This window comes from Oncorhynchus clarkii, chromosome 28, assembly GCF_045791955.1.
Source record: "Oncorhynchus clarkii lewisi isolate Uvic-CL-2024 chromosome 28, UVic_Ocla_1.0, whole genome shotgun sequence".
Lineage (NCBI taxonomy): Eukaryota > Metazoa > Chordata > Actinopteri > Salmoniformes > Salmonidae > Oncorhynchus > Oncorhynchus clarkii.
Window position 1 is genome coordinate 12,539,452 of NC_092174.1, and position 576,716 is coordinate 13,116,167.

Below are 576,716 nucleotides of genomic sequence, written 5' to 3' on the forward strand. Positions count from 1 at the left end.
ATTATCAGCCTAAATTATGACTGTCCAATCTACTTACCACATTATAAATAGCCTACTATCTTACATAAGTCTGAAAATGCGATGACAGATGCATTGAATGCTTTATTATGAAGGTGAATTTTAAGGTAAAAAAAAAATGAGCTTCCCCAAACATGAAATTCACGTGCAGCCAGCCTGTGGGAGAGGGAAGAGTGAGAGACCCGACTACTGAAATGAAACTGTCTATCATACAGCAGTGCACGTGTCCAACCCCCACAACTGAATAGATAAGAGCTATCATGAGTGCACGGCTTACAAAACAGAGCTGGGAGCTCTCCATGCAGAATGGGGCCCATATATAAATATCCCAAGTTTTTTTCTCTCCCCAATCCCATTATAATTTATATCAATAATGCAACAGAGTTACTGGCCCAACGCTCTTAACTGCTAGGCTACCTGCCGCCCATCACAATGCGCCTTTTCATTGTCTACACCTGTCGACAAATGTGGGAACAATCTAAATGTGGACAAGAGCAGGACAACGGAAGCATGTTAGAACCAGGTATAAACGGGGCTAGTGACTTTTAAAAAAAACGCTGTCATGAGCCTCATTTATACTTGGTGCTAACATGCGCCCTTTGTACGGATCTTATCCACATTCAGATTGTGCCCGCATTGTAGCCATTGCATCTAGACATGATAGTAAAATGCACCTTTATCTGTACACACATTGTGCTACCTGTCAATGATTTTAGAGACGGGTATAATTATGATTTAAAGGGTTTGACCATCCAGATCTGTTTACACTGGATTGATATCCAGATACCATGGGTCTCTGACTACCTCCGGGGGTGGTCAGGATAGATCTGATCACAATGCGTCTTTCAATCGTCTACACCTGTCTAAAAATGTGGGCACAATCAGAATGACAAAAGACTCATGTTAGAATGAGGTATAAACGGGGCTATGGAGGCGTCATATTGGTGATGGAGAACGTTGACCTTCGCTAGGAAATTTTGATGGACTCATGCAGGAAGAAGTAGACCTAATATCCACTCTCAAAGCATTCTATTGTTGATGAATGAATCCTATCCTCATAAAATGTGTTTTGCCAGCGCTGCCAATTATTTTAGGTGGCCATCAAGTGCAGTCATGGACCCACATACTAAACAATTGTTACCTTGCTTTTAGGCCTATTGTACTTTTTATTTTATTTGTATTCAGTCACTCACTCTGAATTTACTCACACCTAGAGTAAAATGTAGCCTATCAAATTCCCTATACAGTTCTAGGGTTATGAGGCAGTCAGACAGGACATCACACATTCTTGTCCTCACACACATAAAGAGAAGAGACACTTGCCGTAGATTCTAAAACAAGTCTTTATTGGTCAATGTACAGAAAGTGCTGCCATTACCACCAAAGAGAAAGAAACCCCAAACATTTACAAAACAAAACAAAAGTAATCATATATAAAATAACTGTCTTGAACTGTTTTTAAAGGGTTTATATGCTAAACAGTTTATTTGTACTCCTCTATGACACACATGGTGAGAATTTCAATTGCCTACTTCTCACGTTCTCGCTAGCCGCCTCCTCAAAACCCATTGGAGGAGAATGTCAGAGGGGCAGGACCTCTGGCTTTCTCATCCAATGGGCTTTAAGAAGGAGGCGAGGACAGAGGATGTGAGGAGTGTGCAATTGAGATTCTCCCATGGTATAAGGATGGGGTGAAACAAGGCAATGGTAGACACGTCTCACAATGATAACATTACAACCACAGGCGTTATAAGGCCGACGGGGGGAAGAGTTCTAACCACTGCTACAGACATAAACATGTAACGGATGCAGTGTTTAGAGTGGCATTCTGGGAAATACAAGGGGTCAGAAACAAGGAGTTGGCTAGATTCAACTACGGCAGACATGTTATAGGCGACCAGAGAAGGAGCGAGAGGATCAATAGTTTATTTTTTTACAGTGGGACTTCTGACAGAGGTGGCTTGTCATAGAAACACATAAGGGGTGTATCTCAATACTCAGTCTCTTTGACTCTTTTCCTTAATCTGTCTCGACATGAAATGGGCAGGTGGAAGCAGAATTCTGGTAAGCAAAGGCACCCACCAGTTTGCTTTCACCTTACCTGTGTTTTTGATGGCAGGTGAAGGAAAGAAAACAAGGAGAGGAAGCCCCTTTAGCCCATTGAGATGTACCCAAAGAGAATGGGTGTGTTTGAGTGGTACGGCTAAAGCAACCGACTGTAGACGAAAGTCGAGGACTGAAGTCGTGGGAGGAGAAACTGCGACAGCCAAAAGTCGGACACTAATGTGGTTTTCAAACAGCAAAGCTCAGATTAACATGGCAGGGTTGCCATTGTTAACTTTTTCTTTATAATGTCAAAATAAACATCTCCAACCCCCATATCACTCAAACTGAAATCAAATGTGTGTACATTGTAGGCTACAATCAATTAGTGAGAGAGAGCCTAAAATATCGCACTCATTTGTATACATCTTGTTTGAGTCACTTTCTCGTGGGTTAAACAAAAACACCCTCATGATTGGTTGACAATAGAGCCTCCCACAATGCAGGAGATTGCTGCAGGAAGAAGTTAATGAAGAGCGACTGCAGAAACTTGCAGTCGTCTGCAGTCTAAACTTCATTACCTTTTGATCACGTGATTTTGGTAAAGTTAATGCAGGCGACATGTAGGCGCAAGTCAGACAATTTTTATTCTCATAATGCAACACACTTTGAAAGGCGGTGACCAATGCACCGACTTGACAAAAGTGATCCGCTCGAACGCGCCCAATGTGACAAGTTGTTTCTGCGCCCAGGCTGAAAATGCTAACCTGTCAAGCCAATAATAGTGGCTTGACAGGTTATGACTAAAGGGAGTTTACCTCAACGTTTGTTTGTCAGACGCTTACATGTGCATATTGCGTGATTTAAACAACATATGGCGTGGACTTGAGATAATTTTTCATGTATGAAAGTTTGATTATTGGGTGAACTATCCCTTTAAGTGTCTACTCTCATACCCTCATCTCAGCCTCGGAAGTAGGTGGACACACGCAGGGACAGTCTATAGCAAACACAGAGATAGGAATGACCATGAGCGCTAAAGTCACCCTCAAGCACTAATCTAGGGTCAGTTGTCCATTTTTCCCTCCAAATGTTTAAAGTTAGGATTGAGGGAAGGTCATTTGATTCTAAATATGTGGTCAGGGGCAACTTGACTACTCAAAATGCCCCTGATGCAAGCAAATTTGGACATACAGTTTGAGAAAAGATAGGTGAGAGACGAGGTGAATTATAGTTCAGCTATGCTACCTGCTATATACACGTCACGAGGGATTTATAAAAACATACAGGAACTTTTCTCGCTTTTTCATATGTTCAAGAAAAAGAACCAGGCAGACAGAAAAAAAGGAGAATCTATCAAAATGTTCAAAATTTGTTTGTAAATACATCCTCCCTTATACCTCTGTTAATGACAATTTGTTAGTCTGTCTTTCAGAAGACGTAAAATAAACCTTTCCAAGATTTAAAACGAATAAAATATAATCTCATAATCTAATGCAAACAAAAAATACTTTAAAAGTACAGTATTTAAAATTGCAAAAGAATTCCACAATTTGTATTAATGCTAAAGAGCGGACGTACAATTTACAATGAACAATTTCCCAAGATCTTTTCATATTAGTAACTCAAAAGCAATTGAGATAGATAACAGGGGAAAATCTGTTGTCCAATCTTTTGTGTCCAAACCCAGAAATAATTCAACACAGATGAACAAGCCATTGGATATAAGGTGGAAATGTGCTTGTGCAAATTTTCAATTGGCCCTATTGTGTTGTCAATGGCAGTCTTAAATAGGATCGAGCAGTTACACACAAATGGGAGAAATCAGCTCCACTGGCAAGAGAAGTGGACAATTGCTTATGGCTAGTCAACCTTTTTGGTTGTAATGCCTTAGTTTGACCAGAAGAGAGCAACATTTCATTTAAAAAATTTGCCGTTTTCACAAATGATTGTGACTGCAGATTCTGTAGGTGTGTGTACATGCGTGACAGATCAATACGTTATCGAGGAGCTATCCCATTCCAGCTTGCTCTTCTGCTTTCCCTCCTTCTTCACTTCCCTCTCATCCTCCTCTTCCTCCTCTGTTTCATCACTGTCGCCTGACTCTGCACTCATGTCGCCTGCCTGCTCATCGTCCTCTTCTTCTTCATCATCCTCTTCCTCTTCGTCTCTTACCACCTCCTCCACCGCCTGAGGCCCTCCGATGTGCAGGACGGGATAAAGTGAAACACTGAATTACTACTATTGTAGAAGACACGTCAAAGCTATTGATCAGAAAACATCCCTGTAGGTGATGTCTGGCCTTGCTACAAAACCTAAATCTAATACCAAAACAGAGTCAACGTGATACATGTCATAAAACCCCAACCACAAATCAACTCCTAGACATTCAACTAGACCTAGACCTATTCAATTATTTCAAGTGCCATCGAGTTGATGTAGTTAGCAGTGCCTCCTTTGGGACATTCTTTGTATAATGTTCTCTCACCTCCATAGGGTTGACTGTGATGGTGAGGGTGGAGTCGTCCCAGTCCATCTTTGGGTCCTTGGCCCCGTCCTCCTCCCTCTTGGAGCCGTCCTGGTGGGTACTGTGGAGCCTGTAGATGCCCAGCACCACTATGACCACCAGGGCGGCGATACAGATCACTATCACCACCGTGGCAGCTGGAGGGGTGCCTGTGGGGGAGAAGTGTTTAAAGGGTAAATTCACCTGAATTACAAGAAATGTGCTCTGTCCTCCCTACCTTTTGGAGATCACTCAGTCCTCTGTGTGTGTGTGTGTGTGTGTGACACAGAGAGAGGGAGAGAGACAGCGTGTGTCTGTCTGTGTGTGTATGATCTGAAGGTGTAGCCCGGGGTTTCCCAACTGGCGGGCCGCAGGCCAAATTAGGCCCACCGGGGATTTTATTTGCCCCCCTCCCAAGTTTTCAGAGCAAGAAAAGTGATTTTAATTTTAGAAATCTGTTCCAAAGTATTCCCATGCATCTGTTTGGGCTTCTTGCGGGACAATTTGCAGCCTACAAATTATTTATAATTATGTTCCGGCCCCCTGACCATTCGCTCAAGAAAGGATCCCTGGCTTAGCCTAATCTGGATCCCTTTCCAGTTCAACAAAACACACTCTCAAGCCTCTGATAGTAGCAGGGACATGTGCTCACCGTGTGTGTGTGTGGGTGCGTGTGTAAAATTGTGTGTCTGTGTGGGTGAACACTTCTGGATGCCTTACCTGAGATGTGGGAATTGAGAGTGTGCACCATCAGTGGATGATGCACAGGCCGCATGTACTGGGATTGGACAGCCATGTGATTGACATGCTCTACGGGTGCTGAGTTGTGGAGGACACTAATCTGAGGGCGGGACAAAGTACATATCAGTCAGTATGGAGATGGCAATGATGTAGAGAAAGATAGATCGATGAGATAAAGGGTAAATGGGTCTGGTTGATGAGTGACGGTGCAGAAATGGGAAGAGAGACTGAGTGGTGAAGGGTGAGAGAAACGGAGAGAGGGGTGTAGAAAGAGGCAGGAAGACGGAGTGGCAGTGGTGGAGATGGGAGAATAGAGAGTGTGAGTGGGAAAGGGGTGAAACAGAAAAGGAAAGATGGATAAAGCTTCTTCCCTGACCTCCAGATTGAACTCGTTGCTGGTGTAGCGGCCGTTGAGCTCGGAGCAGGTGAGCCTGAACCTCCTGTTAGTCAGGGTCGCCGGGCGCCAGTTCCTATAGCGCACCTGCCTGAGGGCCTCCTCATAGTGGGCCATGGAGTCCACACCTGGGGAAAATGCATTTTTACCAAAGGTGTCCCTGGTATTCCCAGCCATATAATGATGGTGTCCCTCAGGGCTCAACGCTGGGCCCAGCTCTAATAACTTCAAGAGCTTCTCGTACCATTACGAAGCAGGTGACACACAATAAGGAATTTATGTTCAGGTATGAAAAGTGTGATATGAATAATGATTCATAAATTGAAGTGTATACCATATATGGAGATGCCTGAGGTGGAGTTTGTGGCATCCAGGTGTTTCCCTATTAGGGAGCTGTGATGAATCTCCAGACTCTCATGCTCTGGATTGAGCTCCTCTCCGATCACCAGGACATCACAGTAATCCAGGTTGTGCATAACCTCCAGAACACCAGGCCTGTGGACTGTACACACACACACACACACACACACACACACACACACACACACACACACACACACACACACACACACACACACACACACACACACACACACACACACACACAGACATGAATGCTCACACACACACGTTTTAAACGCCGTGCTATATCAACACGTATCCATGGTAACCACCCCACCCACCTGCGCTGAACGGCACACCGTCGCTCTTGGTTACAGTGCTGGTGATGCGCAGCTCCTTGAAGGGTGCCACGCCCATGGCTCCACGCAGGTCAGCGGAAGGCTTGACGAGTCGATCTGAACCAGCGATGGTGATCCGTGGCTCGCTGGGTGGCAGGACTATTACTACTGCCTTAATGTCTGGGATGGAGATGCATATGTCCTCCCCGAAACACCTGAGCACCCAAAAACAACAGGGGAGAGGGAGGGTGAAGAAGGGATGAGGAGAGCATGGAGATAGACATTAGACAATACAGATAATGCAGAAAGAGCACTTTATTTTTTTCAGGTCATAATTGTTCTGGCCAGGGCAGTTTTTGTAGATAATTGGCCTACATATAAGGAGTAACTGGGTAAGAAAGACTATGGGAACATCACTGCCATCTGATACTAATCATATTGGAATCGAAAATGGCATAAATTGCATTGTGTGTCACTATTAATTTGTGCCTTCACCCAAGAGTATACTGACTACATACTCTTTCTGGTCCTAGCAATGAATGACTGGGAACTTTTTATTTTCATTTCAGAGATGAGAGACACATAATGTAGGGACAGATTGTGACGGAGGCAACTGTGAAAGTGGACTTCCAATGTTTGTCCAATTGTGATTGCAAGTTGTCTCTGTTGGCATAGAAGCTGCAGCTTTTCAGATTTTTTTTGGGGGAGTGATGCTGTTTTCAGACAGATGGCCCCAAGTTGGCCATTTCCAATAACACACACGCACACGCACACAGACGTAAGCACGCTTGGACATGCACCCGCCCACGGAAACACAGTCTCTCTCTGTTTATCCTATAAATGGCCTAATATAATGTAAACACACACTAATTATCACTTTTTCTCATCAACACAATTTAACACCTAAGCCCACGGTTAACATGAAGCGTAACCCCAAACAAAGAAACATTTAAGGAGTTATTACTTTTTTAATTCAGTGAATGTAGTAAAAACAACTTTCAATCAAATAGTTATATTCAGACCCTTTGCCATGAGACTCAAAATTGAGCTCAGGTGCATCCATCCTGTTTCCATTGATCATCCTTAAGATGTTTCTACAACTTGATTGGAGTCCACCTGTGGTAAATTCAATTGATTGGACATGATTTTGGAAAGGCACACACCTGTCTATATAAGGTCCCACAGTTGACAGTGATGTCAGAGCTAAAAACCAAGCCATGAGGTCGAAATAATTTTCTGTAGAGCTCTGCGACAGGATTGTGTCGAGGCACAGATCTGGGGAAGGGTACCAAAAAATGACTGCAGCATTTGAAGGTCCCCAAGAACACAGTGGCATCCAGCATTCTTAAATGGGAGATGTTTGGAACCACCAAGACTCTTCCTAGAGCTGGCCACCTGGCCAAACTGAGCAATTGGGGAAGAAGAGCCTTGGTCAAGGAGGTGACCAAGAACCCGATGGTTCAGAGCTCCAGAGTTCCTCTGTGAGGATGGGAGAACCAGACTCTCAGACCATGAGAAACAAGATTCTCTGGTGTGATGAAACCAAGATTTTACTCTTTGGCCTGAATGCCAAGCGTCAGGTCTGGAGGAAATCTGGCAGCATCCATACAGTGAAGCATGGTGGTGGCAGCATCATGCTGTGGGGATGTTTTTCAGCAGCAGGGACTGGGAGACCAGTCAGTATCGAGGGAAAGATGAACCGAGGGAAAGATGAACGGAGCAAATTACAGAGAGATCCTTGATGAAAACCTACCCCAGAGCACTCAGACTGGGGTGAAGGTTCACCTTCCAACAGGACAACGACCTTAAACACACAGCCAAGACAACGCAGGAGTGGCTTCGGGACATGTCTCTGAATGTCCTTGAGCAGCCCAGCCAGAGACCGGACTTGAACCCATTCGAACAACACTGGAGAGACCAGAAAATAGCTGTGCAGCGATGCTCCCCTTCCAACCTGACAGAGCTTGAGAGGATCTGCAGAGAAGAATGGGAGAAAATCCACAAGTACAATTGTGCCACGCTTGTAGCCAAGAAAACCCAAGAAAACTCGAGTCTATAATCGCTGCCAAAGATGCTTCAACAAAGTACAGCGTAAAGAGGTTGAATACTTATGTAAATGTGATATTTTTTAATTTATTTTTTCTAAGTTTGCAAAAATTTTAATAATCCTGTTTTACTTTGTCATTATGGGCTTTTGTGTGTAGATTTAAGAAGAAAAAAAAACAATCAATTTTAGAATTAGGCTGTAATTGAACAATATGTGGAAAAAGTCCAGGGGTCTGAATACTTTCCAAATGCACTGAACAAAAAATATAAATGCAACATGTAAAGTCTTGGTCCCATGTTTCATGAGCTGAAATTAAAGATCCCAGACATTTTATATAGGCACAAAAACCTAATTTCTATCAATTTATTATTATTTGTTTTTACAAATTAAATCCCTGTTAGTGAGCATTTCTCCTTTTTCACGGTAATCCATCCACCTGATAGGTTTGGCATATCAAGAAGCTGATTAAACAGCATGATCGTTACACAGGTGCACCTTGTGCTGGGGATAATAAAAGATCACACAATGTCACAGATGTCTTAAATTGTGCAATTAGCATACCGACTGCAGGAATGTCCATCAGAGCTGTTGCCAGAGAATTGAAGCAGCCTCATACTTCGTTTTAGAGAATTTGGCAGTACGTCCAACTGGCCTAACAACCACAGAACACGTGTAACCACACCAGCCCAGGACCTCCACATCCAGTTTCGTCACCTGCGGGACCATCTGAGACCAGTCAACCGGACGGCTGAGGAGTATTTCTGTCTGTAATTAAAGGCCTTTTTGTGCGGAAAAAATAATTCTGATAGGCTGGGCCTAGCTCCCCAGTGGGTGGGTCTGGCATGCAAGTGCGTGGGGCTGCACCCATGTCCAGTCATGTGAAATTCATAGATTAGGACCAAATGTATTTATTTAAATCGACTGATTTCCTTAGATGAACTCTAACTCAGTAACATCTTTGAAATCCTTGCATGTTGCATTCGTATTTTTGTTCAGTAGATCCTGAGGGCACATTCTAACCAGAGCGAGGAGCTGTCCTGCCACCCAGGCAAGCTGGCCATCATCCAGGTTCATTCCACTTTGAGAGGAGCAGAGTGAAGTCTCTCAGGATTAATGCCAACGCCGGCACCTAACGCCTTGAGTAATTACGCTTTTCAATGGTCGGTGAAAAGTGCTCTTCACTCACTCACTTATTAATTCATTTACTTTCCCGCGGTAATTAAGAACGCTCTTTTGTTTATATGATGACTGTCTGCTGCTTCTGGTTTACTAGCGAAAATACATTTGTCACCTTCGTGGTCTGTTTGAGCTGCTTTCCCATGGCAATTCCTTGCATCAAGACTAGGCCTACATTAAGCACGCATTAAGACATGTTGTTCTCCTTAACTACCTACCAGACTGGCTTGTAATGGGATGTCTGTATTTGTATGGCTAGGAAGTGTGTGTGTGTCGTGTGTGATTAGCTGATCTACGTAACTACCAAACAAACTCTGATTGGAAGTGTGTGTGCATGCGTGCGTGCAGTGTGCACCTGCAATCGTGTGCGTGTTTCTTTTGATTAACACAATTGGCTGTAACTCCACAAACAATTACCCCGGAACAACATCAGTATAACTGCTAAACAAAGTTTGTGAGGAGTAGCATGCCCCATACTAAACTAAGGCCCTCGCTAAATAAATGCCATCTGACCAGCAAGGGGTTGTGTCCCAAATTACACCACATTCCCTACATAGTGCACTACTTTTCACGAGAGACTAGAGAATAGGGTGCCATTTGGGATGCAGTCGGGGGCCTCTTGTCGTATGGAGCATTAAAGTGCCTGCTGAATAGGACAGGCCATCTCTCTTTATACCAGGCGGCTAGTTAGACTAAACCTATTACAGCTCCTGTGGCAGGAGTCCACTATCCACCACACAAGTCCAATTTGATTTGGCCGTCCCCCCCCCTTACTGCTTAACTGTGAACAGAATACACACACACACACACACACACACACACACACACACACACACACACACACACACACACACCTTTTCCACCTTTTCTCTCCATCCTTTCTCATTCTCTCTCTTATTTGGGCCTACCTTAGTTTAGCAGTTGATTTCATTCCCGTATAGCTTCCAATTGGCTCCTTCACACCCCCCCCCTCCTCTCCCCTGTAGCTATTCCCCAGGTCGTTGCCGTAAATGAGAATGTGTTCTCAGTCAACTTACCTGGTAAAATAAGGGTAACACAAATTATATCCCACGATCAACCTTGTTTTTTCTCTTCCACTCTCACTTCCTCTCTTGTATTGGGCCTGTATTTCTTTACCAATACATTTCATGAACTCCTATAAGACTGCACAATCTCAGCATACCATCTGTTCCTTTACCTTTTCTCATTAGGCAATGGGGCAAACACCTGAGCTGTTAAAAACACTGTATGATGCTAAGTTTTCCTTTCTAAACTATGTGCCCTCACACCAAAAGGAAGTATTGCAATACAATTCTTTGTTCTTGAAATAGGTGACTAGTGGAGAGGGAGAGAAACACAGAGAGCGGATAACGGGAGAGAGAAGGAAATTGAGCGAGAGGTAGACAGAAAACGAGCCAGCCAGTCACCCACCCAGACAGTCTTAACAGCACTATATTCCTCTCATGATCAACCTTCCTTCTCGTAGTGCTCTCTGGCGTGAGGAACCCTGACACAGCAGATTGCCTTTCATGGCCGTCATTCATATCCTCGTCATCAGCAATTGCCACGTCGGCCCAGGCTACCACAGCTCCAAGGTAACCGGGGCGCCACAGCAAACCGGCTGTCCTCTCAGCCATTAACGAGGGGAGAGATAAAGAGAGGGAAGCGACGCTGATTAGCATATCAGACACGGAGAGAGCACAGGCTTAGACGGGCACACACACACACACACACACACACACACAGCCTGGAACACACTAGACACTGATCTCAACGCTACGCCAGACGTACACACACACTGACCCTGAGGACACATACAGAGAAAAAGCAGAGCCTCAGATGCGCAAACACCATGGGCTGTATTGCTTACACATATATACACACACACACTGACCACTGAGGACATTCAGTTCAAAGAGTTCCTTTAACTCAGTAGATTCTCTCTTTTCTCTCACTGTCCCGCCATCAAAACACGTTCCCCTTTAATCGCCTCTCTCTTTCACCTCCTTCCCCAGATAACAGCATTTGTTTACCTCTGTAAACAAAATGCACATCTATGCACTATTCTGTGACCAGGCGAAAAAATCTTTCCAAGCCAAACCTTCATACCATAACCGCTAACTGCTACACACAGCCTACATCGTTCCACCATAATAGCTAACGTCATAGTCAACATAGCTACTGAAACTAATGCATTAGTAAACACACTACAATCATGCAGTACCGTGTACAGCAAGCAGTTTAGCAGTTACACCGGCAGGCCCCCGGTTTTCCAGTGTTGGATAGCCATAGCCAGCTAGCTAACATGGCATCCCTCTCTGTTTGAGCCGGGTGTTTGAGTAGGATAAACTAGATGAAATATTTACATTTTGGGCGACCTGACCAAGTTCACATAGAAATGTGTGTTATAGATCTGTCATTATCATTGAAAGCAAGTTTAGGTAGTGTTAGATCTGATCTATGTGCGCTATTTCTATGCTTCCTGTTCTTACATTTCGTTTTTGCGTCTTTTACGTTCTGTTTTGTAACCCAGCTCCAAACAGTTGAAAATACAATATTTTTGGTTATGGAAAATATATTTCACAGCTGTTTAGATGGTACAATGATTCTTCACACTATACTTGCTTGTTTTGTCACAAACTGAAATGTTTTATATAGTGCACCTTCCAAGTGAAAGTGAAGAAAAAAGAAAAAAAACGAAATATAGCTAGCTCTCTCTCTCTCCCTCTCTTGCTTCTCCTTAATTTTTGAAGAAATTAAATTGTTCAAATCTATTCACCTACTGTATTGTCAAATACTCACCACATTTTGTGCACTGCAGTGCTAGCTAGCTGTAGCTTATGCTTCCAGTACTAGATTCATTCTCTGGTTCTTTGATTGGGTGGAAAACATGTCAGTTCATGCTGCAAGAGCTCTGACAGCCCACTTTCTGATTTTCTCAAATTTTGTATATGTTTGATACGGAATGTTATCCGAACTTTAGCCAAAACCTAATATTAGATAAAGGGAGTTTACAAAGAACACAATTTTTTTAATACGTATTTCATTTATTTAATTAACAAAATTAACAATTCCCCTGTGTGAAAAAGTAACTGCCCCCTTATACTCAATTACTGGTTGTGCCGCCTTAAAAATGATAACTTTTTGAATGTTCGACAATTTAGATTTTTTATGAAATTCACTGAGGAGGATGGTCCTCCCCTTCCTCCTCTGAGGAGCCTTTACACAAATGATACTTGCATGTGTCTCTGTGACCTTGTGGTCCTATAGTTCAAAGGGGTTTAAATGTATGGTTGGGTGCAATAAATGTTTCTGTAGCCTATGTGAAAGGGAGAGAGAGACCGAGAGAGACAGAGAGAGAGATGTTGAGGAGTGTGTGTGTGTGTGTGTGTGTGTGTGTGTGTGTGTGAGACAGACTAAGTGTGTGCGCGTGCGTGCGCCCGCATACACATTGTTGGATTCCATACTCACTGTACGGTGGTGGTGATGTGTAGCCGTCTGAGGCCTGCTGTGGGAAACTGGCGTGAGTTGATGTAGGAGACCTTGGCCATGGCTGTGTTGACACTCTCCAGGTCCTCTCCCTCCATCACCAGCACCGACTGGGCCGGGTTAAAGTGAAACTGCACACACAGAGGAACACATGAATGAACTGATACAAGAGGATAAGTGTCTGAGTGTTTCATGCACACAATACATGACCAAAAGTATGTGGACACCTGCTTGTCGAACATCTCAGTCAAAAATTATGGGCATTAATATGGAGTTGGTCCCCCATTTGCTGCTATAACAGCCTGCACTCTTCTGGGAAGGCTTTCCACTAGATGTTGGAATATTGATGCAGGGACTTGCTTCCATTCAGCCACAAGAGCATTAGTCATGCGGGGCACTGATGTTGGGCGATTCGGCCTGGCTCACAGTCGGCGTTCCACTTCATCCCAAAGGTGTAGATGGGGTTGAGGTCATGGTTCTGTGCAGGCCAGTCAAGTTCTTCAATACCGATCTTGACAAACCATTTCTGTATGGACCTCGCTTTGTGCACAGGGGTATTGTCATGCTGAAACCGGAAAGGGCCTTCCCCAAACTGTTGCCACAAAGTTGAAAGCACAGAATCGTCTAGAATGTCACTGTATGCTGTAGCGTTCACCATTTGCTTCACTGGAACTAAGGGGCCTAAACCGAATTATGAATAACAGCTCCAGACCATTATTCCTCCTCCACCAAACTGTACAGTTCGCAATATACATTCGGACAGGTAGCGTTCTCCTAGCATCTGCCAAACCCAGTTTGTCCATCGGACTGCCAGATGGTGAAGCGTGATTCATCACTCCAGAGAATGCGTTTCCACTGCTCCAATGGCGCCGAGCTTTACCCCCCTCCAGCCCACGCTTGGTATTGCGCATGGTGATTTTAGGCTTGTGTGCAGCTGCTCGGCCATGGAAACCCATTTCATGAAGCTCCCGACGAACAGTTATTGTCCTGAAGTTGCTTCCAGAGGCAGTTTGGAAGTCTTTAGTGAATGTTGCAAAGTGCTAAGCACTTCAGCACTTGGCGGTCCCGTTCTGTGAGCTCATGTGACCACTTAGTCACGGTAATTAGGCTTCTCCAAGCTCTGATGCTGCTGATGGTCATTAGTAGCCTACCGAACGTGCAAACTGCCTGGTACTCAGCACTCTTGTCCCTCTAATCACTCTGACGTCAATGCCAATGTGATCGAAAATCTTATCAAACACTTCACGAGGGCCCATTGTCGTGGAAATTCAGTACTGAGAGAGACTTGGTCAATTTCTTCAATCAATCATCTTTATTTAATATTGATTAATTATCGCAATAATGAAACCGTCAGCCCAACTGTCTTGTTCTGACTGTTAGGCTGAGAGCCTACCCTTTACAGACAATGCACAGTTTATATAGTTGATACCAAGATTGCTTAGTCAGTCATTTCTAACCTTCCCATAAGCCACCTTGGTTATCTACACAGGATGGTGTTTTACTTAGTTTCCCAGATACCAGGAAGATGAGACAATGAGGCATTGTTCTACTCCTATCCCAGTTACAACCACCCCACATCCTGTCACTGGAATGCCAGCTGTAGGTTTTATCACCAGGAAGCTAGAGTGGACGCCATAAAACTCAGCATTAGCAGGACAGAAGTATCTTACTGTTTAAGTAAATAATTGTTTCATATCCAACAAATAAGGTGAATTCATAATTTTTCTGTCACACCATGAGCTCATGTTGTGCAACATTTCTATAGGCTGTCACGTTGGCATGAAGGATCGGGAGACAGATGCAGGAATGCGTAATAGTTTTTTAAATTTAGTGTAAAGGCACGGGGACGAAGACCAAACAAACACGTAACAAAAACACAGGTTTAAAACCGAAACAAAAGAGCGAGGAGTACCTTGAATATATAACACACGCGCACAATGATGAAACACACGGGACGAGACCTGTACTCATCTGTGCAATCCACAAGGGCACGAAAGCCAAAACACACAGCACAGGTACTCACGCACCAACTAACAATAATCGACAGCACCATGGGGAACAAAGGGCACATATATACAAATACAACCAGTGGGAATAGGGGCCAGGTGTTCGCAATGAAAGTTCCAGAGGGATCTGTGACATTGGCTATGCAAATGCAGAGAAAACAGTTTTGATGGCCTCTAATAAAATCAGGAGGATCCCATCAACTTTCTATAGGCTAGGCCTACTATATTTACTCATCAATTTTCCAAACATGAACATTTTGCTACACTTTCAACAGGAGTGTAGCCTACCTGGCTGGCATGAAAATTAACCATGGGGAAAAGCATCCTCCATTTGCTATTTAAGTGCATAGATTACATGTTGTTTTTGTCTTCCCATGCCCATGTTCCGAGACAGGTGCATGATAATGGTCAATTTCTAAATCAAAACTAATACCACACATATATTATTGAGTATATGCAAAGACAATATTAAATCAAGAATAGTCTGATGGGTGACAATGTTAGCCTATCACTTGTGAATGATATATTATCACCTGTGAATGTCGCCCAGTTTTGAGCATTAAGGTAAGACACAACGCGTACCAATTTTTCAAATCATAGTTGCACACGCCATGTATCCTTCCCAGCCCATAGGCCTATATGTTTCGATAAGCTTTGCATCACATCTAAAGTGGCCAAACAACTTCTTTAAAATGAAGCACATGAATCTGCTTTATAACCGCTGTAGAGCCTAACTGGCATACATAAGCAGCGCGTGAAGTTTGACGTTTGGGGAAGATCATTTTCACCATAAAAATGAACCTTTATAAGAAAGCCAAGAGTGTGCAAAGCTGTCATCAAGGCAAAAACGTTGGCTACTTTGAAGAATCTCAAATCTAAAATATATTTGTTTAACCCTTTTTTGGTTACTACATGATTCCATATGTGTTATTTCATAGTTTTAATATCTTCCCTATTATTCTACAATGTAGAAAATAGTAAAATAAAGAAAAACCCTTGAATGTGTAGGTGTGTCCAAACTTTTGACTGGTACTGTATAGTGTATCTGCGTGTGTTTGCCCCAGTGACTCACCTTGATATCCTTGCCCAGGCTCTCCAGTGAGTTGATGTCCAGTCCTTCCTTACAGGCCTGTAGACAGGAGATGACCTTCTGGGTCTCTATCTTGCCTGGCCGGATGGTCAGACCTGACAGACTTCCCCGGAAGTACTGGGTGAACCGCGGGTTGGACACCTCACCACCTGGGGAGGACAAGAGGATTTTTTTTTTTTGTTCAGCTCAAAGGTGCAATATTATACAGTCAAGTGGTGGACAATGATTGTCTTCTCCTTAATCTGTTCTGAAAGCACAGTGCAATGAAAGCATTATGGAGCATGCCTCTATTATAATAGTAGGAACATGCTTTGGTCATTCTTCATTTGACAGTATTTTACTTGATTTACTTAGTTGAAGCTAGAAATAACACTAGTAAAAGAGCTGAACCTATACAACTTACCTTTCAACAAGGCTAAGCTATTTAAACAATGGCTAACAGTTACCTTTGTTTTTGCATCACTTCCTAGTAGGCCGAAACATAAAGTAAATACCAACTGAAACAGGACTGTGAAATAAAGACAGTAGCATGACTATGGAAATGATAGCCCGTTTTGTTTATCAGCTTCCATCTGCTCTCCCCACTCTTTTTAAAAAACGACTTTCAAAACAACAAAATAAAATGTCCAATCTGAGGTAGATTTGGGCTCAGAGCAGAGGGACACTAGGCCTTCAATAAAAAGAACTAGCGGTCGTCTTTTTTTAGGCAAGTGTGTGTTTTTCTTCTTTGATTCACTGGCAGATGGTGCTAGCAGTTTGCTAGTCGTTAACGGTCCCCGAGCCGTGTCTCTTGCTGACATACTCAAGTGTTCTCGCCGCCGCCTGCACCAGCCTGATTTTTTAAATTATTTTATATTTTCCCAGACAGATGTTATCAATTAAGTGTTGTGGCACCGAAGCACAGAGCGAGAGAGTGTGTTTTCGGGCATATTTCGGTCTCGTCCCCCCCCCAAAGAGGAGAATTTGAACAAGAAGACATTCAGCATTTAGGCTTCAGTGCTAACATATGCTATTTTTACACACCTGGCTGCATAATATTTACACCTGCAGTAAGAAAGATAGCAATTAAGTTGAAATGGATTGTTTGAACAAGTTGTATTAGGAAATTAGAGAAGGTTCAGGATTTTGTTTATGGTTAAGAAGAGGCTCCTATCGCAGTAGGCCTGAGGCCAGCCAGAGTCGGTCTGCCCTAAACTTCCCCAGTAGTGTCATTGCACAGAAAAACTGTTTGTCTACTCTCCATAAGAAGAGCACCATTCAGAGCAATCTCAATAAACGGTTTCCTCATGAAAATGGACAAAACAAACCATATTCTGCTGTTCTCGTCACAAGTCACACGTCTTGTTTTGCTTAGGGCGTGCTAAGGTCAGGGCTAGTGCCTTTCATTCCTTGTGTCTCTTCATTACGTTGTTGATTGCGTGCAGGGTGGTTGGGTGGGGGGGGGGGGGTGAGAGAAAGGCAATCCTGTTCACTAATGGTCTGCAAAGTTATCAGTTGCAGCTTAGTGAAGCTTAGAGCAGCTTCATTGGGATGTAATAGCCAGAGAACTTGTACTCCATTCAGGCTGGCTTAATCTCTTCTTCAGGGCTTTCTCACACAGTCACAGATTCATGGAAAGAGAGAGGGAAAAGAGGGGGAAAAAAGAGAACTGCAACCAGGAGCCAGATGAAAATAAATTCAGACGACACCGAAATGCCGCTGACGCTGGGACCTCGAGCGTGGCTCATGGGATTCAGCTGTATCCATCTGTCCCCCAGCTGACACATTTATATAATTATTATTTTGATCATAAAAGCGATGTTAAGTAGTGCTTCTTCATTCAAATGGATTCATTAGTCCCCTCTTTTCAAGCGGCTGGAATTGACAGCGTGTGTTTCCTGTTTGATGTCTCCAAGCTTGAGCCTCTCTCTCTCTCTCTCTCTCTCTCTCTCTGTGTGCCTCTGTGTGTCTCTGTGTTTGTCTGTGTCTGTCTGTGCTCCTGCTGCAAGCTCTCTTAGTCTTAAGTTGGGGAGTGTTTAATCACTGTCTTGGACTGGATAAGGGAAACTGACTCATCCCTATGGTAACAGGCAAGGCATTCTGAAACATAAAACACTACGTGACTACCTAAAGTCCTGGTCAATTGAAACCAATAAACAGTTGTTCCTGGGATACGGAAAAGGACATTATTCTTGGTCTGTGAGGAAACATGTCCAAATCAAAGGAAAATTATGTGACTCCTCCCTCCCTGCTCCTCCCCTCCCCTTATTTTACAGTAAAAAATACAGAAATTCTATAGGTACGCTGTGCATATTAGGACAGCCTCAGAGTCGGTATGGACACCGGACCCTATACAGGAGTCTATAATGACCTTGCCAGCAGGCACCCACTGTCAGCTGGGTGTCAATTGATGAGGGATGGATGGGCCAATCGTCGGTCACCAGGTAGGGTTCGTAGGTTACGCCATCTACGAAGAGAATCACGGCAGGGAACTCCACATTGATCACGTAGTAGTGCCACTCCTTGTCACAGATCTGTAAGACATAGGGACATGCTGTTAGCATTGAGTTAAACCAATGAGCTGTGTAGCTCTGGGTTTGTTGAGAAGTTAATTAAGCACAGTATTTGTATTTATTATGGATCCCCATTAGCTGCAGGCAAGGCAACAGCTACTCTTCCTGGGGTCCAGCAAAGTTAAGGCAGTTATACAATTTAAAAAAAACATTACAATACATTCACAACAGATTTCACAACACATTAAGTGTGTGCCCTCAGGCCACTACTCTACTACCACATATCTACAACACAAAATCCATGTGTATGTGTGTATATAGTGCATATAGTATTGTGTGTGCGTCTCTTCACAGTCCCCGCAGTTCCATAAGGTGTATTTTTATCTTAAAAAAAAAAAATCTAATGTATGGCTTTCATGAGCCGCCGTGCTGCCCTGTTCTGAGCCAATTGCAATTTTCCTAACTCCGACTGAACAGTAGTCCAGGTGTGTGTCAAACCTAGGGCCTGACGGGCCTGCCTTGTTGATAGAGCTGTTATTGAAGGCAGAGCAGCCCTGTATTCTGTACAGCTAATGTTGTATCAATATGTTTTGACGATGACAGTTTTACAATCCAGGGTTACATCAAGCAGTTTAGTCACCTCAACTTGCTCACGTTCCACATGATTCATTACAAGATTTAGTTGAGGTTTAGGGTTTAGGTGAATGATTTGAAATATTTAGGACTATCTTATTCCTTGCCACCCATTCTGAAACTGACTGCAGCTCTTTGATAAGTGTTGCAGTGATTTTAGTCGCTGTAGTATAAAGTGTATAGTGTCGAGTCATCCGCATACATAGACACACTGGCTCTACCCTTACTATTATTAGGTAGCGAAATGACTTTTCCTTCCCTCCAGGCCTGAGGGCACACACTTTCTACTAGGCTTAAATTGAAGATACGGCAATTATTAGTGGCAATATCGTCTGCTATTATCCTCAGTAATTTTCCATCCAAGTTGTCAGACCCTGGTGGCTTGTCGTTGTTGATGGACAAAACTTTAAAAAAAAAAAAAAGTTTTTAACTCGTCCGCACTCACTTTACGGAATTCAAAATTACAATGCTTGTCATTTGCCAAAATGTCTAAAAACCTGTTTTTGCTTTGTCATAATGGGGTATTATGTGTAGATTGATGAGGGGATAAAACCGATTTGATCAATTTTAGAATAAGGCTGTAACCGTAACAAAATGTGGAAAAGTCAAGGGGTCTGAATACTTTCTGAATGCACTGTATACTTGGATGTCTAGTGTCAGCGTTTGTAATCTTGCCACAATGAATGACGGAGCTGACTTTTCTAAAGTGCTCCAAAGCTTTTTACTATCTTCTTTATGCCATTTATGTTTATTTCATAGTGTAGTTTCTTCTTATATTTATTCAGTTTAGTCACATTCTAAATTTGAGGTATGTTTGCCAATCGGTTATGCAGCCAGACTTATTTGCCATTCCTTTTGCCTCATCCCTCTCAACCATACAAATGTTAAATTCCTCATCAATCCACAGGGATTTAACAGTTTTACAGTCATTTTCTTAATGGGTGCATGCTTATTAGTGAGTGAGATAAGCAATTTCATAAATGTGTCAAGTGCAGCGTCTGGTTGCTCTTCGTTACACACCACGGACCAACAAATATTCTTTACATCAACAGCAGAAATCACTACAAAACGTATTGTAAGACCTCTTATACACCATTTTAGTCCCAGCCTCTGGAACTTTGGTTTTCCTAGAAATGGCTACTGTATTGTGATCGCTACATTTCTGCAACATTAGGAAAACTGTGATCAATACATGTTGATGATTTCATTCCTGTGCTGATTGTAACTACCTTGGTAGGTTGACTGATAACCTGAACCAGGTTGCAGGCACTAGTTACAGTTGTAAGCTTTCTCTTGAGTGGGCAGACTGATGAAAACCACTCAATATTTAAATCACCCAGAAAATATACCTCTCTGTTGATATCACATATATTATCAAGCATTTCACACGTTATCCAGAAACCGACTGTTGGCACTTGGTGGTCTATAGCAGCTTCCCACCAGAATAGGCTTGTAGGTGAGGCAGATGTATTTAACATGAGAGCCTCTCTAAGCTTAACAGAAATGTAGATCTGAATATAAACGGCAACACCTCCACCTTTGTCATTTCTGTCTTTTCTGTAGATGTTATAACCATTTATTGCTACCACTGTATTATCAAAGGTATCATCTAAGTGAGTGTATCTAAGTGAATGTCATCTGTTACTAGCAAATTATTGACTTCATGAACCTTGTTTCTTAAGATACATAAGTTAACGTGGGCTGTTTTTAGCACTTTTCTGGGATGCTTGATTGTTTTCATTGCTTACCGGGAAGCTTAGTGGAGGTAGACATGCTCATGTTATTTATGTTAGTGCAGGGTGAGCTGCACACAGTGGACTTCCTACTAGGGCACACCGCCTCAGTGCTAACAGTATAACTCTGGTCCATAGGCACATGATTACTGCATACAATAGCTGTGGGATCAGCAGAGGCATTCTAGGCAGTAAGAGGGACATACATTAGGTTACTAACATTGTGTCTTCTAACGCCCCTGGTGTAATGTACTTTTGCTGAAGCATTATGACAACTCAGTGACACAATGGTAGAGATTAACTGAGCTGGGCTTGGGTCATTGATAAGTCATTGTCTCAACGCAGCCTTATAATGATGTGAAAGGATCCAGGAACACAATTGATTTGGGTGGATGTTTTACTAGAAGTAGCTGTAACAGGGTGAAAATTACCCAGAGACTGGGAAGCCATTTTAAAGGGGAACATCACCCACTGATTTGGCCCGATTTTTGGGGGGGCTTGTGTGAATGTGATTATCATTGGATTCAATAAGATATAATACTGTAACAAACCAGCCCACAGACATGGTGCAAGCACTTCAAAGTTGGTCACTTCTATGGGGACTGTGGTTAGTGCACTTGCCTTGGGAACTGATGTTTGTGAGTCCTTAGCCCCACAAATTCATCGCAATATCATAATAATGCACCTGGGTTTCACACTTTACTGTCTTTCATATCGCTGTGGACAATATTTCATGAATTAACTACTTATTTGCGGTAATCATGAAGCCCAAATCCAATAATGCTTGTTTGGCAGTCTCCCTCCCACCCTCGGTAATGAAAAACACATTAAACTTCATTCAGATTCATCCCGCTCCCCTCTTGATCATTTGTTGTCTGTTTCGGGGTAATTAATTAAGTTTAACTTTAATGAGTTGCTCATTAAGGGAACATCGATTTACGAGCGTTGAGTCAGGGGACCGTCACAAAACTTTTTCATCAAGCCTAAAACACTTGCTCACTTTTGGTGGTTCAGTCTCCCCAGAAGCAGAATCAAAGCCTGTCAAATCCAGCCCAGCAGTCAGTCAAGGGCCAGCCAATCGAAAGGAAATTGACCCAGCTCAGCTCTTATAATAGTGTTCTGTTCCCCCCTGGTGAGTATCTAGTCCTGAGACAGTTCCAGGGAGAAGTTGGCCTATATCGCTGATCTTGGATCAGCATTCAACTCCCCAACTGGGAGTCATAACTGTCAGGGGGTACATCGCAAAACTGACCTTGGATTAGAGGTTAAAGAGAGATTGAGTCTTACATGGCTGACCTCTATTGTGGAGGGAGATAACTGTCAAATAGCAGTAGTACAGTACTATATGATTGGAAATGTCTAGTAGTTCAGACCGCTCTGGATAGAAACCCCCAAGCACAAAGCTAGGATCAACCCATTATCATTAGGAAGTACAACACAGACATTGCCTTAGATCAGAAGTTGAGGGGTAACTTCATTCTATTTATTGAACTATATATATATGGAGGGAGATTGCTGTCAAACAGTCTAACAGTGTGCTTATAGATGTCTCCCTAGTGCTCTGAGGGGTTTATCATTCAAGTAATGCACTCTCATGCTGCTACTGATTACCAGTGAGCCATGAACAACCTCTCCCCTCAGTGCACAACGCAGGCAGGAAGGGCTAACTCCTTCCCCGATGCCTCGCTCACTCAGCCTTTCATGCTCACAAACTTGAGGCATCATTTTAAATGTTTTTTGTTGTTGTATTTTTTAACCAGGTTGAGTAATACCGTACGAGGTTCCTCGCTGTCGTTAAACAATGATACACTATCCACGTGGCCACAGGTGGGCTCGTATGCCTACATACAGATGTCGGACCTTAACTTGATCACTCTTTAATCGCAGAGAATTTTTCTGCTACATCAGGAAATTCTAATGAGCTTCGTGATTTAGATACATTCCCTGAAAATGAGCAGTTATTTCTTCTCTCCATGTGGGGGCAGTCGAGTCATTGGGATCAGGACTTGCTATCAAAATCATTTTCTCTCTCGCTCGCTCAAACGCTAGGACTAGGTCCCATTACAGCAACATTCAAATGTACAAAGATCTATCTGGAATGCAGCCATACACATCAACACCTAAACTGTGGCCTATGAACATTAATTGCCTATAATAATCAGATGTAAAGACAAGATGAAAAGGACAATAGCGGGGTAGAAAACCACGCAAAAAAACGCTGCCCATGATTTGATCTACAGTATAAACTATGTTATCGAAAAAGACGACATCTTAAGATTTCTTGTAAACCTAAGGTTACAAATCAACTGTCAAAATTGAGTGCAATCGTGACCTGGGGTGGTCCAGCAGTTAGTGCTGCTGCCTTCAGCATGCACATATAGGCCATATTGTGTCAGCGTGGGTTCGATTCCGGCCCATGCCCATCTGGCACAAATAACTCAATCCCCCCGATTGACTTGATTTAGTTACATATTTCAAATATGGACAGTCCAGGGATATTTTACTCCCGGTGTTGATAAATGGCCATACCAGACACATCATTTAAAAAAAAGACAGTTATGTTTAATGGATAATGTACAGTGCCTTCAAAAAGTATTTATTCCCCTTGACTAATTCCACATTTTGTTGCGTTACAACCTGAATACATTATTTTTTTTATTTTCCATCTAAATCTCTACCCCACAAAGACAAAGTGAAAAACATATTTTGTGTTTGCACATTTATTGAAACATACAGAAATATCTAATTTACATAAGTATACACACTCCTGAGGCAATACATGTCAGAATCACCTTTGGCAGCGATTATAGCTGTGAGTCTTTCTGGGTAAGTCTCTAAGAGCTTTGCACACCTGGATCGTACAACATTTGCATAGTATTCTTGAAAAAATTCTTCAAGCTTTGTCAAGTTGGTTGTTGATCATTGCTAGACAGCCAGTCAAAACTGTCACTAGGCCACTCAGGAACATTCAATGTCATCTTGGTAAGCAACTACAGTGTACACTAAGTGGGAAAAACATTAAGAAAACCTGCTCTTTCCATGAAATAGACTGACCAGGTGAATCCAGCTGAAAGCTATGGTCCCTTAATGATGTCCCTTGTTAAATCCACTTCAATCAGAGTAGATGAAGGGGAGGAGACAGGTTCAATAAGGATTTTTAAGTCTTGAGACAATTGAGACGTGTGTCATTCAGAGGGTGAATGGGCAAGACAAAATATTTAACTGCCTTTGAACGGGGCATGGTAGAAGGTGCCAGGTGCACCAGTTTGAGTGTGTCAAGAACTGTAACGCTGCTGGGTTATTCATGCTCAACAGTTTCCTCTGTGTATCAAGAATGGTCCATCACCCAAAGGCCATCCAGCCAACTTGACACAAATGTGGGAAGCATTGGAGTCAACATGGGCTAGCATCTCTGTGGAACGCTTTTGACACCTTGTAGAGTCCATGACTAATTGAGGCTGTTCTGAGCAACTCAATATTAGGAAGGTGTTCTTAATGTAATGTACACTCAGTGTATATTTGGAAAATTACATAATTAGTCATGCTATCCTGTGCTTTACTGCTTAACAAATAGTCTCGTTATATGCTAGTGTTTTTTCTAACTTGATACCAACTTGTCTTTGTGTGACTTAGTCATAAGACTGGGCGTATAGCTAAGATCCGTTAGGTGCGACCGCAGCATGTGAGACATCCCCTGAGTTTACTATCTGCAGAAGGTCAGCTGTGTGGAACCTTGCAGGAAGGAGCACATTATAGTGTGAACTGTGACAAAACGCAAGTATACGTTTGAGCCCTCATGCAATCAACCTCAGGCTATTTTAATCTGCACAGACAAACCAATTGCCTTTTACACTATGTTCAGCCTTTGTTATCCGCTACACTGCCACATAGACAAAAGAGGTTGTACTTTTTCTATAAAAGCAGAGACTCGACTATGTTTGTTAAGCTTTCAACTCTTAGTGAACCTTACCGGTGACAAGCAGACCCATAACATGATGCAGTCACCATCATCCTTGAAAATATGAAGAGTTGTACTCAGTGATGTGTTGTGTTAGATTTGCTCCAAACATAACACCTTGTATTCAGGACATAAAGTTAATTTCTTTGCCAATCTTTTTGCAGTTTTACTTTAGTGCCTTATTGCAAACAGAGTGCATGTTTTGGAATATTTTTGGGTCATTCCAGAATTGGAGGACAATTTAGGCATTAAAGTAAAACACTTTTATATTTGATCATTTTCTGTTATGCATTTAAGAAAAACAGGCAACAAACCATCAAATAATTTTGGTCAGGCTCAGGCATCAAAAGTACTTTTTATGTGATCTTTCATTTGTTGTGTGCTATGCTTGTTGTGTGCTATGTGCTAACCCTGTTACGAATACTCAGGAACCTGAAAAAAAGTACATTTTAAAATATTGTTTAATAAATCCTTTACCATTAAGTAAAGAAAGTCACATTCACATTGAATACTCATTTAATTTCAGAAACTGTTGAAATATATCTTGCCCAACTTTTCAATAGCCACACGTTTTATTTTTTAAAACTAATTTCAGTATTTATTTTCAAATATTTCCTCATACGTTATGCATATAATCATTCAAACTATTAGAAAGGACAATAGGTTAAACCCTCGTGAGCTGAGAAAATCATTTAAGATTATTTTTATAAAATTATACGGTAACAAGGTTGAAATTAGAGTAACAGGATAGCGCAAAGGAACAGGGTTGAACAGATTACCTTACATTTGATTGTAGATCATGACATAAATGTGACAAATAAATACCCAGGACCACAGGAATGTTGTGTAATAATATTTTATATATCTTTTTGAAAAAGGATCAACAGGATGAGTAGGAATGATAAAAAAAATACCAAACTGGATCTGATCAAATATTCAATGGACAAACATAAAAACAATTGTCATATCACAACCTGGCATTAAAATGAATGAGCATATCAAAAAGAGTCATGAACTGATGCAATATTTTAGAAAGCTGATGTTATAATGTTCAGATTTAATTTTAGTGGCTGACCAGAGTATCCGATGCTCATGTGGCGTGAGGTAACGTTCTCATTTCCCCACAATCTCTGGACTGTGTCACTGCACTTCTTCTGGAGTGCTGTGTATGGGGTCGTCTGTGTGGTCGTCTGTGGGATTAAAGCTGAAGCCCTTTGTTTTTTGGCAATCACACTCCAGATTCCCTGTTGCAGAACACAGGCAGCGGATGTCGCGGTAGAGACTTTTCCCAGGTGAAAGAGTGACCACCTGGTGGAGCCTCATTGTGGACGGTACGGCTGGAAGGTCAGCTGGCTTTTCTTTCACTGCATCCTCCACAGCTTGTAAAACAATTTCACCTTCGATTGTCCCTCACTCAGAGCTTGGTACAGGGACAATGCAGTTGGGATATCAACTCCTTGGCTGACAAGCCTGTCGGCCCTCCTCTTCAATGTGCCACCCACACCACCTGGGGCACCTTTGCCATGACTGGCTTCAAAGTAGTTCCAGGTTCCTCTTGTAAACCCCTTCTTGAAAATGTCAGTACAAAAGAGGTCAAAATGACCACGCTGCTTGTACTGTGTGCAAGTGTAACAGCTGTGAAATAGCTAGCTAGTTAGCGGTGGCGCGCGCTAAATAGCGTTTTAACCGGTGACGTCACTTGCTCTGAGACCTTAAAGCGGCATTTGTGGAGCGATGGGTAACGATGCTTCGTGGGTGACTGTTGTTGATGTGTGCAGAGGGTCCCTGGTTCGCTCCAGGTGTTGCCATATGGCAGGTGGTCCCTTCAATCTGGATGCCGACACAGTGCAGAAGGAGGTAGGGGCAGATGTCTTCCCCCCCCCCCCCCCCCCCCACATAATAAACCCCAGTGTGCAAAGTGGCCTGATGGTGTGATGCACCAAAATGGACAGCTTGTACTTGAGCGCTGTACTTGCAGCCGTAGCTCTCAGCGAAGTCAATATGGACTGCACATTCATTTGCAGGGAGGTTCAGCTTCAGGGCCCGTGAGAAAGCATATTGCCGTCTGATGTTATGGAGATGGCGCCTGGACTTCTGGAGCAAAAATGTTAAAAAGTTCCCACCAGCTCTTCTGGGCATTCAAATCATTTTTAAAAAAGTGATCTTTGAGGCTGCTCCAGGATCATTTTTGTGCTCTTTGTCCACAGTGGCCCACTGAAGGTAGGAGACGCAATCTGTGGCTCTGTGGCGGCTTTTGAGTGTTTAGATATTAATTGCTGCATTGCTCACATTCCCCATTCGTACATTGCTTGCTTGTGGTGTCAAACGTGACGGCATGTGTCAGGCTCTGTGTAGATGATGTGCATCTGGTGTAGCTTTTTTTGGCAATAAAGCCTAGATCTTCATGTTGTTTGCACATGCATGTGTCACGATCTGCCAATGTTCGATGCACAACCCAGTAGGGGCAAAGTGTGAAGTACAGTGAGTATGATAGACGGAGATTGGTATGCTCATCCAGGAACTTCAAAATGGGGGTTCTTCATTGAATCCACCACTAATCTTTTCAGCATTTTCATTCTGTCACAGTTTGCTTTTCCCTCCCCCAGTTGTGATCCTGCTGACATCGTCACGTAAAAATAATCACCGTTGATCTTAGCGTGGCAGCAATCCCCCCCGTGCTTCTTCCTCTGGTACCTGTAGACGTTTTCATTTGCCAGTTTTGTCCACCTCCTCCTTGAAAATCCAAAAACCTCCTCTTCCAACCTCTGCAACCTGTACTTCATCAGGATTTTGCTGGTGACTATTCCTGCAATGACTTGTCTGTCACTCTCTCTCTTTTTGAATGCGTGTACTTGTTGCGTAATTTCTCAGCTACTGCTGTATGAAACAACAGGGTTCTCCTTAGGGATGTGCCCGAGATTTGCCGAACCAACTTGTCGGATCTTGGAGGTGGGTGGTCCTTTTTCGATCGTTGGAGCCGCTTTCTGAATTTTTTTCTGCTCGCTGTTCAACTCTCCTCAACTGATCTTGTAGTTTCTGCAGCTCCCCGTTTCATTTTGCTTTGAAAGGCCTCCTTTTTCTTCTCCCAAGATCACGTTGCCTAAAATAAACATATAAATATATTGTCACTTAACCATTTCACCTGCAGCAAAATAGACATTGCCAGCCATTAACTCTAACCACATGGATACTTTTATTACTGATTTCACAGGAGCAACTTATTTGAGGGTAGTTACCCAGTAATTCATAGATATAAATGACTTACTAATGACGGCTATTATAAAGTGTTGCCCTTGTTATTATTACATATTATACCTATCAAGTAAAAGTGATGTCTATTTCACTGTTCATTGTACAGATACAGTTCCTTTACTTAAAAATATCCTCGTGACCTGTGCTTACACTAACTTGCATTCCTCAATAACCTTCACTTCTGTTCTGACCTTCAAGTCCCAGGTTGAGGGCTGACTGGATATTCTGGTCTGACTGGAGGATCAGGCCTGACTGGATATTCTGGTCTGACTGGATATTCTGGTCTGACTGGATATTCTGGTCTGACTGGATATTCTGGGCTGACTGGATATTCTGGGCTGACTGGAGGATCAGGTCTGACTGGATATTCTGGGCTGACTGGATATTCTGGGCTGACTGGATATTCTGGGCTGACTGGATATTCTGGGCTGACTGGAGGATCAGGGCTGACTGGATATTCTGGTCTGACTGGATATTCTGGTCTGACTGGATATTCTGGTCTGACTGGATATTCTGGGTTGACTGGATATTCTGGGCTGACTGGATATTCTGGGCTGACTGGAGGATCAGGGCTGACTGGAGGATCAGGGCTGACTGGAGGATCAGGGCTGACTGGAGGGGTGTTTAATCCTTCAAGTACATTTTTTCCTGGCATTACTCCTCTTATGAGCCTCCACTATTTTCAATGGCCACGAGTACTCTAACACCGCAGTCTTTTTGCATTTTCTTCTTCCCTGTTTCTACGTCTTTCTTCCACTTCTCTTACTTCTTTTCTAAGTACTGCTGTCTCCTCTGTTCATCAGCATGTTACTTGAATTATAGTAACAGGGTTTCAAGTGACAGGGTTGTAAATCAGTGCTAATGTTAGCTTTTTCTCAGGAATAGATGCTAGCTGTGGAATGTAGTGTTACTGTCAAGGACAAACTTAATTATATAAATAAAAACAGAACACTTTGAAATTAACTTGTCTTATTCTGATAATGAGTAACAGGGTTGTGTTGGTTAGAGTGACACTCAATCAAGGCGGAAAAGATTGGAAAAATAGAAGAGAGGACTTACCTTCGGTCTACCCATGGTGTTAGCAAATGGCTTGATGATGTCATTTCCTCTGTGTCATGTGACTCACTGTTTTTTCCTTTCCTCTGCCAGGCTAAATAGGTTTCGGTAACAGGACTGAGTGCATGTTGTGGGACACAACATCAGTGCATAATTCATATCATTTAAAATACATTGATGATTAAACAAATTGTTTTAACACTTACAAGAGACATATATCAACAAAATCATACCAAAACAAGTAGATTTAAAACTTATTTGAACTGTTATATTTGATGTGCAAGTTGGTCATCAAGAAGGTGGGACAAGAAAGAAAAAGCCATTTTAAGGGGTGCTCGAGAGCCATTTGGTATTTTAAATCATTTTGGAACTACTTTTGTTCTACAACTGTATTTACATTTTGTCTCAGGACAAGTATAATTTACACAAGTGCATATTTTAGTATTTTGGGCATGGATTATTTGAAATTTCATGGGTGGGACAGAAAATGTCCTCCAATTCTGGAATGACCCTTATATTCTGTACAGGCAAATTATGTGTGCATAATTTCAAAAGCAGCTGATTTTATCTTTCATTTCGGGGGCTGAGTAAGTAGCCTCTACAGCAGGGCTCTCCAACCCTGTTCCTGGAGAGCTACCCTCCTGTAGGTTTTCACTCTAACCCCAGTTGTGACTAATTTGATTCAGCTTATCAACTAGCTAATTATTAGATTCAGGTGTGCTAGATTAGGGTTGTAGCGAAAACCTACAGGACGGTAGCTCTCCAGGAACAGGGTTGGAGAGCCCTGCTATACAGGGTTCATACAATCAAATTCAAGTACTTTCAAGGACTTTTTCCAGCAATTAATTGTAATTTGCAAGGACCTATATTTTATATTTAATTGTTGTAATAGCTTATAGACAAAAAGTAAGCATTACCACTTGTATTTTTTAATAGGCCTACCCATTGGCATTATGCATTAACATTCACATAATTTTTACATTCTAAAATATGTCTGAATAATATGGGCATTGCCTGACTAAATAGGCAGCATGCTTCCCAACACAAACACACTAATGGAGTCTGTCCATGTGGTAGCTAGTCAGTCTCGCCATTTGAGATGTTGAAGAATGAGCGAGGGGTTATTGTATCATGTTTTAAAATGAGAAAGCGACCAAAAACGGTGTTCCCTTTTTAATGGAACACTTTGTATAGATGCGGTAAAGAGGCCAATGGAACTTAACGAAAACAATGGAAAAGCCATGGAAAATATCCTGGATCTCCTCTTTGCACCCCAGCAAAATTAGCATACATTTAGGCTATTGTTTTATATGTGTATTTCACACTAGGTTGAGGTAAAAATCTCAGTATAATACTTGTATGGATGTCGACCCCAATACTGTACATGTTCAAGTCATCGTCGCCAATCAACTGCATTACAGTTCAAAACGACTACCACCACTGATTTCTCTTTGCTAGCTATGCTACCAGCTTATATGAACAGGACTTAGCATTTAGCGGTCACTTTTTCTAAACCTAAAAGGGACTACTTCTAAATGTTATGCAGTGAAAAAAGCCAATTCGGACATTAGTAACCCCATTGTGGGCCCGTTACAATACATCAATCATGGCGGATTTGACAAATATCCGCATGGTTAGATCAGATTGGTTGAGAATGTGCACCAATCTGTCTTCCATTGACCTATGGAAAACCAAATTAAAGCCAAAATTCGATGTCTAGCTCATAATAAACGTGACAGACTATCGCAACACCCATCAGCTGAAACGATGGGAAACAAACGAAAGCAGCTACATCTCTCATAAAAACTGATCAGAGATGAAATAACAGAATAATTATACTGGAGTGGTAGAACTTCTAAAATCGGCGCCCATAACTTCAATTACTTTTCAAGGATCAAATACCCTGATTTTCAATTAAGATCCGACATCTGTAGAGATGCCTTCATGTTCACGGACGCACGCACGCACACACACAAACAAGTGTCGCTGTCACGCTGTGTAACTGACTGGTGTCTCCTGGGAACCACCATCCTCAGTAGCTCCTCTCCGTGACTACTCTCTCCAGGGAGATACCACGCCACTCCTCACTGCACACACCCTCTTCTGAGCCCCCCTGTCTCAGAATATTACCGTCTCTCTACCAGCCTTTGCATGTCTCTCTATAGGACAGGTTCACCAAGCAATTGGCACTAGGTGCAGTTTGTCAGGCGTAAAAACACCAAACAGAAAGCTAAAGGACGGAACACTATTCATTTACATTCCCTCTTATCTTGGCCCTTATTTCGACGGATGTGTCTGGAGAAAAACAAATCTGGCCCTATGTGTCACAGTCATCTGACTTGCCGGATGAAATAAAGGTCAAACAAAAAACAAATCTCAGAGACTCGGTTACATGTACTGATGGTGGTCCTTGTTGGAATGACTTGTTGAAGTACAGATCCTTCCCTTGATAACTCTATAAACGAAAGCACCTCCTATGCGCGGACTGAGAACTCAAAAGCTAGGATATTATCCATAGGACAACAACAAAGACAGAATATGCAATCGCCTCATCGCTTCATGTCTGTGATCCATGCTCGACTTAACTAAACCGACAGAATAAGATGCCACTTTCGTTTAGCTGGCGTTACGTGAGTGAGGTGTACAAGCGCCACGCACGCGCGCACGCACACACACACGCTGTAATGAATCCTCAGGGAGAAAAAGGTGTAGATTCACACGCAGAGCGCGGCAGGTGTTTATTTTGCCTTCACAGAAGGCAGGAATCGTGGACACAGGCAAACAGGCAGGTGAATCAAAACTAGGACTGAAGGCTATAACTGGTTCTCACAAACGAGCTAGGAAAAGGCTTAGTAGAGTCCAAACGAACAATACCTCACAAACAAAAATAACTGAAGTAAATAAGGAGCTGATGAGACCAGGTGAGTAACTAACACAGGTGAAATCAATGAACAAAAATGAAAGACGGGGCTACGTTCAAGAACACAACGAAACAGAACACAAGGTTGACTAAGAAAACAAATACAGAACCTTACACAGGCACGTAGGGTAGACACTGTATAAGTATCAATAGAGACATTTGACATCTGTTTTCTCTCCAGCTCTGGTTTCACTGTTAAATCTGTCTGGTGTCCCCATATTGCATCTTGACCTTCGGCGCTAACAAAGGACAAGTGTGAAAATAAAGAGCAGGTTGCAGTGGAAGTCATTGTCTGCCTCAACACCATTAAGTTTTATCGGAGAGCTGTTTTCACTCATCAGGCATATATTGGGTTGTGTCCCATTGAAAACAATAGAACATTGTGCTGTGCCACCATAGAGTATGGACTGTTAAAAAAATCATGACCAATCAGAATGTCCGTTCTACCCATTCAGCCCATTTTATTTCCGACGCACTGGTGGAAAGGGATTGCCGACTTAAACGACACACCCACTTCCTGTGAAAGCTGCATTTCTGGATGAATACGACACTGGACTCTGACACAATAGAGGAGGGGAGAAGAGGATGAAATTAGGTGACAGCTCTCCCTCTTTCCTTTCCCTGATAAGGAGTCTATGCTACATGGGCTCCATACACAGCGACACAAGTCTACTGAAGCATGAGACTGTCGGAAGTGGCTGATGGTGTCGAGTAGAATTCAGGGGCCAGGGCAGCCTCCACTGTCACACTCTCTACCGGGCCACTGTGTGTATGTGATAATAAAAACAAACATCATCATCTCATAAATGATCAGGTCTTCGAGGGTAGCGGAAAATGGCGTAACAGTCTCTTAAGTCATTTCCTCTCCCTCCGGTATGGCGAATGATAGCGCATGGAGTGTAAAATACAAGATGGTGGACTCTAGTATAAAACACAACATGGTAGACTGTCGTGTAAAATAATGGCATTCTAGAGTCCAATTGTCATTCCCAGGTTGTTACATTTCTGAAGTGGCGTGCGGCAGTGAATGTGATATATAAAATAAAAAAAACGTTTTGGGGCAAAGGTACATTTGACTGGAATCGGATATCAGGTGAGAGTGTACATTTTATTCTGGTGGCATGGGGCTTCCATACAGCTCAACAGGACTATAAAACATCACCTGACACATTCCATTATTACAGCTGTAATTGTGAGCCACTGACTTGAGGGATCAGGAGCCAAAACAGGACTGAACGCTTGATCATACATGTATTGTACATCAAACGTGCATTAAACATGGAATAATATTCACTAAAGTAGCTCGCCTCACAATGTGTAAAGTACAATATCCTGTCAAAAGGGATATATCCTGTCAACACAAACATATTCATTCTTGTTGCATTGAGTGTCCATGTGATGCTTGCGATATATCCTTTCCCAAAGATACACAAAACACGTTACTCATACGGTATTAGACCCGAGCCAGGATATGTCCAGAGGCATCTCTCCCGATCTTTCTCCACTGGGCCAGTTAATATGGTAGTTCACATCCTCAGCACACACTATTGAACTACATCAGTGTGGGAAGCAGTAGCATTAACATTTCACTGCAGAGCCATTAGTATGTCAATAATCGCAGCCGTCAGTCTGAGGCTCCGCGGCATTCCTTAGGGGTGTGTGCATACGTGTGTGTGCACCTGCGAGTGCGTGTACATGCATATGTCTGTGTGTGTGTGTGTGCGTGCGATCGTGTGTCCCCCTGGCAACACAATGGTGGAACCAGCTTCCCCCTGAAGCTAGGACAGCAGAGTCTCTGTACATTTACCAAAAACATCTAACCCCCCCCCCCCCCCCCCATAAAATGTACATATGTGTGCTCCTACGTGTGTAAGAAATACAGAGATTGTGTACTTGTGTTTGTGAGTAATAACATACTGTACAGTGGACAGTATTCAGACCCCTTGACTTTTTCCACATTTTGTTACGTTACAGCCTGACTCTAAAATGGATTAAATACATTTTATTTCATCATCATTATACACACAATTATTCCCAATAACGTTAAAACAGAAAACAGGTTTTTAGAATTGTTTGCAAATGTAATACAAATATAAAACAGAAACATTTCTGCAGCATTGAAGGTCCCCAAGAACACAGTGGCCTCCATCATTCTTAAATGGAAGAAGTTTGGAACCACCAACACTCTTCCTATAGCTGGCCGCCCAGCCAAACTGAGCAAACTAAGGAGCTCTGTCACTCTGACAGAGCTCCAGAGTTCCTCTGTGGAGATTTGAGAACATTCCAGAATGACAACCATCTTTGCAGCACTCTACCAATCAGGACTTTATGGTAGAGTGGCCAGACGGTAGCCATTCCTCAGTAAAAAGCACATGACAGCCCGCTCGTAGTTTGCCAAAAGGCACCTACAGGCCTCTCAGACCATGAGAAACAAGATTCTCTGGTCTGATGAAACCAAGATTGAACTCTTTGGCCTGAATGCCAAGAGTCACGTCTGGAGGAAACCAGGCATCAACTGGCAAATACCATCCCTACGGCGAAGCATTTGTGGCAGCATTATGCTGTGGGGATATTTTTCAGCGGCAGGGAGACTAGTCAGGGTCGAGGGAAAGGTGCTCAGAGCAAAGTACAGAGAGATCCTTCATAAAAACCTGCTCCAGAGCGCTCAGGACCTCAGACCGGGGCGAAGGTTCATGACCCTAAGCACACAGCCAAGACACCACAGGAGTGGATTCGGGACAAGTCTCTGAATATCCTTGAGTGGCCCAGCCAGAGCCCGGACTTGAACCCGTTTGAACATCTCCGGAGAGACCTGAAAATAGTTGTGCACCGACGCTCCCCATCCAACCTGACATAGCTTAAAAGGATCTGCAGAGAAAGAATGGGAGAAACTCCCCAAATACAGGTGTGCCCAAATTGTTTGTAGCGTCCGAGAGAATACATATCAGTTTGCAAACAGTGCAATAAATAAATAACTAAATTGTATTTTTTGCTTTCTTGAGTAAGGCAGCTAGAAAGTGCAGGTGTTTCAGGCTAGCTCAGTGCTTTCTGTGATGGTGGGACAGCCAGCGGAAAATAGTAAGATCATCTTCTCTACTTGCGCCATGATTGCCTCAGTGTTCTGTCACTCATGGGGACACTAAGTCGCCGCAAAATATACAGGGAGAGCTAGGAAGTTCAAGCCCCTCGGGTGCTGCCATACATCATACAAGGCTCAAGGTCATTGGCCAAAGATAAAATGACATCAAAACACGTTATATCCACCGTAGCCTTGATTAGACTGACCATGTCAGCATCATACTTTCAAAATCTTTGCTAGCAAGCTAGACAAGCGGTCCTCGTCATGAATCAAGTCGACAATCTACTGGCAGATCCTTTTCAAACCTTGTTATATGAATATAACTTGTAGATAAAACGTATCGGTGCTCATCAGCCATTGACATAAACATTACACAAGTTCAACAAATTCAACAATGAGTATTTTGGAAGGAATCAGTGGAGAGGGTGTGTGGTCCAAGTCTGGGTTTAAGGATCTCTTTTTCCAAGCTTAAAAGGATAAACATTCACATGCAACACCTTGGGCTAGAAAAGGTTGAATACATTGGCCATGCTGTCAATCCAGCATGACTTCTGCCAAGTTCAAAACAACTGGCAAATCTCAGACTTCAGTGAGTTCAAGGCAACTGGGAACTGGGGGAAAAAAATGAGCTCTGACTGGGAAAATACGTTTTGAACAGTCATCCAACTCGGAATTACAATTAGGGAACTCGGGCCTCTTTCGAGAGCGCCAACCTGAATATCACCGACATCATGATTTGACCTTGTTTTTTTCTCCAGGGTTCCCAGTTGTCTCGAAAGCACCATAAATCCAGAGAATGCCAGACTTTGATGACAAAGTTTGGCCACAAAAAAGGACCGCCGCACCACCTTCCTGTTCAAGTGAGCACAGCACAACAAGGTGAGTCCAAAAATGTCTTGAATGCTGCTGCATAAATGTTGTAATGTTGACTACGTCCGTCTTAGCTCGCTCATTAATGTCTTAATCGAGATGACGGATTGCCTCTTATTCGCTCATCGTTCCCTTATGCCATAGTTTGTGCATCTCAATTGTCAGAAATACTACTGACCTGTGTTTTGTCTATATTGTGTTCTCTAATCACTAACTGAAAGACAGACGGATAATATAATACATAATAATATAATAATAATATAATATGTCATTCAGCATACGCCTTTTCCCGAAAACGACTTACAGTCTTATCTGCATACGAATGTTCTCAGGAATCGAATCCACTATCCCCGCACTGCAAGCTCTATGCTCTACCAACATAGCTCCAGAGGACCAGATGAACATCAGTAGACCAACTGACATACACACTTTTCACACAATCCTGTGCTGTGCTCCTGGTCCCTGTCTAACTGTGTAAGAGGCTGTGTGTGGGAGAGAGACTGTACTATAGGGGTGTTCCTTCCCTCCCCTCCCCGGGCGCGACCCACTGTTGTACCCCTACATTATTAATGCCAGCTCATTACAAAGCAGAGCAATGGCACAAAGGTGATTCAATTCTAGGCTGTGCAGACGTACAGAATGATGTTTCTCAATACTCTACGGAGCCATGGTAGCACGAAACACTGTAGGTGGAGGAAGGAACTGAAAAGATGCATGTCTCGGTTAATAAAAGAGCTGACTAGAAAATATGACATGTACTGTACGTTTGATATACAGGTAGGAGTTTATTTTCAGAGAAAGTCCCAGGTAAAGAATATACTTAGCTCATAGTTGGTGGACTTGTAAACTTGTGGACCAGACACTTTTTGCCCAAATGAGGTCCATTTTGGGGATTATTTTTGGCCCACGAGCACCTATTATTCCAGAAGTAAGATTTTGGTTGGTGAGAGCTAAGATATCCACTCAAAGAAATAATCGCCCCACTCCAAACACTACTACTTGCTGACAAACTGATCATCTGATTGATTTTAGAGGCTCTTTGATACAATTGTTTTTGGTGGAACCTTTGAAATGAAAGCTCTCTTATTTTCTCTCTCACACACACACACTCTCCTTTTCTCTGTCTCCCACTCTCTTCCCCTCTAACTCTATCTGCCTCCTCCTTCCTTCCCTCGGTCTCTATCTCTCCCTCTCTCTCCCCTTCTCTTTCCATCTCCCCCTCTCTCTCTCCTCTCCCTCTCATTGGCAGATGAATGGAATTTGTCCTGTTAATGTGGAGATAGAGCTATAGTCGATCTGAATAATTTAGTATTCATGACTATTTCACAGCTTTAAGCAGCCCTTTCGGTGCAACAGGAATGGGCCTTTATCACTGAGAAGAGAGGGAGGAAGAGGAGGGAGAGAGTCAATACGTCTGCCAGCTGAAGACAGAGAGCTGAGAGGTTTTTCATTTGTTGGACTCTCATTTGTTGGATGTACTTGTCAGCGAGGTGACATCAAATACACCTTATTCCATGGCTTTGAAGAAACTGAAACTTCAAAAAGCACACAATATGGCTGGCCCTATTGAGTGGGACCTAAACTCTGTTGTAAGTTTTGTTATGTGTACTGTACACTCTTAGAAAAAAAGGTGCTCTCTAGAACCTTAAAGGAAAACTCCACCCAAAAACTATAATTTGGCATTTGTTTCATTAGTCCATTGTTGACATAGTCCCAACATGTTTTGCGTGTCAGCAATCACATTTTCAAGATATGTAACTTTCAAAATGGGGCTCCTGAGTGGCGCAGCGGTCTAAGGCACTGCATCTCAGTGCTAGAGGTGTCACTACAGACAGCCTGGTTCAAATCCAGGCTGTATCACAACTGGCCGTAATTGGGAGTCCCATAGGGCGGCGCACAATTGGCCCGGGTTTGGCCGTCATTGTAAATAAGAATTTGTTCTTAACTGACTTGCCTAGTTAAATAAAGGTTAAATAAAGGTTAAATATATATATTTGTATAAATAAATACAGAAATCATCTGTATTTGCTTGAAAGGGTCTGAAAAAATACATAGATAAAAGTAATACAGTTTTTTAAACGTTTATTTAACTAGGCAAGTCAGATAAAGAACAAATTCTTATTTTCGATGACGGCCTAGGAACCGTTGCATGTTACTCATGAATTGCTCTCTTGTGAGTCAGAAAAACTAGAGTAGAAATGTAACAAATAGGCAGTATTGACACTGGACATATAAAGCATTGCTCAATTGCAATGTTCACACCATTTTGTGTGAGTGTTTTTTTTTGAGCTTTCCAACTCTTCCCCCTGGCTCGCCGCGATAGAGCGCCACACTTTTAAGTGTCCCGTGGCTTACAAATGGCTCAGTGTGCAACCAGGAATCAATTCAATTAGGCAGCCTTGTCCAGATAGGCTCTAAATCACACATTGAGTGGAACCGATTCCCTTCGATCCATTCTCTATCTACGCCAAACACACAGAGCACCGAGCCCAATCAATCTCATCCAAAACAATGCAGCCTCTAAACAGGGTGGGTGTGCGGAGGAAACCGCGACACCCAGCCTGGTAATTGTAAGCAGATAAGCACACAATGAATGTTGTATCGACAAGCGCTGACAGTCATTTTCTGCTACTGACGCCCTGGCCTGCGATCAACAATAAATGGCACCGAGAGAGCCTCTCAGCATTGCCCGATGTGATTGGTCGGATCAGGAGACACAGGAACAATCGTGACCCCCCCCTTTCTCTGATGTGTCCTAAGATGATCGGGTATAGTCAAATGTATGTACCATTCCTTCGGGACGCCAACTGATGTGTTGTCCTTCCAACGCAAACAAATATTTGGCCATCGACCTTGTGCGCCATCTCAAGACTCTATGAGATTAATATCGGCACACAGCTCCTAGTTTTTTATAGATTTCCTCCCTCTGTCTATGGGGCGACTGCTGAGAATACATAATAACTTATTTGTATGGGTTTAAATCAATGTCACCCCGCCAAGGCTCTTATTCTTGATCTTACTGGGCAGTGTTGATACAGTGTTAGGGCCTCATAACCATTCAAATAGGGCTGGGATAAAAGATGTCCCCACATGAAAAGAGGATTTAAGGGGTTTGTTTTTGGCTGGGGCTTTGTGGCAGTTTGTGGTGTGGCTTTGTGGGGCAGTGTGTTAGTTTCTGTTCAGTAAGGACTAAAGGACAGGGTGCCGCTGGCCCTGTGGAGTGGAGTGTGTATTGAATAATAGACGCTTAGATGGCAGTGATCAATCGCTAAGTCCATTAATGGGAGGGAGGGAGGGAGGGAGGGAGGGAGGGAGGGAGGGAGGGAGGGAGGGAGAGAGAGAGAGAGAGAAGGAGATAAGTTTGTGTGTGTGTGTGTACTACCACTCGTGTGTTTGCGTGTATGCCTGTCAGGTCTTGAACGCCCTCACTCTATCCCATCGACGCAGGAATAGAAGCACTCTTTCTTCCTTTAGCTCTCTCCCTCTCCCGCTCTGAGAAACTAATGGGGGAAGATTGCAAAATCAATAGTGCTAAATGGAGTTGCAGCAGAAGCCATCTAGTGTCCTTTCAGGGTGCTGATGGAACATGGAGGGCAGGATTCAGCTGTCTGTCTTTCTTTCGTTCTTTCTTTCTTTCGTTCTTTCTTTCTTTCTTTGTCTCCCTCTCTCTCTTTCTATATATATCCTTATTATCCACCTAAAAAGTCATCACAACAGCTTTACTACTCTTCCATGCCTCCGTCTGTCCCTCCCTCTCTCTCTCCTTATTATGCGTTCTCCCCCCCGAGGATCTGTCTTTTTCAGGCATTTATTTCCTGTGTCTGAGGGGTGCAAAATCCACTTGTCACTTGAATCTCACTGGATTAATTGCTTTCATTTTACTCCGGTGATTCTTTCCCACTCTTGCTTGTGCCCCGTTAACGTAACGACAGGCAGAAATGTTTGTAATGACCAGTCTGGTAATGGCTGTAAATGGCCTCAATGGAATACATTGGTTTTCCATTGCATCTACAAGAACGCTTCGTCAGGGATCTAACACACTCGACAGGGACATCACAAGAAAGGGAAGGAAGGTGTTAATCTTTTGTGGAATTTCAAAAATATATATATGATTTAATACAGTTTAAATGTTTACAAATTAGATGCGCTGAAATGAAAGCAACTTCCGTAAAGGAACACTCGGATTATAATGAATGATATTATGTCTGCTCTCTGTAAAATATGTACAGATTGGTGTAATCTAGAGCCAAGCATGTTGATTTTAAATCGCACGGGTATCCTTCTCTTGACACACTTGTTGAATTATGCAAGAAAACGTGACAACAAACAACATTGAATCATTAATGAGGCTGTCTAGACAGCGCAGGTGAGCACAGGTAGGCCTAGAAACAGAGTTGTTGGTGGTTGCAGCCCTGGTACTCCCCTTTATATGAATTTAGCGCAAAATCACCAAGTGTATATATGCAAATGAGGGCACATTTCTTTATTTTATTTCAAATATACCTGATATAATAACACAATGTACAGTATATATATGAGTGCATTATAAGAAAAGAAGTGAAATGTTGAATGCCAGAATTCCAACCAAAATGCCTGAATTCTATTATTTGTGCTATAATTCCGTCAATATCTGATTTAAAAAATGCTAAAGGTTTGGAGTGTCTTCACTCACTGTCCAACTGTTGCATTTATTAGAATATTTTTTTTTTAAATACAAAAATAAACTTTTAACAATATAGAGTGCTGCTGCTACCTTATTATCTACCTAAAGAGGCATTCTTTTCTCTCCTCTTCTTTAATGTCTAATCAACAGTAAAAGGGTGTTACACACACACACACACACACACACACACACACACACACACACACACACACACACACACACACACACACACACACACACACACACACACACACACACACACACACACACACACACACACACACAAGCTGAACTCTCATTTTACTGGATCAATGCCTTTGACCTAATGGGAGCTGACTGGGCTGATTGGCTCACAACCACACACGCACACGCACACACAGACTGTCATTGTGGCATCTAACACACTGCAGCAGCTACCCTTCAACCAGTAAGTACAGCCTGTCACTTTGTGGAACACTGGCCTGCTGTCAGTCTGTCACACACATGGCCTTGACACTTATATAATGGTCTGCACTGATTCAGTAGTCTGCTCTGCCCTTATACAATAGTCTGCGTCACAGTCACATTCAAAGTTATGGCTCTGTGTGAATTGTGAACATGACAAATACACATTAGACTGCAACACAGCACTGCATTACAATTGTACTGTATAATCAAATCAAATTGTATTAGTCACATGCGCAGAATACAACAGGTAGACCTTACCTTGAAATGATTACTTACGAGCCCCTAACCAACAATGCAGTTAAAAAAAATACAGTTAAGAATAAGAGATAAAAGTAACAAGTAATTAAAGAGCAGCAGTAAAATAACAATAGCGAGACAATATACAGGGGGGTACCGATACAGAGTCAATGTGCGGGGGCACCGGTTAGTTGAGGTAGTATGTACATTACCTACCTATTACCTATGCATAGATGACAACAGAGAGTAGCAGTGGTGTAAGGGGGGGGGGGAGGCACTGCAAATAGTCTGGGTAGACATTTGACTAGATGTTCAGGAGTCTTATGGCTTGGGGGGGTAGAAGCTGTTTAGAAGCCTCTTGGACCTAGACTTGGTGCTCCGGTACCGCCTGCCGTGAGTTAGCAGAGACCCTAGTCTATGACTAGGGTGACTGGAGTCTTTGACAATTTTTAGGGTCTTCCTCTGACACCGCCTGGTATAGAGGTCCTGGATGGCAGTACCGATCTGTAGTGCCTTGCGGTCGGAGGCCAAGCGGAGGCCGGGGGCCAAGCAGTTGCCATACCAGGCAGTGATGCAACCAACCGGTGCTCTTGATGGTGCAGCTGTAGAACTTGTTGAAGATCTGAGGACCCATGCCAAATCTTTTCAGTCTCCTGAGGGGGAAAAGGTTTTGTCGTGCCCTCTTCATGGCTGTCTTTGTGTGCTTGGATCATGTTAGTTCATTGGTGATGTGGACACCAAGGAACTTGAATCTCTCAACCTGCTCCACTGCAGCCCCATTGATGAGAACGGGGTTGTGCTCGGTCCTCCTTTTCCTGTAGTCCACAATCATTTCCTTTGTCTAGATCACATTGAGGGAGAGGTTGTTGTCCTGGCACCACACGGCCAGGTCTCTAACCTCCTCCCTATAGGCTGTCTCGTCATTGTCGGTGATCAGGCCTACCACTCTTGTGTCATTGGCAAATGTAATGATGGTTTTGGAGTCGTGCCTGGCAGTGCAGTCATGAGTGAACAGGGAGTACAGGAGGGGACTGAGCATGCACCCCTGAGGGCCCCTGTGTTGAGGATCAGCGTGGCGGATGTGTTGTTACCTACCCTTACCACCTGGGTGCGGCCCGTCACGATGTCCAGGATCCAGTTGCAGAGGGAGGTGTTTAGTCCCAGGGTCCTTAGCTTATTGATGAGCTTGGAGGGCACTATGGTGTTGAACGCTGAGCTGTAGTAAATGAATAGCATTCTCACATAGGTGTTTCTTTAGTCCAGGTGGGAAAGGGCAGTGTGGAGTGCAATAGAGATTGCATCATCTGTGGATCTATTGGGGCGGTATGCAAATTGGAGTGGATCTAGGGTTTCTGGGATGATGGTGTTGATGTGAGCCATGACCAGCCTTTCAAAGCACTTCATGGCTAAAGATGTGAGTGCTACAGGTCGGTAGTCGTTTAGGCAGTTTACCTTAGTGTTCTTGGGCACAGGGACTATGGTCGTCTGTTTAAAACATGTTGGTATTACAGACTCAGACAGGGAGAGGTTGAAAATGTCAGTAAAGACACTTGCCAGTTGGTCAGCGCATGCTCACAGTACACATCCTGTAATCTGTATGGCCCTGTGGCCTTGTTAATATTGACTTGTTTAGTCTTACTCACATCGGCTTCGGAGAGCGTGATCACACAGTCTCCGGAACAGCTGGTGCTCTCATGCATGTTTCAGTGTTATTTGCTTCAAGGCGAGCATAGAAGTAGTTTAGCTCGTCTGGTAGGCTCGAGTCACTGGGAAGCTCTCTGTTGTGCTTCCCCTTGTAGTCTGTGATGGTTTGCAAGCCCTGCCACATCTGACAAGCGTCAGAGCCAGTGTAGTACGATTCGATCTTAGTCCTGTATTGACGCTTTGCCTGTTTGATGGTTTGTCGGAGGGCATAGCGGGATTTCTTATAAGCTTCTGGGTTAGAGTCCCGCTCCTTGACAGCGGCAGCTCTAGCCTTTAGCTCAGTGCGGATGCTGCCTGTAATCCATGGCTTCTGGTTGGGGTGTGTACGTACAGTCACTTTGGGGACGAAGTCATCGATGCACTTATTGATGAAGCCAAAGACTGATGTGGTGTACGCCTCAATGCCATTGGAGGAATCCCGGAACATATTCCAGTCAGTCTGTGCTAGCAAAACAGTCCTGTAGCTTAGCATCTGCTTCTTCTGACCACTTTTTTATTGATCTAGTCACTGGTGCTTCCTGCTTTAATTTTAGCTTGTAAGCAGGAATCAGGAGGATAGAATTATGGTCAGATTTGCCAAATGGAGTGCGAGGAAGAGCTTTGCATGCGTCTCTGTGTGTGGAGTATAGGTGGTCCAGAGTTATTTTTCCTCTGGTTGCACATTTAACATGCTGATAGAAATTTGGTAAAACGGATTTAAGTTTTCCTGCATTAAAGTCCCCGGCTACTAGGAGTGCTGCCTCTGGGTGAGTGTTTTCTTCTTTGCTTTTTGCGGAACACAGCTCATTCAATGCTGTCTTAGTGCCAGCCTCTGACTGCGGTGGTATGTAGACAGCTACAAAGAATACAGATGAAAACTCTCTCGGTAGGTAGGGTGGTCTACAGCTTATCATGAGATACTCTACTTCAGGCGAGCAATAGCTCGAGACTTCCTTAGATATCGTGCACCAGCTGTTGTTAACAAAAATACATAGACCGCCGCCCCTTGTCTTACCAGACATCGCTGTTCTATCCTGCCGGTTCATCATATAACCAGCCAGCTGTATGTTGATGTTGTCGTCGTTCAGCCTTCTCCGTGAAGCATAAGATGTCACAGTTTTTAATGTCACGTTGGTAGTTTAATCTTCCGCGTAACTTGTCGATTTTATTGTCCAAAGATTGCACGTTTGCTAGCAGAATGGAGAGAAGTGGGTCAATTCAATCACCTACGAATTCTCAGAAGAGGGGGATCGGGGCTTGTTCCCGAGGAAGCAGTGTATCCTTCGCGTCGGGCTCGTCATAGTGGTGAAATAAAAAAAAAAGGATTCTGTTAGTCCGTGGTGAGTAATCGCAGTCCTGATGTCTAGAAATTATTTTCGATCATAAGAGACGGTAGCGGCAACATTATGTACAAAATAAGTACAAGCATAAGTTACAAACAACGCAAATAAACAAACTAAAAAACACAATCGGCCGAGGGCACGTAAAAAGTCTGCCATCTTCTCCGGTGTAAAACGTCTGCCATCTTCTCTTACAATTACTAGGCAAAACAAACTCATTTTCACTAATATCATCAAACTCAACAAATCTTAGCACGTAGTTGGGCTCATTCAGTAGTTTTTACGCCTTAAAGTAGAATCCTGTTGAATAATTGTTAAGTACCATTTATATTATATTACCAAAACATACATTGAAAATGATGCCTTTGCTGCTTCCTGTTGTCATGGCTCAAAACACCGGTTTTAAATGTCCATGTTTATAATCAATGCTGAACTAAGTTGTGATATGTTGAAGACATACAAATGTATCCCTACACACGTGTCACACTTGTTCAAATGTCTTGTATTTTTCTAAATGAGTACCTTCTAAACTGCACATGAGCATCAGTATTTACCAAGTGGCCACTCTAGACTGAAACTGAATAGCTTGTTCTACTGTAATCAATTGCGCACGCAAATTAATCACTCACATCAATATTGTATTGAAGTCATATACCAGTCGATAGATGAGATGAGAACCTGAAGTAGCCATTTATCCAGTACAATCTCTGGGGGGGGCCTCCCGAGTAGCGCAGTGGTCTAAGACACTGCATCTCAATGCTAGCTGTGCCACTAGAGTTTCTGGGTTCGAGTCCAGGCTCTGTCGCAGTCGGCCGCGACCGGGGACGGCGCACAACTGGCCCTGCATCGTCAGGGTTAGGGGAGGGTCTGGCCGGGATGAATGCCCTTGTCCCATCGTGCACTAGTAACTCCTGTGGCTGGCAAGGCACAGTGCACTCTGACATGGTCACCAGGTGCACAGTGTTTCCTTTGACACATTGGTGCAGGTTAAGTGAGCATTGTGTCAAAAAGCAGTGCGGCTTGGGTGGGTTGTGTTTCGGAGGACGCCTGGCTTACAAACAACGCAAATAAACAAACTAAAAAACACAATCGGCCGAGGGCACGTAAAAAGTCTGCCATCTTCTCCGGTGTAAAACGTCTGCCATCTTCTCTTACAATTACTAGGCAAAACAAACTCATTTTCACTAATATCATCAAACTCAACAAATCTTAGCACGTAGTTGGGCTCATTCAGTAGTTTTTACGCCTTAAAGTAGAATCCTGTTGAATAATTGTTAAGTACCATTTATATTATATTACCAAAACATACATTGAAAATGATGCCTTTGCTGCTTCCTGTTGTCATGGCTCAAAACACCGGTTTTAAATGTCCATGTTTATAATCAATGCTGAACTAAGTTGTGATATGTTGAAGACATACAAATGTATCCCTACACACGTGTCACACTTGTTCAAATGTCTTGTATTTTTCTAAATGAGTACCTTCTAAACTGCACATGAGCATCAGTATTTACCAAGTGGCCACTCTAGACTGAAACTGAATAGCTTGTTCTACTGTAATCAATTGCGCACGCAAATTAATCACTCACATCAATATTGTATTGAAGTCATATACCAGTCGATAGATGAGATGAGAACCTGAAGTAGCCATTTATCCAGTACAATCTCTGGGGGGGGCCTCCCGAGTAGCGCAGTGGTCTAAGACACTGCATCTCAATGCTAGCTGTGCCACTAGAGTTTCTGGGTTCGAGTCCAGGCTCTGTCGCAGTCGGCCGCGACCGGGGACGGCGCACAACTGGCCCTGCATCGTCAGGGTTAGGGGAGGGTCTGGCCGGGATGAATGCCCTTGTCCCATCGTGCACTAGTGACTCCTGTGGCTGGCAAGGCACAGTGCACTCTGACATGGTCACCAGGTGCACAGTGTTTCCTTTGACACATTGGTGCAGGTTAAGTGAGCATTGTGTCAAAAAGCAGTGCGGCTTGGGTGGGTTGTGTTTCGGAGGACGCCTGGCTCTCGATCTTCACCTCTTCCGAGTCCATATGGGAGTTGCAGCGATGAGACAAGACTGTAACTACCAATTGGATACCACGAAATTGGGGAGAAAAAGGGGTAAAAGTTTTACTAAAATAAAAATAAATAAAAATCTCTGTGGGGAAATGTCTATGGTAAATTGTGACTGAATAATCATTTTCATACTTTATAATATGTCCATATATAGTTATAATTTGTTTTAGGAACATCTACTGAAAATATTTCACCTTCTTTATTACTTTACCAAACATATCAAGACATTAGTGATGTTAAATTTGTGAATGTCTTTAAACAGCTTGTCCAGCGATTGCTATGCCACGTCTGTGAAGTGAATCAATCGAGCATGATAAAGTTTTTCTAATGACTGCCCTTTGACGTTCAAAAAATGTTGAACTAAGAACAGATATAGCCCCTGGTTCACTCCAGACCTGACTGCCCTTGACCAGCACAAAAACATCCTGTGGCGTACTGCCTTAGCATCGAATAGCCCCCCGTGATATGCAACTTTTCAGGAAGTTAGCAACCAATATACACAGGCAGTTAGGAAAGTAAAGGCTAGCTTTTTCAAACAGAAATTTGCATCCTGTAGCACAAACACCAAAACGTTCTGGGACACTGTAAAGAACATGGAGAATAAGAGCACCTCATCCCAGCTGCCCACTGCACTGAGGCTAGGAAACACTGTCACCACCGATAAATCCACGATAATCAAGAATTTCAATAAGCATTTTTCTATGGCTGGCCATGCTTTCCACCTCGCTACCCCTACCCCGGTCAACAGCTCTGCACCCCCCACAGCAACTTGCCCAAGCCTCCCCCATTTTTCCTTCACCCAAATCCAGATAGCTGATGTTCTGAAAGAGCTGCCAACATCTGGACCCTACAAATCAGCTGGGCTAGACAATCTGGACCCTCTCTTTCTATAATTATCCACCGCAATTGTTACAACCCCTATTACTAGCCTGTTCTTCCTCTCTTTCGTATCGTCTGAGATCCCCAAAGATTGGAAAGCTGCGGGGGGGAGAACCTCTAGACCCAAACTGTTACAGACCTATATATATCCTACCCTGCCTGTCTAAGGTCTTTGAAAGCCAAGTTAACAAACAGATCACCAACCATTTCGAATCCCACCATACCTTCTCCGCTATGCAATCTGGTTTCCAAGTTGGTCATGGGTAAACCTCAGCCACGCTCAAGGTCCTAATCGATATCAAAACCGCCATCGGTTAAAGACAATACTGTGCAGCCGTTTTCATGGACCTGGCCAAGGCTTTCGACTCTGTCAATCACCACATTCTTATCGGCAGACTCAACAGCCTTGGTTTCTCAAATGACTGCCTCGCCTGGTTCACCAACTACTTCTGGCAGTCTCTATTGGGGTGCCACAGGGTTCAATTCTCAGGCTGACTCTTTTCTCTGTACACATCAATGATGTTGCTCTTGCTGCTGGTGATTCACCTCTACGCAGATGACACTATTCTGTATACTTCTGGCCCTTCTTTGGACACTGTGTTAACTAACCTCCAGACGAGCTTCAATGCCATACAACTCTCCTTCTGTTGCCTCCAACTGCTCTTAAATGCAAGTGAAACTAAATGCATGCTCTTCAACCGATCGCTGCCCGCACGACTAGCCTCACTACTCTGGACGGTTCTGACTTAGAATATGTGGACAACTACAAATACCTTGGTGTCTGGTTAGACTGCAAACTCTCCTTCCAGACTCACATTAAGCATCTCCAATCCAAAATTAAATCTAGAATCGGCTTCCTATTTCGCAAACAAAGCATCCTTCACTCGTGCTGTCAAACACACCCTCGTAAAACTGACTATCCTACCGATCCTTGACTTCAGCGATGTAATTTACAAAATAGTCTCCAACACTCTACTCAGCAAATTGGATGCAGTCTATCACAGTGCCATCCGTTTTGTCACCAAAGCCCCATATACTACAGACCACTGCGACCTGTATGCTCTCGTTGGCTGGCCCTCGCTTCATATTTGTTTCCAAACCAACTGGCTCCAGGTCATCTATAAGTCTTTGCTAGGTAAAGCCCCGTCTTATCTAAGCTCACTGGTCACCATAGCAGCACCCACCATTAGCACGCGCTCCAGCAGGTATATTTCACTGGTCACCCCCAAAGCTAATTCCTCCTTTGGCCACCTTTCCTTCCAGTTCTCTGCTGCCAATGACTGGAACGAATTGCAAAAATCACTGAAGTTGGAGTCTCATATCTCCCTCACTAACTTTAAGCATCAGCTGTCAGAGCAGCTTACAGAACATTGCACCTGTACATAGCCCATCTGTGATTTACCCACCCAACTACCTCATCCCCATATTATTATTATTATTTTTTGCTCCTTTGCACCCCAGTATCTCTACGTGCACATTCATCTTTTGCACATCTATCACTCCAGTGTTTAATGCTAAATTGTAATTATTTTTCCACTATGGCTTATTTATTGCCTTACCTCCCTAATCTTACTTAATTTGCACACACTGTATATAGATTTTTCTATTGTGTTATTGACTGTACGTTTGTTTATTTCTGTGTTGTTTGTGTCGCACTGCTTTGCTTTATCTTGGCCATGTCGCAGTTGTAAATGAGAACTTGTTCTCAACTGGCCTATCTGGTTAAATAAAGGTAAATAAAAATACAAACGTAACGTTGCAGTGAAGTGACATAAATCGATGTAATGATGCAGCCAACCACCAGAGGATGGCAAATACAAGTTTGTTCGACAGAGGGTGTTTAAATGGTCCTAGAAAGGTCTGGATTGCTGTCTTCTGACTTACTAAATCAATAAAATAAGTAATGTAAACATTACTAAAGTAAAGTAATTCTAGTGTCCAGTTTCTGGGACTGTCAGCTTAAGGGGTTAAAATAATGAAATATTTCTGTTTAGGATGATAGTAAATTAAGATGTACTTCAATTACATATATTTCTTACTACTTTAACTACTTTAAAAATGCTCTTTAACACAATTTAACCAGGTGCTCTAGACTAGAGCTTCCATAGGGACTTTGCAGCAGGCTGAATGTTTGATGTCCCTAGTATTACACTCCAAGCAACTCAACTATGGGACTAAAACATGTTAAAAATAACTCCCATGGAAGATATATATCCTGTCGGCCATTTTGGAGAGAAGAAAGGGAATGGAGACTTCCCATGGTGACACAGCACTATACAGTACCACATGATCAAGGGCCCCATATTCTGTTTACTGTCGGCAACAAGAAAGACAGAGATATCATAGGAAAACATGCACACTTACATGACAGGCCCCTTAGAGAATAAAAAGTGTTGGATCGCTTAGCTAAAACGCACAAGCCTGGAAAGTAGTTTTTTATCCTCTTATGTTTGTTGTGTAGTAAATCTTTCCATTTTTATTTTCATTGTTTTATTCGTTTTTTCCTGTGAAACACATGGTGTTGCATTCCATGTCTGAAATAAAGCTCGATTTGATATGAAGTGTTGAAAGTTGTGGCTTTAAGTTCTGAACATCTAAAACCAGGAGCTAATATCATCCAAATCCCTCTTTTAGCTAAAGATAAAGTTAGCATAGTGATGTAGCATGTAGCCTTCTCCCCATGCTCCCTCAGTTTGTCTCCTGTCCCCCGTTTGCCTGGCAAATGTTTTGTGGAGTCTTTGTGTTGACTTGAGAGGTTGTTTACCAAAGCAGCTGAGTCTTCCACCTGGATGCCCTTGTCTTAGTTATAGCAGCCTCACAGGAGAAAAGAGCATTGGGTTGGAGAAAAATTGCCCTCCTTTAACCTATAGCAAACAATTCAATGGCGCCTAGCTATCATAGACACAGTGCTGCATAGAGTACTGAAAGTGGTATGCTCAGTTTCTTGTACAACCTCGGAAAACTACACACAGACTCACAGGCAGACACAGGTGCGCAAATGGACATGCACACACACACACACACACACACACACACACATGCACACACACACGCGCACACGCGCACGCACACACACCTTCCACAATCATAATCTACCTGGCGTGCAGTAACTCCAGAGACCTCGACTTAATTACAGTGTTTTTCTTAATCGTTTCTGTATGCACATACATTATTGTACAGCAGGTCCCACAGCTATACGATTAGGAAAAGATACATATCTACACGATTAGGCAGTCGGAGAGTGGAGGTGGAGCGATGCCGATACAAGATTTTCCATTGGCTTATCTTGAATCATCCTAACAGTAGCTTATGTTAGGTGAATACTTGATCTGTTAATACTACACAGTGGGCATTCTACAGAACTTGAGTTTACACCAGCCTGATATTCTAGCAAGCTATTTGTTTGCTTCAGATGGTTTTATACCTGTGCAGTAACACTGTAATTAAGGACATAAGGACAATACTGTATGACCATGTTGTGAAATGAGTCATTTCATTGTTCTGTAATTGTATAGTCATGGAGTAAACAGTTTACATTCGTACACATTTTAAATACACTAGTATATGGTCTATATAAAGTAGTTGAAGGTTATGGTTGCGTCACAATATCTGCACTTGTTCACTTACCTTCATGGATTTGAAAGGAAATGAATGGTATATGGAAACTCCCTCTAGACCATGTCTAAACAATTCCAATATTTTGATATGTTGGGGGAGTAGTGAACGAATGAACACTTCAGGAGGAATGAGAGAATATTGGGATGCAACCTATGTATTGAGAGAGTACACTGAGAGAAAATGTACACCACCAAATTGCCCCTCTGCGCTTCAGAGACAAAAAAGCACACAATGAATAAATGAACAAAAAACTACCACTACAATAATTTTGCCTGACACATTTTTATCATGGTTGACTAAAGTACACAAGTAAATTATCCTACCTTAGGTTCCTCAGCAACAAAGCACGGCCAAATAATTGTTCTTTATTCATTTACAGTATATTCATCTTTGAAGAAAATTACACCTAGTTTTCTATATCAAAGACTGTTAGTTATCTGTCATATTGACATTTTCACACAGATAGGCTGTGTTGTACTGAAATAATGGCTTTCACAGTAATTTAGTTCAATCACTTTCTGAAACATAAACGCAGAAGAAAGACGAGGTGAGCCATTACTCTGGATAGATTATCCAGTGTGTGTGTGTGTGTGTGTGTGTTTGTCCATGTGTGTGGTATCTCCTATCCTCTTATCTCATGCTGTGGGGAGAGGAGTGGAGGTAGTGGGACGCAGGTAATCAGGATGACGAGATATGAAGAGCCACTGCAATGACCTCTTACTGCAGCAGTAATCATAGTCCATCACCTGGAGAAAAACACTCCGAACCAAGCCCCATCGGACACACACACACACACACACACACACACACACACACAGAGCGAGCGAGCTAACAACTGCAGGAGATAAGAGGCGGTATTAGAACACAGTACATACAAACAATGAGAGATGGCTCTCAAAGAAAAGCTAATGCTCTACTGCTGTTTGTCTGAGGAAAAACTCAGTGAGACAGACATGACTGGAATAGTTATTTAGCAACACAATACTGCCCAAGCAGCAAAATAATAGCTGCTCACTTTCAAACCTTAAGTTAAATTAGCAAGAAAGCAGCATTGTCTAATGGGTAACATATTGACTGTTTAACAAAAATACACATTTCTTCCCCTAGCCCTGTACCATAATAAAAGGCATATATTCTAAGAAGAGCCAACGTTATCGGTGGGCCTTAGAGGGCCTGGCCCGCCCTACTGTACCTCCTTGCCTGTCCAAATCAAATCTAAAAATATTGACAATTATAATAAATATAACTATTTCAATAAATACAAATGTTTGGGGTAATTTTACAAAATTTTTCTCACAAATTTGAAGTTGCGATCTTGTCTCATCGCTGCAACTCCGCAACGGGCTCGCGAGGGATCGAGACATGCGTCCACTGAAACACGACCCACCAGGCCGCGCTGCTTCATGACATAATGCTGGCTTAACTCAGAAGCCAGCCACACCACTAATGACCGAAGGCAGCTTGCAGGCGTCCAGACCGCCACAAGGAGTCTCTAGAACATGATGACCTGGCCAAACCCTCCCCTAAGCCAGAGAACGCTGGGTCATTTACGCATCGCCCTAATGGGACTCCTGGTTATGGGTTCGAACCCCAGGCTGTAGTGGTGCCTCAGCACGGCGATGCAGTGCTTTAGACCTTTGTGTCTCTCGGGGGCCTATTCCTAATTTATTTAACCGAGACGCGCGCCGACAGAAATTGTCATTGTCAGATAAAGCATCCGAGCAAGCGAAACATCACTGTCTCAGTATGTGTAGCCAATGTAGCTCATTGCTGTCTGGACTAAAAGAGTATGACATTCTCTTTTCTTGCCAGACCGCATCAGATACGTGGGGCTACATATTGTAAGACAAAAGGGCACTGTTTCGGTCGACCGGATGCTATTTTCGACTAACGTGCGAAGATAACCTACTTTTTTGAAGTGATTTGTTTTGCAATCAGATGGAAACATCATAACTGGTTGTGTTCATGTCACATTAAAAGGTTGTCTAATACATGCTCACAGTTAAAGCAGTCATTTGGACAGCTCATGAATGATTTTTTTTTTATTACTCTGCCATTTTTAAAGTCAAGCCCCCCTCCGTCCTTGACTTTTCCTAAATAAGTCTATAATACACACTGGCGTTGTTAGAACCTTAATATCACATACAGAACTGGTTCTCAAATAAAATAAAATTGTATTGGTCACATACACGTATTTAGCAGATGTTATTGCGGGTGTAGAGAAATGCTTGTGTTTCTAGCTCTGAGAGTGCAGTAATATCTAACAAATAATATCTATCAATTTCACAACATATACCCAATACACACAAGTCTAAGTAAAATAATGGAATTAAGAATATATAAATATATGGACGAGCAATGTCAGAGCGGCATAAACTAAGATACAATCTCATGGCCTTGAGATAAAAGCTGTTTTTCAGTCTCTCGGTCCCAGCTTTGATGCACCTTTACTGACCTCATCTTCTGGATGATAGCGGGGTGAACAGGCAGTGGCGCCGAAGAACATGTCTGACGTTTTACATTCTCCCAACCAATTGTGCTATTTTGTTAGTTTTTTTTGCTTTTTGTGTAACTTATTTTTATACTTATTTTGTACATAATGTTGCTGCTACCGTCTCTATGACCGAAAATAACTTCTGGACATCAGAACAGCGATTACTCACCGCGGACTGGAAGAAACTACTGCTTTCACTGGAACAGGCACAGATCCCTGTAATTTGAAAAGACGCAGGAAATGGGGTCCCAGATCGGTCTGCCTTCTGAGAATCCGTAGGCGAGCAAGTAAACTCCCACTGCCATCTGTTCTTCTTGCTAACGTGCAATCATTGGAAAATAAAATTGATGACCTACGATTAAGATTATCCTACCAACGGGACATTAAAAACTGTAATATCTTATGTTTCACCGAGACGTGGCTGAACGACGATACGGATAATATAGAGCTGGCGGGATTTTCCATGTACCGGCAGGACAGAGCAGCTACCTCTGGTAAGAAGATAGGTGGGGCTGTGTCTATTTCTCAATGAGTTGGTGCGCAATGTCTAATATTAAATAATTCTCAAGGTATTGTTTGACTGAGGTAGAGTACCTTAAGATAAGCTGTAGACCACACTATCTACCGAGAGAGTTCTCTCTATATTACTCGTAGCCATCTATTTACCACCACAGAATGAAGCTGGCACTAAGACCGCTCTCAACCAACTCTATAAGGCCATAAGCAAAGAAGAAAATGCTCAACAAGAAAAGGCGCTCCTAGTGGCCGGGGACTTTAATGTAGGCAAACTTTAATCAGTTTTACCAAATTTTTACCAGCATGTCACATGTGCAACCAGAGGAAAATAAATCCCAGACCACCTTTACTCCACACACAGAGATGCATACAAAGCTCTCCTCCGCCCTACATTTGGCAAATCTGGCCATAATTCTATCCTCCTGATTCCTGCTTACAAGCAAAAACGAAGGCAGGAAGTATCAGTGACTCGCTCAATATGCAAGTGGTCAGATGACGTGGATGTTACACTCCATGACTGTTTTGCTAGCACAGACTGGAATATGTCCCGGGATTCATCCAATGGCATTGAGGAGTACACCATGACATCGCCCCACAGCGACCGTACGTACATATCCCAACCAGAAACCATGGATTACAGGCAACATCCACATCGAGCTAAAGGCCTGAGCTGCCGCTTTCAAGGAGCGGGAGACTAATCCGGACCCTAATAAGAAATCCCGCTATGCCCTCAGACTAACCATCAAACAAGCAAAGCGGCAATACAGGATTAAGATTGAATCCTACTACACCGGCTCTGATGCTCGTCAGATGTGGCAGGGCTTAAAAAACTATTAAGGACTACAAAGGGAAACCCAGACGAGAGCTGACCAGTGACGCGAGCCTACCAGATGAGCTAAAAGCCTTTTATCCTTTTATGCTCGCTTCGAGGCAAGCAACACTGAAGCATACACGAGAGCACCAGCTGTTCTGGATGACTGTGTGATAATGCTCTCGGTAGACCAAAACCAAAACCTTTTAAACTGGTCAACATTCACTAAGCCGCAGAGCCAGACGGATTACCAGGACGTGTACTCAAAGCATGCACGGACAAACTGTCAAGTGACTTCACTTGACAGTTTGACACCTTTTGACACCTCGCCATGACCGAGTCTGTAATACCTACATGTTTCAAGCAGACCACCATAGTCCCTGTGCCCAAGGAAACGAAGGTAACCTGCCTAAAGGATTACCGCCCCGTAGCATTCACATCGGTAGCCATGAAGTGCTTTGGTCATGGCTCACATCAACAGCATCCTCCCAGACACCCTAGACCCACTCCAATTGGCATACCGCCCCAACAGATCCACAGATGACGCAATCTCAATCGCACTACACACTGCCCTTTCACACCTGGACTAAAGGAGCACCTATGTGAGAATGCTGTTCATTGACTACAGCTCAGCGTTCAACACCATAGTACCCACAAAGCTCATCACTAAGCTAAGGATCCTGGGACTAAACACCTCACTCTGGAACTGGATCCGGGACTTCCTGACGGATCGCCCCCAGGTGGTAAGAGTAGGCAACAACGCGACTGCCACGCTGATCCTTAACACGGGGGCCCCTCAGGGGTGTGTACTTAGTCCCCTCCTGTACTCCCTGTTCACCCATGACTGCGTGGCCAAACACGACTCCAACACCATCATTAAGTTTGCTGACCACACAACAGTGGTAGGTCTGATCACCAACAACAATGGTAGGCCTATAGGGAGGAGGTCAGACAACTGGCAGTGTGGTGCCAGGACAACAACCTCTCCCTCAATGTGAGCAAGACAACGGAGATGATCATGGACTACTGGAAAAAGCGGGCTGAACAGACCCCCATTAACATCGACGGGGCTGTAGTGGAGCGGGTCGAGAGTTACAAGTTCCTAATTGTACACATCACCAACAAACGATCATAATTCTAACATACCAAGACAGTCGTGAAGAGGGAAATACAAAACCTTTTCCCCCTTAGCAGACTGAAAAGATTTGGCATTGGTCCACAGATCCTCAAAAGGTTCTACAGCTGCACCATCGAGACCATCCTGACCGGTTGCATCACCACCTGGTATGGCAACTGCTCGGCATCTGACCGTAAGGCGCTACAGAGGGTAGTGCATATGGCCCAGTACATTACTGGAGCCAAACTTCCTGCCATCCAGGACCTATATAATAGGCGGTGTCAGAGGAAAGCCCATAGAATTGAGGAAAACCCATCTCAATTGTGCATCGGTAAAAGTTTGTGAGGCTTTTAGGTGCCAAGCCAAATTTCTTCAGCCTGAGGTTGAAGAGGCATTATTGTGCCTTCTTCATCACACTGTCTGTGTGAGTGAACCATTTCAGTTTGTCACTGATGTGTTTCCTACCTTCACCACCTGGGGGCGGCCCATCAGGAAGTCCAGGACCCAGATGCACAGGATGGAGTTCAGACCCAGGGCCTCAAGCTTAATGATGAGCTTGGAGGGTACTATGGTGTTGAATGCTGAGCTATAGTCAATCAACAGCATTCTTACATAGGTATTCCTCTTGTCCAGATGGGATAGGGCAGTATGCAGTGCGATGGGGATTGCATCGTCTGTCGATCTATTGGGCCGGTAAGCAAATTGAAGTGGGTCTAAGGTGACAGGTAAGGTGTAGGTGATATGATCCTTGACTAGTCTCTCAAAGCACTTCATGATGACAGAAGTGAGTGCTACGGGGTCATTTAGTTCAGTTACCTTTGCTTTCTTGGGTATAGGAACAATGGTGGCCATCTTGATGCATGTGGGACAGCAGACTGGGATAGGGAGAGATTGAACATGTCCGTGAACATACCAGCCAGCTAGGGATGCCATCTGGGCCGGCAGCCCTGCGAAGGTTAACATGCTTAAATGTCTTACTCACTTCGGGTCACGGAGAAGGAGAGCCCACAGTCCTTGGTAGCGGGCCGTGTCAGTTGCACTGTGTTATCCTCAAAGCGGGCGAAGAAGGTGTTTAGCTTGTTTAGCTTATACGAGGGAAGGTCATTTTTTTAATGGTTTTCCCCGTTGCCCCTCCTTCTCTCGACAGCAGGGCCTGCACCCCTCCTCCCAATAGTTGACGACAGATGCCGTGCCCACCCTGATAATTGCCTCGAAAGTGAACCTAAACTATACCGAAACTAATTTCACACATACAATAACAGATTAAATAAATAAAGTATGATGAGGGAGAATGGATGAGTTGATGAGCAAGGGGAAACAAATGATGCATAATTATGTAATCACCAATTGCGAATCAAGAACAGTGCGGGCCATTCTATTGCATTGATTGACTCTAATTCTAATGTCAAAATGTTATGTACTCTGTTATCAGTCTACTCTGGCCTACTTGTAGTACACGGTGAGAGCGTGAGTAATTTACAATGGCAAGAAGACCAAGACCAATGGATGCTGCGTTAGTGTTGCTACAAAATCTGAATGAAAACGGCTCAGATGGTGGGGAAGAAATGAATCAGGATGACATCGCCGATGAGTATTCATCTGATTCTGAGCCTCAACCTGAACCTATACCTCCGAGGCCTAAGTGCAAAAAAAGACAGAACTGTGAGCAGTGAGCAGGTGCCCACGCCACCACCAAATGGAACGGTGAGACCGGAGAGAGGACGTCACCGTTTGGAATAGAACAAGCTGGTGAGAATTCCACGGGCTATTATCTGCACAAAATGTCCTCACTGAGAGAGTAGGTCCTACATCTCAAGCAAGAAACAAAAAATAGGCAAACGCAACTCAACTGCTTTCGTTGTTTACGCTATGTGACATGGGCATGCCCCAACTGACAATGGACTTTTTGACTGCTGTCATATTAACATTTCTATTCACTATGCCATTTATTTCTTTTGTGATGATTTTCACTATTATCAGGCACACATGTTGTCACCATTTGACCATGCATCTTGCTGACCGTGCGTCTTGATGGTTCCAACACCAATGCTTTCTGTTTCATAGTTGTAACAATATATATAAACAAATTAAAGTGTCCAATATATCCACATAGGAGGTCCAGTGGGGAAAAAACGTGCCCCCTATGAAAATCAAATGCCCCTCCATCCCGTTCGTTCTGGCTCCGGCTCTAATTCTAAGTAGTATGCTAGTATAGACAATGGAACAGTGGAGGTTCTCCTGGGTCAAAAGTCAGAGGTCATAGGTCAGCTCACCTGCTCCAGTTTCCAGTGGAACTCTGCAGGGCGGAAGGTGTCAACCTGGGTGAAGTCTCTCCTGAGCAGGAAAACCAGACGGCAGTTGTGGACGTACAGGGAGTAGTGGTGCCGGTTCATCTCTGTAGAAGGATATGGGTATGTTACAGAAAACTGGCAATTACAGGCTTATAACATTCATAAACGTTTGAGTTATGTTAACTTCCTTATCTAGCCAGAACAGAATAGAGATATCCTCTATTCTCATTCACAGAAAAACATAGACATTCTAGACGGTACACTGCATAAAATAAAATGAATATTTCAAGATATTCAACCAAAAAAGCTATTTTCCACAGTTAAGAGTGAAAATAAATGATGTTATACAAATGCTCTGCTAAAGTGGTATCTGAAATTATATCTGTCATTATGGACAAAGGAGCTTATTGGTGCAAAATGTCCTGTAAATGCTATTGACGTGTGCCACTTTGAATTAAACCCTGCCACTTCACGAGGCAGCTCAATAAATGTCACAAGCTCCCTGTGCCATTGTGACATTGTGAAAGGCCCTGCGGGACGCTAATGAGGTGTGTGACTTCACAGCTTTTCTCTCATGGTGGCACTTTTCATCATAAACCCCCCCCCCCTGTGCTTTTCCTTGGAGCCGCTGGGGTTACACACAGGGCTGTTTTGGCCGTGCATATTGATGGACTCTCCTTTTCGCTCAGTGTGAGAGGAGAGCTCGATGGAATCAATAAGAGCCTGTCAGGCCGCCTGTCTCCAGTCACACCTTCACAGCTCCACTTAGTCTGACTCTGAAACTAGAAGTGGTCGACAGATGACAAAACAACCACTGGATTTACGCGACTACGCCACCTCCACTCCAGATTGGGCACAAAAATGTTCCTTATGTTCCACGTTGGGCGCCAACTGTCTTCACATTGGAAGCTCCTTTCTTACACATTACATTGAACAATAAATAGTAGCTGGAATAGTGGCTATTGCTTTGATTCTCTCTTAAAATCTTGTGACAGAAGATAAATAGCCTCAATTTGGGCAATAGCTCCACCACCGCACCACCATAAAATCATGCTTTGATTAACAATGAACTAGGATGGATCAAATCCCACAAATGAACCCCTTCCTGGTCTCACCGGTCTTGTCAGAGTTGCAGAGCAAGGTCTCCTTCTCAGCCCTCAGACCGGGGCTGGGCCCATGCTTCATCCACGTGGCGATGGTGAACTGGTCAGTCAGGTTCTGTGGAACCACCCGCTCCGGCACGTTGGACGCCTGCCGCCCGTCGAAGCGGAAGATGAGGTCGCTATCCCGCCCACTGTCTGTCAGCAGCGAGGCCGTCCAATTGGTGGAAGCGCTGGGGGCGGGGAGGAGGTCCGTGCTGCCAGACGCCGCACCTGGAGGACCAATTAAAAATGAGAACAGTCCGTGGGTGACATTTTGACACACGAAAAGTGACACAAAGGTTGAAAGGAGACTGATACTTGTAACGTTTGAGTTGGAAGATACCTAAAAACCTCTAATCCCACAATGTCCATGCAGGGTGTCGTACGGGAGATAAGATGCTGAACTGTTGCAGAACAGTCTTCAATGGGAAAGGTATTTGACATCTGTCTATTTCTCACCACAGCATCACCCTCTCCATGTCACACAAGAGTTGACAGTATGAATCTAACGAGCGATGAATGGCCCTGTATGTTAAGACACTTGTTTCTGTCCCCGAAATCCACACCCCGACCCACCCCTTTGAAGAAACAGGCCAGCTCTTTTAAAACTATGCCACATTCAAGCCTGTCAATCGATAGGGACGCATAAATCCACACCCAGGCCTCTTTAAAACTGTGTCAGGACTTTTACTGTGATCAGGAGGAGAGAGAAGTTGATGAGATTCAGTCTCATACTCTCACTCTGCACAGTTTTCAGAAGGCCTTGTCAAATCCGTGACCCCTGCCTTCTTTTCATATTATTTTTGTATTGACCAGCCCACGTCTGACCATGAAAGCTATGAATTATTCAAAATTCCAACCATTCTCTGCTTAGGAAATAAAACATTTTTTTTTACAAATTTTTCAAATTGAACGGTAGGATGTTGTTGACCAAATTCAATTATCTTTAAAGTGGATACTAGAAAATAACATGGTGGCCCTCTTGAGCAATCTCTGTGCGTTCTCTATTTATGTGTACCGGTATTTGTACTCTCACAGAAATCAATGTTGCTATTACAATTTGTTTTGTTGCATATTAGATAGCGATTATGGAGCTTTGGAAAAGCTCCTGGCTTGCAAACGTTGCATACTAAAGGAGTAGGGAAAGACTTCTGCATCCAAATGAACATATCAAGTATGCATGTGTAGCCATTACTCAAACACAAGACTTAGGCTCGAGTCGAACAATAAACTGTTATTGCTGCATATACATTTTTTTAAACCAACCATATCACGCTTCAGTTTTTCACAACAGGAAATAAAATCCAAGGAAGAAATATATAGAAAATATGGGACCGTTCACATTTTCAACTCTTCACAATGAAAATGTTCACTTGAGATTTCCTCACAGAATTATTAATAACAATGATTCATAAGGTTGATCAAATATAGCCATTTCATTTAGCATATGCTCTTATAGAGCAGGATTTTCACTGTGATCGTGAGGAGAGAGAAGTTAGGGTTAAGTGCCTTGCTCAAGGGCACAGACAGATTTTTCACTTAGTCAGCACAGGGATTCAAACCAGCGACCTTTCAGTTACTGACTCAACGCTCTTAACCGCGGCTACCTGCCGCCTACCTGTAGATTTACAAATTACAATGAAATGACTCAACGTGACAAAACATTAGAATTTAGAGTAGTTACAACCATTAATGAGTTGAGTGAAATAGAAACAACACACCCAATTGTCTCTATGACATCACAAGTCATAAGTGTAATTAACGCATTACACAATGTGCAACTGAACAAATGTTATTAGAACATTTTATTATTTTATTTTCTCTCTTTCCCTTGTGGCTTACCACAGAGTTTCTGTAGGGACTTCTCAGAGTAGGTCTCTCGGTCGCAGCCCTTCCCAATGTGGCTGGTCTGCAGCTCCACCATGGCTCTCACCGCCGACAGCGGGCCGTCACAAGTCTCAAGGTGCATCTTGGGAAACAGTTGCTTGCTTCCTGTTCCGGGCTCATAGTCCATTCGTTTGTTCCAGCCTGGGAGAACAGGAGAAATATATAGTTTATTATTCCCAATAGAACATGTATTTTTCCTAATGCTTAGTAATTCAGATGCCAAAAATGGCTTGATCACTATTGCGCTACTGTAGATACAAACATTTCTAAATAGAACATTTCATTACTTCTGAAACAGTACTAAGAAATACAAATAATCACCTAGAAACGATAAATGCTTTCAGCCACTGGCCAGGCTCTCCCACTGTTGTATTATTCACCATTTGCATGTTTGGTATTTCACTTTGGGTGAAGGTCAGACCCTTAGCCTGTTTTCAGCTCAGCATATTTTATCCTACAGCATCTTTCACTACTATAGCCAGGCTAGCTCCAGCACAGAGCCAATGCTACAGAGGAAAAGGGTTCCACTGAATACCAGAGCCAGCCTCTGAATTTGAAGGCGTCACGGAGCACTCCTCACTAAAGCTAAACAGGTGACAGATGACTTTACACACCAAGAAGCTTAAGGGGAAGTGAGGTTCTGACACAGGAGGCTACACTATGCTAACTGCTAACCCACTGTGCTTGCTAATCCATGTCACACAATTGAGTGTTGGCAACACGTATGAACAGGGTCTGCTATCATGGTCTTCCATATCAAACCAATAACCCTTATCTGACACAAAAAGAAAGAAAGGCTGACCATTCTGAGTTTAAATGAAATCAGGTGTTAGGCTACTCAGTGGAATGTTTCTCCTGTAGCTAATGCTATAATGCTACAATGATCAACTTTTCTCTCAATGCTAATGAACATGCTAACACATCACCACAACGGGATTAATTTGACATGAATCACTGCCCAATAATGTCACAAACAAGATTGTGTTTACAGGTATTTCTATAACGATACAATTGAGTGGCAGACCAAGATCAGCTAACGACAGGTAAAATATATTAAATCAGAGAGTGTCTGTATCAAAAGGATGCATAGACCAGGTAGGGAGCCCCCAGACCTTTTCACACAGCAATATGAGAGTATAAGAACTGGGGGGAATAGAATACGAAAATAAGTGAAACAGTAGAATAAGAAGAGTGGGGAAGTAAAATTAAAAAAATAAGCCGCTTTAAGTGCTGAGGCAATCGTCAGAAGAAGTCTAGAGGGATGTTGATGGTTCTATACCAGACCAAAGTGATATGCCAGATTGCCAGGAAATGGCATGAAAATGCAAAAATGGGATGGGTGGCTAGAAGGATCTGCCACGATAGGTGGCATAATGACCAGAGAGATGGAGAGAACGGAACAGAGAGGGCGAGAGAAAGGTAGATGTAGTAAGAGAGAGGATGAGAGATGGAGAGAACGGAACAGAGAGGGCGAGAGAAAGGTAGATGTAGTAAGAGAGAAAGGATGAGAGAGATGGAGAGAATGGAACAGAGAGGGCGAGAGAAAGGTAGATGTAGTAAGAGAGAAAGGATGAGAGAGATGGAGAGAACGGAACAGAGAGGGCGAGAGAAAGGTAGATGTAGTAAGAGAGAAAGGATGAGAGAGATGGAGAGAACGGAACAGAGAGGGCGAGAGAAAGGTAGATGTAGTAAGAGAGAAAGGATGAGAGAGATGGGGAGAACGGAACAGAGAGGGCGAGAGAAAGGTAGATGTAGTAAGAGAGAAAGGATGAGAGAGATGGAGAGAACGGAACAGAGAGGGCAAGAGAAAGGTAGATGTAGTAAGAGAGAAAGGATGAGAGAGATGGCGGAAAACGGAACAGAGAGGGCGAGAGAAAGGTAGATGTAGTAAGAGAGAAAGGATGAGAGAGATGGAGAGAACGGAACAGAGAGGGCGAGAGAAAGGTAGATGTAGTAAGAGAGAAAGGATGAGAGAGATGGCGGAAAACGTAGAGTGCAAGAGGCGAATTAGAAGCTCAAGGAACCTGACAGCTCCAGTGCAGGAAGGCCTCACCTCCCCTCGGCTTCGTCTGTCATCTTTGTCGCTCGTTTTACATTTCGATTAACCTCCATATGTATCTGTGGTCCGCACCAGGCCTTCTTTATAGTCTAAGGGGCAGTTATAGCCATTTTATTGCTGTGTTTAGAGAGGAGAGTTGACAGCTGTCGAGTCTTCCGTCATATAGTCTAGGCCAAACACTCAGAGAGAGAAATGACATGCCCAGGGAGAGGCAGACAGAGAAATGACATGCCCAGGGAGAGGCAGACAGAGAAATGACATGCCCAGGGAGAGCCAGACAGAGAAAGGATGTTGTTAGAAGGCTAGCACAGAAAAGGTACAGGATTTCACCTGTAATTTTAATTAAGAGTTATACTCATGTTGTATACTGAACAAAACTATAAACGCCACATGCAACAATTTCAAAGATTCGACCGAATTACAGTTCATAGAAGGAAATCAGTCGATTGAAACAAATAAATGAGGCTTTAATTTATGGATTTCACTGGGCAATGGGCACAGCCATTTGGGAACCAGGCCCACGCACGGGGGAGCCAGGCCCAATCAATTAAAATTTGTTTTTCTTCCCACAAAAGGGCTTAATAACTGACAGGAATATCCCCCCCCCCCCCCCCCCCCCCCCCCCCCCCCCCCCCCCCCACACACACACACATCCCTCAGATGATCCCGCAGGTGAAGAAACCGGATGTGGAGGTCCTGGGCTGACGTGGACTGCAGTTGTGAGGTCGGTTGGACAAACTGCCCAAATTTCTAAAATGGCGATGTATGGTAGAGAAATAAACATTAAATTCTCTGGCAACAGCTGTGTTGGACATTCCTGCAGTCAGCATGAGAATTGCACGCTCCCTCAAAACTTGAGACATTGTGTTGTGTGACAAAACTGCACATTTTAGAGGGGCCTTTTATTGTCCCCAGCACAAGGTGCACCTGTGTAATGATCATGCTGTTTAATCAGCTTCTTGACATGCCACACCTGTCAGGTGGATGAATTATCTTGGCAAAGGAGAAATGCTCACTAAAAGGGATGTAAACAAATTTGTACACATTTTGGGGAGAAATAAGCTTTTTGTGCATAGGGAAAATGTATTTCAGCACATGAAACACGGGACCAACACTTTACATGTTGTGTTTATATTTTTGTTCAGTATAGTTTTCTCTTTTGGAGGACAATACAATTATCTATATGTCTGTCCGTCCGTCCGTCTGTCTATCTATCTAACCTGGTAATGAACATATACTGTGTTGGTGTTGTCTTGAAGACCATAGAAATCTTGCATGCACGATTTCAAATAGAGCTATAATTTCAATAGACTTTCTATTCAATTACACAAGGCTTTTCTATTCAATTACACAAGGCTTTTCTATTCAATTACACAAGGCTTTTCTGTTCAATGACACAAATCATACTCCAATACATTTCATTATCCGGTTACAAGGTCAAATAAATGACTTGATGGAATATATAGTCATGTAAGTCATGGGCATAATATGTTAACGCCTTATTACATCTTGTATTTATGATTATATATGCCAAGATGAATGGCTACTAGCCTATGTGGGATTATGGCTGGAATTATTACACATTACGGCCCATTATGCAACATTTATGAGCTTCTTGTGAGTATAACATGTTCATGCTTCTTATTGGTCTGAAGGGTACGACCAATGTCTCTCTTAAAACAAAAAGATTGTGGGATTGCCACACTTTTCTGTACAGTACTTTGCAGCTGTATGTACCGTCTGTTGCCATGACTTTGAGGACTATTAGATATAGCTCTATTTGAGGGTGACATTTACAGTGAGTGTCTCATGGAGAGCTGCCCTTTAGTATCAAGCTACCCCCCCCCCACTACTGTGTGAGCCTTCATTCAGGTAATGGAAAAACTCTGGCCCCATTTCAAGCTACATTTCCAGCAAGAGGAATCACACACTGTCTTTAAATCTAAAATCCTTAATTGGTGTAACTGCCACGTCCGTTTGGGATATTACAACAACAAACTGCAAACAACTAACAGTCCCCCCCCCCCCCCCCCCCCCCGGACATCACAATGCACGTGTGACAGAACAACAGAATATGTACCGTTTTAAAAAATTCATTAATTAACCACACTGCCTGACGCTCCTCAACCTTCGTTTCATCAACAATACCAAAACAATAACAAAGGCGCTGGGGAGAACTTTGCCAATGCGGACTCAACCTTTAAGGAAAGGAGAGATTTATTGTAATTAGATGAAGGCGTCTTCCCAGCCTTTCTTCTCGTGAAGTGGCTTAATGACGTCTTTGACAGGGAAGCAGTGGGGGACCCTGTCCGCTTGTGAAGGCTTTAACTGTGTGACTGCTACAGTGGTACGAGACAAGATCCAGTCAAGTTCCACCGGCTTTCCTTAAACAATGTTTTCTTCCCTCTTGGGGCTTTATTCTAAAACGGGATATGCTGTATACCCCTCTTCCCTTCTCCACAGGGGCCCCTGACCTGGATTGCTCGGGTAAACAGAATCGAGGAGGACTGTACGATCCAGAGCAAGGAGTGTGATAGGGATGATGAGAGCTCCTCTTTCTCAGAGGGAGAAAAGAACAGTGCAAGGAGAAACGCAGAGACACTGATAGTGCTGCAAGCAAGTACCCTGAGTCATGCTGGCGGCCATTTTGTGAGGAGTAAATTGATTTCTGCTACAGTGTGGTAGCCTCTAACTTTGGGGAAGCCAAACTACTTATTGAATGCTTAGCAACCTGTTAGTAACTTTTGCGATCTGCAACTTAGATCTTTGCAGTGTGAACAGAGTCTTCCTCTGTGATGCCACTGACCTTGCCAGCCAGGTTTGCAGACGGGCTTGACATCGATGTGCACCGCCACACTCTCCGTCGCCCTCTTTTGGCCGCAGTCGAAGGCGGTCACCATGATCTTGTAGCGCAGCTGCTTGTCGTAGCTCAGTCGCTCCGTGTTTCTGATGTTGCCTAATGAGGGAGAGGAGAAATTAAGGTTAAAAAAACAAACATCACAAGCGTGAGGGATGCACTCAAGACAATTCAACTCACTGCTATCGTCTGTAAATCAATTCAGTTAATGTAATGTTCATCGATTTCAGTGAGTTGCTCTCCTATCCAAATTAATATCCTCATCACACTCTAACATCTAAGTGTGTTAGCCTTTGTTTTCCCACCTTCCCTAAACGGAGGCTATTTTGCTCGACTAGCTGGCAACCTCTACAGCCAGTTTGGTTGTCTGAGACTATGTCAGTGTCTGGATCATAGAGATAGTTCCTCTCTAGTGCTCTATGGTTCGAGGTCCTATGACATCAGCCTCTCTATAGTTGTATCTCTATGGTCCTGATGCTGATGCTGATGCTGGTTGGCATTTATTCATGAATCTTGCCCTGGAGGCAGCTCTGCAGCTGTCAAGGAGAGGAGAGGAGGTCAGGAGCGGTGTGAGCCCTCAAACCTGGACAGCTCCACTCCCAGATGGACCCTATGAAGATGATGTACCCTCAAAAAGGAGGACATCTCAGTCTCTCACTTACTACTGTGAATCTGGGTCGGAGAGTTAGTGGAGTGGTACATTGTTAGTGCTGATTGTGGAGATTAATGCCATGCAGTGAATCAAAAGGAAGCCTTTATTCAGATGTAGTCCCATACAAGCAATCAGAGTGCTAAGGGTTTCAATGAAGACTGCAATAGCTGTGGTGGTTGCACTGGTCTCTACGGGCTGAACCCCAACTTAAGATGAGCAGGCATAACTCATTATTTTGCGGGAAATCTCCCATTGACAACAATGCACGATTAAGGCAAAAGAATTGAGTCGTGTGGATTCTACCCTAAATGACACCTTAGGGAGAGCTCAATCAATCAAATGTATTTATAAAGCCCTTTTTACATCAGCAATCACAAAGTGCTCCTACAGAAACCCATCCTAAAATGCCAAATAGCAAACAACGCAGATGTAGAAGCACGGTGGCTAGGAAAAACTCCCTCTGAAAACCTAGAGAGGAAACAGGCTCTGAGGGGTGGCATTGTTTGTCTTTGATTAAATGCGATACATTTACTGTAGCTGTGATACATCTCACACCATGATAGAACATAACCCAGCTAGGGTAAGTTACAAATGAGACATCACCAGTGACAGCTAGCAGGCCTCAGTCCCTGAGTCCCCACTTAAATGATGGAGCTCCAGTCCCAGCCTCATCTCCCATTGCAACACAATCTCACACTCAATTCGTGCAAATACAGTGCCTTGCAAAAGTATTCACCCCCTTTGGCGTTTTTTCTATTTTGTTGCATTACAACCTGTAAATTAAATTGATTTTTATTTGGATTTCATGTAATGGACATTCATAAAATAGTCCAAATTACTTGTTTAAAAAATAAATTAAAAAATAAAGGAAAAGTGGTACGTGCTTATGTATTCACTCCCTTTGTTATGAAGCCCCTAAATAAGACCTGGTGCAACCAATTACCTTCAGAAGTAACATAATTAGTTAAATAAAGTCCACCTGTGTGCAATCTAAGTGTCACATGATCTGTCACATGATCTCAGTATATTTACACCTGTTTTGAAAGGCCCCAGAGTCTGCAACACCACTAAGCAAGGGTCACCACCAAGCAAAAGGCACTATGAAGACCAAGGAGCTCTCCAAACAGGTCAGGGACAAAGTTGTGGAGAAATACAGATCAGGGTTGGGTTATAAAAAAATATAATTCACTTTGAATATCCCACGGAGCACCATTAAATCCATTATTAAAAAAATTGAATGAATATGGCATCACAACAAACCTGCCAAGAGAGGGCCCAACACCTACATCACCCCGAGAACACCATCCCCATAGTGGTATAGTGGTGGCAGCGTGGTGGCAGCGTCATGCTGTGGGATGTTTTTCATCAGCAGGGACTGGGAAACTGGTCAGAATTGAAGGAATGATAGATGGCGCTAAATACAGGGATATTCTTAAGGAAAACCTGTTTCAGTCTTCCAGAGATTTGAGACTGGGACAGAGGTTCACCTTCCAGCAGGACAATGGCCCTAAGCATACTGCTAAAGCAACACTCGAGTCGTTTAAGGGGAAACATTTAAATGTCTTGGAATGGCCTAGTCAAAGCCCAGACTTCACCACAGATTCTTAATTGGATTATGATTTAAAGATTGCTGTACACCAACTTGAAGGAGCTGGAGCAGTTTTGCCTTGAAGAATGGTCAAAAATCCCAGTGGCTAGATGTGCCAAGCTTACAGAGACATACCCCAAGAGGCTTGCAGCTGTAATTGCTGCAAAAGGTGGTTGTACAAAGTATTGACCTTCGGGTGGGGGGTGAATAGTTATGCACGCTCAAGTTCTCTGTTTTTCTTGTCTTATTTCTTGTTTGTTTCACAATAAAAAATATTTTGCATCTTAAAAGTGGTAGGTATGTTGTGTAAATCTAATGATACAAACCCCTCCAAAATCAACTTTAATTCCAGTTTGTAAGGCAACAAAATAGGAAGAATGCCAAGGGGGTGAATACTTTCGCATGCCACTGTATGTACAAAAAGTATCTCAGCAGATGTGGTGTGTTTTTGTGTGGCTTAATTAATGTGAAACGACATACATTTTTGTGCAACTCCATTCATAGGAAAATACATTTTTTGGGGACAAACTTCGGAACAATCTTTTGAAAGTTATTAGAGCAATGCATGATGGGTAATGGTGTTCAACACTGCCTTTTTTCTTTAAAAAATAAAAAAATGTGTTAACAACCCAATATTGTTAATTAACCAGGTTGTCACCGAAATAATTCTAATATAATAGTACTTATGTTTAAAAAAAATGTTTTATTAATTCCAAAACTGCTTGTTTTCAATTATTAATTTGGGATACTGGTGCACTTGCAGTCAGAAAGGCCATCTTGTTGTGTAGGCAACAGTAGGCCTACACAATTTTCACAACGCATTTCATATTTTGTGGAGCTTACATTACACAATTTTCTTCATAATGCATTTAATACAAGGCTTCACTTTTTCCAGAATACACACACACACACACACACGCTCACAAACACTTACACACTCTCACTTTGTTTGTACTCATGTTATAGTCAACTCTTGGCATTTTGTATGAATTCTTTTTTTATCAAATATTTGTATCTAGTTGACATGTATTCATGATCTTTAACTGGCTAAGTGTTTGTATGTCTCAGTAATGATTAACATGGTTAAATAGTCATACATCTCTGTTTGATTTAGCTTTTGGTACATTTGGCATTTTTATACATATTCTGTATTTCCACTGAAGAAAGCAATAATTAATCAACACACTACTGTAAATAAATGGACACTACCTGTTAAAAACAGAAATTGCTCTCTGTGAATAAATGGTGAGAAGCCATTTGGCTATGGGTTTCACAGCCCAATAATAATGATAGAAGTTATGAGAAGTTATCAGCTGACAAATGGTTTATTTACAACCTATGGTGTATACGGGGTTGGGAACAGTGGCATGGGAAAGTCTGACATTAATTAAATAACCTAACCCTAAGCTATGTTCAATGTCAGCAGCAATTTCCAGTGAGAAATGCTCAGGGTTTCACAGCCCTATAACAATGATCCAAGTTACAGTACAAGTCAAACGTTTGGACACACCTACTCATTCAAGGGTTTTTCTTTATTTGTACTATTTTATACATTGTAGAATAATAGTGAAGACATCAAAACTAGGAAATAACACATACAGTGGGGCAAAAAAAGTATTTAGTCAGCCACCAATTGTGAAAGTTCTCCCACTTAAAAAGATGAGAGAGGCCTGTAATTTTCATCATAGGTACACTTCAACTATGACAGACAAAATGAGGGGAAAAAATACAGAAAATCACATTGTAGGATTTTTTATGAATTTATTTGCAAATTATGGTGGAAAATAAGTATTTGGTCAATAACAAAAGTTTATCTCAATACTTTGTTATATACCCTTTGTTGGCAATGGGAGGAAAATGTCAAGAACTTTGAAAGCTTCATCAAGTGCAATCGCAAAAAGCATTAATCACTATGATGAAGCTGGCTCTCTCGAGGACCGCCACAGGAAGGGAAGATCCAGAGTTACCAGCCTTCAGAAACCAGCAATTAACTGCACCTCAGATTTCACCCCAAATAAATGCTTCACAGATTTCAAGTAACAGACACATCTCAACATCAACTGTTCAGAGGAGATTGCGTGAATCAGGCCTTCATGGTCGAATTTCTGCAAAGAAACCACTATTACAGGACACCAATAAGAAGAGACTTGCTTGGGCCAAGAAACACGAGAAATGGACATTAGACCAGTTGAAATCTGTCCTTTGGTTTAATGAGTCCAAATTTGAGATTTTTGGTTCCAACCGCCATGCCTTTGTGAGCCGCAGATTAGATGAACGGATGATCTCCGCATGTGTGGTTCTCACCATGAAGCATGGAGGAGGAGGAGTGATGGTGTGGGGGTGCTTTGCTGGTGACCACTGTCAGTGATTTACTTAGAATTCAAGGCACACTTCCCCAGCATGGCTAACACAGCATTCTGCAGCGATACGTCATCCCATCAGGTTTGCACTTTGTGGGACTATCATTTGTTTTTCAACAGGACAATGACCCAAACACAGGGAGTGTAAGGGCTATTTGACCATGAAGGAGAGTGATGGAGTGCTGCATCAGATGACCTGGTCTCCGCAATCACCTGACCTCAACCCAATGGAGATGGTCAGCTTTGTGAACAAGTCCTGCGTTTTTGGTAACGGATGCTAATCTAGTTCCAGACACAGATTGATAGTTACCTTGTTACATGATGTGGAAGATGGCAGACGGAAGGGAGGGTGGTGCGACAGGTGCCGCTTCTCCTACAGATGCTGTTATTTTATCTAAAACATCAAGTGTAAGCCAACCCCAGCTAATTAACTCATGCAAAGATTTAAAGGGCAATTATGCATTTAGTCTCCAGTGCATTGCCACGATTGTCAGTTATGTAGCTGCTCTACTGATAGTCTCAGTGGGTCCTTGCTGGGATGACACAATCAATCTACTGCCGGAGAATACCAACACCAAACACATTGGTTCACCGTTCCACGGGAGCGGATAGTGCACAGCATACCATAATGTTCTGAATAATGGCCTACGTCTACCTAAGTCTACCTCACTCCCTATTCCACTGAACCGCTTCAGTAGTAAGGAGTAACAAACACAAGTCCAACATTTATCGGAAACGGTTAAACTACCTGTTCACTACCTTCCTGCTATCCGGGGATGTGCAACTCAACCCTGGGCCTAACATCACTGAGCCAGCGATACTCACAGGAGTGGAAAGCAGTGGATGGCCTCGTCCACTGATCGTCGCCACTGCGGAAGTGGTCGTGATCTAATTTGCCGAAGGGAGGGCAGGGGATGGCCTTGTAGGCATCCAGGAAGAGGGAATAGCAGTGATCAAGTGTTTTCCCAGCGCTAGTACTACAGTGAATGTGTTGGCAGAACTTTGGTAGCGTTTTCCTCAAATTTGCTTTGTTAAAATCCCCAGCTGCAATAAATGTGGCCTCAGGATATGTGGTTTCCTGAGTAGTGTAGTTCCTTGAGGGTCGTTGTGGTATCGGCTTGAGGGGGAATATACACGGCTGTGACTATAACCGAAGAGAATTCTCTTGGGAGGTAATACGGTCAGCATTTGATTATGAGGTATTCTAGGTCGGGTGAACAAAAGGACTTGAGTTTCTGTACGTTATCACAATCACACCATGAGTGGTTAATCATGAAACATACCACGCCCTTCTTCCCGGAGAGGTCTTTATTCCTGTCTGCGCGAATTACTGAGAACCCAGCTGGCTGTATGGACAGGGACAGTATATCCAGAGAGAGCCATGATTCCGTGAAACAGAGTATGTTACAATCCTTGATGGCTCTATGGAAGGAGATCCTCACCCTGATCTCGTCTACTTTATTGAACATTAGCGAGTAATATATTCGGAAGCGTAGGATGATAAAGTCTATGAATACCTCTTTTCCGCTGGCAGTGAAAAATTCTCAGTCTAAGCCATTCGATTATGGGTTTCACATCCCTATAATAATGATGATACAAGTTATAGCACCTTACAAAGGGTTTATAGACAACGTCTGGGGTATAACATGTTGGGCAAAGTGGAGAGTAGGAGAGTCTGACATATAACCCCTAACTTGGGTTCAGTCTTCTTTGTTTTGTTAGTCAAGCCTACCAGCGTTTTTCCCCATGCTCCTGTCTTTTCAAGTTCCTGTTTTCTAGTTTTCCCGGTTTTGACCATTCTGTCTGCCCTGACCCTGCCTGCCGTTCTGTACCTTGTCACGCCACCCTGGTTTATTGACCTCTGCCTGCCGTTCTGTACCTTATGGACTCTGATCTGGATTACTGACCTCTGCCTGCCCTTGACCTGTCATTTTGCCTGCCCCCTGTTCTAGTAATACACTTTTGTTACTTCGACACTGTCTGCATCTGGGTCTTCTCCTGAAACGTGATACAGGACGGATCAACAGTGATTCATATCACTGGTTTGCAACCTAAAAAAAGGATAGTTGTGTTTTGCTACATAACACACATGATTGGTCTACACATATGATGTGGATCATTGTCAGGTTATTAGATGTATAAGCTTTAGTAACAAAAGAACATCATGGTTATTATAACTCTTTAAACAGGTAGTTTGTAAATGTGTAGAATGTGTTTGTTTTGGGTCCACACTGGTAAGTTAAATTTTATAAATTAGACAATAGCAGAGGATTTTCTTCTGAATAACTGGTCAGGGCATAACACTTTTTCATTCAGCTTCAGGCAACTTTGATGCACTGTAAGGCTTGATCACACCTGTAGTGACTGCTTCTGTCACACCCATTGTTGCTTATCCATTGTACACTAGTTATATCAATGTAATTACACCCAACACAATGTTGAAGAACAGAATGCTTCCCACCACTAGATCACATAACTAGACGTGATGTCACGCCCTGACCATAGTTTGCTTTGTATGTTTATATGTTTTGTTTGGTCAGGGTGTGATCTCCCGCCTGTCTCCCGCCAGTCTCCCGCCTGTCCAGAGCTGCTAGAGTCTCCCGTCTGTCCAGAGCTGCTAGAGTCTCCCGTCTGTCCAGAGCTGCTAGAGTCTCCCGTCTGTCCTGAGCCGCCAGTCTGCAAGGAGCCGCCAGAGCCGGCAGTCAGCCAGGAACCACCAGAGTCGCCAGTCAGCCAGGAACCGCCAGAGTCGCCAGTCAGCCAGGATCCGCCAGTCAGCCAGGATCCGCCAGAGCCGCCAGTCAGCCAGGATCCGCCAGAGCCGCCAGTCAGCCAGGAACCACCAGAGTCGCCAGTCAGCCAGGAACCGCCAGAGTCGCCAGTCAGCCAGGATCCGCCAGAGCCGCCAGTCAGCCAGGATCCGCCAGAGCCGCCAGTCAGACAGGATCCGCCAGAGCCGCCAGTCAGCCAGGATCCGCCAGAGCCGCCAGTCAGCCAGGATCCGCCAGAGCCGCCAGTCAGCCAGGATCCGCCAGAGCCGCCAGTCAGCCAGGATCCGCCAGAGCCGCCAGTCAGCCAGGATCCGCCAGTCAGCCAGGATCCGCCAGTCAGCCAGGATCCGCCAGTCAGCCAGGATCCGCCAGTCAGCCAGGATCCGCCAGAGCCGCCATTCAGCCAGGATCCGCCAGAGCCGCCATTCAGCCAGGATCTGCCAGAGCCGTCAGTCAGCCAGAAGCTGCCAGAGCCGTCAACCAGCCTGAGCAATCTCTCAGTCCCGAGCTACCTCTCAGTCCCGAGCTACCTCTCAGTCCCGAGCTACCCCTCAGTCCAGAGCTACCCCTCAGTCCAGAGCTACCCCTCAGTCCAGAGCTACCCCTCAGTCCAGAGCTACCCCTCAGTCCAGAGCTACCCCTCAGTCCAGAGCTACCCCTCAGTCCAGAGCTACCCCTCAGTTTTTTTGCAGGTCTTCTGTTTCCCCACATTTATTGATGAATTAATTTCGCATCATGAAAATGTATCCCTATTCCTCAAGCAAATACCTTAATAGATACCGCAAAAAAAAAAATCTGACAAACGCAGCGTTTTACTCCAATCTGGCAACCCTCATACAATCTGACATAGCACCAGCATCCCAAAGTATGAAGCGGGAAAAAAAGCATAGAAAACATCATTAGCATTAATAAAAACAAAAAGCGTAAGGCTACTATTATAAGGTGACAACTTGGTTGATTAACAATATCGGGTTATTTTTTTATATAAATAAATGTGGGACACAAAAAAAGGCAGTGTTGAACACCATTACCCACAATGCACTGCTCCAATAACTTTCAAAAGATTGTTACAAAGTTTTCCCCCCCAAAGTCGTACAAAAATTGTTGTCTTTTCATACGTATTAAGTCACACAAAAATGTGTGTATTTTCACAAGAATTAAGCCACACAAAAACACAAAAACGCAAATACTTGTACATATTTGCGCAAATTGAATGTGAGATTGTGTTGCACCCGTTACTGTCCCCATGTGTAATATCTGAGTGAAATAGGGAACCTGTCAATATGTGTGTCTTTTGACTGCTGGGGAATTTACAGTATGACTACAGTATACATCCGCAACCATGAAAACTAGCATACACTACAGCTCTCTAGGACCCGATTCTCAAGTTCACCATCATTTGTATGTCTAAAGTAGATAAGATTGACTTTCTCTCCAGTACAGAATATAATGGGTTGTTCAGGATCGATGAGGGAGAGAAGAAAAATTCAGACAAAATTCTGAAAGAGCTGGAACTACAGTACCGCTATCTTTCTTTCTCTACTGTTTGGCTGTTTCTCGTTCTTACTCATTCTACTTCCCTGTCTCTCTTATTTTCTCTGTTGATTCTTTCTTCTGGCCTCTCACCTTCTCTCTCTCACCTTCTCTCTCACACATCCTCTCTCGCTTCCTCTCTCCCTCGCTCTATTTCTTTCTGTCTCTCTCCTTTCCTCACTCCCTCCATCTTACTCCCTTTCTCCCTGAGTTGCAGAGGGCTGGCGGGCCTGTTTTATTTAATAACTCACTCAGGCCTCTGATCCACGGTTAATGATGGAGCCAGAAGCCCCCTCGGTACAAAACACACTCTGGCGGCCCCCATGCATCACTCCGCTCAGTTCTAATTGAGCACCACGAGCGCCAGTCGCACTGCAGACAGTGGGAGGGCTATAGGAGGTGAGGCGACTGGCAGCCGCAAAGCTGGAATGGCGGACAGGAACCCATAAAAGTCACAGAGGGGCCTGAGCCGTGCCAGAGGACATCAGAGTTACCAGACAGGGAAGAAGAAAATGAGAGAGAGAGAGAGAAGACAAAAAACAGAGGGGGGAAAGGAAGGGAAGCAGGGAAGGAGAGAGAAAGTGAGGAAGAGAGATAGAAATACAAAAAGAGTGAGAGCGAGACAAAGGGAGAGAGGGAAGAGGGAGGAGAGAGGCTAGCAGAGATGGCAGGCTGTGGAGCGTCTGATGTCATTTTGCCCGTCTGATCCGCGGGCTCCACTCGTCCTTGTGTTCCCGCTGATCACATAAAGCTGGATCCAGTTTCACATCACTCTGTATAACACTGCACTGTGATCAGAAGATGAATGGGGAAGCACTTGGAGAGTCCATGAATACAGCACACTGACAAATGGTGTGAGAGATGTGCTATGAATATAATTAACCAAGTTCAGTTGGTTGGAGAAGATTCTGGCAACAGCAAATCAAATTTGCGTGTTCAATTCCCGCATGGGCCACGTGTACTGACTGTGAATGAACTGTAAGTCGATGTAGATACGAACTTCTGGTAATGACTGTATTCAAATTATGCCGAGTCAATTTGATGGCCTGAGGAACAGTTTGTGTCATTACTGTCATGGAAAGTAAAGTGTAACCAAGTTGAAGGAATTTACAGGGCCGTTTTCTGAGCTCGGAGATAAAAAATGTGTAGAGAGAGGCAAAGTGCAAAAGTTTGACCTAATGCAAGGTCAGTCAGAGTAGCCTATGCTTGTGTCATTTGACCTGCAGGTTCTGAGGTCAGGGGATGAGGTTAGAGTTCACTGACCATTGCGGTCAATGGCGAAGGGCGTGTCGGAGGTGACGATGTCGTAGTTGCAGATCTGGCTGTACTGCGGGGAACAGTCCTGGTCCCAGGCCTCCACCTGCAGGATGCTGTCGTAGATCTTCCCCTCTGTTACCGCAGCATGGTATACGGCCTCCCGGAACACAGGAGAGAACTCATTCACGTCATCCACCTGGATGTGAACCACCGCCCTGGATAGAGGGAGAGAGGAGTGAGTGAGTGAGCGAGAGAGAGAGAGCGAAAGGTGTGAGGGAAGGTAATGAGAGAGACCTTTGATGCTCTTTCTTCCAACAATAGGTAATAATGATAACAAAATACTCAAATGACAAACATAAACAACAACACACAAACTCATTACCAGCTCAGGGAACATGATAAAGAGAAACACCATAGGAAAGGGGGCATACAATACGTAAAATTAAAATCCTTCACTGATTTTTACTGATAGTTGTGCTGTAAAAAATGAAGGTAGTGATGCAATGTTTTCGCACCGAAGCCATTGAGAGATATCCTCACCAAATCTAGGTTGGTTCGGGGCCTCTTCCTTTGTACTTTGTTTAAACAACCACAGGGCTGAACATAGAGTAAGTCATATTTGAAATATCTCAGTATTATTATTATTATTTTTTAAATCCAGTTTCTCAAACTCTACCTATAATTCTGCTGACAATGACCTTGTGACAAGAAGTGATGCTGCAACATGCCTTCCAAATGAAAGGCATTAACTTAATGACACCTACTTAGAATGTCCTGCAGTGATGCTGCTTAGCTGAGGCACACAGGCGCACGCACACGCACACACACACACAGCTTTCACACTCTCCACATACGTTACTGCTACTCTTGTTTATTATCTATCCTGATTGCCTAGTCACTTTTACCCTTACCTCCATGTATGACCTCAACTGCCTCGTACCCCTGCACATTGGCTTGTTAAAGGGTACTCCTTGTATGTAGCCTCGTTAGTGTTATTTATTGTGGTACTATTTCTTACTTTTTAACTGCATTGTTGGGAAAGGGCTCGTAAAGTAAGCATTTCACGGTGAAGTCTACACCTGTTGTATTCGGCGCACGTGACAAATACACTTTGATCTGGATGAAAATCTCGCACTCACTGGTTTTCTCTCTCTCTCTCTTCTCTCTCTGACCTCCTCTCTCTCTCTCTCTCTCTCTCTCTCTCTCTCTCTCTCTCTCTCTCTCTCTCTCTCTCTCTCTCTCTCTCTCTCTCTCTCTCTCTCTCTCTCTCTCTCTCTCTCTCTCTCTCTCTCTCTCAGCCTTAGTCAGTGCACTAGTGCACAGCCTTCAGTAGCACTTCATCAGAGCAGGGCTATATAAGGCTTTATGTGAGACTGTCTGACTCATAAGAAGCCTTCGGGCCCTCATTAATGAAAATCATACCCAGAGCTAAACATTGAGCAGGTCTCAGCTGTTACGAGGACTACAGAAGGCTGCTATTGCACGGTGGATGTGCTCAGTCACTGTCTGTGATTACAGTACTGAGGATAACTAAAGACTCACATACTGGACGCTTGGTATGTAGAGTTGCACCCCCACCCCACCCTTTTGCCCTCAGAACAGCCTCAATTTGTCGGGGCATGGACTCTACAAGTTGTCGAAAGCGTTCCACCGGGACTCTGGCCGATGTTGTCTCCAATGCTTCCCACAGTTGTGTCAAGTTGTCTGGATGTCCTTCGGGTGGTGGACCATTCTTGATACACACGGGAAACTGTTGAGTGTGAAAAACCTAGCTGCGTTGCAGTTCTTGACACAAACCAGTTTGCTTGATTTGTACAAAAATCGATCTCACACAAAAAAAAGATACAGCCAGACACACACACACACACACCCCCATTCCCTCCGACACACACACCAACCCCCCATCACACAGACCAACCCCCCTCCCTGACACACACTCTTTCCTTACTTATGTGACTTCTTCCAGCTGACCCCGTTGGCCCCGGCCCCACAGTCATAGGCCTGGATGACGAAGGTGTACTCCTTTTGGGTCTCACAGTCCACCAGGCCCTTGGCCCTCAGGACCCCCTCCCCTGACGTCTTGTTGAGGACCACCGCCTCGAACGGGGCCTCCTGCCCGTGGATCATAAACGCACAGATCTCCCCTGCAAGGAAAATGAGGAGGAGGAGAAGGTGGGGAGGAAGTGAGTGGGAGAGAGAGAATTAATAGAGAGATAATGGACATGGTTTGTCACCTCATTTTTCAGAGCTGGAAATGTGTCTCGGCGTGCCGCCACTCTGAACACTGTTATCGAGGACATGTATGTGTTTTTAGAGATGGTGGCAGAATACAGTTGAGCTGCTAAGAGACTGAAAGAGCTTTCTGCGGGTTGTAATCAACCTCAGTGGCATCATGTTGTGCCAGGCCAGACAGGGAGGAAGAAATGCAATTTGTGTTTGCTTGATTTTGCAATATTCCTCTCTCCAGGCCACCTTTCAGAAAAATTACGTTTTTAAGTCTAATGGTCCAATAGGAGAGAGACGCTGGTTTGCTATCTCGGTTTTTAATAGCACAAGTGGTATGACAATCAAATTAAATTGAAGTATGTTTAATTGTCTGCTGGAAATGATGACACAATTAGCTTTTTTTCTCTTTACCTTGTTGAATGAGTCAGATTGAAATTGTAATGCTCAGTCCTCCCGAATGTAAGCACGGCCTTCCTAATGACACAGTGTAGTGTCTTTGCCTTGTAAGGGTCTCTGGTTCAAGCCAGAGGCCCTTAGTGCTAGTGACTATCGCCCACCTTCACTACACTGGTGTCAGAAGTGGGATGGATAACTGGTTTCCTGCCATTGCAAGAATTGTGTGAGTCTTTTTATAGAGTAATGCTGGGAAACACTTTCTTGGTGAATGGGGTAGGGTAGCCTAGTGGACTAGTAACCGGAAGGTTGCAAGTTCAAACCCCCGAGCTGACATGGTACAAATCTGTCGTTCTGCCCCTGAACAGGCAGTTTAACCCACTGTTCCTAGGCCGTCATTGAAAATAAGAATTTGTTCTTAGCTGACTTGCCTAGTTAAATAAAGGTAAAATAAAAAAAAGTCAACCACATCCATTGAAATTACACTTGGGGATCTTGTAAGACATCCAAACATCTTGGTAGGTTCACAAATCCCCCTCCAATATCCTCAACTTTTTTAGAAGTAATGCAACACAGAGTCACAGTTCTGAACACAATGATCTTTGTCAGCATCTCTCGCTGACATAAATTAAATACGGGCCTGGGTGTATATTCAAGAAGAAAATAACTACATATATCCCGCTGACTACACCAACTCAATAACATACATCCTTTTTTCACTTTGGCTTTTTTATTGACGTTTCCGATTCTGGAACCAACTGTATTTCTGTTATTTTCAGGGATTTGGGCAAATAGCCTTAGGGAACACACTCGCACCCCCGACCCTGTGACAGCCGATATTACTTCAACCTTAGCAGGGCGTCAGGAACAAAACCTGCCAAGGCTATCCCTCGTATGCACAAGCGCCACTGCCAAACTCGGATAAACCAAACTTTCTCTCTGTCTCTCCGCCTCAACTCCCCTGCATTTTTCATCCCTCGCTCTTTGTCTCCGTTTAAATATATATATATATTTGTAGAACCCATTCCACCCGCTCAAATCACCACAACTCCATTCGGAATGGTGAAATAACAATTTACCCTTCGCGGTCCATCCGTCCTCGCTGCTGCCTGGGCTTGTAGTTTACATTTCCCCTCTATATTAGGCCCCACAATGCCTTATCGAAATTAAACGACCACCACAATGGGCGCGGAGCGGCAAGGTGCGCGGAGGGAGAAAATAATAATCCAAACACAGCGGGTGGCGTGCGAGGGCAATGATAAGCACAGCGTGGCTCTGAGCATCCAGCGCCTTCCAAATATTCTGTTAGATGGCGAGGGAGGAAAAGGGAGGCGAAGCCAATATGAAATATGAAAATAACAAACACAATCATACACCACATATAAAATACACAAACATACAGAATACTGGGAATAAAATACAAACATTTCCATTTAGTAGTAAAGTATATTAACACGAGAACCGCATGGCCTTTCAGCCTATAAATACCAGCTAGAGAACGTTGCTGGTTGTCCCCTTTAGTATACGCATCAGATATCAACCTACAAGGTGCAGCAAACACCAACGCTTGATAAAGCACCAACGCTTGATAAATAGTGCATAAACTGTTATAAAAGATTCGTTGCATGAAGAAATATTTGTGAAAATATATCAATAAATGAACAAAGTTATTTGTTCAGATAGAGTCAAGGATATGTTTTGTATAATTCTACATAGTCTTATCAAAACGTAGGACAAATAGCCTATTTTCGTTTCCCTTACAATAAAAACATTACGGTGTAATCCAATTGATCAACTTTATTTGTAGATTCGATTAGTGATAGAGTTATAGTAATTCATAAAGTCCAGTTACAGCTTCTTTTGACAAAGTAGAAACCAAAAATATAATAATAATATAACCAGCCAGGTCACAGGTGAAATGATTTTCTGTATTCCTAAACAAAAGCCTCAGTGCATGAACAGCTGTAAAGGATGAATTGCATAAATAAATGACATGTTGTTATTTTTAGTTTATTAATCTTACTACTTTTTTCTTGGTAGCCAGAGCAATGCTGCTGTCCAAGTGGTCATGTGCTGAACGCATGGGCAGCACAGAAATGTGGAAATAGAGCTGCACCTCTTGAATTTTATGAGTTATTTGACAAAGGTAAGTGTCATAGACCCTGCACAATATGATCATTCTGATACTATATAGAACTCTAAATGTTTTACCTGCATGTGACTCTGAAGGAGGATTTTATAAAGTGACGCTCCTTTCCTTGGGATCTGTCATTTACAAGATGTACACCGAAGAGATGGGTACAACATGACAACTGATAGGCCTAATATTGTCACACATCAGATTCATTGTCAATTTAATCTTGTCTATAGCCTAACTCTTATTATGTGTGAAATTAGTTTAGGTATAGTTTAGGTGTAGTTTAGATGTGCAGGCTGTCTGGCATCGTTTGTTTCCTGCTCATCAAGTTGGATAGAGTCAAGGATATGTTTAGCGTTATTCTAAGGGCCTGCTGCAACACATAGCATGTTGTCACTTCCCTTACAATGCATTTGATTAGTGCTAGAGTTACAGTCAATAAAACAGTCCTGTAAATGCAATCTGTTTACAAAGTAAAAACGTAAAAGAGAACGGTATCAACCCCCCCAAGACGCATCAAATGATTTTGCTGCCGGTCAAAAGTCAGCAACACAAATTCACCATTTCACTGTTGCCTTTCTAAATGTATTCAGCCTCTTCACCTTCCTTATCATTCAAGTTAGTCCTAATTGAAATTCAGTTGTAAAGTAAGGCGCATAATTATCGCCCATTCTTCCATTTGTCACTCAGTCAGTGAGGAGAGAGAGAGGTATTAGTGCCTGGCTGGGTACCAACGTCCTCCAGCACACTGTTTGGCGGGTTAAGTCAGGAATTGGTGTGGGGGAAAAAACAGGAAAAATGGCTCTAAATACTTTTCTGTTTGTGATTTAAAAATTCGGACAAATGAGCAGCGTAAAATACAAACATTCAGGAAAAGTCAAGAGAAGTAGCATGACATGGCTTTTTTTTTTTTTTTTTTTTTTTTTTTACAAAATCAAACGTCAGTGGCCACTATTCCACTGTTAATAGGGCATTGGGCCACCATGAGCCACCAGAACAGCTTCCATGCACCTTGGCATAGATTCTACAAGTGTCTGGATGCGACACCATTCTTCCACAAGAAATTCCATAATTTGGTGTTTTGTTGATGGAAAACGCTGTCTCAGGCGCCACTCTAGAATCTCCCATAAGTGTTCAGTTGGGTTGGAATCTGGTGACTGAGATGCAGGTTGGCATTTATTGCTGTGAGTCTTGCCCTGAAGGCATCTCCGCAGAGTGGTCACTAGCTGGCACAGCCACAAAGTCATAAAAAAGGATTTTAAAACCAACCCTAACCACACTGCTAATGCTAATGCCTACCCCTAACCTTAAATTAAGACCAAAAAGCAAATTTTTGTTATCATGAATTTATACGATATAACCAATTTTGACTTTGCAGCTGGCCTATCTAGCGGAAACTGCTCAGTTCTGCCTCCAGGGAAAGACTCATGAAAATAAATGTCAACCTGTGACTGAGACAGACAGACAGTCACACACCCTTTATATCCCCTATGCTCCTTTGAGGCCCCTCTTTCATTGTCACTGAGATCTCTTCTTGTAGCCATGGTAGCCAAAATAATGGGCATTTTTATACATGACCGCATGATGGGATGTTAATTGCTTAATTAACTCAGGAACTACACCTGTGTGGAAGCACCTGCTTTCACTATTCTTTGTATCCCTCATTAACTCAAGCCTTTCCTTATTTTAGCAGTTACCTGTATGTGTAAATGATAATGACAGACAGACGAAGAGATTTCAGGGAAGAAGATTCCTATTGTGTCAGCAGAAGTGCACTTTGCATCTCTCTTTAACGCCACTTAGATTGCCTCTCAAAAGCACTGCCAAAAGATGTGCTCTAGTAGTCTACTATTGACTCTGAATCGTACCGTTTTGGGCCTGAACTCGTCGGTATATGTAGTATCTTATGGGAAGTGGCTGTTTTCACGGTAAATGTGAAAATATAAAGATTTGTCAGGGGATTTGATAGAGTGCCAAGGTTTTTGAGAAGTGCTGTAGGGACGAGTGGGAGTCAGCAGAAATGATTCAGAGAAAAGTCAATCAAATTGAGCTTGTTTAATATTGAACATTCTGAGTTAGAAAAGAGCATTTGCTTTTAGAATGCCAGGTGGCATCCAAGCTCACCTCTAATTGAGCCTCTGAAATATTAAAACCAAGTCGTACTCCACAGAAATGTGTTTAGCAAAGATCAGGTTATGGTGCATTGGATTGTTCTTTAAAAAAAATCTCTCCCCCTATGTCACCATCTACGGAAGACGAGAACTCAACATTTGCAGCAGGCTGTGCAAAGTTTGCATCTGTCATTCTGATATAGGACTTTGACACACAAAACTCTGAAGCTGTCTTGATTTACGTTTTGAATTCAAGTCTTGTTCTTCCTCTTTGGACTTTATTGGAAGTTTTCTGTTTAATACTTCAAAGTAATTGGTGCAGTCTTGGTGAAATAATTGGTGCAAATACTGAGCTTGCCCATCTGGTCCGGCCTAGGGTGTCTATCTAGAACAGTGACCTCGCAAAATCATCCCTATGTCCAATTCCCTCCTACTGAGAAACAGACTACTTCATCCACCATGTTAATTCTCCTACTTTTAATCAAATATCATATTAGATTCGCTCTCGTGGTGTGTGTTTTGTCTCATCGCGAAGATGGCTTTGTGTGTGTAGTGTAGTGTGTGTGTGTGTGTGTGTGTGGAGTGGGTGGGTGTGGCTGGGAGGCTGATTAAAATGCGGGTCTCTCTTGGCAGACCCCATAGGCTTAAAGTCTTGATTTCGCTCATTCTCTCGCCTCTCAGCTAGTCATCTAACACTCTCAGACGAACCCACGTCCCCTTCTTTAATTACTTGCTGGATTACGCTTCTAGTCGCTAATGACCTGCTGCTAGCGCTCACACACTCCCAAACCTGGGATCTAACACGGAGGCAAGAGGAAGAGGAAGATGATGAGGTTCAGGAGTTTGCGCCTCGCCACATTTTCGTCTAATTTAGTTGATTCTGTTGATTTGTTCTGTATTTTTTCCACTCTGTGTCTGGATAATGAGTGGCCTAATGAAGTACGGACTGCTGCTAGCAAACAGGTCAAACCTATATATGTACATTACATTGCTATGTGAGGTAAGACACCCGACTTTGGAGGAGAATGGTTTAGAAGATAGGCTACCCCCCAACAGCCTATTAAAGGGATAGCACACACACACACACACACACACACACACACACACACACACACACACACACACACACACACACACACACACACACACACACAGCCTGAAGGCAACGCCATGACTCAAACAGTCTATGACCTTATAAAATGTCTCATCTAACAAAAACAATTCTACAGCGGCTCCTCGTCGTTTCCTTTCTCACAATAACAACCCACCCTTCCTGCAGATCCCCTTCAGTCCTCCATACTATCATAAGGTATTGGCTTCACCAGAAGACCATGGGCAGTGTCTGTTGCCAGTCACGGTAGACAATGTATTAGAATCCCATTAGGCTCTTTCATTAAGATAGGGGGGACCTCCTAATTGCATTTGGGAGATAGCAAAGGCAACCGTGTGACCCGTGCCACTTATAAACAGCTCAGCAATACACATGCACACCCTAACACACACACACACACACACACACTCAAACACACACTGAGACACACGTCAATAGATGTTGGGTGTTAATTGAATCACATCAAATTGAAAGCCTTGGGATGATAGCAACTGTAGGACAAGTATGATTTTAACGGAGGAATCAGGTATAGTAGTATGATACTTCAACACAAAGAACTGACATGTTTGTTTACCAAACAATTCAGGTGTGAAGACTGTGTAAAATAATGGGAATAAAAAAGAGAGGTCATTATGTGTGTTTATTGTTTATTGGAATCTGTTTTAGCCTATTGGATCACTTGAATGACAAAGACACCGAGCAAAACAAAATTATTGGAAATTACAAACTGTTTTGATGATTAAGACTTGTCCGAGTTTCGCCGGGGCCTGAGCCAGTTCCAATCTCTGTGAGTGTCCCAATGGACCACAGAGAAGGAGTTAGTGGGTGTGAATCAGGTACTGAAAGAGAGAGAGAGAGAGAGGGTGAAAGAGAGAGAGAGAGAGAGAAAGAAAGAGAGCGAGATAGAGAGGGGGGGGATAGAGAAAAAAAGAAAGAGAGCGGGATAGAGAGGGGGGGGTAGAGAAAGAAAGAAAGATAGAAAGAAAGAAAGAAAGAAAGAGGGATAGAGAGGGGGGTAGAGAGAGAGAGAGAGCCTGAGCCCTGGGTACCTAGCTTGTTGATTTACAGCATGAAGAGAGGGAAAATCAGAGAGCGTGAGAGAGACAGGGAAAGAAAGTTGGAGGGATTAAGAGAGAAATTAATAAATATATAATATCTATACATATATATGGACATATACACTGCTCAAAAAAATAAAGGGAACACTAAAATAACACATCCTAGATCTGAATGAATGAAATATTCTTATTAAATACTTTTTTCTTTACATAGTTGAATGTGCTGACAACAAAATCACACAAAAATGATCAATGGAAATCAAATTTATCAACCCATGGAGGTCTGGATTTGGAGTCACACTCAAAATTAAAGTGGAAAACCACACTACAGGCTGATCCAACTTTGATGTAATGTCCTTAAAACAAGTCAAAATGAGGCTCAGTAGTGTGTGTGGCCTCCACGTGCCTGTATGACCTCCCTACAACGGCTGGGCATGCTCCTGATGAGGTGGAAGATGGTCTCCTGAGGGATCTCCTCCCAGACCTGGACTAAAGCATCCGACAACTCCTGGACAGTCTGTGGATGGAGCGAGACATGATGTCCCAGATGTGCTCAATTGGATTCAGGTCTGGGGAACGGGCGGGCCAGTCCATAGCAACAATGCCTTCCTCTTGTAGGAACTGCTGACACACTCCAGCCAATTGAGTTCGAGCAATGTCTTGCATTAGGAGGAACCCAGGGCCAACCGCACCAGCATATGGTCTCACAAGGGGTCTGAGGATCTCATCTCAGTACCTAATGGCAGTCAGGCTACCTCTGGCGAGCACATGGAGGGCTGTGCGGCCCCCCCCCAAAGAAATGCCACCCCACACCATGACTGACCCACCGCCAAACCGGTGATGCTGGAGGATGTTGCAGGCAGCAGAACGTTCTCCACGGCGTCTCCAGACTCTCTCACGTCTGTCACGTGCTCAGTGTGAACCCGCTTTCATCTGTGAAGAGCACAGGGCGCCAGTGGCGAATTTGCCAATCTGGGTGTTCTCTGGCAAATGCCAAACGCCTTGCACGGTGGGCTGTAAGCACAACCCCCACCTGTGGACATCGGCCCCTCATACCACCCTCATGGAGTCTGTTTCTGACCGTTTGAGCAGACTCATGCACATTTGTGGCCTTCTGGAGGTCATTTTGCAGGGCTCTGGCAGTGCTCCTCCTGCTCCTCCTTGCACAAAGGCGGAGGTAGCGGTCCTGCTGCTGGGTTGTTGCCCTCCTACGTCCTCCTCCACGTCTCCTGATGTACTGGCCTGTCTCCTGGTAGCGCCTCCATGCTCTGGTCACTACGCTGACAGACACAGCAAACCTTCTTGCCACAGCTCGCATTGATGTGCCATCCTGGATGAGCTGCACTACCTGGGCCACTTGTGTGGGTTGTAGACTCCGTCTCATGCTACCACTAGAGTGAAAGCACCGCCAGCATTCAAAAGTGACCAAAACATCAGCCAGGAAGCATAGGAACTGAGAAGTGGTCTGGTCACCACTTGCAGAACTACTCCTTTATTGGGGGTGTCTTGCTACATGCCTATAATTTCCACCTGTTGTCTATAGCATAGAAGTAGTTTAGCTCGTCTGGAAGGGTTGTGTCACTGGGCAGCTCTCGGCTGTGTTTCCATTTGTAGTCTTTAACGGTTTGCAAGCCCTGCCACGTCCGACGAGCGTCAAGAGCCGGTGTAGTACGACTCGATCTTAATCCTGTATTGACGCTTTGCCTGTTTGATGGTTCGTAGGAGGGCATAGGGGGATTTCTTATAAACTTCCGGGTTAGAGTCCTGTTGGAAAATCATTCCTCATGAAGCTGGTTGAGAGAATGCCAAGAGTGTGCAAAGCTGTCATCAAGGCAAAGGGTGGCTACTTTGAAGAATCTAAAATCTATAAACTATTTTTTGGTTACTACATATTTTATTTCATAGTTTTGATGTCTTCACTGTTATTCTACAGTGTAGAAAATAGTACAAATATAGAAAACTCGTGAATGAGTAGGTGTGTCCAAACTTTTGACTGGTACTGTATATGGCGAGAGAGAGAGAGCGAGAGGGAAGGAGAGCTAATGCAGCTATAAATAGCTCTACCGGGCATGCCTCCCCTGAGTCTGTCCCCCTGTTTGCCTCTCCTCCTCCCTCTCTGGATGACCTCTGGTCAGGGGGCATCAATTATTTAGCTGTCAAAGTTGGCATCCAGGTGCTCCGCTCATCTCATCTCATCCCTTCCCGTCCCCCCTCCCTCTCTACCCTCTGCGTTCTACATTCCTCTCCTCTCTCTGCATCCTCCTCTCTAATCATCTACTTACTTTCTTTTCTATTTTCTTCTCTACATCCTCCTCTGCTCTTTCTTTCTCTCTACCTCCTTCCCTTCCCATCTCCTCTCTACCTCCTTCATTCCACATCTCCTCTCTACCTCCTTCATTCCACATCTCCTCTCCACTTCCTTCCACTTCCTTCCGTCCTCATCTCCTCTCTACCTCTTCCCCATCTCCTCTACCTCCTTCCCTCCCCATCCCCTCTCTACCTCCTTCCATCCCCATCTCTTCTCTACCTAATCTCCCTCTCTTTTTGCCTGTTCTCTCATCTCCCTCCTCTCTCCATCTCCGCCCCAACTGAACCTGCTGCCCCCCACAGCCGCTTGGTTTCCTCTTGGCGGCTACACATTGACAGCTCCCACATCTCCGGGGGTCACAGTGTCACCGAGACAGGGTTTCCTGAACGCCAGGAGCCCCTCGCTCAGGGATGCGCATTAGCCGGGACTTGGTACCTCTGCTGAGCAGAGGTACAAAGCCAACAGCGATTAGATTAGAACAGAGGCAGAGACAGAATGTGAGCACTGAGGTTTTGAGTCTCTCATGACAGCAGTGCCATGTACAGTGTACGCCTGTGTAGGTTTAGGTTTGTGTAATTTACTGTGACTTGGGTTGATACAATTGTGGAATGTCTGTCCCTTATGGGTATCCATGGTTGCCTTTGACAAAACAGATTTCAGCAATAATGCTGAGAGATGACCACTGGTACACTGAATGCAATAACCTATACTGTTGAGGTATAGACTACGTACCTATTGTTGTCACCTTGCACATCAATGACCACGTTTACGTGCGCACAGTATTCTGGAGAGTAGATCATATCTCGCTTAAGGTCTTATTCGGGATAAGCTGTTTACATGCAACTTTGATATCCCCCTCAGGAGTATCCCTGTATCCACAAATAAAAAGGTATATTCCTCCTTTACATTCTATGGGTTAAATGGAATAGTAAGTGAAATACGGACACTGACTGTAGGCCTGTAACCTCTCACATCTAGCGTGATACAGCACTTTACTTTTTACACATTGTGTTATGTACTTTTTACACATTGTGTTATGTACTTTTTACACACTGTGTTATGTACTTTTTACACATTGTGTTATGTACTTTTTACACATTGTGTTATGTACTTTTTACACATTGTGTTATGTACTTTTTACACATTGTGTTATATACTTTTTACACATGGACAGTATTGTCCTTTTATGTCAACGATCCACACATAATACACTGTAATGTCAAAGTGGAAGAGAAACTATATGAATAAAAAAATACATATGAAAAAGAACACACTAATATATCGTGATTACATAAGTATTTCAACCCGAGTCAATACATGCTAGAAACACCTTTGGCAACGATTACAGCTGTGAGTGTTTTGGGGTAAATACCAAAGAGCTTTGCATCACTATTTGCCCAATATTATTTTTTTCAGTCAAGTTGGTTGTTGATCATTGCTAGACAGCCATTTTCAAATATTGCCATAGATTCTCAAGCCAATTTAAGTCAAATCTGTAACTAGGTCACTCAAGAACATTCAATGTCGTCTTGGTAAGCAACTCTAGTGTATATTTTAGCTTGTGTTTTAGGTTATTGTCCTGCTGAAAGGTGAATTTGTCTCCCAGTGTTGAAAAGCAGACTGAACCAGGTTTTCCTCTAGGATTTTGCCTGTGCTTAGCTCTATTCCATTCATTTTTGTCCTAAATAACTCCCTAGTCCTTGATGATGATAAGCATAGCCATAACATGATGCTGCCACCAACATGCTTGAAAATATTAAGAGTGGTACTCAGTGATGCATTATGTTGGATTTGCCCCAAACATAACACTTTGTATTTAGGTAAAAAAAAGTGCATTTCGTTGCAGTATTACTAGTATTTGTTGCCTTTTTGCAAAGAAGATGCATGTTATAGAACATTTTATTCTGTACAGGCTTCTTTCTTTTCACTATCATTTGATGGGTCCTCAGTTTTCTCATATCACATCCATTAACTATTAAAATCACCTTTGGCCTCTTGGTGAAATCCCTGAATGGTTTCCTTCCTCTCCGGCAACTGAGTTAGGAAGGACGCCAATATCTTTGTCGTGACTAGGTGTATTGATACACCCTCCAAAGCGCAACTGATAACTTCACCATGCTCAACGGAGTATTCAGTGTATGCTTTTTTTATTTGTACTAATCCACCAATATGTCAAATCAAATCAAATTGTATTAGTCACATGCACCGAATACAACAGGTGTAGACCTTACAGTGAAATGCTTACTTACGAGCCCCTAACCATCAGTATAGTTTAAAAAAAATACATATAAGAATAAGAGATAAAAGTAACAAAGTAATTAAAGAGCAACAGTAAAAAAATAACAATATATTCGGGGGGGTGCCGGTACAGAGTCAATGTGTGGTGGCACCGGTTAGTTGAGGTAGTATGTACATGTAGGTAGAGTTATTAAAGTGACTATGCATATATGACAACAGAGTGTGGCAGTGGTGTGGAGGGAGGAGGGTGGACAACGTAAATAGTCTGGGTAGCCATTTTGACTAGATGTTCAGGAGTCTTATGGCTTTCAGGGTAGAAGCTGTATAAAAGCCGATTGTACCTAGACTTGTAGCTCTGGTACCGCTTTCCGTGCGGTAGCAGAGAGAACAGTCTATGACTAGGGTGGCTGGAGTCTTTCACAATTTTTAGGGCCAATGTCAAATCTTTTCAGTCTCCTGACTTTTTCTTTTTTTCTCCTGAGGTTTTGTCGTGCCCGACTGTCTTGGTGTGTCTTGGTCTTCACGACTGTCTTGGACCATGTTAGTTTGTTGGTGATGTGGACACCAAGGAACATGAAGCTTTCAACCTGCTCCACTGCAGCTCCGTCGATGAGAATGGGGGCGTGCTCGGTTCTCCTTTTTCCACAATCATCTCCTTTGTCTTGATCACGTTGAGGGAGAGGTTGTCCTGGCACCACACGGCCAGGTCTCTGGCCTACCACTGTTGTGTCAGCAAATGTAATGATGGTGTAGGAGTTGTGCCTTGCCGTGTAGTCATGAGTGAACAGGGAGTACAGGAGGTGGCTGAGCACGCACCCCTGAGGGACCCCTGTGTTGAGGATCAGCGTACATTCTCACATCACACAAAGGTGTTCCTTTTGTCCAGGTGGGAAAGGGCAGTGTGGAGTACAATAGAGATTACATCATCTGTGTATCTGTTGAGGCAGTATGCAAATTGGAGTGGGTGTAGGGTCTCTGGGATGATGGTGTTGATGTGAGCCATGACCAGCCTTTCAAAGCACTTTAAGTCTATGGGTCGGTAGTCATTTAGGCAGGTTACCTATCTATGGTGGTCTGCTTAAAACATGTTGGTATTACTGACTCGGACAGGGAGAGGTTGAAAATGTCACTTGCTAGTTGGTCAGCGCATGCTCGCAGTACACGTCCTGGTAATCTATCTGGCCCTGCGGCCTTGTGAATGTTGACCTGTCTAAAGGTCTTACTCACATCGACAGCGGAGAGCATGATCACACAGTCTTCCGGTACAGCTGGTACTCTCGTGCATGTTTCAGTGTTGTTTGCCTCGAAGCGAGCATAGAAGTAGTTTAGCTCGTCTGGAAGGGTCGTGTCACTGGGCAGCTCTCGGCTGTGTTTCCATTTGTAGTCTTTAACGGTTTGCAAGCCCTGCCACGTCCGACGAGCGTCAGAGCCGGTGTAGTACGACTCGATCTTAGTCCTGTATTGACGCTTTGCCTGTTTGATGGTTCGTAGGAGGGCATAGGGGGATTTCTTATAAACTTCCGGGTTAGAGTCCTGCTCCTTGAAATTGGCAGCTCTAGCCTTTAGCTCAGTGCGGATGCTGCCTGTAATCCATGGCTTCTGGTTGGGGTATGTACGTACGGTCACTGTGGAGGCGACTTATTGATGAAGCCAATGACAGATGTGGTGTACTCCTCAAAGCCATTGGAGGAATCCTGGAACATATTCCAGTCTGTGCTAGCAAAACAGTCCTGTAGCTTAGCATCTGCTTCATCTGACCACTTTTTTATTGATCTATTCACTGGTGCTTCCTGCTTTAATTTTTGCTTGTAAGCAGGAATCAGGAGGATGGAATTATGGTCAGATTTGCCAAATGGAGGGCGAGGGAGAGCTTTGTATGTGTCTCTGTGTGTGGAGTATAGGTGCTCCAGAGTTCTTTTCCCCAAGGTTGCACATTTAACATGCTGATAGAAAAGTTTCCCTGCATTAAAGTCCCTGACTACTAGGAGCGCCGCCTCTGAGTGAGCATTTTCTTGTTTGCTTATGGCAGAATACAGCTCATTCAATGCCTTCTTAGTGCCAACCTCTGGCTGATGTGGTATGTAAACAGCTACGAAGAATGCAGATGAGAACTCTCTTGGTAGGTATATATACTCTTTTTTTTTTTTTACCCCTTTTTTACCCCTTTTTCTCCCCAATTTCGTAGTATCCAATTGTTGTAGTAGCTACTATCTTGTCTCATCGCTACAACTCCCGTACGGGCTCGGGAGAGACGAAGGTTGAAAGTCATGCGTCCTCCGATACACAACCAACCAAGCCGCTGCTTCTTTAACACAGCGCACATCCAACCCGGAAGCCAGCCGCACCAATGCGCCGGAGGAAACACTGTGCACCTGGCCACCTTGGTTAGCGTACACTGCGCCCAGCCCGCCACAGGAGTCGCTGGTGCGCAATGAGACAAGGACACCCCTACCGACCAAGCCCTCCCTAACCCGGGCGACGCTAGGCCAATTGTGCGTCGCCCCATGGACCTCCCGGTCGCGGCCGGTTACGACAGAGCCTGGGCGCGAACCCAGGACTCTGATGGCACAGCTGGCGCTGCAGTACAGCGCCCTTAACCACTGCGCCACCCGGGAGGCCATCATGATATACTCAACCTCAGGCGAGCAATAGCTCGAGACTTCCTTAGATATAGTGCACCAGCTGTTATTTACAAAAATATATAGTCCGCCGCCCCTTGACTTACCAGACGCTGCTGTTCTATCCTGCCGGTACATTGTATAACCAGCCAGCTGTATGTTGATATTGTCGTCATTCAGCCACGACTCCGTGAAGCATGTGATGTTACAGTTTTTAATGTCCCATGGTAGCTTAATCTTCCCCATAACCTGTCAACTTTATTGTCCAAAGATTGCATGTTTGCTAGCAGAATTGAGGGAAGTGGGGGTTTATTTGACCGTCTTCGAATTCTCAGAAGGAAGCCCGCTCTCCAGCCTCTCTTTCTCCGCCTCCTCTTCACCCAGATCACGGGGGTCGGGGCCGGTTCCCGAGGGAGCCGTATATCCTCCGCCTTGGGCTCATCAGAGTCGTGAAAGAAGAAAAAGGATTATGCTAGTCCGTGGTAGCGGCAACATTATGTACAAAATTAGTAAAAAAAAAAAGTTACAATCAACGCAGATAAACAAACAAAAAAACGCAATCGGTTGCGAGCACGTAAAACGTCCGCCTCCTTCTCCGGCCCTTCTTTGTGAGGCATTGGGAAACATCCCCGGTCTTTGTGGTTGTATCAGTGCATGAAATTCACTTCTCGACTGAGGGAACTTACAGATCATTTGATGTGTGTTGTGCATTGATGGGGTAGTCATTCAAAAAGCATGTTAAACTCTATTATTGCACACCGAGTAAGTCCACTCAAGGTATTATGTGACTTGTTAAGCAAATGTTTTACTCATACATTTTATAGGCTTGCCATAACTAAGGGGTTGAATACTTATTGACTGAACACATATCAACTTAAAAAAATATATATCCACTTTGACATTATGGGGTATTGTGTCTAGATCAGTGACACAAAATCTCAATTGAATCCATTTGAAATTCAGACTGTAACACAACAAAATGTGTAAAAAGTCAAGGGGTGTGACTACGTATTTTCTGCAGAAACTGTATATAATGAACTATTGCAGAATTATGCATTTCTTGCACTAAAATTATAATTTTGTCACAGGAACAGCAGTGGAGAAATATGATTTCTTTCTTTCAGCATCTCTTGAGAAAATGTGAATGCACATGGGTTATGGGTTATCTTGGACACTGTTATGCAAGCGGACAGTATTTCTACCACATAAAATATGCTCCCAAGACCAACTGAAAGTCTTATCAGAAAGGTGTTTAATTGTTTTCTCAGCTTTTCATTTCCTTTCAACCGGTCAAACTGTTGACATTTGGACATGTTGCCCCTTACTAATCTTTCCACTGTTTTGGAGTTATTGCGTTTTCTCCCTGGTCCCTAAATGAAACAGACAACTTTACCAGTGTTAACTAGATTACTAATGCATTTATTCTATCGATTTAAGACATTTTTCTGGTAAGCACTACTTCATTTAGTCTTCTGGGGAAACAAGTTATGACAGAATAGAAGCTGCTATAGTTGAAAAACAAATAGCCTACCAAATGTCGGATTTTATAATATGACCTACCAAATTATAAGCAGAGTGTCACGTCCTGACCTTAGTTCCTTTTTTATGTCTCTATTTTAGTTTGGTCAGGGCGTGAGTTGGGGTGGGCATTCTATGTTATAGTTCTATGTGTTTGGCCTGGTATGGTTCCCAATCAGAGGCAGCTGTCAATCGTTGTCTCTGATTGAGAACCATACTTAGTCAGCCTGTTTTCCCACTATGGTTTGTGGGCAGTTGTTTTCTGTGTCTGTGTTTCACCATACAGAACTGTTTCAATTTTCATTGTTTCACTTTGGTTATTTTGTAGTCAGTGTTCAGTTATATTTCATTAAAATGGACACTTACCACGCTGCGTTTTGGTCCGACCTTTCCTACTCCTCATCAGATGAAGAAGATCGTTACACAGAGTCTTGTCTAAATTATGGGTGAAAGTAGTCAGTAAGCTCTACGGTCCAGCACGGCGTATCAGCAAAATGTATTATTATGGAAATATTATGGTGGGTCGAACTGCACAGGTAAACTATTTTTTTAAAGTGATTTGTTTGACAATCAGATGAAAACATCATCACACAACACCCATGGCATGCGAAACTGAGCCTGTGCATACCGCAAAAGCAACAGTAAACGGGACCAAATGTTTACATGCCACAGTATCCTATCTAAGATCATTATATCCCAAGCATCTTTTCCAGGTTCCTCATAACTGGAATTCAAGCTTTTTCGGGTTATTGTAAATGGGATATGATGTCAACTCAAAAACAGAATACTTGAGTAATCCTGAATAATAATGGGAATATGGTGTGGATGTAAACGTGGTCAGAGAACCCTGAAACAAATGCATCGCTCACACCCCGAATCCTTTATTCATTCAATCATCTTGTTGTCCCCAACAAGGAAATTAGGGAAGGGACTGTGGATCCGTTAGTATGTTCGTATGTTAGTCACACAGGATTTCTCAGAAAGCACTGGCTCAATTTTTACGAAAGTTGGGTGAATGATGCGTCTTGCAATTTAAGATCCGGCATTTACTAAATGACACTGATTGGCCCAAGGTGAGTCATTGTAATTAAAAACTTCTTTCGGATCAGTGGGACGCTACAACATCCGGTGAAATTGCAGAGCACCAAATTCAAATAAAATTACTTTAAATATTAAACTTTCATAAAATCACAAGTGCAATACACCAAAATAAATCTAAACTTGTTTTTAATCCAGCCGCCGTGTCAGATTTCAAAAAGGCTTTACGGCGAAAGCAAACCATGTGATTATCTGAGGACAGCGCCCCGCATACCAAAACATGAAAAACATATTTCAACCAGGCAGGTGTGACACAAAAGTCAGAAATAACGATATAATTCATGCCTTACCTTTGAATATTTTCTTCTGTTGACACTCCAAAATGTCCCAGAAACATCACAAATGGTCCTTTTGTTCGATAAATTCCTTCTTTATATCCCCAAAATGTCAATTTATTTGGCGCGTTTGATTCAGAAATACACCGTTTCCAACTTTCCCAACATGACTACAAAGTATCTAATAAGTTACCTGTAAATTTAGTCCAAACATTTCAAACAACTTTCCTAATCCAACCTTAGATATCCTAAAACATAAATAAATCGATCAAATTTAAGACGGAATATACTGTGTTCAATAGCGGATAAAAACAACGTGGAGTGAGCTCCAGTTCACAATGAACAGCCCTACTTCTTCATTTCTCAAAAGAAAAACATCAACCAATTTCTAAAGACTGTTGACATCTAGTGGAAGCCATAGGAACTGCAACCAGGTTCCTCATAAATATAGTTTCCTGTAGAAACCTAATTGAAAACACAGTGTCCTCAACATTTATTTTCCCTGGATGGTTTGTCCTCGGGGTTTCGCCTGCCAAATAAGTTCTGTTATACTCACAGACATAATTTTAACAGTTTTAGAAACTTTAGAGTGTTTTCTATTTACATCTACCAATTATATGCATATCCTAGCTTCTGGGCCAGAGAAACAGGCAGTTTACTTTGGGAACGCTTTTCATCCGGATGTGAAAATACTGCCCCCTATCCCAATGAAGTTAACCTCTATGGAATACCGGGACGGTTGTTGCTAATGTGTGCTAATGTGACTAGAATGACGTTGCAAGTAACATCCAACTTTCCAGGACATAGACATGTCTTCTATGTGCAGAAAGTGTAAATTCTTGTTTATCTAACTGCACTGTCCAATTTACAGTAGCACAACACCACATTTTTTTATCATGACACTTGGTTTGATACATCCACATCTGAAGGTAAATAATGTACTTACATTCAGTGATCTTGCTCTGACTTGTCGTCCTGAGGGTCGCAGAGATAAAATGTATCATAGTTTTGTTTGATAAAATCCATTTTAATATTCAAATGTAGGAACTGGGTTCAAAAGTTTGAACCCCTGCTGTTTCTGGATTGTGCATTTGTAAAAAGTGCATCTGTAAAAGTTTGTGAGGGTTTTAGGTGACAAGCCAAATATCTTCAGAGGTTGAAGAGGTGCTTTTGCGCCTTCTTCACCACACTGTCTGTGTGGGTGGACCATTTCAGTTGGTTCGTGATGTGTTGCATGAAATGCAACTTCTGGAGAAGTGTGAATGCGATCTGTAAAATGGTTCCAGTAGGTTTAATAATCATTATATCTCTGAGCAGTAGAACAGTGAATGGACATTCCCCATTTCTCTTTATATTGGATCTTTATCCAGCTCCTGTGAAAAGTTTGTATATGCATAAAACCCTCCATATGTTGCCATGTCTGTATTACACTCCCACAGGGAGCAATTAGGGTGCCTGTAACTGCATTTAGACAGAGCCTATATAAAACAAGTTGTTGTTTAGTTTTTAGTAGAATTTTATTCGAAATATACGCTGTCTTTTTAGATAATTTAATCTTATTGACTACAATTTACGGTAGGCCTAGCCCGTATATCAGCGTGACTGGTATGGCCTATGTTTAACAATGTTTTCTATCTTGAAGCAATGCATTTAAAACAATGTGGACTGCAAACATGTTCAACATATTTTGCAAATATTGTGCAGGCTATTTAACAAGCTAGATGATAATGGACTAACAATCAAATTGGAGTTGATGACAACGCAATGCATGAAAGACTGACCGTAAATACACAACTTGAAGCAACTACATATTTAGCAATTGGAGCACGTTCTGATTGGCCAGTGAGGGGCATTGAAACACCCACAACTTGTTTATTCATAAAACCAAGCCCTTTCGCGCCACCGCCTGAAACTGCGCCCATAATTATGGTTTTGAAAATAGCAACAATATTAATGACACACACGGAACCTAAAGTGCTTCTGCCAGCGGATAGGTTTACCATTGCGTTACGTTTTTTAAAATAGGGCCCTAGGACAGTGAACAACAGGACAGCAGGACAGTAATCAACAGAAACTACGGCTCTCAGGACTTTGCACAAAAAGGGAACAGTAATTCACATCAATTCCCTCTCTCCTCTTTTCCTCTGTTGCTATTAGACCACTATCCTCCCAGGATAGGAAACGCACTGCAAACCTTTGCCAGCCCTTTCAGCCTCATACATCTCTTTTTCCATCTCCTGCAGTCTCTCACTAATGAGAGCACTCTTCTTATCTCACTTTCTCTCTTTTTTTCTCTCTTCTCTCAATTTTTACTCTCCCTCTGACTTTATAACCCACTTTTCTCCCTTCAGCTCGTTCTCCCCCATACGTCTCTTTCCCTATCTCATGAACTCGACGTTTCTCTTTATTCTTCTCCGTCTCTCTCTCGCTCTCTTTATCGTTCCTATCGCGAGGGGCTTTATGGGGTGATCCAGACAGATGGTTCCTCATCAGCAGTCGCCCCGGCAGAGGTCGAGGGGATAAGATTTAGCACTTTTAGTTCTAATTAGACTGCAGTGAAGGGGCCACATAGGGGCTCAGGAACTGGACAGGGATAGAACACGGAGCCAGGCTCCAGGCTCCACTTGAGAGATATGAATCGATGACGCGACGGCACAGATGTGCAAAGTCATAACGAGCCTGAGCATTGACGTGTCGTCTCTTAATTTGCATGTGTTGACACAGAAAAATAATATTAGCTAGGCTAACGTGTGAGTTAGTGCAAAACAGGGATATTCAACTACAGATGAAGTCGAAAGTTTACATAGACTTTGGTTGGAGTCATTAAAACTAGTTTTTCAAAGACTCCCCAAATTTCTTGTTAACAAACTATAGTTTTGGCAAGTTGGTTAGGACATCTACTTTGGGCATGACAAGTCATTTTTCCAAAAATTGTTTACAGACAGATTATTTCACTTATAATTTACTGTGTTACAAATTCCACTGGGTCAGAAGTTTACATACACTAAGTTGACTGTGCCTTTCAATAGCTTGGAAAATTACAGAAAATGATGTCATGGCTTTAGAAGCTTCTGATAGGCTAATTGACATCATTTGAGTCAATTGGAGGTGTAGCTGTGGATCTATTTTAAGGCCTACTTTCAAACTCAGTGCCTCTTTGCTTGACATCATGGGAAAACCAAAAGACATCAGCAATTTCCAAATGCCACGTTCATCAACGTACCACGTTCATCTGTACAAACATTAGTACGCAAGTATAAACACCATGGGACCACGCAGCCGTCCTATCGCTCAGGAAGACGACGCATTCTGTCTCCTAGAGATTAACGTGCTTTGGTGCGAAAAGTGCAAATCAATCCCAGAACAACAGCAAAGGACCTTGTGAAGATGCTGGAGGAAAAAGGTACAAAAGTATCTATATCCACAGTAAAACGAGTCCAATATTGACATAACCTGAAAGGCCGCTCAGCAAGGAAGAAGCCACAGCTCCAAAACCGCCATAAAAATGCCAGACTACATTTTGCAACTGCACATGGGGACAAAGAACGTACTTTTTGGAGAAATGTTCTCTGGTCTGATGAAACAAAAATAGAGCTGTTTGGCCATAATGACCATCGTTATGCTTGGAGGAAAAAGGGGGAGGCTTGCAGGCCGAAGAACATCATCCCAACCATGAATCACGGGGGTGGCAGCATCATGTTGTGGGGGTGCTTTGCTGCAGGAGGGACTGGTGCACTTCACAAAACAAATGGCATATGAGGGAGGACAATTATGTGGATATATGGAAGCAACATCTCAAGACATTGTTCAGGAAGTTAAAGCTTGGTCACAAATGGGTCTTCCAAATGGACAATGACCACAAGCATACTTCCAAAGTTGTGGAAAATGGCTTAAGGACAACAAAGTCAAGGTATTGGAGTGGCCTTCTCAAAGCCCTGACCTCAATCCCAAATACATTTTATGGGAAGAACTGAAAAAGCGTGTGTGAGCAAGGTGGCCTACAAACCTGACTCAGTTACACCAGCTCTGTCAGGAGGAATGGGCCAAAAGTGAAAGTGGTGAAGTGGTGATCCTAACTGACCTAAGACAGGGAATTTGTACTGGGATTAAATGTCAGGAATTGTGAAAAACTGAGTTTAAATGTATTTGGCTAAGGTGGATGTACATTTCCTACTTCAACTGTATATTCTTATGGGGGTCCAAGTTAATACCAGGGGCCAGACATTTTCGACATTGCGATTATTCTCCAGAAGATCTTTATCAAAATCAAGGCACACCTTATAAAGCACTTAAATGTTGCTAAAAGTAATTAGGCTTAAGTTATTTTAAAGTTCTATGAACACAAAGCATTTTCTTATTACTGCCCTAACACACAGATAGTTATAACATGGACCAGCAAGCTATTTGTTTCTCTATTTTAGGACACACGTGTACAAATCATTTAAGGAAACGTTTGAATCTGGCCTTATTGCCATTATCTCAATTACAGCTATAAAAGATATGACAATCACATAGCCTTCCAAATTACCCAAAATAAAACAAATGTCAGTATGCTTTGAATTCATTTCCCCCAGTTATTAGATGTTTTTTCTTACACTGCCTTTCACATGTCTTGCGAGCGTCATTAAGAGAAACAGAAGGAACGTACGTGTTCCTGAGGAATCTTAGCGTTCAGGGATTTAGTCATCACAGCTCATATAGGCCAAACTGTTCAAATGCTAGAGCCAAATTTATAGGAAGAAAAAAAAATCAACATGACACATTAGCGCAAAAAAAAAAAAACTAAAACTGCTAGCAGCGCAGTATATGGGACCTTAAGAGGACTGGTGAGGGGTGCTATTTTGGGGCGCTAATGCCTACTGTCTCACACATCCCGTGGCTCCATCTCCAGCTGACCCTGCATTTTAAGAGCATTGGCGCTCTACAAGTACCACTGCATTATTGATGGACAAGCAGAGGTAGGCTTTATAAAGACAGAGGGAGGGAGAGAGAAAGAGGGAGTAACAGGTAGAGACAGAGCCAGACGAAACACAGCCACAGCAAGAGAGGAGAGAGGGGGTTGGAGAAGGGATGAGGAGAGAGAAGGGTAGAAGTAAAGAGAGTACGAGAGAGAGAACGCATGAGATGGGTAAAAAATATGTGTGAGGGGAAAATACTGTAGCTTGCACAGCTTTGCAGTGGGATTCCTCTCATGGGATTGTGTGCCAAGTGACAGACACAATGTTTAGGTGAATGCACATCTGTACACACTCCCACACACAGGAATATATTTTCAGTGTTCATGCATTGTTAGCTAAGAAACACAGTACTCTTGCTTTGTCAGTCCTGCCCAGCCCTCGAGCAAACTATCAACCTTGACACATGCACATACCGTAATGATCTTGTAAATGGAAAAGTTTGAAAAACCCACACGATTTCCCATGTGGAAAATCACATGATTTCACATGTGACATTTCCACATGTTTTGCATGTGAAATCCATGTGATGGAACACTTCTCATGTGATGATGTTTGTTTTTTTTGAACACTTCGCATGTGATTACATTTCACATGGAGTTTGTGATTGCGTAACTTTTCACATGAGATTTTACAGGTGATGTCCTGCAAACAAAACATTGTCTTTATGATACACTCACAGCCCTTTTAACATAGTGTTTTCAACTTGTATATTTGACCACATTGAGTGTTTATTTATACAGTAATTATTTTTCAACATGTCCTTCCCTGGGATTTGAACTCACACCCTCTTGGTTCACTGCATTCCAATCTTCCTGCTACTCCACCATATCTGTGTCGGTAATTGATTTTGCCTGTATTCCTTAACTTTGGACTTCAAAGGAAATCTCAGCTTTGTTAAAAAAACACACTCAAGAAAAATAATTATATTTATCACAGTAATTCAGGAGTAACATTAAAACAGAATATTATGCCACACCAACATTAGACAACTATACAGGAAACACTCAAATTGCTGAAATAAGTAAATTAAATCAATCTTTGAATAGTCAGAATAACTGATAGCACTAAAATAGCAGTGTAGATGGCACTCTTTTTCTAAGTGGTAATGAATGTGTGGTAACACTACAGACTTTGTGGCTCAGCAGAAAGGTCAAGGTAACGTTAATCCGGAGGTTGAGAGTTCAAATCCCAGGTTCCGTTAACTGAACAGCAATTGCACATGTGTAAACGTGGTTGTGATCCCATGTCATGCTTTAGCTGAACAGCAAAAACACATGTGTTCCAAAAAAAAAAGTGTTCCAAAAAACACATGCACTATATATACAAAAGTATGTGGACACCCATTCAAATTAGTGGATTCAGCTGTTTCAGCCAAACATGTCGCTGACAGGTGTATACAATCAAGCACACGTCCATGCAATCTCCATAGACAAACACTGGCAGTAGAATGGCCTTACTGAAGAGCTCAGTGACTTTCAACGTGGCACCGTCATAGGATGCCACCTTTCCAACAAGTCAGTCAGTCAAATTTCTGCCCTGCTAGAGCTGCCCCGCTCAACTGTAAGTCCTGTTATTGTGAAGTGGAAACGTCTAGAAGCAACAAAGGCTCAGCCCGCGAAGTGGTAGGCCACACAAGTTCACAGAACGGGGCCGCTGAAGCGTGTAAAAAAATCCTCTGTCCTCGGTCACAACACTCACTACTGAGTTCCATACTGCCTCTGGAAGCAACGTCAGCGCAAGTACTGTTCGTTGGGAGATACCTGAATCCTCACACAAGCTTAAGATTACCATGCACAATGTCCAACCCCCATACCCTTTCACAACCACTGTGGAGTGAGTGTCAGTACTATGTATCTATGCTATGTGTAGTCAACTAGTATAATTAGTGTTTGAGAAGTAAATATGGTGAATATTATTAAGGCTCTGGTCTTCTAAGATACAAACGGGTATACAACAAAAAAGATAACTACACAATTCATTAAGTATAGAGTAGATAATCATTGTACCAGCTAAACTGCTGCAAAATATATTTACCATAACCAAAAATATAGTATTTTCAGCTGTTTGAAGCTGGTATACAAAACCGAATGTAAAAGACACAAAAACTAAACTTAAGAACGGGAGCTTAGAAATAGTGCTCATAGAACAGATCTACCACTTCTTAGACTTGCTTTCAATGACTATAACACACATTTCTATGGGAATTTGGTCAGGTCGACCAAAAAGTTACATATTGCAGCTTTAAGATGGTTACTAGTTGTAGATGTACCGTATTTTCACCACAACTAGACAAAAACCTCCAGGGGACCATGACACAACATTCTGAGGACGTCCTAAAAACAGGAACTTGACTAAACCTGGGGGGGACCATGACTGATTAAATTGAATTAATGTCAATTGTGCCTTTAAAAAAAATATATATATTCTAAATGACATTTGACATCTCGGCTTTCAAATATTGTCACGTGTAGTTTCGTGTTCTCACATGTTGACATTTGGCATCCCCGTGTTGTCACATTTATTTCACATGAGATCTCTCACATGTGATTACAATGCTACATTTCTGTGGTTTTTCCGTAAGGGCACACAACAACAGCCTGCTACCAAGAGGTATGTGTCAAAGACAAACTTTTCAATCTGTTTTGATATCACACACTTGCAAGTGAAGCACAGTACATTTGAAAAGGGCATTGTGTGGGAACAGTTGGTGGAAATGTATCAAATCCAGCCATATATCTCATATTATAATAAATGGTGAAACTGTTTGGTGTGGAGTTTGTCTATGATTGAGAGTTTGTCTGCTTCTCCAATATCTATGACACAATTACTGTACAGAGAGGGTCTCCAAATACCAGGCACCTGAAATAGTTTGCTCTGAAAACCATCTTCAAACTATATCCATGTTTATCAAGTACCAGAAAACGGTTTGGTCCATGTTAAATCTTTCGGAAATTCAGCCAGATAAACCACAACAACGGTGTGGCTTAGAACAGGGCCCCAGATTGTGATATTAATTGAAGGTGGCTTCTGTTTCTGTCAGAGACATAAATAAACAAAGGAAGACAGACGATCCCCCATATTGGCACTGACATTAATATTCGTTTCCCAACTCAATAAACTCTGTAGCTATATCTCTCTGACTGTAGTTGGTGTGGGTGTGTTGGGAACTAGACACGTGGCCACATATTGTGTTTTTATATATATATATATATTTTTCTTTTTTTATTATGGATCCCCATCACAGCTACTATTCATGGGGTCCAATCACAGATTGCACAGTTACGTGTACATACAATAAAACAGTACAGGACACAACACATTATTACACACTATTCTACCATAGCATAATCTACAATACGAAAATCAATAATACGGCCAAATAACAATATCAAATGTATGTGTGTGTCAGCATGTGTGTGTCAGCATGTGTGTGCGAATTTGTGTGTGTCTGTCTCTGTGTCTCTTCATCGTCCACGCTGTTCCATAAGGTGTAGTTCTATCTGTTTTTTAAGATCGGATTTTACTGCTTGACTGAGTTCCCTGATGTGGAATAGAGTTCCATGTAGTCATGGCTCTATGTGGTACTGTGCGTTTGCCGTAGTATGTTCTGGACTTGGGGACTGTGAAGAGACCTGTGGTGGCATGTCTTGTGGGGTATGTATGGGCGTCTGTGATTTCAACATGTCAACCAATACCTCTCACAAAGACGAGAGGTCTAATTGTAGTTGTAACGTCTCTCTTTGTGGCACTTTACCATAAGACTGGACAGTAGTCCAGGTGTGACAAAACTAGGGCCTGTAGGACTTGTTTTGTTGATAGCGATGTCAAGAAAGCAGACCTCTCTCCATCTTAGCTACCATTGCATCAATATGTTTTGACCATGACAGTTTACAATCCAGGGTTACATCAAGCAGTTGCTCAATTTCCACATCACTCATTGCAAGATTTAGTTGAGTTTTAGGGTTTAGTGAATGATTTGTCCCAAATACAATGCTTTTAGTTCTTTTTTAAATACTTAGGACTAGCCTATTTCTTGCACTGGAAATCCAAAGAGCAAATAGATAATAGGTTCAAAATACTGATGTCTATGATTGACAGACTGACTTGAAAGTACCTTAGTATTGTAGCACAGTTGTAGCACAGTAGAGCTAATTTCCTCTCATTATGAATGTTACTATTATTCTGTAATTGGTATTGTAGTGTTTTTCACAAGCACATAGTGTATCCAGTCAAATAGAAAAATAGCCAGCAACGTGCCCCAGGGCCGAAATACACAACACAATTATTGAGTACTTTATTGAGTTTACCTCCCAGATAAGAAACATTTGTTGCAGAAAGACATGATTTTACAATTAAAATCACTGAAAATGTATGAATTCAGTTTATTGTCAGTTGTTTCGGATATCGTCTCGGTCCCGCCCTATATGATCAGGTCTATTTTCTAAGTAAGAGAACATTAAACCTTTTTTCACCTTTCTCTTGAGATGAATGTCTTATTTACAGTTTTACTACAAGATATGAATTGTCACAATGATGTTTGTTCTTCAAATGTAGATAGTCCACAGTATCATGATAAAATGTATTAAAAGGTTAAATTGAAAAAACAAAAGGTCGGAAGTATTCTATCTTTCTGATTTGACATTAAATTCATTAGAAATTAACATCAAGTAGGGCTCTATAAATTCTGAGAAAAAAAAAATGCCTGATTTTGTTTTGTTCTTTCCTAAATTCCATTTTCTTTGGTTTGTTTTTCCAGTTGTACATTTTTTTCCCTTTTTTAATAGAAAAGCATCAGGCCTCCTGAGTGGTGCAGTGGTCTATGGCAGTGCATCACAATGATAGCTGTGCCACTAGAGATCCTGGTTCGAGTCCAGGCTCTGTCACAGCCAGCCAAGACCGGGAGCACCATGGGGCAGCGCACAATTGGCCCGGTCCGGGTTAGGGGAGGTTTTGACCGAAAGGGTCGCGCACTAGTGACTCCTGTGGTGGGCCAGACGCAGTGCATGGTGTTTCCTCCGAAACAATGGTGTGGCTGGCTTCCAAGTTAAATGGGCATTGTGTTTTGGAGGACGCACGGCTCTCGACCTTCGCTTCTCCCGAGTTGTAGAAAAAGGGGTATAAAAAAAAAATCCAAGTCCACAACAATGCTTAACAGGAGACCACTTTTGAGGTCTAGGAAAAATCGGAGAAATGTACAATTGATGTTTGGGTGTAGTTACCCTGTAATTCAAGTGAGCACCTAGCAAGATTCTGTTGTTTAGCTGTGTTTTTGTAGCGCACATGTGATGCGAGAGTTTGCAAAACAAATACCCACTGGATTGATGAAAATAATCATGATATCATTCTGTCAGGTACAGTAAGCATACAGTGGGCTACTTTGTTAATTGAGAAGGTTTTAGAGAAAAGCCTTTCCATCTACCAGAAGACTTTTCATTATCATCATCGCTATCGGCGATGTGGTAGTGGAAGACGCTAAGTGGTAGACGCGCAAACACACAGACAGAGGCATTCTTGTTGCTTCTTCAAAAACTTGAAGGAAATACAAATCTCTGATGCCTTCTGTTCATGTCTTATGATAGACCTGGGCAAATGAATACATTTTCAATACATTTAGTCGATTTCCTACAAAGTCAATACATTTTTGAAAATTGTGGAATTACATTTTAATGCCTGGATTCCGTGAGGGCCCTAATTATCATATTTGGACCAGAATGCCTCTCTCCACAACCTATTGATGCTGCCACCACCATGCTTCACTTGGCATTCAGGCCAAAGGGTTCAATTTTGGTTTCAGTAGACCAGAGAATCTTGTTTCTCATGGTCTGAGAGTTTTTCGGTGCATTTTGGCAAACTCTATGCAAGATGACGCCGACAGAGACGGTCGCCTCGCTTCAGGTCCTTAGGAAACTATGCAGTAATTAGTTTTCTTCCTGTATTATTTCTTACATTGTTAGCCCAGAAAATCTCAAGTGTTATTACATGCAGCCAGGAAGAACTATTGGATATAAAAGCAACGTCAACTCACCAACATTACGACCAGGAATACGACTTTCCTGAAGCGGATCCTTTGCGGATCCAGGTCAGACTTAGAAGGCGAGCACACCATCAACCACTACCGAGTAAATTACTTGCCAATATCCCATTCCTAGACAACAAGGTGGATGAAATTAGGGCACGAGTTGCCTTCCAGAGAGACATCAGAGATTGTAACATTCTATGTTTCATGAAACATGGCTCACTCTGGATATGTTGTCAGAGTCGGTACAGCCACCCGGTTTCTTCATGCATCGCACCAACAGAGACAAACATCTCTCTGGTAAGAAGAAGGGCAGGGGTGTATGCCTTATGATTACCGACTCATGGTGTAATTAAAACAACATACAGGAACTCAAGTCCTTTTGTTCACCTGACCTAGAATTCCTTACAATCAAATACAATCGATTATAGTCACAGCAGTGTATATCCCCCCAAGCAGATACCTCGTCGGCCCTGAAAGAACTTCACTGGACTCTATGTAAACTGGAAACCATATATCCTGAGGCTGCATTTATTGTAGCTGGGGAAATCTGACCATGACTCCATTTTGTTGCTCCCATCCTATAGGCAGAAAGAAAAAACAGGAAAAGCCTATGCTCAGGTCTAACCAACGCTGATCTGACCAATCACATTCCACGCTTCAAGATTGCTTCGATCATGTGGACTGGATATGTTCTGGGTAGCCTCAGACAATAAAATGTAAGTATATGCTGACTCTGATGAGTAAGTTTATAAGCAAGTGCATCGGAGATGTTGTACCCCCCATGACTATTAAAACCTCTCTAACCAGAAACCGTGGATTCATGGCAGCATTCGTGCAAAACTGAAAGTGTGAACCACCGCTTTTAATCATGGCAAGGTGACTGGATCATGGCAAGGCGACATGACCGAATACAAATGTTGTAGTTACTCCCTCCGCAAGGCAATCAAACAAGCAAAGCGTCAGTATAGAGACAAAGTGGAGTCGCAAGTCAACGGCTCAAACACGAGGTGTACAGTTGAAGTCGGAAGCTAACATACACCTTAGCCAAATACATTTAAACTCAGTTTTTCACAATTCCTGACATTTAATCCTAGCAAAAAAATCCCTGTCTTAGGTCAGTTAGGATCACCACTTTATTTTAAGAATGTGAAATGTCAGAATAATAGTAGAGAGAATGATTTATTGCAGCTTTTATTTATTTTATTTCTATGTCGATATAGGACTTGTTTTACTGTGGATATAGATACTTTTGTGCCTGTTTCCTCCAGCATCTTCCAGCTGTTGTTCTGGGATTGATTTGCACTTTTCGCACCAAAGCACGTTCATCTCTAGGAGACAGAACGCGTCTCATTCCTGAGCGGTATGACGGCTGCGTGGTCCAATGGTGTTTATACTTACGTACTATTGTTTGTAGAGATGAACGTGGTACCTTCAGTAATTTGGAAATTGCTCCCATGGATGAACCAGACTTTGGAGGTCTATTTTTATTTTTCTGAGGTCTTGGTTGATTTCTTGGTTCTTGGTTTTTTTCTTGGTTTTTCATGGTGTCATAATGGTAGGCCTTGAAATACATCCACAGGTACACCTCCAATTGACTCAAATGATGTAATTTAGCCTACCAGAAGCTTCTAAAGTCATGACATCATTTTCTGGAATTTTCCAAGCTGTTTAAAGGCACAGTCAACTTAGTGGATGTAAACTTCTGACCCAATGGAATTGTGATACAGTGAATTATAAGTGAAACAATTGTTGGAAAAATGACTTGTGTAATGCACAAAGTAGATGTCCTAACCGACTTGCCAAAACTATAGTTTGTTAACAATACATTTGTGGAGTGGTTGAAAAACGAGTTTTAATGACTCCAACCTAAGTGTATGTAAACTTCCGACTTCAACTATATGTGGCAGGGTCTACAGTCAATCACGGATTACAAAAAGAAAATCATACCTGTCGTGGACATCGACGTCTTGCTCCCAGACAAATGAAACAACTTCTTTGCCCTCTTTGAGGACAATGCAGTGCTACTGATACGGCCCGCTACCAAAGCCTGTGGGCTCTCCTTCTCCGTGGCCAACGTAAGTAAACCATTTAAACGTGTTAACCCTCGCAAGGCTGCAGGCCCAGACGGCATCCCTTGCCGCGTCCTCAGAGTATACGCAGACCAGCTGGCTGGTGTGTTTACGGACATATTCAGTCAATCCCTAGCACAGTCTGTTGCCCCAACATGCTTCAAGATGGCCACCATTTTTCTTGTTCTCAAGAAAGCTATGGTACCTGAACTAAATGACTATCGCCCCGTAGCACTCACTTCTGTCATCATGAAGTGCTTTGAGAGACGAGTCAAGGATCATATCACCTCCACCCTACCTGATACCCTAGACTCACTCCAATTTGCTTCCCGCCCAATAGGTCCACAGACAACGCAATCGCCATCACATTGCACACTGCCCTATCCCATCTGGACAAGAGAAATACCTATGTAAGAATGCTGTTCATTGACTACAGCTCAGCATTCAACACCATAGTACCCTCCAAACTCATCATTAAGCTCGAGACCCTAGGTCTCAACCCCGCACTGTGCAACTGGGTCCTGGACTTGCACGCCTCCAACAATCATTAGTTTTACAGTGACACTACAGTGGTAGGCTTGAGTACCAACAACGACGAGACGGCCTACAGGGAGGAGGTGAGGGCCCTCGGAGTGTGGTGTCACAAAATAACCTCTCACTCAACGTTAACAAAACAAAGGAGATGATCGTGGACTTCAGGAAACAGCAGAGGGAGCACCCCCCCATCCACATCAACGGGATAGTAGTGGAGAAGGTGGAAAGTTTTAAGTTCCTCGGCGTACACATCACGGACAAACTAAAATTGCCCACCCACACAGACAGTGTGGTGAACAAGGAGCAACATCTCCTCTTCAACCTCAGTAGGCTGAAGAAATGTGGCTTGTCACCTAAAAACTCACACACTTTTATAGATGCAGAATCGAGAGCATCCTGTCGGGCTGTATCACCATCTGGTACGGCAACTGTACCGCCCTCAACTGCAAGGCTCTCCAGAGGGTAGTGCGGTCTGCACAATGCATCACCGGGGTCAAAATGTCCTGCCCTCCAGGACACCTACAGCACCCGATGTCACAGGAAGGCCAAAAAGATCATCAAGGACAACAACCACCCGAGCCACTGCCTGTTCACCTCACTATCATCCAGAAGGCGAGGTCAGTACAGGTGCATCAAAGCTGGGACCGAGAGATTGAAAAACAGCTTCTATCTCAAGGCTATCAGACTGTTAAACAGCCATCACTAACATAGAGAGGCTGCTGCCAACATACAGACTCAAATCTCTGGCCACTTTAATAAATGGATTTGATAAAGGTATCACTAGTCACTTTAAATAACGCCACTTTAATAATGTTTACATATCCTACATTACTCATCTCATATGTATATACTGTATTCTATACCATCTACCGCATCTTGCCTATGCCGCACGGCCATCGCTCATCCATATATTTATATGTACATATTATTATTCATCCCTTTACATTTGTGTGTGTAAGGTAGTCGTTATGAATCTGTTAGATTACTTGTTAGATATTACTGCATTGTCGGAATTAGAAGCGTAAGCATTTCGCTAAACTCGCATTAACATCTGCTAACCACGTGCATGTGAGTAATACAATTTGATTTGATGAGTGGCTTCCATCAGGCCACTCAATCATAAAGGCCTGATTAGTGGAGTGCTGCAGAGATGGTTGTCCTTCTGGAAGGTTATCCCATCTCGACAGAGGAACTCTAGAGCTCTGTCAGACTGACCATTGGGTTCTTTGTCACCTCCCTGACCAGCGCCCTTCTCCCCCGATTGCTGAGTTTGGCAGGGCAGCCAGCTCTAGGTAGTCTTGGTGGTTTCAAACTTCTTCCATTTAAGAATGCTGCAGAAATGTTTTGGTACCCTTCCCCGGATCTGTGCCTCGACACAATCTTGTCTCGGAGCTCTACAGACCTCATGTCTTGGTTTTTGCTGTGACATGCACTGTCAACTGTGGGACCATTTTATAGACAGTTGTGTGCCTTTCCAAATCATGTCCAATGTATTGCATTTACCACAGGTGGACTCCAATCAAGTTGTAGAAACATCTCAAGGATGATCGATAGAAACAGGATGCACCTGAGCAAAATTTCAAGTCTCATACCAAAAGGTCTGAATACTTATGTAAATAAGGTATTTCTGTGTTTTATTTTTGATGCATTTGCTACAATTTCTAAAAACCTGTTTTCACTTTGTCATTATTGTGTGTAGATTGCTGAAGTTTTTATTTTATTTAACCCATTTTAGAATAACAACATTTGGAAAAAGTCAAGGGGTCTGAATACTTTCCAGAGGCACTGTAAATAGGCTGGATTTCGGGTCATCCTTACCACATTACATGGGACGTGCAAATTCCAAGTAGAAATTTGACTGCAACCAACCACAGCGCACACACATTTCCCTGTCTTAGCTCGCCTATCCTATCAATATATCGCTTACAGATGCATATGGTTCATTTTAGCAGGAGAGGACTAGCAAATGGAAACTTTTAAATGAAAAGCAACCTAGTTAATATGAAGTGGAAAAAGTAGCAGGCTGAAAAATATTCTTTAACCGTCTGATTAGCCGACGGTCGGCTCTAATGGAAACCACTGGGATTGGCTGTGGTGTAATTCTCCCATGATACCCTATTAGCCCCCGCTGAGTGAGACTCATGAAGACAATCAAATGAGTTCACCGGCTGACCTTCAACCATTTTTGGCTGACCTTTTGTCTGTCCTTTACCTATGTGACAAGGGGGACCCCGCAATGAAGTTGTTGTAATTGTCCAAATTGGTTGTATATTGCTGCAAAGGGACTGCAGATAGATTGCTTGATAGTTAACACTGGTTCTACATAGAGGAGTTGCATGGCCGGTGAACTACAACCAAATATTTAAATATATGTATTAAAGGACATGTGATGTAGGGAATGGTAAAGCTGATGCCCATAATGTGAGGCTCTGGTAAGGAGCAGACAGAGGCAGTTACGGTGCCTTCAGAAAGTATTCACACCCCTTTCATTTTTCCACATTTTGTTGTATTACAGACTGAATTTAAGATGGATAACATTTTTTCAGTTTGTGTCACTGGCCTACACACAATACCCATAATGCCAAAGTGGAATTATGTTTTTGGAAATGTTTACAAATGAATATAAAATGTAATGTTGAAATGTCTTGAGTCACTAAGTATTCAGCCCCTTTGTTATGGAAAGCCTAAATTCGTTCAGGAGTAAAAATGTGCTTAACAAGTTACATAATACGTTTCATGGACTCACTCTGTGTGAAATAATAGTGTTTAATATGATTTTTGAATGACTACATCATCTCTGTACCTCACAATTATCTGTAAGGTCCCTAACTCGAGCAGTGAATTTCAAAGCCAGATTCAACCACAAAGACCATGGAGGTTTTCCAATGCCTCGCAAAGAAGGGAACCTATTGATAATAAAAAAAATACATTGAATATACCTTTGAGCATAGTGAAGTTATTAATTGCAGTACACTTTGGATGGTGTATCAATACACCCAGTCACTACAAAGATACAGGTATCCTTCCTAACTCAGTTGCCGGAGAGGAAGGAAACCGCTCAGCGATTTCACCATGAGGCTGGCTAATGGTAACTTTAAAACAGTTAGAGTTTAATGGCTGTGATAGGAGAAAACTGAGGATGGATCAACAACATTGTAGTTACTCCACAATACTAACCTAAATGACAGAGTGAAAAGAAAGAAGCCTGTATAGAATAAAAAATATTCCAAAACATGCATCCTGTTTGCAATAAGGCACTAAAGCAAAATTGCAAAAAAAAATAACTTTATATCCTTAATGCAAAGCATTATGTTTGGGGCAAATCCAACACAACACATCACTGAGTACCACTCTTCATATTTTCAAGCAGAGTGGTGGCTGCATCATGTTATGTGTATGCTTGTCATCGGCAATGACTAAGGACTCTTTTGCAGAAAAAGACACGGAATAGAGCTAAGCACAGGCAAAATCCTAGAAGAAAACCCGATTTAGTCTGCTAAACAGACACTGGGAGACAAATTCAACTTTCAGAGGACAATAACCTAAAACTCAAGGCCAAATGTACACTGGAGTTTCTTACCAAGACGACATTGAATGTTCCTGAGTGGCCTAGTTACAGTTTTGACTTAAATTGTCTTGAAAATCTATGGCAAGTCTTGAAAATGGCTGTCTGGCAATGATCAACAATACATTTGACAGAGCTTGAAGAATTTTCAAAATGTGCTAAATAAATATAGAAACACAATAAAATAACTATAATAGGGGGTACCGGTACCGAGTCAATGTGCATGGGTAGTCAAGGTAATTGAGTTTATATGTACATGTAGGTAGGGGTAAAGTGACTATGCATAGATAATAAACAGAGTAGCAGCAGTGTATGTAAAGAGTGTGAAGGAATGTGAATGTATGTGTGTGGCTGTGTGTGTGTGTATGTGTGTGGACGTGTTTAACTTTACTTGTGGGGACCAGAAGTCCCCACAAGCATAGTAAACAAACAAACAAACAAACAAACAAACAAACATGTGACCAGCTGGGGACATGTTGTTGTTCACAACACAAGGTCAAATGCTATTTCTAGGGGTTTAGGGTTAAGGTTAGAATTAGTGTTAGAATTAGGTTTAGGGTTAGGAGCTAGGGTTAGGTTTGGGGTTAGTGTTAGTGTTAAGGTTAGGGTTAGGGGTTAGGGAAGATAGTCAGAGTGACCATTGGGTTCTTGGTCACCTCCCTGATCAAGGCCCTTCTCCCCTGATTGCTCAGTTTGGCTGGGCGGCCAGCTCTAGGAAGAGTCTTGGTGGTTCCAAACTTCTTCCATTTAAGCATGTTGGATGATGGAGGCCACTGTGTTCTTGGGGAACTTCAATGCTGCAGAAATTTTTTGGTACAATTCCCCAGATCTATGCCTCGACACAATCTTGTCTCGGAGGTCTACGGACAATTCCTTTGACTTCATGGCTTGGTTTTTGTTCTGACATGCACTGTCAACTATGGGACCATATATGGACAGGTGTGTGCCTTTCCAAATCATGTCCAATCAATTGAATTTACCACAGGTGGACTCCAATTAAGTTGTAGAAACATCTCAAGGATGATCAATGGAAACAGGATGCACCTGAGCTCAATTTCGAGTCTCATAGCAAAGTGTCTGAATACTTATGTAAATAAGGTATTTCTGTTTATTTTATTTTATAAGCTGTCAGAGCAGCTCACAGATCTCTGCACCTCTACATAGCCTATCTGTAAATAGCCCATCCCCATACTGTTATCTATTTTATAAATTTTTGCTCATTTGCACCCCAGTATGTCTACTTGTACACTCATCTATCACTCCAGTGTTTAATTGCTATATTGTATTTATTTCGCCACTATGGCCTATTTATTGCCTTACCCCCGTTATCCTGCCTCATTTGCACACACTGTATATAGACTTTTTCTACTGTATTATTGACTGTGTGTTTGTTTATTCCAAGTGTAACTCTGTGTTAGCATTAGCGAAATGACTAACCCACATGTTCTCAAATTGTTTCAAGAACGTTAAGAAACAACTTCCTTCTGTGGGAATTTCAGTACTTCAGCATAACGTTTTCTACTGGTTTCCACATGTTTCTATTTACAGTCATGTTCTCAAATTGTTCCAAGAATGTTAAGAAACACTGTTATTCTGTGGGAATTTCAGTACTTCAGCATAACGTTTTCTACTGGTTTCCTCGTGGTTCAATTTAAAGTCATGTTCTCAAATAGTTCTGAGAATGTTAAGAAAACTTTCCATAAAAACCATAAGAAAACTTTAATAATGTTCAGAGAATGTTCTAACAATGTTATTTAAAAACATATACATTGTTATTAGCATCAACAAGACTCTCACTATCCTCTATTTTGTTCAAGTTTGTTCGCCACGCCTACTAAATGGCCACATCATGCCACCAAGGGTCTTTTCACAGTCCCCAAATCAAGAACAAATTCAAGAAAGCGTACAGTATTATATAGAGCCATTATTGCATGGAACTCCATTCCATCTCATATTGCTCATATGAACAGCAAACCTGGTTTCAAAAAACAGATAAAGCAACACCTTACGGCACAACGCCTCTCCCTTATTTGACCTAGATAGTTTGTGTGTATGTATTGATATGTAGGCTACGTGTGCCTTTTCTAAATGTATGTAGTTCTGTCCTGGAGCTGTTCTTGTCTATTAATGTTCTGTATTATGTCATGATTCATGTTTTGTGTGGACCCCAGGAAGAGTAGCTGCTGCTTTTGCAACAGCTAATGGGGATCTTAATAAAATACCAAACACCAAATCGGATCTCAATGAGTGCTTGTTTCCTTTGAAATGGGGTCTGTTTGAATAGTCTAAAAGGAACAGCTTTGTATGCGTAAAAAATATATGGAATGCTAGCTCCTTCCTGGTGGCGCAGTGGACTAATCCCATGGATAGGGAACATAGGATTGCATCTCACTGATGCCGTGTCACAATAAAGAAAATGAAATGTGTTTGCATGATTAATGCCTAAGGGAATTTCTATCTGTCCTTGGAATTCTAAAATCTTTTCCCCAAATAAGCTAGCACTGCTATTACAAGTCTGATTGAAACCTTCAGTGAAAGTTTTAAGGAAGTTATTCAAAAACTTCAAAATAACCTAGAATTTCCATTCTCAGAGTTAATAAAACTGCCCAGGAAAACTTTAGAGGAACCGGAGAAAAACCTCAGAAATCTCAGAACCTCCCTGCAACCTAAAAAAATAAACGTTCCCAGAACAGGACAAATGTTCACTTCTGTTCTCAGAACGTTTAAAAAACGTTTAGTTTTACCGGTCAGGAAACCTTTGGCTTTGTTCCCACAACCAATGTGAAACCAAAAGCATGCGTTCCCACAACTTCCAAGGAACCAAATGTGCTAGCTGGGTATCTACTTGTACCATAAGAAGGTATCATGGCTAACAGCTCCAAGCTATAATTTTAACTGCGAAATCGCTGATGAGAAAGGCCTTCATGGCTATTGTTTGGAGTTAATTGCTACAGGAATTGTTTTATTAACTTTAGATCAGGCTGCTGTGAAAGTTACGGCTTCATCAGATGTGATTTCCACTTCAGTGGGAGAAATTAACTCTTGGCAGATCTCCAGGAATGGAGTCAGATAGTAGAAAGCAATGGGGTGTGCGTGTGCGCATGTGTGTGTGTGCGTGCATGTGCACGCGTTTGTGTATTGTGGAGATTAGAAGTCTATGTGCGACTGCACGTGTATGCTTGGTGTGTGTGTGCTTGGTGTGTGTGCTTGGTGTGTGTGTGTGTGTGCTTGGTGTGTGATGGCCCATCCACTGACTCGTATGTGTCTTTTGTCATTTAACGATTGTCACTTCCTCTCACAACTTTCCCTGTTGTGGTCGAGTGAGCTAGACCTCTAGTCGTGGTCGCTGGGCTGGTGTGTGTGTGTGTGTGTGCATATGCGTGGGTATTTGTGTGTGTGTGTGTGTGTGTCCTCGTGCATCTCCCTACTGAACCCAGTGGCCCATATCCTCTTCTCTCTCACTCTGTACTGCGGGAGCTGACAGAGGTCAGGGCCCTCAGCCACTCAGACATTTAGACTAAGAGGCTTGAGAAGGACTCCCTCTTGGAATGGCCAGGCTGTGATACTATGGAAGGGGACTTAGAAACATGGCAGGGACATGGAGATAGGGAGGCTTTAATTTCACCCTGGAGTGCAAGGCTTAGAACTCATGATCAGAATTGGAATTTCTTCCTCATGCTGAACTGCTCTAAGGGACAGTTTCCTAGATATAGATTAAGGCTTGTCCTCAATGGCAAATCCCCATTAAAGGTGTTTTTTAGTCCAGGATTTGACTTAATCTATGCCTGGGTGTCTGGCCCTGAACGTCTAATTACTGTATAATCAAACACAAGCTTATTCTAACCCACAATATGCCAAGGTTTCCCTTTAGTCCTCTTCAAATATAGCCTGGCTAAACCAGACTGAATGTAGTGTTCGGTCTGGTTAAACCAGGCTATTCCAAATCTCCCCTTGAGGTCAAAGGTAGAGGGCGTGTACTGTACTGTATATTACACTTAAACTGAAATCATGATGAGATCATGAAATCATGATGAGATTCATATAAAACACAGCAACAGTAAACATGTCGTCCCCCACGAAGGATGCAACGCCCCCCCCCCCCCCCCTTGTGCCAGTTGAGATATGGTGGGTGACTAACATTTCAGTAAATGTGCATCCAAGTATTCTGTGCAATTATTGAAGAAGCACATTAATGACAGTATGTGCCTATAGATTTTGGTGTTATGAATCAAGTTAAACTGACTCTTTCGGTTAAATGATTTTTGATTAGAATGTTTCTTGACGGCGTAACATAGTGAGAAACGAAATGTTATTGTCACGTTCTGACCTTAGTTCTTTTGTTATGTCTTTGATATAGTATGGTCAGGGCATGAGTTGGGTGGGTTGTCTATGTTCATTTTTCTATGTTGTGTTTTGTGTTTGGCCTGGTATGGTTCTCAATCAGAGGCAGGTGTTGTTAGTTGTCTCTGATTGAGAATCCTACTTAGGTAGCCTTTTCCCACCGTTGTGGGGTGGGTGATGGTTTCCTGTTTTGTTGTTTGTTTCGGTTTTCGTTTCCATTCACTTTGTTATTTTTGTATTGAGTCGTGTTCAGTTATTATTAAAGTATCATGGACACTTACCACGCTGGGTACTGGTCCAATCCTTGCTACTCCTCCTCAGAAGAGGAAGAGGAAAGCCGCTACAGTTATGTGGTTATAGTGCATTTCCGAGATCTCTAAAAAAAAAACTGTACAACTAGGGCTGTAATGATTATGATATTTTTGGTAACGATTAATCGTCATGTTTTTTTTGCGCATGTAATGTATCATAATGATTTTTTTTTAAATGATACAAAATATTTAATGAATACAACACAGCTTTGGTGACACCCGCGACAGTTTTGACCTCTTGGAACTTTTGTAAAGAGATGATTCTCCTCCTGAAAATCATCAAATCAAATCAAATGTATTTATATAGCCCTTCGTACATCAGCTGATATCTCAAAGTGCTGTACAGAAACCCAGCCTAAAACCCCAAACAGCAAGCAATGCAGGTGTAGAAGCACGGTGGCTAGGAAAAACTCCCTAGAAAGGCCAAAACCTAGGAAGAAACCTAGAGAGGAACCAGTCTATGTGGGGTGGCCAGTCCTCTTCTGGCTGTGCCGGGTGGAGATTATAACAGAACATGGACAAGATGTTCAAATGTTCATAAATGACCAGCATGGTCAAATAATAATAAGGCAGAACAGTTGAAACTGGAGCAGCAGCACGGTCAGGTGGACTGGGGACATGCAGTTCTACTCGTGAAATTATGACCAACTTTACCCTCCTCATGTTAAAATGAAAATCTGATATTGGGTGAACTAGCCTATATCTACACCCCCCCCCCCCCTCTCCCCCCTCCCCCCTAAAATGGATGTTTTATGATTTTTTTTGTTCGTGGTTATTGTCCACATATTTGTCGGCCATACGATTATACGATTATTGTGCCAGCCCTAATATTATTGTGCCAGCCCTAATATTATTGTGCCAGCCCTAATATTATTGTGCCAGCCCTTTGTACAATAGATATTGAACTTGAACACTTGAATAATTCTGTCTAATTTCACTGATATGTGCTTATTATTTTGAGATATAATGAATATAATGACAAATAACACTGCCGTTAAGACCAGGAATGAAAAGTTGTGATTTATGTCACGCGATTTTTGAACAAATCTTCATAGTAAGAACCATCACCTGACAGAGTTACTAAATTGTTATTCAAATGTATTCAAATTTTACATTCACATTTTGTCCTTTCAGCCTTAATATCAGTTTCCCCACTGAGCCAACAGCTGTTTCCCAGCCAATGTGTTAGCACACGCAGTGGTGAGAGAGCGCCCACGTGAGCTATGGCGCGGGGGTGAGAGAGCGCCCGCGTGAGCTCTGGCGCGGGGGTGAGAGAGCGCCCACGTGAGCTCTGGCGCGGGGGTGAGAGAGCGCCCACGTGAGCTCTGGCGCGGGGGTGAGAGAGCGCCCACGTGAGCTCTCGCGCGGGGGTGAGAGAGCGCCCGCGTGAGCTCTGGCGGGGGGGTGAGAGAGCACCCACGTGAGCTCTGGCGCGGGGGTGAGAGAGCGCCCACGTGAGCTCTGGCGCGGAGGTGAGAGAGCGCCCACGTGAGCTCTGGCGCGGGGGTGAGAGAGCGCCCACGTGAGCTCTGGCGCGGGGGTGAGAGTGCACTGCAGTGGACGTCGGTCTCAAACATGTCAGTGGTTTTTTTTGACGTTCAAAAGAAAACCCACTAACACCAACACTTAGTCTTGACTCAAAAGGGTCGAGCACTGCACACCGTGGAACTTATCAAAGGAGGTAATGAAAAGTCAAATAAAAAAGTAAGTTCATGTCATCAAGTTTGGAGAAAATATCTTCACTTCTTCGTCTGGCAAGCTGTTGCCCTCCCAATGAAAACTATTTTCTTGTAAAAATGTTCAGTTTGAAAAGGGAATTGACCCAATCCAACGATCGACGTCAGAGAGTGGCTGTAAGTATATGTTTGCCAGGTCTCTGACTTCATTTAGCTGAGCCCTGATTGATAGCTCCTGACGTCCTCATCCATTGCTCTGTCAGTCCGTTTAATATTGCCTTTCAAACGCACTTTGGCAAATTTAGTATTTTCTGTTCGCCCTCCCCCTGAAAATAAGGGATGGTTGGTGAGGTGTGGCAAAGGGCTTTTAAAACATGCTTCAGAAATGGGCATAGATTTTCGTTGAAAGGATGTAGAATGTGAGTTTGTGGATTTTTAGCTTTTGTCCACAGAGTCATATAGTGTCATTAGTATTGCGTATAATACGTTGACTGTAGGCAAGGGGTTGAATACAGTTAACTTGCCAAGTCAGCATACTAAACAAGTCAATCTCTATACATAACAGTTGTTCTGAGTCACTGGATATACAGTATTAATATTTACTGATTGGTCCTGATAGCCTACTTACCTTTTCAGACTCAAAGCACTTTGGGTAACCTAGTATTTAAACCCCAGTCCTAGACCACTCAGCCCTTGAAACCTTGTGGCAAGGGCACTACCATGAAGGTACTTATTCTACTCCTGCATTAACACAGTGATGTGACAGCACCTTCCTGGGCCAGAATTAATGAGAGAGACCTCTGTCTGCATCGCCGCGTCATTCATCACTATGATCCAATGATCATTGGCTCATCAAATTACTGAACGTTAAGCAGGACATAAAGAAGGGTAATGGGCCGGAAATTTGTCAATTAGAAGCATTACAGCGCCATAATTGACCCCAGGTCGTCTCTGTCCACAAGGGCTCCTCCCTCCTTAAGGGTGTAGACTACTGTTACTGTACAGACCAATAGAGAAGAGATAGTCCCTGAATGGTGTCCTGTGTGTGTGTGTGTGTGTGTGTGAATTCTTTTTTTTTGCTAATGTTTTTTAATTGGCTATGGGTTTGCCCACAAGGAGGGAATCTAATCGTTTGACCATTTCTCAGTTTCCGCTTGGCGTAAATGGTCTCTAGAGAGAGAGAGAGCGAAAGAGTGTCGTCGTACGCCATGTCTGCTTGCTGTATGACAACAGAACCTTAGTCCGAGTGTGCGCTGGACACTGCTTTACAGTTGTCACTAAGCGACACGGTTCAAAACGCTACAGAATATATATTTATAGGTTAAATAGGGTCAGGAAAAACACAAAGCCCTTCCAATGAATCTTAGTTGAGCCGTGGTTGCGTCACATGTGGCTGCTTCCACCCCGGTGTCTCTGTTGACACGTGTTCATCTCAAAGTCTTCCAGGTTGAAGGAACGCCGAGTGAAAACGCGTTTGGCCTTTTCCATCTCGACGGGAGCAGCAACAGGAGGTTAAACATCCATTAAGCCAATCGGATCTCTCTCTTCCAGCCGTTAAAGCACCAGAGAGAGGTTGGATCAAAACCCCTAATAAATCGAGTAAGCCACCAAAAGAACGTTTCCTCAAGCACCCAGAACGTGCAAACGGACGTCATACAAGCGTTAGTCAAACGTCAGAGAAACTGCATGTCGCGTCTCAATATGCCAACCAAGTGGATCAAGGCCCACAGCTCAGGACCAGATGTCAGGTCCAACTGCTGTGACTCTGCCTCCACTGGTGTTGTCCATATTCCATCATTACCCGTCCCATTCAGGACTTCAATCTCCTTCCTCTCTGTACCCTGACACCACCAGCAGCACCAGTTATTACCCAGAAATGTTATTACCATTCACTTCCACATGTCACACCCCAAAGACCTTCCCGGAAAAGCAATATGCTCTACGATAATACTAGAGCGAAATAAAATAAAAATGACATTTTCCCTCCAATTTGGGTCCAGTGTGGATTTGGTGGAGATGTGAGGTGACTTGGATGCACGGATGATGAAGGGCTGAGGGAGGAGAGGAGGAGGAGGAGAGGAGGAGGAGGTGGTGGGATATCGGAGGATAAAGTTGTGCTGAACATAGGTCCTACAGCGTTATTAGCCCATTTTACACTCCCGTGAACAAGGAAAATGGGCCAAGGGAGATATGCAAATATGCATCTAATAGGCCTGTCAGAGGTGGAACAGGGGGAAGAGCACAGTCAAAACCATGACAGCGAGGGGGGGGGGGGGGGGGGGGGGGGTGAGAGAGAGAGAGAGAGAGAGAGAGAGAGAGAGAGAGAGAGTTAGCACAGATTGGATTGGATTCGGCTGCCACCCTTGCACAGTTCATTAAGTCATTCGCCACGCATTATGCCTATGGGTCACTGCACTATCCTTGAGCAGGTCTTTTCAACCTTCAATAGAAATGAAGTCTTCTGTACTTCCTTCTCCCAGTATCGTGTTACTGTCTCAATTCTGTTGTGTGACACTGATATAGAAAATAGCCCTCTTCCCCAGCCTTCCTTTACACATTTTCTGTAGAGTAGTACTGTGTTGCAGCCTTAGGCCTTCATCCATGTATGCATGCATGCACACACACACGCACGCACGCACGCAAGCACGCACACACAGTGTCTTGATGTTAAAGCTGATTTCTGACGATGTCGCTATGATAGACAACACTATATCTCACTGCGTTGAAGCAAATAACTTCCCCAAAATCTAGCCGGTGGTTCAAAAATACGATGCATGGTGCCTGCCCTGTCTGTGCTACTGCATAGAATTAATATGCAGTATATGTAGACCACAATTTTTAAACGGCTAATGTGATTGGCTAGGGGAGAAAAGGTGCTGAAAATGGGAGCCGACCTCATCCTGGTGTTTCAGAGATGTCCATGAAGAACCTGCTAGATGAGCAGACAACCTCATAAGAGACCAATCACCAATCCCACACTCAAGCACACACTCGCATACACACACACACACACAAACATTGTTATGCACGCTCATGCACACACACACACACACACACACACACACACACACACACCACTTATAGCTGGCCCCAACTTAAAACAGTGGTGGACAGGAAAATCGATGAAGAGCGAAAAATGATAACCTCTCTCAAATTGAAAATCATCAAAGGCAAAAACCTGCAGAGACAAGGGTGGATGGAGAAAGAGATGAAGCGGAGTCCCACCATAAAATCATTAGGGAACTCACAAGGTCTGTGACACTGTAAGCGACATGATGCGGTTGTGATGACAGAACTGCAGCAAGCACTACTAGGATGGTAATTACCTTGGCCCTTCTTAAAGACCTGAGTTTCTCACTATCAATGGCACAGGCTAATGTTGATCAAATGTCATGGCAGTCATAAATGCAACTTTAGCCGTATTCACTGCTTATTGGATGGTATGGTGGTGTTACCGGGCTCACTTCTTGTCTAGCTAACTAACTAACTAACTAACTAACTAACTAACTAACTAACTAACTAACCAGAGATGGTACTGTAGGTCAAGTTGAACCAGAGAAACCTGGTTCTCTGGTTTGATACCCTCACAGTACTAAGGCTTAGGGGGGCTGCTCAAAACAACAAAACTGCGCTAACGCACTAAAGCTAACTAAAGAAAACTCCTACCCAATGATTTCCCCATGGTATCCTACATGTTAGTCCTAGAGGATTGCTACAGTCAGGGCTCTAAAGTGCGTTCAGTTTGCTCGCATATGCTATGAAATATTTTGCTGTGTGACCAGGAGTTATATTTTGGGAGCACTGTGCGACTTTGAAAAAAAATCTCCCAGATAATGATTGTTGTCATGATAATACTGTACCGTTGTTTCAGAGTGCCCTAGAGAGATAAGCGATTGCAGATTTTGTTAGCATCATGGTGTAATGAACACGAGGGAGACAGAGAGCTGGTTTCAAGCGCGGAGCGCAGCAGGTATTTAATGAATGTGACCATAGGAGGAGGCCGTTTGCTGGGTCCAGGGGCAGGCAGAAGGTCATACATGGTAGGTTCAAAATGGCAACAGTACAGGCAGGGAAAAGGCAAACCCCGTTGTGGGTGAGGCAGGCAAATACTATCATACATGGGTGGAGAGAAGGATGGGGAAAAACAGAGCTCCGAAAAAGTGTCTCTCTTAAACAAACAATACCTCACAGTGATGGGGTGCAAGGAACTGAACTAAATAGTGTGGGATGATGACATGCAGGTGTGTGAACAGGTGATTAGAATTCCAGTGATTGGGATCTGGAGAGTGAGCTGGAAAGTGGGCTGCGTTCCGGGGATCTAAGTGTTTGGGAGTGTGAGACGTTTGGGAGTGGGGGCCTCCCCCGGGGGCGTGGAGCTGGGCGGTCAGGACGGTTACGGTGGAAAGCCAGGATCATGGCTGGGTCGAGGATGTCCTGGGCGGGGACGCAGACATTGGACGCAGACGTCACACATGGTTACACCATTACTACAGGGAAAACGTCTTTCTTCTAGCTCAACAGGGTCAAAAAGATCTGACCCATATTACCGGCTCAATGTTTTCATCTTCCGGATCGACGGGACCGTAATTTACATTCACAAACCATGTCTTGGGCTGTTCTAAAACTTCTCGTGTGTTGACGTCATTAGCCATTTGTTTACACTTTCTTCAGTCATGTTACCTCATCGCTAACTAACAACCTGGTAACTTTACCAGTATGTCCAAACATTTGGGGGCATAGAAAGAAAGAAAAAAGGGATAGCTTTGTGAGGAGATCAACGATAATTCTAACACAGAGTTCGCACTGTCTTTGGTAGAAATGAATTCAGTTAATAATTTTTTTTAAAGTTGAGAGCACCACTTCAAACGCTAATCTAAAAAAGACCTTCTAAAAAATGCTTTCTATTACCTCATAGAGGATGATGTCATCCTCCTGAGGAGGAAGAGCTGGCCAATCAGCGGTCTACTCATATAAATATTTTTAACAGGCCAACAGCCACTGACGTTTGATTTTGTAGATCAAATAAATTGCTCCCCCAAAAAAGCAACATCCCACAACATGTCTCTCTCTCCTAACTGAATGATAAGGTGCAGAGGTTGATTTTAATTTAGAACAACAATTGTGTAATAATGAGTTTGTGTTTTTCCTATTTATCAACGTTGGTGCTCATGTTATTAATTGGACCGCATGCCTTGCGGGATGATGCCATTCACTTTTACATGTTACTTTGTAAAAATAAGCTGTTACGGGACTGTTTTATTTACTATAACTCCATTACTAATCATATTTATATACAGCGAAACGACAGCATAATATGTGTTGCAGTAGGCCTTTAGAATAATGCAAAACATGTATTTGACTCAATCCAAGTTGATGAGCGAGTCGAACCAAACGATGCTAGTCAGCCTGCACAGCCGGCCCATCTAAACTACACCTAAATTATGCCGAAACTAATTTCACACATAATAAGACTTAACCTATAGACAAGATTATCATTGACAATAGCCTGATGAGTGACAATATTATCAGTTGTCAAATTGTACATTGTATAAAGAGATGGAAGCATAATTGACAGATGTAGGGAAAGGAGCATCCCTTTACCAAATCCTCCTTCAGAGTCACATGCAGATAAAACATTTTTATTTCTACATACTGTAGTATCAGAGAGATCATATTGTACAGTTTCTATGACACTTACCTTTGTCAAATAACTCTCAAAATTCAAGAAGTGCAACTCTATTTCCAAATTTCTATACCTGCGCTGTCAATGCATTCAGCACATGATCACTTGCACGGCTACTAAGCAAAGACAACATAATAAGCTTAAAAAAATGCTATTCTGTTTTCTTTTAAATACATTTTCTTATTTCTACAATGTTTCTTAAAAGGTTCTGCGTGGTCAATCCAATATCTGCGGTGGCCGAACAGCATTTACAGTGATATGGCCTGCAGAAGGCAGGGCATTCATACTTCGTGCGCTTTGCGTAGCAGAGCAGCGCTGTCGAGCAGAGCTGCTATGAATTAAGTTGTCAAGGAAGTGAGTTTGTGTTTATACAGGACCTCCTGCACCAAACCTACAGTCAACCAATGTGGAGCCGTACGAAGTTATACGGAGCCCTTCGCATTATTACAACATTTGGGAGGCGATGTGGTATGGAGCTCAATTTAGCCTCTGCATGCCTACGGAGGCGCCTCAATTGCATCACACTCACCATACGGAGCCTCCGATTTTTAGACCTGCCAAAACCAAATTATAATGGACTTCTTCGTGATGGACTTGAACTAGTGTTTTTTTTTTCATTTTTACTTGTAGCCTAGAGTAACATAAACAAATTAAAATGCTATTATGTTCTTTGAAATAACTGTTTTTGAGTATTCTAATATTACCTAAGACCTTTATAAACACAACCAGATGATTATTCTTCAGATAGCATATATGAAATGTATTTATTAGACTGTTGGTGGGTCGTGGGTTGGAAGTATCGAAAATTGGCTTTAGACAGCCTAAGTTTTTCACTAGGACTTTGTAGAATTATAGAAAACATATTCTTGACTCTAAACAAATAACTATCTAAAGTCAATCCGGCGACATCACAACAATGAAAAGGTTTTCCTACTAATTATTTGCCTCCCTTTGAAATGGCATCGTGTTTCCAAGCCACTACAATGCACTTTAGATGAAATCTTCATCAGTGCCCAATGAGAATGCGTTGAGTAGAACCTTCAGTTGGGCATCAGTCCTTAAGAGAAAGTTCCAAACAGTGTTGCGACAAAACGTGCGACCCATGAATAGTGTGATCATGTGCTTTGAATGGGGAGCATCCAAAGCAAAATGGCTGCTATGATTTTTTTTTGGTTTACATGCTACGAGTAGAAGTTACCTGCCTAGTGCCTCTAGGCACAGACCTAGGGTCAGCTTACCCTCCCGCAATCCTAACCTTAGCCATTGGTAAGAAAACACAGAACGGACCTTAGATCCCCATTAGATAACAGATGATATCAGGAGTAACCTACTTTGGTGATACATCAGTGATGGATGAAGCGAGATTCCCCCACACAATGATAAGAACATTAAGACCTGATGAAAAACGGTACATGGGCCAAATGCAATCCATTGTAGTCAGTGCGGACCTGAGCAAGCCATTGTCCTTATGACAAATCATCACCACTTACACTGAAAACACATACTCAGATAAAGGGACACACACACACTGCAAAGTGCACACATGCCCACACGCACGTGTGTGCTGCACATACACACTCACGCACCTTTACAACAACAAAAACTGCAGTGTGCACAGAATCATGCACCTTGAAACATTGCGTAAAGGCTACTGCATGAACACAGTCCTTCTGTTCAACTTCCAATTCTAACTCTACAAAGTGAATGAGCTCTTTCAACACTGACAAGAGTAATTTAGTGATTTGACCATGGAAGATGGAAAAGACCCACACGGGGGTGGGCAAACATTCTGTCTCGAAGGCCATTTTTGATTTTGAAATTCAACGGGTTGCATAGATTTTTTGGGGGACCAATTTGTTTGTCAAAATCTATTTGTGTCCATAAAAAGGCAAGTTATTTGAAAATATATAGGTCCATTAGAATTATTTACATATTTATATATAGTTTTAGACATTCAACTGTGGCCTGGAGTGTTTTTTTAACCCCCCCAAAATGATTTATCTCCTCCCCAAAAAACTCAAACCTCCGGATTGTGGGCTCACGGACCGTATTCTGCCCACAGGCCTTAGTTTGCCCCCCTAAAGACGAGACAGATATACTTATTTTTGGTCTCTTTGTCAAACAAATAAAGGCTATACTCTCTGTCTGGGTGAATTGAGACAGAATCTAGGGGATACAATTATGCAAGCCTTGCTCAGGATGACATCACCGTCTAAAAACAGACTACAGTACCTCCAGGTAGCCAACTGGTCTTTAATCCAGCTTGACTTTGAACCCTGAGACTCTCTAAGAAACACAGAAGTCTCATTAGAGCTAATCCTCTAACCTTTGATCTAATTTATTACAACCAGCTCTGATTAAATTCCTTTCAAAGGATCAGATATTTAAGACATTATTTAATACATAATCTGACATAGCATTTCAATCTGGGGAATGTGATTTTATGATTTAATCAACTCTTGTCTCGACTTGCTAGGCGAGATACAGTCACCTCCAAAAAAGACTGTAACAAATAAATTATACAGATACTGAGCTATATTGTAGGGCGGCAGGTAGCCTAGGGGTTAAGATTGTTGGGCCAGTAACTGAAAGGTGCCGGCTCGAATCCCTGAGCTGAGTAGGTCACAAATCTGTTGATGTGCCCTTCAGCAAGGCACTTAACCTTAAGTCCTGCAAGTCGCTCTGGATAAGAGCATCTGTTAAATTACCAATAAAAAGGGGAAGTTGTATGTGCAAAAAAAATTGGATAATTATTTTATACTAATACAAGTCACACTTTTTTTTAAATGTTGAGCTTAAGGACGTGTATTGTGGCCTTCAATGTCCTTCTGTTTCACTGGGTCCCATGTTGCTCAGTTGGTAAAACATGGTGCCTACAGAAACAGGCTTGTGGGTTCAATACCCACAGGGGGCCAGAATGAAAATGGATGCACTCGCTACTGCAAGTTGCTCTGGATAAGAGTGTCTGTTAAATAAATCAAATATGAACGTAATAAAAATGAGGTAAAATCAGTTTATCACCGTGGGGAAAGGCAAACCACACAGGTGAAAAGAGACAAATGGTTGTTGACCTCCATAAAAGCAAGGCAATGTGTTGAAAACAATAGCTAAAAAATGAAATGTTTCACTATTAGGGCAATAATTAAGAAGTTTAAAACCACTGTAACAGTGGTGAACTTGCCCTGGTTGTGAAGATGATGGTTTTGGAGGCAAAGAGAAGTCCGAAAGCCACAGTTGGTAAAATCACAGAATTCGGTCGCATCTTGGGTTTACCAAGTCTACAATCAGACGCGGAGGTGTGCGGGGAAAAAAAAGCCTTTATTGAGAGCGACCAACAAACATAAACACCTGGAGCGTGCTAAATGCTATTGGCACTTGAATTGAAAGCAAAAATAGAGGTATTTGGCAATGCACACCGGTGGTGAGTTTGGCCTCGAAAGGAAGACGCAGAAAATAACATCATACATAGTATTGTATATGGTGGTGGATGTCATGGCACTGTTTTCCTTCCACAGGTCCTGGGCCCTTGTTAAGGTCAACCACATCATGAACTCTACCAAGTACCAGCCCAGCTAACACATACTGGAACCATATGTTTCTTAGAGCTAGGTAAGAGCATGGTTGTCCTATGGTTATTTTTTGCATACAACCTTCCCACAGCTTTCTGGTAACGCTGCAGGATAGTTGTTTGGCTTTGGAACATTCTCAGCAGATAGTAGCAGATTACTTTAACAGGATGTTTCCTAAAAGATCAAACATGGTTACATTTCATTTAAATTGTAGTATTGTCCTAGGAACGTTCTCCAACTGGTTTGACATTGGGAATGTTCTCAGATAGTTTATAGAATGTTCATAGAATGTTAAGTTCTGTGGGAATTTCGGTACTTAAGCTAACATTTTCAAACAGGTTTCCTCCCGGTTCTATTTAAAGTCGTGTTTTCACATTGTTTACGAGAACATTAAGGAACAACTTTCTTCTGTGGGAATTTCAGTACTTCAGTACTTCAGCATAATCCATGAGTACAGACTGAAGGATATCAAGATTCTGTACTGAGGAATGGTATAAGATCCATCCCATTGTGTTTTCCAATCTCATAAAACAAAAAAAAAGTCTCAGTGCCATTTTCCATGCAAGGGAATGGTGCACAAAGTATTGAAAACAGGGGTGCCGATAAAAAAAATGTACAAACAAATTCTCCTTCTCTGAGCAATTGTATTAGTATATAATAATACAATGTTTAATGTTTTTGTAGCATACAATATACCTCAGTATTTGCATAATTTATTTTATACAGTCTTTTTTGCTCATCTCTATCAAAGGTGCCAATAATTTGAGGTGACTGTATATAAGGGAATGGGAAAGATGGATACCTAGTAAGTTGTACAACTGAATGCATTCAACTGAAATGTGTCTTCCGCATTTAACCCAACCCCTCTGAATCAGAGAGGTGCGGGGGGCTGCCTTAATCAACATCCACAACCGTGGTTGGTATTATTAATATGGACAAGGGGAAAATCACTCTGATAGCTTTGCTACGCTGCCTGAAAGAACCACAACTTATACCATTATCAACATAGTATTCAGAGTGCTGTTTATATGCATTAGTACAGTATGACTAAATGTCACCGATTTTCTACCAGCGGGTGGGTAATTGATGCTATTGCCGCAACTTGTGGAAGTACCTTTGAGAAGGAGGAACAACTGCAAACACATGAACCACACATTAACAATCAGTTGCTACACGACTACAGAACCACGACAGCTATGACCGTAGAAGATTCACAACACATGATTTGAGTTAAGGTCAAAGGCAGGGTCAGGCTCCAACCTTATTGACCCTTTACACTCATACCCGTATACAAGTTGCAAGGGAGGCTGCTGAGGAGAGGACGGCTGGTAATGAGTGACGGGTTGAACATTTTCCTCCAGTGACGGGTTGAACATTTTCGATTTGGGCACTGATAAATTCCTAAATTGGAATGCAGCGGCTGTACAGTAACATGCTACACATGAAGTAAGAGCTCAGGCTCTGCGCTTCCCAGCGCTGTATGGGTTTTGACTGACAGCCGTTCTGAACCTGAGCACCTCGCGCGACAAGAAGTTGCTCCCATCCCGCCTGCACATTTTTTTGATGTCTGAATGAGGGAAATGCTGTAAATTAAGAGGACTCTATGTATTTTGAAAGATGAGACGTTGTCCAAATGTGCATTTCACATTTCCATATCATAAAACTCACGTCATATACAGTGTCTTATCACTATGTTTGATGTAGCCTACAGTTACAAGATGACATGGTGTCATACCCTTGGTTGTTCTGAACAGAATTAGTCGATGTTTGTCTATTGTGAAGAAAATTTGCCTCAGCACACACACCTGAATGCACTCAGGACTCCTTTCAATGGGCACCAACATTATGTTTGGTTTCCCTGAATTGCATTGTGTAAACCGAACACTTATCGTATTTTATAACTTAGCTAGTCATGTTGGCAATAGAACAGGTTTTCAAATAATGCCCACCTGACGCAGAATGCAATTTAAAATGGACCGGTTTTGGATCGCGTTAACAACATTAATTAGTGCCTTCGGAAAGTATTCAGACTACTTGACTTTTTCCACATTTTGTTACCTCCACCGTCAACCTACACAAAAAAAACATCATGACAAAGAAAAAACTTCTATAAGTGTATGAAAAAAAATGAAATATCACATTGACATAACTATTCAAACCCTTTACTCAGTACTTTGTTGAAGCGCCTTTGGCAGCGATTACAGCCTTGAGTCTTCTTGGGTATGACGCTACAAGCTTGGCACATCCTGTATTTGGGGAGTTTCTCCTATTCTTCTATGTAGATCCTCTCAAGCTCTGTCAGGTTGGATGGGGAGCGTTGCTGCACAGCTATTCAAAGATGTCTTCAGAGATATTCAAACAGGTTCAAGTCCGGGCTCTGGCTGGAACACTCAAGAACATTCAGAGACTTGTCCCGAAGCCACCCTGCGTTGTCTTGGCTGTGTGCTTAGGGTCGTTGTCCCCTTCGCCCCAGCCTGAGGTCCTGAGCGCTCTGGAGCAGGTTTTCATCAAGAATCTCTCTGTACTTTGCTCCGTTCATCTTTGCCTTGATCCTGAGTAGTCTCCCAGTACCTGAAAAACATCCCCACAGCATGATGCTGCCTCCACCACGCTTCACCGTAGGGATGGTGCCAGGTTTCCTCCAGAAGTGACACTTGGCATTCAGGCCAAAGAGTTCAATCTTGGTTTCATCAGACCATGAATTTTGTTTCTCATGCTCTGAGATTCTATAGGTGCCTTTTGGCAAAATCCAAGGGGGCTGTCATGTTGCTTTTACTGAAGAGTGGGTTTTGTCTGGCCACTGTACCATAAAGTCCTGATTGGTGGAGTGCTGCAGAGATGGTTGTCCTTCTGGAAGCTTCACCCATCTCCACAAAGGAACTCTAGAGCTCTATCAGAGTGACCATCGGGTTCTTGGTCAACTACCTGACCAAGTCCCTTCTCCCCTGATTGCTCAGTTTGGCCTGGCAGCCAGCTCTAGGAAGAGTCTTGGTGGTTCCAAACTTCTTCCATTTAAGAAAGATGGAGGCCACTGCGTTCTTGGTGGACCTTCAATGCTGCAGACATTTTTTTTAGAGGCCAAACTTTCCCAGATCTGTGCCTCGACACAATCCTGTCTCGGCGCTCTACAGACAATTCCTTCGACCTCATGGTTTGGTTTTTGCACTGACATGCGTTGTGAACTGTGGGACCTTATATACAGGTAATGGGTGTGTGCCTTTCCAAATCATGTCCAATCAATTTAATTTACCACAGGTGGACTACTGTATATATACAGTTGAAGTGGAAGTTTGTATAGACTTGGGTTGGAGTCATTTTCAAACTTATTTTTTCAACCACTACACAAAATTTCTTGTTAACAAACTATAGTTTTGGCAAGTCGGTTAGGACATCTACTTTGTGCATGACACAAGTCATTGTCCCAACAATTGTTCATAGACAGATTATTTCACTTATAATTCACTGTTCCAGTGGGTCAGAAGTTTACATACACTAAGTTGACTGTGCCTTTAAACAGCTTGGAAAATTCTAAAATTATGCAATGGCTTTAGAAGCTTCTGATAGGCTAATTGACATAATTTGAGTCAATTGTAGGTGTACCTGTGGATGTATTTCAAGGTCTACGTTCAAACTCAGCGCCTCTTTGCTTGACATCATGGAAAAATCAAATAAATAAGCCAAGAAAAAATATACCCCTAGCAATTTCCAAACGCCTATAGGTACCACGTTGATCTGTACAAACAATAGTACGCAAGTATATACACCATGGGACCACACAGCCGTCATACCGCTCAGGAAGAAGACGCGTTCTGTCTCCTAGAGATGAACGTACTTTAGTGCGAAAAGTGCAAATCAATCTCAGAACAACAGCAAAGGACCTTGTGAAGATGCTGGAGGAAACAGGTAAAAAAAAGTATCTATATCCACATTAAAACGAGTCCTATATAAACACAACCTGAAAGGCCGCTCAGCAAGGAAGAAGCCACTGCTCCAAAACCGCCATAGAAAAGCCAGACTACGGTTTGCAACTGTACATGGGGACAAAGCCCATACTTTTAGGGGAAATGTCCTCTGGTCTGATGAAACAAAATGACCATCGTTATGTTTGGAGAAAAATGGGAGAGGCTTGCAAGCCGAAGAACACCATCAAAACAGTGAAGCACGGGGGTGGCAGCATCATGTTGTGGGGATGCTTTGCTGCAGGAAGGACTGGTGCACTTCACAAAATAGATGGCATCATGAGGGAGGACAATTATGTGGATATATTGAAGCAACATCTCAAGACATCAGTCAGGAGGTAAAGCTTGGTCGCAAATGGGTCTTCCAAATGGGCAATGACCCCAAGCATACTTGCAAAGTTGTGGCAAAATGGCTTGAGTACAACAAAGTCAAGGTATTGGAGTGGCCATCACAAAGCCCTGACCGCAATCCTATAGAACATTTGTGGGCAGAACTGAAAAGGCCTGTGCTAGCAAGGATACCTACAAACCTGACTCTGTTACACCAGCTCTGTCAGGAGGAATGGGCCAAAATTCACCAAATTTATTGTGGGAAGCTTGCGGCGCTGACAGAGATGGCTGCCTCGCTTCGCGTTCCTAGGAAACTATGCAGTAATCCGTTTTTTTACGTGTAGTTTCTTACATTGGTACCCCAGGTAATCTTAGGTTTTATTACATACAGTCGGGTGGCACTACGGGATATAAGAGCAATGTCAAATCACCATCATTACGACCAGGAATACGACTTTCCCAAGGCGGAAAGGTCTTCTGGTCAGGCTCCGGAGACGGGCACATCGCACACCACTCCCAAGCATACTACTCGCTAATGTCCAGTCTCTTGACAACAAGGTTGATGAAATCCGAGCAAGGGTAGCATTCCAGAGAGACATAAGAGACTAACGTTCTTTGCTTCACGGAAACATGGCTCACTTGAGACACGCTATCGGAGTCGTACAGCCAGTTGGTTTCTTCACGCATCGCGCCGACAGAAACAAGCATCTTTCTGGTAAAAAGAGGGGCAGGGGGGTATGCCTTATGATTAACGAGACGTGGTGTGATCATAACAACATACAGGAACTCAAGTCCTTCTGTTCACCTGACTTCTGTTCACCTGACCTGAATTCCTCACAATCAAATATCGACCGCCTTATCTACCAAGAGAATTCTCTTCGTTTATAATCACAGTCGCATATATTCCCCCCCAAGCAGACACATCAACGGCCCTGAACAAACTTTATTTGACTCTATGTACACTGGGAACCACATATCCTGAGGCTGTATCTGTATTCACTGTATCTGGGGATTTTAGCAAGGCTAATCTGAAAACAAGACTCCCTAAATTCTATCAGCATATCGATTGTGCTACCAGGGCTGGTAAAAGCCTGGATCATTGATATTCTAACTTCCGCAACGCATATAAGGCCCTCGCCCGCTCCCCTTTTGGAAAAGCTGACCACGACTCCATTTTGTTGCTCCCAGCCTATGGACAGAGACTAAAACAGGAAGCTCCCGCGCTCAGGTCTGTTCAACGCTGGTCCGACCAATCTGATTCCACGCTTCAAGATTGCTTCGATCACGTGGATTGGGATATGTTCCGCATTGCGTCAAACAACAACATTGACGAATACGCTTATTCGGTGAGCGAGTTTATTAGCAAGTGCATTGGCGATGTCGTACCCACAGCAACTATTAAAACATTCCCAAACCAGAAACCGTGGATTGATGGCAGCATTCGCGTGAGACTGAAAGCTCGAACCACTGCTTTTAACCAGGGCAAGGTGACTGGAAACATGACCGAATACAAACAGTGTAGCTATTCCCTCCGCTAGGCAATCAAACAAGCTAAGCGTCAGTATAGAGACAAAGTAGAGTTGCAATTTAACAGCTCAGGCACAAGAGGTATGTGGCAGGGTCTACAGTCAATCACAGATCACAAAAAGAAAACCAGCCCCGTCGCGGACCAGGATGTCTTGCTCCCAGACAGACTAAACAACTTCTTTGCTCACTTTGAGGACAATATTGTGCCACTGACATGAACCGCTACCAAAACATGTGGACTCTCCTTCACTGCAGACGACGTGAGTAAAACATTTAAACGTGTTAAACCTCGCAAGGCTGCAGGCCCAGACGGCATCCCCAGCCGTGTCCTCAGAGCATGCGCAGACCAGCTGGCTGGTGTGTTTACAGACATATTCAATCAATCCTTATCCCAGTCTGCTGTTCCCACATGCTTCAAGAGGGCCACCATTGTTCCTGTTCCTAAGAAAGCTAAGGTAACTGAGCTAAATGACTACCGCCCCGTAGCACTCATTTCCGTCATGAAGTGCTTTGAGAGACTAGTCAAGGACCATATCACCTCCATCCTACCTGACACCATAGACCCACTCCAATTTGCTTACCGTTCTAATAGGTCCACAGACGACACAATCGCAACCACACTGCCCTAACCCATCTGGACAAGAGGAATACATATGTAAGAATGCTGTTCATCGACTACAGCTCAGAATTTAACACCATAGTACCCTCCAAACTCGTCATCAAGCTCGAGACCCTGGGTCTCGACCCCGCCCTGTGCAACTGGGTACTGGACTTCCGGACGGGCTGCCCTGGTGAGGGTAGATAACAACATCTCCACCCCGCTGATCCTCAACACTGGGGCCCCACAAGGGTGCGTTCTGAGCCCTCTCCTGTACTCCCTGTTCACCTACAACTGCGTGGTCATGCACGCCTCCAACTCAATCATCAAGCTTGCAGACAACACTACAGTGGTAGGCTTGATTAACAACAACGACGAGACTGCCTACAGGGAGGAGGTGATGGCCCTCGGAGTGTGGTGTCAGGAAAATAACCTGACACGTCAACAAAACAAAGGATATGATCGTGGACTTCAGGAAACAGCAGAGGGAGCACCCCCCTATCCACGTCGACGGGACAGTAGTGGAGAGGGTAGTAAGTTTTAAGTTCCTCGGCGTACACATCACGGACAAACTGAATTGATCCACCCACACAGATAGCGTGGTGAAGAAGGCACATCTGTAAAAGCACTCACAAACTTTTACAGATGCACAATCGATAGCATCCTGTTGGGCTGTATCACCTCCTGGTACGGCAACTGCTCCGCCCACAACCGTAAGGCTCTCCGGAGGGTAGTGAGGTATGCACAATGCATCACCGGGGGCAAACTACCTGCCCTCCAGGACAACTACACCACCCGATGTCACAGGAAGGCCAAAAAGATCATCAAGGACAACAACTACCCGAGCCACTGCCTGTTCACCCCGCTATCATCCAAAAGGCGAGGTCAGTACAGGTGCATCAAAGCAGGGACCAAGAGACTGAAAAACAGCTTCAATCTGAAGGCCATCAGACTGTTAAACCGCCACCACTAACATTGAGTGGCTGCTGCCAACATACTGACTCAACTCCAGCCACTTTAATAATGGAAAAATTGATGTAAAAATGTATCACTAGCCACTTTAAACAATGCCACTTAATATAATGTTTATATACCCTACATTACTCATCTCATATGTATATGCTGTACACGAAACCATCTACTGCATCTTGCCTATGCCGTTCTGTACCATCACTCATTCATCTATTTTTATGTACATATTCTTCATCCCTTTACACTTGTGTGTATAAGGTAGTTGTTGTGAAACTGTTGTTGTTGTGGAACTAGAAGCACAAGCATTTCGCTACCCTCGCATTAACATCTGCTAACCATGTGTATTTGACAAATAAAATGTGATTTTATTTGTGGAAGGCTACCCGAAATGTTTGACCCAAGTTAAACAATTTAAAGGCAATGTAACCAAATACTAATTGAGTGTATGTAAACTTCTGACCCACTTGGAATGTGATGAAAGAAATAAAAGCTGAAATAAATAATTATCTCAACTATTGTTCTGACATTTCACATTCTTAAAATAAAGAGGTGATCCTAACTGACCTAAGACAGGGAATTTTTACTAGGATTAAATGTCAGGAATTGTGAAAATCTGAGTTTAAATGTAGTTGGCTAAGGTATATGTGAACTTCCGACTTCAACTGTATATAACGTGAGACAAATACCCTGGTTTATTCCTTTTATTTCTGCTACAATGCCTCACATGAACTCATCTCTTAAAAAATGCTTGTAAAAACCTGAAAAATGTGGAGAAAAACTCGCATAAATAAGGTCTGCAAATAATTTAAGGCCGAATAACCCTGTAGTAGGAGCTGTGAATCACATATCCGTAGACGGTGTGGATATATTAACACCGTCTCCTTTCACTTCATAAGGAATAAGAAGCCAATAGAAGTTCTGTGGCTACTGACCCCTGGAAATATGATGATACAGATCAATGTAAAAGGCCCAGCTTGCCCTATGAAAACAATAGTCATGTATTGTTTTTGATGACCTAGCCCAAGGGTTCCCAACCCCACCCCCCTTTCTATCAATGTTTATTATAGGCTGTATTAAATACACAACCAGCTTGGTTTTGGTTAATTTGAGGGACCTACGACCCCAATAATATTTTACCTGCATTTCTACGTAGTTTATCAACACTCATGACATCTTTAGATAGGCTAGTTAATGATAATGATTATAAAATAAAATAAATAGGTATAATAATAATAGATAGTGAAAATAAAGTCTATACCCGATTTCCCCAAATGTTTATTCGGCTACCAATTATGTTTAATGATTTTTCTGAACGCTCATTTGAATTATTTTTTACAGAAAGTAAAAATATCAACTGATAGCGACAGAGTCACACATTGTAAAATGTTACATCCCAAGGAAAGTCCAATGAATTGTGCTCCTCAACTTTAGAAGGTCGTAGCTCAGCTTCTGATGTTCATAGTGGCAAACCAAAAATATTCCCCTGTGTATCAGAGTCGTGTCTTCCTACAGCATTGTACTGCTTGTTTCTAAAGCATGACACATCTGTTCATCCATTTAGATCAGTATAAATAATTGCGAATTGTTAAAAAAATGAATAAAGAATAATAAAAGAAACGTTGGCATTACACCCGTATGGGGGCTGCTCCCACTAGGTTGGGAACCCCTGACCTACTGTGCATTCGGAAAGTATTCAGACCCCTTCCTTTTTTCCACATTTTGTTACAGCCTTATTCTAAAATGGATTAAAACTACAAACAATACATCATAATGACAAAGTGAAAACAGGTTTTCAGAAATGTTAGCAAATGTGTATAAAAAAAACAGTAATACCTTGAAAATTGACTCGAAATTGAGCTCAGATGCATCCTGTTTCCATTGATCATCCTTGAGATGTTTTTACGACTTGATTGGAGTCCACTTGTGGTAAATTCAATTGATTGGACATGATTTGGAAAGGCACACACCTGTCTATATAAAAAGTAAAAGTAAAGATACCTTCATAGAAAATGACAAGTAAAAGTCACCCAGAAAAATACTACTTTAGTAAAAGTCTAAAAGTATTTGGTTTTAAATATACTTAAGTATCAAAAGCAAATGTAAAATTTATGTATGTATTTGTATAATGTATAATGTATAATTTAAAAATAGTTTATAATAAGAAAATCAGACGGCACAATTCTGTTGTTGTTTTTATTTATGGATAGCAAGGGGCACACTACAACATGCAAACATCACTTACAAACTAAGCATTTGTGTTTAGTGAGTCCTCCAGATCAGAGACTGTAGGGATGACCAAGGATGTTATCTTGATAAGTGAGTGAATTGAATCCACTTTCCTGTCCTGATAAGCATTGAAAATGTAACAAGTAAAAAAGTACATAATTTTGTGGGGGAATGTAGTGAAGTAAAAGTAAAAGTCGTCACAAATATAAATAGTAAAGTAAAGTACAGATAAAGTCGGAAGTTTACATACACTTAGGTTGGAGTCATTAAAACTCGTTTTTTAATTAACCACCAAATTTCATGTTAACAAACTATAGTTTTGGCAAGTCGGCTTCTGACCCACTTGGAATGTGATGAAAGAAATAAAAGCTGAAATAAATAATTATCTCAACTATTGTTCTGACATTTCACATTCTTAAAATAAAGAGGTGATCCTAACTGACCTAAGACAGGGAATTCTTACTATGATTAAATGTCAGGAATGGTGAAAAACTGAGTTTAAATGTATTTGGCTGGTGTAAACTTCAGACTTCAACTGTACCTTATAAAAACAACTTAAGTAGTACTTTAAAGTATTTTCATATTGCTTTTTGTACTTTAAATCTCTACAGAAAACTGAAATCCAGCAAATGTCCTCTTATTAATGCTCATAGCGAGTCTTGAAATCAGTATCCTGGAATTGCAGGCTGAATCACTTGAAACTAACTTGAAACAGAGCTGAATTCAGTCTGGATTTCCAGACTGTTAAATCAGGTGGATGAAAACCAAAATAACAGTCAAAAGGTCTCTGTTACTGTGTTCCTCTCCGTTTGAATGGCTTACGTGGGCTGAGAGTTGAGTTGGTGTCAGAATCAGACGCAGGCCCCTGAAGACACGGCCGTCCTTTTGAAGTACATCACCTGTGTTTCATGTCCGGGGCCTGCCTCACTTCACAGGCAGCGAGTGGGGAGATTAAATAACAAAGCACAGAAAGGAAAGAGAGCGGGAAGGATGGATAAATGGCGGAACAGAGAGATCTTTTCCTCCTCTGACAGGCTCAGGCAGAGGGAGGGAGGGAGGGAGAGAAAGAGAGAGAGCCAGGTAGAGAGCCAGGGGTTTGATCACTACCCCTTCAACATTCTCTCACATGAGAAACAAAACTTGTGATCCCTCCATTCACAGCGGGAGATACAGGAGTGGTCCGTCTCTCCTCTACTTTGTGTGCAGTGTTTCCCCTATATTAATTTATTTATTTTTTAAATCAAGCTTTATTTTTATAGCACATTTTGCAATAAATGCAAATGCAACGCAAAACATGAATAAAAAACAATGAAAATAAAAACAGAAATATTTATTACACAAACATAAGAGTGTAAAAAACAAAATAACAATAAAACTCAATGACAAAAAAAACACCCTAAGGAAAAGCAAACCTAAAAAGGTGTTTTAAGATCTCTTTTAAATATTGACTCAGTTTTGTCCCCCCTCAGTTTCTCTTGAAGTCCATTCCAGAGGCTGTGGGCATAGTAACTAAAAGCTGCCTCTTCATGTCTCTTGGTCCTAGGCTTTGGGATAGTTAAAAGGCCGGTGCCAGAGGACCTGAAGGACTTACTGGGTACATAACTCATGTCTGACATGTACTGTACAAGGGTGCACAATTGTGGATTGATTTAAAAACCAAATCATCTTAAAATGAATTCTGAAACTCACAGGCAGCCAATGCAGACTTTAAAACCAGTGCAATGTGTGCTCTCCATCTGGTCTTGGTCAGTACCCGTGCGGCAGCATTTTGTATGCTTTGCAGTTGACCAATCAATGGCTTTTTTGTGTAGACCAGACAGGAGAGCATTACTTTAGCCAAGCCTGCTTGTAATAAAAGCATGGACGAGTCTCTCTGTATCAGCCTGAGATAGAAACGGCCACACCTTCGCAATGTTCCTCAGGTGGTGTGTGATTTGAAGTTGAGTTCAGAATCTAAAATGACACCTAGGTTTTCTACCTGGTGTTTTATCTTTATTGCCCATAAATTAAAATGTGCGGCCAGATTCTGTCTCTGTCCTTTGGCTCCAATAATAGTTACCTCAGTCTTGTCTTGATTTAGCTGGAGGAAGTTGTGAGCCATTCAATTATTTCAATCACTAATACAGTCTAATAATTTATCTGTGGAGCTCAAATCTTGTGGTGACACAGAAATGTAAAGTTGTATATCGTCTGCGTAGCAGTGGAAATACTGTGATTTCTTATAACGCTGCCAAGGGGTAACATACAGAGCATTCGGACCCCTTCACTTTTTCCACATTTTGTTTCAGCCTTATTCTAAAACGGATTACATTTGAACAAATTCTCATCAATCTAAACCCAATGCAGCATAATGACGAAGCAAAAACAGGATTTTATAATTTTGTACAATATTAGAAATAAAAAACAGAAATATATTATTTACATAAGTATTCAGACCCTTTGCTATGACACTCGAAATCGAGCTCAGGTGCATCCGGTTTCCATTGATCATCCTTGAGATGTTTCTACAACTTGATTGGAGTCCGGCATGTGGTAAATTCAATTGATTGGACATGATTTGGAAAGGCACGCAGAATATTTTGATGTTTGGATGAAAAACGTACCCAAATTAAACTGCCTATTTCTCAGGCCCAGAAGCTACAATATGCATATAATTGTCAGATTAGGATAGAAAACACTCTAAAGTTTCCAAAACTGTCAAAATATTGTCTGTGAGTATAACAGAACTGATATTGCAGGCGAAAACCTGAGGAAAATCCAACTAGGAAGTGCCTCTTATTTTGAAAGCTCTCTGTTCCATTGCATGCCTTCTCTCCATTTAAAGGGATATCAACCAGATTCCTTTTCCTATGGCTTCTACATGATCTGAACAGTCATTAGACATAGTTTCAGGCTTTTATTCTGAAAAATGGGCGAGAAAGATCACATCGCATCAGTGGATGGCTGAGTGCCAGCAGCGTTTTGCATGCGCCAACAGAGTGGAGCAGACATTTTCTCTCTCACTCCTTCTGAAAAAGCTAAGGTCCGGTTGAAATATTATCGATTATATATTGTAAAAACAAACTGAGGATTGATTATAAAAAACTTTGACATGTTTCTACGAATACTATTTGGAATTTTCGTCTGCCCCGTCGTGACCGCTTGAGCCTGTGGATTTCTGAACATAACGCGCCAACCAAATGGAGGAATTTTGGATATAAAAATTATCTTTATGGAACAAAAGGAACATTTATTGTGTAACTGGGAGTCTCGTGAGTGCAAACATCCGAAGATCAAAGATAAGCGATTCATTTTATTGCTTTTCTGACTTTCGTGACCAATCTACTTTGCTGCTAGCTGTTTGTAATGTTTTGTCTGCTGAGAGAGATGTCCTTACATAAACGCTTGGTATGCTTTCGCCGAAAAGCTTCTTTAAAAAAAAAAAATCTGATACACCAGGTGGATTAACAACAAGCTAAGCTGTGTTTTGCTATATTGCACTTGTGATTTCATGAAAATGAAATATTTTCAGTAATTTAATTTGAATTTGGCGCTCTGCATTTCAGCGGATGTTGACGAAAATGATCCCGCTGACGGGATGGTGCATCAAGAAGATAAGGTCCCACAGTTGGGGGGCATGTCAGAGCAAAAATCAAATCATGAGGTCGAAGGAATTGTCCGTAGTTCCGAGACAGGATTGTGTCGATGCACAGATCTGGAGAAAGGTACCAAAAAATGCCTGCAGCATTGAAAGTCCCCAAGAACACAGTGGTCTCCATCATTCTTAAATGGAAGAAGTATATAACCACCAAGACTCTTCCTAGAGCTGTCCGCCCGGCCAAACTGAGCAATCGGGGGAGAAGGGCTTTGGTCAGGGAGGTGACCAAGAACCCAATGGTCACTGACAGAGCTCCAGAGTGGGAGAAATTACCCAGATACAGGTGTGCCAAGCTTGTAGCGTCATACCCAAGAAGACTCGAGGCTGTAATCGCTGCCAAAGGTGCTTCAACAAGGTACTGAGTAAAGGGTCTGAAAACTTATGTGACTTTGATATTTCAGTTGTTTATTTTGAATACATTTGCCAAAATGTATAAAGATTGGTTTTTGCTTTGTCATTGTTAATTATTGTGTGTAGATTGATGATGGGAAAAAACAATGTAATACATTTTATAATAAGGCAGTAAAGTAACAATGTAGAAAAAGTAAAGGGGTCTGAATTCTTTCTGAATGCACTGTATATAAACTGAACAGTACTGGACCCAAACCTTGTGGAACGCCACACGTGGTATCTGTTTTTGAGTTATGTTCAGCAAGGGTGACAAAAACCGGTTGACCGGTTAAATAGGTCCTCAACCAATTTAGAACCGGAAAAGCCAACCCACCTCTCTAGTCTGTCTAGAAGGACATCATGGTCAACAGTGTCGAATGCAGCACTTAAATCCAAAAGTACAAGGACAGAGAGTTTATGGCATCTGTGTTAGCGCTAAGATCGTTTACCACTTCAATTAAGGCTGTCTCTGTGCTGTGGTGGGCACGTAAACCAGATTGGAACTTTTTTTTAAACAGTTGGCACGTAAAATAATAATTTAGCTGTTTGAATAACCATTTCTCCAGAATTTGAGTCACCTCCTAAGTATATTTTTTTCCAATTTCCGCCTAGAATGACATACCCAAATCTAACTGCCTGTAGCTCAGGCCCTGAAGCAAGGATATGCATATTCTTGGTACCATTTGAAAGAAAACACTATGACGTTTGTGGAAATGTAGGAGAATATAACACAATAGATCTGGTAACAGATAATACAAAGAAAAAACAAACCGTTCTTTTGTATTTTTTTTGTACCATCATCTTTGAAATGCAAGAGAAAGGCTATAATGTATTATTCCAGCCTAGGTGTAATTTAGATTTTGGCCACTCGATGGCAGCAGTGTATGTGCAATGTTTTAGACTGATCCAATGAACCATTGCATTTCTGTTCAAAATGTTGTATCAAGACAGCCCAAATGTGCCTAATTTGTTAACTTCTTTGGGACCAGTGTCCCTTCCAAGGGATGGTTGAGCTAACGTAGGCTAATGCGATAAGCATGAGGTTTTAAGTAACAAGAACATTTCCCAGGACATAGACATATCTGATATTGTCAGAAAACTTAAAATTCTTGTTAATCTAACTTCACTGTCCAATTTACAGTAGCTATAACAGTGAAATAATACTATGCTATTGTTTGAGGAGAGTGCACAATTTTGAACATGAAAAGTTATCATTAAGAACAGAAGGTTGGAGATTGGCCGAAAATTGCTAAGAGCTGAAGAATCTAGATTAGTTTTCTTCAGAAGGGGTTTCACCATAGCAGTGGGGAATGTGCCTGTGAACACTTCAGATATGCAATTAAAAACTGTTTTGAAGAAGGTAGTGGGGATAAGATCGAGAAGACAGGTACAGTAAAAGGCTTAAGTTGTGTTTTCTCTTTCCTGAACATGCATTATGCAACCAGGAAAAATAACTCCATAATGCCTTGGCGTGGTAGACTAGGGCACATATCATCAAACTTCTCATCAGGTCTTGCTTGACTGATACCCAGCCTAATATTTGTTATCTTATCTCTGAAATAGGCCGCAAACTCATCACATTTAGATGTAAAGGAAAGTTCAAAGGTTTGCGGGGGAAGGATTTATCAGGCCATCAATGGTTGAGAAGAGCACTCTCAAATTATTCAGAATATTAGTGATCATGTTCGAAAAATGAGCCCGTCTGGCATTTTTAATTGCCTTGTTATACCGTACCAGTCAAAAGTTTGACACATCTACTCATTCAAGGGTTTTTGTTTATTTTTACCATTTTATACATTGTCGAAAATTAGTGAAGACATCTAAACTATGAAATACCACATATGGAATCATGTAGTAACCAAAGAAGAGTTAAACAAATCCAAATATATTTTAGATTCTTCAAAGTAGCCACCGTTTGCCTTGACAGCTTTGCCTTCTTTCAACCAGCTCCACCTGGAATGCTTTTCCAACATTCTTGAAGGAGTACCCACATACGCTGAGCACTTGTTGGCTGCTTTTCCTTCACTCTGTGGTCCAACTCATCCCAAACCATCTAATTTTGGTTGAGGTTGGGTGATTGTGGAGGCCAGGTCATCTGATGCAGCACTCCATCATTCCCCTTCTTGGTCAAATAACCCTTACACAGCCTGGAGGTGTGTTGGGTCATTGTCCTGTTGAAAAACAAATGATATTCCCACTAAGCCCAAACCAGATGGGATGGCATATCACTGCAGAATGCTGTGGTAGCCATGCTGGTTAACCTTTCTGGCGCAGGGGTTCCGCTAGCGACCCACCTCGACAACATCCGGTGAAATTGCAGAGCGCCAAATTCAAAATACAGAAATAGTCATAATAAACATTCATAATAAATACAAGTGTTATACATCGGCTTAAAGATTGACTTCTTGTTAATCCAGCCGCTTTGTCAGATTTCAAAAAGGCTTTACGGCGAAAGCATACCATGCGATTATCTGAGGACAGCGCCCCGCTTACAAAAGCATACAAACATTTTACAACCAAATGACAAAAGTCAGAAATTGCGATAAAATTAATCCCTTACCTTTGAAGATCTTCATATGGTTGCAGTCACAAGAGTCTCAGCTACACAATTGTTGGAGGAAATTATAGTTTAAATGATTAATTATGTATACATTTAGCTTAGAACCATTTATTTTAATACTATTATGTTATGGTATGAAATGTATGGGTTCTTGGTTAAGCTGTTACTGAAAATGTAAGTAAAACAAATTAATTGTCTGTACCTTGCGGGTTTAAGGGAGAGGGATGGCATATCTCTTTAGACAGATTTGAATGTTTGTTTTATGAGGGGAGTAGAAGACAGTCTCCAGACCTGAAGACACTGCGCTATTGTGTGGATCGGAGAGAGTGTGAGAAACTGATGACGTCATTTTCAGTTTATAACCTGTGGAAAAATGTGTATGTAACCAGTACTCTCTTGAATTAAACGCTATTACCTGACTTTTAAGACTGGTCTCGATCTATTTCATGCATAAATGATAAACTTACAACTTATTATGAAATAGAGAAAGAGAGTGAATTTGGTTTTGGCTACAAAACATATAGGAATTTAGAATTCCTCTAACAACAATACATGTTTGTTTTGTTCGATAAAGTCTCTCTTTATATCCCAGAAACTTGTTGGCGCATTTTGTTCAGTAATACACTGGCTCAAAGGCGGTCAAAACATGCAGACGAATACATCCTAATAGTACCGGTAAAGTTTGTCGAAACATGTCAAATGACGTTTATAATTAATCCTCAGGTTGTCAATTGTCTAAATAATTGATCATATTTCAACCGGACAATAGCATATTGAATAGAAAGGAAAAACAACGCACACCATTCAGCTCTGCATTCTTCCCCAGTCCACTGACAAAAAGGGTCTCATTCTTCTTCATTTTTCAGAAAACAAGCATGAAACTATGTGTAAAGACTGTTGACATCTAGTGGAAGCCATAGGAACTGCAATCTGGGTCCTAACCCATTAGATACTCTACAGGCATTCAATTCAATAAAAAGATCCCACTTCCTGGATGGATTTTCCTCAGGTTTTCGCCTCCATATCAGTTACAGTATGTTATACTTACAGACAATATTTTGAGTGTTTTCTATCCAAATCTACCAATTATATGCATATCCTAGCTTCTGGGCCTGAGTAACAGGCAGTTTACTTTGGGCACACTTCTGATCCAGACGTCGAAATACTGTCACCAAGCCATAAGAAGTTAAGCGTGCCTTGAATTCTAAATAAATCGCAGACAGTGTCACCAGCAAAGCACCCCCACATCATCACATCTCCTTTTATTTTTATTTCACCTTTATTTAACCAGGTAGGCCAGTTGAGAACAAGTTCTCATTTACAACTGCGACATGGCCAAAATAAAGCATGCTTCACGGTGGGAACCACACACGCGTAGATCATCCGTTCACCTACTCTGCGTCTCATGAAGACACGGAGGTTGGAACCAAAAATCTCACATTTGGACTCATCAGACCAAAGGACAGATTTCCACCCGGTCTAATGTCCATTGCTCGTGTTTCTTGGCCCAAGAAAGTCTATTTTTGTTATTGGTGTCCTTTAATAGTGGTTTCTTTGCAGCAATTCGACCATGAAGGCCTGATTCATGCAGTCTACTCTGAACTTGAACTCTATGAAGCATTTATTTGGGCTGCAATCTGAGGTGCTGCTAACTATAATGAACTTATCCTCTCAGGGCCTTCCTTTCCTGTGGCGGTCCTCATGAGAGCCAGTTTCATCATAGCGCTTGATGGTTTTTGCGACTGCACTTGAAGAAACCTTCAAAGTTCTTGACTGACCTTTATGTCTTAAAGTAATGATGGACTGTTGTTTCTCTTTGCTTATTTGACCTGTTCTTGCCATAATATGGACTTGGGTCTTTTACCAAATAGGGCTATCTTCTGTATACAAATCCACAAATTAACTTTTAACAAGGCACAACTGTTAATTGAAATGCATTCCAGGTGATTACCTCATGAAGCTAGTTGAGAGAATGCCAAGAGTGTTCAAAGCTGTTATCAAGGCAAAGGGTGGCTACTTTGAAGAATCTAAAATATATTTTGTTTTGTGATATATTTTCTTGGTTACTACATGATTCCATATGTGTTAATTCATAGTTTAGATGTCTTCACTATTATTCTACAATGTAGAAAATAGTAAGAATAAACAAAAACCCTGGAATGAGGTGTGTGACTGGTACTATATATGCCAAGTTGCTTTCTCAGAAAATCATAATGGATCTGCAACTTTCTCCACAATTGCCTTTCTGTAATTTCTCTTAAGTTGATTTGTTTTCAACATCATTGGAGCTATGGCCATTAATAGCTATGGCTATTAATTTGCTATGAAAGTTATCAACTAAATCATCACAAGAGGAAGACAGAATAGGTGATGGTGTATTGTTTATACACAAAATAAAATATGTAGCAACTTCAGAGGTACGATAGCCCAGTAAAGTCCATACAGTTCAAAAGATTAATAAATTAAATCGCCTTGGAGTCAGTTTCTTCAACATGAATATTCAACATGAATATTAAAATCGCCCAACACAATGATTTTATAATAGTTCTCAAGGACAATAGACAATAGTTCAGAAAAATCTGTAAAGAAAGTGGGGCATTGCTTTGGTGGCCTATACAGAGCCAGGACTGGTGGCTGACATTTAAACAGTATAGCATGATGTTCTAAAGATCCAAAGTCGCCAAATGAAATGTCCTTACAGGTGAGAGCATTCGTAAAAATAGAGATGGTCCTCCCACCCATTTCCTCTTTTCCGATAGAGTATGAAAAGCTGTAGTCTGGGGGATGCTTCAAAAAGAATGGCACTACAGTCTGAAGACAGCCATGTTTCTGCGAGAAACATGCAATCAACTTTGCACCCAGTAATTTAGCAGTATATGGAAACAGCTAGCATGCCAGTCATTCCTTCAAACTGCACGCAGACATACAAATTGTATACATGAGATTATCGGACTCTGGGTAAGTAGGAAATCTTGCACTATCCTTTACGTTCAGTGTGACAAGTTACAACATACAGTTTAAGTCGGAAGTTTACATACACTTAGGTTGGAGTCATTAAAACTTGTTTTTCAAATTTCTTGTTAACAAACTATAGTTTTGGCAAGTCGGTTAGGACATCTACTTGTGCATGACTACTTTGTGCTGTCATCTACTTTGTGCTATCTCCTAGAGATTAACATACTTTGGTGCAGTGCAAATCCATCCTAGAACAACAGCAAAGGACCTTGTGAAGATGCTGGTGGAAACAGGGACAAATGTCCACAGTAAAACAAGTCCTATATCGACATAACCTGAAAGGCCGCTCAGCAAGGAAGAAGCCACTGCTCCAAAACCGGTATAAAAAAGCCAGACTACGGTTTGCAACTTCACATGAGGACAAAGATCATACTTTTTGGAGAAATGTCGTCTGGTCTGATGAAACAACAATAGAACTGTTTGGCCATAATGACCATCGTTATGTTTGGAGGAAAAAGGGGGAGGCTTGCAAGCCGTAGAACACCATCCCAACCGTGAAGCACGGTGGTGGCAGCATCATGCTGTGGTTGTGCTTTGCTGCAGGAGGGACTGGTGCACTTCACAAAATAGATGGCATCATGAGGGAGGACAATTATGTGGATATATTGAAGCAACATCTCAAGACATTAAGTTAAAGCTTGGTCACAAATGGTTCTTCCAAATGGACAATGACCACAAGCATTCTTCCAAAGTTGTAGCAAAATGGCTTAAGGACAACAAAGTCAAGGTATTGGAGTGGCCATCAGAAAACATTGACCTCAAACCTATAAAAAATGTGTGGGCAGAACTGAAAAAGCATGTGCGAGCAAGGAGGCCTAAAAAGCTGACTCAGGTACACCAGCTCTGTCAGGAGGAATGGGCCAAAATTCACCCAACTTATTGTGGGAAGCTTGTGGAAGGCTACCCAAAATGTTTGACCCAAGTTAAACAATTTAAGGCAATGCTACCAAATACTAATGGAGTGTATGTAAACTTCTGACCCACTGGGAATGTGATGAAAGAAATAAAAGCTGAAATAAATCATTCTCTCTTCCGACTTCAACTTTGTATTTGTGGCAAACAGAGCGAGCCCTGCCACTGCATGCTCCTCATCAGCTCCCTACAGTGCTGCAGTGGCTCGCATCAGTTATATTTCCCCTGGACCTCCCCAGCAAAGAGCACCAGACACCATCCCGCTTCCTTTGCCACCTCTGTTCAAAAAATCCTATGTGAAACACTAATATGTGTCTCTTCCTCTCTCTCTCTCTTTGTGTCTCTTTCATTGTTTTTCACAGGCCATGTCCGAAACCTGTCTTGCCTACTACGTACTTTAACTGCAAACTGTGTACTAATCGAGCTATGTACTATTTAGAATGTACTGTTTAGTGAAAACAAATGCAGCAAGCAACCAATAACAGCATATTAGGTTAATCTTACTGCGAATGAGTCATTTAACTGCTGATGATCAGCTATAGTCACACGTGGGTCTCGAAATACCATTATTTTCCTCAATAGTGTGCAGGGAATTCTATTAGATGAAAAGCCGAAATGAGTATGACATCCTGGCAATTAAAGCATAATACATTTAAAAAATGTCACAATATAAAACAAAAACATTTCACATACCCCAAATTCCTACTATTTCTTTTCAAATTCTGACAGGATATAGAATGAATGATTCAGGAAAAGAGTCAGTTAGAGTGCTTTTGGAAAGTATTCAGACCCCTTGACTTTTTCCACATTTTGTTACGCTACAGCCTTATTCTAAAATGGATTCAATTGTTTTCCTCATGAATCTACACACGATATTCCAGAATGACAAAGCAAAAACTGTTTTTTGTATTAAAAATAAAGTACATATATATATAAAAAAAAAATGAAATATCACATTTTCATAAGTATTCAGACCCTTTACTCAGTACTTTGTTGGAGCACCTTTGGCAGCGATTACAGCCTTGATTCTTTTTTGGTATGACGCTACAAGCTTGACACACCCTGTATTTGGGGAATTTCTCTCATTCTTCTCTGCAGATCCGCTCAATCTCTGTCAGGATGAATGGGTAGCATTGATGGACAGCTATTTTCAGGTCTATCCAGAGATGTTCGATTGGGTTCAAGTCCGTGCTCTGGCTGGGCCACTCAAGGACATTCAGAGACTTCTCCTGAGTTGTCTTGGCTGTGTGCTTAGGGTTGTTGTCCTGTTGGACGGTGAACCTTTGCACCAATCTGAAAAATGTTTGTTTGATATTATGTTACATTTTGGAAATGTATTATGCAGTAATTTTCAGGTTTTATACTAATTTTGTCTTTTCATCTTGTAGAATTTGCTGCACACTATTGAGGAAGATAATCGTATTTTGAGACCCATGTGTGTGTGACTGTAGCTGATAATCAGCTGAGGGGACACACTCTGAGCGCTCTGGAGCAGGTTTTTATCAAGGATCTCTCTGCACTTTGCTCCGTTCATCTTTCCCTCAATCCTCACTAGTCTCTCAAACCCTGCCACTGAATAACATCCCCACTGCATGATGCGGCCACAACCATGCTTCACCGTAGGGATGGTGCCAGGTTTCATCCAGATGTGACGCTTAGCATTCAGGCCAAAGAGTTCAATCTTGGTTTCATCAAACCAGAGAATATTGTTTCTCATGGCCTGTGAGTCCTTTAGGTGCCTTTTTGAAAACTCCAAGCTGGCTGTCTTGTGCCTTTTACTGAGGAGTGGCTTCTGGAACTCTGGAGCTCTGTCAAGGTGACCATCGGGTTCCTGGTCACCTCCCTGACCATGGCCCCTCTCTGCCGATTGCGGTTTGGCCGGGTGGCCAGCTCTAGGAAGAGTCTTGGTGGTGCCAAACGTCTTCCATTTAAGAATGACGGCGGCCAATATGTTCTTGGGGACCTTCAATGCTGCATACATTTATTGGTACCCTTCCCCATATCTGTGCCTCGACATAATCCTGTGTTCGGAGCTCTAGGGACAATTCCTTTGACCTCACGGCTTGATTTTTGCTCTGACATGCACTGTCAACTGTGGGAACTTAAATAAACAGGTGTGTGCCTTTCCAAATCATGTCCAATCAATTTAATTTATCTCATCTCTTGGATGACCAATGGAAACAGAATGCACCTGCACTCAACTTCAAGTCTCATAGCAAAGGGTCTGAACACTTATGTAAATAAGGTATTTCTGTTTTCAAAAATAAATTGAAATTTGCTAAATGTTCTAAAAAACTGTTTTTGCCTCATTATGGGGTATTAAGTGTAAAAAAAACAATATTTAATCAATTTTAGAATAACGCTGTAACATAACAAAATGTGGAAAAAAGTGAAACGGTCTGAATCCTTCCTGAATACACTGTAACCCATGGGAAATCGAAAGAGGCATTTGAAGTGTCCAGAATTTCAATCACACCAGTCTACTTAAGAAATTGGAGTAATTAGCCAACCAGGCTGCCTCAGGGGCAAATCATTGATTATTCAGTGCTAAACAATATCCAATTGGAAGTTCAGACGTCCAATCGAGACATCCAATGTTGAATAAACTACTTTATTATTATTATTGAAAGGGAATAATTCTGTCAGCAGACATTAAATCTCCTCAGAAAAATATACAATAAAATGTCAGTTGACAGAATTATTATATTTTACAAGAGAGATACTTCAACTGTTGTTATGACATCCTATAGTGTAGTTTGTGTATTTTACTGCTGTTACTGCCCACGTAATCCACATGATCCCGATCATTACTCAGGATCATTATATGATCGTTCAAAAATCCTTTGAACATCTTGTCAACAATAACAAGTATCAGTCTAAGCATCTGTTTGATATATGTGTACATGTGTAAAGTCTGGAAATCTATAGATTCCCCACTGCACATTTATCGTAGCTGTTACAGTGTGTGTGTGCGTGTGTCTGTGTGTATGTGTTTGCAAGCACATACATTTGCACCCACAAGTGTGTGTGCGTGCGCACGTACTCATGCATGTGAAACGTGCTAATGTGATTCGCAGACATTAACATCCTCCACCTTAAATGATTCAAATTATATGCCTCATGGGACCATGTGCCACAGGCATTAAAACATTAAAAACATCATAGCTGTGTCTGAAATGGCTATATTGACGACGTAGTGCACCCATAGGGCTCAGGACAAAAGTAGTGCACTAAATAAGGAATATGGTGCCACTTTGGATGGAGCCCATAAGACTCATCAACAGTCTATTAACCGACAAACATGCAGATAAGGATTTTATTGAAAGGTGGTGTTTAATCATGCTGTCTTCATAATCAAACCACGTGGGAATATGATACTTTAACTGTTGCGTGACAAACACTTGGCACAAATAGCCTGAGCTGCCAAGCTGAAAATTTGAAGTGGCATGGTGTGGTTTGAAAACAGTGACACTTATGAGCAGTGTAAAAATGTAGCCCCCAAAAATGTCAAACAAATTAATTTCCACCCCGTTCATTTTGCCTCATGGTTTATAAATAAGTCGTTTTTTGAGGGAGGGTAGAAAGTATCAATTATGGTTGTTGTTGTTGAAATTGAATTTCTCTAGTCTGAAACTGTGTGCATTTGACAAATTTCATTTGAGTGTGCATTCTCCTTACAAATGCACAACTTGTCATCCATAGCCACTGTCAAGGTTCTTTCATGATAACAAGACAAGTTTCTCTCCTCACTCTATTCCTCATGTTCACTTTCACTCACTAATTACCATTTCTCTCGCTCATTTCCCTCTCACTCTCTCTCACACACACACACACACACACACACACACACACACACACACACACACACACACACACACACACACACACACACACACACACACACACACACACACACACACACACACACACACACACACACACACACACGAAACCATCCTCTTTCTCTAAACCGCTCCCGATACTCTTTTTGTTCTCTAACCTTGCATGTGTGCGTGTGTGGAGGGGGAACTAACTTTACAGGGGGAACAATACGGAATGAGCATCATCCTGTAGGAGAGATGAATGGACGAGAGGACTGGCGTAACTGCCTCTTTTCCTGCGGTCCCCCCCCCCCCCCCCCCCCCCCCCCAGTCCCCAGTCACATCCCTCGCACTGATTTGATTGAGAACGCTCTGTGCATACACAAGACCCACGCTCCTCCTCTCCGCAGGGGCATGGTCACGGCTCGCCCAAATAACCATTCATCTCCTCTCGTTCCTGTCTCACCATATATCATCGACTTTAGGCTCATCATTCTTTTACATCAAAGTGGAGCTGCTGTGAGAGGAGGATAGGGGGAGGAGGAAGGAGGAGGGAGGGATGGAGGAATGGCAAAGCACTTAACAATCCCCGTCCATGTTCCCACAGAGCAATTAATGTGGTGCCAGAACGACGGCCCACTCCTTTCTCCACAGAAACAAAACCAGAATGGATGAGGGAGAGCAAAGCTGCATAAGTCACTGCCTGCTGCGGCTGCATGGGCTGGCTGGGCATTGAGGGAAAGAGAAAGAAAGGAGAGAGAGAATGGCTGGGATGAAGAGAGAGAAAATCAGGGGGAATGCGAGAAAGAGAGAAGGAAAGAGGGAGGGAGGGAATGGGGGAATGAGAGGAAAGGAGAAAGACAATGGTAGAGTGAAGAAGAACGGCAATAAGCGAGAGAGAGATAGTGAAGGAGTGAGTGAGAGAGAGAGAGAGAGAGAGAGAGAGAGAGAGAGACATGGGTGGAGAAATAGAGAGGAATGAGAAAAATGCAAAGGAGAACCCTAGACAAACAGAGTTGGAAAGGGCAAGAGTGAGACATGGAGAATTGAGGAGATTGAGAGAACAAAACCCGAGAAAGACAGACTAGGACAGAGTGTCTTTTCTGCCAGCGTTTTTTTCGAAAATCTCCTTGGTAGCCATTTTATGGGTTTCATTCATTAGCTAGGCGCCACGGAAAAGATAGGGAGAAATATCACAAGTCACCAAAAAAATAACACATCACCACTTTCCCTCTCCGTTGATATTTTACCAGTGGTGACCTTCTGGAGTCACAGAGCAGATTGTTAATCACAGAGATAAATATTCACAAACCATTGGGTTTTTTGTTGACGCTTTTGTTGCTTAACCATTAGAATTTCACTGGCTTGGTCTCGGAGTTGGTTGCTGAGAGTTTGAAATGTGTCCCTAAACCAGCTCTGCCCTATATGCGGAAGATACTGTTAGTGAGAAAATGAATTGATTTAATTTTAGAATAAGGCTGTAACGTAACAAAAATGTAGGGGAAAAATCAAGGGGTCTGAATACCTTTCGAATTCAGTGTACATACAAGCGTTCTTAAAAAAAGTTATGAATGTATAGTCTTGCATGTACTCTGATTCAAACCATTACAATGTTTTGAAAAGAAATTGTAATAGAAAAATAATGGCACCTAACATCAGTTCTCCACAGCTGTCAAGAGTGAAAATTAATTAGAGCTATTTTAATTTAAGGATGTGTAAAGCAGTACCTATCACAAAGCCTCCTCGTTTTCCCGGGAGCAAAAAAAACCCACACTGTCTAATTATAAGTCACATGTCACTGTCACCTACCTGTGTGACACTGTGATTTAACTTCAGTCACAAGCCAGAGCCATGCACTCAACTGCAGGCCTATCATCATTTGATAGTGTATGTATTTAGGGAGAGGGTAGATGTTTCCCATACAGTGCATTTGGAAAGTCTTCAGACCCCTTGACTTTTTCCACATTTTGTTACCTTGCATCGTTATTCTAAAATTGATTAAAACAAATTTTCCCTCATCAATATACCCCAAATACCACATAAAGCAAAAAAACGTTTTTTTAGAAATATTTGCAAATGTATTAAAAATAAAAAAAACAGAAATACCCAGACCCTTTGCTATGAAAGTCCAAATTGAGCTCAGGTGCATCCTGTTTCCATTGATCATCCTTGAGATGTTTCTACAACTTGATTGTGACCCACCTGTCGTATATTCAATTGGTTGGACATGATTTGGAAAGGCCCACACCTGTCTATATAAGGTCCCACAGCTGACAGTGCATGTCAGAGCAAAAACCAAGCCATGAGGTCGAAGGAATTGCCTATAGAGCTCTGAGACAGGACTGTGTCGAGGCACAGATCTAGGGAAGGGTACCAAAAAATGTCTGCAGCATTGAAAGTCCCCAAGAAAACTGGCCTCCATTGTTCTTAAATTAAAGAAGATTGCTGCCCGGCCGAACTGAGCAATCGGGGGAGAAGGGCTTTGATCAGGGAGGTGACCAAGAACCCAATGGTCACTCTGACAAAGTTCCAGATTTACTCTGTGGAGATGGGAGAACCTTCCAGAAGGACAACAATCTCTGCAGAACTCCATAAATCAAGCCTTTATGGTAAAGTGGCCAGATGGAAGCCACTCCTCAGTAAAAGGTACATGACAGCCCACTTGGAGTTTGCCAAAAGGCCCCTAAAGGATTCTCAGACCATGAGAAATAAGATTCTCTGGCACGATGAAACCAAAAATGGGGGGTAACCAACTCTTTGGCCTGAATGCCTAGTGTAACATCTGGAGGAAACCTGGCATAATCCCTACGGTGAAGCATGGTGGTGGCAGCGTCATGCTGTGGGGATGTTTTTCAGTGGCAGGGACTGGGACACTAGTGAGGATCGAGTGAAAGATGAACGGAGCAAAGTACAGAGAGATCTTTGATGAAAACCTGCTCCAGACCGCTCAGGACCTCAGACTGGGGCGAAGGTTCACCTTACAACAGAACAACGACCCTAAGTACACAGCCAAGATAACGCAGGAGTGGCTTCGGGACAAGTCTCTGAATGTCCTAGAGTGACCCCGCCAGAAGTTTTTTATTTTTTATACATTTGCAGAAATGTCATTATGGGGTATTGTGTGTAGATTGATGAGGAAAAAATTTTAAATACATTTTTAGAATAAGACTAATGTAACAACATTTTGAAAAAGTCAAGAGGTCTTTCCCAATGCACTGTATAACCACATATCTAAGATGACATGACCTGGAAATGCCATGTAAAGACTGTACACTGTATTCCTTGAAATATACTTAAAGTAAATTTGCCCTTTACCACAAATGTAGGATGCCCTTGTTCTGCTGATACTTTGCATCCCCCTAAAGGTTAAGGTTAGGATACGAGATAGGGTAAGCTGATCCCAGATCAGTGGATAAGGGCAACTTCTGCCTCAAGCATATCATGGATATTCAAGGAGCATGGAAGATGTCCAGGGTATTTCCATGTCATGTCAAAGGGGACTAATATAGTTGCTCAAGGGGTATCAGTATTTAAAGGTATCTCAATAAGTTTCTCCCCTCTCCAGCAGCTCAGGTTATAACTCTTTTTTTCCCTCCTTTTTTTGGACAGTCAGACCAAGGAAGTGTGAATGTTTGTAGATAACAGTGCCTTGTGAAGGAATGTATTCATAAATACACACTACCTTTCAGGCACAGACCGGGCTGTTGAGATGTACCTCTCAAAGTGAGGAAAGAGTATGAGTGCATTCTGGGTAGGAAGACACTCACGGAAGTCAGCCCAGTTATGCCAATCAACCGCAGCCTCACATGAACAGCTATTACTGTGCAGCATGTCAGTGAAGCACCCTGAGCCCACAGCATCAGGTTCCTTGAAGGACGTTTAGGATGGGAAAACAGGGAAGTTGTGTCTCTACCTGCGTAGGGGACAGGGGCGTCCTTGTCCAAGGCCACCAAGGGAGGGTCCAGCAGGACGGTGTCCATGTTCTCCGTGATCACCCCATGGTACGACGTCTCGATCCACGGCTTGTGTTTGTTCACTGTGGAGAAGAAAGAGGAGAATGGGGAGATAGAGAGAAAGACGATGTCAGATGATTTTTTTAGGTTTGCCCGGCCATGAAAAGAATAGCTAAACAGTACTATCAATAACCATGAAGCTAATATGCATAGACAGCTCTATTTCTCTCTCTAACATACCGAGGGATATGATATCGCTCTCCCAACCAGTATTCATGAGAAACACACTAAACTATCTGATTTTGGGTCCTGGCGATGTTGCTTTTGTTTGCCTCACAGGTACAAAAGCTGTTACAAGCCCTTGATCAATGCCCACAGCTAAACAGACTAAACTGCAACTTAAATTGCCCACAGGCAATGCTCAATTGGGGTGACTCTTTCGATTTAGTTTGCAAATACAGTCAGGTTATCCTTAATAAAGACGAGAAAAAATAATAATAAATTATACAAATACTGAGCTGTATTGTATGCTCAAACAATTTGAACATATTATTTTATACTAATACAATTGCTTAGAGATAGAGATTTAATTCAACAAGTAATACAACAACCTCAAAAAGATAGGGATGAAAAGGATTGGTACCCCTGTTTTCAGTACTCCAGCACCCTCCCCTTGTGGCGATAACAACAGGCTTTTTCTAAAATGTTTTATGAGACTGGAGAACACATTGGGAGTTCCATACTTCAAGTTAATGATGCCTTTGACCTTAACAAGGGCCCCAGGACCAGTGAAAGCAAAACACCCCCATAACATCAAAGATCCACCTCCATATTTACAGTAGGTACGAGGTAACTTTCTGCATATGCTTCCGTTTTGCAACGTCAAACCCACTACTGGCATGCGTGGCCAAAGAGCTCTATTTTCATGTCAGAATTTATAACTGTATTCTCCCAGACACAGTTTCTGGAGAACGGTTGACATCTCTATCTGAAGCCACAGACAGTTGTGGCCACTCACTCACTCAGTACCCTGCTGTGTATAAAGTACAGTTCATCTCTGTAGAGCTCCCTCGACTCAAAGGAAACCACTGACCGAGTCCCAATGACACACTGAACTCCTACGCAAGTGCAGACAGAGAGCGAGAGAGATGGAGAGATAGAGCAAGCTAATAGGCCATTCAATACACCAGGAGATTACTTTTAGATGGGTGCTGACAATCCACTGCAATTTAATGACTTCCTCGAAACCCACCACGCAAATACGCTGACCGAATAAACTAAAAGCTTTTCAAACTTTAAGTTCAGAGACACACACGCACACGCGTTGTGTATTCACACACATACAGTACGCTCACACATGCGATCATGTACATGCACACTAGTGCACACACACACACACACACACACACACACACACACACACACACACACACACAAAATCTCTTCTGAAAAAGTTCTGGAAGCTTTGCGCCCGTTTGACCTTTCAATCCGAGGAAAAGGAACAGTTTGCTTCATTCTAATGAGCAGATGACATGTCTAGCTGGCACTTTTCACCCCACTCCTAAACATCCTGGTCTCAATTTCGATGTGGCCTTATCCTCTATGGGATCGGTGTCCCTCCACCGGGATGGTTGAGCTAATGTGCACTAATGTGATTAGCATGAGGTTGTAAGTAACAAGAACATTTCCCAGGGCATAGACATATCTTATATGGGCAGAAAGCTTAAAATCTTGTTTATCTAACTGTCCCGGAGTGAAGGGCGGCTCCGGTAGCTCCTGACTGACGTGTGGCTCCGGCAGCTCCTGACTGACGGGCGGCTCCGGCAGCTCCTGACTGACGGGCGGCTCCGACAGCTCCTGGACAGGAGGGAGGCTCTGGCAGCTCCGGACAGGAGGGAGGCTCTGGAAGCACTGGAAAGGCGGGAGCACCTGGAGGGAGGAGACGGAGAGACAGCCTGGTGCGTGGGGCTGCCACAGGAGGCCTGGTAGATGGAGGAGGCACCGGATGGACCGGACTGTGGAGGCGCACTGGAGGTCTCGAGCACCGAGCCTGCACAACCTGTCCTGGCTGGATACCCCCTGTAGCCCGGCAAGTGCGGCAGGGTGGAACAGACCGCACTGGGCTGTGCTGGCGAACCGGGGACACTGTGCATTCTGTCTCCTAGAGATGAATGTACTTTGGTGCAAAAAGTGCAAATCAATCCCAGAACAACAGCAAAGGACCTTGTGAAAACGAGTCCTATATCGACATAACCTGAAAGGCTGCTCAGCGGTGGTGAAAGTGGTGATCCTAACTGACCTAAGACCGGGAATTTTTACTAGGATTAAATGTCAGGAATTGTGAGAAACTGAATTGAAATGCATTTGGCTAAGGTGTATGTAAACTTCCGACAAATATTTTCATTTGGAATTTGGTATAAATGTTGTCAGTAGTTTATAGAATAAAACAAAAATCTTCATTTTACCCAAACACATACCAATAAATAGTAAAAACCAGAGAAACTGGTAATTTTGCAGTGGTCTATTCATTTTTTCCAGAGCCGTATATATATTCTGAACAGGAACAAAGGATTGATCACATCACACCGATGTAGACCAGAACACACACACACACACACACACACACACACACACACACACACACACACACACACACACACACACACACACACACAGAGTCCTAATGAGAGGTGTGTGACTGGTTGAAGTTTTCAACAAGCAGGTCTATTCTGGGCTCAGGTTTTGACAGTTCAACACTGAGGTCATGCTCAGCATGGAGTCTGTTTCTGTACTTGTTTTTAAAGCACGCCAGAGTTGAGAACCCTGACTTGCATAGGTATGTGGTGCCAAACTGGATCAGAACATCTACTGCTTTCTCAGTCAGGCAGGAGACCACTTCCTGCAGTAGATGAGCAACACAGAACTGTGTGAGTGTGTTTGCCTCAGAAAGCATCTTGCTTCAATCGGTTTATTCCAGTTCAGTATAAAAATGATTACTTGTATTTTAACCGCAACAGTTCCAACCTAGACTTGTTTTCAACAATTTCAAAGTAAGATGTACAGTAGGCCTGATCATTTTTAATATTCATCTCTACTGTTCTTAGGGTTGCACTATCAGTAGCTAGCTAGCTTGCTTTGGCTAACGTTAGCTAGCATATTAGCTGTGGACAAGGGGATTGTTTGAAAGAGAAACTCACATCGACAACTATAAGAGATAGTACTCCCTTATTCCTGCTTATCATCCATCACCTGTTAGCTGTCGTTCTGCCCCTCAGCAAGGCAGTTAACCTACTGTTCCTGGGTTAAATGCGGAAGACACATTTCAGCCCCCTTGATTCGGGGGCTGTATTCGGCCCACTTGAACTTTGCGACCTTTTGCCACATTTCAGGCTTCAAACATAAAGATATAAAACTGTATTTTTTTGTGAAGAATCAACAACAAGTGGGACACAATCATGAAGTAGAACGACATTTATTGGATATTTCAAACTTTTTTAACAAATCAAAAACTGAAAAATTGGGCGTGCAAAATTATTCAGCCCCTTTACTTTCAGTGCAGCAAACTCTCTCCAGAAGTTCAGTGAGGATCTCTGAATGATCCAATGTTGACCTAAATGACTAATGATGATAAATACAATCCACCTGTGTGTAATCAAGTCTCCGTATAAATGCACCTGCACTGTGATAGTCTCAGAGGTCCGTTAAAAGCGCAAAGAGCATCATGAAGAACAAGGAACACACCAGGCAGGTCCGAGATACTGTTGTGAAGAAGTTTAAAGCCGGATTTGGATACAAAAAGATTTCCCAAGCTTTAAACATCCCAAGGAGCACTGTGCAAGCGATAATATTGAAATGGAAGGAGTATCAGACCACTGCAAATCTACCAAGACCTGGCCGTCCCTCTAAACTTTCAGCTCATACAAGGAGAAGACTGATCAGAGATGCAGCCAAGAGGCCCATGATCACTCTGGATGAACTGCAGAGATCTACAGCTGAGGTGGGAGACTCTGTCCATAGGACAACAATCAGTCGTATATTGCACAAATCTGGCCTTTATGGAAGAGTGGCAAGAAGAAAGCCATTTCTTAAAGATATCCATAAAAAGTGTTGTTTAAAGTTTGCCACAAGCCACCTGGGAGACACACCAAACATGTGGAAGAAGGTGCTCTGGTCAGATGAAACCAAAATTGAACTTTTTGGCAACAATGCAAAACGTTATGTTTGGCGTAAAAGCAACACAGCTGAACACACCATCCCCACTGTCAAACATGGTGGTGGCAGCATCATGGTTTGGGCCTGCTTTTCTTCAGCAGGGACAGGGAAGATGGTTAAAGTTGATGGGAAGATGGATGGAGCCAAATACAGGACCATTCTGGAAGAAAACCTGATGGAGTCTGCAAAAGACCTGAGACTGGGACGGAGATTTGTCTTCCAACAAGACAATGATCCAAAACATAAAGCAAAATCTACAATGGAATGGTTCAAAAATAAACATATCCAGGTGTTAGAATGGCCAAGTCAAAGTCCAGACCTGAATCCAATCGAGAATCTGTGGAAAGAACTGAAAACTGCTGTTCACAAATGCTCTCCATCCAACCTCACTGAGCTCGAGCTGTTTTGCAAGGAGGAATGGGAAAAAATGTCAGTCTCTTGATGTGCAAAACTGATAGAGACATACCCCAAGCGACTTACAGCTGTAATCGCAGCAAAAGGTGGCGCTACAAGTATTAACTTAAGGGGGCTGAATAATTTTGCACGCCCAATTTTTCAGTTTTTGATTTGTTAAAAAAGTTTGAAATATCCAATAAATGTCGTTCCACTTCATGATTGTGTCCCACTTGTTGTTGATTCTTCACAAAAAAATACAGTTTTATATCTTTATGTTTGAAGCCTGAAATGTGGCAAAAGGTCGCAAAGTTCAAGGGGGCCGAATACTTTCGCAAGGCACTGTAGTTGTACAACTAACTAGGTATCCCCCTTCCCCTTTTCCTTAAAATGACAATAATGCCTTGCTAGCTGACTTCCACTTCCACCGTCGAAGCACCGTTTCCTGAGGCATTCCGCCCTGTTCTGAATAACTTCCTGGGTTTACTGTCATGCTGTGGATATTTGGTCAGGATGTGTAGTTATAATTTGATCCCTTTGAGAGACTCATAACTAAATCACTTCCCCACACAAAACACATTGTGGGCGCTCTTCAATATTTCTCAACGTTTGCATTAAGCCAAGGTGAGAGAAACTCGTCGCTGTATTTGCGTTTCATTTGAATTGAAATCAGTCAGAACTTGTGGCTAGCTTGAGTCCAATGACAGCAGGGATTAAGGCCGAGTGGGAATGACAAGTCAGTGGCTGACAGCACATCACATGCTGCTGAACAACAGCACTGCAGTGTGTGGGTCGTGGATGAGTTCTTTAAGAAAAACCGCAGAAATAGATCTGGTAAACCGCGAAGCACACGGGCTTCTCCCACCCACTCGCGCAGCTGTCAAACTGATCGGAGACACTAAGCAAACAGCGCATCGAACAGAGAGTGCAGTTGCACTTGGACAAATCAATTCCAGATATTAATGAAATAATAATACATTTACTCTGATACGTCGCGACACATACTTGTAGAAAGGCTGCTGTAGACAAAGGCAATACAGAAGCTTCAAAATGAGGGAAAAAAAGGAATTGTGCAGTATTACTAACAAAAAGATGAAATGTCAAAATGTGTATCAAATCTTACAGTAGTGCATACATACTATCATCAAAATAACTGGTTATAAAGTGGCAGAATTATCTGTTAATATTGAATGTTTTGAGAACACCTTCTGGGTAGTTTGTGTTTGACGTTAAGGGAATGTTCTCTTGGAAACAATCCTTGCACGTCACTGGAACATTCCCATGGAAACTTAGGTAATGACCTCATGGGACCCTTATTAAGGGAACATTCTCTAAAGTTGTGGGAACATTTGCTGTTAGCTGGGATCACTCTGTTACCGTGAAATGGTCCCGTACAGACAGACACAGAATAGTCAGAGTGTGCTGCGACGGAGCGGATGGCTCGTCTCAGACTGGGACGGCAGTGGAACGTTTGGGGTCATTTAGTTCCACAAAAGGGTGAAGTTTCCCAAATATACAGTAAAAGGTTGGTGTCTGGTTTTGATGGGAGTATTCTTGCAGCATGACTCAAGGGTATGAGGTGAAAAGTAGCAAGCTTAAATATTTCAGTCAAGAGCATGCCCAACAGACGCCGTGGTTCAGACAGTAACATCCTATTCTGGCAGACCATGTCCACACTGACACAGTGCATCTTCAGCCAGTCCTAAAGTAAGTTCTATGGGTGGCGATTTCAATTTCTGGCGTAACCTCTTACGTTCATTTTAGCGCACTAACTCTCCAAACACACACACACACAGAGACAGAGAGACAGAGAGACAGAGAGACAGAGAGAGAGAGACAGAGAGAGAGAGACAGAGAGACAGAAAGACAGAGGGAGAGAGAGAGAGAGAGAGAGAGACAGAGAGACAGAGAGACAGAGAGACAGAGAGAGAGAGAAAGAGAGAGAGAGACAGAGAGACAGAGAGACAGAGGGAGAGAGAGAGAGAGAGAGAGAGACAGAGAGACAGAGAGACAGAGAGACAGAGAGACAGAGGGAGAGAGAGAGAGAGAGAGAGAGACAGAGAGACAGAGAGACAGAGAGAGAGAGAAAGAGAGAGAGAGACAGAGAGACAGAGAGACAGAGGGAGAGAGAGAGAGAGAGAGAGAGAGAGAGACAGAGAGACAGAGAGACAGAGGGAGAGAGAGAGAAAGAGAAAGAGAGACAGAGAGACAGAGAGACAGAGGGAGAGAGAGAGAGAGAGAGAGAGAGACAGAGAGACAGAGAGACAGAGAGAGAGAGAGATAGAGAGAGAGAGAGAGAGAGAGAAAGAGAGAGAGACTTTTGATGCTCTTTCTTCCAACAATAAGTACTAATGGCTACAAAATACTCAAAATACTCCCCACCCACCCCCCCACTAAACCGCATAAAAACATAAACACACAAAAACATCAAAATTCCCTCACAATCTCATTACCAGTAAGAGAGAAAGAGAGAGAGAGAGAGAGAAAGAAAGAGAGAGAGAGTGAGAAGAATATGACTGAGCAATACAGACACGCAGAATTCTGCTGGGAACAGTATCTTGTTTTTGTAGACTTCATTATTTATCCAGCAACCCCCCAAAAAATTACATTATATCCACGTTTTAAGCGTGTCTAATAAAACCCCGTCAAGCATTGGGGAAGGGAACAGAGCGTGTGCAAATCTGCGCTGCGACCTCCCTGTGCCCTCATATAATGAAAGCTCCAGTCAGCATTCCAACTGGTAATTAAAACTAGAGACACACAACGCGAGATCGCCGGGATGGATGGAGAATTTTACAGTGTTTCCCCAGAATGATGCAACACTCTTATTAATCTGTGACCAGATGACACCCTGCTGTAATGTTGGGCTTTGTAACCTGGCAACATGGGATCAGGACATGTACATACTGTATCAGCAGTATAAGAGAGAAGGGGGAGAGAGGGGAAGAGACAGGGGGGGAAAGGATGGAGGGAAAGACAGCGAGGACAGAGAAGAGGGATGGAGAAAGAGGGGAAGTGGATTGAGTAGCGAGAGAGATGGAGAGAAACAGAAAGAGGGAGAGAGGATTTGTTTTGGGATAATTGCATTGTCTAATTACATTTCCCTTACACCTCTGCGTGCTATTTAAACTTTGTGCATCATGCTGATCAACAAACGCAACCTTTCCAGGGTATAACCATGACTCTCTAATTAAGACTTAATACAAAGAAATCAATGGTTTATTGCAGTCTGCTATGATGGGAACAGTGTTTATTATTGCCTATGGGCAATGCCATTTAAATCGTTGGTCTCTAGCAGCTACAGGTACGTTTAAAGGAATAGTTCCTGATTTTGGCAATTAAGCATATTATCTACTTCCCCAGAGTCAGATGAACTTGTTGATACTATTTTTATGTATCTGTGTCTAGTATGAAGGACGTTAGAAGTCGTGTTGCGAGACAATGCTAACTAGAGTTAGCACAATGAATGGAAGTCTACGGGAACAGCTAGCATGCTAGCTGTTCCCATAGATTTCCAAGCATTGTGTTAACACTAGTTAGCAATTGCACTAACGCTACTTACCATCTTCCTTCAAACTGCAGTCAGACACATAAAAATGGTATCCATGAGTTCATCTCACTCTGGGGATGCATGATTCTGAGCTGTAGCGAAATGACTCCCACACTTGATCTCACCTCCAACCACTGGGAATGGAGATGTTCTCTTGAATGCAACACATTGCACAGTGATATGCATAAGGGAACACGGATTATGGTACTTGGCTCATCGTGCTCTAGCAACTCCTTGTGGCGGGCCGGGCGCCTGCAGGCTGACTCCGGTTGTCAGTTGAACGGTGTTCCCTCCGACACATTGGTGCGGCTGGCTTCCAGGTTATGAGGGCGGGTGTTAAGAAGCGCAGTTTGGCGGGTCATGTTTCGGGAAAACACATGACTCTACTTTTGTCTCCCGAGCCCGTTGAGGAGTTGCAGCGATGAGACGAGATCGAAATTGGGGAGGAAAAAGGGGGTAAAATACCCCCAAAAAATACTCCTTATGTACTCCTAATTACCAGCTTCCATTCAGTCAGTGCATAAAATCTCTTCGCCAGGCCAAATAGATACCTTAGTCTTGATAAGGCTATTTGTGATGTGCCATCCAGTCATGTGATGTTTGCATGAACTTCTCTAAAGGCTTTCCCCCAAAAACGCTCTGATTAAATGTTGACTGCAAAGTAGGCTGACCTGACAATGATTTCTATCAATGGGGAGGGCATTTTTTTTGCTCAATTGAAAAAGGGGCAACTACACCCTTAAATATACACTAACATTCAAAAGTTTGTGGTCGCTTAGAATGTCCCTGTTTTTGAAACACTTGTCAATTAAAATAACATTGAATTGATCAGAAATAAAGTGACATTGTTAATGTTGTACATGACGATTGTAGCTGGAAATGGCTCACTTAAAATGGAATATCTATAGAGGCCCATTATCAGCAACAATCACTCCTGTGTTCCAATGGCATGTTGTGTTAACTAGTCCAAGTTTATCACTGTAAAAGGCTAAAGCCTTAAACCCTTTTGCAATTATGTTAGCACAGTTGAAAACTGCTGATTAAAGAAGCAATAAAACTGGCCTTCTTTACACTAGCTGAGGATCTGGAGCATCAAAATTTGTGGGTTAGATTACAGGCTCAAAATGGTCAAACTGAACTTTCTTCTGAAACTCGTCAGTCTATTCTTGTTCTGAGAAATGAAGGCTATACCATGCGAGAAATTGCCAAGAAACTGACGATCTCATACAACGCTGTGTATTACTCGCTTCAAAGAAAGCGCAAACTGGCTCTAAACAGAATAAAAAGAGAAGTGTGAGACCCCAGTGGACTTCTGAGCAAGAGGACAAGTACATTAGTGTCTAGTTTTCATTAAATAGTACCCGCAAAACACCAGTCTCAAAGTCAACAGTGAAAAGGTGACTCTGGGATGCTGGCCTTCTAGATATTTAGTGTACTACACAAAGTGTAAATGATGAAAGTACCAGCCCAAACTATACGCAAGTATACCAACTCTAGTGCAGGATTGACCAGTAAATCACAGAACGTAAGGATAAGCAAATCCCCATGTCCAAATCGACTATCCTATAGTCCAATGGCTCCTTATAGCTGCTGTAACAGTATAACTTTAGTCCGTCCCTCTCCTCGACCCAACCTGGGCTCAAACCAGGGACCCTCTGCACACATCAACAGTCACCCTCGAAGCATCGTTACCCATCGCTCCACAAAAGCCGCTGTCCTTGCAGAGCAAGGGGAACCACTATTTCAAGGTCTCAAAGCGAGTGACGTCACCGATTGAAATGCTATTAGCGCGCCCCACCGCTAACTAGCTAGCCATTTCACATCCGTTACACTTCCATGAAGCTAAAACTAAACCAATCAGACTGGTGTCTGACCTTATTCCCAATGGGACCATTAGGGATCCAATTCATTACTCAGTTCTTTAACAGAGGGAATGTCGACTCAGATACAGTCAAGCAAAAAATAAACCTAAAGACTAATAGAAAAAGAGTAATTATGCATATTGACTCCAGACGCAGCAATACTTTCACATTAAGCAGAACTGAGTGAGTTGGCAGAAGCCCGGAGTAAAGATGCTTCCCACTCTGCACTTCAGTGCTCTGTGTCTGCACATCTACAGGCACATTACAATTTGTATTTTTTAAGGATCCCCATTATCTGCTGCCAAGGCAGCAGCTACTCTTCCTGGGGTCCAGCAACATTAAGGCAGTTATATACACCATTTAAAATATTACATTTCATAACATTTCACCCAATACATTTAGTGTTCCCTCGGGCCACTACTCCACTATCACATACTTAGTGAGTGTAGTGGGTGTCTTATCATTGTATGTGTGTCTTCACAGTCCCCGCCGTTTCATAAGGCGTGTTGTGTGTTTTAAATCTGATTCTACTGTTAGCATAAGTTACCTGATGTGGAATGGAGTCCCATTTAGCCATGACTCTATGTAGTACCATGCGCTTCCCATAGTCTGTTCTGGACTTGTGGATTTTGAAGAGACCTTTGGATGACATGTCTTGTAGGGTATACATGGGTGTCCGAGCTGTGTACTAGTAGCTTAAAACAGACAGTTCGGTGCGTTCAGCATGTCAACATTTCTTACAAAAACAAGTAGTGATGAAGTCGATCTCTCCTCCACTTCGAGCCATGAGAGATGCACATGCATACTATTAATGTTAGCTCTCCGTGTACATTTAAGGGCCAGCCGTGCTTCCCTGTTCTGAGCCAATTGTAATTTTCAGAGGTCGCTCTTTGTGACATGCCTTGTTGATAGTGCTGTTAATAAAAGCAGAGCAGCGCATTATTTTGGACAGACTTCTCCCCATCTTAGATACAGTTGTATCAACATGTTTTGACCATGACAGTTTACAATGCAGTTTAGTCACCTCAACTTGTTCAATTTACACATTATTTATTACAAGATTTGTTGAGGTTTAGGGAATAGTGAATGATTTGTCCCAAATACAATAGTTTTTTCATTTTTGAAATATTTAGGACTAACTTATTCCTTGCCACCCGTTCTGAAACTAACTACAGGTCTTTGTTAAATGTTGCAGTGATTTCACTCACTGTAGTAGCTGAAGTGTATAGTGTTGAGTCCTCCGCCTACATACACACTGGCTTTACTCAAGGCCAGTTGTATGTCATCAGTAAAGATTAAACAAAGGGGCCTAGGCAGTTGCCCTGGGGACTTCCTGATTCTACCTGGATTATTTTGGAGAGGCTTCCATTAAAGAATACCCTCTGTGTTCTGTTAGACAGGTAACTCTTTATCTGCAACATAGCAGCTGGTGTAAAGCCATAACACATACTTTTTTTAATCAGCAGACTATGATCGATAATGTCAAATGCCGCACTGAAGTTTAACCAAACAGCTCACACAATCGTTTTATCATCAATTTCTCTCAGCCAATCACCAGTCATCTGGATAAGTGCCATGTTTGTTGAATGTCCTTCCCTATAAGCATGCTGAAAGCCTGTCAATTTGTTAACAGTAAAATCGCATTGCATCTGGTCAAACACAATTTTTTCCAAAAGATTACTAAGGGTTGGTAACAGGCTGATTGGTTGGCTATTTGAGCCAGTAAATGGAGGTTTACTAATTCTGGGGTAGCGAAATTTCTTTTGATTCCCTCCAGGCCTGAGGGCACACACTTTATAGTAGGCTTAGATTGAATATATGGCAAATAAGAGTGGCAATATCGTCCGCTATTATTCTCAGTAATTTTCCATCCAAGTTGTCAGACCCCCTTGGCTTGTCATTGTTGATAGACAACCATAATTTGTTAATTTCTTCCACACTCACTTTATAGAATTCCAAATGACAATGCTTCTATTTCAGAATTTGAGCAGTTATACTTGGAAGTATAGTGTCAGCGTTTTGTTGCTGGCATGTCATGCCTAAGTTTGCTAACCTTGCTAATGAAAAAATCATTAAAGTAATTGGCAATATCAGCGGGTTTTGTGATGAATGATCACTCTCTGATTCAATGAATGATGGAGCTGAGTTTGTCTTTTTGCCCAAAATGTAATTGAAGGTGCTCCAAAGCGTTTGACTATCATTCTTTATATAATTTCTTTGTTTCATTGTGTAGCTTCTTCCCTTGTATTCAGTTCAGTCAAATGATTTCTCAATTTGCATTATGTTTGCAAATCCATTGTGCAGCAGACTTATTTGCAATTCCCTTTGCCTCATCCCTCTCAACCATACTATTTTTCAATTCCTCATCAATCCCCAGGGATTTTAGTTTTTACAGTCATTTCCTTAATGGGTGCATGCTTACTAATGACTGGGATAAGCAATTTCATAAATGTATAAAGTGTAGCGTCTAGTTGCTCCTCATTATGCACTATGCATTATGCACCATTTACATCCACCTAGGAATCCCTGCAAAACTTATTGTATGACCTCTTATACACTATTAGTCGCATCCTCTGGTTTTCCTATATATGGATTTGGATACTGCTTTAAAGCACATTTCTGCAGCATAAGTAAAGATGTGATCAATACATGTTGATTTCATTCATGTGATATTTGTAACTACCCTGGTAAGTTGACTGATAACCTAAACCAGGTTGCAGGAACTAGTTACAGTTTGATGTTTTTTCTTGAGTATGCAGCTTGATGAAAGCCCGTCCATATTTATGTAATACCCTTGTTAGAACCAAGTATTGAGTGTATTCTTGTTAGAACTAAGTATTGAGATTATTTGTTATAATTAATTGGTATTAGATTTAAAAAAGGTGATTGAATTGCTTGAATTGCTCCCAAGTTGTAAGCTGTGGCCAATGGGAGAGTTGACCTGGTTAACGGGAGGCCTGGTTTGGGGGAAAAAGAGATGTTGAGAAAAGGATGGACGTTACATTAATTTGAACAAAACCCATACCTACTGAGTTTTGAAGGGAAATACAGATTTTATAAGAGTTGTTATAATTTTACGAAAGACTTAAAGTAAAGACCGAAGCTACCGTCTCATCGTGGAGGAAATGGACAGCCTTGAGGTTAGCCTAGCATCGTGTGACACTGAGAAAATTGCTTGGGAAAGACTAACGAGTTCATGTTCCCATGGGATATCGGTTACTGCTAAAGAGTACTGCCTGCATTGATAGCTGTGCTTGCTGTGGATCTTGAGAGGAAACCTGCACGGAACTGCCATACTTCGCTGAGGGAATATCTACAAGTAGTGATCTGTATGGCTTGTTTTGGTCTCTGAGCGCTGTACTCAGATTATAGCATGGTGGGCTTTTTTGAAATCTGACACAGCGGTTGCATTAAGGAGAAGTTTATCTAAAGTTCCATGCATAACACTTGTATCTTTTATCTGTATTTCTGTAAATTGATGTGGCTCTTTTGGAAGCAAAACATTACTGAACATAACGCGCCAATGTAAACTCAGATTTTTGGATATACAGTGCCTTGCGAAAGTATTCGGCCCCCTTGAACTTTGCGACCCTTTGCCACATTTCAGGCTTCAAACATAAAGATATAAAACTGTATTTTTTTGTGAAGATTCAACAACAAGTGGGACACAATCATGAAGTGGAACGACATTTATTGGATATTTCAAACTTTTTTAACAAATCAAAAACTGAAAAATTGGGCGTGCAAAATTATTCTTCCCTCTGTCCATAGGACATCAATACAGTTTTATATCTTTATGTTTGAAGCCTGAAATGTGGCATAAGGTCGCAAAGTTCAAGTGGGCCAAATACTTTCGCAAGGCACTGTAAATGCATTCAACTGAAATGTGTCTTCCGCATTTAACCCAGGAACAGTAGGTTAACTGCCTTGCTGAGGGGCAGAACGACAGCTAACAGGTGATGGATGATAAGCAGGAATAAGGGAGTACTATCTCTTATAGTTGTCGATGTGAGTTTCTCTTTCAAACAATCCCCTTGTCCACAGCTAATATGCTAGCTAACGTTAGCCAAAGCAAGCTAGCTAGCTACTGATAGTGCAACCCTAAGAACAGTAGAGATGAATATTAAAAATGATCAGGCCTACTGTACATCTTACTTTGAAATTGTTGAAAACAAGTCTAGGTTGGAACTGTTGCGGTTAAAATACAAGTAATCATTTTTATACTGAACTGGAATAAACCGATTGAAGCAAGACGCTTTCTGAGGCAAACACACTCACACAGTTCTGTGTTGCTCATCTACTGCAGGAAGTGGTCTCCTGCCTGACTGAGAAAGCAGTAGATGTTCTGATCCAGTTTGGCACCACATACCTATGCAAGTCAGGGTTCTCAACTCTGGCGTGCTTAAAAAACAAGTACAGAAACAGACTCCATGCTGAGCATGACCTCAGTGTTGAACTGTCAAAACCTGAGCCCAGAATAGACCTGCTTGTTGAAAACTTCAACCAGTCACACACCTCTCACACCCAATATTTCAGTTTTTGATTTGTTAAAAAAGTTTGAAATATCCAATAAATGTCGTTCCACTTCATGATTGTGTCCCACTTGTTGTTGATTCTTCACAAAAAAATACAGTTTTATATCTTTATGTTTGAAGCCTGAAATGTGGCAAAAGGTCGCAAAGTTCAAGGGGGCCGAATACTTTCGCAAGGCACTGTAAATATGAACTTTATCGAACAAAACATGCATGTATTGTGTAACATGAAGTCCTATGAGTGTCATCTGAAGATCATCAAAGGTTGGTGATTAATTGTATCTGCTTTTTGTGACTCCTCTCTTTGGCTGGAAAAATGGCTGTGTTTTTCTGTGACTAGGTAACAATCAGATGGTGTGCTTTTGTCGTAAAGCCTTTTTGAAATCGGACACTGTGGTGGGATGAACAACAAGTTTATCTTTAAAATGGTGTAAAATACTTGTATGTTTGAGGAATTTTAATTGAGATTTCTGTTTAAATTTGGCGCCCTGCACTTTCTCTGGTTGTCATATCGATCCCGTTAATGGGATCTCGGCCTAAAGAAATTAATAACGTGTTAACATGGACTTTTTTTAGCACTTTTCTGGGATGCTTGATTGTTTTCATGCTTTACTGGGAAAATCATCAGAAGTAGACATGTTATTTATGCTAGTGCAGGGTGAGCTGCACACAGTGGACTTCCGACTAGGGCACACTGTCTCCATGATAAGTTTAACTCTGGCTCATAGATACAAATAGGCACAAATTAACATAATACCAACATGTTTCAAGCAGACCACCATAGTCCCTGTGCCCAGGAACACTAAGGTGACCTTCATAAATGACTACCAACCCTTAGCACTCACATCTGTAGACATTAAGTGATTTGAAAGGCTGGTCATGGCTCACGTCAACACCATTATCCCAGAAACCCTAGACCCACTCCAATTTGCAACAGATCTACAGATGATGCAATCTCTATTGCACTCCACACTGCCCGTTCCCACCTGGACAAAAGGAACACCTATTGAATGCTATTCATTAACTACAGCTCAGTGTTCAACACCATAGTGCCCTCAAAGCTCATCACCAAGCAAGGGACCCTGGGAATAAACACCTCCCTCTGGATCCTGAACTTAGGTAACAACACATCCGCCACGCTGATCCTCAACACAGGGGCCCCTCAGGGGGGCGTGCTCAGTCCCCTCCTGTACTCCCTGGTCATGACTGCATGGCCAGGCACAATTCCAACACCATTAAGTTTGCCGATGACACAACGGTGGTAGGCCTGATCACCGCCAACGATGAGACAGCCTATAGGGAGGAGGTCAGAGACGTGGCAGTCTGGTGCCATGACAACAACCTCTCCCTCAATGTGATCAAGACAAAGGAGATGATTGTGGACTACAGGAAAAGGAGGACCAAGCACGCCCCTCATCAACGGGGCTGTAGTGGAGTAGGTTGAGCTTCTTGTCCTTGGTGTCCACATCACCAACAAACTATCATGGTCCAAACACACCAAGACAGTCGTGAAGAGGGCACGACAAAGCCTATTTTGCTCTCAGGAGACTGAAGAGACTTTGCATGGGTCCTCAGATCTTTAAAGTTCTACAGCTGCACCATCGAGAGCATCTTGACTGGTTGCATCACTGCCTGGTATCCTATTACTTCCATGCTGTCCCTAGGAGGGGTGCGTCACTTGAGAGGGTTGAGTCACTGAAGTGGTCTTCCTGTCTGGGTTGGCGCCCCCCTTGGGTTGTGCCGTGGCGGAGTTCTTTGTGGGCTATACTCGGTCTTGTCTCAGGATGGTAAGTTGGTGGTTGAAGATATCCCTCAAGTGGTGTGGAGGCTGTGCTTTTGGCAAAGTGGATGGGGTTATATCCTGCCTGTTTGGCCCTGTCCGGGGGTATCATTGGATGGGGCCACAGTGTCTCCTGACCCCTCCTGTCTCAGGCTCAAGTATTTATGCTGCAGTAGTTTGTGTCGCGGGGCTAGGGTCAGTCTGTTATATCTGGAGTATTTATCCTGTCTTATCCGGTGTCCTGTGTGAATTTAAGTATGCTCACTCTAATTCACTCTTTCTTTCTCTCTCTCGGAGGACCTGAGCCCTAGGTCCATGCCTCAGGACTACCTGGCATGATGGCTCATTGCTGTCCCTAGTCCACCTGGCCGTGCTGCTGCTCCAATTTCAACTGTTCTGCCTGCGGCTATGGAACCCTAAGCTGTTCACCGGATGTGCTACCTGTCCCAGACCTGCTGTTTTCAACTCTCTAGAGACAGCAGGAGCGGTAGAGATACTCTCAATGATCGGCTATGAAAAGCCAACTGACATTTACTCCTGAGGTGCTGACTTGTTGCACCCTCGACAACTACTGTGATTATTATTATTTGACCATGCTGGTCATTTATGAACATTTGAACGACTTGGCCATGTTCTGTTATCTCCACCTGGCACAGCCAGAAGAGGACTGGCAACCCCTCATAGCCTGGTTCCTCTCTAGGTTTCTTCCTATGTTTTAGCCTTTTCTATGGAGTTTTTCCTAGCCACGGTGCTTCTACACCTGCATTGCTTGCTGTTTGGGGTTTTAGGCTGGGTTTCTGTATAGCACTTTGAGATATCAGCTGATGTACGAAGGGCTATATAAATACATCTGATTTGGTATGGCAACTGCTCAGGATCTGACCGCAAGGCATTGCAGAAGGTAGTGCGTACGGCCCAGTACATCACTGGGGCCAAGCTTCCTGCCATCCAGGACCTCTATACCAGGCGGTGACAGATGAAGGCACTAACAATTGTCAGACTCCAGCCACCCTAGTCATAGACTGTTCTCTCTGTTACCACATGACAAGCGGCCCCCCCCCCCCCCATTACACCTCTTCTACTTTCTGTTATTATCAATGCATAGTCACTTTAATAACTCTACCTACATGTACATATTACCTAACCGGTGCCCCCGTACATTGACTCTGTTCCGGTACCTCCCTGTATATAGTCTCGCTATTGTTATTTTACTGCTGCTCTGTAAATACTTGATACTTTTATTTCTTATTCTTATCCATATTTTTCTTATCCATTTCACTGTCGATTCAGTGCATGTGACTAACACAATTTGATCATGTGCATTTGCTGAAACATTATGACAACTCAGCGACACAATGGTAGGAATGAACGGAGCTGGGCTTGGGTCATTGATAAATCATCGTCTCAACATACCTTTATAATGCTGTGAAAGGATCCAGGAACCCAAATGATTCGGGTGGATCCCATTCTCCTTATAAAACCAGCTTTGTTTCCGGAAGGTATCGACATTGTCAATGAATGCTACCCCCACAGAGCTGCAATAGTCTCGTAGCCAGTTATGGAGGGATAAAAGCCTGCTGACACGTTCAATGCCACAATTTAGGGTGGGCAGAGGGCCAGATATTATGGGGCATTTGTTGGTGTCAAGCAGGCACCCAATCAGTTCTTTAAAATCCATCTTCAGCTGTTTTGCGCTGCCCTTCATAATGTCATTGAATCCCACATCTGATGCAGTTTTAAAATATTCACCAGTAAGTATTTATACATGCACACTAATTCAATAATAAACTGATTATGGCAGTAGGCCAAGTGTGGAAATAGACATGTAAACACCTCACTCTGCTTATCTTAAATCAGCATAGGGTCAACGTCTAAGTAAGCATAGCGACTAAAACACCTGGTTTTCTGAGCAATGTTTGGATTAATTAGGAAATTAAACCGCTTAAAAATCGGTGTCCCGGCGGTGTACTTGATCTGCACTAGCACCAGCCAAGCGAGCCTTATTACGAGTGAAGTGAGTTTTGCAAAACTGAAAGTGTCTTAACGAGATGACTTTATATGTCCGTACCCAGAATGAAAATAACATGGTGACTGTGATGGAACGTTTATTTTGATTTGCATTTATCAAAAGTCCCACCAGTCGCGTGATTTCAGACGTGTCGATGTAAACAGGATTATTCGGGAAATCGTTCTTCTTGCCACTCATGTCAACTTTTTAAACAAACTATATTAATCTGACTATCCACAATCATATTATTGTGTGCATGTACTGTAACTGCTCAGTGTTGTTCTTCTTAAACACTCATTAAAGAGGCCATAAACTCTGGTCTTTATCATACGAGTCATAAAAACCCGCAGCGAAGACAATTATCTCTAGGAGATTCTGAATTAATTGACTTGCCTGAGCCATCACATTGTTATAAGCTGATTATCTACCAAGTATATATTGTACTGGAGACACAGGCTAGGACACTGTGGTATACGAGAACCAGTGTTGGAGAGTAATGAACTACATGTAGTTCAACTAGTAATTTAACTACATTTTGCCATAGCTTGGTTGTGGTTGAACTCAATTCAAATCTTGGTAGGGTTTTCAGTATAAAATACTTTAATGCCATGCAGATGTGCAGCTACAGTTGAAGAAGTCGGAAGTTTACATACACCGTAGCCAAATATTTAAACTCAGTTTTTAAAATTCCTGACATTTAATCCTAGTAAAAAATGCCCTGTCTTAGGTCAGTTAGGATCACACCTTTTTATTTTAAGAATGTGAAATGTCAGAATAACAGTAGAGAGAATGATTTATTTCAGCTTTAATTTCTTTCATCACATAGATTTCACATAGATGTAGACATGGATACTTTTGTACCCGTTTCCTCCAGCATCTTCACAAGGTCCTTTGCTGTTGTTCTGGGATTGATTTGCACTTTTCACACCAAAATCACCAAAATCTCTAGGAGACAGAACGCGTCTCTTTCCGGAGCAGTATGACGGCTGCGTGGTCCCATGGTGTTTATACTTGTGTATTATTGTTTGTACAGATGAATGTGTTACCTTCAGGCATTTGGAAATTGCTCCCAAGGATGAACCAGACTTGTGGAGGTCTACTATTTGTTTTTCTGAGGTCTTGGCTGATTTCTTTAGATTTTTACATGATGCCAAGCAAAGAGTCACTGAGTTTGAAGGTAGGTCTTGAAATACATCCACAGGTACACCTCCAATTGACTCAAATTATGTCAATTAGCCTATCAGAAGCTTCTAAAGCTATGATGACATTTTCTGGAATTTTCCCAGCTGTTTAAAGGCACGGTCAATTTAGTGTATGTAAACTTCTGACCCACTGGAATTGTGATACAGTGTGAAATAATCTGTCTCTAAACAATTGTTGGAAAAATGACTTGTATCATGCACAAAGTAGATGTCCTAACAGACTTGCCAAAACTATAGTTTGTTAACAAGAAATTTGTGGAGTGGTTGAAAAACTAGTTTTAATGACTCCAACCTAAGTGTATGTAAACCTCCGACTTCAACTGTAACTACTAGAACTACACACTACTTTTTTGGCAAAAAGAAAATATGGGTGAAGTAGGCAAGTTTGTGTGCCTAATTCTCACTTGAAACAAGACTTGGTACCAGTACCCCCTGTATATACTGTCGTCTCATTGTTATGTACTTTTCTTGTGTTACCCTGTGATTGATTAGATTTTAAACTTGAGTTTATTTAGTAAATATTTTAACTATTTCTTGAACTGCATTGTTGATTAAGGGCTTGTAAGTAAGCATTTCACGGCCAGGTTGTATTCGACCATTGTGAGAAATAACTTGATTTGATTTGAAACATTGTGTTTAATAACCTAAATTACACATTCTGACCTGTTCTTGCAATTTGTAGTCTATTACATTTCCGATATAGATATGACAATGCAGATTTGACCACAGGAGGTTGGTGGCATCTTAATTGGGGAGGACGGGCTTCGTGGTCAAGACTTTAGTGGAATGGTGTCAAATACATCCAACATGGTTTCCAGGTGTTTGATGTCATTCCATTTTCTCCATTCCGGTCATTATTATGAGTTGTTCTCTCCTCAGCAGCCTCCACTGGATGGGATGCATTGAACTACTTTTTCCAACTAACTTTAGTTAAGTAAACTATATTTTTCTTTAGGGTAGCTTTAGTGTAGTTTTAACTTCTTCCCATGTGAAGTAATTGGTAGCTTGGTAAACCATATTTTCAGAGTAGCTTCCACAATACTGATGACGACCGTGTGCCGGGAATAGTGCATGAGAGTGAGTGACACCATCGAGGGCCAGGCTGGACTTTAAACCATCACTAACAGAAACCCCTAGGGAGAGTGGAGAAGGAGAGTGAGGCTACAACTCTCATACTGATTTACCACCCATCTCTTCGTGTATATTGCCTCAGCTCCTCTCTAACCACCAGATAGAGAGTGCATCAAGACCTGGGTGTTAACAGCTAGCTGAGCTCCATGCTGAGGAGGATTGTTTGAGCTGGGATGTGTCAACCGTTTGGAATATCGTTGGGTGTGGTGGCAGAAGTGTCGCAAACAGAGGTTGCAGTTCCAATAATATATTTTTTGGGGAAAAAAAACGTGCTGTCCATGTTAGGAACTCCCTCAGTGAGCAGATAGCTGGTCAGTTGTCTCTGTAACCATTCTCCTTTTTATAACGTTGTTAAAAGGGGAACTGTTAGTTAAAGGAGAATGGACAGCGCTAGATCATCAAATGACTCATACTGTCACACATTCTGATTTGATTTATATCGTTAACATGATCAATGCCTGAATGAGTGCCATAAGAGGTTTATAAGTTATGTACGTTGAGTGTTCACAGAAACCATATTATAAATGAATGATGACTTCTCTTTGGAGAAAGCCATTATAGAAAGATATAATATCTCCCAGAGTTCTCTCTGTTGTGCCCATTGGCAGCCCAATCAGCTTCTAGAAGATTAATTAGTTTGATTTGACTTCAAACAAACATTAAACTCCATATTTCCTGTTTTTAGAGTATTTACTCAATTGTGGCATTTAACTGGTGCCAGTGTGGCATTGACACCCAAGAGGGATTTGAAATATCAATTACCTGTCATAAAGGTTGGAGAGAGGGTGATATTGAATCCCCCAAAAAATTGTCTCTCCATGTTGCATAAGTTTGATCAATAACAACCGCATTGTTCTCGGTTCTGATTTGTAGCATGGCTTGATTTATAATTAAAAGTCCTCAGGCCTGAATTATGACTTTGTTGTTTTTCCAACAGGACAACAACCCTAAGAACACACTTAAGACAACGCATGAGTGGCTTTTGGACAAGTGGGAGAATGGAGAGATTTGAAGGGGTAGAGTGAAAGTAGAGAGGTGACAACTAGGGGGAACGTGGAGGGGAAGAAGGGAGGAAGGAGAATGTGATCTCTATATTTCTAACTGAAAGTTGGAGAATATCACCTTTTTTTTTAACAACCTGAAACAGATTTCTCCTGCAATCTTGAGCCATAATCATTATGCTTAAATTCTATGTCAAAAATATGTTTATTTCTGAATATCTAAGCCTTGAGCTGAGTGTATTCTACTGACTGGTGGTTCTTTTTTTTAAAGAAACTAAATATGCTGCTCTGCTCAAATACTGGTAAAAGATTGAAAAGAATGTGAGTTCAGTACATTTAGTAATTGCTTGCTGTTATGAAGTCTACAAACCTTGCCAGCAAAGATAGATAACCAACTCATTCCAGCTGTGCCAGAAACATTTAAGAGGCAATAAGATAAATGTGTTTGCCCTCATAACTTGATACATTTGTGGCCTTTTATTGTCCCCAGCACAAGGTGCACCTGTGTAATGATCATGCTGTTTAATAAGCTCTTTTTAGGTGGATGGATTATCTTGGCAAAGGAGAAATGCTCACTAACAGGGGTGTAAAACATATTTGTTCACCAAATTTGAGAGGAATAAGCTTCTATGGAAAATGTATTGGATCTTTTATTTCAGCTTATGGAAAATGGGACCAACATGCATGTTGTGTTTATATTTTTGTTAGCTAGTTTTGAGGTTGGGAAATTGGTAACCTATCTGGTCTAGCTAAAGCCCATTTCATAAAATTGCTACAGGGGGTGGCAAGTAGTATTACTGAGAAACAACAACAAAAAATGTAACAAAATAAATAAATACAGTGCATTCGGGAAAGTATTCAGACCCCTTGACTTTTCTAAATGTTGTTACGTTACAGCTTCATTCTAAAATTGATTAAATCGTTTTTTCCCATCAATCTACAAACAATACCCCATAATGACAAAGCAAAAACAGGTTTTAGACATTTTTGCAAATGTATAAAAAATATATATTTAATAAGTACCTTATTTACATAACCATCCAGACCCTTTGCTATGAGACTCGGAATTGAGCTCAGGTGCATCCTGTTTCCATCGACCATCCTGGAGATGTTTCTACAACTTTATTGGAGTCCACATGTGGTAAATTCAATTGATTGGACTTGATTTGGAAAGGCACACATCAGTCTATATAAGGTAGAAGTGCATGTCAGAGCAAAAACCAAGACATGAGGTTGAAGGAATTGTCCATTGAGTTCTGAGATAGGATTGTGTTGAGGCACAGATCTGGGGAGGTATACCAAAACATTTCTGCAGCATTGAAGGTCCCCAAGAACATAGTGGCCTCCATCATTCTTAAATGGAAGTAGCTTGGAACCAACAAGACTCTTCCTAGAGCTGGCCGCCTGGCCAAACTGAGCAATCGGGAGAGAAGGGCCTTGGTCAGGAAGGTGACCAAGAACCCGATGGTCACTCTGACAGAGCTCCAGAGCAAAGTACAGAGATCCTTGATGAAAACCTGCTCCAGAGCGCACAGGACCACAGACCGGGGCGAAGGTTCACCTTCCAACAGGACAACAACCCTAAGAATACACCTAAGACAACGCATGAGTGGCTTTGGGACAAGTCTCTGAATGTCCTAGAGTGACCCAGCCAGAGCCCGGACTTAAACCCATTCGAACGACACTGGAGAGATCTGAAAATATCTGTGCAGTGACGCTCCCCATCCAACTTGACAGAGCTTGAGCGGATCTGCAGAGAAGAATGGGAGAAACTACCCAAATACAGGTGTGCCAAGCTTGGAGCGTCATTCCAAGAAGAGGCTGTAATCGCTGCCAAAGGTGCTTCAACAAAGTACTTAGTAAAGGGTCTGAATACTTATGTAAATTTGATATTCCATTTTATTTTTATACATTTGAAAAAATGTCTAACCTATTTTTGCTTTGTCATTGTGGAGTATTGTGTGTAGATTGATGAGCGATTTTTTTAAATCAATTTTAAAATAAGGCTGTAACGTAACAAAATGTGGAAAAAGTGAAGGAGTCTGAATACTTTCCGAAGGCCCCTGCGCCCGTATTGGCATGACGCTTCTGAGTGGCAGCGAGGACCTGCTGTGTGTCGCCTGCTGAATTGAATTAAAAGGCAATTCGCCACAGAGTATCCTCTGGCCTCTGTATCTGTGAGCCACTGGGCTGGTCTGCTAACTCACAGGATCTCTGGGCATTTCAAATAAAAATTGCTGCTTGGTCCTCCTCCCATTATCCCTTAGCAGTGGAGAGACCGTAATGTCCCTTTCCGATAGTTTCTGTCTCAATCCATTATCCACTCCTCCAACCAATCTAGGTAGAGGGAAAGGCAATGTCTCCAGCCATGGGATGTCAACACTTATTGAGAGTGAATGGACAGTGTCCGTGCAGACAAGACCAACTGTTTTCAATGAATCAACCAATCACCTTTTATTTGCGCAACAATTTTTACAAATACATTTGTCAAACAGTTCTTAAAGGGCAAAGAGCAGGCATAGAAGACAGTGTCAAGGGGAAAGAACAGACTCAAGAAAGGGGGAGCCCATTTGTTAACAGTACATACGACTCTTCTCCTGTGAGTTGTCCATAAAGTCATGTAGCTGAGCAGCCAATTGAGCAGCTACCAATTTATTGGCTTTAAACTCTTTCTTTTACAGGGAAAGAGTTACAGTATCCACTATCCTTACCTGACCATGGCTGTCACCTTTTCAGTAGTGTCGTTTTTAACGGTCGTTGAGGTCAAACCCATTTAACTGGCAGCTTTGAATGGGACTTGCTTTATTCAATAATCAGTTCCTTTCACCTCGTAAAAGAACCGGCAAGATTTTTTTTATGGTTCAGATGGAGTGAGGCTTTTATGGCCCTCGCGAGGGAGTGTGAACACCACCTCGCCATGCACTCAATCTCTACGGACCAGATGACATTTTCAAAAAGAACACGCTTTACGCATTTGTGATCTCCGGTTCTTTTTTGTCAAAATCGCTCCGAAATCCAGGTGGCTGCTGAGTTGTCATTCAGCTTTGACACTCTGTGAAACACTTGAGCTCCAGTGGGACACTATGCCTGCAGTCATGCGTTTAGCAATAACCCCGCCCCCTTCCGTCTCCCCATTCACACTTCGGATCTGAGCCTGTTCCGTCTGTCTGTCGGTCTTAGGGCTCAGGTGGAGTGGGGTCTGTGGAAGGGGGCTTAGTTTGCACATCTCCACTGTGCCTTTCACAGTTCCCAGAAAAGCCGCCCAGAAGGTGAGAATGAAGTGAGTCTACTTGTCAAAGAAAGTGTTCCTTGGGTAAGACTTATTTGTGGATTTCTGTCTTTGTTGTTGCACACCACTCCTCCTTTGATTACTGAACCATGAAGGTCTACCTGAACACAGTTTGTGGGTGTTTCATTTCATTTTACAAAACCGCTGAAAACCCACATACTCCGCCCGTAGCTGAACTATATTTTTGTTTGAATATACAGTATATTTCCCCATAGGCACAGGCTAAATAGGACAACTTATAGCTAGGCTTACATGCCAATACTGTATGTAGCACAGAGAGGAAGAGTTGAGAGATTACCCCTCGGGAGCTTAACTTGCATGCAAAGGTGTTTTCGAGAGGTAGCCTTGGTCATGGTTGAGGGGTCCAAAAGCCCCGGGATAAGTGTGGAAGTAAAGAGTAGATCCTGCCCATGGCGATCCTTTTGACCTGCTTGATCTACTGTGACATTCCTGCTTGACACACAAACACTCGCGCACGCACTTACACACATTCTGAGTGCACCACAGAGAGTTTGACGTCTGGGAGGCAAATCATACACCAAATTGTCATGGGATCATAACGCCTTTCCTTCTTAAACTACAGTCAGATGGAATCGAAAAGGAAAAGACTTTCCTCAAGGCTCTACAAATTCTAAACAACAGCTGAGCTAGAAAGAAGAAAAAACAACGTCCATCTCTCCCAAAATATATCTGACTGCGTGTTCGCTCTCTAGTACCGCTCTGGCCTAGAGGACGTTTCAATAACCGCCACAGGAAAGCCTGGGAGAGCTGAAGGGGCTTTAGATGTCAGAGCTGACGTTAATTCTGGGAGATATGTAGCCATGTAGCAGATCAGTGTCAGTCCAACGCCTGTTTTAATCCCCTAAACAGCTGTTCTGGTTTATCTCTCCCTTTCTCTCCACATTGGCCCACAGACACACACACACACACTGCATGGAGTGACGGGATTAGGGGAGATGTGACTGGTGAAAATTGGACCAAACCAAGGATGCAGACAGTGTGTATGTGTGTGTGTACGTGTGTGCGTGCTTGGGTGAGAGCCTGGGCGCATGCATGTACGCGTGCCTGCATTCGTCCGGGCGTCCAACATACTTCGCTTTAAAACTGAAAGTGGGATAATTCCCTTTCTGAGCAGGGAGGATCTTTGCCCCGTAAATCACGGTAGTGAGCACCATTTCCTCAGTCACTTAGGCTTTCTGAGTCATAAAGAGAGCACTTAAACACAGCTTTTCGGCAGCTCGTGTATGTCAATCGCCAGTGTATTAACAGACACCCCATCACTCATTCAGAGGCCCATCACTCTTGCAGAAAGCCAATAAGGAAGACCAGAAGTATATTGACATCCATTCCTCTCCATCCTTTCCTCTTCCCCTCCATTCCTCCAATCCTCCTCTAGTCCATCAGAGGGGGGAAATATTATGAAAGTCCATCTCTTTTTCACCGTCCTCCCTCCACTTTAAGGTGAATTAAAAACAGACAGCATTCATCAGATCATATCAGTTCTAAAATCATAAAACTGAACTATAAACCTCTGTTTTTAGCACCTTTACCATCCCATCCCTGTATAACAACCACCTTGACCTTTCTAGATTGGAGCTCAACCCCGGTGTTTCTCTTTGGCAGAGCACAGCATTATTGCCACATCCAGATGGACTCCCTACCTCTAAACCGCTCCCCTACTACTAACACATTTTGACATTTGAGAAGCCGTACAATTGTCCCGACCACAAGTCTGTAGCAATAATGTTTCACATGGAATTCATTTGCATCAATCAGTCACACTCACACTCCCAGGCTATACTCAGACCACTACAGAGTGCAGTAGTAAAACACAGTTTAGAATGACAGTACCAAAACCCAGCCCAGATAGCGCAGGAGGTAGGTAGCTAGTCATTTCAAAGGCAGCAGTAGCCTTGGACATACTACAGTATCTAAATAGGGAGGGAATGTTGGCTGTTTGCTGAGGGAATCTCAATAAGCTTCTGTGACTGACTGGGATCCAACCTGACAGGTGAAGATAAAACAGTAGCCAAGGAGACATGGGACTAAACACAGCCAGCACTGTGTCTGTCTGTGAAGTGTGTGTCTGTGTGGATCACCATGCAGTATCAGGAGAGGTTTTCAATGTATCCCTCATTTTCTGCTACGTCACCATCAGAACCTCTCCCCTAACCACACACACACACCCACACAATCACACACACACAAACACTCAACTCCACTCTTCCCTGGTCCCCCATCGCCATTCCTGCTTCCCATCTTGCCCAACCTAGATAAGCACAGACCTCTATTAGAGCCTTACCCCTGTGCTGGGTGATGGCACACACACACGTAATAACTCACTCACACACAAGTAATAACTCACTCACACACACACACGTAATAACTCACTCACACGTACACACACAATCAAACACACAATCAAACACACACACACACACACACACACACACACACACACACACACACGAGCAGCAGTGTTGGACAGGAGATAGAGGACGATCCTGATGCACTATAAATTGTACTCTGGTGGGCACAGTGAGGGGTGTGACAGAGGGAGGGGAGAGGAAAACGGCTTTGGCTTCGGTTTGGCCAGCTAAGATGCATGGGCTGTCACCGTTACTATCAGGGTCCCCGAGCACGGCATTAATCACCAGATCAGCACCGGGACCATGGAAGGGCCTGTTGGGCGGGCATTGCTACCCAACGGCAACCGCATGGCGACCACAGTAAAACTCCATGGTCCTGTAACCACTCTGCAAGCATGTAGTAACCATTGAGTCACTTTGCAGTGGAGGCTGGTGGGAGGAGCGATAGGAGGACGGGCTCATTGGAATGGCTGGAATGGAATAAATGGAACGGAGTCAAACCGTTTAGTCAAATTAGGCTTCTCCAAGATCTGATGCTGCTGATGGTCATTAGTAACCTACCAAATGTGTTAACTGCCTGGTACTCAGCACTCTTGTCCTTCTAATCACTCTGACATCAATGCGAATGTAATCTAAAATCTAACACTTCATGAGAGCCCATGAGTTCATGTTGCGCAACATTTCCATAGGTTATGCAGTTGCGTGAGAAAACAACCGAGTGATGACTTCTTTTAAAAAGAGGAGGATCCCATCAACTTTCAATAGGCTAGACCTACTATATTTATATCTACACTTTCCTAATATTAAGCACATTGCGTGTTTTTACAACAGGAGTATAGCCTACCTGGCTGGCATGAAAATGAACCACTGGAAAATCGCCCTCCATTTGCTATTTGAGTGGATAGATTTTATATTTTTATTCATCTGCCCCTGTGTCGAGACTGGACCATTATCATGCACCTTTCTACATAAAATAAAAGTTACCACATATTATTTAGTATATGTAAAGACATGGTGGGGGACGATATTAGCCTATCACTTCTGAATTGTATATTATCACTTCAAATCATAGTCCCACACCTCATGTAGCCCAGCCCATAGGCGTATATCTTTTGATAAGGTTTGTATTACAACTAAAGGGGACAAATAACTTCTTAAAATTAAGCACATTAATCCGCTTTACAATGGGTGTAGACAATAACTGGCATAAATATACAGAACGTGAGTTTCAAATTAGGGGGCATTACAGCCACACAAAGGGGATACTGTTGATAATTTGAGGAATTATCAAGTGCTTGTCAAATTATAAATGAGCGACCGATGAAGTGTGTACAGCCTGCACAAAAAAAACAAAGCAGAGCTCATGCCTTTCATGTGACTTTTTTCAAATCATCATTAGAGTCGCATCACGCAGCCTTAGAATGTATTAAACATCTAAACATATAGCCCAACGTTTGTGTCACAATGAAAGTTACAGAAAACTCTAAGGATATTGGAGTACCTGTTTCTTTGTTTAACCACTCAACACAGAATAGCCACTTGGGCACACTCCCTCAAATACTGTTTCTATTTTATTCAGCTTTGTTCCATTGTATTCCTCATACTATAAAATAATGCCCCGGAATTCTAAGCAAGTCTTGTCTGCTAAATGAGTGTAGCTGTCACGCCCTGGTCTTAGTATTTTGTGTTTTCTTTATTATTTTGGTCAGGCCAGGGTGTGACATGGGTTATTTTTGTGGTGTGTTTTGTCTAGGGTTTTTTTGTAGGTTATGGGATAATGGTTAGTGGGGTTGTCTAGAAAAGTCTATGGTTGCCTGGAGTGGTTCTCAATCAGAGGCAGGTGTTTATAGTTGTCTCTGATTGGGAACCATATTTAGGCAGCCATATTCTTTGAGTGTTTCGTGGGTGATTGTTCCTGTCTCAGTGTTTGTTTGCACCAGAAAAGGCTGTTTAGGTTTTCACGTTACGTTTATTGTTTTGTATTGTTCGTGTTTATCTTTTATTAAACATGTATCGAAATAACCACGCTGCATTTTGGTCCGCCTCTCCTTCACCGGAAGAAAACCTTAACAGAATCACCCACCACAAAAGGACCAAGCGGCGTGGTGACAGGCAGTGGCAGCAGGAGCAACGAAGTCTGGATTATACGACTTGGGAGGAAATAGACAGGTGGGCGGTCGACCTAGGGAGAGTGCCGGAGCCCGCCTGGGATTCGCTGGAGCAGTGCGAAGAGGGTTATAGGAGAATGGAGTTGGAGAGAAGAACACGGCGGCGCGGATGGAAGCCCGAGAGTCAGCCCCAAAATTTTCTTGGGGGGGGGGGGGGGGGGAGGCACAGGGAGAGTGTGGCAGAGTCAGGAGTCAGACCTGAGCCAACTCCCCCTGTTTATCGTAAGGAGCCAAGGAGGAAACCAGAACCAGAGCCGGTGTTGGAGGTGAGCGAAGCAGAGACTGTGAAGGAGTTAATGGGGAAATTGGAGGAGAGAGTTATGAAGGAGTTGCTGTGTTGGTGCATGAGGCACGGTATTCGCCCGACGGAGCGTGTCAGGATTTCATGGCACCTGGGTCAGCTCTCCATACTCGTCCTGAGGTGCGTGCTAGTCGGCTGGTGAAGATTGTGCCAGCCTCACGCACCAGGCCTCCTGTGCACCTCCCTAGCCTTGCACGTCCTGTGCCAGCTCAGCGCTACAGTGCGCTTAGCAGTGCTAACCGTGGCGGGCGTGGTACTGGTCAGGCACCGTGTTATGCGATGGAACGCATGGTGTCCCCAGTACGCGTGCTTAGCCCGGTACGCTACATCTCAGCTCCGCACATCTGTCAGGGCGGTTGGTGCCAGCCCTGCTCAAGATCTCCAGTACATCTTCACGGTCCGGTCCATCCAGTGCCACCTCCACACACCAGCCCTCTGGTGGCAGCTCCCCGCACCAGGCTTCCTGTGCGTGTCCTTGGCCCAGTACCACCAGTGCCAGCACCACGCATCAGGCCTACAGTGCGCCTCGCCTGTTCAGCGCTGCCAGAGCTGCCAGTCTGCATGGAGCCGCCAGAGCTGCCAGTCTGCATGGAGCCGCCAGAGCTGCCAGTCTGCATGGAGCCGCCAGAGCTGCCAGTCTGCATGGAGCCGCCAGAGCCGCCAGTCTGCCAGGATCCGCCAGAGCCGCCAGTCTGCCAGGATCCGCCAGAGCCGCCAGCCAGTCTGCATGGAGCCGCCAGAGCTGCCAGTCTGCATGGAGCCGCCAGAGCTGCCAGTCTGCATGGAGCCGCCAGAGCTGCCAGTCTGCATGGAGCCGCCAGAGCTGCCAGTCTGCATGGAGCCGCCAGAGCTGCCAGTCAGCATGGAGCCGCCAGAGCTGCCAGTCAGCATGGAGCCGTCAGATTTGCCAGTCTGCATGGAGCAGCCAGAGCCGCCAGTCTGCATGGAGCAGCCAGAGCAGCCAGTCTGCATGGAGCAGCCAGAGCCGCCAGTCTGCATGGAGCAGCCAGAGCCGCCAGTCTGCATGGAGCAGCCAGAGCCGCCAGTCTGCATGGAGCAGCCAGAGCCGCCAGTCTGCATGGAGCAGCCAGAGCCGCCAGTCAGCATGGAGCAGCCAGAGCCGCCAGTCAGCATGGAGCAGCCAGAGCCGCCAGTCAGCATGGAGCAGCCAGAGCCGCCAGTCAGCATGGAGCAGCCAGTGCCGCCAGTCAGCATGGAGCAGCCAGAGCCGCCAGTCAGCATGGAGCAGCCAGAGCCGCCAGTCATGGAGCAGCCAGTGCCGATCATGAAGCAGCCAGAGCCGCCAGTCTCAGGATGTCTGCCAGGATCCGCCAGAGCCGCCAGTCTGCCAGGATCCGCCAGAGCCGCCAGTCTGCCAGGATCCGCCAGAGCCGCCAGTCTGCCAGGATCCGCCAGAGCCGCCAGTCTGCCAGGATCCGCCAGAGCCGCCAGTCTGCCAGGATCCGCCAGAGCCGCCAGTCTGCCAGGATCCGCCAGAGCCGCCAGTCTGCCAGGATCCGCCAGAGCCGCCAGTCTGCCAGGATCCGCCAGAGCCGCCAGTCTGCCAGGATCCGCCAGAGCCGCCAGTCTGCCAGGAGCAGCCAGAGCCGCCAGTCAGCATGGAGCAGCCAGAGCCGCCAGTCAGCATGGAGCAGCCAGAGCCGCCAGTCAGCATGGAGCAGCCAGTGCCGCCAGTCAGCATGAAGCAGCCAGAGCCGCCAGTCTGCCAGGAGCCGCCAGTCTGCCAGGATCCGCCAGAGCCGCCAGTCTGCCAGGATCCGCCAGAGCCGCCAGTCAGGCCAGGATCCGCCAGAGCCACCAGTCTGCATGGAGCAGCCAGTCAGTCACGAGCTTCCCCTCAGTCCCGAGCTACCCCTCAGTCCAGTGGGGCCCTTGGTTAGGGTTACTAGGCCAAGGTCGGCGGCGAGGGTCGCCAATCCTAGGACGCGATGTAAGTGGACTATGTTGGAGTGGGGTCCACGTCCCGCGCCGGCGCCGCCACCGTGGACAGACGCCCAACCGGACCCTCCCCTATGGGTTTAGGTGTGTGGCCGGGAGTCCGCACCTTGGGGTCTTAGTATTTTGTGTTTTCTTTATTATTTTGGTCAGGCCAGGGTGTGACATGGGTTATTTTTGTGGTGTGTTTTGTCTAGTGTTTTTTTGTAGGTTATGGGATAATGGTTAGTGGGGTTGTCTAGAAAAGTCTATGGTTGACTGGAGTGGTTCTCAATCAGAGGCAGGTGTTTATCGTTGTCTCTGATTGGGAACCATATTTAGGCAGCCATATTCTTTGAGTGTTTCGTGGGTGATTGTTCCTGTCTCAGTGTTTTTTGCACCAGATAAGGCTGTTTAGGTTTTCACGTTACGTTTATTGTTTTGTACTGTTCGTGTTTATCTTTTATTAAACATGTATCAAAATAACCACGCTGCATTTTGGTCCGCCTCTCCTTCACCGGAAGAAAACCTTAACAGTAGCCCACAGCCATATGGCATAGCCAGATCAGGACCTAACATAAGGACAATTTAGAGTATGCTACTCTGTTCTTCTGAAATAAATTACATTTTCTTCATATCATGTTTCTTTAGACATGTTTAAAATAAATAATGGATTTATTGTGATGGTGTCGGCTATATTACATGGACTTTTTAAAAATGTAGATGTTCCAAAGTCTGCATCAGTGGCTTGTAGGCTATGCATGGAAGCCAGGATAATGTATTTATGTTAATTAACAGTCAATTACCGTGAGACCGGCAGTTATTTGCTTGACAATCACCGACTTATGACATTTTGTGACCGCCACAGCCCTAGTGAACACCTGCTCGTCGCACATGTCATTCCAAAATCATGGCCATTAATATGGAGTTGGTCCTATAACAGCCTGTTCTCTTCTGAGTAGGTTTTCCACGAGATGTTGGAACATTGCTGTGGGGATTTGCTTCCATACAGCCACAAGAGCATTAGTGAGGTCAGGTACTGATGTTGGGTGATTAGGCCTGGCTCGCAGTCAGCGTTCCAATTCATCCCAAATGTGTTTGATGGGGTTGAGGTCAGGGCTCTGTGCAGGCCAGTCAAGTTCTTCCACACCAATCTCAACAAACCATTTCTGTATGGACATTGCTTTGTGCACGGGGGCATTGTCATGCTGAAACAGTTCTCTGTTGCCACAAAGTTGGAAGCACAGAATCCTGTATAATGTAATTGTATGCTGTAGCATTAAGATTTCCCATCACTGGAACTAAGGGGCCTAGCCCTCACCATGAAAAACCACCCCAGACCATTATACCTCCTCACCAAACTTTACAGTTGGCACTATGCATTGGGGATGGTAGCGTTCTCATAGCATCCGCCAAACCCAGATTAGTGAAGCGTGATTCATCACTCCAGAGAACGCGTTTCCACTGCTCCAGAGTCCAATGGCGGCGAGCTTTACACCACTCCAGCTGATGCTTTGCATTGCACATTGTGATCTTATGCTTGTTTGCAGAAACCCATTTCATGAAGCTACCGATAAACAGTTATTGTCCTGACGTTGCTTAAAGAGGCAGTTTGAACTCGGTAGTGAGTATTGCACCTGAGGACAGGCGATTTTTACGCGCTACGTGCTTCAGTGGTCCCGTTCTGTGAGCTTGTGTGGCCTACCACTTCGTGGCTGAGCCGTTGTGGCTCCTAGACGTTTTCACGTCACAATAACAGCACTTGCAGTTGTCCGGGTCAGCTCTAGCAGGGCAGAAATTTGATGAACTAACTTGTTGGAATGGTGGCATCCTATGACAGTTTCACGTTGAAAGTCAATGGCCTCTTCAGTAAGGCCATTCTACTGCCAATGTTTGTCTATGGAGATTGCATGGCCGTGTGCTCAATTTTATACACCCGTCAGCAACAGTTGTGGCTGAAATAGCAGAATCCACTCATTTTAAAGGGGTATCCACATATTTTTGTGTATATATAGTGTTTCCGTGACCAACAGATGCATATCTGTATTCCCTGTCATTTGAAATCCATGGATTAGGGCCTAATGAATTATATGAACTGTCATTTAGTAAAAATATTTTAATTTGTTGCATGTTGCGTTTTATATTTTTGTTTGGTACACATACCAAAATACTATTAATGTACTACAACATACAGTGCCTTCGCAAAGTATCCGCACCCCACATTTTTGTGTTACAGCCTGAATTCAATCCAAAATATGTATGCCACCCATCTACACACAATTCCCCATAATGTCAAAGTCAAATTTATGTGTTTATAAATGTTTACAAATGAATTATAAATGAAAAGCTGAAATGTATCGAGTCAATACGTTTTCAACCCTTTATGGACAAAATAAGTTCAGGCGTACATTTTTGCTTTATTAACAAGTTCCATAATAAGTTGCTTGGACTCACTCTGTGTGCAATAATAGTGGTTAACGTGATTTTTTTTTAATGACTACCTTATCTCTGTACCCCACACATACAATTATCTGTAAGGTCCCTTGGTCGAGCAGTGAATTGCCAACACAGAATCATACACAAACACCAGGGAGGGTTTTCCAATGCCTCGCAACGAAGGGCCCATATTGGTAGACACTGAATATCCCTTTGAACATGGGGAAGTTATTAATTAAACTTTGGATGGTGTACAAAGATACAAGTGTTCTTCCTAACTCCGTTGCCGGAGAGAAAGGAAACCACTCAGGGATTTCATCATGAAGCCAATGGTGACTTTAAAATAGTTACAGAGTTTTTAATGGTTGTGATAGGAGAAATCTGAGGATGGATCTACATCATTGAAGTTACTCCACAATGCTAGCCTAAAGGACAGAGTGAAAATGTGCATCCTGTTTGCAATAAGGCACTAAAATAAAACGCAAAAATATGGCACAAAGACATTAACCTCATGTCCTGAATGCAAAGTGTTATGTTTGTGGCAAATCCAACACAACCTATCACTGAGTACCACTTTCAAGTATTGTGATGGCTGCATCATGTTATGGGTATGCTTGTCATCGGCAAGGACTAGGGAGTTTTTGGGAGGATAAAAATAAACAGAAAACCGCTATAAGCACAGGCAAAATCCTAGGGGAAAAGCGGGTTCAGTCTGCTTTCCAACAGACACTGGGAGACAAACTTCACCTTTCAGCAGGACAATAACTTAAAACACAAGGCCAAATCTACACTTGAGTTGCTTACCAAGATGACATTGAATGTTCCTGAGTGGCCTTCTTACAGTTTAGACTTAAATCAACTTGAAAATCTATGGCAAGAAAGGAAAATGGCTATCTAGCAATGATCAACAATAAAATTGACAGAGATTGAAGAATATTTAAAAGAATAATGGGCAAATATTGTACAATCCAGGTGTGCAATGCTCTTAGTGACTTACCCCAAAAATACAGCTGTAATCTCTGCCAAAGATGCTTTGCTTCTACAAAGTATTGTCCCGGGGGTATGAATATTTAAGTACTTAACAAAACATGTTTTCTCTTTGTCATTATGGGGTATTGTGTGTAGATGGGTAAGATTTTTGGGGGATTTATTTTGAATTCAGGCTGTAACAACGAAATGTGGAATAAGTCAAGGGGTATGAATACTTTCTGAAGGCTCTGTAGGTGACATTGTAATGTCTGAACTCCTGTCTGCAAGAATATGAACAATCATCTATTCAAGCCAACCTTCCCTTTGTCATTGCCGTTTCCACGACTTCATCACTCGAAAGTTTACATCTACATTTTAGAAAAGGTGCATTCCATTTGAAGGAATACGTCATAGGACTAAAAAGGCATAGGCGGGGAAAAGGGGGAGAAAAGTAATCAGGGGAGCTGAAAAGCGTGAAAGTACCATTACTCATAATGCCAGACACGTGGTGGAAAGATAAATGACTGCATTCCAATAGGAGTTCTCTCTTATTGGACTCAGTTGCGCGGAACGAGAGAGAGAAAAAAAACCTTCCCCATGCTCATGGTTAGGCTACTATTGTTTAAAAAATGGTTGGCATGATTAACAAACTGACTGTATGTGTGGTCTGGCATCTTAAAGGTGCTACACATAGGATTTGTATAAAAATGTTGCATTGTCATTTCTGAAAAAAAGTCTGTGATATATCTGGTGCTAATGGCGAAATGATAGCCTTTCACAGTAGTACTTAACCGCCAGTGTTGTGATTTCCTGTGATATTCGCCTAATGATTTCTCCCGCCAGAGTGGCATCTGTTGTCAAGCTGGGAAAGCTGTTCTGCCTTTGTTGGTAAAATCCTACACCGTTTGCTCAATTTCAGTTTATGTGAGAGAACCTGCACTGTTTAGGGAGTCCTTGTACCATCTACATCGCTGTGAAATATGTTGTAGAAACAAAAATGTTGTTATTGAGAAGATAGATCTGCACGACACACAAACATATATTGCAACTGACGCACACACAAACACTCATACAAACACACACACAAACACTCATACAAACACACAAACACACACACAAACACTCATACAAACACTCATACAAACACTCATACAAACACTCATACAAGCACACAAACAAATGCTGTCACACCCTGATCTGTTCCACCTGTGCTTGTTATTGTCTCCATCCCCCTCTAGGTGTTGCCCATCTTCCCCTGTGTATTTATACCTGTGTTGTCTGTCTGTGCCAGTTTGTCTTGTTTGCCAAGTCAACCAGCAGTTTTCTTAGCGCCTGGTCCCCCCCCCCCCCCCCCCCCGTCTGTTTTCTCATCCTCCTGGCTCTGACCCTTGCCTTTCCTGACTCTGAGCCCACCTGCCTGACCATTCTGCCTGTCCCTGACCTCGAGCCTGCCGCCCTGTACCGTTTTGGACACTGACCTGGATATTAACTCTTGCCTGTCCCTGACCTGCCTTTTGCCTATCCCTTGGACTATAATGAATATCAGAGCTCAAACCATCTGCCTCCCGTGTCTGCATTTGGGTCTCGCTGTGTGTCGTTATTAAATGCATGCATTGGAATATGTGTGTTCGTCAGAAATAAGATTAACACACACACACACACACACACACACACAAAATCTCCCTGTCACACACAAGCAAACAAACCGACAAAAACAGGATGCTTGATCTGCTGTTGGTACAGGGGATAAACACCATCTAATTATGCGTCTGGATTCACACACACAATGCTTAAAACACACCTGGCAACTGGGCTTGTTAGCTCAGCTCATCTACAACAAAACAGACAGATGGACACACCCACACATATTGAGACGCCTCAAACACACACACACCGAACTACAGTATTACACAAACCAGACTATGCCAAAAACAGGCCTGCAGGGAGTAAGGTGCCAGTCAACACACACACACACACACACACACACACACACACACACACACACACACACACACACACACACACACACACACACACACACACACACACAGTAACCAGGAGGGAGCAGCAGTCTGACCTCACTCTGCCACATACAACCCTTAGGGAGGCTGCTAAGTGGCAGTCCTGGGGATACACCTGCCCCTCACATGCAGAAGAAACTCTGTACCACTTTACTCTTGCTGCCCCTTTTGGTTTTTTAAATGATAAGGTGTAGAAACGGGTACCAAATGGTAACATTTAAGTAGAAGTCCTATTTCAGTGGTATTTGTTGAAATGATATGATATTAATCCATTTATTTCTGAGAATCAGAGTCATTTACTTAAGCATTACGTTCATTTACCTTTGCTACTGAAAGTAGATAAAAGGTCAAGTGGACCGTAAAGTAAAGTATGCATCTACATGGTTGGACTTCTATCAACCACCCTCCTGTTGCCCAGTCCATCTGAGGAGCATGATGACCCATTCTCAGTGCTACTGTGAGTGTGTTATCACACTAGAGAGATAAGTGATGCGATTTGCTTGCTCTATTTCCCATTTCCCCAGATGCCCTGTATTTAGGGGGTCTTTTCTCCCTGCTAAATCTCCACAAGCCGATGGTGGCGGATATAAAACTTGTTATTTTCTACTCCACTTAATCAGACTCACTCACAAACACACGCGCACAAACACACACACTCCCACGCTAATCCATGCAGGGCTTCAGAGAGACACCCATTCCCGGAGCAACAATCTGTGTTTGTGTATGCATCTGTGGACGCGCTTGTGTGTGTGTGTGTGTGTGTGTGTGTGTGTGTGTGTGTGTGTGTGTGTTCGTATTTCTAACTCAAAATACTAAGCCCACTGAGAAATCATTCCATGAACAGCAATCTGTGTACAAATACAGCTAAAGTGAAGACCCTGGAAATGTATTTCCAAAAGCTTTAGAGAGAAAACACTTTCCTAGAACAACCAGACTGTTTTTCTATAACTCAGGCAAAAACAACCCTTCCTAGATATGCTGGTCTTGTTAACTTGTAAACTGAGCTTGTTAGTGGGAGTTAGTTGGTGAGGTTCAAATGATGTTAGTTAGTGAGAGTTGGTTAGTGACATTTAGTAGGAGTTAGTGAGTTAGCAGGAGTTAGTTAGTGACACTACCGGTCAAAAGTTTTAGAACACCTACTCATTCAAGGGTTTTTCTTTTTTTTGATGGCCTTGAGAAAGAAGCTTTCATGCGCCTGTACTGACCTCACCTTCTGGATGGTAGTGGGGTGAACAGGCTGTGGCTCAGGTGGCTGAGGTCCCTGATGATCTTCTTGGTCTTCCTGTAACACAGGGTGATGTAGATGTCCTGGAGGGCAGGCAGGGTGCCCCCGGTGATGTGTTGGGCAGACCGCCACACCCTCTGGAGAGTCCTGGTGCATCCGTAAATGTTTGTGAAGGTCTTAAAGGCCAAGCCAAATTTCTTCAGCCTCCTGAGGTTGAAGAGGCACTGTTGCACTTTCTACACCACGCTGTCTGTGTGGGTGGACCGTTTCAGATTGTCAGTGATGTGTCGGCCGAGGAACTTGATGGTTTTTTTTCTACCTTCTCCACTGCGGTACCATCAATGTGGATGGGGGTTTTGCTCTCTCTGCTGTCTCCTGAAGTCCACAGTCAGCAGTCATGGGTGAACAGAGAGTACAGGAGGGGGCTGAGCATGCACATTTGTGGGGCTCCTGTGTTGAGGATCAGTGTAGTGGAGGTGTTATTGGCCACCCTTCACCACCTGGGGGGCGGCCCGTCAGGAAGTCCAGGACCCAGTTGCACAAGACGGGGTTCAGACCCAGGGCCTCGAGCTTAATGATGAGCTTGGAGGGTAGAATGGTGTTGAAGGCCGAGCTGTAGTCAATGAACAGCATTCTTACATAGGTATTCCTCTTGTCCAGATGGGATAGGGCAGTGTGCAGTGCGATGGCGATTGCGTCATCCTGGATCTATTTGGGCGGTATGCAAATTGCAGTGGGTCTAGGGTATCAGGTAAGGTGGAGGTGATATGATCCTTAACTAGCCTCTCAAAGCACTTCATGATGACAGAAGTGGGTGCTACAGGGCAATAGTCATTTAGTTCAGTTACCTTTGCTTTCTTGGGTACAGGAACAATGGTGGACATCTTGAAGCAAATGGGGAGAGCAGACTGCGATAGGGAGATATTGAACGTGTCCATAAACACTCCAGCCAGCCTGTCTGCGCATGCTCTGCGGACGCGTATAGGTATACCGTCTGGGCCATTAGCCTAGCGAGGGTTGACATGCTTAAATGTCTTATTCCTGTCGGCTATGGAGAACGAGAGCTCACAGTCCACGGGAGCGATGGTGGCCCACATCGGAGGCACTGGGTTATCCTCAAAGCGGGCGAAGGTGTTCAGCTTGTCCGGGAGCAAGACGTCGGCGTCCACGACGTGGCTGGTTTCCCCTTTTGAATCCGGGATTGTCTGGAGTCCCCACCACATGCGTCACTTCTCTGAGCCATTGAATTGCGACTCCACTTTGTCCTTGTACTGTCGTTTTGCCTGTTTGATTGCCTTACCAAGGGCCTAACTGGACTGTATGTGCTCAACCATATTCCCAGTCACCTTGCCGTGGTTCAATGGTTCACTCTTTGAGTTGTGTGCGAATATCTGTGTGCATCCATGTGTGTGTGGGTGTGCGTCTACATACAAATTTGCTGGTGGGGAACAAGGGTGCCATTATACCCGTGGGTGGTATGAAAAAGGTAGGACTGTAAAATGCATCATTAAAGGGCCACAGTGACACAGTCAACAGGGCAACATGAATTACAGCAGACAATGACTCAATAAACACAGGGACAGATTTGAGACATTGACAAGCGAGCTTGTCACAGAGAGGTGGGGTTGTACCGTATATTTATGGAGCACAAGAATAACTGTGACTCGATCACCATTCCTGCGGTGATGGGCTCATCTAGGCAACCACGAGTGTAACCTACTCTCTCAATCACTAAGAAGCTTGATCAAGAAGCTAGTATGTCGAACGAGGTAGTGTAATACCATCTACTGCTACTTCTATTGCGCTGAAAATGTGGGTGGGTTTCATAGATACATCATCATCATCATCATTTCCAATGCCAGGGCTGTATTCAAGAATGCATGTGTATCTCGTTCTTTCACTCTCTCTCTCTGTCTCTCACTTTACACACATTTGTGTTCTGTCTCTGTCTCTCTGTCTCTCTCTCTCTCACTTTACACACGTTTGTGTTCTCTCTCTCACACACTATACACACACACAGAGCGAGACAGACACATGTGCGCGCAGACACACACACAGACACAAGGTACAAGCATTTCGCCACACTTGCATTAACATCTGCTAACCATGTGTACAGTGCCTTGCGAAAGTATTCGGCCCCCTTGAACTTTGCGACCTTTTGCCACATTTCATGCTTCAAACATAAAGATATAAAACAGTATTTTTTTGTGAGGAATCAACAACAAGTGGGACACAATCATGAAGTGGAACAACATTTATTGGATATTTCAAACTTTTTTAACAAATCAAAAACTGAAAAATTGGGCGTGCAAAATTATTCAGCCCCCTTAAGTTAATACTTTGTAGCGCCACCTTTTGCTGCGATTACAGCTGTAAGTCGCTTGGGGTATGTCTCTATCAGTTTTGCACATCGAGAGACTGAAATTTTTTCCAATTCCTCCTTGCAAAACAGCTCGAGTTCAGTGAGGTTGGATGGAGAGCATTTGTGAACAGCAGTTTTCAGTTCTTTCCACAGATTCTCGATTGGATTCAGGTCTGGACTTTGACTTGGCCATTCTAACACCTGGATATGTTTATTATTGAACCATTCCATTGTAGATTTTGCGTTATGTTTTGGATCATTGTCTTGTTGGAAGACAAATCTCCGTCCCAGTCTCAGGTCTTTTGCAGACTCCATCAGGTTTTCTTCCAGAATGGTCCTGTATTTGGCTCCATACATCTTCCCATCAATTTTAACCATCTTCCCTGTCCCTGCTGAAGAAAAGCAGGCCCAAACCATGATGCTGCCACCACCATGTTTGACAATGGGGATGGTGTGTTCAGCTGTGTTGCTTTTACGCCAAACATAACGTTTTGCATTGTTGCCAAAAAGTTCAATTTTGGTTTCATCTGACCAGAGCACCTTCTTCCACATGTTTGGTGTGTCTCCCAGGTGGCTTGTGGCAAACTTTAAACAACACTTTTTATGGATATCTTTAAGAAATGGCTTTCTTCTTGCCACTCTTCCATAAAGGCCAGATTTGTGCAATATACGACTGATTGTTGTCCTATGGACAGAGTCTCCCACCTCAGCTGTAGATCTCTGCAGTTCATCCAGAGTGATCATGGGCCTCTTGGCTGCATCTCTGATCAGTCTTCTCCTTGTATGAGCTGAAAGTTTAGAGGGACGGCCAGGTCTTGGTAGATTTGCAGTGGTCTGATACTCCTTCCATTTCAATATTATCGCTTGCACAGTGCTTCTTGGGATGTTTAAAGCTTGGGAAATCTTTTTGTATCCAAATCCGGCTTTAAACTTCTTCACAACAGTATCTCGGACCTGCCTGATGTGTTCCTTGTTCTTCATGATGCTCTCTGCGCTTTTAACGGACCTCTGAGACTATCACAGTGCAGGTGCATTTATACGGAGACTTGATTACACACAGGTGGATCGTATTTATCATCATTAGTCATTTAGGTCAACATTGGATCATTCAGAGATCCTCACTGAACTTCTGGAGAGAGTTTGCTGCACTGAAAGTAAAGGGGCTGAATAATTTTGCACGCCCAATTTTTCAGTTTTTGATTTGTTAAAAAAGTTGGAAATATCCAATAAATGTCGTTCCACTTCATGATTGTGTCCAACTTGTTGTTGATTCTTCACAAAAAAATACAGTTTTATATCTTTATGTTTGAAGCCTGAAATGTGACAAAAGGTCGCAAAGTTCAAGGGGGCCGAATACTTTCGCAAGGCACTGTATGTGACAAATAAATTTGATTTGATGTGGTAGATGCATCGATGCATCCATGTCAAGGACAACTAAAGTAGTTTGTCCTTTACAAGTTGCAGCGTACTGCAGCACAGCTTGAACGGTGCCGCAGAATTCAATGGCACGTTACTTCAGTGTCAGCCATTGTAACCATTAAAGCTAGTTAACGCTAGTTGGACCACCAGAGGGCATCTTTGAGAATCATATGATAGCCTTCAATAGTGGCTGTACTAGAGAATTTAAAACCTTTTTTTTTGTAAGAACATAGTATATGGGACTGATTTTAAGAAATGTTACTTTGATTAACATTATGGTGTTTCTATTCCAAGAAAATCATAACACCCTCGGGTTTTCCATTAGGATGGAACGGAAACGTGACGGTAGTGAGGGAGTAGGCTACAGCGCAAAAGAGCATAACATTTCCACAATTCCCGTAATTGTATAATTGTAGTCTAACCAATACCCAAACGGAGATTCAGTGAAAATAAAAATCTCATTGATTTATCAAGTCCCCATGCTTGTTTCAGAGCAGCGCGAAACAATGCTGAAGTAGTGACCACAGCGGGTAGGCTATCGCTGCAAATCCTATTGCTTCTAATTTCAATATGCTCTTTTAAATAAATAAAGACCTACACCACATTACTCAACACTAGTGAGACTCATGTCACCTGGTCTCCTGGTGGCAGCCGGCATGGATATCGAACCTGTATCTGTAGCAACGCATTTTGCACTGCAGTGTCTTAGACCGCTGTGCCAATCGGGAAGCTATTATAATACTGTACATGGTGTCCAGGTCAGGATAACCAAAACATTTATTTGTTAAAGTCTATCAGAAAGAATGTTGGTACTTATTTATTTTGATCCAAAGCCATGAATGAGTGAGTCACTCAACTTTATGTAGGTGCCGAGGCTATATGACTGTGCCATCAACTTGATAATATATAACAATATTTTGGAAGTTATTTTGTTTAAAAAATAAATTTAAAAAGTGAGCAATTGTAATCTGAATAAAGGCCAGAACACTTATTTCTGTTTTTAGAGGGAGAGAAACCCTGGGCCAATTGTGTACCGCCCTATGGGAGTCCCAATCACAGTCAGATGTGATACATAATAATAATAATTTTTGTTTTGTCTTTTCTGGTGGATTAAACGGAAATTACAACCAATCCCGGCTAGTTGTGATACAGCCAACCTAACTAAGAAATACATTTGATGACAGAATTCTCCCACTACCCTCCTTCTAGGCAAGTCTATTGTCCTGCTACCTGCTAATAGCCATAATGGCGCTGTACAACATGACTGTGTGTTTGAAAGTGTATTTTCCAGCAAGAAACAATTTGTTTATCTTCATTCAACTTTGTTCCAAAATATCTGGAATTCAGTGATATTTATTCCCATAGTAATTAGTTATGGATCCATTACTAAAACATCTGAATTTTGAAAGAGTATTTTTATCATTATTTTATTAACGAAAGCATAACGATGCTGATGAAGAAATACAGTACTGTACAGTATATGCATTTACATTTGGATAATAAAGCATTTAAAGCATTTTGAAGATATAAGCCACCTGCATTTGTTCATTAGGCTACTGTGCAGTCTGACAAGTAAACATAACCTACAGTACATACTGTAGTAAACATGGAAAGTGCCTAATTCCTTACATAAGGTAGAGCAGGCCAAGTCCAGACATTCTCAGTGACTTCAAGTACTCATTAACCCTGTCTTAAATGCTTTTTCGGGTTGCATCAGTCATGGACAGAAACTTCTGAGACACAGTATTAATGATGGTAAGCCACATTTGCCTTGGTCAAGTTCTGTTGTCAGAAGAGGAATGAAAATGCCAGGGTGAACCGACGACCTGACGTACCCGCCAGGTATGTTGACTCTGCCTGTCAGAGGTGGAGTTCCAGAGCTCACAGGTGTGCCTGGCGTGGATTGTGACTCCGTCTCATTCCTCATTCTCCGCCTGACTCTCAGCCAATGCCGCCTGGCTCTGGACCAATGCATCAGCTGTCGCCCGTATCTCTGGCCTCAGATAATTTTTCTCTTTCTGCTGGTCTGCCTTCAATGTCTCAATCTCAGACTTCAAAGTTTGAATCTGATCCATGTGCACCTTCCTCAGATGAGCAGAATGGTACCGCCCAGAGCCCCCAACGATTGCAGTGGCCCATGATAGAAACGGTAGATCAATTAAGAATTAAAAGTGACTCCAACACAAATGCTGCGTACACATTTTAAGAATCTAGCAGAACTAGCCGATTTCTTGGCAACCATGTGGACGGGTGCGACCCGTTATCCAGCCCTTTGTCCACTGATCTCCACGGATGGTTGTATGCTGTACAAGAACACATTCACGTTTTTAGTACACAATTTTTTTTTTAACTTTATTTAATTATCGATTCTATTACACAGTATGTCTACACATTGATAGGCTACATAAACATTTTTTAAAGAAAATGCATTGAAATCAAAATACCTTTAGTTTTGGTGACCCTCTCAGCTCCGGCTCATTTTCAAGTCCTCTCGTGGTTACAGTCCTAACCCTGGAACGGGTAGCACTATAGAAAGAAGCTGGCTTGATGAAAACGATGCCCATTTCGTCTGTTCTCTTTGGTCGCAATGTCATTTTGTTTTTAGATAAACAGCTCCTTCTTGATTGGTAACTGTGTTAAGGGTGGAGATTGGGGTGGGGTGAGGAGTACTGGAAAGGTGTGACTTTCAGGTTACAAAAGGCCATAAGTATACAGCAGATCACCGATTGTCCTCACTTTGATTACAGTATGCTGCTAAAAATCGGGCTACACGTGGTTGAAAACCTGTTTTCAAAATGCCACCAGGTGTCCATCACTATTGCAAATAAAATGTCATATTTAATAATATCTGCCCTCCGAATTCATATCTAAGGGGCATTTCCACGCCATTATTAGTTACATTCTTTTAGTTTGAATGTGCAGACTGGCACTAAGAACAGCAGGAACGTTTCCCTAGTCAGCGCCATTATTAGTGCCCACCGCAATTTCAGTGGCTACAGCTGGAGAACTGCAAGGTAATCCCATTGTGTGCCACTCGGGGGCCATGACCAATATGACCAATACATATTGTCCTGCAAATAACAGGGTCAATAATATATCTGTGACAATATCCAAGGAGCTTTTATATCATTCTAAATTAATAATAACAATAATAATCCCTTTGTTTAAAAAAAATAATATTTTGGAGATGTTTGTTTTCAAATAACGTAAAATGAGCGAGAAAAAGGCCATTCTTGAACCTGGGGTGAGACATTGTTACTAATAATCCTAACATTTCCACACTATGATTGTAGTCTAAGTTTCTCTTACAATAAAAACCTTAGTGTAACAACAGTTTTAGTAAGTAATACTGAAGTCGTGCACAATTTTCAGTTTCTTCTTAGGTTTATGTCGCCTGTTCATTGTCAGTTAGAGACACAGTAGCGTCTTGGGACCCAAAAGCATAATCAGTGCTCTAACTCCCCATTGCGCTGGCCTGGAGAAATGAAGTAGTGAGGCAGGGTACCGTACTAAACCACAAATCACCTCTAACTCCCGCAGCATAATCACAAAAACGTATAGTGGAGCAAACCACTGTAAGCTACTGTGCGGTACTAGCTAACCAACATAGCCATGGCTCCAGGGTGTGGCAAGCATCTTTTGTACCTGTGAGGTTGTGTCCACCTTAACACCACACACACACACACACACACACACACACACACACACACACACACACACACACACACACACACACACACACACACACACACACACACACACACACACACACACACACACACACACACACACACACACACACACACTGCCTCATTACCTCATGTGAAGTAGTTGAGCCAGCGACCCTGCTGGCCTGAGGATGCAGATAAGTCCGCAACAGAACAGGGAGACGATTCTGAACGCGCCTCATTAAAGATGACTCTCACTGGTGCTACACCAGATCAGGGTCTGTCGCCTAATGACGGGAGAACTGATTACTCCATTAAATAACAGTCATCACAGTCCCAAATATCGCTAACGGTCATCACCTCCACGACCATCCACAGCTCTAACGGTCATCACCTCCACGACCATCCACAGCTCTTACAGTCATTACCATCACATATATTCACAGCTCTAACGGTCATTACCATCACAAAGCATTGCAGACCCTAAGGAGAGAGGAAACAAAATGTCTCCGCGCCAATTTGGTTTACTTACTACTACTTACTGGTGCTGAAGTTTATGCAGCTTTTTTGGTTACACCCTCGTGCTGAATTCCTAACCAAGTGACTCGTTCAAAAAATATATATATTATGGAATATTTAAAACATACAATCTACTTGCAGTGAAGCCGCTCAACATCAACATCACATTAGTCATTTAACAGACTCCCATCCAGAGCGACCCACAACGCCCTGCTAAATGGCAGGTCGACAGACCCGAACCAGCGATCCGCCAGCCATCGGCCCTCCGAGATCCCTCCCACAGTACCATCCAAGACCCCCCCCCCCCCCCCCCCTAACAACCCAATTTCAATCTATCTAATCAAATAGAATCCACGGATTGCGAGTTGAAGATAAATACTTTTTCTAAGAGTACTAATATATTAGTAATTGACTGACCAGATCTCTCCAGATCTCCTAACAGTACTATTTCTAGGGTCAATTTTAGATCAATGTTCTGCATTTTCAGTCATTCCTGAACCGAGCGACTCTTTGCTGTAAGTCATTGGCCACGTCGTGGTTGTCCCTGTGTTCAGTGTTCCTCTATGCAGGTCCTGAGGCAACAATATGATACATTATTATGATGAATGGTTGATTATGCATTGAGCTATGTGATTGCAGAATCACGTTTTCCTGTGTGTGGAGCAATAAACACAAATTCTGTGGCGTCATCCAAGCGAGAATGGAGGAAAACCATTGTTGAATTACTCAAGACTCCAGTCTGGTCTCAAGACCTAGTGGTGTAAAGTCCTTAAGTAAAAATACTTGAATGTACTACTTAAATAGTTTTATGGGGTATCTGTACTATTTATGTTTTTGACTACTTTTACTCTACTACCTTCCTAAAGAAAATAATGTACATTTTACTCCATACATTTTCACTGACACACATAAATACTCATTACATCTTGAATGCTTAGCAGGACAGGAAAATGGTCAAATTCACACACTTACGAAGAGAACATCCCTGCTCATCGCTACTGCCTCTGATTTGGCGGACTCACTAAACACAAATGCCTTCTGGCTTGCCTAATATAAGGAATTTGAAATAATTTATACTTAAGTATATTTTTTAAATTACATTTACTTTTGATACTTTTAGACTTTTACTCAAGTAGTATTTTACTGGGTGAATTTCACTTTTACTTGAGTCATTTTCTATTAAGGTATCTTTACCTTTCCTCAAGTATGACATTTGGGTACTTTTCCCACATGTTGAGTGCTTTGGTCGCGTCTCTTTTTGTTGGATACATTTTCACTCTGTCTTGACTCGGTCTCAGACAACTAGGACTCGTAATTTCTTCCCGAGACCAGCGGAGTAAAAAAATCAGAATAAATGAACTTACATTCAGTCATAAAACCACTCCTTGCATGGCACATTCATATCTTATTGAAACCTGCGCTTCCTACTTCACTCATAACATTACTGTCCTTTACTTTTGTTGAAAAATATCCTCAAACTTTGCTGAGCTCGTCAGAAGTGCATTGAATTGCTGGTCTATTTATAATAGACCTGTTTAGGTTATTGATCATTTGTAGAGCAGCTCTCGATTGCCCTCAGCGGGCATTTTTCTCACCATTCTAAAGGTCTAAAGAATCCATATTTTCTTCTGAAATGAACACAGAAACACTGCCCTCTACGTTCGTTTAGTTTGAAGACTCCTACAGGGAGGAGGTCCGAGACCTGGCCGTGTGTTGCCAGGACAACAACTTCTCCCTCAACGTGAACAAGACAAAGGAGATGATTGTGGACTACAGGAAAAAGGAGGACCGAGCACGCCCCCATTCTCGCCGACGGGACTGTAGTGGAGCAGGTTGAGAGCTTCAAGTTCCTTGGTGTCCACATCACCAACAAACTATCATGGTCCAAGCACACCAAGACTGAAAAGATTAGTCATGGGTCCTCAGATCCTCAAAAAGTTCTACAGCGGCCTCCCGGGTGGCGCAGTGGTTAAGGGCGCTGTACTGCAGCGCCAGCTGTGCCATCAGAGTCCCTGGGTTCGCGCCCAGGCTCTGTCGTAACCGGCCGCGACCGGGAGGTCCGTGGGGCGACGCACAATTGGCCTAGCGTCGTCCGGGTTAGGGAGGGATTGGTCGGTAGGGATCTCCTTGTCTCATCGCGCACCAGCGACTCCTGTGGCGGGCCGGGCGCAATGCGCGCTAGCCAAGGTTGCCAGGTGCACGGTGTAGCCTCCGACACATTGGTGCGGCTGGCTTCCGGGTTGGATGAGCGCTGTGTTAAGAAGCAGTATGGCTGCTTGGGTTGTGTATCGGAGGACGCATGACATTCAACCTTCGTCTCTCCCGAGCCCGTACGGGAGTTGTAGCAATGAGACAAGATAGTAGCTACTACAACAATTGGATACCACGAAATTGGGGAGAAAAAGGGGTAAAATTTTAAAAAAATATTTAAAAAAAGCTCTACAGCTGCACCATCGAGAGCATCCCGACTGGTTGTATCACTCCCTGGTAAGGCAACTGCTCTGCATCTGACCACAAGGCACTACAGAGCAAAGTGCGAACGGCCCAGTACATCACTGGGAACAAGCTTCCTGCCATCCAGGACCTCTATACCAGGGGGTGTCAGAGGAAGGCCCTAAAAATAGTCAAAGACTCCAGCCACCCTAGTCATAAACTTTTCTCTCTGCTACCGCACGGCAAGCGGTATCAGTGCGCCAAGTCTAGGACCAAAAGGCTTCTCAACAGCTTCTACCCCCAAGCCATAAGACTCCTGAACAGCTAATCAAATGGCTACTCAGACTATTTGCATTGCCCCCCCCCCCCTTATTTAGCTGCTGCTCTTTAATTATTTGTTACTTTTATTTCTTATTTTTTTACTTAACACGTATTTATCTTCAAACTGCATTATTGGTTAAGGGCTTGTAAGCATTTCACTGTAAGGTCTACACCTATTGTACTCGGCGCATGTGACAAATATAATTTGATTTGACTGTGGATAATGGGGAAGATGGGCAACACCTGAAGGGGGGTGGAGGCAATCCCAAAGACAGGTGAAACAGATCAGGGTGTAATCTGTAAGAGCTGCAGTTATTGTTAGAAATCAATTGACTGTCTAACTTGGGCCAGATTTCCTTTCTTCAGTAAGTAAGGCTTTCAAAGGCGGAGATACATACAGCATATACTGTACCAGTGAAGTACTTTTCCCTAAGTTTCACTTCACTCACACCGCATCGCACCTCAAGCCAGATATGGTGCAAAATACAAGGTTCTCATTGAAATAAAAACACCAGACCATTGAGGGTTTTAGTGTCCGGTTATACTGTGATGAAACCATCTGACATGTCTGATGAGGCTGACAACAGGGAAGTGGAGAACAAGCGAAAGTCCTAAACAGCTAGAGAGGGAGAGAGATTTCATTTTTCCTGATGAAATACCATCCCACTCTCACATTACCCATTTTTTCCCCCCTCGCTCTGGCTCTTGATTTGAATTTAGACAGGGAGGTACAGAGAGGGGAACAGCGAGTGTTTTCCAGCGGGCGATTTGTCCTAGCTACCCTTGGAGCCAGCGAGGGGGAAAGAATTCATGCTTCTGGCCTGGCTAAGCCCTGCAGTCATAATAATGATATGAAACAGGAGCCTACAAGGCCAGGCTGTGCAAACAGTTCAATGTGTGTGTGTGTGTGTGTGTGTGTGCGTACGTGTTTGTGTGGCTTCTCACTGAACTAGACACGGTGGATATGTAACACCCGACCGGTATAGGGTGGGGGTCTAATGGAGAAAAATAATCCTATGTATAATAATATGACCAAGCCAAGATTTGAACATTCATCTCCCCAGCCTCAGCAGATGCCTTGGAATTTACAGTTTGTAGATCATATTAAAAGTAGATACAGCTCAATACAGCTCACTCATAACAGCACAGCTAAATGAGATGTATCGCATAGTAACGACGTTAAGGAACAACCCAGGACAAAAGAATTCTCAAGGATGTCAGCGGGAAGAATACGGAACAGCGAGGACAATTATTAGTCTCCAATCGTCGCTGTATTTACTCTCGTACTCAACAACCTTCTTTCGCTCTCCTCTCCTCCAACTGCTTTTCTCTTACAGGAGAAAGAGAACGTCCGCATCCAAAATGGCACCCTATTCCTTATATAGTACGCTACTTTTGACCAGCGCCAGTGGTGCACTATAGGGTGCCATTTTGGACACAGACAATGAGTCAGGATGCATAAAAGTAGAGGGAAGGCTAAGTGAAGCTGTCTGCATTGATCGTTGACCTCACAGAGGAAGTAACTGTCAAAAGCTGATGATTTTTCCACAACGTTGAGCTCAACAACAAAAAAAGACATACATTTTTTTCACCTTCTTCGCTGTTTCCCTTTAACGCCAGCACTTTACAAGCATTGCTTTAATCTGTTCATAATAAGGAAAAAAATATGTCAAAATATGTCAAATATCCTGATAGATTACCATTGTTCTATTGCACCCACAGAATGATTCCTCAATCATAGTTGACCATAGATCTTTCTGCAAAAAACGATTCCTCTCATACTGTAAGAGGAGGAAAACAAATCGAAATCTAATTTCACTCACAAACACTCCAATGTGTACATCAGATTACCATCAAATTGGTTTTCCTACACTCCACGGTCTCTGAACGCTTTTCCACGGTCACTTACAGGCTCCCAGTCACGCCGCCTCCCTCGCCACGTTCAGCACAATATTACGAGACATCAGTGAAATCTGTCTGTATTCTGTAAGTTCACGATGAACACCATAAACAAATTACACTTTCTGCTCCCTCCTGACATATGCAATTTCTGTGTGGTTCATCAGAACGCTTGCATAGGTACAGTTGGAGAAAATACCAACAAAATAATCTCTATAATAATTTCCCCAGACGGAAAACAAACACAGGTGCCCCCTGAGGTGACACTATAATTGCTCCCTTCTTCCTGTTATCTAACTTCTTCCCCCCCCCCCACATTTGTTCCCCCCAGAGCTCTGACACATGGCATTGCCGTGGCAACTGTAATTTGGTGCAGGTCACACCTGCCGCTGTCGGAAAGCCAGGTGGGTGGCCATGCTGAAATGTATAGGCTGGGTTTGGGATTAGATGACATTTTGTACGAAAATCACTGTGTGCCAGTCGTTAACATTATATTCAAACCATGCCGTTATACTTGTTTATTAACTAGAGAAGTGCGAGTCCGGCTGAACCAAATGAATGCTAGTTTGAGTAGATTCACCATGGCAACACCTGACCTGCATTTAAAGAGGTCAGGTGTTGATCTTCCATAATCTGGTCGTGGCTTGCAGGACACTGGCCCTATAACAAAGTACTGCACTGTAACACCTTGGAAGGATTCCTAACCAGACATTTTTCTATGCTTTTCATCTAAAAGTCAAACACACAGGCAAAGGGGTTGCTAGTCATGACATTCATCAAGTTTCAACAAATCAGGCTGCAGGAACACCCCAACCTGTTTTCTATGCTCGTGAGGCAATAATGGCATGGTAAGGTCTCAACCCTTCTGGAAGAAATCCCTCTCTCCTAGTATTACTCACACTGCTCGTGTGGAGACAACCTAGCATGGTAGCACATTGATAGGATGCTTTGTTGAAATAGCATGACGTCGGCCATGTACACGGACTCAAGGCCAGTTTCATGTTATCCCCCTTAACTGGCTAATGTTACAATTGAGGAAGGTAACCTAGATCAAATCAAATCAAATTTTATTTGTCACATACACATGGTTAGCAGATGTTAATGCGAATGTAGCGAAATGCTTGTGCTTCTAGTTCCGACAATGCAGTAATAACCAACAAGTAGTCTAGCTAACAATTCCAAAACTACTACCTTATAGACACAAGTGTAAGGGGATAAAGAATATGTACATAAAGATATATGAATGAGTGATGGTACAGAGCGGCATAGGCAAGATACAGTAGATGGTATTGAGTGCAGTATATACATATGAGATGAGTATGTAAACAAAGTGGCATAGTTAAAGTGGCTAGTGATACATGTATTACATAAAGATGCAGTAGATGATATAGAGTACAGTATATACGTATACATATGAGATGAATAATGTAGGGTATGTAAACATTATATTAGGTAGCATTGTTTAAAGTGGCTAGTGATATATTTTACATAATTTCCCATCAATTCCCATTATTAAAGTGGCTGGAGTTGAGTCAGTGTGTTGGCAGCAGCCACTCAATGTTAGTGATGGCTGTTTAACAGTCTGATGGCCTTGAGATAGAAGCTGTTTTTCAGTCTCTCGGTCCCAGCTTTGATGCACTTGTACTGACCTCGCCTTCTGGATGATAGCGGGGTGAACAGGCAGTGGCTCGGGTGGTTGTTGTCCTTGATGATCTTTATGGCCTTCCTGTGACATCGGGTGGTGTAGGTGTCCTGGAGGGCAGGTAGTTTGCCCCCGGTGATGCGTTGTGCAGACCTCACTACCCTCTGGAGAGCCTTACGGTTGTGGGCGGAGCAGTTGCCGTACCAGGCGGTGATACAGCCCGCCAGGATGCTCTCGATTGTGCATCTGTAGAAGTTTGTGAGTGCTTTTGGTGACAAGCCGAATTTCTTCAGCCTCCTGAGGTTGAAGAGGCGCTGCTGCGCCTTCTTCACGATGCTGTCTGTGTGGGTGGACCAATTCAGTTTGTCTGTGATGTGTACGCCGAGGAACTTAAAACTTACTACCCTCTCCACTACTGTTCCATCGATGTGGATAGGGGGGTGTTCCCTCTGCTGTTTCCTGAAGTCCACAATCATCTCCTTAGTTTTGTTGACGTTGAGTGTGAGGTTATTTTCCTGACACCACACTCCGAGGGCCCTCACCTCCTCCCTGTAGGCCGTCTCGTCGTTGTTGGTAATCAAGCCTACCACTGTTGTGTCGTCCGCAAACTTGATGATTGAGTTGGAGGCGTGCGTGGCCACGCAGTCGTGGGTGAACAGGGAGTACAGGAGAGGGCTCAGAACGCACCCTTGTGGGGCCCCAGTGTTGAGGATCAGCGGGGTGGAGATGTTGTTGCCTACCCTCACCACCTGGGGGCGGCCCGTCAGGAAGTCCAGTACCCAGTTGCACAGGGCGGGGTCGAGACCCAGGGTCTCAAGCTTGATGACGAGTTTGGAGGGCACTATGGTGTTAAATGCAGAGCTGTAGTCGATGAACAGCATTCTCACATTGGTATTCTTCTTGTCCAGATGGGTTAGGGCAGTGTGCAGTGTGGTTGAGATTGCATCGTCTGTGGACCTATTTGGGCGGTAAGCAAATTGGAGTGTGTCTAGGGTGTCAGGTAGGGTGGAGGTGATATGGTCCTTGACTAGTCTCTCAAAGCACTTCATGATGACGGAAGTGAGTGCTATGGGGCGGTAGTCGTTTAGCTCAGTTACCTTAGCTTTCTTGGGAACAGGAACAATGGTGGCCCTCTTGAAGCATGTGGGAACAACAGACTGAGATAGGGATTGATTGAATATGTCCGTAAACACACCAGCCAGCTGGTCTGCGCATGCTCTGAGGGCGCGGCTGGGGATGCCGTCTGGGCCTGCAGCCTTGCGAGGGTTGACACGTTTAAATGTTTTCCTCACGTCGGCTGCAGTGAAGGAGAGTCCGCATGTTTTAGTTGCGGGCCGTGTCAGTGGCACTGTATTGTCCTCAAAGCAGGCAAAAAAGTTATTTAGTCTGCCTGGGAGCAAGACATCCTGGTCCGTGACGGGGCTGGTTTTCTTTTTGTAATCCGTGATTGACTGTAGACCCTGCCACATACCTCTTGTGTCTGAGCCGTTGAATTGAGATTCTACTTTGTCGCTATACTGACGCTTAGCTTGTTTGATTGCCTTGCGGAGGGAATAGTTACAGTTTGTATTCGGTCATGTTTCCGGTCACCTTGCCCTGATTAAAAGCAGTGGTTCACACTTTCAGTTTCACGCGAATGCTGCCATCAATCCACGGTTTCTGGTTTGGGAATGTTTTAATCGTTGCTATGGGAACGACATCTTCAACGCACGTTCTAATGAACTCGCTCACCGAATCAGCGTATTCGTCAATGTTGTTGTCTGACGCAATACGAAACATATCCCAGTCCACGTGATGGAAGCAGTCTTGGAGTGTGGAATCAGATTGGTCGGACCAGCGTTGAACAGACCTCAGCGCGGGAGCTTCTTGTTTAAGTTTCTGTCTGTAGGCAGGGATCAACAAAATGGAGTCGTGGTCAGCTTTTCCGAAAGGAGAGCGGGGCAGGGCCTTATATGCGTCGCGGAAGTTAGAATAGCAATGATCCAAGGTTTTTCCAGCCCTGGTTGCGCAATCGATATGCTGATAGAATTTAGGGAGTCTTGTTTTCAAGACCGGGTACAATGAATGCAGCCTCCGGATATATGGATTCCAGTTTGCAAAGAGTCAAATAAAGTTCGTTCAGCCATCGATGTGTCTGCTTGGGGGGGAATATATACGGCTGTGATTATAATCGAAGAGAATTCCCTTGGTAGATAATGCGGTCGATAATGCGGTCGACATTTGATTGTGAGGAATTCTAAATCAGGTGAACAGAAGGACTTGAGTTCCTGTATGTTGTTATGAGCACACCACGTCTCGTTAACAATGAAGCATACGCCCCGCCCCTCTTCTTACCAGAAAGATGTTTGTTTCTGTCGGCGCGATGCGTGGAGAAACCAGCTGGCTGCACCGACTCCGATAGCGTCTCTCCAGTGAGCCATGTTTCCGTGAAGCAAAGAACGTTACAGTCTCTGATGTCCCTCTGGAATGCTACCCTTGCTCGGATTTCATCAACCTTGTTGTCAAGAGACTGGACATTGGCGAGAAGAATGCTAGGGAGTGGTGCACGATGTGCCCGTCTAGGGAGTCTGACGAGAAGACCGATTCGTTTCCCCCTTTTACGAAGTCATTTTTTGGGGTCACCGGCTGGGATCCATTCCGTTGTCCTGGGTGAAAGGCAGAACACAGGATCCGCTTCGCGAAAGTCATATTCTTGGTCGTACTGATGGTGAGTTGACGCTGCTCTTATGTTCAGTAGTTCTTCTCGACTGTATGTAATGAAACCTAAGATGACCTGGGGTACCAATGTAAGAAATAACACGTAAAAAAACAAAAAACTGCATAGTTTCTTAGGAACGCGAAGCGAGGCGGCCATCTCTGTTGGTGCTTATGGTAGATTTCTATCCACAGCATTAGAGCTGCCCTTTGACATGGTGGCTTCACCATCTACTCGCTACTCATCTGTTTCCCGAATGTGCTCTCTATGTGAGGGGTGTTCAACTGCAAAGGCCCAGACTACTAAATCACACATCTAGGGCCTGTGCAGTCACTCATATAATCACGTATAAATGGGCCGGTCCTCCACCCAGGATCCTTAAGAGGCACTGATCGGGGAAGTGATGACATCATGGCTCTGTGAGGTGGGAGCGCAAGAGGAAAATGTCACAGGGGTTATGGCAAGAGAGATAGGTTTGTGCACAAACTGGGTTCGTCAAAGTGACCACCTAGGTAACAGAACGAGAATGAACTTATCTGGGGAAAACGATATTGGAATCAACGTCCATTGGTTTAAATTTTATATAACATTTATTACTAATTAATTAAAGTCATCACCTTAACTAGGCATAAGTTGAGTATAAGAACATCTCCAAATGGAGTATGAGCAACACAACACCAAGAATTGTCCCTTTTATTCTCCTCTCTCTCTCTTCTTCTTTTCTTCTTCCCATTCACCTTTCTAACCTACAATGACTCATTCCACCCCTGGTCTTACAGGAACCCTCCTGCATGTCTTTGGCTGTACAGAATTCCACCAGGTGTGTGCTCTGTCGATCGCCACTGTGATGGTGGTACAATAGGGCAGAACGCACAGACACAGGCCTTTGCAGCCTCGCTCACTCTGGCCGGCACTGTAGATCTTACAGATAGTCAACTGTCACACCCTGATCTGTTTCACCTGTCTTTGGGATTGTCTCCACCCCCCTCCAGGTGTCGTCCGTCTTCCCCATTATCCCCAAACAAATCAAACATTATTTGTCACATGGGGCGATTACAACGTTGTAGACCTTACCGTGAAATGCTTACTTGACAAGCCATTAATCAAGAAGAGTTAAGTCTATTTGGTAAATATTTTCTTAAGTAAAAAAATAAATAATAAGTAACACAATAATAATAATAATAATAATAATAATAATAAGGCTATAAACAGGGGTACCGGTACCGAGCTTGCTGTGAGGGAGATGGAAAGGTGGTTCAGAGATGCATTCTCTCTATTAAACTATGCATGCTAGTCTCACAGTGTAGTCCTATGACATACTACACAGAAAACTGGCCAGTGTTGATTTTTCAGTGTTACATTTCTAGTGTTGATTCAGGTGTTAAATTCACTCTGCAAGGGTTAAAAAAAAAAATCACCCCATATTAGTGAGTGCATTTTATATTTCACTCCAGATCAGAGTGAAATAGTAATTAGTTCACTCCAGAGTATAGTGAAATGCCTATTAGTTTACATCAGTGTATTGTGAATTTCACACAGCCAATGTTAATTTTATACTCTGTATATGGTTACAGAAGCACTAACTAAATGTTAACACGTTTGAAAACATGAAATTCATTCTGTTGAGAGTGAATGCATATACACACCGCAAAAGTGTTTAAATTAAAACTACAGCAATTGAGTTTAACACTTCCAATTTTACTGTTGTTCAGAATAAACTTGAGGCCTGGCTATGAGACATCCCATACCCTGTGTCAGGTCTGGCTCAAAACAGAGACTAGCTGACAAGATCAAGGCTAACTGGATAATTTAGCATAACAACCTCAAATACCCCTCTCCTCCATCACTCTCATCCTTATCAGAGCTGGGTTAGGTCATTAGGAGAACAGGGAACAACAGGGGAATAGGTAGAGGACATTTTTGTCTTCTCTCCCCCCCCCCCCCCCCCTCTTCTCATTTTCCATGCAGCTAAAAACAGCAGCAGGCAGGCGGCTAGCGGGCGAGCTGTTAGCCCAGCAAGGTCACGAGATCACAATCTGGATCTGTTATCAGGAACACGGTGGTGTGCCTATGTTAATATCCGGAGTGTGTGTGTGTGTGTGTGTGTGTGTGTGTGTGTGTGTGTGTCAATTACCTGTTTGAGGGCTGGTGGAGGGAGGGTACACAGACAGGTGTAGGGCATTGGAAAACAACATAAACCAAGATGTTAGTCTCTACACGACTAAGCACATATTATATAATATTTTTACATCTACTACATCAATAGGAGTTGCATCTACAAGCAACATCCCGAAAATAGCATTTTACCCACAAAACACTGTGCTCGAGCTGAACTAAAGCAGTTCAGAGCTACTACAGCTCAGAACTGTCATATAAATGTACATGAGGAGCTTCTATCTTAAATACAGTAAACACACTGTGCCATTTTAAGACACAACCTTACAAAACGATCCCCCTGTGACAGTTTTGTTTCCTGTGCCACTATCTAAAAGCTCATCCGTTTGGGAGATGGCTTAATATCATGAGAAACACATGTTCTCTGCTGGTTTCAATAACACTACTAGCACCATATGCTGTTTAATTCATAAGGAGGAAGCTTTCAGAGTAGATGACTCAGGCACCTCTTTGGTACACGAGTCCAGGAAGTCTGATAATCAACCATCACAATCACATCCAGTTAGCGTTATCGCTAACACTACAAAGTGGCCTCTGTGACTGGGCGCCAAGTAGCACCCACCGTCTTGGCCGTGTTCCCTGAGATTCCTTCCAGTTCCCCTGCAGTTCTCAACCCCCTAATACCACCAAAGGTCTCTTCACAGTCCCCAAGTCAGGAGCAGACTATAGGAGGTGCACAGTACTACATAGAGTCATGGCTACATGGAACTCCATTCTACATCAGGTAACTGATGTAAGCAGTAGAATCAGATTTTAAAAAGCAAATAAAAATGCACCTTATGGAACAGCGGAGACTGTGAAGCGACACAGACACACATATACACTCTACACACACATGGATTTGGTACTGTAGATACAGTGGGGAGAACAAGTATTTGATAACCTGCAAAATCGGCAGTGTTTCCTACTTACAAAGCATGTAGAGGTCTGTTATTTTTTATCATAGGTACACTTCAACTGTGAGAGACGGAATCTAAAACAAAAATCCAGAAAATCACATTGTATGATTTTTAAGTAATTAATTAGCATTTTATTGCATGACATAAGTATTTGATCACCTACCAACCAGTAAGAATTCCGGCTCTCACAGACCTGTTAGTTTTTCTTTAAGAAGCCCTCCTGTTCTCCACTCATTACCTGTATTAACTGCACCTGTTTGAACTTGTTACCTGTATAAAAGACACCGGTCCACACACTCAATCAAACAGACTCCAACCTCTCCACAATGGCCAAGACCAGAGAGCTGTGTAAGGACATCGGGGCTAAATTGTAGACCTTCACAAGGCTGGGATGGGCTACAGGACAATAGGCAAGCAGCTTGGTGAGAAGGCAACAACTGTTGGCGCAATTATAAAAAAAAGGGAAGAAGTTCAAGATGACGTTCAATCACCCTCAGTCTGGGGCTCCATGCAAGATCTCGCCTCGTGGGGCATCAATGATCATGAGGAAGGTGAGGGATCAGCCCAGAACTACACGGCAGGACCTGGTCAATGACCTGAAGAGAGCTGGGACCACAGTCTCAAAGTAAACCATTAGTAACACACTACGCCGTCATGGATTAAAATCCTGCAGCGCACGCAAGATCCCCCTGCTCAAGCCAGCGCATGTCCAGGCCCGTCTGAAGTTTGCCAATAACCATCTGGATGACCCAGATGAGGAATGGGAGAAGGTCATGAGGTCTGATGAGACAAAAATAGAGCTTTTTGGTCTAAACTCCACTCGCCGTGTTTGGAGGAAGAAGAAGGATGAGTACAACCCCAAGAACACCATCCCAACCGTGAAACATGGAGGTGGAAACATCATTCTTTGGGGATGCTTTTCTGCAAAGGGGACAGGACGACTGCACCGTATTGAGGGGAGGATGGATGGGGCCATGTATCGCGAGATCTTGGCCAACAACCTCCTTCCCTCAGTAAGAGCATTGAAGATGGGTCGTGGCTGGGTCTTCCAGCATGACAACGGCCCGAAACACACAGCCAGGGCAACTAAGGAGTGGCTCCATAAGAAGCATCTCAAGGTCCTGGAGTGGCTTAGCCAGTCTTCAGACCTGAACCCAATAGAAAATATTTGGAGGGAGCTGAAAGTCCGTATTGTCCAGCAACAGCCCCGAAACCTGAAGGATCTGGAGAAGGTCTGTATGGAGGAGTGGGCCAAAATCCCTGCTGCAGTGTGTGCAAACCTGGTCAAGAACTACAGGAAGCGTATGAACTCGGTAATTGCAAACAAAGGTTTCTGTACCAAATATTCAATTCAAATCAAATGTATTTATATAGCCCTTCGTACATCAGCTGATATCTCAAAGTGCTGTACAGAAACCCAGCCTAAAACCCCAAACAGCAAGCAATGCAGGTGTAGAATTACGTTCTTCGTTTCTGATGTATCAAATACTTATGCCATGCAATAAAATGCTAATTAATTACTTAAAAATCATACAATGTGATTTTCTGGATTTTTGTTTTAAATTCCGTCTCACAGTTGAAGTGTGCCTATGATAAAAATGACAGACCTCTACATGCTTTGTAAGTAGGAAAAGCTGCAAAATCGGGCAGTGTATCAAATGCTTGTTCTCCCCACTGTATGTGGCATTCGAGTAGTGGCCTGAGGGAAAACATGGAATGTGTTGTGAAAAGTGTTATGAAATGTAAAGTCAAGTAATATTTTCAATTGTATCTAACTGCCTTAATGTTTCTGGACCCCAGGAAGAGTAGCTGCTGTTACTAACGGTGACCCTTTAATAAATACTTAATAAATACAAACACAAATAATACAACCCCCAGCTCCTACCAGTGCCCCCCACCCCCTCCTATCCACCCCCTCCTTGCTCCGCATTAATTATCTGGTTAATTAAGGATCGGAAATGCCTCTGAAAACTGAGCAGAGCCGTCCTCCGGGGGAGCGCTGACTCTAACGAACTGAATAAAGATGAGGCCAGCCGATCAGGGGGATCAGGAGGGGAACTGTCGGAGAGAGAAAAAGAGAAACTCTGAGAAGGAGAAGTGGGGTTTGAGACAGTCAAAGCAGTAGGAAGAGGATGAAGTCCATAGACTTTGGCCAGGTTCTGCTCTGACGCAACAATTTGTTGTTATTTTACAAATAAAACTGACTCGTGTTTTTTGGGGGGTAAAACAATTGTGTTCAAATGTAGTTTTGCAGTGTTCAACGACACTCCAATAACAGTTGCACATTTCCAAAGAACAAAAAAAAAAAAACGCTTTTAGAATAACAGACACTTGGAGTGCAATAGAGTTGGAGCTAGCGCAAACGAAGGAGGGAGAGTTGCCGTGCTCTTTCTCAGGCTGGTGATGCTAACAGCTAGCGCCGCTGTTAGCATCCTCCACCGTGTGTTTCAGCCATCTGCAGACCTGCCAGGGCATTTCTGGGGAAACTCTGTTGGTTCGGAGTGGAGTAAAGATCGTTCACAGTTAGATAGAAGAGGTACGTAGACAGAAGGCGATGTGAGGAGGCCTGGGACATCAACGGAGAGAATGTCCTTCTCAATAACTACTGTGACAAAACTGCCTGGGGAGAAAAAAGTCCAAAACTCATCAAGACGTTTTTTTGTTATGAACAGTTCACCTTGTTAGTGTAATGAGTGTATGCTACAGCACACACACTTTTTTTTGCTCCTGTTCCATTTTTCCATGCATACATTTGGCTACTCTTTCCCCTCTATTGTATTCACTGTCTCCATCACAAGCGATATATTCCATATCGACGCATCTCTCTGTTTTGCATAGCTCTACGTGCAGTTCTACAGTACAGTATCCACAACCAGATCCCTTTGTCAGCATGCGATCTCGTGCTGCTGAGAGAAGAGCGAGGTGGAGAAGGAACACAAGAGCACCGACTGTAGCTGAAGAAATGTGTCCTGAATAGAATTTCTGTCCTTTGTTCTCATCTCATCTCCGACAGGCAGGACTTAGGATATCCACTCCATGCGTTTTCCCCATAGAGATGGGTAAGGTCGTTTCTTTTCCTTTGTTTGTCTTGCTCTATGTTACAACGCAGGTCAACACATCTCATTTACACTGGAAGAAGCTGAGAGCGTCTCTCCCAGCATATATCTACGAGGTCGATTCTTGAGACCGAGCGGGGGAGGAACTTCAAAAATACGCTATACAGTATTTTTGTCCTCTAGTATATTTACTTGCCATTTTAACATGGTAATTGTGAAATAACTAATGACAACTATTTGTAGGTCCAGGTAGTTACATTTGTAAGCACCAGAAAATACATTGGTATGATCAGATGGTGAATATTGGGTAAATATTCTAAATAGGACAGTAAAATAAAGCCTGAATTAGGTTTTAAGATAGTAGCACTGTACCCAGCTCCACTTCCCACTTCATAACAGCAACACTGTCAGATTACCCAACCAACCCTCAAGGGCCCACAGTTGTCAACAGATGCTGCTGCTGAAACCTCCTTCCCATTACCATCCAAATAAGAGCCACAGCCAAGATTATCCTCCACCTCTCTTTCTCACTTCTCTCTCTCTCTCTGCTCCCTTCTATCACGTTGTCTCGTTTTCTCCCTGTGTCACTCACTTATTCTCTTTCTTCCCCTTCCCACTTTCTTGCTTCAGCCGTTGAACCAGATTTGCCTGTCGTGACACATTTGTAATTTTCTCTTAAAAGCCGAGCGATAAACTCAAAGACAGTGATTTCAAAGTCTGCACTGTTTCTCTGTACTGCTTCTGTCACCCTGGACCCAGGGACATTAGATTCCATTCTAGCTGTTGGCTCAGAGGTCAAAAAGAGTTCAGATACAACAAATAGATACAAGGATATTGAAAAGGGCTCTCATGGGACGCGTTTGAGGCATTGGCAAAACATGGAAAAGCTAAGATATCTGGCGAGTTCTATTTTTGCCTCAGCTCCGAGACAGGTGAGCAGGTGGAACGATGGACGGTGGGTTCGAGGCCCACACAGAGTGCCTCTCCCTCCAATGACGGCATAATTGCCTTACATTGAAACCGTCTCAAAATGCCGTGTCAACCCAGGGATGTCTCGGGAGGGATTGCGAGGGGGCAGCAATGAAATAAAGAGGAATGCCATTGCAATGACAAAGGATGGAGGGCTGGCTCAAAATGCAGATATTTCTTGTGTGCGCTGAAGTCTTCTTTGGTGTGATGAATTAGCTCAACAAACTCACAAATCTTGGCTCAAAAAAAGGGGGGAAATTTAAAAAGGGCTGAACTAACCAGCTAAACGGAGGAAAATAACAGAACTTCACTAAAGTTCGGCAATGAATAAGCAATGGATTTCATCTCAAACAAAGACCACTTGTGAAATGCAAGCTGATATACTATACTATATGATATACTGTACTACTTGAAGGCAAGCTAGGCATGGAACGCTCCATGAATGGAATAGAATGACATGGTAAGGATTTGGATTTACCTGGAGGGCAAGTACCAGGTCTGTGTCGACTTTTGACTCTCTGGTAGGCAATTCCACGAAAGAACACGATCTTTCAGTTTCTATGCATTTACATATAAATGATATTCCTTTTATGTAAGCCAAGGAGAAGCTATTCTAAAACCCTCCACTTGAGATAACGTCGAACACACAGGTGCTATGCTAATTGGAACTAGCCTTTTGAACTGAAGGAATACTCGGCCACCCGAATCACACGGTACAAAAAACTCCATCCCTTTCACTCTCCAACAGCTGCCAAAAGAGAGAGCGATGCATTTTCAACCTCAACTATGACACAACGCACACACAGGGAAAAAAAAGGGGAAGGTGCCAAGAAGAACAGGTGGAGATTTGTTCTTCTTCAAACACTCCTCTTCCGATAAGAACGTGTAGTCATTCAAGGTTTGGCATTTTTCCGTTCAATGGGGTCAGAGGGAGGGCGTAGTTCCTGTTCTGGGCACCAATCGAGTTGATGACGGTGCTTATAAAATGATGGTGCTTATTAACCGAGTCACAGGTGCCACTGTCATCGTGGAATGGAAGGAGGACAGAAGTAGCTATTGCACAAACATTTCATTGAGTCACTATCATTATCTAACGGCAGTACAGAGACCTTGGGAGGAACAGATCGGGGCCCACAGTGGCTTATTATGTGTAATAAATCGTGGGAACTGTATTTGCTTAGCATGGGTTGAAAGCGAACACAACATTGTTATTCATAAAGCCTACACCCTTTTCTATCATTATCTTACTCAAGTACAATGTAACAAAGAGCATTGAAGCACGTTCTTAAGCCTAAGGTTTATTTTGTACAACGATTTATACGCAATTTCTTCAACCCTACACCAAACATCAACACCTGGCCTTCTCTGATTTCATATCTTCTATTGAATCGATTGAATGTGTGTCTTGCTCGCGTGATGCGCATACTGTCAAATTCAAATTCATCTCCACTTTCATTTTTCGATCCATTAAATGCCCATTCACAAAAGCATTTGTTTAATCACATCAATTGATTGATCAGTTGATCAAAGTCCAACATGATGATGAGATCAACAAATATGCTACAGTAACTCATTCCCTGCTGACCACACTGGTGTACTGTTGTCAGTGCATGGCCTCGTCACTGGTGTACTGTTGTCAGTGCATGGCCTCGTCACTGGTGTACTGTTGTCAGTGCATGGCCTCGTCACTGGTGTACTGTTGTCAGTGCATGGCCTCGTCACTGGTGTACTGTTGTCAGTGCATGGCCTCGTCACTGGTGTACTGTTGTCAGTGCATGGCCTCGTCACTGGTGTACTGTTGTCAGTGCATGGCCTCATCACTGGTGTACTGTTGTCAGTGCATGGCCTCATCACTGGTGTACTGTTGTCAGTGCATGGCCTCATCACTGGTGTACTTTTGTCAGTCTCATCACTGGTGTACTGTTGTCAGTGCATGGCCTCATCACTGGTGTACTGTTGTCAGTGCATGGCCTCATCACTGGTGTACTGTTGTCAGTGCATGGCCTCATCACTGGTGTACTGTTGTCAGTGCATGTTCTCATCACTGCTCTCTCCCATGGAGAAGTTAAAACAAACCCTGGGGTTGTTAGACAGACACACCGTTTAATGCCAGCTGGTCTGCCTATGGAAAGACAGTGATGTGATTGCTGAGGATGAGTCTCTCACTTCATTTATCTTTCTCGGTCTCTGGCTTTCTTCTTCTCAACTCCTCCCTGTTCTTTCCCTCTCGTCGTCCCTCCCTTTTTCCCCATCCCTTTCTATCGTGCTCTCTCCCTATTTAACCATTGTCTTGATCTCTTTCCCTTGCCTCGCCCTCTCTCTTTCTCTCCCTCTCTCTTCCTCTCCCCCGCCATCCCTCTCTCCAGTCATCTTATTCTCTCTTTCTCTCTCCCTCTCCCGTCATCTTATTCTCTCTTTCCCTCCCCTCTCCCTCTCCAGTCATCTTATTCTCTTTCCCTCTCCTTCTCCCTCTCCAGTCATCTTATTCTCTCTTTCCCTCTCCCTCTCCAGTCATCTTATTCTCTCTTTCCCTCTCCCTCTCCAGTCATCTTATTCTCTCTTTCCCTTCCCTCTCCCTCTCCAGTCATCTTATTCTCTCTTTCCCTTCCCTCTCCCTCTCCAGTCATCTTATTCTCTCTTTCCCTCCCCTCTCCCTCTCCAGTCATCTTATTCTCTCTTTCTTTTCCCTCTCCCTCTCCAGTCATCTTATTCTCTCTTTCCCTCCCCTCTCCCTCTCCAGTCATCTTATTCTCTCTTTCCTTCCCCTCTCCCTCTCCCTCTCCAGTCATCTTATTATCTCTTTCCCTCCCCTCTCCCTCTCCAGTCATCTTATTCTCTCTTTCCTTTCCCTCTCCAGTCATCTTATTCTCTCTTTCCCTCTCCAGTCATCTTATTATCCCTTTCCCCCAGATACAGTGTCTGGTCCAGTAGCAGCAGGGATGTCTGACTCTGTGGTCTAATAAAGGGTAACGTTGTGAGACGCCATCTTAAAGATGCCATTTCTACTTCTCGTATATCACTGCCCCAGGGCTGTACTGGCCTCCGCTTCTTCTTCTCGACTGTTTTCTTTCATCCATCTGTTGTTTCCATGACGAGCAGGGCTTAATATTAAAGCAGACATGCCTTGCCCGGCGTAATATTAAAGTAGATATGCTCCGTGGAGGTAAGAATAAGTTGATTGAGACATAACCGCATGAGAATGTACCCGGGGGCGGCGTAGAAAATCCCAAACCGCATTTTTAAAAAAACGGTTGACACTGTACATCGAGACGCATCGTTTCACCCGGAAACGCTATTCGCAGATCTGAAAACATGTATTCATATTTAATGTACCAAACAACAGGGTCACAGCGTATGAAAGGAGACAGCCACACATGAGGTGTTGTCTACACACTAAAACAACACACAACAACAGGTCTTTGGACAAAAACCTGCAGCCTTCGCAAGCTTTCCCTCAACGATGCACGAGCATGGTGTTCGACACACACCGCCCTGTCTCTACACCCGCTATTTCCCTCTTTCTCGATCTCTCCGCTCTCATGCCATCCACGTGCAGCATGTAAAAGCACACAAAGCGATATAAAGACCCCTTGACAGGTCTGATCTCTCCGAGCCTGGCTGTTCGGAGTCCCACATTTCCCCCTTATCGCCACCGGCACCCCCACCAATACACAGCCGGGCCTGTCAAGCAGCTCCGCCAGCTAACGTCAGGACAATATTGAACAAACGATGAGGGTACAGATAGAGATAGCACAAGGGGACACAACGGCGCTTCAGCGTATGCGTTGTTTATATGCGGTTGGGGATACGGATAGGTTGCTCATCTTCGCCCCATAAACATTCAACAGCCTGATCTGACAGTACGGTACGTGGAAGTCCATGGCAGTAAACAGTTGAATAAAGGATGTCTAAATATGGCCAGGCTGCAATGTTTCCCAATGAGCAATGCAGATAGATAAACTACAGTCCATCTCGACCTTTAAGAATCTCCTTAAAGCTACTAATTGTTTGACGATAAACACTAGGTGCTGTAGACGTACTTGGTTATCAGAGGTTTTGGTATGAGACACATCAGTATGCCAATACCATCGAACTACAACTCGTAGACAGAACATTCAAACCCATGGTCTAAGGGGGTAAGTCCATTCTATTATTTAGGCCTCTATTTCTATGTGCAATACCAGGACTCCAGACTGCGGCCGTTGACTCACGTGTGCAAGGTCCATTTCTAAGTGGTCACATCGGTTTGAGCTGCACCTTCTACCTGGTCACCTCAATCAAACCTTCCTCTTTTTTAAGGTGGGTAAAAAACACGATTTTGTCAAACAGTAAAGTGCATGACGCTCATGATATCCTGTAATGAGAGTATCTACCCTGCCGCTGTGCCTGTTTCGCTGGGGCGAAACGCTCCAATGAGCGAGCCTTTCCCAATATCTCTCTCTCCTCATGCGGCCCCGGAAAATGCATTCCTTTTTGCATAACATTTTAAAATGCAAATTGTGGGGAAAACTCAAAATGGCATTGACACCTTGTATGACAGATTCTGTGGTGTGCTATGTAGTGAATTGGATGACTGTGTCAAGGGTAAGTCTGAAAAATGCTTCCAGAAAAAAAATGAAAGGCCCAAAAGTGGGTAGACCCTTCCGGAATAAGGAACTAGATGCCGTATGGTCACAGATGAGGTTGCCTGAAAAAAAGGTTCCTAAAGTGTCAAGGAAATAAAAAGCCGAAGGAAGAGCTAAGAAATGAATTTAACGCGTGTCAAAAGATTAAGGTCTGTAAAGCGTAGGTTTAGTCGTGGGCAGGCATTACAACTGGAGCAGCTGCAGACCAACAACAATTTTGGAGTGAGACAAACAAGTTGAGCCCCAAAAAGGTTAAGAAATCTCACATGAAAATTGGCATTGGAAAATTGAGAACTTCACTATCAAACTGATATTGTTTTGGGGAAATGGAAAATAGATTTTGTACTTTTATTTTCAGGCGTTAACAGCCCTTCTATGTAGGTAGGACTCCCTCTGAATGCATTACTCCATCTGTATGGTACAAATCCATTATCAAACCTATTTTCAAATTCTCAAAAAATGTCTCTAAATCACACTGAACTTTAGAGGGACGAGTCTCATTAGCACTGTATGTGAATTGTGTTTCTGCATTTTAAATAACAGGCTCTCCCACTATCTACAAGTGTCTGGTCTGCTTGCTGATGAACAGAACAGAAGAAAAAAAATATATATATATATACACACACACATACACATATATATACACATATACATAGAATTCAAGAAAGAGACCCAACTTTTACCAGATTTTTATGTTCAGAAGGCTTTCGTTTGGGTAAATAGAGATCTCCTTGCTTTTTAGACTTAATTCAAATGGGGATTGATAGAAGATTCCATGACGCATCAAAGCTCTTTATTGGGCTCCAGTTGTCTGTGTTCAGGTCAATGAGGACTCAGGACTGGCTGGTTTCCAACCCCTTACGGTGTAAACCAGGGAGACGTACTCTTGCCCACTTCATTTGCACTCGATGTTAATGATTTAGCCCTGCAAATCAAAACATTCTAAACTCGGTGACGAAGTTGCGGCTATATTCCTAGGCATCTTGTTGTATATGCTGATGACGTAGTTCTCCTTGCTGAGACTGAATATTGTTCATTTGTGGTGTACCAAAATGGAGACTGGCGATAAACCAAGAGAAGTCCCAGATTGTTCCTTTCAGAAAGAAGGGCGTGCAGAGAAGTGCACACAACTTGTGTTTTGGTACAACCCCGTTATTCTACACTGGTCTCTATAAATACCTTGGTTGACCTCTGGATGAACACATGACCTTTTGAAGATGGCATTAGATCACTGGCAGAGTTGGCAGGTAGAGCCTCGGGGTAAGTGTTAAAACAAAATGAAAATATGTAAGGACCTTGGTTACTGGTGCTTATTCTCAGCTGAATAAATCTTGTGTGTGTCTAGTGACGGACTATGCTGTCTGGGTGTGGTGATCCAAAGTGCGTACTGATTTGAACAATGTTCAAAACAGAGCAATCCGCCGCTTTCTTGGTGCGCACAAACATTGGTTGGGAACCGTGTGCGTTTCGGCAAAAAAAGGTGACATGATACGTCTACGGAACGGACTAATAAATACGTCAGAACACAGAATTATGAAAACTAGCCGTGGGCTAGAGAATTGTTTGTTTTTGTGAAACGGATTTGCAGTATATACACTCAGAACCAAAATACCATGTCAAGGACATGTCAAGGACAAGCTTTTTCTGATCTTCAAGGAAAACTGGGCAGCTGATATTTGGTTTAAACCTAAACACACCCTCCCTCTGGCTATAGAGACGAGTAGATTTTAACAGAGTGCCTGACGAGGAAAGAATTTGCATACCGTGTGATATTGTGGAAATTCAAACATTTAAATCCATTTAGTGTTTTATTGCCCTCTGAGACATGTTGGTGATAACCCTGAAGGACTCTGGGTTACGGGACGAGCAGAGGCTTGAATTTTTGTTTCAGACGAGGAGTGTTTGAAATTTCTCTGTTTGTTCACAATGCCTGGAGGAGAAGGAGAAATGTCGTGTCTCTGAGGTGTCTTGTATGTCCATGTGGCTGGCCACCGGTAGATGTATGACACTTAAATAAATCAGATCAATCAATCTGTTGTCCATGCTAAATAGAGGGGAGTCTCAGATTTCTGTGGTGAATTAGCACCAATTGAATTAGACCTATGTTATATTAGTGCACGTAAAGATGAAAGCAAATTCATTTCTATTGGACAAAAAAAAAAAACGGAACATTTGAACAGTTAAATATAACAATGAGCCAACCCAAAAAGTCATGACAATCGCTGGGTTAGGTTGCATTATCAAAATATCTTGAATGATTTCATTCCTGTTTGGACATGGTAGAATATAATAACGGATTCATTGAATACCATTTCAGTAGCCTGTTGCACTTGTTTATAAATCGTTGGGAATGACTTTATAATGACTTTATAAGATAATTACCCATTAAAATGTTTGTGGGGGTAATGACCAAATTATGGGCTGGTGCCACTAACTAAAAAAGTTAGTGTCACCAGTGCCACCAGCAGAAAACATTAGTCTGGAGTCCTGAATACTGTTAAGTAGGCATAATCCCATACTACAGCAAGTAGTTTGAGCACCTGGTCCCAGATCTGTTTCTTGCCAACTCATTGCAATCATCACAGGAGTTGGCTTTACAGCACAAACAGATCTGGGACCAGGCTAGTAAGTGACCTGGGGCCAGACCAGCACCTGGTCTTCTCTGTCCTCTGATTCTAGACCAGGACACCATTTATTCGTCCTGCTGCAGAATGAATACAAACATATAAACTAAGAATAAATCAAGTGATGACTTGGAGACTGGAGGTTGATGCAGCCTTTGGGGACCCGAGAGTAAAGAAACAGAGGGGAGAGGTACTGTAGCAGGGAGAGTAGATAGAGGCTAGCTATTCCTGGCCAGGGAGCCAGACGGACTGGGTTACCCGTGTCTAGCCGGGAGCCGATTTTCTGCTAGCACTGCAGTTTTTGGTGTGTGTGTGTGCGGCCATGCATGAGTGTGCGTGAGGGTGCGCAAGTACGTGTCTGTGTGTGCGCAAGTACGTGTCTGTGTGTGCGCAAGTACGTGTCTGTGTGTGTGTGTGTGTGTGTGTGTGTGTGTGTGTGTGTGTGTGTGTGTGATGGTGTGATGGTGTTTCTTGGTTGTGCGTACTAAGCTTGTACTGTTCTGTCTCTACAGTACAGAAGACAACAATGGTCTAGATAGCTGAGGTGTTCACAATGAGTTCAGCTCAATGAAAAGTGGATGATAACATTGGATTTGGGGAGAAGCCATTGATGTTGGCAAAAATGTGTAGATAATGAGACAGACACTCAAAATAAGTATCACACTAAAGACAGCTTGTCAGTGCTGCAACTGTGTAAAGAATTTCTTCATATCTCCTTCCAAGTTACCAAACCGGAATATCACGTCTTGCGAGAGATAATAATACAAAAAAAAATGTTTATGTATCCCGGGAGACTAAAATTATTCCAATGAACTAACCTCTTGGACCAAATAATCCCAATGTACCATACATTATGCAAACGGTTGCCCTGTTTGCAATTAACATAAATGTCAGCTCTGCTTTTTTTCCCAATCGTGCCCAACCCACGCAAGTCTGTGACCCATGAAATTGGCAAGCATTTTGGCATCAGTAGGTCTAGATAATAAACCTCTACAAGGGAACGTATGTTCACCACGTCAGCGTTACAAGCCGGCTGCCATGTTATGAGGCAATCTGCGCCTGGGACCCCAACCAAGGTCTAATATACTTGAGGCTGCAGGACATCAAGCCGAACGATGAAGAAATCATCTATTTTTTTTCCCCGATCCCTATTTGCACCGAACAATATCATCACTAGAGCAGTGGGAGGTCTGTGCTTTCATTTCTTCTTCTTTGAAATGTTTTTGTTCTTCTCCCCTTCCCTCTCTCTTCCATTCAGTCATTTGGAGTGGAGCCATTATCGTTGCTAAGAGATCATGCGCCATTTCGTATTTTCTAAGAGATTACATTCAGTTTTATTTTTATTTTTTTTATTTTACATGTGCACCATGGGTCGTGGCATCCACTCTAGACTAAATGAACTCCTCTTGATTTTAGAATGTCCTCGGTTATCAAGTGGACTTAAACGACGCGATTGCTTCCTGGTCATCCTCGACTCACCTCTGTTGTGCATGAACTGATGTTTTGTCACTGCCACTGGCTAACAGAAATCGGCCAATGTGTCCGGATGTGGATATGGCAACAACAAGGCATATAAGAATAAGATCACAGACCTTTACTTCTTTGAGATGAAAGGAATAAAGAAAGCAAAGACAGCCACGACTCCGGTTGGATGTCGACGTCGTCGACTCCGCGAAGTCAGATTTGTTTTCCTCGAGGACGGCCACAGCCATTCCGGTTTCTAAGTATGTAAGGGCCGCTTTAAGTCAAGCGAGGACTCTTCTGTATTCACGGGGATGTGATAGGCCACTTGATAGGATCTAGCATCTGGGTACTGCATGTTCTCGTCACATTGAGCAGAGTATACTTTTGACATGCTGTTTGGATGATCTATGTCCTTCAGAGGCAAAAGGGCATAGAATGAGGATGAGGTGTTAGTTTTAGATGAGGCTATAATAGGCTACATAGAGTAAATATCACACCTCGGTTGGTGCCTTGGCAAATGAAATGGAAGAAGTTGGGAGGTCAGCACTCCGGGCATCATGGGGGATTGAGAAATACAGTCCTATTAAGAGAGCCAGGGTAACCTTGGAACTTTAATTGGCATGCCTCTGCAGCAGAATTATCAAATGTTTGTGCTGAAAGAGACTTTTCTGCTCAACGGAGAAAGAAAGTGAGTGAAAGAAAAGAGAGAGGGGGGAGAGAAAGAATCTGTGGGCGATTCAAGTCGGGGAGAAGCCCTAACCATATCTCAAGACAAGTAATTCGATTATCTCTGTTAATGTTGCATTTTTCATTTGCCAGCGAGGAATAATTTATTCATGCACTGGGCCACTTGATTTCATGGAAACTCTCAGAAATGATCCATGGCCTCTCTCCTCTCTCCTCTCTCCTCTCCTCTCCTCTCTCCTCCTCCCCGTAATCTTGTTAATGTTTCTTTCTTTTCATTGTTTCTTTTCTTCCCCCTGCAACTTTGAGAAAGTATCTCAATTAAACAAGCCTGGGATTTTAAACATTCATTATCGGAGGCTCAGTGGGGATATGTTTACTGTCCCGGAGAAAGGATGAGCAAGTTCTCTCTCACATTCTGTGTCTCCATGATAAAACCGGAGCGGAACGAGGAAGTGTCTCGTTGGGTCCAATCAGTAGCAAGTAGCGTGAAGATCCATTTCACCAGACAATCTCAAAGTCTCTCCACAGAGAAGTACATTCTATTTATTTGTGTTTACTTTATTTTTCATGAGTCTGGGTGTCAGCCTGACATTTTCATTTCACTCCGTTTACTCTCTGTTGAGTTGGGATATCCCTGGTAAAGATATGACCCCGGAGCCAATCCTCTTCCTCAAAAAATCATAATGGCCGGGGTTAACAATTCTGTTTTCCAATGTCAAACTGGCTATTCAACAGAAGGACAATATTTACAGTATACTCAAATAATAAGTGTTTTGGCTGAGCTAGACAGCATATCTAATGTGAATAATAGAACCATATTCAGCACGGTATAGCCTTTTGTCAGCGGGGAAAATGTTCTTGCCCTTCTAAGAAAAGGGTGATCCAATCATTGAATCCCATTGCATCATCTTTCACGCATATCGCCCCTCATTAATGGCACAATGACAAACTAATTCCGAAAGCTAATTTCTCATCTAATCTGTGACAATTTAATTCACAACAACTTCAACCTGTGCAGTACCCAGTATATCCCAGGTATAGAGATCAAAGAAGAGATTTGAAAGTGACCATGAAATATGAATTATGCAACTGTAATGCTTTTTGAAAAGTCAATAGATGAGATACCAGGGAAGGAGAGATTACGGTTAAATGCTTGGTGTTTTGATTGATTGGTCGACTGATTTATTCATTCATTCAAATACATATTGACAAAGCAATTGGCTGACTGTCAGGTAGGGTAACTGATGGAGCATTGAGGGGAGAGGTAGATTGAAGGCATGGTTAAACAGATCAGTCGCTGAATGCATTGGTCCACTGGCCATTAGATGGAATAACATATCATCGCATACACACCTCTCTCTCTCGCTCTCTCACACACACAGACACACACACTTCCTGTGCCTTTGAGTCCGACATCCCTCAACTCTGATGCGTCCCACTGATGCCCATGTGATGCGTTCTGTGACAGCAGAAGTCTCCCTCGTCGTCACGGTAACCTCACAGGAGATTGACAGCCCACAATTTCACTGTCACAAGTCGACAACAACAAGTGCAGTCAGCCTGGAAGCTCCATACAGGCTGGTGGTGGTGAGACACAGACCCACAAAACACACAAACACGCACACACCTCATCCCTCACACAAACCTCACACACACACACCAAACGAGGCATCATCAGACAGAGCTCTTTCTCTGTAATGGGATAAAATCAGTGGTTATCTTCTCCTAACAGGATAATGGGGAAACTATTTCCTGAGTGGGAAAAAACACAAACATGTCACCACGTATTAAAACCTAGGAAGCAAACGGGAAGATGTCGGAGCGTTAATCTGGCAGCTTCCTCCTCGGAGCGCGGGAACGTCGTATTTATTCTCTAACCGGCTGTCTTGTTTCGCTAACTCAATCCACAATAAGAAAATCGAATCTGAAATCACTCAGCCGACCAAAGATGGATTTCACTTTTGGGTTTGTGAGAGAGGGTGCGAGAGAGAGAGAGAGGGTGCGAGAGAGAGAGCGCAATAACATCATAATGTATACATTGATGGATGACAGTAGGAGGGCAAAGCGGTTCAGATTGCCTGTTGTCCCTGAGACGGGCTAAAACAGCCATAGTAGAAAGCATGGATTTGTGAAGGCCTCCAATTTATATGGAGGGATTACTAGAGAGATGGAGTTACTGGGCTGTGAGCTGTCATTTCACACACACACACACACACTAGAGCCGGGATGATAAACCTAAAATGATCTACACCGACCACACCGATCACTTATCCCAGGCATTTTGCTGTTCTTATTAATTTCGATAAGCAGCCTACACTAGAGAAATGTGAAGTTTGAAATTAAGTAAGTTTGCCAATATGGGTGATTTGTTAATGGGACAATTCATGGCTATAATCATCAACATAGCAGTAGTAGTGTAGCCCTTCCCACTCACAGCCCCCTATACGGGTTGAAAACGGCAGATTTTGTCATTGATAAGCGCCTAAATTGGAACGCAGTGGCTGTACAGTAACATGTCATACATGACGTCAGATCTCAGGTTCTCCGCTTCAGAGCGCTGTATGGGTTTTGACTGACAGCTGTTATAAACAACAATTGTTGTTGTCCAAGTGAGGGAAATGCTGTGAATCGAAATGAGTCTGAAAGATGAGACATTGAAGAATATAATAAACACCACTGATGTCGCACACGCAAAAACCACACATTCATGAGTCCAAATGTGCACTTCACATTTACATATTTGAAAACTCGTGTAAATTTACAGTATCAACGTTTATGATCGCTACGTTTGAGTTACAAAGATGAAATGCGTTATATACCCTGGCTTGTTCTGAACGAGCCTATTTTTGTCGTATTGTGAAGAACATTTGCCGCAGAACACGCACTTGAACGCACTCATGACTCCATTATTTGCGCACCAAAATAAAAAAAATCGGTTAGTCTGAAGTGCCTTTTGAAAGCCTAACACTGTAACGTCATATTTCATAACATAGCTAGCCATGTTGGAAATATAATACGCTTTCAAATGATGCCCACCTGAACCAGATTGCAATTTATAATGGAACGTTTTTGAGTTGCGCGAACAAGAACAGTACATGTCTGATGGAGGGCTGTTTCAACGGATATTCGTATTATGTTGCTGAATGTCTGCAGCATATTTTCTGATGGTTTCTGATGGTTTCTTTATGGTTCTTCTATTAGAAACATTTCAAGTTGGCCCGATCCAAATTTCCACAAATCTAAGGGGTTAAAGGATCATAAAAAAAACATGGGAGCTGATTAATGTTCTGATTAATGTTCTGATTAATGTTCTCAACGTAACATATTTATTGTTGTCACATAAATTCAGGCAATTTATTGGGATATGGATTTTTGTCCAAGCGCGCCCGCACACACACAGATTGCAAGAGAGTTTCGCTATAAAAGCAACTATACCCTCCATTCTCTCTCCCGCCCCCTTTCAAATTGCCATCCTCGAATCACGAAAGAGCTCTCAAACATCCATGCATTATAGAGTGACTGAGACAGAGGCCCAAGGCATTGGAAGAGAAGGACACGTTCATAGAGATGTTATATCAATCATAGATTCCTATTTTCTATATGTTATATAGTCTTAATGGCACCCAAAACCCCCATCTTGTCTCCCCATAAAATCCAGCTGAAAAAGGATATATCAGAGTGTCAATGTCTTACCTCTTTTTACCACACCTGAGCTCATATTTCATCTGATAAAAACTGGGATTTTGGGCAGTCCACCAGGAAATATGAAAATTAGAACAAAACAACAAATAAGAGGAAGAAAAGACAGGCTTTTCTAACACTGGGGACTAACTAAACGGCAAACAGAATAGAAACTTGACACAAATGAAGTTAACACTTGCATTCAAATTCAATACACCGCCAAGTGAATGAATCCCTGAAATACACTGAGTGTACAAAACATGACAAAACACTGCTCTTTCTACACAGGCTGACCAGGTGGATCCAGGTGAAAGCTATGATCCTTTACTGATGTCTCTTGTTAAATCCACTTTAAAATCAGTGTAGATAAAGGGGAGGAGACAGGTTCAAGAAGGACTTTTAAGCGTTGAGACATCTGATACATGGATTGTGTATGTGTGCCATTCAGAGGGTGAATGGACAAGACAAAAGGGCCTTTGAACGAGGTAGCAGATGCCAGGCGCACCGGTTTGAGTGTGTCAAGAACTGCAACGCTGCTGGATCTTTCACGCTCAATCGTTTCCCGTTTGTATCAAGAATGGTCCACCACCCAAAGGACATCCAGCCAACTTCACACAACTGTGGGATGCATTGGAGTCAACATGGGCCAGCATCCCTGTGGAACGTTTTTTGATACCTTGTAGAGTCAATGCCCCGAAGAATTGTGGCTGTTCTGAGGGCAAAAGGGGAAGCAACTCGATATTAGGAAGGTGTTCCTAATGTTTTGTACACTCAGTGTATATCCAAACATAAGACTAAGTCAATACACCGCGAATAGCAAGCTTCAGTTGAACAGTATAGAATGGCAATCAAAGCTTTTCACAAAAGTCTTCAACCATCCCACCAGAAACAACCCTTTTTAACCTGGGTCTCCTCTGAGTCGGGGGAACCTCCAGGGCCATCCTCTGGCCACAGGCTGGAGTTCTGGAGAAGTGGAAGTGACAGGCTGTGGAAGAGGTGCCTCTGTCAGGGCCACAGGCATTAGGGGGACCACGGACACCAAATGCCAAAGAGCCTGTCAGTCACCTGGTCAGTCTGCCCAAAGGCTGGCAGAGTAGACAGAAGGTAAGAGAGCCCAGTCTCGCACCTGTACCCTCTCTGTCTCCCCTAATTTGGATTTCCACACTGGCAGGGGATGGTTGAGGGATAAAGGGAGAGAAGGGGGGGGGTGTGGAGGGAGGGATGGGGGAGCCCATAGGCAAATGGCTATTCATACACATTCTCTCCTTCTTTCTCTCTCTCTCTCTCTCTCACACACACACACACACGGGGTGTGAACGTTTAAACAAAATTGGGATCATTAACATTTACAAAAACTCCCTAACACAAAAAACAATGGGGTTTTTATTCTTGTTTTTTCTTCACAAAATTCAAAGCACTCTGCAGTTATCACAAAACTACCACTAACATGTCCCGATCATCGTCACGAAGAGAAACATGTAAATTAAACTAACACTTAACGCAACAACGCGGTAACGTTAGTAGGAGATGTGCATCTTTCAAATGATTTTCCACGGATGTAAAAAACGCTCCGCACGGCGTCATCGTCAACAGTTGAAAATAAAATGGCAGAAAGTGAGACGGGGAAGTGACAGCGACAAAGTCCTGCACGGCAACGCTTTTTGAGAAGCCGAGGGAGAAGGCGGTGAAATGCAAACTTGGCGACGTGGAATTGGGCTACAGTGGCACGGACGAAGTGCGGTGAGGGACAGAGTGAGACAATCACAGCGCTGATTACAGAAATGATTATACATTGATATGCAGCCCTTGTCAACGGTAGAGGATGTCGGCTTCAATACCCGCATGGCATATCTGGAACCAGACTACAAGATGCCATGTCGAAAGACTGTGACGCCCCTGACGGAGAAATTGTACAATGATTGCTCTGCGAGTACAAAATGGGAGCTCTCAAACACCCCAAAAATGGCATTAACAACAGATTGTTGGACGTCTAATGAACACGCTGTCATATATCACTGCAATGAGTCTTCACATTGACGAAAAGTGGGAGAGGAAGTTGCATGTACGGACCACTGAGAACATGTAGGAGAGGCACACAGCAGAGAACCTAAAAACGGCATTAACTACCATAATTGCTGAGTGGATGGGGGAAAGCAGTAAGGTGAGCGCTGTCTGATGGTCATGACTGAGGTCAATGGAACTGCATTGCCCCCTAGAGGTCATAAGCAGGACCATATCTGCATTGTGAATTCAGATGTCATTTTAAGATTTTTTTTCCCCCTTATCTTTTAAACGTTTAAACTTCTTAAAAAAAATTGAAGCTTAAACGTTAAGAAAATGTTTACATATGTCACATCCCTAACAAACTCACTCACACCTACCCTGTCTCCTTGTCAGACACAGTAACACTCCAATCAACTGTCGTCTGCCCGATCGTCGGACGGCAGTCATCATGACTGACAGAGGGTGAGGACTCAGGAGGTTATAAGGCAATGTGTGTGTGTCTGTGCGTGCACGTGCACATGTGTGTGTGTGAATGTGTGTGTGAGTGTGAGTGTGAGTGTGAGTGTGAGTGTGAGTGTGAGTGTGAGTGTGAGTGTGTGTGTGTGTGTGTGTGTGTGTGTGTGTGTGTGTGTGTGTGTGTCCTCCCTAGCCCTAGTCATTGTGAAGGAGCATCTCTGAGTACCACCTCAGACAGCGCCAGATGTCCGTGTTCCAGACAGTCACAGACAGAACACAGAAGGCCAACTTTACTAAGGGTTCCTGCAGCACAGCCAAATGTACACCTGTCATTTCTCGGATGGAATGAAACTTCAGTGGAGGAAGGAGACATACAAAAGTTACAAGTTACAAAATCATATTAATCCTATTTAATTTGATCAGACACCGCAGCGTCTATTAGTCTTTCATAATACTTCTTTGACCCCTATTCTTTCATTATTGTGAGACAATAATACAGTAAATGGTTTTATGTAGGTTTTATGACATAAATGTTGGGTGAAGTGTTAGCAATTAAACTCTGTGACCTATCCATTATGAATCATAATGGATAATAATTCAGGCCTATTAGCAAGGACACCAAATGGAAGACGAGTAGCTCACTGCCAGCGGACAAAGAGACGAAGACTGAACTTAAAAATCCTCCAAAATGGATTTTGACAAACGCTACTGATAAGTTAAGATGGATTGCAGTGGCTCCTAATACAATGATGCTGTGAGCTATGTCAATCCCAGCTGTTATTATGCTACTTTAATCAAATCAGCTCTTTCCTGTGGATCCTCTGACCTGATTGTAAAGTTTGTCCTCAGATGAAAGCAGACACCGGTTTCCAGGCAACACTAGTGATGTCATCCGCAAACCCTTGTATTCTTTGGGTTAACCACATAGGCACCAGATATAGATAAAATAATACCACATCAAAACCTAATCATGCTTCAACTCGGCGACGTCAATTACATTCTTGTCCTCAACTGGCAGCTTCATTAAATAGTACCAGCAAAACAGCAGTCTCAACGTCAACAGCGAAGAGGCGACTGCAGGATGCTGGCCGTCTAGGCCGAGTTCCTCTTTCCAGTGTCTGTGTTCTTTTGCCCATCTGAATCTTTCCTTTTTATTGGCCAGTCTGAGATATGGCTTTTTCTTTGCAACTCTGCCTAGAAGGTCAGCATCCCGGAGTCGCCTCTTCACTGTTGACGTTGAGACTGGTGTTTTGCGGGCACTATTTAATGAAGCTGCCACTTGAGGACTTGTGAGGCATCTGTTTCTCAAACTAGACCCTAATGTACTTGTCCTCTTGCTCAGTTGTGCACTGGGGCCTCCCACTCCTCTTTCTATTCTGTTTAGAGCCAGTTTGTGCTGTTCTGTGAAGGGAGTAATACACAGCGCTGTACGAGATCTTCAGTTTCTTGGCAATTTCTCGCATGGAATAGCCTTCATTTCTCAGAACAAGAATTGACAGACGAGTTTCAGAAGAAAGCTCGTTGTTTCTATCATTTTGAGCCTGTAATCGAACCCGCAGATGCTGATGCTCCAGATACTCAACTAGTCTAAACAAGACCAGTTTTATTGCTTCTTTAATCAGAACAACCGTTTTCAGCTGTGCTAACATAATTGCAAAAGGGTTTTCTAATGATCAATTAGCCTTTTAAAATGATAAACTTGGATTAGCTAACACAACGTACCATTGGAACACAGGAGTGATGGTTGATGATAATGGGCCTCTGTAAGCCTATGTAGATATTCCATTAAAAATCTGCCGTTTCCAGCTACATTAGTCATTTACAACATTAACGATGTCTACACTGTATTTCTGATCAATTTGATGTTATTTTAATGGACAAAAAAAGTAGCTTTTCTTTCAAAAACAAGGACATTTCTAATTGACCCCAAACATTTGAACGGTAGTGTAATTCAAATAAATACCACATCAAAACATAATCACGCTTCAACTCGGCGAAGTCAATTACATTCTAGTAACAAAAAAACAACTTTCAAAAATAATTATGTACTTTTGAATTGACAATGGAACAAAGACCTAGGAAGTAAAAGCATTATAAAATGCGGAGTATGAGTCATCATTCGACCGTGATTTTTTTTTTTGGAGGGGGACAATTTATGGTATTTGGGGGGATGGGGGGTGGGGAGACTACTAGCTTTCCTACTGGACATAATCTAACACCTGGTGGTTCACCTGTGGTTCTTTCTGCTCCCAGAGTAATTAAGAGATAAAGGAAGAAAAATACAAATCAATTTGGGGAGAGGAGCAGTGCTGGCGGGGGCTGCGGGGCCTTCCTGTCTTTGTTTGTGGTGTTAATATGAGCCCAGCTATCCCAGGGGTCTTTGGGCCCTGTCCATCTAGCGAAAAGGGACACGGACGCCAGAACGAGAGGGCTGGGGCACGGTGGCCTTGAAGTTGCCTTTACCGCCTCAGGGGAAACAAGCAAATAGAAAAATTGAATTAAACTACAACATCCTCCCTCCTCCGCCCCTGTATCTAGGGGAGTGTGCTGGCTTTTCTCATCCTTCTATTTCTCTTTCTGTATGTTCTGGCTCAAAAGGATCCAGGATATGTGAATTGATGTGTAGGCAAAACATTTATCTTTCTTTCTCCCGCTCGCCCTTTCTCTCCCTTTCTCGATGGCATAAAATACAGGAACTCACATTGCCGACATCTACGAAAGTACTCTCTCTCGATCACTCTGTCTCACCCGCACTTACACACAGTATTTTTCTTGTCCTCTCCCCCTTTGCCTCACCATATCACCTTGTCTTTCCATCATCTCCACATGACAAGACTCACAGTGAAGGGTCACACGTTCAAAGGCAGCGGTAATTGATGCTCCAGGTCTCATCTCTTTAGATCCTCTTGCCTTATCTGAACACATTAACAGGCCCACAAGCCCCACCGGGGGACGAAGAGGAGGGAGGCCTGAACATTAGCAAATGGCTTCCGCGTTCAAATGAACGGGGCGCTAAGTGGCCATCTACCTACACACGATATCTTGTCAAGGAAGTGTAGCCGACAAAAAGTTGCTGCTGACAGAGTGAGGTAGAGAGAGAGAGAGAGAGGTAGAGGTAGAGAGGTAGAGAGAGAGAGAGAGAGAGAGAGAGAGAGAGAGAGAGACAAAGAGAAGAAGAAGAAGAGAGAGAGGAGACAGAGAGCGAAAGGAGAGATAACAAGCTATTTATCTGAAAGCTGTCAGCCTGCCTTCACCTGAGCATTAGAGTAAACAGGTTTCCATTAATGGCACTCGTCACACAGAGGCATTGTGGGAAAGTAGCAGCGCACTGCTGGGGAAATGATGGTTATCAGCGTAATCACAGCTGATTCCTCCCTGCTTTTTAGTGCTCCAACACTCCCACAACAAATTGGCTATCACCATATTTCAATGAAATGATCTGGCTGCGGATGCCTACGAAAGAGCAGTACAGGCTGACAGTGTAGTGCTGTATTTTAAAAGTAATGGTGGGGTTTAATGTGTTTTTTGGGGGGGAAAGAGCATCTGCTCAAATTATAGTTAGAAAAATAGCTAAATTTCATCCCCTGACTCAACTGTCGTCTCGTTCCAAACAAAGAGGAATGGCAGAGAGTTATCGGAATGCAGAGTAGTGGGTAAAGGCATAAAAAGGAAGACCGTGAAAAAGTTTCAGGACACTTTTCTGACAGATGCACTTTAGCAAATACACTTCCTGAACTGAACACGAGTCAGCACTGAAAGGGCCTGAAATAAGAAGAAAAAACTGGAATAAGCACAAGTTTGTTGGGTAAGTTGTCTGCGAATAGTCTACCGTAAATGGACTTCGTTCAGCAATCAATCTATCAAAAACAGTAAGGCTACTTCAGTTCAAGGACATAGGGCTAAATAAAGTCTCATCTCGGGTCACACGAAAACGTGTTTGAGTTAATATAAAGGGGAGTTTTCTATTGATTCATGCAATCAACATGTTTTATGCAGTTAAAAGGAAGACCACTTTTATTCTCACAGTTGAAAGATAAAAGTTCCTGCCTCTTCCGCTTGACTAGGCTCCTTTATCTGTTCTCTATTCAACTGTGTATATTCTCTTGATATGACTGATTTGATTTGCCCTATGTTTGACTCTGACCTAACTGGGATTATATTACTCATACGATCTGTAGCCACGGATGTAGCCTACACTGTTTACTCAACATCCAGCTGATTGTGGTTCCATTGCTCACTGCTATTGGCCTACTGCTTCTCGTCTCTTCGTGGCTGTATATCTCCACAGTTCTGTTCTGTTGTGTCGGCTGAGCTCTGAAGGTGTATAGCCACAGTGCTAAATACACTGTGGGGGCCACACAATTAACTACAGGGTCAACCCAAGGTCAACCCAACGAGTGTGTGACGTTGGGACAAACCGCTTTCAGAGAAGAAGGGGATGAGAGCGGATCAAGTCACACACACACACACACACACACACACACACACACACACACACAATCAGATACACAGATCAGACACACACCCATTAGCCTCACTCACAGTGGTAAGCAGCCAGGTGCTAGAGCAGACTGTAGTGAGGAGAAAAATACCTTAATGATGGTTTGCTCTGTTTGCCTCCTGCTTTGGCTGACAATGTAACACTACAGGCAGGGACACTTTATTTTAGGTGACAACACCAGACCTGGGTTCAAAACAATGATGTATACACACCCTGGATTGCTGATGCTATGAATTGGCCGATTAGAGGCTTTGAAGCTACTGGTCGGCCATATTTGTACTCTTCAGAAGGAGCAGTCCTCCATAGGAATGTATGGAACTCTACAGTATTTAAATTAAATATTTCAAGGATAAAATGACATGTATTTGAGTATTCCTTTGTTGAAGTGGGGACAGAAATATTAGTACTCAAGAAAAAAAGTATACTTTAAGGAATAGGTGTATATATTTTATATATACAGTACCAGTCAAAAGTTTGAACACACCTACTCATTCAAGGGTTTTTCTTCATTTTTACATTGTATAATAATAGTGAAAACATCAAAACTATGAAAAATACATATGGAATCATGTAGTAACCAAAAAAGCGTTAAGCAAATAAAAATCTATTTTAGATTCTTCAAAGTAGCCACAAAGTAGCCACTTTACTCAGTACTTTGTTGAAGGACCTTTGGCAGCGATTACAGCCTCAAGTCTTCTTGGGTATGACGCTACAAGCTTGGCACACCTGTATCTGGGGAGTTTCTTCCATTCTTCTCTGCAGATCCTCTCAAGCTCTGTCAGGTTGGATGGGGAGCGTTGCTGCACTGCTCTTTTCAGGTCTCTCCAGAGAAGTTTGATCGGGTTCAAGTCCAGGCTCTGGCTGGGCCTCTCAAGGACATTCAGAGACTTGTCCGGAAGCCACTCCTGCGTTGTCTTGGCTGTGTGTTTAAGGTTGTTGTCCTGTTGGAAGGTGAACCTTTGCCCCAGTCTGAGGTCCTGAGCGCTCTGGAGCAGGTTTTCATCAAGGATCTCTCTGGACTTTGCTCTGTTCATCTTTCTCTCGATCCTGACTAGTCTCCCAGTCTCCCAGTCTCTGCCGCTGAAAAATATCCCCACAGCATGATGCTGCCAGCACCATTTTGGCAAACTCCAAGCGGGCTGTCATGTACAGTGCCTTGCGAAAGTATTCGGCCCCCTTGAACTTTGCAACCTTTTGCCACATTTCAGGCTTCAAACATAAAGATATAAAACTGTATTTTTTTGTGAAGAATCAACAACAAGTGGGACACAATCATGAAGTGGAACATTTATTGGATATTTCAAACTTTTTTAACAAATCAAAAACTGAAAAATTGGGCGTGCAAAATTATTCAGCCCCCTTAAGTTAATACTTTGTAGCGCCACCTTTTGCTGCGATTACAGCTGTAAGTCGCTTGGGGTATGTCTATATCAGTTTTGCACATCGAGAGACTGAATTTTTCCCATTCCTCCTTGCAAAACAGCTCGAGCTCAGTGAGGTTGGATGGAGAGCATTTGTGAACAGCAGTTTTCAGTTCTTTCCACAGATTCTCGATTGGATTCAGGTCTGGACTTTGACTTTGCCATTCTAACACCTGGATATGTTTATTTTTGAACCATTCCGTTGTAGTTTTTGCTTTATGTTTTGGATCATTGTCTTGTTGGAAGACAAATCTCCGTCCCAGTCTCAGGTCTTTTGCAGACTCCATCAGGTTTTCTTCCAGAATGGTCCTGTATTTGGCTCCATCCATCTTCCCATCAATTTTAACCATCTTCCCTGTCCCTGCTGAAGAAAAGCAGGCCCAAACCATGATGCTGCCACCACCATGTTTGACAGTGGGGATGGTGTGTTCAGGGTGATGAGCTGTGTTGCTTTTACGCCAAACATAACGTTTTGCATTGTTGCCAAAAAGTTCAATTTTGGTTTCATCTGACCAGAGCACCTTCTTCCACATGTTTGGTGTGTCTCCCAGGTGGCTTGTGGCAAACTTTAAACAACACTTTTTATGGATATCTTTAAGAAATGGCTTTCTTCTTGCCACTCTTCCATAAAGGCCAGATTTGTGCAATATACGACTGATTGTTGTCCTATGGACAGAGTCTCCCACCTCAGCTGTAGATCTCTGCAGTTCATCCAGAGTGATCATGGGCCTCTTGGCTGCATCTCTGATCAGTCTTCTCCTTGTATGAGCTAAAAGTTTAGAGGGATGGCCAGGTCTTGGTAGATTTGCAGTGGTCTGATACTCCTTCCATTTCAATATTATCGCTTGCACAGTGCTCATTGGGATGTTTAAAGCTTGGGAAATCTTTTTGTACCCAAATCCGGCTTTAAACTTCTTCACAACCGTATCTCAGACCTGCCTGGTGTGTTCCTTGTTCTTCATGATGCTCTCTGCGCTTTTAACGGACCTCTGAGACTATCACAGTGCAGGTGCATTTATACGGAGACTTGATTACACACAGGTGGATTGTATTTATCATCATTAGTCATTTAGGTCAACATTGGATCATTCAGAGATCCTCACTGAACCTCTGGAGAGAGTTTGCTGCACTGAAAGTAAAGGGGCTGAATAATTTTGCACGCCCAATTTTTCAGTTTTTGATTTGTTAAAAAAGTTTGAAATATCCAATAAATGTCGTACCACTTCATGATTGTGTCCCACTTGTTGTTGATTCTTCACAAAAAATACAGTTTTATATCTTTATGTTTGAAGCCTGAAATGTGGCAACAGGTCGCAAAGTTCAAGGAGGCCGAATACTTTCGCAAGGCACTGTATGTTTTACTGAGGAGTGGCTTCTGTCTGGCCACTCTAACATAAAGGCCTGATTGGTGGAGTGCTGCAGAGACGGTTGTCCTTCTGGAAGGTTCTCCTATCTCCACAGATGAACTCTGGAACTCCGTCAGAGTGACCATCGGGTTCTTGGTCACCTACGTGACCAAGACCCTTCTCCCCCGATTGCTCAGTTTGGCCAGGTGGTCAGCTCTAGGAAGAGTATTGGTGGTTCCAAACTTCTTTAATTTAAGATTTGTTTTATCTTTATTTAACTAGGCATATCAGTTAAGATCAAATTATTATTTACAATGACGGCATACCCCAGCAAAACCCTCCCCTAACCCGGACGACGCTGGGGCAATTGTGCACCGCCCTATGGGACTCCCGATCACGGCCGGTTGTGATACAGCCCGGGATCGAAACTGGGTCTGTAGTGATGCCTCTAGCACTGTGATGCAGTGCTTAAGACCGCTGCGCCACTCAGGATCCCCGAATGATGGAGGCCACTGTGTTCTTGGGGATCTTCAATACTACAGACATTTCTAGGTACCCTTCCCCAGATTCGTGCTTTGACACAATCCTGTCTCGGAGCTCTACGGACAATATCTTAAACATCATGGCTTGGTTTTTGCTCTGAAATGCACTGTCAACTGTGGGACATTATATACACAGGTGTGTGCCTGTCCAAATCATGTCCAATCAATTGAATTTACCACAAGTGGACTCCAATCAAGATGTAGAAACATCTCAAGGATGATCAATGGAAACAGGATGCACCTGAGCTCAATTTCGAGTCTCAAAGCAAAGGGTCTGAATACTTATGTAAATAAGGTATTTCTGTTTTTAATTTTTTACTTTCCCTCTACCCAAATACAATGCACATAGGTCATCCCATCTAACTCATAACGTGATAACTACTACTTTTAGGCTAATTATACAATTATAAACAGACTAAAATGGGCTCAAGTCAAATAGTCTCCAACAAAGCCTTGCGACAATTGAGTCATGGATTGTGTATGTGTGCCACTCATAAGACGAATGGGTATGACAAAATATGTAAGTGCCTTTTAAACGGGGTATGGTAGTAGGTGCCAGGCGCACCGGTTTGAGTGGGTCAACAGCTGCAACGCTGCTGGGTTTTTCACGCTCAACAGTTTCCTGTGTGTATAAAGAATGGTCCACCACCACCCAAAAGACCTCCAGCCAATTTGACACAACTGTGGGAAGCATTGGAGTCAACATGGGCCAGCATCCCTGTGGAACGCTTTCGACACCTTGATTGAGCTTGATGGTTGCGATGTGACCCATAGATAAGTCCCAAAACTGCAAACCCCAACCACCTGGCATTTGAACCCAGGTCTTGTCATCATATGGGGCATACTGTACGTCAGCTGAGTGCCATAATCTGCTTGTAACATGGTAGTACTGTAGCTCTTCTTTTCATCGATTCTCATGAGCTTATTAGGATGTTAATATTATGTTTTGGGGGGTGATTAGGTAACTATTCTATGTCAAAGGTAACCTGTTTAACAATGCCGAAAAATCAACTTCTAATTTCGTTGCGTTATATGCCGTTTACAAGCCCTTACTTAGTGTCTTCTATGTGGAATAAAACTTGGAATATATTTTCATAAATACGCTTTTATTTTCAAATGCTGTCAAGGGGCCATTTTTTTTTGCGTTCTAAGGAAATATGTACGACTGAAAGAGAGTGACAAGGAAGGAACATCACTGATTAATTGATTCATGAATTGCACTTTCAAGTCAGGATGAAATAGATGGACTCATGACTACCTATGGATAGATGGACTGAGAGCTGTTTTTAAGTCAAGGCCACATGCAATATTAAGAGAGTGACAGTGGCTGGAGAGAGCGACACTGGTTTTAGCAACAGCATCAGAAGGGATGGGCACCGAGCCCCTTATAAAACATTCATCCATGCTCTACCACCCTCTGCCATTAGTGACTATGTGTGTGCTAGATTTCACACACACACACACACACACACACACACACACACACACACACACACACACACACACACACACACACACACACACACACACACACTCTAACACACTAACACAGCACAGGGCCTTATGGAAATTGTTCAATGTACCCTAAAAGTCACATATACGGAATACCAATAAAGAAGAATGATGTCTAACCAAATCCACTGACCCTTGCACAATGCAAGTCTCCCTCTGTCTCTCTGGCGTGTCAACATCCTGTTTCAGTGTCGCCCCATCGCCTAATTTTTCCCTGCTTGGCTTGGTACATTAGCTAGCTAGCTTGTTAGCTCAGTTAGCTAGCGAGCTTTAATTATTATTATTATTATTTTTTTACATTATTAGGCTAACTAGGTATTCGCCCAGAGGAGGAAAGCAGGCCACTCCTGCTCGGTGGACTTGTTTCAAATGCTTGTCAGTTCTCCTTCAGGGAGATGAATCTGGCAAAATGTTTATAAAATACCTGAAAACATCTCCCCTGAACAAATAAAGCTGTGTCTGTCTGTCACAAACTCACTGGTGTGGGAAAATGTGGGCCAGACTCAGTTGATAAAATGTTGCAAAGTTTGCTAGCAAGAGTGTGAGTTCAAGACAGACAGCAAAGCAGAGAGGATTGAAAGACAATGCTGCTTTAAATTTGTTAAAAAAAAATGTTTACGTTTGGTTGCCAACAGTTGTTGGTTCAGAATAATACAATTACTGTGCCAGCCCTATGTGTGCTGCAAGAAGTGGAACCATTCCAGAACACACATACACACAGTGTGTACTGCCACTCAGGCAGTGGTGTGAGATGCATTTTTACACCGGTGAGTGTAATTCTGCCATCATATCCCCACCCTACACTCCCTGCCCTAACCTCCACCTTCCGCTCCCCATTCATTTCCACTCTCCACTCCCATCTCCCCGGTAGGCCATATAGGCCTTCCCGTTTAGGGGTGCTCTGTATGATTCCGAACTCCCTCTCACCCTGCACCACCTCCACCACCACTTCCTCTTCCCCTGAATCTGGGGTGCACTGGAGTGTCTCTACACCCAGAGAGCGATGGCTCCTGCCAGAGCCCTGGGCAAAGGCAGAGGCAGAAAAGGCAGCCGAGGCGTCACACACACAGGGGCCATAAATAGCCTGGGCCCTGCCTGTGACATTACCTGCCTACGACAAGATAATCATGATGAATCGCTGCCGAGCTAACCACCAGCACCAGGGAACAAAGAGAGAGGCTCCGACGCAGTGAGAAAGCACCTCTTCTCCCTCTCATCTCTCTTTGCTTTCTCTCACGCCTCCCTCTTTCTTCTCGCTCCTTTCTTTCTCTCAGTCATGCCTCCCTCTCTCGTTGCTCTCTTTTGTTTCTTTCATGCCTCCCTCTCTCTTCTCTTTCATGCCTCCCTCTCTCTCTCTCCCTCTCCCCCTCTCTCTCTGTCATGCCTCTCTCTCTGTCTTCTATCTTTCATGCCTCCCTCTCTCTCTCTCTCTCTCTCTCTCTTCCCTGTCATACCTCCCTCTCTCTCTTTTCTACCTTTCATCCCCTCTCTCTCTCTCTCTTTCCTACCTTTCATAAATCCCTCTTCTATTTCCTTTCTCTCATGCCTCCCCATGTCTCTATCTTTTTATTTTCTATATACTTTCTACAAAGAAGATGGAGCGCTAGAGTGTAATCAAAAAAATAGTAAAATAGTGGTTGAATGCTAACACTGGCGTTGTGATGGAGCAGGGGTGTTGTACCTCGGTATAAATTGCTGCCTGGATGTGGTGCAACGATGGTAGGGGGTGTGGAAAATGCAGTGCCGACGTTGAGAGGTGAAACAATGGATAACAATGAACCTCTACAAAGCTATGCAAAAGTACAATGGCGGTTATGTGGCTTTATCAAAAGTACTACTAAAGTAATAGGACCAGGAATATAGCCACCTACACACCACAGGAGGTTGGTGGCACCTTAATTGGGGAGGACGGGCTGGTGGTAATGACTGGAGCGGAGTCAGTGGAATGGTGTCAAATACATCCAACATGGTTTCCTGGTGTTTGATGTCATTCCATTTGCGCCGTTCCGGCCATTATTATGAGCCTTCCTCCTCTCAGCAGCCTCCACTGCTCCACACTGATGGAAACTCACGGGTCATTTGTTAGCATTATCGTCTGTTGCTTAACCTTTTACTGCAGTGGACTAAATCCGAGTCACATAGCGTGTTTATTGGTGGCCTTGCGATAGGATGGGCTAGGATCAACTTTAATGTTCCACGGGGAAAATTGTCTTAGAGACACAGTACTGCTGTATACAAAATAGACACTGTACATTACATGCTCAACATAATCCATAAATTACACGTTACCCTTATCATCATACACTTCTTCTTATATAGCCACATACATAATACTTTACATATTCACTTATTCTGTCAGTGGCGTACTAACATCTGCCCGGCTTTACTGATTGCTGTTTAGGTATTTGATGGTCATGGGAATGAAGGAGCACTTATACCTGTTCAACTTACATGTGGGGACCCTATAGCGTCTGTCTGGGGGGAGGAGCGACCCTATAGCGTCTGTCTGGGGGGAGGAGCGACCCTATAGCATCTGTCTGGGGGGAGGAGGGACCCTTATAGCGTCTGTCTGGGGGGAGGAGGGACCCTATAGCATCTGTCTGTGGGGAGGAGGGACCCTTATAGCGTCTGTCTGGGGGGAGGAGGGACCCTTATAGCGTCTGTCTGGGGGGAGGAGGGACCCTATAGCGTCTGTCTGGGGGGAGGAGGGACCCTATAGCGTCTGTCTGGGGGGAGGAGCGACCCTATAGCGTCTGTCTGGGGGGAGGAGCGACCCTATAGCGTCTGTCTGGGGGGAGGAGCGACCCTATAGCATCTGTCTGGGGGGAGGAGGGACCCTTATAGCGTCTGTCTGGGGGGAGGAGGGACCCTATAGCATCTGTCTGGGGGGAGGAGGGACCCTTATAGCGTCTGTCTGGGGGGAGGAGGGACCCTTATAGCGTCTGTCTGGGGGGAGGAGGGACCCTATAGCGTCTGTCTGGGGGGAGGAGCGACCCTATAGCGTCTGTCTGGGGGGAGGAGGGACCCTATAGCATCTGTCTGGGGGGAGGAGGGACCCTTATAGCGTCTGTCTGGGGGGAGGAGGGACCCTATAGCATCTGTCTGGGGGGAGGAGGGACCCTTATAGCGTCTGTCTGGGGGGAGGAGGGACCCTTATAGCGTCTGTCTGGGGGGAGGAGGGACCCTATAGCGTCTGTCTGGGGGGAGGAGGGACCCTATAGCATCTGTCTGGGGGGAGGAGGGACCCTTATAGCGTCTGTCTGGGGGGAGGAGGGACCCTTATAGCGTCTGTCTGGGGGGAGGAGGGACCCTATAGCGTCTGTCTGGGGGGAGGAGGGACCCTATAGCGTCTGTCTGGGGGGAGGAGGGACCCTATAGCGTCTGTCTGGGGGGAGGAGGGACCCTTATAGCGTCTGTCTGGGGGGAGGAGGGACCCTATAGCATCTGTCTGGGGGGAGGAGGGACCCTTATAGCGTCTGTCTGGGGGGAGGAGGGACCCTTATAGCGTCTGTCTGGGGGGAGGAGGGACCCTATAGCGTCTGTCTGGGGGGAGGAGGGACCCTATAGCATCTGTCTGGGGGGAGGAGGGACCCTTATAGCGTCTGTCTGGGGGGAGGAGGGACCCTATAGCATCTGTCTGGGGGGAGGAGGGACCCTTATAGCGTCTGTCTGGGGGGAGGAGGGACCTTTATAGCGTCTGTCTGGGGGGAGGAGGGACCCTTATAGCGTCTGTCTGGGGGGAGGAGGGACCCTATAGCGTCTGTCTGGGGGGAGGAGGGACCCTATAGCGTCTGTCTGGGGGGAGGAGGGACCCAATAGCATCTATCTGAGGAGGGGAGGAGGGACCCTATAGCGTCTGTCTGGGGGGAGGAGGGACCCTTATAGCGTCTGTCTGGGGGGAGGAGGGACCCTTATAGTGTCTGTCTGGGGGGAGGAGGGACCCTATAGCGTCTGTCTGGGGGGAGGAGGGACCCAATAGCATCTATCTGAGGAGGGGAGGAGGGACCCTATAGCGTCTGTCTGGGGGGAGGAGGGACCCTATAGCGTCTGTCTGGGGGGAGGAGGGACCCTATAGCGTCTGTCTGGGGGGAGGAGGGACCCTATAGCGTCTGTCTGGGGGAGGAGGGACCCTATAGCGTCTGTCTGGGGGGAGGAGGGACCCTATAGTGTCTGTCTGGGGGGAGGAGGGACCCTATAGCGTCTGTCTGAGGAGGAGAGGAGGGACCCTATAGCGTCTGTCTGAGGAGGAGAGGAGGGACCCTATAGCGTCTGTCTGAGGAGGAGAGGAGGGACCCTATAGCGTCTGTCTGAGGAGGAGAGGAGGGACCCTATACCGTCTGTCTGAGGAGGAGAGGAGGGACCCTATAGCGTCTGTCTGTGGGGAGGAGGGACCCTATAGCGTCTGTCTGAGGGGAGGAGGGACCCTATAGTGTCTGTCTGGGGGGAGGAGGGACTCTATGTCTTTAACTTAGCAGAGAGGCATGGGCTGTTATTCAGGATACATCCTGACTGGGACATCTTTCAGTGTGACTTCCAGACAGACAGGACAGGACAGGGTTGGGAGGTCAGAGAAATGACTAAACTGGATGTCTGTGGAAGCCCTTTCCTGCAGTCAAATTACATATTGGCCTCATAGGTGGAATGTTATTAATATTTTTCAGAATTTCATAACTCTTCAACATTCTTTTTTTTAAATGCGAAAATCAGGTGTTTCTATGTGAAACCGTTTTGTTACATTTCAGTCTTCTGTGACGTGTATATAAAGTGTAATATTGTGAAAAACTCAAAATTGAATACATTTGAATTCTATATCTGACATGTGTGGAGGATTTCTACAACACCACGTGTGTGAGACGTATACTTTTGTTTCAAAGTAGATTTGTTTAAGACTACCAAGAAACACTCTGTGTGACCCTGACTTAGCCCACTGCAGTAAAAGGTTAAACAGCCTTCTCTCTTCGTCTCGTGCTCTCGACTCTTCATGTTTGCTCTGTCTGTTGTGGAGCTGCTTCCATCTCAGACCAGGCCGCTTTGTTATTGCTTATTCAGGGCATTGCATTGTATTCGGGGGATGTGTGTGTGTGTGTGTATGTGTGTGTATTGTCTGTACACGTGTGCATGTGTGACTCCGTGTGTGTGTGTGTGTGTGACTCCGCGTGTGTGTGTGTGTGTGTGTGTGTGTGTGTGTGTGTGTGTGTGTGTGTGTGTGTGTGCATTGTCTGTACACATGTGCATGTGTAACTCCGCGTGTGTGACTCCGTGTGTGTGTGTGTGTGTGTGTAAACAGATGGGAGATTCTGGAGCCATCCCTCCTCATTTCCTACTTTCCCGTCTTGGCTCCTCTTCAACTACTACACAGAAGAGGAAAATCACAATCATGTCGTTTCCAAAGGCATCCGGTGCCTCCCAGGTAACTGCCATCAGAGTCACTAACAAGGGCAGTACATCCATGAACACATCCTAGGCACGACAGACTGAGAGACATTTTCTGGCCAATTACTTTAAGCGGTCCAATGTGGCGCAGACTGTGGGGCGGAGGCGAGCCGCCATTACAATGCAAACACATCCAGAACAGATAATTGGTGTAATAAGTGGATCTCTAGCTACTAGCGTAAACGCATCTGGCCGATAGTAGTCACCCGCTTCTCTCACTGTGGGACAATGGAGGCTGCTGAGGGGAGGAAGGCTCATACTAATGCCTGGAATGGATGTAAGGGAATGGTATCAAACACATTTGATACCAATCAAACACATTTGATACCAATCCATTCACTCCATTCCAGCCATTATTATGAGCCGTCCTCCCCTCAGCAGCCTCCACTGCTGTGGGATCATGGGGCCTGGTTCCATTTTTGGCCCTCGGGAAAAGTAGGCAATGTTGTCGCTACCTCGCAGTCAGTCTTCAACCACGGTGCAATAATTGGAGAAGCAAACTGGGATAGCAAGAGAAATTCAGGCTCAGCCGCACTTGAGATACCCAAACACAAACAGCTTGCATGTAAAGGACATGTATAGGAGGCGTCTGTGGAAAAGTCTGATTTATGCAACAATACGCTTACACGACATATGAATCAAAGTAATACATTCTAACATGCCAGACTCCAGTCTGTATTTGGATCTACAATTTTAGGTAACACTTTGACACCAAACGCCATAACCCGTTATGACACGGTCATAACTACGTAATAATATCTCATAACAGCTGATATAACCTGTCATAATATGGTCATAACACTGTCATGACCCACACCTGTTGTGATATATATATCGCCTTATTTTATGGCTGGTTACGACACCTACATAAGAGTGTCAAACGTCACATTTATTCAAATGTGTTTTTTCCCTGGCCAAGAAGTTTCCTTTCGTTTCAAAAAGTTAGTTTTTTCATTTCTTTGTTGTTTGTTGTAATGAAATATTTAGTAATGTTTCTTCCCCCCCCCCCCCCTCCCCAATCACATTGTAAATAACTTGCAGAAAATACACTTTATGACACTGTCATGAAGCATTATGACCATCCTGTGTCACTTTACTTGGACTAAGAAAATACACTTTATGACACTGTCATGAAGCATTATGACCATCCTGTGTCACTTTACTTGGACTAAGAAAATGCACTTTATGACACTGTCATGAAGCATTATGACCATCCTGTGTCACTTTACTTGGACTAAGAAAATTCACTTTATGACACTGTCAAGAAGCATTATGACCATCATAATCATATAAGCCAGATAGGCCTATCACATACATGCCCTTATGTCAGTAATCAGTCAAAAAGAGGGTGTCTTGTCCTGCTCCTGAAATCTGCTCCTGCAGTCATCCCAGTCATCAGAAACAGAGCATTAGGGTAGGTGCATGTCTGACATCAATTTGTGCGCAATTACAATTGAATATATTACATTTTCATAAAATGTCATACAACATTAACATACTGTTGACAAGTAGGCTATGGTGTAATATAATGTGTTGCCTTGTTTGGTGGGGTTTGACCCTCTTATGTAGGTGTCATAACCAGCCATAAAATAATGCATTATAAGCCACAACAGGTCTAAATATATGTGTCACGACAGTGGGATGATCATGACAGGTTATGTCAGCTATTATGACATATTATCAAATCAAATCAAATGTATTTATATAGCCCTTCGTACATCAGCTGATATCTCAAAGTGCTGTACAGAAACCCAGCCTAAAACCCCAAACAGCAAGCAATGCAGGTGTCGAAGCACGGTGGCTAGGAAAAACTCCCTAGAAAGGCCAAAACCTAGGAAGAAACCTAGAGAGGAACCAGGCTATGTGGGGTGGCCAGTCCTCTTCTGGCTGTGCCGGGTGGAGATTATAACAGAACATGGTCAAGATGTTCAAATGTTCATAAATGACCAGCATGGTCGAATAATAATAAGGCAGAACAGTTGAAACTGGAGCAGCAGCACAGTCAGGTGGACTGGGGACAGCAAGGAGTCATCATGTCAGGTATTCCTGGGGCATGGTCCTAGGGCTCAGGTCCTCCGAGAGAGAGAAAGAAAGAGAGAATTAGAGAGAGCATATGTGGGATGGCCAGTCCTCTTCTGGCTGTGCCGGGTGGAGATTATAACAGAACATGGCCAAGATGTTCAAATGTTCATAAATGACCAGCATGGTCGAATAATAATAAGGCAGAACAGTTGAAAGAAACTGGAGCAGCAGCACTATTATGACATGGTTATGACCGTGTCATAGCGCGTTACGGCGCTGGGTGTCAAGTAAAGTGTTACCCAATTGCACAACAATGCGAGGAGAAAGATATTTGATGGATTAAATAAAAGCGAGGGTCACCTTGAGAAAATTGTTTCAGAAAACAAAACCAAAAAAAAAGTTCTGTAAATAAACGATAAAACTAATGCTACTATATGAGTTCAGACATGTAATATTTTTAACTGGCAGGTTGATGAAATGTCAAGGGGATTACTTTTGCCATGCTATGATTGTAAGTATTACACTGTTCCTAGTTGTCATCGTGTTCTCGTCTGTCTGAAGACATGGCAGAAAGACTTTTTACAGTTTGGTATTATATGTAATAACTTTATTGTTCTGCTTTGAATCACTTTTGACAGAGAGAGAAAAGGAACTGATGTCAAATATAGTGTAGAGTTGTATGGGGAAGCGAGCAGCCCATCGGAAACGGAGATGACATTTCAATGGAATTTAATCATAATCTTCCAGGCTGTTAATAAAGTCAATTATGAAGGAGAGGGCCTAACATTTTGGCAACTTTTGTCTCATCTGGGGGGGGGTTCTGGGGGGGGGGGTTACAGATTACTCCCTGTTATTTGACTATCAGACATGAGTACAACGTTCTGGAGCAAAGAATCAGATGTGCCGGTTTTGCACAAAGTACTCTTTGTTAAATTCCATACAGTAGATCTCTATTCATCTCCAATCCCTGCATGACAGAATGCCAGACAAGAAGAGGCGTTTGACAGAGAGGGAAATAAGGAGAGTTAAGAGAGAATTAGAAAGCCGGGATGGAGAGAAAGAGAGGGAGAGAAATAGAAAAGCGAAAAAAGGGCCTGACACCGTGCATGAACGTATCGTGGCTGTCAGACCATGTGGCTGATCGTGTGATCCTATTCTGTGACATGACAGACAGCGATTCCCAGCTGACAGAGATCTCTCTATCTGCCTGTCGGTCTGTCCTCCCTATCTCTATTCATATACAGACCAGGAAGTTGCACTGGCATTTGGTCAAGGTCGCTGGGCAAGGTTGACAGTGACAGTGACACTGAGAAAGAGGAAAAAAGCATGAAAGAGAGAGAGAGAAAGAGAGTGCCCAGGGACATGTACTAGTCTGTGGCGACCTAAATGCCAGACCTGGACAAGAACCTGACACCCTCAGCACACAGGGGGAACAAACACATACCTGGAAGTGACAGCATTCCCTCCCCCATGTGCCCCCCCCTAAACACAACTACGACAACATAACCAATAAAACCGGGTCACAACTCCTGCAGCTCTGTCGGACGCTGGGTATGTACATTACATAGTCAATGGTAGGCTTCAAGGGGACTCCTATGATAGATACACCTACAGTATAGCTAATCTTTTGGCAGTAGTACTGAAGACTACTTTATCGTTGACCTCAACCCAGAGTTTCTTAGAGATTCCACAGTCCACTGACTGTCACGATCGTCATGGGAAGTAGACCAAAGCGCAGCGTGGTGAGCGTACATATTCCTTTTTATTAGGATGACGCCGACAAATACAATAAACAATACAAAATCAACCGTGAAGTTTAAGGGCTAAGTGCCACAAACAAAGTTAACTTCCCACAAATAACAAAGGGAAAAAGGCTACCTAAGTATGATTCCCATTCAGAGACAACGAATGACAGCTGTCCCTGATTGAGAACCATACCCGGCCAAAACAAAGAAATACAAAAACATAGAAAATAGAACATAGAATGCCCACTCAAATCACACCCTGACCAAACCAAAATAGAGACATAAAAAGCTCTCTAAAGGTCAGGGTGTGACCTTCTGGGAAAATTGGAAAACTCTAAAACAACAGCACGAAGAGTTATCAAATTTGACCCCAATAACTAGCGTGGGATATGAGTCAACAACAACCTTGGGAAAATCTTCTACATTATCATTAATAGCAAACTCGTACATTTCCTCGGCGAAAACAATGTACTGAGCAAATGTCAAATTGATTTTTACCAAATTACTGTACGACAGAACACGTATTCCCCCTGCACACCCTAACTGACAAACAAACCAAAACAAAGGCAAAGTCTTCTCATGCATTGTTGATTTCAAAAAAGCTTTTGACTCATACTATACAAATTGATGGAAAGTGGTGTTAGGGGAAAAATATACAACATTATAAAATCCATGTACACAAACAACAAGTGTGCGGTTAAAATTGGCAAAAAACACGCATTTCTTTCCACAGGGCTGGGGGGTGAGACAGGAATGCAGCTTAAGCCCCAACCTCTTCAACATTTGAATCCTACAGACGAAGAACCATATATGTGACATTTACAAAAAAAATGAGATATACATGAACAATCATTATTGGACACCCTTTTTCTATAGTGAACCGGTTTCACAAGCTTTCCACGCACTAATTAACAATAATTTTAAATGTAAAGATAGGCTCTCGTGGAATAACCGTTTATGTGCACCACTCAGAATGGACGGACAAGCGCACAACCTTTCTGTTGCTGATGAAAATCGCAGAAATGTGGGAAAGAAACGTAAAACAAAACAAAAAGAATGGAAAGACAGGCAAATGAAGATCTTACGGGATGCGGGAAAACCCTATACAAATCGTAAGGGTCAAGAAAAAACTGGGAAAAGCTGTCCAAAAGAGGTATGTGGAAGAACCGTATATCAAACAATCAAGCTAGCTAGCTATAGAGTACAGTAACTAACCTGTATGTTGTGGGTTGTCTAATTTGTAACTATAGAGAAAACATATTAGCTAAAGTTCGTTGGCTACTAACTCATACATTATCGTTACAACTGTTATTGCTAGATTATAGAAGAATCATAGCTAGCTACTTTTTCTCCATCCACCGGATGATTCGACATGGCTACAGTAGCTAGCTAGTTACACTGTATCCTGCAGGGAAGAGCGTGTTCCACGACGTGCAGAAAGGAGTGTGGAAAGTTGACTGATGAACGCAAGCTGCATCTGTTCAACAGTTCCTATACTGTCCCATACGAGAACAGGTTAAAAATAAGACAAAACGCCTATTATTATAATAGCTATATTGAACACGTGCATAGTTTAACTTTGACAGTAATGATACGTACATTGACGTTAACTCTAAAAGTGCTGTGTTACACAATGGTGCAATACAAACTCATTCTGTGTATAGATTGGGAGTGTTTTGTAGTTCTATGGTATGTTCACATTGAGGGCTTCATTTTAAATGAGACTAAGATTTCATGACTCAACTTTTAAGAAAAGTCATCATTGCTAAAGTTGATAGACCACCTTTAAATGAACCTCCATACAAATGAATTAACTACATATTGCATTTAAGTTATTTACATGAAGGGCATCTGTACTTGAAAGTACTTAAAACATCATATCAGGTGTTAAAAAAGGACATCTTACAAGAGTCATGCAAAATGTCACATATACTGTTCTTCCACAAACTGAAATCATCACTGGAGATATACTGTTCTTTCACATTCTTAAAATGAAAATGGCAATAAAAAAAGTATTTTTTGAAATAACAAAAAAATATAAATTGTTGTTGGAAGATATGGGTATGGTGAATTATTTGTCAACCATAAAACACCTAATGTGGTACGCACAATTAATAATATAAAAATAACTGATTATCTTAAAATGGAAAAATTGTCACATAAATGAATCCTATAGACGAAGAACCATGTATATCAATGAATTGGTGAGGGCACTAGAACAGTCTGCAGCACCCAGCCTCACCATACTAGAATCTGAAGTCAAATGCCTACTATTTGCTGATGATCTGGTTCTTCTCTCCCCAACCAAGGAGGGCCTACAGCTGCACCTAGAACATCTGCACAGATTCTGTCAGACCTGGGCCCTGACAGTAAATCTTAGTAAGACAAAAAATAATGGTGTTTCAGAAAAGGTCCAGTTGCCAGGACCACAAATACAAATTCCACCTAGACACTGTTGCCCTAGAGCACACCAAAAAATATACATTCCTCGGCCTAAACATCAGCACCACAGGTAACTTCCACAAAGCTGTGAACGATCTGAGAGACAAGGCAAGAAGGGCCTTCTATGCCATCAAAAGGAACATAAAATTGGGATACCAATTAGGATCTGGCTAAAAATACTTGAATCAGTTATAGAACCCACTGACCTTTTGGTTGTGTCCGCTCACCAACCAAGAATTCACAAAATGGGACAAACACCAAATTGAGACTGCATGCACAATTCTGCAAAAAATATCCTCAGTGTACAACGTAAAACACCAACTAATGCATGAAGAGCAGAACTAGGCCGATACCCGCTAATTATCAAAATGCAGAGAAGAGCCGATAAATTCTACAACCACCTAAAAGGAAGCGATTCCCAAACCTTCCGTAACAAAGCCATCACCTACAGAGAAATGAACCTGGAGAAGAGGCCACTAAGCAAGCTGGTCCTGGGGCTCTGTTCACAAACACAGACCCCACAGAACCCCTGAACAGCAACACAATTAGACCCAGCCAAATCATGAGAAAACAAAAAGAGAATTACTTGACACATTGGAAGGAACAGAGAGTACACAGTACCTGACCACCGTGACTGACCCAAAATGATAGAGATCTTTGACTATGTACAGACTCAGTGAGCATAGCCTCGCTATTGAGAAGGCCACCGAAGGCAGACCTGGCTCTCAAGAAAAGACAGGCTATGTGCACACTGCCCACAAAATTAGGTGGAAACTGAGCTGCACTTCCTAACCTCCTGCCAAATGTATGACCATATTAGAGACACATATTTCTCTCAGATTACACAGACCCACAAAGAATTTGAATACAAATCCAATTTTGATCAACTCCCATATCGATTGGGTGAAATACCACAGTGTGCAATCACAGCAGCAAGATGTGTGACCTGTTGCCACAAGAAAAGGGCAACCAGTGAAGTACAAACACCATTGTAAATACAACCTATATTTATGTTTATTTCTTTTCCCTTTTGTACTTGAACTATTTGCACATCATTACAACACTGTATATAGACACAATATGACATTTGACATGTCTTTATTATTTTGTAAGTGTAATGTTTACTGTAAACGTTTTATTGTTTATTTCACTTTTGTTAATGATCTATTTCACTTGCTTTAGACTAGCATTTGGTTTTCAACAGCAGAGATTTGTATAAGCCCCCCAACCTTTTCAATACTGTTTAATTATTGAATTGCATCTCCACTGTCCCATATGAAGTGAATGTGCCCGAAGTACACTGATAGCAGATTGAGATGGTTGTCATAGCAACTGTTGACTGGCTAAATCGATACATTGTTGCGAAAACTAAAATGCATATAAGTGGAACATTTATTTTGATCTTTTCGGCGGCATCACTATGGATGAATGGGAAAAATAGATGGCAATAATACACAGGCATGCAGATTTGGAGGATACTGCATTGAATGACCTAGAGAATAGCGGCAACGAGAAAAACACAGTTAAGAATACAACCTGGGCTGCGAGTTGCTTTGAGGGCTGGCTAGCTGAGAAGAAAAACGTTGAGAGACTTGCACTTACTCGATTTTCAGACTGGGAGATAAATATGGGTGGTCAATATTTATTTCTAGGCAATGTAGTAAACTATAGCCTAATCATATTTACGAACTACATTTCCTTTGAACAGATAAACTGTCCAGTGCTTATCCGTCCACGCATAGGCTATAGCCTACTCTATTTGAGACCACACACGCACCTGATCCTGCACATATACAGTGGGGCAAAAAAGTATTTAGTCAGCCACCAATTGTGCAAGTTCTCCCACTTAAAAAGATGAGAGGCCTGTAATTTTCATCATAGGTACACTTCAACTATGACAGACAAAATGAAAAAATAAACTCTGGAAAATCACATTGTAGGATTTTTAATGAATTTATTTGCAAATTATGGTGTAAAATAAGTATTTGGTCACCTACAAACAAGCAAGATTTCTGGCTCTCACAGACCTGTAACTTCTTTAAGAGGCCCCTCTGTCCTCAACTCGTTACCTGTATTAATGGCACCTGTTTGAACTTGTTATACTTGGTGTTCTTTGGCTTGCAAGCCTCCCCTTTTTCCTCCAAACGTAACGGTGGTCATTATAGCCAAACAGTTATATTTTGGTTTCATCAGACCAGAGGACATTTCTCCAAAAAGTATGATCTTTGTCCCCATGTGCAGTTGCAAACTGTAGTCTGGCTTCTTGATGGCGGTTTTGGAGCAGTGGCTTCTTCCTTGCTAAGCGGCCTTTCAGGTTATGTCGATATTGGACTAGTTTTACTGTGGATATAGATACTTTCGTACCTGTTTTCTCCAGCATCTTCACAGGGTCCTTTGCTGTTGTTCTGGTATTGATTTGCACTTTTAAAAAAATGTCTGAGGTCTTGGCTGATGTCTTTACATTTTCCCATGATGTCAAGCATATAGGCACTGAGTTTGAAGGTAGGTCTTGAAATACATCCACAGGTACACCTCCAATTGACTCAAATGATATCAATTAGCATAACAGAAGCTTCTAAAGCCATGACAACATTTTCTGGAATTTTAAAGCTGTTTAAAGGCACAGTCAACATAGTGTATGTAAACTTCTGACCCACTGGAATTGTGATAAATTATTTATCTTATAATTCACTGTATCTGTAAACAATTGTTGGAAAAATTACTTGTGTCATGCACAAGGTCGACTTGCCAAAACTATAGTTTGTTAACAAGACATTTGTGGAGTGGTTGAAAAACGAGTTGTAACGACTCCAACCTAAGTGCATGTAAACTTCTGACTTCAACTGTATTCTCCAAAATTGAAATATTCTATGTATTTGTATGTACACTCTAGACGTACTTTAACAAAAGCCTTTTCAAAATCAGCTATGAAAACCTGGCCTGTTTTCCCCGATATTCCATAGTATTCTATTGTTTCCAGTACTTGTCTTATATTATCTCCAATGTATCGTCCATGTAAAAAACCTGTCTGATTAGGATGAATAATATCTGACAACACCTTTTTAAATCTATGCACCAAGCATTTTGCTAGAATTTTTGCATCACAACACTGAAGTGAAAGTGTCACACCCTGATCTGTTTCACCTGTCTTGTGATTGTCTCCACCCCCTCCAGATGTCGCTTGTTTCCCTGGTGTATATATCCCTGTGTCTCCTGTCTCTCTGTGCCAGTTCGTCTTGTATGCCGTTGAAGTCAACTAGCGTTTTTCCTGTCCTCCTGCTTCTATTCTCTTTTGCTAGTCCTCCTGGTTTTGACCCTTGCCTGTTTTCTGGACTCCGTACCCGCCTGCCTGACCATTCTGCCTACCCTGACCTCGAGCCTGCCTGACTATTCTGCCTGCCCTGACCTCGAGCCTGCCTGACTATTCTGCCTGCCTGCCACTCTGTACCTCCTGGACTCAACTGGTTTTGACCTTTTGCCTGTCCACGACCACTCTTGCTTACCCTTTTGGATTGTTTAATAAAAACCAAGACTCAAACCATCTGCCTCCCGTGTCTGCATCTGGGTCTCGCCTTGTGCCCTTAAAGTAAGAGGCCTCCATTTTTTTTAAATGAACTAGATCTTTATATATACACCACTTGGATCCTGTTTCAGCAATAATGAAATCAGACCTTCTTGTTGAGTGTCTGATAATCTACAGTTTATATAGGAGTGGTTAAAACATGATATTAATGGTCCTCTGAGCATATCAAAAAAGTTTTGTGTACTTCCACTGGTATACCATCCAACCCTGGAGTTTCCCCAGCCTTAAAGATTTTAATTGCATCAAGAAGTTCCTCCTCTGTAATTTGTAAATGAGTCTTTCTGTACAGATGTTCATTTTACATTATTAATGCCTCTCTGACATGTTGAAGAAGGAACAACTTAGTCTCCAGTCATGGAACTTCCATCGGTAACATTGGAGAAAATGTTTCAACTGAACATGACCCTGGGGATATTACCAGTAGCCTACAGTATATGGTGGCGCAGAAAGAAAGGAAGGATAACAAACATTTGACTAAATTCCTCCTGCAACTACCTGACTAGTTAAATCACTTTTTTGGGGGGGGGGGGGGGGGGGGGTGTTAATGTGGACCTAGTGACTCGGACTTCAGCCATAGAGACTTGGGATTTTACCATTGATGACTTGGACCTCGAGGTTTGACATACTACTTTGCGGCACCATCTGGTCTCTCTCTCTCTCGGGATCTCTCTCTCTCTCTCTCTCTCTCTCGGGATCTCTCTCGGGATCTCTCTCTCTCTCTCGGGATCTCTCTCTCTCTCTCGGGATCTCTCTCTCTCGGCATCTCTCTCTCTCGGGATCTCTCTCTCTCGGCATCTCTCTCTCTCGGCATCTCTCTCTCTCGGCATCTCTCTCTCTCGGGATCTCTCTCTCGGCATCTCTCTCTCTCGGCATCTCTCTCTCTCGGCATCTCTCTCTCTCGGCATCTCTCTCTCTCGGGATCTCTCTCTCTCGGGATCTCTCTCTCTCGGGATCTCTCTCTCTCGGGATCTCTCTCTCTCGGGATCTCTCTCTCTCGGGATCTCTCTCTCTCTCTCTCTCGGGATCTCTCTCTCTCTCTCTCTCGGGATCTCTCTCTCTCTCTCTCGGGATCTCTCTCTCTCTCTCGGGATCTCTCTCTCTCTCTCTCGGGATCTCTCTCTCTCTCTCTCGGGATCTCTCTCTCTCTCTCTCGGGATCTCTCTCTCTCTCTCTCGGGATCTCTCTCTCTCTCTCTCGGGATCTCTCTCTCTCTCTCTCGGGATCTCTCTCTCTCGGGATCTCTCTCTCTCTCTCTCGGGATCTCTCTCTCGGGATCTCTCTCTCTCTCTCTCTGGATCTCTCTCTCTCTCTCTCTCTCTCTCGGGATCTCTCTCTCTCTCTCTCGGGATCTCTCTCTCTCTCTCTCTCGGGATCTCTCTCTCTCTCTCTCTCGGGATCTTTCTCTCTCTCTCTCTCGGGATCTCTCTCTCTCTCTCTCGGGATCTCTCTCTCGGGATCTCTCTCTCGGGATCTCTCTCTCGGGATCTCTCTCTCGGGATCTCTCTCTCGGGATCTCTGTCTCGGGATCTCTGTCTCGGGATCTCTGTCTCGGGATCTCTCTCTCTCTCTCTCTCTCTCTTGGGATCTCTGCAATAACGAATTTACATAGCCACATAAATCTTGTATAATGTATTATTATATACTGTATGTTTGTCATGTTGTCCCTGTGTCTCCTGTCTCTCTGTGCCAGTTCGTCTTGTATGCCGTTGAAGTCAACTAGCGTTTTTCCTGTCCTCCTGCTTCTATTCTCTTTTGCTAGTCCTCCTGGTTTTGACCCTTGCCTGTTTTCTGGACTCCGTACCCGCCTGCCTGACCATTCTGCCTACCCTGACCTCGAGCCTGCCTGACTATTCTGCCTGCCCTGACCTCGAGCCTGCCTGACTATTCTGCCTGCCTGCCACTCTGTACCTCCTGGACTCAACTGGTTTTGACCTTTTGCCTGTCCACGACCACTCTTGCTTACCCTTTTGGATTGTTTAATAAAAACCAAGACTCAAACCATCTGCCTCCCGTGTCTGCATCTGGGTCTCGCCTTGTGCCCTTAAAGTAAGAGGCCTCCATTTTTTTTAAATGAACTAGATCTTTATATATACACCACTTGGATCCTGTTTCAGCAATAATGAAATCAGACCTTCTTGTTGAGTGTCTGATAATCTACAGTTTATATAGGAGTGGTTAAAACATGATAATAATTGTCCTCTGAGCATATCAAAAAAGTTTTGTGTACTTCCACTGGTATACCATCCAACCCTGGAGTTTCCCCAGCCTTAAAGATTTTAATTGCATCAAGAAGTTCCTCCTCTGTAATTTGTAAATGAGTCTTTCTGTACAGATGTTCATTTTACATTATTAATAGGAAAAATCATCCGTACAATTAGCTTCGGTTAGTGGAGATGGAGGAGACAAACGAAAACATTCTTAAAGTACTTTACTTCCTCTTTCATAATATCATTTGGTGAGTCATGCGTGACTTTATCATTTGTAACAGGTTTCAATAAAAAAAAAATGGTAGCATTTCTATGTTGAAGATTGAAAAATTATTTGGTGCATTTCTCCCTGTATTCTATCCAGTTCACTTTATTTGTATAATATATTACACTGGATCTTTCTAGAATAAGTTCCTCCATTGTTTTTGTTTTTCCTCTAACTTATTCTGTGCCTCTATGGTAGAGTTTCTATTACCATCTAACTGTACTGTTTGTCCTTCAATTTCCTTTGTTAATATGGACTCTTTTGATCTAAATTGCTTTTGTTTTATAGATGAATACTGAATTGCATGGCCTCTAAAGGAACACGTAAAAGTGTCCCATACAATAAGGGGATCTGCTGTACCTATGTTATGTCAGAAAAATTCAGTAATAAATTATTCTGTCCTAGTTCTAAACAATGTATCATCCAGTAGGCTTTGATTAAATGTACAATATCCTCGCCCTCGTGGAAATTCTGTAAAAGTAATATATATGCCAATTATGTGATGATCCGACCACATTCTGTCCCCTATCAACACTTTTTTTTTTACCTGCACCTGTGAGAATGACATAAGAAAGTAGTCAAGGCGACTAGCTTGATTAAGCCTCCGCCATGTATATCTCACTAGGTCAGGGTATTTAAGTCTACATATATCCACTAATTCCAATATATCCATGGCATTCATGATTTCCTTAAGTACCTGAGGGTGATAGTTTGTAGTGTGATTTCCTTTACGGCCCATAGAGGTATTTAAAACCGGAATATCAACACTTAGTATTTTCTTAAATTAACAAAAATGAACTACAGTAACTGTTGGCATTTCATTTTCCCGCTGTACCGAAACTGAACTATGACCCCAGAACCGGAATACTTACCCAACCTGGGTTTTTGGTGGCAATCAGCTTTGAAATCAGCATATTTTGTTTTATGGTTAGTATATTATCCCAAACAAAGTACTCGGGTGGTGAATTGATGTTAGCTTTAGCTATCAAGGAAAGTGAACCTACAAAGCTGGAAGCTACCAGAATCTTCTTGCAATGTACTTACTATAACTGATATGTGGTTGTCCCAACTAGCTACATTATCTTAAGACGAATGCACTAACTGTAAGTCGCTCTGGATAAGAGCATCTGCTAAATGACTCAAATGTCAAATGTAATGAGACGATAACTGACTAAATACACCCAGAAAAAAACTATAACTAAACAACAATTATGTTTCATTTCAGTTGACGTAAAAACGATGAGACAAAAATGACCTGTGACTAAAATCGGACTACTAAATGGATTGGACAAGAGTTTTTGGAGAGATTGAAAGCTTTTTTTTGTGGTAAGCACAGTTCATATTAGCAGCACAGATGTGCAGTATAGTTCTGTTCAGTAGTAGGAAGGACACATCACACCTGGCAAACACAGATTGCATCAGCTGGTGAGCTGCGGGGGAGCAAGCGATAAGTATGGGCAGACAGGCTTCGGCTCTGCCTCCGATTATACACATCGCACAGGCGACTCTCTTGCTTCACCTTAGCTAACCAGGCTCCACCAGCCTTCTAGTTAGCTACTCTTTGCTTGGTTAAGAAACACAAACTGCTTTAATAAGAAAATCAAATAGCAGCATTGAGTTTAAAAGTAAATTAGCAGTCTAGCTATGTTTTTCTCTCCCTAGAGTAGGCTATAGAACCTGACCTGATCGTGAACCTTTTTTTTTCAGCTACACCTTGTTTAGTCACTTCATTAGCTAGTTATAGCTAACAGCCTGGGGCACATTCAGCAGGACACAACGTTTTGGTATGTTCAGATAGAAATGTCATGTAGAACCAACATGCCTCTCTGACATGTTGAAGAAGGAACAACTTAGTCTCCAGTCATGGAACTTCCATCGGTAACATTGGAGAAAATGTTTCAACTGAACATGACCCTGGGGATATTACCAGTAGCCTACAGTATATGGTGGTGCAGAAAGAAAGGAAGGATAACAAACATTTGACTAAATTCCTCCTGCAACTACCTGACTAGTTAAATCACTTTTTTTGGGGGGGGGGGGGGGGGTGTTAATGTGGACCTAGTGACTCGGACTTCAGCCATAGAGACTTGGGATTTTACCATTGATGACTTGGACCTCGAGGTTTGACATACTACTTTGCGGCACCATCTGGTCTCTCTCTCTCTCGGGATCTCTCTTTCTCTCTCTCTCTCGGGATCTCTCTCGGGATCTCTCTCTCTCTCTCGGGATCTCTCTCGGGATCTCTCTCTCTCTCTCGGGATCTCTCTCTCTCTCTCGGGATCTCTCTCTCTCTCTCTCGGGATCTCTCTCTCTCTCTCTCGGGATCTCTCTCTCTCGGGATCTCTCTCTCTCTCTCTCGGGATCTCTCTCTCTCTCTCTCGGGATCTCTCTCTCTCTCGGGATCTCTCTCTCTCTCGGGATCTCTCTCTCTCGGGATCTCTCTCTCTCGGGATCTCTCTCTCTCGGGATCTCTCTCTCTCTCTCTCGGGATCTCTCTCTCTCTCTCGGGATCTCTCTCTCTCTCTCTCTCTCGGGATCTCTCTCTCTCTCTCTCTCTCGGGATCTCTCTCTCTCGGGATCTCTCTCTCTCTCTCTCGGGATCTCTCTCTCTCTCTCTCTCTCGGGATCTCTCTCTCTCTCTCTCTCTCGGGATCTCTCTCTCTCTCTCTCTCTCGGGATCTCTCTCTCTCTCTCTCGGGATCTCTCTCTCGGGATCTCTCTCTCTCTCTCGGGATCTCTCTCTCTCTCTCTCGGGATCTCTCTCTCGGGATCTCTCTCTCTCTCTCTCTCTCTCGGGATCTCTCTCTCTCTCTCTCAGGATCTCTCTCGGGATCTCTCTCTCGGGATCTCTCTCACGGGATCTCTCTCTCGGGATCTCTCTCTCGGGATCTCTCTCTCGGGATCTCTCTCTCGGGATCTCTCTCTCGGGATCTCTCTCTCGGGATCTCTCTCTCGGGATCTCTCTCTCGGGATCTCTCTCTCGGGATCTCTCTCTCTCTTTCTCTTGGGATCTCTGCAATAACGAATTTACATAGCCACATAAATCTTGTATAATGTATTATTATATACTGTATGTTTGTCATGTTTCTGTTGTTGGAGGAAAAAACTGCAAAAAAAATTGTTGGTAGGACAAGGCTATGTATGTTTGACTATAGATTAATGAGGTCATACAAATGTCATGTGACTAAAATGTGACAAAAACGAAAGGGCATCTAGTTGACTAAAATGGCCCCCCATTTTTGTCAACTAAATCATTATTCAAATGACAAAAAAATGGAACTAAGGCTTAATTATATTATAGTCAAACTGACCAAGACTAGATTAAATTGAAAGAAGAGTGCCAAAATGAACACCGTGTCACATTATTCAAGTGTGTCAACTTCTGTGCAGTATTAGTGAGGCGGTAACATGGTGCAGCCCAGACTCACAGTGTGGCTAGCATTGACTAAGTGGAGCAGGAACGTTGTGGCTATAATAAGGGGTCGGCTGCATTGATAGACAGGCTTATGATCCATTAACTAATGATCCATTAAACAGAAATACAGAAAGTTAAAAAATAAATAGAGTACCAAACCGTTTCTCATGTTCTAGTATAAAAAAAACACTAGACTAATCTACTGAACTATACTCTACTGTACTGAACTTTAGTATACTCTGCTCTGCTGTTCTGCGCTGTGATGTCCAAACTTGTGAAACATGAGGAGAATGACATTTACAGTATGCCCATAATTATGCATTTCTGTATAGTACAGATCAAGGACCCATGATGTCATTCCGTTACCGTAATTCCGTTACTGTGTATAAATCTACTAAAATAGATTTTTTTCCAACTCAAGGTGCCATGTCATAGCTGACAACCCAATTTTCTGCAGACATCTTTTAGTCTTAGATGTTTTTGGAAAACGTGGTCGCAATAAAAACCTGAGGGAGGTTTGACCGTAATTCCGTTACCAAGGTTTGCATCTGCACAGTTCTTCCACTACATTTGTCTTTGTAAACTTTTCAAGGCGAATTGTTGAAAGTAGTCCTTGTGCATAGACTTGTATGGTTTGTTAAACTTTGAAATCAATGTTAGTTTTTTCACTTTATAATGTATGCCAAACATTGAGTCATAGCGTAAGTCTGTTAATGTTTAATTGCCCTGGGGTAAAATGCTATGCATGGACCTGTCATTGTAAATGACTGGGTTGTCATTGTAAAGCACACTGGGCCATGCGTCTGGCTTATGAACAGACAGCCCCTACTAAGGTCAATGCTCGGGCCCATCACTCATCACATCCTTTCAGCTCAGAGGAATGTTGCCATGTTGTCATTTCAGACCCTGCCCTCCCCCGCTGTCTCCTCTCAACAGCGTCACGCTGAGAGAATCACCTTCGGCAACTAAGGCAAAGAGGAAGAGAGGAAAAATGTCATGTCATAAGACAAGCGTGTTGTTTGAATTGCAGTGGCTAAGAATGGGTCAAGTAAAACTCGTGTTAAAGTGAGATGTAGTGGGGATGATTTGGGAAGAGCTGTTTAAGTGAGGTTGTTAGTAGTGACGTAGTTGTAACAACAAAAAATGTGGCTAAACTATAAACCCCAGTGGCCGATTGAGATAAGACTAACAACTACCGATATAAACGGAAACGTGACTATTTTTAGAAATGTATTGTTTGCGGTTTTTTTTGCATTTTAATCTAGGCCTATAGGGAAGACAGGCCATGTCTGCCTCCTCCTTCATGTATTGCAGCCTGCCTCAGCCTTACCACTGTCTGCCACACCACTGTCTGCCACACCACTGTCTGCCACACCACTGTCTGGCTCACTAGTACCCTCTGTAAAGCAACATTATGATGAGAACTTCGTAGTTTAGGAGCTCCCTCCTACTGGAGTCAGGCTCCATTAACATTAGCTTGTTACTTACATCCTTCTGGCTCACACTAGCCAGAGCCCTTTAACGTTACGGCAATAAAAGTATCTGCCGGCAGCTAGCGGGGGGGGGGGGGGGGGGGTTATGTAGACACAGCAGAGTGGCAGACCTTTAAGAAATTGCCTTATCTGTCCGACAACTTGCAAACCCACTCCCAGCAGCATCTCCAGTTAGGCTACTTACCGTTGAGCTGCTAAAGCCCGACTCCGAGCTGGGGTCGTTTGTTTCACATCTCACTGGCCCTCGACCTGTGCCGCGACAGGGTGGAGTTAAGGCTCTTCCAGACATGCCGTGGTAAGCGGCGAAGTTCTCATAGACTTCAATGGGGCTAGGGCTATGGGCGGCAAAACGCAAGTTCGGTACTCAAGGTGCCAAAATATGAAATTAGCTGAAGTCTTGACTAATAAACATTGTTCATCTTGTCAAACAATCAAACAATGTTTAAATGACAACATTTGAGCTGACAACAACTGGGACCACTGGACTCTACACACGGTAGGCAGATTTGTACGCGGTTCAATTGTCGTTTACCACGGCCCGTGTGTAAGCGCCTTTAACCGTTTGAGAGAGTGGGGACTGTGCTGCTAACAAGGTATATCTGTGGGGCGCTAGAAAACATAACAAACAAACAACTGTTCATGATTCCACTCGTTCACAATGAGGTGGGCGTGATTAGAACTCAGATCACGAATACAAGGATTCTGCCTCCCGAGTGGCACAGGAGTCTAACGCACTGCACTACAGACCCGGGTTCAATCCCAGGCTGTGTCGCAGCCGTCAGCGCACAATTGGCCCATCCGGGTTAGGGGAGGGTTTGGCCTGCCGGGATGTTCTTGTACCATCGCGCTCTAGCTACTCCTTGTGGCGGGCCGGGCACATGCACGCTGACTTCGGTCACCAGTTGTACGGTGTTTCCTCCGACACATTGGTGCGGCTGGCTTCCGGGTTAAGCGAGCAGTGTGTCAAGAAGTAGTGCGGCTTCGTAGGGTTGTGTTTCAGAGGGTGAATAGCTCGATGGGACAAGACTGTAACTACCAATTGGATGTAAAAAAATATATATAATTTAAGTGTTTATATATATACAGTATATATAAGGATTCTGAGCTTTGATCAACACTGGGAATGTGATAATAAGTGATTAAATGCTAAATAACAAAATAAACGGTGAGTAAATGCTATTTCACAAAAAAAAGGTGAGTAAATGGTGTTTACCCTCCACTACATCCCTGGTTGTCAGGCAAGCGTTAGTTTTGTTTTGCTTTGTGTTCGACCTCAGCTTGTCAGTGAATATTATATTTTCAGGCAAGTGACCTGATGGAAAATTGCTATTGATTAAAAAGGAGGACAAACTCACTGCTTTGGTATCTCAATGCTGAAAGCCACCCGCAAAACACACACACACACACACACACACACACACACACTTTCCTCTCCTACTCCTCAGCAATGGCTGTCACTGCTCTGAGCTGGTTCAAGCCCCTGTTACTTGGGCTTCTGCTGTTCTGCGGTTAAAGTGTTGGGCCAGTAACCGCAAGGTCGATAGTTGGAATCCCAAGCCGACAAGGGGGAAAAAAAATGTTTCGATGTGTCCATGAGCAAAACACTTAACCCTAATTGCTCCAGAGTTGCTGTTGAAAATGGCAGATCCTGGCCGTGACCCCACTCCGAGGATGTCTCGGGGAGAGTTGGGATATGGAAAAAACACATTTCCAATTCATACAGGTGTATTAAAGATGCATTATAAAGGTTTTACATCATTTCAACCAATCATTTTGAAAATAGTGCTCACGAGCCCAAACCAGTCCGCGAAAAATGTGCACATCCATTTCGTATGATGTGGTTATGTCCTGCAACAACAACAAAAAATATGCAATTCCATTTCATACAATATGTTACGAATTTGTAAGTGGTTAAGATCCCATTCAATCGCTTTAACACACATTTGTGAAATAAGACAAATTAGCACCCACCAAATTATAATTCTTACTAAACCTTGAGTGGAGGCTTGTGCTCGGCTGTTTAAGCCAAAACCAAAGAGGAGAAACACAAAAAAAAAACTTTCTGCTAACGAAAGGCAAAAGAAAAAGGAAATGGAAAACAGGAAAACTGTTGAATTTGAGCTTAAATCTTTTATATGAGATGACAGTACAGGATGTGACCTTTTATTTGAAGGTATTTTCATGCATTCGGAAAGTATTCAAACCCCTTGACTTTTTTCTAATTATGTTACGTTACAGCCTTATTCTAAAATTGATTAAATCGGGGGGATTTTCTCATCAATTTATACACAATACCCCACAATAAAGCAAAAACAGGATTTTAGAATTTTTTTAATAATTCATAAAAAATGAATTAAAGGTCACATTTACATATGTATTCAGACCCTTTACTCAGTACTTTGTTGAAGCACCTTTGCCAGTGATTACAGCCTTGAGTCTTCTTGGGTATGAAGCTACAAGCTTGGCACACCTGTATTTGGGGAGTTTCTCCCATTCTTCTCTGCAGATCCTCTCAAGCTCTGTCAGGTTTGATGGGGAGCATCACCGCACATCTATTTTCAGGTCTCCAGATATGTTCAATTGGGTTCAAGTCCGGACTCCAGCTGGGCCACTCAAGGACATTCTGAGACTTGTACGTTGTCTTGGCTATGTGCTTAGGGTCATTGTCCTGTTGGAAGGTGAACCATCACCCCAGTCTGTTCTGAGCACTCGGGAGCAGGTTTTCATCAAGAATCTCTCTGTGCTTTGCTCCGTTCATCTTTTCCTCGATCCTGACGAGTCTCCCAGTCCCTGCAGCTGAAAAACATCCCCACGGCATGATGCTGCCACCACCATGCTTCACCGTAGGTATGGAATCAGGTGTGTGCCAGACGTGACAATTGGCATTCAGGACAAAGAGTTCAATCTTGGTTTCATCAGACCAGAGAATCTTGTTTCTCATTGTCTGAGAGTGTTTTAGGTGCCTTTTGGCAAACTCCAAGTGGGCTGTCATGTGCCTTTTACTGAGGAGTGTCTTTCATCTGGCTACTTTACCATAAAGGCCTGATTGGTGGAGTGCTGCAAAGATGGTTGTCCTTCTGGAAGGTTCTCCCATCTCCCCAGAGGAACTCTGGAGCTCTGTCAAGATGACCATCGGGTTCTTGGTCACGTCGCTGACAAAGGCGCTTCTCCCCCGATTGCTCAGTTTGGCCAGGGGGCTAGCTCTAGGAAGAGTCTTGGTTCCAACCTTCTTCCATTCAAGAATTGTTTTAATATTTTTATTTCACCTTTATTTAACCAGGTAGGCTAGTTGAGAACAAGTTCTCATTTACAATTGCGACCTGGCCAAGATAAAGCAAAGCAGTTCGACACATACAACGACACAGAGTTACACATGGAGTAAAACAAACATACAGTCAATAATACAGTATAAACAAGTCTAAATACGATGTGAGCAAATGAGGTGAGATAAGGGAGGTAAAGGCAAAAAAGGCCATGGTGGCAAAGTAAATACAATATAGCAAGTAAAACACTGGAATGGTAGATTTGCAATGGAAGAATGTGCAAAGTGCAAAGTAGAAATAAAAATAATGGGGTGCAAAGGAGCAAAATAAATAAATAAATTAAATACAGTAGGGAAAGAGGTAGTTGTTTGGGCTAAATTATAGGTGGGCTATGTACAGGTGCAGTAATCTGTGAGCTGCTCTGACAGTTGGTGCTTAAAGCTAGTGAGGGAGATAAGTGTTTCCAGTTTCAGAGATTTTTGTAGTTCGTTCCAGTCATTGGCAGCAGAGAACTGGAAGGAGAGGCGGCCAAAGAAATAATTGGTTTTGGGGGTGACTAGAGAGATATACCTGCTGGAGCGTGTGCTACAGGTGGGAGATGCTATGGTGACCAGCGAGCTGAGATAAGGGGGGACTTTACCTAGCAGGGTCTTGTAGATGACATGGAGCCAGTGGGTTTGGCGACGAGTATGAAGCGAGGGCCAGCCAACGAGAGCGTACAGGTCGCAATGGTGGGTAGTATATGGGGCTTTGGTGACAAAACGGATTGCACTGTGATAGACTGCATCCAATTTGTTGAGTAGGGTATTGGAGGCTATTTTGTAAATGACATCGCCGAAGTCGAGGATCGGTAGGATGGTCAGTTTTACAAGGGTATGTTTGGCAGCATGAGTGAAGGATGCTTTGTTGCGAAATAGGAAGCCAATTCTAGATTTAACTTTGGATTGGAGATGTTTGATATGGGTCTGGAAGTAGAGTTTACAGTCTAACCAGACACCTAAGTATTTGTAGTTGTCCACATATTCTAAGTCAGAGCCGTCCAGAGTAGTGATGTTGGACAGGCGGGTAGGTGCAGGTAGCGATCGGTTGAAGAGCATGCATTTAGTTTTACTTGTATTTAAGAGCAATTGGAGGCCACGGAAGGAGAGTTGTATGGCATTGAAGCTTGCCTGGAGGGTTGTTAACACAGTGTCCAAAGAAGGGCCAGAAGTATACAGAATGGTGTCGTCTGCGTAGAGGTGGATCAGAGACTCACCAGCAGCAAGAGCGACCTCATTGATGTATACAGAGAAGAGAGTCGGTCCAAGAATTGAACCCTGTGGCACCCCCATAGAGACTGCCAGAGGTCCGGACAGCAGACCCTCCGATTTGACACACTGAACTCTATCAGAGAAGTAGTTGGTGAACCAGGCGAGGCAATAATTTGAGAAACCAAGAATGATGGCCACTGTGTTATTGGGAACCTTCAATGCTGTATAAATGTTTTGGCACCCTTCCCCACATCTGTGCCTCATGAATGAATCATGAATAATGATGCGTCCTGACTCTCTGTGGTCACTAAAGGTCCCATGGCACTTATCATAAGAGTAGGGGTGTTAACCCCGGTGTCCTGGCTAAATTCCCAATCTGGCCCTCAAACCATCACGGTCATCCCCAGCTTCCAATTGGCTCATTCATCCCCCCTCCTCTCCCGTTGCTGGTCCCCAGGTCATTGCTATAAATGAGATCGTGTTCTCAGTCAACTTACCTGGTAAAATAAGGGATAAATAAAAACAAAAAAATGAGTGAGAAAAATATCATATGCCCCAAAAATGCCAACCTCCCGGTATTGGTAATGGTGAAGGGGGTAGCGTGTTTTAGGGGCATGAAAAGTAGCAGCAAGGTATATGGTGGGTGTAAGTGTACGTGTGTGTGTGTGTGTGTGTGTGTGTGTGGCGTCTGTACCTGTGTGTGTGTATGTGTGTTTGTGAGCGAGTTATGGGTGTGTGTGTGTGGCGTCTGTACCTGTGTGTGTGTGTGTGTGTGTGTGTGTGTGTGTGTGTGTGTGTGTGTGTGAGTTATGAGTGTGTGTGTGTGTGTGTGTGTGAGTTATGGGTGTGTGTGCGTATCAGAGGAGGCTGGTGGGAAGAGCTATAGGAGGACGGGCTCGTTGTAAAAGGCTTGAATGGAATTAATGAAACGGTATCAAACACATCAAACATATGGAAACCACGTTTGACTCCATTTGAATTCTTCCATTCCAGGCATTACAATGAGGCCGTCCTCCTATAGCTTTTCCCACCAGCCTCCTCTGGTGTGTATGTGTATATGTGTGCGTGTGTGTGGATAGAGATCTGTGAGTGTGCATATAGCCAGTACAGGTAGAATCAATAGAGATAGTCCGGATAGCCATTGATTAGCTATTCAACAGTCTAATTGCTTGAAAATCGAAGCCTGTTGTTCCAAGACATGATGCTTCGGTACCACTTGATGGAAGGTAGCACAGAGAACAGTCCGTGGCTTGGGTGGCTGAAGTCTTTGGCAATTTTCTGTGTTTTCCTTAGACACCAACTGCTATATAGATCCTGGATGGCAGAGAGCTCGGCCCCAGTGATGTACTGGCGGTGATGCAGAGGGCGTCCGCACCACCCTCTGTAGAACCTTACGGTCGAGGGCGGTGCAGTTGCTGTACCAGGTGGTGATCCAGCCCATCAAGATGCTCTCAATGGTGTAGCTGTAGAACTTCTTGAGGATCTGAGGGCCCATGGCAAATCTCTTCAGCCTCCTGAGGAAGATGTGGCGGCGCTGTTGTGCTCTCTTCACAACTGTGCGGGTGTGTGTGGACCGGCCCTACTCTACTACCGACACTACTCTACTACCGACACTACTCTACTACCGGCCCTACTCTACTACCGACCCTACTCTACTACTGGCCCTACTCTACTACTGGCCCTACTCTACTACTGGCCCTACTCTACTACTGGCCCTATTCATACTGTGACTAACACGCTACTCTCTCCCTTTCCCCATCTCAAACAAACACAGACACACACACACATTGCGCATGCACATTCACTCTCATAACAAATTACTCTCTCCAACAAAATACACAGGGGGATGGACAATGCTGGAAATAAGTCAGCCCAGTTCCTGGTGCTCGGAATGTGTCACATCATGGAAGACAGGCCGCAGGACACAAGGTAGCTGCAGCCAGTAGGACTACAGTATACCCATTGAAAAACAACAGCCCTGTCCCCACTGAAAACAGACAGTACTGTAGGAAGATTGGAGGCCATTGGGGATAAGGGTAGAGGGGTGGTGGTGCCATACACATCCACACACAGATGTTTGGTCTCGGTCGAGAAATCGCAGGTACTGTTGTTGTTGTGAGGAATTCTGCACACACACACACACACACACACACACACACACACACACACACACACACAGTGTTGAGACAAGGAAGGGACTGGAGTAGTAATGAGTACTCAGGGGGATACTATCTGCTAGCTGTACTGCCTATCTGTCATCAGCTCAGATAAGCTCAGTCCTGCATGTAGACACACCCGAACACACACACACACACACACACACACACACACACAAAACATGTCAAATGAACAGTCTCATAAGTACTAGCAAGTTTCCCACCGGGCACACCGTCATTTAAATGTGGATAATTCAGGTAATTTGGTGGAGACATTGATCATTGAGATGACAACCTATCACCCACTCAAAAAGACAGCCAAAATGTAGTTGAATTTCCAATATGTTACCACCATGCTTCGAACCATCTAAAAGCACAACCAAATTCCAATGGAAAAACTGTCTGATTGGTGTTTCCCCTATATGAAATCATGGCCGCCACTGCAACATAATAATACATATAATAATAACAACAAAACAATAAAATAACAAAACTAAATTCTGATATAAAGTATGTAGAAAAGATCATGGAGCAATACATTTGAGAACTAACAATCACCAAAATAAAAAGTAGACAGGGAGAATCATGTCATTGCATAGGGCCCCCATTCATTTTGTTATCTTTGAGTCCTTCAGATAACATAAGAACAAGACATGGCAAAATGTGTAGAATTGCAGGAAATTACAGCGGCTGACCAAAAATCATAGTGGAAACACTGTCAGATTTTTGGTTTAGCTGTCACCCAAATGTCTATCACTGCGCTTTCAACCATTTAAAAGCGCAGCGAAGTTCAAAATGGGAACACAATGTCAGATATTTTGTGTTTTTATACAACAGTTCTTGGTCTAATAGAAGAACCAAATAACCTGGATTGCAATTGAAATTACATTAAAAAGTACATGGTGCAAGTGACAAATGCCATTCGAGATTCTACGCAGATTATTACAGCAATTGTGAAGTTCTCCAAAGACCTGCGACGACCTATGCATGCTATCTTGAACATGCACGCTTTATATGATTACATAAGAAATGTATAGTAACAGAAACCTCAAAATGTGGCCATTGTTGTGTTAGTCTTTTTTTCTTTACCCCTTTTTCATGATATACAAGTTGGTAGTTAGTCTTGTCCCATCGCTGCAACCCCTGTATGGACTCGGGGGAGGGTTGAGAGCCATGCGCCCTCCGAAAACGCTACCGTGCCAAGCCACACTGCTTGCTTAACCCGGAAGCCAGCCGCACCAATGTGTCGGAGGAAACCCCATACAACTGGTGACCGTGTCAGCGTGCATGCGACCGGGCCTCCACAGGAGTCACTAGAGCACAATGACATCCTGGCCGGCCAAACCCTCCCTAACCCGGACAACGCTGGGCCAGTTGTGCACCACCTCACGGATCTCTCTCGGGTCGGCTGAGACACAGCCTGGGATCAAACCCGGGTCTGTAGGGACGCCTTAGACTACTGCGCCACTCGGGAGGCCTGTGTTACTCATGGTAATGTTGAATGTTACCATTATCTTGTATTTCGAAAGTAATATTGAATTGTGTTTGGTTGACAACGCAACCAAACATCAACATTTGAAGGAGATTTATCTTCAAACAAACACAATTCATTCAATATCACTAAATATCATTACATTTGAAATCAACCAGAGCTTGAAACCCTAAGCCCATTGTATTGTCTATTTTTTTGTTGAATTTCTGGGTTGAAATTAAACAATAGTTTTTAAGTGGAGCACTCGCAATAATCACTTTCACGATAGCACATTGATAATAGTCAGTAACAAATATCATAGCTCTTCTTGGTTAAAAACCTGGATAGGAGCCATAAGGATAGCTGTAGATAGATCAATTCTCCAGTAGCAGGTGCTGCCCAGCTTGTTTTTTTCCCCGAGAGTGGACATTACGTTGAAGACCTGACATTGTTTCAAAAGTAAAAATTCAACCTATTTTATAACAAGGTTGGTCAATGTTGAAATGTGGTTACCGTGACGACACAATCCCGGTGGTTGAAATTTCACCCTCAAAACAAAACACGATGTTGATAACTCTTTTCAAATCCAAATGTATTGTCCATGCAGATTCCACGTTACAATAAGTCAACAAATGACTTTGGAACAATGTTGGCTCAACCCGTTTCTGCCCAGTGGGTTGTCACTGTACACGTTTATGGATTGGTATGTTGTTTCTCTGGCTAACTACAAGTTATCTCCAACCCCTCTCCCCCAATGTGGAGAGACCATTTTCCACCCCATAGATTGTATGATGGGGTGGATACTAAGTGCTTTATTTTACATAAATGTAAATCACCTCATACACAGACTGCCTAGCAGTTACCTGTCCCACATATACAGGTCCAAAGGTGTATGTGTAACAAACTACAAACATGCCTGACAGCAAACTCCCATTGACGTAACCATTTCACACAGGACTCTTAGTCACGCATGTACACTTCAAGTTAGCATTGAACCCACAGGTACGGTAGGGAGACCTGCAGTAGCATTGCAATCTACACCGAACAGAAATAGAAAACGCAACACGCAGCAATTTCAACATTTTTTGGGGTGATTTACAGTTCATAAGGACATCGGGTCAATTAAAATAAATGAATTAGGCCCTCATCTATGGACGTCACATGATTGGGCAGGGGCGCAGCCATGGGTGGGCCTGGCTCCCTAGTGGTGGCTCCCTAGTGGGTGGGCCAGTCAGAATGAGTTTTTCCCCTCAAAAGGGCTTAATTACAGACAGAAATACTCCTCAGTTTCATCAGTTGTCTGGGTGGCTGGACTAAGACGATCGGGCAGGTGAAGAAGCCGGATGTGGAGGTCCTGGGCTGGCATGGTTACACGTGGTCTGCGGTTCTGAGGCCGGTTGGACGTACTGCCAAATTCTCTAAAATGGCTTATGGTGAAGACATGAAGATTCTCTGCCAACAGCTCTGGTGGACATTCCTGCAGTCAGCATGCCAATTGCACACTCCCTCAAAACTTAAGACATCTGTGGCATTGTGTTGTGTGACAAAACTACACATTTTAGAGTGGCCTTTTATTGTCCCCAGTACAAGTGTAATGATCATGCCGTTTAATCAGCTTCTTGATATGCCACATCTGTCAGGTGGATGGATTATCTTGGCAAAGGAGAAATGCTCACTAACAGGGATGTAAAAACAGATTTGTGCACAAACTTGAGAGAAATAAGATTTTGGTGAGTATGGAACATTTCTGGGATCTTTTCTTTCAGCTCATGAAACATGGGACCAACACTTTACATGTTGCATTCATATTTTTGTTTAGTTTAAATGGACTCACACATTTCACGACAGCTTGCTCAGAAATCCAATTAAAAAGGTCTGCTAACGATGTACTCTAAACGAAGAGAGGCTAATGAGTCACAAAGCTGTGATCAGGCTCATGACAGATGGATGGTTTATTAAAAGGCATTAGTTAGCACCGAGCCTGTCAAGACTACGCAGGTGTAACAGAGGTATTTGGGAGTACCACACTTGTGTGTGTTGGTCTTTCTCTCATGCTCACACACACATATATGTGCATACTCTCTCACACACACACACTCTCACGGCCCCTTTAGTTAGACTGCAGGTGTTCAATTCGGACTACTTTATCAAGCCCCTGGAGTGTCGATCTTCCTCCACTCCATAACATCCACGAATAAAGATTTATTACATTAGGACACAGGTCAAGGACCATAGAAAAATAATTTGGGTCAGGACTAAAGAGGAGATCTAAGAGAGGGGTAACACGTATGAGGAAGCCAAGCTCCAGAAACTGACAGCAACATCTGTTAAGAGACCACCACACCTTGTGGCCAATGTGCAGACTGAGACCGAGGGAAGGGCGGAGAGAGAGAGAGATGGACAGAGAGTGAGAGAGAGATGGAGAGAGAGAGAGATGGACAGAGAGGGTGAAACAAAATGATACAGACTGACGGTGAGAAAGAGAACGGGAGAAAGGACAGAGAGGGAGAGAGAGCGAAAAAAGAAAGAGACGAGGGAGAATAAAAAAAAGGGGGCAAAGAGAGAGAGAGGAGAACTGCTTTGTGGTCCGGCAGACTTCATTCTTATTAAAGCTGACGGCTCCATTCAGATGAGAAACATCTAAAATATTGAAATTGTCTGACAGAGAAGCAGCCACATTTGTCCCGATACATTTAAACCAAATCAAATGTGTCGCTGCAGGGTAGAGAGAGAGAAAAGGAGAGAGGGAGATAATGCCTTCGACTGTGAGACGCATCATGAAAATTAATACCTCCTGTCATGGGGACACACTTTCATTTTTCCACCCTGCTGCGGTCCCTGTGAACAAAGCTTCAGGTGTGTGAGCTCTCTCTCTCTCATTGTGTTTCCCAGTGGCCATAGTTGTCAATGGTCCATGAGGATTTCACTTTCTGTCAGCACTGTTACACAATGAAGCTGCCTGTTATTGGAAGGTTAAAAAAAAACAACACTAAAACACACACACACTCACAAACACACATGCCATTGACCTCTCAACCCCTGCCCTACACCCCCCATCCCCACATACACTCACAAATGCCCTCACTCGCACACACTCAAAACACACTCGCTCTCGTTCTCTATCCCACTCTTTCTCTCAGTCTCAATTACAGCACTCCAGCTGTCCGTAGGGGAGTGGAACGGCTTGCTGGGATATGTAAGTCCTCCAGAGCCCCCACTGTAATTGGGTGGACTTGTCTACTGACAACTTGCCATTGGTGAAGGATGGAGAGATTGGGAAAGTAGTGTGTGTGTGTGTGTGTCGGGGCTGCATTGTTGTGTGTGTGTGTGTGTGTGTGTGTGCGCGCGTTGATGTAAGAAATAGAGGGAGATGCGGAGTGTGCCTCTGATCAAAGTGTGTGTGAGTGTTTGTGCGAGAGTGAATGTGTATGTGTCAGAGCTCAATGCTGCATGAAAAGTTTTTCCAGCACAGATTGAGCAGTGCTGACCAAGGGGACCCACTGGGGCCATTTGACCAGCTGGACGGAGCACACATACGCACACCAGCCCAGTTTACTGACTACTCCTCTCCACCCCACGCCTCATCACGCTCAATCTAATGAGGCATGCTGGGTAATTAACGCCTAAATTAAGTGGCTCATTTGCATAGCTGTCCGGCTTAACAAAGGCCTGACGTCCCCTTTACAAAACCAGTACACCATGAAACGAAGATGTTACTCAAAGACAGGGGGTGGGGGCCGGGGGTAGAGAAAGGGTAAAGGAGAGTTAGGGATCAGTTAAGGGTGGGAAGAGATGAAGAGAGGGGGGAGAAAATGGGACAGAGAGCGAGACGGAGAGAAACAGAGGAGAAAAGAAAACATCTTACATTCACATCGGACCAGTAATCCTTTGAAATGCAAAAACATCTCAACAGAAGACACTTGAGAGAGAGAGAGAGAGAGAGAGAGAAAGAAAGAGAGAAAGAGAGAAAGAAAGAGAGAGAGAGAGGGAAAGAGAGAAAAAGAGAAAAATAGAGAGAAAGAGAGAGAAAGAGAGAGAAAGAGAGAGAGAGAGAGTTGAAAGAGCACATTTGTCCTTTCTCCATCTCGTGGCATTTTTTTCATCACATCTCTCTGCCTGCCCAAAGACGTCAGCTGAGCGAAGGAGAGAGAAAGGCAGAAGAGGAGAGAAAGAGAGAGAGAGAGAGAAGGCAGACGGAACAGTTCCCAGGCACTGCCGTGTTCTTAAGTCACCGTGTGAAAAGCCTGAGTTATGCTCCCTCGTTCCACTTCAACAATTTATGTACCACTCAGATAATGCTGCTTCTCCGGAAAAGGCACCCATAAATCTGACCCTGTCTTTCAGCGCTCTTGTCTCTCTCTCACACTCTCTCTCCCCCCTGTTTTGGTGTATGTCTGTTTTTTGTTTGTTGGAAATGCAACAAAAGATAAGGCTTTGTCAGATAATGCTGAATGATCTTTGTCTTCGGGTTGTCACACAACCCAAATGTGATCACACTCTCAGAGATATCTCACCTTCGCGCGCGCGCACACACACACACACACACACACACACTTCAGGAGTCTTTCTTTCCTTGCACCTACATTTTGATAATGTCACATTCAATGCAAGTGGGAGTGAATACCATCACTAACATAATACCAATCATCCACCTTATCACATTGACATTACTGTTGTGGCGGAGTCAAGGCACACGCGAGGATACGGCCTCTGCCAAAAAGGTCTGGACCTTTTTGACACGGGCGGTAGTTTGCTTATCTAAAAGCTGCACGGTTGCAGGTTCAAGCATCACTTTAAGTAGTTACCCAGGAAACCACTGAATTACAAATAGAGGATGAATCACTGTTTATTACAGTTTTTCCTCCTTTCTCAGCGGACCAATTGCAAGAGGAATATGCAATCTGAATCAAGAGAAGAAAAATAACAATGTTTACTTACAGATACATTTTCCAGCCCAACCCCATTGTCTCACCCTTGAGACTCAATTAAGACTCGCTGTGCACCGCGGATGCCCTTTTTAAACATGACTCTGCAGTAATTTGTTTACTTTGAAGGCGAGAATAGGACGAAGCATTATTACAGATAGCATATCTACCATACCCCTTTCATGTCTAATACTATAGCCTAGTCTACAAACGCCCCAGAGCTGGACAGTGGTGTGTGAACGGTCAATGAGGTCCCTATTCTATCCATGGCATCGCTGCCTTATTTGAAGCACGCACTAGCCAATTATTGACTATAAATTGATAGTTTAGCTTATATGCTGTTTGCCAAGCTTCTGAGGTCAATAGGGTGCAACTTCCAAGGGTTCTCGACAATATTCATTTTTTTTGCAGTCTGCGGGAACGCTTTTGTTGAATGATTCATTTCATACATGACTCTTATTTTCTAAAAATACATTGCACCGCGTGAGTTCAAACAGGAAAGAAACATCTGAAAATCGTTGTGAAGTCTACGCTTGCGTCCGCCAATGCCTCGGCATGCAGAATCACAATCTGTAAGCAACTCCCTTACCTTTTCCAGCGAGAATGCAGGACAGCCCGAAAACCACCCAAACCAGGGCAAATGGCACTCCAAGCATCTTCATGACGGGAGAACCAAGACAAGACGACCTGTCTCTCTCTCCTTCACTTGATATCCCTTACTTTCTTGCGATATCTGTTCGACAACACCTTCTCAATGCGAGGTTAGCGGGGAACTGACGCTGACTGCGAGAGAGACAGAGAGGAGTGGCAGTCCTACTAGGTGGAGCGGTGCTTTGACGTGGCTGGCTGATGTTTTGATATTGGGAGGGACCGGCACAGATTTCAGTGCGCCCCGGGACTAGAATTCCACGTCATGCAGGAAAAAATCTAACATCTAACAGCTTTTAGGCTATCATAATTTCCTCTACTTACGATGTGATGTGCTCGATTTGATTAACCTATCCATTGAACTGTGCCTATGTAATCATCACCACCGCCAGAATTTACTCACAAATATATTATTAATGGAATCGATTGCATTCTGGTGCAGCCTATAGAGAGAGTATAGGAGTCTTTGAGTTCATGTGGAGATTGGGCAAGGTGACGTGACTAAACGGCTTGGAGTGACCCTGGATTGTAAACTGTCATGGTCAACACATGTTGATACAACACGATGTGGGGAAGTCTGTCCATAATAAAGCGCTGCTCTGCCTTTTTAACAACTATCAACAAGGCAGGACCTACATGCTCCTTTGTCGCACCTGGACTACTGCTCAGTCGTGTGGTCTGGTGCCACAAAGAGGGACCTCGGGAAAATGACAATTGGCCTAGAACAGGGCAGCACAGCTGGTCCTTAAATGTACACATAGTGTGTTTTGAAAAGTGTTATGAAATGTAATGTCGTAATATTTTAAAAAGAGCTGCCTTACTGTTACTGGACCCCAGGAAGCGTAGCTGCTGCTTATGGGGATCCTTAATAAATACAAATACAGACGTTGCTTACTATATAGTTAGTAGCCTATTATAAACCAAAATGACCACAACGCGTTAATGAAATTCATATTGTTCTCTCAATCATATGAATATGACTTTTGTTGTTATGAAACCACGTAATTTGACCAGTTTCTCACAGCACGAGAATAATCCTGCAGCAACAGGAAATGTTCATTATTTACTTTTTTTGTAAATGTTGATACATTTTTTTGCTATGGCAAATCAATTCTGAAATGTTAAAGTGGAAGTTCAACTTAAGAAGTATTTTTTAAACCTCTAAATACAGTACAAGTTTGCATTTCCTGCAGCGCAGGAAAGCACAACAACTTGGTGCTCATATTGTGATTCTAAATCTGGATGTTCTCTAAAATGTCTTCGATGTTCGCTGGAAAGGCACAGCTTTGTGGAGTCCATTGTTCAATTCCAGCAAGAGACTGACAAAGGCTTAAAGCCTATTGTATGGAACATCTGCTCCCCCCTCACAGATTTAACTCCTCCAAGTAACCAGTGGCAATATGTCTGGTTTCCTCTCCCGTTATTATTTTCACAACACTCCCTGCCTCTGTTGCGTGTGGTGAGGATTATTGTGCGTGTTAAACCCCTGTGGTGTTGCCTCATGCTGTCAGGGGCCAGGGGCAGAAGGGAGAAAGTCCCTAGTGGGTCACTCAAAAAGCACAAGAAAGAGTATTTAGACACCCACCATCTCAGATTGTTCTGAAATCGTTTCTGCAGTTAGTAACAGATACATTCCTGAAACATTATTGTGTTGAAATATAATTTGATCTCAGAAATTTCATCCAAAATGGCCATTTTAATTCATAGGAATCATATACAATTCAATAACTATAGTACATAACATCATATTTGGAACAAACTTGTTTCTAACAATGAGTTAGACATGAGGAATCCAAAGGAATGTTCAAAAGCCAACCACGGATCCCCCCACACCCCACGCCAATCCCACCCTAACCACGAGTATATAGTATCAGTTCTCTGTGTCTGGCAATTAGTATGGAGCTGCAGCACTGAGTATTGTTTCTTTATCCTGTGTAATGTATTCTCAATGAATTAGGTGATGTTTTTAATCGCCCTGTTAAGAGAAATTATTCATTGAATTTGTTCAGTTTATGTCCCATCCTACATCCTGATATTACCAGGTTCTGACCACTAGATGGTGCTGGTCCTGCTATTAGGTGTTTTATTGTTTAGATTCCCCCTCCCCCCTCCTAAATGGTAAAGGCAAAGTTCACCCAAATTGTAAACATAATTAGTTTCCTTACCCTGTAAGCAGTATATTGACATGGTATGACAGCAACCCATGCTTTGGTTAAGTTGGCCACTGTTTTACATGCGTTGCACAAATCCAATGCAAGTCAATCATCCTAAAGTGTCTAAAAATGGATTGTGTAACTCAATTATCGTACTTGATGATTGAATGTGAATTGTGAAAATGCTAATATAAGTACCATTGACATTAATTGGATTTGTGCCACTCAGGCTAAAAAGTTAGCATTTGAAACAGTGGGCAGGTAAACAAAACCAAAGCATGGGTTGCTGTCATACCTTGCCCATAGACTGCATACAGGGTAAAGAAACCAATATATCATATTGTGGGAATGGGGGGGTAAAAACATCACCACATTCCCTGAGAATACATTAGAAGAAGCAATACTCAGAGCCAAAGTGCCTTACTATACTGAACAAAAATATAAACACAACATGTAAAGAGTTGGCCCCATGTTTCATGAGCTGAAATAAAAGATTCCAGAATTTTTCCAAATGCACAAAAAACATATTTCTCACAAAATTTATTACATCCTAGGTAGTAAACATTTTTCCTTTGCCAAGATAATCCATCCACCTGACAGGTGTGGTGGCATATCAAGAAGCTGATTAAACAGCATGATCATTACACAGGTGCACCTTGTGCTGGGGACAATAAAAGGCCACTCTGTGTGGCTTTTGACCACTTCTTTGGATTCCTCATGTACCGCCTGCCTGCCATGCGGTAGCGGAGAAAACAGCCCATGACTTGGGTGACTGGAGTCTCTGACAATTTTATGGGCTTTCCTCTGACCAGATCATATTGTATTTCCATAAAATGTTTCAGGAATGCTAATCTTCTGTTTTTAACTACAGAAATGATTTCAGAATATCTGAGATAGTGGGTGCCATGGCTTGCTGAACTGACATGAAACAACCCTAGTGTCGGAGACAGAAGAAAAGACCTGGGCTTCATTTCCCAGGGCCCATACTCTTCCCATACTCTTAGGAAAAAGGGTGTTTCTTCAGCTGTCCCCATAGGAGAACACTTCAAACAACTATTTTGGTTCCAGGTAGAACCTTTTTGGTTCTGTGTGTAACCCTTTTGGGGTCCTTGTAAGATTTCTTCATGGAACCAAAAAGGGTTATCCTATGGGGACAACCGAAGAACCCTTTTGGAACCCTTTTTTCTACGAGTGTACATGTGCCTAAAGTGCCTTCAGGAAGTATTCACACCACTTGACTTTTTCTAAATTATGTTGTGTTACAAAGTGGGATTAAAATGGATTTAATTGTCAGTTTTTGTCAACGATCTACACAAAATACTCTGTGAAAGTGGAAGAAAAATTCTAACATTTGTAAAAAAAAAAAAAAAGAAAACTAAAACGTTTCAATCAACTTTAACAACAATTACAGCTGTGAGTCTTTCTGGGTAAGTCTATAAGAGCTTTGCACACCTGGATTGTACAATATTTGCACATTATTCTTTTTAAAAGTCTTTAAGCTCTGTCAAGTTGGTTGTTGATCATTGCTAGACAGCCATTTTCAATTCTTGCCATAGATTTTCAAGCCGATTTAAATCAAAACGGTAACTAGGCCACTCAGGATCATTCAATGTCATCTTGGTAAGCAACACCAGTGTATATTTGGCCTTGTGTTTTAGATTATTGTCCTTGGGAAAGCAGACTGAACCAGGTTTTCCTCTAGGATTTTGCCTGTGCTTAGCTCTATTCCATTTTTTTATTATTAAAAAAACTCCCTAGTTCTTGCCAATGACAAGCATACCCATGTCATGATGCAGCCACCACTGTGCTTGAAAATATGAAGAGTGGTACTTAGTGATGTGTTGGATTTGCCCGAAAACATAATGCTTTGTACTCAGGAGATAAAGTTAATTTATTTGCCACATGTTTTGCAGTTTTACTGTAGTTCCGGAAGGCAAACCGGATTCATGTCTTGGAATATTTTTTATTCTGTACAGGTTTCCTTCTTTTACCCATCTACCAACAGCTGCCATTCTTCGTGAGGCATTGGAAATCTTCCCTGGTCTTTCAGATTAGATCTGTGTTTGACATTCACTGCTCGACTGAGGGACCTTACAGATAATTGTACGTGTGGGGTACAGAGATGAGGTAGTCATTCAAAAGTCATGTTAAACACTATTATATGCAACTCATTTTGTGACTTGTTAAGTACATTTTTACTCCTGAACTTATTTAGGCTTGCCATAACAAAGGGGTTGACTACTTATTGACTCAAGACATTTCAGCTTTTCATTTTTTATTCATTTGTAAACATTTCGAAAAGCATAATTCCCCTTTGACAATGTGGGGTATTGTGTGTAGACCAGTGACAAACATCTAAATTGGATGTAACACAACAAAATGTGTAAAAAGTCTGAAGGCACTATTTCAATCATATTGAAATAAATGTCATATTCAATCAATTGACTTCTATTTCGCGGCTAGGCTACTGTCTGTAATTTTCCCCTCAATGTGTTGCATGATGTGTGACAACATGTGCACAATTACGCGCCCAATCTGTGATTTAGTGCATTATTATTGATTAAGCATAATAAGCCAACTCGCCCTCAATAGCCTATTTGCAGCCAAGGTGGTAATATCTCTCTAAGAGCTGATCCGTCATTGATATTGTGGAGTAATTATAATGTTAAGGTACAATTTGAATGGAGGAAGCTGATCCAAGAGCAGTGCTGCTTTTCTTTCGATTCTAGTGATCCTATCAGTATCGACACATGGTCTTACGACTTAGCGAACATGATCTCTATGTCCTTGTTTGGGAAACACAATAATTTGACTCGTAAATGCATCTGTTACAATCATTGTAATGCTTAAGTTACATCGTAACTGGGAAACGAGGCCCTGGTTGCATTAGAGGCCAAACCAGAACCCAAAACTAGTGGTCAACCCCTTTACTCTTTCAGTAGACACTTGTCCCTCATATCTAGAGCACTATTCACTGTGTGAGTGTGTTCTTCAAACCAATGGATCTTATTGGACAATAAATAAATAAATAAATAACAGGGATTTAGAATGAATGTGAACAGCGAATACTAAAATATGAAAATAATACATGTCATGTCTCAAAATCGATGTCCATCTTCTCTCTATATTGTTTTATATCCTGCAGATTTGAGAAGAAAGATGACGAGTTCAACGGGAAAGTGAGACGGTCAGGCAGCCAGTAGACTTAATTCTTGCACAATACCCAGCCTAGCTGACACGAGGCAATTTTCCTGATTGGTTTACCACTTTTTCTTTCTCTGGCTTCCATTGATTTAGTCACCCTTCTGGCCATCCTACAAGGGTAAAAACGCCAATTACTTTTGAACAGATTATGATAGAGACATGAGGAATGGGACATTGGTTTCCTTAGAGGATTAGCTAGACAATTGGATTATTATTTTACACATTGGTCAACATGTGTGTTTTTGATTGGACACCTTTCATGCTGTATAGCAGAGTTAAATGACATCATTCATTTCACGTACAAAACAAATGACTCAAATTGGTTTGGCTATTTAGATCAGGACTATGATAACCTGTATCATTAAGGTATATTATTAAGGTATATTATTATACTACCGTGATATTCAAAGAACAAAAAAGGTTGTGGCTAGTCATTGTGTAAGTCCTAAAGATAGCGGTTTTTAAAGGCCAGGAGTATTAAGTGCTTGAGCAAGTGTGCATCTGTCTCTTTCAGAAGGGAAATTTAAGAGGCTAGCCTCAAACTGATTTACACTTGATTTAATTCCCTCTGTTTACTTTTATTTTACCTGTTTTGAGCTAACAGATACAACCTTGCACTGATGCAAATGCCCAATCTGGTGCGCCATTGACAGCTGCATGTTGGATTCAAATCCCAATGCTGTACCTTTGACCCATTACTATTGGTAGAAATGTATACCTCTTTAAAATGATTATGTACTGTATAACCTGAACATTTAGTACATAATACTAGCTGTTTAGTACATAATACATATAATACATTTAGTACATAATAATAGCTGTTTTTGCCTGCATTTTCAATTGTATTTTTCACTACAATCAAATGCAAAGGCCTTGTATTTTATCCCCAATTTCCCATAGTCCCATGTGGTTGCCTCATTGCGTATGTTTAGGCAGTTCTAGTTTGCGGTAAACATATTCCATCGAATTATTGCTAATCTCCTTTCCTGTGTTTTTTCCCCTTCTGTTTCTTCCTCTATCGTTTGGATATTCAGCACCATGGACAGCGGTCGGAGTTTGCTTGCAATTTATATTGTCCACACGGGGTCAGACTTGAGTCATTTAAAAACAAAACAAAATTGACACGTTCTTGTGTGCATCTTGAGCTGGTTGTGGCAAGCTGTACAAGTCCAATCATTCACCAAAAGCTCAATGGCGAATACCGTGGGTTAAACATATTTGGGGTGAGAATCTGTCTATGCATCTAGTTAGTTCAGTGACCTTCCAGCTTGTAGTTCAGCAAAAATAATTGCAAACAAATTGTAAAGGTAAGTACAAAGACGTCGTTATAACAGCTCACATTGTATTTAAATGATATAGCTAGTGTGTGTGTGTGTGTGTAGGGTAATTAGAAACCTTCCCTTCTTTCTGCAGGTTGTGTGTGTGTGTGTAGGGTAATTAGAAACCTTCCCTTCTTTCTGCAGGTTGTGTGTGTGTGTGTGTGTAGGGTAATTAGAAACCTTCCCTTCTTTCTGCAGGTTGTGTGTGTGTGTGTGTGTGTAGGGTAATTAGAAACCTTCCCTTCTTTCTGCAGGTTGTGTGGAAGTGTGTGTGTGGTAGAGACTTGTGCTATTTGTACAGTGCCTTCAGAAAGTATTCAGAACCCTTGACATTTTACACACACACAAAAAGCAAAAACTGAAATATCACATTTACATAAGTATTCAGACCCTTTACTTAGTACTTTGTTGAAGAACCTTTGGCAGCGATTACAGCCTTGAGTCTTCCTGGGTATGGCACACCTGTATTTGAAGAATTTCTCCCATTCATCTCTGCAGCTCCTCTCAAGCTGGATTGGGAGCGTTTCTGCACAGCTATTTTCAGGTCTCTCCAGAGATGTTCGATTGGGTTCAAGTCTGGGCTCTGGCTTGGCCACTCAAAGACATTCAGAGACTTGTCACGAAGCCACTCCTGCGTTGTCTTGGCTGTGTGCTTAGGGTTATTGTCCTGTTGGGAGGTGAATCTTCGCCCCAGTCTGAGGTTCTGAGTGCTCTGGAGCAGGTTTTCATGAAGGATCGCTTTGTAGATTGCTCTCTTCATCTTTCCCTCAATCCTGACTAGTCTTCCAGTCCCAGCCACAGAAAAACATCCCCACAGCATGATGCTGCCACCAACATGTTTCACTGTAGGGATGGTGACAGGGTTCCTCCAGATGTGACCCTTAGCATCAGGCCAAAGAGTTCAATCTTGGTTTCATCAGACCAGAGAATCTTGTTTCTCATTGTCTGAGAGTCCTGTAGGTGCCTTTTGGCAAACTCCAAGCAGGCTGTCATGTGCCTTTTACTGAGGAATGGCTTCTGTCTGGCCACAAACAAAAAGGTCTGATTGGTGGAGTGCTGGAGAGATGGTGGTTCTTCTGGAAGGTTCTCCCATCTCCAAAGAGGAACTCTGTCAGAGTGACCATCAGGTTCTTGTTTACCTCCCCCCTGACCAAGGTCCTTCTCCCCCGATTACTCAGTTTGGCTGGGCAGTCAGCTTTAGGAAGAGTCTTGGTGGTTCCAAACTTATTCCATGTAAGAATGATGGGAGGCCACTGTGTTCTTGGGGACCATCAACACTGCAGACATTTTTTGGTACCCTTCCCCCGATCTGTGCCTCGACACAATCCTGTCTCGGAACTCTACAGAGAATTCCTCCGACCCCATGGCTTGGTTTTTGCTCTAACATGCACTGTCAACTGTGGGACCTTATATAGACAGGTGTGTGCCTTCCCAAATCATGTCCAATCAGTTGAATTTACTACAGGTGGACACCAATCAAGTTGTAGAAATATCTCAAGGATGATAAATGGAAACAGGATGCACCTGAGCTCAATTTCGAGTCGAATAGCAAAGGGTCTGAATACTTATGTAAATAAGGCATTTCTGTTTTTAATTGTTAATACATTTGCAAAAACTTGATTTTGCATTGTCATTCTGGGATATTGTGTGTAGATGAGGGGAAAATATTATGTAATACATTTCAGAATAAGGCTGTGGAATGTGGAAAAGGGAAAAGGGGAAAGGGTCTGAATACTTTCTCGAATGCACTGTACTAACATGTGTCGTCCTTTGATGTGTGTAAATATGTCAGTTTCATGTGAAGAACGCAGATCTCAAACAGCTTGTGTTCTTTTTGTATATAAAAAAGAACATAACGTATGTTCTGTATATTTGCCACTAGTTGTCTCTATCGTGCCATAATACTACAGCACCTTTATGCAACGTTGCTCCAAACTGGGGAAGGCAAAACAAGTGTAAGTGTGTGTACACTACATGACTTTCAAAATCCTAACATTGCTGAGCCTCTCACTGTCTTTTTTTTTGTCTTGCCAATTTAGTGGTGAGCACACAAAACGATGTGGCACAGACTGGGTGTCACAAACGACAAGATTCTTCACTTGATCGTGAGGATTGTCGATACCACGCTGTGTCGCGAAAACAATGATGTGATTAGATTATCTTCAACGAGCTGTGGCTCAAAGCAGCCTCATAAACGTTTTCATTCAGACATTCACGCTTGCCATACAGAGTTGAAATGTATAGCCAACATTTTGGTTTGAATAACAAGAGTATAAATATTCTGGCCACCGGATTATTTACATTGACATCCTCCATTTGTTTTTATTTACACTGCTGCTGCTCGCTGTTTATTATCTATGCATTGTCACTTCACCTCTACCTACATGTAGAAATTACCTCGACTAACCTGTACCCCCGCACATTGACTCGGTAACGGTGAAATCTGCCTTGAATGACACAAATAAAAAATGCTTTCTGCTACTAAAATCAGATAAATGTAGGCTAAACTGACAACGGCGTGAGGAGCAGAAATCTCATCTAGCAAGCAAGTCGCAGCAATGAAGAATTGAGTACATGCGCGTTCACGCGAAGGGAGGGGGGGGGGTCCTGTCAGGGGGAGATTTTCGGCACAACACCCGTACACCATGTATGTAGCCTCGTTATTATTTTATTGTGTTATTTTATAATTATTTTTTACATTCGGTTATTTGCTAAATATTTTTTATACTCTTTCTTTAACTGCACTGTTGGTTAAGGGCTTGTAGTAAGCATTCATGTTGTATTCGGCGCATGTGTCAAATAAAGTTTGATTTGATGCGAAAAACGTCATCATTTCACTGGCTTCTGCTCTGGCGAGCTCTCATTGGCTATTGAAACTTGTTAAACATCTGAGATTTCACATTACAATAGCACTGCCGATTGGAAAAGGTAATGATATTTTTGATAGTAGCTTGCTATCATTGTCATTTCTGGTTGACAGTTAAAACTAGCAATGCATTTTAATGAATGTGTCATGATAGGTTTTTCCTAAAATAGCAGACAGCATAAGAGAGAGGTTTCCAAACTAGGGGTCGCGGGAGAACCTCCAAATTCCTGTCTCAGTTGACATGCCGTAAGTGAAATCGAACAGCTGATCGAGCTGTCATGACAGAAATGCTGCAGACAACACATTCACAGGTCGCTACGGAGGAGTTGTGGTTTCTGACGCAAAGGAAATACCCTGCGGTCTCCGTCTGAGTATTACTGCAGCGTTCAAAACAACTCAGAACTGGGAACTCGGAAATCTCTGACTTCCGACTTCAGTGCGTTCAAGACAACTGGGAACTTGGCAAAAAACGAGCTCCGAGTGGGATTTTTTTTTTTGAACGGGCGTCCAACTTGGAAGTCCAATTCGGGAACTCTTGCCTCTTTCCTGTTGATCACGTCATTATTTGACCTCGCATTTTTCAGAGTTCCCAGTTGTCTTGAAAGCACCATAATACTCATGGTATCCTTCGCCAGGTCATATCTATGTGAAGCTTGGTTCAGTGCCTTCGTCTGCTTCAACACCAAATATTGATCCAGGTTAGATGTGACAGCAGAGATGAGGTGCGCACTGTCGACCAGGCTCGCTGCCTTTGAGAATCTCCAGCGTGACATGCATCAAGCATGGTGGTGAGATCAGACTAATTTCCAGTTGACTGTCCCACATTAAAATAATGTGATGGTGAGTTGAGAAGACAATCAGAAATACTGTTAGAATGTTTTTCAATTGACTGCCATATCCCCAAATAAAAAAAGTCAACATTGGCAGTTAATTACATATTTTTTTCACATGTTTGGGTTTGAGAGAATTAATTTTCAGATATCAAAATGGGGTTGAGGGCCAAAAAGTTTAGGAACCCCTGGTATGAGACATTCGATGTGTGTATTATAGTTAGCCTGCTATCAATGTCAATCACCTGTAGCCACCTGATAAACCCTGGTAACTAACCATGTCTGCCAACTATGACGGACTAGGTAGCTATGTAGAAAAAAAGACTAGCTAGATGTGGAAAATAGTTTTATTTTGGCAGTTAAATGTATGCTGTACCTATGTTGCACCCAAAAGTCACTGGTTGTACCGTCCGTCCTTGTGTTATTATGAAGCTATGTCCCATTCCGATTCCGTACACTTTCTCAATAAACCTCAAAATCACAACCTAACTCCCATCATAGTTACCATGATTAATACCTCAACACCTGAGCACAGTGGTAAACCTTCTCTTAATAAATTTAAGCCCTTCAGTACCTATGGTAGATAATCAAGTATTCAATTTATGCAGGCATTATGTCTGAATTGCTGGTATTATTGAATGCATTTCCCCAATCGTCACTAATTCTGCGTTTTAGTGTTCTATGGAGTTGACCATGGTTTGAGGGAATGAGCGTGTACATACAGTCTACTTATATCAACCAGAGAAACAGTATTGCACTTCAGTTGGAATAAATCATTCTCTTAGTTTCCAATGGACCCCGGACATAAGATATCAGCTGCCCTATGAGAATGTAAACATGTACATCATGGCTGTATAGTATAAACTATATGGCATGGTTACAAGAGCTTTATTTTCCCATATTGTAGAAAACACTTTTTTATTTTTAGATACAGTACAGTAGATATAGAATTGCCCTTAATGCCATAGCCGTGTGACTGGTCTTAGCCCTTTCTGGGGCAACAAGGAAGAGAATATCACACTGTCAGGGAGTGGGGAGGATCAAGACTCTCATCAACCAATCATTTCCTTCCTTTCAGGTCAGTTTCAGGTGGTGGGTGGGATTGTGTCTACGGTGAGAGACGGTTATGGCAAGCAGGGCCTGGTATTGGCCAAGCACCACATCGGCATGGCAAGGCTGGCACTGCAGAGCTCATACTGGGTAAGGAGCCCTACCGGACAGTGACGGTGTTCACAATGAGGTGTAGAGCCACACATTTTCTCAGTTTCAACCTTTAAACTAATTGATTAAAGTAACTAGTACACATCCCTAAAATGGCTTCTCTCTGAAAAAACGTTTTGAGAAGTTTTTATTATGAACATGAGGCGAAAGTGACGAACTACACTTGCTGTCTCTGCCTCTCCATTGGGATTATCTGCCTCTGACCCTGGTTCCGCTCTGGGTTTCTTCTTAGGTTCCTGCCTTTCTAGGGAGTTCTTCCCAGCCACCGTACCTTGACATCTGCATTGCTGGCTCTTTGTGGTTTTAGGCAGGGTTTCTGTATAAGCACTTTGTGACACCTGCTGATGTAAAAAGGGCTTTAGAAATACATTTGATTGATTGAGTTTTTACAGTTTGGATGAGCAGTGTACTACAGTACACTCAGAAATGTATATGATTTGAGATTTTTAAAGGATCCGCATTGCCTTGCGTTGTAACTGGGCATATGAACCACACATTCATCATTATGCAAATTAGCCACTAACTGTAATCCCTTCATAACTTTGTCTGGAAGTCTTTCTGTTCAAAATAACGCAAATGTCACGTCTACTCCCGCTCCCGGTCTCCGGTGCTCAACGTCGCCGGTTTACTAATCACTGTCTCTGACAACCACCATTACGCGCACCTGCGCCTCATTATGAGACTCACCTGGACTCCATTACTTCACTGATTACCTCCCCTATATCTGTCACTCCCTTAGGTTCATTCCCCAGGTAGTATTGACTATGTGGTTCATGGTCAGACACAACGCTTCGTTTGTATCGTGCCTTGTTCATTGTATTATTAAACTCACTACCTGTTTCTCGACTCCAAGCGTCTCCGTTACAGAAAATCGGATTCAGAGCTTTTACGTAAGGTCTGATAGGTCAGGGTTCCACCTCAAACCTTAGTGGCGGCAGGTAATCCTAGAGGTTTAAGAGCGTTGGGCCAGTAACTGAAAGGTCGCTATTTCAAATCCCCGAGTTAACTAGGTGAGAATCTGTCAATGTGCCCTTGAGTAAGGCATGATAGCGTCTACTAAATAACTGAAATGTAAAGTTGTTGAAAAGTGTCGTTACCACAACCAAACTATGCTGGTCAGGTTTGAATTCAGAGTGCTCTGGACTATTGTTCAAGGGGTTTACTTAAGAAATCCTTCAATACAGCTCTGCTATGTACATGAAATATTATGTTGTAAACATTTCAAATTCCCTTTGGCGTAGACAAAGAACATCTCAGCATGCTGAGGCTTGATTTATTCTGCCAGTCATAGCATCATCCTCCTTTTCAGTCAGACAAGACCCCCGTCTACACCGGACATTTAAAATCACTTTTAGAATCCTATCACAAATGGTTAAAACAATCTCCTTAAGGACTTAGTTTTCATCCACACCCTGTATTAAAATGTGTCCCACCATGATGTCACATCATGCCTCTACTGTCCATGTTGTGAGTGATGATTTCCCACTGCAATCATTTTGACCGTTTCATCTACTACACAAGGCATTCATCTACCTGTCCACCGGCTGAGGGGGACAATACGTTTTAGGTGCGTCTGTCTATTCTGCTCCTGTCCATTAACATAACATTTTACTGAATGTGGACAACGTCTAATCACATTTGAATACCAGGTGTACACTGGTCCGAAGCCTTGGTTTCTCTCCATGTTGTGCTCTACAGCCCCCCTATCCTTCAGCTCTCCATTAGCTGTTTAGCGCTCTGTATAATCTCTTCTTCCCGCTCTGCAATAGAAAAACAATAGAGCTCCCTGGGTAGAAATCCCCTCTGCTGCTGCTCCTTGACAACTGTCCATAGTGCTAGAAACCAGTCCAGATTTAAGTCTGAGATGCCAGAGGTTCTAGGGATATTGCGCCAACATGGGGCCACGCCAGCTCTGGGTCTTTACTGGGGTCAGCTCTGGGTCCCTCGCTGCTGGCTGTGTTTTTTTTTTGCTATTGTGACTTGACACTGTGATTAAGTAGATGTGGGACACTTGCGTTTGGTGCGGCTGATCAACGAGTTGACGCTATGCATACAGAAAGTTACCTCCACTTTACATGCGTGGGACGTTAAAATCTCCCACAATGGCAGTCACTGGGGATTTGATCGAGAAGTCAAACAAATGGACCAGCACTTAATTACACATGAACATGACATGCATTTAGTTAAATGTAAACACCCGCACATCACTCTGTATTTATTTGGACAGTGATAAAAATGTGTACATTTTGGTCTCTACTGCAGCATTTTGGATTTGAGATCAACTATTTCATATGAGGCGACAGTACAGAATGGCACCTTTTATTTAAGGGTATTGTCGTTTCTGTTTTACCTTTGAGAAATGAAAACACTATGTGTATCGTAGTGTGAATAAGTAGTCAAAAGTTTAGTATTTGGTCCCATATTCCTAGCACGTAATGGCTACATCAAGCTTGTGGCTACAAAGTTGTTGGATGCATTTGCAGTTGTGTTTTTGTTGTGTTTGGGTTGTGTTTCTTCAGCCCAATAGGAACTGAATGGTGAATAATCTATTGTGCCATTTTGGAGTCACTTTAATTGAAAGTACGAATATAATATGTTTCTGAACACTTCAACATTATTGTGTATTTCACCATTATTACGGATAATCCTGAATTATTCCTGAATAATAATGAGTGAGAAAGTTAGAGAAACAAAGATCATACCCTTAAAACCAGCTAACCTCTCACCATTACCAATAACAGGGGTGTCACGCCCTGGTCTAAGTATTTTGTGTTTTTCTTCATGTATTGGGTCAGACCAGGGTGTGGCATGGGTTTTTGTATGTGGTGTGTATGTATGTGGTGTGTATGTATGGGGATTGTAGCTAGTGGGGTGTTCTAGCTAAGTCTATGGCTGTCTGAAGTGGTTCTCAATCAGAGGCAGGTGTTTATCGTTGTCTCTGATTGGGAACCATATTTAGGCAGCCATATTCTTTGAGTTTGTCGTTGGGTGATTGTCCTTAGTGTCTTGATGCCCTTATTCTGTGTTAGTGTACACTAGTATAGGCTGTTTCGGTTTTTCGTTACGTTTATTGTTTTGTAGTGTTTGTATTTAGATTCGTGTTTTGTTTATTGAATAAACATGGATCGCAATCTACACGCTGCATTTTGGTCCGACTCTCCTTCTCACCAAGAAAACCGTTACAGAATCACCCACCACCAACGGACCAAGCAGCGTGTCAACAGGCAGCAACAGCAGCGTAAAGAGGAATGGACATGGGAGGACGTTTTGGATGGCAAGGGCTGTTACACTTGGGAGGAGATACTGGCTGGAAGAGATCGCCTCCCATGGGAACAGGTGGAGGCACTTAGGAGAGCAGAGGCAGCCGGACAGAGGAGCCGGCGATATGAGGGAACACGGCTGGCAAGGAAGCCCGAGAGGCAGCCCCAAAAATGTATTGGGGGGGGCTAACAGGGAGTATGGCTACGCCAGGTAGGAGACCTGCGCAAACTCCCTGTGCTTACCGGGGGGCTGGAGAGACCGGGCAGGCACCGTGTTATGCTGTGGTGCGCATAGCCCGGTGCGGTACATTCCAGCTCTGGGTATCGGCCGGGCTAGAGTGAGCATCGAGCCAAGTGCCATGAAGCCGGCTCTACGCATCTGGTCCCCAGTGCGTCTCCTTGGGCCGGCTTACATGGCACCAGCCTTGCGCTCGGTGTCTCCGGTTCGTCTGCATAGCCCAGTGCGGGCTATTCCACCTCACTGCACTGGCAGGGCGACCGTGAGCATTCAACCAGGTAAGGTTGGGCAGGCTCGGTGCTCAAGAGCTCCAGTGCGCCTGCACGGTCCGGTCTTTCCAGTACCACCTCCACACCCCAGCCCTCCGGTAGCAGCTCCCCGCACCAGGCTTCCTGTGCGTGTCCTCGGCCCAGTACCACCAGTGCCAGCACCACGCATCAGACCTACAGTGCGCCTGTCCAGCGCTGCCGGAGCCTTCCTCCTCTCCAGCGCTGTCGGAGTCTCCCGCCTGTTTACCGCTGTCAGAGCTTTCCGCCTCTACAGCGCTGCCGGAGTCTCCCGCCTGTTCAGAACTGCCAGTCTGCAAGGAGCTGCCAGTCTGCAAGGAGCTGCCAGTCTGCATGGAGCTGCCAGTCTGCAAGGAGCTGCCAGTCTGCATGGAGCTGCCAGTCTGCATGGAGCTGCCAGTCTGCATGGAGCTGCCAGTCTGCATGGAGCTGCCAGTCTGCATGGAGCTGCCAGTCTGCATGGAGCTGCCAGTCTGCATGGAGCCGCCAGAGCTGCCAGTCTGCATGGAGCCGCCAGAGCTGCCAGTCTGCATGGAGCCGCCAGAGCCGCCAGTCTGCATGGAGCCGCCAGAGCCGCCAGTCTGCATGGAGCCGCCAGAGCCGCCAGTCTGCATGGAGCCGCCAGGGCCGCCAGTCTGCATGGAGCCGCCAGGGCCGCCAGTCTGCATGGAGCCGCCAGGGCCGCCAGTCTGCATGGAGCCGCCAGGGCCGCCAGTCTGCATGGAGCCGCCAGGGCCGCCAGTCTGCATGGAGCCGCCAGGGCCGCCAGTCTGCATGGAGCAGCCAGGGCCGCCAGTCAGCATGGAGCAGCCAGGGCCGCCAGTCAGCATGGAGCAGCCAGGGCCGCCAGTCAGCATGGAGCAGCCAGGGCCGCCAGTCAGCATGGAGCAGCCAGGGCCGCCAGTCAGCATGGATCAGCCAGGGCCGCCAGTCAGCATGGATCAGCCAGGGCCGCCAGTCAGCCGGGAGCAGCCAGGGCCGCCAGTCAGCATGGAGCAGCCAGGGCCGCCAGTCAGCATGGAGCAGCCAGGGCCGCCAGTCAGCATGGAGCAGCCAGGGCCGCCAGTCAGCATGGAGCAGCCAGGGCCGCCAGTCAGCATGGAGCAGCCAGGGCCGCCAGTCAGCACGGAGCAGCCAGGGCCGCCAGTCAGCACGGAGCAGCCAGGGCCGCCAGTCAGCACGGAGCAGCCAGGGCCGCCAGTCAGCACGGAGCAGCCAGGGCCGCCAGTCAGCACGGAGCAGCCAGGGCCGCCAGTCAGCACGGAGCAGCCAGGGCCGCCAGTCAGCACGGAGCAGCCAGGGCCGCCAGTCAGCACGGAGCAGCCAGGGCCGCCAGTCAGCACGGAGCAGCCAGGGCCGCCAGTCTGCACGGAGCAGCCAGGGCCGCCAGTCTGCACGGAGCAGCCAGAGCAGCCAGTCAGCCGGACTCTTCCAGATCCGCCAGTCAGCCGGACTCTTCCAGATCCGCCAGTCAGCCGGACTCTTCCAGATCCGCCAGTCAGCCGGACTCTTCCAGATCCGCCAGTCAGCCGGACTCTTCCAGATCCGCCAGTCAACCGGACTCTTCCAGATCCGCCAGTCAACCGGACTCTTCCAGATCCGCCAGTCAACCGGACTCTTCCAGATCCGCCAGTCAGCCGGGATCTGCCAGAACCGCCAGTCAGCCGGGATCTGCCAGTCAGCCAGGATCTGGTAGATTCATCAACCTGCCTGAGCTTCCTCTCACTCCCGAGCTTCCTCTCACTCCCGAGCTTCCCCTCAGTCCCGAGCTGCCTCAGTCCCGATCTGCTCCTCAGTCCAGTGGGGTTCTGGGTGAGGACTACTAGGCCATGGTCGGCGGCGAGGGTGGACTATCCAGGGACGCGAGGAGAGGGGACTAAGACATTGACTGAGTGGGGTCCACGTCCCGCGCCGGAGCCGCCACCATGGACAGACGCCCACCCGGACCCTCCCTATTGTTTTGAGGTGCGTTCGGGAGTCCGCACATTAGGGGGGGGGGGGGGGGTTCTGTCACGCCCTGGTCTAAGTATTTTGTGTTTTTCTTCATGTATTGGGTCAGACCAGGGTGTGGCATGGGTTTTTGTATGTGGTGTGTATGTATGGGGATTGTAGCTAGTGGGGTGATCTAGCTAAGTCTATGGCTGTCTGAAGTGGTTCTCAGAGGCAGGTGTTTATCGTTGTCTCTGATTGGGAACCATATTTAGGCGGCCATATTCTTTGAGTTTGTCGTTGGGTGATTGTCCTTAGTGTCTTGATGTCCTTATTCTGTGTTAGTTTACACTAGTATAGGCTGTTTTGGTTTTCGTTACGTTTATTATTTTGTAGTGTTTGTATTTAGATTCGTGTTTCGTTTATTGAATAAACATGGATCGCAATCTACACGCTGCATTTTGGTCCGACTCTCCTTCTCACCAAGAAAACCGTTACAAGGGGAGGTTAGCATCTTTAGGGGGTATGATATTTATGCCTGTGTAACTTTGTCACTCAGCATTATTCATGATTCATTCATTATTATCCATAATCATGGTAGCATCCACATTAATGTAGAAGTGTTCAGAAACATATTATATTCATATTTACAATGAAAGTGACTCCAAAATGATGCAATACATGATTTACCATTAATTTATGTTGGGCACAACATATAATCCTAAACACAACCAAAATAACTGCAAATGCAAGTTTGTAGAGTCTAAAAAAATCGGAAACATTGCAAGCAAAACATCTTTGTGGCCCCCTTCTTTACAGTGGAGATAATTGTTTTACGTTTTAGAGTTCATTTTGTGCAAATCTAGACATTTTGCCATGGGGTGTAGAGCAAATGTTGCCGTTTTAAAGCAAGTTTGCTGCAATTCTACACATTTTGTCATGGGGTGGAGAAAATATTTTACAATTTTCTAACCGATTTATTGCAATTCTCCTCATTTTGCCATGGGGCGGAAAGGAAAATTAGCTGTTTTTACAGCTCCTTTTCTGTAATTCTACACATTTTGCCATACGGTGGGGAGAAATGTTGGCAGTTTTTATATGATATCTGACTGAGACTGACTAACAAAATGACTGGGGTGCCCTCAGCCGGTAGTTCAACCATGATAACAAGTTTAGATTGCTGGCCGCTACACTAACTTACCAATGTAAATAATGTTAGGTGACATGGGCTAATTGACTGACTATCAGTGACGGACATAAGAGAAACTGATGCACAACCACATTTTAAAATTGCACCGGGTGTATTCTGCTATTCTACCTAGCAACAATAAGAAAGGCCGCTAGTTGCCCATCCCCGATGTAGTCATTGCATGCTAGGAATGTGTAACAAAATACTAAACTTTTGACTGCTTTAATACTTAAGACACCTTCAAATGGGGGAACTAGATACAGTGCTTTAATTTCTAAACGGTAAAAGAGATGCGTATGAAAATACCCTAAAATAAAGGGTGACATTCTGTACTGGTACCTAATATTTAAACATTTGCTGGAGTATATGCCAAGAGCTAAATTAAAAAGTTTTAGCTTCACTGTCCAAATAATTACGTAAGGGAGCGTATGTGCACCCATGCGAATGTAAACACACAAATGCACACACAGCCAAAGTGCTGATTCCACTTGTGATGCATTATACAACTCCCCCTGCTCTGACAAATCTTGTTGTGCAAGTTATCGGCGCTCTAAGCAGTGTTTGCACAACAAGGGAGCAGATTAAACCAATGATGTGGCCACATTGTAGCAGGGCTGTGGGAACCTGTGATATTACGTAAACCAACGCCCAACAGATCTTCTGAGACATCTGTAAGAGGCTTTGCTCTCAACAGTAGATTCCTTCATTGGTTTTCTTTGCGTTTGTCATACGTGTGTTTGTGTTAGTTTCTCCCTTTAATTTGGTCTGCTATTATGATTATCTGTGTTATTACTTTTCTGTATTTCCTCACTCTGCATTGTTGGGAAAGACCCATAAGTACGCATTTCACTGTTAATCTACACTGGTCGTTTACGAAGCATGTGACAAATACAATTTGATTTGGATTTGAGGTACCATTATGGTCGGATACTTAAGCAGTACCAAGAGAGCACAAGGATGGACAGTGGTCCCACCACTAACTCCCAACCCCCCCACAATTAAGACCCTCCTTTACCTTGCACTCTCTAGCTCTGTCCCATTCCAGCCCTTAGCCCCTTCTCCTTTATATGTTCAAAGATCTAAAAGGATTGGATAGGTCAGTGGTCTGCAACGTGTGGCTCTGCATCCGCATGAGGCTCTTTACTTGCCCCTTTGTGGTTCCAATGGCAATTCTATAATTAGTATTTTTAAGTAATCAACTACACAAATCAAATTAGCTATACTCACACTTAAACAACTGCATGAGAAGTATTTTACAACCATTTAAATTGGCCTTCCTTTCAACACAATTTTGTTTTCTGAGACTTTTTATGCGAAATGGACTAAAATGGAACTGGGCCTCTCTCCCTCTCTTGGCACCAACTGAGCTGCAACCATCCTCCATTAGTTATAAGCCTCCAAATTGGTACCGGCCTCCTTTCCTCACTGTTTAATTGCCTAGTTTGAATCTTATTTAGGTTGAAATATGTATAGGGTCTGTTTGTTTCCTATTCTGAAGCCAACTAAGTCGTCTTTTATGCCCTCTTACGCATGCTTCTCTATGGAAGCAGCTTTATGGGAGCAGCTTGCTCATTACAGCTAATTATTTTTTTGGGGGGGTGGGTGGGGGGGGTTGGTTGCATTGAAGTTTCAGTATTGGCCAGGGAAGATACATTGTAAATTGAGCCAAACACACTAATAGACACACAGCATATTCCAAGTCCAAGTCTGGTGGATATCTGTCAGAAATAACTCTTATCAGAAATCCCTTTGGGGAGACATTATCTACACTGAACAAAAATAACATAAAAGCAACAATTTCAAAGATTTTACATAACACAGAGTTACAGTTCATATAAGGAAATCAATCAATTGAAAAAATAAATTATCAAATTGTACTGGTCACATACTCATGGTTAGCAGATGTTATTGCGAGTGTAGCCAAAATGCTTGTGCTTCTAGTTCCGACAGTGCAGCAATATCTAACATGTAATCTAACAATTCCACAAAACTACCTAATACACACAAATTTAAGTCAAATTAGCCCCTAATCTATGGATTTCACATGACTGGGAATACAGATATGCAACTGGTGGTTACAGATACCTGTGGGGTAGGGATGTGGATCAGAAAACCAGTCTGTATCTGGTGTGATCACCATTTGCCTCATGCAGCGCAACATCTCCTTCACATAAAGTTGATCAACCTGTGGAATGTTGTCCCACTCCTCTTCAGTGGCTGTGCGAAGTTGCTGGATATTGGCAGGAACTGGAACACGCTGTCGTAAACGTCGATCCAGAGCATCACAAACATGCTCAATGGGTGACATATCTGGTGAGTTTACAGACATTTTCAGCATCCAGGAATTGTGTACAGATTATTGCGACACAGGGCCATGCATTATCATGCTGAAAAATGAGGTGATGGCAGCAGATGAATGGCACGACAATGGCCCTCAGGATCTCATCACGGTTTCTCTGTGCATTCAAATTGCCATCGATAAAATGCAATTCTGTTCGTTGTTTGTAGCTTATGCCTGCACATACCATAACCCCACCGCCACCATGGGGCACTCTGTTCACAAGGTTGGCATCAGCAAACCGCTCGCCAACAGGACGCCATACACGCTGTCTGCTATCTGCCCCGTACAGTTGAAACCGGGATTCCTCCTTGAAGAGCACACTTCTCCAGCGTGCCAGTGGTCATTGAAGGTGAGTATTTTCCCACTGAAGTCGGTTCTAATGCCGAACTGCAATCAGGTCAAGACCCTGTTGAAGATGACGAGCACACAAATGAGCTTCCCTGAGCCGTTTTCTGAAAGTTTGTGTCTGGGTGGCTGGTCACAGACAATCTAGCAGGTGAAGAATCCGGATGTGGAGGTCCTGGGCTGGCGTAGTTACACATGGTCGGTCTGCAGTTGAGGCCGGTTGGACGTTTACCTAAATGACTTAGAGTATGTGGACAACTACAAATACCTAGGTGTCTGGTTAGACTGTAAACTCTCCTTCCAGACTCCCATCAAACATCTCCAATCCAAAGTTAAATCTAGAATTGGCTTCCTATTTCGCAACAAAGCATCCTTCACTCATGCTGCCAAATATACCCTCTTAAACTGACCATCCTACCGATCCTCAACTTTGGCGATGTCATTTACAAAATAGCCTCCAATACCCTACTTAATAAATTGGATGCAGTCTATCACAGCTCTATCCGTTTTGCCACCAAAGCCCCATATACTACCCACCACTGCGACCTATATACTCTCGTTGGCTGGCCCTCGCTTCATACTCATCGCCAAACCCACTGGCTCCAGGTCATCTACAAGACCCTGCTAGGTAAAGTCCCCCCTTATCCCAGCTCGCTGGTCACCATAGCAGCACCCACCTGTAGCACGCGCTCCAGCAGGTATATCTCTCTGGTCACACCCAAAACCAATTCTTCCTTTGGCCGCCTCTCCTTCCAGTTCTCTGATGCCAATGACTGGAACGAACTACAAAAATTAGCACCAGCTGTCAGAGCAACTCACAGATTACTGCACCTGTACATAGTCCATCTTTAATTTAGCCCAAACAACTACCTCTTCCCCTACTGTATTTATTTATTTATTTTGCTCCTTTGCACCCCATTATTTCTATCTCTACTTTGCACATTCTTCCACTGCAAATCTACCATTCCAGTGTTTTACTTGCTATATTGTATTTACTTCGCCACCATGGCCTTCTTTTGCCTTTACCTCCCTTATCTCACCTCATTTGCTCACATTGTATATAGACTTATTTTCTACTGTATTATTGACTGTATGTTTGTTTTCCTCTATGTGTAACTCTGTGTTGTTGTATGTGTCGAACTGCTTTGCTTTAACTTGGCCAGGTCGCAATAGTAAATGAGAACTTGTTCTCAACTTGCCTACCTGGTTAAATAAAGGTGAAATAAATAAAAATGGCCTAAAATGACATCGGAGGCAACTTATGGTAGAGAAATTAACATGGCAACAGCTCTGGTGGACATTCCTGCAGTCAGCATGCCAATTACACGCTCCCTCAATACTTAAGACATCCGTGGCATTGTGTTGTATGACAAAAGTGCACATTTTAGTGGCCTTTTATTGTCCACAGCACAAGGTACACCTGTGTACCTATGATCATGCTGTTTAATCAGCTTCTTGATATGCCACACCTGTCAGGTGGGTGGGTGGATTATCTTTGCAAGGGAGAATTTATTTTATTTTATTTCACCTTTATTTAACCAGGTAGGCCAGTTGAGAACAAGTTCTCATTTACACCTGCGACCTGGCCAATATAAATCAAATCAAATCAAATCAAATTTTATTTGTCACATACACATGGTTAGCAGATGTTAATGCGAGTGTAGCGAAATGCTTGTGCTTCTAGTTTCGACAATGCAGTAATAACCAACAAGTAATCTAACTAACAATTCCAAAACTACTGTCTTATACACAGTGTAAGGGGATAAAGAATATGTACATAAGGATATATGAATGAGTGATGGTACAGAGCAGCATAGGCAAGATACAGTAGATGGTATCGAGTACAGTATATACATGAGGTGAGTATGTAAACAAAGTGGCATAGTTAAAGTGGCTAGTGATTCATGTATTACATAAGGATGCAGTCGATGATATAGAGTACAGTATATACGTATGCATATGAGATGAATAATGTAGGGTAGGTAACATTATATAAGGTAGCATTGTTTAAAGTGGCTAGTGATATATTTACATCATTTCCCATCAATTCCCATTATTAAAGTGGCTGGAGTTGAGTCAGTGACAGTGTCAGTGTGTTGGCAGCAGCCACTCAATGTTAGTGGTGGCTGTTTAACAGTCTGATGGCCTTGAGATAGAAGCTGTTTTTCAGTCTCTCGGTCCCAGCTTTGATGCACCTGTACTGACCTCGCCTTCTGGATGATAGCGGTGGAAAGCAATGGAAGTGCGACAAAAACAACAACACAACACACATAAACAAATGTACAGTCAATAACACAATAGAAAAGAAACATAGAAAAATCTATGTACAGTGTGTGCAAATGTAGAATAGTATGAAGGTAGGCAATAAATAGGCCATAGAGGCAAAATAATTCAAATTTGGCATTATTACTGGAGTGATAGATGTGCAGATGATGATGTACAAGTATAGATACTGGGGTGCAAAAGAGCAAGAGGGTAAGTAATAATATGGGGATGAGGTAGTTGGGTGTGCTATTTACAGATTGGCTGTGTACAAGTACAGTGATATGTTAGCTGCTCTGACAGCTGATGCTTAAAGTTAGAGAGGGAGATATAAGACTCCAGCTTCAGAGATGTTTGCAATTCGTTCCAGGCATTGGCAGCAGAGAACTGGAAGGAAAGGCAGCCAAAGGAAGTGTTGGCTTTGGGGATGACCAGTGCAATATACTTGCTGGAGCGCGTGCTACGGGTGGGTGTTGCTATGGTGACCAGTGAGCTGAGATAAGGCGGGGCTTTACCTAGCAAAGACTTATAGATGACCTGGAGCCAGTGGGTTTGGTGACGGATATGTAGTGAGGGACAGCTAACGAGAGCATACAAGTCGCAGTGGTGGGTAGTATACGGGGCTTTGGTGACAAAACGGATGGCACTGTGATAGACTACATCCAGTTTGCTGAGTAGAGTGTTGGGGGCTATTTTGTAGATGACATCGCCAAAGTCAAGGATCGGTAGGATAGTCAGTTTTACGAGGGTATGTTTGGTGGCATGAGTGAAGGAGCCTTTGTTGCGAAATAGGAAGCCGATTCTAGATTTAATTTTGGATTGGAGATGCTTAATGTGAGTTTGGAAGGAGAGTTTACAGTCTAACCAGACACCTAGGTATTTGAAGGGCCAGATGTATACAGAATGGTGTCGTCTGCTTAGAGGTGGATCAGAGAATTACCAGCAGCAAGAGCGGCATCATTGATAAATACAGAGAAAAGAGTCAGGCCGAGAATTGAACCCTGTGGCACCCCCATAGAGACTGCCAGAGGTCTCTGCCAAATGCTCTGCCAACTGCCAAATGCTAACTAACAGGGATGTAAACAAATGTGTGCACAACATTTGAGAGAAATATGCTTTTTATGCGTATGACGAATTGGTAAACCAATGCCTATTCTTCCCCTCTCAAAAAAAAAGCAAACATTGAAGAGGACAAACTCTTCTTAAACTTGGTAGTTACAGTGCATTCAGAAAATATTCAAACCCTTTGACTTATTCCACATTTTGTTGTGTTATAGCCTGAATTCAACATTTATTAAATATAGTTTTTTTCTCACCCATCTACACACAATACCCCATAATGACAAAGTGAAAACGTGTTTTTAGAAATGTTAGCAAATGTATTGAAAATTAAATAAGAAACGATAGGGTATTGTGTGTAGATGGGTGAGAAAAAAATATTTTTTAAATTGTTGACTTCAGGCTGTAACGCAACAAAATGTGGAATGAGTCAAGGGGTATGAATACCTTCTGAAGGGGATGTAGAACCATGCCAAAATGGAGTCTGAGCTCTAGAAGTTTAGGTAGTCGGTCTTAGTTGGAACTACATATACCACACATGGAATTGAATTGAATACATTTTTTTATCCTCTTTTTAATCATGAGATTGATCTACTCATTAACTGTCTTTCCAGGGTTTGGTGAGCACTCTTTCCATGAATACAGGTTACCATGGTTTATCTGCACAAATGACTCCATATCCCCAGTCCTGTCACATTTAAAACAAGCTGTTAAACAAAAAAGCGTAATGGATTTTCAGTCCCATATACAGTAGTGTGCCTGTGCTTATGGTACCTTATATAGACAGGTGTGTTTCTTTCTAAATCATGCCCAAACAATTGAATTGGCCACAGGTGGACTCCAATCAAGTTGTTGTGACATCACAAGGATGCACCTGAGCACAGTTTGGAGTGTCACCCAGCGTCATAACACATTATGACATGGTCATAACCATGTCATAAAATGTCATAACAGCTGACATAACGTGTCATAACCTGTTATAATATAGCCATAACACTGTCATAACATATATTCAGACCTGTTGTGACAATTGCATTATTTTATGACTGCGATGTCAATGACAGCCTATGGCTAAATGCTCAAGACAGGCTTGATGCAAACTATTGCCTGCTAAACTTTTGTTTCTTTCATTCATTTCATGTGTTTCATTTGATTACAGTACACCCATGTGGTAATTATAACTGAACAAGACATGTACTCCTTGCATTAAAAGATTTTGTAAAATGTCTTCAGGGATCACACCTTTGATCACACATGGGATATAAATGATGGAAATGGGATTTTCAGTCAATTTTGATGGATAGTGCAAGTGTATTGCCTAATGTCAAAGCAGTGTAATGTACTACAATGTACAGAACTGTAGCATATTCCATTCAAAGGGCCATTTAGAAAAATGTATCTTGCTTTTTTTTTACTATTGGATGAACTGGTTGTTAAAACAACTCAATTGAGAAGATATCATTATGTAGTGTTTTTGTGATTAAATCAATGTTCTCATGATATTTCACAGTAAATGTATTTTTTGGATCAATGATTGTGTGGTGACATATGACTCCAAAATGAATGTACAACAAAAGGTTTTGAATATAAGACTGGCTGTGTTACTAGTGTTACTATATAGTTTGGAGTTATGTACTAAGAGTTTTGAAAATTCACCACATACTTGTGAAAGTAGCACCAAAGCCATGGGGGGTGGGGGGGCTTGTGGCATACCACATTGAGCTCTTCATTGGGTAGGCCCAGCCATTCTGTACCCCTCTATCGGATGTCACACTGGGTGACTCAGAGCTTTTCTCTCAGGATTTTAGTAATCCTGACAGTCCCCTGCAACAACGAGAGGTATTTTCTCAATTAAAAGAATGCCAAGCGTTTCGCTCGTCTGTGTTACCAACCCACTTGGCATGTGTTACTAAAATAATGGCTGCCATGGTCAGCTCAAAAGACGACTATAATCGAATTAGCTTAATTACTTCATTACAAATGATGTGCCAGACCAGTCGTATATGGTCGCCTTCAAGAACGTTGTGCTAAACAGAGCGTTGGAAGTTATGCGCATTGCGCTGCATTTAAAAAAAAAAACGTGTTTTCAATAGTTATGTGGTTTGAATAAGATAGGCTACTATCTGTACAAAATCGAGTCGCATTTGTCGTACCGTGAAAACGTGTATCATAAAATGACACTGAAAATTTTGTTTTTCATCCAAACTAGGCCGAATTGATAAGAGAAATATTCTTAATTAACCTACTCCTAACTGATCTTATTAAGCACTTTTAAATATATAGCACATGCCTTAATGCAGGGGAAAGTGGGGTAAATGTAGCCATTTTTTTAACATTCAGCATAACTCCGTCAAGGGAATATGTGGTGTTTCTTATAATGCTAACTACTGTGCTGCGAACTACGCAAATTGGAGCACGGGAGGGTCAGAGTATGAGCCCAAATCAAATTATGCGAAACGGAGCACGGAGGGCACTTCTCGAATGTGTACTCCGTTTGCCTGTTAAACTATCTGGTTAGCTACATTATTACGCTTCACATATAGCTAGCTGAAGGTTGTGAAGTAAAACGGTTGTTTTGTGTATATCTTGATTCATCTCTTTCCATTGTTGTCCTGGCTGGAAGACGGTTCAGGGAATGGGTAAATCCATAGTACGTCAATAGGGCTATCACGAATAATTGGTACTATAGCTACCAGCGAAAAATGTACATCTATCTTGTATAACATTAGTTTAAGGTCATTTTGCCTGTTTTACTAGCTGGCTGGCTAGATAATTATGTTAGATTATTACAATTCACATATCTAGCTGATAATTATGAAGTAAAAAGTTTTCTTTGTGCATATCTTGTTTTGTCTATTGTTGCCATTGTCCTGGGAGAAAGTTCAGTGGAAGCGTGAGGTAATACAGTACGTGGAGTCCGAGTGCTTCTCAAATGTATTGCTTTATACATTCTCCACACTCTCGTCCTCACAACGTACTCAAGAGAACGTGGTCGGAGAATGCACTCGGAGCATGAAAGTGTGGAGCATGGCAGTATGCGCATTGAGAAACACCCATGGTGTTATTTCTAACAAAGATATCAACAACATATATTTCAGGATGTTGAGGCCCTGTAAATAACCATGTCAACCTTACGGTTTTGAAAACATAGTTTGTCCAAAAAAAGTTTATCTTGGTATAACGTAACTTAAATTGAGCATGGGGACAGGGTAAATTAAGCCACCTACACATTTCTGTACTGAATGAAATATTACCACATAAATAAAAAATAAAAAAAACACGTCTATCTTTATATACCGAGTAAAAAAACATGAGCTGGCACACACCCAGAGGAAAGTATTTTATGCAGAGGTGCTGACTAACAGCGAATAAACTACAAGCTATAAAAATAAGGCACAGTAATGTCGAAACGTTGGTGATTTACCCAATAAATTACTAGGAGTTTATATATAGAGTGCGTGACTCTCTTTATTTTTTATTTTGATAGCTTATATCTTTATTTCCAAAACACAATTCAACACAATCACAATCGCTTTATTTTCTTTCAATCATTTTAAGCATATTTTAACACAGGCTTAACATCTAACAAACAATTTGTACTTTTTTAAACACTTTTAACATTTGCCCTGTTCTTACCTCATATCCCAGCGATAATGCTTGGCATCATTCCTGGGAAAGGCTTAACATCTAACAAACAAGTTGTACTTTTTTAAACACTTTTAACATTTGCCAGGTCCAGTTCTTACCTCATATCCCAGCGATAATGCCTTGCATCATTCCTGGGAAGAAAACACTTACATTTGTTCAACTTGCCATTGTCTTAATTTACCCCATGGCCATTGGCTCAATTTACTCCAAGGCAAACATGTTTACTATACTAGCCCACACAGCTACATGGCTGCACTTTCATGCTAGGTTTAGGACCTCATATTTAATTTTATAGAGACCCCAACTGATGCACAGAACCATCTTTAAATGATCTACTTTGGTTTAGATGCAAGCATCATGAAACCTCTAACACAATAAATTAATTGGATTTGGTGATAATCGGTTTTTTGGACCTAATTTGTTTACCACTTTTTCCATGTAGTTTCTTCCTTCACATACTCCATGAAATGATAACCTATTCATAAATATTTGGTCAAATTATACATTTTGTGTATGGTTTCAAAGGTGGTTCAATTTACCCCTATGGCTCAATTTACCCAACTCTCCCATATGTATAATCTCGTCCCCAGCCTGTTCTCTTGAGTCTAGGCTGGGGTTAATTGATGTATGGCTCGTTTCAAATGCGCAGTTTGCGCAGATCAGCTGTGGTGGGAGGGAGTTTCCAATTCTTGTAAAAAAAATAAGAAGAAAGCTATTAAGTAATCGGATTAAAGGGATTCTGGTTCAAATAGGAGGCCTGGACAGCAGTCATGCATTCCGTCGCAAGTGAACAGCGATATCGGATCTCCTTTGCCCATTTCACCAGGAAGTAAGGAAACTAGAAACACAGCCAATATGCCAGTTGATCTGAATGGGTATTGGAAAATGATCTCAAATGACAACTTCGAGGAGTACTTAAAGGCCCTCGGTGAGTTGTTACAGCTTTTTTGGGGGATGATTCGTTTAAGGGGGACTCCAAACTTCAGTCAAATGGATGATGCGCAAGGATATTGCTGCTCCATACGTCGAGTTCCGTTGCATCAGGACCACTGCGCCCTGCGGTCAATATTGAGCTCTAGGCATTAATATACCTAGCTAACGTTATGGAATTTAGTATAGTTCAAACGTGTGTTTATTTGAACACGGGTGTAGATACTGACATATTGCTTGCGTCATCTAAAATAATGGTTTTGAAAGTGCTGCATATTTACAAAGTATCCCAAAAATAGCGACATTGCTGGTATTAGATCCGGTTATGGCCTCTACAGAAACAGGGGTCATGAAAGTGATGTTAGGCTATAGATGACTGTAGCCTTCCTGCTCCTCAGTGTTAATCTCTCTCTCTCTCTCTCTCTCTCTCTCTCTCTCTCTCTCTCTCTCTCTCTCTCTCTCTCTCTCTCTCTCTACTCTCTCTCTCTCTCCCCTTTTTGGGGAACCATCACACAGATGTAAATGTTGCCATTAGGAAAATTGCCACCTTGTTGAAGCCTGATAAAGACATCAATCACGATGGTGACCACATAGTCATCAAGACCCTCAGTACCTTTAAGAACTACAACATGGATTTCCATGTTGGCAAGGAGTTTGAAGAGGATCTGTCAGGGGTGGATGACAGAAAATGCATGGTGAGTTGACAAAAACATTTCCATCACACATTCAGTTGTTGTTTTTTAAAAGACTATCAAAAACGTAGTTCTGGAGACTAGAGATACGGAACAAGGATTCATTTTGATGTTTCAGTAGTGGTTTGTCATATTCCCTCTTAGTGTGAGATCCCAAATGGCAGTCCTTATGTGTGCTCATCAATATTTGATTGAGGTACCACTGCGAACACAAGGGGCCTTGAGTTGAGGCTAAGGGGGAAGCAGTAGTTTGCTGCATTAGAGAAGACACTGGGGTCCTTGAAAACATATAAGGGCTTTTCACACTACTGAGCCGAACAGAGCAGAGCCAAACCTAGCTGCACTGAGCTGGCCTAGTTGGGCATCCACCGTAGTTGCTGGAACTGCTGAAAAGGACAATGTGAAAACTAATAGATGTTTAGTCAGGAGATCTGAGAAAAACTTGTATGATACTATTTTTCTTCTGATAAGATTTTATTTTCCTGGGACCTGATTAGGATCTGCATATTTTTCTCCCCCCAAAAAAGAACAGCCCTTGTAAGCCTGTAGGCTGATTTCTTTCCAAGCCCATAAACCATTACCTTGTGAGCGGGCTGCAAATACCATCAGGGAATGAAAGTCCGTTATTGGCCACTGGGCCAACTATATTCTGTATTGTTGTAACTTACCATTTGTGAGACTTTGCTATACCTATAACTTTATGACACCTTTATGACTATTTATACAGTTGAATCCTAACTTGTTTATGTAATGAAAGAGCTGGTGTGTATAATATATGGGAATTATTGAATATATACTGTATTATTATTACTTAAAGGAAAACTGGACCCAAAAACTATATTTTGGTATTTGTTTCATTAGTCCATTGTTGACATAGTCCCAAAAAGTTTTCAAGATATATAACTCAAAATACAGCGGGTGAATTCAAGTCAAACCACCTAGCCTCCATCTCCCATCGAATCGTGGTATGTAAAGGGTTTCATTCCTATGCTGTGAGCTCTGAGCTACAGAGCTGTCTGTCCTCAGAAGACCCCTTCCAGAGCAAAGGGTGAGGGAACAGACTCCTAAGCCAAAAAGGACACTGAAATCGGGAGGACGCTCAGAGAAGTGCGCCGGAGTAGTGCGTTATCGAACAGCTGAAGGCCTAGTTTTCCCATGGTGCCTCAGGTTAATGAGTTAATAATTGCTTGATTCAGTTAATCACGCAATTAGAAACTTTAGTCATTCGATGAACAACAGTCATCACATTAACTAATGCAACGTCACGACACATGCGTATGTTTGTAAGTCTGTAAGTTGTTATATATTCCTGCACACTACTGTGTGTGTGTGTGTGTGTGTGTGTGTGTGTGTGTGTGTGTGTGTGTGTGTGTGTGTGTGTGTGTAGGTCATGCTCCTAATTGCTAATTGACAGTAGAATGCATAATGTTGTCTGTCCTCTCTCTGTAGACCATTATCTCATGGGAGGGGACAATCTGGTGTGTGTGTGTGTGTGTGTGTGTGTGTGTGTGTGTGTGTGTGTGTGTGTAGACCACTATCTCATGGGAGGGAGACAATCTGGTGTGTGTGCAGAAGGGAGAGAAAGAAGGAAGAGGCTGGACCCATTGGGTGGAGGGGGATGAGCTTCATCTGGTAAGAGAACACATTCATTCATGGCATTTGAATGCAAGTCTTCTTCCTCAGTTCCTGATTTCACTTTTTGTCACAACAGATCTCAGATCAGATGAACATGTAAGACAATAAATAGCACAGACGAAAAACATTTATTCAAAGCTTTTGTGAAAATACAGCTGGTTTCTGGCTTTGGTAACCTCACAAACAAGATTTTAACTAAGTGTGGACCACCAGGGCAAATACTCCATGACAAAATTCCTACACTTTGTGGATAGAATTGGAGTTTAGGGACCCTCAATAAAATAGTATCTTTGTAGTGCACCTCTAGTGTACCCATACATAAACATTAGTAAATCTACTGACCTCGACAATGACCACCGTATGACCACTTTCATTACCTTGTCATTACGGATTTTCATTGCTATGATTATTGTCATCATAGCTGAGTAAAAGGCATCTGACTGCCAAATTATTTAGTCAAAGTGATTCTAACAGATGTTCGCAATTAGTAGCCATGAAATTATTCATTAGCAGAGTGGCTCCCTGGAGTCACTAAGCCCAGGAACACTGAACAGCAGCTGCCTCTGCTGGTTAAAAATATAACTGCAAGTACATGTGCTTTGCCTTTGGTTTTCTCCATAGAGGAGATTGATTACTGTGAACATTTTTGACATCTTCACAGCTGTTTACCTCAATTAATGATGATAGGGTGGTATACAAAAACAAATAAATAATGGGATTTATTAAAAATCCTGTTTAATCTCTCGATGGAACATAATTTGACCTTCTGTTCACTCTGCAGGAGCTGAGAGCTTGTGGAGCTGTGTGCAAGCAGGTCTTCAAGAAAACCTAAACCAGCACTGGAATTACAGAATGGCGCCCCCTACCTGAGCGCTCAAGAGAGACACAGACACAAACCAACCCTGTGACAAAGAACACTCTAATACACTCATCCATCCATCCATCCATCCACCCATCCATCCATCCATCCACCCACCTACCCATCCAACCATCCATCCTTCCATCCTTCATTCCATCAATCCTTTCACATTTCTTTCCATCATTCAAACTATCCACGACAGGGGTGATGTATCTGTCGGTCACTTGTACTGTAACTCTGTCTCAGGGTGAGAGCTCCTTTGATTGACAAGTTATAGGTGTGTGGATACATTAACACTGAAGTACGTGTAGTAGGCTTTGTGATTAGTGCCTCAATTTCTAATGGTGTCCTGAGTTTACAACTGGGGGTGAACTTGACCAGTAGGAAGGAGGGTTTTAGTAGAGTGAAAAAGAAAATGAGGGTGAGAGAGGTAAAGAATGAAAATGAAATGGAGAGGCAGCAGAAGATGTGACAAATAGCTACCAGGCCTGTGCAGCTGAGACATCATCGCCGTCTTAGTAGACAACTTTACAAGTACTAACGTGTTCAGGAAATAACAGCAGACTTTGTCTGTGTTTTTCCTCAATTCATTTGGGAGTGTCCCCTTGATAGGAAAAAATCACTCAATAAATGAATCTCAACAAAGTGGTCTATCTGTGAGAGTTTTTGTCTTTAAAAGTGAGAAAGCAAACAGAAATGCTTGTCTCGCATGTGTTTCTTTCAACAATGTAAAGTCAACTAATATTTGGGCCATGAGAGAAGCAGCAAAATTCATTCAAACACAATAATTTTTTTAATATAAAAAAATCTGTAAGTAAAGAATACAAATAAATACAAAAAGATGCTGTGATCATGTAACCAGGAAAACAATAAAATACAATAAATAATTGATTTACAATATGTGACGACCCTCCCACTCTGTCTGCCGAATTCTTTCTCGTTGCTCTTGTTTTCCTTAATAGGATGTCGGTGGGCGGAGCCGGGAGGGTCATCATTGAAATGGGCCACACCTGGGCTCGGGTGTCCCGGGATAAATGCACCACTTCCCCATTCATTGAGGAGACTCTCTCCATGCAGACACTGATAGATTTTTTTTTTTTGTGTGTGGCCGTTTTGTTTGTTTACTTTGGCACTGTTCAGCACCCCTCATTATCACATTTATGCATGAGGACACCCGCTTACATTACTGCCTACACACACCATTGTTAATTGTATTTAGTTTACTTAAGCTAATAAATATATTCCTTATCGCCATGTTTTCTCACTTTGTTATGAACTTCGAGCCGGGTTTGTGACAAGTGGGGGCTCGTCTGTGATCATGAGGTTGGTTCCTAGACATTTTAGTGCATAGCACTTTGTTGCATTATGGAGGACTAATACTAGTGCTGTTGGGCTTACTAGTATGTGTTGTGTTTGGGGGGGGGGGAGTTAATGTTTGAGAACTCTGTAGGTGCTTCATAACTTTTGTTGCAGCTTTTGAGTTGTATTGTTTGGTAGGCCCAGTGTTTGTTGCCTTTGTTTGGTATACTTGCTACTGTGGTGGATAGTTTGTGTGCTGTGTTGGAGAGAGTACATTGGTTTGTTTCCAGGCCCCTGCCCAGGCTGGAAACTCTTGCTCTACTCACTTTTGGGACATTGGTCTGAGATGAGTACAATTGGATGTGTACCTCAGTGGGCATTTTGGATAGGGTAGTGACACTTGCTACCTGGAGCTATAGCCTTTCTTTTTTCCCTATTAGGCTTAGTGACGTGTTTCACTTTGGAATATGTTGGGCATGGTTATTTCTGTGGCATCTATGGACTGCGCAGTTGTCTTGGGGGCACATCTGTGGCTTGGGTATCTGCCAGCATATTTTTTTTTTCTTCCCCTTGCCAGCTGGGAACAGTGTAATTACCCACTGCAAATCCACACGATGACTGGGGTTGAGTTATTGTAGGTTTTGGGGAAGCTCCACATAGCTCATCTCTCTTCTGTGGTGCCCAGTGTGATTTGTCATTTCTCTGGTCTGGTGTGCTCAGCAGAGGAGAAGAGCAAGAATTTGTGTATTTACTTGTGACTATGGTGTCAAAGTTAATTTGCTTTTCATCAGAGGAACTGTTAGAATTATGTACTAAACAGCTGTTGAAGATCGCTGAACACTACAAGGTTGAAATTAGTGATAAACGTCAAATTCTGTTTGGTTGATATTGAAAGCCAATCTGATGGAGTGGTGTTCTTGAAATTAGCAGTGGGGCAGCCTCTGCCGAGGACTCGCGGTCTCCCTGTCTCGTTACAATGGCTGCTCCATGTTAGCCTTAGTCTTTTTGAACAGCAGAAATGACTCTGTTACAGCTAGAGCATGATTGTGTAAAGTATGACAAAGAACTGGCATTTAAACAGGACTTGGAGCATGCTGAAATCAAGAGCAGCTAGAGTTGGTTAGGGAAGGAAAGCTCTCAGGGGAGAGTTTGCTCTGGAAAGGTGACCCAGATTTACCTAGGGGTCGCTCTTTCGGTCATACCCCGGACACATTTGTTATTGTTGGGAACTTACGGTTGTTGCCAAAATTTAATGAGGACCCTGAGACATTATTTTCCTTGGTGCTGGTTGCTAACACGCTCTCTCGTGCACCCTGTTCCTAAATGTCCACGTGACTGACCTGTCTTGTTTGGTATTGTCCTGTTCTATCGCTCCTGTTCGTTCCCTTCTGGTCTTGTTTTTGTCTTTTCAATTAAAGTTTGCTTCCTGTGTGCAAAGGTTGCTGAGGTCTGGGGAGAACGAAGTTGGCTGGGGCAAGTGGAAGTGTGAACATGTACTCCCAGTATCAATTTGGGATGCTGGGTCAAATTTGTTTGACTGGTATGGTGTTTCTTGTTGAGCCCTAGTTTTATGGGGGGGGGGACCCTCCCACTCTGCCGATTCTTTGTTCTTGTTTTCCTTATTAGGATGTCGGTTGGCGGCACCAGGAAGGTCGTCATTGAAATGGGACACACCTGGACTCGGGTGTGTGCCAGGATAAATACCTCTTCCCCATTCATTGAGGAGACTCTCCATGCAGACACTGACAGATTTTGGTTGTGGCATTATTGTGGCTGTTTACATTTTTGGCACCTTTCAACACCTTATTATCACATCTATGCACACAACCACTCACTTATGCTACTGACTACATGCACACCATTGTAAATTGTGTTTAGTTTACATGAGTTAATAAATATACTCTGTTATTCCGTATCTCCACGTTGTGACAAATAAGTGACTAACTATTTACCATTTATTTCTATTGGGCAAAACATCTGAAACACAACCAAAACAAACAGCAAATGCATCCAAGTTTGGGACAGCCACAAGATTGATGTATTCATTGCTACTAGTGTAAAGAACGTCACGCTCAGTGACGTCAATTTAGCTATTATGTTGCTAGATTTAGCAACCATTCAGACTACCCTGCACCCTTTTTTTTCAAACAGCACCTACCAACAAATGTAGCTACTTTTAAAATGTATTTGGAACTTTTAGCAACTTTTGAAGTGACTCAAATGCTAAAATGCACGCATTGTCCCTCAATGAAACAATGCAAAAGTGCATTGAGTGACGTCAGCAGCAGAGTGCACAGGCAGCAATTTCAGTAAATTGCACATTGTTGGCTGCAGCAGTAGTACGGGTTCGACGAGCCAACCCCAATGAATACAGTTAGTTACGAATGCTTGATCTTGAACAGAACTTCAATCAAAATGGTACAGCCAGGAGTCGGTACCTGAACAAATGTCAAATATTTTTTGCTGAGATGGCCGTCAATTTGAGTAACGTTATTGTGTATTCAACGTAATGACAGTTTTACAACGTCATCTGGCACTGGTCATGCTGCTTACCACTTCCTTCCTCACGTGATCGCCCTACCTCGAGCGTTTTAGCCGATTGCACCACCTCAAAAGCTAGCTAATGAGAAGATGCAAGTGGCATTTCAGGATTAGGAGTAAATTTCACACATTCCCTACATTCCCCCCTCAAATGTACTCAGTCAAGAGCGTGCAGAGCTGTCATCAAGGCGAAGGGTGGCTACATTGAAGAATCTCACATATAAAATATATTTTGATTTAATACTTTTTTGGTTACATGATTTCATGTCTTCAGTTTTGATGTCCTCACTATTATTCTGTAATGTAGAAAATATTAAAAACAAAGAAACCCATGGATGAGTAGGTGTGTCCAAACTTTTGACATAAAAATAATCCCCATCAAAATCCGCCAGTTTATGTTATTTAGATTGACACTCAGTAACGTTAATAGACTCGTAAGGGTTTGTCCAATAGCAGTCATGTAGGCTATTGTTATCCTCATCACAAACTGCTAAAGTGGTGGACTCGTTATCAATAGTGGTTTTTAACCGTGGTTCCGAGCACACCTCTTATCGTGCTTTTATGTTGACGATTCAAAACGCATGTTTATTATAACGCATAAACTCTAAAACATTATAGGCCTGCATGTAAGTGTAACCTACATAAGAATACACTAATGACAGCCAAGTGTCTTCCTCATTGTATTTTCCATCTGCAATACTGCCATCTGCAGGATGATAACGTGAATGCAAACTATTTCTACTGTTCACTTTGGATCATCCTCCTTGGGTGAAATAACACAGTATGTGACGAATGATTATAAAAATCTATATAAAACGTCGGCCTACATTTAGGTTTTACACATCCATGTAATATAGCCTATGCAATGTGATTATTAGGCAATAGAAGTGTGTGTGTGCAAGGCTGAAATTCAATTCCTTTCTCATTTCAAGCTGTTGGCAGTAGACTACGTCCCTTTTCAACAAACTAACACAATACGCTACATGTAAATCAACATTTCAAAGGGGGGGGGGGGGACCCTTGCCACAATCTGTGACAATTACATGAACTAGGCACTTTACACAGAGAGCAATTTGACCGGTCAGTCAAATACACGTGATAACATAGTTCAAGGTTTCCCAACTGGTGGTCCGCGTCCGAAGTTTCCTGAGCACAAAAAAAAATACGTTATTTTTAAAAAATGTTATGGTTGGACATAAAAAAAAGACTGTAAAAGCACCAGCATATCAGCTCCAAGTGATTTTTAAAATCTGTTCCAAAGTATTCCCACGCATAATAAAGAGATATGTGATTATATCTAAATGTAAGTAAGGTTTGAAATGATGTTTTAGTCATACATATCTGTTTGGGCTTCTTGCTGTTCATTTTTCAGTCTACAATTCTTTTGTAATTATGTTCTGGCCCCCTCACTATCCTCTCAGGAAAAAATCGACCTGTGGCTGAATCTAGTTGATGATCCCTGGCCTAGTTGCTTTGATGATCAGAAAGTGCAGTGTGACAGGTATGTTAATTAGGACTACATCTACAATTTTAATTGGCTGAAAAAGCTGTGCCAATATGTAATCACTTCATCTGATGGGATCAGCTACAATTTACAGTATGTGCAAGTAAATCAAACATTTTAATTGGCTGATACGCATTTTGTGCGTGAGAACCTGTTTAACTATAAATGCTTGCTTATGTTCACAAGTATGTCCCCCTTCTGTTTTCTATTAGCAGATACTGGATTTGCACATGTTGAACTTACTCAACCTGCATGCTCAAAGTTAAATAGTGTTTTGAGCAGAATATATGCAAGACACCAAAAATAATAATCTAACTTTAAACTGTGCAGTCTCAGTCGATGAGTCTCATTCTGCCTGTGTGTGTGTGTGTGTGTGTGTGTGTGTGTGTGTGTGTGAATTGGCACTACTTACTGTATCTCCCAATAGGCCTCTTCTATGACCGCTCTTCCCATCCCATCACCCCTCCTGTCCCCCCTACAGCCATAGCACTCAACTACTTTATCAATAGTACTCTGCCCCCTGCCTTGGCTGTTATATAAAGAGGCTGGGACACCGTGTACCTTCCCATTCTGATTCAGCCCAAAGTTCACCAGCCCACAGAACCAACATGCCTGTAGATTTCAATGGCAAATGGGAGTTGGAGAGCAGTGAGAACTTTGAGGATTACATGAAAGCACTGAGTAAGATCTTTCTTCATTATCTCTATGGATTACCACGATGGAATATATCATGTTTTTCCATCCATCTGTAGAGAAGGATGAGAAGAAAAGGGGATGTACAAGTGCCTGTGCAGTGTGCACTACCACTGCCAATATATTGTAACTGTATAATGTGCAGGCCTATTGTACATTAGATTTAGACAGTACTTTTCAGCAGTGTTAACTGAGAGATTCACATGGGGACCACCGTATTCTGAGGTGCAATATGTAACATGTATAGTGGTGCAACATTGCATGCCGATATTCTGCTTTGATTGTATATTTTGCATAGAGCTAAAAGGTTCAACTCAAGTATTGCTATTGTCCTTTTAGACAGCTTTGATGTTATAAACATGGGTATTATTTCCAGTTACATCTCTATTACTCAAATGTTACGTGTGATTTGATCCTTACAACTTTTTTCAAGCTTTTACATATTTGACTCTTTTTTTTTACCACAGACATTGACTTTGCCACACGCAAAATCGCAGTGCAGCTGGCCCAGACCAAAGTGATCACCCAGGATGGAGACAAGTTTGAAGTCAAGACGCTGAGCACCTTCAGGAACTATGAGCTGATGTTCACTGTGGGGGTGGAGTTTGTGGAGCACACCAAAGGACTGGACAACAGGGTGGTCAAGGTTGGACACGTGGGCTGTGTTCGAATACTGTTACAACGCATCCTTCTTGCTCTCTTTTTGGGATGTACGTGTAATCACTGCTGATCGCACGTGATTAGCTAGGTGTAAGCAATGATTTATTACAATAAAAAGTCCAGTCACATGAACGATTACTTCAAATAAGGAAGAAAAGAAGGATGTAGCTTTAAACTATTTGAACAGATCGGTCCATCTCTTCCTCATCTTCCTCCTCCGTTTGATATTTTTCTACTTTACCGTTTGCTTCTTTTTTTTCTGTCCTTAGATCTTGGATAATAGCATTTTCACTTTTGTGTCACAAATGTGGTTTCCTTTATAGCCATACATTGACAATTCATATCAATTTTGACTGTACCTTAACAGGCTCTTGTGGTGAGGGAGGGGGACAAACTAGTGTGTACCCAGAAGGGGGAAAAGGACAAACGTGGGTGGAAGCACTGGATCGAAGGAGACAAACTGTACCTGGTGGGTTAACATTATTTACTTAATTGATCATGTTGGTGATACTTTATAGTGTCGTAATAAAGAAATAGCAGTGTAGTATCTCCATCCTTAACATTGCAGGTAGAAATATGAATGTGGGCCTGAAATGAGTCCTTACTTTGCAAGACAGAGAACATGTTAGTGCTGCACATCAGACAGTCCTATACTTCTACTGTATCTCAATGTTCTTTAAACGTTGCACCTTCCTCATGAGCTGATGAACAGCATAGAGATATCGCCACCTGCAGATTATAAATGTGAAACTTATTTTACAGACAGGAGAATGCCATTCCTAGGTAGCATCAAAGACGGCGGATTATAAAAATGACCCAAAAAGGCCTTTTAACAAGAAACTCTTTTTGTTTTTTTTGTTTACAGTTCCAGTCTACTTAAGGGGTGGCTCCTCCATATGCACCAATGCGATAGCAGGTCTACTTAGTTCATTCTCCATGCTACCAACCAGAAAAAAAGGAGCCTATGAAATGTCTCACTTTCTCTATCATCTCTGGTAGCATATCAATGGTCCTTTCCTTAATTTGCACTGATCGACCAGGACTAACCTGTTTCTTCAAAGGGAATGAGATAAGGCGAGGAAATATGGCACCCCAAGCTCCTAATCCCAAACTTGATATCTGACCTCAGACTGAGATCTGACTTCAGATTTGTTCTCTCTGAATTCACAGGAACTGACGTGTGAGGACAAAGTCTGCAGGCAGGTGTTCAAGAGAAAAGAATAGAAAGACAATATCTGGATATCAGTTGCTGGATTCATCCACTTTTTCATACCTTGTGTCAATATAGTAAACTCCTGCTGTTACCATTTAAACTTGTCATACGGTTTCAAACTCACAAGCAAACCTGAATAAAGCATTGTATATTGTTCACTCTTCTAAGCCTATTGGTACTATATTTTATTTTTTGTTGGGCAAATCTTCCTTAACTAATACGTTGTTTGTCTTTTCATACAAATAAAATAGTCATATGTTAGCCTATGACTTCTCAACGTTGACCATGGGAACCCATGTTATTGCTCAATTTCCCTCTGGCTGATCATTGTTTAGCCACTCAGTTGTATAGCCCAGTGTTTCTCAACCCTGGTTCATTGACCGGTGCCAGTCCGTGCGATGTGGCTTTCCTGTCGCTGAGATAGTTAACTTACACTAATGGAGTCAGTTTTACAGTGCTATTTTAATGTGAGTGTCCTCCATGGAGGAAAACCATAACTTGCTGGTCCCTGACACAAGAGGGACCATAGTTTGCTGGTCCCAGCTGGCATAAAATAACTTTGAGAAACGACTACCTCATCAATGACAATCCGCCTATGGCCATTAGGTGATGATACACAGAGACGCCTACCAAACCATATAGGAACATAAACCGGTAGGTAGTAGGCCCTGGACTGCACCAGCTTTACAAAGATGAATTAACAATTTGGGCCACCATAGTGATTCATTTTGCCCTGAAAATAACACTGTCTGAACATGCTTGTAAACTGCAGTTCTTAATATGCACAATTTGTACAGTATATGCTATGTTTGAAATAATACTTTTAAAAAAAGTTATAGCTAAACTGCAGACAGCAGTGCAGCTCAGATCACCATGGAAAAATGGGAGAAAAGTGCCACGCTCCAAAATGACCCAAAATGAACCTCCAAAATGGCACGTCATCATTTCCCATCGCACGCCGTTTCAGGAAGTTCCACGTCACTCGACAGTCCGTCCACAGAAAACGCAACACCGACTGGAACTATTCATAATTCATTCACATAAAAAGAGACAACCCACTGATAAAACATGGTGAGACAAGTGTACATTCGTTGTTGAAAGATGTGTAGTCTGAATTGCATGTAACCAGTTTATTTCAGTAGAGCCGGTGTCGATTGTGATAGGCCAGCCATGTTAGCTAACTAGAAAACAAGCTAGTCCTCTGTAGCTAGCTAACATTAGGTATCTTACCATTTACCGACCTAGCTAGTCCGATTCATTATTATTTATTGGGATGATAAAAGCTAAGCACTCGTCAGCTAGCTAGATCATTCAGCAAGGATAATACTAACTAGCTAACGTTAGTTGTGTTAACTACGTCTATCCGTGGCAAGGATGCTCGTCTTCTTTGCTAACTAGCTCCATGTCACATCTTTACTAAGCGTGAGCAGTTAGCTAACTAGTTATTTCTACGTTTTGCATGTAAAATCGTTTTATTTAGATGGTACGGTACCTTGATAGATATTGTGCTGTCAGTGTTGACGGTTTTTGGATGTGGTCATGAAGAATTATGAATTGGTCGTGTTTTATAAGCTAACGTTATCACTTTTAGCAAACGTTAGCTGGCAAGCTAGCTAGCTCTCTGCAATCAGATGAGTACGTTGTGCACTGCCCTGTCTGTTTATTTGGATTGACTTGACATCTGTCTCAAAGCCTCTCAGGCTGGACATCAAGCGGAAGCTGACAGCCCGGTCAGACCGGGTGAAGAGTGTGGACCTCCACCCGACCGAGCCGTGGATGCTGGCCAGCCTGTACAATGGTAGTGTCTGCGTCTGGAACCACGAAACACAGGTACACACACAAACAGTTTGATGTTGAATATTTGCACAATGGAGATAAACAGCTCTAAGCTAAACTTGTGTGCAATGAATGAGAATGTACAATTTGTAAATATATCCTTTTCAGACCTTGGTGAAGACCTTTGAAGTGTGTGACCTTCCAGTGAGAGCATCAAAGTTTGTAGCCAGGAAGAACTGGGTCATAACAGGAGCCGTGAGTGATGCTTTAAATTCAGGACAAGCATCTAGCTAATGAGAACTTTTTGATGGTTTATCTTCCCATGGAGACTACACGCTTACTGTATTTGCAGGGTCATAATGTCTTTCCTCCCTTCTCTCTGTAGGATGACATGCAGATCCGTGTGTTCAACTACAACACCCTGGAGAGGGTTCACATGTTTGAGGCCCACTCTGACTACATCCGTTGTATTGCCGTGCATCCCACCCAGCCCTACATCCTCACAAGCAGTGGTACACAATCAGTAACTTGTCTTTTATGACTTGTATCATTTTATACATATGGGTCAAATACATAAACTGATTATCTATCTCACAAGTATTATATTAACTAATTGTTTCATCGCGTGTGTGTGTGTGTGTCCAGACGACATGCTGATTAAGCTGTGGGACTGGGAGAAGAAGTGGTCTTGCAGCCAGGTGTTCGAGGGCCACACCCACTACGTCATGCAGATCGTCATCAACCCTAAAGACAACAACCAATTTGCCAGCGCTTCTCTGGACAGAACCATCAAGGTAAAACCAGACACTATGCGTGTGTGTGTTGACTTTACCACACAAGTCATGTGTGTGCTTACAATAACTTAGTGTAGATGTTTGTGAATAGTGTGAGTGTATTTATTTGACTAACTCATCCTCTGCCCTATCCCAGGTTTGGCAGCTAGGCTCCTCTGCTCCTAACTTCACCCTTGAGGGCCATGAGAAAGGTGTCAACTGCATTGACTACTACAGTGGAGGGGACAAGCCCTACCTTATATCAGGAGCTGATGACCGCCTGGTCAAGATCTGGGACTACCAGGTAAGACGGCTGAGGAATGAAACAAACACTTTTAGCCTGAGAAAGCTGGTAACCTGTTCAGCAGATGGGTTTTCTGGTCTTTGATGATACTGTATTGGTCCAGGCAAATGTCTCACACTCCTGTCCTGTGTCTCATCAGAACAAGACGTGTGTGCAGACCCTGGAGGGACACGCCCAGAATGTGTCGTGTGTCAGCTTTCACCCAGAGCTGCCCATCATCATCACAGGCTCAGAGGACGGTGAGTAAATACCTTATACACGCTTATTAGATTCTGATCCTTTGTAGATACTTGTTCTGTTTGTGGTGAGCAGACGAACGGCTATGTATTAACTAGAGGTCGACCGATTATGATTTTTCAATGCCGATACCGATTATTGGAGGACCAAAAAAGCAGATACCAATCAATCGGCCGTTTTAAAGTTCTTTATTTGTAATAATGACAATTACAACAATACTGAATGAACACTTATTTTAACTTAATATAATACATTAAATATAAATCAATTTAGCCTCAAATAAATAATGAAACATGTTAAATGTGGTTTAAATAATGCAAAAACAAAGTGTTGGAGAAGAAAGTAAAAGTGCAATATGTGCCATGTAAGAAAGCTAACGTTTAAGTTCCTTGCTCAGAAAATGAGAACATATGAAAGCTGGTGGTTCCTTTTAACATGAGTCTTCAATATTCCCGGGTAAGATGTTTTAGGTTGTAGTTATTATAGGAATAGGACTATTTCTCTCGATACCATTTGTAATTCATTAACCTTTGACTATTGGATGATCTTATAGGCACTTTAGTGTTGCCAGTGTAACAGTATAGCTTCCGTCCCTCTCCTCGCTCATACCTGGGCTCGAACCAGGAACACAACAACAACAGCCACCCTTGAAGCAGCGTTACCCATGCAGAGCAAGGGGAACAACCACTCCAAGTCTCAGAGCAAGTGACGTTTGAAACGCTATTAGCGCACACCCCGCTAACTAGCTAGCCATTTCACATCGGTTACACCAGCCTAATATCGGGAGTTGATAGGCTTGAAGTCATAAACAGCTGCTGGCAAACGCACGAAAGTGCTGTTTGAATAAATGCTTACGAGCCTGCTGCTGCCTACCACCACTCAGTCAGACTGCTTTATCAAATCATAGACTTAGTTATAACATGATAACACACAGAAATACGAGCCTTAGGTCATTAATATGGCCGAATCCTGAAACTATCTTCTCGAAAACAAGACGTTTATTCTTTCAGTGAAATACGGAACCGTTCCATATTTTATCTAATGGGTGGCATCCATCAGTCTAAATATTCTTGTTGCATTGCACAACCTTCAATGTTATGTCATAATTATGTAAAATTCTGGCAAATTAGGCTGCCCAAACTGTTGCATATACACAGACTCTGCGTGCAATGAACGCAAGAGAAGTGACACAATTTCACCTGGTTAATATTGCCTGCTAACCTGGATTTCTTTTAGCTAAATATGCAGGTTTAAAAATATATACTTCTGTGTATTGATTTTAAGAAAGGCATTGATGTTTATGGTTAGGTACACATTGGAGCAACGATACGCACCGCAGTTAACCCACCGTTCCTAGGCCGTCATTGAAAATAAGAATGTGTTCTTAACTGACATGCCTAGTTAAATAAAGATTAAATAAAGGTGTTAAAAAATATTTAAAAATCGGCCAAATCGGTGTCCAAAAATACTGATTTCCCGATTGTTATGAAAACTTGAAATCTGCCCTAATTAATCGGCCATTCCGATGAATCGGTCGACCACTAGTATTAACTCTACTCTATACAATGTACGCATGTTTTTACATATAAAGCACACAATCACAGTTCTAAAAGAAACAAATCGTTTCTCTGGTTCCATAGGCACTGTGCGCATCTGGCACTCGAGTACGTACCGTCTGGAGAGCACGCTGAACTACGGCATGGAGCGCGTGTGGTGTGTGTGTGGCCTGCGAGGCTCCAACAACGTGGCCCTGGGTTACGACGAAGGCAGCATCATCATCAAGGTGTGGAATATGGCCATATACACTACATGACCAAAAGTATGTGGACCTGCTAGTCGAACATCTCATTCCAAAATCATGGGCATTAATATGGAGTTGGTCACTCCCCCCTTTGCTGCTATAACAGCTTCCACTAGCAGTTGGCGTTCCAATTCATCCCAAAGGTGTTCGATGGGGTTGAGATCAGGGCTCTGTGCAGACCAGTCAAGTTCCTCCATACCGATCTCAACAAACCATTTCAGTATGGAACTCGTTTTGTGCATGGTGACATGCCATGTCATGCTGAATCGGGAAAGGGCCTTCCCCAAACTGTTGCCACAAAGTTGGAAGCACAGAATTGTCTAGAATGTAATTGTATGCTGTAGCGTTAAGATTTCGCTTCACTGGAACTAAGGGGCCTAGCTCGAACCATGAAAATCAGCCCCAGACCATTATCCCTCCTCCACCAAACTTTACAGTTTGCACTATGCATTCGGGCATGTCGTGTTCTCTTGGCATCCGTCAAACCCAGCTTCGTCCTTCGGACTGCCAGATGGTGAAGCGTGATTCATCGTTTCCACTGAGTCCAATGGCTGCAAGCATTACACCACTCCAGCCGGCGCTTGGCATTCCGCATGGTGGTCTTAGGCTGCTCGACCATGGAAACCCATTTCATGAAGCTCCCGACAAATTGGTCTTGTGCTGACGTTGTTTCCAGAGGCAGTTTGGAAGTAGGTAGTGAGTGTTGCAACCCAGGACAGACGATTTGTACGCACTACACGCTTCAGCACTCGGTGGTTCCGTTCTGTGAGCTTGTGTGGCCTATCACTTCGCGGCTGAGTCACTGTTGCTCCTAGACATTTCCAATTCACAATAACAGCACGTCCAGTTGACCGGGGCAGCTCTAGCAGGGCAGAAAGGTGAAAAACTGACTTGTTGGCATCCTATGACAGTGCCACATTGAAAGTCACTGAGCTCCTCAGTACGGGCCATTCTACTGCCAATGTTTTCTCTATGGAGATTGCATGGCTGTGTGCTTAATTTTATACACCTGTCAGCAACGGGTGTGGCTGACATAGCCGAATCCACTAATTTGAAGGGGCATCCACATACTTTTGTGTATATATAGTGCATTTGTGCATAAAATTCAAAACTGAATAACCCACAGCTATTTCACAATACAGAGTTTGATAGAATGTCAGTTTGTACACATTGCGCACATGCCCTTTTTCAAAGTACCCTTCTATGTTGAAACAACTACTTGGTGACATCTCTGAAAGCCACGGTACTTTACTCAGTCCATCCTCTCCTCCACCTCTCCTGTGTGCTGTAGCTGGGGCGTGAGGAGCCAGCCATGTCCATGGACACCAATGGGAAGATCATCTGGGCCAAGCACTCAGAGGTGCAGCAGGCCAACCTGAAGGCCATGGGTGACACGGAGATCAAGGATGGAGAGAGGCTGGCGCTGGCCGTCAAAGACATGGGCAGCTGTGAGATCTACCCCCAGACCATTCAGCACAACCCCAACGGAAGGTCAGTCTGACGTCAGCTATTCGGTGAACCTAATTAAACGCCTTGCACAACAACTCCATGTTAGTGTTTGTGTGCCACACATTTTAAAGGCAAGTAAAGTTGTTTTCAAATGTTTGGAGAAACATGATATTCATATTTATCCAAACACTTCATCTGTTGAAAATCTGGATTATTTTGTGGAGCCTCTCTTTAATCCAAATGTGTTTTTGTTTGTGTTGTCAGGTTTGTTGTGGTGTGTGGAGACGGAGAGTACATCATCTACACTGCCATGGCACTGAGGAACAAGAGCTTCGGCTCAGCCCAGGAGTTTGTCTGGGCACATGACTCCTCTGAGTGAGTTCAACACACACATACACACACACACAAACACATACACATTCTTTGTTATGGATGGTTACTGTCTGTCAGTGGTTAACGTGCGTGGTCTGCCTTGTCGCAGGTATGCCATCAGAGAAAGCAACAGTGTGGTCAAAATCTTCAAGAACTTCAAAGAGAAGAAGTCTTTCAAGCCAGACTTTGGGGCTGAAGGTAAGTGGAAGAGATCAGTTGTGGTGATCAGTTTGTAGTGTGAAAAAAGATACTGCATAAAAAAATGATGGCAGTTTTGATGGAACCTGGCAGGCAACAGAAAATGCTTTAAAATGTTTTGCAACAGAAAACAAAAATGTTATTCGACATGTCCAGATACCTTAACTGAGGGACTAACTGTGTGTGTGTGTGTGTGTGTGTGTAGGTATCTATGGAGGCTTCTTGCTGGGCGTCAGGTCAGTGAACGGTCTAGCCTTCTATGACTGGGAGAACACAGAGCTGGTCCGCCGCATTGAGATCCAGCCCAAACATGTGAGTACTGCTGTCGAGGAAAGGGCATCTTGATCAGAATATAGATGGGTGCGAGAGTGCCCTACCATGTACAAATGTTTGTTTTGGTCAATGTTTGTTTTTCCACCCAGTACCGTATTGGTAGAAATGGTCATATGACACAATTTGCATTATCATCATGTAAGTGAAGCATGAGCTAACACTTCTCTCTCTCTCTCTCTCTCTCTCTCTCTCTCTCTTTGGTTTGTAGATATTCTGGTCAGACTCAGGGGAGTTGGTGTGTATAGCCACAGAGGAGTCCTTCTTCATCCTGCGCTACCTGTCCGAAAAAGTAGCCGCCTCCCAAGAGAACAACGAGGGAGTGACGGAGGACGGCATCGAAGACGCCTTTGAGGTGTGTGTGTGTGACAGGCTAATACTCGATATTACCTTGTACCTGTACTGACCTAGCAGGTAGACTCTGCAACTCTACAAGAGAGGCTTATGGTTTCGACTGAAGACGAAGCACAATGCCTATAGCCATCCAGTAGAGGGCCCTAGACAACAGGGCACCAGTGAACACTCACCATCTGCCCTCTGTCCCCAATCTGCCATTTTGTGTCTTGATCCTCCAGGTCCAGGGGGAGATCCAGGAAGTGGTGAAGACAGGTCTGTGGGTGGGAGACTGCTTCATCTACACCAGCTCTGTCAACAGACTCAACTACTTTGTGGGGGGAGAGATTGTCACCATCGCTCACCTGGACAGGTACTGCGTACCAGGGTTGTATATTTATTAGTGCACAGCGTAGCAATATTTTGCAACTGAAAATGAAAACAAGCGTTTATTGGATTACATTTGGGTAGGTCCTACCCGTTTTGGCCCATTTGTTTCATTTGGTTGCTAGTGAATACTACCCAGGATTAATAGGCTGGAGTAAGTGAAGCTCAATACTACTGTTGCTTTGGGTCCGACCCTGTTTTTTTGGGGGGTGTAAAGCACCAATGTTGGGGGTGTAAGACCAGAAACAATCATCTTTGAAAATTCAAACGTTGCTTTTTGGAGAAGGATTAGACTAGCTGTTTGTTAAGCCAGCCAATATTATCTTAATGTTAAGCCAAAAATCCCCACTAGAGTGTCCTCTATAGGGCAACATTTGAGTCCGTCAAGACATTTTGTGTTTTGAAAGCCCACCCGTTATATAAAAATTCAAGTTCAGAGGGCCTTCAAAGAGGGTGCCACCAGTTGCCCATCTCTGTATTAGGTGGCTTAGAGTTTAAAGATCACATGTTCAGAGAGCTTTCACACCTTTTCGTGCCCCCTGTAGGAGAATGGCACTGCTATTGTCAGAGGGCTTCTCGAAGCCTCTATATATGTACTTCATAAGCAGGTCCACCCCGCTTCCTTAGGCTACATTGACATCGCATTTATCCTACAACAAGACTATTCAACAAATTAAAGAGGGGGTGGGGGGGTAACCCCCCCTACATACAGCCTAATTTACTTCAAAAAAATACATTGAGGTAGTTTTCCAGACAAAGATTAAGCCTAGTACCATACTAAAAAGATCTTCCCATGAAAATCTTGCTACTAAAAAGATCTTCCTCCATTCAGAATGTTTTTTTAGTTTAGAACTAGGCTTCATCTGTGTCTGGGAAACCATCCCTAAAACTCCATCTCAAAGTGTGTTTTCCTTTTTAATTCCTATAACACGTTATCGATCTACTCCATCTGTAGAACCATGTACCTGCTGGGCTACATCCCCAAGGACGACCGCCTGTACCTGGGCGACAAAGAGCTGAACATCGTCAGCTACTCCCTGCTGGTGTCTGTGCTGGAGTACCAGACAGCTGTGATGCGCAGGGACTTTGGCATGGCCGACAAAGTGTTGCCCACCATCCCCAAGGAACAGAGGACCCGTGTGGCCCACTTCCTGGAGAAACAGGTCAGAACCAGGAACTTCCTGTTAATGAAGGAAATGAGGTGTGTAGAATGGGGTACTTTAACTCTATGGGGGCGCTGGGGGGAGTGAGTAGATTCTAGCTAGACTATGGAATGTTATAGGGTGTCCAATTCAAAATGCATCTTTTGACCAAAGGGTAAAATAATGTTAATTGTGTATATAACCCTCTTAAGAAAACCTATGGTCCAAACCTCATGTCTCAAAAGTAGAGCTTTTATCCTGGTAGGATGGCCAGAATTAGGGTGACTAAATTGATGGAGGCTAGAGGGGGGGTAATGAAATCAGGAAAATTACATTGCGTCAGCTAGACTGGATTCTGTGCAAGGCTCACTTTCCCGTTGAACTCGTCATCTTTCTTTTCAAATCTGCAGGACATAAAACAATATAGAGGTAAGATGGATATCAATTTTGAGACATGACATGTAGTATTTAAAAAATATATATATTTTAGTATATGTTTCTCATATTAATCTGAAATTCCTGGTCTTTTTAGAAGGTTCCTTACATAAACAAGCGTATCCCTGAAGCACTGACTGTATACCAGGCTTTTTATTCTCAAAGCCTCTTCCATTTGGTTTAGCTTGTTATGCTAATTAGAGCTTTTTTTGCGATCCACTGAAACAACTTTGAAGACGACTACCACACAATGTAAAATCCTCACATGTTGTTACGATAAACCTGCACTGCTATGTCAAGAGCTCGGTGCTTATTATGGGATGTATTGGGTTACGAAATTTGACTTTTTGGATGTAATGTAAATGATTAGTAATTGGGAGAAACATTTATACCGTTATATATTGGGATATTATTTTTGACATCTTCAACATGGGTCAAGCTGCGTTTTGTGTGGCTGCTGTTTTAATGTTGTGAGAACTGACTGTGTTTGTGTGAAATGTTATGTTTACTGACATGTTATTTTTGGTCGTCCAGGGCTTCAAGCAGCAGGCTCTGGCCGTGTCGTCAGACTCGGAGCACAGGTTTGAGCTGGCCCTGCAGCTTGGGGAGTTGAAGATCGCCTATCAGCTGGCTGTGGAGGCAGAGGTGAGATCTTCAGTACACTACACTTTGGAGAGACCACTTCACACACACTACAAGAGAGTTCAAAGACTGTAAATCAAATGTATTTGTCACATGCAACTAATACAACTGCTATAGAAATGCTGGTATTTTGCTTCCCAATGATGCAGAGTAAAAAGTACAAATAAAATAATAACACAAGGAATAAAATAACCAAGAATGGAGCTATATACAGGGAGTACCAGGTCAATGTGGAGCTATATACAGGGAGCACCAGGTCAATGTGGAGCTATATACAGGGAGCACCAGGTCAATGTGGAGCTATATACAGGGAGCACCAGGTCAATGTGGAGCTATATACAGGGAGTACCAGGTCAATGTGGAGCTATATACAGGGAGTACCAGGTCAATGTGGGGCTATATACAGGGAGCACCAGGTCAATGTGGAGCTATACACAGGGAGCACCAGGTCAATGTGGAGCTATACACAGGGAGCACCAGGTCAATGTGGAGCTATATACAGGGAGTACCAGGTCAATGTGGAGCTATATACAGGGAGCACCAGGTCAATGTGGGGCTATATACAGGGAGCACCAGGTCAATGTGGGGCTATATACAGGGAGCACCAGGTCAATGTGGGGCTATATACAGGGAGCACCAGGTCAATGTGGAGCTATATACAGGGAGCACCAGGTCAATGTGGAGCTATATACAGGGAGTACCAGGTCAATGTGGAGCTATATACAGGGAGTACCAGGTCAATGTGGAGCTATATACAGGGAGCACCAGGTCAATACAGGGAGCACCAGGTGTGGAGCTATATACAGGGATACCAGGTCAATGTGGAGCTATATACAGGGAGCACCAGGTCAATGTGTGGAGCTATATACAGGGAGCACCAGGTCAATGTGGAGCTATGTGGCACCAGGCAATGTGGAGCTATGTACAGGGAGCACCAGGTATGTGGAGCTATGTACAGGGAGCACCAGGTCAATGTGGAGCTATGTACAGGGAGCACCAGGTCAATGTGGAGCTATGTACAGGGAGCACCAGGTCAGGGAGCACCAGGTCAATGTGGAGCTATATACAGGGAGCACCAGGTCAATGTGGAGCTATATACAGGGAGCACCAGGTCAATGTGGAGCTATATACAGGGAGCACCAGGTCAATGTGGAGCTATATACAGGGAGCACCAGGTCAATGTGGAGCTATATACAGGGAGCACCAGGTCAATGTGGAGCTATATACAGGGAGCACCGGGTCAATGTGGAGCTATATACAGGGAGCACCAGCACCAAGTGGTGTGCAGAGGGAATAGGTATTTGAGGTAGATATGTACATGAAGTCAGGGTAAAGTGACTAGTCATCAGGATAGAGTAAAATAAAGAACAGAGTAGCAGCAGCAAATGATGAGTGGTTGTGTGTGTATATGGTTTGTATACACTTCATGTACAAAATCCCCCCCCCACCCTTTTTGTCCTCCAGAACAGCCTCAATTTGTCAGGGCATGGACTCTACAAGGTGTTGAAAGTGTTCCACAGGGATGCTGGCCCTTGTTGACTCCAATGCTTCAGTTGTGTCAACTTGGCTGGATGTCATTTGGGTGGTGGACCATTCTTGATACACACGGGAAGCTGTTAAGCGTGAAAAACCCAGCAGCGTTGCAGTTCTTGACACAAACTGGTGCGCCCGGCACCTACTACCATGCCCCGTTCAAAAGCACTTCAATCTTTTGTCTTGCCCATTCACCCTCTGAATGGCACACACTCAATAACCTGTCTCCTTCATCTACACCAGTGGAGGGATGTAGACACCCGTGATGATTATGGATGAGAACTCTCTTGATCGATAAAGGTCGGCAGCTTACCACGAGGTAATCTATATATAGGGCTGTTGAGGAGACTGTATTATCAGCGGTCACGATTCACAAAGGCAGTCAAATTCCACGTGACCGTTTAGTCACGGTAATTAGGCTTTTCCAAGCTCTGATGCTGCTGCTGGTCATTAGTAGAATACCAAACTTGCTAACTGCCTGCTACTTTAGCACTCTATTGTCCCTCTAATCACTCTGACGTCAGTGCCAATGTGATGGAAAATCTAATCAAACACTTCACGAGAGCTCATGTTCTATAGGTTATGCAATGGTGAGAAAATGGAGTGATGGCCTCTTAAAATTGTCCGCTTTCTATAGGCTAGGCCTACTCTATTTATTTCTCAACATTCCTAATATTAAGCACATTGCTTCTCTTTACAGCAGGAGTATAGCCTACCTGGCTGGCATGAAAATGAACCACGGGAAAAGCGTCCTCCATTCGCTTTAAGTGCATAGATGCCATGTAATTTTCCCCCTGCCCGTTTTGAGACAGGTGCATGATAATGGTCCATTCTAAATCCAAACAAACTTCACACACATGATTTAGTATATATGTAAAGACAAGATTTAAATCAAGAATAGTCTGTGTGACAATATTATCCTATCACTTGTGAATGATGCCCAGAATAATAAACAATGCCTTTGAAAAAAAAAAAAGACAACTTATTTTAATCATAGTCGCACAACTCATGTAACCTAGCCCATAGGCCTATATGTTTTGATAAGGTTTGTATCACAACTAAAGTGGCCAAATAACGTCTTAAAATGAAGCACATTAATCCGCTGTACAAGGTGTAGAGCCTAACTGGCATACATAAGCAGTGTGTGAGTATCAAGTTTGGGGAAGATCATTTTCACTATAAAAATGCACCTTTTTATAATAAAAGCATTACATGCTTTTGGGTTGTTTATAATTATTATATTTAGCCCAAGGGCACAACAGCCACTGGCTGCAGAAGACGAGTGCATTATGGCCACACAAAGGGGATTTCCCGGGAATGTTGAGGCATTGTGCCTTTTCAAGTGACTTTTTTTCCTAATAATTATTAGAGTTACATCATGCAACCTTACAATGCATTAAAAATCAGAACAGAGCCCAACGTTTGTGGAACAACTAAAGTTCCATTAATAACTCTAAATGAAGCATATAGGAGGACCTATTTAACCGCTCAACACAGAATGTGTGCACTCGATCGTCTGGAGAAAATATCCCTTTCTATTTTATTCAGGTTTGCTCAATTGTATTCATGCTATAAAATAATACCACGGAATTCTAAGGGAAATGTTGTCTGCTAAGTGAACTAGTGTAGCCCACCACCATACGGCATAACCAGATCAGGACCTAACATAAGGACATCTGAGTGTGATTCTGTTCTTCTGAAATAGACTACATTTTTTTCCTACCATGCTTCTTTAGACCTGTCTAAAATAAGATTTATTGTGAAGGTGTAGGCTACGTTACATGGATTTAGACTTTCTAAAAATGTAGATGTTTCAAAGGTCTGCATCAGTGGCTTGTAGGAAGCCAAGAGATGCTAAATGTGTTCATTAACGGGTCAATTACCGTGAGACCGGCAGTTATTTGCTTGACAATCAGCGGCTGACGGCGGTATCTGCTCGGTTTTAAATCTATTCAGTCAACATCTGATTTAGAGTCGATTGTGTACTCAATCATATCGTTAAATGTATTAACCGTCCTTCTGCACTAAACAGTGCTGAACTGTATGATTGTTTTAGCTTGGACCCAACTCCATACAATATTAGTCTAACCGACAACATATATAAAACATTAGAACCGTTTCCTTTTTCTCTGGTGGCAGTCGGAGCAGAAGTGGAAGCAGCTGGCAGAGCTGGCCATCAGTAAGTGCCAGTTTAGCCTGGCCCAGGAGTGCCTCCATCATGCCCAGGACTACGGCGGTCTGCTGCTGCTCGCCACGGCCTCGGGCAACGCTGCCATGGTGGGCAAGCTGGCCGAGGGCGCTGAGCGGGACGGCAAGAACAACGTGGCCTTCATGACTTATTTCCTGCAGGGGAAGTGAGTACAAGGGAGGGTAGAGGGGGTACACGACGATGTCATATCCAGCACCACTACATATCCAGCTTTCCTAAATTCAGTAGCGTTACAATGAGGTATTGGAATCCTACACGACACTACTCCTGTATGTTTGATCTTTGATGGAGCATGTGATCAGTAGCAGTGATTTGGACCTCTCTCTGATACTGGTCTCAAGTCTCCTGTCTGTTTTCCCCCAGACTGGACCACTGTCTGGAGCTGCTGATCCGGACCAACCGGCTGCCCGAGGCAGCCTTCCTGGCCCGCACCTACCTGCCCAGCCAGGTGTCCAGGGTGGTCAAGCTGTGGAGGGAGAGCCTGGCCAAGGTCAACCAGAAGGCGGCCGAGTCGCTGGCCGACCCCACCGAGTATGAGAACCTGTTCCCCGGTCTGAAGGAGTCGTTTGTGGCCGAGCAGTTCCTCCGGGAGACCTGCCTGGGCAACTCCCGGCCAGCCACCGACTACCCTCTGGTCACAGTGAGTGGTGGGGGTTCGATGTGGGACTGTAGAAATGAAATGGAAATATCTGGCTTGCAAATCTCTAAACTGAAAGCTAGCTATGGATGTGTATTTGCTGCACAGGAGGAGTCCAACTTGAATACGTAGTAATTCCTATCGCTCCCATTGCGGTCTTTCTACTTATTTACTCACATTATCCATATCTTGCCTCTTTTCTCCAGCCCAATGAAGAACGTAATATACTAGAGGATGCCACGGGCTACGAGCCCAAAGGAGTTCCCCTCTCACTTGCCACACTGGTACCAGTAAGTCTGCTTCTGAGACCTTCACTATACAGTTAAAGTGATAGCCAACTTGATCAAAGGACTTTTATTTAGATCTACACAGACTAGTTGTTTTTTTCCATCATAGGCCTGGAAGAGTCGAGTTTCAAATCTAGAAATGGCCTGGAAACAGAGTCCTGCTCATGCCTGTGTGTCTGTCAACAGGGTGAAGACTGCAGGGAGGAGATCACGTTGGCTGCTGGAGTGCTGGCATCCGTGTTGACGCCCCCCGCGATCCCCTCGGAGCCGGAGCCTGCACCTGAAGAGGAAGAGGGGGCGAGCCCCGGTTCATCTGAGGCACGGAAGAACAAGGTAGGTAACTGTCTCCCTAGAAAGACAGTAGGGCAGGCTCTGGACAAGTAATGCACTGTACCCAGCGAGAAGAATGGGAGATGTATGAATGTAACCCGTTGCAGTATTCAGTACCGTTAGCTGTGTTATGGGCCAGGTGTGTTATTTCACGCTGTGTTATTTCCCCCAGGCCCTGGACGAACTTGAAGATGACCTGGACAACTTGGAGCTGGATGACATCGACACCACGGACATTAACCTGGACACCACAGACATTAACCTGGAAGATGACTTCTTAGATGACTGAGAACCCCCCCGCTATGAATTTATTTAAGAGACCAAACCCCCTTTTGTATTTGTACTTAACATGTGTTTTGTTAGTCCTACGGTGTTTGGAAGACTGAGTAGATGAGAAATCCATGCGAGGGGAAAGAGGCAAGTTATACTTCTTGATTCTTAAGCAGATTTTACACTTCATCCAGGGCCTTACCTTCACTAACTATCCATGCATTGAGCTGTATATTTACTCTCTGTATGTGTACAATGATAAATCACTGTTCATTTACGCCTAATAAATTGCTATTGCTGTACATTTGAACACTGGTGTTGTCGTTTTGACATTTTTGGGCCCATACGGGATTTAATCATTAGACGCTGGCTTTTAAACTAAAACTCTAGATTCTTTACATTTGGTGTCGGTGCTGTGTTTGTGCTCTGTTATCAGCAAAAATTCTTGCCTTCACAGTTGACTTGATTATGTTAGTAGTTTCCAACTAGTAATTACGAGTTGGCGTGGCGTTCAAGTGGATTTTTCAGTCGTATGTGGCAAATACCACTTTCAACTTGTTTATGAATGCAGCATAATAAAGGGGAAACAAATCTTGTCATGTTCAGCAGGCCAAAATTCAGAAAATGTTTATGTAGAACGCCCACTCTGTTATTTGAATCCGGCACAGATTCAACAATCCAAAATGTCAGAGTATTACTACACTCCCCAAAGTCAAAAATACTATCAGTACTAGCTCTGAGTGTGGTTGTCTGTGCAACCTAACTGCAATGTAGTCGATCTCTAAAGTTCACCCTCAAGGGTTTTGTCTAGATACAGTATGCAGTTTGTCAAAAGTGACTTTGTGGCAGTTAAGAAAATTAGGTTAGGGTTAGCAAAAATTAAACATTTTCTTTTGACATCAATTTGACATAAGATGCAGTAGTATTCCATCTACTCAAGATTGTTGGAAAAGCATTCCTCGTGAAGCTGGTTGAGAGAATGCCAAAAGCTGTCATGAAGGCAAAGGGTGGCTACTTTGAAGAATCACAAATATAAAATATATTTTGATTACATGATTGCATGTGTGTAATTTCACAGAAAACATTGACAAAACAAAGTTGAATGAGTAGGTGTGTCCAAATGTTTGACTGGTACTGTACATGTTATTAGGGGTAAAGTAACTATGGCTAGATAAACAGCGAGCAGCAGCATGGGGGGAAAAAAAGGGGTGGGTCAATGCAAATAGTCCAGGTATCCATTTGATTAATTGTTCAGCGGTTTTATGGCTTGGGGGTAGAAGCTGTTAAGGAGCCTTTTGGTCCTAGACTTGGTGCTCTGGTACCGCTTGCTGTGCAGTAGCAGAGAGTAGTCTGACTTTGGTAGCTGGAGTCTTTGACCATTTTTGGGGCCTTCCTCTGACTCCGCCTTGTATAGAGGTCCTGGATGGTAGGAAGCTTAGCCCCAGTAATGTACTAAGCATGCACCACTGAGGGGCTCCCGTGTTGAGGATCAGCGTGGCAGATGTGTTGTTACCTATCCTTACCAACTGGAGGCGGCCTGTCAGGAAGTCCAGGATCCAGTTGCAGAGGGAGAGGTTTAGTCCTCTGTGAGCACTATGGTGTTGAACGCTGAGCTGTAGTCAATGATTAGCATTCTCACATTGGTGTTCCTTTTGTCCAGGTGGGAAAGGGCAGTGTGGAGTGCAATTGAGATTGCGTCATCTGTGGATCAGTTGGGGCGGTATGCGAATTGGAGTGGGTCTAGGGTTTCCAGGATGATGGTGTTAATGTGAGCCATGACTAGCCTTTCAATGATGGAAAAATAAACACGTTAGTTTGGCTTTACATAAACCGGCCAGTATATGGTGATAGTATTGATTTTAGCGTGGGACTATTTTGTGATTGCTATAGATATATTTTTTTAACCGTCCAGAAGATGGCGATAGTATTTGTTTTAGTACAGCGTTTCTAAACAGAGGTGCAACATCGCGAGACTTCCGGGAAGTTGGAAACAGACCATGCGGGGTTTCAGAAGTGAAAAATGTATTTTATTTTCTCAAAATCAAAAAGGCACAACCTAGATTTGAGCCATTTGCGACAGATTGATGCAATGAGTCTAAAGTCAGCATAAAAACAAGCGCATTCTCCCACCAGAGATGTTTCCATCAAATTGACTTGTTTCAGATAAAAGGCTGTATGTGATGACTCCTTTGGGTTAAATTCCCATGTACCAAATTAAAATACAACTTAAATGGGTTTCCTGCACATTTAACTCAACTGATGGTTTCGTCAGAAAGTGTTATATAGCGATTGTGCCCATTCTGGTCTTGGCATATGCACTATAGCCAACAGCTCATAGTGTGGGTATAGCCTACTAAATGAGTCTATTATGGACAAAAGAGAACCATTATTTGGATTTGTTGGCAGCCATCATGTCACCAGAAGACCCTCAATTTATTGGAAAGGAGCATAAAAGCTCATCACTATGCACTTTCACAACCCTGTGTAGTTCATCTAATTTATTTAATTTGTAGCCTAATAAAAACAGAATTAGTGGGAGGACCACACACCAGATCACGTGACTCCAAGTTGGTTACTATAGCAATAGTTTAAGTGTTTCCACTGCCATTTCTCACATTAATTGTACCAACACAAAAAGAGCCCACCTTGTCTATTGTTTTGTCGACATTTGGAAAGTTAACCAAATTAACAGTTTCCGTCAGGCCTTGACCATTTTTATACCCGAAATATGCTATTATGGAGCAATTTCAGTGCCAAAATTGTATTTGAATTCCAGACTTTTCAATGTGTTAGGATATTGAATTTGATTGTGCATTACAAATTCAAAAATATCACTAATATAATCATTGAATTCATTAATTGAACTTGTATTTCATGATTTGAAATTGAATATTGCATTCAGTTTTGAAATGTCAATTTAATATTCAGTTTCGATATGGTAGTTATTGTAAGTTTAAACCATAATTTCAAGTTAATCAAAGTTTCATATTAAACTTGTCAGATGCATTCAGAATCAGTTAAATTCAGTTCTCTAAAGTCAGATTCAAAACCAGAGACATCCTGGCACTTTGCCAGTCAGGAAAGGTAGAGGAGCAGATAGAATCTGTCACGTATAAATAATTGGAGACAGGCGCAGGAATACGTAATAGGGGGTTAATACTTCACCCCAAAATACGACAGACCATGAAAAGGCACGGGGACAAAGCCCAAAAACAAGTATACAAAAACACAGGGATGAAACCCAAACAAAAGAGCGAGGTAAAACCTTGAATAAATACACGGGACCCATCATAACAAGTGCACAACAATACACAGAATGAGACCCGTAATAACGAGTACACAAAACACGCAAGCTGAAATAAAGCACTGGTACTCACAAGACCAGCGGACATGGAAACAATACCAGGCAAGACATTGGTGAACACAGAGCACATTTATACAATTACTAATCAGGGGGAATGGGAACCAGGTGTGCTTAATGAAACAGTTCAGTGACGCCTAGAGGCTGGTGACGTAGACCTCTGGAACTGGTGCACGGAATGAACAGCAGTACCGGGGCAATCCGTGACAGAAGGAAACGCTCACTCTGGTAAACATAAACGTCTGGCGGTTTCTAAAGCCAATGTGACTTGTTGAATTTATTTCCTTCCTATGAATGTATATCTAGCATTTGAACCACTTTGGCTATGAGCTATTGTGACCGCAATCCTGAAAGCTAAGACTCTCTGGACCATGGACGACGTGCCTTCTGTTCCCCTCTATGATGATCACAAGCCACGTTATAGTTGAAATGGCTTGTCATAGCCCTTCTTAAGGATAGACTTTCCACTCCCTATTTAATCTTGCTTTTGTGACTGACTGGGTTCGAATCAGGTCTCCTACATGTCACAAGAATGTGTTAGCCCACTTTTGGGAGTCAGGGGAAATGTAGTAGAGTAAAAAGTAAGTTGTCAAAAATATAAATAGCAAAGCAAAGTACAGATACGCCCCAAAAAGTACTTAAATAGTACTTGAAGTATTTTTACTTAAGTACTTTACATCACTCACCTTTGGTAGCTAGCTAGATGACTACACCCTGAGTTGTGCAGCCTACGTCAAATACAGATTTATACAGGGATTATTTAAAGCACTCATTGAAGAGGTAGGGTTTCAGATGTTTTCGGAAGATGGGTAGGGACTGTCCTAGCTTCAGGGGGAAGCTGGTTTCACCATTGGGGTGCCAGGACAGAGAAGAGCTTTGACTGGGCTGAGCGTAGGGGTCGGAGGGCCAAGAGACCAGAGATGGCGGAACAGAGTAGTAGGGTTAGGGTGTAGGGTGACATCCTAGGTCCAGCAGTAACTTAGAGGGAAGTAGCTAGATAGTGTAGCTAATATCAGGGTGACTGCTAAAGCAAATGTATTGCCTTTGTATTCCGATAAAAACTGAAAAGTTCTGAACACTCACAAGTCCCAACTTCAGCAGACAAGTATCAAATTCTTGCTGAAGTTTCTAGCCGGAAGCATAAACTAGCTAGTTGGGGAAGGCTCATTAAACTAAATCCATTCATCCCCACTCAACTCTTGCTGCACTACATACTGTGTGTTATCCATTTTTGGCATCATGGCTGCATTCAGTAAGTTTTTACGTTCTGGAACGTTCAATTGAACAGAAACGGTGCTGTACTGAACGACCAGTTGAAAAACGGGAGGGGGTGAGTTGGGGAATGCTGTCAGCATGGTCACTGCCCTTTCCATTTTTTTGTGTTTTATGAGCATGGCCTTATTTCTATTACAGCATATTGGATGAATGTCATTCATATTCCATTCACCCAGCTCAACGTACCATCAATAGGTTTAGGCTACGGCATGATACTCATATTTTCCCTACACCCATCATGAGGTTGCTACAACCTAGCCAAGAATGAAAGTTTACAACAAAGGTGCAAAGGCCGAGAGAAATTAGAGTAATCAAGGTGACAGACAGTGACATTATCAATACTGTCTTGCACACTCTTGCCTGCATCTAGCTGATCTAGGTTGTAATCTGATCCCGTTGCAAACAAGGGTTTCTATTGGACAAATTCAGGTATATTTATCCCTGTTGCGTTCTGTTTGCTTCCATTCAAGAAATGTTTTTCAACAGAATCGGCGGAATAAATACACCCCTGATCACACGAAACACAACTATCCGCCACATAAAAACCGCATGATCACTTTGCTTGTGTCACGCCCCAACCTTAGAGAACCTTTTATTTCTCTATTTTGGTTAGGTCAGGGTGTGACTATGGTGGGTAGACTAGTTTTTTATTTTCTATGTTGGCCTGGTATGGTTCCCAATCAGAGGCAGCTGATTGTCTATCGTTGTCTCTGATTGGGGATCATATTTAGGCAGCCCTTTCCCACCTGTTGTTTGTGGGATCTTGATTTTGTATTGTTGCTTTTTAGCCCTACAAAGCTGTACGTTTCGTTTGTTACGCTTTCTTGTTTTGTGCCGGTTATCATAAATAAAAAATGATTAACTTACCCCACGCTGCATCTTGGTCCAACCATCCTGAGCGTTACAGCTTGTTGCATATATAATTCCTTCTTGCGTCTACTCCCTCTTTTCCTCTCACCTTTTCCCTTCGCTTGTGGACTTCAGTGTAGAATACAACTGCTGTCTGTGACCAGGCAACAAAAACATTCCAAGCAAACTTTCGTACCATAACCACTAACCGCTATACACAGCCTACATCGTTTTCACCAAATTAACGTCATAGTCAACATAGCTACTAGAACTAACGCGTTAGTAAACCCACTACAATCATGCAGTACAGTGTACAGCAAGCAGTTTAGCAGTTACATTGGCGGGCCTCGGTGGCAATAAATTAATAAAACCAAACGCTTACCTTGACTTGACTTGGAAGAGTTCCAGTGTTGGATAACTATAGCCATAACATAGCATCATTATCTGTTTGAACCGGGTGTTTGAGTAGGTTAAACTAGTTAGCTGCATTCGCTAGCTAAGTAAGTGAAAGTCTAATATATATACACACATAGTACAAAATATAGTTAGCTCTCTCTGTCTCTCTTGCTTCTCCTTCATTTTGGAAGAAATTCATTTGTTCAAAACTGTTCAACTATTGTCTTTCTCTTTGAGTGAACTACTCACCACATTTTATGCACTGCAGTGCTAGCTAGCGTTAGCATATGCTGTCAATACTAGACTCATTATCTGATCCTTTGATTGGGTGGACAAATGTCAGTTCATGCTGCAAGAGCTCTGATAGGTTGGAGGATGTCCTCTGGTAGTTTCTAATAATTACTGTGGAAGTCTGTGGAAGGGAGTGAGAACCATGAGCCTCCTAGGTTTTGTATCGAAGTCAATGTACACAGAGGAGGACAGAAGCTATATATCCTCCGGCTACACCATGCCCTTACAGAAATGTACCATGGTACTACTACGGTATTTTCATTCATACCATGGTACTACTATGGTAGTTTCAATTATACCGTTGTATAGTCTGAATCATGTAAATGTACCATGGTTTTAGCTTTGAAGTATGATGGTAATACCATGGTACTGCCATTGTACCTAAATATTACCATGGTATGGCATCATTTATACCATGGTATAGATCTGAATCATGGAAATGTACCATGGTTTTAGCTTTGAAGTATGATGGTAGTGCAATGCACTTAAATAATACCATGCTATTGTCTCACTTTTACCATGGTATAGATGTGGATAATGGAAATACCACAGTTTTAACCTGCATTATACATTCTACCATGGTAACGCACAATTATGATAAATGGTACCAAAAAGTAATTTATTAATTGTGAGTAACCATAGTACAATGACAGTACAAATAATTAAATAAACAAACCTCAAAAGAGGTTGATTGGTATTATATTGATGAAATGATATACCAGTATGGGCACGTTTCTGACAAAGTCAGAGGCAGGCTACAATTGTTGCTCCTAGTTTGTCTGTAACATCAAAGAAAAATTGAAATAGTTGCTATGAAAAATGGTTAATACTTTCTGTATTACAGTATTGTTTTTTTCTCATATTTGGGTTCCCTGTGTTGCCAACTTGAAATGTGGGAGAATGTGAGATATACACTTCATGACCAAAAGAATGTAGACACTTGCTCGTCAAACATCTCATCCAAAATCATGGGCATTAATGTAGAATTGGTTCCCCCTTTGCTGCTGTAACAACTTCCACTCTTCTGGGAAGGCTTTCCACTAGATGTAGGAACATTGCTTCAAGGACTTGATTCCATTCAGCCACAAGAGCATTAGTGAGGTCGGGCACCGATGTTAGGCGATTAGGTATGGCTCGCAGTCGGCGTTCCAATTCATCCCAAAGGAGTTAGATGGAGTTGAGATCAGGGCTCTGTGCAGGCCAGTCAAGTTCTTCCACACCGATCTTGACAAAGCATTTCTGTATGGACCTCGCATTATGCACAGAAGAATGATAGGGCCTTCCCCAAACTGTTTATACAAAGTTGGAAGCACAGAATCATCTAGAATGTCATTGTATGCTGTAGCATTAAGATTTCCCTTCATTGAAACTAAGGGGCCTAGCCCAAACCATTATTCCTCCTCCACCAAACTTTACAGTTGGCGCTATGCATTCGGGCAGGAAGTGTTCTCCTGGCATCCACCAAACCCAGATTTGTCCGTCAGACTGCCAGATGGTCCAATGGCGGCAAGTTTATACCACTCCAGCCGACGCTTGGCATTGCGCATAGTGATCTTAGGCTTGTGTGCTTGGCCATGGAAACCCACTTCATGAAGCTCCCAACTAACAGTTCTTGTGCTGATGTTGCTTCCAGAGGGAGTTTGGAACTGAGGACAGCCGATATTTACACGCTACGAGCTTCAGCGGTCCCATTCTGTGAGCTTGTGTGGCCTAGACATTTCCACTTCACAATAACAGCACTTACAGTTGCCCGGGGCAGCTCTTGCAGGGCAGAAATTTGAAAAACTGACTTGTTGGAAAGGTGGCATGCTATGACGGTGCAGCCTTGAAAGTCACTGAGCTCTTCAGTAAGGCCATTCTACTGCCAATGTCTGTCTATGGAGATTGCATGGCTGTGTGCTCAATTGTATACACCTGTCAGCAATGGGTGTGGCTGAAATAGCTAAATAGCTAAATGTCCACATACTTGTGTATATATAATGTATTGTAGCCTAATCTTTGGCATTTTGTAATCATTTACAATATTTATAGTTAAAGGGTGTTATGGTTATTTCGGCCCGCAGACGGAGCCTCTAGTGGTTGCTTCACGCACTCTACAGTGTCTCTCGCGCTAGCCTGCCTTTTCGGCAGTGTTGCCAACTTAGCGACATTGTCGCTATATTTAGCGAGTATTCAGACCCTTCTAGCGACACATTTTCAAAAAAGCGACTAGTGACAAATCTAGCAACTTTTTCTGGTGTTATTGGAGACTTTTGGAGACTGACGTGAAAGCAAGTATTGTTCTTACTCTTCTCAACGAGCAGCGTGTGCTGCTGTGGGCCCCACCCTGTCCCAAAGCACTCACAGGCGGCCCAGTCCTAGCGCAGCAGTCCCTCCCAGCTGCAGTCAGAGCAGGAGATGTTCACCCCTCTGCATCCAGACTGCAAATTAATCGTGCATGGCTGGCTGATCCCGCCCTGGCTTACATTTTATTTTTTAACTATTAACCTGAATTAGGGCCAGACTAGTTACCATAATTTTCTCACATTGCTATTGACAGTTTTTTCTATTGTCTCTTTTTGGTCCATTTAGATTATTAAATGTAGATTGTATACAAAAAAATGTAAAACATTTTATGGTTAAAAATGTTCATGTTTTACTGTGACTTGTTGTAGGCTCCTAAGTGGACCATAAGGTTAAAAACCAAACCAAATTAAGAAAACTAAACTAAAAAATAATAATAATAATAAAATATTATTATTGTTTTTTAAATAAGTAACTCCGCCAGAGTGTCTCTTTTGGGTCACTTTTGCCGGTCCCAACCCCGGATAAAGGGGGAGGGTTGGAATTCTGACATAAAAAAAACAAGAATCGACAGAAGAAAGTTCATTTGTAGTTCTAAACATATTTAGGGTGTTTTTTTTACTCACTTTTTGTCTCTCCCACAACGTTATTCCTCTCACCTTCAGCGTCCATCACAATTACATGCACCTGACCAATTATGCAAATTAGGGGATGACGTCATTTAGGGACTTTTAGGACAGTCAATAGCTACTTTCCTTACTGAGGAGTTGGCAACACTGCTCAGGTGAGTCACTTGAATGAGAGAGCCAAGCCAACTGGAAACTAAAGAGAGAAGCACCAGATAAACTAAATATTTTAAACGTTTTCATCACGGTGGGCGAGTTATAAAGCATAGAATATGAAACACCAAGTTAAGTGGAGTGTAATGATATAATTGTTGTCATTTTTTGATAAGGTTTTGATAGTTTAATTATTAAAAGTCTGTTAGCATAGAAGACTAAAGATACAGTGCCTTGCGAAAGTATTCGGCCCCCTTGAACTTTGCGACCTTTTGCCTCATTTCCGGCTTCAAACATAAAGATATAAAACTGTATTTTTTTGTGAAGAATCAACAACAAGTGGGACACAATCATGAAGTGGAACGACATTTATTGGATATTTCAAACTTTTTTAACAAATCAAAAACTGAAAAATTGGGTGTACAAAATTATTCAGCCCTCTTAAGTTAATACTTTGTAGTGCCACCTTTTGCTGCGATTACAGCTGTAAGTCGCTTGGGGTATGTCTCTATCAGTTTTGCACATCGAGAGACTGACATTTTTTCCCATTCCTCCTTGCAAAACAGCTCGAGCTCAGTGAGGTTGGATGGAGAGCATTTGTGAACAGCAGTTTTCAGTTCTTTCCACCTTTCTCGATTGGATTCAGGTCTGGACTTTGACTTGGCCATTCTAACACCTGGATATGTTTATTTTTGAACCATTCCATTGTAGATTTTGCTTTATGTTTTGGATCATTGTCTTGTTGGAAGACAAATCTCCGTCCCAGTCTCAGGTCTTTTGCAGACTCCATCAGGAGTCAGAATGGTCCTGTGTTTGGCTCCATCCATCTTCCCATCAATTTTAACCATCTTCCCTGTCCCTGCTGAAGAAAAGCAGGCCCAAACCATGATTCTGCCACCACCATGTTTGACAGTGGGGATGGTGTGTTCAGGGTGATGAGCTGTGTTGCTTTTACGCCAAACATAACGTTTTGCATTGTTGCCAAAAAGTTCAATTTTGGTTTCATCTGACCAGAGCACCTTCTTCCACATGTTTGGTGTGTCTCCCAGGTGGCTTGTGGCAAACTTTAAACGACACTTTTTATGGATATCTTTAAGAAATGGCTTTCTTCTTGCCACTCTTCCATAAAGGCCAGATTTGTGCAATATACGACTGATTGTTGTCCTATGGACAGAGTCTCCCACCTCAGCTGTAGATCTCTGCAGTTCATCCAGAGTGATCATGGGCCTCTTGGCTGCATCTCTGATCAGTCTTCTCCTTGTATGATCTGAAAGTTTAGAGGGACGGCCAGGTCTTGGTAGATTTGCAGTGGTCTGATACTCCTTCCATTTCAATATTATCGCTTGCACAGTGCTCCTTGGGATGTTTAAAGCTTGGGAAATCTTTTTGTATCCAAATCCGGCTTTAAACTTCTTCACAACAGTATCTCGGACCTGCCTGGTGTGTTCCTTGTTCTTCATGATGCTCTCTGCGCTTTTAACGGACCTCTGAGACTATCACAGTGCAGGTGCATTTATACGGAGACTTGATTACACACAGGTGGATTGTATTTATCATCATTAGTCATTTAGGTCAACATTGGATCATTCAGAGATCCTCACTGAACTTCTGGAGAGAGTTTGCTGCACTAAAAGTAAAAGGGCCGAATAATTTTGCACGCCCAATTTTTCAGTTTTTGATTTGTTAAAAAAGTTTGAAATATCCAATAAATGTCGTTCCACTTCATGATTGTGTCCCACTTGTTGTTGATTCTTCACAAAAAAATACAGTTTTATATCTTTATGTTTGAAGCTTGAAATGTGGCAAAAGGTCGCAAAGTTCAAGGGGGCCGAATACTTTCGCAAGGCACTGTAGCTCCAGTCAAGCTAGCCTGTCCTAGTCATGGTGACAGGACCAATGAACGTTCACACATTCTTAAAAAAAGGGAAACATTGTAACTTGCTGTTTTTAGGGATATGTTGAGAATTACATGATGAAAATGTATCTATGAGATAAGATGCTAATTAATACAATTTTATAAATGGTTTGTTTAGTGTGTTGGCTATTTAGAATTGTACTATAAGAGTAGCCAAGTCTGTTGAATGTGAGAGAGCCAACTGAAAACTGTTTTGAAGAGAGATGCACCAGATAAACTATCTAGCTATTTTAAATCTTCCAAGGTTTCAGACTCCCTTCATTCTTCTTACCATATGCTATCCAGGTCCCAAGGTTTAAGAGGGTGCACTACACTACTAGACCATGTGTGTTGTGGTTTTTCACTATAAACTAAAGGGGTATAAGAGGGTACTAGGCCTATGCTTTGCCATTGCAGAGCGAGAAGTTAATGTTGCATTATGTGAGTATCATACATTTCTATGTTTTTGGTCACTACCCCAAAAAGCATGGTAAACAACTACCATGCATTCATGTTTCACTACATGCTGCTAGTACAAAACCATGGTATTGTTTTTATTGTACTACCATTTTTGGAAAAACATTTTTTTACATTTAACCTTTATTTACTCTTGGCAAATCCATGGTTCCAGTGGTATAAAGTACTTAAGTAAAAATACTTGAAAGTACTACTTTAGTAGTGTTTTTTGGGTATCTGTACTTTACTATTAATATTTTTTAACTTTAACTTTTACTTCACAACATTCCTAAAGAAAATCATGTACTTTTTACTCCATACATTTTCCCTTACACTTAAAAGTACTCATGAATTTTGAGTGCTTAGCAGGACAGGAAACTTGCCTAATTCACACATTTATCAAGAGTACATCCCTGGTTATCTCTATCTGGCAGACTCACTAAACAGATACTTTGTTCGTAAATGATGTCTGATTGTTGGAGCATGCCCCTGGTTATCCGTAAAAATAAAAAAAATACAAGAAAATGATGCCATCTAGTTTGCTTTATATAAGGAATTTTAAATTATTTATACTTTTACATTTGATACTTAAGTATATTTTAGCAATTACATTTACTTTTGATACTTAAGTATATTTAAAACCAAATACTTTTAGACTTTTACTCAAGTAGTATTTTACTGGGTGACTTTCACTTTTACTTTCACTTTTTAGTCATTTTCTATTAAGGTATCTTTACTTTTACTCAAGTATGACAATTGGGTACTTTTTCCACCACTTTATATTTGATTTGTGTACCATGGTAGCTAGTACAATGAAACAAATGTTTTTTTTTGGTCACTACAATGGCAGGAAAATACCATGGTATTTGCACCATTGTAGTGACCAAAAAAAACAGTACCATGGTAGTTTTTTCATTGTACTAACATTCCATTTTCCTGCCATGGTAGCTGCCATGGTAGTTGACCCAAAAAAACATGTTTAAAAAAAAAATAATAATTCTACCATGGTACATTTTTGTAAGGGTGACGCTACCCTACAGAGTGCTGCTGAGGCTACTGTAGACGTTCATAACAGTGTGTTTTAATCAATTATTTGGTGACTTGAATTATTATTATTTGGTGACTTGAATATATTTAGCATAGTCCTCCCCTTTCTCATCTGAGAAGCCTCCACTGGAATGTCAACATAATGTGAAAATTGTGCATTTCTACATTTTGTAGAAAAATATAACTAAGATTAACAATGGGGAGCAAGAAAATACATTCCTTTGGGCTAGAAACTCCTTGCATATTTTGAAAATCCCTGTTTTTTAAAAACTTTTTTACTTTTAATCCTACCCTGTGATGTCACAGATAAGCACTTTAGGACCTTATATTTTTAACCACAGATCATAAAAACGCGCTGTTTTCGCAATGTAGACTGGTTTAGTGCTGGAGATTATGAATAGAAGGTTCAAACGTGGCGCAATTTCCCTTTAATTAAACCAAGTCGATTATTTTTCTCCCCTCCTCTCCGATAGAGGGAGAACTTTTGGGTTTGGGTTGGTGTTTGTTTTTGTAGACTGCATTCTGAACTCGGGAGGAAGGATTCTTCGTGTGTATTCAACAAAATAACTGCAAGCTAGCTCGAAAAACGACTGCGTAAATTCACATTTAGCCAAGATTTGAAAGTAGTTACACGAATTTGGCTCCTTTTCAAATTGGTAAAAAATAATATCAGGGTACATAGCTAATCAGTCGTCGCCTGGCTGGACCTTTGTGGAGCAAGGTGCTTCTGAATAGCTAGCTAGCTAACAGGATTCAAAAGAACAACTGGAAGCTAGCTTGCTGGCTAGCCAGAAAGCCGGGGGAATCAGCACCACGGGGAGCCGGGGCCCGAGAGGGAGCCATCCAGGCCCGCGGCTTGATGTACCCTGCCTGCCTCGCCCCAGCAGCCCACAATGGGGGAGACCAAAGTCATATATCACCTCGACGACCAGGAAACACCCTACCTGGTCAAATTGGCAGTGCCCGCTGACAGGGTCACACTTGCGGACTTCAAAAATGTTCTGAAGAAACCCAACTACAAGTTCTTCTTCAAATCTATGGATGACGATTTTGGGTGAGCATTATTAGCAAGCAGCGTATTATGGTAGTTAACTACTGTATGTAACTAGCTATACTTTCAGTCTAAACCACAGATGAAATAATCATAATCTTTTTCAAAACTGTTACTATAGCCAACTAACCAACGTCTCAATGTTTCTCATCATGAATGATCATGGCTTGAGTTTTATTCCTTTGTTTAGCATTATTCGTCTCTCTGTTCTATTTATTTTTTGCTTGTGACTAACGTAAGTTAGCTGACGTTACAACAGCCAAAGTTAGGTCTGGCAGAATTAACGTTAATACATAATCGTGTAACCGACAATTATGGGTAATAGCCATGACAAAAATAATGTAAACGTTTTAATACATTTATTTTAGTACGGGGTGGATTTAACGTAATTTTCAAGTAAATATAATTTACCCAATAGCAGTTACTTATTTTACTGTACATCATTTTAGGAGTAGAACTGCAGGCAAGGAGAAACTAACGTTAAAGTAATTTCCAAAAGTTCCCAGCGGTCAAAAACATTACTTTTCGAGCTGTCGTTAAAGCTGTGTTGTATTTTTAAAAGATGCATTACAACAAGCTCAAAATATTTTGGAATAAAAATTATACATTTGACAATAACCGTGGCTATTTGCATGACAATTAATGTTACCCAAAATTCCATAATCGTTACAGCCATACACAGTCAAAATTCCCAATAATCTTGAAACCAGTATGGGACAAAGGAGATGATGAATATGATGATATCCTCTCTGCCCAGAAAACTACAATTCAAGCTACCATTCACCAGCTCTGCAAGCATTATGTCAAAATACATTCTTTACTCAACAAATACACCAGCAACTATCATAATTTACTGCCTTTAAGGCCTGTATGTACTTAAAAAAAAGTATAAATAAGCACTTACAAGCAACCAAAACATTGCATCGTTTTTTTGCAAGAAAAGGTGCATATTTTCAATTTACTGATGTGAGCAACTTAAACACCTGCACATAGTTCTTACATAGTTAGTTAATAAATAAAACATCACAATGAGTATGTTTACATGCACAGTAATAATCCAATATTAAACTGATTATGGCAGTAGGCAGATTATGCAATAGTCATGTAAACATCTTACTCTGCTTATTTTTAAACCCATTGCAGTCTAAGGGAAGGGTGGTTCTACTAAGGTATATGGAATTGTTTTAAGGTCATACCAAGTATCATTTAGCTATTTGATTTCGAATTTTAAGACCCCTTGAAGTATAATAAAAAAATATATAAAAATGTATTTGATAACCTTTATTTGACCTTACTGCAATTAGCACAAACAAAAGCATTGAATAACAGATTTGCTACATGGAACAGATACCCCCCCCCCCCCCCCCCCCCCCCCTAGAAATCGAAAGGAAGTTTGTTCTGAAGTGTCTGTCCTATATCTATCTGAGAGATAAAATAAAAATCAGGAAACATTATGAATTAAAACATTTTTTTTAACATGTATTTAACCCCTTACTTTTTGCACTAAACAGTCTCCATATATACTTCCGTTCATTTTTTTCAACTAATACCAGGGGACCTTCAGATGAGTCTTGTGAGGCCCATGGGTTTCCTAGAACAAAACTCCACAGAGGGTGTGTTCCATTAGTGTGTAGCCCAAACTTTTCGGACTCTACAGACAGCAGTTGGCAGATTGGCTGTACCGGCTTCAAACGAGTCCCAAGATGCGTGTGGGGGTCGTAGAGCAAAACGGAAAACACCATGGTGTTCGTGAGAGTCACATTTTTCCATAGAGGGGTAGGCCAAACCATTTTGGACGCTACAGATTTTGTTGGAAGACTGATTTTCGGGATGTCTCATGGTCTGACAAACACAGCTCTAACTCTGACCTTTCACCACAGATGCGGAAGTGTGACATCGGCGGATGTGGTGAATTGAGACCCTTTCAAAGCAAAAAAAACGATCTCTAGCTTAAATGGACAGATTTTATTATTATGCTAATTATATTTGCACGGGGGCCCGGACATCAACTCTAAAGGGCTAATCGGCGTAAGTTCAAAATCTAAGTAAGCATACGTTGATTAAAATACCTGGTTTTCTGAGCAATCTTTCAAATTATGAAGAAGTGTAAACGCCTTAATCGGAGTTCCAGCTGTGTATTTGATCTGTGCATGTGCTAGCACCCACCGAGTGAGCCTCCCTCTTTAGCGCGAGTGAAGTAAGTTCGAAACAACTTAATCTGTGTGTTTTAGAAGTAGTTTTCACATGCAAGCTATATGTCTGAACTCTGAATCAAATATGCTTCCCAAAAACAACATGGTTGCTGTGGTAAAACATTTATTATGATTGGTGATTTTTCTTCATTTATCAGAGTGCCATCCCGTCTGATTTCAGATCTGTCCGTGTAAACAGGATTATTATGGAAATTGTTCTTCTTGCAAAGCATGTACATGTTTTAATCTAACTATCCACAATATTAATGTAACCGTACTCTACGGTGCAGAGGGTTACATTTTAAATGTGAATGATTCTCAATGCGATACAGTTCTAGAAAAATACATCTAAATTCTTTCGCAAATGCAAAATACACTGTCTTAACCCTATAAAGGTGTGTATCAATTTCATGTTTTTTGATAATAATTTCTCACTGATATGAAAGATAAGGTCCATATCGCAAGCGATGTGTGTTAATGTTCAGACTGAGTGTCGGGGCTCTTAACAGAACTCCCAGTAATAAAGACTCCATCGTCCTATGACTCTTATGTGTAATGGAACTGAGTCATGATCAAGGGGTAGTTAGAACTAGCTACACAACTTTTCAGATTAGCAAGTAACTGCATGTTTTTCATGATCATCAAACATAAATTGATCATGTAATTTCATATAATTGAGTGTAACATTAGCTCATCCATTTGAAATGTAGCCAGTTAGCTAAGCAAACAATGTGTCATTTAGCTTGCTTCATCAGAGTGGTGCGTGGATATGTATTCACCCCCTTTGCTATGAAGCCCCTAAATAAGATCTGGTGCAACCAATTACTTTCAGAAGTCACATAAGTAGATTGCACACAGGTGGACTTCATTTAAGTTTCACTTGATCTCAGTGTATACCTGTTCTGAAAGGCCCCAGAGTCTGCAACATCACCAAGCAAGGGGCACCATGAAGACCAAGGAGCTCTCCAAACAGGTCAGGCACAAATTTGTGGAGAAGTACAGATCAGGGTTGGGTTATAAAATATCAGAAACTTTGAACATCCTATGGAGCACCATTAAATACGTTATTAAAAAATTCAAAGAACATGGCACCACAACAAACCTTCCAAGAGAGGGCCGCCCACCAAAATTCACAGACCAGGCAAGGAGGGCATTAATCAGAGAGGCAACAAAGAGACCAAAGATAACCCTGAAGGAGCTGCAAAGCTCCACAGCTGAGATTGGAGTATCTGTCCATAGGATCACTTTAAGCCATACACTCCACACTGGTCTTTACAGAAGAGTGGCCAGAAAAAAGCCATTACTTTAAAAAAAAAAATAAGCAAACACATTTGGTGTTCACCAAAGGGCATGTGAGAGACTAAAATTAAGCTTTTTGGCCATCAAGGAAAACGTTATGTCTGGCGCAAAACCAACACCTCATCACCCCGAGAACACCATCCCATGAAGAATAGTGGTGGCAGCATCATGCTGTGGGGATGTTTTTCATTGACAGGGACTGGGAAACTGGTCAGAATTGAAGGAATGATGGATGGCGCTAAATACAGGGAAATTCTTGAGACACCTGTTTCAGTCTTCAAGAGATTTGAGACTGGGACAGAGATTCGCCTTCCAGCAGGACAATGACCCTAAGCATACTACTAAAGCAACACTCGAGTGGTTTAAGGGGAAACATTTAAATGTCTTGGAATGGCCTAGTCAAAGCCCAGACCTCAATCCAATTGAGAATCTGTGGTTTGACTTAGATTGCTGTACACCAGCGGAACCCATCCAACTTGAAGGAGCTTTTGCTTTGAAGAATGGGCAAAAATCCCAGTGGCTAGATGTGCCAAGCTTATAGAGAGACCCCAAGAGACTTGCAGCTGTAATTGCTGCAAAATGTGGCTCTACAAAGTATTGACTTTGGGAGGGTGAATAGTTATTCATGCTCAAGCTTTCTGGGTTTTTTTTTGTCTTATTTCTTGTTTCACAGTAAAAAATATTTTACATCTTCAAAGTGGTAGGCATGTTGTGTAAATCAAATTATACAAACCCCCCAAAAATCCATTTTAATTCCAGGTTGTAAGGCAACAAAATAGGAAAAAAGCCAAGCCACTGTAAATACTGAGTGTACAAAATATTAGGAACACTGCTAATAGACCTGGGTGGTATACTGTATATACCCTATACCGGGGTATAGCCACTGGATGTTTTTTTCCCCAACATCGTTAACAATTTCTTTGAAGTTTTTTAATAAATTAATACTTGTTGATACTTTTGAAGTAAATTCCTGCAGTCAACTTGTGTAATACGTTAGGAGATAAAAGCAGATTGCGTTGTTCATTTCACCTGTCACATTAATTACATAATAAAGATGACCTTAGTTCTCCAGAACAGTTGAGCCAGTCAAGTGTTTGTTTGTAAATAGCACAACGTGAGAAAGCGGGAGCTGTCTATTGACAAGGGTCGCGTTTTATATTGAAAGTCATGCTTTTTTTTGTTGCTTCAATACAAATCAGCATTTTTAAGCCTTTTAATTGAGACGTTGATTGTGCATGTGTGTCATTCAGAGTGAGGGTGAATGGGCAAGACAAAAGATTTAAGTGCCTTTTGAATGGGGTATGGTAGTAGATGCCAGCACCGGTTTGTCTAAAGAACTGCAACGCTGCTGGGTTTTTCATGCTCAACGGTTTCCTGTGTGTATCAAGAATGGTCTGTCACACAAAGGATAACCAGCCAACTTGACACAGCTGTGGGAAGCATTGGAGTCAGCATGTGCCAGCATCCCTGTGGAACTCTTACGACACTTTGTAGAGTCCATGCCCTGACGAATTGAGGCTGTTCTGAGGGCAGAAGGGGGGGTGGGGACAATGGCTCTGTTTCCAACTGACATTTTAGAGGCTGACCTCTTGGTCCTCTTTGCAGTGGCAAAATGTTGCTGATTTACTCCCTAGAGGCGATTGACTCACCGGTGCGTCAATCTAAGTAACATAATATAAAATGCCTATCAAAAATCCAGCGATTTAAGCTAGAGGTACCGTATCTGTTTTTTGATATATTGCATATTTTTGATACTGAATGTTATCAGATCTTCAACCAAAACCTAATATTTATATAAAGGGAACATGAGTTTACTAATAACAAAAAAAAGTACATATTTTATTTATTTAATTAACAAATTTATGCAACACCCAATTCTCCTTTGCGGAAAATAAATTGCCCCCTTACACTCAATAACTGGGTTTGCCACCTTTTAGCTGTAATGACTGCAACCAAATGCTGTTGTTGATCAGTCTCTCACATCTCTGTGGGGTGGTTCTGGCCCACTCTTGCATGCAGAACTGCTTTAACTCAGCGACATTTGCGGGTTTTCAAGCATGAACTGCTCATTTCAAGTCCTGCCACATCTCAATTGGGATTAGATCTGGACTTTGACAAGGCCATTCCAAAATGTCAAGTTCATTGCTTTTTAACCATTTTCATGTAGACTTGATTGTGTGTTTTGGATCATTGTCTTGCTGCATGACCCGGCTGCGTTTCAGCTCACGGATGGATGGCATGACATTCTCATGTATAATTCTCTGATGGAGAGCAGAATTATTGGTTCCTTCTCTTAAGGCAAGTCATCAGCAAAGCATCCCCAAACCATCACACTACCACCACCATGCTTGACCGTTGGTATGAGGTTTTTATTGTGGAATGCAGTGGTTTGACGGGTGGTTAAGGTGATTGGTTGTTCGAAGGGGTTGAGGCCATGGCTCTGTGCAGGCCAGTCGAGTTCTTCCACACCGATCTCGACAAGCCAGTTCTGTATGGACCTCGCTTTGTGCACAGGGGCATTGTCATGCTGAAACAGGAAAGGGCTTTCCCCAAACTGTTGCCACAAAGTTGGAAGCACAGAATCGTCTGGGAAGTCATTGTATGCTGTAGCGTGGAGATTTCCCTTCACTTGAACTAATGGGCCTAACCCAAACCATGAAAAAACAGCCCCAGACCAATATTCCTCCTCCACCAAACTTCACAGTTGGCACTATGCATTCGGGCAGGTAACGTTCTCCTGGCATCTGCATAATCCAGATTCATCCGTTGTACTGCCAGATGGTGAAGCGTGATTCATCACTCCAGAGAACAAGTTTCCACTGCTCCCGAGTCCAATGGCGGCGAGCTTTACGCCACTCCAGCCGAAGCTTGGCATTGTGCATGGTGATCTTAGGTTTGTATACAGCTGCTTGGTCTTGGAAACCCATTTCATGAGGATCCCGACGAACAGTTATTGTGCTGACGTTGCTTCCAGGCAGTTTGACATACTTTTATATCAGTTTTTTTTAATCAGTTTTTTTTGAGTGGTTGCAACGATTTCGAAGCAGCGTGAATATAGGGGAAACACTTTAGAAATATTTGTGAAAGTTAGAAAAGTATATTTTCAACCACAACTCCTGCAGCCTTGTTAGCATGCTCAAGCGTACCTGCCCGAGTTAACTCACAGGACAGTGTATTATATTAGATTATGCTGTGGCCTTAAAAAATAAAAATAAATGTATTTTTTTAAATAAATGTGTAGCCCGGCAAGCTGTCGAAAGTGAGACATGCATTATGCAGCTGGTGGGAGTTGTAGTTCTAATGAAACAGTTGTAACTTTTCAGCTTCTTGCTTCTTCATAGCTGTCCAATACGTTGAAAACCGGCATATGGTATCGACACTTTGTCCAAGTTTAAACTTGTTTGACACATGCATTAAGGGAGAAAGGACCAAAATAATCGTCTCCTCTTTCTTTCTGTTGTTGTCAAAATGGAATGCAGACTGGTTGGACCCAATGGTTGGTCACTTACTCTGGAATGCCATGTTTTTCACTGGCTGGTTTACAAGCCAGCCCTTACGCCTGAAACATGTCTGAAATGGGAAAGGAACCTCTAGTCTCAAAATGAGTCCATCTCCCATCCTATCACAGGAAATGTCTTCACTTAGATTTTTGAGTGAACTATCACTTTAACATCAGGAATGTGCTTTGGATAAAGTTGGGGGTTTTAAAATATGGAAGACTATGTATCAGAGCCATGTCAGAAATAGTTTCTCAGTGTTGACCATTTTAGTGAAGTGAAACACTTGAATGGTGTGTTTTGGAGAATGGCTTAAGGCTTCCGCATGCTTCCTAGCTGAAACATTTAGAGATATTTTGTTTGTTTTTGGTGTTCGGCAAGGTTTTTTTGTTTTGTGCGCACATTTTTTTATCGTGGCAAGCCCAATGTCGGTCGAAGTCGTAGCTCCGGTGATTGGTCAACAGTAGGGATTATTCAATTAAGGGTTTGTTGTCATTCAACGAGAGACAAATCGCATATGCACATATTTTTTTGACTTGAGAAATACTGCGCCACACCTTCGTTAGATGTAAAATTGCGCGACTAAGATTTCTTCAGTCATCTTCAATTTTATTCTGACTCTTGGGGAAGTGTTTCAAAATTGGCAAACGATACTATTGCCATTTTTTTGTTTTTCAGGCGAAACTCTTTTTAAGGGAATATGCGAGCACACTCATTTGTTTTGCCTGTCTGAGTATGGTTAGGCGCAAGCCTAACTGCAGCTTGCTGACGCCTTTATGCCTAGCTGTCTAGCAAGACAGTGGAGAAATACAAAGTATTTTGCCAGATTGAGCTCCTGGTAGAATTCCAACTCCTCTGAGGGTCAGGATTGAGAGGTTCATATACAGTACCGGTGACAAGTTTGGATACACCTACTCATTTCAGGGTTTTACTTTTATTTGTACTATTTTCTACATTTTTGTGAAGACATCAAAACTATGAAATGACACATGGAATCATGTAGTAACAAAAAGTGTTAAACAAATCTAAATATATTTTTGATTCTTCAAAGTAGCCACCCTTTCCCTTGATGACAGCTTTGCACACTCTTGGCATTCTCTCAACCAGTTTCATGAGGAATGCTTTTCCAACAGTCTTGAAGGAGTTCCCACATATGCTGAGCACTTGTGGCCTGCTTTTCCTTCACTCTGCGGTCCAAGTAATCCCAACCCATCTCAATTGGGTTGAGGTTGGTTGATTGTGGAGGTCATCTGATGCAGCACGCCATCACTCTCCTTCTTGGTCAAATATGTTTGTTTTGGGTCATTGTCTTGTTGAAAAGCAAATGATAGTCCCACTAGGCACAAACCAGATGGGATGGTGTATCACTGCAGAATGCTGTGGTAGCCATGCTGGTTAAGTGTGCCTTGAATTCTAAATAAATCACATGCAAAGCACCATCACACCACCTCCCCATGCTTCGTGTTGGGAACCACACATGCAGATATCATCCGTTCACCTACTCTGCGTCTCACAAAGACACTGCGGTTGGAACCAAAAATCGCACATTTGGACTCATCAGACCGAAGGACAGATTTCTACCGGTCTAATGTCCATTGCTTGTGTTTCTTGGCAAGTGTCTTCTTATTGGTGTCCTTTTAGTAGTGGTTTCTCTTTAGCAATTCGACCATGAAGGCCTGATTCACGCAGTCTCCTCTGAACGGTTGATGTTGAGATGTCTGTTACTTGAACTCTGAAGCATTTATTTAGCCTGCAATCTGAGGTGCAGTTAACTCTAATGTAACTCTGGGTCTTCTTTTCCAGTTTCATCATAGCGCTTGGTTTTTGCAACTGGCACTTGAATAAACTTTCAAAGTTCTTGAAATGTTCCATATTGACTGATCTTCATGTCTTAAAGTAATGATGGACTGTCAAACAGGGCTCTTCTGTATAACCCCCCACCTAGTCACAACGTTGGCTCAAACACATGATGTAGGAAAGAAATTCCACAAATGAACATTTTAAGAAGGCTCACCTGTTAATTGAAATGCATTCCAGGTGACTACCTCATGAAGCTGGTTGAGAGAATGCCAAGATTGTGCGAAGCTGTCATCAAGGGTAGCTACTTTGAAGATTCTCAAATATAAAATATATTTTGGTTTGTTTAACACTTTTTTGGGGGGTTACTACATGATTCCATTGTGTGTTATTTCTTAGTTTTGATGTCTTCACTATTATTCTACAATAGAGTAAAAAATAAAAACCCTTGAATGAGTAGGTGTGTCCAAACCTTTGAAACTGTATTTGATTTCAAACCGGTCTGCAAATTGCACTGAAGAACTATTGACATTGTGTTAGATTGGAATTTGAGACTGCAGGTTTGTTTGTTTTGTGTTGAACAAAAATGTATACGCAACAATTTCAAAGAATTTACTGAGTGTCAGTTCCAATAAGGTAATTGGTCAATTGAAATAAATAAATTAGGCCCAAATCTATGGATTTCATGTGACTGGGAATACAGATATGTATCTGTTGGTCACATATGCCTTTTTTTTATTTTTATTTAAAGGTAGGGGCGTGGATCAGAACCAGAAAGCCAGTCAGTACCTGTGACCACCATTTTTCTCATGCAGCATGACATATCTCCTTAGCATAGAGTTGATCATGGAATGTAGTCCCACTCCTCTTCAATGGCTGTGCGAACTTGCTTGATATTGGTGGAAACTGTAACATACTGTCGTACACGTCGATCCATAGGATACCAAATATGCCCAATGGGTGACATGTCTGGTAAGTATGAAGGCCATGGAAGAATTGGGACATTTTCAGCTTCTGGGAATTGTGTACAGAACCTTGTGACATGCGGTCTTGCATTATGCTGAAACATGAGGTGATGGTGGTGGATGAATGGCACGACGATGGTCCTCAGGATCTCGTCACTGTATCTCTGTGCTTTCATATTGCCATCAATAAAATGCAATTGTGTTCGTAGCTTATGGCTGCCCATAACACAACCCCACCACCACCATGGGGCACTCTGTTCACAACTTTAACATCAGCAAGCCGCTCGCCTACACAACGCCGTACGCTGTCTGCCAATTGCCCAGTACAATTGAATCCCAAATGAATCCGTGAAGTGCACTTCTCCAGAGTGCCATTGGCCATCGAATGTGAACATTTGCCCACTGAAGTCAGGTCAATTCTTCGGATGTGCAAACCCATAGTATCATCAGCTGTCTGGGTGGCTGATCTCAGACCATCCCGCAGGTGAAGAAACCGGATGTGGAGGTCCTGGGCTGGTGTGGTTACACGTGGTCTGCAGTCGCGAGGCCGGTTGGACGTACTTCCAAATTCTCAAGACTTTGGCGGCGGCTTATGGTAGAGAAGTGAACATTCAATTCTCTGGCAACTGCTCTGGTCGACATTCCTGCGGTCTGCATGCCAATTGCATGCTCCATCAAAACTTGAGACATCTGTGGCATTGCACGTTTTAGTTGCTTTTTATTGTACCCAGCACAAGGTCCACCTGTGTAATGATCCTGCTGTTTAATCAGCTTCTTGATAGTCCATCCACCTGACAGGTGTGGCATGTCTTCGCAATGGAGAACTAACAGGGATGTAAACAAATTTGTGCACAGTTTGTGCGTATGGAACATTTCTGGGATCTTTTATTTCAGCTCATGAAACATGGGACCAACACTTCACGTTGCGTTTTATATTTTTTGTTCAGTGTGGTAACTTAACTACCTAGCACAGTAATGTAACAAATGAGAGTGCAGAAGCTGGAAGCGTTAGACCAATATAGTTTTTACCATCAGACTAATTATTAGAATGTCTTTGTGGTATTGGTCCAAAGCAGGGATTTTAGACTGTTTTCCTATTGTTGGGACCAGGAGTATTTGTATTTTTAAGTGTTTTTGCATTCCTTACCAGCATTTGTGTACACATGGTGAGTCAATGTTGTTCTCTCTTTCCCTTGCAGGGTAGTGAAAGAAGAGATATCTGATGACAATGCCAAACTACCTTGTTTTAATGGCCGTGTGGTATCTTGGGTAAGCGTGCGCACCCACTTCATCTTTGTCTTAAGTGTTTGTCAATGACAACCATCTGTTGGGGATGCTATTGACCCCAAACAGCATTCTGTCCCTAGAGAGAAGCCCCGCCCATCTGTCTGATAATATCATTACTACATAATGATGTTAGGAATAACAGTGACACGCACACACTTTCTCTCACGCATTCTGTATCTCGTCAATCTTTCTAACTCCCTTCCAAATACACTAGTTATTTATGTCTTTGTAAAACTCCTACATTTCTCATCTCACACACGGACCAATGATTCCAATCTCTCTATGACTGAGCCATCTGGTTCTTTGCTCTGCCTCCTCTTTATACTCGGTTTCTCCGTTTTGAGATCTGATTAAGAGAAACTGAAATCACAGGATCGTAGACATCACTCCAAAATAAAGGGCTTCACTGCGCCTAATGAGGAGATTGAATCACAAGTCACAGAGCGGCGAAATGAAGGAGGGGTTTGTTTAAGAAGGAAATGGTTCGTGAGGGGGGAGGCCAACCTTGTTACTATAACTATTGAAATCTTTGGGCCCTAGTTATTGGCTTTATTCCGTACAGTGCGTGGTCAGGAAAGGACAGTCGTCTCTGTTCATGTTTCTGTACGTTTATCTCAGTTTTAATGTCACGTGCACAAGTGCAGTGAAATGCCTTTCTGGCAAGCTCTATATCCAACAGTTTAGTAATCGACATCAATGTAGTGCTGAAAAGAACATGAGGTAGAACAAAAATCTGTCTGGATGTGTGATTGGCCTTGCCTCTGTCTCTGCCTATCTGATCAAGCTAGTGAAGTTCTAGTGAAATGTTTGGTATCCAGTGTGTCTCTCTGTCACCTAGGTTACAGACCTGGCTTGCTGTAAAATGTATTTGTAAAAAAAAAAAAAAAAAGCTGCATAGTGCATGTAAATCAAATTTGAATGATTCTTAGATTGAGGATGTGTGATTCTTAGGGTCTCAAAGTTGGTCTGTCTACCTCTGTGTCCTCAGCTGGTGTCGGGGGACGGTGCTCACTCAGATGGTGGCTCTGTGGTCGAGAGTTTGTCCGAGTTGCCGCCACCCCCCCTGGAGAGGACTGGGGGCATCGGGGAGTCCAGACCCCCCTCTTATCAGTCAGTTCTCTCTAGGTTGTGTGTGTTTAGCTGTGCGCACACATTTTGAATTTGTTTGCATTTCTGTTTGGCTATGTGTGAGAGATGTGCGTGTGAGTAAGTGGGTTTGTCTCCGAATGTCTTTATAGGCTTAGTCTTGATGAATAATCTCCATTGTGCTTCTAATATCTGCTGAATAACCATGACAACACTGAGCACAACAACATTTTCTCAATGTGGAAATAATGATCTCTGTGACCCCCCCCCTTTTTTCCTCCCCCTCTCCATTTCTCACTGCAGCGGGAAGGCCACAGGTGGACGAGACTCGTTGGACAACGAGACGGAGACGGGCTCGATGGTGTCCCAGAGAAGAGCGAGGGAGCGACCGCGCCGGAAACACACTCGCGAGCATGGTCAGAGAGCAGTCGGCGGCCCTCCAGTTCCTCTCACTCAGAATTTCTCAACTATACTGTCCAGTTCCCTGCCTGACACAGGATCTAGCCTAGTTGTTGGATAGGTGTATGAGCTGTACAGCCATATTCCACCCAGACTAACAAGGGGCAATGTGGAGCTATTACCATCGCTTTATACCTATCCAAACTACATGAAGTTCCCAGAGGCTGATTAGGAACTGGGCATATAGCGCTGTGACTGTGAGCCCCTCCCCTGTGTAACTCTTGTCACCTCCTCTCTCACCCCCTGCAGGTGGGAGGAATGGCTACTCGAGGGTGGGCCGAGGGGCGGAGCTGGGCCAATACGACAGCTGCTCGTCCTTCATGAGCAGCGAGCTGGAGTCCACCAGCTGCTTCGACTCTGAGGATGACGACGCCACCAGCCGGTGAGAACTTCCTAGATAACCATTACGCAACGTTCCGCCAACCTTCACTTTCTTGCCTCCTGCATATTTGACTTAATACCTTTAGTTCTCGCAGGTTCTCCTTACCGTAACCCTATTGAACTTTGTCCCCCAGGTTCAGCAGTTCCACGGAACAGAGCTCCTCTCGCCTTATGAGGCGACACCGCCGGCGCCGCCGGAAACCCAAGACATCCAACATGGAAAGGGTGAGCTGGGCAGACACACGCCAGGGTTTCCGTGGCCAAATAAAATGAAACGCCAATAAATATAATTGTTGCCTGCCAAATTGACCGTGAGAACAAAACAACTGTAGGCAGGCTATCAGTGCGTCCCTTGCTTGAAAATCCGACCATAGAAACGTGGAGGCAAATATTTTATAAAGACTTCATAGGCGGCACGTGTGGTTTTTAAAGTTTAGGGAAGCATGCAGTTTATCCTACGATTTCTACCGATCTGTGTGCCAGTTGTGATTTTCACATGCGCGTTTCCGTGGAACCGGTTTCATTTCAATAACAATGTTTTAATTTCTTAAATCATTGTCACGTGGTTAAAGGGATACTTTGGGATTTTGGCAACGAGGCCCTTTTATCGACTTCCCCAGAGTCAGATGAACTCGTGGACACCATTTCTATGGCTCCGTGTCCACTATGAAGTTAGCGTAATGACTGGAAGTCTATGGGTATCTATTTCTCAAATGACCTGTAAATTAAGGTCTCCCCGGTCACGTTGTCCGGTGCCACACACACTTTCTTACCTCTCTCGCCCCCCTTTCCCTCTTTCTAGTCGTCATCATTCAGCAGCGTCACAGACTCCACCATGTCACTAAACATCATCACTGTCACTCTGAACATGGGTAAGTATTTCTCTGTGGCTGTCTTTCTCGCTCCCTCTATTCTGCGGTCTCTGTTTCCTGATAACTTGCAATAAAGCTTTACATAGACCTCCTGACCACTCATTCTTTTTCGTTGTCTTTCTCTCTCGCTCTGCCCCTCTCTCTCTGCCCCTCTTCCTCTCTCTGTATCTCTCTCTCTCTCTCTCTCTCCCCCCTCTATAGAGAAGTATAACTTCCTGGGCATCAGCATCGTGGGGCAGAGCAACGAGAGGGGCGACGGGGGCATCTACATCGGCTCCATCATGAAGGGAGGGGCGGTGGCTGCAGACGGCCGCATTGAGCCTGGAGACATGCTACTGCAGGTGCGTGCTCATATTTTTTATTTTCTTTTTTTTTCACCTTTATTTAACCATGTAAGCTAGTTTAGAACAAGATCTAATTTGCAACTGCGACCTGGCCAAGATAAAGCATAGCAGGGTGAACAGACAACACAGAGTTACACATGGAGTAAACAATTAACAAGTCAATAACACAGTAGAAAAAAAAGAGAGTCTATATACATTGTGTGCAAAAGGCATGAGGAGGTAGGCGAATAATTACAATTTTGCAGATTAACACTGGAGTGATAAATGATCAGATGTTCATGTACAGGTAGAGATATTGGTGTGCAAAAGAGCAGAAAAGTAAATAAATAAAAACAGTATGGGGATGAGGTAGGTAAAATTGGGTGGGCTATTTACCGATGGACTATGTACAGCTGCAGCGATCAGTTAGCTGCTCAGATAGCAGATGTTTGAAGTTGGTGAGGGAGATAAGTCTCCAACTTCAGCGATTTTTGCAATTCGTTCCAGTCACAGGCAGCAGAGAACTGGAAGGAAAGGTGGCCAAATGAGGTGTTGGCTTTAGGGATGATCAGTGAGATACACCTGCTGGAGCACGTGCTATGGGTGGGTGTTGCCATCGTGACCAGTGAACTGAGATAAGGCGGAGCTTTACCTAGCATGGACTTGTAGATGACCTGGAGCCAGTGGGTCTGGCGACGAATATGTAGCGAGGGCCAGCCGACTAGAGCATACAGGTCGCAGTGTTGGGTGGTATAAGGTGCTTTAGTAACAAAACGGATGGCACTGTGATAAACTGCATCCAGTTTGCTGAGTAGAGTGTTGGAAGCTATTTTGTAGATGACATCGCCGAAGTCGAGGATCGGTAGGATAGTCAGTTTTACTAGGGTAAGTTTGGCGGCGTTAGTGAAGGGGGCTTTGTTGCGGAATAGAAAGCCGACTCTAGATTTGATTTTAGATTGGAGATGTTTGATATGAGTCTGGAAGGAGAGTTTACAGTCTAGCCAGACACCTAGGTACTTCTCGCGATGTCCACATATTCTAGGTCGGAACCATCCATGGTGGTGATGCTAGTCGGGTGTGCGGGTGCAGGCAGGAACAGTTGAAAAGCATGCATTTGGTTTACTAGCGTTTAAGAGCAGTTGGAGGCCACGGAAGGAGTGTTGTATGGTATTTAAGCTCGTTTGGAGGTTAGATAGCACAGTGTCCAAGGACGGGCCGGAAGTAAACAGAATGGTGTCGTCTGCGTAGAGGGGGATCAGGGAATCGCCCGCAGCAAGTGCAAAATCATTGATATACACAGAGAAAAGAGTCGGCCCAAGAATTTAACCCTGTGGCACCCCCATAGAGACTGCCAGAGGACCGGACAGCATGCCCTCCGATCAGAAAAACCGAGGCTACTGAGTCTGCCGATAAGAATATGGTGATTGACAGAGTCGAAAGCCTTGGCAAGGTCGATGAAGACAGCTGCACAGTACTGTCTTTTATCGATGGCGGTTATGATATCGTTTAGTACCTTGAGGCTGAGGTGCACCTGTGACCGGCTCGGAAACCAGATTGCACAGCGGAGAAGGTACGGTGGGATTCGAGATGGTCAGTGACCTGTTTGTTGACTTGGCTTTCGAAGACCTTAGATAGGCAGGGCAGGATGGATATAGGTCTGTAACAGTTTGGGTCCAGGGTGTCTCCCCCTTTGAAGAGGGGGATGACTGCGGCAGCTTTCCAATCCTTGGGGATCTCAGACGATATGAAAGAGAGGTTGAACAGGCTGGTAATAGGGGTTGTGACAATGGCGGCGGATAGTTTCAGAAATAGAGGGTCCAGATTGTCAAGCCCAGCTGATTTGTACGGGTTCAGGTTTTGCAGCCCTTTCAGAACATCTGCTATCTGGATTTGGGTAAAGGAGAACCTGGAGAGGCTTGGGCGAGTAGCTGCGGGGGGGGGGGGGGGGGCTGTTGGCCGAGGTTGGGGTAGCCAGGAGGAAGGCATGGCCAGCCGTTGAGAAATGCTTGTTGAAGTTTTCGATAATCATGGATTTATCAGTGGTGACCGTGTTACCTAGCCTCAGTGCAGTGGGCAGCTGGGAGGAGGTGCTCTTGTTCTCCATGGACTTCAGTGTCCCAGAACTTTTTGGAGTTAGAGCTACAGGATGCAAATTTCTGCCTGAAGAAGCTGGCCTTTGCTTTCCTGACTGACTGCGTGTATTGGTTCCTGACTTCCCTGAACAGTTGCATATCGCGGGGACTATTCGATGCTATTGCAGTCCGCCACAGGATGTTTTTGTGCTGTTTGAGGGTTTGGGACTCTTTGTCACGGCCTTGAAACCAGAGTGAATTAAGTGGCCCCCATTGGACATAACAGCAGGGTGATCAAACGGTTGAAATCAGGGTTGTGTTCACGAAGCACCAAATGGAAGAAAATCGACTGAAGCAAAGGAATCTACCGAAATATGTCCAATAAGAAAATGCTTGTTTTTGTTTCCAGTTTCGAAGCATTTTGCTATGGTGAACCCTAGTGAATACGACCCACTTTAGCCCGGCTAAACTCGACCCCACGATTTACGATGGAGTTGAGCAGGCAACTACTGTGGGCGGACTGGAGCGCTGACGTCACATAAAATGACGTTATTATCAAAAACGACTGATTTCAGCACCCAGAACAGCCCACAATTACCCAGAACAGCCCACAATTACCCAGAACAATGCCATAGATTGACTGAGAGACTCTCTCCGCCCTCCTAACAGGTGAACGACATCAACTTTGAGAACATGAACAACGACGACGCGGTTCGAGTGCTGAGAGACATCGTACACAAGCCAGGGTGAGTCACACACCAACAAACACACTCAAGTTATCACAAGTCTTAGGACTTATTAAACCTGTATTTTTAGCTTTCACTATCTTTTGGTGTTGTATTTCATCTGTAAAAAGACAGGTGCAAGTTTTGCCACTTTGCCTAAGCTGTATAAACATGGCATTGTGAGCATTGTCAGCTCTGTGTTAACTGTGTGTGTAAACTCTGTTTACAGCCCCATCACTCTGACTGTGGCTAAGTGCTGGGACCCTAACCCTCGGAGCTGCTTTGCTCTGCCAAGAAGTGAGTATTCACCTGCCGTGCTTCCTCTCACAACACACCCACAAATGTAAGACTTAAAAAAAAAAAAATTGTGTGTGTTTCGTGAAGTCGATGTACTACGTCGAACCCCCCGTTTTTTTTCTCCCCCTACAGGTGAGCCAATCCGGCCCATTGACCCTGCTGCCTGGGTGTCCCACACTGCGGCGATGACGGGGGTGTACCCTGCTTATGGCATGAGCCCATCGATGAGCACGGTCACCTCCACCAGCTCCTCCATCGGCAGCTCCGTCCCCGAGACCGAACGTGAGTCCCACACCTGGGTCCACACCCTGTCAAAACTGACCCAGTTAAACTGTATTTAAAACACTCTCAATCTTGCTTTATAGTGTCATGAAATCTACAGTTGAGGACAGGCTAGTATGTGACGGAGCACATGATATAATGTCTGTCACAAGTTCAGCTAATATTTGAAAGTCCCACAAAATTGCCATATACTGGAAGAACTCCGTCCTATCAAAACTGCCGCACTGTCCCGTTGTAAACCTGTAAACCACGATACCTACCTTCGCTAAGCCCAGTAACCCACCTCCCGATTTTGCTCCTCGCAGGCTTCGACGATTTCCACCTGTCCATCCACAGTGACATGTCAACTGTCGCCAAGGCCATGGCTTCCCCGGAGTCGGGCCTGGAGGTGCGAGACAGGATGTGGCTGAAGATCACCATCGCCAACGCCTTCATAGGTATGCTCACTCTCCTTTTCCTCTCGGTCTCGCTCTACCTCTCTCTCACCGTCCGTCTTCCTGTCCTCTGGTTTTTCACTTTCTCCTTTTTGTCTAGTTGTCTTTCTATAATGCCCCCATTTTATGCCTGTCTTTGTCTCTTCTACCTAGTTTTTGGGTTAATTGCCATGGAATGTGTATTTTGTGTCTAGACTCGTATGTTTTGTGTTTCTGTATCCAAAGGCTCAGATGTGGTGGACTGGCTCTTTCATCACATGGAGGGATTCTCGGACCGACGGGAGGCAAGGAAGTACGCCAGTAACCTGCTCAAGGCCGGCTACATCCGCCACACCGTCAACAAGATCACCTTCTCTGAGCAATGCTACTACACCTTCGGAGACCTCTGTGGCAGTGAGCGTTTTCACTAGATCCTCATTGTATTTCATGGTTTGAAAACAAAAGCCATAGTCCCTATCCCTTCTGTGTTTGCAGACAAAACAGCAACATTGATATTCATGATAACTCGATCTCTTTCTCTCTCTCTCAGACATGACCCACCTCTCTCTGCACGACCATGATGGCTCCAGCGGCGGGGCGTCGGACCAGGACACCCTGCCCCCTCTGCCCCACCCTGGGGCTGCCCCCTGGCCCATGTCCCTGCCCTACCAGTTTTCCATCGCCCAGCCCTACAACCCCCAGCCCCAACACGACCTGCCACAGGGCTTCCCAGGAGTAGGGGCGGGCAGTGCTGGCAGCCAACACAGCGAAGGTGAGGAGAGCTGGGACTCACCAGCGGTATTCAATCATACCCAGACACTAAGAGAGGGGGAACTAGTTTGAATTAACCAACACTACGGCCACTTTGTAAAAAGAAAGTATAAAATTATTTTTTTTTTAACGAAAAAATCTAGCATAATACTATCGTAAAAATATTTTCTAACTTGTTGGCCAGTAAATATCAATGAATCTGTTTGCCCAGGCATAAATCATAAATCTCTCCCATGAGCCTACCCCAAAACGGAGTCACTGCTTCTTACATCACTGCACTAGCATGCCTGACAGAGCTCACAGTGTAAAATGATGATATAGAAAAACTTGATAAGATTAATGACAGGAGTATTGCAGTAATAGATAATGTAATTTTAATGTATGTCTTATACAGTAATGCACGCAGCAAAGCCAGAACATACACCCAGTCATTCATAAAACACTTGCAGTTATGTATGAAGGATAAATACTTTAGTGTGTGTGGACACCCCTTCAAATTAGTGTATTCGGCTATTTCAGCCACACCCGTTGCTGACGGGTGTATAAAATCGAGCACACAGCCATGCAATCTCCATAGACAAACATTGACAGTAGAATGGCCTTACTGAAGAGCTCTGACTTTCAATGTGGCACCGTCATAGTATGCTACCTTTCCAACAAGTCAGTTCTTCAAATTTCTGCCCTGCTAGAGCTTCCCCAGTCAACTGTAAGTGCTGTTATTGTGAAGTGAAAACGTCTAGGCATAACAATGGCTCAGGCGCGAAGTGGTAGGCCACACAAGCTCACAGAACGGGACTGCCGAGTGCTGAAGGGCGTAGCTTGTAAAAATAATCTGTCCTCAGTTGCAACACTCACTACAGCATTCCAAACTGCCTCTGGATGCCATGTCAGCAGAATAAATGTTTGTCAGGAACTTCATGAAATGTGTTTCCATGGCCGAGCAGCCTCACACAAGCCTAAGATTACCATGCGCCATGCCAAGCTTCGGCTGGAGTGGTGTAAAGCTCGCCGCCATTGGAGCAGTGGAAACGCGTTCTCTGGAGTGATGAATCACGCTTCACCATTTCGCAGTCCGACAGACAAATCTGGGTGTGGCGGGTGCCAAGAGAACACTACCTGCCCCAATGCATAGTCCCAACTGTAAAGTTAAGTGGAGGAGGAATAATGGTCTGGGGCTGTTTTTTCATGGTTGGGGCTAGGCCTCTTAGTTCCAGTGAAGGGAAATCTTAATGATACAGCATACAATGACATTCTAGACAATTCTGTGCTTCCAACTTTGTGGCAACAGTTTGGGGAAAGCATTTCCTGTTTCAGCATGACAATGCCCCTGTGCACAAGCGAGGTCCATACAGAAATGGTTTATTGAGATCGGTGTGGAAGAACTTGCACAGAGCCCTGACCTCGACCCCATCGAACTCCTTTGGGATGAATTGGAACGCCGACTGCAAGCCAGGCCTAATCGCCCAACAACATCACCCAACATCTCCTTACTAATGCTCTTGTGGCTGAATGAAAGCAAGTCTTGCAGCAATGTTCCACCATCTAGTGGAAAGCCTTACCAGAAGAGTAAAGGCTGTTATAACATCAAGGGGGGGGATGTGGGGTGGCAACTCTATATTAATGCCCTTGATTTTGGAATGAGATGTCTGACGAGCAGGTGTCCACATACTTTTGGTTATGCAGTGTAGTTGGATACTAACACACTTTCTTTGTTTTGCTCCCGTCTCCAGGGAGCAGCGGCTCCAACTGCAGTAAGACCGAGGGCCGAGGCGGTGCCGGGGGCTCCAACAAGTCGGGTGGGAGTGGCAGCGAATCAGAGATCAGGAGCCATCGGGTCCCCAGCGAGCGCTCTGCGGCCCCTAGCGAGCGCAGCATCCGCAGTTCCTACAGCCATCGAAGCGCACACTCGTCCCACTCACTGGCCTACAGCCCTGGCTTGGTCTACGGCCCCCCAGGCCTGCCTCCTAACCCCCCCCACCTGGCCACAGCTGCTCCAGGAGCCCCACCAGGCCGACAGCTGGCCAACGCTCCCCCAGAGCTCACCGGCTCCCGCCAGTCCCTGCGCATGGCCGTAGGCAACCGCGGCGAGTTCTTTGTCGACGTCATGTGATGCAGGTTATGTCATAGGCGCACCACATAATGGTGGTTAGGGATTTTTTTGTTTAGTGCTGAGGGGGACAGACAGGAGGAGGAAGTCTCTAGAAAATCACAGTTGGGGTCAATGTCATTTCCTTTTGAATTGCCAGAATTGAAATGGAATTGAGCCCAACCCTGCTGGAAATGTCCTCTTGCTCTTGTGCTCCTGAGGGTGTATCTGATTCGCTATACTTTCTTCAGTGAAGAACCCCCACCCTCGCAGATGGAATAAAAGCGCCTTTTCTCAGTTTCCTCCCTGTGAGACGAGTTGTGCTTGGGTCGTGACAGGGAGGGAGGCCTGGGGAACAGCTGGGGATGACTTGCCGCTTTTCTACGTGGATGTTTTTCATTTGTTCTTTTCTCCAGCTCCACGTCCTGTCCTCCCCAACCTTAGTCCGCCAGAGACAAAGTAAAAATAAAAAAAACTCCTCTCTCCATACATCCTTTCACCTAAAATTTGAAAATGAACACTAACCTTTGAACCTTACATGTACTTTTGTTTGTTTGTATGACTATGAAAAAGAATGAAAAGTTAAATAATGTAGTGCAAAAGAATTGAGGCCCTTTCTGTTCTTATGTTTTTATCATAGCTGGTCGCCGATACATGTAGTTTCTTTTTCAACACTTAACATGAGCTTCCAGCTTAGACTGATTTAAAAGTACATTTTCGTCTTAAGTTTTCTTACCAACTCTTTCACACTACTCCAGTGTTTCCCAAACTCGGTCCTGGGGGCCCCGAAGGGTGCACAATTAGCTTTTTGCCCTAGCAGTACATAGCTGATTCAAATAATCAATGTATCATGGAGCTTTGATCATTTGAATCAGCTTTGTAGTGCTACGGCAAAAAAAAAAACACTGCACCACTTGGGGGTCCCCAGGATTGAGTTTGGGAAACACTGCACTACTCTTGAGAAAATGTATTTTTATTTATAAATATAGTTTTATGACTTTAAGTTGGTTGTTGTGTTTTTGTGTGTGTGTGTGCGCGCAAGAAACCTGGAGTTTTCCAGGTGGGCGTAGGGACATTATTTGCACAAGCAAGGAATTTCAGTCTGAGAAGGAATGTGAAGGCAATATAGCTTGCAGATGTGTGCGTAGGCTTGACCTGACCATGTCTATTATTTTTTGTATGTTCAAGCTTCCTTTGAACTGGGTGACCTGCTGCATCATCAAAAAGTTTCCAATTGTAGAGCTCTAGATTTGAGGACACTTTTTTATGAGGGGAATATGATATGGGAGCATAACTTGAAGTATTTTGAGATTAATTTGGTAGGTGTGCATCATACATGAATCTGATGTGGAATTCCTACATTATGTAGGGATACAATTGAATGTGCAGGAAATGAAATATTTGTTGATATCCTGCTGCAGTAGGCAAAAATAAATGACCAATGTGCTTATCTTCAGGGTGCGGTTTGCCCATTCCCAGTTCAGTTTAAACCCACCCACCATATCTTTATTTTATTAACAAACAGAGGAATGCGTACATACAAACTTTTTACATTGCCAGGAATCCTACATAAACTAGCCTTTTTCCTTGTTTCGACCATGACTTTTGTCAGTCGTGACAGTGGTCTAGGAACATATAGAGAAGGAGTTGTCCATAATAATAAATAAACTCCTCCCGAAGTGCGAGGCATTTCATTGTCTGCTTTCTCTGACCTGATGGGAGATCAAAGCAGTGGTGGAGACTGAGTGGGGGTCTGAATTGGAGATTGTTGCGTTTTTATCGCTGTGTAGCGCGTTCGTACAGTAGATGAGGGGGATCCAATCGAAGTAAACTCTTAAATTGTACACTGAACAAAAACAAACGTAACATGCAACAATTTCACATATTTTACTTAGATTGTATAATGAAAATCAGTCAATTGAAAATAAATTCATTAGGCCCTAATCTATGGATTTCACATGACTGGGAATATTTGTTGGTCACAGATACTTTAGGGAAAATAGGAAGAAAAAAGTAGGGGCGTGTATAAGAACTAGTCAGTATCTGGTGTGACCTCAATTTGCCTCATGCAGCACGACACATCACCTTCACATAGTTGATAAAAAGTGTTGATTGTGGCCTGTGTAAATGTTGTCCCACTGTGCAAAGTTGCTGGATATTGGTGGTAACTGGAACACGCGGTCTCAGAGTATTCCAAACATGCTCAATGGGTGACATGTCTGGTGAGTATGCAGGCCATGGAAGAACTGGGACTTCTTCCAGGAATTGTGTACAGATCCTTGCATTATGTAGAGGTGGTGGCGGCGGATGAATGGCACGACAGTGGGGCTCACTGTATCTCGTCACGGTATCTCTGTGCATTCAAATTGTCAGTGATAAAATGCAGTTGTGTTCGTTGTTGTAGCTTAAGTCTGCCCATACCATAACCCCACCATTGGGCACTCTGTTCACAACATTGACATCAGCAAACCGCTCGCCCACACTACGCCATACACGCTGTCTGCCATCTGCCCCGTACAGTTGAAACCAGGATTCACACATGAAGACCACACTTCTCCAGCGTGCCAGTGGCCATCGAAGGTGAACATTGGCCTACTGAAGTCGGTTACGACCCTGAACCGCAGTCAGGTCGAAACCCTCGTGAGGATGACAAGCATGAAGATGAGTTTCCCTGAGACGGTTTCTGACAGTTTGTGAAGAAACGCTTCGGTTGTGCAAACCCAGTTTCATCAGCTGGTCTCAGACGACCCCGCAGGTGAAGAAGCCAGATGTTGAGGTCATGAGCTGGCGTGGTTACACGTGATCTGCGGTTGAGGCCGGGTAGGCATACTTCCAATTTCTCTAAAACGACATTGGAGGCTGCTTATGGTAGAGTAATAAACATTCATTTTTCTTGCAACAGTTTGGTTGACATTCCTGCAGTCAGCATGCCCCCTCAAAACTTGGGATATTTTGTTACAACTGCACATGCTAGTAGCGTTTTCGTGTCCCCAGCACAAGGTGCACCTGTGTATGATCATGCTCTTTCATCAGTTTCTTAATATGCCACACCTGTCAGGTGGATGGATTATCGTGGCAAATGAGACATGCTCACTAACTGGGAAGTAAGCAAATTTGAGCGAAATACGTTTTTTGTGCATATGGAACATTTCTGGGATTATTTAACATGGGATGCCAAGTTACACATCAAAATAGTTAGCGTCATATTACGGTCATTCCTCCCCTTCACGCCAGGGCTGCCAATAATATGGTTGCTGTAAGAGTGACATAAATGGGTGGGGGGGGATTGGACCTGTGAAAAAACAATAGGTACCCACTTTCATGAGACACATTAATTGAATGGTTGCGACCACAGCCATAGCGAAAGATCATTTAAATCGTATTTTAATGCGTTTTTTCCTCCCTGCTCCATGTATTCAATGTGCAACATTTTGAAATGTGGCTGTTAAGTGCGGATTTACTTCCGGGCTATTATCAGATCCTTTTCTGTATGTTCCTAGACGGTGGTCAGCTGATGTAGATGAGTGTGAACAGCAGAATAACCTGGTGTGTGTGACCCAGAAATATCTCCGAGAATAAAGGGCCGTGAACCTAGGTGTGAGAGAAGACTCCGGTAAGATGATAATTATATTGAAGACAATTCTCAGAATATTTAACGGTAGAAACGGTATAGCTAGTTGAGCGTTTATACAAGCTAGGCAATAGTTAGCCAATTAGGCTGACTAGGTTCTGTCTATTTTGCTAGTTAATTACCTTGCCAACTAGTTCTCCTAGTTCTGCAGCTCAATAGTTGGTTAGCTCCCCATCGTATTTTTTCCCCAGGGCGAAGGTCAACCACCCACCAAAGTTACTTCTGAAACCATAACTAACGTCAGCTAAGGAGAATATCAACAATGTATGAACTTGTCGAGATGGTTAGCTATCTTTTCCGGTCAGGCAGGCAGACATATTGGGGCAATAAAATAGCAATTAAACCTGCTAAGTGACAGACCATGTCAGGGAACACCAACAACATTACCCTCTCTTGGATGGGAAATTAATTTGCTAATCCAGCTATGTGTGTGTCCAGTTAATAAGTAAAGCCATGTTGTGCTGGAATAGGGAAACTGTCTTGCTTTCTGTTCTACTGTAGTACTACTATACCAGGAAGTCACACACAGCTAGAATTCCAGGCATGTCTTTCATTTCATAGTATTCATACGCCTCATCATATTATAAACTATAACAAATGAATAATACATTATTTGGCATAATCAGGAAATTGTCTATTCCTTTTCCCAATACCAGAAACCCTCCATAATGAACCTGAAACCACACCCATAGTCATAGCTAGCTACTACTGGAGTTTTGTAACATTTACTAGCTTTAATAGTTACCATTATACATCTAACCTACCCAGCATGACTACTTTAGGATTTGTGTGTGTACATCACCGTTGTGACTGACTTATTCACCACTGTGGGATCCTTGATATCTGGGTAATTCAGAATCATCTTTATTCTACATTTGCATGTACCGGGAATTTGACCCGGTGGAATGTAATAGCACCTTCTCAATCAGACGGAGTTCGTTTTCACCATGGCCAGTTTGGACTAAGGAACAGCCACGATGATCGGAGGACTGTTCATTTACAACCACAAAGGGGAGGTCCTTATCTCCCGTGTCTACCGCGATGATATAGGGTAAGTGAGGTGGTAATTGGTTTGGGGAGTTTTTAAGGAGGTTCTATTACAATGCCGTCATAAGGGAAGACGGAGATGGGAAGTGGTGTCCACCTGGTTGGCTTGAAGTAAATTGGGGAGATTATTCTGTTAGGGGTTCAATGTAACTACGTAGGTATTGAACTTACTCCTTAGGTCATTAGCACAGTGCACCCACCAAACAAAATTACTGAGCTAATAGCTAGGCTATAATCATCTTGGGGATAATGGCTGTTGTATCAGGTCTTAGACAATGCAATATTTCTGCAGTAGCCAATGAGTGAACCCCTTTTTTGCATGAACTCTTTTGACTCATCATATACGCTGCTGTTACTGTTTGTCTATACTGTTGCCTAGTCACTTTATCCCTACCTAGATACAGTATGTACATACATCTCAATTACCTCGTACCCCTGCACATCGACTTGGTACTGGTACCCTGTGTATTTAGACAAGTTATGGTTAGTCGTTGTGTATTTATTCTTCTCGTTATAATTTTTCAATCATTTCCCTTTTTTCCCCCTCTGTTGTTGGGAAGGGCCCGTAAGTAAGCATTTCACTGTCAGTTTAGGAAGCATATTTGAACATTTGATTAGATTTTCTCACCCAGCTATCTAACCCCACCACTACATCTAGGGTTGATGATCTTGCTTGGCACTACAAAAATAATGCCAAGATTTTCCAGACACAAGATTTGTTGACGCATTCAAATTGCCTTAGATTAGACTCCACACTCTCTTAAATTCAACCACTATTGGTGGGAAAAGTAATTAATTTAACTAATTTAGACTGCATTTGGCGGTTTACTACACTGGTATGGCCTTTTAAACACCATGTTACTCTATCTGTGTACATGCACAAATGTCTTTGTACATTTTTGTCTCTTTCATCTCCTTTATATCATCCCTCTACCTCTTTATCCTTCTGTCATTTTCCTTCATCTTGGCCACTGTAGAAATAGGTAAGCGATGCACCAGCCTATCAAGCATGTCCCCTGACCCAAGGCAACCAATCAGTGACTCCCAACGCATGTCCTCTGACCCACAGCAACTACCTGATGACCCTTTCATCATGTCACCTGACATATCAGTGACCGAAGAACACAAACTCAATTACTGCAACCAACTAATGCCTCTGAGGTGCATCTACTGTCCTCCCCTTACCCACTAGTATCTCTTCCCTCCTTACTCGACATTGCTTTCTAAAAAAACAGATGGACAGACCCTGTTAAATGATCATGTATGGTACCCAGTGACCCTTCCGTCCCTATCTCCATCTCTCTTTGTCCACTCTCATGGGGAGAGGCTGGCTAGTGCTGAGTCTGTCTCTGCAGAGTCCCTCATCTAAAATTGGTTCCAGAGATTTGTATTTCTGGGAACTGGTTCCCAGAATCTGTACTGGTTTCAAATGAATAAAGGTATGATAAACTACGAAGCAGTAGCTTTATGGTCAATGTCAGTTTCACTGTCAAGCTCACAGAAGTTGTGGACCCTGCACCTGGGAATGTATTCCTGAATCTTGAACATCACTGATTGGGACTCCGCAGTCTTGTCTGGACATGCTGCCTCATCTGTAGTAAACCCTTCAGTTATTTATACATCCACACCAGATCTCTAAAGCACTCTAACTGTAACAGTATAGCTACCCGGGCTCGAACCAGGGAACCTCTGCACACAGACAACAGTCACCCACAAAGCATCGTTACCCATCGCGCCACAGACAAGTTAATATGTGCTGGCCTCAGCAAAGCGTACTATTAGGATGTTCGGAGGGTTACTCGTTTTTTTTGGGGGGGGTGGGGCGGCAATAGTCTTTAATATTCTACCAGGAACTTGAATGTCAAGTAGAAGGTCTGGAATAAAGAATATGGTAGGTAGTGTAGTTGACAAATGTATGACAGTTGACTATCCCAATGAAAGTCCCAGGGAGACCGTTGTACTTTAAACACACTACTGGTGTGTGTGTACTATTAACCAAGAGCGTATAGAGTTTTCTTTTGTTGTGATCAACTGCAGATGGAGGTACATCCTCTTCCACATTTACTCATAACATGAAAGCACTGCTTCTCTTCCTTGCTCTGTGTTGCCAACAAATTTTCAGGGTAAGTTGCTAGAGGCAGGTTGATTTGTTGCTAAATGACTTTGTGATGTCATTACGTAGAATACACAATAACGTTACGCAAATTGACTGGCCATCTCGGCAAAACATATGATTTGACATTTGTTCAGGTACAGACTCCCACTCTTCTGTACTTCTGGCTGTACAATTTGATTGAGACATGTTGATTGATGTTGTAAGTTCTGTTCAAGATCAAACATTCGTGACCATCTATATTCATTAGGTTTGGCTCGTCGAACCCGTACTACTGCTGCAGTCAGCCAACAATGATTTGCAATTTGCTGAAATTGCTGCTGGCCTGCTGCTGCCTGTGCACGAGCTGAGCGCCTGCTGCTGACGTCACTCGCAACGCATTTTTGCAGCCAGGCACGTGTGTTGTGACAGAGAATCGTTTTTGTGTCATTTAGACGGAGAATGTGTCCATTTTAGCATTTGAGTCACTTTTCAAAAGTTGCTAAAAGTTCCAAATACATTTTTTTAAAGTAGCTACATTTGTTGCTGGGTGCTGTTTGGAAAAAAAGTTGCAAAATCTATCAACAAAATTGCTAAATTGGCATCACAACTTGCTCTACCTTCTTTTCTCAGGCGCAACGCGGTGGACGCGTTCCGTGTGAATGTGATCCATGCCCGGCAGCAGGTGCGCTCTCCAGTGACCAACATTGCACGTACCAGCTTCTTCCATGTCAAGCGTTCCAACATCTGGCTGGCAGCGGTTACCAAGCAGAACGTCAACGCCGCCATGGTGTTTGAGTTCCTCTACAAGATGTGCGATGTCATGGCTTCCTACTTTGGCAAGATCAGCGAGGAGAACATCAAGAACAACTTTGTGCTGATCTACGAGCTGCTCGACGGTAACTGTGGCTAACCAAATTTCTCACTCTTATGCCATTTGAGATCTATTTTTCCTGTTCGGTTCCTCTCTTACCCTCTTCATCATTTGGTTTCTTTGTTTTGTGCAGAGATCCTGGATTTCGGGTATCCCCAGAACTCTGAGACGGGATCACTGAAGACCTTCATCACTCAGCAGGGCATCAAAGGCCAGGTGAGGATGAGGAGTATCTCCGTGTCACTGCCGTAACGCTCTGCAATGGGCTCTTTAGCAGAACTGTGGGCCATCTGTTTTTTGACTCTCTTCTTTTTCTTTCTCTGGGATTGTGGACACGGGCCGGATGCAGCATCAGGTAATGATGAGCCTCATTTGGTTTGGGCTGTTCTATTTGGGACATTAGGCCTGGTTGCAACCATACACTGTTTTCTTTCACTTGATATCCTGTTGATCTTTCTCTCTCTCTCCTTTTCCAGACAAAGGAAGAGCAGTCTCAGATCACTAGTCAGGTGACCGGGCAGATTGGCTGGCGTCGCGAAGGCATCAAGTATCGACGCAATGAGCTCTTCTTGGATGTGCTGGAGAGTGTCAACCTGCTCATGTCGCCTCAAGGTGAATGATGGTCATAACGCTTGAACGTAAACGGCCTACACAGTTGTCCTGTTGAATATGCTAAGAGGAAAAGTATCTAGGGTTGTAAGAGTAATGTTGTTTGTCATTGACCCTTTCAATTTTACCCCATCCAGGTCAGGTCCTGAGCGCCCACGTCTCCGGTCGTGTGGTAATGAAGAGCTACCTGAGCGGAATGCCAGAGTGCAAATTTGGCATGAACGACAAAATTATAATTGATAAGGCGGGTAAAGGCGGGGTCACTAATGAGGCGGGAAAGAGGTGAGTAAGAGTGGCTGTTTGGACAGAGCCAGGGTTGGGGGTAGATTCCATTTAGTTTCAGGAAGTATACTGAAATTGCACATTTCATGAGGAGAATTAGAAATTTGCTTTAGTTTCTGAGTTGAAAAGCAATTCACTCCAACCCTGGACAGAGCTTGACATTAAAGGGCTGGGGCTAAATATAAGACTTGTGCTACAGAATTGGATAAAGAATGTATTGTATTGAGTTTCAACTTTTTCAACTCAGACTGATGGGCAATTATGTTTATTCTGACTTAACCTTCTGTGTACAGTAGAATGTTGTTGTTGTTTCAGACAGTTTACTGCCCAAACTGTCAGTCCCTGGACTAAGACTTCTATTTACAGCTTTGCTTGAGGCTTACAATTAGTTTTCCTTTCAGTGTGTCTCCTTTCTTTCTCTTTCTGTGCTGTACCTCAGTGATTTAGGGGGAGGAGGAAGGTACTGTATTGATGTCTGGCCTTACCTCCATATGTCCCGCTGTCTTGGCTATCGTGTCATTTATGGTGACTGCTTTATTAAGCATTTGAGGAGGCTCCAATATTTACTGGTATTACTATATTCATTTGTGCTTCGGCAGTCAACTCGTGTGACTGCTAATTGATACAAATCTGACTAGCCTCTTCAAATCTTTAGTGGACTGCTCAATTGGTTGTTTATTTCTTAGTCATTACTGAGTGTTGTTTGTTTACCCGCTTGACCCTTAACCCTGACCCCGTCTTTGACAGTGATGGAAATGGTTAGCATCCACAGGGTTGCTGTGTTGTGGTATCCACGGTGTCCCTTTTAATGTGTGTGTATTGAGTGTGTTTCTGTGGTGTTGTATTAGGATGTGGGGCATGTAGAGCAGTGCATTTATGTTTGGTTTGTGTGTTCGTTTGAGTGTGTCAGTATGACCGGGTGGGTATGCGCGGATAGACGTTCAACTCTCTTCTCCCTCTGCCCCTGTAGTACCAGTGGAAAGCAATCTATAGCCATCGATGACTGTACGTTCAACCAGTGTGTGCGTCTCAGTAAGTTTGACTCGGAGCGCAGCATCAGCTTCATCCCTCCGGATGGAGAGTATGAGCTCATGAGGTAAGTGTGTCACAGGCTAAGCTTCAAAACTATATTGACCCTGTGCATGTGCTCGCATGTTTTGTATTGGTCTGTATGCATTGTGTCCAATGATTGAGCCATTCCCCCCTGCGTGTGTCTGTTTGACACGAGTTGTGTGGTTTTACCCCTGCGTCTAGATACCGAACCACTAAAGACATCATCCTACCTTTCCGAGTCATTCCACTGGTCCGGGAGGTGGGCCGCACCAAGCTGGAGGTCAAAGTGGTCATCAAGTCCAACTTCAAACCCTCGCTACTGGCCCAGAAAATTGAGGTAGTTATTTGGCCTCTTCAATTATTTTTTTTGATTGTGGTGTTCTGTCACTTTGTTTGAAACTGGTCTTTCATGCGATCTTGGGGTACATTGTACTCTTTTTGAAGTTAGTATGTTTTGTATCATAACCCTTTGTTTATGCTCGGTCTGTTAATTGTAGTTGTTCTTACAAGTTCCTGTTTAGTCTGCTGCATGAGACTTTATCATGTTATGACTTGTTTACCGTTGCTCCAGGTGCGCATTCCCACGCCGCTCAACACCAGCGGTGTCCAGGTGATCTGCATGAAGGGTAAGGCCAAGTACAAGGCCAGCGAGAACGCCATCGTATGGAAGTGAGTTATGTCAATCATCTCCATCACAGTACCCCCTTTTTCAATTTTGAATGGCCCTTTCCGATGTTGAATGTCTGTTTCCTACATGGAGGATTAAGCGCATGGCTGGGATGAAGGAGTCTCAGATCAGTGCTGAAATCGAGCTGCTGCCCACCAACGATAAGAAGAAGTGGGCGCGTCCTCCCATCTCCATGAACTTTGAGGTATGGCTGCAGGCACACGCAATGATCATTTTGAGCATTTCAGCTTACCGTATTAAAATGCAGTTGCATACGACTCCTAACCTGGATATCTTTGTCCCCCTCAGGTTCCATTTGCCCCCTCTGGGCTGAAGGTGCGCTACTTGAAGGTGTTTGAGTCCAAGCTGAACTACAGTGACCATGATGTTATCAAATGGGTGCGCTACATTGGCCGAAGTGGCATCTACGAGACTCGCTGCTAATGTTAGCGACCGGTATACCAAGCAATCTCCCTCTGTTCCTCTGTCCGCCATCTCAATCTCTCCCCTTTACTCAATGTTGGGGATGAATAAAAATGTTTTTATAACGCACAGATGTGAAACATAGTTTTTTTTTTTAAACGAACTGGTCCTGTAGAAAAGACAGTTTGTGGTCATACGCACAGAATACAGAAAGGCCTGCACACAGTCTATGCTCCCAATTCACTGCTTTAATGACAACGTATTACTCTGAAACAGATCTTCGCCAGGTCCGTGTTACAGTCCAGTCTGCAGTTATAGGGTCAAGGTCTTTGAAGTGACCCGTTGTTTTTCGGGTCCATCTTCTTTTAGCTAACTAGTTCCTTTCTCTCCTTTGAACTGCTCTGTCTGATCGCATGTGAGCTTATTGAGAATTCACTGTTTCGGTGAGTGGGACTCATCCTGATCACAAGTGGCTTAGCTCTGACCTGCCCTTGTGGTAAGGTCACATTGCCTTAACTGGCTCCTTGTTTGTAAAATCCGATCATGTAACGAGCACCACCTCTCGTCTTTGTTTTCACTGGACTACTTGGGATTTGTACACGCACTTTCTCTGTTGGGTTGCAATGTACATGAACACGTGCTAGTGAAGGATTGTGTTCCAGGCCGACTACATTGTTGTCGTTGCATTGCATCAACCAAAGATTATGCGCAGTCGGGGATCAGATTGCTATATGTGGTTACCGGAGGTGATAAACACCTATCTAGGCATGTGAAATCAAGCCATGTGGCCATGAGGGGATCTGATTAAGCTGGCACCGGGTGCCCCGTTCAAAGCGACGTATGTCAAGCACTTGGAGTAATGACTTATGAGAAACCTTGATATACAGTGGGGCAAAAGTATTTAGTCAGCCACCAATTGTGCAAGTTCTCCCACTTAAAGATGAGAGGCCTGTAATTTTCATCATAGGTACACTTCAACTATGACAGACAAAATGAAGAAAAAAAATCCAGAAAATCACTGTAGGATTTTTAATGAATTTATTTGCAAATGATGGAAAATAAGTATTTGGTCAACAAGTTTCAATACTTTTATATACCCTTTGTTGGCAATGACGGTCAAACGTTTTCTGTAAGTCTTCACAAGATTTTCACACACTGCTGGTATTTTGGCCCATTCCTCCATGCAGATCTCCTCTAGAGCAGTGATGTTTTGGGGCTGTTGCTGGGCAACACGGACTACTTCCAACTCCCTCCAAAGATTTTCTATGGGGTTGAGATCTGGAGACTGGCTAGGCCACTCCAGGACCTTGAAATGCTTCTTACGAAGCCACTCCTTCGTTGCCCGGGATCATTGTCATGCTGAAAGACCCAGCCACGTTTCATCTTCAATGCCATTGCTGATGGTAGGCTTTGTTACTTTGGTCCCAGCTCTCTGCAGATCATTCACTAGGTCCCCCCGTGTGGTTCTGGGATTTTTGCTCACCGTTCTTGTGATCATTTTGACCCCACGGGGTGAGATCTTGCGTGGAGCCCCAGATCGAGGGAGATTATCAGTGGTCTTGTATGTCTTCCATTTGTTAATAATTGCCCCCACAGTTGATTTCTTCAAACCAAGCTGCTTATCTATTGCAGATTCAGTCTTCCCAGCCTGGTGTAGGTCTACAATTTTGTTTCTGGTGTCCTTTGACAGCTCTTTGGTCTTGGCCATAGTGGAGTTTGGAGTGTGACTGTTTGAGGTTGTGGACAGGTGTCTTTTATACTGATAAGTTCAAACAGGTGCCATTAATACAGGTAACGAGTGGAGGACAGAGGAGCCTCAAAGAAGTTACAGGTCTGTGAGAGCCAGAAATCTTGCTTGTAGGTGACCAAATACTTATTTTCCACCATAATTTGTAAATAAATTAATTCAAAATCCTACAATGTGATTTTCTGGATTTTTTTCCCTCATTGTGTCTGTCATAGTTGAAGTGTACCTATGATAAATTACAGGCCTCTTCTTTAAGTGGGAGAACTTGCACAATTGGTGGCTGACTAAATACTTTTTTGCCCCACTAAGTGCTGCATCTGCCTTCCCTAGGAAATGTTTGTATACATTACGGAAAAGGCATCATGCCGCCTTGTTAACAACCTGGCGGCGGCGATTACTGTTCGATTTAAGATTAAAATCATCCATGGATTTGACAAATTCCACAAGGTTATGGTTGAAGTTTTATTTATTTTTATTCCATTGACATGTTCCCTGGGATCTCATGCCTGCACATTCAGGAACTAAACAAACTCAACCCAAACAATGTACTTAAAGCCAGGTACATTTTGTATCTGACAGGTAGTGAAAGGTTAGTACTGGCTTCTTACATATCAGAAAACTCTTGCTACCAGAGAGAGAGAGATATATATATATATATATATAGACATGCCCTAATGAGAAGCAGTATTTTAATGGATTATATCATCCCTTATAATGTATAGACAATCCAACATGGTTACGATAATATGCTTAAAATAATTATATAGGAAATAAAACCACCTGCTTTGCTGCCACAAAGACTAGCAAGGGTTGGGTCAACAGCCAAAATCAAGGGATCCCAACAACAGGAGGGAGATATGTAACCGGGATAAAATTGTATTACGTATGTAGTCATTTTTAAAAGGAGGTCTCGTTATTGCACACAAGTGTTTGGGTTCAGCTAGAACCTCCTGAAAACAAGTTCTCTTGAGCCCTACTGAACAAGATCCAGTTCTTTAGTTAAATGCTGGGCACTATGCTTTGAAAACCTCTGTCCAACGACTGACCTCGAGTGAGACCAACTATTAGTATTATTATAATGTGCAAAAAGGTCAAGCTGAGTCCATGGATGGAGGACATCGAGATGCCTACACATACTAGCAGTTTACACACTCACATAAGCAAACAAACACTCCGAGGGGGAATCCTCAAGGGACTGATGGTTACTATATTCAGATAATCTGTGGAGGAATGCAACAGTGCACCGAAGACAAAACTGAATTTCCCAATAAACTCATGGGTAACTAAAAATCTACCCACTAAGGTTATAACATCCTGAGTAGGAAGCGTGCATCAAAATAATATCTATAAATGTTCCTATCGGTGAGAAATGCAACATCGGCTGTCAAAAAATAATTCTGCATTAACCCCCCTCTGACTGATGTGGTACAGTACAAATTAAATGGACACCAGCAATTTAAAAAGGAGTGAAAAAATGAAGTGAGGGACAACGCTATACTGATGATTGGTTGGAGGGGCTTGAACGTTGATACTGTCGATGGACCGAAGAGCAGGATTAACAAACGCGAGAAATGGGAGCCCTAACCTTCGTCAGACTCGTCATCATCCTCACTGACGGTGTATCCCCGTGCAGCACTGTGGTGGGGTGAGGCCAAGGCCTTGTTTAAGAAGGGCATGCGGAAGACGGGGGAGGGAGAGCGCTCACGGGTGGGACTGCTGCTGGGACTCTGCCTTGGGCTGATGGCCTGCAGCATCCGGCCCCTGCCCTCCTTCAACATGTGCTTCTACAGAGAAAGAGAAGGTGGCATGTCAGTCAACATTACAAGTTCATTGGTTGTTCTTAGGCTGTAGAACAAATTAGGCCGTGCACACTGATCTATAGCACGATACAAATCCTCCATGGAAAACCACACTCATCACTATATTATTGCCCAGAGCAGGAAATTAGGATTGCCACAAAATACACCAGTCTACTTTACACCACACAGAAAGAGAGAACAGAAGCTCTCTCACCAGTGCTCCCTCGGGGCCGAACATCTGCAGGAAGTTGCCGATGAACTCCCGGGACTTCTCCTCCCACCTCTGAATGAGGTCGATGCTCTTGTTCTCCACCTTCTGCACAAACTCTTTACTCTTCTCCTCCACGTCACGCACCTTCCTCTTCACCTTGTCCACACGCTCCTGCAGGTGGTACTTCTTCTCCTGAAAGACAGGGGGGCACAGTGTCAAATCCAGACCTTGGCGAGCAAGGCTGCACTAGACTAGTAAAAATGTCTTAGCAGCTTTCATTCAACTACTTACTCTACTGTCCTCTGACAAATAGACCGATGGCTACCTCAACTTGAGTCATAACTAGCAATAGTTATCACATGATCACCACAACTAATAATGATGAAGTGTTAACGCACATTTATGAAGCTGACGTTGAGCTCTTTTGCAGTGTAGCCGCGTTGCAGGTTGCGTCTCACGTACACGTCGTAGTCGCGGACGATGCGTGTGATGATGTCCGAGGTGGAGATGCCCTCCGTCCGCTGGGTGGGCGCAAACATGCCTGTAGGCACAAGGGGTCAAAAGGGTCATCGTGACAGACACAGGATACCAGGACGTTCATGTTTGTCATTCCTGCTGGTTGTCATGGTACCCACCCGCCTCCTTGATGTGCTTGTAAACGTCATCCTGGCCTGCTGATGTATATGGGATGTCGTCATGGGCAACAAAGTCGATCTGGTGGGTTATCGGGGTGAATGAGAGACGGATGACATCACACACAAAATATAAACCACAGTTAAAGTGTTGGTCCCATGTTTCATGAGCTAAAATAAAAAGATCTCCAATTTTCCATACGCACAAAAAGCTTCTCAAATTTTGTGCATCAAATGTTTACATCCCTGTTAGTGAGCCTTTGCCAAGATAATCCATCCACCTGACTGGTGTGGCATATGAAGAAGCTGATTAAACATGATAATTACACAGGTGCACCTTGTGCTGGGGACAAAAGACCACTAGAATGTGCATCACAATACCACATACGTCTCCAGTTGAGGGAGCGTGCATCTGGCATGCTAACCGCAGGAACACCAGAGCTGTGGCCAGAGTTGAATGTTAGTTTCTCTACCATAACCCACCTCCAATGTTGTTTTAGAGAATTTGTCAGTATGTCCAACCGGCCTCAACTGCAGACCGACCACGTGCAACCACACCAGCCCAGGACCTCCACATCCAGCTTCTTCACCTGCAGGATCGTCTCAGAAGAAGCCACCCGGACAGCTGATGGGTTTGCACAACCAAAGAATTTCTGTACAAACGGTCAGAAACCGTCTCAGAGAAGCTCATCTGCGTGCTCGTTGTACTCACCAGGGTCTTGACCTGACTGCAGTTTGGTGTCAAAGCCGACTTCAGTGGGCAAATGCTCACCTTCAATGGCCACTGGCACATTGGAGAAGTGTGCTCGTCACGGATGAATCCCGGTTTCAATTGTACCTGGCAGACAGTGTGTATGGTGACGTGTGGGCGAGTTGTTTGTCCATCGTGGTGGTGGGGTTATGGTATGTGCAGGTATAAGCTGCGGACAACGAACACAATTGCATTTTATCGATGGCAATTTGAATGCACAGAGATACCGTGACGAGATCCTGAGGGCCAGTGTCGTGCCATTCATCTGCCGCCATCACCTCATTTTTCAGCATGATAATGCATGTCCTAAGGAGCTGTACACAATTCCTGGAGGCTGAAAATGTCCCAGTTCATCCTCGGCCTGCATATTTACCAGACATGTCACCCATTGAGCATGTTTGGGATGCTCTGGGTTGACATGTACAACAGCATGTTCCAGTTACCAGCAACTTCGCACAGCCAGAGGAGGAGTGGGACAACATTCCACAGGTCACAATCAGCAGCCTGATCAACTCTATGTGAAGGAGATGTCGCGCTGCATGAGGCAAATAGTGGTCACACCAGATACTGACTGGTTTTCTGATCCACGCCACTACCTTTTATGTATCTGTGACAAACAGATACATAATCTGTATTTCCAGTCATGTGAAATCCATAGATTAGGGCCTAATGAATTTATTTCATTTGAATTTATGAACTGTAACTCAGTAAAATCATTGAAATTGTTGCATAATATATTTTTGGTCAGTGTACATACTCTCAGACCAATCAGCATGTCAATGCTTTCCATTCCCCCCATCCCTCTAACTTTCTTTCCCTCTCTCGTGCTCACTCACTCGGTGCTTGGTGAGGAATTCGGGCGTCAGCGTCCAGGGAGCGTTCCTGACGACCTCGTCCACGTAGCGGCAGTGGCTGACTGCATCGTAGCGCTCATCCTCGTTCATCACTGTGAACCCCTTGAACTTGTGCGTCAGGTCGTCACTACACACTGAGACGGGATGAAGAGAAGCACAGAGGTTCAGGGAAATCGAATACACAATTAGTCCTAGTACTTAATTAAGCACCATCTATGTAAAGTTAATTCTCTGAAAAAAAAATGATGCTGAAGAACCAAATGGACAGACAGTGACATGTTAAGAGGAAAGGTTGACACGCACACAGCCAGAGTGAGACACTCACCGCCCACAATGAGGTACGTGTTAGGGAAGAGGCCCTTGGCCTGCATGAGTGCCCGGGCGTGGCCTGAGTGGAACACATCAAAGATGCCATCTGCATAGACCCGCACTGGCCTATGAACTGTGGGAGAAAGGAGGGATGTGCTGGTGATGACAGTCAATCACAAGTCACTTCATTAGCGCAACATTCTATACCCCTCAAACTCAACTTGAGTCTGGACCTTGAAGCCAGTTCCACTACATTTTTTTCATTGTTCCCCTCTAATCAGGGACTGATTTAGACCTGGGAGACCAGGTGTATGCAATTCATTATCCAGCAGAACAGACAGTGGAGGAAAAAGTAGCTTAATAGAAAATGACTCAAGTAGGGTGTAATCCCAGAAAAGCAGCAGGCTCCCGACCCCGTGGGGTAAGAGTTGAATACCCCTGTTCTATAAATTTTCGGAACGGTACATTTGGGGTGAGAGGTTGTTTTTGAGTGAGTATAAGACCGTGAGTGCGCGCGCGACTCACATGGAGTTCCCCTCTTGGCCTCCTCCATGCTGACTCGCAGGTATGGAGTGTCCTCAGCCGACTCCAGCTCATCAGCAAAGGAGGCGGGATCTTTTAAACCCTAGTGTAGGAACACACATTACTACAATGAGGTTTTCCTTCATAAGAATCATTTGACTCTCTTGCCTCTCTTACCCAACACATAGAAACTCCCCATAAACAAAGTCTGCGCACACACACAGACCCACAAAGCCTCTTCCTCACTCACCACGGTGGATTTTGGGACTTTCCCTGGCCGCTCTACCTCCTCGGATTCTCCCTTGGATCCATCTCTCCTCCTCTTCCTGGACAGGCTTGACCGGATTGAGCTGTGGGCCTCCATCCAAGGGCTGAAAGGGCAAAAGTCACGTGGTCACACCAACCACCATCTTGCTTAGAGAGCAAAAGTAATCACTTGCAGTTTTGATACTCTCAAACAGAATGTGTTGTCTACGTGGAAGAACAACGTTAACCAGTACCAGGATGTGCAAATAAGTCATCTTGACTCTACTGAAGGTCACATAGGCTTATTTCGTACAAATTGAGAGATAGGACTCGCTGCAGAGAGACAATTCTCATCCAATTACCTTGGTGAATTCCATTCAATTATTGGCCACAGGGTGGCGTTAATCCACGACCCGGGGGCAGGCAGGTCAGGTGGTGTGTTTCTGCGTTTGCCGCGTCGAATGGTACCGTTACCAAATAACCTGTGCATGTCCTCGGTGAACACATTCACTTGGATTTAAAATCACCCACACTTTCAAATCGACACTTGCCTCTGTTCAGGTTTAATGCTCGGATTTATGTTGAAATAAGAAATGCCTTTTTTTTTTTAAGGAAATAGCTTTGCCCCGCCTCATTCCAGAAATTCCTTCGCAATAACATTGAGGGTTAAAAAAAAAGTTGGACCGTCGGTTTTAATAATCTTTAGTCAAAAAGTACTACTGGATTAGGTATCTGGTGTGCATGTATTAGGCTATAGTTTCACAATCAACAGTGTGGTTGCATACCTTTGCGGCTCAACCTTTATTGGATAGCTGGCACAGTTTAACAGTGTTTCAGAGATTTACATTTGCATGTCATGTCTGAAATTAGTAGCTATTTGATCAAGGGTGATACTCTGGCAATTCCATGGTACCGGAAGTACGCTTTCACTCCGACGTTTCACTTTGAGATGTATGCCAAACAAAAAACATTGATTTCAAAGTTGTTGTTTTTAAATCATAAAACGGTATTAACAAGGACTACTTCGAACGATTTACACATAATAGTTCACAAAAACATATTTACTGGAAGAACTGTGCAGATGCAACATTTGGTAAAACAATTAAGGTAAAATATCCCGCGAAAAAAATCTGGAAACACGTTTTCCAAATATCTGCTCCAAAGTTGCCTGCAGAAAGAATGGGGTGTCAGCTATGACATGACAAATATTTTGTCAATTGAAATTGATTTACATCTGGTAACGGTATTCCATTATTTGTCCCTAATCTGTACTATACAAAAATGAGTTATTATGGATATGAATATCACTATTCTACATAGCTACACAGAAGGTAAAAATATGCAATATCCTTATTTTGCATATTTGGGTATTATTCTACACACTGGCTATCATTGTAATGAGTTCCGCCTCCAAACAAGATCACATTTGGTGGGTACCGACCAGACCAAATCTGAAACAATCATAGATGTCTGTTTCACAAGTTTGGACATCACAGCATCGCTCAGTAGAGTAGGAGTACAGTAAATATGTTCAGCATAGTAGATATTGTATGTTCAGTACAGTATACTGTACTCTACCTTTTTTTTAATGTACTGTCCAAACTTGTGAAACAGACATCTATGATTGGTTCCGATTTGGCCCGGTCAGGGCGGACTGACCAAATTTCAGCTACTTTTCAACTTCCATGGAGGTTCGGTGTCGATCGGTGCTCAGTGGGGGAGGATGCTGGTTACAGTAAATGGAAAGAGGGTAGGTGTCATGGTAGATGTCAGTAAGAGCCGGGAGAGGTGACATTAACTGAACTGAGAGAGAGAGAGAGAGAGAGAGAGGAAGAAGGAGAGGGAGGGGTTGTCCAGACTGTTCAGTTATGCTTTGACCACCAGACAACAGTCAGAGGAAGAAAATAACAAAAACAGTTCTGAGCTGAACATAACAGTATGCCAGTGGAAGGGAGGACAGTAAGAAGGTGAACTATGGGAAATCAATCATTGTAGCCAATTAAATTGCAGTAATTCTGTTACTAATTAATAAACAAACTTGACATCAGTAAAAACACAAACTAATTGGTAGAGCTACCTTTACTTGTTACTATAAACTTTCATTATCCTTCCTCATGAGGGAGAGAAATTATAAAATATCTTAAAGATATGGTATGTGGGTTTTTTTTGGTAACAAAATTACAAGGCAAAGTTTCTTATGTACTTCTTCGGGATCGGTGTCCCGTCCATGGGACGGTTAAGCTAACGTAGGCTAATGTGATTAGCATGAGGATGTAAGTAACAAGAAAACTTCCCAGGACATAGACATATCTGATATTGAGCAAATCCGAGATGGTAGCCAATCAGTCTGTCCGTTTGTATGTGTGATCCTTGAGATTTTGAGAGTTTTCATGTTCTAATGACCCTGATCCTGTTTACAGAAGTAAATCTTTTTGATGTGAAGGTGGACGCTGTATATAACAACTATGATTTTTAGATCTCAGTCTCTATTTTGCGAAATTTACTTGTACAAAAATATTGGATTGAGAAGGCCTTTATTTTCTTCCACAACTTTCTGGAGTTGGAACTCGCCAAGTCACAGGCATGATACACTAGCACAGGATGCTGTGCGGTGAAACACAGCTCCCCATTCATTTCAATGGAAGGAAAGCGGTGAGAAGTGGAGAGGGCGGGGTCCTTTGGGCGGTGCAAAGGTGGTGACCGCTGGGCGATTGACCAATCATACAGAGTGGTTCCCATGATGAATTTGACGCTATGCGACCCAAGGCTGGAGACTTTCTTCAGCAAAGATGGCTGACAAAAATACCAGGATGGAAGCAAATGTAAGTGATTATAACGTCATAACAAATCATGCAAAAAATGTACAGTTGACAGGAATATGTTAGTTAATGTAGAGAAAAACGATTATGCATATATTTTAATCATAAAGTTAATTTATGAAAATCATGATTTAGCTAGCTAGCTGACTAGCTAACATAAGCCAGATAGCTGGCTAGCTTTATTTGTGTTGTGACATGAGTACGAAATTGTAATTCTGGTTGTTTAATGTTTTAGGGACTCCTGAAACAACCAGCAAACCAGGCTGCCGTCTTGTGAAACAGTGGATGTAAAGAATCTAGCTAGCTCAAGCATTTACTGCAAATTGAATGTACAAATGTGTATGCTTGCCTTGCAGATAGATGAAATAGCGTAACTACCTATGTTCTTGCTTATTGTGCCGTGGAGGATAAAAATACCGGTATGACTGTGTATCTAGCCAATCTGTGTATTTATTTGTACCTTTATTTAGCTAGGCAAGTCAGTTAAGAACAAACTCTTATTTTCATTGACGGCCTAGGAACAATGGGTTAAACTTACAGAAAGCAAATCATTTCTCAAACAAAATGTGACGATATTAGTGGGCAGGGGTCTTTACTTCAACATGATTGTGTTTTGATGCATTTCTAATACCGTGTAAGACTTTTTCTGGTAGATGTTTTCTAAGACCCCTTTTCAATCTGTTATACCACAAATCAAAGCCTTTGCTTATTGAAAAATGTATATAATAGGCCTTAATTAATTAAAGAGACTCATCTTTCATTTGACACCCAATTTGACATGCTCTTATGAAGTTCACATGTTGGTGCTCATGGATCCTTTCAGATTAAAATCCCCACATGCAGTTTGCAAAAGTCATAGGCTATTTGTAATGTTAGCTGGTGCCAAGCTGCAATGGCTTAAACACAATGTTCCCATAACTCTTTACCCGTGTGTGTCTTCCACGGATTCAGTTACTTTGGAGTACTAGTATTATTCTATTCCAGTCTACAGACATTATCTTCTAGCAAAGTGTGTGTGTCACACTGTATGTGTAACTGCCAAAATAAAGGAAACACGTGAGTAAATGAGGGATACAAAGTATATTGAAAGCACGTGCTTCCACACAGGTGTGGTCCTAGAGTTAATTAAACAATTCACATCCCTTCATGCTTTGGATCATGTCTAAAAATTCCCAGTTGCCCATTGTTTTTGTTACCATGGCTAGAAGAAGAGATCTCAGTGACTTTAAGGGGAAGAGGGGGGTGTTAACGTGTGTGTCAGTCACCAGATCTCAATTGAACACTCATGGGAGATTCTGGAGCAGTGCCTGAGACAGCGTGTCGCACCACCATCAACAAAACACCAAATTGTGTCATTTCTCATGGAAGAATGGTGTTGCATCCCTCCAATGGAGTTACAGGCACTTGTAGACTCTATATTAGTGGTCACCAACCTTTTGAGTCAAGATCACTTTGAGTCAAAATGCATGCCAAGATCTGCCGCTCTGATTTTTTATTAAAATGACTTAAAATGTAAGCCTATGCAACATTAACCAATTAAAAACAGTACTGTAGCAATGAGGTTTGTGCAGTAAGCTATAGGCCCAATACATGATTACTGCATACTGGCTTGGCTTGAATTTACCTGCCAATGCATTGTTGTTCGGGACATTTAAAAAAAAATATATATATTCCAAAATTTGAGGTAGGCTATATGATCACACCGGAAATAGATCCATTGTTGTATTACTTGTTAGGCACAGCTGAGTGAGCATACATTTACATGATTTGCTTTTTATTTTACTGGGCTGATGGTGCCTGCATCTGATGGTCAGTCTTAGCGGAGGGAGAGAGCAGCAGACTGAGTGTCCGTCTCAACATCCCTCCACTGACACTGACCAAAAAGGGACACGGTCTTCCAGCTGATGGCGAAACTCTAGTCGCACTGCATTATTTCTGCCTCATGCACAAAATCATGTTGTTACTCCTATGAACAGAGAAAGTGAAATATTGCTCAATATTTTTTTTAAAGACCCAAGCTGCTAATAATAACAACGCAAGCCTATCGATACACTTTCCTACTCATCCGTTACTGTTTACTGTGCTTGTTGTAGCACTGAGTGGAAATAGGAAGAACTTGCATTTTATGGCTTGAATACAAAGTGTTGACAGTGCTGAGTAAGAACTCACTCCCAAACTCACTCACAAACTCCCAAACTCAAACTCACTCACAAACTCCCAAACTCACTCACAAACTCCCAAACTCACTCACAAACTCCCAAACTCACTCATAAAAGCAACAGCTCTTTGCTGTATTTGTTGACAGTCGCTCTCTAGTCATGGTTTAAACGTTTTGAAATCTCCCAGTATCCATTTTGCCGTAGCTTTCTTTTATGCCTGCTACATTACTGCAGACTCAGTCATCTGAGCAATCTGATTGGCCAGCGGTAGCATAGTGCACTTGCTTTCCTCTCCAGGCCCACCGGGAAGGCAGAGTTTGTACCTTCAGACACATGAAATGGCAACAGCTTGCCTACCCGGCACGCAGGACAGCTGAATTGGCTGCACCTACCACCAACAGCCCAAGACTAATAAAAAATAAATAAATAGAACCACGCGGCTTCATTGGGTTTTTTATAGAAATGTTTGGCGATCGACTAGAAATGCCTTGGAGATCGACCGGCCGTTCTGGTGGCTTAACACCCTATTAAGGCACTGTTAGTGTTCCCTTTATTTTGGCAGTTACCTTCATCTGTTTCACACACTTTGCTAGAATATGGTCTCTGGTCTGTAGACTGGGAAATAATGCTTGTTAAATCACTAACCACTAGCTACTAACTGATCCCATGGAAGGCTCACTGATCTACACCAATTGATTGTCAGTGATACAAGAGAGAAAGGTGGCTAGGGGTTTTCACACAAAGCTTTAGTTTAGCTGATAGTGACCTCATAGGGCAGCTGTAGTCTTAAACAGTCGTTCATCTCTTAGGTTGCCATGAGTCACCATGCAGACAGACAGATTCCTTCTCTGACTCAGATTTGACAAGCCAACAAAGTATGCAGATAAGTAACCAGCTGTACTTGACAAGTACAACCCTCTGGAAACTAAATCAGTGGGCGGATTCGATTATGCTGAGGCGCGGGGCACTGCTCCATTGCCCGTAACGTGAACGAGCAAAAGAGGGCGTGCGGGCCCAACAGTCATGGTGCTTTCAAGACAATCGGGAGAAAAAAATAAGAATCGTGACGTCAGTGATCTTCAGCACGGAAAATCTGTTCTAAAAAGTAGGCCCGGGTTCCCGACTAGGAATTACGCGTAGGATGACAGTTTAAACTAATTTTCCCATTCGGAGTTCGTTTTTTTCCCCGAGTTCCCTGTTGTCGTGAACGCACTGAAATCAGAGATTTCCAAGTTCCCAGTTATTTTGAACGCGGCATTATACTCAGATAACTAAAAAAGACATCATTCACGTACTTACCCTTCTGTGCTTGGGATTTGCAGTGTAGAAGTAGCTAACGTTACTGCTGAAAGCAATCTAGCTCATAGACAGTGTGCTAGGGAAATATTTTATAGCTACCTAACGTTACTGCCAAGTTGGTTTGTTCTCTGTTGCTTGCTAACTGTTGGTTAATAACGCTAAATTCATTAACTAGCTAGCTAGAACAGTGCACCCAACACTCAGGTAATGTTAGTCCAATGTCTCGAACTGTGCCACCAGCTCGATAGGAAGAGGACGCGCATTGGTTAGGGAGTAGACTAACAGATGGATTATCAACAGAGTATTTCTAGCTAACTAATGCAGTCCTCGGAATGACAGTTTACTTCACAGGAACTACAACAACCGGGACACGTTTCCAGGAAATGACGTACATTTTAAAGGGTGCCTGACATTTCCGGTAAAAACTCTTCAGTTAGAGAGGAAGATGCGAAGCGAGATGTTACTCTCGCCAAAACCTGGCAAAAATAAGCCCAATACCTAAATTTATCGCCTGCCTTCCAGCACAAGTATAGGTAGCAGCGTCCCAGACCAGACTGGTCTCAGATTAGTGGGTGTGTCAAAAGGGGGTGCTGCTTGATTTCGAAACGCCAACTCCTTTCCATACACCCATACCAAAGATTTTTACAACTAAACTAATATTTATTTATTTACTTACGTTTGAGTAAATACTTTAACACTTTTCTTTCTTAAAACTGCATTGTTGGTTAATTAACAGCTTGTGAATAAGCGTTTCACTGTAAGGTCTACACCTGTGGTATTCGGCGCATGTGACAAATAAAATTGGATTTGCTAGACCACAGCCTGTCATTTCAAATGAGAACAAATTAGTCCTAGTGGGCAGAGCCAAGTACGAACTAGCGAGATCCTATTGGCGCGTTCTAGCTACATTTACATATTTCCGTCAGTTAACGTCTACTCTGTGAAGTGCGCGTGTGCAATAACTCAATTTGCCTTTACACTCTTTCTAAACAACGCACTTTTTTAACACCTTGGCATAAGGGAAATTATACAAAACCTCAGATACTAGTTTGGGGAACAGATAACTTTATTGAGATTAAATGTTTTATCGATGAGACAATTTAGTAGAATGTCTTCTCCCACTGCCGGCAACCGGGCTTCCTCTCACTACCACATTTGATAGTGAGTGGAAACGCCAAGCGGATGCTTCACATTTATACATCCGGTGAAATATTTCTCATTGTTCTATCTGTGCGCATACTCCGGTCGCCAAATGGGGACCACTGAGGTATAGATTGGGACGCAACTACTCCCTTATCTTTCTGCCTTTGGGACAACGACTCCCAATGTTAGGGCGGAGACATCAGCATCTCGTCATTATATACAGATTTCTGTTTATTTTTTTGCATGGCCCGATGCCCCGGTTGGGTGAAGATTTCGCTTAATGAACAATATAATGGTCTAAAATAATTCAACTCCACTCACCCGGGACAACAGGCCATGAAAAACGAGCCCTCCCTCTGCGGTGTAGAGAACTGACCACAGTGTAGCAACCAATTATTTATTTGTACACACTAGACCTGCCCCCCCCCCATTTAAAACAATATTTTGAAAGCTATAGAAATGCATTTATTAATGTACAGACACCTTAATGCATACTTTTAAATTATATTATGTGAGCTAAACAAAAAAAATATAAAACATTTATCTTAATGTATAGTTTGTATAGATTACTAATGTTACGGTCCCCACTACAACAAATAAATAATTTAATATATTTAATTTGGTCTTTTAAACATTTAATTGATGCAAGAATTCCATTAATTCCGTTGGGGGACTGCTCCTACTGGGGAGTGCCAATATATGGCATTAACAATCCAGGGTTTATACACATTACTGGTGGCAACGAACTGGGAGTGGATGAGGCTAAAGAGTTTATTCTCTACTCAGGCAAATACATTTTCAGGACACTACACTAGCTAGTATACTACACACATGCAAAGATGTGTATTTATTCTGGGTGATATGTATCATGCATAAGAAATGCAGACAAAATAATGTACTAATGATCTTTTATTCATTTCTCTCATACATTGCCAGCATATTTTATGCAGTCAAACAACCAGGTGGTCATTTACATCCAGCCCTTAATCTTTACTTCTAAAACACTGGTTTAGCAAAGATAATTACATTTTATCCAGTAAGCGTGAGCCTTGAGCCATTTCTGTCAACTTGAGGACAGGACAATGTCAGATCAACTATCTAAGTATGAAGATGACCTCATCTTACTTTTGCTGATCCATATTCAACTAACTGTGGACCAGATGACAACACCAAAGCCTCAAGAAAAGGCAGGGCAAATCAATAGAGACAAAATTGAGATAAAGTAGATGAGGACTAGACAGCAAACTGAAGATGCAAAAAAATAGGACTGCTTATTATCATTATGTACCACTAGTTTCTACTATTGAGTTGTTCTTTTGCCATGAGAATTATATCCGGTTTCATATCTGGTGCTTAGACTTGTGTTGAACTTCTTCCCAGTCCAACCAAGGCATTTGGTCGTACTACCAAAACGGAACATTTTCAAAGCAAACATAACATTTCTTTCAATATACTAAATTAAAGTGGAAATTGTATAGTTCATATTACACAAAAATTATAATAAAGTGGTGGCAAATAAGACTTCCAAAAAGGACAACCGAAAACAGAAACAAAGCTCATGATTCCACAAGATGGCCAACTTGCCTGAGATTGACAGAACACATTACCTTATTATTTCAGAAAACCCACTACTGGAATGCAGCTTATGGCTTTTGTGTGCTGTAAAGTGTTCACCTTTATCATTTAAGACAAGGAAGGAATGACTTGATAGAGCTTGCCAAAAGTAACCAGCAAGACAAATAATATAGAAAAGGCCAAATAAAAGACAAATTAAGAACAAAAAGTCACAAAAAGTGCAAGATAGTGGCTCATCCTCCTTGGCCTAGCTTTGTGTAGCTTAAGAAGACTGAGAATGTTGAGTGAAGGATAATGGGATGTCACAGATCAGAGACAAGAGGTGTTTCTTGGTTGGCCAGATACTGAGTGGAATGGATGGGTTGGACATGTCATCCTACATGCCCATCCGAATGCTCTGAATGATCTGGAAGATAGCTGTGGAGAGAAATTGAAATGTTAAGAAAATAAATCACTGGAGTTCATGGTCAAATAAACTTGGAGTCAAAGAATCTCTTGAATGACACTAGAAAACCCTGACCTGGAAAAAAAGCATTTTAATGGGTTTTAATTCACGGATGACAGCAGTCGTTATTGAAGCTCAGAACACAGCTGGGAACTGACCAGAATGTTCCGCCAGAATTGTCTACGTCACCCATTTTCTTATTTTTTTTCTAATTTGCCAGTGTGACTATATCCCTCCTTTCCTGCAAGGTATTAATTTAGATTTCCAAGGTGACTAATGTAATTGCTCAATTATGTTCTGATGGAATCTCTGAAAGGGTTGCCAAACCCACTGACTACTAAAAGCTTGCATTGGACAAACAGTGGGAGGTAGTAAAGCAAAATGTCAAACCAGACCACACAGAAACAGAACAGATTATCTGACCCAGGAAAAAAGAGAAACAGTCTTCAACAGTTAGCTGGCGGAGGTCCTAGAACACTTATCAAAACTTGTGTCCTTCCCCATTATTAGCGGAGGTGGGCAACAAGCATGTTGATATTGCCTGTTAAAGGCAAACATTGACAAAAAGATGTGTAAAAAGGCTGACAAAACCCTAAGGCTGTTACAAGAGACTAACAACCCCCTCAAGGGACCACTTATTGGTTTAAATACTGCAAAAACTTTGTACGGTAAAGTTATGAAATCTGTTTTCAGACTCAGGTTTCGCCATCAGCTCGAAGATGGTGTCACCTTTTTGGTCAGTCTTACTCTTAGCGGAGGGGGCAGAGCTGAGGGATGGTCCGACAGTGAGAAGCGGGCCCTCCGATGCTCTCCCTCCGCTGAGACTAACCATCAGATGCTGGCACAGTCAGTCCAGTAAAATAAAGAAAGCACATTATTTCAATTTATGCACACTCAGCTGTGCCTCACAAGTAATACAACAAATTATCCTATACCTCAAGTTGAAATACAATTTTTTTTATTATTTGAGAAGAATTCAAGCATAGCCAATAATGTATTGGGCATATAGCCGCAAACAACCTCATTGCTACATAACTGTTTTTAATAGGTTACTGTTACATAGGCTTATGTGTTTAAGTCATGTGTTAAAAAAAAAATAAAATAAAAAAAATTCTGAGCGGTAAATCTCTACCTTCATTTTGACTCAGAAAGTTATCCAATCTCAGAAAGGTTTGGGGACTACAAGGATCAGACAGGTAAGCAATATGGTTTCATCTGGCCTTATGACAAGCTCAGTAAAATGTTGGATACACCCATCCAATCCTTTTAGATCAACAAATGTGTCTAGGACATGGGATGGGCAAATGGCGGCCCACGGTGCAATTTCAAATTTGGTTGTGCATCAGCAGTTTCTCTCTTGTTAAGTCAGTCACTGATAAGTCAGTCAATTAGCCCATGTCAGCTACATTTTTTTTAGATTGCCAAGTTAGTTTTGAACCAGCTATCTATACTTGTTATCGTGGTCGAATTACTGGCAGGTCCTCATTGATTTTGTTAGTCAGTCTCACTCAGATATCATATTAAAAACATCTCTCCACCCTATGGCAAAATGTGTAGAATTGCAGCATAGATTATTTAAAACTTCAATTTTCTCTACACCCCAAATTCCTCTCCTCTGTCAAGAGAGGGGAGCCATTCAAATGTTTTGCTTGCAATGTGGGACAGGGGGAGAATATGGTGATCAATTTCAGAGCTGTTCATTGTCACTGGCAAATTAGTAAAAGTCAACACAACTCACCTGATCCACACACAACAAAGATGAAGAGCGCCAACAGCCAGGGTCCCACGGCTACCTTATCATCCTGAGGGTTTCTCTGTGGAACCAAATACAGTACACGTCATGCTATCGTGTCAAAAGTAATCGTTACAAAAAAGTTTTGAAACTGCAGTAAAAGTGCAGTAACTGCAGACGACTGTGGTATTTTGGACGTAGTTACTGCACTTGTACTACACTAACTGTTACACTACAAAATGACTGTATTAAAAATATTTATATTTGCAGCATACTGCTGTTAAACTGCACTTTGACTGCAGTCACTATACTGTATCATATTGGTCAAACATGCATACCTCTAAAAACCGTAATCAGAAACATACAGCGGTTTAAATAAAAATGTAACTCAACTTGGCATGATGTAAAAAATGTACTTTCATGGATACTATTAACGTTACAGCTGACCAAAGATTGACAGCATGAGCTGTTGGCACCTGGGCTAGAAACATTGATATATGTGAATATAAAAATAAAAAGCTAGCAAACAATCAGACAATTAAGCGTTTGCCTTTGACTAATTTACGCAGCGTTAACATATTCCTTAACTCGTTCGCAAACCGAAATAAATAAAAAAAATAGTAAAAAAATGTTACCGTGGATTTGGATACGTTGCCTCTTTGCGTGATATTCTTGCTGTGTTTTTCGTTGGCCATACGAATCCTCTGTTTGGCGACCATCTTCCAAATAAGTAGGTTATTAATTATTTTTACAATAAGTTGGGAATGTGAGTGATATGGTTAATATGCCTCACTTATGTACTGCTGGCTCTAGTCTAGAGTGCCCACTTTTTAAAAAGGAAGAATAATAGCAGCGCAAATGTCTACGTATACAAATCTTAACCCCGCCCACACAGGAAGACCGCATTTCGAACTTGCAATGTTTATTTGGTATATCTTTCCGCCGCCCACTGTGTGGCAATATAGTTCTTCCCACTTCGATCATTCTACAGTAGCATTTACAATACTGCCTTTGCTCGTGCAGTTTCGGTCCTTGTGTTTATGTATAATTCCTATTTCCTTGACCAAGTTCACAATGCTAGTTCTTCAACTATTTCGACTTTGATGTAGTAAAAGCAAACCTAATGCACTTGACTTGGATGATATTTGGCATTTTATTAGGATCCCATTAGCTGTTGCAAAAGCAGCAGCTACTCTTTCCGGGGACACATAAAAATTACATAATAAAGAACATTATTAGACAACTCAATAACAGAACTACATCAACTAAAAAACAAGGCACACGTAGCCTACATATCAGTACCAATACATACACACAAACTATCTAGGTCAAATAGGGGAGAGGTGTTGTGCCTTGAGGTGTTGCTTAATCTGTTTTTTGAAACCAGGTTTGCTGTTCATTTGAGCAATGCATTGACAATTACATTTTAATTTCAGATTTCAGTACTGTCTTTATTCTTGTATAGGGGGGGATGTAAGGTAGGTTAATGATCCCCAAACCAACAATGATCAGAATGTACAAATATACTGAACAAAAATATAAAGTGTTGGTCCCATGTCTCATGAGCTGAAATCAAATATCCCAGAATTTGTCCACACTAAGAATATTTTGAGGATAAATACACAACGCAGAGGACGTGAGGTCAATAGAGGACTAATGATCAATGGAAATAGTGTTTTTTCTGTCATATCAATGGGTCAGAGACATGTGAGTAATTTCAGAACGGGACTCATAGCTACATGGCAAGTTCTCATTGGCCCAAATTGTTTATACATTGGACCTGAAATAGGATACTTGTTATTTGGCCACTGGCCCAGTTTTATTGCAAGGAATTGTAATTGGTCAACCACAGGCTATGGCTGGGTTATAAAACTACATCCTGTTCCTTTGTTCTGTGGAGAGAATCACTGAGGACAGGGGAGCATGAACATCTACTGCCCTGCATGATTTGTTCTCTTTGAATAAACCTATTTTCCTCCCCCTGATTTGCTTTGGTGTCTGTGTTATTGAAGAATAACATCAACTGCTAACAACACCCACAAAAAGCAAATTTCTCTCAAATTGTGTGCACAAATTTGTCTACATCCCTGTTCGTGAACATTTCTTCTTCTGCCAAGATCATCCAACCACCTGACCGGTGTGGCATATCTAGAAGCTGATTAAACAGCATGATCGTTACACAGGTGCATCTTGTGCTCAGGATAATAAAAGCACACTCTAAAATATGCAGTTTTGTCACACAACACAATGCCTCAGACGTCTCAATTTTTGAGGGAGCGTGCAATTGGCATGCTGACTGCAGGATTGTCCACCAGAGCTGTTTTTAATGTTATTTTTTTATTTCACCTTTATTTAACCAGGTAGGCAAGTTGAGAACAAGTACTCATTTACAATTGCGACCTGATCAAGATAAAGCAAAGCAGTTCGACACATACAACAACACAGAGTTACACATGGAGTAAAACAAACATAGTCAATAATACAGTAGAAAAATGAGTCTATATACAATGTGAGCAAATGAGGTGAGATAAGGGAGGTAAAGGCAAAAAAAGGCCATGGTGGCGAAGTAAATACAATAGGGCAAGTAAAACATTGGAAGAATGTGCAAAGTAGAGATAGAAATAATGGTGTACAAAGGAGCTAAATAAATACAGTAGGGGAAGAAGTAGTTGTTTGGGCTAAATTATAGATGGGCAATGTACAGGTGCAGTAATCTGTGAGCTGCTCTGACAGCTGGTGCTTAAAGCTAGTGAGGGAGATAAGTGTTTCCAGTTTCAGAGATTTTTCTAGTATGTTACAGTCATTGGCAGCAGAGAACTGGAAGGAGAGGCGGCCAAAGGAAGAATTGATTTTGGGGGTGACCAGAGAGATATACCTGCTGGAGCGCGTGCTACAGTTGGGTGCTGCTATGGTGACCAGCAAGCTGAGATAAGGGGGGACATTACCTAGCAGGGTCTTGTAGGTGACCTGAAGCCAGTGGGTTTGGCGACGAGTATGAAGCGAGGGCCAGCCAACGAGAGCGTACAGGTCGCATTGGTGTGTAGTACACTGCTCAAAAAAATAAAGGGAACACTAAAATAACATATCCTAGATCTGAATGAATGAAATATTCTTATTAAATAGTGGTGGAATAGTGGAAAACCACACTACAGGCTGATCCAACTTTGATGTAATGTCCTTAAAACAAGTCAAAATGAGGCTGAGTAGTGTGTGTGGCCTCCACGTGCCTGTATGACCTCCCTACAACTCCTGGGCATGCTCCTGATGAGGTGGTGGATGGTCTCCTGAGGGATCTCCTCCCAGACCTGGACTAAAGCATCCGCCAACTCCTGGACAGTCTGTGGTGCAATGTGGCGTTGGTGGATGGAGAGAGACATGATGTCCCAGATGTGCTCAATTGGTTCTAGGTCTGGGGAACGGGCGGGCCAGTCCATAGCATCAATGCCTTCCTCTTGCAGGAACTCCTGACACACTCCAGCCACATGAGGTCTAGCATTGTCTTGCATTAGGAGGAACCCAGGGCCAACCGCACCAGCATATGGTCTCACAAGGGGTCTGAGGATCTCATCTCGGTACCTAATGGCAGTCAGGCTACCTCTGGCGAGCACACGGAGGTCTGTGCGGCCCCCCAAAGAAATGCCACCCCACACCATGATTGACCCACCGCCAAACCGGTCATGCTGGAGGATGTTGCAGGCAGCAGAACGTTCTCCATGGCGTCTCCAGACTCTGTCACGTCTGTCACATGTGCTCTGTGTGATCCTGCTTTCATCTGTGAAGAGCACAGGGCACCAGTGGCGAATTTGCCAATCTTGGTGTTCTCTGGCAAATGAAAAATGTCCTGCACGGTGTTGGGCTGTAAGCACAACCCCCACCTGTGGACGTCGGGCCCTCATACCACCCTCATGGAGTCTGTTTCTGACCGTTTGAGCAGACACATGCACATTTGTGGCCTGCTGGAGGTCATTTTGCAGGGCTCTGGAAGTGCTCTTCCTGCTCCTCCTTGCACAAAGGCGGAGGTAGCGGTCCTGCTGCTGGGTTGTTGCCCTCCTACGGCCTCCTCCACGTCTCCTGATGTACTGGCCTGTCTCCTGGTAGCGCTCTGGACACTACGCTAACAGACACAGCAAACCTTCTTGCCACAGCTCGCATTGATGTGCCATCCTGGATGAGCTGCACTACCTGAGCCACTTGTGTGCGTTGTAGACTCCGTCTCATGCTACCACTAGAGTGAAAGCACCGCCAGCATTCAAAAGTGACCAAAACATCAGCCAGGAAGCATAGGAACTGAGAAGTGGACTGTGGTCCCCACCTGCAGAACCACTCCTTTATTCGGGGTGTCTTGCTAATTGCCTATAATTTCCACCTGTTGTCTATTCCATTTGCACAACAGCATGTGAAATGTATTATCAATCAGTGTTGCTTCCTAAGTGGACAGTTTGATTTCACAGAAGTGTGATTGACTTGGAGTTACATTGTGTTGTTTAAGTGTTCCCTTTATTTTTTAGAGCAGTGTATATGGGGTTTTGGTGGCAAAACGGATGGCACTGTGATAGACTGCATCCAATTTATTGAGTAGGGTATTGGAGGCTATTTTGTAAATGACATCGCCGAAGTCGAGGATCGGTAGGATGGTCAGTTTTACAACGGTATGTTTGGCAGCATGAGTGAAGGATGCTTTGTTGCAAAATAGGAAGCCAATTCTAGATTTAACTTTGAGGTGTTGATGTGAGTCTAGAAGGAGAGTTTACAGTCTAACCAGACACCTAGGTATTTGTAGTTGTCCACATATTCTAAGTCAGAACCGTCCAGAGTAGTGATGTTGGACGGGCGGGCAGGTGCAGGCAGCGATCGGTTGAAGAGCATGCATTTAGTTTTACTTGTATTTAAGAGCAATTGGAGGCCACGGAAAGAGAGTTGTATGGCATTGAATATCGTCTGGATGGTTGTTAGCACAGTGTCCAAAGAAGGGCCAGAAGTATACAGAATGGTGTCGTCTACGTAGAGGTGGATCAGAGACTCACCAGCAGCAAGAGCGACATCATTGATGTATACAGAGAAGAGAGTCGGTTAAAGAATTGAAGGCACCCTGAGGCAGACCCATAGAGACTGCCAGAGGCCCGGACAACAGGCCCTCCGATTTGACATACTGAAATCTGTCAGAGAAGTAGTTGGTGAACCAGGCGAGGCAATCATTTGAGAAACCAAGGCTGTTGCCAGAGGATTGAATGTTAATTTCTCTACCATAAACCGGCTCCAACGTCCTTTTAGAGAATTTGGCAGTACGTACAACCGGCCTCACAACCGCAGACCACTTGTAACTACGCAAGCCCAGGACATCCACAACCGGCTTTGTTGAAATTGTTGCATGTTGCGTTTATATTTTTGTTCAGTACACAGTGCATTCGGAAAGTATTCAGACCCCTTGACTTTTTCCATATTTTGATCAATTACAGCCTTATTCTAAAATGGTTTTTTACCCCATCAATCTACACACAATATCCCATAACGAATAAGCAAAAACTGAAATATCTAATTTACATAAGTATTCAGAACCTTTACTCGGTACTTTGTTGAAGCACCTTTGGCAGTGATTACAGCCTTGAGTCTTCTTGGGTATGAAACTACAAGCTTGGCACACCTGTATTTGGGGAGTTTCTCCCATTCTTCTCTGCAGATTCTCTCACACGCTGTCAGGTTGGATGGGGAGCGTCACTGCACAGCTATTTTCAGGTCAATCCAGAGATGCTCAATCGTGTTCAAGTCAGGGCTCTGGCTGGGCCACTCAAGGACATTCAGAGACTTGTCCCGAAGCCAGTCCTGCATTGTCTTGGCTGTGTGCTTAGGGTCATTGTTCTGTTGGAAGGTGAACCTTTGCCTTAGTCTGAGGTCCTGAGTACTCTGGAGCAGGTTTTCATCAAGGATCTCTCTGTCCTTTGCTCCGTTCATTTGTCACTCGATCCTGACTGGTATTCCATTCCCTGCTGCTGAAAAACATCCCCACATCATGCTTCACCGTAGGGATGGTGCCAGGTTTCCTCCAGACGTGACGCTTGGCATTCAGGCAAAAGAGTTAAATCTTGTTTCTCATGGTCTGCGAGTCCTTTAGGTGCCAAGCGGGCTGTCATGTACCTTTTACTGAGTAATGGCTGCCGTCTGTCCACTCTACCGTAAAGGCCTGATTGGTGGAGTGCTTCAGAGATTGTTGTCCTTCTGGACGGTTCTCCCATCTCCACAGAGGAACTCTGGACCTCTGTCAGAGAGACCATCAGGTTTTTGGTCACCTCCCTGACCAAGGCCCTTCTCCCCCGATTGCTCAGTTTGGCCAGGTGGTCAGCTCTAGGAAGAGTCTTGGTGGTTGCAAACTTCTTCCATTTAAGAATGATGGAGGCCACTGTGTTCTTGGGGACCTTCAATGCTGCAGAAATGTTTTGGTACGCTTCCTCAGATCTGTGCCTTGACACAATCCTGTTTCAGAGCTAAAACTACAGTTCCTTCGATCTCATGGCTTGGTTTATGCTCTAACATTCACTGTCAACTGTGGGACCTTATATAGACAGGTGTGTGCCTTTCCAAATCATGTCCAATCAGTTGAATTTACAACAGGTGGACTCCAAGTTGTCAAAACATCTAAAAAATGATCAATGGAAACAGGATGCACCTGAGCTCAATTTCGAGTCTCATAGCGAAGGTTCTGAATACTTAATTAAGGTATTTCTAAAAACCTGTTTTCACTTTGTCATTTTGGGGTATTGTGTGCAGATTGATGAGGGGCATTTTCATTTTTTTTTAAATCCATTTTCGAATCAGGCTGTAAAGTCACAAAATGTGGAAAAAATCAAGGGGTCTGAATACTTTCCGAATGCACCATATATTCAATCCACAGACAGGCAAAGCAGACAAATGGGGTTGATGGTGACAGTTATGATTACAGATTATTAGTCACTTGGTTTTGTCCAGTGAGATAATTCAATTTTATAATCCTAGAGATAAAAAATTATAAGTCAATTTTACAGGTAAATGTTCCTCTACTACTGAATGCTAGTTGCCGCACCTATTTCCAGTAATTCCTGTAATTCCTGTCCTAGAGCGGAAATTCTTGTTTAAGTTCCACCTTGAAGACTGACGCTGGCTGCTAATACATATTCAGTCTTTCGGGGTGGGAACGTTGTGGTGATTTCCACGTGTAGCAGAGAAATAACAAATAGGGCACTCACTGACAGCTGTCACTGTAATTAGCTAGCATGCTAATCCTAGCCAGCTAATGAAAGTTATGTGAGAACCCTTTAGGTACTGTAAGGTGTCAGGTGAAAGAAATTACAATTATTATAAAATAATAACAATTCAAAAATGATTTTTTAAGAAGACTACCACCCTACACACCCTACTTATACAAATAGTGCTGACATAACATTGACAGGTCAGTGCAGCATTTCTCCACCATTTCTGTACCAGTGACTGGCAAGACATGGTCTTTTTTTTAACCAGCTCATGTTTAAAACAATATGTAAAAACCCCACTGGAGATACAACTCACCAATATTACTTTTCCTCTGCTCCAGCCTTGTTTGCCTCCCTGTTGTGCCTTCAGGAGGTATTCACACCCCTTGACTTTGTCCACATTTTGTTGTTACAGCCTGAATTTAAAATGGATTCAATTGAAATTTTGTGTCACTGGCCTACACACAATACCCCATAATGTCAAAGTGGAATTATGTTTTTAGAATTTTTAACAACTTTAAACATTTTAAGCTGAGATGTCTTGAGTCAATAAGTACTCAAACCTTTTTTTTTTGGCAAGCCTAAATAAATTCAGTAGTAAAATGCATGTTTTGGAATATTTTCTTCCACATACAGGCTTCCTTCTTTTCACTCTGTCAATTAGGTTAGTATTGTGGAGTAACTACAAGGTTGTTGATCCATCCTCAGTTTTCTCCTGTCACAGCCATTGAACTCTATAACTGTTTCTAAGTCACCATTGGCCTCATAGTGAAATCCTTGAGTGGTTTACACTCCCGCAACTGAGTTAGGAAGGAGGCTGTTACGTATACGCCGGAAGTCAGAAAGCATGTGCAGGAGATTAGTTTAATACAGAACAGATACAAACATGGGAAGCAAAGTAAATGTGTGAGATAATTAAAAATATCTATGGACTGATGAACACAGAGGGCTAAATAAAGGGGAAGTAATCAGGGAAGTGATGAAGTCCAGGTGTGCCTAATGATGAGGCGCAGGTGTGCGTAATTATGGGTTGCCAGAACTGGTGGTTAGTAAACTGGCGACGTTGAGCACCGACGCGGTAGTAGACGGCTAAACTCAGCAAAAAAAGTAATGTCCCCTTTTCAGGACCCTGTCTTTCAAAGATAATTTGTAAAAATCCAAATAACTTCACAGATCTTTATTGTGAAGGGTTTAAACACTGTTTCCCATGCTTGTTCAGTGAACCATAAACAATTAATGAACATACACCTGTGGAACGGATGTTAAGACACAAACAGCTTATAGACGGTAGGCAATTAAGGTCACAGTTATGAAAACTTAGGACACTAAAGAGGCCTTTCTACTGACTCTGAAAAACACCAAAAGAAAGACGCCCAGGGTCCCTGCTCATCTGCGTGAACGTGCCTTAGGCATGCTGCAAGGAGGCATGAGGACTACAGATGTGGCCAGGGCAATAAATTGCAATGTCCATACTGTGAGACGCCTACGACAGCACTACAGGGAGACAGGATGGACAGCTGATCGTTCTCGCAGTGGCAGACCATGTGTAACAACACCTGCACAGGATCGGTACATCCAAACATCACTGAACTGAGGGCTTGTAGGCTTGTTATAAGGCAGGTCCTCATCATACATCACTGGCAACAACGTCGCCTATGGCCACAAACCCACCGTCGCTGGACCAGACAGGACTGGCAAAAAGTGCTCTTCACTGACGAGTCATGGTTTTGTCTCACCAGAAGTGATGGTCGGATTCACGTTTATTGTTGAAGGAATGAGCGTTACACCGAGGCCTGTACTCTGGAGTGGGATCAATTTGGAGGTGGAGGGTTCATCATGGTCTGGGGTGGTGTGTCACAGCAGTATTTTTTATTTAAATGTAATTTTTTTATTACACCTTTATTTAACCAGGTAGGCTAGTTGAGAACAAGTTCTCATTTGCAACTGCGACCTGGCCAAGATAAAGCGTAGCAAATAGACACATACAACAACACAGAGTTACACATGGAATAAACAAAACATACAGTCAATAATACAGTAGAACAAAAGAAAAGAAAAAGTCTATATACAGTGAGTGCAAATGAGGTAAGTTAAGGAAATAAATAGGCCATGGTGGCAAAGTAATTACAATATAGCAATTAAACACTGGAATGGGAGATCGGCATAAGATGAATGTGCAGGTAGAGATACTGGGGTGCAAAGGAGCAAAATAAATAAATAAATACCAGTATGGGAATGAGGTAGATGGGCTGTTTACAGATAGGCTAAGTACAGGTGCAGTGATCTGTAAACTGCTCTGACAGCTGGTGCTTAAAGCTAGTGAGGGAGATGTGAGTCTCCAGCTTCAGAGATTTTTGCAATTCGTTCCAGTCATGGGCAGCAGGGTACCATCTCACAGCAAGAACTGGCAAATCTGGTGCCGTCCATGAGGAGGAGATGCACTGCAGTACTTAATGCAGCTGGTGGCCAAACCAAATACTGACTGTTACTTTTGATTTGACCCCCCTTTGTTCAGGGACACATTATTCCATGTCTGTTAGTCACATGTCTGTGGAACTTGTTCAGTTTATGTTTATGTCTCAGTTGTCGAATCTTGTAATGTTCATACAAATATTTACACATGTTAAGTTTGCTGAAAATAAACGCAGTTGACAGTGAGGACGTTTTTTGTTGTTGTTGCTGAGTTTATATATTTGTAGTGACTGGGTGTATTGATACACCATCCAAAGTGTAATTATTAACTTTTCTATTCTCAAAGCGATATCAATGTCTGTTTTTTTAAAAAAATTTCGACCAATAGGTGACCTTCTTTGTGAGACATTGGAAAACCTCCCCGCTGAATCTGTTTGAAATGCGCTGCTCGACTGAGGGACCTTAAAGATAATTGTTTGTGTGGTGTACAGAGAGGAGGTCGTTCAAATATCATGCTCAACTATTATTGCACACAAAGTCCATGCAACTTATTATGCAGCTTGTTAAGCACATTTTTTACTCCTGAACTGATTTAGGCTTGCCATAACAAAAGGGGTTGACTACTTATTGACTTAAGTCATTTCTGCTTTTAATTTATTCATTCATTTGCAAACGTTTTGAAAAACATGATTCCACTTTGACATTGCGGGGTATTGTGTGTTGGCAAGTGACACAAAGTCTCAATTTAATCCATTTTAAATTCAGTCTGTAACACAACAAAATGTGGAAAAAGTAAATGGATGTGAATACTTTCTGAAGGCACTATAGAACCTAAAATGGTTCTTTGGAGAACCCTTTGAAGAAAACCCTTTTGGGATTTGAGGTAGAACCCTTTTGGGTTTCAGGTAGGACCCTTTCCACAGTGGGTTCTACATGGGACCCAAAAGGGTTCTACCCAAAACACAAAAGCTTTTTTACCTGGAACCAAAAAGGGTTATCCTATGGGGACAGCTGAAGACAGTTTTTTTTATTTTATCTGCTAAACATGTTGGCCTCTGCCCTGAATGATGGGTCGCCACTGCATACAGTGCAATTTCAACAGTGTTTTTGGTCAAGTTAACTAATTATTGTATTTTGTAGAATTTATATAACATTAGAAACTTGTTTAGCATTATCTAGTCAAATTGTTGTATGGTTCCGCTATTTTCCTCCGTTTGCATCAGTTTCAATTGGGGACATTTATTCTGAAGGCGAGCCGCCGATTACACTATTGCTGCTCACGACACACAGGTGGACAAATCGAAGGAGAAATGGCGAAGAGGTGGCTACCCTTTTCGCTCCTGTTTCTAGTTCTCTCCCTGTACTGTGCTGCGTCGGCTGATAACAGCGGCCTGAAGAAAATGAAGATGCAGTTTGCAACAGGGCCACTTCTTAAATTCCAAATCTGGTAAGTTAAGCGAGGACATCAATACACTTTGAGTAGACATCTTGTCTTGTTGTTCAGCTAGCATCAGCTACTTGCCCGTATGACGTTAGCTGTGCACAGCTAGTTAAATCCTGTTAGCTAATTCTGCTCAGGAAATTGGGTGGGTACAGTCAAAGAATCCTTACAGTATCCATGTAACACCGTATTTTGGTTAGCTAGCAACATCCACATGTTTATGTAACTAAATTACAACCGTGTTTTGTCTGTTGTTAATGATTCTGTAGTTGCGAGGTTGAAAAAAACAACATACTATTGTAGCTACTTCCGCTGTCAAATAGCTAATTTTGCGATTTGCGTCCCCATGTGGTCACTACCGGTTGGATTAATATCTACCTTGTCAAGTGAATGGGATTAACTCAGACCAAGGGATGTGTTTGGAATGTGAAATGCCTTTTTAACTATTTTAATAATGCATTTGGACAGTAGATGAACCGTGTGCCATACAGCAATGGAAGGTCACCTCATGCTTTGCAGGCAGCATACAATGCATGGAAGTCACAACAAGGGATCAAAGATAACCTTGGACTCTTTGATGTTTAGGGTTGTTTGGCTGTGGCCAAGTGTATATAGCCTTGCCTCTAAAGACTGTTTTTTTTTCCCCAGCGTGTGTCACTGCCTGTTCTCTTCTGGCCATGTTTGTCTATCTCTCTCTTCTTCTCTCACCCAGCATCTCCTGAGGGTACAAGCGGGTGTTTGAGGAGTACATGCAGGTCTTGTACCAGCGTTACCCAGACATCCGCATTGAGGGGGAGAACTACCTTCCTCTACCCCTCTACCGGTAAATTACACTGTGTGCCACCATACTGTGTAAACACTTGACACGTGTTGCAATATATTCTCCGCTGTGGTCGTTACCAACAAGTTGCCCTCCTTTGGACTCAGAGGTTTTTGCTTTTTTTGGACACTTGTAACTGCCATTGCCTGCAATCTAAAGCAAAAAATGGTCTTGTATGATAACAGATAAAGTAAACAATAAATATGTAAGTGTATCAAATAAATGATATAGTGATGCAGCCTGTCCACAAGGTGATGCAGCGCATACATTCTTTGGGTAGAACCCTTGACGTGCGTATGCTCTACCGTCTCTCTGGAAGTTGACGTTATTCTCTTGTTTGCTGTCCTCAGCCACGTTGCTTCCTTCCTGTCCATGTTCAAGCTGGCACTGATCGGACTGATCATTATCGGCAAGGACCCCTTCGCCCTCTGCGGTATGCAAGCCCCAGGCATCTGGGTCTGGGGTCAGGAGAATAAGGTGAGACTCTCTCTTATGTTTAAAATTTGACATAACACTTGGTGTTAGCATCACAGGCATACCTGCTCTAATGGAAATTAAAGGGTAGATGTTGACAAGAATCGTCAATACCTCAAGAGACACAGACCTTACCCATGGGATGTCATTAATGACTCATTTGGGAGAGTGAGGAGATGATGCAGTCTTTGTTTGTGTGTATTGTCAACCTGGATCTCCAAGGTAACATAAGTCCATGGTGCTGAAGTAGAGGGCACACAATATTCAAATCCCCTCCTTGTATATCCTGAACACACTGTGGGCCAATAAAAATTGACCTGTTATGTAAGCATTAATACGGCAGCATTCCTCTCTGTTCCTCTGCTATAACATGTTGGTGTGTTTCCCTGGGCTGGGTACACAGACAGAAGGGCTATGGAATTTTGCACCCTTGTCCTTGGCAGAACTGATGTGCATATTGACCAATTAAATATTTTAACTTGAACTTCAACTTTGGCTCGTAATTGATTGATGGTGATATTGAATTTCTCTTTCTGTCTCTTTCAGATTTATGCCTGCATGATGGTATTCTTTTTCAGCAACATGATTGAAAACCAGTGTATGTCAACAGGAGCTTTTGAAATCACATTAAACGGTAAGGCTGCCTTTGCGTAAGTATGCACAAATCCTTTACGGACCCTGCACAGACGTCATTGTAAAATACCACACAGAGGAGTGTTGAGAGTTGATGTGTTTGTACCTCCCTGGGCAGATGTGCCAGTGTGGTCCAAGCTGGAGTCGGGTCACCTGCCCTCCATGCAGCAGCTGGTCCAGATCCTGGAGAACGAGATGAAGATGAACGTACCCATGGACCACCGCTCCTAACCCTGCCTTTACGCCCCTCTCGGATGGAGCCAAAGACCCCTCCACGTACGCAACCCCCCCCCCATCTTCTATCCACCACTTCTATTCACATGACCATAGTTGTCAAATTAGATTACTCAACCTACTCAACTCATTTTTTTGACAAAACTTGAAGGACTTTTTCATTTATTTATGCGCTTGATGCACTCACTTTCTTTTCCTCTGCAGGTTTGAGGTGGGTTTCTCAATAGACTGTGAGGTGATGTTTATGAAGGTCTGCGCTGAAGGCAGGAAGACTGCTAGCTCAGACTGGATGTCCCCATCGCTTCTCACCACGTCCCTACGAGATGCCCCTCCCCTAATGCTGGACTGGGATCCACGGCAACCGTGATGGCCATTTTCTCTACTATTACTACTGCAGATCATTCATCCTGGTGCAATAAACGCTCAGCTTTGGCTCTTGCGCTCACAAGGATCAATTCAAGCTCACCAATGTTGACTTTCATGTGGATGGTCAAATTAATATTGAGGTCTTTAGTTAGCCACACAGAATCGATATGTTTTTATTTTGACCCATTATGTGTAGTTTAACCATTTGTTAGTCTTAATTTAACTTAGTTACATGTAGAACATCTTACATAGTCTGGTCATGAGCATTTGAATAACGTTTAACATTTTAATTTCTGAATTCTGTTATTTTTTTTATCTTTGCATAGCTGTAAGTGGAGCTAAGACGATGAATAAATGTCTAATTGTGAAAGAGCTGTGTGAGCGCTGTCTGTTTGCTAGGACAAGATGAGCTGATTTGTTGTTGGTACGAGAACAAGTAAATACTTTTCTAAAGTGACTAGACGAATGAGGGCATGACAACCACACCAGCCACATTTCAAAGGTTAGGTACATGTAGAAATCCAGGAGGGTACTATTTTAGTAAGAAACAGGCCTACAGTTTCATACATTTAAAAGACATGTAAATAAAGTTAAAGAAAACAGGAGACCAACTGCTAAGCAAATGTAAAAATGTATTGATACACTAAGTAGAGACCATCTGGCTTCTCATTATCCACCCTGATAAGGTTTACATGGTTTTTGGAATCAGTGGTTAGGGTTAAGTAGATCACCAGGTTAAATCTACGAACATCCTTGTGAACAGCTTCTACGGACATCCTTGTGTAAAGGGCCCTGCAAATTAGGCAGAGACGTCAAGTAAATTCCTAGAAACTCATGGAAAGCAAAACTTAACGGATCTCTTTAATAAGAGACTTCCGTTAGAGATAGCGTTTCACAACTGAAGCTACTGTGTAAATGGTCAAAAACAAATGAGTGATAACCACATAACTAGGTGTGTTGCACCTACTGTAATTTTTAGCACCAGAAGCAATCTACCACTATTTCTTGCAATGACACTTAATGAGAGTAAATTGCTGCCCAAAGACCATTGCAATAATAACCGTCTAAAATGCTATCAAGACTTGTATAGAGAAGCAGCCTACAGGAGCATCTCTCTCAACTAGGTTCAACGATTAAGGGATTTAGAGTTTATTTGCACTGGAGCAGTGCAGGTTGAGTCTCTTAAAGATGTGATTTTCCTGTGTTTATATATATTTCCACACTAAGGTCTGAATAATAATAAAATTGTGAAATTATGATCATGCCCTTTTAGTGTGTAGGAGTTGTTTGAATAGACTGCCTGAAATGTCTTCCTGTTTTGGTGGGTAGGAGTTTTGGCCTGTCTGGTGATATCACCAGGTGGTAAAATAGTTAAGTCCCATGTGGCTCAGATGGTAGAGCATGGCACTTGCAACACCAGGGTTGTGGGTTTGATTCCCACGGGGGACCAATAGCAACAAATATGAAAATGTATGTACTCACTACTGTAAGTCGCTCTGGATAAGAGTCTCCTAAATTACAAATGAAAATTAGTTAATAGTTAGTTCATCAACATCAAATTTTATTGGTCACATACACATGGTTAGCAGATGTTAATGCGAGTGTAGCTAAATGATTGTGCTTCTAGTTCCGACCATGCAGTAATATCTAACAATCTAACCATTTCACAACAACTACCTTATACACACAAGTGAATATGTACAAATAAATATATGGATGAGCGATGGCCGAACGGCATAGGCAAGATACAGTAGATGGTATAGAGTACAGTATATGCATATGAGATTAGTATTGTAGGATATGTAAACATATAAAGTGGCATTGTTTAAAGTGACTAGTGATACATTTATTACATCCAATTTTGAATTATTAAAGTGGCTAAAGATTTGAGTCAGTATGTTGGCAGCAGCCACTCAATGTTAGTGATGGCTGTTTAACAGTCTGATGGCCTTGAGATAGAAGCTGTTTTTCAGTCTCTCGGTCCCAGCTTTGATGCACCTGTACTGACCTCGCCTTCTGGATGATAGTGGGGTGAAAAGGCAGTGGCTCGGGTGGTTGTTGTCCTTGATGATCTTTTTGGCCTTCCTGTGACATCGGGTGGTGTAGGTGTCCTGGAGGGCAGGTAGTTTGCCCCCGGTGATGCGTTGTGCAGACCTCACTACCCTCTGGAGAGCCTTGCGGTTGTGGGCGGAGCAGTTGCCGTAACAGGCAACTAACGTAACGTACACCTAACGTAACGTACAGCCCGACAGGATGCTCTCGATTGTGCATCTGTAAAAGTTTGTGAGTGCTTTTGGTGACAAGCCAAATTTCTTCAGCCTCCTGAGGTTGAAGAGGCGCTGTTGCGTCTTCTTCACCACACAGTCTGTGTGGGTGAATGATAAAATAATTGATATGTTTAAAGATATTGATTAAATAATTCTACCCTGAAACGTAACCGTTAGGGAGTATAGTTTATGTAGCATGTATAAGGAATAATTAAAGTATTAAACATAAGTCCAATTAGGTTGGACTGGGAGAGAGAGAAATGTGTGTGTGCTTGGCAGGAACTCTGAGAAAACTTATGAGGACCGGGAGTACTTCTCAAGGTTTCCCTAATCTCGGGGGATTGGAACTGTCGGCTGGGCAGTGATACACAGTGGTGAGAACTATGGAGATAAAACTCACCTACTGTTTGTGTGGAAGTACTGTATGTGCGTAGGATCCCTACTGTTTGTGTGGAAGTATGTGCGCAGCTATAAAATTGAATTCTTTGTATAATCGACTTTAGAACGTTCTCTGAATAAACTGTACTATCTTTTTGCATAAGCTGAGTCTTTGACTAATTATTATTAAACCCATGGTCTTACAGATCTTGGGGATTGGTCAGAGCTATTCATTGTCAGTTATTATCATTGGGATGGAAAATTCTCGTGACAGTGGACCATTTCAGTTTGTCCGTGATGTGTACTTTGAGGAACTTAAAACTTTACACCTTCTCCACTACTGTCCCTTCGATGTGGGTAGGGGAGTGCTCCCTCTGCTGTGTCCTGAAGTCCACGATCATCTCATTTGTTTTGTTGACTTTGAGTGTGAGGTTATTTTCCTGACACCACACTCCAACGGCCCCCAGCTCCTCCCTGTAGGCCGTCTCGTCGTTGTTGGTAATCAAGCCTACCACTGTAGTGTCGTCTGCAAACTTGATGATTGAGTTGGAGGCGTGCATGGCCACGCAGTCATGGGTGAACAGGGAGTACAGAAGAGGGCTGAGAATGCACCCTTGTGGGGCCTCAGTGTTGAGGATCAGTGGGGTGGAGATGTTGTTTCCTATCCTCACCACCTGGGGGCGGCCCGTCAGAAAGTCCAGGACCCAGTTGCACGGGGCGGGATCGAGACCCAGGGTCTTGAGCTTAATGACGAGTTTGGAGGGTACTATGGTGTTAAATGCTGAGCTGTAGTCGATGAACAGCATTCTTACATAGCTATTCCTCTTGTCCAGATGGGTTAGGGCAGTGTGCAGTGTGATTGCAATTACGTCGTCTGTGGACCTATTGGGGCGGTAAACAAATTGGAGTGGGTCTAGGGCACATATGTCAGAGTCAAGGCCCGCGGGCCACATCCGGCCCGCAAGAAGGTTTTTTACGGCCCCTGGGATGATCTTGATTTATTATTAGAACCGGCCCGCAGCAAGCCGGCAGCCCGCAGATCTTTTACACGCACCAATACTACATTTCCCACAATGCAAAGGTGACGCACCGAGCAGTAGGCTGCTTCATTTCAATATTTATTGGCACAGCAGTCGTCAGCATCACAGTAAAATTAACTTTCAGATACCCATCAAAAATGGCAAAACGGAAGGTGGATACTGAGAACCGGGGGTTTCAAACAAGGTGGGAGTCGGAGTATATGTTCACGAAGGTAGCTGGAAAACCTGTGTGTCTTCTGTGTGGAGAAAGTGTGGCGGTACTGAAAGAGTATAATCTGAGACGACATTATGAAACGAAACACGCGGACACACACGCGGACGCAACTGTCAAGGCCAGTTTTATTTTGGCAGAAGAGATCGCTAAATCAGCCCGGCCATTTACGGAGGGGGATTTCATCAAAAACTGCATGATTAAAGTTTGTGACGAAGTTTGCCCAGAAAAAAGGCAACTCTTTTTAAATGTGAGTCTGAGCAGAAACACCATTGCCGAGAGAGTAGACCAGTTGTCCATCAATCTAAAAGAGCAGCTTGTGAAAAAGGGAAAAGATTTTATTGCATATTCCTTGGCTGTGGATGAGAGCACCGACATTTCTGACATTGCCCAGTTGTCAATTTTCATCCGCGGAGTGGACTCCAACCTAAGCGTGACAGAGGAGTTTTTGGCTTTACGTCCTATGCATGGCACAACTACGGGGCATGATTTGTATGAAGAGGTGTCAAGATGTGTAAATGAGATGGAGCTGCCTTGGGAAAAACTTGTGGGTTTGACAACCGACGGAGCACCTGCGATGTGTGGACACAGGAGCGGACTGGTGGCGAAGATACGGGAAAAGATGCAAGAGGAAAACGCGACAGGTGAGCTGACAGCTTATCATTGTATCATACACCAGGAAGCGTTGTGCGGTAAAGCCTTGAAAATGGAGCATGTAATGAGCATCATCACGCGCACAGTTAACTTTATCAGAGCCAAAGGTTTGAATCACCGCCAGTTCAAGGCATTTCTGACGGAGTTAGAAACGGAGCATGGTGATTTGCCTTATCACACAGAGGTGCGATGGCTAAGCCAGGGAAAGGTGCTTCAAAGATGTTTCGAGCTTCGTGAGGAGATTTGTCTGTTCTTGGACAGCAAAGGGAAAGACACAACACAACTCCGAGACGAAATGTTTCTGTGTGAAATGGCTTTTCTGTGTGACATTACGAGTCATCTGAATGCAATAAACTTGCAGCTGCAGGGTCGGGATCGTGTCATCTCTGATATGTACAGTACAGTGAAGGCATTTAAAACCAAACTGACTCTGTGGGAGACGCAGATGCGGAAAGAAAATTTGAGCCACTTTCCCAGCTGCCAGACCATGAAAGAGAAGCTCTCTACCAGTGCGTTCCCGAGCACACAGTTGGCTGATAAAATAGGTATGCTTGCCGCTGACTTTCGACGCCGATTTGCTGACTTTGAAGCACAAAAAAGCAGGTTGGAACTGCTCGGTAACCCATTTGCTGTTGACGTGGAAAGCTCACCACCAAACCTCCAAATGGAGTTGATTGACCTCCAATGCAATGATGCACTGAGGGCAAAATATGCGGCAGTGGGTGCTGCGGAGTTCGCCCGTTTCCTCCCCGGCACAATGCCCCAGCTGCGCATCCAGGCTGCTCAAACGTTGTCTATGTTTGGCAGCACATACCTGTGTGAACAACTGTTTTCTTTGATGAACCTGAACAAAACATCACACAGAAGTCGACTTACTGCTGAACACCTCCACTCAATTCTGAGGATTTCTTCAGCTCAGAGCCTTACCCCGAACATTGATGAACTTGTGGAAAAGATGGGACACCACCAAGTATCACCCTCAACCTCAAACAAGTGAACATTACTGTGCAATCACATATTTAGAGTTTTTACTCAGTTCAAGTTTAAAAGTTAAAATTTAATATTTGTTTTCACTGCATGTTACTTCTCCTTAAACAAAGTGTTGTTTTTGATTAATAGATTTTTGCACTTTATTTTTTTGTATTTCAATCCAATTATATTTTAAAAATATTTCAGTTGAGTGGATGATAGAAAATTGCTATTATTGTTTTTTCTTTGAAGTAAATTTAGCCCACTTTTGCTAAAATAGAAAATATAGTCTACTGATGGTGCCTTGAATACCGGTTTCTTTCATTTAATGTTCATGTTATGGGGATATTTATATAAAGGAAATTTGTCTTTTGTGTCTGTTGAAAATTAAAGATTACTGACAGAGCCATAAGAAAATATTGCTTTATTTATCTGATCATATTGTAATATATTTGTTAGGTTTTCAGTAGGTTCAATTAGGTTCACTAGACTGTATGCGTCATTTAAAAAATTTTCAATGAACATTCGAACAGTCCGGCCCTCGTCTTGTAGCTGATTTTTTTATTTGGCCCTCCGTCCATTTGACTTTGACACCCCTGGTCTAGGGTGTCAGGTAGGGTGAACACAGGTATAAATTAAACCTTGGAAACAGGAGACAAAGGGCTGTTAGACATGGGTTTGATTTTAGACACATGAAAAGTGGGATGAATACAGAGGGTACGGAGCAACAGAAGACGAACAGCAGAGGGGCTAATGACCTTGGAGATGGGGAAAGGGCAGATAAACAGGGGGGAAAGTTTTCCGGACTCCACCCAGAGGGGCAGATCCCGGGTGGACAGCCATACCTTCTGTCCGAGACAATACTGGGGAGCCGGGGTCTGGTGGCGGTCCGCTTGTTGTCGATACCTGGAGGTGGTCTTGAGAAGAGCCGACTGGGATCTTTTCCAGGTACGACGACAGCGGCATACAAACATCTTTCCCGAAGGTATGCCGACCTCTTCCTCTTGCTCAGGGAAGAGCGGGGGCTGATAACCCAGGGAACAATCAAAGGGAGAGAAACCTGTGCCAGAGCAAGAAAGGGTGTTGCGTGCATATTCGACCCACACTAGTTGCTGGCTCCAGGTGGTGAGGTTGGTGGAGACCAGGCAGCGAAGAGAAGTTTCAAAGTCTTTGTTGGCTCGCTCCGACTGGCCGTTGGACTGGGGATGGAACCCGGAGGACAGGCTGGCCGACTAATGAGTGTACCAGAACCGGGACGAGAACTGAGGACCCCGGTCAGAGACTATGTCTATTGGGAGTCCATGGATCCAGAAGACGTGCTGCACCTTGAGCTGGGCTATCTCTTTGGTGAAGGGTTGCTTTGGGAGAGGAATGAACTGAGCGGCTTTGGAAAACCGATCCACTACTGTCAGGATGGCGGTGTTGCCTTCAGATGGGGGGAGACCCGTGACAAAGTCCAGGGCTATGAGAGACCAGGGACTGTGAGGGACAGGCAGAGTTTGAAGGAGACCAGCCAGAGCTTGCCAAGGAGTCTTGTTCTGCGCACAGACCGTGCATGCGGCGACGAACGCGGAGAAGTCAGGAATCATGGTAGGCCACCAAAAGTGTTGTCGCACAAAGGCCAGGGTCCGACGGGTTCCCGGGTGGCAGGCAAGCCTGGAGGAGTGGGCCTACTCCAGGACCGAGAAGCGGACCTCCCTGATCTTTATGGTTGAATCTGTGTTTGAAATTCACTGCTCGACTGAGGGACCTTACAAATAATTGTGTGGGGTTCAGAGATGAGGTACTTAGGGCTGTTATGGTGACTGTAATACAGCCACAAGTCAAGTCAAATTACACGTGACCGTTTAGTCACGGTAACTAGGCTTCTCCAAGCTCTGATGCTGCTGATGGTCATTAGTAGAATACCAAACTCTATTGACCCTCTAATCACTCTGTCATCAATACAAATGTAATTGAAACAGAGTTTTGAAAACAGAGTTTTGATGGCTTCTATAAAAAAGCAATTTCCCATCAGCTTTCCATAGGCTACTATATTTATTTCTCAACTAACCTAACATTAAACACATTGCTTCTCTTTACAGCAGGAGTTGAGCCTACCTGGCTGGCATGAAAATGAACCATGGGAAAAGTGTCCTCCATTCGCTATTAACAGTTGAAGTCGGAAGTTTACATACACTTAGGTTGGAGTCATTAAAACTCGTTTTTCAACCACTCCACAAATGTCTTGTTAACAAACTATAGTTTTGGCAATTCGGTTAGAACATCTACTTTGTAGAACATCTACAATTGTTTACAGGCAGATTATTTCACTTATATTTCACTGTATCACAATTCCAATGGGTCAGAAGTTTACAAACACTAAGTTGACAGTGCCTTTAAACAGCTTGGAACATTCCAGAAAATGATGTCATGGCTTTAGAAGCTTCTGATAGGCTAATTGACATCATTTGAGTCAATTGGTGTACCTGTGGATGTATTTCAAGGCCTACCTTCAAACTCAGTGCCTCTTTGCTTGACATCATGGGAAAATCAAAAGAAATCAGCCAAGACCTCAGAAAAAAATTGTAGACCTTAACAAGTCTGGTTCATCCTTGGGAGCAATTTCCAAATGCCTGAAGGTACCACGTTCATCTGTACAAACAATAGTACGCAAGTATAAACACGCAGCCGCTCAGGAAGGAGACGCGTTCTGTCTCCTAGAGATGAGCGTACTTTGGTGCGAAAAGTGCAAATCAATCCTAGAACAACAGCAAAGGACCTTGTGAAGATGCTGGAGGAAACAGGTACAAAAGTATCTATATCCACAGTAAAACGAGTCCTATATCGACATAACCTGAAAGGCCGCCCAGCAAGGAAGAAGCCACTGCTCCAAACTGCCATAAAAAAAGCCAGACTATGGTTTGCAACTGCACATGGGGACAAAGATCATACTTCTTGGAGAAATGTCCTCTGGTCTGATAAAACAAAAATAGAACTGTTTGGCTATAATGACCATCGTTATGTCTGGAGGGAAAAGGGGGAGGCTTGCAAGCCAAAGAACACCATCCCATCCATGAAGCACGGGGGTGGCAGCATCATGTTGTGGGGGTGCTTTTCTGCAGGAGGGACTGGTGCACTTTACAAAATAGATGGCATTATGAGGGAGGAAAATTATGTGGATATATTGAAGCAACATCTCAAGACATCGTTCAGGAAGTTAAAGCTTGGTCACAAATGGGTCTTCCAAATGGACAATGACCACAAGCATACTTCCAAAGTTGTGGAAAAATGGCTCAAGGACAACAAATTCAAGGTATTGGAGTGGCCTTCACAAAGCCCTGACCTCAATCCCAAAGAATGTGATGAAAAAAATGAAAGCTGAAATATATCCTTCTCTCTGCTATTATTCTGACACTTCAAATAAAGTGGTGACCTAAGACTTTTTACTAGGATTAAATGTCAGGAATTGTGAAAAACTGAGTTTAAATGTATTTGGCTTAGGTGTAAACTTCTGACTTCAACTGTAAGTGCATAGATGACATATTTTTTCCCCCTGCCCCTATTTCGAGACAGGTGCATGATAATGGTCCATTCTAAATCCAACAAATTTCACAAATATATATATTTTTTAAGTTAAGACAAGATGAAATCAAAAATAGTCTTATGGGTGACAATATTATCCTATCACTTATGTATTATCACTTGGGAATGATGCTCAGCTTGTGTGCAGTAAGGAAGGAAAAGCACATGCCTTTTTCAAATTATAGTTGCACACCTCATATAACCTAGCCCATAGGCCTATATGTTTGTATCACAACTAAAGTGGCCAAATAACCGTTAATATTAAGCACAATAATCCGCTTTACAACCGCCGTAGAGCCTAACTGGCATAGATAGGCGGTACATGAGTTTTAAGTTTGGGGAAGAAATTTTCACCATAAAAATGCCCCTTTATAATAAAGCCTTACATGCATAATCGCATTTACGGTCACTTTTGAGAGTGGTGTTTTCCCGCTAATGGAAAGAAAGACCCGATCATATGACGGGAATTTGCTAATAAGAACTGAGATATCTGAGAGAGTCATGTGAGTCAGAGGTGCTTTGAAGCCGAGAGAAGGGAATTATAATTATTATATCCAGTCCAAGGGCACAACGGCAGCTGGCCACAAAAAGGCATGGATGTTTTTAGGAGGCATTACGGTCACAATGGGGATGCCACCGTGAAATTCAAGGCATTATCAAGTGCTTGTCAAATTGTGAATGAGAGACTGATGAAGTGTGTACAGCCTGCGCAACAAGCAAAGCAGAGCTCATGCCTTTCACTTTTTTCATTAGAGTTGCATCATGCAGCCTTAGAATGTATAAAAAGTCTAAACATATAGCCCAACGTTTGTATCACAACTAAAGTTGAACAAATAACTCTAAATTAAACATATAGGAGGACCTGTTTTGTTGTTAACCGCTCAACACAGAATAGCCGCATGTGCGCATTCCCTCAAATTGTTTAGAGAAAATAACCTTTTTATACTGAAATAATCATATAAACGCAACATGCAAAAATGTAAAAGATTTTACTGAGTTACAGTTCATATAATGAAATCAGTCAATTGATATAAATGAATTAGGCCCTAATCTATGGATTTCACTTGACTGGGAATACAGATATGGATCTGTTAGTCACAGATACTTTACCTTAAAAAAACGTAGGGGCGTGGATCAGAAAACCAGTCAGTATCTGGTGTGACCACCATTTGCCACATGCAGCGCGACACATCTCTTTCGCATAGAGTTGATCAGGCTGTGGATTGTGGCCTGTGGAATGTTGTCCCCACTCCTCTTCAATGGCTGTGCAAAGTTGCTGGATATTGGTGGAAACTGGAACATGCTGTCGTACACGTCGGTCCATAGAATCCCAAACATGCTCAGTCGGTAACATGTCTAGTGAGTATGCAGGCCATGGAAGAACTGAGACATTTTCAGCTTCCAGGAATTGTGTACAGATCCTTGCGACAATGGTCATGCTGAAACATGAGGTGATGGCAGCGGATGAATGGCATGACAATGGGCCTCAGGATCTCGTCATGGTATCTTTTTGCATTCAAATTGGCATCGATAAAATGCAATTGTGTTCGTTGTCCGCAGCTTATGCCTGCCCATACCATAACCCCACTGTCACCGCGGGGCACTCTGTTCACAACGTTGACATCAGCAAACCGCTCGCCGGTTGGACATACTGCCAAATTCTCTAAAACGATGTTGGAGGCGGTTTATTGTAGAGAAATTAACATTAAATTATCCTCTGACAGCTCTGGTGGACATTGCTGCAGACAGCGTGTCTATTGCACGCTCCCTCAAAACTTGAGACATCTGTGGCATTGTGCTGTGAGAAAAAACTGCACATTTTAGAGTGGCCTTTTATTGTCCCCCAGCACAAGGTGCACATGGGTAATGATCGTGCTGTTTAATCAGCTTCTTGATATGCCACACCTGTCAGATGGATGGATTCTCTTGGCAAAGGAGACATGCTCACTAACAGAGATGTAAACACATTTGTGCACACCATTTGAGAGAAATAAGCTTTTGTGCATATGAAACACTTTTATCTTTTATCTTTACATCCTTCTGTTTATATTTTTTGTTCTGTGTATTTTATTCAGCTATGTTCAATTGTATTCTTCATATTATAAAATAATATAAAACAATGCCACGGAATTCTAAGAACATTTTGTCTGCTAAATGAGCAGTGTAGCCCACAGCCATATGGCATAGCCAGATCAGGGCCTAACTATTCTGTTCTTCTGAAATAAACTACATTTTCTTCATATCATATTTCTTTTGACCTGTCTAAAATAAATATTGGATTCATTGTGTTTGTGTAGGCTATATTAAACAAATGTATTATGTCTTTTTTAATTGATGATGTTGCAAAGGTCTGCATCAGTGACTTGTAGTCTATGCGTGGAAGCCAGGAGATGCTAAATGTGTTTATCTTAATTCACTTTCAATTACCGTAAGACCGGTAATTTTTTTGCTTGACAGTCACCGGCTCACACACACACACACACACACACACACACACACACACACACACACACACACACACACACACACACACACACACACACACACACACACACACACACACACACACACACACACACACACACACACACACACACACACACACACACACACACACACGGCTGGAGCGGGATTAGTGGAACGGTATCAAATTTGTTCTTAACTGACTTGCCTAGTTAAATAAAGATTCAATAAAATGGAGTCAATCATTTTGGACCTAATGTACTGTACGTGTCACTCTACTGACCTGGGTTAATACCCGGTTGGTCGTTTCCCTCGTCCTTCACTTAAATTCCACATTTTTATATACAAAGCGAGGTCTTCTTTGCTTTCAATGTCTCCTCCAGTTCTAACATTTGACTCCTGATGAAACTGTTTGACTCCATGGAGGCCCCTCCTCCTCCGTTCACCCCATTCTGTCCACCACTATATATTTTCAGATCCTACTCACGACAGAGCGCACGCTCATACACAGAGTTCCACATTGCTGTGTTTTCATCCCTGAAATTGAATCACAAGAACCATGAAACATGGTTTTCTTGTCTTCGTGTGTCTTTACTTGAAAGTCTCGAATGTCAGGTGTTTAGGTGCCGTAGGGCTTTTGAGTCACCCGCCCTAGAGATCCACCACGGAGGCTGGAGATGAGTGACATCCTTGGGCGATCACTGCTGTGCATCTCTCCCTGTCCACTAGTGGTCTTTTACTCATGGTTGAATGGTTTGACTCTCGGCTCATCACTGTCCCTTGATGTGGGTTGGCATTTTGATCGCAAGTCTCTTGAGAAGCAACTGTGTCTCTGCAGTGACTGTAAGCGCCATTTGTTAATGTTTTTGTGGCATGAGTGACAGTGGAGGCTGCTGAGGGGAGGACGGCTCATAATAATGGCTGGAACAGAGCAAATTCATCTTTATCCTCTTACTCCCCGGGAAAATAGAGGAAAGGATGGAGATAAGAACTGACCTCTTATCCCCACCTCTGGGCCCAAGCAATAATTCAGCCCCTCCCCCATCGTTGAACCAGGCTCTTTCCACAGGTCCGGTCATCTAACGCAGGAGGACTTTGACATGGATGTGGATGAGCAGGACGAGGAGGGGAAACGCTAGGAGAAGAAGGCCATAGACCAGTGGTGGGTGAGCAAGTGCAACAAAGACGCATGTGACGAAGAAAAAGAAGGAAGAAGAAGAAATGTCGGCGGCGGGATGGTTAACAGCCTGAGTTGGGCTGAGGAGCTGCAGCACATTCTCATTCCTCTGGCTAACCGTCAACAGAGAGCAAGCAGGTTATTCGACATCACTGTAAGTTATATATATCTCTCTCTCTCTCTCTCTCTGTGTGTGTAATTGTAGATATGTTAGTAGAGATAGTCCACTGGATGGTGCATTTTTTTTTTTTACCCTTCTACTCCAACACCAAACATACCAGCCAATGACAGTGTAGAGTAAGCAATTAGCTCGAAACCAATCCATGATTTGACCAATCAGAGGACCATTACAGAGAGTTGGGGCATTTCCAGCTACAGTCACTGGTTTTTAATGGTATCCCTGTGGACTAAGGATTTCCTCTCTATTCATTTTATAGCCACAGTATAATACATTAAGGGAAGTGATGGAGGATGACTCAAAAGGTTTTAGTTAGTTTAATCAGCCACAGTGAGCCACTGCTGCATGGTGACACAGTAGCACCCTGAGAGCCGAGTGCGTGTGTATGTGTGAGTGTGCCTATGTGCGTGTGTATGTGTGAGTGCCTTCTCTGTGTCTCATGACTCACCACACTTGGACTGATGGTCAAAAGAGAGGAACAATCCTCCAGGAGGAAAACAAACGAAGTGTACACACAAAAAAAAACACATTTACAAACATGTACACAAACGTGGCATTAGGTGAATGTCAGTGGCGGTCAGTCACGTTCATGTTGAGGGAGGATTATATATATTTTTGAATGAGCATGGCCTTATTTCTATTACAGCATGTTGGATGACTGTCATTCGTATTCCGTTCACACAGTTCAATGTAAGGTTGATAGTTTTAGGCTATGACTTGAATTTTCCCTATACCCATCATGGGTTGCTACAACCTAGCCTATGAATGAAACTTTACGACGTAGGTGCACACGGGTCATGAGAAGAATTTGAGATGACAGACAGTGACACATGGACAAACAGTGACACATTCAATACCGCCTTGCACACTCTTGCCCGCATCTAGCTTATGTAGGGTGTAATTATTAGTCCAACAGTAGCAAACAAGTTTCTTTTGGACAAATTCAGCTATTTTTATCCTCATTTCATTTGCTTCCTTTTAAGAAATGTTGTTCGACAGAATGCACTCTCCTCCTCTCACCTTTTCCCTTCATTTGTGGACTTCAATGCTCAACACATCAGCTGTATGTGACCAGGCGAAAAAACCTTTCCAAGCCAAACCATATCATAACCGCTACACACAGCCTACATAGTTGTCACCATATTAGCAGTAACGTCATAGTCAACATAGCTAATAGAACTGTGTAAGTAAACCTGATACAATCAAGTAACATTACAGTGTATAGTCAGTAAGCAGTTACACTGACGGGCCCAGGTGGCAATAAATTAATAAAACCAAAAGCTTAACTTGACTTGGAAGAGTTCCAGTGTTGTATTGGATTGTCATAGCCAGCTAGCTAACACAGCATCCCTCTGTTTCAGCCGGGTGTTTGAGTAACTAAACTAGCCAGCTGTATTTGCTAGCTAAGTAAGTGAAACTGAAAGTGAATAAAAAAGGATAAATCTTACTCTCTCTCTTACACTATTTTGCTTTCCTTCATTTTTGAAGAAATGAAGGAGCACTGCAGTGTTAGCTAACTTTAGCTTATGCTTTCAGTACTAGATTCATTCTCTGATCATTTGATTGGGTAGACAATATGCCAGTTCATAACGCAAGAGCTCTGATAGGTTGGAGGATGTCCTCCGGGAAGTTGTGATAATTACTGTGTAAGTCTATGGAAGGGGGTGAGAACCAAGAGCCTCCTATGTTTTGTATCGAAGTCAATGAACCAAGAGGAGGATGGAAGCTAGCTGTCCTCCAGCTACACCATGGTGCTACCCTACAGAGTACTGTTGAGGCTACTGTAGACCTTCATTGCAAAACAGTGTGTTTTAATCAATTATTTGGTGACATGAATATATTTAGTAAAGTTTTATCTAAAAAGGATACATTTTTCAATGTTTAACTTTTTTTTTCACTGAGGAGGATGGTCCTCCCCTTTCTCCTCTGAGGAGTCTCCACTGGTGAATGTTAGACTTGTCAACATCCTGGTCAGCTCTCCTTTCACTGTTTTGCCTCCAGTGGAACAGATGATACTCCACATTATATAATAGTCTTGCTCTTTGCATAATATCCTGAATATCATTTCAATCTGGTAAATGCAGGTTACATTTAGTCTTTCCACCTCTCATTCACTCCCATCCTAATTCTATATCTATCTCAAAATCTTTCCTTGATTTCTTCTTTCACATTTCTTCATCATCGCGTCTCTCCCTTTCGCGCTCCATCAATCATGTTGTTCCCACGGTGGAACGGAGAGACAGGGAGATGGAGATATGAAGAGAAATATGAAGAAAGAGATATGAAAAAAAATGGAGGATACAGGGAAAGAGAGAGATGGAGGAGTAGATAGGTCTGGGAAGCTGCAGCCATGCTAACAGTCACCAGGAGGAGAGTAGTGGAGAGCGCCCTTGTCTTTCCATCAGCTGCGCAGACTCTTCCCTCCCTCCCTCCCTCCCTCCCTCCCTCCCTCCCTCCCTCCCTCCCTCCCTCCCTCCCTCCCTCCCTCCCTCCCTCCCTCCATCCATCCACCCATCCATTCATCCATCCCCCTCCCTCCTTCTCTCCTCCCTCCTCCTCTCCTCCCTCCTCCCTCCTTCTGCGTTTAGCTGTGGTATATGAGTGGTTCTCCTGGGTCTGGCTCACTGCAGTGTAGGGAAGGGTAGCGCTGCTGCCTGTACAATGCGCTGAAGGATGGTGCATCAGGAGAAACGTGTCTACCAGGTGTGTGTTTGGTTCTAGTATAATGTATACCATGTATTCAAATACCGTATGTGTTAGGTTAATATAGGTATGTTAGGTCAATGTGTGGGTTATGTGTACGTGTGTGAATTTGTCATGTGAGGGCGTGTCCGTGTCTGTGTGTATATTTGACCTGATTGTGTGTGTATTTGAGACTACATACTTTAGCCTGTAGGTTTTGCTGTGCCATCCTGTGTGTGTGTACATTTCTAGTCTGTATGTTTTTTTTTGGTGTGCATTTATGCATAGGTGCTGTTTCTCCTAGGTAGGTGTGAACACATTGCACATCGCATGAGAGTTTGTTTAAGAGTAGGTTTATGCCATGCTTTTTACAGTTCAGTAATACATAGCATATACCTAAAACATCATACAGGGTGTGCTGTTTATGTTTCATATGGGCTATGTGGTCTAACTACCCAGTAGGACAGTACCTGGCTGTGAGTATAGATGGTCTAACTACCCAGTAGGGCAGTACCTGGCTGTGAGTATAGATGGTCTAACTACCCAGTAGGACAGTACCTGGCTGTGAGTATAGATGGTCTAACTACCCAGTAGGACAGTACCTGGCTGAGTATACATGGTATAACTACCCAGTAGGACAGTACCTGGCTGTGAGTATAGATGGTCTAACTACCCAGTAGGACAATACCTGGCTGAGTATACATGGTCTAACTACCCAGTAGGACAGTACCTGGCTGTGAGTATTGCTGGTCTAACTACCCAGTAGGACAGTACCTGGCTGAGTATACATGGTCTAACTACCCAGTAGGACAGTACCTGGCTGTGAGTATAGATGGTCTAACTACCCAGTAGGACAGTACCTGGCTGTGAGTATAGATGGTCTAACTACCCAGTAGGACAGTACCTGGCTGTGAGTATAGCTGGTCTAACTACCCAGTAGGACAGTACCTGGCTGTGAGTATAGATGGTCTAACTACCCAATAGGGCAGTACCTGGCTGTGAGGATAGATGGTCTAACTACCCAGTAGGACAGTACCTGGCTGTGAGTATAGATGGTCTAACTACCCAGTAGGACAGTACCTGGCACGGTCTCCAGTGGGAAGAGACTAGAGTGGGTGGAATGTTGGTTGCTTCCTCTACAATGGGAGTGTCCATCTGTGATTTATGACGTTACATCATAGCCCATCTGTGTTCTGTTTGTTTCTATGTTGGTGCATGTGCGTGTTCATGTGCGTGTTTGTGCGTGTGTTGTTGTATTTCTGTGTTTGTGAGTGCTTATGTGTGGTATGGGCAATGTATAATTGATTTGAGAGGAGTATGTATTTGTTGTGATGTGTGTTGGTGTTTGTGTGTTGCGGTTATGTGGGAGTGCATGTGTTGGCACAGTCTATGAGTGGGCAGGAGAAAGTGTGGATAGTCTAAATTGGTTTGTGTTTAAATGTGTGTGAGTTAGAGAGAGAGAGAGAGAGAGAGAGAGAGAGAGAGAGAGAGAGAGAGAGAGAGAGAGAGAGATACAGCACACACGACTAGTAGGCCTGAGGGATGTGGGCCCAGTAATGGACTCTAAATATGACATTTGTGTGGAAAAACTGGAAAGGAAAATCACGTTTACTGTAGCACGATGCATTTTCTTTGGTTCTCTTTCCCTATGGTTGCAGGAGCAGGTCTTTGAGAAGATAGGATATGTATGTCAGCCTAAAAGCTATATGACATAAACAACCTGCCCAGGACAAAATGCGCTTTGGATGTAGTGGGTGGACAGGGAAAAAATGGAGAAATAGAGAGAGGGGTGGATAATATAATGAATAGTCAGGAAAGGAAGATGGGAAGCAGGAAATAGAAGAGAGGAGAGGAAAGATGAGATGAAATCAATGCGAGGCGACTGGACGTTTACAGGCCCGTCAAAATCGTACGGATTTGTCGTCCTTTGACATGTCCAGTGAGTGTGTGTTGATCCCAGAGATCCTATCAAGTGACTCAAATTCCTGATTCTCTGCTGTTGACGGCCATTATTGATGACCTCACAATAGGCAGCCTGTCTACTGAAGGCTATTGATGGCGACCTCGATGAGTGTTTCTTTGTCGCTCCGCCACTCACTGTTGACGACTAGGCTACAATAGTGAATAGGAGGGACGTGTGTCTATTTACGTGGCGTGTTTATGCAAATGCATATGAGTGCACATCTCTCCATCTAGAAATGGTCTTTGATCTATGTGGGGTGAACGTTTGGGATGGATGGAGTATTTTTATACGTTCAAGTGTGATCCTATTGGTTGTGTATGGTATATTGTGCAATATGTGATGTGTATGCGGTATGTGTCTGATATGGTATTTGTGTGATAAGTGTACGTGTGATGCCTTCACTTGTGTGTGTGTGTGTCTGTGTGTTCCTCCTGGCGTGCGTAGCTCTTTCCCTTCTCTTCGCGGCTCATTGAGTCAACAGTGATTCCACCTCGAGCATGAACTCAGATTCCATTGCCACGCTCCATCCATCCCTTCGTCTCCCATTTCTCCTCTCACCTCTTCTCCTCGTGTGCCTGTGTGACCATACTCCAATTCCACATCCCCCCTATTGCTTTGCTTTAAGCAGGAGCGTGCGTCGTATATTTTCTTTTCCTCTCGTTCTATTTCACTTGCTCCGAATATTTGAACGTCGTCCGATCCTTTTAGTTTGCTGTGCCTCTTAAAGAAGCCAATACATGGAAAATCCATCTTTATCGTCAGGGTTTTTACTTCAGGTTTATTGTTGTACTGTTGTGGTATTATATTGGAGTATTGATCTGTTCTACATGGCTCTACCTCCACCAGGCCCAGAGGAATGACAGAGAGTCCATCAGGCAGAAGCTGGCTCTTGGCAGTTTCTATGACGACGAGGAGCCAGTCATCTACAACAGCTGCAGCAAGAACGGCCTTCCCACCCGGTGGGTTATAACAGCATCATTATACAAATGTTGAGAGTCAGTAGTACAGCACCCTTTCCACCACTAGAGGATGTGGTGCTGTACAGCGCAGTGAGTATTTAACATACTTTCTAATTGAAGAGAGCTAGGCACAGGTCACAGGTCACAGGTCACAGAGTTAGCTTACCCTCTGCCAAACGCAGGCCGGCTTAGATCAGCGTTTCTAGGGGGCGACTCATCCTTGAATAGAGAGTACTCAAATATAAACCATGTGGGATTGGTGAATAGTACGTCTGTCCAACAGGCTGGGTGGAATTACTACCAAATTACACTAAGCAAAAATATAAACTAAGCAACAATTCATACATTTTACAGTACATTTAAGGAAATCAGTCACTTTAAATGAATCCATTAGGCCCTAATCTATTGATTTCACATGACTGGGAATACAGATATGCATCTGTTGGTCACATACGCCCCCCCCCCCCCTGTGGAATATTGTCCCACCCTTCTTCAATGGCAGGGTGAATATGCTGGATATTGGCGGGAACTGAAACACGCTGTCGAACATGTCAATCCAGAGAATCCTAAACATGCTCAATGGGTGACATGTCTGGTGAGTATGCAGGCCATGGAAGAACTGAGACATTTACAGCTTCCAGGAATTGTGTACAGATCCTTGTGACATCCTTGTGCATTATCATGCTGAAACATGAGGTGATGGCGGCGGATGATTGGCACGACACTGGACCTCAGGATCTCGTCCACGGTATCTCTGTGCATTAAAATTGCCATCGATAAAATGCAATTGTGTTCATTGTCCGTAGCTTATGTCTGCCCATATCATAACCCCACCGCCACCATGGGGCACTCCGTTCCCAACGTTGACATCAGCAAACCACTCGTCCACACGACGCCATACACACTGTCTGCCATCTGCCCGGTACAGTTGAAACTGAGATTCATCCATGAAGAGCACGCTTCTCTAGCGTGCCAGTGACTATCAAAGGTGAGAATTTGCCCAATGAAGTTGGTTACAACGCCAAACTGCAGTCAGGTCAAGACCCTGGTGAGGATGATGAACACGCAGATCAGCTTCCCTGAGACGGTTTCTGACTGTTTGTGCAGAAATTCTTCGCTTGTGCAAACCCACAGTTTCATCAGCTGTCTGGGGATCCTGCAACTTGAAGCATCTGTGGCATGGTGTTGTGTGATAAAACCGCATATTTTAGAGTGGCCTTTTAATGTCCCCCAGCACAAGGTACACCTGTGTAATGATCATGCTGTTTAATCAGCTTCTTGATATGCCACACCTTTCAGTCGGATGGATTATCTTGGCAAAGGAGACATGCTCACTAACAGGCATGTAAAAATTGTGCACCAAATTTGAGAGAAATAAGCTTGTTGTGTATATGGAACATTTCTGGGATTTCAGGGGGCCAGCACTTTACATGTTGTGTTGATATTTTTGTTCAGTGTATCTATACCTGTCTTAACCACTTCAATCTCCACATGAGCCTAGAGGATAGGGGGAAATTTGGGATCGGATCTGGGAGCAGTAGATGCTCTCACTTTTAGGAGCCCCATGAAATGAGTCATTTAGGTATTGAAGCAGAGGAAATCCCACAGGGGGAGATAAGAAAGTGCTGGGAGAGAAATGTATAGAGAGAGAGAGAGATAGAGGGAAAGCTAGCTACATTGTTTTCTCAGTCTTTCAGACCAGTAACACAAGAGCTTCATTCATTCTTCAGTGCAAGACAAGAGTCACTTACTTAAAATAGCTGAATGGGGAAGCATGCAGACGCAACACATATACGTCACAAGCACGGATTATGTACTTGCACACTGACTTGGAAATACTCATCAGCTCATAGCATAGTGAAACCACTAATGCACACACACACACACACACACACACACACACACACACACACACACACACACACACACACACACACACACACACACACACACACACACACACACACACACACACACACACACACACACACACACACACACACACACACACAATGAACTGTCACTTCAAATGACACAAATGTCACAGACTATTATACTGAGCATTCACATATAACCACTAAGCCCACACACCCAAAAACCGTACAAGAACATATTACACCCACACATGGTAAGTTACCGAAATGCACGAGTATAGAGACAAGGTGAACCAAATCCCTCAGAAATGGTAAGTCTCTCTGACGAGTGAACGTGAGGGCCTACACCTTGCTCTTTTCCTATAAAACAGCTCGGATTTCATTCAAATTAAAGGGGACCGCCCCTTGTCAGTCCAGTTTAAGGAAGTGCTTGTCTTTCTGTGGTCCAGCCACTGGAAATAAAGAAGTGTTGGCTATTGACGTCCGCTGCTCCTATTGGATGTTCTGTCACGTGACCCTTAGTGAAGGTCAAAGTACATTGTAAGCTGACAATTTCAATGTGAACAGGCATTTGGGGAGTTGGGTGTGGTTCCTCACTTCATGTTTTGTTAGAGCTTGAAGGAATGAGGTTCAGTATGAGCTGTTAAGATTACACAAAAGTCTCACTGAAGGTGACAGAGAGTAGTTAACTCGTGACTCGTTGTCATCACTGTGGCCAAGAGACTGTCATCACTGTGGCCACAGATGGCTGGTGACGCCTTAATTGGGGACGGCAGGGCTCATAATAATGGCTGGAATAGAGTGACGTGTTTGATACCATTCCATTCAATCTGTTCCAGCCATTATTATGAGCCGTCGTCCCCTCACCAGCCTCCTGTGCTGTCAATGTCTCCAATTATTATGTCACGTTGTGCGTTTGGTTGTTCGTTGAACCTTTTGTGGTTGCTTGTTTTATGGATTGAGGAGGGAGCCTTATTGAGCCAGGTTTCGTAACCCTTGACCTGATCTGTTACGTATAACAGTGATGGCATGATGTGAGCAATTGAAACAACACAATGCCCAAACACCCCACAATGATCCCTTCTGCCCTCTTTCACTCTCCTGTGTGGATTTGAGATGACTGGGCTGATGTAAAAGCAATAGTTCACCTTTCATGATTTTTTGAAAGCAACTCTCTGGAATGAAATGAAGACCCAGTCTGGGGCCCCCGGATCTAAGATCCGCGAAGGACAGTGAAATGAAGGCATTTTTTCCCCCTCCTTCTTGCACATTAGCTCAAATCAATTCCAAATTGACCACTAGCCACTACCCTTAGGGGCTTTGTGTAGATCTAAAAGGATTGGAAAGGTGAAAGCAATATGGTGAACATTCGACCTAATGTATATATCAGTGGTCCACCTTGAGAATATGAATATACCTGCTCAATCCTTTCCTATCTCCAGGAAATGCCTAAGGATATAGGGTTATATGGGTCAGTGTGGAATTTAGCCATTCTCTCTCCCCTTTCCTCCCTCTCTCTGTCTGTCGCTCCCTCTTTTCTAAGGTTGTAATTTGATCATACTCTCTCTCTCTCCCCCTCCCTCCCTCTCTCCCTCTCGCTCACCGTCAGTCCTCCAAGTGGTGTGAACCTGCAGGTGTGTTTTGTGAATGACAGCAGCAGTGACAAGGACAGCGATGCCGAGGACAGTAAGACAGAGACCAGCCTGGATACGCCGCTGTCACCCGTGGTACACGCTATAGATGTAAATGTGTGTGTGTGTGAGTTTGTGTGTGTTCTCCACATTCGTTCACACAAGCGATACATTTGAACCTGACTTTACGGGATAAAAATAAGCATATTGACTGTGGAATGTGTGTGTGTGAGCATACTCTCACACCGATGAGTTTGTGTGGATGATGACTTCGAAGTATGTATGTATAGGTGACGTGCGTGATCATACATTACCATCTAGGATTCTGTATAATGACTCTGGTGTGCACGTGTGTTTGTCTAGAGTAAGCAGAGTTCGTCGCTGTCGGACCGGGACACGGGCGAGGAGGACTCGGACCCCCTAGAGGACTGTGGCTTCTGGCGGGTGCAGCGGCGGCTCCAGGAGGAGGCCAGGGTGGCGCTGGCGTTGGCTCGCCCCATGGCCCGCATGCAGGTAGAGGTGGAGAGACAGATCCAGCTCCACCGTCGCTCGCCCGTCGCCGACCTGGTCAGTGTGTGTGTGTGTGTGTGTGTGTTGTAGACCCGTCATTTCTGCTAAGTTGACTTGGCTGGAGAGCGAGGAGACTTTGAGGCCACGGTGTGTAACACATATTTTACACAGAATTAGTCTGGGGACATGCATTACAGCTGCAAGATGCGAGAGCAAGTTACATCTTAGATGCAAGGGAATTGTACAAAATGAATAGCATTACATTTCCGTTCACAGTTTGATGTCAAAAGCAGTGGCTGAAAAGCCTAATGGCGAAGAAGAAAATTGTTATTTTGAGTCTCAAGATTACATAGTCATTCTGAATTACGTATACATGCACCAAAGCAGACGTGGGTTAATATGAAACTCCCACGTGAAAATAATTCCCACAATTTTCTATAGAATATAGTATAGTACACTGTAAAACCCAATGTGCTGTCATTACTCACAACTTTTGAGGAAAACTGTTGCACTTAATAATATGAGTACAGTTACTTAAAGTGATTTTGTAGTCATCATTACTCAAACCAATAGTTACTCTGTATGAGGTCCAGATTTGAGTTGTATCGGCTTGAAAGAATGGAGTAACACCCCCACTAAGCCACGCCTCCTAAATAATTTCCCAGTGTGCCTTGCCTTTTCGAGTGATTTGTAAAGTTACCACCTATGGCTGTATTAGTTAGTGACAGAGACATGGTTTTTGGATTTGTTCATTTTCAGTACTGTGGCCTTCACCAAGTGAATTCCTAGGCGAATGTCATCAATTTAAGGAAACGCTTTATGACAATACATTATGTATCTCATGAGGCCTTATTTTGATGCCTAGCTTTACAAGATACAGGTGCCTATAACTCATGGTTCACAGGCCACATCAGGCCTGCAAAGTAGGGTTACAAAATTCCAGTAACTTTCCAAAAATGTGAAAGATTTCCAGGAATCATCCAACTGGGATTTCTGGAAAACCTGGGAAATATACTTGAATTTTGCAACTCTATGTGCATGTCACATTATGCTGGCTTGTATATTCATGATGACTGCCAGATTTAGGAACAGTGTGAGGAGACTACCAGTATACTACCAGTATACTACAGTCATGACCGCAAAAATCTTGCGCTAAACACTACGGTGAATAATATAGTATAAAAATATAGTAATACTACAGTATTTATACCACAGTATATTACAGTATTTTTTCAAGTGGGCTGATACAACTTTCAGCTGAACAATGAGAACACTGAGACTTCTGCTACTATGTCATGTTTCCTGGTACAGAGAGTAAAATTCAGCCGCTTCTGCCAGTTCAAGGTTGGATTGTCGGAGTTCCTGAGGCCTTTGAGAACTTGATGACCTGTGTGATCTGAGGCCCTTTGTGTAGCATAAGATTAATCAATCACTCAATGTACATGCAAAAACACCAATATTAAAAACAATTCCAAAAAATAAACCTGCAGTAGAGCATGCTGGGAAAAAAAGTGAATTTGTTACCATATTTTTCAAAGAGTTGGTGTGACTTATCAGTTGGTGTAACTTATCAAAAAGAATACATGTCATTACCACATAAACATTATAAGTAATAAGGACTTTTCATTGACTTTGAGTTCAACTTACTAGAAGTAGCTCAAAGCTAATCACTAAGCTAAGGACCCTGGGACTAAACACCTCCCTCTGCAACTGGATCCTGGACTTCCTGACGGGCCGCCCCCAGGTGGTGAGGGTAGGTAACAACACATCCGTCACGCTGATCCTCAACACGGGGGCCCCTCAGGGGTGCGTGCTCAGTCCCCTCCTGTACTCCATGTTCACTCATGACTGCATGGCCAGACACGACTCCAACACCATTATTAAGTTTGCCCCCCTTCTTTTATGCTGCTGCTACTCTCTGTTTATTATCTATGCATAGTCACTTTATCTCTACCTACATATTACATCAATTACCTTGACTAACCTGTACCCCCGCACACTTATCTATTTTTTCCTTAATACTTTTCTTAAAACTGAATTGTTGGTAAAGGGCTTGTAAGTAAGCCTTTCACTGTAATGCTTACCTGTTGTATTCAGCACATTAGACAAATAACATTTGACTTGATTTGATTTTGGTTTGAGTATTTGAGTAAAAAGTGTAAAAAGTGTATTCTGTAGTAAACTGTAGTATACTGTAGAATACAATACTCTGCACTGTAGTATCTCTTGATCATGTGTAGTACTTACTATAGAATTGTATAGTATACTGTAGAATACTATACTGTAGCATCCATCGATCATGTAGTACTGACTATATCATTTTGTAGTATACTGGAGAATACTATACAACACACTGTAGTATCATTCGATAATTTGTAGTATATCATTTTTTTGTATACTGTAGAATACTCCAGTATTAATGCTCACAAAAAAATGTTCACAAAAACACGACAGTTTAACTATAGTAATAATACAGAAATTTGAATTTGCATGTACCCCACCCACAAACACTAGAGTAGATATTACAGTATACTCCAGTAATGTCTGCAAAAACACTACAGTAAATACTACAGTAAACTACAGTCATGTCCACAAAAATCTTGTGCAAAACACTACAGCAAATACTATAGTATATAAATATAGTAATACTACAGTATTTATACCATAGTATATTACAGTATTTTTTCATGTGGGCTGATACAACTTTCAGTTGAACAAGGAGAACACTGAGACTTCTGCTACTATGTCATGTTTCCTGGTACAGAGAGTGACATTCAGCCGCTTCTGCCATTTCAAGGTTGGATTGTCGCGAGTCCCTGTGGCATTTGAGGACTTGGTGACCTGTGTAATCTGAGGCCCAGAGTGATGGGAAAAAAACATGTACTTCAGAACATGTTCACTTACTGTATGTGTAGGCAATTAAGCAGGTTACTCATATTGTGATTGTAAGCAAAGATATGTAGGACATGGCATCCGGCTTGGGTTCTGCTCCATCCGCAATGGTGACTGTGTGTATGTGCAAGAGGCCTGACAGGTAGCCAGGGTGGGACAATGCGTCCATTAGACACAGTTATTTACTGGAATTAAACCGTGCTTTTTTTGGAACAAGCAAAAGTGCTTTAGTACTTCTGAGAAATTGGGAGCTGCCTTTTGTACATGTAATTTTTATATTTTCCCCGCCCCAGATATTGTGGTGAATGAGTTGTAAATACAACTATATAGTCATTGTGATCAGGCCAAGCAATTTCCCCCCCTGACTGGAGTACTACTGCACTGTAGATGTGTGTGTCAGTACCTAAACAAGCAATGGTGGGGATTTAACTCACCCAGGTCTAAAGAAACTGATCTATGATCAGGATAAATGAAAGGATGGAGTAATTTCCCACCTGGCACACACGGGTTGAATCAACTTTGTTTCAATGTGATTTGTCAACGTATTGTGACGTGGAATCAACGTGCAAAATATAAAAAGTAATAACCAGTACTGTTTTCATCTCATTTCAACCAGCATTGTTAACAGGGAAATTAGGGTAAAAAAATTAAACGTAAATACATTGACTTAACCTAACTAACATTTTGTTATATCAACTAAACATAGAAAAAATAAAACATATTTTTCATCCTATACAATATATATATATATAATATAGGATTGGGTGGTTGAAATATATATTACACTGAATATACACTATATATACAAAAGTATGTAGACACCCCTTCAAATGAGTGGATTAGGCTATTTCACCCACACTGTTGCTGTGTATAAAATAGAGCAAACATTGGCAGTAGAATGGCCCTACTAAAGAGCTCAGTGACTTTTAACGTGGCACCCTCATTTTTTTTCAATACATTTAAAAAACAACAACCTTTATTTAATGAGGCACGTCAGTTAAGACCTAATTCTTATTTACAATGACGGCCTACCCCGGCCAAACTCAGATGACGCTGGGCCAGTTGTGCGCTGCCCTATGGGACTCCCGATCACAGAATTGGATAGGATGTCACAGTCCAAACAAGTTAGTTTGGTCAAATTCCTGCCCTGCTAGAGTCAAGGTCAACTGTAAGTGCTGATATTGTGAAGTGGAAACGTCTAGGAGCAACAACGGCTCAGCCGCGAAGTGGTTGGCCACACAAGCTCACAGAACGGGACCGCCGAGTGCTGTAATATTCTGTCCTGTCCTCGGTTGCGACACTCACTACTGAGTTCCAAACGGCCTCTGGAAGCCACTTCGGCACAATAACTGTTCGTTGGGAGCTTCATGAAATGGGTTTCCCATGGCCGAGCAGCCGCACACAAGCCTAAGATCATCATACGCAATGCCAAGCGTCGGCTGGAGTGGTGTAAAGCTCGCCGCCATTGGACTCTGGAGCAGTGGAAACGCGTTCTCTGGATTGATGAATCACGCTTCACCATCTGGCAGTCTGACGGACTACTCTGAGTTTGGCGGATGCCAGGAGAACACTACCTGCCTAAAAGCATAGTGCCATCTGTAAAGTTTGGTGGAGGAGGAATAATGGTCTGGGGCCGTTTTTCATGGTTTGGGCTCGGCCCCTTAGTTGCAGTGAAGGGAAATCTTAACACTACAGCATACAATGACATTCTAGATGATTCTGTGCTTCCAACTTTGTGGCAACAGTTTGGGGAAGGCCCTTTCCTGTTTCCTCATGACAATGCCCCCGTGCACAAAGCGAGAAATGGTTTGTTGAGATTGGTGTGGAAGAACTTGACTGGTGTGCACTGAGCCCTGACCTCAACCGCATCGAACACCTTTGGGATGAATTGGAACACCGACTGCGAGCCAGACCTAATTGCCCAACATCAGCGCCCAACCTCACTAATGCTCTTGTGGCTGAATGGAAGCAAGCCCCCGCAGCAATGTTCCAGCATCTAGTGGAAAGCCTTCCCAGAAGAGAGGAGGCTGTTATAGCAGCAAAGGGGGACCAACTCCAAATGAATACCCATGATTTTGGAATGAGATGTTCGACGAGTGTCCACATACTTTTGGTCATGTGTTGTTTACTGGGTGGTTGAAATTATATCACAGTTTTTATTTATTTTATTTTACCTTATTTCAATGTTGATTGTAAAATGGTATGTTTGAATCAACGCCATCAACCTAAATAAAGAGGTATATTGAACTCAAATGTGAAGCCACAGTCCAATGATTCCTGCCTGAACAGTGACTCCCACTGGTATAAGAGGGGTAATTCACTTCAGTGAGAACAAGTCTAACATCCAGATGGCTACCTGTACAGTATGTACCCTGTTCTTTTCAGCTGAGCTATCATGTCAACACATTAAAATATTGATCAGCTTCCATACTCATGTGTGTAGACTACCTAAATAACGCTTCTACTTTTCTTGTACAGGCTGTATGCGAAAGTAAATTCAGAGTGAGGTTGGGTTTATGTTGGCTACATTGACATCTGGTTTGCCCAACAAAGGACACCATCACTCCAATGTGTAGAGATGTATACTATCGTTCTTCCAAGGTTGATTGGAACTTTGGACAGTTAGAAGTAGTTACCATTAGCCCTATAAATAGGATTCCAAAATCATGATATTAATAATAAACTTTACCTTTGGTTATTGTCTTTAATCTGCAAGTTATTAATCTGTTGGTTCTCCAACTCAACCGAAAAAGGAAGTCGGAGAATAGGACTCAATCAAACCAAACTTTTTTGGAAGTGAATTTAAAGTTAGATTTGGTGTAGTGCTATTTTTTAACTTTGATTTTTTTGGGGTTGAGATGCAGATGTGAATCCAACATATTAATCATTCATTTGTGGACAAACTGGATATTGAATTGTGAACGCAACCAAATATCAACATTTGAAGGGGAAGTTATCTTCTGCTTGGATAGTATATATACTGTAGGCTATATTATGAATAACATATATACAACACAATATCCAAAGGTAAGGTTTATTATGAATCATTTGGCATCCAAATGATATAGGGATAATGGTAACTATGTCTAAACTTCCAAAGATCCAATCAACCATTGACGAATGACAGCACACATTAAATGGTGTCCATTGGGCAAATCTGATGTCAATGTAGCCTACATAAACCCAATCTCACTCCGAATGTATTTTCACATACAGCTTGTGTAAGAAAAGCTATAGGGATTACTTTTCAACTACTAAATGTTATTAGGTAGTCTACGCAAATTAGTATGGAATCTGATCAATGTCTGAATGTGTTGCAGTGATAACCCAGCTGACCCCAACACAGTTTGTTTCCAAAGCTAAGCAGCGTACATAGAGCTAGGCGTCTGGATGGTGGACTTTTTCTCTTTGGAGTGCATTGCCTCTCATGTACCAGTAGGAGTCACTGTTCAGGCGGGAAACATGGAACTGAGGCGTCTCATTTTATTGCACCTCTTTGTTTAGGTTGATAGGACAAAGTTGAAACAATGACGTTGATTCAAGCACACTGTTTTACTATCAAGGTCAAATAAAAATTCAACATAATTTCAACCACCCCAATAGACAGTATATAGGGTAAATCTTTTTTACATTTACACATAGAATTTTCAACGCATTTTCAGCACATACATAGTTCTGATGATTATGTGGAAATGACAATAATGTAACAACCTCTTAGTCAGGTTAAATCAAGTCGGAGTTTTACCCTAACAACGCTGGTTGAAATGAGAAGAAAACAGTGCTGGTTGATTACTTTTTTCAAATCCAATGTATTTCCCACATTGATTCCACGTCACAATACGTTGACAAATTACGTTGAAACAAAGTTGATTCAACCAGTGTGTGCCCAGTGGGTTGCGTCTAATAACCCTAACCCCAAATACGCAATCTATAGTGTCCTTATTTCTCTCTTCAACATTAGATCAACATGACTCTGCTGACTAATGACTGCGACCCCGGTTTCTATTTAACATTGTTCTAACGTTATCCCTGGGTCTCTCTGTGTGCAGCTGCCCCACCTGCCCCACATCAGTGAGGGTCTGATGAAGAGGAGTCTGAGGAGGGGCGACATGAGGGACATGAGCCTGGGCCAGCTCCAGGTCATCACCAACGATCTGCACTCACAAATACAGAGTGAGTACACACAAACACACACACACACACACACACACACACACACACACACACACACACACGCACACAAACGCTACACTAAACACACTTACGTACAGACACAATCTGCCTTCACCACCACCGTCATAACTCTGCTGTTCTGGTGCTGTGAGGATGTTGAGATAAAACAACAACAAAAACGGGATGACGTTGCAGGCCTGAATGAGGAGCTGGTGCAGCTGTTGCTGATGAGAGATGAGCTTCATGTGGAGCAGGACGCCATGCTGGTGGACGTAGAGGACATGACCAGGTGGAGAGACCCTTTCATACCCAGTACTATGACCACAGAAGCACACACACACAAATACATGTATTAATATATATATATATATACACACACACACACCTGAGCACCGACACCACTAACGCAAATAACAATAGGCCTCTTTTTGTTTTGGAGGTCAAATGGGGCAGCAGGGTAGCCTAGTAGTTAGAGGGTTGGACTAGTAACCGAAAGGTTGCAAGTTCAAATCGCCAAGCTGACAAGATACAAACCTGTCATGTTCTGCCCCTGAACAGGCAGTTAAACCCACTGTTCCTAGGCTGTCATTGAAAATAATAATTTGTTCTTAACTGACTTGTCTAGTTTTAAAAATATATATATTTTAAATGCCATGGAACATCTCAGTTTAAAAATACATTCTGAAATGTCTCAGTTTAAAAACGGCATTCTTCTGAAAACAGGTCACCATTGCATCCTTTCTAAAATGTTTTATCTAAGGAGGACTTTTCCCATGCATTCTTTAACGTAACTGTTATTTGTTGTTCTTTTTTTGTCACAGGCATGCTCAGAGCCAGCAGAGACACATGGCAGAGAAAACCCTCTCCAAATAAAACCCCGGCCACCTGTCCCCATCATCAACCACGTCACATGACAACCACAACCACCACAGAGCAGTGGTCAACAACCCTGATCCTGGACACCAATAAGGCATGCAGGCTTTTGTTCCAGCCCAGCACTTTCACAGCTGATTCAACTCATCAATATCTTTTGATGCTTAGTTGATTAGGTGATTCAGGTATGTTAGTACTAGGCTGGACCAAGCCTGGACATGCTTTAGCTCGTCAGGGCTACCGTCCACTACTAGAGGACCCCACCCTCCCGGGAGTCACATAGGGCCCTGAGTTTTAAGTGGTTAGGCAAAAGTCCAGTCCCCAGTCATAAACCACGTCTCGTAATGACAGCTTGATCACAGAAGATGACTAGAGTTCTGTTTGTTGCCCTGCTCAGCTAGTCGTGTGCTTTGTAGAATACTCAACACACTGCATAGCTATATCTATTGACAACATACTGTAGTTGTTTGTGCCGTTGCTAAGGAATGAGCTCCTAGGCTTCCCAGGATATAAACTGTGCGGCAACTGCACAGCTCTTGTATGAATCATTTAGACACACGTGGATGTAGTACAGCTGTTGTTGCTTAATTCCACCTGCTTTAACATGCTGATGTTCTGAAGATTTACTGGTTGACCCTTGATTTTGCCAAATTTAAAGACAGATTGCATTGACCTTATTTTCTGTCTGCACTATAGATGAAGTGAAAGCTAAGAGTCTTTTTAGTGTTCCTTGTGGCAGGGTTTAAATAACTAATCTTACTTAACATCCGTGTTCCAAATATTAACATTGGTTTAGTCCAATATTTTTAGGACGCCCCAAACGTCAATATGTCATTCATTCCCTGCTTTGTGACCCTAATGCTAGTCCACAGTAAAATATTATTGACAAAGTAATGATCCCAATGATTAAGAACTAAAGATGTCGGAGCTAACTGATCTTGACACTTGTAAAGCGATAGCTGGTCAGTCTCGGCTGAATAAATACAAATTCTGTGCTGGAAGGAGACTTGGATGCCTCGTTGCCTGGTTGTAGATGATGGTCATCGGTGTTCACTATGATTAGTCAATCTTCAGCATTTGGAGAATGTCATTTTCTAGCAGGTCTTTTGCATTTTTTTCTCCATCAGATTATACTAAAACTCATTCAAAGCTATTCTGCAGCATTCAGAAATCATACAGCGTTTAGTGTACAGAGATGAAAATGATAAATAAACGTTTTAAGTGTTTAAGTGTCGTTATTGGTTCACTGGTCGTGGTCAGTCTTGGTAGCTATATGAACCAGATCTAACTCAGCAGATGAGACAGGAACAGTTTAAATGAATTAATGAATGGTACAGAAGGTTGCTTGAGGGACCAAAGAAGGCTGCATTTGCCTACATGTACCTCTTAATAAATAAAACATGCAAATGCAAACCTCAAAATAAGGTCAAATTTAGGGTAGCGGAAGCCTAGTAGTTGTTTTCTTCGATGGATGTCAGAAATCACTATAATGCTATGACATAGCCTCGCTGAATATAGGCCTGAAAATACAGCAGCAAGTTATTTCTGTGCTTAACAGGTCGTTTCTCCCCTCCTTCCACACCTTGCACCACAAGGCTCCAAACACTTACTGTATGTAATTGAGTTTTGGCCATAGTGAAAGCCCATACTGAATCATGGATGTGAGAAACTATCTACTGTAGTTCGTAATAGTGGCCACAACCAAAACATCAGATACAATCAGATACAATCAACTCAACTCTATTAAAGTTCCACTCTGTCAAAACATACCTTTTTTTTATATATCTCTGGCATCTAGGAAAATTACAGATAGTGAGATTATGTTACCTGAATTACTTTATGTATATTGGCAAGCATTGTTATAGTGCCCGGGAAATGCCTGCCCAGGAAGGTATAAAAACACAGAGGTGAAGAAAGACACACAAAATAATTTGGATAAACCAAGGATAAACATTGTTAATACCATGCTGCCAAACACCAAGCTTTATGCATAACCTACAGTCTCTCTTTTTCTTCTAGTGAAATTGTTATAAAATAGCTTATTTATTTGACTTAGGTTATAGGTTAGGATAACGGATTTCTAAAAAATCCTGCATGGGAATATTGCAAAAGCTTCTGGAAAAAAATATAGGGCGCATATTATTGACAAATGTATTTGTATATAAAGTGTTCGTTTTAAGACTGTTCTATCCTCTTCTTGCACCTGTCAGATTTTGCCGATTGGCTGCTCTTGGTCGCGCTCACTTGTTCTATCTGGCACGTAAACATGTCCAGTCCAGTTGTGACACGCAACGCCCCGATAACCGAGAATTGTGCCACTTCTGCAAAGGCACTTCTTTGGGACACCACCGAGGCGCTCACACAGGTGAGACACTTAAGACACATGTTTCTTGATTGTAGGCTACGTTATCGTCTCCATATTAAATTAATATCTGCGGCCTACTCCGGGTATGGAGTTGAACATGACAACACACACGGTGTCAGTATGCGCGCCAAAGGTAAGTAAAATGACCATATTGCCAGATGACATTCTGTAATCTGTTTTCAAATATTTCAGAAAATAATGTGAATTTTCCCTTCGAAGTCTATGTTAGATAGGCCTAAAATGTTTGAAAGCCTTTGCTGAATCATTCTACTTTGTTTTTTAAAGGCTGCCCAACAGAACTCAACATGTACTGGAGTCACAAACTCAGATCAGGTAAGCTACTTAACATAAATGGGGGGGGGGGGGGGGGGGTTTACTAATGTTACTTATGTCATTTTGTCCCCCATAAACACTACAAACACCAACCGTGAAGCTCAAAAGCAAAATGCTCTAAACAAAGTCAACTTCCCACAAACACAGGTGGGAAAAAGGATACCTAAATATGGTTCCCAATCAGAGACAACAATAGACAGCTGTCCCTGATTGAGAACCATACCCGGGCAAACACAAAGCCGGAGACCATGTGTATGGCGTTGTCTGGGCGAGCGGTTTGCTTATGCCAACGTTGTGAACAGAATGCCACATAGTGGCAGTGGGGTTATGGTATGGGCAGGCATAAGCTACAGGCAAACATGCACAGAGATACCATGACGAGATCCTGAAGTCCAGTGTTGTGCCATTCATCCGCCGCTATCACCTCATGCTTCAGCATGATAATGCACAAGGATGTCACAAGGTTCTGTACACAATTCCTCATGTCCCAGTTCTTCCATAGCCTGCATACTCGCCAGACATGTAACCCATTGTGAATGTTTCGGATACTCTGGATTGACGTGTACGACAGCATGTTCCAGTTCCTGCCAATATCCAGCAACTTTGCACAGCCATTGAAGAGGAGTGGGACAACATTCCACAGGTCACAATCAACAGCCTGATCAACTCTATGCGAAGGAGATATGTCGCGCTGCATGAGGCAAATGGTGGTCACACCAGATACTGACAGTTTTTGTGAAGGTATCTGTGACCAACAGATGCTTATCTGTATTCCCAGTACTGTAACTCAGTAAAACCTTTGAAAATGTTGCATGTTGCCTTTATATTTTTGTTCAGTGTATTTTCACTATTTCAATCATATAATCTTAATCAATAAATCATAGCACGTATTTGGGCTCATTCAGTAGTTTTTACCCTATAAAGTAGAATCCTGTAAAATAATTATGTTAAGTACCATTTATAGTATATTACTAAAACATACATTTAAATGTTTACTGTTGGTGCTTCCTGTTTATTTATGGCCGAATGGGAAAACACTGGTTTAAGATGTCCAAATTCATAATGAATATGTTAAAATAGGCCTAAATTGTGATATTTTAAAGACCAATACATAAAAGTGAATCACTACACACACACACACACACACACACACACACACACACACACACACACACACACACACACACACACACACACACACACACACACACACGTCACACTTGTGTTCAGATTACTTGTATTTTGCTAAATTAGTACCATCTACACTGCACAATATTGTATATTGTATTGAAATCATTGGACCTGGGACAATAACCGTGGCTACATCTACCGTTTACGCTCTTCTAGCAGACAAATCTCAATGAATTTGGGTATACCTTGGCTATACTACGTGTCTGCCGATAGATGACATAATAGATGACAACCCGGAGTAGCTATTTATCAAAGTATATCTCTGAGGGAGAATTATTTTGTTAGACGGCAAATATGGAAAAGGAAACACTTTTTGACTGGATAATGTCAATGAATCACCATCTCACATAGGTTTCAACATTTTCGACAGGGGTTAGCTATCATTTGAATGATAGCTTAACCCTCAAATCCATTAATTCACGTGAGGCCAGAGACTTGTGGTCTTAAAATGACAGCTATGTTCTAGCATGCTGACCTCACCGCTCAAGTCGCGTGTGCGAGCTTTGCGAATGCTGCCATCTATCCACGGTTTCTGGTTAGCGTAGGTTTTAGTAGTCACAATGGGTACAACATCTCCTATACACTTCCTGATAAACTCAGTCACAGTCTCTTTGTATTCGTAAATATTATTATCGGAAGCTACCCTGAACATATCCCAGTCCGCATGATCAAAACAATCTTGAAGTGTGGATTCTGATGGGTCAGACCAGCGTTGAATAATCCTTAGCACGGGTACTTCCTGTTTGAGTTTCTGCCAATAGGAAAGGAAGGAGCAAAATGGAGTTGTGGTCAGATTTGCCCGAAAGGAGGGCGGAGGAGGACCTAATATGCATCCCGGAAGTTGGTCAACAGTGGTCAAGTGTTTTAGCAGCGGGAGTACTACAGTTGATATGCTGATAGAATTTAGGCAGCCTTTTCCACAAATTTGCTTTGCTAAAATCCCTAGTTACAATAAATGCAGGATATATGGTTTCCTGTCTGCATAAAGTCCAGTGAAGTTGCTTAAGGGCCGCTGAGGTATCAGCTTGAGGGGGGATATACATGGCCGTGACTATAACTAAAGAAAATTATCTTGGGAGATAATACAGTCGGCATTTTATTGTGAGCTATTCTAGGTCATGTGAACAAAAGGACTTGATTTCTTGTATGTTATCACAATTACACCATGAGTTGCTAATCAAAAACATACATCCCCACCCTTCTTCTTCCCGGAGAAAAGTTTATTCCTGTCGGCGCGATGAACTAAGAATCCAGATGGCTGGACTGACTCCGACAGTATATCGTGAGAGAGCCATGTTTCCACGTGGAAACATGTCTCTCTGGAAAGAAACCCTTGCCCTGAGTTCGTCAACTTTATTATCCAGGGACTGAACATTAGCGAGTACTATACTCGGAAGCGGTGGGTGTTGTGCGTGCCTCCTAAGTCGGACTAGAAGATTGCTCCGAGTACCTGTCCATCACCAGCGTTGTTTTTGGTCGGCTGTATGTAACACATAACATTTTCTGGGCTAACAGTGTAAGAAATAATACATAAAAAAGTAAATACTGTAAAGTTTCCTAAGAACTAGAAGCGAGGCAGCCCTGTCTGTCAGCGCCATCTTACTCACCATATATTAAACATGTCAAAGTAATTCAATATTTTAATTTGATGATAGTAAATGTAGCACACTCACACATTTGTACAACAATGACATCTATTTCTTCCTACTTTAACCATTGAGAGAGTTAAAAAATGCTCCTAAGCACAATTTAATTAACCAGGCACTTGCGGCCTGGTCTCATAGACTAGATGTAACATAGTAAAAGTAAACCTGGGACACTCAAATTAGTATGATATGTTACATTTGGTATGGTTACATAAGACAGATGGTTACTTCAGGAAAAAATGAAAGGAGGGTGGTTGGTTGGGGTGGACGTAGAACGCAAACATCTAGTAGGTTGCATGTTCGAAACTCATCACGGGTAACTTTGCATCTCCTTACTACTTTTTAGCTACTTTGCAAATACTTAGCATGTTAGCTAACCATTCCCCTAACCTTAACCCTTTAGCACCATTCCCCTAACCCTAAACGTAACCCTTTAACCTAACTCCTAACCTTAACCCTAACCATAACCCACGTCAGCACTAGCCACCTAGCTAACATTAGCAACAACAAATTGGAATTCTAAACCTATCATACATTTAGCAAATTCCTAACATATTGTACATTTTTTCAACTCGTAACATATTGTACGAATTGCAATTCGTAATGTGATGGAACATTTTATGTTGGGGCTTTTCTATTCACCAATTTCTGTGTTCATGCAAGTGACTGACTGAGCAAATCATCACTATCAGTATCTGCAATTTGGCAGTACACTCGGACCCTTGTTTTGAGAATGAAAGATATCTCAGTTTCAAGGTCTCAGCTTAGGGAAATGAAGCCTCGTGAGGTATTGGTCTGTCACATGCATGACCCAGTATTGGTCGGTCACATGAATGAAGCAGATGTTAATGATGAATTAATGATGAATAAGCTAAATCATGAAAATATGACTTGTCTGCATTATATAAGATAACTAATGGGACTGCCCCGTTAGAGCTCCTGACAGACATTTACTATGATGCATCAAGTTTGTTGGAACCTCTCCAGTGTGCTGACAATAAACAATGATTCAGTTAAGGTCGACTTTGAGTGTCCCTGTGTAATAATTTCCACGACAGTAACATATCATACAAATTGTAATTCGTAACATATCATACAAATTGTAATTTGTAACATATCATACGAAATGGATGATGGACATCCACAAATGAATACATACCATACGAAACATAAATGGTCATGCTAAACGGAGTGTCTTAGATTTACATAAAGAATGATATGAAATGCTCTCCAAAGGGTCTGTGCAGAAGGCTCAACGTTTGACATCCCTACTGCTAGGCCTGCTATGCTATATTTTGGGGGTGGTATAGGTTTTGACTGAGCACAGCCAAGTTGCTGCACACGCACCTCACACTGGACTAACAAGCTAACAACGCTGACCCCTGTTTGCTGTAAACAATGGTATATTTTTGCATTCGGCTTGAGTTCACAAATGGCCTAATGTTAGGCCCTAGGCCTATGTTGGTCCCGTTATTGGAATAGCCTACTAGCTACAAGGGGCCACAGAGGACAAGTGATAACGTGGCAAGTGGCAATAAGTTATTCTTAGGGTAGCCTAATAAATGTCTACGTCAATGAATTCAAACAGGTGTGAATTCATAAAGATTATGTTGACGAGGAATGACATGTCCATTTAAGGGCACTGTTGGATGTCTTAGAAATAAGGACCTGGGTCCAGGTGGGGCAGATGATGGGTACGAGGACAACGCTGGCACTTTGGACTGCATCATAAGTGAAGGGGTGCGGTTGATAATCTATTGAGTGGAGTTGAGAGTGTTGGCGAGTACAAAGCAGTGTATATTTCTTGGAGGTTTTATTACAATTCCTAATGTCTGGCCATGTACAGTTCAGAAGCCATCACAGAAACACAAGTCCTCCTCGTCATTCAATGGAATTGTAGGCCTACCACTGACACCTAGTGGCAGGTGCACAGTACTGTAAAAAGAGCAAAACTAGCCCAACAATAACTTTTTTTTGCATCTCCTCTCCAAGCTACTGCATTTCCACTGCTTGATCTTTTTACCTGGGCTTCATCCTCAGTGATCGAGGATGAAGCCTGTTCTAGTTGGATCGAGGGTGTATTTTTTTGCTCCATTTTCTTTCCATGCTTTACTTATGGACTGTTTGTGTGTTGCTGTCTAATTAATGTTTTATCAATATTACTTTGACACGCTAAACATTAATAATGTAGGTTTTTAATTATTACTCTAAAAAGGAGGATCCTTTAGGTCACTTGTCAAACTCATTCAATGGAGGGCTTTTCGCTTCTCCAATGTACTTGATTGATGAAATAAGTGCACTAATTAGTAAGGAACTCCCCACACCTGGATGTCTAGGTCTTAATTGAAAGGGGAAAAAAAATCAAAAACCAGCAGACACTCAGCCCTCTGTGGAATGAGTTTGACACCCCTGCAGTGTTCCTCAAATTGAAACTGTGGGGGAAGCCCCATAAGTTCTTCGAGGAACGCTTTATAAGGGTTCTTTAAAGAATCCCCGGTTATGGTTCCTCAAATAACCTTTTCGAGTGCATTTTTTTAACCCCCCCTATTATTAATCAGCATAAACACGATACCACCATTTTTAAGTTGTCAGTGTTTATTATGATTTTAGTGGCAAAGCAGAATTTTAAAAAGCAAATATGAGGTAAACTCCCAGCAGAGCTCCAAGTCCAATAGGTATATCCTCTGGCGTGTTGATGTAGTCTGTAGGCTATATCCATAGCCAAAATAATTTAGCAGTGCAATTATTAGAGGTGTAGGGAGGCCTTACCTTAAATTGAGGAGCTCTAGCACATTTTTCAGTTAAGTGCCTGCACCTGCTGTCCTCTCAAATCCACATTTTTCATTGGGCAGTTAAGTTCTTGCAAGAACCCCCAAGAACTAAAGAGGGTCCTCTGTAAACCCCACCTCCTATGGTGTTCTTGGAAGAACCTTTTGGGGGCATTTTCCAGTGCCAAGAACCTTAAGGTTCTTCAAGAAACTTTAAGGATCTTAGAATAAGCCTTGGTGAACCTCAAATTTGTAGAGTGCAGGCTACAGACAGGAGTTTCTTCTAGTTCTAATTAGCTGATACCCCACCTGTGCTCAACGATTGGTCCATGCATGGATTTTGTATTTTAATTTCATGTTTGTAATTCTGTTTACTTATTTCAGTGGGTCTGCGAAGCCACCAAACTTGATATTCAGATTGCAAGCTAAGGGCCTGGTTTTTCAAAGTGTTCTATCTGGATTTCACCTATCGGATAGGATTAAATGCATAAAAATAGAATGACTACAATGGACGAATCATTGACTTGAATGGGAACTACCGTTCTATTCATTATATTTCTATTCATTTAATTTCTATGCATTTAGTCCTATACGATAGGCTAAATCCAGATAGATAACTTGGATAACTGGGCCCCATTCAAGTCAGAAATGGAGCTTCAGGGCCTCCCGGGTGGCGCAGTGGTTAAGGGCGCTGTACTGCAGCGCCAGCTGTGCCATCAGAGTTCCTGGGTTCGCGCCCAGGCTCTGTCGTAACCGGCCGCGACCGGGAGGTCCGTGGGGCGACGCACAATTGGCCTAGCGTCGCCCGGGTTAGGGAGGGCTTGGTCGGTAGGGGTGTCCTTGTCACATCGCGCACCAGCGACTCCTGTGGCGGGCTGGGCGCAGTGTGCGCTAACCAAGGTGGCCAGGTGCACGGTGTTTCCTCCGGCGCATTGGTGCGGCTGGCTTCCGGGTTGGATGCCTGCTCTGTTAAGAAGCAGTGCGGCTTGGTTGGGTTGTGTATCGGAGGACGCATGACTTTCAACCTTCGTCTCTCCCGAGCCCGTACGGGAGTTGTAGCGATGAGACAAGATAGTAGCTACTACAACAATTGGATACCACGAAATTGGGGAGAAAAAGGGGTAAAAATTAAAAAAAGAAAAAAAAAAAGAAAGAAATGGAGCTTCAGCAAAAACCTCAGTGGTGGGTTACTACCCTGCTGACAATTACTATACTCTATGATTGTTATCAGTCTGTTCATCCCTGTGGTTATAGTTAGCAAGATGCCAGTCAGGCCAAATCCGTCAAAAAGTGCGCACAGCCAACTAGCCCCCGGTTTCCCGAAAGCGCTGGAATTTAGAATTACACCTTTCTGAAAACTTTTATTTGGTCCTCATTTTTTTTGTTGGTGTGTCCAGAACGGCCTTGATTTCAACATGCACAGACTTAGATTGTTGGTCTGGTACGGACCCGATCTGAACTAATAATATACATCTATGTTTCACACGTTTAGACAGCACAGTACATCACAGTACAGTGGAGCAGAGTACAGTACATTACAGTACACAGTACAGTACAGAAAAGTAGAGTACAGTAGAGTGATATACAGTACAATACAGTAGTTCATACTAGAGTACAGCAAAATAAAGAATAGTGTACTGTAATCTACCTTACTTTACTCTAATGTACACTACTGAACTAAACTGTACTGTACTGTACTCTACTGAATTAAACAATACTGTACTCTACTGTACTCTACTCTACTGAATTAAACTATACTGCACTTTACTCTACTGTACTGTAATTTACTATACTCTAGTGAATAAAACTTGACTGTTCTGTACCATAACATACTGTACCGTATTGTACGGTACTCCTCTGTGTTCTACTGTACTAAACTGTGCTATAAGGTACTGTGATGTTCAAACTTGTGAAACATAGCCTACATATCTATGATTCGTTCAGATTTGGATCTGGTCTGCACTGACCACATTTTTGAATTGTTTGGGGGTGACGCTCATTAGAATAATACCCTGCATGCTTTGCAAGTGTTTTTATTATTAACATTTTGGTCATTCAGCAGACGCTCTAATCCTGTGTCAATCATTCTTAAATGGTAGCCACTAAGACTCTTCCTAGAGCTGGTCGCCCTGCCAAACGGAGCAATCGGGGGAGAAGGGTCTTCGTCAGGGAGGTGACCAAAAACCCTATGTTCACCCTGACAGAGCTCCAGAGTTCCTCTGTGGAGAGAGAGAGAGAGAGAGAGAGAGAGAGAGAGATTGGCCATTGGCCATTGTGTGCTCTCTAATGATTTCATAGCAAGGAGAAAATTGCTAATTTAATAACAATAATAATAATAATAATCCATAGCACTTTAGCACTTTTCAATACAGAAAAAATATCAAAGCGCTTGAAAAAGCTAAACAAACAGGAATAAAAAAAACACAACTATGATAGAGGTCTGGACTACGATTTTCAGCCAGAGTTGAACGTGTTCGGTTTCCAACAGATGGGGCAACAGTCAAGAGGGAACCACATGGCTTGAGCAAAGGGACGATGTGGTAAACGGAGGGAGATGAGCAGGTTACTTAATTAAAGGCAGGCGGCATAGTTCGCTCTCCGTTACTGGCACCACGCCCTCCCCGCAGTCTGACCGCGACTTCTATATAGCCGTTGACTCTGGTTAAGTTCGTTTTTGAGCTCTCCGTTCACTCAGGATAGACTAATAATGACAGCCCGCTCATAACTGCCAACTCGCCATGCTTTTTAGCTACTTTGCAACTACTTAAGATGTTAGCTAACCCTTGTCCTAATCCTAACCTTAACCCTTTTAGCTCCCTTCTCCTAACCTTAACCCTTTAACCTAACTACTAAACTTAACCCTAACCCAAGCTAAAGTTTACCAGCAAGCTAACGTTAGCCCCCTAGCTAGAATTCGTAACATATGATACGTTTTGCAAATTCATAACATATGGGAAGTTTGCAAATTCGTATCATTTCATATTATACGAATTGTAATTTATACCATTTGGTATTTATGTACAGAGTAATATGAAATGCTCTGAGACCAGGTTGTGCATTGTTGTCCTCATTGTGTCAGGAGACCATAGAAATAAATAAAAAATAGGCTGGTGTTTTCAAATCAAAATAGACTGTTAGCTAGCTAGCTTGGTAGCATATCTATATATCTTGAAAAACCTGATTTGCCATGAATCAAGGGCAGTAAACAAATAGATATATGCGGGCATATCTGATCATCTCTGCAAAGGGTCTCTGCACAGTTTTGAAGCATCTGTCTAATAGTTACTTTAGTGATGGAGGTCATACATTTTTTATTAGACAGACATGCAATTGGGTGACAGCAGGCTCACCGAGCTGATTTGGCTATGAAATCACGTCCAGAGAGCCAATATGGAGGAAAATACCACACTACAGATTTCTCAACACCGCATAATGTTCAGATGCTATGGCTCACCAAGTGACATCAATCCATGGCTCTGACCTAATTTCACTAATAGTGCCTCAGCCAAACGCGCGTCAAGAGCCCCGGGCTAGCCTACGTCATTACCAACCAACTTGGAATGTTGACAATCAAAATAGCTGACATCCAGCATTTTCTTTAAGGAATGTGTCTTTACTTCAGATGTCAGACGCCGAGCTTGACCTTTTTCTCCATCTCTGTTGTAACTATTGGACAAGCGCTTCGAAACTGTGGAGAGACCCTTTGCAGAGATGATCAGATATGTTGCGCGCACGGTAACGCCAGTGTAGCCGGCGGCTGTTGCAGGCACACGGTTCACACAACCTACTACAACATCGCCATGGTTACGCGGAATCTCACTGGGGTCCTTATTTTGCTCCTTCTCTTTGTCCTGGGCTACTTCATCCATCGGACTGTCTGCCCGAGACCCAGGCAACTGCTTGACAGCCAAGTGCCGCACCCGCTCGTCAACGGACTCATAACGGTATCTCAGGACTCTCTCCTGGAGAGCTACACATCGCATAGCCTTGCTACTGACCTAGCTCCCCCTGTTTCTCTGCCCGCCTATGATGAAGTGAAGTATCTGCCAACATATGAGGACATCGTGCGGGAGGGGGACAGAGGTCGGTTGGAGATCACGGCTCATGCGAGACAAGAACAGGGACCGGCCACGTTCACCTGCGCATCTCAAACCGTAATTCACCGCTGAGTGAACAAGGTTCACTAAGGGCGTTTGATAACTCTCACAACGATTGTTTATGAAAATCCTATTATGTTAACACAAATAAACAAAATAGCTGACTTTTGAGTTTTAGTGCGCAAGAAGTGACATCATATAGCCTTAAGCACGAATTAAATAGGCCTGAGTGTGAAAGAGGCCTCATGTTTAGGGGGATATAGAATGTAACAGTTGAGAAGACATTTTATTAGATCAAATATTTATATTAGGCTATAAGGCTACATACACGGTGAAAAGTGAATTTGAGCATTTGGAGTGCGTTTGTAGGCATTGCTCCCCAAAGTCCACAATGACATGATCAGTTGTTGCAGATTGGTCTCATAGACTAGATTTAACATAGTAAACTCAAATCCAGGACACTCAAATTGGTATGATATGTTTGGTATGATTAAGATAGAAGGTTATTTAAGGTAAAAACGAAAGGAGGACGGTTTGTCGGGGTGAATGGGTGGGCATATAATGCAAGCGCTTAGCAACCCAAAGAAGGTTGCATGTTCGAATCTCAACATGGACAACTTTAGCATTTTAGCTAATTAGCAACTTTGCAACTACTTACAACTTTTTACCTACTTGGCAACTTAGCATGTTAGCTAACCCTTCCCCTAACCTTAAAAAAAACATTTAACCTAACTCCTAACCTTAACCCTAACCTTAACCCCTAGAGCTAGCTAACATTAGCCACAACATATTGGAATTTGTAACATACTGTATGAATTGCAATTTGTAACATATCATACAAAATGGATGATAGATATCCAAAAATGAATACATACCATACAAAATGGATGATAGATATCCAAAAATGAATACATACCATACAAAATGGATGATAGATATCCAAAAATGAATACATACCATACAAAATGGATGATAGATATCCAAAAATGAATACATACCATACAACATGGATGATAGATATCCAAAAATGAATACATACCATACAAAATGTAACATATCATACTAAATGGAGTGTCTCGGATTTACATACAGAGTCATTTAAAATGCTCACATTGGTTATTATAGGCTATTTAACCTTATTTATGACCGTATTTCTCAGAGGAAATAATCTGATACAAAGGTATCAAATTTGGTTAGATAAATTCTCATAGGCTGATGTAACCAATTCATGTCCAGAACATACATTTTACATTTCCTTTGGTACACTTTTTCTCTGAGCGTACTGGTGCACTGTAAAACAAATTCTAGTTGTTTCAAATAAATATTATACAGTCGTAGGCACAAAATATTGTCACCCTTGTACTTTTTCAAGTAACTCAACATTTTCCCTAAAAATAATTTAAAATTGAACAAAGTATTTGGTCTCCACAATTCTTTATTTCACTGTTAATATTACATAACCTTTGTTTTTGATTCAGAACCTAATATATCCATTTAAATCAGAACATAAACAGAAATGTCATTGACAAAATTATTGACACCCTAGACTTAATATTTGGTTACACAGCCTTTGGTCAAAATAACTGCAATAAAGTGCTTCCTACTTATTTTTTATATTTTTTATTTCACCTTTATTTAACCAGGTAGGCTAGTTGAGAACAAGTTCTCATTTACAACTGCGACCTGGCCAAGATAAAGCATAGCAATGTGAACAGACAACAACACAGAGTTACACATGGAGTAAACAATAAACAAGTCAATAACACAGTAGAAAAAAAGAAAGAAAAAAGAGTCATACATTGTGTGCAAAAGGCATGAGGTGGTAGGCGAATATTACAATTTAGCAGATTAACACTGGAGTGATAAATGATTAGATGGTCATGTGCAGGTAGAGATACTGGTGTGCAAAAGAGCAGAAAAGTAAATAAATAAAAACAGTATGGGGATGAGGTAGGTAAATTGGGTGGGCTATTTATCGATGGACTATGTACAGCTGTAGCGATCGGTTAGCTGCTCAGATAGAAGATGTTTAAAGTTGGTGAGGGAGATAAAAGTCTCCAACTTCAGCGATTTTTGCAATTCGTTCCAGTCACAGGCAGCAGAGAACTGGAAGGAAAGGCGGCCAAATGAGGTGTTGGCTTTAGGGATGATCAGTGAGATACACCTGCTGGAGCGCGTGCTACGGGTGGGTGTTGCCATCGTGACCAGTGAACTGAGATAAGGCGGAGCTTTACCTAGCATGGACTTGTAGATGACCTGGAGCCAGTGGGTCTGGCGATGAATATGTAGCGAGGACCAGCCGACTAGAGCATACAGGTCGCAGTGGTGGGTGGTATAAGGTGCTTTAGTAACAAAACGGACGGCACTGTGATAAACTGCATCCAGTTTGCTGAGTAGAGTATTGGAAGCTATTTTGTAGATGACATCGCCGAAGTCGAGGATCGGTAGGATAGTCAGTTTTACTAGGGTAAGTTTGGCGGCGTGAGTGAAGGAGGCTTTGTTGCGGAATAGGAAGCCGACTCTAGATTTGATTTTAGATTGGAGATGTTTGATATGAGTCTGGAAGGAGAGTTTACAGTCTAGCCAGACACCTAGGTACTTATAGATGTCCACATATTCTAGGTCGGAACCATCCAGGGTGGTGATGCTAGTCGGGCGTGCGGGTGCAGGCAGCGAACGGTTGAAAAGCATGCATTTGGTTTACTAGCGTTTAAGAGCAGTTGGAGGCCACGGAAGGAGTGTTGTATGGCATTGAAGCTCGTTTGGAGGTTAGATAGCACAGTGTCCAAGGAAGGGCCAGAAGTAAACAGAATGGTGTCGTCTGCGTAGAGGTGGATCAGGGAATCGCCCGCAGCAAGAGCAAAATCATTGATATATACAGAGAAAAGAGTCGGCCCGAAAATTGAACCCTGTGGCACCCCCATAGAGACTGCCAGAGGACCGGACAACATGCCCTCCGATTTGACACACTGAACTCTGCCTGCAAAGTAGTTGGTGAACCAGGCAAGGCAGTCATTAGAAAAACCACATAGAACGCCCACCCTAGTCACACCCTGGGTGCGGACTCCCAAAGGTGCGGACTCCGGCCGCAAAACCTGACTCTAAAGGGGAGGATCCGGGTGGGCCTTCTTACGGCGGCAGCTCGGGTGCAGGACGTGGACCCCGCTCCACCTCATTCTTGGTCCACTTAGGTGGCGCCTCTGGAGCGTGGACCCTCGCAGCGGGCCCCGGACTGAAGACCCTCGTAGAGGGCGCCACTGGACTGAGGGGCGCCTCTGGACTGAGGGGCGCCTCTGGACCGAGGGGCGCCTCTGGACTGAGGGGCTGCGATTCTGGCAGCTCCGGAGTGAAGGGCGGCTCTGGCAGCTCCTGACTGACGGGCGGCTCTGGCAGCTCCTGACTCACGGGTGGCTCTGGCTGCTCCTGACTCACGGGCGGCTCTGGCAGCTCCTGAATGACGGGCGGCTCTGGCGGCTCCTGACTGACGGGCGGCTCTGGCGGCTCCGGACAGGAGGGCGGTTCTGGCGGCTCCGGACAGGAGGGAGACTCTGGCGGCTCCGGACAGGAGGGAGACTCTGGCGGCTCAGGACAGGAGGGAGACTCTGGGGCTCCGGACAGGAGGGAGACTCTGGCGGCTCCGGACAGGAGAGAGACTCTGGAAGCAATACGCCCCCTGGCACAATATGCCCTTGCTGGATGCCCACTCTCGCATGTCACTTGCGGGTGGCTGGCCTATAGCGCTCCGGGCTATGTGCGTGCACTGGCGACACCGTGCGCTTCACCGCATAACACGGTGCTTGACCAGTACTACGCCTCTCCCGGTAAGCACAGGGAGTTGGCTCAGGTCTATCGCCTGACTCCCCCAATCTCCCCGTGTGCCCCCCCCCCCAAAAAATTGGGGGCTGCCTCTCGTGCCTGTTGCACTGCCTTACCTTATATCGCCTCCGCTCAGCTTTCGCTGCCTCAAGTTCTTCTTTGGGGCAGTGATATTCCCCAGCCTGACTCCAGGGTCCCTTACCGTCTAGTATCTCCTCCCAAGTCCAGGAGTCCAGAACCCTCTGCTCCTTGTTACCACGCTGCTTGGTCCTTTTTTGGTGGTGGGTAGTTCTGGAACGGCCGTTGGTGGAAGAAGGTGAGGACCAAGGTGCAGCGTGGTACATGTTCATCTTTATTTATGAATTGAACACTGTATGAAAAAACAACAAAAGAGAATGAACGAAACCGAAACAGTTCTGTCTGGTACAGAATACAAAAACAGAAAACAACTACCCACAACCCATAGTGGGAAAATAGGCTGCCTAAGTATGGTTCTCAATCAGAGACAATGACAGACAGCTGTCCTTGATTGAGAACCATACCTGGCCAAAAACAAAGAAATACAAAAACATAGAAAAAAGAACATAGAACGCCCACCCTAGTCACACCCTGGCCTAACCAAAATAGAGAATAAAAAGCCTCTCTATGGCCAAGGCGTGACACCTATCATCCTTTCACTTCCTCCTCTCTACCTTCTCTTCCTTTGTATCCGCTGCTAAAGCCACTTTCTACCACTTTCTACTACTCGAAAAAAATAATAATTGAGAGATGAGTTTTCTTTACTGGCTGTAATTTTCACTTGTCTGACCGCTTGCATGATGACGTGTTTCTCACACGACTGGCCTATCTGGGTGATGTATTTTCTCGCCTGAATGATCTGAGTCTAGGATTACTGTCACGCCCTGACGCTCTGTTTTCTATATATTTTGGTTAGGTCAGGGTGTGACTAGGGTGAGTACTCTAGTTTTGTATGTCTAGGGTTTTGTATGTCTAGGGTTGTTGTAGGTCTAGGAGTTTTGTATTTCTATGTTGGCCTGATATGGTTCCCAATCAGAGACAGCTGTTTATCATTGTCTCTGATTGGGGATCATATTTAGATAGCCCTGTTTCCCACTTTCTGTTGTGGGATGTGTAGTTGCCTGTCAGCAATCGTTTGTATAGCTTCACGGTTCGTTTTGTTATTTTGTTAGTTTGTTCAGTGTTCATTCTTTTAATATATAAGAATGTACGTATACCACGCTGTGCCTTGGTCCGATCCTTATAACGAACGTGACAATTACAGGGACTCCGCAACTATATTCAATGTGAGGGACAAAATTGAGGCTATGATTAAGAAGTTGGAGCTCTTCTCTGTCTGCAGGACAACACACTGACGGTCTTTCCATCATTGTATGTTTTTGTGTGCAAATGAACTCAAGCTTACGAACAATGTCAAATGTGATATAGCGAAGCACCTGATTGAGCTGGGTGTGCAATTACGCAGGTTTGTCCCAAAACAGACGACACAAACAACTGGATTCGTTATCCTTTTCATGCCCTGCCTCCTGTCCACTTACCAATATCTGAATCATGAGAGCCTCATCGAAATTGCAACAAGCGGTTCTGTGAAAATGTAATTTAATCAGAAGCTAATGCCAGATTTCTGGATTTGGCTGCGCTCAGAGTATCCTGCCTTGGCAAATTGTGCTATTAAGACACTGATGCCCTTTGCAACCACTTACTTATGTGAGAGTGGATTCTCGGCCCTCACTAGCATGAAATCTAAATACAGGCAGACTGTGTGTGGAAAATGATGTAAGACTGAGACTCTGTTCAATACAACCCAACATTGCAGAGGTATGTGCATCCTTTCAAGCACACCCTTCTCATAAACCTGTGGTGAGTTATTCACAATTTTCGATTAACAAATAAGGTTTTATATGTAAGAAGGTTAAATAAAGAGCAAAATGTTTATTATTATATTATTATTTGTGCCCTATTCCTATAAGAGAGCTCTTTGTCATTTCCCATGAGCCGGGTTGTGACAAAAACTGACACTCATTCTTATGTTTAATAAATGTATCGTATAGTGTGTGTGTGTGGTAGGCTTACAATGATGGAAAAAAAACATTTGAGAGTGTGCTGACCCTGGTGCTATGCAGCTGGAGGTTGAATGTTTGAAGGGGTACGGAACTACTTGGTTATACTTGGTTATTAGGCTACAGAAAGGTCACATACACAGTGGCGGACTTTACCATTAGGCAGAACAGGCAATTGCCTCAGGCCTCACATCATCATAATTAAAGCGGAGCATAATTAAAACAAATTATACTAGTAATAATAATAAAACAATTTAAAAAATCTCCGCTAAGACAGAGGGGCGCTGTTTCGTTCGCTGAAGATGCTTTTTCTGGTGGGATTGTTTCAGCCACTTGCAAATTGTGATTGGACCCAATATACATATTTTATAAGTAATTGGCCGTGTTATATCTGAGAGGGCAGTTGCAGCTAACTCTCTGCACGTTCTCTTTCAAATTGGCAAAAATAAGGACAACAAAAACATTTCACAAGGTAGCATTGAATTTTAATACTGACAGACTGTATTCAGCAAAGTCGTACATTTTGTGTTTGGCAGAGTATACGAGTGACTTGTTGGTGAGCTGTCTACAAGCAACGCTTGTTGTTACATCATCGACGTATGCGTGTGTAAAGGTCAACAATAAACAGCTGTATATGTTTTGGCAATAATATTAAAACGGAAACAACAAATAAGGCAAATAAGGTACATTGTTAAATTATAAAAGGCTTGCCACAATTTCAAGCATAAAATGTACCTATGAAATACAGTAGTAATTTTAGTATTCAATACAGTAGTACAGTAGTAAAACTAACACAAGGGTGGCCAACTGTTCCTGGATAACCCGTGTGTGCAGTCTTTATTACTTAAAACTCTTTGAATCAGGTGTGCTGGGCTGGAATGAAACCCTGCACACACTGCTGCTACTTCCGGAGCAAAGTTGGCCATCCTTGGTCTCTAACATGATCCTGGCCTTATTGACACATCAGTATTCACTCCAATCATATTGCATATTACTGGCAATTAGCCTTCCTGTCACAGCTGTGTAGCCTTTGAATCAGTCGACTCCGACGGAAGCACCAACACCTGTGTGCTAACATTCACAGATCTTTCCCAAACATGGATAGGCTAAACAAATATCCTATACAGGTCCAGTACCATAATAGAGTAACTATACATCAGCCTGGTTAAGACTGTGTTAACAAAAAAAAGGCAATGGCTGGAGCTAAGTCAGGGTTTGATCCTGTATACGACCAAGGAACTTACAGCATTTTTATGGGCTGATATAAGGGCTTATCATTCCACAACAATAAAAGTCCCAAAAGGTAAATTTTTTTCTTTTTTTTTCTCTTCAGGACATTGTCTGTCCTTTGACTGCTGTTGTTTGTTGGTAGAGAACAGTAGATCACAGTATGCAGTGCTGGTTGAGTCAGAGTCATCTTCTCATTGATGCAGAAGGGGTGATCTCCAGTTGTGTGTCAGTAAAGGTTGAATGGATGAGATTAGTGTTCATGCTGAATGCCAACGTGTGAGACGGAGGTGTGTGTGTCAGGACGATCTAGCACTCCAGCTTCAGAGTAAAATCCATATATCAAACAAAAATGTGTATCTATCCAAAAGTTATGGTCAGAAATGAAAACAAATAGTTTTGGGTGTAGGGGTACGTGCGTGTCAAAGAGAATGCCAGGTATCCAGGTTGCGACAGTTCCCAATCCTCCCCAGGTTGATAGCTTGCTACACTATCAACAAGGGAGAAGAGACAATCTAACAATAATGATGACCCTATCATGACATCGTGACCTCATTACCATCTCTACTCCCCAGCCCTGCTCCCCACAGGACCACTTTTGAACTTGACCACCATGACAGTGATGTTGTCTGGGCAGCCGCGGTAAAAGGACTGCAGCACAATGCTCTTGGCACCGTAGTGCGGCTCGTCCAGGCGCTCGCGCACAAAGCGCACCGCCTCCTCGTTGCTGAAGGCGTCCCACAGGCCGTCCGACGCCAGGATCATGAACTCGGGCTGCAGCTTGTCCAGGTCAAAGGTCAACACGTCAGGATCGGGGATGACCACGTTGAGGTTCTTCAGGGGGTAGTCGCCCAGCGATCGAGACATGGCCAGGATGCCCTGGACTCGCCATGAACCGTTGAAGCTTATGAAGCCCCCTGGTGGTGAAGGAATGGAAGTGCAATGCAATTGAATTAAACTACCTGTAACTTTATTATTCCACACTGGGACATTGGTCATTCATTGTGTACACAGAAAACAACACAGAAAAAAGTGCAGACTGAGCATAGAAATGTCTGTATCCTAGTCAAAGTACACTATCTATATATATCTATAAATATTATATTTACCATATCCAGTGGCGTAAAGTACTTAAGTAAAAATACTTGAAAGTACTACTTAAGTAGTTTTTCTGGGTATCTGAACTTTTACTTCACTACATTCCTAAAATGATGTATTTTTTACTCCATACATTTTCCCTGACAACCCAAAGTACTCGTTACATTTTGAATGCTGAGCAGAAAAGGAAAATTGTGAAATTCCCACCCTTATCAAGAGAACACATGGTCATCCCTACTGCCTATGTTCTGGCGGAATCACTAAAAACAAATGCATAGTTTGTAAATGATGTCTGAGTGTTGGAGTGTGCCCCTGGCTATCCATACATTTTAAAATCAAGAAAATGCTGCCGCCTGCTTTGGTTAATATAAGGAATTTGAAATGACTTATACTTTTACTTTGATACTTAGGTATATTTTAGGAATTCAATCCACTTGTGAAACTTACGTATATTTAAAACCAAATACTTTTAGACTTTTACTCAAGTAGTATTTTACTGAGTAACTTTCACTTTTACTTGAGTAATTTTCTATTACACTTTTACTCAAGTATGACAATTGGGTACTTTTTCCACCACTGACCAAATCCAGCACAGGATATATTAGTGCTTCCTATCATTTGTCAGAGCTAATAATCCTCGCAAGGCTGCCGGCCCAGACGGCATCTCTAGCCATGTCCTCAGAGCATGTGCAGAACAGCTGGCTGGTGTGTTTACGGACATATTCAATCTATCCCTATCCCAGTCTGCTGTCCCCACTTGCTTCAAGATGTCCACCATTGTTCCTGTACCAAAGAAGGCAAAGATAACTGAACTAAATCACTATCTCCCTGTTGCACTCACTTCTGTCATCATGAAGTGCTTTGAGAGGCTAGTCAAGGATCATATCACCTCCACCTTACCTGACACCCTAGACCCACTTCGATTTACTTACCGCCCCAATAGATCCACAGACGATGCAATCACCATCGCACTGCACAATGCCCTATCCCATCTGCACAAGAGGAATACCTATGTAAGACTGCTGTTCATTGACTATAGCTCAGCATTCAACACCATAGTACCCTCTAAGCTCATCATTAAGCTGGACTTCCTGACGGGCCGCCCCCAGGTAGAAACAACACCTCCACTTCGCCGATCCTCAACACAGGGGCCCCACAAGGGTGCGTGCTCAGCCCCCTCCTGTACTCCCTGTTCACCCATGACTGCATGGCCACGTATGCCTCCAACTCAATCATCAAGTTTGCAGAAGACACAACAGTAGTAGACCTGATTACCAACAATGACGAGACAGCGTACAGGGAGGAGGTGAGAGCCCTGGGAGAGTGGTGCCAGGAAAATAACGAAACAAAGGATCGTGGACTTCAGGAAACAGCTGAGGGAGCACCCCCCTATCCAGATTGACGGGACCGCAGTGAAGGTGGAAAGCTTCAAGCTCCTCGGCATACACATCACTGACGATCTGAAATGGTCCACCCACACAGACAGTGTGGTGAAGAAGGTGCAACAGCGCCTCTTCAACCTCAGGAGGCTGAAGAAATTTTAGGGGCTTGGCCTCTAAAACCCCCACAAACTTTTACGGATGCAAAATTGAGAGCATCCTGTCGGGCTGTATCACCACTTGGTACAGCAACTGCACTGCCCACAACCACAGGGCTCTCCAGAGGTTGGTGCGGTCTGCCCAACGCATCACAGAGGGTAAACTACCTACTCTCCAGGACACCTACAGCACCCGATGTCACGGGGAGGCCATCATCAAGGACATCAACAACCCGAGCCATGGCCTGTTCACCCCACTATCATCCAGAAGGTGAGGTCAGTGCATCAAAGCTGGGACCGAGAGACTGAAAAACTACTTCTACCTCAAGGCCATCAGACAGTTAAATAACCATCACTTGCCGGCTTCTACCTGGTTACGCAACACTGCACCTTAGAGGCTGCTGCCCTATGTACATAGACAAGGAATCACTGGTCACTTTAATAATGTTTACATACTGCTTTAGTTTTGTCATATGTATATACTCTTTTCTATTCTACTGCATTTTAGTCAATGCCACTGCGATATTGTTCGATCTAATATTTGTATTTCTTAATTCCATTATTTGACTTTTAGATTTGTGTGTATTGTTGTGAATTGTTAGATACTGCTGCACTGTTGGAGCTAGGAACACAAGCATTTTGCTACACCCACAATAACATCTAAATATGTGTATGTGACCAACACAATTTGATTTGATTTGATAAAACATCACTGTTTGCATTTCCAAAGAGGGCCAACAGGTGGCGACTCAAGGCTGCAATTCTTAGTCTCTCCATTTGACACTGATTCATTCTAGTGATTCATCCTAGCGTGCCATTGTGATCTGCTGAAATGTGGGAAACATTTGACGAGGATAATTATACACTGCCTGCCACAGCCAAGGGAATGTGTGTTTTGTTTCTGTGACAGTTTGTTTCCTGGACAGTTTGAAGGCCCAATGCAGCAGATTTTTATTATCAATATCAAATCCTTTCTGGGTAAAAATGAAGTACATTCCATTAAAATGGTCAAAAAGAAAGAAAAATAGCTTTTTAGCAAAACACTATTTTTGAAGCAAGAATTTTGCTAGGACTGTCTGGAAGTGGTCTGACTTGGGAGAGGAAAAGTAGATGTTATTGGCAGAGAGGTTTGGAAACACAGAACAAAACATCATTTTGACAGCACGGGACCTTTAAGCCTGGTGCTGGACTGAGAAGCATTTTCAATTGAGCTTTTTTCATTCAAAATGCTTTTTTAGTTCCGTTCTAAAACAGCCCTGTGAAATTTAGCGTGACTTAACTCTGTAGTATTTACAGTTGAGCTAGGTTTGACACAAACGTCTCCACAACGTCCCCATAACGTTGCGGTCCTTTTGATCCATGCAGCGCTTCGCTCACCTGCCCTCTTGATCCTCTTGCGCTCTTTGAGCTGGTAGGGCTTGTGGTCATGTGACAGGGCCACCGCATTCCCATCCTTGTCACACAGCACGCCCCGCGAGTCCCCAACGTTGGCCACTGTTAGCTCCCGGTCTGATAGCAGGGCCACCAGACATGTAGTGCCTAAGAGAGAGAGAAATTGTTTTTTTTTCTTTTTTAAAGGGACATTACATTCCAAAACCATAGCTAGATCTACACAACCGATGGCCTGGGACGTGGATCTATTTTGATATTAGACTACTGTGAAGTAATGAAAACATTTGACGAACTTAGATTTTTTTGTATGTGATGTCCCTTTAAGTTTACTTGAATACATTTTTCACCTGTGTTTCTCATTCTCAGAATACAATGTGTATCCTAGTCTAGTAATCAAGCGCAACACTGAACGCCATAGTCTATTTACACTGAGTGTACAAAACATTAAGAACACCTGCTTTTTCCATGACACAGACTGACCAGGTGAATCCAGGTGAAAGCTCTGGTCCCTTATTGATGTCACTTGTTAAATCCACTTCAAATCAGTGTAGATGAAGGGGAGTAGACAGGTTAAAAAGGGATTTTTAAGCTTTGAGACAATTAAGACATGGATTGTGTCTGCGCGCCATTCAGAGGGTGAATGGGCAAGACATTAGGTGCCAGGCGCACCGCTTTGAGTGTGTCAAGAACTGCAACGCTGCTGGGTTTTTCAGTTTCCCGTGTGTATCAAGAATGGTCCACCACCCCAAAGGACATCCAGACAACTTGACAAGACTGTGGGAAGCATTGGAGTCAACATGGGCCAGCATCCTTGTGGAATGCTTTCGATACCTTTTTAGAGTCCATGCCCTGATGAATTGAGGCTGTTCTGAGGGCAAAGAAGGGGTGCAACTCAATATTAGGAAAGTGTTCCCAATGTTTTGTACACTCAGTGTATATCATAACAATGAAAGCATCCGAGTAACAGGAGTGAATGCTATTCCTGGCCGTAATAACTTATCTGACAAAGGTTTATCTTTTCATTCTGCCCATGTCCTCCACTTCCATTGGAATTGATTTATAAGGTACTGTTTCCAGTACAGGCATCTAATCCATTTCTCAGGGCTGACAATAAATCTCCCAGGGCAACAAAGGGATGCGACACTGACTTTATGTCTTGACCTTCAAAAGGTCTTCTACATGGAGACATTTCACCGCCGCCATAACAAATAATACTACATTTGAGGTATACTGCTGTTCTTCTTCATAGACAAAATCTGTAAAACATCTAAAAAAGTGCTTTACATTTATAAAAAAGTGTTCCTTGTCTCTCTGTTTTCTCTACGCAGAACGTCATTAGGATGTTTTACAGAGAGGGTCAACTCTGACCAGTCTTAACCTGGGTTAGGTTCAATAGGTGGAAAACAGAGTGAAACAGAGAGGCACTACCTTAACTTGTCCAATAAGAACACATATTTTTGTTTCCTACTGAAGATAACTATCTGACCTACTGTCTTAACCCCTCCCCAACTGTTGCCACCTTTTTAATGTGTGACACCTGGGCTCGTATTCACAAAACGTCTCAGAGTAGGAGTGCTGATCTAGGATCAGGTTCCCCCTGTACATGTAATCTTATTAATTATTGGCAAAACGGTCCCTCACCTGCTTCGTCATGATTGGCGGAGAGCTTGTCCACCATGTCTCGGTCCACAGCCAGGATGCGCTGCTCCAGGATGCTGTGGTAGGAGAGAACGCCCTCCCTCTTCTCCCTGTCATAGGACAGCAGCTGCTGCCTCAGAGACTCTGGCAAGTGGGCCTTCACAAAGTCAGCTGCAGCCTGAGAGAGAGAAGGGAGGATAGAGAAAGAATTTCCCTTATTTGGTTGAATTTCAGTTATTTGACTGGTTGACATTCCAACGATTTGTTGTTACAACACCGTGCCGTTACATGTACAGAATGTTAGCTTTTTTTCTTATAGCCAAATTCATCCAGACTCAACTTTATGTTTGAAAGACGTACATGATTATTATCTATACTATACTGAGTAAATTAATGGTGGCCTTGAGATAGAGTGTCTATGTGCCCATATTTTACAAGAGCACAGACAGGAGATTTTATACTTAACCTTTATTTAACTAGGCAAGTCAACGGCGGCCAAACCCTAATCCGTACATCGCTGGGACAATTGTGCGCCTCCCTATGGGACTCCCAATCACGGCCGGTTGTGATACAGCCTGGAATCGAACCAGGGTCTGTAGTGACACATCTAGCACCGAGATGCAGAGCCTTAGACCGCTGTGCCACTCGGGAGGTAGCTGCCAAGGTAAACAAAGTATCAGATGTTTAGTTTCAAAATGTCTGTTTATATCATGGTTCAATTTAAATTGAGTCAAAACAAGTTCTTCAAATTGAAATACATTGAAATGGACTTGACCCCAAAATACAAGTTGAAAACTTTTTATACACACCAAAGGCACGACATGACACTCAAAGATAACCATGCTTTCTAGGAGCGACCAGAAATATTCATAAAGACTAGAGGGAGCCTATTCATTATTTACAGTAAGACCCAGTAAGAGCATATCTAAACAAAAAGCTGTACATAGCACAGGACCATAGAAGTTATATTTGACCAAGCACATTTTATATATACAGTGTAGAAATGGTTTCAATGTATATGGCAGTATGTCTACACATAATGAACATAAAGCACTGAGTGAATGGAGGCTATTTGTAAGATATTTTAATATGCACGCCCAAACGCACACTTGGTTGAGTTGCTAATGTCAATAAAATCATGCCTGGCTGTTCAGGAATTAATTGTGTAAGGGATAATCAACGAGAGGCTATGCGTTCTATGGAAAATAATGAACGACGAGGAAGGTGTGTTCCACGACTATCATTTTCCAGAGAACGCATAGAACCATGGCTATAATGTAACACATTTGCCGGTAGAAATGTGTTCAACATCCGCTGAATTAGCTAGCAAGTTTACTAGATAGCTACAGTAGTTGCCGTGGTAGCCAAACAACCAGACTTGCTAGATTAGCTAACCAAAACATCCGTCCTTGCTTGTCATTATGAAAATCGAATTCAACAATGCCAATAATGTTTTCAATTCGACTTTTGCTTTCAAAAGCAGCTCAAGGGCCTCCCGGGTGGCGCAGTGGTTAAGGGTGCTGTGGCGGGCTGGGCGCAGTGTGCGCTAACCAAGGTTGCCAGGTGCATGGTGTTTCCTCCGACACATTGGTGCGGCTGGCTTCCGGGTTGGATGCGCGCTGTGTTAAGAAGCAGTGCGGCTGGTTGGGTTGTGTATCGGAGGACACATGACATTTGACCTTCGTCTCTCCCGAGCCCGTAAGGGAGTTGTAGCTATGAGACAAGATAGTAGCTACTAACAATTGGATACCATGAAATTGGGGAGAAAAAGGTGGTAAAATACCGTGCAAATATACTGTGCATTATAGGTAAATAATACATGCTCTAGAATGCCTGTCAAGCCAATCGGAAACAAGTAATCAACAATGCCATGGTATTGTTAAGCAATAAGGCCCGAGGAGGTGTGGTATATGGCCAATATACCACGGCTAAGGGCTGTTTTTATGCACAACGCATCGCTGAGTGCCTTGACACAGCCCTTAGCTGTGGTATATTGGCGATATATCACCCCCCAAAAATGTATAATAATATGTAAATATCACAAACCCCTGAGGGTTTGAACTGCACTGTTGGTTAAGGGCTTGTAAGTAAGCATTTCATTGTCTACACTTGTTGTATTCGGAGCATGTGACAAATAAAGTTTGATTTGCCTTATTGAACGGGTTATAAACTGGTTACCAACTTAATTAAAGCAGTAAAAATAAATGTTTTGTCATACCCCTGGTATACGGTCTGATATACCATGGCTGTCAGCCAATCAGCGTTCAGGGTTCGAACCTCCCAGTTTATAATAGTTAATAATGACTAAATCAAGTACCATGGGAAGAGCTCTACAGTGTGCATGAAGGTTAACATTGGTTTCCAGTGATGATGTTAAAAAGACTCTGTATATTGAGATTACTGTGGGATTCAACTGAAATGTGTCTTCCGCATTTAACCCAACCCCTCTGAATCAGAGAGGTGCTGGTGGCTGCCTTAATCAGCAACCACGTCATCAGCGCCCGGGAACAGTGGGTTAAATGCCTTGCTCGGGGGCAGAATGACAGATTTTTACCTTGTCAGCTCAGGGATTCGATCCAGCAACCTTTCCGGTTACTAGCCCAACGCTCCTATCCGCCAAAGCTACCTTACTCCGGTGGGCACAGTGAATCCTCTTTGTTTCACTACAAGTAAAAATGTGATATTAGTTGGATTGACATTAAGAGGATGGCATTCAGTATCTTAGTGGTTATTTTTTTGTCTGGGAGGTGAAAGAGAAAATGAAGCATGGTTCAACAGGTGTTCTGTGCTTAATTATTCAACAACCTCTCTTCATCGTCATTCCTCCCTCCTTCCTGCTCTCTTTTTCAAGCCCTTTACTTATTTCCCCTGCCCCCTACTTTCTCCCCAGATCACGTTCACTGAACACTAATTCAGCAGCTAGACGTTCAGAAATATTTCAGTAGAGAACCTTTCAGAACTCTCTCAAACTTGAGGCTCCAACGCTCATGTCGTTTGCATATTCGTTACACTTTGCAATCAACAGTTGTTGTGTTTTCATCACTCCTGTAATCAAGGCACCCAATTAACCGAGGCAGATGAGATATTAACGAACAAACTCATTTCACCCATAGTGATAATTGTAGGAGCAGATTCATTTGAGAGAGAAAAGAAGAGGGGGGGGGGGGGGGGGGGGGGGGTGTAATGATGAAGTGAAATGGTATAAATAAATGATCAAAACAACCAACTCTTCATTAGTCTCTCTCTCTCTCTCTCTCTAAGTGTACACAGGGAGCATTGAATAGTGAACAGCGAATGTAGTTACCCATCCAAGAGCCCAAACGACTGAGCCATGTAAAAGTCAATGCAGTCTTCATGGCTGTAGACTCAATTTACCCCGTAAACTCAACTGTCAGTTTGAACCAAAATAAAATGAAGAATATTTACTTGTAATGGCCTTGTTGGTTAAGAGTGTCTGGCCTGAGATTGGAAGGTTGAGAGTTCGAGCTCCGGCTCTGTCATTCTAAAGACAAAAAATGGGACCCAATGAGTCTCTGCTTGGCACTCAGCATTGAGGAGAGAGATTGGAGGTAAGGTCCTGTGATAGACTGGCATCCTGTCCAGGGGGGTGAACTTGTACATCAAGTTGTCTCACATTAGATAAACAGGAGATAGGCTCCTGGTACTTTACTGACCTTTTACCTTTTTGGTCAAAATAAGGACTGCTAAAAGGTTGAAAAAAGAAAGAGTTGAGAATATGCAACATATTTGCAGTTTAAGGACACACTGCTCAGTTAGGAACGGGCTGTTCTATACACAGATATTTGTTTTGGAGACATTTCTCTCCATTTGATATTGGGGGACAAGCAAACATTTATATTTACCAACTTGCAGAAAATTATTTGGAGAAAAGCCCTTGAACACAAACACAACTGGAAGGCGGAGGAGTGGAAGATTTTTCTTCATTCCGGAGACTTGGGTAACTTACTGAAAAGGTGAACATTTAGCCGTCTGAGTCTGTTGGGTTTGGTGCATGCAAACATACACATGCTTTCTCAAACTAACACACCTCCTCTGTTACTCTCACCATATGCTTGCCAAAAGAGCTCAGCTACGGATAACTTAATTCAACACACGGCCCCTTCTGACAAAAAAGTTCCACAACACATTCCTATATGCATGTTCTTATAACTCATTCCCTCAGTGGTCTATAGTCTACTGCGTGTGCTTCTCTTGGACGTGTCTCTGGCACTAGTCAGGATGTTGTGCAACCTTCTCTTAATTGAAGATGGCGCCCGGAAGAAATGGCAGCCATGTTACGGGTGACTAACCAATTGTGCTATTATGTTGTTTTTTTTGCGTTATTTGTAACTTATTTTGTACATAATGTTTCTGCCACCATATCTTATGGCAAAACAAACTTCTGCATATCAGGACAATGATCACTCACCTCGGATTAGACAAAGATTTTTTTTGTCAACAAGCAGGACGCCCAGGATCTACTTCAGACACCCGACAAGGCCCAAATCCCTGTCATTGGCAGGAGAAAGAGACGCCTGTATAGAGGACACGGCGCTGGGTGCCTCGTAAGGATCCGCCGACGGCGAGTGGGAAATCTGCCCTTACCATCAATATTACTTGCCAACGTACAATCATTGGACAATACATTAGACGAGATACGATCACGAATATCCTACCAACGGGACATCAAAAACTGTAACATCTTATGTTTCACCGAATCGTGGCTGAATTACGACATGGAAAACATTCCGCTAGCCGGATATAAGCTGCACCGGCTAGCAAGAACAGCACACAGTAAGATGGGGTGGTCTGTGTATATTTCTAAACAACAGCCGGTGCACAAATTCTAAGGAAGTCTCTAGATTTTGCTCGCCTGAAGTAGAGTAGCTGATAATAAGCTGTAGACCACACTATTTTCCAAGAGAGTTTTCATCTATTTTTTTCCGAGGCTGTGTATTTACCACCACAGACGGACTCTGGCACTAAGACCACACTGAGTCAGCTGTATAAGGAAATAAGCAAACAGGAACCACTCACCCAGAGGTGGGGCTCCTAGTGGCCAGGGACGTTAATGCAGGGAAACTTAAATCAGTTTAACCTAATTTCTATCAGCATGTTAAATGCACAACCAGAGGGAGAAAAAAATAGAGATCACCTTCACTCCACGCACAGAGATGCGTAGAAAGCTCTCCCTTGCCCTCCATTTGGCAAATCTGACCATAATTATATCCCCTTGATTCCTGCTTTCAAGCAAAAATGAAAGCAGGAAGCACCAGTGACTCGGTCTATAAAAAAGTGGTCAGATGAAGCAGATGCTAAACTACAGGACTGTTTTGCTAGCACAGACTGGAACATGTTCCGGGATTCTTCCGATGGCATTGAGGAGTACAGTGAGGGGGAAAAGTATTTGATCCCCTGCTGATTTTGTAAGTTTTCCCACTGACAAAGAAATGATCAGTCTATAATTTTAATGGTAGGTTTATTTGAACAGTGAGAGACAGAATAACAACAACAAAAATCCAGAAAAGTGCATGTCAAAAATGTTATAAATTGATTTGCATTTTAATGAGGGAAATAAGTATTTGACCCCTCTGCAAAACATGACTTAGTACTTGGTGGCAAAACCCTTGTTGGCAATCACAGAGGTCAGACGTTTCTTGTAGTTGGCCACCAGGTTTGCACACAACTCAGGAGGGATTTTGTCCCACTTCTCTTTGCAGATCTTCTCCAAGTCATTTAGGTTTCGAGGCTGTGTCACGTTCTGACCTTTATTTCCTTTGTTTTGTATTTAGTTAGTATGGTCAGGGTGAGTTGGGTGGGCAGTCTATATTTGTTTTTCTATGTTTTGGGGCATTTCTATGTTTCGGCCTAGTATGGTTCTCAATCAGAGGCAGGTGTCATTAGTTGTCTCTGATTGAGAATCATACCTAGGTAGCCTGGGTTGCACTGTTTGTTTGTGGGTGATTGTCTATGTTAGTGGCTTGTGTCAGCACAGGTCTAATTTGTAGGTTCACGGTCGTCATTTGTTTATTGTTTTGTATGCAGTGTCAGTACTTTCTTTATTAAAGATTTACCATGGACACTTACCACGCCGCATATTGGTCCTCTGATCCGTTTCGCCTCTCCTCTTCAGATGAAGAGGAGGACGACCGTGACAGGCTGACGTTTGGCAACTCGAACCTTCAGCTCCCTCCACAGATGTTCTATGGGATTAAGGTCTGGAGACTGGCTAGGCCACACCAGGACTTTAATATGCTTCTTCTTGAGCCACTCCTTTGTTGCCTTGGCCGTGTGTTTTGGGTCATTGTCATGCTGGAATACCCATCCACGACCAATTGTCAATGCCCTGGCTGAGGGAAGGAGGTTCTCACCCAAGATTTGACGGTACATGGCCCCGTCCATTGTCCCTTTGATGCGGTGAAGTTGTCCAGTCCCCTTAGCAGGAAAACACCCCCAGAGCATAATGTTTCCACCTCCATGTTTGACGGTGCGGATGGTGTTCTTGGGGTCATAGGCAGCATTCCTCCTCCTCCAAACACTGTGAGTTGAGTTGATGCCAAAGAGCTCAATTTTGGTCTCATCTGACCACAACACTTTCACCCAGTTGTCCTCTGAATCATTCAGATGTTCATTGGCAAACTTCAGACTGGCATGTATATGTGCTTTCTTGAGCAGGGGGGACCTTGCGGCCGCTGCAGGATTTCAGTCCTTCACAGCGTAGTGTGTTACCAATTGTTTTCTTAGTGACTATGGTCCCAGCTGCCTTGAGATCATTGACAAGATCTTCCTGTGTAGTTCTGGGCTGATTCCTCACCGTTCTCATGATCATTGCAACTCCACAAGGTGAGATCTTGCATGGAGCCCCAGGCCGAGGGAGATTGACAGTTCTTTTGTGTTTCTTCCATTTGCGAATAATCGCACCAACTGTTGTCACCTTCTCACCAAGCTGCTTGGTGATGGTCTTGTAGCCCATCCCAGCCTTGTGTAGGTCTACAATCTTGTCCCTGACATCCTTGGAGAGCTCTTTGGTCTTGGCCATGGTGGAGAGTTTGGAATCTGATTGCTTGATTGCTTCTGTGGACAGGTGTCTTTTATACAGGTAATAAACTGAGATTAGGAGCACTCCCTTTAAGAGTGTGCTCCTAATCTCAGCTCATTACCTGTATAAAAGACACCTGGGAGCCAGAAATCTTTCTGATTGAGAGGGGGTCAAATACTTATTTCCCTCATTAAAATGCAAATCAATTTATAACATTTTTGACATGCGTTTTTCTGGATTTTTTTGTTGTTATTCTGTCTCTCACTGTTCAAATAAACCTACCATTAAAATTATAGACTGATCATTTCTTGGTCAGTGGGCAAACGTACAAAATCAGCAGGGGATCAAATACTTGTTTCCCTCACTGTACACCACATCAGTCACTGGCTTTATCAATAAGTGCATCAAGGACGTCGTCCCCACGCGCGTCAGATGTGGCAGGGCCTTTAAACTATTACAGACTACAAAGGGAAGCACAGCTGCAAGCTGCCCAGTGACACAAGCCTACCAGACGAGCTAAATCACTTCTATGCTCGCTTCGAGGCAAGCAACACTGAGGCATGCATGAGAGCATCAGCTGTTCCGGACGACTATGTGATCACGCTCCCCGTAGCCGACGTGAGTAAGATCTTTAAACAGGTCAACATTCACAAGGCCGCTGGGCCAGACGGATTACCAGGACGTGTGCTCCGGGCATGTGCTGACCAACTGGCAGGTGTCTTTACTGACATTTTCAACATGTCCTTGATTTGAGTCTGTAATACCAAAATGTTTCAAGCAGACCACCATAGTCCCTGTGCCCAAGAGCACTAAGGTAACCTGCCTAAATGACTACAGACCCGTAGCACTCACGTCCGAATCCATGAAGTCCTCTGAAAGGCTTATAATGGCTCACATTAACACCATTACCCCAGAAACCCTAGACCCACTCCAATTTGCATACCGCCTAAACAGGTCCACAGATGATGCAATCTCTATTGCACTTCACACTGCCCTTTCCCACCTGGACAAAAGGAACACCTACGTGGGAATGCTATTCATTGATTACAGCTCAGCGTTCAACACCATAGTGCTCTCAAAGCTCATCACTAAGCTCAGGATCCTGGGACTAAACAACTCTCTCTGCAACTGAATCCTGGACTTCCTGACGGGCCTCCCCCAGGTGGTGAGGGTAGGTAGCAACACATTTTCCACGCTGATCCTCAACACTGGAGCCCCTCAGGGGTGCGTGCTCAGTCCCCTCCTGTACTCCCTATGCACCGACGACTGCATGGCCAGGCACGACTCCAACACCATCATTAAGTTTGCAGACGACACAACAGTGGTATGCCTGATCACTGACAGCGACGAGACAGCCTATAGGGAGGTCGTCAGAGACCTGGCTGGGTGGTGCCAGAATAACAACCTATCCCTCAACGTAATCAAGACAAAGGAGATGATTGTGGACTACAGGAAAAGGAGGCCCGAGCACGCCCCCATTCTCATTTACGTGGCTGTAGTGGAGCAGGTTGAGAGCTTCAAGTTCCTTGGTGTTCCCATCACCAACAAACTAGAATGGTCCAAACACACCAAGACAGTCGTGAAGAGGGCACGACAGGACCGATTTCCCCTCAGGAGACTGAAAAGATTTGTCATGGGTCCTCAGATCCTCAAAAGGTTCTACAGCTGCAACAATGAGAGCATGGTTGCATCACTGCCTGGTACGGCAACTGCTCGGCCTCCGACCACAAGGCACCACAGAGGGTAGTGCATACGGCCCAGTACATCACTGGGGCTAAACTGCCTGCCATCCAGGACCTCTACACCAGGCGGTGTCAGAGGACGGCCCTAAAAATGGTCAAAGACCCCAACCACTCCAGTCATAGACTGTTCTCTCTGTTACCGCATGGCAAGCGGTACCGGAGCGCCAAGTCTAGGGCCAAAAGGCTTCTCAACAGCTTTTACCCCCAAGCCATAAGACTCCTGAGCAGGTAATCAAATGGCTACCCAGACTATTTGCAACTCCTTGGTCCTGCTGCTGACAGCCAGGTTTATTGCCTACGTGGCCAGCCTGTGAACAGTGTACCTACTGTAAAGGGGACCTGCCTCATGTAGACATTAACAACTCTCTCCTGTGGTAATCTGGGCTCAACTCCTTGGTCCTGCTGCAGGACCACTCTGCCCAGCTGCTGAAAGCCAGGTTTATTGCCTATGTGGCCAGCCTGGGCACAGTGTACCTAAGCATTGGGTCAACAGAGCCGCCTTCCACTCTCAGATGCTGGTGCACCAAGCTCCAGCCTCTAAAATAGTGAAAGAACTACGGTTCGGTTTGTTCGTTTCATGTCACAAGAGTATCCGAAGAAGGCAGGTGAATGTTTGGTACGGGAGTTGGCCAGGTCCTTTTTGTGACAGAGAGACAGGCGAGACACAAAGAGTTCCACTCCAAATGAAAAAGATGGATGGGAACTACCAAGAGACTTCTGCCAACAGATTGTGGTGGAAATTCAACACAAGGGACACCTGAAGCCGATCTTAAAATGAATCACTTTTTTATTATCAGCAAGCTGGAGAGGTTACAACAAACTCTGCACACCCTACAGGTCTATCAGAAGCTCTGTTGGGGCGGTCCCAGCTGCTGTCTTATATACAGCTATACACAGACAAGTTATATTTGCATGATTTAGCATAACTAATTCATCACTACCGGTGGCTCGCACATGTGACTGGCCAATACCTAACGAGGCTCTCTCTCTCTCTCCAAGTTGAGACCTTGAAACTGAGACACCTCGGTTGTTCCCATAGCAATATTCTGGTCGACTGCCAAGCTGAGAATCAGTGATAGTGAGGATTCCTCCATAAGCGATCAGTCAGTCACCTGCACGAACCCATCTAATGAGTGATTATGAAGTAGCATTGATTTGATACTTAAAACATAACATTTCCCTCACATGATCAAGGAGGCCTAAATCACGTTCACCAACGACCAGCAGGTCACAGGCATGGGGGGTCATTTCACAGCCATCTAGGGGAACCTGGCGCCTTTATGGTTACAGCGTGGCGTCTTTCCATGTTTCCACCTAACTGTCTCTAGTAAGCCAAACCAGGCAGGGAAGTTGGAGTCGATACATTGACACACTGATGCAAATAAATGAACATGGTGTGTATACAATGAACCACGTTGTCTGCTTTAGAAAGCATCAGAGGTGCATGGCGATCTTCGGTTCATTATTTATTTTATATTGGGACGGATTTAACATTTGCAGTTCTGGAATTTGTTATGTGTTAAGTTTGTGCGCGTGTGTGTGTGTGGACTCTGATTTGTGTGTTTCTGGCAAAAATCCCACTGAGAACAAGGTCAAAGTAACCCAGCCTGCAGAGTAATAGCTAATGCATGTCACTCTGTCACCATGACCACAGAAAACACACAAACACAGACACACAGCAGGGGTGGTAATTGGCCCACAGAGGGATGGGGGACCGGACAGGAATAGGCAGAAAGGTCCAGATAGATATGTAAACAGCCCGCCCAATCAGACTCCCTCCAGCCTTCACTACACAACATCAACAACAACAACAACAACAACAACTCTATTCAAAGCCTTAAGGCCCTTATATTAACAGGATCTTGCCAACCTATTTAGAGAAGGAATAGCATGACAGACATAGTACTACTAATGGTTGAAAGCTGATGTAGGTTGAACTGGCTTTCGTTTTCAGTGTACATATAAGACTGGTAATACAACACAAAAAAACAACAACATTTTAACATAAGAAAAAGCCAATAACATAGAGAACACAGTCAAATCTGCCTGAAGATGATGCCAACAGTTTGTGGACTAAATTATTAGGCTGCAGGAGATGAGCATTACCATAAGATAAAAAGTAGAGAGGATTAACGACCACCACGTGAATCTCAAAATGGCAGAGTTGAATACCTCTCTTCTGTAGTCAATATAAGGTCTAATGTGGGTCTCATCTTACAATACATGCATGGTGGACAAACTCCTAAGAAGTAAATGGCCTAGATAAAAAATAAAAAAAAATTCATCAACATAAATCCTTTAGTATTTCCATTTGCGAAGATAGACACAGTCGCCATACTTAATGAGTAAACTAAAGTGGCATTTGTGACTTCTAAAATGCACATGTAATAGTGTGTAAAAGTTTGTGTAATAGCTATGTAATAGTCGCTCCCTATCCCAGTCTGCTGTCCCCACATGCTTCAAGATGGCCACAATTGTTCCTGTACCCAAGAAGGCAAAGATAACTGAACTAAATCACCATCTCCCTGTAGCACTCACTTCTGTCATCATGAAGTGCTTTGAGAGACTAGTCAAGGATCATATCACCTCCACCTTACCTGCCACCCTAGACTCACTTCAGTTTGCATACCGCCCTAACGGGTCCACAGACGACGCAATCGCCATCACACTGCACACTGCCCCATCTATCCCATCTGGACAAGAGGAATACCTATGCAAGAATGCTGTTCATTGACTATAGTTCAGCATTCAACACCATAGCACCCTCCAAGCTCATCGTTAAGCTTGAGGCCCTGGGTCTGAACCCCGCCCTGTGCAATTGGGTCCTGGACTTCCAAACAGGCCGCCTCCCAGGTGGTGAAGACAGGAAACTACATCTCCACTTCGCCGATCCTCAACACTGAGGCCCCACAAGGGTGTGTGCTCAGCCCCCTCCTGTACTCCCTGTTCACCCATGACTGCGCGGCCATGCATGCCTCCAAATCATTCATCAAGTTTGCAGACAACACAACAGTAGTGGGCTTGATTACCAACAATGACGAGACAGCCTACAGGGAGGAGGTGAGGGCACTCGGAGTGTGGTGTCAGGAAAACAACCTCTCACTCAAGGTCAACAAAACAAAGGAGATGATCGTGGACTTCAGGAAACAGCAGAGGGAGCACCCCCCTATCAACATCGACGGGACAGTAGTGGAGAAGGTGGAAAGTTTTAAGTTCCTCGGCGTACACATCACGGACAAACTGAAACGGTCCACCCACACAGACAGTGTGGTGAAGAAGGCGCAACAGCGCCTCTTCTACCTCAGGAGGCGGAAGAAATTTGGCTTGTCACCTAAAACCCTCACAAACTTTTACAGATTCACAATTGAGGGCATCCTGTCATGCTGTGTCACTGTCTGGTATGGCAACTGCACCGCCCACAACCGCAAGGCTCTCCAGAGGGTGGTGCGGTCTGCACAACGCATCACTGGGGGCAAACTACCTGCCCTCCAGGACACCTACAGCACCCGATGTCACAGGAAGGCCAAAAAGATCATCAAGGACAACAACCAACTGAGCAGCTGCCTGTTCACCCCGCTACCATCCAAAAGGCGAGGTCAGTACAGGTGCATCAAAGTTGGGACCGAGAGACTGAAAAATAGCTTCTATCTCAAAGCCATCACTCTAAACAGCCATCACTAACACAGCTGCTGCCTACATACAGACTCAAATCATTGGCCATTTTAATAAATGGATCACAAGTCACTTTAAATAATGCCACTTTGATAATGTTTACATATCTTACGTTACCCATCTCATATGTACACTACCGTTCAAAAGTTTGTGGTCACTTTGAAATGTTATTGTTTGTGAAAGAAAAGCATTTTTGGGGCATTAAAATAACATCAAATTCATCAGAAATACAGTGTAGACATTGTTAATGTTGTAAATGGCAAACTTCCTCTAACTAGAATAGAAAGAAGAGTGGGAGGCCCCGGTGCACAGGGACGGAGCAAGAGGGGTGTCCAGGGTGGCATTGGACACCCCTGACACCTGATTGGCCACCCAGGGTGCCACCCCAAAATGTAATTCGCTACTGGCAGTTTGATGCTGATTGACATCTCATTTCACCTCTTGTTGAAAGAAGCATTTATTCTGACGTTCGGCGGCGCATTTTTAAAATCAAGAATGAGGGAGAATATTAACGTTGGTTGCGAGACACAGAAGAATAAGAAGAACATACAGAAGAAGAGAGAATATTTCCACAGCTCCACAAGCTCTTTTCACGATCGGCAAAAGCATCATATTTGAAGTAAGTTAAGGTTTAGCATCGGGTTTAGGTTTCCTGAACAACTTTTACGAAAGTTGAGTCGCTGTGTAGGTTAATGTTAGACCTTTGGCTCCATTAACAGACAGTTAATCAGATAAGAGGGATCGGTTAACAATTTATCCAACATTATGTTTACATCTGTGCTAGTAATACACGCATATACAGTGCAGTGTCGTAAGTTACAGTTAGCTAATGTGGGGTAACTAGTAGGCTGCGGCTGTCAGTGTTCGGCAAGTTAACATTCAGCAACTTGAAATCCATTACCTCAGTTAGATTTTCGTACTTGAACTCAAAACGAACAATTGTTACTATGAATCTGTTAACGTTACTCAAAAGACTACCACAATTTGCAGATAGCCTGTTTGCTATCGTAAAGGTGTAAGAAATTATAGCTAGCTAAGTTACTTACTGCAGAGTTGGGATAGCCATGATCTAACTAGTAACTTAAGGTACAGTTATACAGTTTTACGGTACAGTTATGATAATGGGGATTTGTAATTAAGATTGAGATTGGACTAGAATGTGGGTAATTGGATGCTTAGATGTAACCATATTTTTTGCATAGGGTCAAATAAACATGAAAAAAAGGGAAAGATATCAGACTTCTGTTCCTAAAGGACCCAATGGTAGGCCAGGCCTATACTTTAAACTACACATTTTAGTTAGCAGCTGTTAGTATCTAATCGTGTGGATCCCTTAATTATACATTTCCATAGAGATATGACACATTATTTAACGTGTATTTCAGACATTTCAAGATCCAGAGAAGATGGTCCTGTACAGCCGTGTTTGAAAACATTTCCCAGAACTCAGCATGGTACTAGGAAAGTGGCTTTTAACAGCTCCTGGTATAAGGACAATTCATAGTTTGAATATTCTCTAAGTCAAGATTCGACTTACTGTTTCACCTGTAGGCATTTTTCTCTGCCCAATACACCTGAATCTGCCTTCACACACAGTTAGGTTTTTGTAACTGGGGAAAAGGCGCTGTTTAAAGATTCTTTAAGCTCCATTCGAAGGCAGAGCATCATATCAATGCTATGTATGCTTGGAATCAGCAGAAAAAAGGGCTATTGACAGCAACTCATCAATGTTAGATGTCATAAATGAGGACCGGAAAAATAAAGTTGAGGAAAAGTGTACTTACATTAAAACAATTGCAGATATGCTCCTATTAACTGCCACTCAAAATATAGTGCAGAGAGGTCATCCAGAGTCTGATGACTCTCACGACAAGGGTCATTTTTTGGAGACAATATCTTAGAAGAAATGGCAAAGCATGACCCATCTCATAGAGAAGAAAATGAATGCAATGGCAATGGCAATGCTAAGAACACAAGTCACCAAATCCAGAAGGAAGTTGTTGAGGGCTAAGCTGAGATGGTACAAAGTGAAGTAATAAGAGAAGTAAAAAAAAAAAGTGACATTTTCAGTGTAATTGCAGATGAATCCAAAGATTTAATGAAAACATTTCAGTCAGCTGAAAGCTGAGATGCAGCAGGTCTCACTAAAATGATAATTGATTGCCTTGGAAAAACATGGTCTGGACTGCAGAAATTATCTTGTGGGGCAAGACTATGACGGTGCATCCGTCACGAGCGAAAAGCATTCTGATGTGTCTGCACGGATTAAAAACAGTGCGCGATTTGCATTTTATGTGCACTGTAATGCACATTGTTTGAATTTGGTTCTTGTCGATGCTGTAAAATCAGTGCCCGAGGCAGTTAACTTTTTTTGCTCTCCTGCAGAAGCTTTATAAGTTTGTATCTGGCTCGTACGTTCATCTCAAGTGGCTTGCAGTTCAGAAAGAGACAGTCTCACAGTTGAGCTGCAGAGGCGTTTTTCAAAGAAAAATTGCGAGAGAATGAAAGGGGTCCAGTCTCTCAACCCAAAGACTACAACATCCTTGAATGAGGAGCTTCTGTTTGCCTTTGCTCAGACCTTTGAGTCAGATTTAGAGGACCACAAACATGAGGTTCATCAAACCAAGCGGCTTCTTGATAGGAGAGAAAAGTGGAAGCGAAAGACCGTCTACTCTCCTTGACTGTGTGTTTCTAGAACCTTATAAAGAGGTCTTCCATGAGCTATTTTGACTTTGTAAGATTCCTGTTGTTACACCAGTCAGCAGTGCTTCTTGCGAGAGAAGTACAACACTGTGTACTACTCCCTTCACAGAACAGCGCAAACTGTCTCTAACCTGAATAGAAAGAGGAGTGGGAGGCCCCAATGCACAACTGAGCAAGAGGACAAGTACATTCGAGTGTCTAGTTTGAGAAACAGACGCCTCACAAGTCCTCAACTGGCAGCTTCATTAAATAGTACCCGCAAAACTCCAGTCCCAACGTCAATAGTGAGGAGACGACTCAGGGATACTGGCCTTCTAGGCAGAGTTGCAAAGAAAAAGCCATATCTCAGACTGGCCAATAAAAAGAAAGGATTAAGATGGGCAAAAGAACACAAACACTGGACAGAGATATGGCTTTTCTGTAATATCTTTGAAATAGTGTGTAATAGTTTTGTAATACCTTTGTAATAGTATGTAATATCTTTGTAATAGTGTGTAATAGCTTTGTAATAGCGTGTAATAGCGTGTGATAGTGTCTGTGAGAAAGAGAATCCCGCCTCCAGGCTCACTGAGGACACCGGAGTGGCAGATGGTTCACCAGACATGTGGTCTAGAGGCTCCTTTGGGAATTCACTGACCCTTGACAGAAAAAGGGGGGAAAAGGTTCACACCCATGTGTGTGACACACAAAGCCTCAAAGGCAGCCTCTCTGTGCGCATACGCAATTCAACCCCCATGTGTTTGTGCTGATGACATCACAAGAAAAACAAAAAAGGAGCACAACGGGGGTGATCCTAGTTCCATCAAAAGGTACTGGTAGGCTGCACACACAGGGCCTACTAAACAGTGAATAGGCCAGCGGAAACTGTATCACCAATTTCATTTCAGAGGATGAACAAATTGTCTGTCAGCACAAGAACTGTTAGTCAGGAGCTTCATGAAATGGGTTTCCATGCAGTGGAAAAGCGTTCTCTGGAGTGATGAATCGCTCACCATCTGGCAGTCCGATGGACGAATCTGGGTTTGGTGAATGCCAGGAGAACACTACCTGTCCCAATACATAATGCCAACTGTAAAGGTTGGTGGAGGAGGAATCATGGTCTGGTGCTGTTTTTAATGGTTCAGGCTAGGCCCCTTAGTTCCAGTGAAGGGAAATCTTAACGCTACAGCATACAATAACATTCTAGACGATTCTGTGCTTCCAACTTTGTGGTAACAGTTTGGGGAAGACCCTTTTTTTGCATCAATCTTAAGCAAGGCATCTAGCCCATCACAGATAGTAAATTGTTGAAATGAAAACAAAGATTCATTAGAAGCTGACTGGTTAACCGTCGAGTCAGCTAGAGGCTGGCAGAGGGAAGAGCAGTCGAATGACTGACTAGGGTCAATTAAACCATCGTTTCGCTCAAATAAAAAGCCTGCCGAGATAAAATGATGATTAAAAGCATCACTTATCCCATTCTTCTCAGTCATGATGCCAGAGTCAGACAGAACTTGCTGAGGCAGGGAAGAAGAGGAATGTGTACTCTTCAGTGCGTTTACTGTTTTCCAAAATTTTGAAGGATCACCAGCAGAGTCAAAGATAGAGCTTAAAAAGTAGCTTGATTTAGCTTTATTAATTGAGTACATCTGTTTCTCAATTGTCTGAAAGACTGCCAGTTAACTTGATTTGGCCCAGGGCTGATTTCTCATTTGAATACGCTCAGATAGCTCAGAAGAAGGTTAGATCTATATTTCACTCTGAATTGTTTAAAATGGGCATGTTTATCTGCCAGAGGAATAAATATGGGGGATACATTTTGTAGAACCAATCCATGGTCAGGAATACAGGAGAAAGTGCCTAAATCAGAGTAGTGCATGTCATGTCTCCCTCACCGGAGGGGATTTTTGATTTTTTTTGTATGTGTCTTCTTAATTAAACGATGAGTATTTTGCGGTTAATTAAACTATGAGTATTTTGAGGTTTCTTATCTCTAATACATACTATGGCACAATGACCACTGAGATCATATGCAAATACTCCACTGGACAAATATTTATGGAAGTTGTTAGTATGAATTAAATAAATCAATGAGGAATTAACAGGGTTTTTCACGTTTAGCCATGTTGGTTTTGAGATCAATTGAGATCGAATAAAATCAATGCATATACTCTTAAATTGATTTGAGGCCGCGGATTGCCAATCTAGATTAAAATTCCCATTCCCTAAAATGGCCAACTCCGAGGAAAATGATGATAATGATGCTGACCGTTCAGGCCTATTTTAGGCTGTGTTTTTGAAAGACACCCACACCTTTGATACATACCTCACCACCGTGACCGTCAAATATCCCGAATATAGACGGATGACTCTTGTTGGTGATGTCCGTGAGCACCTCGAAGCGGTCCTCCATGTGGTCACGCCGCCCCTGAATGGAGTACACAGCTACATTGTTATTTTTGAACTCCCAGGTTTTGGAGAACTCCGCGTCTAGGACGCTCAGGCCCCCCAACCTGTCGTTCTGCATTATCTCCGCCACTTTCCCCTTCACCATCTTCACCGCATCCCGGCTAGACTTGACGATGGTCTTCACCTCGTCCGTGTGGAAGAAGTAACTCCATAAGGCCAAGCTAATGCATAGCAGAAACAATGTCTCTGGCCTCAGGAGGAAATAACGCATGATCCGACCCAAAAGAGACAACAGCGTCATTGTGTCTCCTATCATCACACGCAAGAAAACTACTGACTCTCGCTCCCCTCGTGCAATTCACTCCATTATATCCGTTCAATGGGACAATAGAAAACGTCCACCATATAAATGTCTGATGTCAGAACTGCTATAAATATATCTAATTGGATTTAAATGGTCAATGTATTCCCAGGATTTACTCAGCCGAATATAGCCACAATGAAGTGAAGAGCGAAGGAGAAACTAGGCCCGCTGTCTTGAAATATACACGCGAGACTGTCCTCCTGGCTCTCGGAAGGACAGCTGCAGCAAGAGGATCTGCGGACAAAAAAAACCCGTTATGAAGCCGCTTTCGTCTGTAGCCCATTGCAGGCTTCGCGAATAACGGGCGAAGACCCAGCGGAATGTGAGGAGTTGTCACCGGGGGCGACGTAGGGGTTTGGTGGCCTCTTTTTGCCTTTACCCCGTTTCTCGTGTGGGAAATGCTCCTATTCAGCTTCTACTCATCCGCATCAACAACACCCCCCCCCCCCCCCCCCCCTCCTTCCCTCAGTTTTCAACTCTAGTCTGGGATGACAGCGTGCGCAGCTGCGGCAGAACGTCCTGATGGATCATCACAACACTTGCAGCAAGTGAGGGAATAGCCTTATTATTAATTATTTCTTAAATATAGCTTTCATTTTATTCCAGTAGGCTTATTTAGTTTTCTTGAGGAATATGACACCTTTCAGTCCGGTCTGCTTACTAAAATGTAATTTAACTGTAGAGTTTATTATCATTAAATGTTTTTATTGAAATGTTAGGGCTATTCAACTTATTACACTTGGGTATCAGGTGTGTTGGTGTTGGGATGCACATTGGTGGCTGTCGGGGAAAGGGTTAGTGACCACTGAACACTAGCCTTAAACAGTACCATAAGTAATGTTGTCTTGTAGCCCTCTGGTGGCTGAAACAAAAACTGCTTTTCGACTGTAACGCCGGTGTTTCACTCGTGTATACATCCATATAATACTAGGGAAATTGTGTTTCCATATCTAGGGCTGACAGTGAGGGCTTGTGAATCAACGACCTCTGTATAATCAAAACAGTTGGTATTGAAATATATATATATATATATATATATATATGATATATAAATACAATTATATGTATTTGTTCTATATGATTACGTTGACAATGTAAGTAATAATGAACTTGCCATGTCAATAAAGTCAATTGAATTGAATTGATTTGTGAGAAGGTGTGAAAGTTCACAGTTAGCCATTGTTATATAATGCCCAGTGAGACACAAGTACTGGCCCGCATATTTTAAAAAAAACTTTATTTGTTACCTTGTCAGCTCGGGGATTCGAACTAGCAACCTTTAGGTTACCGGCCCAACGCTCTAACCACTGTAGTAAATCCTGTGTATGGAAGTGGAATTCAAAGTTACATATGTATTTACATCGTAATTACATAGGCACGCACATTGTGTATACGTTGTTACAGGCCTCTTACACATTATATACCTGTTTGTGGGGTGTCCTATTTTCAAAGATTTGCAAATAAACTCACAATGGAAATAATGATCATGTAAGGGAAGGTCTAACCACAATTAAGTTAATGAATTACAATACACAGAAAATGTTTATTCTGTAATTCCACAAACTGCAAATAAATTGTCACAGGCTATTGTAGGCTACAATGCAACAATGTGAACCTATGCTGTAATACTGGCCTACACTGAGTGCACAAAACATTAGGAACACCTGCTCTTTCCATGACATTGACTGACCAGGTGAATCTCGGTGAGATTCTTGAGACAATTGCGACATGAATTGTGTATGTGTGCCATTCAGAGGGTGAATGGGGCAAGACAAAATATTTAAGTGCCTTTGAACGGGGTATGGTAGTAGGTGCCAAGCGAACCGGATTGAGTGTGTCATGAACTACAACGCTGCTGGGTTTTTCACAATACTTCACTTGGACTGAAATAGGTGCCGGTACTCATTTTGTGTGGCGGTGCTGTTTATATTTAGGTGCAGGAGCTCCACTAAACTTTTGAGCTAGTATTCTATAAGAGGAGCCAGAGCACCAGCAGTAGAACATTTGAGGTGCCGGTACTGTCACACCCTGACCATAGTTTACTTTGTATGTTTCTATGTTTTGGTTGGTCAGGGTGTGATCTGAGTGGGCATTCTATGTTACATGTCTAGTTTGTCCAGTTCTATGTTCGGCCTGATATGGTTCTCAATCAGAGGCAGGTGTTCGTCATTGTCTCTAATTGGGAACCATATTTAGGTAGCCTGGGTTTCACTGTGTGTTTGTGGGTGATTGTTCCTGTCTATGTGTTTTCACCAGATAGGCTGTTTAGGTTTTCGTTACGTTCATTACGTTCTTTATTTTGTAGTGTTTGTATTGATTCGTGTTTTACGTTTGTTTATTAAAACATGGATCGCAATCGACACGCTGCATTTTGGTCCGACTCTCCTTCTCATCAAGAAAACCGTTACAGAATCACCCACCACCAACGGACCAAGCAGCGTGTCAACAGGCAGCAACAGCAGCGTAAAGAGGAATGGACATGGGAGGACGTTTTGGATGGCAAGGGCTGTTACACTTGGGAGGAGATACTGGCTGGAAGAGATCGCCTCCCATGGGAACAGGTGGAGGCACTTAGGAGAGCAGAGGCAGCCGGAGAGAGGAGCCGGCGATATGAGGGAACACGGCTGGCAAGGAAGCCCGAGAGGCAGCCCCAAAAATTTCTTGGGGGGGGGGCTAACAGGGAGTATGGCTACGCCAGGTAGGAAACCTGGGCAGACTCCCTGTGCTTACCGGGGGGCTAGAGAGACCGGACAGGCACCGTGTTATGCAGTGGTGCGCACGGTGTCTCCAGTGCGGGTGCATAGCCCGGTGCGGTATATTCCAGCTCCGCGTGTCGGCCGGGCTAGATTGAGCGTCGAGCCTAATGCCATGAAGCCGGCTCTACGCAGCTGGTCCCCAGTGCGTCTCCTTGGGCCGGCTTACATGGCACCAGCTTTGCGCTCGGTGTCTCCGGTTCGCCTGCATAGCCCAGTGCGGGCTATTTCCACCTCGCCGCACTGGCAGGGCGACCGTGAGCATTCAACCAGGTAAGGTTGGGCAGGCTCGGTGCTCAAGAGCTCCAGTGCGCCTGCACGGTCCGGTTTTTCCAGTACCACCTCCACACCCCAGCCCTCCGGTAGCAGCTCCCCGCACCAGGCTTCCTGTGCGTGTCCTCGGCCCAGTACCACCAGTGCCAGCACCACGCATCAGGCCTACAGTGCGCCTCGCCTGTCCAGCGCTGCCAGAGCCTTCCTCCTCTTCAGCGCTGTCGGAGTCTCCCGCCTGTTTAGCGCTGTTAGAGCCTTCCTTCTCTACAGCGCTGCCGGAGTCTCCCGCCTGTTCAGAACTGCCAGTTTGCAAGGAGCTGCCAGTTTGCAAGGAGCTGCCAGTTTGCAAGGAGCTGCCAGTTTGCAAGGAGCTGCCAGTTTGCAAGGAGCTGCCAGTTTGCAAGGAGCTGCCAGTTTGCAAGGAGCTGCCAGTCTGCATTGAGCTGCCAGTCTGCATTGAGCTGCCAGTCTGCATTGAGCTGCCAGTCTGCAAGGAGCTGCCAGTCTGCAGGGAGCTGCCAGTCTGCAGGGAGCTGCCAGTCTGCAGGGAGCTGCCAGTCTGCAGGGAGCCGCCAGAGCTGCCAGTCTGCAAGGAGCCGCCAGAGCTGCCAGTCTGCAAGGAGCCGCCAGAGCTGCCAGTCTGCAAGGAGCCGCCAGGGCCGCCAGTCTGCATGGAGCAGCCAGGGCCGCCAGTCAGCATGGAGCAGCCAGGGCCGCCAGTCAGCATGGAGCAGCCAGGGCCGCCAGTCAGCATGGAGCAGCCAGGGCCGCCAGTCAGCATGGAGCAGCCAGAGCAGCCAGTCAGCATGGAGCAGCCAGTCAGCATGGAGCAGCCAGAGCTGCCAGTCAGCATGGAGCAGCCAGAGCTGCCAGTCAGCATGGAGCAGCCAGAGCTGTCAGTCAGCATGGAGCAGCCAGTCAGCATGGAGCAGCCAGAGCTGCCAGTCAGCATGGAGCAGCCAGTCAGCATGAAGCAGCCAGAGCTGCCAGTCGACCAGACTCTTCCAGAGCTGCCAGTCGACCAGACTCTTCCAGATCTGCCAGTCGACCAGACTCTTCCAGATCTGCCAGTCGACCAGACTCTTCCAGATCTGCCAGTCGACCAGACTCTTCCAGATCTGCCAGTCAGCCAGACTCTTCCAGATCTGCCAGTCAGCCAGACTCTTCCAGATCTGCCAGTCAGCCAGACTCTTCCAGATCTGCCAGTCAGCCAGACTCTTCCAGATCTGCCAGTCAGCCAGACTCTGCCAGATCTGCCAGTCAGCCAGACTCTGCCAGATCTGCCAGTCAGCCAGACTCTGCCAGATCTGCCAGTCAGCCAGACTCTGCCAGATCTGCCAGTCAGCCAGACTCTGCCAGACTCTGCCAGTCAGCCAGACTCTGCCAGATCTGCCAGTCAGCCAGACTCTGCCAGATCTGCCAGTCAGCCAGACTCTGCCAGATCTGCCAGTCAGCCAGGATCTGCCAGAACCGCCAGCCAGCCAGGATCTGCCGGATCCAACTACCTGCCTGAGCTTCCTCTCAGTGCTGAGCTTCCTCTCAGTGCTGAGCTTCCTTTCAGTGCTGAGCTACCCATCAGTCCCGAGCTACCTCTGTCCCGAGCTGTCATTTAGGAGGGTAACCTATCTAGGGACGCTAAGGAGGTGGACTAAGACTATTATGGAGTGGGGTCCACGTCCAGCGCCAGAGCCGCCACCGCGGACAGATGCCCACCCAGACCCTCCCCTATAGGTTCAGGTTTTGCGGCCGGAGTCCGCACCTTGGGGGGGGGGTACTGTCACACCCTGACCATAGTTTACTTTGTATGTTTCTATGTTTTGGTTGGTCAGGGTGTGATCTGAGTGGGCATTCTATGTTACATGTCTAGTTTGTCCAGTTCTATGTTCGGCCTGATATGGTTCTCAATCAGAGGCAGGTGTTCGTCATTGTCTCTGATTGGGAACCATATTTAGGTAGCCTGGGTTTCACTGTGTGTTTGTGGGTGATTGTTCCTGTCTATGTGTTTTCACCAGATAGGCTGTTTAGGTTTTCGTTACGTTCATTACGTTCTTTATTTTGTAGTGTTTGTATTGATTCGTGTTTTACGTTTGTTTATTAAAACATGGATCGCAATCGACACGCTGCATTTTGGTCCGACTCTCCTTCTCATCAAGAAAACCGTTACAGGTACTCTGCTCCAGTGAGCTCCTGCCCAAGTCAACCACTGGTTTTTCACACTCAACAGCTTCCCATGTGTATCAACAATGATCCAGCCAACATGTCACAACTGTGGGAAGCATTGGAAGCAACATGGGCTCCTCTTTTCAGTTCGCTGCAGCTAGCAACTAGAACGAGCTGCAACAAACAATCAAACTGGACAGTTTTATCTCAATCTCTTTCAAGATCTCGTAGAGTCCATGCCCTGACAAAGTGAGGCTGTTCTGAGGGCAAAAAAGTGTGTATTCACATGGTATATACACTGAGTGTACCAACCATTAGGAATACTTTCCTAATTCTGAGCTGCACCCCCTTTTGCCCTCAGAACAGCCTCACTTTGTCGGGGCATGGACTCTACGAGATCTTGAAAGCGTGCAACAGGGATGCTGGCCCATTTATTTATTTAACCTTTATTTAAAAGGCAAGTCAGTTAAGAACAAATTCTTATTTACAATGACGGCCTAACAAAAGGCAAAATGCCTCCTGAAAGGATGGGGGCTTCGGATTAAAAATGTAAAAATACAATATAAATATAGGACAAAACACACATCACAACAAGAGAGACAACACAACACTACATAAAGAGAGACCTAAGACAACAACAGCACGGCAGCAACACATGACAACACAAACATGGTAGCATGACAACAACATGGTAGCAACACAACATGGTAGCAGCACAAAACAAAGTACAAACATTATTGGGCACCTACAACAACACAAAGGGCAAGAAGGTAGAGACAACAATACATCACACAAAGCAGCCACAACTGTCAGTAGGAGTGTCCATGATTGAGTCTTTGAATGAAGAGATTGAGATAAAACTGTCCAGTTTGAGTGTTTGTTGCAGCTCGTTCTAGTCGCTAGCTGCAGCGAACTGAAAAGAGGAGCCCATGTTGCTTCCAATGCTTCCCACAGTTGTGACATGTTGGCTGGATCATTGTTGATACACATGAAGCTGTTGAGTGTGAAAAACCAGTGGTTGACTTGGGCGATTTGATTTGAGCTTTGATTGGTTCTCTCAAAGTTTTTTGTCCATGGGGGGGGTTGAGACCCCTTGTTGTTTGGGTTTGAAAATCCAACAATTGTATTGGAAGGGGGCAGCGCTCGGGGGCTGTATGTGTCTGTCCATGTTGGTGTTTAAGTGTAAAAGAGACAGAGGAGAACCAATCAGTAAGGATCTACTAATCTTGCTCACAACATCCTGGAGCCTTTCCAGACTCTGAAGTCAGGAAGACTTTGAGTTAAGGGTCAGCCAGCCTATAATATGGACCAAATTATTACTAAGCTCTCATTGGGATATATATTGGGGGATTTGGGGTGTCAACCTCATTTCCTGGAGGGCCTTTGGGTCTGCAGGTTTCACTCCAAAAGACAGAAATGGTCAAACCCAGAGAATTCACTGCAATTTTGCGCCACACAATGGTCACACATGCATATTCATCAGACGTTCTCACTTTCAAGAATAAGATCTTAAGGCAACAGCCGCTGAATATCAAATGTGAGCCTAGATTTGTTGAACAAAGGTCTCTCTATCTTAACTTCCTTTGGTTGATTCTCTCCCTCTCTGTTGAATGAAGAACATAGTTGCGGCCCACCCCAACCCTGTAGCTCACGGCTTGTGGACATTCAGAAAAAAGCACATTGAGAATGTGATTACAGATCTAAAGCCATTTAAGGCTACATGTACCCAACCTCTCAAAAAATCCTTACCTCAGAACACCTCTCCAGGTGACTATCCCATTAAAAGTGAAGAAAAAGTTGCACTCTGTGTCTGCATTGATCATGACTTCATTCACGGGACAATCAAGCAGGGTCATGTTTCGGCGTAGGAGACCTTCATCAGAGCCTAGAGTAGGAACCTGTCATGAGGCACCTAAAGCTTCAGAGGAGCACATGCAAATAGCGACTGCTGGTGTTGGTTTCACAGACGAGGCCACAGTACAGCATCGGAGGGGGTTCAAACTTCAAACCTCAAACCACACCTCATCCGGTGTCAAGGTAGAGGGTTGACATCCTACCCATAAAGCCCTCTGAGAGGAGTTGTAAAAGTCAGCAGTACTGGGTTTCCTAAAGGTTGGTGGGATGTTAGATCAAGGTGGTTATGGAGGCTCGTTTGAGAAATGTATCCCTCCCTCTGCGGTTGTGTTTTGGTCCCTTCCGCTTTGAGGCGGTGCCAATGTGGTGTGGTCGCCCTGATGCCTGACCGTAAGGTCCTGCCACCATCTCATATGGGGTATGATCCATTACTAACAGGTGTGTTTGTGTGTGTGTGTGTGTGGGTGTGTGTCTGCGTGTGTGTTGGTGCGCATGCACGTCTGTTTGTGGCAGCCATATAGAACATCATATCACACATCACAAAGACCCAAGGTGAAAGGAAAGAAAGTCCTGTGTTGTAGTATGTTATTCTAGCACTTCATGACCATATCCCTCAGGTTCTCACCTTGTGTCTGTGCCAACCCACCCTTCCTCCAAATCCCAGTGTGTCCCTTGGTCTTCTCTCATTGGTCAAGCTACGGAGGCAAGAGGCTAGCAGACACAATAAAAGGGAAGAGTTTTGTTGTTGAAATCACCAAATGCAGGGAATGGAGTGAACAGCAAACCATTTAATTTAAAGGTAAGCACAGAGTGCTTCATTTGAGGTCACTTTGTATGTGAGGTAACTTTTTTGTTTAGGCCAGTCCTCAGAATTGTTCATGAACTGATAGCTACTTGTTACTAAATGTGATTTACTACCTTCATCTGTGTTTATTCTCTCTCTCTCCACTTCTCAGATCAATGCACACCAAAAGCCGCTGACATGCCCTCTCTTCGTTTGCTCGCCATTCTCACAACCCTGCTAGCGGTAGTCTTGATGGCGACCCAGTCATCCGCAACCAGAACAACCCGCAGACCAAAGCCTCAGAATACCAAGAAGCCCCCTCGCGGAGGTGGTACCGGAGGAGGGGGAGGAGGTGGCGACCAGCCGGCCCGTCTGGGCTTCAGGCAGACCACCACCACCATGGCCCCCTCCAGTAGCCTGGGCACCGACGAGACCACAGAGGATACCATGACGGACGCCTACTCCCTGTCCCCCACTGACAGCACCACCTACGCAGGCGACGCCTACCCCACAGAGTTGCACACAGACTCCATGGCGCTCCCTGGAGCCGGCATGGGAAACTACACCCTGGACTACAGCCACTGCTACTTAAACGTCTGCGAGTGCTGCCCGCCTGAAAAGGGCCCCGTGGGGCCCCCAGGGGAGAGGGGGCCCCCAGGGCCTGGAGCGGAGAGGGGTCTTCCAGGTAGACTAAAGAATATAAATTGGCGGCCTCCCGGGTGGCGCAGTGGTTAAGGGCACTGTACTGCAGCGCCAGCTGTGCCATCAGAGACTCTGGGTTTGCGCCCAGGCTCTGTTGTAACCGGCCGCGACCGGGAGGTCCGTGGGGCGACGCACAATTGGCCTAGCGTCGTCCGGTTAGGAAGGGCTTGGCCGGTAGGGATGTCCTTGTCTCATCGCGCACCAGCGACTCCTGTGGCGGGCCGGGCGCAGTGCGCGCTAACCAAGGTTGCCAGGTGCACAGTGTTTCCTCCGACACATTGGTGCGGCTGGCTTCCGGGTTGGATGCGCGCTGTGTTAAGAAGCTTGGTTGGGTTGTGTATCGGAGGACGCATGACTTTCAACCTTCGTCTCTCCCGAGTCCGTACGAGAGTTGTAGCGATGAGACAAGATAGTAGCTACTAAAACAATTGGATACCACAAAATTGGGGAGAAAAAAAAGGGTAAAAAAAAAAAAAAAGAATATAAATTGTGTCGATTTTAGTACAGAGTGACCTTAAGCATACATAGGGATCGTGACTGTACTGGATAGTGACCATAACTCGTAGTCTGTGTTTGGTGTGCTTGCATACAGTATGTTGTGTGTGTGTGTATGGAGGCTCATTAGAGAAATGTATCCCTCCCTCTGCGGTTGTGTTTTGGTCCCTTCCGCTTTGAGGCGGTGCCAATAGCTCCTCATATCCTTAATAGCTCCTCATATCCCCAACCGCCCTACCTCTGCTCTTCCCTCCTTCCCCCTGTCTTCTTTCAGGTGTACCTGGAGAGAAAGGTGATGTGGGACTCATGGGACCTCCTGGACTGGATGGTATGCCTGGAGCTACTGGACTTGAAGGAGATAAAGGTTAGCTTGCCAACTCTCAAATACAACTTTTAAAGGACCCCCACAGAGGCCACTGTTTCGACGTCATTTCCTGACCTAGAGAGGAAATGCCCATTTTGGTTTCCCCTCCGAAGAATGAGGAAGGCTATTTATACATATTCATGAATTAGGTGTGGGAATTTCCACGTGGAGATGATAAAAATCTAAGATGGCAATGACAGCTGTCAGTGTTCCTAGCTAGCATGCTTACCTTATCCAGCTAGCCATCTGTCTAAACTTAGTTAGCTAGCTAGCCATCTTGCAAACCTTATCTCGTTAGCTAATGTTATCTCCATAGTTTTGGCATCTTCCAAAGAGACGCCTCACAAGTCCTCAACTGGCAGCTTCATTAAATAGTACCTGCAAAACACCAATCTCAACATCAACAGTGAAGAGGCGACTCCGGAATGCTGGCCTTCTAGGCAGAGTTCAGCTGTCCAGTGTCTGTGTTCTTTTGCCCATCTTAATATTTTATTTTATTGGCAAGTCTGAGATATGGCTTTTTCTATGCAACTCTGCCTAGAAGGCCGGCATCCCGGAGTCGCCTCTTCACTGTTGACCTTGAGACTGGTGTTTTGAGGGTACTATTTAATGAAGCTGCCAGATGAGGACTTGTGAGGCATCTGTTTCTCAAACTAGACACTCTAATGTAATTGTCCTCTTGCTCAGTTGTGCACCGGGGCCTCCCACTCCTCTTTCTATTCTGGTTGGAACCAGTTTGCGCTGTTCTGTGAAAGGAGTAGTACACAACGTTATAAGAGATCTTCCGTTTCTTGGCAAATTCTCGCATAGAATAGCTTTCAATTCTCAGAACAAAGAATAAAGTTCTTTGTTTCTGGCCATTTTGAGCTTGTAATCGAACCCAAATGCTGATGCTCCAGATACTCCACTAGCCTAAAGAAAGACCGTTTTATTGCTTCTTTAATCAGTACAACAGTTTTCAGCAGTGCTAACATAATTGCAAAATGGTTTTCTAATGATCAATTTGTCTTTTAAAATGATAAACGTGCCATTGGAACATGGGAGTGATGGTTGCTGATAATGGGCCTCTGTATGCCTATGTAGATATTCCGTAAAAAAAATCTGCCATATTTCTGATCAATTTGATGTCATTTTTATGGACCAAAAATGTGATTTTCTTTCAAAAACAAGGACATTTCGAAGTGACCCCAAACTTTTGAACAGTAGTGTATGTATATGTTTTTTTTTAATGCAGACTAGCTTAAAAATAAGTGACACATTTTCTGGTAAAAAAATGTGGAGGTGCAGAAACATACATTTATTACCCCATGGTTCAATCATCTCAGTCACAAAGAGGAATAACTTTGAAGCTGTTTCTGATTCATAAACAATTCCATGCTGGTGGGTGGTAACATTAAAACAAAACCCAGCCCTGAATTGAAACCTAGACAGAAAATGATTTGTATTTCATATCATAGGAAAAGACACCTCATTTACATGGATTTTCACAAAGTGGGCAGTTCAGATTTGTCACTTCAAGCCCAAATATATCATACTCTGACTAAAAGAAAGGATGACTTATTGACTTAAATCGTTGTTCAACATCATGGGTAAGCTCTGGCCATCGTCTTTCAAGCTCAAAAAAAAAGTGTATTTCTACTGGTGTAGGTTTTTAAAGAATAAAATCTTGGTTTCTACATTTATTGCCCAAAGTGTTAGCTACTATGCTATCTGTTATCTCGTTATTGAACACGTCGCTTTCTGGTGCTGATTTCAACCAATCTGTAACTTTGATCTAAAATGGAGCATTAATGCTGGGGACTGATATCTATACCCACACGTTTAAGATACCAATCCTTCTCTCTTTCTATTTGATAGGTGACAAAGGCGATCAAGGAGACACGGGGATGCCTGGTGCTCCAGGGATACTTGGGAAAGAGGGACAGAAAGGTATACAATGTTCTCTAGATGTCATCAGAGTAATGTGGGGAGGCAGAGTAGCTCTAGTATAATGCTATTGCTAGAAGACCACACTATATTAGGGGAGAACAGTCATCTTATTAGACTGAATGTCAACTGTTGTTTCTCTATCAAATTCTGGCTACAGTAAGTGACTAATTTCATTCTCACAGGTGACTTGGGCCCCAAAGGAGAAAAAGGAGAAACAGGCCTCCCTGGCTTGAAAGGAGACCTAGGAGAAAGGGGAAAGCCTGGGTGGAATGGGACCCAGGGCGAGAAGGGTGACCTGGGTAAAATAGGCCCTGTAGGTCCCTCCGGGCTGACTGGCCCAATGGGACAGAATGGCCAAAAGGGAGAGATGGGGGAGTGTCCAACTGGCGAGAAGGGAGAGAAAGGGGAGGCTGGCTTGCCTGGCCCCCCTGGGCCGAGGGGGTCGGTGGGACCCCCAGGAGTAAATGGAAGCAATGGTCTACCAGGGCCTGTAGGTCTGAGGGGTCAGCTAGGCTCCCCAGGTGGGAAAGGGGAGGCAGGGGGGCGGGGGCCCCCAGGCTTGAGGGGCATGCCTGGGCCGAAAGGAGAGAAAGGCCCCAAGGGCCCACGAGGTGTACGGGGTCCCAAGGGCCCGCAGGGGGAGACCGCAGAGCAGATACGATCTGCCTTCAGCGTGGGCCTCTTCCCCAGCAAGTCCTTCCCCCCTCCAGGCCTTCCCGTCAAGTTCGACAAGGTCCTCTACAACGAAGAGGAACACTGGGACCCAATGCTCAGCAAGTTCAATTGCACCCACCCCGGGGTCTACGTGTTCTCCTACCACATCACCGTGCGCAACCGCCCCCTGCGCGCCGCACTGGTGATTAACGGCGTGAAGAGGCTGCGGACGCGTGACTCCTTGTACGGTCAGGACATCGACCAGGCGTCCAACCTGGCTCTGCTGCGTCTGGCATCAGGGGACCAGGTATGGCTGGAGACGCTGAGGGACTGGAACGGAGTCTACTCCAGCAGCGAAGACGACAGCACCTTCACCGGCTTTCTGCTCTATGCCGACCCCAAGGCCTGACCTGCGACCTCGCCTGTGAGCCCGGCTTGACCTCTTCATGACCTGTATCCGACAACTCCGCATCCCCTCCAAACGCTTTGCACCACTCGGCTAAATCATCTCTGTCAATGTTGCTATTGCTACTGCTGCTAACTATGCTTCTGCCTATTGCTATCACAACAATCTGACCAAATGCTTGCTGTAATTTGGATGGGAAAGGCTGTAACACTTAATGCAACGCTTACGCGCTCTGACAATGCAATAAAACACTGCTAATGCTTGAAATGAATATTGTGTGTGTTTATAGATTTGAACATATCTAGACTTTACTGATCTTAGCCTTAGATTCAATCAGATCAAGCGTTTAACCGGCGATAGCCAACACCCGCGTAGCTGATGTTTTCGATGTGTCGGACATGTAGCTGTGTTCAGAGCTGTCAAGTCGGTGAGCAGCTGCTCTTAATAATTGTCACAAAGCCACACCTGTCCAACTCGCATTAGAAGTTGAGAGTGAGAAAGTGTAGTCTATACATAAATAATGTCGCAAAATCATAAAACAAAAATAATGAGTATTTCTATTAGCCTAATCGAGGTGTAGAGTACATCTCACATTCCAGTGTTTGAACTTGTAAACAAGGCTGCATGGAATTTCTCCTAATGCGTCTCCATGCAACCAATGGCAATGTCCGCTTTAGGTTTAACATCAGGAGCTACTTGTGGATATGGCAGCTCTTACGCAGTTGTTATGCGGATGTCGGCCAAAGCAGATCTGATTGAATAGAGCCCTTAGTTTTGTCAACTGCCCAATCCCAGCTCAGATTAGGGACAGTTTCACCCATTACTACTTGAATGTGCTCCTCACAGTAATGAGCCTTCATCATTGTTGTGTCATAGACATACAGCTCCAAGGTCTGGGAGTGATGGTGGTTGATGTGTGAATGCATTATGTATTACAGCCTACTAATGTAATGGTAGTATATGGTCACCACCAAAATATGTCTGACTGAAACGTACATTTTATTTCTACCACTAGAGGGCACTGGGATATCACAGTTTGAAGAGGAGGGCTGAATGAGGATCGTATTGATTGTACAGTATCATGTAAAAGAAATCATGTTTAAATACATGAAAATAAGGTCTCAAACACACACACATGCAATACGTGTTTGTGTTACACTATCCAAGCAGCAGTAGCCAAATCGATTTAGAAATCTAAATAAAGCAGGTTTATATTCTGTTTTTACTTAAGCAATAATGCACGAGGGGATGTGGTATATGGCCAATATACCACGGCTAAGGGCTGTTCTTGGGCACGATGCAATGCAGAATCTATGACCAGTCTATGACCTCCCTATAACTACATGATGTCATCTTCTTGGAGTTGGATGGAAGGAAAGCAGACTATTGTTTATGAGATTAATTATTTAAAAAGGCATTTAAAAAAAAAAGCTAAACAGAAATGCATGGAATAAAATATCATTCAGAATAACTTCATTTCTATTTCAAGTGTTTTTGTTTTGAATATTTAAACTGGTGTATGTATGATATAATAAAAAATAAAAAATAATAATACATTTAATTTGTAAAGCGCTTTTAATTACAGTGTTATCTCAAAGCTCTACATAGGCAAAAAATAATGAAAAAATAAATTACAGCAAAAACTATAAAAACATCATACATTTAGTACCAAGGCAGGAAAAGCAATAGCAGGCTAGGTGCTAAAGTGACTTTCCAGATTAGGACTATAAGAAAGGCAGTTTGTAGAAATGTGTTTTAAGGCTCATTTTAAAAGTTCTGATTGATGGAGTGGTCTCCGATGGTCAGGGAGAGCATTCCATAGGCCGAGGAGGAAGGCAGTATAATGCTCAGTCCCCAATAGTACAGAGATGTGTCTTCGGGACTTGAAGCAGTGGTGAATTCCTGGAGCGGAGTGCGCAAGGTGGCTCTTTGATAAAAAATTAGGTTGCTGTTGTAGGTGGGAATCAATCCATTCAAGGCTTTAAACAAGAGGAGGAGGATTTTAAAGTCAATCCTATAGTTGGCCAGTAGCTAGTGGAGTTCAGCAAAGAAGGGGGTGATGTGGGATGACTTTTTGGTCCTGGTTAGGACTCTAGCAGCACTATTCTGGAGAAGTTGTAGCCTCTGAAGTGATTTGGCTGGAAGGCCCCCAAACAGAGCGTTGCCGTAGTTGATCCGAGAGAAGATGAAGGCGTGGACGGGTTTCTCTCCAATGGGGATGTATCACTTCCTGTTGGAGAGGTAGGAGGAGCACTGCGGTGTGCTCTCTGAGACACGGCAGGAGGATGCTGTGGTCAATGGTGTCAAAGGCAGCACTGAGATTTAAGAGGAGGAGGAAAGGTGATCTCAAATCTAAAGCTATCAGTAGGTCGCTGGTAACGTTCACCAGAACTGTTTCAGTGCTGTGCAAGGGCCGGAAGCCAGACTGGGAAACTTTGTACAGCTGTTTGAAGGTGGTTTGCAACTACTTTCTCCGGTACTTTTGATAGGAAAGGGAGGTTGGAGATGGGCCTGTAGTTGGATAGGATGTCATGGCCAAAGTTGAGTTTCCTCAGTAAGGTACCTCCCCGGGCAGCAGGGACTTGTTGATGAGGGTGGTGACAAACTGAAGTAGATTAGATGAGCAGGTTTTGAGTAAGGATGTAGGGATAGGGTCAAGGGAGCAAGTGGTGGCCTTCATTTTAAAGATGATTGACTGCACAGCAAGCGATTACACTGCTCAGATGAGGCTGCAATAGGGCATGAGTTTGCAGAGTTGAGAAGGCGGTTGGTTGAGAACAAGGTTCTAGGGTTATCTTTGATCTTGTCAATCGTGGTGGAGTAGAAGGCTGGTTGTGCTTAAGGAGGCATAGTAGCTTGCTTGGTGGTCTTTGTGGGCCAGTAGATGGGCAGTGAGGCCATCCTTCCTCCAATGCATCTCAAGCTTACGGCCAAGAGTCTTCTTTCAGCGCAGTTCATCAGTGAACCAGGGTGAAGAGTGTTGTGAGGTTACTTTCATGTTTTTTCGGGAGCAGTGATATTTAGGGTAGTAGTCAGAATGCTGTTATACAGGTTCACCATGTCGTCGTGGGCAAGCTTACTGCAGTCAGACTCAAAGTGGGCTAGATGTGTTCCAGGAAGAGGGATGGGTTCATTTAATGGTCTCTTTGGGCTCTGGAGAGGAGTTGGAGCACTCAGACAGTACAATAAACCGGGATTTGCCGGGCCAGGCAATGTTTTTCATCTCCTCAATTGTCCAGTGTTGGTGATCCTACTAGAGCCGCTTCTTACTGTTTTTAGCTGATAGGAGTGGAAACCGGTGTGGTCGTTTGCTGCAGTAGCCCATCCGTGACAAGAACCAACGAGTTGTGCGTTCCGAGATGCCGCTCTGCACACCACTGTTGTACTGTGCCGTTATTTGCCTGTTTGTGGCCCGCCTATTAGCTTGCACGACTCTTGCCATTTTCCTTCGAAATCTCATCAATGTGATTTTATCGCCCACAGGACTTAGCGCTGACTGGATGTGTTTTGTTTGTCGCAACATTCTCTGCAAACCCTAGACCCTGTTGTGTGTGAAAAGCCCAGGAGGCCGGGCGTTTCTGAGATACTGGAACCGGCGGGCCCGGCCTCGACGATCATACCACGCTCAATGTCGCTTAGGTCACTCGTTTTACCCATTCTAACGTTCAATCGAACAGTAACTGAATGCCTCGATGCCTGTCTGCCTGGTATAAATAGCAAGCCATGGCCATGTGACTCACTTTCTGTAGGAGCGAACCATTTTCATGAACGGGGTGGTGTACCTAATAAACTGAGAGTATACTAGAGTGAGCTATGTCAAGTATAGAAATAAATATGCGGTGTATAGCTTTTGGAAGAGAGTCCAGAATAAAAATAGACACTAAGTATACAAAACATTAAGAACACCTGCTCTTTCCATGACATAGACTGATCAGGTGAATCTAGTTGAAAGCTATGATCCCTTATTGATGTCACTTGTTAAATCCACTTCAATAAGTGTTGATGAAAGAGGGGAGACAGGTTAAAGAAGGATTTTTAAGCATTGAGACAATTAAGACATGAACTGTGTATGTGTGCCATTCAGAGGGTAAATGGGCAAGACAAAAAATGTAAGTGCCTTTGAACGGGTATGGTAGTAGGAGCTAGGCGCACCGGTTTGTGTCAAGAACTGCAACACTGCAGAGTTTTTCATGCTCAACAGTTTAAAGTCAAATCAAATCCAATTGTATTTGTAAAAACAAAGGGGGAGGGAGGGGGTCAATGCAAATAGTTCAGGTGGCCAATTGAATAAATGTTCTTCAGTCTTATGGCTTGGGGGTAGAAGCTGTTAAGGAACCGTTTGGACTTAGACTTGGCGCTACGGTACCGTTTGCCGTACGGTAGCAGAGAGAACAGTCTATGACTTGGGTGACTAGAGTCTTTGACAATTTTTTGGCCTTTCCTCTGACACCGCCTAGTAAATAGGTCCTGGATGGCAGGAAGCTTGGCCCCAGTGATGCGCTGGGCTCTACCCACTACCCTCTGTAGTGTCTTACGGTCGGATGCTGAGCAGTTGCCATACCAGGCGGTGATGCAACCTGTGTTTGGACCATGATAGTTTGTTGGTGATGGGGACACCAAGGAACTTGAAACTCTCGACCAGCTCCACTAAAGCCCCATCAATGTGAATGGGGGTGTATTCGGTCCTCCTTTTCTTGTAGTCCACAACCATCTCCTTTATTTTGATCACGTTGAGAGAGAGGTTGTTTTTCCTGGCACAACACTGCTAGGTCTCTGACCTTCTCCCTATAGGCTGTCTCATCGTTGTCAGTGATCAGGCCTACCACCGTTATGTCGTCAGCAAACTTAATGATGGTGTTGGAGTCATGCTTGGCCACGCAGTCGTGGGTGAACTGGGTGTACAGGAGGGGACTAAGCACGCACCCATGAGGGGAAAACGTGTTGAGGATCAGCATGGCAGATGTGTTGTTGCCTACCCTCACCACCTGGGGGCGGCCCGTCAGGAAATCCAGGATTCAGTTGCAGAGGGAGGTGTTTAGTCCCAGGATCTTTAGCTTAGTGATGAGAGCATCGGCTTTCAGACCAACAGGCTCCAAGACAGCCCCCCCAAGCCATAAGACTGCTAAATAGTTGTGTAAATGGTTAGATGGACCACTAGGGGTCAATGTTTTTTTAACTATTGTGTGCTATACTAAATAAATGTTTATTGGACCTGATGACTCTGATCATTGAACAACTTAAAAAGGATATTATCGAGATAGCAACCTCAGTTGAAAATTCACAGAAAGCTCTACGAGACGAGCTTAATGACCCCATTAAACTGGATGATCTCATTAAGAGTAACGCTGACCTTCAGACTAAGATTACGAGCGAACTGAAGGAGAGGAAAATCAAGAAGTATAAACGCGATTTGGAAGATAAGAACAACGGACTAATATATCTCTGGCGAGACTCTGAGCACAAGAAACCAAAAAAACAGAAGAGACAAGGCGATTTACCTGTCCTAACGTGAGTCAAGGAGGAGATGGAACCATTAACCCAGTTGAGGTACCTGAGAACTCTGAGAGAACCACATTTAGAGCAAAAAGTTCATTTGTACCTCCTCCCCAAATGTAATGCATCCATAGAAACCTTCTGTAGGATAGTTGAAAATGATGTAGGTTACTTACTGAAAGACAAACAGAAACACAAATCCTACTATAATCTGAGTAGAGACGAGAGAAAGGCTCTTAAGGACTTAAAGTCAGATCCTTCGATTATCATAAAAAAAATGTGACAATGCAGGAGGAATTTGTGTACAAAACAAATGTGACTATTTGAATGAATGTCGCCGACAACTATCTAAAGGTGATTTCTATCGCAAACTGAATTGTGACCCAGCCCTGGAATTCCAGCAAAATATCTCATCCACAGTGGAATGCTGTGTGGAATCAGGACAAATCACTAAAACAGAAGTTGAATTTCTATGTGTGAAATTTCCCAAGATACCAACTTTCTATACCGTCGCTAAATTACACAAACAAGTGTCTCCTTCTCCAGGAAGACCCATTGTAGCAACCATCTACTCTGTGACATCCAATATTTGTACATTTGTGGATTACCACATTAAACGGATGGTTGAGAATCTCCCATCTTATGTCAAAGACACTAGTCACATGATCTCATTGATAGAGGGCTTAGGAAGGATCCCAGAGGGCACCCTGCTGGTCACTTTTGATGTGGAGAGCTTGTACACTAACATCCCACACACTGGAGGCTTGCAGGCGCTGCAACACTTCCTTCAGCAGAGAGACTCTACCCTTGCTCCATCCAATGATCGAGTCTTACAACTCACTGAACTGGTATTATCCCATAACTACTTTGTCTTTGAGTCAGACTTTTTCCTTCAATTTCGGGGTGTAGCCATTTCGGGGTGTAGCCCAACTATGCAAACCTGACTGTGGGACAATTTGAAGAAGAATTCCTTTTTAAAACAGAGTCACACCCCTTACTTTCTAAAATACTTCTATGGAAGAGATACATAGATGATGTCTTTGTGCTCTGGGAAGGAAGTCAGCAGGAACTAAATGAATTCCAAACTCTACTAAACGAGAGCTCTGAATACCTCAAATGTACCATGCAGACCGACGAGAGATAAATAAACTACCTGGACTTATGGATTATCAAAGAGAATGATGCATTACACACAGACTTATAGACAAAGCCCACAGATCACAATACCTTGCTATGTGCAGGTAGTATGCATCCCCTTCCCCCTCAAGAACGGTCTACCATATAGCCAGTTATGCAGGGTTAAACGAGTCTGTGGCCACCAGACAGATTTTGACAACAATGCTAAAAAAATGACAGATAAATTCTAAATGAGAGGCTACAAAGGCAAAACTCTTGATGCTGCAATGATGAAAATATCTCCAAAACCAAGAGCGGAATTACTAAAAACTCAACCAAAGAAGAAAAACAACGCAACCATCTTTTGCACTAAATACACCAAGGTTTCGGAGAAAATGAAAGCAATCCTGAAAAAGCACGGGCATGTTCTGCAATCAGACAAAGACAATCGCACACCTCTTCCAGGAACCCTCACTGGTGGTCTATAAGCTTGGTCGCAATATTGGAGACAGTTTGGTGAGATCTGACCTGCCCCCTGAGCCTACTCTACTACAAATGTGGCTCATGCGCACAGTGCAATATCACTATAAAAACATCTTTCTTCAGACACCCACATACAGGTCGAAAGATCCCTGTTAGGGGCATCATCTCATGCTAGACCAAGGGAGTAATCTATCTCATCACCTGTTCATGTGGAAGAGCCTATGTAGGACAAACGAAAAGAAAATTAAAACAACTCATAGCTGAACACCGCAGCTCAATCAGGTGTAAGGACATTGACTATCCAGTAGCAGCTCACTTTGTTGAAGCCAACCATCCCATCTCCTCCCTCAAATCCACAGGCATTGAGCATGTTGCTCTACCAAGGAGAGGAGGTAACATCGAGATCCCACTACTACAAAGGGAGGCTTACTGCGTATCCTATCTAAAAACATTGACCCTTTAGTGCTCTGAATATTGACTTTAATCTCAGGCCCTTCTTATGAACACCATTTTCCTTTATGAACAAGTCTTATAAATTGAATTTATTTATTTTTTTACAGCTCAATATGTTCCCCCTGTTGATGTTCATTATATATTGAGGTTGAACCAAAAGACTACATGTAACAAAAATTAAATATGAAATGATTATGTGAAATTGAATGAAACAGTGTATGTTGATGCTAATATGATGTACAATATTCCATTATGTTTCTATATGATAACAATAGTGTAATATATTTAATATGCCATATACTCTTTTTTAACAGTTTCACTAAATAATTTGAATTAATCTAATCATTATTACACACCCCTCACTACTGGCATCGGTTGCACTAATTGCACTGTGTGTCTAGATAACCTGGTTCAAGTATTCATGACATTACCCTGAGGAAGGCAGAGTGATGCTGAAACGTTGGTAAATATTCATTAAATTGCTGGGAGACTATACATGGAGTGTGTGACTTTATTTATTTTGATAGTTTACAGGTTGGGAATTTAGCCATGACACCGGGGTTAACACCCCAAGTCTTACAATAAGCACCATGGGATTTTGATTGACCACAGAGAGTCAGGACACCCGTTTTAACATCCCATCTGAAAGACGGCACCCTACACAGGACAATGTTCCCAAATGTAATCAAGGTTTAGTCAAATATTTGGTCTGTTTAGGCTTCATGCGGTCGGTTTGCATTCAATGTTTTTTCTATTTTTATAATCATGTTACGGCCCCTGACCAACAACAACAAAAAATATGAAAGTGTACAGTTGAAGTCGGAAGTTTACAGACACTTAGGTTGGAGTCATTTAAACTCGTTTTTCAACCACTCCACAAATTTCTTGTTAACAAACTATAGTTTTGGCAAGTCGGTTAGGACATCTATTTTGTGCATGACACAATACATTTTTCCAACAATTGTTTACAGAAAGATTATTTCACTTATAATTCACTGTATCACAATTCCTGGGGTCAGAAGTTTACATACACTAAGTTGACTGTGCTTTTAAACAGCTCGGAAAATTCCAGAAAATTATGTCATGGCTTTAGAAGCTTCTGATAGGCTAATTGACATAATTTGAGGCAATTGGAGGTGTACCTGGGATGTATTTCAAGGCCTACCTTCAAATTCAGTGCCTCTTTGCTTGACATCATGGGAAAATTAAAAGAAATCATCCAAGACCTCAGAAAAAAACTGTAGACCTCCACAAGTCTGGTTCATCCTTGAGAACAATTTCCAAACGCCTGAAGGTACCACGTTCATCTGTACAAACAATAGCACGCAAGTATGAACACCATGGGACCACGCAGCAGTCATACCGCTCCTCGAGATGAACGCATTTTGGTGCGAAAAGTGCAATTCAATCTCAGAACAACAGCAAAGGACCTTGTGAAGATGCTGGAGGAAACAGGTACAAAAGTATCTATAGCCACAGTAAAACGAGTCCTGTATCAACATAACCTGAAAGGCCGCTCAGCAAGGAAGAAGCCACTGCTCCAAAACCGCCATAAAAAAGCCAGACTACGGTTTGCAACTGCACATGGGGACAAAGATCGTACTTTTTGGAGAAATGTTCTCTGGTCTGATGAAACAAAAATAGAACCGTTTCATAATGACCATCATTATGTTTGGAGGAAAAAGGGGGAGGCTTGCAAGCCGAAGAACACTATTCCAACTGGGAAGCACAGGGGTGGCAGCATCATGTTTTGGGGGTGCTTTGCTGCAGGAGGGACTGGTGCAATTCACAAAATAGATGGCATCATGAGGAGGAAAATGATGTGGATATATTGAAGCAACATCTCAAGACATCAGTCAGGAAGTTAAAGCTTGGTCACAAATGGGTCTTCCAAATGGACAACGAGCCCAAGCATACTTCCAAAGTTGTGGCAAAATGGCTTAAGGACAACAAAGTCAAGGTATTGGAGCGGCCATCACATAGCCCTGGGCAGAACTGAAAAAGTGTTTGCGAGCAAGAAGGCCTACAAACCTGACTCAGTTACACCAGCTCCGTCAGGAGGACTGGGCCAAAATTCACCCAACTTATTGTGGGACGCTTGTGGAAGGCTACACGAAACGTGTAGGCAATGCTACCAAATACTAATTGAGTGTATGTAAACTTCTGACCCACTGGGAATGTGATGAAAGAAATAAAAGCCAAAATAAATCACTCTACTATTATTCTGACATTTCACATTCTTAAAATAAAGTGGTGATCCTAACTGACCTAGACAGGGAATTTTTACTAGGATTAAATATCAGGAATTGTGAAAAACTGAGTTTAAATGTATTTGGCTAAGGTGTATGTGAACTTCCAACTTCAACTGTATATACACACTCACACACAGACTACACTGACACGCTCACACAAAACCCACACACATTCACATACTGTACTTACACTACGTACACACACACATAGCACACACACACGTTTAACTCATCGTATGCTGTGGCTACTCTGTTATTTATTCTTACTATTAGTATCTATTGTGATTCCTAGTCACTTTATCATGCATTTATGTACATATCTATCTCAAACACCTTGTAACCCTGCACATGAATCTGGTCATCCCTGAATACAATTTAATTGTTGTGTATTTTATTCCTTTTATGTTACACATTATACATTTTTTATTTTTTACTCTGCATCATTGGTAAGGGCTCATTAGCAAGCATTTCACGGTGTAGTCTACACCATTTGTATTCGGTGCTTGTGACAAATATAATACCATATTATTTTATTTAAAATAAATGTGACACTTAGTAACAATGTTTACTGGGATTAACACCTAAACCGCGAAGTGAGTGACTGACTGGAAAACGACTGTCACTGCAGGATTAGATGAAAAAAAATCCGGTCATTGTTTACAATCTGTGTCAAATACTTTCTATTTTAAAACCTTCAGGAACTATGTAAACAGTCCCGTTAAACAGGCGTGCTAATCAGAGGAAAAGAGGACCCATATCATTACCAGCAAACAAAATAGAAAACAGTGACTTCTATCAATTGCAATCAATGAACACTTGACGATCCATTATTTTTCCTGCATATTTTTTTTGTAGTAGGTTTAAGGCTATTCCTAAAATTATTTTTAAATGCTTCGTTCAGGGGGTTTCCATGTTGCATTGGACGTTCAGCACTGTCCACACTCAACACAAATATAGAAGTGACTATGAATTTCACACAATGATATATTAAAAAGAAAACAGTGTTATTGTTTGAATTTTTTTTGTCTCCTGCACACCTGTTTTGTTGCACCTACTGACCTGGGCAATTAAAATAATGAATGTGATCCTCCATGTATTTTTAAAACATGTTCTGCGTTTGTGAAAATAGAAACCGATACGATGCCAAATAAATGCTAACTTGGACCGTTAAAAAAAAAATCACTCTGCTTGTTGCGACAAAGACTTTCACATGATACATAGCCTATTTTTTTCCCACTGAGGTAATACTTTGACGCAGGTAGACTTTGCTCATCGTGATATTGATATACGTTGCATGCAGAATGACAGCACACATTTACCCAAACGGGTGTAAACTACAATCTCGCTTTCCTGACCATTTTTATTTGTTGTAAATGATCTCTTCAAGTGGTTGTCTTCATCTACAATTATCTGTTCTTCTCAAGGTTTCTTCTCTTGCCAGTATTGCTCTGTGAATGAGAAGCGCCTAAACTTAATTTGTAAAATTATTATTTTTTAAAATAAAATAATACAACTCCAGCATAAAAACAAAAATGGTGCAAGAAAAGGTAGATGGGACTTTGTGACAAGTCTAACAAACCAGTTATACTAGCCATCACATCTTATCAATCATCTCATGCCAGGTTGAGACCCAATTGTTTCTGTCTGCTGACCCACCATGCTTCTACACCTGCATTGCTTGCTGTTTGGGGTTTTAGGCTGTGTTTCTGCACAGCACTTTGTGACATTGGCTGATGTAAAAAGGGCTTTATAAATACATTTGATTGATATTTGTGCACCAGCACTGCCTGCGCTGTTCACCCTATCTATGTACATAGGATATTATAACCATAGAATGTCCTTGCACAAGAAGACCACGTTTGATCAAAATCCAAATGAAGGAAATCATTTCTGTCGTGTGTGTACCATAACTTGCACGATGAGTAAATTACAAGTCAGCCCTTCTGGTGATGGTCTTGAGTCATACACGTTTAATAGAAACCATAAAAAGGAGTGACGTCGCCACCTGTGGGTAGAGAACGAAGAAAAGCAGCTTTCCACCGTCCTATTTGTCCAGGTCAAAAGACATAAACCATTTATGTGTGTATGTGTGTGTGTGTTGGTATATACTGTGTGTGAAAATATAAATAACTGCCATGGCGGTGTAGGCAGTGTAATCTGTACCCAGCAGGCTGGTTCCCCACTGTGTGAGAGTCAGTGTATTGTTCCTGCAGCGCAGCAGATAACAACTCATTAACATACAGAATCATTTGGCTGCAAGAGCCACTCTGCCATCCATCTGCACTGAGCTGATAAATCCGCTCACAAGCGCACGTGCACACACAGACATGCATGTACACACACACACACATAGACACCCGCACGCACGCACACACACACACACACACACACAGTCCCCCCCCCTGCCTTTTTCTGTCACTCTCTCTCATGCACTTCTCTGTCCCTGTTTTCCTGTTTCTCTTTTTGGATGGACAGTATGACTGCAGTCTCCGGGCTGCAGGTAAATGTTTGGCAGTCGAGCCACAGAGTTAGTTATCGAGGTCGCAGTCCAGTCAGTCATAGCCTGATGTGGAATACTGGAGGGGTCCTAGAACACCTGGGTGCCTCCGCTTTACTAGAAACACTGCACTTTGGTTTTTGCTATATCTGCAAGTGCAGCCGATATCACAGTAATTCATACAAAAACATGAAACATATTTTGTACTGCAAGATGATCATTAAGTTAAATGGTCGATGTAGCGTTCATGCATCATAATGGCTTCCGTGGATTACTTCTTGAGTTTTGTGCCGCATCATCGTGAATGAACAACTCTTCGTGTTTCATGTGATTGTTGGGTAATGTTCCAGATGGACTGAGTGTGGAAGGTCTTAAAAGAGTGTGAACCACTTTCACAATGGCAGGATATCCTGAAGGTCACTGAGCCACTCTGACCTTTGCAGGAAGTTGTCACTTGCTAAGAGGAAGTGAGGATTCCAGACTCCAGTGGGAGTGTTTTACATGCCGTGATATGGATTTACAGCACATTGTCCAGGCTGTGTTGAAGGGGGTGGTTCACTGCATTTGTGCTTAATTTAGCCCCCAAATATAGGAATGAGTTGTTTTTTAATTCTTGCAATTGTTGTTCAATAGTCTGAATTATGTGATGGGTGATGTTTCCTAAAATAATAATAATAAGTAAATAAAGAAAACTGAATCATAAGAACGCTGGAAAAAAATTGTGTGATACCCATGATTTATAACATACATAATCAGTATTTTGTTGCCTTTTCCTGTGTTCATTTTATTCAGCATTTTATATAAAAGTCATCAAGTTAACATTGCATATAGTCATAGATATATTTATCATACAACAAACATGTTATTTTTTTACTAAACAGAACATACAATGTCCCTTCGCTTTACTGTAGTTCATAAAATAGTAACCAAAGGTACCAAGATAGGCTACTAAATGTATGTTGAAAAAGCCGTAATGAAATAACCAAACTACAGTGATGTACACCTCACTGTTTACTGACATAAAACTGCTGGTGTTGTTGATCATCCCAACAGAGAGAAGGAGGGGTGTATTTAGGAGGCGATATACTTAGTGTACCATACCAAACCACAACTGCAATACAGTGAGAAAAACATTAAAATAGATATTTATAATATACAAAATGGTTGGAAGTGAGCGTATGATTTCACTGGATCTCAGTTACAGAAATACTATTTGTACCTCTTGACAGGATTCATTTTGAATTTGTATACCTGTGGCTGTTGTAGTTGCTAGCAACCTCGCTGCACATATGTCCATCTACATGCTTAGGCAATATGTCTCAGAAATCAAAACTGTTCACACAGATTGTACTCGATATGTGTGTGTGTGTGCGCGTGTGTGTGTATATGTGTGTGTGTGTGTGTGTGTGTGTGTGTGTGTGTGTGTGTGTGTGTGTGTGTGTGTGTGTGTGTGTGTGTGTGTGTGTGTGTGTGTGTGTGTGTGTGTGTGTGTGTGTGTGTGTGTGTGTGTGTGTGTGCGTGCTTAACGGTCAGTTGCCATGTTACTCTGCGTCGTTTTACTCAACGCTAATCAGTCATGTGTGGCGGAAATAAATAAATAAGGTACCACGTTTGTTATATCATTATATGTGTTTGACATTCATTTACTAGTTGACATGTTGTTCACCCACTGTTGAATGAATAGTATGTCATCAGGAGCACAGAGCAGAATCCTTCTCAAAAAGCCACCTGCCTGAAAGCCCTGTCTAAAATATAGGCCACTATATCAAACTGCCTAATCACATCACTTGACATGAACCACTGTCAAAATATTTTAGAAGTTAGGCTAATGTTATATGTACATGTTTGATCATGTGTTGAGAGTGCTAAATCCTTGCTAAAGATAACACATTTTAAAGCAAATAATAATGGTCTTCAATGTGTGATTAAATGTGCATTTTTTTGTGTGAGGATTTGGCATCAAGCCATTGCTATCAGCGAAACAGTTATGTTGTTGTCGTGTTGTCGTAAACTTTCAGAACAGTTCAAATGGCCCTCATTGACAACTGGTAAAGATTGATCTTATTCTTAACCCAAGGTGAGAGAGCATGATGGCATTCCTATTGACATTTCCTGGTGTGGACTGATGCGTCGCCTGCTGGTACCATGGCATCAATGACTTTTATGACGATGACATATGATGTATGTATAACATGATAGTGTAACAGAAGCACACTCTATTTGAACATTCATAATGCAGGAAATATGAGGTGTTCCTCAACCCAGGTCCTAGACAGCATGAAGCATGCAGAATTTACAAGTCTTTCATTTTGTTAACCAACTGACCAAAAAAGGACCAAAAAAAGGACATTAGAATCCTGATGAAGTGAAATTCCGGCATCAGCATGCTCCCCGAACCTGAAGCACCGTTCTTTAGATAGAGCTCAGAGATGCTAGGGCCCTTCTCAGACTCATCCATATTTGAGTCATCCCTCTTCTGGGGACATAAGTCAATCCCTTTGTTTCCCTGCGGTCCACCATCAACTCCACCAACTCCGTATCCACCATCGTCATCACCGACACCACATCGCCACCATCCCCACCACTATTATCATCACCGTCATCGCTGGCTGCCGCCATCTTGTGGGCGTGCATTGCGTCGTAGGTCCCTACCGCGCGGCACGGGCACAGTTCTCTGGGCTGGAGGTGAGTCTTGGTCCTCGGTGAAGCTCTCGGGGCTGCCGTCCCCGTCTGGCAGACTCCCACAGCTGGACCCGGGCGACAACGTGCCCTGGAGGAGGAGGTCGTCCTCCCTGGCCAGTCCCACCCCGTCCTGACGAGGGCCCTGGGGTCCACCCTCACGGCCCCCCACCAGCAGCCCTGTCCCGTCACCCACGCCCACGGTGGCCCCTCCGTCCTGGTCGTCCAGCAGGTTGGACAGGAAGCTGATGTACTTCATGGCCAGACGCAGGATCTCGTTCTTGCTCAGCTTCTTGTCCGGTGGGTGGGTGGGGATGAGCTTGCGGAGCTCGGAGAACGCCCCGTTGACATTCTGCTGCCGCCAGCGCTCCCGGCTGTTGGTGAAGATCCGCCTTACGATCTTTGGTTGGCCAGCTGGCGGAGGAGAGGAAGAGGGGAGGGGAGTGGAGGGGAGGAAAGAGGAGTAATGGGAAAGATACGGGATTGGGAAAGGGGATGCACAAATTAAGAGTAAGACTCAGTCAGTCCAAATGTCGTATTCTCTCAAATTCTCCCTTGATGTTTGTCTTATCTGCTCTACAGAATGTACTTGGTCACTTTAGATGTAATCCTTCCTCTTCACAAAGTAAATTGAAAAGCGACAAAGTGATGAGAATGTTTTAATGGTGGTAAAGTAGTCGAGTGAGATACAAAATGAGAATAGCGGCATGACAGAAGCCAGCGTAAAGGTGGTGACGAGTGACTGCATTTTCAATTTCTGAAGACAGCTCTACGGTGCCTTGGTTAACGAGCTGGTTATGTATTGTAAAGCAACCAGAAGTGGGACTCTTTAAACACTCTAGCACAAGATATAACATAGTGAGCTGACCAATTTATTTAGACAACAGTACTTTTATAATCTGTATACATGTACTTGTCTATGCTCTGCCATATGTGAAGAGGTTCCTGAGTTTGGCACACCGATTACATTATTGGGTTGGCGAGCACAGTGCCGCGGGATGGACTCTAATCTTGACTTTGCTACATTGATGTCAGAAGTGGGCTAGGAGACGCAGCGGGTAACATAAATGTATGTTATCCATTATCATATATTTCCCAATGTGGTGTTTAATATAATGGTACATATAGCCAATGAATAACACCTGCGGCTCGCGTCGGAAACTGTGGGATGCATTTGAGAAATACAATATCCCGTTGGTGTACAGTATACCATTTCTTTCTCTTGGAACACACCCAGCCTCCCGTAATATGCCAGCTTACTATGCAGCAAAGCCTTGGCAAGGTGGCAGCTAACTCCCTCCACCCTCCCCCACGCTATTTGACTGTGAGTGGTTGATCGAGAACACGAGACGCTGTATCCTACAGATGTTTCTAATAAGCTAAAACCATAGATATCATATTCGACATCATTGACTAGTTTGGGAGATTTGTTTAGGAGTGCTCTATAGATTGATGGTCGGTCGGTAGCCTATTTTCTTCAATACCTGCCCATGTTGCGGCCATGTCGTTGGATAAACGGAATGGGGTGATATTGGGATGAGGAGAGGATTGAGAAGAAGACTGTGAGCAGGAGGAGGACACAGCAGAGGTGCGTCTTACCATACTTAGAAAGATCTAAAATGCGCCTACCCTCGTCGAGCTCAACCTCGTAAGGCGCAGGACGGCGCTTTACCCTGTTGCTGGGGTACATGCCGTACTGTTCCGACTCCCCTCCAAGACTAGTGACAGAGAATAGATATGAGAAACAGGTACACATACTACCATACACACAAACAACTTACACACAGGCACATATACAACAGCTTACCAATATGATGTGTAGGCAATACCAAAATCTTTCATGAGATGTATAGCCTTATTATAGCCTGTATAATATATGACATACAGATGGTCTCCGTGTCCAAAATTGCAACCAAAACACATAAAGTGTAAGGGTATTATAGGTACAAGTAGTCTAACCTGAAATCTTCGCTATTCAGACTAATAAACAGAAATAAATCTGACTGCAATTAATCAACACAGGTAGCCTAGAGGTGAAGGCTCTGACAAATACCTTTGTGAAGGTGAATGAGCCAATTGCCTAGATAACAAGCTACTACATTCACTTTTCTGTTTCTCCGTTATTTAGGTTTATAGGTAGGCTATAAAAAAACATGTTTTGATGTAGGCTATACCTGTAAGTAATAATTTACAAAGGATTAGGCCTATTCTGCCACAAAAATAAACGAAGATGAATAACGTATAGACGTCTATAGGCTATAATTATAGGCTATATTATTTAGGGGAGGGGGGGGGGGCAATCAGGATAATATTTTTCAAAGCTATATTATAGTTTATTTTACTTTACCTGTTGATTGCAGCGAGAGGTTGCGCCAAGTTGTAGAGCATTGCTCGCGCCGGGAGAGGGAACGCGTTTGGGCTCAGCTGAACCATTCGAGCGTCGATCAGCGCGTCTCGGTGCGGCAGCGGCAACGGCACGGGTGGTCTGCGAAGCTCCGTGATCGGTACCGTTTGACTGTCGGTTCTCTGCTGTCCCGTCTTTATATCGTCTCTCCTCAAGAGCTCGATCACTGGTACTTCCCTTTTCAGGTCAAGGGCGTCGTAAGCGGTTTCCTTGGCAACGCCGTTTAGGATGATGGTCCCGTTGCGCGTGTTCCGCAGAGGCGCGTCATCTGTCTTAACCCTTTCCCCATTGAAGTTCCCCTCCTTCGAGTCCTCCAGGTCTTGGCACCCATTCTCCCTGATGGAATCCTGCTTCAGCGGGATGCATAATTTGGCACCGGGACTTCCAGGACAAAGATCCAGCTTCATTTTTTCCATAATTTCATCACGTTGGAGTTATATCCTATGAAATGTCTCTCTATAAATCAGCTGTCGAAAACACCACACTGTGGGGCAGAAAACACTTTGTAAATGCATGCAATAAAAGAGGACTGATATAGAAACATTATTGTTGTTGATTCAGGTCAAGGCAGTCAACAAAGGCATTTCCCGATAATTTCATCACTCCACGATTCCATCATTATAAGGCTGTTATTCATCTGTGTAGGGCAGTTGGCATAGGCCTACATGTATCCTATAAAGCACCACATATATACATTTCGTATAGACTATCAAGAAAATAGCCCCTAAAATGCAGGCATCTGCGCAGCAAATGTTAACATGCTTTCAATTCAGAACTGGTGGTAAATGTCCTCATCAATGCTACAAATATACTGTGATTCGCAACTCGTTGCCATGTTGTTTTGGAGGCTATGGTTGTTTTATTTTCCCCCAACATGTTGGATTAGACCCTAGATAAATCCTATAAGGCTGATCGAATGGTTCGCTATTAGGAAACCAAATAGACTAGGCCTTGTAATTCTCCAAATAGCCTACCTATGGCCATGTTTGAGTGCACCACACTGAATATTTTTCAGAAAATAAGTAATAAATGTAGTTTGAATAGCGAACACAATGGATATGAATAAAGCGCGGGGCACGTTACGAGAGGTCAGTCAAAAACATAATTGACTGCCTTTGATCGCCAATGGTGTTGTTCAGCGAAATACTTTCCACCTCAAACTACTGTTTTTAAACGTCCGTTATTCTCATTTGAAAAACAGTGACCAAGGCCTATATGGAGCAAGCATTCAATATGACATTTAAAATGAAAATTGGTGTTGCTGTTTTCGAAAATGACCTTTTCTTCAAATCCTATAACAAAAACATTTTGCGAGAAAAGCCGTCTGGATTGTGAGCATTAACTTGAAATATTTCCTTTTGAAATGACCTATTAGGCCTATTTAATTTGATCATGTGAAATAATGTATTATTAACAAGAGAGTAAGTGAATATCATTCTTAATTGTCTTTATTGTTGAAACAAACCTCATCAAAATGGCTTTTCTCTGAGGGATTTTCGTTTCTATGGTTAAAGCAATAGCCTACGATCCAATAGGCAGTCACTTCGATTATAGATTGCATCAGACATTTGGAACAAAGGTTGACATCACCGAGCTATTGTTCGAATGTTTGATTTATTTTTGGTTCCCTTTTTGGTTCTATCGATGCTGTAGTACTGACATGTGTAGCCTACCATAACCCAAAACAACGAAGAAACCACAAGCCAATCCTTTTGAACTGTAGGATAATAATATAGCTTACCATTGTCAATGAGACAATAACAATAATTATTCATATTCATACAATCATTAACATAGGCCAAAACAATCACACAAAACCGTTTCGAACCAATAGCCACATAATTATTTATGATTCGCCTATAATTGTTTAAAAATAAATCCCCAAAAATAATAGGGCCTAATGCGTTCCTAATGTATTCTAAAGTGGCCAACCAACGAACAATAACGAAAAAACACTTCAAACACACTCCTAATTGTAATTCAAAAATATTTACCGTGCAAACCCCAGGCATGGAAAAAGGAAATATCGATTAATTTTATGCGCTTACCGTTCCCGACGTCTTGTTGATGCTAGTGTGAAAGTGGAGCCATTTTGTGAGTGGGTCATCCATGTCTGAGGTTTTTTTTAGTGCCGGTGAAGTGCAGTGTGGAACTGGAAGTGAGGTTTGAGTTATTCCTCACTGCGTCCAGCGCGCCCGCTCAGTATGGGGAGCGGAACACGAGCGCAATGTGGCCAGGCGAGATAAGCGCACGGCAGCGGACTCTTCGTTCCTGATAAGCCACTAAACCCATTATTTATGAAATGATTCATTATTATTTGGCTGTCGTAGGCTATATAGGCTTGTGGAGGGCAAAGCATAAAGACATATGGATGCAGCTCCAGTAACTACAACGATGCGAGGTATAGGCAAAAGGTGAATCTATGTGGTTATATTTTCCTGATATTATTCCGCCCCTGGAAAATAAACAAACAAGTCTGTAAGGTACAATATGTTTATCTTTGTCGTGCATAAGGCTTAATTTCCAATTAAAATTAGGCAATACAACCCTATAATTTGTAGACCGACACTGATAATAATAGTCATAGGATATAATAATAATAATAGCCTAATAATCATAATTATAAACTAATCATAATCATTAGGCTGTAGTAATATACATTTCAGTTGAATCGAGGCCTATTCTCTAATATTCTATTATATTAATTTCAACATCAGTACTTTGGAGATGATCAATGTGTAATTTTTTTGTTGTCTAAGTTGAATACACAAATGGACCCAATACCAAATGACTTCTGATGCTGGAAGGAATTGTTCACTGTCATTGTTTTTATGTAGCTTATCTATGGGGTAGCCATGCCTGGTATTCGTGGCAAATTTAGCGGGAGTCCCCGGGGGTGACATGGCTGAGAGAGATAAAACCCATATCAGCTCGCTTTCATCGGATAAGCGGAGGGAGAAATCAGCAGTGACGCACCATCACTGGAGGACATACAGCATAGGCTATAGGCTAAATGGTCAGGTATTTTCCACGCTTTTTTTGTTCATTCAAATGAAAGGCGCAACTAGCCTATCATAATTCCGTTTTATTGGAATGTATTACCCCATGTTCGATAAGCCTAGTAGGCTACGATTAGGAATATAGGCCTTGGTTTACAGTCTGTGCCTATAGCCTAACCTACTTTTGTCGGACCATCAGAGGTGGCAAGGATTAGGCCTATTCTTAAACTTAGTATAATGTATAATAAGACGTACTTGGCCATTAATATGTAGCCTATTCTACAAAGACAAGTTGAGACAGAGTGTGCGGCTGTCCTTTTCTTTTTCAAGTGTTCTACTCCAGCACCTCGCCTAAACAGGTGTGCGTTTCTTTCGCCTCCATAGACATATTTACTGACACGTCTAAGCTTCAGACTGTGGAGAAAACGTCCTACGCTAAACGGAACACATTAGAGCCACTCACTTCCATTGATTAAAAAAATCCCCACCAATGTCCCCTCATTCACTAGCTCTCTGTTTTCACGCCTTGAAAGTTGAGTGTCACACAACCTTTGACATAATATCACGTGCTGTGGATGACTGGTCACGAAAAGCATCCTCTTACATCCAGTAAAAGCAGACTGGGCAAGCTGTCGGCTATACAAAAAGAGAAAAACAAACACTAGCCTATTTCCCAACCTTTTTCGTTAAAGTCAATCGATTGACTGCAGAAGGAGACACTGCCACACAAAAAAATAAGAATAACATACGGTAGGTCTATAGCGTTGATGAATAACTTTTGAGAAAGAAATTAACCACCTTGGTAGCGGACTAAACTTCACTCCATTGTGAATTAAGTTTCTGATGAAGTTGACCAACGGCGTGGAGCCGAGACCAGGCTACATCGATTCGCCCAGGTTAAATAACATTTTTAAAAGTAAATTAGGAAACGCCCGCCTTGTACGTGTTTGCCCTCTGTAGTTGCGTGCCTTTCTTTATTTGCCGAAATCCATACGTTTTCAATAAACGTTAATCAAATAGCCTACAACTTTTATTGAAAAAGTCTGGATTTCAGCAAAGAAAGGCGCGCAACTACAGAGTGCAAACATAAGTACAAGGTGAGCGTTTGATATATGTATTTTTTAAGTATTAAGTATTGACCTTCGGCGAATCAATGTAGTTGGAGCTAGATTCTACAAAACCTGGTCTCGGGCCCCAAGCTGTTGGTAAAGTTCATAAGAAAGTCCGCTACCTCGGTAGTAGAGATATTTGATGAATGAGCTTTTTCAACAAAGCTTGCAATTAGATTCGCAAGGGAGGCTGTGTGTTAGAAAAATGTCAATATTGGGTTGAACTGTCATTTAGCAAGTTACCAAATATTGCATAGGACGAGTGAGTGCAGGTTAAACAGGTAGCCTAATTTAATAAACAGATTTCACTATCACCTTCGAAACAATATGTGATTTATTGTGAAATGCAAAATGACCATTAGGTGCAGCATCTTATTTCTCCTCTGTTTTATTTGACATCAGTTTGGATTTACCAGTACTTACATTTGCCTGAATCTTCAAAGACTAGGCCTAATAATGGACAAATACAATTAGGTTGATTATGTCCTTCCTTTGGTTCTCCCAGAGTTAAACAAATCTCTCATTATGCTTGCTTATTTCCATTCTCGTGTTTTCGTCATGACATCATCACAGGGCAGTGTCCAGTGTTTTTTAATTTATTGAAATGGATAATGGAATATTCCAGTATTGCATTGCTCATCGCTGGTTTCGACGGAGTGGCAGGATATATGGATAGAGGCGGTGCTGTTGCGGGTCATGAGACCTGACACCTGATCCAGGGTCAGTCCAGCCACTGCCTCCCCGTTCACCTCCAGGATCTCATCCCCAGCGCCCAGGAACCGTCCCCTACCTGCTCCACATACACACCTGAGATGAGAGAGAGGGGTGGAGGGAGGGCGATAGAGGGATGGAGATAAATGGGGCTCTGGTAAGCTCTAGGAGAAGGGTTCCATCAGGGAAGTCCTGGATGACAAGCCCCATGGGACCTCTTCCACACTCAGGGCTCTCTGGGTGAAATGTAGTGGGGGTATATATTTACCTTCATGAAAAATTAGTGGCAGTTGTCAAAATCGGGCTCCTATTGGAAATTGGGTTCTTACAATAATCTAGCTATATGGTTTGTATAAACAAAAGGCATTGTGCCAAGTCAAACATTGCCTAGTGTGAAATAAGGTCTACAATCTACACTGAACAAAAATATAAACGTAACATGCAATCATTTCAAAGACTTTCCCGAGTTACAGTTCATATGAGGAAATCAGTCAATTGAAATACATTCATTAGGCCCTAATCTATGGATTTCACATGACTGGGAGTACAGATATGCATCTGTTGGTCACAGATACCTTTAAAAAACATGTAGGGGCGTGGATCAGAACACCAGTCAGTATCTGGTGTGACCATTTGCCTCATGCAGCGTGACACATTTCCTTCGCATAGAGCTGATGAGGCTGTTGATTGTGGTCAGTGGAATGTTGTCCCACTCCTCTTCAATGGCTGTACGAAGTTGCTGGATATTTGTTTTTATTCCCCAAAAAATATTTCACCTTTATTTAACCAGGTAGGCCAGTTGAGAACAAGTTCTCATTTACAACTGTGACCTGACCAAGATAAAGCAAAGCAGTGCGACAAAAACAAAAACAGAGTGCAAATGAAGTAAGGAGGTAAGGCAATAAATAGGCCAATAGTGGCAAAGTAATTTCAACTGAGCAATTTACACTGGAGTGATATTCTGTATGTGCAGATGACGATGTGCAATTCGAAATACTGGTGTGCAAAAGAGCAGAAAAACAAAAACAAATATTGGGATGAGGTAGGTAGTTGGATGGGCTATTTACAAATGGGCTGTGTACAGCTGCTCCAACTATTGGCTGGAACTGAAACACGCTGTCGTACATGTCGATTCAGAGCATCCCAAACATTATCATGCATCACGAGGTGATGGCGGCAGATGAATGGCACAACAATGGGCCTCAGGAGCTTGTCACAGTAATACTGCGCATTCAAATTGCCAATTATATGCAATCTTATTCGTTGTACATAGCTTATGCCTGCCCATACCATAACTCCACCGCCACCATGGGGCACTCTGTTCACGTTGACATCAGCAAACCGCTCGCCCACATGACGCCATACACGCCGTCTGCTATCTGCCCGGTACAGTTGAAACCGGAACTCATCTATGAAGAGCATACTTCTCCAGTGTGCCAGTGGACATTGACGGGGAGCATTTGCCCACTGAAGTTAGTTACGACGACGAACTGCAGTCAGTTCAAGACCGTGGTGAGGACAACGAGCAGGCAGATGAGATGGTTTCTGACAGTTTGTGCAGAAATTCTTCGGTTGTGCAAACCTAAAGTTTCACCAACTGTCCGGATGGCTGGTCTCAGACGATCCTGCAAATGAATAAGCCAACTGTGGAGGTCCTGGTAAGGCATGGTTACAAGTGGTCTGTGATTGTGAGATCGGTTGGACGTACTGCCAAATATTCTAAAATTACATTGGGAGGCGGCCTATGGTAGAGAAATTAACATTAAATTATCTGGCAACAGCTCTGGTGGACATTCTTGCACTCAGCATGCCAATTGCACACTACCTCAAAACTTGAGACATCTGTGGCATTGTGTTGTGTGACAGAACTGCATATTTTAAAATGGCCTTTTATTGTCCCCAGCACAAGGTTCACCTGTGTACTGACCATGCTGTTTAATCAGCTGTTTGATATGCCACACCTGTCAGGTGGATGGATTCTCTTGGCAAAAGTGAAATGCTCACTAACAGGGATGTAAACAAATTTGTGCACACCATTTGAGAGAAATAAGGTTTTTGTGCATATGGAATGGCATTTGTTCAGTGTAGATTAAGAAGAACTGCGTGTGTTTGTAGTGTTGTTAAAAAGGATGACAGTATTCACATTCCCCCTTTTCCTTTATGTTGTCCTGAAATTTCTTGATTGGAATTGAATTTCTGTTTCATTATAGTTTTTTTTCACCATTTGAAAGTACAGAGTACTATTGGCAGAGCTAGTTGATTTAGAGGCTATACACAATGATACATCTCTTTTGTCCTTCTCTCTCCCTCTCTCCACACACACACACACACACACACACACACACACACACACACACACACACACACACACACACACACACACACACACACACACACACACACACACACACACACACACACACACACACACACACACACACACACACACACACACACACACACACACACACCACACACACCACACACACACACACTACCTGGGTGCTAGGCTTTAAGGCACGGGCACCCCTCCCAGAATGGTTGAACGCTCCACTCTCCTCTCCAGACTCTGCACAGAGAGGCTTCTGAAGCTGGGCCAGTGGGGACACCTGGTGACAGAGAAGCACATTGCAACAAGGTGTCATCATCAGTGCAGTTGATGTTGTCCCCTGAGTGCTGACAGTCACAGACAGTCTCTTGTATGTCAGCCATGAAAATACATCTCAACATGAAAATGTTAAAGAATGGTATAAGAGTAAAGTGCCATAGGCCTTTCTGTTGCTTAATGAGTTAGTGAGAATGCAACTGAGCTGACCTGAATTGAAAGACTGATGCTTACTGTGCACCGTGCCTGTAGTGAGGGGGTCCTCTGCTGGCGGGCGTTGGGGTGAAGCCTGTGGGTGTGGCTGGGTGAGGCGGAGCTGGCCAGAGGCGCTGAGATACTGAGCTGTTCCATGCTGGTGGAGCGCCCTCCCTTCACCAGCCTGCCCACACTGTGCAGCTCAACGAAGGAGAAGAACCGTCGCAGTGAGAGTTTGGGTCTACCATCCCACTCTGCCATAGACCTCCCACATACGTTACCAACGTGTACAGACAGAGCATCCTGGAGGTGTGTTTTGGGTCATTGTCCTGTTAAAAAACAAATGACAGTCCCACTAAGCGCAAACCAGATGGGATGGTGTATCACTGCAGAATGCTGTGGAAGCCATGCTGGTTAAGTGTGCCTTGAATTCTAAATAAATAACTGCCAGTGTCACCAGCAAAGCACCATCACACCTCCTCCTCCATGCTTCACGGTGGGAACCACACATGCGGAGATCATCCACTCACCTACTCTGCATCTCACAAAGACATAGTGGTTGGAAACAAAAAGACCAAAGGACAGATTTCCACCGGTCTAATGTACATTGTTCGTGCTTCTTGGCCGGTGCAAGTCTCTTCTTCATATTGGTGTCCTTTAGTAGTGGTTTCTTTGCAGCAATTTGACCATGAAGGCCTGATTTACACAGTCTCCTCTGAACAGTTGATGTTGAGATGTGTCTGAACTCTGTGATGCATTTATTTGGGCTGCAATCTGATGTGCAGTTAATTTGAATGAACGTATCCTCTGCAGCAGAGGTAACTCTGGATCTTCCTTTCCTGTGGCAGTCCTCATGAGAGCCAGTTTCATCATAGTGCTTGATGGTTTTTGTGACTGCACTTGAAGAAACTTTCAAAGTTCTTGAAATTTTCCGGATTGACTGATCCTCATGTCTTAAAGTAAGGATGGACTGTCGTTTCTCTTTGCTTATTTCTTTTACCAAATAGGGCTATCTTCTGTATACCACCCCTACCTTGTCACAAAAAAACTGATTGGCTCAAATGCATTAAATTCCACAAATTAACTTTTAACAAGGCACACCTGTTACCTAAAATGCATTCCAGGTGACTACCTCATGAAGCTGGTTGAGAGAATGCCAAGAGTGTGCGAAGCTGTCATCAAGGCAAAGGGTGGCTAATTTGAAGAATCTTAAATATATTTTGATTTGTTTAACACTTTTTGGATTACTACATGATTCCATATGTGTTATTTCATAGTTTTGATGGCTTCACTATTATTCTACAATGCAGAAAATAGTACAAATAAAGAAAACCCCTGGAATGAGTAGATGTGTCCAAGCTTTTGACTGGTACTGTATATATAAACTGAACAAAAATATAAACTCAACATGTAAAGTGTTGGGCCCATGTTTCATGAGCTGAAATAAAAGATCCCAGAAATGTTCCATATGCACAAAAATCATATTTCTCTAAAAAGTTTTGCACTCATCTGTTTACGTCACTGTTAGTGAGCATTTCTCCTTTGCCAAGATAATTCATCCACTTGACAGGTGTGGCATATCAAAAAGCTGATTAAACTGATTCCTCTCCCAGAATCAGGACCTCCCCGATGGTGACCGCTGCCACTTTGGGGCAGCCACTGCTGGGCTGTTCTAGTTGGGGGATCCCATCTGATTGAGCTGGTAGGACACAGCGAGTGACCTTCTTCCCCTGATTCTCCTCCGCGTTTCCGGGCTGGGCCGTAGCAGTCTGTGGTTCGGGCACCGGAAGATCCCTAAGATTAGATCCACAATCTTTTCATTTCCTCACCAACATCGCTGACTCCGTCACCTGGGTAGAAACAGCATTCGTGAAACTGACGTCCTCCAGTATTGGAGTAGGGCCTGTAATGATGATTCTACGCTCTGTCTTCTTTTCTAGAATGCCCTTGGATTTCTGGCCCGTGGCCCGCCCACTCTCCCGATCCAGGTAGCAAGACTCCGCTTCGTTCTCTGATTCGTCCTCAAACCGCACCGGCGTGGGCGAGTTCTCATACCGACGATTATGTGTGTGTGTGTCAGTATTCCTAATACCATTTGTTGTGAATGGATCCCACTGATACAGTATAAGAGGGGATTTCAGGAACAAAATAACCATTACGTAAATGCCATGGTGTAAGCCATAGAGCAGTCTTTGTATCTCTAAACTACCCACTCTGTGTTTCCAATCAGAAACCAGAGTTATGATTCTGAAACGATCAGTCATTGGTAGTTGGGTCGTTCCACGAAATGAGTGCCTTTTGCATCCCTTTGATATTTTAAGTGGAAATTGTGCATCAATACTGAATTTCAAAAGCCTGTTACATGAAATAAAGTGCCCTTTAATATAGACCACTTGGATCATTCAATAAATCAGATTTTGTATATGAATAAAGGCTCGCTAAAGTGCAAATATTCAGCATTTTGACATATGCCTCCATCAACCTTGTGCCAATTCTAGGAAGATTTCAAACCACTTCATCCAAAAATGTCTCCCAAGTTTTCACCGTCATTGTAAAGCACTAGCTATTTTGTTGCTTTGACGAAGTCATTTCTGATGATGATTATTTATTTATTATGATTCGTTTACACCTGTCCCTCATTCTCAGGTCAACCTTGTTATGTGAACTGAACTTTTAATATGGTGAAACTATTCTTTTTTTATTGTTATATAGAAATATTAAACAAAGTCAAATCAGAGTGTAAAAACAGGTGAGCTGGTAAAAAAAAAAAATTTTTTTTTTAAAAAGGGCAATTTTCTGGTGTTTTGTGGTGGAAAACTGAGCTGGTCGAGCATAACAAGTCAACCCTGTTACCCGTAGACAGACAGGCTAGAAATTACAGTTTTTTTTGTGAAGCCTGCCTTCAATTGCCACTCTCTGTTGCACACAAAAAGCTTCCATTCCTGCTGTCACGAGCAGATTTATGGCTGATTTATTATTAAATTGTCAACCCTTTTACGGTCAGCCCTGTTAATTTATTTGGTACTTAATAGGCACTTACTATAGTACTTTTTAAATTTAAGCTCTTGAGATGGGAAAGCATGTTTTTTATTATGTTAAACATGTGCTCTTTATGACAGAATGTAAACATTTTGTGAAATAAACCAAAAGGGTTTTTTGGAACAAGTTACACTTCTCAAAAGATACAGGTAGTCAGACAGGTGAACAGAAGAGGGTGTTGATAGAGATCGACAAAGGAACAAATACAGTTGATTGACAGCAGGGCACAGCTGGTTTACGGGTTATATATCTGGGCAGAATGGGCACGGCGGGTTGGGGGGCGTTCCCCTTTGGCGTGATTGAAGTGTGCTTTTAACCAAGCCTTCTCCAGCAGTAGCATGGCCCACTCGTGTCTGGGGCTCAGGGGAATTTTGTCAGGGTTGACGTGTGACCTGTCAATCACATAGAGACAGAGGGTAAATGGGAGATATAGAAATAGTAATATATATATATATATAGGTGATATAAATGTCTTACCAATCCTTGCCAAGAGAGGGCGCAATCACCCTGTGGGATACTTGAATAGTTTCTTGGGATGATTTGGGATCAGGGTTGTCTTTGAGCTAGTAATTGAAGTGGCAACATGTTTGTTTATTGATTGATCATAGATATGGAAAGATAGCACCCCCTTTATCTTCGTAAAGGCGTCTTCTGTTACAGCATGGGCAACACCATTGGGGGCTAGCTCCATTTTAAAGTAGTCAATTTATTCTTCTTCTATTGGTGTATTAGCAGTTTTTAAATAAATGCTGGAGTATGTATAGTCTGAACAGTTTTAAAGCTGCTAACCTGGTTGGAATTCTGTGATTCTTCCTTATTAACCCATAGCAAGTTCCACCTAGTTGACTACTTCGAAATTGTGAAAGTCCTCAATGGTGCTACCCATGCTAAAGCAGGCTTTTGGTCCAAGTGCGCCATCTATCTACCTCTATGATGTTGCTACAACACCATTGAAGAATGCAGTTGCCCTACCCTTTACTGAATCCTCGCCTTACATAATTGATGGCAGCGGTGGGATCCGAACCCACACGAATGAAGTGTATTTTTTTCCCGACTCATTTGCCTGCACCACACATCTGGGGCCTTCAGTTGTACCGAGCTGATTCTGCACCGGTACATATCCAGAGAACATCATATGCCCTACGGATAGACTTATGGAGCTATGAACGCCCGAATCTTCAACGTTAAGCCTTCTTATATAAAATCAGATAGGACTGGAGCATGGTGGCGAGCATTAGGAGAGGAGCGTCATATGCCCAACAGCGTAGCTTAGCCCCTGTATTGTACTTTATCCACTGTATTCCATTTGATCCTCTGATCATCTGCTTTAGTGGCCAAGAGAGCATGACACACCCTTATCCTTGTCATCTGCATACTCATCCACTCCTGGATGTAAGGAAGCTGTTGTGTCTGTAGCTTAGCTTTGTGATGCTTCGTATTTACCCACTACTTCCACTCTCACGGGAGAGGTGTGATCGGATGTCATATGCTTTCTTAGCATCTTTGCTGTAGCCTATGTTTCAATCTGTAGCTCTGACAAAAATTAGTTTTCCATCTGTGGCCAGCCTGCTTTCATTGATTTGTTCAAAGTGATTTACGCTTCAACCATGTCCCTCGGGGCAATGCAACGTTCAGGTGTGCATGATGCTAGTGAGGACAACGTTTTATTTTTGAACCAAATAAAGAATATATAGGGGGGCAAAACTATCCCCCATAAAGGTAGTTGAACCCCCATCCATCCTTGCACACACACCCACCCCACTTTTCTATGCAGACAGACACTAGTGTGATATTCCTTACCGGGGCAGCACTTGTTGTAGAATGGCTGAATCCCACTCATGGTCCCGCAAAGGCAGATGTGTCTAGAGACACTGAAAACAAAAAAACAAAAAAAATATTTCCAAACTTAGTTCCATGCCATGCAAATGGACCCTCATGCATCCGTTGCAACAAATCCAAAGGAACCGTTCAACTCAACAAGCTTAGCATTAACACAAATGCTATTACATTGTTACGCAAAGCCACTTTCAATTCACATGGTTGACGTTTAGGGGTGAAGATGCATCAAGATACATTTACATGGTGGGATATTTGAGATACTTTGGTCACAGTTTAGCTCTAACGCAAACTGAGCAGCAGAAGTGCATTGTTAAAGCATGTATGCAGGTACTAAAACTGCGGAGGGCTTTACTCAACCATTAAGGTTGAAGGTAAGCCACACATCACATCAAACCCATGGAACGTCCCAAAGCTCATCTCGGATCCTAATGCCTGTCAGATTCATGGGCCTTACAGATCGGTATTAAAACATTAACATCTGACTGTGCCATGCACTCCGTGTCACTGTGGTTCAACTTTAACCCCACCCCGCACAATCACACGCGTACAAACAAACAAACGCACACATGGGCAGACGCACAGAAGGACATAAACAGACTCGCCCCTCCCCAGAGTGCTAATAATAGCTCCACAACACCAACACATCTGTTCCTCTAAGTGCTCCTGGTGGTGGGAGGTACTCACGGAAACAGAAACCATAGAGCTCTGGTCGTCTGACACAAGATCTGAGACTGGGCCCCAGACTGAACAGTTCTAAGCACATTTTATAATGAAGGGATTTACTTCATCAACAACGCCTGGTTTGCTTACAAAACAATTGACATTCACTTGAAAAGGAGGTGCATCTAAAAGGTGAAACTAAGCCCTCCTTCCCAATCCCAGCATTATCGAGCAAATGATTTGTGTTCCAAAGCTGGACCTATTTGTTTACCTCCCACACTCTTGATGGACACTCTGTCCCACAGCACACGTGCTACCATGTACCATGTTCTTCAACCATGAGCGGTCAGCAAGGGGAATTTAGTATCTATCTTTTTCAGTTAACTTCTCCAAGTACCCAGACTTGTCTTACAACAAGGCGTACCAACATTTCATATCTTCACTGGAACTTCATGATCATACCATCTCTGTTGTCTATCTGGTCGACACACAGGTACAGGATGTCCACGGCACCTTTCTCCTCCCCTCTCCGGGTAGCAGTGCAGGCTGTCCGAACATAGCATGTCCCAACAGCCCTTGTCCTTGTCCTTGAGAGAGTGGCATTAGCAGGGGGTTTGTCCTTCAGAGATACAAATGACGAGGCTATGGGCATCGTAGTCTGAGTGCCTACGGTAGACTGAGTGGCTACTCCATTCAGAGTCTCTGGGCGTGCCACCCTGCAGAAGCCTTTAGGGGGTGCCCAGTGTCTGTGAGAGGAGGGAGATGAGGAGGAAGATGAGGCAGAGGAGGACGAAGAAGCAGGTTTTGGAGAAGGAGGGGGGTCCTCCATCTTTTCGCCGGTGCTGTCCGACTGGATGTTGTCCAAGCTCTCCAAGCTGGCCCCCTCCCCGAACCCACGAGGCTGCCCTGGCACACATCCAGCCAGGCCTCCCCTCTCCCCCTTCTCTGCCCCCTTCCCCATGGTACCCCTGCTCTCCTGCTCCCTCTGTGGTTCAGTCAGGTAGGTGTGGAGTTGTACCCTGGCCACCATCTTCTCCACCACATTGTCTTCACTACTGCTGGACCTCCTCCTTTGGTCAAAGCACCGGGAGGGCACGGGCAGTGGCACCTCCCCCCTACTGCGGGCCTTCTGCCTGGGACGAGACAGGCCCCCCTGCCTGGAGCTCTAAGGCCCTCTTGTCCTCCCACTCCCTCTTTCTCTCTCTCCTGCTGGATTTCTGGGAGAGTGCCTTCACCTTGGACTGCAGGTCATGGACGGCAGAGCCTGGAGCAGAGGGGGAGGAGGGGGAATGTAAGGGAGAGGAGGCAGAGAGTGTGCCAGGCTCGAGGACGAGGCTCAGGAGGAAGCCCCGGTCATCAGAGGCTTTTGTCCAATGCGAAGAGCTGGCAGAAGGCGATATTTGTGTGATTTGCACCTTTTCCTCCTCCATTGGCTGACAAGGCAAAGAAGACAAGTTTGATTGGAACCTAATGAGGAGAAAGGGATCACTAATTGTTGCAGGCAGCTGATAAAATAGACTCACTAGAACTAGGATATCTGAAGTAGTGAATTTAATTTAATGTCTACCCTTTATCAAATGATTACTACATAGGATAATCGGTAATCATTTAGAATGGAAATAAGCCACCAGTACATAAGAAACATATGTGTGATAGCTGGCATTGTACTGACCATATAAGAAAGTGGTGTTGCCATAAAAGACATGGGATGAAGACATTAAAATATAGATAAAAAAGTGCATTACTTGTAATTTTGTTCTATTTTTCTTTATGATCAGCTGCAGACTGATTAGGCACAGAATTTGTCCAGTTGTACTAATAAAAGTAAATAGTATAAGAACAACAATTATCTGTTACTAAGCATCCAACTGTAGGCTATTGCACATGAATGAATGACCTATTTGCAACTGAAAGAATTCCCCTGACATTGAGTTTCAAGTGTACCAGAGGATAGAAATACACTATCACAAAATAATTTCAAAATGGCTATAAAATATTTGAACAAGGTCAATAACCTACCCGGACAGATGTAATCCACCACCCTTGAAGAAAACTTGTGAATCGGTCCAATTCGACCATTTACACGTTTTCTCTCTGAAAATGTAGTTAATTTAATCTGATTGTCATAAGGTTCCATGACTTTGTCCACACAGGGCATCTGAACACACAATATAATTTTTGATGATTTTCATTAAACGTTGGGTGTTTTATTTAACATTTGTGCCCCTGTGGTGTTCCTGGTAAAAAAAAGAAAAAAAAGACCGGTCATTAGAAATGAATGAGAGAGACTAAAATTGGTGTTTAAAATTGAGTTCAGGCACATGCCCATTCATCAGATGGTCACAGTTCCTCTCCCAGACCCCCACATGCATGTATGTTTGAGCACACACCTCACTCCCCTTCTTGGCATCCATGGCAACCTCCACCGGAATCTTTCCCCAATAGAATTTTTCCCCCACGGGAACCACACCTGCTGGCATTCTCACAAACAATCGCAACATTGCTGTATTCAACGGAGAGCGATGCTATGCTACTAGTCTCAGTCATTAATATAAATAGCCATGCCGTGACAACTCTGATATAAATGTTTTTCTCAAAGTTGCGGGGATGTCACGTGTATTACTCGTGTAACAACCAGCATTAAGAAACGTCTATTCAATCAAATAAACCTCACGTAGAAAATAACCCATTCCTTTTTTGGGAACAAATTCGAAACTCATTGATCTCCATAAAAAAAAGCATTGCTTGGTAGGCGAAAAACGCCACCTACTTGGAGGGACACATATTTTCCACCGACATGGGCCGCTACCGCTTCCTCTCTGGCCATATCCACTAGACGTGACAGATGGCGATGCTGCCCGACATGTTTGCTGTGCACTGGCATTCTCCCACCAACCGGGGGTGCAGTCGCTCATCGCCCACCTCAAATGTTAGCTAACAAGCCAGACACTCAGTTGACACCCTCAAACTTCGGCAGCAGCCAAGCTGCATAGGCGACATGGCTTCCGATAAAACAACACAAGATTTTTCTAAAGACAGATAAAAGTCTTCCAAGTGTTTTGGAATGAGTGAGTAATTTGTGCATGTAAACGCTAAAATGTTATGAACCGTGAACAATACATGTTCGTTAACGACGCCTAGTTTCTGAGCTAGCCTAGCCAGCTGGCATGACTGAGAGCTAGCATCCCACTCAGCTCGCTAACTACGTAGCAGTATGTTAACTGGCTTATTTAATTTACTCGCCAACAACATTTTGCAACCTGGTTTAGTAATTGGATTGCCACACAACGATAGCTAGCTAAATATTTGATATTCAGTTAACTAGACGTCTACTACAGTAAAACGGTAGTGTTAAATATAGCTAACGTTAACTAGCTTAGCTAACACAATTTTAGCTATTGCCACATGAAATGGCTTCACGTTATCTAGCTAGCACGATTTCCCTTGTAGTTAGCTATTTGTTTTACTTGTAATGTTAATGTGGCTAGCTAACTTACCTAGTTTATTTAACTAAATTCGTTTCATGCGTTTTTGTTTTCGTTTCAGTCATGAAAGCATCAAACGTTAGCTAGATCGAAGGTTGTTTACCATATATAGTAGCCAGTTAGCTAATTGTCACTCGAATTTAACTCAACTATTTAGCGACTTGCCATAAAGCTAGTCAGACGTGTTGTGTTGCGTGGTTAACTAATTGGTATTTGAAATAAAACGCATGAGTATATAGAATCTGTAGCTAAACTTGCAGGATCAAATTGTTAGTTAGCTAATTCTGCGCAGCATAAGTTGGCTAACTAGCTACGTTAGTTCAAGTAGCTAGCGTCGTCGCCTCTTCGTCTTTGTCCACTAAGCTAGCCAGGCCACAGGCTAACAACGTCAGTCGTTGTTTTGATCGGTCATTTGGCCGTCTGGGTGGCCAGCCATTTATTATGTATCTGAAGGCTGAATTTTCTGGCGCTTTGAAAATGATTGAACCACCCAGAACAGGTTTAATCAGGTCGTTGGCTGGTTAACTAAAGACGACACTGCTGAATGGCAATCATGCTAACGTTACTAACTATCTATTCAGCTTGCCGGTGGTGGATTGTCTCTTTACCTAGCCATTTTGAATTTGTAAGGCAGCAGTATTGAACTGACTTGCCTGACTTGCCTTGCCTTAACCATAATATATTCTCTAGGTGTGTTCATTGAAGCTATTCATATTGTGCCTGGTATAATTGTAATGAAAATATAGTTAGTCAGACGTTAACGTTTCTCTGTCAGCTAAGTATCGCTAGTTGGCTAACAGGACACTGGCCAATGGATTTGGCCAACCTTATTTTATTGTAGCTAACGTTAGTTAAATGTAGCAATTATTGCTTGATCTGTGCTAAGAGAAATTAGATCCACTTTATCAGCTCCTGTAACTTGGGTTGTTTGTTATGAGAAGTGTAGCTATGCAAATAGTTGCCAGCCATAAATGTAAAGAATGACGGTTTGAGTCATCTGTTGTGTCAAGGTAATTGGCTCGGCTAATGTTACATTGTGCAAGAGTCACTGTCAACACAATATAACCCACAGGCTTTTAACCAATGATGTGTATAGAGTTTGCCAGTTTGTAGTCCTAAAACCCGGAAATGAGTTACCTTTGGTTAGTTAACATCGATATGGGGGAAATAATAAGTTTAATAACCTCCAGCCTTATTTTCGGCATTTAACACATGTTTAGGAGATTTTTATACGTTTTGTTCTGAGATTATAGCAGTCAGTTAACATAACCTTTATGAATTATGAAGCCTTTATTTGCTTTTTCTTACAACATAAATTCTTAAAAATTCACAAGGGACATTAGCTGCTAAAGATTCTCATAATCAAATGTTTAAAGATTTCCTACGCTTGTGTTTACCACAGACCTTATTTTCAGCGTTTATCCAAAAATGTCATTAATTTTCCTCAAAGCTTTGTCCAAAAAACCATGGCGGTGTTAGTGCCAACAAAAAGAAGCCATTACTATTTCTCTCTGCAAACCCTGGATTACAGATGCTATGTATTGCCAATGGATAGGCTGTGAAGCCACCGGTCGGCCATATTGGCACTACCCAGTAGGAGCGGTCCTTTATAGGAATTAATGGAATTTCAATTACATGTGTCAAGGAGAAAATTACATGTATTTTTGTTGTTGTAGTGGGGACAGTAACATTAGCAGTCTCAAATAATTATACTTCATCGAATGATTTTATAAATGTTTTCATTTTGTAGTTTTGTGTTTAGCTCACATATATATCAAATTATTCATTAAGGTGTCTGTAATATTATAAATGTGTCCAAAAACGAATGTAGACATTAATACATGGATTTCTATAGCTTCAAAAATGTTTTACAATGGAGGAGTGCCAAGATGGAGACATGGTGACTTCAACCCTATTTGTCTTCTAGTTTATATATAATCCATTGCTTTTATCCCACTATGATTGTTTTCCTTCTCTTTCAGGATTTGTGACGTGATGCGCATCCACGATGTGTGACATTTGAAGAACAATTGAGTTCGGAAGAAAAATCTTGATTCCAGTGGAATCTTAAAATATTTTTTTAACACTTGCACACACACCCACCCAACCCCTACACACGCTGCCCAGCCATGCCCGTGCAAGCCCCACAATGGACAGAGTTCCTGCTGTGTCCCATTTGCACTCAGACGTTCGAGGAAACGGTGCGGCGGCCCATTTCTCTGGGCTGTGGCCACACAGTCTGCAAGATGTGCCTAAACAAGCTGCACCGCAAGGCCTGCCCCTTCGACCAGACGGCCATCGCCACTGACATCGAGCAGCTGCCCGTCAACACAGCCCTGCTGCAGCTGGTGGGGGGACAGGTGAGTCGTGAGACCTGGGAGAGGGGCGTCAGGATTGGAGGGGGTTGGCTCAATTCAGTTAGAATCTGTTCGTTGCGCTGTCCCACCACAGTGTTCCCCCTTTTCTATTACAGATGAGGTGCCAAGGTCTCCAGGGTTAGGGATACAGGATCATGGGAATTCTACCAACAGAATAGTATTGGAGATGAATCCATCAGATGTGATAGTTAGGAGCTGATTGTTGATGTTTAAGGTGAAGAAACAGTAGTTAATGATAAGAGGAGGACCTAGCTAATGGGGAGTTATTTGGGATCTGTGTTGTTCAGAGATCTTTCTGGTCAGTAGTTGTGGTGCATGTACCTGGCCTTAAAGGTAGGGATGGGCATGAGTACTCGAACGTACGTCTCAACTCTATCTTTAACCCAGAGATCACGTTTTTCTTTAAATACTGCAATACTATTTGTCAGATTTATTTTGTAACTCCTGCTCTACCCAATAAACATTCCCACACACCAACACACACATAATATCCACACACATTTATACTGACTGCGCACACACACTCGCATACAATCATCATTTACGCTCCTGCTACACTGTTTATCATACATCCTGATGCCTAGTCACCTTATCCCTATACATATGATATACATACATATATTCTCTCTCACTCCAGTATTCCTGCTCATTGTAAATATGGTACTGGAACTGACCCTGTATATAGCTTCTAACTTTCTCGTTCTTATTTTATTGTGTGGTTTTGTTCGACTTTATCTGCATTGCTATTAATTACTGCGTTGTTGTATTTAGAGCTTGCAAGAAATTTCACCTTGTGCACGTGACATTAACATTAAAAAACTTTTATATTGTCAGAGATGGATTAACTATCACCGTACAACTTATTTAACATTCAAAAATCTAAATGACAACTATTTTATGTCAAGTGCTTCTGATTGGCTGTGGGGTGTCTGTTTCAGGCGCATAGCGCAAAGTGGGGTCTATCAGCATGGTGGCCAAACGCAGTGAGGTTTGGAAGCAAGGTATTTTGATCAAACTGATGAAACCCATGTGCAATGCAAACTATGCAATATCAAGCTCTCCTATCACAGCACATCTAGTTCCATAAGAAATCATACGCTTATCAAGCACAAAGAGACGTTCTCAGAGGGGGACAAGTAGCAGAAATCTGGCATCACGTCTTTTGCCACCGCAAAGGACTGCCGTGTGACCCTACCAGAGCCGAGCAGGTAACACAGCTCATTACAGTTTCAATGAATGATTCTCAAATGGCACTTGTTTTTATTAACTGAATATGTATGGGGAAATTTGATTTCAGCTCATATTTAATTACTTAAGCTACCATTGCATAGTCCTTTTGATTCCTAGCATAAGGCTTCTACAAGCAAGAGCCACTGCTGAGGTTACTGCCTCTTTTGAAGATTGTGTTCCACGCTATAATATAACCAGTTGATACGGTTTCAGTAAATTAATCTTAAATGGCACTGTTTTCTTGACATATAAATATAGATATATATGGGTAAATGTAACAATTAGGATTTATCTGTAATGGTTCTGATGTAATGGCTATGACAAATTTGGCATGTTGCGCGCTGTTGGTATATAGATAAATGCATGCCATTTTTTTCCCAGTGCGGACCTTGTGTTCTAAAATAGATACTTTTTTCCATTCAAGTACTCGGGGGGGGGGGGGGGGGGGGTGGTCGTGGGTCGTGGGAGTACTCGGAACAGTAAAAAAATGTCAAATGCCCATCCCTACTTAAAGGTGTGTCAGAGATATTCTGAGAGTAATAGCCTATTCAGTTATGATCACTAGCTATGTTTCTATTAACTTGTCCAGAGAGATTTTTTTTGTCAACATTTAGGAAGTTCACAAAGAAATTAGATGTGACAATTGCCCGCAAGGGTGTGTTACCATTTAACTATCTTGTCGATTAAAAACTGCTGGACGTAATGAATTCACACCTATTTAAAAAAAAAAAACTTTTAAAAAACAGCCTGTATGCCCTCTCACCTCAGGTAGCCTGCGGAAACCAGCATGGATAGAATGCAATAATTGACATATTTGCCGTATTCTAATAATTGTGTTCCAACATAGCACCACGGTCCGTGCCATGGTGAAACTTGCACTCCTGTAGATCTGAAATAATTTGATGGTGAAACTTGCCAGCCAACCAGAAAGCAAGCTAAAGCAGTTCAGGCATTATTGAAAGTCAGGACAATCCTTGTCCTGCAAATATATATATATTTTTATATAGTTAAAATAGATTTAGCAAGCAGTGGGTATTTAGAATTAAATGTGGAGTGGAGCTTCCAAACTTATTTGGCAATCAACATTTATAAGAAAAACTATTTGTTGCAAATAAAGTTTAACAAAAGAAAAATCCACCCTTGACTCCTGGCTATCCACCTGGTTGTGCTGCTGCTCCAGTTTCAACTGTTCTGCCTGTGGCTAATTTTTATTTACCTGTATTTAACTAGGTGAGTCAGTTAAGAACAAATTCTTATTTTCAATGACGGCCTAGGAACAGTGGGTTAACTGCCTTGTTCAGGGGCAGAATGACAGATTTGTACCTTGTCAGCTCGGGGATTCAAACTTGCAATCTTTCGGTTACTAGCCCAACACTCTAACCACTAGGCTACCCTGCCTGCCCCTGACCTGATCACCGGATGTGCTACCTTGTCCTGGTCCTGCTGTTTTCAACTCTCTCTACCGCACCTGCTGTATTGACTTCTGAATGCTCCGCTATAAAAAGCCAACTGACATTTACTCCTGAGGTACTGACCTGTTGCACCCTCTAGTCTAAAACCACTGATTTATTATTTGAACCTGCTGGTCATCTATGAATGTTTGTTCTTCAAGATGTTCAATCTGGCCTTCAATGGCCATGTACTCTTACAATCTCCACCCAGCAAAGCCAGAAGAGGACTGTCCAACTCTCTAGGTTTCTTCCTAAATTCCTTCCTTTCTAGGGAGTTTTTCCTAGCCACCGTGCTTCTACATCTGCGTTGCTTCCTTTTTGGGGTTTTAAGCTGTGTTTTTGTATAGCACTTCGTGACATCTACTGATGTAAAAAGGGCTTTATAAATACATTTGATTGATAAATGTTGTCGCTCCTTTAGAAAATGTATTCTATATTTGCCGTTTCCATTACAGATTGCTTTTGTGGAATAAACCTGGGTCAATGGAAACCTGACTATATTAAATCACAAAAGACAGTTTCGGTTTGGGATGTTACTCACCAGGGCGTCTCGCTTTTTTATTGGATTGTTTTTTGGGGCGTGGTGATGGCACAGTAGTGTTGTGGGATCGCTAATGTTGTCGACGTGAAAGGACATTGTTCTGATGCAAAGGGGTGTGGCAGATATCGATACATTTCTTTTGTGAAGTTGCCAGGTGGCCTGTCAAGTAACATTACTATTACTGCCAAGAGGCGCTATCATCACACTGTTTCCTCTGTTAAGAATGACAATCTGTGATACAATTTGACTGGAAGTGTCAACACATAGCCAGCCAAGGGTGTCCAAGATTCTATAGCTGTGACGTTGGGTCAATTCTCTCTGACCAGTGCGTGTCTATGCCCATTGACATACAGACATACAGGTTTTTTTCCAGGCTCAAAAAGGGGCTTAGGTGGCAGGTGTGTGTGGTCAGTGCAATTGTGTATATTACATTTAGTTTTATTTGATTGCTTTATTATTTCTAAAAATTCTCATCTCTATAGAGCTGCTGCCTCTGCTGTCTGACAATTTCTCTTTTGTAGTTTGTACTTATGACTGCGCAATACCAACTATCAATCACTCAGATCATGTATTTTCATGCAGAGATACCTCAGGATGCAACAGCTGCTGCTCTATATCACCTCCCGATCACTGAGGTGATCGTGAGGCCCACCCATGGCTGCACCCCTGGCCAGTCATGTGATATTCATAGATTAGGGCCTAATGGATTGATTTAAATTGACTGATTTCCTTATATGTACTGTAGCTCAGTAAAACCTTTGAAATTGTTGCATGTTGCGTTTATATTTTTGTTCAGTATATGTCACTGCGTATAGGGAAAGTAGAACCTGCACACTCAATGCTCCAACACATGGAGTCATCTAATTATATTATAAGCCAACAAAGGTCTTTGTTTGATTATTTGACTGTAAATTAACCCATTTACTCACTTCCCAGCATCATATTAAATGTGAAAAGTGTTTAATTGTTTATTTTCATGTATTAATATTCCATTGTGTCACTTGTGTGTCCCGTCAATTCCAGGTTCCCAAGATCCAGCCGGTGGCCCTTATCACCAGCCCAGAAGACGCGCAGCACTATGAGGAGGCCAGTCAGTGTGTGGAGGAGCTGGCCCTCTACCTCAAACCCCTCAGCAACACCAGAGGTAACAGGCATGCGCATACACAGTGTTGAACCAACTCTGACTCAGGACGATGATGACAATATTGTAAATAATTAACAATTCATGAATCACAATAATTGTTTGCTAAAATATTAATTGCTTGCCAAATATTTAATTTTGTAATGGCAATCCTGGTTTATAGGGAAACATCCTAAGCATTAGAACTGCCCACATTATTACGCATTTGATTTGTTAATTGTGGAAATTAAGATATGCAAGATTTAATATTTTTTTATAACTGTATATAATACTATCGAGGTGAGGGTGATGGAAATGCTTTTGGCGGTTTATCTGCTTCTGTCCTGTGGGTGGCACTGTGTGCTCTTTTTGAAGGATTGGTTCCGGTCACTGGGATGGGGGCGTGTTAAGCGTGCGGAACAGTGGAGAACAATTGGAGGTTTACTTAGTAGCAATGCTAATATCATGGTACAGTTATATGGACACTCAATCATTATTGTACTTTTTAATGGTAAGTTTACAAACATATATTATGATAATAGAATTGAAACTTGTATCTTGTGGTAAATGGTGAGATGACTATAGCCAGTTATAATTTTAATGGCTTAGCACATAATAAGAAAAGTATTTACCTGGCTAAAAGAGAAGGAATATATCTATTGTTTACAGGAAACTCATTCAACAATTTTAGAGGACGTTGTGTGGAAAAAGGACTGGGGTGGGGAAAATATACTTTTCCCTTGGGAAAGAAACTCAAAAGGGGTAATGATATGAGTTAACAGTAATTTTGATCCGAATGTACAAATTGTCCAAACAGATCCGCAAGTTAAATGGATTATTTTATATACATTATTTGACCATAAACAGATTGTGCTCATTAATCTATATGGTCCAAATAATGATGATCCACGCTGCTTTGAAAATGTATATAATGATTTATCAACCCTACAAGCAATACAAGACTCTATTATTATGGTGGGAGATTATAATACGGTTTTTATTATCTCAATGGATAGGAAAACAAATCACACTACAAAATATCACCATCATGCACTTAAGGAAATCACCATTATCATGGATATATTGGAACTAGTGGATGTATGGAAGCTTAAATATCCTGACCTAGTGTGATATACATGGCTGAGGCTCAATCAAGCTACTCTTCTTGACTTCTTCCGAATGTCATTCTCGCTGGCACCAAAAGTAAACAAAAAAAAGTGTTGAGAGGGGACAGAAAGCGTTCGGTACATCAAATAATTGGCATGTATATTACTCTTAGAGAATTTCCACATGGGCGAGGATATTGGACGTTTAATCATAGCCTATTGGATGACAACTTGTTTTTAACCAGGACAGAAGAATTTATAGCAGGTCTCCTTATTGTATAGGGCACTTTTAAATGTGCCTATTAGAGGCCATGCAATTCAATAATCATCTCTAAAACAAAGCAATTTAGGTCAAAAGAGTCCATATTAACAAAGGAAATGGAAGGACTAACAGTACAGATGGATAGTGATAACTGTACTATAGGAAAAACTAAAAGAAATGGAGGAATTTATTCAAGAAAGATCAAGTGTAATACATTTTAAAAAATGAAGCAAACTGGATGAAATATGAAGAAAAATGCACCAAATTATTTTTTTTATCTTCAAAATAGAAATGCTTCCCAAAATAATTTACTGAAACTTGTTACAAATGTCACCCATGATTCACCAAACAATATATTGAAAGAGGAAGCAAAGTACTTTAAGCATATTTTTTTCCGTTTGTCTCCATTTCCACTAACCCATGTTAAATTGCATGGATTTTTAAAATGTTAATAATGTAAAATTAGTAGCTATACAGAAAGGCCAAATTACATTAATTAATTAATTTGAAGGCCAAATTACATAGGTGGAACATCTTGATGCAATTAAAGCCTTTAAGGCTGGAAAAACTCCAGGGCTGGATGGCATACCAGTGGAGGTATACCTAACTTTTTTTGTTCTACTAAGAGGACCATTATTAGCTTATTTTAACCACTCCTATTAAAATGGTAGATTATCAGATACACAACAAGGTCTGATTTTCATTATTACTGAAACAGGACCCAAGTGGTAAATATAAAGATCTAGTCCATTTAAGAAATTGGAGTCCCCTTACACTTCAGTGTTATGATGCAAAAATTCTAGCAATATGCATAGAATTAAAAAGGTATTGTATTATTCTCAATTTTGGAGAATCTCATATACAATTGGTTAAAGTTATGTATAGTAACCCCATATGTAAACTAGTAAATAATGGCTGCTTCTCAGAAAGTATTGCTGTCCAGAGGAGTAAAACAAGGTTGTCCACTATCAGCATATCTATTTACTATGGCCATTGACATGTTAGCTATTAAAATCAGATCAAACAATATCAAGGGCCTAGAAATCCAGGGCTTAAAAACAAAGGTGTCATTGTACACTGATGATTCATGTTTTCTTTTAAATCCACAATTTGGATCCATCCACAGCCTCATGAGGATCTAGATACTTTTCTAACCTCTCTGGATTACAACCAGAGAGGTTATTTGATCAACAACAAAAAATACAGCTTTTACATTACTGTGTAGTTTACCAATAAAATGGTCTGGCAATGATGTGGACATACTCTGTATTTCTAGCCCGAAAGAAAAAAGAACAATACATTTTAATACGAAGTTAGCAAAAATAGGAATTGCTACCATGGAAAGGAAAATACCTGTCTATTTGTGGAAAAATCACCCTGATTAACTCTAGTCTTATCCCAGTTTTTTTTTTTTTTTAATTTACCTTTATTTAACTAGGCAAGTCAGTTAAGAACAAATTCTTATTTTCAATGATGGACTAGGAACAACTGCCTTGTTCAGGGGCAGAACGACAGATTTTTACCTTGTCAGCTCGGGGATTCGATCTTGCAACCTTTCGGTTACTAGTCCAACGCTCTAACCACTAGGCTACCTGCCAGTTTACAGTGCTTATGGCATTGCCTAGACCTAGCGACTAGTTTAAAAAAAAAAAAAAAAAATGAGCAAAAAAAAATATGAGCAAAAAAATTTCATTTTATTTGGGCCTATTCATATAATGAATAGAAATTTAGAGGGCAGAAATTATTTAAATATTAAAGCATTAGACATCTAAAGACTTCAGTCATACAAAAGTTATACTTAAATTCATACTGGTTCTCTAGCAGATTAGTAAGAATGTCTCACCCCATGTTCAAGAATGGCCTTTTTCCCTTTATTCAGATTAGAACCTCTCTCTTTTGGTTATTTGAATATAAAATAATCTCATGTCATTAATTGTAAAACAAGCCTAGAAAGTTGGTTGCGATTTCAGTTTAATCCACCAGGAAAGACAGAACAAATATTATGTTTAAACTCAAATATACTAATTGATTAAAAAAACACTTTTTGGAGGTTTTTAATATATATGTTTTAGGTGTAATCTTTGTAAATTATATCATAAATAGGACTGATGTAGTTCAGTCATGGAAATGTCTGCTTTACCCAAAATTACAACCAACTAATTACAGCATTAAAGACCAAAATGATGATTAATAAAAAAGTCTACCAGTTCCATTTAAGGACCAAAAAATTGACAGCTGTGCCGTATAGATTGCAAAATAGTTGGGAAGAGAAACTAATGCCGGATTCAAAACTTACATTTTAAATTACTATACAAAATTCTTGCAACCAATGGGATGTTATTTATGGGGGATACATCCGTCCCAGCTCTGCAGATTTCGCTGCGATGAGAAAGAATCATTGGTCGCAGGTCCAAGAATGGCTAAAGAATTGCAACATTTACCTTGAGCTAACTCTGCAAATGGCACTGCTGGGTTATTTGAAAAAGTCATAGTCAATTAAGCAATAATATATTGATACTTTTAGTAAAAACAATACATTTACAATCTGTAGGAACTATGAGAATAGAAAGGTTCAGAACTTTTGTGAAACCTCACAGCACAGTTGAAAAATATATGGCAAATACACATCAAATATGGATGGTGTTAAAAGATAGATGGGAGGGATTGAGTCGAGCTGATGGGTGGGACTTAAAACAACTAGATAACAAATGTAAGATATACTGTGTCCGTAAAATGTATTTAGCTTCAGAACTTTTGAAACACAGTTTCACAGCACAGTTAAAAATATATGGCAAATACACATCAAAAATGGAAGGTCTTCAGAGATGGGAGGGGTTGATATCTAGGCTATGATAACTATTGTAAAATACATTGTTATGGCTATGATAACTATTGTAAAATACATTGTGTCCGTAAAATGTACAGTGCATTCTGAAAATATTCAGATCCCTTGACTTTCTCCATGTTTTGTTACATTGCAGCCTTATTCTAAAATTGATTAAATAGTTTTTCCCCCCTCATCAATCTAACATTATCCAATAATGACAACGCGAAAACATGTTTTTTTTTACATTATTGCATATTTATAAAAAAATTGATTCACGTAAGCATTCAGACTCTTTAATATGAGTCTTGAAATTGAGCTCCGGTGCATCTGGTTTCCATGGATCATCCTTGATGTTTCTTCAACTTGATTGGACATGTGCTAACTGTGGTAAATTCAATTGATTGGACATGATTTGGAAAGGCACACACCTGTCTATATAAGGTCCCACAGTTGGCGGTGAATGTCAGAGAAAAAAACCAAGCCGTGAGGTCAAAGGAATTTTCTGTAGGGCTCCGAGACAGGACTGTCGAGTCACAGATCTTGGGAAGGGTGCCAGACATTTCTGCAGCATTGAAGGTCCGCAAGATCACAGTGGCCTCCATCATTCTTAAATGGAAGATGTTTGGAACCACCAAGACTCCCTACTGTTTGGCCATAATGATCATCATTGTGTTTGGAGGAAAAATGGGGATTCTTGCAAGCCGAAGAACACCATCCCAACCGTGAAGCATGGGGGTGGCAGCATCAGGTTGTAGGGGTGCTTTGCTGCAGGAGGGACTGGTGCACTTCACAAAATAGATGGCATCATGAGAAGGAAAATTATGTGGATATATTGAAGCAATATCTCAAAACATCAGTCAGGAAGTTAAAGCTTGGTCGCAAATGAGTCTTCCAAATGGACAATGACCCCAGGCATACTTCCAAAGTTGTTGCAAAATGGCATAAGGACAACACAGTCAAGGCATCACAAAGCCCTGACCTCAATCACATAGACATTTTTTTGACAGAACTGAAAAAGCATGTGCGAGCAAGGAGGCCTACAAACCTGACTCAGTTACACCAGCTCTGTCAGGAGGAATGGGCCAAAATTCACCCAACTTATTGTGGAAGACTACCCAAAACGTTTGACCCAAGTTAAACATTTTAAAGGCAGTTCTACCGAATACTACTTGAGTGTATGTAAACTAATGATCCACTGGGAATGTGATGAAAGAAATAAAAGCTGAAATAAATCATTCTCTACTATTATTCTGACATTTCACATTTTTAGTATAAAGTGGTGATCCTAACTGACCTAAAACAGGTAATTGTTACTAGGATTAACTGTCAGGAATCGTGAAACTGAGTTTAAATGTATTTGGCTAATCTTCTGACTTCAACTGTATATTCTTTTAATTAAAAACCATTTGATGGTGTCTCTCTCTCCATCCCCCAACCTCCTTCCCTTTGTCTCTCACCAGGGGTGGGTCTGAGCAGCACGACCCTGAGTATGCTGAGTCGACCCATGCAGAGGAAGCTGGTGACCCTGGTCCACTGTCAGCTGGTGGAGGAGGAGGGCCGTGTGCGGGCCATGAGGGCAGCAAGGTCTCTGGGGGAGCGCACAGTCACAGAGCTCATCCTGCAGCACCAAAACCCCCAGCAATTGTCGTCCAATTTGTGGGCCGCCGTCCGGGCCAGGGGCTGCCAGTTCTTGGGTCCAGGTAGGATGAGATCAAGTTTACACACACACACACCCGCCTTGACTATACCAGAGTTTCTCTAACCTCTCCTCGGAGACCCCCAGCCATTCCATTTTCCAGTTGATCTATTCCGTAGCAAACTCCCAGATCGTCCAGAGCTAATCCTCAAGCTCTTGACTAGTTGAATCACTGCTAGTTCAGGACGACAGCAAATTTGTGAAACATCTGGGGGTCCCCAAGGATAGGTTAGAGAAACGCTGTCTTATGCAATGACATTTACTACTGTAATTGTTTGTATGCTGTCAAACTTGCACAAATGTCTTCTCAAATGCTGTGGGTGTGCTTGTGGTCTAAACCCACTTGTATGCGTTCTCCGTCCCAGCCATGCAGGAGGAGGCTCTGAAGCTGGTGCTGCTGGCTCTGGAGGACGGCTCGGCCCTGTCCAGGAAGGTCCTGGTGCTGTTCGTGGTCCAGCGGTTGGAGCCACGCTTCCCCCAGGCCTCCAAAACCAGCATAGGCCACGTGGTGCAGCTCCTTTACAGGGCCTCCTGCTTTAAGGTAGGTCTGACTCTATTAACACACACAAACACTGTTCTAAGAGCTGGTTCTTGTTCATTTGGTACAAACCAGAGTAAAATGGAGCGGTACTAGCTAACATTCTCCAATAACAAACACTGTTTTCTGTTGTGTAGTGTTTTGGAACGTTCGCTAGAGTGTGCTCCAATGAATATGACCCAGCATAGGCCACATGACTCACAAACATGTTTTGGGCTATGATCTCCCTAAGATTTTTTAAAACATCTATAACCAATCAGTAGATCCTGACCCAATGTTTGTAGGAAACTATAACCTAATGCCCTCTCTCCTGGTTGTCTAGGTGACCAAGCGGGATGAGGACTCGTCGCTGATGCAGCTGAAGGAGGAGTTCCGGACGTACGAGGCACTGCGGCGCGAACACGACTCCCAGATTGTCCAGATCGCCATGGAGGGCGGCCTCCGCATCGCCCCTGACCAGTGGTCCTCCCTGCTCTACGGGGACCAGTCTCACAAGTCCCACATGCAGTCCATCATCGACAAGGTACCTGTGTGTCAGTGTGTCTTCGACAAGGTGTCTGCGTCTGCTTAGGTTTGTTACTAGTCTTAGAAGTAGCTGTCATGTACAGTACCAGTCAAAAGTTTGGACACACCTATTCATTCCAGGGTTTTTATTTTTACATTTTTTTAATTGAAGAATAATTATGTGGTCTTAAACTATGAAATAACACATATGGAATCATGTATTAACCAAAAGTGTTAAACAAATCTAAATCTATTTTTTATTTAAGATTCTTCAAAGACAGCTTTGCACACTCTTAGCATTCTCTCAACCAGCTTCATGAGGTAGTCACCTGGAATGCATTTCAATTAACAGGTGTGCCTTTGTAAAAGTTAACTTGTGGGATTTTTTTCCTTCATAATGCATTTGAGCCAATCAGTTGTGTTGTGACAAGGTAGGGTTGGTATACAGAAGATAGCCCTATTTGGTAAGAGACCAAGTTCATATTATGGCAAGAACAGCTCAAATAATAAAATAGAAATGACAGTCTATCATTACTTTAAGACATGGTTAGTCAATCTGGAAAATTTCAACAACTTTTAAAGTTTCTTGAAGTGCAGTCGCTAAAACCATCAAGAGCTTTGACGAAACTGGCCCTCATGAGGACCGCCACAGGAAAGGAAGACCCAGAGTTACCTCTGCTGCAGAGGATAAGTTCATTAGAGTTACCAGCCTCAGAAATTGCAGCCCAAATAAATGCGGTCAAGTAACATAAACATCTCAACAGCAACTGTTCTGAGGAGACTGTAAGTCAGGCCTTCATGATCAAATTTATGCAAAGAAACCACACCAATAAGAAGACATGCAAGAAACACGATCAATGGACATTAGACCGGTGGAAATCTGTCCTTTGGTTCCCACCGGGAAGCATGGAGGAAGAGGTGTGGGGGTGCTTTGCTTCACCAGCTGGCTACCACAGTATTCTGCAGCGATACGCCATCCCATATGGTTTGTGCTTAGTGGGACTATCATTTGTTTTTCAACAGGACAATAACCCAAAACACACCTCCAGGCTGTGTAAGGGCTATTTGACCAAGGAGAGTGATGGAGTGCTGCATCAGATGACCTGGCCTCCACAATCCCCCAAACTCAACCCAATTGAGATGATTTGGGATGAGTTGGACCCACAGAGTGAAGGAAAAGCAGCCAACAAGTGCTCAGCATATGTGTGAACTCCTTCAAGAGTGTTAGAAAAGCATTCCAGGTGAAGCTGGTTGAGAGAATGCCAAGAGTGTGCCAAGCTGTTAAGTGTGACTATTTGAAGAATCTGTGTCCAAAGTTTGTCCAAACTTTTGACTGGTACTGTTCGTCGTACATTCCATTATCAACAAGGTATGTGTCAGTTACGCATATTCACAAAAATCCCACTTTCACTCATGTGAACATCTACTTATCAGTTTGTGTATTTGTCTATATAACTGTCTGTGTGCACACATGAAATCACAAAATAACCATAAGCTTCCACTAAAGGAGCAGCGCTCCGTCTGTGGGTCAATCCTTCACAATAGAAAACATGTTATTGCAAACAATGCTGATAGGATTCAGGATAGCAGGAATGATCATATCCAGGTGCAGGCACTCAAATGCTGATTAGAATTTTCATTTAATATCCCGTGTCCCCTCCAGTTGCAGACGCCGGCTTCGTTTGCCCAGAGCGTCCAGGAGTTGACCATCGCCCTGCAGAGGACGGGCGACCCCGCCAACCTTAACCGCCTCCGACCACACCTGGAGCTCCTGGCCAACATCGACCCGAGCCCCGGTGAGAGGCACACACACGCTGGCTCCCATGCACATCACACACCCCGCTCGGGGCCAAAGCTTGACAATGATGCATGCAACTGAAGATTGTATTCGAACCACAGACACACCAGGGCTGCCTTTACGCATTCAAAATTGTTCTCTAACTCACTCCTGTTTTTGTGTTGTCCCCATTATGGGACTGATGGGACTAAATAGCTGAAAGCATTACCAGGAACTTAGCCAAATTATTGCATTCCCCTTTTCGGTCCCATCAAATTCTCGAAGGGCAGGGAACAAGTGCATAGGGGAGGAAGTTTCTTGAACTTTCTGGATTTAAATACAGCCCAGTGCTTTCCAGTAGTTAAGTGGTAAAAAATCAATCAATCAGTGTAGAACAGGTTGGGTTTGTTTAAGCTGCATGTGGCTGTGGTCAGGGAGAAGAAGTTGTGATGTTATCAGACTGATTCAAATGAGCATAACTCATTGGCCCTTTATGACTCATCTCAACAATGGATTTGGACTATCATTCTAATCATGATTAAGTACCGTTTCATTGAAGCACTTTTGTTTTTAGAGCCCTTTAAGCTGTAGCCTATGTTTTAAGAGGGGGAGTGAAGTACCCAGACATGCAAATAATTGGGAAAATAATTTGGCTGTCTGATACCTATCTGGTATTTTTCCTTTTGTTTAACAACCACGTGGAATCTCGTCTTTTTGACTCCCGATTTTTATACCACCTGCGTATCTGGATCTCAATCCTGATACAAACCCGATCCACCATTTGCGACCTCTGTCTACACGCTCAGATAAGATCATTTTGCTCTGAAGTGTTTTTTTGGTTGTTGCACATGACCTGCTGTTACCATGACAACCACCCCAAATGTTTGAAAAGGAGAAGTGACATGAAATGACCATTGCATCGGTGTACTACTTTCAGAGGATACATCAGTGTGAGTGTGCAAATCTGATACGGGTCACAAGGTATTCTGAGTGTGGACAGTCAGGGAAAAAAATGGAGAACGGATATGGAAAGAATCAGATTTGGGTTCTTCGAGTGGCTATGTAAACACAAGCCGTATTGTCATTCTTGTGTGTGTGTGTTACCCTTTTTTTCAGGCAGCTTTCTTATTTCTTTAACTAGGCTAGTACTGATAGAGAGAGAGGCCCCACCTGATAGAACCCAGGTCTTATCAGGGCATAAAATTAACTTTTTGGTCCACAAGCCCCTGTGACAGGTAGATTTAAAAATCTACCAACCACTCGTATCTTTCACCAGATTTTTTTGTTGTTGTTGCCAAAATTAGACCGAAACAAAAGAGAATGAGTGAGCTTTAATGTTTCTAAAACAATACATGAATTACTCGTAAGAACTAATGTGGTATGTTGTTTCAGTTCATTTTGTGACCGGTGTCTTTTAACCAAAATATCACAGATGAGACAAATGTTCACCTGCCCCTTTTAAGTGTGAGATTGAGTCTGACTAGTCGGATTGTCTTCTCTTCCCTAACAATTGAAACAACAGAAAAACAACCTACCTTTATGAACAAAACAATGTAAATAGCCAAGAAACGCAAGGACAAAGTCTCACTTCAGTAGACTTTAGTTTCAAGTAAATTAGACCAACTTTTATGCCTGTGCGCACCGCTTCTAAAGAATGAGTCTTTCACTCAGCTCTTAACCAGCCAGACAGTGTTGCAGCGTGAGGTAGAATAGGCTATATAGGATTCGTAGTTCTTTGACTTTGTGCGATTAATTTACCAGCTATGAATCGAAACTGCAGACATACTTTAAATGTAACTGTAGCTGTTTTCATTATCCTGTAAATGTGATCAGACTTGACTATTTTAATTCACAAATGCGAGTGACATGCTCGCACTGTGGAGCCCAGACCACACGTTGATGTGCCTGGTGAAATAGACATCTCACCTGCCAATGCCAAAATCGACCTGCAGGTGGCGAGTGTTCATTTTAGGCCCTGACTTATATATGTATATATGTGTGTGTGTGTGTGTGTGTGTATATTTATGTATGTGAGTGGCAGTAATAGGCAAGGGGGTGTATATGGTTATTATGTAGGCCTACAGGACACTTTTACCATGAGTTAGTAAAACCATGAATGATACGGGGAAGATATACCATAAGAATGTATATGCATGCAGGGTTGCCAGGTCAAGCTAAAAACATCTAGCTCGATGACCAGTCAAACCCTTCCCAGGAGGCCTGAAAAGTAGCCCGATTTTTTTTGTTGTTTTTGGATTAAGAGATCATTTGCCATACACCCTTTTCCAATAACTTTATCAAGCCAATTAAGGATTATCACGTTAGAAGCAAAATTCGGTTTTCCTCAAAATAATAAATATTGCAAGCTATGACATTACTTAATCATAGTAGTCAAACAAATTAATCAGCATCCATTGATGGAAAACTATATGGCGAGTTGTATAAGGGCGAATGATCTTTTTCACTTGCCACATTCACATTCCTATATTACGTCATAACCCACAAGGGCTATGGCATATGGCCAATATACCACGACTAAGGGCTATTCTTAAGCATAATGCAAAGGCGGAGTGCCTGGATACAGTCGTTAGCCATGATATATTGGCCATATACCACATACCCCCGGGCTGCCTTATTGCTATTATAAACTGGTTACCACTGTAAATAGAACAGTAAAAAGTATACCACGGCTTTCAGCCAATCAGCATTCAGGGCCCATTGGCAAGATTGACTTTTCATTAAAATGGGTGTAGGCTACAGACTAAAATCTGGTTTTATGATTGTAATTGCATTTAGATATAGTTTGCTTAGATAAAAGCATTTAGTCTATAGCCCCTGATAGGCCTACATCTAATTTCAGATAGTTGACAGTAGCCTAGACAAGATGTAGGCAAGATGTAAACTGAACGATTTAGCAGCTTGCTTAGTTCAAATTAAGACCAATGTATTCATGAGTTGCGAGGCAATTCCGCAGTAAGAAGTGCTTGTGTTTCCCAATAGCCTGCTGAAATAGGCTGGGGTCATAATTTAAATCACTGAATTAAATATTAATAATGTACAGTACCAGTCAAAAGTTTAGACACACCTACTCATTCCAGGGTTTTTCTTTTTTTGGTACTATTTTCTACATTGTAGAATAATAAAGACATCAAAACTATGAAATAACACATGGAATCATGTAGTAACCAAAAAAGTGTTAAACAAATCAAGATACATTTTATATTTGAGATTCCTCCATGTAGCCACCCTTTGCCTTGATGACAGCTTTGCACACTCTTGGCATTCGCCCAACCAGCTTCATGAGGTAGTCACCTGGAATGCATTTCAATTAACAGGTGTGCCTTGTTAAAAGTTAATTTGTGGAATTTCATTCCTTAATGCATTTGAGCCTATCAGTTGTTTTGTGACAAGGTAGGGGTGGCATACAGAAGATAAGTAAAAGACCAAGTCCATATTATGGCAAGAACAAGTCAAATAAGCAAAGAGAAATTACAGTCCATTACTTTAAGACGTGAAGGTCAGTCAATCCGGAAAATTTGACGGTGCCACGTTGAAAGTCGCTGAGCTCTTCAGTAAGGCCATTCTACTGCCAATGTTTGTCTGTGGAGATTGCATAACTGTGTGCTCAGTTTTATACACCTGTCACCAACTGATGTGACTGATAGCCGAATCCACTAATTTGAAGAGGTCCACACGTTTTTGTATATATACAGTTAGTTTGGAAAGTATTCAGACGCTTTTCTTTTTCCACATTTTGTTAGGTTAAAGCCTTATTCTAAAATGGATTAAATATTTGTTTCCCTCAGTAATCTACACACAATACCCCACAAAGTGAACACAGGTTTTAGAACTGTTTGCAAATATATTACAAATTAAAAACTGATACCTTATTTACATAAGTATTCAGACCCTTTCCTATGAGACTTGAAATTGAGCTCAGGTGCATCCTGTTTCCATTGATCATTCTTTAATGTTTCTACATCTTGATTGGAGTCCACATGTGGCAAATCCAATTGATTGGACATGATTTGGAAAGGCACACACCTGTCTATATAAGGTCCCACAGTTGGCAGTGCATGTCACGAAATTGTCCGTAGCGCTCCGAGACAGGATTGTGTTGAGGCACAGATCTGGGGAAGGGTAACAAAAGAATTCTGCAGCATTGAAAGGTCCCCAAGATCACAGTGACCTGCATCTCTGCAGCGCTCTACCAATCAGGCCTTTATGGTAGAGTGGCCAGACAGAAGCCACTCCTCAGTGAAAGGCACATGACGGCCCACTTGGAGTTTGCCAAAAGGCACCTGAAGACTCTCAGACCATGAGAAACAAAATTCTCTGGTCTGATGAAACCAAGATTGAACTCTTTGGCCTGAATGCCAAGCGTCACGTCTGGAGGAAACCTGGTATCATCCCTACAGTGAAGCATGGTGGTGGCAGCATCAAGCTGTGGGGATGTTTTTCAGGGACTGGGAAACTAATCAGGATCAAGGTGAAAGGAGCAATGTACAGAGATCCTTGATGAAAACCTGCTCCAGGACCTCCGACTGGGGGCGAAGTTTCACCTTCCAACAGGACAATGACCCTAAGCACACAGCCAAGACAATGCAGGAGTGTCTTTGGGAAAAGTCTCTGAATGTCCTTGAGTGGCCCAGCCAGAGTCCGGACTGGAAACCGATCTAACCTCTCTGGAGAGACCTGAAAATAGCTGTGCAGCGACGCTCCCCATCCAGCCTGACAGAGATTGAGAGGATCTGCAGAAAGGAATGGGAGAAAATCCCCAAATACAGGTGTGCGAAGCTTGTTGCGTCAAACCCAAGAAGAACCGAGGCTGTAATCGCAACCAAAGGTGCTTCAACAAAGTACTGAGTAAAGGGTCTGAGTTCTTATGTAAATGTGACATTTCAGTTTTTTATATTTAATACATTTGCAAAAATGTTAACTTGTTTTTGCTTTGTCATTGGGGTATTGTTTGAAGACTGAAAGGGGGGAAATTATTTAATACATTTTAGAATAAGGCTGTAATATAATGTGGAAAAAGTTCAGGGGTGTGAATATTTTAATTTTTGGGGCTGTTAAGCACTTTGAGCACAGTGCCTATAAATGATATTAAGAGTTATTATTTATCATTGACCTAACCGACCAAGATATCAGCCTCACTATTGTAATGCTGTGTTATACTCCTTCAGGCCAAATATTGACTCTTATCTCCCTCCGTCCTCTGGGTCTCTAGACGCCCCCCCTCCCACGTGGGAGCAGCTGGAGAAAGGTCTGGTGGCGGTGAAGACTGTAGTCCACGGCCTGGTAGATTTCATCCAGAACCACAGCAAAAAGGGAGCTGACCCACAACAGGTACCGTAGCTCACACTCCTTTTCCCGCTACGCCTTTCACTCTACAGCAGCCTTTATTGGTCACAACCCAAAGTGGGTCGCGACATGTCAGAGAGAAAAGGATTTATACATTGCCTTCACAAAGTATTCATACACTTTGATTTATTCCACATGTTGTTTTACAGATTTTGAACTTCTGAGTGATAAGAGGACTAACACCAATCGGCCTACACCACTGTGCGCACTGTCGCTACTATGACAACTAGCGTAGCCATGTCAGCAAATGACTGCTGTCTGAACACACATACGATTTGCTGTTTGGACAGTCAGTATTCCAAAACGGATTTGAAAAACAAAACTTGATTTGAGTGCTGTCAAATTGGTTGTTGATCAGTGCTAGACAAACATTTTCAGGTCTTGCAATACATTTCCAAGTAGATTTAAGACTAAACTGTTACTCGGCCACTCGGGAACATTCACTGTCTTCTTGGTATGCAACTCCAGGGTAGATTTGGCCTTGTGTTTTAGGTTATTGTCCTGCTAAAAGGTGAATTCATCTCCCAGTGTCTGGTGGAAAGCAGACTGACTGAACCAGGTTTTCCTCTAGGATTTAAAAAAAATCCTGAAACACTCCCCAGTCCTTAACGATTACAAGCCAAGGGGTGTGACTACTTTCTGTATAGAGTAATATAAATGTTGCTTTTAGGTGCAACATTCCAAAATGTAATGTACTTCCCAATTATACTATTGATTGCCCTGTCATGTTTCAAATAATGTGGCAAAACGGACTTTGGTAAAAAGGGATTTAATATGGCATAGGTGTTTCAAAATCTACTTTAAAGATAAGATACAGATATCAGAATTATTTCAAATTTTTGAAGTTTGTACAATATTGGCTTTCTGGAAGAATCTTCTATCCTGTAGCGCAGAGAATTTCAAACACGGGCTTTCCAATGCATCACAATGTAGGGCACCTATTGGTAAATTGAATTACAAAAATAAAAATAAAGCAGATATTGAATATTCCTTTGAGCATGGTGAAGTTATTATTTTAACTTTAGATGGTGTATCAATACACCCAGTCATGACAAAGATACAGGTGTCCTTTCTAACTCAGTTGCCGGAGAGGAAGGAAACCGCTCAGGGATTTCACCATGAGGCCAATGGTGATTTTAAAACAGTTTAATGACTGTGATAGGAGAGAACTGAGGATGGATCAACAACATTGTAGTTACTCCACAATACTAACCTAATTGACAGAGTGAAAAGAAAGAAGCCTGTACAGAATAAAAAATATTCCAAAACATACGTCCTGTTTTCAACAAGGAAAACTGCAAATAATATCATTTGAATCCGTTTTGAATTCGGGCTGTAACACAAAATGTGGAATAAGTCGAGGGGTATTTATACTTTCTGAAGGCACTCTAAGTTTCCATCCAATTTGTGACAGATTCAGGCAAAGTATCTAAAATTTGCATAAAGAAAATAAAGCACACAATGTACCATTTCACTTCCAAGTTTTCATGTACTGAAAAAAATTCTAAAGTGCAATGTGTTTCCATCGCATTTTCATCTCTACGGACAGTTATGTCAGAAGCTGTTGTGTTAAATAGCAAATGTGCCCACTCTGGTCTTGCCACGTGCTCTCTAGCCAACAGCTCACAGTTACAGTGCAGGTAGGCTGTGCGTGAAGGCTAGTCTACATGAAATGCATTTCCGACGCCATTTCTCACATAATTAATTTTACAGACACAAAAAGATCCCACCAGGTCGAACAAACAAATTATCTTTCTGCATGTGTGAAATTCTACTGCAACTTTCCATCACAGCTGTCGATTAAAAACTGTAGCTGGAAACGTGGTTACTCTAAAATGTGTCTCTTCAGCCCCCCCAGCACAGCAAGTACAAGACTTACATGTGTCGGGACATGAAGCAGAAGGGAGGCTGTCCTCGAGGAGCCAGCTGTACCTTCGCCCACTCTCAGGAGGAGCTGGAGAAGTAAGTCCCTTTCAGAAATATAAACATCTAACAACCATGGAATAGCGCACTCTCTGCCCTCTTTCCCATTTAAATCAATAGACCTAAACATATTTTGCTCTGATAACCTCTCTTTAGTTTGATCACTTAGAATGGCACTGTTTTAAAACCTCTTCCCCTTGGTGTAGATTTTTTATTTTTGAATCTACGGTAGGATGACTTTTCTGTTTTTTTATAGCTACTGTAAAATCAAAACTGTATTTTGTGTTTTATAGCAAGCCACCAATGCCAGAAGTATAACTGTATTTTCTGTTCGTAGGTACCGTAAAATGAACAAGCGTTTGGTAGCTCGCCTCCCTGGCTCATCTGGCCTGCTGTCGGACGATGGACTCTCTCTGGACGTGGGGGTGACCCGGAAGCCCTCGCCCCTCACCAACGGCTCAGCCGTACCCCCCATGCCCCAGCTCATCGCCCGTGGCACCGACCTTGTGACCTACGACCTGTTGCGCAAGCCCAAGATGGACGGCGGGAGCAACAGCTCCCCGGAATCGCCCCCTGACTCGTGAGTGGGAAACACCGCCTTTCAGCCAACCTTATAATTATATCTATTTGGTTAATCTATTTTGTAACAGAAGAAAATGTGTGTTTTAGCTATATTGTTTTGGTTAAATAAACACTTTTTAAAATTATTTTTTACATTGATGCGAAAACTTGATTGATTTATGTATTTATTGTATCCAGAACTCTCACTGTTTTTCTACCCTCAGTCTGGACTCGGGGCCCAAACAAGGGTACCCCCAGCCACCCCATGCCATGGGCTACTCCAGGGGGCCAGGAGACCACATGTCCATGCCCAAGCAGATGCCCAGTGGCGTGGCGCCCCGGGGGCCTCAGATGTACCCGCAGCAGCTACCTGAGATGTACTACTCTGACTCTCGCCCCCCGCCCTCCTCCTCGCAGTACGACCCCTCGCAGTATCCCCAAGGTGAGGCTGCTAAACGCTTGTTTTGTTCTGTTGAAACATCTGATTTAGTTTGTCATGTTTTTACTTTTACTTATTTCAATGCTTTCATTGATTGTGTTTTGAACCTATATTGTTGAATGACCAATATGAAGAAAATGTCATTTCCCCCTCGCCCCACAGGTTACCCCTACCAGCAGCCCCCCCAGTACGCCCCCCAGCGTTACATCCGCAACCCCCCTCCCCCCAGCGAGCCCGCCGGACTCTCCTACCAGGACCCCTACCCTGACTACGGCCCACCCGATCGCCCTTACCCGGCCCCCCACTCGGGCCCTCCCTTTTCCTACCCTCCCCCATCCCACTATGACACCCGGGGCCGTCACGGCCCTTACCCCGGCCCCCCTCCTCCGCCCCAGCCCTACCCCTCGCAGAGGGACGACATGGTCCGGATGAGCCCTGCACCCCTGGAAGGGCCCCCTTACCACCAGGAGCAGGCTGCCAGGGAGAGGTACCCCCCAGAAGGATTCTACCCACCAGGGGCCCAGCCCCAACCCTTGAGGTCCTACGTCAGAGTGAGTTTGGTTCCTCCACAGTGGTCAGCAACCCTGGTCCCAGAGAGTTACAAGGTAGATTGGCTTTTTGGACCAGACCAGTAGTAAAACCTTACTCAACCAGTCCAAGGTCTGGATGAACAGTTGATCAGTTGAATCCGGCTGTGTTGCCACTGGGCTCAGCAAAAAGCTAGCAAACCCTGTAAAACTCCAGGTTGATGACCATTGGTGAACATACACACGGACTACAATGCAGTTGTCTGATAACTCATAAGATATGAGCTGCATCTCCCTTGAGTTAGACATTTGTGTCGTTAGAAGTTGGCCAGAAGTCAGATGTATTTAATATTGAATAGTTATCTCATGAACTGTGTCCCGAGGTGAGTTAACTAGGAGCAGTATGGCCACTCTTCCCAGCCCAGTCTGGACGACCTGCACCATTGGTGTACACTATATTTCATTGTAACTAATCATTAGAAATGTTGTCCTGTGGTTTGTTAGGAGCCGTACGGGCGCTCCTCCCAGCCCAGCCTAGACTACTTGCACCACCGCCGTAAGGAGCTGATGGCCCAGCTGGAGGAGAGGAAGGTCATCGCTCCCTCGCCCACCCTCCCCCACACCTTCCCCAGCGACTACCCCCCAGAGGTGAGGACCCCCCCCACACACACACACACACACACACACGAATGTCACTCAGGGTCAACACACACAAGTCAGTTCTGCCTGGTCCAGAAACAAACTGTTGAGTGACTAGTGTTGGCCTTCAAAGCTCCCCACTGGTAGTTTTAATGTCATGACATTGTCTTTTTATAACAGTTTCAAAACAGAGCTTCTGGTGCTGTTTTAGCTATGACAATCTTATCTAGCGATGACCCTGTTTCAGTAAAATTCAATATTTGATATTATTCCGCCCTATATACATGTTTCTAAAATGCCTATGTTTTAGCATGTTTAAATGCTGTTTCCTAGTTAGCATGGATATACAAGTAAGTTACTAACACATCTGCCTGTCTCCACAGTATGGGGAGGAGAGCTCCAAAGCCTTTGGGAAGTGCAGGGAGCCCGACTACGCGGGCCAGTACTCTCCCTGGTCCTGTGACACCATCGGCTCCTACATCGGCACCAAGGACTCGAAGCCCAAAGATGTCATGGCGCCCGGGGCCATGGAGATGATGGTGAGTGGTGACAGTTGGAATAGTGCCGGTGGGTCTTAGCGAGACGGGTATGTGTCTGAACGTGTTACTGGTTCAGATGTCACAGGAGCAGTGTTGTGCTTGATGAGGAGGATTAGAACAATACGTTTCATGAGCTCTATTTTACCTAGTGTCTTCCTCCCTTTTTTTTAATCTTCTTACTTCACCATCTCGCCTCTTGGCTTTGTTTGAGAGCATCTGTTAAATGGTTCAATTGTTAATTGCCCCTCGGCCTTTCGCTCTCATTTTCCTCTCTTCGCACCATCTTTCCCTCTTCGCCCCATCTTTTCCTCTCCATTTTGTTTTATTATTGTATTTCACTCTGGATGAGCGCGTCTGATCAATTCAATTCTAAAATGTGCCCCTACTCTGTCTTTCTCAACCCAGCCTTTTTGTTTATTTCTCTTTCTCTCCCGCGTCTCTTTGTAGAATGACTGTTAAATTATTTTTAAATGAAGGGCCTGCTACTGTTACTGACTAAATAAGGGGCCTGCTAAATGACCGTTCTAAATGCCCACCCCCCCCTCTCTATCTAGAATGTGGACGGTAAAGGTAGACGGGGGGAGCCCTCTATGGATGCCCAGGTCAGGCGGGGGACAGAGGTGAAGGACGACGACCCCATCATCCCTTTCGGCCCCCAGCCCACTGTGTCGCGCTTCGGGGCCATCTCACGCACCTCCAAGACAGGCTACCAGACGACAGGCCCCATGCAAGCCTTGGGCTCCACCCAGGGACCCAACCCCAAGCACATGGCCATAGCCGGTAAGGTTACTCACACTTGGCACTTGCAACTTTACTTTGACCATTCACTGTTGTCACCTTTATCACGGTCATATTCATTAGGCACCAAACAGAAGGAAACAGAGAGAGACTGCCTGGACTTAAAGGGATAGTTCACCCAAATTACAATATGACACATTGGTTTCCTTACCCTGTAAGCGGTCTTTGGCCAAGGTATGACTGCAATCCAATCTTTGGTTTTATTTACCTGGCATTGTTCCAAATGCTAACATTTTAACAGTCTCACATGTCCAAATCATTCTAAAGTCTCAAATTGTTTGTGAAGCTCATTTAAGTCCCATATAAAATTATTTGAACATGATGCTCAAAAAATGCTAATATCGGTCCAATGACTTTAATGGGATTTGTGCCAGGTAACCTAAACCAAAGCATTGATTGCAGTCATACCTTGTCCATATACTGCTTACAGGGTAAGGAAACAAATTTCATTTTGTGATTTGGGTGAACTACCCCTTTAAGGAACACTTCATTTCGCTTTCAGTTGCAAAACGTTTTTCGTTGCATGTCTCAATATTTGAACCAAGTATCTAAGACATGGTTGTTAACGCATCATTGTCCCGCCAACAGCGGAGTACTCCTATGAGAACCACGGAGGCTGGGGCGGAGCCTCCTACCCCTCCCACCAAACTGTCTCCTCTCAGGGACACTTCAGTGAAAGGTACGGCCGAACACACCTCTCATCCATTTATTTATCCTCTCATCCATCAATCACTCATTCACTCCTTCCCACTATTAATTCACATTTATCAGTAATTCTGACGGTTCTCTTCTTTCTCAGGCTGCCTATGCCAACTCAGGACAGAGAGCAGCTGAAGACTGAGCTCCAACAGGTCAACCAGCAGATCAACCAACAGTCTCAGATCCACGGCATGGAGGTGTGTATTCACACACACAAACAGAGAGATGGGACAAACACTTGTAATACTCATGTGTAGACACCCTCAACCAGAATCCAGGACGGGCAACATCAACATTTTGCTTTGAAATAGAGACAAAAAACCTAGCATTTTTTTGGTGTACGGGGCATCCGAGCTTGTAAGTATTGGTAGAGAATGGGGTTAATTGTAGGGTGGAAAAACTGACCTTACTAACCCTGGACTCCCTCCTCCTCTTCCACCAGCTCTCCCAGCCAGGTCAGAACCAGGGCCAGCAGGGGGGGAAGTGGCCTGGTCCAGCGGGGGGTTCCGGCAGCGCTGCCCCAGTGTCCAGCGAACAGCTCAGCATGGAGCTCCACCAGGTGGAGAGGGAGATCGGCAAGAGGACCCGCGAGATGGACATGGTGAGGGAGAGGGGGATGGATTGATGGGAGAATAGTAGGTTGTCTGTATTACAATGTGAAATCATTCTGCCCTGCCCCCAACGCCCTATAGAGTTATTGCTAGCCTTATGCCATATCAAATTGTATTTGTCACATGCGCCAAATACAACAGGTATTACATTACTTACAAGCCCTTAACCAACAATGCTTTAAGAAGTTAAGAAAAATAAGTGTTAAGTAAAAAATATACATAAAAGTAACAAATAATTAAACAGCAGCAGTAAAATAACAATAGCGAGGCTATATACAGGAGGTACTGGTACAGAGTCAATGTGCAGGGGCACCGGTTAGTTGAGGTAATATGTACATGGATAGAGTTAGTGACTATGCATAGATAATAAACAGAGTAGCAGCAGTGTAAAAGAGGGCTCTAGGTAGCCCTTTGATTAGCTGTTCAGGAGTCTTCTAGCTGGAAGCTGGTAGAAGCCTTTTGGACTTAGACTTGGCGCTCCAGTACCGCTTGCTGTGCGGTAGCAGAGAGAACAGTCTGACTAGGTTGGCTGGAGTCTGACAATTTTTAGGGCCTTCTGACACCACCTGGTTTAGAGGTCCTGGATGGCAGGCAGCTTAGCCCCAGTGATGTACTGGGTCGTACGCACTACCCTCTGTAGTGCCTTGTGATCGGAGGCCGAGCAGTTGCCATACCAGGCGTTGATGCAACCAGTCAGGATGCTCTCGATGGTGCAGCTGTAGAACCTTTTGAGGATCTGAGGACCCATGCCATATTTCTCAGTCTCCAGAGGGGGAATAGGCATTGTTGTGCCCTCTTCACAACTGTCTTTGTGTGTTTGGACCATGATAGTTTGTTGGTGATGTAGACACCAAGGAACTTGAAGTTCTCAACCTGCTCCACTACAGCCCCATCGATGGGAATGGGGTCGTGCTCGGTCCTCCTTTTCCTGTAGTTCACAATCATCTCCTTTGTCTTGATTTACTTTGAGGGGGAGATTTGTTATTCTGGCACCACCAGGCCAGGTCTTTGTCCTCCTCCCTATTGGCTGTCTCGTCGGTGATCCGGCCTACCGCTGTTGTCATCGGCAAACTTGATGATGGAGTTCGAGTCGTGCCTTGCCGTGTAGTCGTGAGTGAACAGGGAGTATAGAAGGGGACTGAGCACGAATCCCTGAGGGGCCCCTGTGTTGAGGATTAGTGTGGCGGATGTGTTGTTACCTACTCTTACCACCTAGAGGCGGCTCGTCAGGAAGTCCAGAATCCAGTTGCAGATGGAGGTGTTTAATCCCAGGGTCCTTAGCTTAGTGATGAGCTTTGAGGGCACTATGGTGTTGAACGCTGAGCTGTAGTCAATGAATAACATTCTCACATAAGTGTTCCTTTTGTCCAGGTGGGAAAGGGCAGTGTGGAGTGCAATAGAGATTGCATCATCATTTGGGCAGGTTACCTTAGTGTTCTTGGGCACAGGAACTATGGTGGTTTGCTTGAAACATGTTGGTATCACAGTCAGGGACAGGTTGAAAATGTCAGTGAAGACACTTGCCAGTTGGTCCGCGCATGCTCGGAGTATACGTCCTGGTAATCCGTCTGGCCCTGCGGCCTTGTGAATGTTGACCTGTTTAAAGGTCTTACTCATATCGGCTACGGAGAGCGTGATCACATAGTCGTCCGGAACAGCTGATGCTCTCATGCATGTTTCAGTGTTACTTGCCTCTAAGCTATTTGGCTTGTCACTGGGCAGCTCGCGGCTCTGCTTCCCTTTGTGGTCTGCAATAGTTTGCAAGACCTGCCACATCCGATGAATGTCGGACCCGGTGTAGTATGATTCAATCTTAGTCCTGTATTGACGCTTTGCCTGTTTGATGGAGGGCATAGCGGGATTTCTTATAAGATTCCGGGTTAGAGTCCCGCTCCATGAAAGCGGCAGCTCTACCCTTTAGCTAAGTGTGGATGTTACCTGTAATCTATGGCTTCTGGTTGGGGTATGTAAGTAGGGTCACTGTGGGGACGACGTCATCGATGCACTTATTGATGAAGCCAGTGACAGATGTGGTGTACTCCTCAATTCCATTGGAAGAATCCCGGAACATGTTCCAGTCTGTGCTAGCAAAACAGTCCTGTAGCTTAGCATCTGCTTCATCTGACCACTTTTTTATAGACCGAGTCACTGGTGCTTCCTGCTTTATATTTTGCTTGTAAGCAGGAGTCGGGAGGATAGAATTATGGTCAGATTTGCCAAATGGAGGGTGAGGGAGAGCTTTTGTGCATGTCAGTGTGTGGAGTAAAGGTTGTCTAAAGTTTTTCCCTCTGGTTGCACAATTAACATGCTGATAGAAATTAGGTAAAACGGATTTAAGTTTCCCTGCATTAAAGTCCCCGGCCACTAGGAGCGCCGCCTCTGGATGAGCATTTTCCTGTTTGCTTATGGCTGTATACAGCCCATCGAGTGCGGTCTTAGTGCCAGCATAGGTTTGTGGTGGTAAATAAACAGCTACGAAGAATATAGATAAACTCTCTCGGCAAATAGTGTGGTCTACAGCTTATCATGAGATACTCTACTTCAGGCGAGCAAAACTTAGACTTCTTTCGATTTTGTGCACCAGCTGTTTGCAAATATACATAGACCGCCACCCCTTGTCTTACCAGAGGCCGCTGTTCTATCCTGCCGAAAAAGCTTAAAACCCGCCAGCTGTATGATGTCGTCGTTCAGCCACGACTCGGTGAAACAACATAAGATATTACTGTTTTAAATGTCCCGTTGGTAGGATATACGTGATTTTAGTTTATTTCCCATTGATTGTACGTTGGCTAATAGGAGTAATGGTAAAGGGAGATTACCTGCTCGTCATCGGATCCTTACAAGGCACCCAGACCTTTGTCCCCGGTGTCTCTTTCTCCTGCGAATGAAGGTCTTGTCGGGGTCTGAAGTAAATTCTTCTCATCAGACTCGTTAAAGAAAAAGTATTCCTCCAGTATGGGGTGAGAAATCGATATCTAGAAGCTATTTTCGGTCATTAGACACGGTGACAAACATTATGAACAAAATAAGTTACAAATAACGTAAAAAAACATACACAATAGGACAATTGGTTAGGGGATCGTAAAATGGCAGCCATCTCCTTCGGCTCCATTGATGTTGTCGTCTGGTAGTATAGCTGGTTTGTGTTCATGTGTCTGTATTTTATTATGGATCCCCATTAGCTACTGCCAAGGCAGCAGCTATTCTTCCTGAGGACCAGCAACATTAAGGCAGTTATAGAATATTACATTCACGACACATGTGCACAGACAGACACCCGCTCCATGACATGTGAGTTGATGTGGTCTCTACAGGACAGCCAGGTGACTCATGAGGTCCTGTACAAGACGAAGACTGCAGAGAATGGCCAGCAGGACCACAAGGCCCAGCTGGAGGAGATTGCTCTGGCCCTGGGGTGAGTGGAGACACACAACTCAATAGTAAAACACATGACATGCTGAAGGATAATATCTTGGAAGTTTACATACACCGTAGCCAAATACATTTAATCATAGTAAAACTTCCCTGTCTTAGGTCAGTTAGGATCACCACTTTATTTTAAGAATGTGAAATGTCAGAATAATTTATTTCAGCATCATATTCCCAGTGGGTCAGAAGGTGACATACGCTCAATTAGTATGTGGTAGCATTGCCTTTAAATTGTTTAACTTGGGTCAAACGTGTCAGGTAGCCTTCCACAAGCTTCCCACAATAAGTTGGGTGAATTTTGGCCCATTCCTCCTGACAGAGCCTGTGTAACTGAGTCAGGTTTGTAGGCCTCCTTGCTTGCACATGCTTTTTCAGTTCTGCCCACAAATGTTCTATAGGACTGAGGTCAGGGCTTTGTGATGGCCACTCCAATACCTTGACTTTGTTGTCCTTAAGCCATTTGCCACAGCTTTGGAAGTATGCGCTGGGGTCATTGTTCATTTGGAAGACCCATTTGCGACCAAGCTTGAACTTCCTGACTGATGTATTGATGTTGCTTCAATATAGCCACATAATTTTCCTCCTCATGATGCCATCTATTTTGTGAAGTGCACCAGTCCCTCCTGCAGCAAAGCACCCCCACAACATGATACTGCTTCACGGTTGGGATGGTGTTCTTCGGTTTGCAAGCATCCCCTTTTTCCTCCAAACAGTTCTATTTTTTTCATCAGACCAGAGGACATTTCTACAAAAAGTATAATCTTTGTCCCCATGTGCAGTTGAAAACCGAAGTCTTGCTTTTTTATGGCGGTTTTGGAGCAGTGGCTTCTTCCTTGCTGAGCGGCCTTTCAGGTTATGTCGATATAGGACTTGTTTTACTGTGGCTATAGATACTTTTGTACCTGTTTCCTCCAGCATCTTCACTTCCGGCGCCGACAGAGATGGCCGCCTCGCTTCGCGTTCCTAGGAAACTATGCAGTTTTTTGTTTTCACAAGCATTTCGCTACACTCGCATTAACATCTGCTAACCATGTGTATGTGACAAATAAAATTTGATTTGATTTTGAAGGTCCTTTGCTGTTATTCTGGAATTGATTTGCATTTTTTGCACCAAAGTACGTTCATCTCGAGGAGACAGAAGGCGTCTCCTTCCTGAGCGGTATGACAGCTGCGTGGTCCCATGGTGTTTTATACTTGCGTACTTGTGGCAGACCAGGGGGTTTGGTCAAGACATTTACACAGATCAGAGTATGATTAGCTCGGTTTCAAGGGTGTTTAAATAATAAATCAAAAAAGATATGAGACCCTCGCCGCTCTACCGTCTTCTGGGCTCTTGCTGTATCCTGTCGGCCACAAAAACTGAACTCCCTCCTCATACCTTTGCAATCTTCCCCTACTTTCCCTTGTGTGCTGCCCTTCTGGCAGCTTTATGGGCCTTGCACAGCTGGTGAGCAATCAGCCTTTGATTACTCACCAGATCCCAATTAGTCCTGTCCGGAGAGCCCGTCAAGACCTGGCATGTCCAGCAGATGGAGCGATCACCTCGTGATGTATACTATGTTTGTCACTAGGCCTCGATGAGTCTCCCCCTGGTGGCTGACCTGCTGTACGCCACAGTACTATTCTTTGAGCTGAACGTGATACCTTCAGGCGTTTGGAAATTGCTCCCAAGGATGAACCAGACCATTTTTTTTCTGAGGTCTTGGCTAATTTCTTTCGATTTTCCCATGATGCACTGAGCTTGAAGGTAGGCCTTGAAATACATCCACAGGTACACCTCCAATTGACTCAAGTGAAGTCAATTAGCCTATCAGAAACTTCTAAAGCCATGACATAATTTTCTGGAATTTTCCAAGCTGTTTAAAGGGACAGTCAACTTAGTGTATGTAAACATCTGACCCACTGGAATTGTGATACACTTAGGTTGGAGTGAATTCACTGTATGTAAACTTCCGACTTCAACTGTGTGATCTTTAAGCCTCTCTGTTTCTCTCTCTGTTTCGTCTGTCTCTCTTCGTCTTTCTCCTCGTTTCTAGTGAGGTGTCGAATGGCTCCAGCGGTCTAGTTCAGGATGGCGGTGTGGGCGGAGCAATGCTGTCACTGACCACTAGGGCGTCATCGCTTAGCCTGTGTTCTGAACCAGGACCCGGGGGCTCTGATCTGCAGAAGAACGGTGTGGTCCATTCCTGCTCCTAGACCATATACACTGCGACACACACAACAAACACACACTCAGAGCCTTTGTTCTAAAGCATGCACACACATACTTGTTTTATTTAGAGGATGAGCAGTATCTGCCGTGATATGAATTTTCTTTCTTTTTGTTCTGTGAATGAGCATTTTCTTTATTTTTTATGACTTTCATCGCCTGGAAACCATTTGATGACATTTATTTCTCTTGTGTTTTTTTTTTTTTTACTGGGATTATAAAAAAAGACTTTCAAAGTAGATATGTCAAAAAAAAGCAGATGATGATGGTAATTGTTCAAAGAAGGCTATCCCTCCTACGTAGATATCACATACCAAGACACGTAGTGTATCGAAGGGTGGATTATTTCTCAATTCTCCCCCTCTATTTTTGTGCCCGTTACCAGGGTAAGCAACTTGCAGGGACCTTAATTACCCCCAAAGATGGTTTTAAGGCTGTGAAATGTAAACGTTCAATTTCGTAACCAATTTAGTATCGAATCCTAACTCAAGTTATGGTCGTTTTGGTCTTATGTACAACATAGCTATCAAAAGTCTTGGTGTGTTACGACGTAGTTATGTCAGCTGTCATAAGTATCATGTAAGTGTCTGTTTATAATGCATTATAGCCTGATATTTTATAAGGCAAGTCAGTTAAGGACAAATTCTTATTTACAATGACGGCCTAGGAACAGTGGGTTAACTGCCTTGTTCAGGGGCGAAACGACCGATTTTTACCTCGTCAGCTCGGGGATTCGATCTAGCAACCTTTCGGTTACTGGCCCAACGCTCTAACCACTAGACTTCCTGCCACCCCGGTATGACACGTTGTTTCTTTCTGATGCCTTGACAGGTAACTAACGGTCAGTCAGTGTAGTAACCGTTCTGTTGGCGTTCAGTAATAAAGGTGTAACCGCTAGTGTTCAGGAATACGCCACCCCCAGAATCGTAAAACGTGGTTGACCAGATGGGGGGGGGGGGGGGGCGTTCCACCAACGCTCAGTCAACCCTCAAAGCCAAACAAGACCATGTCGCTTCAAGCCGCATGCCGTATTTAACCCGCCATGAGAAGTCTGATTTTTATTAGTGCATTTTATGAATACATCGTATGTCTGTTTCATACTTGAAAAGCAGTATCTTATTAACCAAAGCATTCTGTTTTAAAGATTGCAAAATGTATCTTTTTGATAATGAGCTTTTCTCATGTTTTCTATAAGGGAACATACTATGTGCTTCTCGTGGGATGGGGTGTGACTTGCTGCAGAAATGTCTTGTTTGTACTTTGATGGGCTGGAATTCAATCGAACTTGCAGTGCGGAAATGCAAATTCCAGGGAGTGTAACACAACATACATTTTCACACTGCAGGAAGAACATTTTCCACGTTGCGAGAGAGATTGAATCCCCTCCCAGTGTGAATTGAATCATAGGGGGTGATTGGTGTTTTTGTTCTTCGTCTTCCTCAGAGCTCCTTATCTGGTCATTGAAAAGGCCTCCCCATTGGGATTATCTTGTCATTGGTTCTCCTTAACTTCTATGAAGTTGCGTTCCCTTGTTTGTTTTTTTGCTTGCGTAAATTGCGATTTAAGGGGGTGTGGCTTGCCTGAACGCTAGTCCATAATTGGAGGGGAAGTAAAATGGTTCAATATGCACATTTTTTTGGCTCCTCTTGTTCTTAATACGTGTGTGTGTTAAAGGTGTCTGTAGTCTGCCAAACAGTCCTTTCAATGGTTTGTGCGTCAATGTCAACCGTTAGAGTAGCGAAGTGTCTTAAATAACTGTCATTCTACAGGCTTAAAAAAAAGTCCTATCCCTTTTTTTGTTTTTAACCGTGTACTATTAGTTCATTTTAGAACAAGTCTGTATCAAGACACATATTCAGGGTATCTTAGTGGATTCAAAACCCAGGACTTTGGGCCACACATGTGAGGCTTAAAGCAAGCAGCCAGAGTGTGTTGCCCCTCAAAAAGCCTCTAGTCAAAGTCTTGATCTTTTTAATGATATTTTTCACTATATCGTTTTCTGGTGTTATTATTATTGGAAGCTATAAAAACAAAGAGTTGCACAATCCATATGTATAACTCACAGTAATATATTGGGTAAAAAAAAACACAAATGTTTCGGCATCACTGTGCCTTTCGAAACGTTGTTTTTTTTACCCAATAAATTACTGAGAGGTAAAACGTATGGAGTGTGCCGACTTTGTTTTTATAGCTTACAGTTTATTCACCATTAGTCAAAACCTCTACACTAAATAATGTTCTCTGGGTGTGCGCCAGCTCATGCTTTTTATTATTTGGATTATTACTTTATTATTGATGTTCTGTCATGGTAATTGTTTATCGCTGATGCTCTTTAAGGAGCTCTATGCCTTTTTGTAAACAATTGTCATGATTGGCCATTGTAGGAAAAAGCTGCGCTGAAATGCAAAGAGGTTGATCCCAGTGCTCAAACGGTTACGAATACACGGAATGTTGGTGACGGATCGGGTTTCATAATTTGGGTTCAGGAAAAAAAAGGGTCAGCGATCAGTGTAGATGGGTGTTGAGGGCCAGGGTCAGTTATAGGGTGTTTTTGTTTTTTTTTCAACCACACTTCATGCCTCTTGGGCTACTCTTTGCTATATTTTATTGTTTAGGTAAACAACTCACTTATACATATGAGTATGTATACATACATTAATATACTAAGCACTATTAACGTGCCACTTCTTATTCTACTCGCTCAGCATTTATATTAAATGATCTCTACTTAGAATCAGCTAAATGTTTTATTTTATTTCTCTACTGGTTGCCAACAGACTTTATCCTTTCCCAGTTGAAGGACTTCTGTGCGCATTGATGTGTGTTCACTTAATCTTTTTGTGTTCAAACAAAGATAAGTTCTCTACTGAAATATGCTTCCGAAAGAAGACACAATTTAATGATGAAAATGTACAACAACAATAAAAATGTTTGTGTGCGTGTGTTAGGTTGTATTGTAGAAAATGTACACTGTCTTTTTGTCAAAGTAAAGTGCGCTGTGCTGGGTGACGGTGTGGAAATATTAGAAATGTGTTGGGGTTTTCTCTTTTTTTAAGAGGTCATCCGGGTAAGCCTTTAATTTAGTCAAAGGCATGCTTCATATTCTCAAGGAATAGTCCTAGGCCATTCCTTCCAACAGTATGAGATCATTTGGAAGCACCCTAACCAAATTGAAAGCAATCTTAATTGGCACACTCATTTTGTCACCACCATCACTAATCACATGACAGGCAGAGACACATGTTTTGTAATATTTAGCACAAAAAATTTGTTTCTGCTGGGGAAAATGTAATCGACTAGTTGGGTTTGTTTTTCTTTCTTCCTGTCGTTGAGTGAAATCACTTACTTCCCAGTCTTACAGTGATCTATGTAACGCATCCCAAGGCGACGCATCATGTTGTCCATCCACAGGGAAACTGTCAAACTTGGCGTCACACTCATCCACACACAAGTTTTCATTTGTTTCAGAATAGTCATGAAAATGTGCTTACCCTTAAGTCCCTCCAGCTGTGAGCCTTCAAGAGAGTTCACTTCAAATTTGTCTAATGATTTTAGATATCAAAAGTGGTCTGTTGGCTTGAGGCCACATTCCATGCCATCTATTGTGAAGATCCAGCTATAAGCCTCAATCCCCAAATCAATGGCAAAGGTGAACATAGTCTAGTTACCTGAACATAATTCAGTGCCTATCATTTCCACTCATTCTGGGTTTAAGGCATATAGTTTATATATATCTCAAGTGGTTTAACGTTTATTCAAGGTCATGTCCCAAACCATGTGTTTGTGTGTGTGTGTGTGTGTGTAATGTTTTGGGACGTGACCTTGAATAAACGTTAAACCACTTGAGGTCTAAAATGTGCAACAAACTTTGATTTTGGAGTAAACTGTCCCTTTCTGAAAGCCTATAGGTGAGTAGAATTAACAATTATATAGTTTCTATGGGAATAGCAATGATGTTCATGTCAGTCTCATGCTTTCATTTGTTTCTGAGTGAAACTGCTGCCTACCCCTCCACACAGCCAATGAACTCTTCCCCCAAACCACAGAACTCTTACTGCTGTTTTGGTCTCACATTTTAATTCCTAACTTTTGGGAAAAACTCAATGGCTGTTTTTTTTATGATTAATCCCTTGTAAAATATCTCTTAAATTAAGGTACAGTTTTAATTTCAGCAAGAAAATACGTTTTTATATGTATTATACTCCATTAAGGAATGTTTAGAATTATCTTCCTCCAATGTGGATGTAGCCATTATTACACCATTTTATGACTTTGTAAGAGAATTCACTGTGTGAAAATTGGTTTGCATTTTTGTATAATACAATCTGCTTTTTTTGTTTGATACGAGAGGGAGGTCAAACTGGAAGTTTTTAAGAGAGAAATGAACCTGTGAAATTGAGAATCTTTTTTTAATTTATGTACAACAGTGATTCTATGCTGAGGGGGGTGGATTAAAAGATATTGCTAACTCTGATATTGGCGTCTTGTTTTACTTTCCCATGGGGAAATGAGTGAACATCTGAGCGCAAGTATTATCATGCATAACACTACATTATTTTTATCTGGCCCTGCCTGTTAGCCCACACATCTTTATCCACCCCAAACTGTGAAGGACAGAGATTAATTTTGCCCACCACCAATTTAAGGGATCAAAACGGAATTTAAGAGAGGATTAAGGAGTATCAACCAATTTACGGCCACATTGATGGCGTGTGTAATGTTACACAGCGTTTAGTTAGTTGTCATGATGAGCCCTTCCCAGCTAGCTAGTTTATTCTGACCGGCAGTGGTGTTGTGGAGGGTATACAGTGTATCAATAAAGCTAATTGAACAGAGAATGTTTAGCTTAATGTTGATAGGCTTTATTTTTCCACGTTTTAGGCGCAGCAACGTGTGAATGTCCCAAAATGCGTTCTTAAATGCTAATGGTTTCATGGACAAAGATGGAAATGTAGAAAGAGGGGCGATCGAAAGAAAGATGCAACAACTACCATGGGTCGCTAATATGATTTTGGCTATAGGCTACTTCGAAGCAAGGTAAGATGCCTCATAATATGAATTAAAACATCCAGGTTTTAAAAAATGAAGGAACAGGAAAAATACAGCGATCCTATTACAGGCTGAACGTCTTCTGGTAGATGGAAAGGCTTTCCCAAAAACCTTAATTAAATGTTAACTTGTTACAAAGCAGTGTATGCTTATCTGGCAGAATGATATGATTATTTGCATCAAACCTGTGGCCATCATGTGCTACAGAAAAACCTCTTAACCAATCAGCAGTGCTTGGTGCCTGCACACTTGAATTAAAGGGAAACTACACTCAAAAATCGAAATGTCTTAAAAGTGGTCTCCAGATGTGGTGCTTTAAAACATCAATTTTTTGTGTGAATAAGAATGAAAACCTGTGAATTTCTGACTCAGTTGACAGCCTTTTATCTGTTTCAATAGTATGGCTACTATTAGCTTACTCAGTACAGCTTGAGTTGGCCTGACTGAAAGACACATTTTTTAAAATAATTTTTGGTAATTCAAAGTGTATGTTACTGTTTCTCATATTATTTTTCACACAGTGCATCTTTCCGTTGCGGGACGGGCCATTTGGGAAATGTTTGGAAAAATTAGAGTATATCCACTTCTCCAGGCACCACTATGCCACTGCTGGCTGGCGCTATTTAAAGCTTGTTTAAAAGAAGGCAATATTTATTTTTATGGGCGAGGGAGAAATAACTTGTAGTATTGGTCACTTGTCGTATTGGTCGCTGTGGAGATGGCCAAACATGTTGAGTTCCTTTGCGTACACATCTCAGAGGAGCTGAAATGGTCAAACCACATGGACACCATGGTGAATGCACGACAGCGACTGTTCAACCATCGAGAGTATACTGTCAGGCTGCATCCCAGCCTGGTACAGCAACTCCCCTGACCGCAAGGCGCTACAGCGGGTAGCATGCTCAGCCGACTGCACCATTGGGTGCACACTGCCTGCCCTCCGGGACACCTACAACACCAGCTGTCGCAGGAAGGCCAAGAAGATCATCAGGGACCCGAGCCACGGGTCCCTTCATCTGTCAGTGAATTCAATTGTTGAATCATGTTTTGTCATGATTATGACTCATTTCAAGTAACTATCTGCAGGTTTAAAGAAACTTTCAATATACTTTGCGTAGAAACACATATAAAAGCATGTAGATAGAAAGATGTGTGTGTGATGTATGCTAGAATGAAGGCTTAAAAACAGCTGCATATGCATATTAGCCGATACATATGGCATAGCCTACACATATAGGATACCTTGCAATTCAGTCTCCTCTCAAAACTGTTGTACAATGTGCTCTGCAATGAGTTTTCTGAACCAGATTAGTTCTCAAATAGCAGCTAGCTGCCCAATACCATGGTGGGCATGCATAATATTGGATGCTTTGGAATATAAGGTATGGAGAATGAATGATAAAGAGCCTGTAGTAGGATTGAAGAAAAATCAGTTGGGAAATTAATGTTTGAGTTTTAAATAGATCAATAAATGTTCAGCGAATGTGAGTTTATTTACACTGAAAAATATATATAAATGCAACGTGGCAATTTCAAAGAATTTAGGAACATTTTCAGCATCCAGGAATTGTGTACAGATCCTGGCGAAATGGGGCCATGTATTATCATGCTGGAACGTGATGGCGGCAGATGAATGGCACGACAATGGGCCTCAGGATCTCGTCACGGTATCTTTGTGCATTCAAATTGCCATCGATAAAATGCAATTGTGTTTGTTGTCCGTAGTTTATGCTTGCCCAACCCCACCATGGAGCACTCTGTTCACAGCCTTGACATCAGCAAACCGCTCGCCCACACTCTGCCATCTGCCTGGTACAGTTGAAACTGGGATTCATCCGTCGTGCCAGTGGCCATCCAAGGTGAACATTTGCCCACTGAAGTCGATTATGACGCCAAACTGCAGTCAGGTCAACACCCTGGTGAGGACGACGAGCACGCAGAAGAACTTCCCTGAGACGGTTTCTGACCGTTTGTGCAGAAATTCTTCGATTGTGCAAACCCACCATTTCATCAGCTGTCTGGGTGGCTGCTCTCAGACAATCCCGCAGGTGAAGAAGCCAGATGTGGAGGTCCTTGGCTGGCGTGGTTACACGTGGTCTGTGGTTGTGAGGCAGGTTGGACGTATTGTCAAATTCTCTATAATGATGTTGGAGGCATCGTATGGTAGAGAAATGAACATGAAATTCTCTGGCAACAGCTCTGGTGGACATTTCTGCAGTCAGCATGTCAATTGCACGCTCCCTCAAAACTTGAGACATTGAGGCATGTGTTGTGTGAAAAAACTGCAGATTTTAGAGTGGCAATTTTATTGTCCCCAGCACAAGGTGCAGCTGTGTAATGATCATGCTGTTTAATTAGCTTATTGATATGCCACACCTGTCAGGAGGATGTTGTGTTACAGCCTGAATTAAAAATTGATTCAATATATAAACTCAGCAAAAAAAGAAACGTTCTCTCACAGTCAACTGTGTTTATTTTCAGCAAACTTAACATGTGTAAATATCTGCATGAACATAACAAGATTCAACAACTGAGACATAAACTGAACAAGTTCCACAGACATGTGACTAACAGAACTGGAATAATGTGTCCCTGGACAAAGGGGGGTTCACAATCAAAAGTAAAAGTCAGTATCTGGTGTGGCCACCAACTGCATTAAGTACCGCAGTGCATCTCCTCCTCACGGACTGCACCAGATTTGACAGTTCTTGCTGTGAGATGTTACCCCACTCTTCTACCAAGGCAGCTGCAAGTTTCCGGACATTTCTGTTGGGATTGGCCCTAGCCCTCACCCTCCAATCCAACAGGTCCCAGACGTGCTCAATGGGATTGAGGTCCGGGCTCTTCACTGGCCATGGCAGAACACTGACATTCCTGTCTTGCAGGAGATCATGCACTGAACGAGCAGTATGGCGGGTGGCATTGTCATGCTGGAGGGTCATGTCAAGATGAGCCTGCAGGAAGGGTATCACATGAGGGAGGAGGATGTATTCCCTGTAATGCACAGCGTTGAGATTGCCTACAATGACAACAAGCTCAATCTGATGATGCTGTGACACACTGCCCCAGACCATGACGGACCCTCCACCTCCAAATCGATCCCGCTCCAGAGTACAAGCTTCGATGTAATGCTCATTCCTTTGCCGATAAACGCAAATCCGACCATCACCCCTGGTGAGACAAAACCACGACTCGTCAGTGAAGAGCACTTTTTTCCAGTCCTGTCTGGTCCAGCGATGGTGGGTTTGTGCCCATAGGCAACGCTGTTGCCGGTGATGTCTGGTGAGGACCTGCCTTACAACAGGCCTACAAGCTCTCAGTCCAGCCTCTCTCAGCCTATTGCGGACAGTCTGACCACTGATGGGATTGTGCATTCCTGGTGTAAATCCGGCAGTAGTTGTTGCCATCCTGTACCTGTCCCGCAGGTGTGATGTTCGGATGTACCAATCCTGTGCAGGTGTTGTTACACATGGTCTGCCACTGCGAGGACGATCAGGTATCCGTCCTGTCTCCCTGACAGTACGGACATTGCAATTTATTGCCCTGGCCACATCTGCATTCCTCATGCCTCCTTGCAGCATGCCTAAGGCACGTTCACGCAGATGAGCAGGGACCCTGGGCATCTTTCTTTTTATGTTTTTCAGAGTCAGTAGAAAGGCCTCTTTAGTGTCCTAAGTTTTCATAACTGTGACCTTAATTGCCTACCGTCTGTAAGCTTTTAGTGTCTTAACGACCGTTGCACAGGTGCATGTTCATTAATTGTTCATGGGTCATTGAATAAGCATAGGAAACAGTGTTTAAACCCTTTACAATGAAGATCTGTGAAGTTATTTAGATTTTTACGGATTATCTTTGAAAGATAGGATCCTGAAAAAGGGACTTTCTTTTTTTGCTGAGTTCATGATGTTCTCTCACCCATCTACACACAATAGCCCATAATGACAGTGAAAACATGTTTTTAGACATTTTGCAAATGTATTGAAAATGAAATACAGAAATATCTCATTTACGTAAGTATTCACACCCCTGATTCAATACATGCTTTGTATTTAGGACAAAAAGTTCATTCTTTTGGCAAATTATTTCAGTATTACTTTAGTGCCTTATTGCAAACAGGATGCATGTTTTGGAATATTTTAATCTGTATAGGCTTCCTTCTAATTCACACTGTCAATTAGGTTTGTTTTGTGGAGTAGCTACAATGTTGTTGATCCATCCTCAGTTCTCATATCACAACCGTAAAGGGATACTTCGGGATTTTGCCAATGAGGCCCCTTATCTACTTCCCCAGAATCAGATAAACTTGCGGATACCATTTTTATGTCTCTGTGTCCAGTATGAATGAAGTTAGAGCTAGTTTTGTGAGTCAATGCTAACTAGCGTTAGCACAATGACTGGAAGTCTATGGGTATCTGCTAACATGCAATGCCAAAAGCCTGGGCCTCTGATGGAGACTCTAGAACTGTTATCAATGCATGCTTCAGTATTCCCTTCTCTCTAAGAGCATTTGTGTGCTCAGGCCCCATAGGCCTATCAACATTTCCCCACGCTGGTCACCAATGTAGCTGACCAATGTAGAGAGAGATATTTACATCTTAGTCTTATCCAGAGCGATTCACAAGAGGAAAACATAGACAGATTTCTTTAACTAGTCACTTTGGAGATTCAAACCAGCAACTGTTCGGTTCAGGCCCAATGCGCTTAGACACTAGGCCACCTGCCACCCTGTCAAGACCGAGTTAGACAAAACCCACAAAGAAAAGACAACAGGCAAATGAAGTAAATAGTGAAGGCAGGGTAGTTTATACTGCAGGACTTGGTAAATAGATCTTGAGAGACAAAAGTGAGAGACAATAATGAATAAAAATGCTCAAACAAGCATGTGTATCTGTAGTGGGTGTTCTTCAACTCTAAAAATACAAATAATCTATCAAAGAAAAGGGAACAGGCAAGGTTATGGCTAGTTCAAACTGCAGTAGGATGGTTCTCCTCACAGGTGAATGAATCAGCCCATTTCTAGGAGCAGGGCACAGGAGAGCTGAATAGATAATGTGAGACAAAAGTTAGAGACAAGAAGGAATAAAATAAATCATCACAGCAAAGGAATGCATTTTGTGAGTTAGAAAATGTACATCCTGACATCTCTGTAATCATCCTACTCCAACTATTGACAGGGATAATGTGGCATTTCTTATTTGTCAGTATGAATAAAATTAGTCGGTCCTGCTCTGATTACTATCGATTTTTGTAGTCTTAAATTATTACTTGGAATAAACTGAAAGCCAAAACTCCTCCTGGAATGACATGCTAGCTAGTGATAAAGGCAAGCTATCTAGTCCTGCTAACTTGCAGCATATCCACTTGTTTTAACTACACTGAACAAAAATATAAACGCAACATGTAAAGTGTTGGTCCTATGTTTCACATAACAGATCCCAGAAATGCTCCATACGCACAAAAAGCTTCTTTCTATTACATTTTGTGCACAAATTTGTTTACATCCTTCTTAGTGAGCATGTATCCCTTGCCGAGATAATCCATCCACTTGAAAGGTGTGGCATATCAAGAAGCTGATGAAACAGCATGATCATTACGCAGGTGCACCTTGTGCTGGGGACAATAAAAGGCCACTCTAAAATCTGCAGTTTTGTCATACAATGCCATAGATGTCTCAAGTTTTGAGGGAGCATGCAATAGGTATGCTGACTATAGTAATGTCCACCAGAGCTGTTGTCAGAGAATTTATTAATTTAATTAATTAATTTCTCTACCATAAGCTGCCTCCAACGTCGTTTTGGAGAATTTGGCAGTACGTCCAATCGGGCTCACAAGCGCAGACCACGGACCTCCACATCCAGCTTTTCACCTGTGGGATTGTCTGAGACGAGCCACCAGGACGGCTGATGAAACTGTGGGTTTGTACAACCGAAGAAGTTCTGCACAAACTGTCAGAAACTGTCTCTGGAAAACTTATTTGCATGCTCGTCGTCCTCACCAGGGAGTTGACCTGACTGCAGTTCAGCATCGTAATTGACTTCAGTGGGCAAATGCTCACCTTCGATGGCCACTGGGACACTGGAGAAGTGTGGTCTTCACGGATTAATCCCGGTTTCAACTGTATGGCATCGTGTGGGCGA

At 43.1% G+C, this 576,716-nt stretch overlaps 13 protein-coding genes and 1 pseudogene across 22 annotated transcripts; 9 read left to right on the forward strand and 5 right to left on the reverse strand.

Moving 5' to 3' along the window:
- Positions 1-1,345: 1,345 nt before the first annotated feature.
- On the reverse strand, positions 1,346-279,946 carry LOC139387298 (calsyntenin-2-like). The gene is made up of 17 exons (XM_071133412.1): positions 279,730-279,946; positions 156,127-156,249; positions 78,399-78,594; positions 76,457-76,665; positions 66,239-66,388; positions 61,329-61,514; positions 59,460-59,717; positions 58,327-58,448; positions 18,541-18,703; positions 16,173-16,339; positions 13,077-13,225; positions 6,386-6,597; positions 6,037-6,204; positions 5,685-5,830; positions 5,288-5,408; positions 4,550-4,737; positions 1,346-4,251 (listed from the first exon to the last, which is right to left on the reverse strand). The coding sequence occupies exons 1-17, from the start codon at positions 279,800-279,802 to the stop codon at positions 4,054-4,056; spliced, it is 2,829 nt and encodes a 942-aa protein (XP_070989513.1). The 5' UTR covers positions 279,803-279,946; the 3' UTR covers positions 1,346-4,053.
- A 28,811-nt stretch (positions 279,947-308,757) lies between these two features.
- On the forward strand, positions 308,758-312,700 carry LOC139386949 (retinol-binding protein 1-like). The gene is made up of 4 exons (XM_071132853.1): positions 308,758-308,867; positions 309,386-309,564; positions 311,092-311,193; positions 311,978-312,700. Exons 1-4 carry the CDS (start codon positions 308,795-308,797, stop codon positions 312,026-312,028), a joined length of 405 nt encoding a protein of 134 aa, XP_070988954.1. The 5' UTR covers positions 308,758-308,794; the 3' UTR covers positions 312,029-312,700.
- Positions 312,701-317,923: 5,223 nt separating this feature from the next.
- Positions 317,924-320,128, forward strand: LOC139386821 (retinol-binding protein 2-like). The gene is made up of 4 exons (XM_071132645.1): positions 317,924-318,080; positions 318,560-318,738; positions 319,120-319,221; positions 319,923-320,128. Exons 1-4 carry the CDS (start codon positions 318,008-318,010, stop codon positions 319,974-319,976), a joined length of 408 nt encoding a protein of 135 aa, XP_070988746.1. The 5' UTR covers positions 317,924-318,007; the 3' UTR covers positions 319,977-320,128.
- A 777-nt stretch (positions 320,129-320,905) lies between these two features.
- Positions 320,906-335,720, forward strand: LOC139386820 (coatomer subunit beta'-like). The gene is made up of 21 exons (XM_071132644.1): positions 320,906-321,036; positions 321,658-321,795; positions 321,910-321,996; positions 322,127-322,253; positions 322,387-322,535; positions 322,672-322,818; positions 322,958-323,057; positions 324,696-324,838; positions 326,148-326,347; positions 326,570-326,680; positions 326,787-326,875; positions 327,081-327,187; positions 327,417-327,560; positions 327,781-327,911; positions 328,881-329,088; positions 330,037-330,147; positions 333,817-334,031; positions 334,250-334,526; positions 334,730-334,813; positions 334,997-335,143; positions 335,313-335,720. The coding sequence occupies exons 1-21, from the start codon at positions 321,034-321,036 to the stop codon at positions 335,427-335,429; spliced, it is 2,835 nt and encodes a 944-aa protein (XP_070988745.1). The 5' UTR covers positions 320,906-321,033; the 3' UTR covers positions 335,430-335,720.
- A 12,792-nt stretch (positions 335,721-348,512) lies between these two features.
- Positions 348,513-370,899, forward strand: LOC139387041 (segment polarity protein dishevelled homolog DVL-3-like). The gene is made up of 15 exons (XM_071133013.1): positions 348,513-349,095; positions 360,042-360,111; positions 361,118-361,239; positions 361,519-361,631; positions 361,924-362,056; positions 362,190-362,280; positions 362,858-362,927; positions 363,129-363,268; positions 365,992-366,068; positions 366,277-366,344; positions 366,477-366,626; positions 366,932-367,063; positions 367,286-367,453; positions 367,590-367,811; positions 369,541-370,899. The coding sequence occupies exons 1-15, from the start codon at positions 348,935-348,937 to the stop codon at positions 369,918-369,920; spliced, it is 2,097 nt and encodes a 698-aa protein (XP_070989114.1). The 5' UTR covers positions 348,513-348,934; the 3' UTR covers positions 369,921-370,899.
- A 2,387-nt stretch (positions 370,900-373,286) lies between these two features.
- LOC139387002 (AP-2 complex subunit mu-A-like) lies at positions 373,287-380,703 on the forward strand. Of its 2 annotated transcripts, XM_071132940.1 has the most exons (12): positions 373,287-373,509; positions 374,442-374,578; positions 377,300-377,565; positions 377,674-377,756; positions 378,017-378,152; positions 378,287-378,431; positions 378,871-378,891; positions 379,402-379,527; positions 379,686-379,821; positions 380,056-380,153; positions 380,245-380,356; positions 380,461-380,703. In XM_071132940.1, the coding sequence occupies exons 2-12, from the start codon at positions 374,505-374,507 to the stop codon at positions 380,593-380,595; spliced, it is 1,332 nt and encodes a 443-aa protein (XP_070989041.1). In that variant the 5' UTR covers positions 373,287-373,509; positions 374,442-374,504; the 3' UTR covers positions 380,596-380,703. The 2 variants fall into 2 exon arrangements, with proteins under 2 accessions (XP_070989041.1, XP_070989042.1); XM_071132941.1 differs by lacking the exon at positions 378,871-378,891 and having other exon boundaries at positions 373,294-373,509; positions 374,457-374,578.
- Positions 380,704-382,764: 2,061 nt separating this feature from the next.
- LOC139387214 (choline-phosphate cytidylyltransferase A-like) lies at positions 382,765-394,304 on the reverse strand. 2 transcript variants are annotated; one of them, XM_071133289.1, is made up of 10 exons: positions 393,923-394,275; positions 389,305-389,448; positions 387,650-387,770; positions 387,403-387,502; positions 386,894-387,010; positions 386,551-386,702; positions 384,967-385,045; positions 384,730-384,872; positions 384,335-384,523; positions 382,770-384,105 (listed from the first exon to the last, which is right to left on the reverse strand). In XM_071133289.1, the coding sequence occupies exons 3-10, from the start codon at positions 387,761-387,763 to the stop codon at positions 383,902-383,904; spliced, it is 1,098 nt and encodes a 365-aa protein (XP_070989390.1). In that variant the 5' UTR covers positions 387,764-387,770; positions 389,305-389,448; positions 393,923-394,275; the 3' UTR covers positions 382,770-383,901. The 2 variants fall into 2 exon arrangements, with proteins under 2 accessions (XP_070989389.1, XP_070989390.1); XM_071133288.1 differs by lacking the exon at positions 389,305-389,448 and having other exon boundaries at positions 382,765-384,105; positions 393,923-394,304.
- Positions 394,305-395,956: 1,652 nt separating this feature from the next.
- Positions 395,957-399,732, reverse strand: LOC139386978 (stress-associated endoplasmic reticulum protein 1-like). Its single transcript, XM_071132899.1, has 3 exons — positions 399,453-399,732; positions 398,824-398,899; positions 395,957-397,057 (listed from the first exon to the last, which is right to left on the reverse strand). The coding sequence occupies exons 1-3, from the start codon at positions 399,534-399,536 to the stop codon at positions 397,017-397,019; spliced, it is 201 nt and encodes a 66-aa protein (XP_070989000.1). The 5' UTR covers positions 399,537-399,732; the 3' UTR covers positions 395,957-397,016.
- Positions 399,733-409,661: 9,929 nt separating this feature from the next.
- Positions 409,662-412,787, forward strand: LOC139387073 (thioredoxin reductase-like selenoprotein T1a; annotated as a pseudogene).
- Positions 412,788-427,937: 15,150 nt separating this feature from the next.
- Positions 427,938-444,104, forward strand: LOC139387008 (schwannomin-interacting protein 1-like). Of its 6 annotated transcripts, none has more exons than XM_071132954.1 (7): positions 427,938-428,021; positions 430,810-430,922; positions 434,406-434,538; positions 434,791-434,994; positions 441,879-442,002; positions 442,198-442,351; positions 442,824-442,999. In XM_071132954.1, exons 1-7 carry the CDS (start codon positions 427,992-427,994, stop codon positions 442,873-442,875), a joined length of 810 nt encoding a protein of 269 aa, XP_070989055.1. In that variant the 5' UTR covers positions 427,938-427,991; the 3' UTR covers positions 442,876-442,999. The 6 variants fall into 6 exon arrangements, with proteins under 6 accessions (XP_070989055.1, XP_070989057.1, XP_070989056.1 ...); XM_071132956.1 differs by having other exon boundaries at positions 442,198-442,291; XM_071132955.1 differs by having other exon boundaries at positions 434,406-434,523.
- Positions 444,105-461,632: 17,528 nt separating this feature from the next.
- LOC139387294 (protein phosphatase 1L) lies at positions 461,633-486,452 on the reverse strand. The gene is made up of 4 exons (XM_071133406.1): positions 485,523-486,452; positions 468,065-468,239; positions 466,409-466,570; positions 461,633-463,313 (listed from the first exon to the last, which is right to left on the reverse strand). The coding sequence occupies exons 1-4, from the start codon at positions 485,919-485,921 to the stop codon at positions 462,961-462,963; spliced, it is 1,089 nt and encodes a 362-aa protein (XP_070989507.1). The 5' UTR covers positions 485,922-486,452; the 3' UTR covers positions 461,633-462,960.
- Positions 486,453-486,498: 46 nt separating this feature from the next.
- LOC139387295 (otolin 1a) lies at positions 486,499-499,855 on the forward strand. 2 transcript variants are annotated; one of them, XM_071133409.1, is made up of 7 exons: positions 486,500-486,517; positions 493,523-493,561; positions 493,674-493,808; positions 493,966-494,478; positions 495,265-495,354; positions 497,212-497,283; positions 497,466-499,855. In XM_071133409.1, exons 4-7 carry the CDS (start codon positions 493,992-493,994, stop codon positions 498,344-498,346), a joined length of 1,530 nt encoding a protein of 509 aa, XP_070989510.1. In that variant the 5' UTR covers positions 486,500-486,517; positions 493,523-493,561; positions 493,674-493,808; positions 493,966-493,991; the 3' UTR covers positions 498,347-499,855. The 2 variants fall into 2 exon arrangements, with proteins under 2 accessions (XP_070989508.1, XP_070989510.1); XM_071133407.1 differs by lacking the exon at positions 493,523-493,561 and having other exon boundaries at positions 486,499-486,517; positions 493,627-493,808.
- Positions 499,856-511,395: 11,540 nt separating this feature from the next.
- On the reverse strand, positions 511,396-517,938 carry LOC139387443 (T-cell acute lymphocytic leukemia protein 1-like). Of its 2 annotated transcripts, none has more exons than XM_071133624.1 (4): positions 517,769-517,938; positions 515,664-516,204; positions 514,946-515,034; positions 511,396-513,730 (listed from the first exon to the last, which is right to left on the reverse strand). In XM_071133624.1, the coding sequence occupies exons 2-4, from the start codon at positions 516,134-516,136 to the stop codon at positions 513,237-513,239; spliced, it is 1,056 nt and encodes a 351-aa protein (XP_070989725.1). In that variant the 5' UTR covers positions 516,137-516,204; positions 517,769-517,938; the 3' UTR covers positions 511,396-513,236. The 2 variants fall into 2 exon arrangements, with proteins under 2 accessions (XP_070989725.1, XP_070989724.1); XM_071133623.1 differs by having other exon boundaries at positions 512,155-513,730; positions 514,916-515,034; positions 517,769-517,865.
- Positions 517,939-531,809: 13,871 nt separating this feature from the next.
- On the forward strand, positions 531,810-570,004 carry LOC139386924 (roquin-1-like). The gene is made up of 20 exons (XM_071132811.1): positions 531,810-531,945; positions 534,345-534,722; positions 538,986-539,106; positions 544,738-544,977; positions 545,339-545,514; positions 545,834-546,034; positions 547,679-547,811; positions 553,023-553,141; positions 555,006-555,118; positions 555,417-555,659; positions 555,865-556,082; positions 556,242-556,630; positions 557,111-557,254; positions 557,629-557,784; positions 558,339-558,564; positions 559,171-559,261; positions 559,382-559,478; positions 559,724-559,882; positions 563,207-563,307; positions 565,358-570,004. Exons 2-20 carry the CDS (start codon positions 534,492-534,494, stop codon positions 565,515-565,517), a joined length of 3,318 nt encoding a protein of 1,105 aa, XP_070988912.1. The 5' UTR covers positions 531,810-531,945; positions 534,345-534,491; the 3' UTR covers positions 565,518-570,004.
- Positions 570,005-576,716: the final 6,712 nt, after the last annotated feature.

What these genes read in the sequence shown, in the direction of transcription:
- LOC139387298 (XM_071133412.1), bottom strand. Translation starts at nt 279,802, where the DNA reads ATGAAGATGCTTGGAGTGCCATTTGCCCTGGTTTGGGTGGTTTTCGGG. An exon ending in AGCTGGAAGAAGTCACATAA is followed by an intron (nt 76,666 to 78,398) that starts GTAAGGAAAGAG and finishes CCCTCTATCCAG; the next exon opens with GGCGGTGGTTCACATCCAGG. An exon ending in CTCAGGCATCTCCATATATG is followed by an intron (nt 5,831 to 6,036) that starts GTATACACTTCA and finishes CATTTTCCCCAG; the next exon opens with GTGTGGACTCCATGGCCCAC.
- LOC139386949 (XM_071132853.1), top strand. Translation starts at nt 308,795, where the DNA reads ATGCCAGTTGATCTGAATGGGTATTGGAAAATGATCTCAAATGACAAC. An exon ending in TGGATGACAGAAAATGCATG is followed by an intron (nt 309,565 to 311,091) that starts GTGAGTTGACAA and finishes GTGTGTGTGTAG; the next exon opens with ACCACTATCTCATGGGAGGG. An exon ending in AGGGGGATGAGCTTCATCTG is followed by an intron (nt 311,194 to 311,977) that starts GTAAGAGAACAC and finishes TTCACTCTGCAG; the next exon opens with GAGCTGAGAGCTTGTGGAGC.
- LOC139386821 (XM_071132645.1), top strand. Translation starts at nt 318,008, where the DNA reads ATGCCTGTAGATTTCAATGGCAAATGGGAGTTGGAGAGCAGTGAGAAC. An exon ending in TGGACAACAGGGTGGTCAAG is followed by an intron (nt 318,739 to 319,119) that starts GTTGGACACGTG and finishes GTACCTTAACAG; the next exon opens with GCTCTTGTGGTGAGGGAGGG. An exon ending in AAGGAGACAAACTGTACCTG is followed by an intron (nt 319,222 to 319,922) that starts GTGGGTTAACAT and finishes CTGAATTCACAG; the next exon opens with GAACTGACGTGTGAGGACAA.
- LOC139386820 (XM_071132644.1), top strand. An exon ending in CTACATCCTCACAAGCAGTG is followed by an intron (nt 322,254 to 322,386) that starts GTACACAATCAG and finishes GTGTGTGTCCAG; the next exon opens with ACGACATGCTGATTAAGCTG. An exon ending in CTCTGGACAGAACCATCAAG is followed by an intron (nt 322,536 to 322,671) that starts GTAAAACCAGAC and finishes GCCCTATCCCAG; the next exon opens with GTTTGGCAGCTAGGCTCCTC.
- LOC139387041 (XM_071133013.1), top strand. Translation starts at nt 348,935, where the DNA reads ATGGGGGAGACCAAAGTCATATATCACCTCGACGACCAGGAAACACCC. An exon ending in CTGCTTTGCTCTGCCAAGAA is followed by an intron (nt 366,345 to 366,476) that starts GTGAGTATTCAC and finishes CTCCCCCTACAG; the next exon opens with GTGAGCCAATCCGGCCCATT. An exon ending in TGGCAGCCAACACAGCGAAG is followed by an intron (nt 367,812 to 369,540) that starts GTGAGGAGAGCT and finishes TCCCGTCTCCAG; the next exon opens with GGAGCAGCGGCTCCAACTGC.
- LOC139387002 (XM_071132940.1), top strand. Translation starts at nt 374,505, where the DNA reads ATGATCGGAGGACTGTTCATTTACAACCACAAAGGGGAGGTCCTTATC. An exon ending in CCTGCTCATGTCGCCTCAAG is followed by an intron (nt 378,153 to 378,286) that starts GTGAATGATGGT and finishes TACCCCATCCAG; the next exon opens with GTCAGGTCCTGAGCGCCCAC. An exon ending in GGAGAGTATGAGCTCATGAG is followed by an intron (nt 379,528 to 379,685) that starts GTAAGTGTGTCA and finishes CCCTGCGTCTAG; the next exon opens with ATACCGAACCACTAAAGACA.
- LOC139387214 (XM_071133288.1), bottom strand. Translation starts at nt 387,763, where the DNA reads ATGGAGGCCCACAGCTCAATCCGGTCAAGCCTGTCCAGGAAGAGGAGG. An exon ending in AAGTCCCAAAATCCACCGTG is followed by an intron (nt 387,503 to 387,649) that starts GTGAGTGAGGAA and finishes TTCCTACACTAG; the next exon opens with GGTTTAAAAGATCCCGCCTC. An exon ending in CACGTACCTCATTGTGGGCG is followed by an intron (nt 386,703 to 386,893) that starts GTGAGTGTCTCA and finishes ATCCCGTCTCAG; the next exon opens with TGTGTAGTGACGACCTGACG.
- LOC139386978 (XM_071132899.1), bottom strand. Translation starts at nt 399,536, where the DNA reads ATGGTCGCCAAACAGAGGATTCGTATGGCCAACGAAAAACACAGCAAG. An exon ending in GCAACGTATCCAAATCCACG is followed by an intron (nt 398,900 to 399,452) that starts GTAACATTTTTT and finishes TTGGTTCCACAG; the next exon opens with AGAAACCCTCAGGATGATAA. An exon ending in CTTTGTTGTGTGTGGATCAG is followed by an intron (nt 397,058 to 398,823) that starts GTGAGTTGTGTT and finishes TTCTCTCCACAG; the next exon opens with CTATCTTCCAGATCATTCAG.
- LOC139387008 (XM_071132952.1), top strand. Translation starts at nt 427,992, where the DNA reads ATGGTGCATCAGGAGAAACGTGTCTACCAG. An exon ending in GCTCGCCCGTCGCCGACCTG is followed by an intron (nt 434,995 to 441,878) that starts GTCAGTGTGTGT and finishes CTCTGTGTGCAG; the next exon opens with CTGCCCCACCTGCCCCACAT. An exon ending in TCTGCACTCACAAATACAGA is followed by an intron (nt 442,003 to 442,823) that starts GTGAGTACACAC and finishes TTTTTGTCACAG; the next exon opens with GCATGCTCAGAGCCAGCAGA.
- LOC139387294 (XM_071133406.1), bottom strand. Translation starts at nt 485,921, where the DNA reads ATGATAGGAGACACAATGACGCTGTTGTCTCTTTTGGGTCGGATCATG. An exon ending in CGCCAATCATGACGAAGCAG is followed by an intron (nt 466,571 to 468,064) that starts GTGAGGGACCGT and finishes TCTCTCTCTTAG; the next exon opens with GCACTACATGTCTGGTGGCC. An exon ending in CAAGAGGATCAAGAGGGCAG is followed by an intron (nt 463,314 to 466,408) that starts GTGAGCGAAGCG and finishes CTTCACCACCAG; the next exon opens with GGGGCTTCATAAGCTTCAAC.
- LOC139387295 (XM_071133407.1), top strand. Translation starts at nt 493,992, where the DNA reads ATGCCCTCTCTTCGTTTGCTCGCCATTCTCACAACCCTGCTAGCGGTA. An exon ending in AGCGGAGAGGGGTCTTCCAG is followed by an intron (nt 494,479 to 495,264) that starts GTAGACTAAAGA and finishes GTCTTCTTTCAG; the next exon opens with GTGTACCTGGAGAGAAAGGT. An exon ending in TGGACTTGAAGGAGATAAAG is followed by an intron (nt 495,355 to 497,211) that starts GTTAGCTTGCCA and finishes TCTATTTGATAG; the next exon opens with GTGACAAAGGCGATCAAGGA.
- LOC139387443 (XM_071133623.1), bottom strand. Translation starts at nt 516,136, where the DNA reads ATGGAAAAAATGAAGCTGGATCTTTGTCCTGGAAGTCCCGGTGCCAAA. An exon ending in CCTCTCGCTGCAATCAACAG is followed by an intron (nt 515,035 to 515,663) that starts GTAAAGTAAAAT and finishes CTCTGTCACTAG; the next exon opens with TCTTGGAGGGGAGTCGGAAC. An exon ending in TTTAGATCTTTCTAAGTATG is followed by an intron (nt 513,731 to 514,915) that starts GTAAGACGCACC and finishes CTCCTCCGCCAG; the next exon opens with CTGGCCAACCAAAGATCGTA.
- LOC139386924 (XM_071132811.1), top strand. Translation starts at nt 534,492, where the DNA reads ATGCCCGTGCAAGCCCCACAATGGACAGAGTTCCTGCTGTGTCCCATT. An exon ending in CCGGAATCGCCCCCTGACTC is followed by an intron (nt 555,660 to 555,864) that starts GTGAGTGGGAAA and finishes TTCTACCCTCAG; the next exon opens with TCTGGACTCGGGGCCCAAAC. An exon ending in GGACCCGCGAGATGGACATG is followed by an intron (nt 559,883 to 563,206) that starts GTGAGGGAGAGG and finishes TGGTCTCTACAG; the next exon opens with GACAGCCAGGTGACTCATGA.